Below are 575,389 nucleotides of genomic sequence, written 5' to 3' on the forward strand. Positions count from 1 at the left end.
TCTCTCTCTCTCTCTCTCTCTCTCTCTCGGTCTCTCTCTCACACACACAGACACACACACACGCACACACACACACATACACAGAGAGAGAGAGAGCTCAGATATTCTAGCCTACAAAATTTCAGCCATTCCAACAAGCTTGAACTCTGATAATTTCCTCCTCAACTCAGCAAGGCCACCCCTTTACTTAAGTTTCTCCTTCCTGATTATGGAGTTCACCTGTGTGTTTTGCTCTCATGGATCAGTCATGTGCTGCCTGTTTATCAATGCCTGAAAACAGTTGCTTTAAGTAGTTTTTCTAGTTTCTTACTCTTTTGTGACAGGAAGGCAAGTCCAGTACCAGGTAACTCAGTCATGGTTCAAAGTGAACGTACTAACTTCCTTATACACTTTTCCATCATTTGTGATGGAGACACTCATTAAACAGGGCAAATTATAGAGAAACTCTGTAGTGTCTCTTTTAATGTCCATGGAAACCAAAATCAGGTGAAGGAGTAAACCAACATGGGTCTATGAAAAATAAGCTGGCCAAAATTTGTGAGGTAATGTGACTTAAATGATCATATGTTTTACCAATAGTTTTATGAGCATGAAATCCACAATAACTAGAAAAATAAACGTTAATAGATGGACTCAAAACTTTTTACTGCAATTCAATATACAGTCTTTTATGATACTTTAATATATTAGATGATAGTTCTGAAATTATTATAAAATACTAGTGAACATAACAGATTAAAGCATTCTTTCCAACTATTTTGAAAACCATTGTCATTTTCTACAACCCAAAGATTAGATACACCTTAAAATGCCCTAGAAAAGACATTTCTTAAACCTCAACAAAATGAACTTCATTCGTTGTTTTTCACCTTTGACGTGACACCGTGCCAAGATTTCTAGCCCTGTATGGAGGAGACGTTGGTCCCAACAATTAGCAGCTCCTTGATCCCATTTCATACAACCCATTCTAGCAATAAAAAAAGAAAAAATGCACATGTATTCTGCTGACATTTCATTTACAATCTATATCAGGAGTCAGCAAACATTTTCTGTAGATACAGAGAATAAATATTTTAGATTTACCTGTCATACAGTCTTTGTCATAACCACTCTGCTGTTATATAGCATTAAAATAACCACAGACAATATGTAAATGAATGAGCATGTCTGTGTTCTATTGAAACTTTGTTTACAAAAACAGATGTGAGGCTGGATTTAGCTCGTGGGCCATAGTTTGCTAACCATTGCTCTGGAGTACCTATAAATGTTTATGCTCACAATAGAGCATAAACATTTGGTTGTGCTATATATCTAAATATGTATATATATACATATATACATAAATATAATTTTAAAGATACATAGCCATATTGGTGGTGATTTTTGTGTCCAAAAAGAGATTCACTAAAAAAATTACTGATGTCATCATGCATCTCCATCATTATGACAGTCATTAACTCTACATTGCTTCTTCTGCAATCTCTAACATACAATTAGTAGATGTCAATGCTAGAAGTGAGTTTGCTGTTCTGTAGTGAAGGGCACTGATTATAATGGGGTAAATGAGATCAACCATCATGAATTGATACATATTTATTTAATTTCAATTTCAATTGTCATTCTAATGACTATGTACTACGTCTCAACCTATATTCCCTAGGTCCTAATTGAGAAACATGTGCTTTAATTAAAGAAAAAGTCCTTCACATCCATTCCAAATAGGTCAAATTGTATCCATGGTTCAACTATTAATGCACACACACACACTAACAATAGAACTCATTAAGATGTAAATTCGAGGTAAGATAGTGCAGAAGAGGGAATAAATGTGGGAATATGGAAGTAGAACAATATAAGACCCCTTTTGTGTTCTTTTTTTAACTTTTATTTTCGTTTCAGTGGGTACATGCGCAGGTTTGTTATATAGGTAAATTGTGTGTCCCAGAGGTTTGGTGCACAGATTATTTCAACACCCAACTAATAAATAAGCATAGTACCTGATAGGTAATTTTTCAATCCTCATTCTACTTCCACCCTCCACCCTCAAGTAGCCCGTGGTGTTCTTAATTTGTGCCCATGTGTACTCAATGTTTAGCTGCCATTTATGAGTGAGAACATACAGTAATTGGTTTTCTGTTTCTGCATTAGTTAGCTTAGGGTAATGGCCTCCAGCTCTATCCATGTTGCTGCAAAGAACATGATCTCATTCTTTCTTATGGCTGCATAGTATTCCGTGGTCTTCCATGGTATTCCATTTTCTTATCCACCCTACCATTGTATAAGTATTCCCTTTTCTCTGCGACCTCACCAGCATCTTTTATTTTTTGACTTTTTAATAATAGATAGGATCCCTTTTGGAGGTCAGGAAATATAAATTCAGAAGTGTGAGACATCCTTTAAGGTGATGTTAGCTTTAAATGAAAAAAAAATTGTGAAGCAAAGTCACTTGAATCTAGAAAGACTTTTGTGTGAGACATCCTTTAAGGTGATGTTAGCTTTAAATGAAAAAAAAAATTGTGAAGCAAAGTCACTTGAATCTAGAAAGACTTTTGAGTTTCTTTGGGTTTTATTGTTTTTGTTTTTACATTGATGTTATAATCTTTTCCTTTTTGCTGGTAAAAGAAACTACAGAAAACAGAATATTTACAACCACAGGTGCTTTGTTAACTGATCAAATTTTAAGAAAAGTCTCAAGCAGTGCATCTCATACTGGGAGGGTGGTATCATTCCCACCAAGGGGGGTTTGGAAATGCATGGGAGCAATTTTTATTTTGCTATCATGACTAGGGATGCTACGAAAAGTTCATGGCCAGGGCATGGATGTTACACATTTGCACAAATAACATGCTCTGGTCCTTTACCTAACTGTAACTGTGTTTTCCTACAGTTCTGTCTAAAGGGATAAGGGCTTTCCCGAAGTCACATTATTTTCTTATCCATTTAAATGCAATGTTTAATTATTTTATGTGTCATGAATAGTAAATGTATTCAAGATAATTATGAGAAGCGATAAAAGCATGACTAGTATAGGAGCTTAATGATGGCTTCTAGCTTATACTTTTTAATGGAAGACTTCACATTCATCTGAAATGATGATAAAATCCTCAGATGTCCCAAAAAATATCTCAACCTCTGATTGCAAACCAAAAACTAAGGTTTTTCAGATAGCCATCATCATTCTTTCTCTCTTCTGCAGAAGTTCCAAGAGAGCTTGGCCAGAAATATTTTAAATACTAAATGCAAGTTGAAGCTTTGCTTTTCTTTAAAAATAGTGTATAGAAAATAATGTACAAATATATAGTGTGAATCTGGTGTTAATTTCCAATCCCTAGTTTCTAGAGCTGTGGCTGTCTTTAAATGTGCCTAGTCTGCATTGAAATGTGCAGTAAATGTAAAATACACTTCAGATTTCAAAGACTCCATGTGAAATAAAGACTGTAAAAGATCTCATAATTTTTATATTGATAATGAGTTGAAATGATAATTTGCATAGATTTGGTTAAATAGAACATATTATTAAAGTTAAGATCACCTATTTTGTTTTACTTTTTTAAATGTGACTTCTAGAAAATTCAAATTGCATATGTAGCTAACACATTTCTATTGGACAGCATTGTACTAGGGAATCAGTGAGAAATAAGCGAAAGCAGGTCATGTTTAGATGCTGTATTTAATCATTCTGGTTGGATGTCATTCACTGATCCTCTTATGTATTCCACACCATTTCACATTCCGCATGGATTTAGATAGCAGTGAACTTCCATACCAATTACAGAGTACTCTTATTTTTTCTGTGTCAGTTGATCAGTATCCACACTTGAGTATAGCTTTCATAATGGTACTTATGTTCCTGTTTCTAATTTTATCCTACATGTATCAATTAAAACGCTGAAGATTCAGGAGGTTTGTCTCAATGTATGATCTATAACAAATCAGCTGTGATTGTATGATATTCTCAGAAATCTATTTTCTCCTTCTCAGTTCTCAGTGTCTCCTCTAGAATGCAGTTTCAATCTTCCAACCACAGCTTGGGAGGCTGTTCCAGCCTTGCTGACTTTTAGTAAGAAGAAAACAGTTTCCAGTGAAGGTACTATCTAAAAATGTCTCCTTTGTGTAGAAGTGGTTTGCCATCAAACAATTCTTCTTGCATCATCAAACATCTCTTGACTGTAGCAGCTTGCAATTTTGCTATGTAATTATTTATATAACATAAGTGGACAATCTTTTTATATAGTATCTGATTGCCTTCTCAAAGAAACACTATAAAGTTTTGACTTTAGCCCCAATTTTCTAGAAGAGAGATCTGAGACTCAGAAAAGCTAATGGCTTGCCTATAGTCACACAATTAGACTTCTGATTCCTAGCCAATGCTTTTGACTCTATTCCCTGCCTCCACTGTTGCCCTGGTAGGAAAGTAATTTATATCTGAAAATTACATGGAAAAGCCAAACTGTGGAAATTGAGTTGTACAGGCCACACCCTGGAATCTGTTGTACATTTGTTTCAAAGCACCAAATATTTGACTTCTGTGGAAATGGTGCCAAGGTAAATTAGGTGGAACCGGAAACAGGAACTTGCATATATGTCTGTATATTAGTAGCAATTTGAAATGTTTGAGTTTCTTTCTTTGTACAATAGAAATTGGAATAATATTTGCCATGACTAGACAAATAGTACAGGCTGAAAGACCTTATATTATAGATGACTCATTCCCAATAGATCATACCCTTTGACATGACTTTTTAGTTGTTGGGAGGGATTTTTCCCTATTAACCATGCCCAACACAAACTTCTGTTCTTACTGGCTTTCAGAACAAGATACTTGCATAAATTTCCCTGCAGTTATATGCTCCCTTTACTTAAAATCTGATAGCTTTCTGTATTTTATTCTATTAAATCTAAATCCTCATGCTTTTCAAGAGCTCTCAATAATCTGACCCATCCTAGCCACACAAACTTGTCTCCACTTTTTTTTTTTTCTTTTTTTTTTTTTTTTTTGAGATGGAGCCTCACTCTGTCACTCACGCTGGAATGTAGTGGCGCGATCTCGGCTCACTGTAACCTCTGTCTCCTGGGTTCAGCTATTCTCCTGCCTCAGCCACCACCTGGGCTAATTTTTTGTATTTTTAGTAGAGACTGGGTTTCACCGTGTTGGCCAGGCTGGTCTTGAACTCCTGATCTCAGGTGAGCCACCCGCCTCGGCCTCCCAAAGTGTTGGGATTACAGGTGTGAGCCACCACACCCAGCCTGTCTGCCACTTTTCTAATAGAACTCTTTCACTCTAGTAAGTTTAGGTCTCTGTACCGTCCTTTAAACAAATTGCTTTCTGCTACTGCTGTGTCTTTTCCTATCTTGTTTTCTTCATTTGCCCTGTCCTCTCTATTTAGAATCTAAATTCTATGTATTCACTAAGGCTCAGTTCAAATTCCACCACCATCACTTACTTTCCTCCTTCTTTTAATTCGTTAGTGCTTAGAATTTGTAGTAAAACACATCTGAGCACTTATTGTGTGGCAGGACAGGGTTCTTTGATGCCCCACCCACTTATTCTTACTGAGAGAAGTAACTGGTATTAGCAAGAGAGGCTTGTTTATCTTTTAGGAGTTCCCACTCTGAAGAATATGGATGAGGATTCAGAGTCATCCTCCACCCTCAGGGATGGAGCCAAATTTAGGGCTCCCTGGGTACAGGCATAAAGGTGGACCCATCTTCTAGACACTGGCCAAACACACACAAAAAGCGAGAACTCGCAGAAGAGGGAAGAAAGGAAAGAGACGTCATGACGCCCAGCAGGAAATGAGATTTTGCAGGCTGACCTGATAGAATAAAGAAATGTATGTTTGTTATCATTTTTCTGACTCACTGTATTGTGACCAATCATAGTGTTTTTATTTTTACTAAGACCTTTACCAGGATTTACTTGGTTTGTAACTCTTAAGTTACCTTTAAGGATAGTTGAATTTTATCTCTTTCTGTCTAACTTAAAAATTTTCACTACATAAGTTTTTTTGACAAGTCTACTTCAGTATAAAGGATATTTAAGTATTTAAATTGTACAGTTTTGAGTTTTGACACATGCATATACACCTGAAGCCATCACCATGATCAAGACGGGGAGGACACCCAAATTTCTTTGTGTCCATCTCTTCCTTATCTTGCCTCCTTGCCCCTTCACCAGGCAGCAACTGACCTGTGTTCTGTCATTATAAATTAGTTTGAATTTTCTAGTATTCTACATAAATGGAATTATGTAGGATGTATTGTTTTTGTCTGGTTTATTTCACTCAACCTCCCTATTGCTAGTATTGATTGTTCCTTATTATTGCCCAGTAGTGTTCTAAAATTTATGATCTATTTACTTGATGATGGGCATCTGGGGTTCTTAACTATTACAAATGGAGCTACTATGAACATTTGTGTGTACAAGTCTTAGTGTGGACAAATACTTTTATTTCTCTGGAATAAATACCAAGGGGTGGAAAGACTGGGTTCGTATGATAGATGTGGTTTCACTTTTAAAGAAAATGCCAAACTGATTGTACCATTTAAATTCTAGCTAGCAATGTTATATCAATTGCCCTTATGCTTGTCAATCTTTGTTATGATCAGCCTTTCCAATTTTAGCCATTCTAGTGGATGTGTAATAATAATATTGTGGCTTTGATTTGCATTTCACTAATGGCTAATGATTTTGAGTGTCTTTTCATGTATATGTTTGCCATATGCAGATCTACTTTGGCGAAATGTCTGTTCAAATCTTTTGCCAATTTTCCCCAATTGGATTGTTCTCTTTTCTTTTTCCTTTTTTTTTTTTTTTTGAGACAGAGTTTCGCTCTGTCGCCCAGGCTGGAGTGCAGTGGCCCGATCTCGGCTCACTGCAAGCTCCGCCTCCCAGGTTCATGCCATTCCATTCTCCTGCCTCAGCCTCCCGAGTAGCTGGGACTACAGGCACCTGCTACCATGCCAGGCTAATTTTTTGTATTTTTTAGTAGAGACGGGGTTTCACCGTGTTAGCCAGGATGGTCTCGATCTCCTGACCTCGTGATCCACCCGCCTCAGCCTCCCAAAGCGCTGGGATTACAGGCGTGAGCCACCGCGCCCTGCCTGGATTGTTTTCTTATTGATAAGTTGTAAGAATTATTTATATGCTGTAAATACCATTCTTTTTTTGAGTAGATGTTTTGCAAATACTTTCTCCTAGTCTATGGCTTACCTTTCCATTTTCATAACAGTGAATGTAGAGACAGCAAAAGTTTTTTGTTGTTGTTTCAGACAGGGTCTCCTTCTGTTGCCCAGGCTGGAGTGCAGTGGCACAACCATGGCTCACTGCAGCCTCAACCTCCCAGGCCCTAGTGATCCTCCTACCTCAGCCTCCTGAGTAGCTGGGAGCACAGGTATGTGCCACCATGCCCAGCCAGCTTTTTAAATTTGGGGGGAAGAGTTGGGGGGTGGGGTCTCTCTGTGTTGCCAGGACTGATCTCAAACTCCTGGGCTCAAGCAATCCTCCTATCTTGGCCTCCCAAAGAGTGAGATTACAGGTGTGAGCCACCATGCCCAGCCAAAAGTGTTTAGTTTTATTAAGCCCAATAGATTAATTTACTTCTTTTAGAGATTGTGCTTTTTTGTATGTATTTTAAAATCTTTGCCTATGTTTTATTCTAGAAGTTTTATACCTTTAGTTCTGACATTTAGGTCTATGATCTATTTTGAGTTAATTTTTTATATCATATGTGGCAAGGATTGAAGTTATTTATTTATTTTTTAGTTATGGCTATGCAATTGTTTCAGCACCATTTATTATAAAGATTACCTTTCTCCAGTTGAATTCTCTTGCCATGTTTGTTGAAAATCAGTTGTCTATATATGTGTGGGTCAATTTTTACACCCTCAATTCTGTTCTATTGACCTGTATGTCTGTGTTTACAACAATACCACATTGTTCTAATTAATATAACTTAATAATAAATCTTGGTAAAGGCAATGTAACTCCTCCAACTTTGTTGTTCTTTTCAAAGATATTTTGGCTATTCTCTGTCCTTATTATATGATTTCCATGTAAATCTTAAAATTAGCTTGTCAATTTCTACAAAGAAGCCTGCTGAATTTTGATTGGGCTTGTATTAAATCCATCAAGTAATTAGGGGAAAATGGACATCATTACACATTTAAGTCTTCTAGTCTGTGAAGATGGCATAGCTTTCCATTTAATTATTCCTTACTTTTTATCAGCAATGATTTGTGTTCTTCAGTGCTCAGTTTTTCACATCTGTTGTCAGATTTATTCCAAAGTATATCATTTTTTGATGCTGTTACAAATAGCATTACTCTTAATTTCAAGTCATAATTGTTTATTGTGTGTAATAACACAATTAATTTTTGCATATTGATCTTTTATTCTGCAACTTTGCTAAACTCACTTTTTAATTTAGTGGCTTTTAGATTCTTTAGGATATTCTACAGTGCCAATCATTTTGTCTGCAATTTTTACTTCTTTCTTTCCAATTTGTAGGCATTTTATGTTTTTCTTGCCTTATTTCACTGGTTAGAACCTCTATTACATTGTTAAGTAGAGGTGGTAAAAGCAGACCTCTGTGACTTTTTCCTTCTTTGAAGGAAAGTTTTCTGTCAATCACCACCAACATGACTGACACTAGCAGTAGATTTTTTGTGAAAGCTCTTTATCAATTTGGGAAAGTTTCCTTCTATTCTCAGTGTGCTGGGAGTTTTTTGTTTTTGTTTTTGTTTTGAGACAGAGTTTTGTTCTGTGGCCCAGGCTGGAGTGCAGTGACATGATCACAGCTAACTGCAACCTCTGCCTCCCAGGTTCAAGCAATTCTCGTGCCTCAGCCTTACAAGCAGCTAGGACTACAGGCATGCTCCACCACGCTTGGCTAATTTTTATTATTTTAGTAGAGACGGGGTTTCGCCATGTTGGCCAGTCTGGTCTCGAACTCCTGGCCTCAAGCGATCCACCTGTCTCTGCCTCCCAAAGTGCCGGGATTATAAGTGTGGGCCACCGCGCCTAGCCAAGTTTTTATTAGGAATAAATGTGGGGGCTGGGTGCCGTGGCTCACACCTGTAATCCCGGCACTTTGGGAGACTGAGGCAGGCGGATCACCTGAGGTCAGGAGTTTGAGACCAGCCTGGCCAACACAATAAAACCCCATCTCTACTAAAAATACAAAATTTAGCTGGGCGTAGTGACAAATGCCTGTGATCTCAGCTACAGCTAATCAGGAGGCCGAGGCAGGAGAACTGCTTGAAGCTAGGAGGCAGAGGTTGCAGTCAGCTGAGATTGCACCATTGCACTCCAGCCTGGGCGACAAGCATGAATACTTGGTCTAAAAAAAAAAAAAAAAAAGAAGGAAGGAAGGGAATTTGTCAAATGTTTTGTGGCATCTATTGGGATGATCATATAGATTTTATTGTTTAATCTATTAATAAGATAAATTACATTGATTGGCTTTTGAATGATAAAACAACCTTGCATTGCTGTGATAAAATCTGCTTGGTGGTGATGCATTACCATCATTATATACTGATAGGTTCAACTTGCTAAAATTTTGTTAAGGATTACTGCATGTGTGTTCATGAAGTCTTCTGTAATGTCATTATTATAAGGTTGTTTTCCGGTTTGGATATCAGAGTAGTACTGGTGTTATAGAATTAATATGGACATATTTCATTCTCTTGAATTTTTTGAAAGAGTTTGTAGACAGTTGGTATTATTTCTGCCTTAAATGTGTAGTATAAATCACCATTGAATTTATCTGGGTCTGGAGTTTTCTTTGTTGGAAGGTTGTTTTTTCTTTTTCTTTTTCTTTTTCTTGTTTTTTTTTTTTTTTTTTGGTTTTTTTTTGGTTTTTTTTTTTTTAGATGGAGTCTTGCTCTGTCACCCAGTCTGAAGTGCAGTGGTGTGGTGCGGTCTTGGCTCACTGCAACCTCTGTCTCCTGGGTTCAAGCTATTCTCCTGCCTCAGCCTCCCAAGTAGCTGGGACTACAGGTGTGTGCCACCACGCCCAGCTAATTTTTGTATTTTTAGTAGAGACGGGGTTTCACCATGTTGGCCAGGCTGGTCTCCAACTCTTGACCTTGGGTGATCCACCCACCTCAGCCTCCCAAAGTGCTGGGATTACAGGCGTGAGCCACTGTGCCTTGCCTGGAAGGTTGTTTTTTCTAGCCACCAATTAATTTCTATAATAAATATAGGGCTTTTCAGGTTACCTTGTTTTTAACTGAATGAACTTTGGTAGTCTGTGTCTTTCAGAGGCTAAATATTTTATCTAAGTTATCTAACTTATTTCTTCTTCTAATGTCTGGAATTTGTAGTGATGTCCTCTCTCACATTTCTAATATTGTTATTTAGTATCTTCTCTCTTTTTAACCGCTGGATCAGTCTGACTAGAAGTTTATGAATTTTATTGATATTCTTAAAGAATCAACTTTCAGTTTCATTGATTTTCTCTATTTTCTTTTTGTTTTTCATTTTCTTGGTTTTTAAAAATCTTATCTTTATTATTTCCTTTCTCCTGCTCACTAGGGTTTTAATTTTCTTTTCCTTTTCTAGTTTTTTAAGGTAGAAGCTGAGGATATTAATTTGAGACCTTTCTGGTTTTTCTAATAGAGGCAAATTAGGGCAATAACTTTACCTCTAAGCAGGATTTTAGTGGCATCTCACAAATTTTTATGTTTTCTTTTCATTTTCAATCACTGTTAAACACTTTCTTATTTCCCATTGGATTTCTTCTTTGCCTCATGCATTATTTAAAAGTTTGTTATTTAGTGTATTAGTCTGTTTTTACGCTGCTGATAAAGACATACCTGAGTCTGGGCAATATACAAAAGAAAGAGGTTTATTGGACTCACTGTTCCGCATTGCTGGGGAGGCCTCACAATCATGGTGGAAGGCAAGGAGAAGCAAGTCACATCTTACATGAATGGCAGCAGGCAAAAAGAGGGCTTGTACAGGGATACTCCTGTTTTAAAAACCATCAGATCTCATGAGACCCATTCACTATCATGAGAACAGCACAGGAAAGTCCTGCCCCTGTGATTCAATCATCTGTCACCAGGTCCCTCCCACAACATGCAAGAATTATGGGAGCTACAAGATGAGATTAGGGTGGAGACACAGAGCCAAACCATATTATTCTACCCCTGGCCTCTGCCAAATCTGGTATCTTCACATTTCAAAGCGAATCATGCCTCTCCAAAAGTTCCCCAAGGTCTCAGCTCATTCCAACATTAACTCAAAAGTCCACAGTCAGCTGGGCATGGTGGCTCACACCTGTAATCCCAGCACTTTGGGAGGCCGAGGTGGGCAGATCACCTGAGGTCAGGAGTTTGAGACAAGCCTGGCTGATACGGTGAAACCACATCTCTACTAAAAATACGAAAATTAGCTGGCTGTGCTAGCACATGCCTGTAATCCCAGCTACTTGGGAGGCTGAGGCAGGAGAATCACTTAAGCCTAGGAGGTGGAGGTTGCAGTGAGCTAAGATTGTGCCACTGCACTCCAGCCTGGGCAACAGAGTGAGATTCTATCTCAAAAAAAAAAAAAAAAGTCCACAGTCCAAAGTCTTATCTGAGACAAGGCAAGTCCCTTCCACCTATGAGCCTGTAAAATCAAAAGCAAGTTAGTTACTTCCTAGATACAATGGGGGTGCAGGCACTGGATAAATAGAGCCATTCCAAATGGGAGGAATTGGCCAAAACAAAGGGGCTAGAAGTCAAATCTTAAAGCTCCAAAACGATCTCCTTTGACCCCACGTCTCACACCCAGGTCATGCTGATGGAATAGGTGGGTTCCCATAGTATTGGGCAGCTCCACCCCTCTTGCTTTGCAGAGTACAGCCTCCCTCCCAGCTGCCTTCACAGGCTGGCACTGAGTGTCTGCGGCTTTTCCAGGTGCACGGTGCAAGCTGTCAGTGGATCTACCATTCTGGGGTCTGGAGGATGGTGGCTCTTTCTCACAGCTCCACTAGGCAGTGCCCCAGTAGGGACTCTGCATGGGGGCTCCCATTCTAAATTTCCCTTCTGTGGTGCCCTAGCAGAGGTTCTCCATGAGGGCTCCACTCCTGCAGCAAACTTTTGCCGGAGCATCCAGGCCTTTCCTTGCATCTTCTGAAATCTAGGTGGAGGTTCTTAAACCTCAATTCTTGACTTCTGTGCACTCGCAGGCTCAACATCACATGAAAGCTGCCAAGGCTTGAGGCTTGCACCCTCTAAATCCATGGCCCAAGCTCTACACTGGCCCCTTTCAGCCACAGCTGAAGCAGGTGGGATACAGGGCACCAAGTCCCTAGACTGCATACAGCAGAGGGACCCTGGGCCAGGCACACAAAACCACTTTTTCCTCTTAAACCTCTAGGCCTGTGATGGGAGGGGCTGCCACAAAGGTCTCTGACATGCCCTGGAGACATTTTCCCCATTGTCTTGGCTCATTGTTACTTATGCAAATTTCTGCAGCCAGCTTGAATTTCTCCCCAGAAAATGGGATTTTCTTTTCTATCACATTGTCAGGCTGCAAATTTTCCAAACTTTTCTTTTTTTTTTTTTTTTTTTTTTGAGACAGATTCTTGCTCTGTCACCAGGCTGGAATGTGATGGCGCGACCTTGGCTCACTGCAACCTCCACCTCCCAAGTTCAAGTGATTCTCCTGCCTCAGCCTCCCAAGTAGCTGGGACTACAGGTGTGCACCACCATGCCCAGCTAATTTTTGTATTTTTAGTAGAGATGGGGTTTCACCATGTTGGCCAGGATGGTCTTGATCTCTTGAGCTCGTGATCCACCCACCTCGGCCTCCCAAAGTGCTGGGATTACAGGCGTGAGCCACTGTGCCCACCCAAATTTTCCAAACTTTTATGCTCCATTTCCCTTTTGAAGCTGAATGCCTTTAACAGCACCCAAGTCACCTCTTGAATGCTTTCTTTTAGAAATTTCTTCTGCAAGATACCCTAAATCATCTCTCTCAAGTTCAAAGTTCCACAAACCTCTAGGACAGGGGCAAAATGCTGCCAGTCTCTTTGCTGAAACATAGCAAGAGTCACCTTTGCTCCAGTTCCCAACAAGTTCCTTATATGCCTCTGAGACCACCTCCTCCTGGACCTTATTGTCCATATCACCATCAGCATTTTTGTCAAAGCCATTCAACAAGTCTCAAGGAAGTTCCAGATTTTCCCACATTTTCCTATCTTCTTCTGAGCCTTCTGAATTGTTCCAAGCTCTGCCTGTTACCCAGTTCCAAAGTTGCTTCCACATTTTTGGGTATCTTTTCAGCAATGCCCCACTCTACTGGTACCAACTTACTGTATTAGTTTGTTTTCATGCTGCTGACAAAGACATATCTGAGACTGGGCAATTTACAAAAGAAAGAGGTTTATTGGACTCACAGTTCCACATGGCTGGGGAGGCCTCACAATTATGGCAGAAGGCAAGGAGCAGCAAGCCATGTCTTACATGGATGGCAACAGACAAAAAGAGAGCTTGTACAGGGAGACTCCTGTTTTTAAAACCATCAGATTTTGTGAGACCTATTCACTATCATGAGAACAGCATGGGAAAGACCCACCCCATGATTCAATAATCTCTCACCAGGTCCCTCCCACAACACGTGGGAATTATGGGAGCTACAAGATGAGATTTGGGTGGGGACACAGAGCTAAACCATACTATTCAGTTTCTAAAACTTGGACATCTTCCAGATACCTTTTTGTTATTGATTTCTAATTTAATTCCATGTGGTCAGAGAACATATTTTGCATAATTTGAATTTTTGAAAATTCAAATTGTTCTGTGGCCCATGACATTGTTGTAACTATTCCACAAAAACTTAAAAAGAATATGTATTCTGTTGTCGTCGGGTGGAGTGTTCTACAAATATCAATTAGGACAAGTTAATTGATGGTGTTAAGCCTTCTATATCCTTACTGATTATCTGGGTTCTTGTTCAATCAATTATTGAGAGAAAGGTGGTGAAATCTCCAACTATTTGTGCAGTTCTCCTATTAGGTTTTATCACTTTTTGCTTCATGAATTTTAAAGCTCTATTATTAAATGTATATACATTTAAAATTGTTGTATCATCTTGATGAGTTGTCTTCTTTAACATTATGAAATAGCTATCTCTGGTAATATTCTTTGCTCTTAAATCTATTTTGTCTGATATTAATATGGCTACTCTAGCTTATTTTGATTAGTGTTAGCATGGTTTATCTTTTTTTACATTTAATGTATTTGTGTCATTATATTTCAATTGTGTTTTCTTGTAGACAGCATCTAGTAGGGTATTGCTTTTGAATTGTATCTAACAGTCCTGCCTCTGACCATTTACATTTAATGTGATTATTGATATGATTGATAAAATCCAGGGTCTTGTTATTTCCTTTCTATTTGTCCCATCTGTTTTTTTTCCCTTTTACTCTTTTATCATCTACTTCTGAATTAACCACAGGTTATGTCCTTTGTGAGCTTACAGCTATAACTCTGTGCTTTTTTTGGTGTTGCCTCAGGGTTTATAGTATATATCTTTAATTTATTATACTATACCTTCATGGAATATTTTATCACTTCATCTATAGTTTAAGATCTTTATTTCTATTTCTCCTCTCCTGGTTTTATACTTTAGTTGTCATTCATTTTAATGTACATATAGTGTATATTTCATGATATATTGTTATTAGTTTGCTTTAAACAGTTAATTATCTTTTAAAGAGATTTTTAAAATAAGAAACATGTTTTATATATTTTAAATAGAAAAATATTTTATATTTGCCCACATATATACATTTCTGGCATTCTTTATTCTTTTTCGTATATCCAGATTTCCATCTGTTATTTTTTTCTGCCTAAAGGGCTTCAACATTTCTTGAATTGTAGATCTTGTAGTGATGAATTCTTTCAGCATTTGTGCATGTGAAAATGTATTTTACCATATTTTGTCTTGCTTTATTTTGCATATTTAGAAATTTACTTTTTGACATGAGAGTCTTTTGGAGGGGTACAGCTTTATTGACCTATAACTCGCATACCATACAATCCACCCACTTGAAGTGTACAGTTCTATGGTTGTTAGTATGGAGATGTGTAGCCTTCACCACAATCAATTTTAGAACATTTCCATCACCGCAAAGAGAAACTTTGTACACTTCATCTGTCAATCATTGAGCTCCCACCTCTTCCAGCCCTGGGCATCCTACTTTCTGTGTCTATAGATTTTTCTACTCTGAAAATGTCATCTAAATGGAACCACACAGTATGGGGCTTTTTGTGGCTAAGTTCTTTCATTTAGAATAATCCATTCAAGGGTCACTTATGTTGTAGTATGTATCATTATTTCATTCCTTTTTAATTGTCATTGTATTGATATACCTACCATATTTTATACCTACCATTAATTCATCAGTTGAATGAACACGTAGGTTGTTTCCATTTTTTACTTTCATGAATAATGCTATTATGAGCATTGGTAGACAAGGTTTTGTGTGGATATAAGTTTTTATTGCTCTTGGTTATATAACTAGGGGTAGATTTATTGGGTCATATGGTAATTCTATGTTTATCTTCTTGAGGAACTGCTAGACTATTTTCCAAAGTGCCTGTACCACTTGATATTCCTACCAGCAACGTATATGTGTTCCCATTTCTCCACATTCTTGACAACATCTGTTATTCTCTTTTATATTATAGCCAACCTAGTAGGTATGAAGTAGTGTCTCATTGTGGTTTTGATTTACACTCTTCTACTAGCTAATGATGTTGAGTATCTATCCTTTCATTTGCTTATGGGCCATTGAATATTTTCTTTGGAGAAATGTCTATTCCAATCCTTTGCCCATTTTGTTCTGTTTTTTGTTTTGTTTTGTTTTGAGACAGAGTCTAGCTCTGTCACCCAGGCTGAAGGGCAGTGGTGTGATCTCGGTTTACTGCAACCTCCTCCTCCCAGGTTCAAGTGATTCTCCTGCCTCGACCTCCCTAGTAGCTGGGATTACAGGAGCATGCCGCCATGCCCAGCTGATTTTTTTGTATTTTAGTAGAGATGGGGTTTCATTGTGTTGCCCAGGCTGGTCTAGAACTCCTGAGCTCAGGCAATCCACCTGCCTCGGTCTCCCAAAGTGCTAGGATTACAGGCGTGAGCCACCGCACCCGGCCCCTTTGCCCATATTCAAATTGGGTTATTCATTTATCTTTTTGTTATTGAGTTGTAAGAGTTCCTTATATATTCTAGGTACAAGTCCTTTATCAGATATATTAATTTCAAATATTTTCTTCTGTTCTTTGTGACTGCCTTTTCATTTTTCTTTTTTTAAATTTTGTTTTGATATAATGTCTCTTCATTTTCTTGATGGTAACCTTTGAAGCATAGAAGTTTTATATTTGATAAAGTCTAATTTATCTATTCTTTTCTTTGTTCCTTGTGCTTTTGGTGTCATAGATGAGAAACCATTGCCTATTCCAGGATTTACCCCTATGTTTTTTTCTAAGAGTCTTATGGTTTTAGCTATGACATTTAGGTCTGTGATCCATTTTGAGTTAATTTTTATATGTGGTAGGAGGTAGGGTTCAACTTAATTCTTTTGCACATGGATATTCAGTTGTCTTAGCATCATTCATTGAAAAGACTTTACTTCATCTTTGAAGAAAGACTACCTCATCTTTGGTATATAATTCCAGAATGTCACCTTTCTTTTCTTTCAGAACTTTAAAAATGTTCTGGCTGACATGGCTCTGACAAGAAGTATACAGTCATTTTATCTTTGCTCCTTTCTATATATTATGTATATTTTCTGTAGATCCTTTTCAAGTTTTTTTCCTTACCACTGGTTTTAGCCAATTTGATGTGCATTGGTGTTGTTTTCTTGATGTTTCCTGTGCTTGGGATTTGTTGGGCTTCTTGAATCTGTGAGTTTTCATCAAATTTGGAATACCTTCACTCATTATTTATTCAAAAATATTTTCTGTCTCTTCATCTCCTTCAGAGACCCCAATTACACATACATTGGACTGGTTGAAGTTGTGCACACTGATGGTCTATTCATTTCTTTCCATCTCTTTACTCTTTGTGTTTCATTGTTTGATTTTTTTGTCTTTTTAAAAATTTTTGTTTTTCTTTTTTTGCTTTGTACATCTGTCAGCTCATACCTACGGGTTTCATTGTGAAGAGTTTATATTGCTACATCTTCAAGCTCACTAATATTGTCTTCTGTAGTATACAATCTTTTGTTAATCCTATCCAGTGTATTTTTTATCTCAGGCATTGGTTTTTTTCACCTAAGTTTGAATTCGATTGTTTTTATATCTTGTTTCTCTTTTATATACATATGCTTTCCTATAGCATTTTGAACATATGGACTATAACTGTGTTCATACCCTTGTGTAATAATTCCATCACTAGTGTCATTTTTGATCATTTCTATTGATCGATTTCTCTTCATTATGAGTTGCATTTTCTTACTTCTTTGCATACCTTATAATTTTTCACTGCATTCCAGACATCATGAATTTACCTTGTTGAGTGTTAGATATTTTTGTATTCTTTTAAATATGCTAGAAGTTTATTCTGGAATGCAGTTAATTTACTTGGAAGCATTTTGATCTTTTCAAGGCTTGCTTTTCAGTTTTGCTAGGCAGGACCAGGGTAGCCTCTAATCTTGGGCTAATTTTTCCCTCTTACTGAATATTATACTTGATGCCCTGTTTATTACAGATTTTTCTACTCTGGCTGGTGATAATACAAACTGTTCTGCACTCTAACAATTGTCTCTTCCATTCCTCCCTGGTGTTCTTTTCCTGGCATCAGCTAGCTCCTCACACACATATGCTTATTGTTACTCAGCTGAAGACTTGAAGGAAATCCTCTGTAGATCTCTGGAGTTCTCTCTGTACAATTTTCTCTTCTCCGTGTAGCATTTTTTTTTCCTCTCTTGGACTTTGCCCTGTGAACTCTAGCTACATTGGCTTCCTCAAACTCTCAAATCTGTCTCTTTAACTCAAGAAGATTTCCTATTTGAGTTTCCCTTCCCTAGCTGTGTCCTGGAAACTCTCCAGGCAGTAAGCAAGGGCAATCATAGCACTCATCTCATCTGTCAAGTTTATCTTAGGGATTACTGTTCTATATTGCTTATTGTCCAATGTCTGACAGTATTTCCTATATTTTGTCCAGATTTTTAGATGTTTAATGTGAAAGGGTAAATCCTGTCCCTGTTACTCCATCTTGGATGGAAGCTATAGTCCTCAATAAATGTTTGACTCCATTCTCTAAACACTGAGTGATTTTATCATTGGCAATAGATTCTATCATTGGCAATAGATTTTATCATTGGCAATAGATTCTAGGTTCTTACTGGTAACTTCAGTGTTAGACCTTCTGGATGTTCATGGCTAGGCACCATGGCAAGTTTACAATGATATATGTTATTGCGATGTCTCCTATTTGTTTCAGTTATCTCTTGTTTTCTCATTTAGACTGCAAATTCCCTGAGGTCAGAAACCCTCCAATGTTACATTTCTATGTATCTTCCACCCAAAACTAGGCAAATTTATTTTTAACTCTTACTTAATCTTTACCCATTTGAAAATTCCATTTGAAGTGTTACCAAATAATACATGTAGGATTAGAGTTTATGTTAAACATCAATGCCACATATTCAAACGCTATGAGTGAAAATGAATTCTGATTCATCCCCTAATTTTATATATGCTAGGAGGAAGAACCACCACCCCTACCTTCACTATGGTCAGCTGAGAACTGTCTTCTAATTATCCACCAGGCTTGTCAATATCTTTTTAAGAAAATGATTTTTTCAAAAATGTAAATAAATCAAAACCCTATAAAATCTACACACTTAAGTAGCTAGTTCTTCAGTAACAGAGAGCTCTGACCTTTCATGTAAAAGCTTTTGTAAATATTAGTCAAAGTGAATATTATTCACTTTGTAAAGTAATAATATTCGATTAGATCATGTTGGAGTTTTGTTTTTTTCATCAATTAATTGTTATTAATTCTAATCTAAGGAGAAATAAGATAAAATCATGTTTTAAATCTGCTTTAATATTCTGGTAGTATATTGGGAAAAAATACATGCTATTTCATCCACTCCCTCTGCAACAAATACACCCTCATTCAACAGTAAATACATTTCAGGTTCTGTCCTTGGCGGTAAGGATGCTACTGAGGGGAAGACACCAAATGCCTTGTTTTCATGGTATATTCCCTTTTGGTACTATTCATTTTATGGAGGCTTTATTTAGGTTAATAGCATAATATATTTATAATGTGTGAAGATCTGTGGGTTTATTCAACAAATCATTTGTTGAGTACCTTATATATTCCAGACATTGTTCTAGGCACTGATATTACAGCAGTGAACAAAACAGACAAATCCGCTGCTTCCATGGAGCTTATATTGGAGGTTGGGTGGCAGTAAAGTAGATAAACATAAGGCAGGTGGTAAACGCTCTAAAGAAAAATAAAGCACAGTGATGAGCCAGCTAGTCATGAGAAGGAGTTCTGTTTTACGTAGGGGTATCAGGGAAGGCCTCACTTGTAAGATATGGCACTGTTACAGAGACACGATGAAGTGAGGAAACTAGTTAGCCAGGCAGACTATTTGGGGAATTATTCCAGGCTGACGGAAAATTGCAAGTGCAGATACACGAATGCAGGATTAGGCTTGGTGTATCTGAGTGGAACCAACAGAGCAAGGGAGGAGTGTTAGGAAATGAGGGTAAAAGGGCAGAGGAGTAAAATTAAATAAGACAGTGTACTCCATAAAAAAGTAATTGCATTTTACTTGGAAATGGGAAGCCATGGGAAGGTTATGAGCAGGGGAGAGGCATGACCACATTTATTTCATAAAACAATTGCTTTAGCTACTATTGAGACTATGACTTTGGAAGGGCAAGAGCAGAAGCAAGAACATGACAAGGCTATTGCAGTTATTCAGGTGAGAGATGGGTGGCCTGGCCTGCACTGCTGGCACTGGAGATGGGGAGAAGTGGTCAGATTCTGAATGTATTTCAAATGTTTATGCTGAGTGAAAGAGTCAGACAAAAAAAGAATGTATACGATATTATTCCATTTATATCAAATTCTAGAAAATGCAAACCAATCTGCAGTGACAGAAGGTTGTCTGAAGACAGCTGGGACAAGGGAGGGAGGGATTATAAAGGATCATGAGAACTCTTTCAGAGGTGATGTTGATGAATATGTTAATTAACTTCATTGTGGTAATGGTCTCATGGGTGTAGACATATGTCAAAAATTATCATTGTACACTTTAAACATGTGCAATTTATTGTAGGTTAATTATACTTCAACAAAGCTATTAAAAAAGACATGGGATTGTCTGATGGATTGGACTTGGGTGTGAGAAAAAAGAGGTCGAGGATGGTTTGTATGTTTTTGGCTTAAGCACCTAGAAGATAGGAATTAAATTGTCATTCCTATTCCTCAAATAGGGAAGACCGAAAGGAGCAGAGTTTGAGAGAAAAAGATAAAGAGTTTGGTTTTCAACATATTGTTAGAGATGCCTATTAGACACATCTAAGATATTAAAACAAATAAATACACAGTAGAAAAGAAATGAAGAATGAACAGAACTACTACTTGGATAGAAAGTGCTTGTCCGTGACCTTACCAAATGTATATTTCTCAAGACAGCATTGGAATTACATTGGCCCAGTAGGAACTCTCACGGCTCCTACAGACAAAAATTTGTGAGCATCTGTTTACCGTTTTTTCCTTATTCGATATAATGGATTGCACAGACAAGCCACATTCTTTCTTCTTGCTTTTAAGTAATACGATTTGTTTGGGAAACCAGCTGCTGGGTTTGTTGTTCAAGGTTGATGAGTAACCTTAGAGATTGCAATGAGAAGCTGCTGGTCACAGACAGATGCCAAGTTCTTCAACCAGGGCTGGAGAGCATTGTAGCCACTCTTCTGGAGAGCATTGTAGCCACTCTTCTCTGGGCTGACCTGCTCATGCAGTCCCCCGCTTTTTTAACTGCACATATAAATCATCCAGTTATAGTATGATTTAAATAAGATTTTGCTTCCCTGCTCAGAAAGAAAGTACAAAAATTGCTTGTTGCTTGATGGAGGCTTTACAGAGCTGTGATTAAAAAGGAGCATACTACCTGGGTTTGAATCTTAGCTCCATCACTCACTAGGTGTTTGAATGCCTTAAGGTAGTCATCTCTGAAATGGGGATCATAATAGGACCTACTACTCTAAGGTGCGATTGTTGTGAAGATTAATCTTAATTCTGGCATGAAATAAGTATAAAATGGAAGCTCATCACACTGTTATTAAATTAATTTACTTTTTTCCTATGGATATAGATCTAGGAATCTCAAGATCTCAGCCCAAGGACCATTACCCATTTCTATCAACGACCAAGCAGGCCACGGGCTCTGATTTATATCCTCAGCCCCCTATTCCACTCACCTCCCCCTTTCTTAATCAAAGAGCACCACGGGATGGTGCCCCCAAGGAAGCCCTGGGAGGCTGAAAAGGAGGGAGCCTGAAACCAGAGACTAACAGTGGCAAATCGCGGGTGGGATTTGGCAGTTCAGAAAAGGAGGTACCATGCCAAGAGTGGGGGTAGCGGGGTGAAGTAGCGGGGTGAAGTGGGGGGCTGGTTCGGGACAGGCCACAAACCAGAAACTGCGAGAAGGCGCCAGAAGGGACCTGTTGAGATGGCGCAGGGTTGGGGGACCCAAGCGCGCGGGGAGGGGTGAACTAAGAATGGAGTCACGCGGAGGTGCTGCGAGGGACTGGGGCAAAGGCAGGTGATTGGGCGAGGGAGTCCTGGTTGCCACGGCAGCGACCAGAGGAGAAGGCTTCGAGGAGAGGAGGAGGCTGCTGTCAGTCCTCCTCCTGGAGGTCTCCCGCATCCCTCCTAGAGCCTCTGCTGACGTGTCAGTCGGAAACTGCTCAGACCTTCGCGGGCGCCGCCCCTCTGCGCTTGTCTTCCCACATGCCCCCGGCGCTCCGCCTGGTCCCTGCCCGCGTCCCTGCCCCCGTCCCTGCCCCCGTCCCTGCCCCCGTCCCCGCCCCGTCCCCGCCCCCGCCCCCGCCCCCGTCCCCGCCCCCGTCCCCGCCCCGTCCCCGCCCCAGCCCCCGCCCCAGCCCCCCCGTCCCCGCCCCGTCCCCGCCCCCGTCCCGCCCCTCTGCGCCCGCCCCGGCCTCCTCCTCCGCGTCACCGGCTCCCCGAGGTGACCACAACATGGCTGCGGCGCCTGGGCTGCTCGTCTGGCTGCTCGTGCTCCGGCTGCCCTGGCGGGTGCCGGGCCAGCTGGACCCCAGCACTGGCCGGCGGTTCTCGGAGCACAAACTCTGCGCGGACGACGAATGCAGCAGTGAGTGCGCTGGAGGGGCGGCTGGCCTCGGGGCGGCTGGCCTTGGGGTCTCCGCCGGCCCCGGGGGTCTCCGCGGCGGCGCCGCCTGGGCTGTGCGGGGACGGGAGTTCCGCAGCCCCTGGCCGGCCCGGGGGTCGCAGGCGGGATGGGCTGAACGCGGGGGTGGGCGCGCTCCGGGTCCCTGTGTCTGCCTTCTCCCGCTCTGCCTGCGCCCGGCCCCTCGGGCCTGACCATGGGGGCTGCACCTCCCACTTGTTGCCAGCGTTTTATTTTTCCTCTGCTGAGGCGGGGGGTTGCTTGCGGTGGTCCCCGGCTTCCCCAATAGTGGCTCACAGCGTCCCCTTCCCACCCCCCCAATCCGCCTGGGCTCGGAGGGTAGATGTGGTTGCGCGCCGCGCGTCTGGGCTCCCCACGCCGCAACCAAAGCTTTCCTGCCCGCGCTGCGGGGACCTCGGTGGGTGCATCACCCCGGCAGATGCGCTAAGGGCTCGGTGGGCGTTTTCCCAGTGGCAGGTTGATGGTGGGGTTTGTTTGGAAAGGCTCCCTGGCGCTGCTCCTTTGCCCTTCTGCTTTATTGGGATTTGGGCTTGTACCGCCTTTTGAACAGGAATTGGGAGTTTAGGTTTGGGACGAGTCTGGAGTCCAAGCACTCATTGTATTCCGAGGTCTCTGCCCCGACTTTGATCAATCCTGTCGTTTCTGTGCTTGGAAGCCGCCTTGCAGACTGCTAGGCAGGACTGCAGGAAGACCAAAATCTTTCGCTCTGCAGAGACCGAGGATCTGCACCGGCCACCTGGGACCGGCAGCCTCCTCTTCTGTGCGCAGGAAGCGGAATTGCTCTCCAGTCTGGGATTGGAGGTGGGCGGTGGAGAGGGCACAGATCTTCAGGCTCAGATGAAGAAGGTTATTACAGGAATGACAGTAAATACTCCAAGGGTCTCATAAGCCAAGCTTGGTTTAGCCTTAGCCGCTTGCGTGTTGAAACCTCTTCCCTCTATGTTCGCCGGACCAGGATCATTTTAGGGCCTCCCAGACCGTCTCAACCTTGTAACTTACTGATAGCCACTGCAGAAACGGTTTTTCATACACTGTTAAGCAATGCCTATAGAAACGTATTCATTTTAAGAAGGCCAAGAACTCTATGGTTTAGCTATTTATATTCAAATTGATGTTATCAAAACCGAATTTCATAATATGAACTGTTTGTATCTCTACAACACTAATCAAGAAAAGAGATCTCTAATGAGTGTGAAGCCATTCCTAGAGATAACCCTGTGGTTGATGTAAATAAACACTACAAAAGCGGTACAACTGCCATGATTTTTCCCTTTAGTTTTCTTGGGTCAAAGCCACGCTGTTACCCATTTGCCGTTGGCAATGGCAAGATAGTTGGTATTCTTTGCTTGCAAGCATTGCCCTGCCTGGGTTCCTCAAAACAGGTTACCTGGAGAATCATCACATCACTGATGCTTCTTCAGTACTGAGGCATGATGTTAGAAGAGCTCACGGTTGTAACATAACTTGAGAAATGGTACGTGTTCAGAGGAAACCAAATACAATAGGCATCAACAGGAGCAAGGTCTAGATGGGTCTGTGTTGTGTTGTAGAAAGTGTTTAGTAATGTGAGTATGTACGGTGCCCTTGTGTGGTTTTCAAATAGCTGTTCCACAGGGTGCATTTTGTTGGCATCTCAAATATTATTATAAATCCTCTATGATCTATTGTAAGGGGGAGCAAAAGAAACATTGCCATTTTCAATTCTGATCTTATTCCCAACCTTAAATTGTCCATCATCTTAAACCTGGCCTCACACTCAATTATATCTGAGCTACAAAGCTGACATGTTGGAAAGTAATCAGAGTTTAGCTTCAAAAAACAAGTAGCCCCTTCCAAATCTATATGCGTGTATAGCCATTTAAAGGCACGTTTTTAATGTATTTTATTGCAAATTGGCTTTTGGAAAAAATCTTATTTCTATTCGTCCTTCTTTGTCTCTGCTATTTAGATGTATTTATTGTCCATTTCATCTTACATGGGAAACTGTGTATGTGGTCAACAAAAATAAAAGTACTGCTTCAGCCAGTTTCTAGATCAAGCGTGATTGAATTACTGACCTATTCTCATAGTTTTGCTTAGTCCCAGCCAAATGAGATGTCGACTTTTGATTTTGTTTATAGAAAAATATACATAAGGGTATTCTTTCCTTTGTTTTGAAACTTAATTTTGGATACAGTCAACATTATTTACTTTCAGAAAATATTGCCTTGTGATGTAATTGAATCTATAGTAGGGTGTGATAGATATCTTTTCCCATTAATTTATCCAGACACTGTACTAAGGGAACAACTTGGCTGCAAATGAAATTGACAGTGTTTACTGCTACATAGTACTGGTTACAGTCACTTGAAGATAGACCCTTTTAGTGGTTAGTTCAAGTTAATTGACCTCTTGGGGGTTCCTGGGTACTCTAGTTCCCTATTACCCGTTCATGTAGCCATGCTTAAGTTAATCATCATCTGGGCTTGAATTTACCCATTTGCAAAAGGAAGCTTTTTATGAATATGAAACAGAAAAGATTGAGGACTAGAAGGTTAGAGAGGGAATCGAGAGTTTCACTTGGGTGAGAAAAGCCATGTGTGGTAGTTGGCACATTGCTTTTTGTTTCTCAGTATTATCCATAGAGAAAAATAGAGAAGGTTTTCCTTTCCCTTGTCTGCTTGCAGAAGGTATGATTTATAGCAGTAAAGCTCAAAGGATTTGAGATACTTTGAGCATATGAAAGAAATTCCAGAGAGTACTGGAAAAACTTGGTTGTTGTTTATAGTGGGATTCTTATATTTCCTGATAAATCAATATGCACTGTGAACACTGAATCCTGATATCTGGCTATTTTTTTTCTCTCTCTTTATATACAGTGTTAATGTACCGCGGTGAGGCTCTTGAAGATTTCACAGGCCCGGATTGTCGTTTTGTGAATTTTAAAAAAGGTGATCCTGTATATGTTTACTATAAACTGGCAAGAGGATGGCCTGAAGTTTGGGCTGGAAGTGTAAGTAAAATATCGACATACTTTATTTGCTTAATTTTTATTGGCTTCTTTAGCACTGTAGAGTTAAATGACTGCATTTTCTTGGGACCTTTGATGGAGTTAACTTGTCCTCTCTGCCTGACTGTGAAAAAAGATGGCCCTGTGTCCCCAGCAGGCCTTGGGTCTGCACAGAGTAGGGGCTCAGCAGAGCCTTCTGAAATAGAACTGATTCTGGCAAGTTCCCCTCAGGGTCAACCTCTAGGATGCTGCATACGTATTAGAGGTTGAAATGGTAAGAGCTGAAAAATACTTCATTGCTTTAAAAAGGAAGTATTCATAGGAATTAGACTTACTCCTGTAAACTATATGTGAGAGAGTGTTTCAGGCATGTAAGCTTAAAGTTGATTTTATGTGTATTTCTTTGTTTATATTATTATTTATGAAAAAGTGGCAGTCTTGGGAACAGTTCCCTAATCATCTGTGCTATTATAAGTCTGTAAAAAAGCAAAATGTTGTTTCTCGTGTGCTTTCTTGTTTGTTTGTTTTTTTTTTTTTGAGGCGGAGTCTTGCTCTGTCGCCCAGGCTGGAGTGCCGTGGCGCGATCTCGGCTCACTGCAAGCTCCGCCTCCCGGGTTCACGCCATTCTCCTGCCTCAGCCTCCCGAGTAGCTGGGGCTGCAGGTGCCTGCCACCACACGGCTAATTTTTTGTATTTTTTTAGTAGAGACGGGGTTTCACTGTGTTAGCTAGGTCTCGATCTCCTGACCTTGTGATCCACCCACCTTGACCTCCCAAAGTGCTGGGATTACAGGCGTGAGCCACCGCAACCAGCCTCTTGTTTGTATTTTTGTTTGCAGCCTTGGGGTCATCCTTGTCCTGCTTTTCAGACACTTGTGTCTGGAGGTTACCCCAGGGGATTGATTCCCAGCTGATTTTATGGGTACCCTGCTATCAGACCTGGCAATCAATGACTGCATCATGCTTTGGTATTTTTAATGAGGAGATTCACTGGGAGTGACCTGATTGAGAGGCCTGTCTTATGAGTTATTGTCCTTTCCTTTTTAGAAAGCGTGATATGTGGACTGTGTCTTTACTTCAAGTAGTAAGGGTCCTCGATATCTTTAGGATTGTCCCAACTTAGAGAAATACCCATCCCGACTATGAAAGTTTTCACTGTCAGTAAAACACCAAACAAACAAAGAGAAAATAAGGCTTGAGAAATCCCCTTGGGGAAAATAGACTGATTTTGTTGGCATTCCAGGTTCCTAGGGAGTAATCTTGGGAAACAACAACTGGTCAGGTTCAGCTCTCCTATTTAGAGAGCATCCCAAGTGACTTGCTCCATACCAAAACAAATCTATTCTATTTCCTTCAAGTCTACCTAATGAGATTTGTTGATAATCTTTACTCTTGGAAATGTTTTTCCATGTACCTAGGCTGCGTTTTTTCATAGAAAAGTTAAGTTTTTTTTTCCACTCCTCATCTTTGAGCATTTGGATGAATGAACTTGACTTAACATTTTCCTCCCACTGCAGTTTTGCTCATTCACGTCTTCATCTCTGGATGTCCTGTCAGTCTTTCTGGGTCACACCTCTCATCCTGCCTTCTTAAGGAACGCTGCCTTCAGCACCCAGCCAGAAGGGATCTTTGCTGCCTGATGATTGTTTAGGTGGCACTTTGTTTGCACTGTTCATGTGGCATTTGCTTTACTGCTTTGTATGGCAGTTAATTTGTGTACTGTCTTAGCTCACGTAAAGTGAAAGACTCTTTAATGGAAAGGCTCATGCCTTATCTGTCTTCTTTTTCAGTATTTCCTGACGAGGCAGTGGCATTTATTTATATTTGTCCTGATATTATCTTATGCAGAATTTGTTCTCTTAAGGCGATACTCTACTTTCCCTCCTACCCCCCGCCCAAATGAAATCAACAGTACCTTGGCAGAAATGATGTATGAAAGCAAAATTAGACATAAAGATTTTTTCTTGTCATGTGAGCCTATGTTTTTTTTTTTGTTTTTTTTTTGGTCAAATCATAAGAAATGAGATGCCACCTGTGGTCCCAACTGACAAAGATTAAGGAAGGTAAATGTATTGTATTTCCCTTTCCCTATATACCTCTACCTCTGATTTGTTTCCTTTTTCCAGGTTCTCCCTTAAAATAGTCTCCCCTCTAATTTGATGAACCTTATTCTTAGGAAATTAAAAACTCTGTCTTCAGCTTTCAAAATGATTCTCATTTGTTTCTTAGTTTTCATTCTGCAGTCTTTTTTGGTTTCTTAGCATTTTAGACTTGATCTGCCAATAACACAGAGTTTAATTGCCCTTATCTAATCTCCATGGCAGTATTTTACTACTAATACTGGCTTTCAGATAGTTTTCAGATCAAGAGCACTCATGAATGGAGATGTTTTATGAATTAGTGATAAGATGGCCTTTTTTTCTTTTTGTGCATTTGATTTACATGCCAGCCTCCTCCTTTAATGATTGGGAGATCTACCTCTCCTTTCAGACAGTAGCTAGTAAAAGACTGTGTGTTTCTCAAGAGGGCACATTTTACTAGTGCTGAAAATGAATGGAATTATTTTCTGTAGAGATTTTGGTTTGCATGAAATGAAAGCTTGGTGGGCAGATTAGTGTGTATTACACTGTAATTTTGTTTTGTCTCCAGTTACCTGTAATATCGTTTTGGAAAATGGCAGTATAGCACATCATATGTGCAAATACAGTTCATCCTTGGGCAACACAGGTTTGAACTGTGTGGGTCCACTTATAATGCAGATTTCTTTCAATAAATATATTGTAAAATTTTGTGGAGGTTTGCATTAATTTGTTAAAAACTCTCAGACCGCATAGCCTAGAAATACTGAAAAAATTAAGAAAAAGGTATGTTATTGACATGTAAACCATATGTAGATCCTAGTGTATTTTATTCTTTACTACCATAAAACATACACAAATCTGTATAAAAAGTTACAGTTTATCAAAACGTACACACACAAACTCAGATCTTACATGGCACCTTTTGCAGTCGAGAGAAATATAAACAAACGTAAAGATAAAATATTAAATCATAATTGCATAAATTAATTGTGCTACCTACTGTACTATAATAGTTCGTAGCCACCTCCTCTTGCTATTCTAGTGAGCTCAAGTATTGTGAGTATCCACTTAAAATGCCATGCGACGCTAATCATTTCCACGTGAGCAGTTCATCTCTCCAGTAAATTGTACAGTGAGTAAAAAGTGATCTCTTGTGGTTCTCATGTATTTTTTGTGTTTAGTGCAATACTGTAAACCTTGAATAACACTCTGGGACCCATACAAAGTGTCACTAGTGATGTTGGAAGTGGTCTCAAATAGCGGAGAAAAGTAATGACATTACAAGAAAAAGTTGATTGCTTGATATGTGCTGTAGATTGAGGTTTGCAGCTCTATCGTTCATATTTCTCATACAGAATTTGATTGATATGTGTCCCTTTTGCCCATTCTTTTGTGTAGGTTGGACGCACTTTTGGATATTTTCCAAAAGATTTAATCCAGGTAGTTCATGAATATACCAAAGAAGAGCTACAAGTTCCAACAGATGTAAGTTGTGGATTTCTGTCTTGTTCTCAGTTATAAGTTGGCTTATAAGTGACTACCTAGAAAAAAAGAAAAATTTCAAAAGAATTTAAATGAGATTTTATCATAATCTGATAGTTATCTAATATATGGAAATAGATGTTCTTATATAAGGCTATGTACTCTTTTTTTTTTTTGAGTCGGAGTCTCGCTCTGTCACCCAGGCTGGAGTGGAGTGGCGTGATCTCGGCTCACTGCACGCTCTGCTTCCTGGGTTCACGCCATTCTCCTGCCTCAGCCTCCCAAGTAGCTGGGACTATAGGCGCCCACCACCACGCCTGGCTAATTTTTTGTATTTTTAGTAGAGATGGGGTTTCATTGTGTTAGGATGGTCTCGATCTCCTGACCTCATGATCCGCCCGCCTCAGCCTCCCAAAGTGCTGGGATTACATGCGTGAGCCACTGCGCCCGGCCAAGGCCGTGTACTCTTATACAAGGCTTTTCTTTGCTGCTTTATATGTGAAAAATTAAGAGTTCAGTAGTTTTATATTTACTTATTAATGTTAGAAGGCAAAAAATTTCATTTCACAAGCAAAAGGAGAAATTTGAAAACTACTTATTGGATAGCTGTTAGACATTTTAAGGATATAGAAATCAGGTTAAATTAATTAAGCTCTAATTTTATACTGAGCCAGAAATGCAAACTTACAAAGGTTTTCTTATTATTGACTCTGTAGTGATTTAAGCGATTATAGTTATAGATTTGGAAAAGGGAACCAGAGAGTTTCAGGTGAGGTCCAGTCTCATATCTGTAAGGCGCTAACTACACATTCTGTAGAGCATTTATCTATAGTGCACAATGGCTTCGTGACTAGAAGGATTTTGTGTTCTAGAATCTGCATTCCATCTGATTATTATTTTTTTGAGACAGAGTCTCTCTCTGCCGCCCAGGCTGGAGTGCAGTGGTGCGATACCAGCTCACTGCAGCCTCCGCCTCCCAGGTTCAAGCAATTCTCCTGCCTCAGCCTCTGGAGTAGCTGGGATTACAGGCGCCTGCCACCACACCCAGCCAATTTTTTTGTGTTTTTAGTAGGAACGAGGTTTCACCGTGTTGGCCAGGCTGGTCTCAAACTCCTGACCTCAAGTGATCCATCTGCCTTGGCCTTCCAAAGTGCTAGGATTACAGGCTGCCTTTCATATATATATATAAAAAACACCATGCCCAGCCCCCCATCTGATTGTTTTGTGAGTTTTAGAATTTATAGTAATTGATGTCTGCTTTCATTCAAAAGTCTTTGAGTAGCTCTTTGGAGTTGCTGCAGAGCGTGCAAGCTGCTGGGCTAGGGCAGTTCTTAGAAGAGATTGGCAGAGTGAAGTCACAGAGCTATTGCTATGCTTAAAATTTCTCGACGCTCTCAGGGGTTATATAGTCAATCGTATTGCCTGTTTGGCTTCACTCCTGATGAAGAGACTGCCCGGGATTTGAGTGTGAGACAGCAATTCATTGGTCACAGAGACCTGACCTGTATACTAATTGTAGTTCCCACTGCATGATTCCCTTAATATTAAAAAAATTGGCTCAGAAGTGTGCATGATGGAAAGAGGGAAGTCATTCATCTCCAGTACACAGGACAGTTCTCACCAGAAGATTGTGAATGTTTAGTTAGGGGAAGAAAGTTATCTTTGTTGGTTTTTTAACTTTTCCATCATTTTATGGCTCCTTGTATGTCAATTTGCTTACTGGTGGAGGAAGGGAAAAATACAGATTTACTTGACAGTCCTGAAAGCAGATCTTAGTGACTGGCTAGAATCCTTATTTGGAGTTAGGTACCTACCTTACTGAATCTTGTTTTCAAGTTGTTCTTGTGGCAGTATGAAAATGGGGAGCCTCCTTTACACCATTCTTTGTTCTCTTACATTTTTATATCTCATGCACCTGTATCTCAGTAAGTTCCTTCTGAAGCTGATTTCTTTCCCAGTCCAAGGAAAATATGAGCCCCAAATCCATGTAGACTGAGAGCCTGACAGCCAGGTGATTCTGCCTGTTTCTGACTGGGTGAGCAGAGAAGTATGACATAGAGGGCACAATGTAGAGAAGCTGATGGTCTTTCAGCTCCTCCTGGATGGGTTATAAGGTGAATTCCCAGAACATCAGGCATAGATGATGGGAGTTGGGGAACCCAATAAATGACACCTTACTTTTCCCCACCTGTGCTCAAAACAAAATTGAGAGACCCAGGAGTTGGGCAAATAGGAGATCAAAATGACCCCATTATTTACTGATAAAGCTGTTTGGAGTATGCAGAAATAATGGGCTTTCTAACATTGCGGTCTAAACTAAGATGGACTTATCCAGTCACAGACAGAGCTATCCAATAGGGGTCTCCCCAGGTGGGACTGTCCCTGTAAAACGGACAGCATGGAGGAACAGAATATGTGTTTCCTCTCCAGCAGGTCCCAAACAGAAAACAGGATTGGGACTGAGCAAACTCACCAGCCACATGAATCATTCTTCCCCTGGGGAAGAGAGAATGAAGGGAAGCCAGGAGTATTACTCAGATGGGAAAGTGGGTTCCAGCCTCCTATCCACCCACTGCCCAAGAACAGTCAGTGCCCAGTGTTGACGCAAAAGCTCCTCTAGAGCCAAACGTGAATTCGAGATTATCTCAATCATTAACGTGGATAAGACTTTGCTCTGGTGACACTTGGCTATTGACAGACTAATGTTTTTCTTTTTCTTACAGGAGACGGATTTTGTTTGTTTTGATGGAGGAAGAGATGATTTTCATAATTATAATGTAGAAGAACTTTTAGGGTTTTTGGAACTGTACAATTCTGCAGCTACAGATTCTGAGAAAGCTGTAGAAAAAACTTTACAGGATATGGAAAAAAACCCTGAATTATCTAAGGAAAGGGAACCTGAACCTGAACCAGTAGAAGCCAACTCAGAGGAAAGTGATAGTGTATTCTCAGAAAACACTGAGGATCTTCAGGAACAGTTTACAACTCAGAAGCACCACTCCCATGCAAACAGCCAAGCAAATCATGCTCAGGGAGAGCAGGCTTCATTTGAATCTTTTGAAGAAATGCTGCAAGATAAACTAAAAGTGCCAGAAAGTGAAAACAACAAAACCAGCAATAGTTCTCAGGTCTCAAATGAACAGGATAAGATTGATGCCTATAAACTTTTGAAAAAAGAAATGACTCTAGACTTGAAAACCAAATTTGGCTCAACAGCTGATGCACTTGTATCTGATGATGAGACAACCAGACTCGTTACTTCATTAGAAGATGATTTTGATGAGGAATTGGATACTGAGTATTATGCAGTTGGAAAGGAAGATGAGGAGAACCAAGAAGACTTTGATGAGTTGCCATTACTTACCTTTACAGATGGGGAAGATATGAAAACTCCAGCAAAGTCTGGCGTTGAGAAATATCCAACAGATAAAGAGCAGAATTCAAATGAAGAGGACAAGGTTCAGCTAACTGTGCCCCCTGGCATCAAAAATGATGATAAAAATATACTAACAACCTGGGGGGACACTATCTTCTCTATTGTCACAGGAGGTGAAGAAACAAGAGATACGATGGATTTAGAGAGCTCTAGTTCAGAGGAAGAAAAAGAAGATGATGATGATGCATTAGTCCCAGATAGCAAACAGGGGAAACCACAGTCAGCAACAGATTATAGTGACCCTGACAATGTAGATGATGGTCTTTTTATTGTAGACATTCCTAAAACAAATAATGACAAAGAAGTAAACGCAGAACATCACATTAAAGGAAAAGGGAGGGGAGTTCAGGAATCCAAGAGGGGCCTGGTACAAGATAAGACAGAATTAGAGGATGAAAATCAAGAAGGCATGACTGTGCACAGTTCTGTTCACAGCAATAACCTCAACTCTATGCCAGCTGCTGAAAAGGGTAAAGACACATTAAAATCAGCTTATGATGATACAGAAAATGACCTAAAAGGAGCAGCTATTCATATCTCAAAAGGAATGCTCCACGAAGAAAAGCCTGGAGAGCAGATTTTGGAAGGTGGCTCAGAGAGTGAATCTGCACAGAAAGCTGCAGGGAATCAAATGAATGACAGAAAGATTCAACAGGAATCCCTGGGTAGTGCACCACTCATGGGAGATGACCACCCTAACGCATCCAGAGACAGTGTGGAGGGAGACGCTTTGGTAAATGGGGCCAAACTGCACACGCTTTCAGTGGAGCATCAACGTGAGGAATTGAAAGAGGAATTAGTTCTTAAAACTCAAAACCAACCTAGATTCTCCTCTCCAGATGAGATTGATTTGCCCAGAGAACTGGAAGACGAGGTTCCCATTCTGGGAAGAAATCTTCCCTGGCAACAAGAAAGAGATGTGGCTGCCACAGCCAGTAAGCAAATGAGTGAGAAGATAAGGCTCTCTGAGGGAGAAGCCAAAGAGGACTCCTTGGATGAAGAGTTTTTTCATCACAAGGCAATGCAGGGCACAGAGGTAGGACAGACAGACCAAACTGACAGCACAGGAGGACCAGCTTTCCTTTCTAAAGTAGAAGAGGATGATTATCCCTCTGAAGAACTACTAGAGGATGAAAACGCTATAAATGCAAAACGGTCTAAAGAAAAAAACCCTGGGAATCAGGGCAGGCAGTTTGATGTTAATCTGCAAGTCCCTGACAGAGCAGTTTTAGGGACCATTCATCCAGATCCAGAAATTGAAGAAAGCAAGCAAGAAACTAGTATGATTTTGGATAGCGAAAAAACAAGTGAGACTGCTGCCAAAGGGGTCAACACAGGAGGCAGGGAACCAAATACAATGGTGGAAAAAGAACGCCCTCTGGCAGATAAGAAAGCACAGAGACCATTTGAACGAAGTGACTTTTCTGACAGCATAAAAATTCAGACTCCAGAATTAGGTGAAGTGTTTCAGAATAAAGATTCTGATTATCTGAAGAACGACAACCCTGAGGAACATCTGAAGACCTCAGGGCTTGCAGGGGAGCCTGAGGGAGAACTCTCAAAAGAGGACCATGAGAACACAGAGAAGTACATGGGCACAGAAAGCCAGGGGTCTGCTGCTGCAGAACCTGAAGATGACTCGTTCCACTGGACTCCACATACAAGTGTAGAGCCAGGGCATAGTGACAAGAGGGAGGACTTACTTATCATAAGCAGCTTCTTTAAAGAACAACAGTCTTTGCAGCGGTTCCAGAAGTACTTTAATGTCCATGAGCTGGAAGCCTTGCTACAAGAAATGTCATCAAAACTGAAGTCAGCGCAGCAGGAGAGCCTGCCCTATAATATGGAAAAAGTCCTAGATAAGGTCTTCCGTGCTTCTGAGTCACAAATTCTGAGCATAGCAGAAAAAATGCTTGATACTCGTGTGGCTGAAAATAGAGATCTGGGAATGAACGAAAATAACATATTTGAAGAGGCTGCAGTGCTTGATGACATTCAAGACCTCATCTATTTTGTCAGGTACAAGCACTCCACAGCAGAGGAGACAGCCACACTGGTGATGGCACCACCTCTAGAGGAAGGCTTGGGTGGAGCAATGGAAGGTGAGATGCCTATGGCCTTGTAGAACAGGGCTGGAGAAGCAGGTGGGTGGGTCGCTGAGGTGCCTCCTATCTTGTGAAGCTCTGTTCAGTTTCCAATGTGCCTAAAGGAGAGGGACAACACAGGGAGGTCCACATGTTCCTTCCTGCCATCTTTCTTTTAGGCTGGAGCATGGAGAAGAATTTCTTGCCGTTTCCCTTAGAATAGTTGAGACTGGTTAGCATTTTCAAAAGGAAACTTTGTAAAAAGCTAAAGAGAAAGATATAAACCAGAAAGTAATATACAAAATACAAATGTCATGTAAAATTATGAAAGGGTTTTATTGAACACAATTTTTCAGTCGTCAGATAACTGCTCTGTAACCATGGATTGACTGGTATAACTTTTAGATCAATGCCTTGGCTAAATTCCTACGTTCTCCCCAATTTTATCTTTTGTGGATGGCTTGTTCTTCCTGTTTCTTGGGAGCACTTACTCCAGTTAAACCCTCCTGGGCCGTAAGGTTCTTGCATGCAGATTAATCAAGATTGGGACAGGGATGCCTTCGAATGCAGTGCTTGATGCGTGGAAGCCATTCAGTTGAATTAACCCCGAGCCAATATCCTGACATAAGCATTCTGATTCCTAGTTCCTTGTTCTATTCTCTGCATCCAGGCTTTTCTCTTTCTTTTCTTTTCTTTTCTTTCCCTTTGCCCACCTGCCCTTCCTTCCTTCCTTCCTCTTTCTTTTTTTCTTTTCTTTTTTTTTTTCTTAAGACAGGCTCTCACCCTGTCACCCAGGCTGGAGTACAGTGGCATGATCATAACTCATTGCAGCCTCCAACTCCTAGGCCCAAGCGAACCTCCCATCTCAGCCTCCTAAGTGGCTAGGACTACAGGCATGCATCACTGTGCCCAAATAATTTTTATTTATTGTAGAGACAGGGTCTTGGTATGTTGCCCAGGTTGATCTTGAACTCTTGGCCTCAAGTGACCCTCCTACTTTGGCCTCCCAAAGTACTGGGATTACAGGTGTGAGCTACCGCACCTGGTATATCCAGGCTTTTCAGACAGATGTATCTGAATTGAGAGTACCAAGGGGACAGGAAGCCACAGGAAAACGTATTACTCCAGAGTGCTAATTTTTCCTAAGAAATGGGGGAGGAGAACTTTTTTGCATTTAATTAAAACATATATTTTGGATAAGAAGGCAATATTCAGATGAATTTTCAGGGTAAAATATGAGGCTACAAGGAAATTCACCTTTGCTGTGGATCACATTGGACTGTCCCCTAAGCCTCTTAGGAGAGGAGATGGCTTCACTTTGTTTGACTCTTAGAGGTACTTTGAAAGTATTCGAAAGACATCTCAGCAAGCTGCCTTGGCGTGGAATGTCCCTGTCTGTACTAGTTCTGTGAGAAAGGCATGCTAGGGTATGCAAGAGTTCATGTTACTTCTCTGCAGAATAGATGTTTCACATTTCTGCTCTTGAGTGGAATTCTCATTTGCACATTTATTTGTGTGGGTGTAGGCTGATTTGCCAAGGAAAGATGTTACTGAAGTCCCTACCATAAATGTATTTATTTATGAAATACTCCTCTGTAGATTTTATTATGTAGATTAGTCATCCTTTAAATGGAATAAAAGAAACTGAAACTCTTATTTCCCTGCCCAGTTGTGCTCCATGGGATGCCCATGCATGGAGGTCAATGTTGAGGTGCCCTGGTGTGGTCAGTGGGATTAGCCTAACAGGTAGTGTCATCAAGCTGTGCTAGCCCAGTGTATTCTTCTCACCCTAGAGATGCAACCACTGCATGAAGATAATTTCTCACGAGAGAAGACAGCAGAACTTAATGTGCAGGTTCCTGAAGAACCCACCCACTTGGACCAACGTGTGATTGGGGACACTCATGCCTCAGAAGTGTCACAGAAGCCAAATACTGAGAAAGACCTGGACCCAGGTAAAGCCTGCTAATTTTTTTCTACAAAGTGGAGAAATCATAAAGAAGGCCTTCTAGGAGATTCATTGTCAAAGGCAGGAGCTAGAGACTTGTTAAATTCAAAGGAAAAAAGGATCCCAGAGCTAATTGAGAGAAAAGCAGGCGTCAAGACAGATGGAGATCAAAAATAGGAAAGACACCAGAGACTATAACTAACCTACAAACCAATGTTTGGCTGTCACTATCTTGTGTAAATTATTTCAATCTAAAATATTATTCTTAAAAGGCCTTATGCTCTAAAACAGTAGTTTTCAACCAGCCCAGCAGCATCAGAAACTCTGGGGGTGGAACCGGCAATCTGTGTTTAACAAGCCCTCCAGGAAAGACTGACCTGATGCAAATTACAGTTGGAGAACCACTGCTCTAAAACTCACAAATTCTGTTTTTCCTCTACTTTACCCCTCTCTTTCCAAATAAAATACAATGCAATGCAGTTCTTTTTTTTGATTTGCTATCTGGACATGGTAAGTAAAACTTCTTAAAATACAGTGAAGGGGTCCAAGTATGTTTATAGCATAAGCTCATAGGAGACAGTACAGAACACTGTAGTGTGTAATAGTCCAGGATAGACCGACACAAAGAGTATTTCACCACAGTGCACAGTAAACATCCAGTGAGAGATGAGAACGTTTACTTTCCAGGCACAGTGCCTAATATTTAGTGGATACTCAATAAGTATTTTTTAAAGAGAATTCTTATTCTAAAGCACAAAATGTCTATCTTTCCTCCCAATTCCAGGGCCAGTTACAACAGAAGACACTCCTATGGATGCTATTGATGCAAACAAGCAACCAGAGACAGCCGCCGAAGAGCCGGCAAGTGTCACACCTTTGGAAAACGCAATCCTTCTAATATATTCATTCATGTTTTATTTAACTAAGTCGGTAAGTTTAACATAGTTTTTTTTTAACTAAAATGTTGATTATTACAGTTTTTAAGTTGATTTTGAGCATGAGGTGAAGAACTTAAAATGTCTTTATGAACCTGACTCCTGATCCTTTGAAGAGAGACCCTGAAATGAGCCACAGGTGTGTGGCTTTAATGGGCTCTTAGTTCAGCACATGAGGAGGCTTTGCTGCATGCTGGAGCTGGGCACAAGCACACCTGTCAAACGTGGTTCTTCCTTTCAGGGACCTTTCAGTTTAGCCAGGAGAGAAAGACAGTCACTTGAAATGTAACATGATAATGGGCAGGAAGAGAAGTATTTACCTGATGGTAGAACAATCTGTGGCATAAATTGGTTCATCGTGGAGGGAGAGTGATAGGAAAGGCCAGAAATTCGCTGAGATATGCTTTAAGCAGATTCGAAAGAGATGGGAGCTTGACTTGGAGTTGTCAAATAGAAGGGCTAGGGGAAGGATGTGGGCAGGGGGGCGGGCAGCATGCAGTCAGGCAGAAGAAATAACACATTCAGAGAAATGGAGGCATGAAGAAAAGGTTATTTGGGGAAGCCAGGGAAGCGTGGGTAGTTGGTGTTTTTTCTTTTTCTTTTTTTTTTAAATTGAGACAGGGTCTTGCTCTGTTGCCCAGGCAGGAGTGCATTGGCGTGATCTCAGCTCACTGCAACCTCTGCCTCCTGGGCTCAGGCGATCCTCCTGCTTCAGTCTCCTGAGTAGCTGGGATCACAAGTGTGCACCACCATGCCTGGCTATTTTTTGTAGAGGTGGGGTTTTGTGATGTTGCCCAGGTTGGTCTCGAACTCCTGAGCCCATGGGAGCTGCCCACCTTGGCCTCCCAAAGTGCTGGGATTACAGGCGTGAGCCACCATTCCCGGCCAGTTGGTGTTGTTAAAGTGTGGAGTTAAAATTAGCTGGGCAGGGTGGTGCACACCTGTAATCCCATCTACTTGGGAGGCTGAGGCAGGAGAATAGCTTGAGCCCGGGAGGCAGAGGTTGCAATTAGCTGAGATCGTGCCACTGCATTCCAGCCTGAGCGACAGAGCAAGACCCTGCCTCAGAAAAAATAAAAATAAAAAAGTATGGAGTTAGGAGGGAGAAGGTCTGTTGGAGGGACTCAGGGAAAGTCAGAAAGGAAATTGTACACCATAGTGAGTGGTCAGACCATTGTTGGCAGAGATCCTTGGAAGATTTTAAGCAGGAAAGGGATTGTCAGGTCTGTTTCTTAGAAAGAGTCACTTATGGCAGAATATTTATTCAGATCTTTCTAAAGGGAGCCATGCTCCAAATGAGACATTTAATGTCTAGAAGCTTATCTAGGCTTTTTAGGACTTAGCTCCCCCTTGTGGTACTCGGTGGAATTGGACTTTTTTTCTTGGTAAATTAGAGGACTAAGCAAGCTCTTGAAGTTGGAGGCCAGGTTGCCCTTAGGGCTACAGAGAAAGTATGCTTCTCACCAAAGCCATTTCCTTTAGGTTCTGTTATTTCAAGACTCGAATAGGAAAGAGCGTTCTTGTTGTTTTTCTGTTAAAATCCATGGGTTTCAAGCCAAGATGATTTTATTTCAAATCCCAAAGCTATCGATTAGAAGTTTAGGGCAAATTACTAAACTTTGAACCTCAACTTTCTCATCTGAAAAATTTAGATAATACATACTCCAATTGTTGGTAAGAATTAAATGACATGATAATGTAAAATGTCTGGTGTAGCAACTGGCATTTTGTAAGATCTCATCCCTCACCTAATTCTCATTTGGATGGTCAGAGGGCATATAAAGACATTGAATACCTGAGGGTTTCAGGAGAAAGACCACCAGGATGGAAAACAAGTAGGAAAACCAAACCATTTTTCAGTATTATTCATGTTTGTTCTGGTGATAGCCACCTGGGTGAAGGTGTGTATTATCTTTGCAGTTGGAATAATGAAGTTTTCAGGGATTAAGACAGTCTCAGAATTCAGAATTTGGTTTTCAGAGTGAAATTATCACTTGAAAAATTTAACAGCCCCAGTTGTAGAAGGAATTCTTTATTCATTGTATTTCTAGATACGCACAGAGCCCTCTTCTAGGCCTGGGTTGGGGCATATAGGAGTGGTGTAGGATACGATCTGTGATCAGGGGATAACAGGGAATGACAGACATGAATGGCAAGATATAAGGGCGCAGTGTTATAAGATGCCGACTTGAGAGGGATTGTCAAAAGAGCATTTTGATGGCTAAATATGTACCAGAAATTGTGCTAGGAATACAAGATTCCAAGAGGTATAAAGTGTAATTCTGACTTTTGAAAGTCTTCAAAAAAAGTTTACCAAATACATGTGAAAATTGGAGAAAGTGGAGAATATAGGAAATAGTTTATGCAAAGTATCAAGTAGTTCATATAGATAATTGTTTCATAGGGTTTTGGAGTAATGGGGTGCTGACTTTATTGGGAAAACTATACCAGAGGTCAGACTCGTAGATCAATAATTGATGAATAGTTAGTGGAATCTTAGGGTTGGAAGAGACCTTAGAAGCTACTAGTCCAACTTCTCAGTAGTCACAGCAATTCCCTGTACTCTAACCCTGCCATTTTGGGACCTGTGCGTCACCGGTTCCTAGTGTAAGCCGCCTACCTTGCAAGGCTATACATTCCTTTGTTGCCTATTTCATTCTTATACTGACTCCAAATTTTCCTCCAGATGATTTCCTCTATAGAATCTAGTTTTCTTTTTACATAGTAATCCTTTAAATATTTGAAGTTATACTTTAATTTATTTTAGCATTTTATCCTGGAAAATTTCAAATATACAAAAGCAGAGAATCCGTGGGACCATCACCCAATAATTCCCAAAAGTGACTGTACCATTTTATACTTCCATCAGCAGTTAATGAAACTTCCATTTGACCACACCTTCCCTAACACTTGGTATTATCAGTCTTAAATTTTAGCCATTGTAGTGGGTATGCCTTTCTGGTTTTAATTGTAATTCCTGATGATTAATGATATTGAGCACTTTTTCACTGCTTATTGGCCATAGTTTTTTGTGTGTCAGTTCACTCTGACTAGCTGGAATTTAAATGTCTTGCAGCCCTGTGACAACTCTGGGAATTGTTTAGCTTACAGTTGTTCTTTTTTCCTTTAGTTATTCTTTGCCCATCCTCAAGGAATCTTACCCTACACAGGAGCTGTTTAGAATTCAGGCTGAGGCTGAAGGAGAGACCTCCTTGCATATTTCTGGAACTCTACTTGTTCCTAGTGTCCATCTTTTTTTTTTTTTTTTTTTTTTTTGAGATAGAGTCTTGCTCTGTTGCCCAGGCTAGAGTGCTGCGGTGCCATCTTGGCTCATTGCAACCTCCACCTCCCGGGTTCAAGCGATTCTCCTGCCTTAGCCTCCCAAGTAGCTGGGATTACAGGCACCCGCCACCACACCCGGCTAATTTTTGTATTTTTCAGTAGAGACAGGGTTTCATCATCTTGGCCAGGCTGGTCTCGAACTCCTGACCTCGTGATCCACCGGCCTCGGCCTTCCAAAGTGCTGGGATTACAGGTGTGAGCCACTGTGCCCAGCCCATAGTATCCATCTTTCTGGTACCTTTTCCTGCATATTTCAGATGCCTCAGTCTCCCCGAGCTTTAATCTCTGCCTCCTCTGCAAGATTGGTGTACTCTGCTTGGGTTCCCTATCCCTGCACTGAAGTCAAGAAAGTACCGCCAGGTAGAAAGCTGGGAGGTTGTAGAGCTCACCTATTTGTTTCTTTTCTCTCAGGGGTCACAATTGTGTGCTGCCTGTTGTTCTCTATATGAAAAACAGTTTTTAAATATCTTTTGTTTAGTTTGCTTGTTGCTTTCAGTGGGAGGGTGAGTCTCATACCAGTTACTGTCTATGGAGTTCTTTCTGTTATTATTGCAGTGCATTCATTGAAGAAACAGTTTTGTTTGGCTTCTAAGGTATATGATGGTCTAGATTTTGCTGACTACATCCCCCTGGTGTATTTTAACATTTTTCTCTGGTTCTTTATATTTCCTGGGAATTGATAGTTGCATCAGTAGTCAAATTCAGATTCAATTTTGTTTGTCAAGAATACTTAATAGGAGATGTTATGTACTTCCATCAGGAGGCATTTAACATCTGGGTGTCCCTCTTTTTTTAAAATTCTCTTTATATTGTTCCTCCTTCATTTAAAGGCTGGGGTATTTCTACAAAGAGAAACTTATGATCAAGTATTCTTTACACTGAGATTTGGCTTGTATAGTTAAGGCAGGGTAAATATTTGATTCTTTTTGTTTATTTAAACAGTTTTCAAAATAACGAGTTAGACAACTCATTCGTGGCATTATCAAATGATGCCCAAAGGGTTTTGTTTTTTTCTGACTCTTTCTAATAATCATTATGCTGTCATGGATTTAAAAATATTTGGTGTGTTTCTATCCAATCAAGAATAATTTTTTTTTTTTTTTTTTTTGGTTAAGATAGGGTCTCACCCTGTTTCCCAGGCTGGAGTGCAGTGGTGTGATCATGGCTCACTGCAGCCTCGACCTCTCTGGGCTCAGGTGATCCTCCTACCTCAGCCTCCTGAGTAGCTGGGACTACAGGTGTGTGCTACCATTTTTTATATTTTTTGTAGAGACGGGGTTTTGCCATGTTTCCCAGTCTGGTCTCAAAATCCTGGGCTCAAGTAATTTGCCTGCCTCAGCCTCCCTAAGTGTTGGGATTACAGACATGAGCCACCATGCCTGGCCAGTTATTCTTATTGATGATCAATTTACAATTATAATTGGAGATTTCAGTATCCCTTCTCAATAACTGATAGAATAGGAAGTCAATAAGGATCTAGAAGTTATGAACATCATCATTAACCAACTTGACATTATTGATGTTTATGGAACATTCCACCCAAGAAGAGCAGAATACATATTATATACTTTTTAGTGCACATGAAGCGTTTACCAAAATAAACTATATTATCAGCCATAAAACAAGTCTAATGAATATAAAATGATTCAAGTAGTACAAAGTCTGTTCTCTTCACAATATAATTAAGTTAGAAATGAATAATGGAAATATCTGGAAAATCCCCAAATATTTGGAAACTAGGTGACACACTTCTTTCTGAACATCTTATGAGTTTAAAAGGAAAAGGAGAAATTAGTATTTTGAGATGAATGAAAATGAAAACAGGCCAGGCGCAGTGGCATCCCAGCACTTTGGAAGGCTGAGGCAGGAGGATCACTTGAGCCCAGAACTTCAAGACCAGCCTAAACATGGTGAAATCCTGTTTCTACAAAACACACACACACACACACACACAGCTGGGCATGGTGGCACGTGTCTGTAGTCCCAGCTACTCAGGAGGCTGAAGTGGGAAGGTTGCTTGAGCCCAGGAGGTCGAGGCTGCAGTGAGCAGAGATTGTACCACTGCACTCCAGCCTGGGTGACAGAATGAGACCTTGTCTCAAGAAAAGAAAAAAAAATAAAGACAAGAAAATGAAAACAAATATATCAAGTGTGTACAATGTCGCCAAAGAACGAGTGGGAAATGTATAGCACTACCTATATTAGAAAAAAAAGGAAAGGTCTCAAATAAGTGACTTTATTTTCCACCATAAGAGACTAGAAAAAGAAAAGCAAATTAATCCTCAAGTAAACAGGAGAAAAGAAATAATGAAGATAAGAGCATAATTCAGTGAAATAGAAAACAAAAGGAAAAGAGAGAAAATCAATGTAACCAAAACCTGGTTCTTTGAGATTAATAAAACTGATTAACCTATAGCCAAAGTGAACAGGGAAAGAAGAGAGGGAATACAGATCACCAATAGCAGCAATCAGAGAGACATCACCACATATTCTTCAGATGTTAATTATAATAAGGGAATATTATGAGCAATTTATGTCAACTAATTTGACAATTTAGATGAAGAAATTCTATCTAAGACACAGACTGCAAAAGCTCATTCAGGAAGAAACAGATAACCTTATGACTATTAAGTAAATTGGATTTACAGCTAAAAACCTTTCCACAAAGAAAACCCAGATGGCTTCACTGCTGAATTCTATTAAACTTAAGAGGAAGAAATACTACAAATTCTACACAAACTTGTCTATTAAACTGAAGAGGAGAAAATACTTCCCAGCTCATTGTATGAAGCTGATGTTACCAGGATATCAAAACAAGGCAAAGACAAAGACAAGTAAGAAAGAAAACCACAGACCAGTATCTCTCATAAACATTGGTACAAAAATTCTAAACAAAAATTTTAGCAAATCAAATCCAGCAATATATAAAAAGGAAAATACTCTATGACCAAATAGGGTTAACATCAAGAATACAAAGTTTGTTTAACATTTGAAAATCAGTGTAATTAACCATAATGACAAACTTTAAAAAGACAATCCATATGTTCAGTTCAACAAACACAGAAAACCACTTTGAAAAAAATCTAAAATTGATTACTATGTAATTTAAAAAACAATATATCAACAAACTAGGAATGGAAGGGAACTTAAATCACTTTTATGAAAGACTTAAACATCATACTTAATAGTGAATGATTGAATGTTTTTCCCCCAAGATCCAGAAGTGAAACAAGAATGTCTACTCTCATTACATCTGTTCAGTGTTATAAGGCAATAGCCAGTGCACTAAGGCAAGAAAAAGAAATAAAATGCATCCAGATTGGGAAATAAGTAAAATTGTCTTTTTTTGCAGACAACATGCATAAAATCTGGTGGGATGTAGAAAAAAATCTAGTTTAGTAAGGTTGCTAGATAAAGATTTACATCTAAAAGCAATTGTATTTATATATCGTAGCAATGAACAATTGGAAATTGAAGTTAAATTCCATGTACAATAGTATCAAAAATATGGAGTACTTATGGATAAATGTGGCAAAAAGTGTGTAAGACATATGCATTAAAAACTATAAAATATTGCTGATAGAAATTAAAGAAGACCTAAATAGATGGAGAGATAGACCTTGTTTATGAGTCAGAAGACTATATTGTTAAGCTCCCCAATTTGATCACTTGCATTAACATAGCCCCAATTAAAATCTCAGAAGGATTTTTTTTTAAATGACAAGCTGATTCTACAATTCATATGGAAAATGCAGAGGACCTAGAATAGCCCAAGCATCATGTAATTTCAAGACTTACTATAAAGCTCTAGTAAGTAAGACAGCAGATGAATAGACCATTGGAACAAAATAGAAAATCTGGAAATATACATGTATGACAGTGGACTTCTGACAAAGGTGGAAAGACAATTAAATGTACAAAGGAAAGTCTTTTCAACAAATGGTACCAAAACTATTAGATATTTATATGCAAAAAATTGATCCATACCTCACATGATGTACATAAATTAACTCAAAGCAGATAATAGACTTAAATGTAAACCCTAAAACCATAAAACTTCTAGGAAAAATTAAGAGAAAAATTTTGTTGAACTTGGATTGGCAAAGATTTCTTACAGTTGACATCAAAAGTATGATTCATAAAGGAGAAATTTGATTATTTGGATTTAATCAAAATAAAAACATCTCTTCAAAACACACTGTTATACAAACTACAGACTGGGAAAGAGTCACTGCAAAGCATCTATCTGATAAAATATTTGTATTCAGAATACATAAAGAACTCTCAAAATTCATCTAAAAAAATGTAATGCAGTAAAATTACACTTTACCAAGGAAGATATACCAATTGCAAGTAAGCACATTTAAAAATGTTCACCATAATTATCAGGGAAATGCCAATTTAAAGCAGAATGAGTTACCACTACACACTTACTATAATGGCTAAAATTTCAAAAACTGATTTTACCATGTGTTGGAGAAGATGTGGAGGAAATGGAAGTATCATACACTGCTGATGGGGATGTGAAGTGGTACAGCTATCTTGAAAAACAGCTTGTCAGTTTCTTAAGAAGGTAAACCTACACTGGTCATATGATCCAGCCATTCTTCTCCTAAACATTTACCTGAGACACATTTACCCAAGTGAAAATAAATTATACATGCATAGAAAGACTTGTAGGTCAATGTTTTTGACAGTTTATTTTTTCTGCCCAGCTGGCACATTTACTGGCATTAAATATAAGACCCTTCCCTTCCCTGGCACCAGGAAGCCATGCCCAAGGGGTATCCCTCTGCCCCATTTCTGCAACAGATTCTTCAGGTCTTAGCAGTAGCCTGAGCTGCCCCCAGGGCTCTGGGCTGCTGAATCGTCTGGCTCATCATTTCCATGACAGCATGGTGTGCTCCTGGAGAGCTGGTGGATTTTCTCTATCTGCTTGGTTAGGAAGTCTGTCTTCCTCTTCAAGAAGTCCTTGGCATCCTCGGCTATCTTATCTACATAGTACCCAGTTCCTACATCAATGAGCACATGTTCCACATCATGCAGCTTCTCAGGGACATATATTAAACTCGTCAGTGGGAGGAGTAATTCTCTTCCCTCATTGTTCTCGCTCAGCATGTTCAGACAGTCCTTGGCTTCTACATACTTGGTCTGTACCACTTTGAGCTGGGCAATGGAGGTGGACAAGAACTCCATTTCCTGGTCCAGCTGGTTCTTGAGCATTTCTAGCTGCGGCAGATTCATCTCTGTGATAGTCTTGGAAGTTTTATTTATAAAAGCCTAAAACTGGAAAAAATCAAATATCTATCTATAGATGACAGATAAACAGATTATGGCATACCCATACAATGAAATGCTACTCAGCAATTAAAAAAAGAACCATTATAGATATGTGCAGCAATGTGGGTGAATTTCAAATTATGCTGAATGAGAGAAGCCAGAGAAAATATAATCGTGCATTATTACATACATATAAAACTTTAGGAAATGCAAACTAATGTATTATGACAGACATTCTGCTTCAGGGGCAGGGAGGGATGAAAAGGGGCAGATTACCAAGGGAATAAGGAGACTTTGGGAGGTTCACTATGTTGGTTGTGATGATGGTTTCACAGGCGTATTCATATGCAAAACTGATCAAACTGTGCACTTTAAATACATATAACTTATTGAATGTCATATTTCCCTCAAAGCTGTAAAGAAAAAAAATCCTAACTTTCTTAGATAAAAGTAGTAGTCTCTACTTTTCTCTACCTTTTAAAAAAAATGTATTCTGACAGCATACCCTAGCAGTATATAAAATTATTTTCTTTTATAGCTTCACAGTATACTTTGTTGTATTTAATATGTCTTTCATTCATGGCCATTTTGGTTGTTTCTAGTCTTTTGTTATAAGTAATGCTGGAATAATATAGTTTTGTGCATATATTTTTTCAGCATTTGTTGTTATATCCCCAGTATCTTTGAGATAGATCTTTAGAAGTAGGATTGTTGAGTCAGTAGGTAAATACACAAGTTATTTCAGGAGACGTTGCCAAATCATAGGGGTTGTATGATTTTATATAAAGATCAGCATAGCATGAGAGTGCCTGCTTCCTCCACATTCTCTCACCTACAGAGTGTGTTGTCAAATGTTTGGATCTTGCCAAGATAAGTGAGAAATCATATTTCATTGTAGGTTCATTTTGTATTTCTTGTATCATGAGTGAGGCAGAGCATGTTTCCATATGTTTTTAAATTATTTGCATTTCTTTTCCTGGGATCTGTTCATTACCTCAGCCCATTTTTCTATAGGTTTGCTAGCGGCTATCTTCTTATTTGTAAAGCACTTTATATTTTAGGAATATTAATCCTTCATAATATGTTACAAATATTTTTTCTTAGGTTACCATTGCCAAAGTTTGATTATTTTGCAATTTTTTTGGATGGGGTTGGGCAAGTTTTTTTGGTTTTCCAGTAATCAAATTTACGAATATTTTCCTTTGTTGCTTTTGGATTTTGATACATAATTAGGAAGGTCTTGCCCACTCACATAATACATAGAGACAGTCACTCAATTTTTTCAACTTGTTTGTTTTCATTTTTTACATTCAGGTTTCTGATTAACTTGGAATTTATGAACAATGAGAAAAAGATCCAGTTTTATCATTTTCCATATTGTTATCTAGATATGTAATACCACTTATTAAAAAGTCTGTTAACCAGCTGCCTTGCTGTATCGCAAATTTCCAGTGCAGTTGGGTCTATTTCTGGATTTTTTATTCTGCCCCGTGGTCGGTCTGCATCCTTGGGCCAGTACCATACTGTTATTACAGATCCTGCCCTCCTCTTGTACCACACCCTTCACTGCTCTTCTTTCTCAGGGTTTTCCTGCTTGTTCTTGCTTGATTGTTCCTCTGAGTTGACTTTATATTCAACTCGAAGAGAGACCTTTAAAGGTCTAAAAATGGTATTTTTTATCTACAGATACCATTTTTTCCCCACAGATTAAATGTCCCCGGTTTCTTCAACTTTTGGAACGTGATTTCCATACTATTCATTATCCTTGTCCTTTTCCACAAGTCATATAACCTTAAGATGTGGCCGGACACTTGTAGTCCCAGCTTCTTAGATGGCTTGAGCCCCGGAGTTCGAGTCCAGCCTGGGCAACATAGGGAGACTCCCTCCCCTTCCCCGCAGCCACCATCTAAAAAAAAAAGTGGGACCCATAACTCAACCCATGTGCATGGGGGTGACACGATGACATGACTCCTGGGTAAGACTTTTTAATAGAGTGTCGGCAAGAATGTGAGACAGCGAGCGCAATGGAGGTCTGGAGGCGGAACAGTAAGCAGAGGACTGAGTGGGCAAGGAAGAAAGGCCGCGCACTGCAGTGGCGCCCCATCTGAGCGGTGGTCCTTCCACGCTGTGACAGGAAGGGCCAGCTCCGGGCCGGCACGAGAGACCTGCTTTTCTCCTTTTCCCCAGCTGCCGCCCACAATCCTCCTCCAGGTAAATCCCTGGCCTCATTACTCTGGGGCTCTTTAAGTCGCCGGTTCCTGGCGAAAGCGCCAGTCACTTCCGCCTCTTTTTACTGGGATTCTTCCGCTCTAGCCCTATTCGCTCTTCTCTCCCGTCCCCTCGATAGTTGGTTCCGTCCGCTCTGGCCCCGCCCTCGCCGGCCGGCTCCTTTGGTGCCTTGAGGTGCGCCAGGGGCAGTGGCTGATGACGTGTTTTATAGGCGGCATAAAGCGAAAGTGCAGGCAGCTGTGGAAGGCGAAGTTCAATCCCAGAGTCCGCCCCCTGAATTGGGGCCTTTCCGGAGGAGGAAGCTCTGAAAAACAGGGGGCCCAGTGCCATTCCGCAGGGAATTGTCGCTTGCGTTCAGCTGTTCTACACAATGGACTCAGTACCTGCCACTGTGCCTTCTATCGCCGCTACCCCGGGGGACCCGGAACTTGTGGGACCCTTGTCTGTGCTCTACGCAGCCTTCATAGCCAAGCTGCTGGAGGTGACAGTCCCGATTCCCGGGGAGGGACCCAAGCTGTCACAGGCGGGTGGATGAGTTCTAAGCAGAGTGGGTGCACTGATTGTCTGTGCAAAGGAGAAATGGAGTGTGTCAGATCCGAGGAAAGCAAGACGTTTCTATGCTGTTTAGGGAGGCAGGTGGGAGTGTGTTTGAGAAGGTTTCGTCACTCTTTTTTTTTTTTTTATTGAGTACTTACGAAGTGACAGCACTTTATGTTCTGGTGTGAAGTCATGATCAAAACACAGAGAACCTACAGGTCTTTTCTGCATAACCCCCGGCTCTGTTGTGGGATGGGACCAGTGTGATAGTGTACTTGTAAAGGGCTGTGGAAACAGCATAGAGCAGACAGGTGTTTAATGCACTGTTTTCAAGGAAACATTTAGAATTAAGGCACTAAATTCAAAGCGGTTTATCTAGATCAGTTATCAGGAGCTATCCGAACTTAGTCAGCATTTGTTCTTTGTTTATGTAAGTCGATTTAAGATTTTAAATCTTAGAGGAATAAAACGTTATTTGTGATATTCATTATCATCATATTGGTTTTATTTGCAGCCATAAAAAGTTAGTTACTTGTATATAAAAGGTTTTTTGTCTTATGTGGTTTTTTAAGCAATAAAAACCAATTTATTCAAGACAAAAGTATGATGCAGAGAGATTCCAGCCATGTTTTAGATAACATATTGTATCAGGGCCTATTGAAACTAGAAATATATGCCCAACCTAAAGACATTTAGAGTCATAGTACTTCAAAACACCACAGGCCAAACAATAAGTATGAGACTCCCAGTATCCTGTTTTTCTTAAAGCAGTGAGAGCTACTGAAGATTTTTGAGGGGATAGGTATCTGATAGAGTTGGTTTAGAATTTCTGTGAATGAGTCTTTGTGACTGCTTTATGGTAAGCTTCTTTAAGGTTTCTCATTATTTCTAACATTATTTCTAACATTCAGCTAGTTGCTACATTGCCTGATGATGTTCAGCCTGGGCCTGATTTTTATGGACTGCCATGGAAACCTGTATTTATCACTGCCTTCTTGGGAATTGCTTCGTTTGCCATTTTCTTATGGAGAACTGTCCTTGTTGTGAGTAAATTAATGCATACTTTAACTCATAAATTCAAGTATGGTTTTATAATCACAGTCCTTTTGTTTCTTTTTCAGTTTCTAATATGAACAGAAATTAATGCTTTTAATTCAAGCTAACCTTGTAAAATAATTTAGTATAATTTTTGTGTTGGTAAATTCTTAAGTGAATAAGACAACATGTATAATCTCAGTGGGAAAACTTCAGTTTATATGTCTCATATCAAAGTCTAAATTTTAAGAATTAGGTGGGTCTGTATTTCAACTCACAAAGGATGAAAAGAAAGAATTAGATAGGTCATATGTACACTGTTAGTAGAACTAGGAATTCTTAGAGCCATCCTGAAAAATAGTTTCATGATGTGTATGATAAGCCTTAAAAATGGTTATATCCTTTTATATTGTATTAATGTCATGTCTAGTAATCGATCCTAAAGAAATAACCAGTCAGCCGGCACAGTGGCTCACACCTGTAATCCCAGCACTTTGAGAGTCCGAGGCAGGCGGATCACTTGAGGCCAGGAGTTCGAGACCAGCTTAGCCAACATGATGAAACCCCATCTCTTCTAAAAATACGAAAATTAGCCAGGTGTTGTGGCACATGCCTGTAATCCCAGCTACTCGGGATGCTGAGGCAGAGAATCGCTTGAACCTGGGAGGCGGAGGCTGCAGTGAGCTGAGATGTGCCACTGCACTCCAGCCTGGGTGACAGAGTGAGACTCCATCTCAAAAAAAAAAAAAAAGAAAGAAAGAAATAACCAATCATGCATTAAATATCTTACATGGCCGGGCGTGGTGGCTCACACCTGTAATACCAGCACTTTGGGAGGCGGAGGCGGGTGGATCACATAAGGCCAGGAGTTTGAGACCAGCCTGACCAACAAGACAAAACCCCATCTCTACTAAAAATACAAAACTTAGCCGGGGGTGGTGGCAGGAGCCTGTAATCCCAGCTACTTGGGAGGCTGAGGCAGGAGAATCGCTTGAACTGGGGAAGCAGATCATGCCACTGCACTCCAGCCTAGGCGACAAAGTGAGACTCTGTCTCAAAAAAAAGTTTTAAATATCTTACATGAGAGCATTCAGTAGAACAGTATTTATTAGAGTGAAAACTTTGACACAACCTACTGTGATTCACAGTGGGAAAATTGTTAAATTATTGTATGTTCATATAATGGGATATTAGGCTGCTTTATATAATTCAAAGACATAGGAGCACAACAAATACTCACAATTTAACATGAAGTAGAAAAAAAGTAGAAACCAAGACTTTAAGGTATAGATAAACTGTATATTACATAAACATACACACAGAAAATAAATGCTGCAAGGAAATACAATAAAATGATAAAAATTCTTATATCTAGGAGATGAGGTAAGTTTTCAGTTTTTAAAAAATGTGTATTTTCCAGATTTTCTGATTTCATCATGTACTATTTTACTCAGAAAATATCTTTTTATTTCGAAATGCAAATTATATCATGTGTAAAGACACACCGTTAATTTTTTTATCTTCTGTGCAGAATTTGCCTTTCAGACTTAAACATGTTTGTATAAGTGTGTATACTCATACTTGTACATCCTTATGATTATACTATATAGCATTCAGCTGCATAGTTATTTAACATAATTGGGAGAAGATTATTTGTGTAAATGAGCTTTGCAGATGAAAAGCTTTGTATTGAAACTTCACAGTTAAAATGGCCAAAATTATTGGATGCAAATCTTTCTAAAACTGAGTACTCTTTTTCTGATTTCATAATTATATCACATATATCATCATTAATAAATTTTCTCTCACAATTGATTGTAAAATTACTTAAAAAGAAGGGTCTTTTTTCCTGTGAGGCCTTCTCTAACCTCCTGGTGCTTTTCTTCAGATAAAAAGGGAGAATCAAAGGGTAAATGGAAGGGGAAAAGTTGAAAACATTTTACATTTCCCACTCTTGTTTCTCCTATTTGTTAATAAAAAAATTCTAACGCCTTTTTCGTTTTTCAGAAAGTTATATAGGCTCTGTGTCCTAACTGCTGTTCCTCAGCCTCAGCACTTGACTTTTGGAACCTTGGTCTCTGCTTGCCTGTTAGTTTGGGTGAAATGGAGCAGAGGAATTAGCAAGGCCATGACATTAGAGAGATAGTAATTTCTTTCCATGTTGGAATTTTCTGAATGCATATTCCTATAACAATGGTATTATAAGTGAGATTTAGATACTGGAATTATTATGTATACAGTATATTAATTATTGTATACAGTAATACAGTATATTATGTAAACAGTATATTTACTGAGCTTATGGATGATTTGTGGACTGGTGTTAGTATCTCATCAACATAACATTTGAAAGGGAAAATATGTTCTGGGTTGCAAAGAAATTTAGTAATATTCTTTTTACAATATTAGTTACTGCTTAGATTTTCTTGTCCTATAATTTAGTGCTGTCTTTGGGGGATGATTTGGGTGCCCTTTCAGGAAGATGATAGTTGTCATTTCTCTTGTTGCTTATGCATTTTCCTCTAGTAGTCTTCTCTTCCCTGTCAGGTTTATGAGCACTGTTTTTAGTGGTCTAGGAAAATCACATAATCTAGCTTAGTATTTATAGCATTATTTTTAAATTCAGCCAGTAGTCAACTTTGAGTAGGATTTCTGAGATGTTTTCTGGAGAGCAAAAGAGGTGTGTATCTTAGTACGAAGATCATACCTTTAATTATGTTTCCTCAGAGTCTTTTTGAGTAGTCGTTGTTTTTAGATTTCTTTCTGGCTATTTGGAGTTGTCAAATAAGTGACTTTGAGTAAATAAAACGTTAATATATTTATTACAAAAATATTAGCCATTTCTGTTATTCAAGTTAAGTGCTCATTTCGTAAGACTGGTGCTCATTTAGATATATAAACATATCTTTAGCTGTGCAAAGTAAGATATTTACCTCAGTGCTTTATCTGTCAGACCACAACATATCACTACTGGTTAAATTTGAAATGCTTTTTAACCTTTTTAAGTTTTTTCATCTTGAGGATTCATTATGCTAAACCAAAGTTTTATTAAATTCTCATTTGGTTACAATTCTGACAGTTGTATTAGAAACTATATACATCTATTAATAAAATGTTTGACATCAAATTTAATTTTATTTCTCTTTTCTAGGTGAAGGATAGAGTATATCAAGGTAAATCTTTAGGCTTTTTTGTTATTTGTACTAGTCCCTCTGTATTGGTGTTTGATATGGATTTTATATATAAGTAGTTTTAGTAACTTCTGATGTCTGACTGACTTATAGCTTCTGAAAACTTTACTGTTCCTAGGTTGCCAGGTTGTATGATAGAGTAAATGGTGATGCTACCAACTGAGATGGGAGATGAGGAGGAACGAATTGTGGGAGTAGGGAGAAGATCATTAATTTGGGGCAGATTGACCTTAAATGTTGATGTAGTACCAATTTATTACATGTGACCAGTGTCCCTGTGCTAATGATTTAGTCAGTACATTAAATATTTATTTAAGTAGATAATTTGAGAACTAGAAATATAAATCAGCACGCCTGCATTTTCTGTTTCTCTTTGCAAATGACATATTTGAAGTGATGCCATTTTCTGAGAAGAAAGATGCTTCATGCAGGGAGGAATATTGAGCTATAACATTTTACTGTATTTCCCATCTTGGAAATAAATTAAACTCTCATTGAAATAAAGGTTCTTATTATATTTTTCTTAAATTCTAACCGTATTTTTACATCCTTATTCTTGTTAGCAGATTGCTTTTTGTATTAATCTGTTCTCACACTGCTATAAAGAAATACCCAAGGCCTGGTGTGGTGGCTCATGCCTGTAATCCCAACACTTTGGGAGGCCAAAGCGGAGGATTGCTTGAGCTCAGGAGTTCGAGACCAGCCTGGGCAACATGGAGAAACCCCATCTCTATAAAAAAAATATAAAAGTTAGCTGGGTGTGGTGGCACACACCTGTAGTCCCAGCTACTCAGGAGGCTGAGGCAGGAGGATTGCTTGAGCTTGGGAGGCGGACTTTGCAGTGAGCTGAGATTGCACCACTAAACTCCAGCCTGGACAACAGAGCAAGACCCTGTCTCAAAAAAAGAAATACCTGATACTGGGTAATTTATAAGAAGTTTAATTAGCTCATGTTTCTGCAGGCTATAGGAAGTATAGCGGCATCTGCTTCTGAGGAGGCCTCAGGGAGCTTTTACTCACAGCAGAAGGCAAAGCGAGAGCAGGCCATCTTACATGGTGGGAGCAGGAGCAAGAGAGAGTGAGCGGGGAGGTGCTGCACACTTTTAAAACCAGATTCCACAAGAACTCAGTCACCATCACAGAATAGCACCACAGGGATGGTGATAAACCACTCATGAGAAATCTACCCTTATGATCCAATCACCTTCCACCAGGCCCCACCTGAACACTGGGTACTATAATTTGTTATGAGATTTGATGGAGACACAGAACCAAACCATATCACTTTTTAAAACCATAATAGTTATGCTGAGAAGTTATTTTTTGTCATAGTGCAAGATAACATGTCTTTGCTGCTGATACATTGGGTAATTCAATTTCATTTAGTGATCATAATAACCTTATTATTTTTTTCTTTTTTCAGTCACGGAACAGCAAATTTCTGAGAAGTTGAAGACTATCATGAAAGAAAATACAGAACTTGTACAAAAATTGTCAAATTATGAACAGAAGGTATGATTATTCTTTGTTTTTTTTTTTTTTCATGGTCCCAGCTTGAATTATTTGTCACCTATCTTATAGTTCAGTTACTATGGTATTTTTAAATAGTATTTATTATTACATTAATTCCTATAAACCATCCAGATCTTAAGCAGTCATATGTGTAAAGTACTGTTTTCTTCTGTAAGAGGTCAGTCACTTGAAAATAAGTTCTGGTAGCACTATACTTTATATTTCTGGATTCTGAATGCTTTATTTTATATAGATCAAGGAATCAAAGAAACATGTTCAGGAAACCAGGAAACAAAATATGATTCTCTCTGATGAAGCAATTAAATATAAGGTAAAAACTTCTTTTGGGGATTACATTTTAAAACAAAAGTAAAAGTAATGAGTATAACTAACCTTAATATCTTTTTTGTAGGATAAAATCAAGACACTTGAAAAAAATCAGGAAATTCTGGATGACACAGCTAAAAATCTTCGTGTTATGCTAGAATCTGAGAGAGAACAGAATGTCAAGAATCAGGACTTGGTAAGAGTTTTGCTGCTAAGTATTACTAATAATTTGGGTTTTGAACTCTTTTGTAGATTGAGTTGAACTCTTTATTTTCCATGCTGTTATGTGAAGTAAGAGTGCGAGTCAGGGAAGTTGAACCTACTTCTGTCCATTTTTGTGGAATTTTAAGTACTTACACAAGAAATTATTCTTACAGGCCTAGGAAGTATTTTGGTTCTCAACCCTAGGTAATTGTCATATTGCTTGGCTCTGCCCTCCGAAACATGTGGAACAACTAAGAAACCCAGTTGAACAGTCCTTGTGTTTTGTTTTGTTTTGCAAAGTTTTTTTTTTTTTTTGCTATAAACATTTTATTTTATTAATAGAATAGTTTTAGAATGACCTAAAAGTTGCAAAGATAGTAGAGAGGGTTCCATAAATCCCACACCCTATTAATCTTGATGACCTCGTTGAGGTAGTATTGCCAGGTTTCTTCACTGTAAAATTACTTTTTTTTTTTTTAAACTTTTTGCATTATTGTACTCTTTGGAAGGAAGTTACTATCGCAGCCCACAGTTAAAAAGTGAAGGGTTATGCTCCATCCTCTTGAGGAGCCAGAATCTTCATAAATTATCTAGAATTCTATATGGGTGATCTGTCTATTCTCACTCCAATCCTACCATTTTTAATTTAGGCAAGAGCAATTGGTGTTTGACAAAACAATTGTCAAATTGTACTAAATTAAAGTACCTTGGGGATTATTTTTTTCTCTTGCCACAAGAAAAAAAAAAGTCACATTGATTTGAACTGGTTTACTTAAAAGTTTTTTCAGTTTCTTTTCTTTCACCTTTTAGTCTGGTCATCTACCACATTTTATTCTAACCAGGAAGGTTGTGTATGCTGTGAAATATTTATGCCTTTGATTATTTTCCCTTACCTCTTTAAGTTCTTGATTTTTCCCGAGGGCAAAACTGAAACACCTGCTTTTACCTGAAACATAGGGGATGGCTCTGGGACATACTTTGTTGATGTTTCTTCTTCTTAGTATGTATCCCAGTGTTTCTACTAAAATCCTAATATGCATTTTGTGTTCTGTTTTTACATGGCAGATATCAGAAAACAAGAAATCTATAGAGAAGTTAAAGGATGTTATTTCAATGAATGCCTCAGAATTTTCAGAGGTAAAGCTGACTGTAATTCCTGCAGGATATTAATACTATATCATAGTTTGATTGCAGAGCAAAAATTTGATATATGCTAAAATGTGCAAAAAATGAAAACTACATGATGTTGGGTTGGAAAAGTAACTTTTTCTGGTTTTCTTTGGAATTAATTCACTAATAGGAGTGTTTTGCATTAGGTTCAGATTGCACTTAATGAAGCTAAGCTTAGTGAAGAGAAGGTGAAGTCTGAATGCCATCGGGTTCAAGAAGAAAATGCTAGGCTTAAGAAGAAAAAAGAGCAGGTAAAGGAAAGTGCGTGTCCCAGGTCATGTAAAATAGAGAACTCAGTATCATACCTCATGAATGCCTTTACTCAGATCTATTTTTAGGGTAATATATGTGCAGGATTCTGTTCTTAGATATGCAAAGTTTAAACTATGCTTCCAAAATTGAGTGTAGGTATACATTCTCTATCTGTTCTGGATTTTCTGTTCTGTACAATTTATTTTGGCTATCAGAGTGTGTAGTCTTGTTTTGTCAGACACCAATTGCTATTAACTTGAGTAGCCTCGAGTGGGTAGTAGATTGGCTTTTTAGACCCAAGAGTTAGATATTTTATAACCCTCCTTTGAGTAGTTACTGCTTCACTAGCCAAGGGAAGGTTACATGATCAGGAGTGTGGACTTGGGAGATAGTAGGATGAGCCCTTCTGTTCCTTCTGGAAGTGAATTATTTGAATTGGCTACAATTTTCTGAAGGATGCAATAAACAAGATCAATTTCCTTGATAGCTCTGATGTTCTCACTACAGCTCTGAGGGTTGGGGCCACTGTCTCCTCCCACTTAACCAAGGTCTTAGCCCATAGTGATAGGCCAAGGAGAGGCATGGTTCCTTATTTACCTGTCTCATTCATGTGGTCCTAATGTCTCCAGTGCAAAAGCCCTAACCTGTGGGAATCATGTGTTTTAACTTTGCAGTTGCAGCAGGAAATCGAAGACTGGAGTAAATTACATGCTGAGCTCAGTGAGCAAATCAAATCATTTGAGAAGTCTCAGAAAGATTTGGAAGTAGCTCTTACTCACAAGGATGATAATATTAATGTAAGTGCGTTCATGAATACAAGCTTAATTCTTGTGAATTATCAAATCTGTTGAATTAAATGGAAAGACTCTTAATGCCCTTTTACTTCTTTTCTAGGCTTTGACTAACTGCATTACACAGTTGAATCTGTTAGAGTGTGAATCTGAATCTGAGGGTCAAAATAAAGGTGGAAATGATTCAGATGAATTAGCAAATGGAGAAGTGGGAGGTAAGATCAGCCTCAAGGAGGATGGACCCCTTTTGCCTTCCTGTCTTTAAGTGCACCAGTGCTACTTTTCAGCTGGCTGCATTTCCTCTTAAGCTTTCGAGGTGTAAATACATTGGATTTGAATGTGTGTCTGTTTGCATTGGGCAGAGGTGGATTGCTAGGGTGAGGTGTAGCAGTAAGCATGCAGTGAACACTGACTTTGTTTTCACATTGAGACTAGAAGGGTGCACGGGAGCTGCACTGGTCATGTCTTACACCTCTAAGTATTGGACACATACAGTAGTAGAAACTTGTTTTTCAATTTCATGGAGATAACATTTTAAAACTTGTCATCTCAGTAGCTGTGTGGTTTTAAGGCCCACAACTGGTTTTAAGAGTACTGAGGTGGTTGGAGGCATAAACTGACTAAGGCCATGAAAGAAAACCACAACTGGTTTTGAGAGTACTGAGGTGGTTGGATCCATAAACTAAGGCCATGAGAGTGGAGGCTATAGTGTTGCAGTGTTTACTGATGAGGAAAATGTTTCTAGATGCCCTCTCTCAAGTTGGATATTGCTTGTGTAGTGGGTGTTTTAAACCACACCTGGTAGTAGATTCTGGAGGAGAATAGGAGGGAATCTTTCTGAATAAGACACTAAGCCCAGATGGAAGAAAGAGCTTTATCTCACATGTTTCTTCTTGCTCAATAATGGCATGTATAACATGTTTATTGTACAAATGGGAATTCACTTTTTCAGTCTTAAGTTTGCAGTTCTCTTAAAAGTCAGTCTAATCCTTTTCTGTTTTTGTTTGTTCTTTAAATGTTTGAACATGACAATTGTTTAGTTTTGGGTAAATCAAGAAAATATAGATTTAAAAAGCAAGGGAAGAAAAAGCAATGAAAGAAAGCCTTTTGTTTTTTAGGTGACCGGAATGAGAAGATGAAAAATCAAATTAAGCAGATGATGGATGTCTCTCGGGTATAATCGTTTTTAGAGTCCCATAATTGCCTGTGAATACTTTTACTATGCCTCACTTTTATGAATACTTGTCTCTTCTGCAATTTTTAGACACAGACTGCAATATCGGTAGTTGAAGAGGATCTAAAGCTTTTACAGCTTAAGCTAAGAGCCTCCGTGTCCACTAAATGTAACCTGGAAGGTAGGTTGCTTCTTGAGAAGAAATTGCTATATATTGGAAAGATACAAAATTGCATTAGAAAGATAAAGAGCGGCTTCCTGCTTTCATACTTCTCATTTCTCTCAGCACCAGCCCCCAACCAAGTTCTCAAGTTCTTGTGCACACATATGGAACTCAAATGTTTTATCCTTTACAGACCAGGTAAAGAAATTGGAAGATGACCGCAACTCACTACAAGCTGCCAAAGCTGGACTGGAAGATGAATGCAAAACCTTGAGGCAGAAAGTGGAGATTCTGAATGAGCTCTATCAGCAGAAGGAGATGGCTTTGCAAAAGTAAGATTATCATCATTTACTGTTAACTGTATTGTCATGTCAGTAAATAAATGTGTACTAATATAGATAATGTTATCGTTTTTCAGGATTGTACTCTTTTGCATCTGTAATTAGTATAAATTTGTCTTTCTTTCTTTCTGCTTTGTTTCTCATAAGCTGCATTTTTCTTTCCTTTCTAACCAGTAGTCAAAAACTGTTGCCTGTAACTCACTTAAGGGGGAGCAGTGTACTGGTACTGACGGTCGCTGCTGTGGGAGTGCTTCTCTTTTGAAGATCTGGCCATGCCTTGTCTGTGGCTCCGCCACTTGTTTCACTTTCCTTTCTTTGTGGTCAATTATGTAATTTCCTTTAAACAGTCTGAGGGATTTGTATGACGTGTTTTAGTAGAATAAAAACTTCAAAAAAGGAAAATTTACTTATTGAAGGTACATTTAGTTTTGGACTTCACAGAGTAAAATATTCAAACTAAACATAATTGTGGCAAAGATATTAGGAGTTTTGAATGTAGAACTATTTGGTGTGTATATTTAGATAATAATCCTCTGAAATACATATCTCAAATTTCGAGCGAGGTACCTTTTGAGAGGTATATTTTTATAGTTCAAGTTTTTTGTCCACAAAAACATCTGAATTCTCTAAAAATAGGTTATCTGTGGCAGTTGCTATTTGTGTTTGCTCTTATGTTTTACTCTTTGGTGTATATGGCAGTGTGTGAGGAGGCCTCTCTTGCTAAGCAAATTTAACTTTTTTAAATGCTTAGACTGCTACTGCTGTATGCCATTAAATATTGAAACCATACCATTAACTTTTTCTCTAATTCTTTGCTCACCAGGCAGCCAGTTTAGATTTTCCAGGTTTTGTTCAGGCCAGCTCTAAATAAATGCCTGTCCTGCTTCAGAGAGACATTCCTCATTTCATTACTTTTTAAAAAAGAGCACTTCTCTGCCTCCAATAGTAATGTGAATTACGTAAATGGCAACTGTTTTTCTTCGTGATACAGTTAACCCATTGATGTGGCAGTGTTTTATTCAACTTCCCCAAAATTCATTCAGTCTCCATGTGTGGTTTGTACTCTACTGTCCACCCCTAAAGTCACTGTGTTAATTCAGGCCCTTGTCATCTTTTATGCCAGTCCCCTAGCTAATCACGTATCTCCAGACTTTCTTTCCCTTTTTTTTTTTTTTTTTTTTTTTTGAGACAGAGTCTCACTCTGCCGCCCAGGCTGGAGTGCAGTGGCGTGGTCTCAGCTTACTGCAAGCTCCGCCTCCCAGGTTCATGCCATTCTCCTGCCTCAGTCTCCCGAGTAGCTGGGACTACAGGCGCCCGCCACCATGCCCGGCTAATTTTTTTTGTATTTTTAGTAGAGATGGGGTTTCACCTGTGTTAGCCAGGATGGTCTCAATCTCCTGACCTCGTGATCCACCCGCCTCGGCCTCCCAAAGTGCTGGGATTACAGGTGTGAGCCACCGCGCCCGGCCAAAGAATATACTTTAATGCAGGTTCAGTGAGTTTACTTTTGTATGAAAATGTCTTTAGTTTGACTCCATTTTAAAAGGATCTTTCTGCTGGTTCTGGAATTTCGATAGTTGTTTAGTATCAGCACTTTAAAGATAACCAGTTATCCTCTAGTTTTAAAGTTTCTTTGAGGAATCTATTATCATTCTTATTTTCTCTTTTCTCTTTTTTCAAATGTTTTATGCCTGCCCTAGCTGCCTTTCGTCATTTTCTTTTTGGTTTTTCAGCAGTTTTCTTGGGAGGTGCCTACATGTAGGGTTTTGTCATCACCCTTCCACCCTACCCTCCTGCTTTTTCTTTTGCATTTATACTGCTTGAGGTTATAAACATCTCTTGAGTTTGGAGCCTCTTTTTTCACATATTAATTCTATCTTATTCTCACTTGTCCTGAGAATCCAATTCAACATACTAGGATCTCCCACCCCTACCCCTCGCCCAATGCCTCCTACATTCTGAATATGCTTCATTCTGGATGTTTTCTTCTGACCTATCTTCCAATGTGCTAAAAATCTCACCTCAGTTGTCTAATCTGCTAAAATCATTGAGTTCTTTTTGGTTTCACTATTTTTCACTTTTATAGTTTCTAATCCTCTGCTGAAATGTGTAATCTTGACTTGTACTTCCTTCAATTTGTAAGGCACAATTGCTTTAAAATCTATGTGGTAATCCTATTATGTGGATCCCTTATGAGTGTGTTTCTCTGGTCTTCTAGATTGTGATTACATTGTCTTGTCTTGTGGAATGTCTGGTTGGTTTTGATGGAGTGGTGAACATTGTTTTTGAAAATTGTAGGGGAAATTTGAGGTCTAAGATGATGTTATCATCCTACATAAAAGATATGAGATTACCTCTAGCAGGTGGTCATTACTTTATTCCAGTTAGCAATTAAAATCATTCAAAAATGGCTTAGTTCCTTTAAAGGACATTGTATTTATTGCCTGTTCAATACTCCAAGTGTGCAGCTCTTTTCTGGTCTCAACCCAAAGCCTAGGGCTTTTACTAGGGGTCCTTCTCATTGGCAGCCCTGAACTCCCTCCGCTTCTTGTTTCTCTCAACCCAGGGATCTGTTGAAAGTTCTTTTCAACCTTCTTACATATCTGCATTGTCTTCAATGCATGGATGAACCTGGGGGGAAATGGCTTAAAATGCCGGGCTTACTTATAATTCTGTGTTTTTTCCTACTGGATTTTCTTCACTGCCTTATTAGCTTTCTGATGCCTTCGAGCACATTCTTTCTATTTTTGTCCATATGTTCTTATTTTCAGTGTTTGCAGACTAACTCATCCATTATTGGAAACAAAATTCTCTTGAATCCTTCTTCAAGACTTGTTTTTTCCACATCCCTTCCTAAGCCAGAGTCAGAGAGGGATTGTTCTGTTCTTATATGCACCTTTTACACATTCAGCTGTGAGCTCCATTAGTGCAGAGGTGGTACTTACCATAGCCATACCTTTATCTTAGTCTCTTACAAGGTAATTAGTATAACCACTCATAAAATATTTGCTGAAGTATTTATTGAATGAGCAGTTGTAAAAGAATACATAAACTTTTTTCTCTTTGGTGTTAATAACCCTTTTTACTATAGCTCCTCTATTTTTGTTTCCAATTTATAGAAAATTTGCAAGTATCTTTTGCATCAGAACTATGAGTAAAGAAGTACAAGGGTAACTACAAGTAGCACTTTTAAACCATTAAATGTTGCTGCCTTTACAATCTGTGTTATAGTTGGCTAACCTCTTGAGCTTGAAGGTTATCAGGTTAAAACCAATTTCCAGTACATAGCACCCTGATTACAGGACAGTTTGGATTCTTTTTCTGTTCAACAGACATTGCCAGTACTCGGATTTGTCTCGCTGCTTTATCATGATTCCATTGAAATAGGTAGGGGAGCTCCATATCTGAAGTGTGAAAATGTTCTGGGGTTAATTGTACAGTTAAGGACATGTTCTAAAAAGCTCTTTCATTGGCTGTCTTTATCATGGTACCAGCCTTGGATTGAGAAACAGCCCATAAGAAAATTAATTAGTGGTCTTTCCATGGTTAGAAATAAGAGAATTATCTCCTGCATCATCCTAATAAGCTTAACTGTGTTAGGTTGATCAGTCCTGGCTTTCTACATTGAAGAAAAGTGAGCATCATTTCAACCCAACAGTCTTTGACACATAGTGTTTTTTCACATTTGTTTCATTTACTAGTGAGGAGAGAATTATGAGACGTTAGAAAATGCAGGTGATGTATCAACAGGCCACAGTTGGATTTTTATCCTAAAGGACAGTTTTATTTCCTTCCTGTGACTTTGTATAATCTATGCATTTTTAAGAATAGGATAGGAAGTGAGATTTTATTGGAGTATTCAGACAGAATGCCAGGAGGAAAAGAGAAACACTTTCATTGACAACCAGTTTTATCTTAGGAAACTGAGTCAAGAAGAGTATGAACGGCAAGAAAGAGAGCACAGGCTGTCAGCTGCAGATGAAAAGGCAGTTTCGGCTGCAGAGGAAGTAAAAACTTACAAGTAAGTTCACCTCCTAAAGAGGGTATCAGTGGCTAATGAAACTAGTGTTGGCTTTTTTTATTAGCACAAAAGCATAAATAAGTGGTTAGAGGACATGAATACATCAATTCACACAAAAGAAAAACTAAATTTTAAGTTAACAAATGGAAAAATATTAACAAATACCCAGTGCTGGCAAAACTGTAAGGGAACTTGATTCGTGCAAACAGTTCTGGGGGTTGGAGGGGGTGGGAGCAGTTTGTTATATGATGTATCAAAAGCCATTAAAGTGATTTTGCCATTTGATAGACCCAGTAGTCCTAACTTTGGGAAAATTTTTATGATGTAATTAAAGGATGAAAAAAGGTTTATAGTGGAAGATATTAATAATAGGATTATTTGAGAACATATTTAGGAACAGTTAAAGGAATTGTAATATATCAACTCAATCTCCAGCTGTTAAAGGAAATTATGTATCATTAGTTTTCATCATATTGTACTTTTGTTATAACCAACCATGTAAAATATGCTTTATATTTCTGGATAAGCTCTATTAGGGTACAGTTGTTAGGGTAACGGTTAACATAGTCAGATTGTTTGGGTTTTTATTCAGTTGTGCTTTAAATGATAAAGCCAAGTGTAATTCTTAGGCGGAGAATTGAAGAAATGGAGGATGAATTACAGAAGACAGAGCGGTCATTTAAAAACCAGGTAATAATTCTAGTGCCCTACTATATAGTGCCCGGAATTCTTTGATAACTAATAGAGGCTATTATAATGAATCTGTATGCATATTTTGTGATGTATTATCTTTTTCAGATCGCTACCCATGAGAAGAAAGCTCATGAAAACTGGGTAAGATTTCTTTTTTTCTTTCCCTTATTTTGTGCATAGTCTCCCACAACTGAATTTGGATATTTTTCTTCAATAGCTCAAAGCTCGTGCTGCAGAAAGAGCTATAGCTGAAGAGAAAAGGGAAGCTGCCAATTTGAGACACAAGTATGTGGATTTTGATGGCTATATTTTCAGCGCGTGTTCTCTTAAGGAATTGGTTTCTATTTCATATTTAACTCTTTCTTAAATATTCTTTCTCTATATTCAAGATTATTAGAATTAACACAAAAGATGGCAATGCTGCAAGAAGAACCTGTGATTGTAAAACCAATGCCAGGAAAACCAAATACACAAAACCCTCCACGGAGAGGTAAGGGAGCTACCTTGTAAAGGGCAACAATCTGTTTTTTGATGTAAAATGTATATAAGTGACTTTTTGTTTCTGTGTGTAATGGTTATGGTACCCTAGGAATAATCCCAAGAACTGAATAAAGAAAAAAAGGCTGTCTTAAAATGCTAACAAGATGCTGTCATCTTTAGGTCCTCTGAGCCAGAATGGCTCTTTTGGCCCATCCCCTGTGAGTGGTGGAGAATGCTCCCCTCCATTGACAGTGGAGCCACCCGTGAGACCTCTCTCTGCTACTCTCAATCGAAGAGATATGCCTAGAAGTGAATTTGGTGAGCATTCACATGTTTCCTTGCAATACTCTTTTGGGTGGCTTTTTCCCTTTTATTTGAGAATTCTAATGCAAACACTTTAGAATTCGGGTCTGTCCAGTATAGAAAAGAAAATTTCTTAATTTGTCTTGGTGGATTCAACTGCAAGTATTCAACTGCAAGATTTGCTTTAGAACAGAAGGCATTTATTATTTTCCTTTATTGTTTTGTTTCTCTTTAATTTTTTACTCTGAAGTGTAAGCCCTTATCTTTCAATTAAAGTTCTGTGGGATTCCTCTCCCAAATACAGCTGACCCTTGAACAACACAAGTTTGGTCTGTGCAGGTCCACTTCTATGCAGATTTTTTTCAAAAAATATTTTGGGAAATTTTTTGGAGCTTTGCAATAATTTGAAAGAACTTGCAGATGAACCACATAGCCTAGAAATATAAAAAAATTAAGAAAAATTTATGTATGTCGTGAATGCATAAAATATATGTAGATACTAGTTTGTGTTATAAACTATTGGAAAATATACAAAGATCTATTTTAAAAAGTTAAAATTTATCAAAACTTGCACAAGCACAGATGTACATGACACCATTCACAATTGGGAAAAAGTAAACACATGTAAAGATGCAGTTTTAAATCATAAATGCATAAGATTAGCTGTAGTACATACTGTAGTACTACAATAATTTCATAACCACCTCCTGTTGCTATTGCAGTGAGCTCAAGTGTTGTGAGTATCCGCTTAAAACACCGTGTGATGTTAATCTGCATGTGGGCAGTTCATCTCTCCAGTAAATTGTGTATCACAGTAAACATAATCTCTCATGGTTCTTGTGTATTTTTCATGTTTAGTGCAATAACATAAACCTTGAATAACACCATGGGACCCATATAAAATGCCACTAGTGATGCTGGAAGTATTCTCAAGAAGCAAAGTCATGACACTACTAGAAAAAGTTGAATTGCTTTGATATATACCATAGTTTGGAGTGTGCAGCAGCAGTCATTTCAGTCAGACGATTCATCTTGTAAACAGACCATGTACACGTACAGTACAAATACAATACAGTGTTATAAATACATTTCCTCTTCCTTATGATTTCAATAACATTTTCTTTAGCTTACTTTATTAAAGAATACAGTATACAATATATATACAGAATATGTGTTAACTGTTTATGTTATTGGTAAGGCTTCTGGTCAATAGTAGGCTATTTACTAGTAGGTAGGTTTTGGGGAGTCAAAAGTTACACGTGGATTTTTGACTGCGCAGGGGATCAGCACACCTAACCCCTGCATTGTTCGAGTCAACTGTATTATAAAAGTAGCCTTAATAACTTTATCGTTTATGCGGCATACATGTTTCCACTTGTCATTACTATATAGTATGAAACGCTGTTGAGTCTATTTTGAATCCTAAATATGTCTATAATACTCAGTAAGATACGGAAGTCAGATTACATATACACTGAACAAAAATCACCATGTAGAATACTGTACATGTAAGTCTGTAGCTTGAAGTATAGAACCAGAGCCATTAATGTGCAGGGTTTATTGTTCTTTCAGTGCAAGGCAGTTCTTATTTTAATTCTTTAAGTCCGTGCATAAATTGTAAGTGATTTCCCTTCATAAATATTGGGAGACCCATTTTTAATGTTGCTTTCCAGATAAGACTTGAACCCTGATCTGTCCACAATTTATTATTTCTTCCAAAAAATACATATAAGGACTCTGTTATTTCTTTCTCAAGGATCAGTGGACGGGCCTCTACCTCATCCTCGATGGTCAGCTGAGGCATCTGGGAAACCCTCTCCTTCTGGTAAGGGAGCAAGAGTGTTCAAAGAGTCTAAAACCATGCAGGAAGTGGGGAGAGGATTTTTTTTTTAATCCTCCTCACAGAGTACACAAGTCAGAATAAGTCTACATCAGTTCTCTGGTCTTTAACAGATCCAGGATCTGGTACAGCTACCATGATGAACAGCAGCTCAAGAGGCTCTTCCCCTACCAGGGTACTCGATGAAGGCAAGGTAAATGCACCCATTTTGAATAATTAGTTATTTCAGGAACATTTAGCTCTTCCTACAACTCTCTCTTTGCCTCATCTCCTATTTGTGTGTTCTATCTGTACTATCTCATTTATTTTTTAAAAAAGCAAACTGTTCTCCAAGAGCCTGAAGTCCCCTCAGTTCCCAGCATTACATCTTTGGCTGAGCGTCCAGTAGCAGTAAGTACTTAGAAGTGTGGACTGAACTGGGCTATAAGTTGCATGGCAATATTGATCTTACTTTTATCCTTGACTTGGGAGTGTTGCTGAAATCTGACGGATTCATTGGCCTTTTCTCCTCTCTCCTGTTTGGTTAGACATTTAACCTGTGTAGAGCATCTGCTGTAACTGTAATTAACTTAAACAAAAGTGAAAAGTCCCCACTCTTGTGTGTCTCAGTGTTTAATGCTCTTAGGCAAAGTAAATTCATTGTAAATTGTGTAATTCATTATTATGTCTTCATTTGGAAGTGTGCTATTTAAGAATACCTACAGTTGTATACTAGGCAAACCCTATTTTGAATGATCTGAAATTACAGATTGATAACAGAAGAATGTTTGCTGGAAGTGAAATACTGAATAGTGGAAGTCTATAATTACCCGTTGAGCCAGTTCCCAGCAGTGTCCTTAAACAGTGTCCACATAAGTGTATTCTCTTGTAACTTGTATAGCTGTTATGGCTGGTAAGTCCTCTGATCATACCTCACTGTGATTCTCGACATTGAAATTAAAATAATTTTAATGATTGAGAGTTTCCAACCCACTTTCCCATAGGAAGTGATTAATCAGTATCTCATAGTAGACAGTATTACTAGTGAATGAAGATGAATAGAGCTGTGCCTGTATAATTTGTGTACATAACATTGTTTCTCTTGGAAAATACTTCCAAGTTCCAGCACAGGACTCCAGGAATACACATTTCTTGAGAAATGTTTTTATCCAAGAGCAGCTTGGATAAGACCCGAGACCCCTTTGAAGTAGGAGACTTCGAAGAGTGTAGAGACTACTTTGTTAGAAAGGAGAAGCAGAGGTGGAAAGAACGTGGCCTTGGAGTCAAACCTGGCATGGAATTCCAGCCAGCCTCTTACATGCTGTGTGACCATCAGCAAATCTAATACTCTCTGCGCCTGTGTTCCTGCATATTTAGAACAAGATGGTCCTATTACAGATTTAGAGATGTCAGAATTTGTGTTAATATATGTAGGGCCTACAGAAGGTACTCTGAATAATCGCTGTTACATGGTAGAGAATGGATTTTTCATTCCCTTTCATTCTCTGCATTCTTAATATGGAAATTACTCTGATAGGAGGGATGTGCAGAGGGAGTGACTGCCTTAGAAATAGATGTATGAATGGCGTAACTTCTATCATTAGTCAGGAATGACCTCCATTTATAACCTGTGCGTTCCCTTCCATTTGCAGATGTAAGCAATAATATGATACAGCAAGTGTTCACTCCTGTGGCATACTTTTAACCTTTCTAAGCTTGTCAGTGGGAACAAATGAGAGGGGTAGAGTTTTTTGCACTAATTCTGCTCTTTGGACAAGTGCCTGACATCTGCTTCATTGGGTTTTAGTTTTTACTGGTGTTGGTGCTTTTGTCTGTCATACCATAGTATTTCAAAACTTCAATTGTTTCTACTCTGCAGGTTAATATGGCTCCAAAAGGGCCCCCTCCTTTCCCAGGAGTCCCTCTCATGAGCACCCCCATGGGAGGCCCTGTACCACCACCCATTCGATATGGACCACCACCTCAGCTCTGCGGACCTTTTGGGCCTCGGCCACTTCCTCCACCCTTTGGTAAGATGATCTGAACAGTAGTAATTGACTTGTAAAGCACATTCATCTTCTCCATCTATCCCTTGCTAAAACAACTGCAATTGCGGGGCTTTGCAATGCAGCAGTGAAGCTGATTGAGTACACCGTAACTTTTCCCCAAGTTTCTTCAGACACAAAGGGTGCTACATAATCTCCTGTGATTAGATGGGCAATAGTTGTCTCTAATAGAACAAGGAAAGGGGCTATTTATAAAAAGCCAGAAATATTCATCACATTGAACATCTGTGGCTGTGTACTAGGCTCTGCAATGGATAGCAAGGTAGATAAAATACATCCCCTAACTAAGATGTCCTGTAGGTCACAAATATACACATTCTACAACATAAAGCTTCTAATCACCCATAATGGAAGCATAAGCAGTAGGTCACAGAATATTAAGGAAAGACAAAACCCTCAACCCTCACCTTGGGAATACAAAGAAGGGAGATATGAAAGAGAAGGTAGAATTTAACAGCTATCTAATGAATGCTGCTGAATTTAATTAGATGGAGCTGGAAAGCCTTTTCCAGCAGGGCAAGCACCTTAATTTTTATGGCATTTATTAGGTACATCTTGAGCTACTGCATAAATTTTTAACTGATACACAGTAGTTAATGGAATTTATCAAAATTTTTATTGCAATGAAGCCATATTTAGTCTGTCTTCTTGGTATGGTATATAGTACTTCCAAGTACAAATCTATCTCTCTTTTTCAGATAAAGATGGCAGGCCAGGCACAGTGGCTCACGCCTGTAATCCCAGCACTTTATGAATCCCAGCATTCATTAGACGAGGCTGAGGCAGGTGGATCCCTTGAGCCTAGGAGTTTGAGACCAGCCTGGGCAACATGGTGAAACCCCCATCTCTACAAAAAATCCAAAAATTAGCTGGGAGTGGTGGCGTGCACCTGTAGTCCCAGCTACTGGGGAGTCTGAGGTGGGAGGATTGATTGAGTCCGGGAGATTGAGGCTGCAGTGAGCCATGATCACTCATTACACTCCAGCCCATGTGACAGGCAAGACCCTGCCGCCAAAAAAAAAAAAAAAAAAAAAAAAGGATGACAGACTATATTAACATACCTGGCATTATCTTAATTTAAATACGTTCCTAGGAATTTACTGGAAATAATTTTTGTTTTCCAGGCCCTGGTATGCGTCCACCACTAGGCTTAAGAGAATTTGCACCAGGCGTTCCACCAGGAAGACGGGACCTGCCTCTCCACCCTCGGGGATTTTTACCTGGACACGCACCATTTAGACCTTTAGGTTCACTTGGCCCAAGAGAGTACTTTATTCCTGGTACCCGATTACCACCCCCAACCCATGGTCCCCAGGAATACCCACCACCACCTGCTGTAAGAGACTTACTGCCGTCAGGCTCTAGAGATGAGCCTCCACCTGCCTCTCAGAGCACTAGCCAGGACTGTTCACAGGCTTTAAAACAGAGCCCATAAAACTATGACCTCTGAGGTTTCATTGGAAAGAAAGTGTACTGTGCATTATCCATTACAGTAAAGGATTTCATTGGCTTCAAAATCCAAAAGTTTATTTTAAAAGGTTTGTTGTTAGAACTAAGCTGCCTTGGCAGTGTGCATTTTTGAGCCAAACAATTCAAAAATGTCATTTCTTCCCTAAATAAAAATCACCTTTTAAGCTAGAGCGTCCTTACAACTTTGAAATGTGCAATAAAGAATACCTGTGTTTTAGCTAATGTAGCATATGTAATTGCAAAATGATTTAGAATGTCATGAAAAATATGAACATTTCCTGTGGAAATGCTTTAAGAACATGTATTTCCATTATCCTATTTTTAGTGTACACCAGCTGAATACGGAGCAATGGTGTTTATAAGCGTTTTTTTAAACTATCTGGTCACAAAGACTGTTACGCTAAAAATGTTTACTAAAAGATCACTAAACTATCTCCCCTCTTGCTGAAGTTCTTTGTAGTAATAGCTCATAAAAATTTGTTTATTAATATTTCCCAAGTGTCTGTTGACTCATTGGACTGTTATGAGGCTTGTGCCATTTGGGGAACATGTAAACTCAGGCTCCCAGAACTGAAGATGGTGGCTGGTGGCACACTTCCGGCTGCTCCTCCGTCACCTGTGAACTCTACAAGTGACGTCTTTTTATTTCAAAGAAGTTTATTTCCCACTTGTATAGCATTCACATGCTTTCTTTACGATCCTCATTGTCTATTTGAGAATGGTTTTCTGAGAGTGAGTTTACATTAGTAGCAAGAGTTGTTTGACCTGATGTTCCATTGTTTTTACCATTCCTGTAGAAAAAGGGTGCACAACAGAAAAATGAAAATGATGTGTCATGGCCATAAAAGTATAGAAATCTTTAAAAATTTTAAAATGTACAGTCCCTTATCTATCTTTCCCATTCCTTGCCACTGATTTTTGAGGAATATAATAAAAAGATTGGAAGAGTATAATGCCATGAGAAAGAATGATTTAGGACTGTGAGGGTTATAACATGCCCTAGGTCAGCAACCAAGGGTTGAAATCAGTTCTGTTTTAGGGGGAAATGGGGGCGACAGATATTATTCCAAAATTAATATTAATTAATATTTAAACGTTGGTGTTTTTATTTAAAAATCAGTAACTAACCATCTGGAATTGCACCATACTTAAAGTCTTATCCATTACTACACTGTCTTTAAAACAATGTTTCTTTAAATACTCTACAACGTTTCTAAGAACGAACTTCAGACATTTTAATTACAGTAATAATAGCACTCCTTTTAAGGAGTTTCAGATCCACACTAAAACTAAAATCATAAAAGGCTGATACTTTTGTTTGCTGCTAGGCTATATTCTTCCATTCTTTGAAGTCCTATGATGTAATATTTTTGAAACCTAGTGTATGTCTTGTCACTGTTGTGATATTTAATCGATTAAGAATACCTTGTAAAAAGGAGCAAAAGCTTCAATGTGAAACAATTTTCTCTCTTTATACTAAACAACTGAAGATAGATAGTTTAGAAAGATAAGGACCTTTGAAAGAAGACAACTCTGTCAAAGTTCATAAGGAATATAAAAATTCTTCAGGAAAAGAGAATTCAATCTATATGTCCTCCCGTTTAATATCAAGAATAGAAGAAATTAAGAGGAAAACTCCACAGAAGAGCATAGGCCACTTTTAGCCATGTAAAAATAAGATTAAGTCACAAATACAACTTTTGAATTTACCTGTCAATATCTCTTTAGGACACAAAACAATGCTGAAGTTAATATAATTTCTAATTTTAAATGTCATTTAAGTGTAGATTATGCCATCTAGGAAGGTAAGTAGGAAAGGTAAATTAAATCTATTTTTAAAATTCAAAATATTAGAGTATTTTTCCCCTCTAAAGCCTTTTTTGGTGATTATTCTGTATCTGACATAATTGAGAAACTGGTAAGCTGTAAAGATTCCAGTGTAGCTTCTCTGAGAAGTTGTGAGCCAGTCCATAACTGCTTCCTCACATCCATCTGATTGCACCATTTCTGCAGCAAACCCCAAAGCAGGGTGCCAATATGCAGATGGCATAGGGAGTATCATCCCTCAGCCAAATCACTTTTCCATCTCTAAAGTTTCATCTATTTTGGAAGTCATCTCCAACTAATTGTGTCTGGATTTAGTTGCTAAAATTGTCTTATTTATGAAGCAGCAATATTCAGCCTGAAAGCATTTCTGCCATAGTTGTTGTAGTTATATCGCCAATGGCTGATTTTTTTCATTGGAAAGTAAATTTAAGTAATTCGTGGGATGTGGTATATTCTGTGTCAACTTCAAGATAATCACTCATTTTCTCGTTATATTCAGGTCTGAATTAAAGTTAAGTTAATCACACAGTGTTCAATTTAAGCTTCTTTAATGTTGATGAAAGGTATTTGTAGTTCATATAAACTATACTTATGTGAAGGATAGCAGATGCTTCATATAAATTATCATTTTGATATACATATCTTATGGTTTATGAGAAAAGAGAAAAAATAATACATCGGTTTTGCTACACTTTAATGGGTTTTTTTTTTAAGGGATTTTTTTTCAGGTCTTGTCAGCAACATCAAACAAAAGGTACTGAGTACTCCACAGGGTACAGAGTGCTGCCAAGCACCTTAGAAAAATTACATGACACGGAGAAAATGCGCCTCTTGCTCCTTGAAGAGCTTACAGTCTAGGGATTTGACAACTCACAGTCTTAGGAACTGGGCAAAGTAAGGCAAATTCTTCATCCCCTAGAGCTATTGTGGACTGAATCATTTTAGAATTTGGAATTAATCCAATCAAGATGAGAGACAAGACTAAATTTGGCTGAGAATTCATTCAGGCTCGCATAGTTTTTATTAACATCCGTCTAGTAAACAGAATGGACCTAACAGACAACTGAAAGTAAAGACTAGATCTCTTGAAGTGCAAGGGCTACAACAACTTAGTTGTGGTTACTTATTTTAAAAAGCAAACATACTGAATGGTATGACTAGGGTGATTACACTAGTTTAAAAATAGGCCAGGTACTGACACTGCATTCCCCTCATGCATTGCTCATTTAAAATAGTGAATATTAAAATATGTGGGCTTTACATCTAACCCACAGAAAGCCCACCGCAAATGTTCTGTGTATCAAATATCCACCTCATGTGTACTATGAAAGTTTTATTTATGCCCCATTAAGTCAAAAGTAAATTATAGTAAGCTAATGACCTGCATATTTTCATATGGATGAATGTCAGTATATCTAAATAGGAAATAAATGGCGATCCTATCTACCTATATAAAAAAAATAGAATATCTTTCCAGATTTTGCATACTCCTCACTGTAAGAAGAGGTATGCAGGTTTTAAGGTTTCACAATCAGTTGTCAGAAAAACAGCAGTTATGCCTGCAGTATCTCGTTAGCATCTGACTCAATTATTTTTAGATTACATTGTTTAGAAGACATTGTAAACCCATCTAAAACTTTGTAATTATTTTGAGATGGTTCCAATGTTAACCCTAGAATCATCATCAGAAAGAGTAACAATGTGATGTAGAAGAACAGCTAATCGACATGACTAAAAATATGCTCATTTTCAGAAAAACAATCTGGTCATCTGGAAACAATCACAGCTACAACCTAGGGAACACTCCCATGTGGGATACTGATCTGGCCAAGGCACACTTTCTAAGCAGGAAAACTATCAGATCAGGGTGAATTTAGGCCACTTCAGAGGTGCTGCCTATAAACATCCAGACAGACCTTCTTAGGCAGCAGAACTGGTCCCATTCCTCTCAAAGCAGTTTGACACTACCCTACCCACATCAACCCAAAGCTTGACGTTAAGTCAAAAGAGCATATTGGAGCAAAAGTGAACAGATGTGTAAACTCTAGCACATTCTTATTGCTGTATTAAGTCTGAAGATGAGCACATCCTACCCACAACAGTATTGTTCCAGGAAGCAGGGTAGGAGTAGTGGTAAATTAGAAAATAGACTATTAATTGCACAATTAATAGAAAAGTAAAAACATGTTTCAAAATCTACAATAAACCTGTATCCCAAGGAGTCCTATACGTCAGTGTGATGTGCTGGACTCTGAATTCTGTGGTACAGCTTTGCATTGGACTCCGTCCGGCCTACTGGTCTGGGTACGGCTTGCTTCCTGCCTGTTGAAGGGTGAATATGCTACACAGAGCTATGATGGTTTCTACTGAGTGGTAAAATTCACAGAAGTTCCAGGTTCATCATGTCAGGATCATTCCTTGTGCAAAGTTTGATGTAGATGAAGATAAAGTGGTTTCTTGGTCAATAATTGCAATTTCTTTCTTTTAAAGTCAGTGGGTTTCTTGTATCTGTAATCACAACAGAAAGACCATTGTTTAAAATACATTGATAACTGAACTCTTCAAGGTTAAATACTGGATATGGGGGATTCAGAAGAAAGATATACTAGTCACCATCAAATTAGTACTAATTCTATATGCACATCACTTACAGTTCTATTACAATTGGCCCAGGTTTAATTTCATCCATCTCCATGAAAGCAAAACACTTGGTGCTGGTAAACCTTTTTTTAGGCTTGTAGTGTTTGAATTCAAAGAAGATAGCTGCACCTAAGGAATTAAAACAAGCCACATAAACCACAGATAGCACATTTCTTGTGTGTCAATTAATTTTCTTTGATCACCAGAAGCATATGAACAGCTACAGCTGGCATAATTTGACAAAACAACTTGTGCCAGTCTCAATGATTTGACAGTAACTTACTATGGTTGTCACCCCGAACTCTTCTGTATCTGAGTAGAGTGACATTTCTCCTTATCATCCAATTCTACAAACTATAGCAAAACTTCTTGAGCTAGACTGCCTCAAGAATGTATAACAGTTATGTACACAGGTAGAATCATAAGCTGCTATAAAATATGAAATGCCACAGAAGAACAGAGAAGATACTTCAATACACATAGAGACTCATTAGGTAGAAAATGCATTTAAAAGAGTTCCTAAAAAAATTTAAGCTCGAATTGTTTCCCTTACCCCAAAACAAAAACTCAAAAATTCAATCTTGGGGGTATTTTGGAATTCAAACAACATAAATCACATGCTGGCTCAGCTGGAAAATGTTATCTGTTTCCTTAACACCTTTTTCAGTATTCAAAGCACTGCTGTGATGTTTTTCCTGGAATTGCATGTTTGTGTCAAGACAGTGCTGTAGAAGACAAAGGTTCAAAGAGCAAATCTATTTATTCTGCCACTCTCCTCCAATGAGCAAGTGATAATGAGAAATTTAGACAGTTCTGGCCGGGTGCGGTGGCTCATGCCTGTAATCCCAGCACTTTGGGAGGCAGAGATGGGCAGATCACTTGAGCCCAGGAGTTTGAGACCAGCCTGGGCAACAAGGGGGTGGTAAGACCCCACCTCTACAAAAAAAATTTTAAAAATAGCCAGGCTCGGTGGCACGTGCCTGTACTCCCAGCTACTCGGGAGGCTGAGTTGGTAGGACTGCCTGAGCCCAGGGAGATTGAGGCTGCAGTGAGCCATGATCATGCCACTGTGCCCCAGCCTGTGTGACAAAGTGAGACTCTGTCTCAAAAAAAGAAAAAAATAAGAAATTTAGACGGTCCTATGTCCCCAAAGTCCAACAGATAAACTCTTCCCCCAATCCTGCAGAAAAAAGCTAAAAATGGAGAAATAAGTTGCCTCATCAATGTGGCCAACAAAAATGAATTTCTAAAGAAGGCATGGAAAGTGAAGGAAGTCAGTGTCTCACTCTTCACCAGCTACTTCTAAATACTGCCTTAACCAGAGCAGTCCAGGAGCTTGGCTTGCAAAGACAACATACATTTAATACTGCCGCTGATGACAAAACTCACAAGTCACTAGAAGTTTAGCAATGTTCAGAAATGTGTGTACAGCATTGGCACTTGGGTCCAAATGGACCACATCACATGGCAAGGGAGGAAAAAAAAACCAATTGCTCAGGAGACAATGGGATGTGGGTGAGGGAGAGATGGGCATATTTGGCCATCCACTCCCAACACGCTCGAAAGGATTACAATAGTTAGGTTACTGGTAACATCTCTTCCCTAGGTGTGTGACCTTGTCATTTCCACAAATGGTGGCTTCTCTTCTCCCTCCCACAGCACTCAGAGGCATTTTGTCATTAGAAAACCAAAGATTTTAAAGACAGCAGAGTCTTTTCTGCTAGGAAACCCATCTCCTCCTCATGATCGTGTCTTGAGGTCTGAATAAATGTGAATGATAAAGTCACGTTTCAAAACAATACTAAAGTTCAAATATGTTACCATCATTTTGAGGAAGTTAAACAAATTATTAATCTGTATCACCTGTAAATAATATATTTCCTGCATCCTTCATCATGCTTTTTATAAGAAAGAACAAAATGTGAAACAGGAATATCCTGGGAAGATTAAGTTAAAATGTTTGTAAACATGAAAGTATGGTCATTAACACTAATATCAGTTAAAACTACAGTAACAGTAAACAGTAAGTTTGAAGCTGGAAAAAATTAATAGAGTCAAATTTTGAATCTAGTTCTACTTTTATTATCTAGTGAGTCGAGCCATTAAGAAAGAACACAGTGTAATAAAATAGAAAAGTTAGCCCATGAAACACTCCACCTTCTCCCGTCCACATCACAAACATTTCCTAAGGCAATGGAGTTAAAGAAATGAAACAAATCAATAGTTTTGTTCAGAAGACATACTTTGTAACTGAAATTTCTTCAACGTTATTTATTAAGCACCTCCTACATACATAGTCTTCTAACACAGTGACTCTGGAGCTTTGGTGTATGTCAGAATCACCTAGAGGGCTTCCTAAAACAGACTGCTAGGCCCATCCCCATGGTTTCGGATTCAGGATGTCTGGGGTGGCCACCTAAGAAGGCTCCAGGTGCTGCTCCTGTTCCAGGAATCATACTCTGAGAACCACTGTTCTAACAGAAGCACTGAAAGGTCTTTTAGTGGGGGAACAGAGGAGGCAGCAGCACCAGACTTGAGAAGTGAAATATCGAATATTTCAGACGCCGAGGCAATCACTTCAAAAGGGACTTGAATATCCTACAGAGCTTGAACATTTCAGAAACTGCAACTGAACCCTCAGGTGATAAAGGGATTCTGAAGTCACCTTTTTGGAGAACACTCAAATTTCCACTGGGCGAAAAGCATGGGGAAGTATTTAATACTAAGAATCATACTTGGAAATGTAGCCTCACTATTTCAAAAATTTGCTTTTGTCCTTTCCTATTTCCTAACAATTAACTGCAAGTTAAGTTATCGTTCTACCAAACTAGAAATACTGGGAGAAAACCCTGGTTCTTAATTTGAAGATGAAAACTGAATCATCAGGGAACCTTCACGCACTCCTGCTTCTCCCAGCCCTTTAGTGTGTGAAAAACTTTGTTTTGTTGGTAAAGACAATAAAATTTTATTATCAAAGATTGTTTTACTATATAACAGTGCTATTAGACAAGTAGATAACACAATTCCTAATTTCTACATTTTAAAAATATGTATATTTATTCAAATCAATAAACACTATGTTACATTTACTTCTGCCAGATACTAACTATGCTAGGTCCACCATATGTACAAACACAAATAAGATGAGAATTCTGTCCATAAGAAGCCAAGTATTATTTAGGATTACAAACCTTTGGTTAATTTTTCAACATGCTTCTGGAGCTCAATGTCCACATTAAAATGAACATATGTATCTTCTTTTCTTGAAGCCACAGGAGTATCTTGCACAGGAGTTAAGTCTATGCCATTCAGATCTAAAGAGAAAAGAAGTTTCTCTTTAGGAACATTCAAATATACAGACTTAAAAACTGCAGGCCAGGCACGGTGGCTCACGCCTGTAATCCTAGCACTTTGGGAGGCCGAGGCGGGCAGATGACAAGGTCAGGAGATCAAGAACATCCTGGCTAACATGGTGAAACCCCGTCTCTACTAAAAATACAAAAAAAATTAGCCGGGTGTGGTGGCGGGCGCCTATAGTCCCAGCTACTCGGGAGGCTCAGGCAGGAGAATGGCGTGAACCCAGGAGGCGGAGCTTGCAGTGAGCCGAGATCGCACCACTGCACTCCAGCCTGGGCAAAAGAGCTAGACTCTGTCTCAAAAAAACAAAAACCTGCAAACTAGGTAGGGCACGGTGGCTCACACCTGTAACCCCAGAACTTTGGGAGGCTGAGGCGGGTGGATCACTTAAGGTCAGGAGTTCAAGACTAGCCTGACCAACATGGGGAAACCCCATCTCTACTAAAAATACAAAAAAAATTAGCCAGGCGTGGTGGTGCACACCTGTAATCCCAGCTACTTGGGAGGCTGAGGCAGGAGAATCTCTTGAATCCGGGAGGCAGAGGTTGCAGTGAGCCAAGATCGCGCCACTGCACTCCAGCCTGGGCAGTAAGAGTGAAACTCTGTGTCAAAAAAACAAAAAACAAACAAAAAAACCCTGTCAACTACAGGGCGTATATTTCATAAGGATGCTTGCAGAAAGGTAAGAGGAAATTCTTGGGCTAACAGAAATTCCCATTTGGTGTGAGCAGGTACCTGAAGAGTTGCAGGTGACCACAGAGGCATGTGGAGGGGGCTGAGTGAGGGGATGGGAGATTTCGCGGTGGGAAGGAGGAAACCTGTCTCAATCAGGTACAAAAGAAAGCTTGTAGAACACAAAATTTCATCTTTATAGGGAAGAAGTGAAAAGAACTTTTTGTTTTCCTTAGGAGATAGGCCACTATATTTTTGTCTGCAATAAAAACTTAGAATGTAAATAATATGCCTCAATGGGACCTTACCCCTAATTTCCAAACTTGATCAAGTGTATGGTTTGGAAAGACCTTTAAATCTAACATTATCAGAATCCCCCTGCTGTATTCAAGTCAAAGGACCAAAAATGGACATGAAAATTGCCAATGAAACCCTTCCATCAATGAATACGTTTTTACAAATATTATCTAAATTCTCATTATATTTGTTGTAACAACCTGTTTTATACCAACTAGAAAGAACACTAAGTTATTGTGTATGGTTTTAATTTCCTGGACCCAGGAATCTTCCAGTTTAATCAAATTCAACATGGACTCATTTAATGACTACTCAAGTGTTTATGTATTATTCAACAGATTTGTCTTAGAGAACTTAAAACAATATAGTACATTGATTGTTTCAGTTCTTAAAGATATTTACAAAAACATGTTTTAGTTCAACATGTATGCAAAGGTAACTTAACAGTTACTACACTATCATTAAACATCTTTTTGTTTTGGTGTACATTCCTGCATGAGTTACGCAGTTCTGTAAATGACCTATCAAACTATAATGTAGAGTATATATACTTTCCAGTAGGCCATATATTTGATACCTGATAACATCAGAAGTTAAAGTTTCACAGCATTAATGCTGTGGATCACGGTCTCCAAATAATCCCTCTCTGTGGCAGAATTCCTTTTTATTTTAATTGGTACTAATGAACTTTTGAATCTGAATTTATTTCTATGACTGACAAAAGTTCTCTTCATTTGATTTCAGCCCCTATCTGTTTCTCTGACTTGCCTCAAATTACAGATTAAAGTAAACCACTTGGATTAGCTGTGCAGTTGTTTCTGGATAGGAGTATGACAACTTCATTCTCAATCACCCAATAATTATTTTTAAAAGACTGTTAACTACTTCATAAATAAAGTACTGTATAAAATGTTTGGCAACAATAAAAGAATTCAACCAATGTGGTTTCCCTTTGAAAGACTGAAAATGTTGTTTTTAAGGAATAAATGAACTGCCACACTGGATAGGAGAAAAAAACCAAATCCTAAGAATAATCATGCTTCCTAACCACAGTAACATAGTTAAGGATAAGAAATACTTCACTTGTTGAATGCTCCATAGGATTACATTCAGAGCATGCATACTATGGATCTATCCTTGCTTCCTGTCCTCACTGATGATTCACTTAAGGCCTGATTCTCATCCACCTTTGTAGGACTCTCCAATGTAGACCTCTCTCTTGGACAGGAAGGAGAAGGCCTAATGCAGGAGGAATCGGGAAACAGAACACTGGGCTTTGCAAACAAACCTACACATCTTTGGAAGGTGAGGGACATTCTGTTAACCTGTATCCTAAAGGATGTATCTGCTGTTAAAGATGTGTAGCCAGCACCCCAGATGGGATGTTAAGAATAAAAAGATACACACAAAGAAAAACTCAAAAGCAAAACAATGTAAGTTATAAATAAGAAAATAAGTAAATCTCTCAGAAGTGTTCTGTGAAGAAGTGATGACCTCTTCCAGGGACTTTGCCTCATGATAGAATGAACTAAAATGAGTTGTCACATACATAAGACTCCCCGCCCCACCACCAAAATAAAACTGTCCCAAATGAGAAGCAACATTATAAAATTCACCTGAGAAAAAAAAAGTAAACAGAGTCACTTACCCTTTACACTAACTGTAATATAGGGATCGATGCACTGCCCAGCATCTTTCAAACCAATTTTCTCAATTCTGATAGTGAGTAATGTCATTCCTGGTTCCGATGGCAACCTTGGTAATAAAGTACCTGGCAACAGAGAAAAAGCAATAAAAGCTCCATATCATTTCACAGTAAACATTTTAATGAACACAGAGAAGATACAGCCTTGCTTGTAACTGACTTAGTAACTAGCCAGGCATTATTTTGGTTCCCGAAACTCCCAAACGCTTGGCATTATTTTTCCAAATGTTTAATTATATGTAAGAGAAATCTGCACTTCCATGTCTCATAGTCACCACTAAAGCAGAAATTATTCAAGTCTGGCAGAAATTTAAGTCACTCCAGGAAGCCCAATTATAAATTACCACATAATTAATAATAAACTCACATACATACACTTTGTATATGCTCATTTATATAATATACTTCTCATCTCAATATGAAGTGGTAGAAGAAAAAACTTTAAAAATATTTGTTATATTATCCTAACATTTGAGAAATATAATACCAGAGTTGATCAACAAATGCTTTACTTTTTTTTTGACACAGTGTCTCACTCTGTCACCCAGGCTGGAGTGCAGTGGCACAATCACAGCTCACTGCAGCCTCGACCTCCCAGGTTCAAGCGATCCTCCCACCTCAGCCTCCCGAGTACCAGGGACTACAGGCATTTGCCACTAGTTACTATTGATATAGGAAATAATTTACAACTTAATAATTGTGTATTTAATGGAATAATTTTACAGTCTAATTTCCCATTCTTTTCCTTATGAACACTGAAGCAAAAAAACCACAAAAAAAAACAAACAAAAAAAAACCCATCCGTTGAAATTGCAATGAAGTTTAGATCAATTTTAGAAAGAACCACATCTTTAGAAATTGCTTCTTCCAATCCATCAACTGATATCTCTCAACTTTTTAAAGACTTCTTAATTTTCTCAATAGAATTTTTTTCTTTTCTTCACAAAAGTCTTATACTTCTTTTGTTGGGTTTATTATAAGATACTTGATATTTTCTGATACTATTATAGACGTTATAATATTTCATTTTCTGAGCACTTATTGCTTATTTAAAGAGAGAGGATCGATTTTTTAATAATACCTCTGCTGGCAGGAAGAACTGATTTTTATGTACAGATTTTATACTCAGGAACCCTACTCTCTTATTAATACTAATGACTTATCCATAGGTTCTCTTTCATGTTCTAAATACATATTCATAACATCTGCAAATAAAGGGACAGGTTTCCCCCCCTCTAATTTTTATATTTTATTTCTTTTTCTTATACTAGTACACTGGCCAGAACTTCTAAAGCACTGTTGAGGAAAATAGTTAACAGGAGGCACCCTTGTTTTGTTCCTGATCTGAAAAGGAAAGCTTTCCATTTTATCATTAAATATGACTGAGGCGCTAAATGTCATTACAGCTACCTTTTATCAGATTAAGAATGTTCTGTTCTTGGTCTGCTAAGAAAGTTTTAAAATCATGAAAGAAATTAGAATGTAATTGAAAAATTTTTCTGCATCTCTTGAGATCATGGGATTCTTCTCCTTAATCTGCTAATGTGAATTACCTTGATATATGTATCTTGCTGATTTAACAATATATTCTGAAAAAAAAAATCACTCAATAGTTCATGGAGATTTTCCTAATTATTTTCTGTAATAGTCCATGTATTGGCTATTTATTCAGCCAATCTTCGTATGGCAGTTAGGTTGTTTCTAATATATTACTATTACCAAAAACACCTCAATAGAGAACCTGGTGTATATGTAAGTATTTAAAAAAAAATTTTTTACACATTATTGGAGGTGTATCTTCAGAGTAAATTCCTAGGAACAGGATTGCTAAACTAAGAAAAATTGTATATTTTTGTTGTTGCTGAGCTATTGCTGAACTCTCCTTTAAAGGGACTATTACCACTTTCTATTCCCACCAGTGATAAATGAGCCCATTTCCCTGTTGTCTCAGCAACAGGGAACTGCCATATAAGGCATCTGCATGTCTTTTATCATATGTAAAGTTGAGTATCTTCTAATACATTTAAGAGCTATTTGTATATCTTGGGGTGTGTGTGTGTGTGTGTGTGTGTGTGTGTGTGTGTACTATCTGTTCATGTCTTTTGCCCAATTTTCTAATGTGTTTGGGGTCTTTGTTGTCACAACTTAAAATTTTCTTTATATATTAAGAATATTAGTCGTTTGTCATTTTGATTTTGATTATGGTGTTTTCTGACAGACAAAAGAGACAAGTTCTTTTTATGATAGACTATTTTCTCCCAAGTAAACATTAAAAATTCTTCTACCTTTAGGTGAATCAGTTTCATAACCTGTAATTGTCTAGATCTTTTAGTTGAAATAATGAGGCTGACATTTCTTTCTTCCTTACCAACAAACTTTTTTTTTGCCTGAGAATATAATAAGGTTTAATCTAACTACTAAATATATTTCTAACAATGTAATATGGAGGCAGTGATTCCAAGCTGGAAAGATACTTAATTTATTCAGTTCTTCCCTAATTCAAGGTAGAACATAAAACATTTCATCTCCACCATGAAGGTTCAGTAGTTTTATCTTTACTAAGGAACAGCTGAAGCTATGTGATTAAGACGACAGGTAATAGAGAAAGGTGTATTTCTCAGTGGTTTCTAATGTGCTCTCTCCCTGCCTAGTCAACTCCTACACTCCCTTTGAGTCTCAGTTCTGGCTAGATTACCTTTGCTAAACTCTGTCAGTCCTTTTTTCGTTCACTCATAATATACTGTGTCCACCTCTAACCATGATGATGTACTTTTTTTGGCTCTGTCTTACATGGTGAGCATCCTGAAAGACGGGATGAGTAACTGTTCATTTTTGTATTGTTTTCACTAGTAATAAAGAGATCTTTGTTTTAGAACTCTTTTATCATTTGTTGAATGATAAATGAATTTTACAGTTCTAGAGGTTATTATGCTCTATAAACATGTGGCCTGAAAACATATATCAATGTACTGCCTTATATAATATGCACGAAAGAAGATAAAATACTAGGATAATACCACACCATTCCAGGGTTAGATGAAAAAGTTAACATATTTGTGTATCAAAGATAAAAACATACAATAATTAAAAATCAAGGCAATGTATTAAAAGCAAGATTTCTAAAAGAAGAATGAACACATTCAACTGTATAGAGTAATATGAGAATAAGTAACTACATTTATAAAACTTGAAGACTGTAACTGAAGTAAGAAAAGAAATCATACATGAGCCATGAAAAACTGCGTGTTTCCAGCTAGATCATTTGCTGTTAGATCTAAAGTGAGGATCAGAAATAATAAATGTTCTTCCATATGGAAAAGCTGCATAAATAATAAACAGCCAACTTTTACAGAACATGTCAGGGTGTGCCAGGCACTGTTCTAATCCTTTACATGTACTAACTCATTTAATCCTCCCAACAACCCTATAACACAGGTGCTATAGCACCCTATAACAAGGTGTCCCATTTTTTCAGAAGTGAAAACTAAGACAGAAAAGTTAAGTAATCTGCCCACAATCATATAGCAGTTTGGCACGGGATTCCATGCTTGTAACCACCACACCTCATTTGGCCATTTCTTCATTGTCCATAGAGCCTACACAGGAGCTGTGAAATGACCTCCCCATCTCAAGGTCCTTCACATAATCACATCTGCAAAGTCTCTGTTGCCGTGTAATGTAAGAAACATATGCACAGATTCTGAGGATTGGGATGTGGACATCTTTGGGAAGGGATGCATTATTTCTGCCTCACACTTCTAAATATGAAAAGCTCTGTATGGCTACAACTGTCTAAATCAAGATTTCTCAACCTGGGTTCTGTGGAATCCCAGGGTGTCCCTGAACTCGCTAGGAGCTCCACGCAAAAGAGTGATTTCTATCAATGCACTGCCTTTAAATATGCACTAAAGACAATAAAATACGAGGATAATACTACACCATCTGCAGCCCCTGCAATGGGCTTTGTACACTGAGCAATGCAGGTTCACAGTGATGGAAAGAGACTATGCAGCCCCTATAGCAATTTTATTATAGGTCTTTGAGCCTCATATGGCAGTAAGCAGTTAAGATTATGTTCACTTGACTTGGTCCATTTAGTATTTTTTTTTTCAGGAGACAGGGGAAGCCACTGGTAGCTGATGAGCTCTATACAGCAGTCTGACGTCAGCCTCTTCAGCTTTACCTGCCCCAACCTTCCCTTATGCACCAACAGCTGAAGCAAACATGCTCTACTTGTAGCAAAGAAAACTGGAGGAAATTTTTCAATTCAATGTGATTTCTAAAGAAGAGGTATGAGCTAGGAGAGGAAGGTTCTAAGCCTAAGCATAGAGACAATTCTCCCTAAGTAAAAACAATGAATTTCAAGCTTCTGAATCATTTCACTGCACTAGTGCACTGGGAAAAACAAAAAAGTCCATTTAATGATGAGACCTACTTATTAATATGGTTGTACCTGGATGGATAATTTCCAAGTTGCCTCATCTGTGAAAAACACTTTATCAATGCAGCAATGGATCCAACAAAATCGAGAAATCGCAACTACAAGTCACAACCATTGATAAGTAAAGACACCGATTATTTTGATATCCTAATGGCCATTTAAAATAGAGTAAAGCTTTTTTTTTTTCTAAAGTAATGTTCACTTAAAAAAGGCTCAAAAAGGAAATTACTTAGTAGCAGAGCTTAATGCCCAGAGGAAGAAAAGTCACACAGTGGGCAAGGATCTCATAATGCCTGCATGTGAAATTACAAGACGTTTTTAGCACAAGATATAGTATAAGAAATTTAAAAGGCTCTATTCCCAAACCGCGCAATAAGTGGACACAAGAGATGACTTTTCATATCCTGAAGAGGTTTTGTGATAAACTATAAAAAAAAAGCTTCTCTATTGAGTCTAAAAATTTTACCAATAAATGACATGCTATAGCATTTGTAAGGTCTATAAAGAATGGTGTACTCAAGAAAACTGTTTCTGCTGTGAAGTCCCCAAACAAGCAAAGGCCAAGCTGGATTTCACGCCCTGTCCTCACGTGTACCTCTGAGGAACTGCCCTGGGCTGTACACTGTGGTGTCAAACAGAAAACGCTGACACTGTCAACTCATGGCTTTCTTCACTGAAGTGCTGCTATCAAAATTCTCACAAATAAAATGAAAACTGGTTCTAGGTATCAGAGAAATGGCTAAGTTTATTCAACAAAGACCAGTTCACTCAAGAATGTTTTGAAAATTGGCCGGGCATGGTGGCTTACACCTGTAATCCCAGCACTTTGGGAGGCCAAGGTGGGTGGATTACCTGAGGTCAGGAGTTTGAGATCAGCCTGGCCAACATGGTGAAACTCTGCCTGCACTAAAAATACAAAAATGAGCCGGTGTGGTAGTGCATGACTGTAATCGAAGCTACTTGGGAGGCTGACGCAGGAGAATTGCTTGAACCAGGGAGGCAGAGGTTGCAGTGAGCTGAAATTGTACCACTGCACTCCAGCCTGGGCGACAGAGCGAGACTGTCTCAAAAAAAAGAAAAATAAAAGAACGTTTTGAAAACTGTACAAGTGTCTAACCTAGCAACAGGGCAGGCTCTCAGAAGAGTGTGTTATAGCCACTGCCACCATGGGGAGGGGATGTGGACTGTGCAAGCAAGTCCTCTGTCCATGCTGGCCATGTGAATCCCCAGATGACCACCAAGGTGTCCAGCAATCAGTACCACTCTCCCTCCTACAGCTGGTACAGAGAAAAGCGGAGGAACATCTGAGGCCCCTCACTTACAACTTCTCTGTTCCAAGAGGAAGCTGATAAAAATGGAGATCCCAGCAAGGAGTAGGATCTTCTCACATTGACTAGTTCTGTGTGTGGCCAAAGGCACTCTGGACAATGGAGATTACGGAGAACCAGACTATGAATGGATGAGGAGTCTGGGGTTACATGGAAGGGACTTGAAGTCAGTGAAATCCTTTAAGACCCTGTCTTCACACAGAGAAGAGGAAGGCTGCCATTTCCTTTTTTGTCTTATTATTTCTGCTTTTAAAAAAATTGCTACTGTTTACATCATATACCACCACCAAAGGAAAATTTTTCTTTTGGTCCAGAAGGGCAAATGGCATGATGGTCTTTGTTCTAAAATAGTAGTATATCACCACCTAGACCAGAACGTTAAAGAGGCAATGCCTTCTCAGAAAATTACTAAGGATTGTATCTTCTGAAAACATCGTGATTTGAATTTGCTTATTAAGTTTATTTGATTTTTATATGATATTTTATAGATGCTTGTCACAGGCACTGGTACTTCAATGAGAGGTCAGTCCTTATGTTGCCTTGGTGCTTTGAAAATTAAATGTCATGAACAAAGAGTACATAATTTTTTATCCACACTTTTAGGACAGAATTCAATCAGGTGTCTAAAATGCAAACTCAACATTATCATAATATATACATATGATAATATATATACCCATGATAATATATGCATTGCTAGTTTCCACCATTTTTAACTTATCATACTTGTAATTAAATTTGCATATCTGGTACATATCTGATTTTCTCAGTCATCCAAATTTTTTTTGAGTATATATTTCTTTGTGCTGCCAAAACATAATAAAAATATACATACTTGATAATGCTTTGCATTATTTTGAGATAATTTTTAACACAGTTTAAGGTAAAGATACTGCTCAAACTGGCTACAATATTTGGTAGATGGAAGATAACACATGAAATGTGTCTTGAAAATCTGGCAATAGAAAATCTTTGCAATTTGCATTGCACATAGATAACAGGTCATAGTGATACCATTTATTTGTTTGAATTGCTGAGTTACATTTAGAGATAGAAATCGTTGTAAAATATTAAAATACATATGCAATTTATTTTAGCTAGCAATTGATAAGCAGTTGAGGAACATGGGTTCCTCAAGCTTTTAAGAGAAAGGCTTTGAAATTATAAGTTTGTTCATTTTGAAATTATCTTAAAAGTTTGACAAAATCTTAGGGGCCATTATCATTGAAATAATATCGTATGTAGGTCTGTTGAATTAAAACTATACCTGATTAAAGTTGTTTGTAAACACAACCATACACTTCAGATGATATTAACTGCTTGGCCCCTAAACATGTTCTGGATTTCCACAAAAAAGGAAAGCCCTGATAGTCACAGGAAAGCAATGAACATTTGCTGCAGTTTTTGACTTTCTTACATGTGTGTTAGCAAGAAAAGAAACTGCTTCATTTCAGCGGAAAATAAAATCCATGCTTTCTTATCTTTCAAGTTCAACTCAGAATTGAATAGTTATGCAGCAGAAAACAAATACAGGTTTGACATTAAATAGGTAAATTTCATTCTTTATTTTGAGTTTCAAAAATAATGTTTTATGCATACATAAGCCTACGTAAGAGATGAAGAACCAGTACCTATGTATAATAATTCTGAAACTGCTAGGACTATTTGAGCTTGGATCATGTTACTTAGTAAGAAAATCTTTTTAAAAGTCTTGTGTAAAGTTGTGTCTTGGCTATTTTTAAAGTTATATTGCTTTGGTTTATCATTTTATAGCTTTACTATTCAAGACTATCAGTAAATTTTTAGGTTATAAATAATAGGCTATAAGCTTATACTTTCTATTTAAATGAAATCTACCAAGACTATCTTTAGAAAAGTTAACTCCCATTTTGGCTAAGCCAATTATATAACATAAATATGTTTGTCTTAAAAAATTTAAATATTTTGAAAAGGAAGGAAGGAGATTAATATCAAGAAAGGTAAGTAAGCTTGACTACCTTTTTTTTATTTTCATGAAAGGCTGGCTAAAAAGTTTTTAATTTTAAATTTTAAATCAGAAAAAAACTATTCTTGGTCATTCCGTATCTACATACCATACATCATACCCTCACACCTCATTATCTTAACAGTGGTAGTGGTTAGTATATGAGTTGGTCAAAACTCATTAAAGGTACATATTAAAAAGAATGAATTTCTTTTTTTTTTTTGAGACGGAGTCTGGCTGTTGTTAGCCTGGGTTGGAGTACAATGGCACAACCTTAGCTCACGGCACCTCCGCCTCCCAGGTTCCAGCAATTCTCCTGCCTCAGCTTCCCAAGTAGCTGAGATTACAGGTGCCCACCACCACGCCTGGCTAATTTTTGTATTTTTAGTAGAGACGGGGTTTCACCATGTTGGCCAGGCTGGTCTCGAACTCCTGACCTCAGGTGATTCACCTGCCTCGGCCTCCCAAAGTCTTGGAATTACAGGCATGAGCCACTGTGCCCAGCCAAGTGAATTTCACATATGTAAATATCCTAGTAAAACTGATTTTAAATTTTGGGTTCCCTTTGGGTAACAAGAAAGTTTTTCTTGCTCTATAATTAAAAGTTAAGTATCATCTTGCTATTTCAATGACATTTTCAATGAATATAATTTTACAAGTTATTTTTTAATAACACAGGCCCTGAACAATATGATCCCAAACCAAATATAGCTAATTAAACCATACATACTCTTTCTTTTAGGGGGGAAAAAAATTCAGGGACTAGAAAGGTTCAGTAAGGCATCTGTATCTCTGAAATGAAATATCACAATGCTATATCAGAATACAAATTCAGTTTGGGCTTTATCTTACATAGCAAATGGATTTAATTTATGGTAGAAGTTCCTTTTCAACTTAGCAACCTGAACCCCATAAAGACCTTAATCTGCCCACTTCATGATTTACATCATCTGCTTCTTGTTTGCTACAGAAGTACAGTAAGCAGGAAAACAACCAAATCAGATAGAAATTTATAGAACTGGAAGCTATACCAATTACAGTATGTGGTTTGAAACGGCAATAAAAATTATCGAGTCAGTGAAACAGCAAAATATCTCACCATCTTGGCAACCTTGAAATACCCTATAAAAGCAAGAAAAATATAGCTCTATCTTCATAAAGCAAAGTAAATTGGAAATAATGCCCTTGTACCAAAGAAACATTATTAACAATAAGAGCTACCATTGATAGTGCCTGCAATGTTTCCAATAACCCTGCAGTATAGGTACTGTTATCCCCATGTAGAGAGGATGACAAGCGTAACAGCCACCACTAATATTCAGCATATGAAAAATACAATGCTAAATGGTTTATACTTAGTATCTTGTTAATCTTCACAGTAACCTTATGAGTTAGGCACTATCATTATCCCATTTTATAAAGAAACAGAAGTTCAGATTGGTTTAGGACACAGGTGCAAAGTCACTCAACTAGTAATTGGCAGAGCCCAGACTCAAAAGCCCAGTTATCTGTTGGTCCAAGCCTATATTGTTCCTACTCCAAATGACTACTGTTCAAGGAGTATTCAAAATACTGGAATATTAATTATGAAGAAAGCTATCTGAACAGCACACAGATTGTATTTAACTATAATGGAAAGCTTCTAGAATCTCTTCTAAAATGCATCACAATATTATAGCAGATTGCTATACTTCCTAAAGTAAACTAGTTTATTAGAAATAAAAACTGTACTTTATAAGAACAGAACAGAGTAAAGCAGTAATTGGGAGAGGCAAGAAATTTACCCAGGGTGCTTGCCAAGGTTATTTACAGGGAGGGAAGATACTCATGGAGAGCTTCCAGAAATAAAAAAGTTTCCGTATATTCTTTGCTTCCCTAAAACAAGATGGGGAAGAAAGGGCAATTGTTCAATATCCACTCCCATGGGTCCACTTTTAACCACCACAATTTGATTAATTAAAGAAGTACTTATGGCCGGGCGCAATGGCTCATGCCTGTAAACCCAGCACTATGAGAGGCTGAGGCAGGTGGATCACCTGAGGTCAGGAGTTCGAGACCAGCCTGGCCAACATGGCGAAACCCTGTCTCTACTAACAATACAAAAATTAGCCGGGTGTGGTGGCATGCACCTAGAATCCCAGCTACTTGGGAGGCTGAGATGCGAGAATTGCTTGAAACCTGGGAGGCGGAGTTTGCAGTGAGCCGAGATGGTGCCACTGCACTCCAGCTTGGGTGACAGAACGAGACTCTGTCTCAAAACAAAACAAAACAAAACAAAAGAAGTACTTATGACAGTCTACAGAAAAGAATTAACATAGCAGGCCTAAGACTGTTATTCTTAGAAAACCTCCTTGCCAGGTCAGCCCATGGCTGGCATCTGGGATCTTGGATTTGGGGAGGGTTCCCACCATTCCCTGATAAGAATGGTCACTGTGCCTAAACTGTGTGAACAATATGGTTTGTGCTAAACATCTTGTTTCTTCTGTAGTCTGGAATTGTGGTCTGTGCCAGGCAGAAGGTACCCACATAATCAGTCCCCAATAAAAGCTTTGGGCACTGACTCTAAAGAGCTTCTCTAGTAGACAACATTGTGCATTTCACATGTTGTCACAACTTGTTGAATGGGAAATTAAGCACATCTTATGTGACTCTACTGGAAGGGGATTCTTGAAAGCTTGCATCTGGTTTCCTCCAGACTTTGCACATATGCCTTTTCTGTTTGCTGATTTTGTTCTTGTGTTCTCTTGTAATGAATCCTAGCTATGAATACAACTACATAGTGAGCCTTGTGAGTTGTCCTAGTGAATCACTGAACATGGGAATGGTCCTGAGGACCCCTGACACAGATAGTAAGATAACTTCACACCATACTTATGAAATAGCTACTGCCAATAAAATTTGCCTAAGATTGGCATGAGCTTTAGAGTGGTTGTACTGCCCCACTAGCAAATACCAAAGAAAGTTTCAAACACCCTGACTCTGGTTGCAGTTAAATAATGTTTATTTTTAATAAGTGATACCTACCGGGAACTCTAGCAGGAAAAGAATCAGGAGACCCTGCTCCAGCACCACCCTCTTCTTCATCTTCTTCAAATTCCAAATTCTCTTCTTCACCAGGTGCCAAAATTCTTCTACACAAAAAAAGGGCAGAAAAAACAACAAACTGCAAAACTAAATATACTAGTGAAGCCTCACAGACACTCGTTTCCCAGGCAAGATGCTGATATAAAAAAATGCTGATAGGCCGGGTGTGGTGGCTCATGCTTGTAATCCTAGCACTTTTGGAGGCCGAGGCGGGCAGACTGCCTGAGCTCAGGAGTTCGAGACCAGCCTGGGCAATACGGTGAAATCCCGTCTCTACTAAAATACAAAAAAATTAGCTGGGCGTGGCATCGTGCACATGTAATCCCAGTTACTTGGGAGGCTGAGGCAGGAGAATTGCTTGAACCCAGGAGGCGGAGGTTGCAGTGAGCCGAGATAGCGCCACTGCATGCCAGCCTGGGTGACAAAGCAAGACTCCATCTCAAAAAAATAATAATACTGAAATAAAATAAAATGCTGATATACTGTTATCATTGTTGATGTCAATGATATCAATAATACCAAAGTTGATATTTAAGAAAACCCAGAACTATCTGAAAGAGAGGTATAAAATAAAATAAGAAAACAAATATAAATGTTTCTTTTACCTTAATGGGACAGGCTGAACATCAAATGGGAATTCTTTATTATATGTAAGAATATTCTTTAGGACTAGAATAAGAAGATAAAGAAACATGAATTCTTCCATGAAGCAAAATCAAAAATTATATCTTAAATGATTAATTTTTAATCAATTTTATTGTGCATATTAATATATATAAATTCCCAGCCTTACCACCATTTGAGAGCTACACAGTACATTTGTCCACTGAAGTCTTAGCAAAATTAAAATATCCATGATATACTCTAGGTACCAGTATCTTCAGAGTAATGTCAGATCTCCAAGAAGAGTAAGTTCCAGAGTCTCAGAGCCCTCATGAAAACTGAGTCCTATCTACAAGTTCCTAGGTGAGACATGGGGTACCAGAAAAAGAGAATGCCTCCTCCCTATAGTACTTTAATTAAAAGATTTGAGCCTGGGCAACACAGGGAGACTCCTATCTCTACAAAATAAAAATAAAAATTAGCCAGGCATGGTGGCGCAGGTCTGTGGTCCCAGCTACTCAGGAGGCTGAGGTAGGAGAATCACCTGAGCCTGGGAGGTCAAGGCTGCAGTGAGCCATGATCACGCCATTGCAAGAATGATACTCTGTTTCAAAAAAAGTTGTATAAAAGATGCCCAGTTAGAGATACATGAGTACATTTTATTCTCTGTCCTGAGATTTCCTCTCAATGCCATCAAACTGGTAGTTTGTAGCAGCAAGGTTATAATTCTCATATTTCTTTTATGATAAAATTTATTATACTGAGTCCTGGCATTCTGAGTCTTAAAAAATTATTATAATCAGTCATGCACCACATAATAATGTTTCAGTCAGCGACAGACCACATACATGACAGTGGTCCCATAAGATTACAATGGAACTGAAAAATTCCAACTGCCTAGTATAAACTGTACTTTTTATAGTATATTGTTTACATAGAACTTACTGTACTTACTACATTTTTTGTCATTATTTTAGAGTGTACTTCTTCTACTTACTAAAAAAAAGTTAATTTTTTTTTTTTTTGAGACAGAGTCTCGCTCCGTTGCCCAGGCTAGAGTGCAATGGCATGATCTCAGCTCACTGCAACCTCTGCCTCTCAGGTTCAAGCAATTCTCCTGCCTCAGCTTCCCGAGTAGCTAGGATTACAGGCATGAGCCAACAAACCTGGCTAATTTTTGTATTTTTATAGAGACGGAGTTTTGCCATGTTGGCCAGGCTGGTCTCGAACTCCTGACCTCAGGTGATTGCCTGCCTCAGCCTCCCCCCAGAAAAAGTTAATTATAAAACAGCCTCAGGCAGGTCCTTCAGGAGGTATCAGAAGAAGGCATTGTTATCATAGGAGATGACAGCTCCATGTGTGTTACTGCCCTGGAAGACCTTCCAGTGGGACAAGATGTGGAGGTGGAAGACAGTGATATTGATGATCCTGACCCCGTGTAGGCCTAAGCTAATGTGTGTGTGTGTGTGTTTCTTAGTTGTTAAAAAAAAGTTTAAAGAGTAAAAACAAAAATTAAAATAGAAAACACTTATAGAATAAGGACATAAAGAAAAAATATTATTGTGGCTGGCGCATTGGTTCACACCTGTAATCCCAGCACTTTGGGAGGCTGAGGCAGATGGATCCCTGGCAGACAGGAGTTTGAGACCAGCCTGGCCAACACAGTGAAACCCCATCTCTACTAAAAATACAAAAAAATTAGCCAGGCCTGGTGGCACACGCCTGTAATTCCAGCTACTCCAGAGGCTGAGTCATGAGAATTGCTTGAACCCAGGAGATGGAGGTTGCAGCGAGCGGAGATCATGCCACTGCACTCCAGCCTGGTCAACAGAGCCAGACTGTCTCAAAAGCTGTCTCAAGAAAAAAGAAAATATGTATGTGTGTGTGTGTATATATATATATATATATATATATATATATATATATATACACACATACACACACACACATATATATACATATATATGTATATATATGTATATATATATACACACACACACACATATATATACACACACACACACGTATATATATTTGTACAGCTGTACAAAGTGTTTGTATTTTAAGCTAAATGATATTACAAAAGAGTCAAAAGTTTTAAAAAGTTAAAGTTAATAAAGTTTATATACAGTAAACTAAGGTTAATTTATTATTAAAGACAGGATAATTTTTACAATAAATTTAGTTTAGCCTAATTGTACAGTGTTTATAAAGTCTACGGTAGTGTACAATAATGTCCTAGGCCTTCATATCCACTTATCACTCACTCACTGACTCACCCAGAGCAACTTTCAGTCCTGCAAGCTCCATTCATAGTAAGTACCCTATAAAGGCATACCATTTTATTATCTTTTATATGTACTTTTACTATCCTTTTTCTACTATGTTCAGATAGGTTACATACATAAAAACTTACCACTGTGTTACAATTGCCTACAGTATTCAGTACAGTAACAGGTTGTAGAGGTTTGTAGCCTAGGAGCAATAGGCTATACCATATAGGCTATACCATCTAGGTTTGTGTAAGTGCACTCTATGATGCTCACACAACAAAATCACCTAAGGATGTATTTCCTTGAGTGCATCCCTGTCATTAAGTGACAAATGATTGTATATATACACATGTACTTCCATATTTATATACACACATTCACAAAGAGGGATTTATCCTGAAGAGAAGACTTCAAACAATATGGGACCACCTCCTGTGTTCTGGCTGTGACCAATCTGTATTTCAATGATTACATTCTGGCATGTAAACTTAAAGAGAGGCATCTTACAATTCTAGCTACCTCTGAAGGGTATGTATGTAATTCAGTTTCATTTCTGGCCTTATGGGTGCCCAGTAACTACTCGTGATTACATTAAAGTGAATTCATGGCATAAACTGGAAGACCTAAAAGGCTTCCATGATTTTGTACTCAGTTTACTCAATCTTTAATTTTGGAGTCCTGCAGTTTAGAGCTAAAATGGGTGTGGCATATTGGCATCCCAAAGGAGGAAATCCAGAGACTGCATGTTGCAATTCCGTGACTTACTCCAACATTCCTTCATCTTATTCTTATATTATAATCTATACGTTTATATGTATATAATCTTATAATATATACTCTTCATACATATAATCTATACCTTCTTATATATATAATCTTATATACATAATCCACAGTATATTCATTCTTATGTATGTAATCTATACCAAACCCTCCTGTGAGAAAGAACTCTGAGGCTGGTGTCTAGATTCTCATTCATTCTCTTTCTTTCTTCTTCTCAACAAATATGGATTGAGTGCCTATAATGTTCCAATCACTGATTTAGATGCTGAAGAGAACAGTGATAAAGACAGAGAGTCTTTGCCCTCATATATGGATCTCAGACTCTCATCAGAAAAAGCAATAAGCCAACAAGTAAGAATGTAACTGTGATTAGTGTTATAAAGGACACAAACAGGATGAGTGTGTAAATGGATTAAGTAGAGAAGAGGGAAAACTTTAGCTAAGGTAGACAGGGTAAGCCTTTCAAAACCAAATTATTAGAAGACATTTGAGCCATGACCTAGGATGAGAGGAACCATATGCAGGCAGCTGTAGGGAAAGGGCTTTCCAGGGATTAGCGAACAGCCTGGAGCAACAACAAAGGCTCTGAGGCAGAAACTAGTCAGGCTTATTCAAGGAATAAATCAACTGTATAGCAGAAGTTTGATAAGCAAGGCAGAAGTGGCAGAAGATGAAAGTTAGAAGGTTTGAAATCAAATCCTAGCCCAAGAATTATGCCAAGACTTCAACATTCACATAGCCACTCTGAATCTCAGTTTCCTCAATTCTACAATGAGAACATTTCCTTCAGAGTCTGTTGTCAGAATTAAAATCACGAAATTACATAGAAAAATTTAAAGTACAAGTATAAACCTACATTATTATATAACTCATTCTCTACCACTATTTAGCCGACTAGAATCCTTGCATTTCAGATCTCACTAAAAAGCACTATTTTTAAAAAAAAAATTATAAGAACATCCTTTCTAAACTTCGTACATGATAGCTCATTGTTAGTAAATGGTTAATTCAACTCAATAAATATCAATTAATCACTAACATAATATTGTATTAGATACTAAGAATGGGAAAGGGGAACAGGTGACAAAAAAGACCATGTGTCAGTCATATCAGAAACAAAAACATATAGTAATATTTTAATAATAAAATGGGGGAAAAAATCAACCTTTACATTTGTATAAAACACCAACAAAAAAGCTGAAAACTGTATCAGTTACTAGGAGTATCTTCCCTTTGTATTGTAATAGAAGAATTAAACAGTATTTTCTTAGGTATCAATGTTTTGAAAAGGAAATGTTTGTTCTGGCATAATAACCTTTCATTATTTTGTTTTTACAAATGTAGAGTGTATCAAATATTTAATATATGTGGATAATGTTGGAAGGAAAAACAATCCTTTCTTATTTTCTGTAGGATAGGTTTCCATTTTCACCAATTATAGAATAACAGGGATTCCAATGTCCTTTAAAAACAGGATTTACCTTAAACTTTACATAGGGTTTTCCTTCCACTAGTACTACTAATTATACTTTAGGAGGATGCGGAGAAGGGGAGAGGTGAGTTTATAATTTCACAGAAGGTATTAAATGAACACAAAGTACATCATGGGTTGGGGACTCACTGGCTCATTCAGTAGACTCTACACACTGAGGACCTCTGAATGGCAGACGTGGGGATGTACCCTACTAGTAAAAACTCTGCACTCCTAGCCTGCTCTCACGGAGCACAGACCTGCCACCCTCCTGAAGCTTACACTCTAGAAATGACACACACACAAATATCAACATGTGTTCTCTTTGCCACTGACTTGTTTCATTTTTGTGGTAGGCAAAATGGGTAACTGTTCCCATCTGAAAGATTATTTTTTAATTATGAGAAGTTTCCCTGAAGACATTCAATTCTATTCAATGTAACAAAATTTGCCATGCCCATATTACATACAAAGCACTGAATCAGGCTCTGTGGGAAAAATACAAAGGTTATTCACAATCTCTTTGAGGAGTGAAATGAATACAGGGCAAACAATGAAGATGGATATAAAAAGTGTTACTATAAAAGATAGGAAGCCGAGTTTAATATGGCTAGGGGAACAGAGAAAGATGGGACATCTGAGGGACTTTGAAGGATGAATTTATGGAAGGGAATTTTACAGGGTCATGAAGAGATATGTTTGAGTAAGAAGTAGTATGTGACTGAGGATTATTATAAGCAAATTAAATGTATTTTCACCATCAGTATGAATTTCAGACATGATTTTCAAGAGATTTTTTAAAACTGAAGAATACATCAGCAAAACAACCAACCTAGTCCAACATACTGCAAGTTATAGTCATTAATTTTCCTTAGAAGTGGCTACTAAGGGCTGAAGTGAAACAGAGCAAATCATTTCAGCTTTGTTCAACTATAAAGTGAGAGAACTCAACTATATGACTCTTAAAACTCCTTTCTGTTCTAAAATGCTATGATTTTATGATTCCCTACTTAGATATTTGACTTAGATGGATAAATAGACTCTATATACATAATAATGTTAAGATGTGCAGTCTTGTCTCAATGAAAAATGAGAATATTGATTTATATTCATTTAGTTTTATATTCAACTCTTGTGCATTTGCCCATATTGCAAAGAACATTCATCTAAACCAGCAAAAAAGCTTTATTTGGCAGCATACTAACCATCAAAACATTTGAAGAAATTATTTACTTCAAAAGAGTTTTAAGGAGAAAGGAAAATGAAGACAACAAAAAAAATATTTTGCAGAGCAGCTCCAACAGCTGGACTGTAGTTTTCAATGACATGTAGTGTAAATGGGAATCAATGACTAAAGCTTTATATTCTCCAATAGATGCTGCTGCAAATGTTTACCAAAGTAATTGTGGTTTTATTAAAGTGAGTAAGACAAAATAAAGGCTAATACATATTTAGATGAGGTACAACCTCATATATTCTACAACGAAGGTAAAATCCAAAAAATAATTACTACAAATGTTACAGAAGTAACAAAAGCACCCAAAAAATCACATAGGACTAGATATTAACAGAAATAAATCAAATCATAATCTTTGTTAAATAGCCTTAACATCTACAATAGATTATTTTTCCAAAGGAGTATCACAAAAAAATATAAACTTAAACTTACTTGGTTCTAGCTTCTTCAGGTCCTCCAGTTTAAATTCTTCTTGAGACTGTGTGGACTAAATTTAAAATAAGCATATTACATCTTTTCACTACAAGGATTTCACTGCACCCTGTCTTTTAAGTGGCAAGAACCAAATATTCAAAAGGATTCTATTTCTTGCTTTCAAGGTAGAAAATGAAAAGTCCCAAACTGGTTTTTGTTTATTTTTGGAACACTCAGGCCAAAAATAACAGAAAAAATTGAAGTCATATCTTTTATTTTACAATTTACGAAATATGAACTAAAAAAGTATGAATTTAATAGATGTTGTTATAAAACACTTCTGAGACAATACTGCTTTTGACATAAATGTCTAATGTTTTATCACAATAATGCAGAATAATTTATTTTCCTTGTATTACAGAAGAGAAAAACTCCTTACCTGTAAAGCTGCACTTCGCAATTCCAAGCATGTTGCAATTTTGCCTATGGTTTTCTGCAGGGGAATAAAAAAAGCTATAAATACCAGAATTATCATAACTGTTAGTTCAAATCATCAAGTTAATTTTTATTAATAAAAGATCCATAATTCTCTTAAGTAAGTTAAATTTTATTTCTTTCTAGCATCTTTCAGACTCTAGAGAAAAGAAATAAGAGGCAAAGGGTTGGGATGAGGGAGAGAAGGTGAGTATATATTCTCCCCTGACCTAATGTGCCACAACTAATTCTAAATCAAGTTTGCTTTGATGACAGCTGTAGATATGATTTAAAGGGCTGCCTGGTATCTTCTGTTCCAAGCTTCACCTTTTCTTCTCCATAAAGCCTAAAATTCACCTTTTAAAAGGCTTAAAAATATCTGAAAGTTAGCACAATGGTATAATTAATTTAATTCTGACTTAAGTCCAACACCAACTTGTTTAATATATAGGCAACACTAAGCAAAACTGGTATTTGTGATAAACGGTAGTAAATTTTATAGTTGGATCTGTTTCATATAACATGAGCTATAAAATGGATATTAATGATAGGGCATAGATAGTGTTTGCCTTTAATAAGCTCATGTTGCATTAGGAGAGATAAGACACATACAGAATCACTATAAAATAAAGCAGACATTTGATTGTATGAACTTTAGCAAGGTATGCCACTATATGACCTAAAGAAACAGAACAAGATCTGTATTAGGAATCAAGCCCCAACGACCAGGAGGATTTCTAAAATTAAAGGGTTTAGAAAATTGTCATGGTTCAATTGTCTAAAGTCTCAAACTGAAAGCAGGCAGAAAAGTAAAGTTGAGAGAAGGGGGCTGTCATTCTGAGGTGGACCTTCAATAACCAGCTGAGGAATCTGTGATTACTTTAGCAGTAATTACACAGAAGGGATTTTTTTGTGTTTTGGTTTTCTCTACCTCTTTCAGATCTGCCCTTTAAGAAGACCATTGTGGCCGGGCGTGGTAGCTCACGCCTGTAATCCCAGCACTTTGGGAGTCCAAGGCAGGCAGATCACTTGAGGTTGGGGGTTCAAGACCAGCCTGGCCAACATGGCGAAACTCTGTCTCTACTAAAAATACAAAAATTAGCCAGGTATGGTTGCACATGCCTGTAGTCCCAGCTACTGGGAAGGCTGAGGCGGGAGAATCGCTTAAACCTGGGAGGCGGAGGTTGCAGTGAGCTGAAATCATGCCACTGCACTCCAGCCTGGGTAACAGAGTGAGACTCCATCTCAAAAAAAAAGAAGACTATTGTGATAAAAGTATACATAGGTTGAAGTAGGAAAGGGCAAAGACTAAAGGCAACATCAATCAGGTTATTTCAATTGTCCAGGTAAATAGTAATCAGAACAAAAATATGAATAACTAGGGTAGAAATTAAAGGGAGATTCATATAAGAAACATATATCAGGGCAGGCAGCTAATTATGCCCATCAAGGCTTTTAAGTCCTTCCAAAAGAGATACTTCTTAAGTTTTTATTAGGAATAAATCCAGATCATAAAAGTATTTATGCACAATGTCTGCAATGCCTGCACAATGAAATATTCTGGGAAGGAAAAAAGCATGTTTTTCTAAATGTATTGATAACTTGCAAAAGTTTAGTAAATTGGACTCGGTGGTTTTCTCTTTTATCAATTTTCTTTGGAAGGTGAATAAGGAGCAAATTGGAGTAACAAGTGCCATCCTGGCCCCTAGCACTTATGCAACTACCACATCTACAATAAACGGCGATACAACAACTCACAAAATAAACCACTACTGAGCAAGATACGACTCGATGCCGAAGAATAAGTGACAATATTGAACCATTTCCACAATCTCTAAAAATTAGTTTTAATCCCAACACAAGAGTTTAGAAGATGTCCAATTTTATTCTGAAAACTTACATTTAAAGATTACATTTGAAAATTACATTTATATGTGGCAACTGCAAAAGATTTCACGATATTCACAGATTTATTCACTCTCTCAAACAACTGTTGCATAGAAACCAGCAAATAGTCTTTTCTACGTAGAATCCAATATCCTCAAATTATTGTTATTCAAACACGCCACTCAATTCTAACAAAACTAGTAAATAATTCTAAACATAAATATAATAGTAATAGTAATGGCTAACAACTACTGAGCACTTACTAAGTGACAGGCTCTCCTAAGTGATTTACAAACAGTAATTCTTTTAATCCTCACTATAACTCTATGAGTTAGATAAAACCATTTTAAAAGTGTGAAAACTGAAGCACAGAGAGGTTAAGTAACTTGCCCTAGGCATCAATGCCTTCTCCCATCCAAGTATTAATCAGGACCAACCCTGCTTAGCTTCTGAGATCATACAAGATTGGGAGCATTCAGGGTGGTATGGTGGCAGACCAGCAATGCCTTCTATGCAATATAGCAATATATATAATAAAGCAATATTTTTATATCAATACCATTTAGCTATACTTTCATGTTCTTTGAAAACAGATTTTTAAAAAGAATTTTGTCTGTATTAAGTGAGATATGTCAATTACTAAGTCTTTTAAAGCATTACTTTCTTTTCCTTTCTTTACTGTAAAATCCATGTGATTTCATGCTTTTAACATTTAAGGTAAAATGTTGTAGTTTAACAACTATGAGTCCACCAATAAACTATTTTAAATTTAAACATTTCTTGAAGCAGAAGCAACAGGTGTTTTTTGTTTGTTTTTGTTTTTTTTTAATATACGGAGTCTCACTCTGTTGCCCAGGCTGGTGTGCAGTGGCACGGTCTCAGCTTACTGCAACCTCCGCCTCCCAGGCTCAAGCGATTCTCCTGCCTCAGCCTCTCGAGTAGCTGGGATTACAGGCATCCACCACCGCGCCCGGCTAATTTCTGTATTTTTATTAGAGACAGGGTTTCACCATGTTGGCCAGGCTGGTCTCGAACTCCTGACCTCAGGTGATCCACCTGCCTCGGCCTCCCAAAGTACTGGGATTACAGGCATGAGCCACTGTGCCTGGCTGCAACAGTTTTTAATACAGAAATCGACTGAACTATGGCAAAATACCTCCATAGGCATTATTCATAACTATTTTAAGGAACCACACCCAACCTCAGTATTAAAAAAGGAGTGGAACACTCATTTCAGCTATAGCATTAACTTCTAAAACATTTAGAATGTATTGATATCAAAATCAAGCGCTTGCTACTGTAATTGTTTCACTTTTCTTAGAAACAGATGACTCAGAAAAATGATTAAGAAGCACAAGTTCACATGTGTCAGAGTATATGTACTGACAATTAAGACTTGAATTATTAGCACTCAAATTAACTGCTCATATCCAATATGGTATAAATTGGAAAATGCTTTCATTTTCAAAATATTGGCTATTAATTGTCATTGCTAGGAAAATTGACAGCTCAAAAGATCAGTTAAAGGAAAAGATGGAATAGAAATGGACGATTAAAGAGCTAAGTTAATTTTGCTAAAACGTATTCAATCTATATAAGAAAAAATAGGTTTAAAAAATACATATAAAGTAGAATATTCTCACTTAATCCAGACTTAATTTTTTAGATTCAAACAGCCAGTAATCTACTGTCCAGCTGGGAGCTGGAGGTGGTGGGGGTAGAACTGAGGGGGAAGAGATGAGGGTAAGGGTGGAAAGGAGAGCATTATAAAATATAAAACAAGCATATAGTGCTGGAATTCTCATTACCACCAAATTTGACTCAAGACAGGGAAACGCTTTCTAAGCATCATGAGACAGGATATTCTATTCTGTCCAGAAACTTACTTGAGAAAATCTACTACACCAAAGTCAGGAATTCAGTGGAATGAAAGCTTTTGGCAGCTATTCATTGGTTACCAAACCCAGTTGTTATAATGACAACACTATCAGGAACTGAAATGAAAGCTAAGTGAACTAATCATAAAAGAAGACCAAATAAGTATCATGAACTTTATTTTACACCAGAAATCGCTGAGAATATTAAGAATTTAAAAAATGAAGTTTTCATACTATTTATCACCAATTAATAAAGTTTAGAGATCAGTAGTTCTGCTTTAGAGCTTGTTAGACTTAAAATAAATATCGTGAAAATGAATATAAGTTACTCTCTCAAAAATGAGAATTTATCTAAAAAACAGAATTAATCGTCTTAAATAACAATCATATGTGAATAAATATCAACAACCTAAGACAACAGAATAGCATTTATTCATCAATTTTTTTTTTTTTTTTTTTTGAGACGCAGTTTCACTCTTGTTGCCCAGGCTCGGGTGCAGTGGTGTGATTTCGGCTCACTGCAACCTCTGCCTCCCAGATTCAAGCGATTCTCCTGCCTAAACCTCCCAAGTAGCTGGGATTACAAGCATGTCTGACCACGCCCAGCTAATTTTGTATTTTTAGTAGAGACGGGGTTTCTCCGTGTTGGGCAGGCTGGTCTCGAATTCCAGACCTCAGGTGATCCGCCCGCCTCAGCCTCCCAAAGTGCTGGGATTACAGGCATGAGCCACCACGCCTGGCCCATCAAATATTTTTAAGGGCTCACTGTGCACTAGACAGTAACAAGTTTCATAAAGAAAGCACTTTAAAAATATGTTTTGTGTTTGTTTGTTTTGAGACAGAGTCTAGCTCTGTAGCCCAGGGTGGAGTACAGTGGCAGGATCTTGGTTCACTGCAAGCTCCGCCTCCCAGGTTCATGCCATTGTTCTGCCTCAGCCTCCCGAGTAGCTGGGACTACAGGTGCCCGCCACCACGCCTGGCTAATTTTTTGTATTTTCAGTAGAGACGGGGTTTCACCGTGTTAGCCAGGACAGTCTCGATCTCCTGACCTCATGATCTGCCTCACTCGGCCTCCCAAAGTGCTGCGATTACAGGTGTGAGACACCCCGTCTGGCCAAAGTATGTTTTGTTTTGTTTTTTTAATTTTCTTTCAAAGTTGTGCAAACTATTGAACGGTTGGCATAATTCTAAGATTTGCCATTGCTACAAAAACACTAAAAATAGTAAAAGCATAAAAATTCCAATTAAAAATAAAAAACATAAACAACAATTTTGCTTAGCATAATGTAAAGAACATTTTCCATTTTCCTCTTTTGAAGAAAACACAATTGAGTTTTTTCTCCTTTGGCTTGCATGCTAGGCATTTAATTAATTTTGCAGATCCAACAGTTTATATCAAAATTTCCCATAATATGTTTCAGAACACTGGACTCAATGAAATGTTCTTTGAAGGGAGACGGAGACTTCCAAAAGCAAATAAATTTTAAAATACTACATGCCCAAACTCTTTAAAATATTAAACGTACACATGTGCATACTAAAGGTCCCGAGAAGTCACAAACTCTATCTGTTCAAATAACATCTATTAATTTTTCAGAACCAATGTTCCCCAGAATACACCTGGAAGATCTGTTTTCTAATCATTTATTAACTTAGAGCCTCTGATAACTTATTCCCTATGTGACATTGAAATAAGGCCTACATGTCAGTATGGCTTTTTTTGGCCCGCTGTGAATGTTTTGCTTGCATTTTTAAAGAAAATTAAACTTTTTTTTTTTTTTTGAGACAAGTCTCGCTCTGTCGCCCAGGCTGGAGTGCAGTGGTGCGATCTCGGCTCACTGCAAGCTCCGCCTCCCGGGTTCATGCCATTCTCCTGCCTCAGCCTCCCGAGTAGCTGGGACTACAGGTGCCCGCCACCACGCTGGCTAATTTTTTGTATTTTTAGTAGAGACGGGGTTTCACCGTGAATTCGATCTCCTGACCTCGTGATCTGCCCACCTCGGCCTCCCAAAGTGCTAGGATTACAGGCGTGAGCCACCGCGTCCGGCTAAGAAAATTAAACTTTTAAAGGCATACAAATTGCCTTATATTCACAATGTAGTATACAGTGATTTGGGGTTCCTTATCCAAGTCCAAAGAATAGGCAGGCAGGCACAAGCTCTCTCTGTAGTCTCAACTGGCAGCCACAAATGCCTCCTAGGCAGGTATCATAAATAATAAATGCCTCAGAAATCAGGCCTCCAGTAAAGAAGGCAGGGCAGAACACTTCAAAGTAGAGGACATGAGAAGATTCAGGGATACTCTGAAGATCATTTAGAGTTTTCTAGTCCCTCATTTCATACATAAGAAAATTAAGGCCACAGCCAGAGCAAGAGCAAGACTCCCAGTCTTCTGACTCCAGATCTCAGCTCTCTCGTCTAGGTCATGCTGCCTCCTGGTCCTTTTGGGGTACAAGATCTGTGGGTCGGGCCGGGCGCGGTGGCTCACGCCTGTAATCCCAGCACTCTGGGAGGCCCAGATGGGCGGATCACGAGGTCAGGAGATCGAGACTATCCTGGCTAACACGTGAAACCCTGTCTCTACTAAAAATACAAAAAATTAGCTGGGCGCGGTGGCGGGCGCCTTAGTCCCAGCTACTCGGGAGGCTGAGGCAGGAGAATGGCGTGAACCCGGGAGGCGGAGCTTGCAGTGAGCCGAGATAGCGCCACTGCACTCCGGCCTGGGTGACAGAGCAAGACTCCGTCTCAAAAAAAAAAAAAAAGATCTGCGGGTCTTTGCAACCAAAGATAAGCTGAAAAAAGACAGTGGCCATGTGGCTGCTAAGGAATAGCTATAAATTTAAAACTAAATAGCTTTATCAAACACCAGCTTCAGCCTTAGAAAGTTGAAGAAAATTAAGAAAAAGTTAATTTTTTCTCATCAGTCTAATCATTATACGATAGACTCATTTCTTGATTTTTTTTGGGGGGGGGGGGACAGGGTCTCACTGTGTCGCCCAGGCTGGAGTGCAGTGGCATGATCTCAGCTCACTGCAATCTCCGCCTCCCGAGTTCAGGTGATCCTCCCACCTCAGCCTCCCAAGTAGCTGGAACTACAGGCTTACACCACCACGCCTACCTAATTTTTGTATTTTCAGTAGAGATGGGGTTTCACCATGTTGCCCAGGCCGGTCTTGAACTCCTGGGCTGAAACAATCTTCCCAACTCGACCTCCCAAAGTGCTAAGATTACAGGCATGTGGCACCATGCCCAGTGGTATTTTTCTTTAAATATAATTTTTGGTGTGTTTTAGGTCAAATCACTTTATATTTGAGGTCATTTGGCTCAGAAGTCCTATACCTCAGCAATATATGTTGGAAACAGGATGCAAGTAACTCAAACAGGTGATTAAAGATTAAACATTTTTTAATTCCTTAAGTTTTCATTCTGTTTCCATATTCATAACACATTCTGATAGCTATTAATTTATATATGTGGCTATCTGTGATTCTGTTTATCAAAATTTAGGTACTGTAACTCCCAATTCTGTGATGCCAGCTGATCATTTCCTAATCAATTCCTAGAGAAATTTCAGATTTTACAGAGGCTCCTTTCCTTAAGCAAATCAGTAATTTCCACTGTGGTCATTATTTTCCAGGGCTAAAATCCTAAGACTCCTAATATCTATTGTGTATATTAGGAGCTACTAAGAAAAAAAAATATTCTTTTTTTAAAAATTTATTTATTTTCAAGACAAGAGTCTTGCTCTGGCTGTCGCGCAGGCTGGAGTGCAGTGGTGCTATCTCAGCTCACTGCAACCTCTGCCTCCCAGGTTCAAGTGATTCTCTTGCCTCAGCCTCCCTAGTAGCTGGGATTACAGGCACACACCACTACACTCAGCTAATTTTTGTATTTTTAGTAGAGACGGGGTTTTACCATATTGGCCAGGCTGGTCTCGAACTCCTGACCTCAAGTGATCTGCCCACCTCGGCCTCCCGAAGTGCTGGGATTACAGGCGTAAGCTACCACACCCAGCCAAAAAAAAAAAAAATTCTTTTAAATTGTAGTGATTTTTGTTTTTTAAATACAAAATAAAAAAGTACATTAGATAAAGTAGATCCTAAATATTTTTAAAATGCAAATATACAAACTTGTGTAAGAAATGTGGCAACCCTAATCTTTAGGGGCTTCTTCTTCCCAAATTCCTATAAATAAGAGTCAAATGAACGTAGATGAATAGACTAAAATGGATGTTGTTAGGCTTACCATAAAAGTGTGGAAAAATCATTACCACTCCCTTTGTACATTCCCTTTGTAAAGAATAAGAGCAAATTATGTTGCCATAGTTTTCACACTGTCTTTTCTTAAGAGATGGGGAATAGACTGACACTTTTTTTTTCATTATCTACAAGATTAAACATTGACTTAACACTAGATACTCTGAGCCAAGAGATAATGGGAGTTGTTTCCTCCCATTCCTTCTAACTCTTTTAAAGCTTCAGTCGCCCATTTTTCATAATCACTAACAGTTTAGAAACTCAACTTGACACACAAAAAATTTAATTCAAGGAGAAAAGGCACGATTGAAACATTTTGCAACCTTACGCATTTATTTTGCAGATGGATTTTTATGCCAAATTCTTGACTTGAACTAATTGTTTTCAGTGGAGAGGTGTTTTGGTTTGTCTTGGTCTTTTGTTTTTTGTGTGTATTTGTTTGTTCTGAGAGAAGGTAGACAGGAGTTAGGAAAGTTCAGAATCAAGTAAGTGCTGGGGTGGAATGCAATTACCCACAATCTTTCTATTTTCCCAAGGACTCTAGACACACTCCAGTCTCTGGGTTTCCCCAGTCTTCACCAAAGTGTGGACTGGGTTCTCCCCCTCTTCAGCGAAAGCATGAATGGTCTCCACTAAAGTTAAGCAAAGTTAAGCAAAGCCTAAATGGCTGAGTACAACAATTGTATTGCTTTAAATTGATAAGTCATATGGTATCTCTAAATAATCACTTAATGTTAGGCAAAGCATAATCAATATCATTCTTTTTACTTAAGTATAACAGTTTTTTGTTTTTGTTTTGTTGTTTTTTGTTTTGCTTAATGAACTCAAAAGACAAAACACTTTTTGTTTGGAATCTGATATATCTAGAGATTATTTTATGGTACCTTTTGTTCTTCTGTGAATTCAGAATTATTGTGTTGAGCTTGGGCCTCCTTTTGTAGATGTCTTGCTAATCTGTAAGAAGAAAACATATTCTTTAGAATGGAAGAAAAGCAAACTACTGCAACAAAGTGTAACAATTTAAAGCTTTTTAACATGTGAAGTACAATTATTGTCCTGTTTTTAAAATACAAATCTACATTGAGAACCAAATTCTTCTCAAAAAAAAAAAAACTCTTTATACAATGATGATGAAAATAAGATACAATACTTTTCATACCATTTCACTGGGACAAACTTCAGCTCTAGGCAGTAAAAACAGAGCTGGAAAGAATCTCAAAGGGCATCTAATCCAACTTTCTTTAGTATGCATGACTTTCTTCTATAATAAGCCAATAAGTAGTTGTCCAGATTCTGCTTAAACACTTCCAGGGAGCACCAGTGATTATACCAACCAGAGATACTTTATCAGTCTGTCATTGATTTGGTAGTAAAATTAGTCCTAATCCAAATTACAGCAATGACAAAGTGGTAATAATCCATCCTACTATCAATATATACTTTTGAAAACATGTTTTCATGGAAAATAAAGCAAATTCTCCACCAATCAGCAACAGAAATCATTGTCCAATTATCATTATACTTAAAAATAACAGCTAGGCCTTGCATGAGTTTTTAGTGGATGGATCTATATTATTAGTCCAAGCTCAACAATAAGGACCCAAAGTTATTTCTGAGACAGCAAAAAACTTGTATAGTTTAGTTTGTAAAAGTCAACCCTCTTACAAACTAAACTATAAAACTATGGTCTCAACTATAAAAAGACCAATTTTGGACAAAGGATTTGAATAGATAGTTCTCCAAAGAAGACATAAAATGGTCAATAAGCACATGAAAAGATGATCAACATTACTAGTCATTATGAAAACACAGATCAAAATCACAATGAGCTATCACTTCATACCCACTAGAATGAGTACAATTTTTTAAAAAATGGAACTGCATCCTTATGGGGGAAAGAGAGAGAAGACAACAGGTACTGACAGGATGTGAAAAACTGGAACCCTCAGATATTGCTGGTGGGAATGTAAAATGGCACCAGCCACTGTGGAAAACAATTTGGCCATTCCTCAAAAAGTTAAATATAGACTTACTGTATGACCCAGCAATTTCAAAATCCTAGGTATATATCCAAGAGAACTGAAAAACCATATGTTTACACACAAAAAAACTGAACACAAATGTACAGCCAAAAAGTGAAAACTACCAAAATGTCCATCAACTGATGGACAAAATGTGGTATATCCATTCAATGGAAAATTATTCAGTCAAAAAGAGGAATGAAGTACTACTAACATGTGTAACACAGATGAACTTCAAAAACATTATGCTAAATGAAAAAAGCCAGATGCAAAAGATTATACGTTATATGATTCCATTTATATGAAATGTCCAGACTAGATCAATCCACAGAGACAAAAAGCAGATTAGTGGTTGCCAGGAGATGAGGGAACTGGGAGTAACTGATACCAAGTATGGGGTTTCTTTCGGGAGTGATGGGAATGTTCAGGAATTAGACAGTGGAAATGGTTGTACAACACTGTGAATACACTAAAAACCATGGAATTGTACGCTTTAAACTGGTAAGTTTCATGTGATGTGATATTTATCTCAATTTTAAAAAAATATATGAGAAAAAACTGGCATAAGAATTTGAAAATTAAACTCCCAAGCATATTATGTACTATTCTGGGTGGGCAATAGGAACAGGAATACAAAGGGTAGCAAGTGCTAGATTTTCTACCAAGCCAACTGCAGGAAATAGTTTATGTTTCCAAATAAAATGTACTAGATGGGAGTTCTATGCAATCATGTCTTTAAAGATAAGGCATAAAGTACCTTATTCTTGATGGCCTCTATCCAATTTATGAAAGGTTTGCATCCTCCTTAACATAAGGCAATAATTAGCTTCAAAAAAACTTAATATTTGCAAGATAGCTCCACTGTGTTACTTAGTCGAACTGCTTCTATTCATTTATTTCTTTTCTCCCAAAGCTGGAAGCCTCATAATATTTTCCCTAAAATGTCATTCATAGACTCACTTTTTGTGGATTCTATACAGGAGAAGGTACAAATAGAAACAATATAGCCATTGTCTTTGTTCTGTACTTGGTTTCTTTTCTAACTCTTACTGGCCTACCACCTACATGGAGTACTCCCGAGTAATCTATACACTGTATCCTTAACAACATCAACTATACATCCCTGAACTCAGGGAAGTTACAGTGTGGAATGAGTTTCTTTGAGTAATTCTACACATAATTTGCAGTGGTGGCCATCAACCTAAGCAGAATCACTGTCAGAAGGGTGTAATTCTACACTCCTGTTCAACCGCTAATTGGCAATAGGGAAAGGAAGGATGCTTGATTCAAAAGGAATCTTGCATAAAAGTTATGCAAGGCCAGGCAGAGTGGCTCACACCTGTAATCCCAGCACTTTGGGAGGCCAAGTGGGTGGATCACCTGAGGTGAGGAGTTCGAGACCAGCCTAGCCAACATGGTGAAACCCCTGTCTCTACTAAAAATATGAAAATTAGCGGGGCGTGGTGGCTGGCACCTGTAATCCCAGCTACTGTGGAGGCTGAGGCAGGAGAATCGCTTGAACCCGGGAGGCAAAGGGTGCAGTGAGCCAAGATCGCACCACTGCACTCCAGCCTGAGTAACAAGACCAAAACTCCATCAAAAAAAAATGCACAAAAGAATCAGAGGAAATATTTGCAAATCATATATCTGATAAAAGACTGTATCCAGAATATATAAAGATCACTTAGAATTCAATAGATAAAAGACAGGAAACTCAATTTTAAAATGCGTAAAAGATTTGAAAAGATAGTTAAAAAAATTTACAGAAGGAAAGGAAGCATACAAAAAGACACTCAACTTTATTAGTCACTAAAGAAATGCAGATTAAAACCACAGTGAGGTATGTATTATACACCCGCTAGAATGGCTATAATCCAAAAGACAATAACAAATGCTGGTGATATGAAGAGACTGGAACCCTCCTGCACTGCTGGTACAAATATAAAATGATACACCCAGTTTGGAGAATTATTTGGCAGTTTCTTTATAAAGTTACACATAAATTTATCATATGACCCAGTAATTCCACTCCTAGGCATCTACCCAAGAAAAATGAAAATATATGTCCATGCAAAGACTTGCATTTGAATGTTCAGGGCAGTATTACTAGTAACAGTCCAAAAGTAGAAACAATCCAAATGTCCACCAACTAGTGAAAGGATACACCAAATATGGTATATCCATAAAAGGTAGTATTACACACCAATTTAAAAAAAAAAAGCAATGACACATGCTACAACATAGATGAAACTTAAAAACATTAATTACGCTAAATGAAAGAAGTCAGATGCAAAAGATCACACCCGGCATGTGGTGGCTCATGCCTGTAATCCCAGCACATTGGGAGGCCGAGGCAGGTGGATCACTTGAGGTGAGGAGTTCGAGACCAGCCTGGCCAACATGGTGAAACCCTGTCTCTACAAAAAAATACAAAAATTAGCCAGGCGTGGTGATGCGCACCTGTAATCCCAGCTACTCAGGAGGCTGAGGCACGAAAATCATGGAGGTTGCAGTGAGCCTAGATCACCCCCCTGCACTCCGCCCAGGGTAACAGAGTGGGACTGCGCCTCAAAAAAAAAAAAAAAAAAAAAAGATCACATACTGCATGATTCAAATTTCGTGAAATGTCTGGAAAAGACAGATCTATAGAGACAAAATGTAGATCAGTGGTAGTCTGTTGCTAGAGTGGGAATATGATATGGAGTGACTGCAAATGAACACTAGGTGTCTTGTGGGGGTGATGGAAATTTTCTAAAATCTGTAACGATGGTTGCACATCTTGGTAAATTTCACTAAAAAATCATTAAATTGTACATGTAAAATAGATGAATTTCATGTATATAAATTATACCTCAATAAAGTTGTCTGTAAAATAACTTTTTTTTTGAGACAGGAGGAAAAAAAAACAACTTGGGCAGGCTGGAGTGCAGTGGCATGATCTTGGCTCACTGCAACCTCTGTCTCCGGGGCTCAAGCAATCCTCCCACCTCAGCCTCCTGAGTAGCTGAGACCACAGGCGTGTACCACCACACAAGGCTAATTTTTGTGTGTTTTGTAGAGACTGGGTTTTGCCATGTTGCCAAGGCTGGTCTTGAACTCCTGAGCTCAAGCATTCTACCCATCTAAGGCCTCCCAAAGTGCTGGGATTACAGGCGTGAGCCACCGCACCCAGCCATAAAAAGAACTTTTTAAGCCGACATGAAAAATTAATTTTCTATATCCACAAATGAGTATACCATTTTAAGACAAAGTGACACCTGATTGTGTCCACTGAGAGAAATCTACACGTTCTGAATATTAGATGAGCAAATAAATGTTGACATTCTATTAGGAAAAGTGAAATAAACCTGTCAAATATTCTTCTCTAGAGACTCATCTCACCCTACAAAGGTACCTACAAGTAAAACGGGACTATTCTCAAGGGAGAGTTTTAAACATACCTTAAGCACATACACAAGTAACTCCTGGAAACCCCACAGCATTCTGTGACATAGAAATTCGTGCTTCTCAAACCATCTGTAGCAAAGGATCACTTTTTCCCTAAATTTGTTCTAGACTAATACTTTTGTGAAATACAATTTCAAAAATATCATGAGGATGTCAAATTGCTATAAAGTTTCCACATGCTCTCAATTTCTTTCCTTATCTTACTGCACAGCAGTAACAGTTTACAGACCATCACCAATCTGTGGACCACACTTTAAGTAGCAGAGACATAAAGCACAGCAAAAATGACAAGTGGGGCCGGGCCTGGTGGCTCATGCCTGTAATCCCAGGACTTTGGGAGGCCAAGGCAGGCAGATCACTTGAGGTCAGGAGTTCGAGACCAGCCTGGCCAACATGGTGAAACCCCGTCTCTACTAAAAATAAAAAAAAATTAGCCAGGTGTGGTGGCACGCGCCTGTAGTCCCAGCTACTCAGGAGGCTGAGGCAGGAGAATCACTTGAACCTGGGAAGTGGAGGTTGCAGTGAGCCGAAATCGCACCACTGCACTCCAGCCTGGGCGACAGAGTGAGAATCCATCTCAAAAAAAAATGACAAGTGGCCATTATCCAGTCTTCAGACTCATTGATTCACTTAGCAGATATTTATTGGTTTTTTTAAGACGAGTCTCACTCCGTCACCCAGGCTGGAGTGCAGTGGCACGATCTCCCCTCACTGCAACCTCCACTTCCCAGGTTCGAGCGATTCTTGTGCCTCAGCCTCCCGAGCAGCTGGGACTACAGGCACACGCCACCACGCCCGGCTAATGTTTTTGTATTTTTAGTAGAGAGGGGGTTTCGTCATGTTGGCCGGGATGGTCTTGAACTCCTGACCTCAAGTGATCTGCCCGCCTCAGCTTCCCAGTGCTAGGATGACAGCCGTGAGCCACCACACCCAACCAGTTAGCAGATATTTATTGAGTATCCATGTGCTAGATAAATATCTCAGGATTGATCCTGTGAAATGTCTGATTCTGAGCAACAGTTTCTGTGCCACTCTACCATAAGTTAGGGGCCACATATCCCCAGATAGCTAAATGCAGTTATTTTTAATTGATCATCTAATACTTCGGATGCCTATTTTAGTCTTGACAGAATTCATTTAAATCTTCCAATAGTATTTTGGCATCAACTCCTTAATGCTCCCATAGCATACTCCTAAATTCATCCATTCAATAGAATAATTACATAATATCTAAACAAACAATGACGTGTGGATAGCCTAGTACTACTCTGGACACTAAGTATACAGTAGAGAACAAAACAGACACCGCCCCAACACCCTGCAACATAAGCCCATACTTTACCCTCAAAGAGCTTACATTACAGTGGGGAAAGACAGTAAACAAAACAAAACAAATACAGAAAATGTATTTTCAACTGTAGCCGGGCACGGTGGCTCATGCCTGTAATCTCAACACTCTGGGAGGCTGAGGTGGGTGGATCACGAGGTCAAGAGTTCAAGACCAGCCTGGCCAAGATGGTGAAACCTGGTCTCTACTAAAAATACAAAAATTAGTTGGACGTGGTAGTGCGCGCCTGTAATCTCAGCTACTCAGGAGGCTGAGGCAGGAGAATTGCTTGAACCCGGGAGGCACAGGTTGCAGTGAGCCGAGATCGCGCCACTGCACTCCAGCCTGGGTGACAGAGCAAGACTCTGTCTCAGAAAAAACAAAACAAACAAAAAAAGAAAATATATTTTTGATTGTGGTAAGTACCATGGAAAAAAATGAAAAAAATGAAGCAGGATGGGGAGCAGGAGGTGTGAAACTGAGATAGAGGCAGTGGGGTTGGACAAGAGACTTTGCAATTTTAAACAGGGTGGCCAGAGACAGCCTCACTGAGGATATTTGAACAAAGACCTGAAGGAGGTGACAAAGTGACCCAAACAGATAATGGGGGGAAAAGTGCCCCAGAAAAAAAATACGAGAGCCCTAAGGCAGAACTATGTTCCAGGAAATAGCAAGGAATGTGGGAGCACTTACTCTTTTCATACTTCCGTAATTGCAACACCCAGTTACTCTAAAATCTTCCATTGGCTTCTCAGTGCTTTGAGGGCAGAAATCAAATTTTATTCATCTTTGTATCCCTAACCCTTAGTTGTTGAGTCATGAAATTGTTTAAGCTACAGTATTATTACATTATGAGAATACAGATATGCACTATCTCTCCCCCTACATCCCTCGCATAAAGCAGCTCCTGTGTGTTGTATGGCGATAAGATTGCTGCCTACCCAATTAGAAATCCCAACGATCCTAGACTCTTCCTCCTTCTACACCCTCGACATCCAGTCAGTAACTAAATCCTGTCAATTCTTGTTTACATCATTATAGTGGCCCCCAATTGGTCTATTTTGCTGCAGCCTTTCCTCCCAGATATTTCAAATGAAAAAGATAATTTGCATTCATTTCTGGATATATTAGGTAATTTTAAACTCTTGACCTCATTTTATATGTAGCCTACATGTTTACAGAATTTAAGCCAATCATTACATGTTTTCACTGAAATTTGACCCTGGCAGTTTTTATAATTTGAGGACTACTAGAATCATGAAGTTCAATGGTTAGTACTGAGGTCCAACAATGGATCTGCACATGCCTATCACCCTCACCTTCATGTTCCTAGAAATTCAAACTAAACAGCTTGCATATTCAATTTTCCTTTGTAATTTCAATTGGACATGGTATTCTTCACTTTCCATTGTGAAGTCGGCTGCCCAGTGTCAACAGCTGCTAGGTCTCACCACCTCACAAGTAAGAGATGGCTTTCTATTTCAAACTATGCAATATTAGTTAATATACAGAATGGGTATACATAGGTGCTTACTAATTGGCTACAGTATGGAAGGGTGTGTTCTCCAGTAATAAAGAAAATCTTATCATTTGTCTAATTCACTTACAGAATTACTCTCTCAGTACATCTTAAGCACTCTGTAGTAGAGACAGGATTTGGATTTTCTTTTTTAAATCCCAGATTTCAGTGGTATCAGCTTGTGACCTGAGTAATCTGTTTAACCTGAGCTTCAGTTTTCCTCATTTCGTAAAATGAGAATAATTATATTCTCACTGGGTTATTGCAAGAGCAAATGAAATCATGTGAAAGTGCAAAACAAATGCTAGTAGTTGTTACACATCGCAAAATGGCTCAGAGCACGGGTTTTTGTCAGAGCTTTTTGAAGCTACAGGCGATTCAAAGTCAGTACCTACACATTTAAATTATCTTAATAGATAAAAACAAATAACTATTGCGGGGAGACGATAAGAGTTTAGATCTTCCAAGTACCAAGCGTATATTCTTGCCAGAAATCGTTGTGTGTCGGGGGCGGATGGGGGGTGGGGGAGGCCGGGGGTATTCTACTCATACGTGGTTTCATACTCAGTGAAATCTCAAACAATAACTTGCTTTAAACAGAGAATAATTAATGGCGAGTTTGCAAACAATAGCATTTTGGCAGACAGTTCTTAAGTTCAGTAAAATGTGCAAAAACCTAAGCAAGGTTTTATGTGTATATAAATCTTGTCTTTTATTTTTTAAGACAACCCTGAAGTTTTCTGTGGAAACCAGAAAGGGCAAGAAATTGGTCTTAGGTTGCTCAAGGAAACTGGTACTCACTTGTACCCTGCGGCTATACATTATATACAGGAAAAGGAGGAGGGATCCAAGGAGGGCGTGGAGCTCCTGTGCGTGGTCCATTAATTCACATTTTGCTCTCTTCGGTTCACATCCTGCGCGGACTCCACCCAAGGCAACCGAGCGAGGGGGTGGGTGGGACTCACAGCCTACCAAATAACAGTCCCAGAAACCGAAACGAAATCGAGGTGGAATTCTGAAAACACGGCTCACCAGAAAGAGGGGTGGAGAAGGAGCGCGAGAGGAGACCCTTCTTTTGGCAGAAGAGGTATCCCTGGCCCTCGTTGCTTCCTGGGCTCCCCCCCATCCCCTCAATCGCAAACAGTTCCCTCCTTTCCTACGCATGGAAGAAGGAAGACACACACAGAGCAAGGCCACTCATCCTTGGAACGTGGGCGGAGAACACACAAGTATTCCTCAGAGAATTTCAAAAGGAAATCGAGGAAAAGCAACCTGGGAGAGGAGGAGGAAAGGAAACTGACTGCCAAGTGGGGGACCCGCGAGACGGTGGAAAGGAACTAAGCAGATAGCCTGCTGGGGCCTGCGCCCCAGGAAAGAAGGGCTACCTGTTGAATGGAACTGTCCCTGCGGAGGCGGAGAGGGAAGAAGGCGAGTCACCCCAGAGAGCGGAGCCGTTGTCCCTAGAGCAGCCTCGCTGGGGCTGGTGGCGAGGGATCTCAGCCCCAGTGCCTGCGGAGCCCCACCCTGAGAAGCCTTGGCTGCAGATACGGTGATGAGAGACACCGACAGAAACAAGGGAGAGGCGCACGACTGGAGCCGGTCTGGCCTGCTCCCGCGGTTAGTCACTCACATCTGATACTCGTCTATCGCCTCCACCAGCTGGCCCCAAGAGTCGAAGTCGGCGCCTCTCCTAAAACTGGCGCCCCAGCGCTGCAGCAGACTCCGGGTCACCTCCGACATGGCCGGTCCCCACCCCGTCCCCTCCCGCCCCTACCCCAGCAAGGCCGGGTTCTAGGGCGCCATCCTCCCCCGGCCTGGCCCCGACATTAACAGGGCCAGGAGGAACCGCTACGGCCACCACCGCCACCCGCCGAGGAGCCGCCCAAGCCCATTTGCCGCCACAGCCAAACTTTGCGGCTCCAAAGCGACCGCCCCGCCGAGACCCCGCCCCCGAGGCCCCGCCCCGGGTTAGGTTGAGGCCGCCCCACTGCGCCGAGGGCCGCCATCGCTATTGCGGCATTCTCCCTCGGCTCCGGAGGTAGGGGCAACTCTTCTCTTCCTGTCTGGGAAAAAGACCATAGCTCAAAAGGAAGGCCGAGGGAGAAGTTAGAAAGGGATGATGAACGAAGCGTTTTGAGGGGACTGCAACGCCGCGGCAATACCCGCCCCTGAGCTGCGCGCACTACCGCCTCGGTAGCTATCATGGCCGCCGGGTCACGTGACTCCGGCTTGGCGCCGTCCTGGTTTTCCGTCACCCTGGTTCTGTAGTCTCGGTTCTCCGACTCCCTCTTTTTCTCGCTTGTGGACTCCGATATATTGCCCTTCTTCCCTTAGAAGAACTGCTGAACCGACTCTGAGAAATTTGGTAAGTATGTCAGAGGATGGGTGTTTCTCAGTAATATCCCCCGCTACTTCCCCGGAGTCTCAAGCAATAGGATCACCCCCTTTTACATTAGTCTCCATAGACCCCTGGACAGTGGACCAAAAGTCTCCTTCTAGTGCCTTGAAACAAACGACAGAAAGAAAATCCATATTGGTCACCACAAATCAGTGGCATTAACAGCTAGATCCGCTGAATCCCCTTGCCCCGCATCTCCATTGGTCATTGGAGAGCTTATAATACAAGCTAAACTGGGGTTCGTTCGGCCGTTGTCTGGCCACCTCTCCCGGGTTGACAGTATCGGCTTTCCACAAAAATGCCTGTTTGGAAAGAGGGGAACTCAAGTGTTGGCGCGTGCGCACGGTCGCCGCCCGCTGCCTCGAACGGGACTGGGCACGGGAGGAAGAGGCTGGGTGGTAAACAGGAAGTGGGCGCTCAGAGCTCGGGGGCGGCGCTCAGGTAGGTTCCTCTGGGGACTCGGGGCTTCCGGGGTGGGGGTCCCTTGTTAGGAGCGGGAGTCCTCTTGTGGAAGTGTGTTAGCTTACAGCTTCGATCCGAATGTTGTATTGGTGGCTCTAAAGGCACCCTTGTCCCTGCGGGTGGGTGTGTCGTTCTTCTATCCCACCCTAGGAACTCCCGAAAACTGAAGACCGCCGGGTCGCAGAAGGGGAGAAGATGGGGCAGGGGCAGAAACCCTCTTCTTTCCTGAAGTAAAGATTCGCAAAACTTCAGACATTTTCATCCAGGAAGTAGGAGGCCGCATTAAAAGAAGTATTTGTGGAAGATTTCGCAGCCTCAAGTGCTGAGTGTGATATTATTTGTAGGCACATAGATGCTGTATTAGGCTATCGGAATTTATATGGAAGATGTGTAGAAGATGATATTTTCTGAAATAACTCGTTAAATGTTTTGAGTCCTAAATAAACCTGCTCAGTTTTTCGTTGGGTACACACTGTATTCTCTATTCATTAAGTATGTGGTGCTCCTCAAAACCAGCTTTGTCATGAATAAATAGCATAAAGGAAGCACTTAATGTAGGCATTTCATACACTGTACAGCCACCATTATTTTCTAATACTAGGAAAAGTCGATTGTCAGAATTTTTTAGTGCCTTCAAATTAAATGAACCTTATCAGAATTTTTTCTCAGTTACTTCCTGGAATCTAATTGCCATGTTTAGGTCTTCGCCTGGGCTTTCTCCTTATTATCTGCTGCACTACCTACCCAAGGACATTTAGACAAGACATGCTGCTTTTTTTTTTTTTTTTTTTTGAGACGGAGTCTCCCTCTGTCGCCCAGGCTGGAGTGCAGTGGTGCCATCTCGGCTCACTGCAAGCTCCGCCTCCTGGGTTCTCCTGCCTCAGCCTCCCAAGTAGCTGGGACTACAGGCGACCGCCACCATGCCCGGCTAATTTTTTTTTTGTACTTTTAGTAGAGTCACCGTGTTAGCCAGGATGGTCTCGATCTCCTGACCTTGTGATCTGCCCGCCTCGGCCTCCCAAAGTGCTGGGATTACAGGCGTGAGCCACCGCGCGTTTTTTTTTTTTTAAGTAGAAGGCATGGAACTTAATTTTTTTTTTAAGTTGGCATCTCACTTAGGTGGTGTTCCAAGTTTTTGTTTTTTGTTTTTTTTTTCCTTTTTCCTTTTTTGAGATAGGATCTTGCCCTGTCGCCCAGGCTGGAGTGCCATGGGGAGATCAGGGCTCACTGCAGCCTACGTCTCCTGGACTCAGGGGATCCTCCCTCCTCAGTCTTCCCAGTAGCTAGAACCACAGGCGTGGCTACCATCCCCGGCTGATTTTTGTAGAGACCGGGTCTCACCATGTTGCCCAAGCTAGTCTCAAATTCCTGAGCTCAAGCGATCCACCCACCTCGGCCTTCCAAACTGCTGAGATTACAGGCATGAGCCACCATGCCCAGCCCAATGTTTTCATTTTATAATAGAATTTATTGATCAAGTATTGTATTACATTTTTATTTTAAAAATATTCTTTAGGTATTTTTTGGAAAGTACATTTTATTGTAGAACACATGCTATAACCAATCCACTGTTGTCAGCAATATGTCGGAAATACAGCAGTTAACTTAAAACGTATTACAAGTAGCCTTAGCGATATAATCAGGGTTACCATTTGAACCCGTTTTGGAAATTACGTTCATCTGGTCCTGTGCCCTTTTTACTTGCAGTTGTCCAACCAAAATCTAGTACTTTGCTATTCAAAAGTGTCTGGGGACCAGCAGCATCAGCATCTCAGGTCCTGCCCCAGGCTATTGAATTAGAGCCTGCATTGGACAAAACCACCCACCCCCAGGTGATTTTTATGTATATTACAGTTTAAACATTACTGCTCCTATATATGTATGTTAACATTGAAGTTATTGTGGGCAGATTTTCAAATGCTCTTCTGCTTTTTTTTATAGGCCTGATCTGAACATAGACCACCATAAATAGACAAAACATAACCTGAGGCCGGGCGCGGTGGCTCACGCCTGTAATCCCAACACTTTGGGAGGCCAAGGCGGGTGGATCACTTGAGGTCAAGAGTTTGAGACCAGCCTGGCCAACATGGTGAAACCCCGTCTCTACTAAAAAAATAACAAAATTTAGCCAGGCTAATTTTCGAATTAAATTTTTATACTATTGAAATAAATTGTTATGCTATTTACCTTGTTTATTAAATATTTTATATTTAATTTTTGTATATTTTTTACTTTTTTGTCTATAGAAAACATCTGGAGAAAATGACCCATTGGTTTCATAGGAACCCATTAAAAGCCACAGCTCCTGTGTCTTTTAATTACTATGGTGTAGTCACTGGCCCTTCTGCTTCAAAAATATGCAAGTAAGTTTATTGATTGAACCACTCTTAGATGCAAGGTACTTTTTTTGGTTCCATGGCAATACAGAAATATGTAACACACTGTTTCTAAGTTTGTTATAAATTTATAAATGACATTTAAGAGTTAAATCATAGATTATTTAAATTTGGCAGTCTTCTACGCCTGGATCCTTAATTTTAGATCAGTAAATGAGTCCCAGAGAGGCTAAAGCAATCACAGTAAAACAGTTAATCTGTATATTACAACAGTACAAGGGACTCTACAAAGTAGTGTATGGACATTTTTATTTTTTATTTTTATTTTTATTTTTATTTTTTGAGATGGAGTTTCACTCTTGTCGCCCAGGCTGGAGTGCAATGGCTTGATCTCGGCTTACTGCAACCTCCGCCTCCTGGGTTCAAGCAATTCTTTTGCCTCAGCCTCCCGAGTAGCTGGGATTACAGGCACCTGCCACCACGCCCTGGTCATTTTTGTATTTTTAGTAGAGACGGGTTTTCACCATGTTGGCCAGGCAGGTCTCAAACTCCTGACCTCAAGTGATCCACCTACCTTGGCCTCCCAAAGTGCTGGGATTACAGGCGTGAGCCACCATGCCCAGCTCTATAGGGACATTTTAAATTGGCCACATATTAAACTTCTTGACTTCAGAATAAGGAGAGATCCCTGTGACCTGAAATGGCCTTCAAAGTGTTCACACAGGAAAAAGTACTTGAGATAGGCCTTGAATGAATTGTATGGCTTAGATCAGGGGTTGGCGAACTGTGTCATATGGATTTGGACCATTGCTTGTTTTTATAAATAAAGTTTTATTGGAACACAGCCAGCCCCACATTTATTGACATACTGTGTATGGCTGCCTCTGGCTGCTTTCCTCTACAACACCAGAATTGAATAGTCCCGGTGGATACCTTATTACCAGAAAAGCCTGAGATGTTTACTATTTGGCACTTTCCAAAAAAATATTTGAGTATTCTTGATTTAGATTGTCAGAGGGGAAAGGAGAATGTTATTTCTGTCAGGAAAACCTTTGTGCTAGTGATAGTGAGTAGAGCAGTTTGGCTGAAACAAAAGAGATAAATGCAAAAGATGTTTTGAAGGAGGAGTCAATGGACCTGATTGACTAATTTGCCTTGGGAGGCTGAAAAGGATTCAGTCTATATGAGATACAGAATCTAGATGATTAAGACATTGGTGGTACCAATAAAGGAAAATCTGAAGAGTTGCCGCTTTTATGGGAAGAAGCGATGACAACAAAAGATAGGATAATTGGCTTATTAATCTAAACCAATGGTCATCAAACTTTTTAAAAGCTACATAGTATTTATTTTAGGCTTTGTGGTCACATACAGTCACTGTTGCATATTATTCTTCGTTCATTTTTACAACCCTTTTAAAAATATGAAAACCATTCTTAGTTTGAGGGCTGAATGAAAATAAGCTGCGGGGTATACAAAAACCGGTTATAGTTTGTAGTTTGTCAAGCTCTGATCTAGACTCCTGGAGGCAAGTCCCGACTTAGCTGTTTTATCTATACCATTGGGCAAGTCCCTTAACTTCTTTGGGCCTAATTCCTAATCTATAAAATGAACAGCCTAAATTAAATATATCTGAGGTACATTTTTCTCAAATTCTGTAATTTAAGATGAATATAACTTTACAAGTTGAGCTGTAGGTGATGATCAAGCATCAGTATGGAAATAGCTAGCCAACTATTTGAGTGCAGAATAGGCTTTAAGGATTCAAATTTCTGCCTAGTCCAGGAATTGAATCACTTTCCAGCTTCTAGAGAAATATCTCAAACAATGATTAATTCATAAGATAGCCAGTCACATTTTCAGTCAGCTGTTTGTAATTGGCAATACATACATACTTTCTTGGAATAAGCCTCCTTAGAGTTAGTACTAATCAATAAGACTCAAGGGATATACCATTCAGGATTAAGTCTGTGCTCTCTTCTAAACATCACTGCTACCTTATAGTCTAAATCTCAAAAGAAAATATTTGAAAAGTTATTCTTTTTCCACTCAACAAGTAATTTTGAATATGTGCTTTATCCTAGGCACCTACCAAATTCTGGATATACAGCCTCTACTCTCTTGGTGCTTACCATTTAAATTTAGTCTTTCTTTAATGGTTTACACATATTTCAAGGGTCTTTGGTCATACCCATGTATTGTAATTTCGGAAGCCTCACTAAGCTAATTGCCTTCTGGATTCGATTTGGAACTGGAATAGAACCAAGTGAAAGCTAATGATGGAGATCTAGGAATTGATATAGTTGAAGCTATACTAATAGGTGAGATCTCAAAAGAGAGAAAACCAGAAAGCCAAAGACTGAACATTTCTGGAGTTGGGAATGAAAAGGAGACACAGAAAAAAATATAAAAGGAACTTAAAAGAGACAAGGGGAGCACCTGGAAAATTTAGTGTTATTGGAATCAAAGGAGAAAATAATTTCAAGAAGGAAAAGGTGGATCTATAACATTTATTGCTATAGAGAAGTAAAGGAGAATGTAGATTAGGGAGCAGTTTTAAAACAACTGATGGCCACGTTTTACATATTCTTGATGTATATGTTGAATTACATGTCAAGGATATGTAATGTAATTTCATTTTTTAAATATTTTTATGCAGTATATTTTCACATTTTTGTGTTTTATGTCAGATTTAGAAACTTCAAGGAGATATTAAAATGATACACAGATAAATTTTCATTTTTCAAGAAACTTATTGTGAACTGCTTAGTTTTTTATTCTTCTTTCCCCACATCTTAAGTGCATGCATTTGTTTGATTGTTTTTAATTAAAACTTGACATATATTTTTATTATGTAATTGAATTCATTATTTGCCCCTTTAATTGGTCTGAGTTTATTTTACTACAACTTTTAAAACAGTTATTAGAAATTTTTTCTCTAGATTTAGTCCTGATTAAATTCATTTGTTAATCCCTTAGAGGAGGTAGGCATGTGCATGCGTGTGTGTGTTTTAAAGCTTTTACATTGAAACCTGGTGCGTGTGTGTATGTGTGTGTGTTTTAAAGCTTTTACATTGAAACCTGGAAGCCACTTTTATGTAGATTGATTGCAGTACAGCTAACTTTACTGTCTTTTTGTATCTCTTATAAGTGACTTGAGGTCATCCAGGGCACGACTCCTTGAACTGTTCACTGATTTGAGCTGTAATCCAGAAATGATGAAGAATGCAGCAGATTCATATTTCTCACTTTTACAAGGTTAGTTATTTATATGAACTTGAGGTTTTTTAAAAAACTGTCTAAAAGTTTACATTTAATTCTTTGACTTTTCAAATTTGATTAGTTTACTCTTCCAGACTGTATTCTTTGGAAAAGAGCAAGAAGTTTCATTCAGACACCTGGAAAAGTAATCTGAAAATTTTTCCAAACAGAACACTCAATATTTCTTCTAATTCTTCTAAAACTAAAATGTCTTGTACTTTTCTATAGGTTTCATAAATTCTTTGGATGAATCTACCCAAGAAAGCAAGTTACGATATATTCAAAATTTCAAGTGGACTGATACATTGCAAGGACAGGTTCCAAGGTAAGCAACACTAAAGTAATACTAAATTGGAGCCAGTTTTTGTAACTATGTAGCCAGTGGTTAACTCATAGCCTTTGTATTTGGAGAAGAAAAATACAGGTCTGCTCAGCGTTTTCTCTTACCAGGAAATTAATTAAAAGCATTTTACCTCAATCCTAGTACATAATAAAAATATAATTTGTTTCTCCCAACCAAATCTATTTTTGAGGTAATCAATACAGATGTTAACTACAGTTGAACAGCCTTGACCTTTAATAACACACAAAGGATGATTTGAGGATTTAGAACCCAAACTGACATTCCGTATGTGCCTACATTCAAGCTGAGCAGAATTTAAGTTTTTCCCTTACTTTTCTTTTGCTGATGGATACTTCATGTCTTCCATTAGTCTTTGTCTCATTCTTTCTCTCCAACTCCATACTCTTGATTCACAGTATATTTTCTTCATTATCTCTCTTCCCTATTTCTACTCTTTTTAAAAACTTCTCTTCAGAGCTTTCTTATCACTCACTTGAAACTATTTGTAATAGATCTAATTATAACGAAACAGATCACAATGGTGTTAATTTTTTACTTACCTACTGTTTTTCAACACCATTTTGTTGTTGAAATGCCCGTATATTTTAATCCCAATTTGCTTTAGAATTACTATTTTATAAAAACAGAAAGGAAGGAGTGGAGGTTGCTGAAAGACCAGAGCAGACTGTACATTACAACGAAAAGAGTATGAACATTGGGTTTGTACATATTTAGATGCAAGTCCAGGTTTTCTACTGCATGAACATCTGCTTCTTCAACTATATCTTGGGGCTACAGATAGAGTACTTTGTGAGAAGCAAAATAAGAAAATTTTTGTGAAGTGACTGACAACAGTACTAGGCTTATAAGACATTCATTAAATGTTCATTTCCTTTCTTCCTTCCTTGGCAATATTTTATGTCGAATTCATAATATTCTGGGATACTCAGATTTTCTAAGACCTTGTTTTCTGTTTTTTAATGTGACCCATTTGTTTTTAATCCAAAATTAAGCAATTTTTTTAATTAAAAAGACTTTTTTAAAGAATCAAACCTCTGTCATTATTTTGACAGATTCTATAATGTGTGCATTTCATAAATTTGGCATTTTTCCGACCATGCAACATTTTGATTCTGTGTAATAGTGAGCTAAAGCCGGGCACAGTGGCTCACGCCTGTAATCCCAACACTTTGGGAGACCGAGGCAGGCAGATCACTTGAGTTCAGGAGTTTGAGACCAGCCTGGCCAACGTGGTAAAACACTGTCTCTACTAAAAAATACAAAAATTAGCTACGTGTGGTGGAAGGTACCTATAATCCCAGCTACTTGGGAGGCTGAGACAGGAGAATCGCTTGAACCCAGGAAGCCAAGGTTGCAGTGAGCTGAGATGAAGCCACTGCACTCCAGCCTGGGCGACACACCGAGAGTCCATCTCAAAAAAATAAAAAAATTTAAAAGTGAGCTACTATTTAACCTTTTTTCAGCAGTTTTATGAGATAGTGAAGAATTATGTGATGAAGACTTTAATACTAAATATTCAGCACAAGTGAGACTTCTAAGTTACTTTATTCTTGATTGCTGCTTACTCAGTGGAAATCGTGTTGTGAGTTTATCTGTTCTGAAAAATATTTTTTCCATTATAGTTACTATGACTACTACTTTTATGTGGTGTCATAGAAATGGAGTGTTTGGAAACAAGGCATGTTAAATGAAGGATTATAAAGGAAAAGAGTTACTCATGAGACTTCACTAAATTAGCCAAACTGTTATATTATTTAAAAGTTATAAATTAGACATGTCCACTAGATCTCCAGATGTAATTCATTTGATAGTTTCAGTGCAGAAAATAATAAGCTATTAAACTATGTATTAAATTTTTTTCAGGAGGATAAAACTGTTTTGAGAAGTTTGTTCATAACTGTCATTTTTGGATGTTATAATCTATACTAAAGACAGTTTAGAAATTATTTTTTAATTACTACATATTTTATAACACTTTTTTTTTTTTTTTTCATTTAAAAAGTTGCCATATCTCCATTTATCTTAAGACAGGGGCAACAAGTAACTAAAAAATAAAAAGTAGAATGATAATTCTGGTTTCTTCTTTTTGGGTAGCTTTTCTGTTTCTTAGTATTACGTGTGTAAAATAAGGATATTCTGCTTTCTTCATCAGTTGAGATAAATGAGATCATGTGTAAAAAATTTTCAGGTTCTTCTAAGAACAATAGTGAATATATATTGTTATGAATATCTTATTTGCTTGATATGCTTTTGCCATCTTTATTTCATACTTCATAATAGAATCTGAAGGAAACAAGGTATAAAATATACTTGTGTTCAGGACCTTTTTCTGGAATACTGATTGGCTAGGCATTCAGAATCTTATACAGTTTGCCTTCAGCTTGCTTTTTGCCCTTCTTTTCCTTGATTTCTTTTTTACATACCTTCTGCTCCAGTCAAGCTCATTGGGTCACTTCTACCAGAAAATTTTTTATACTCCTCTTGGGCTTTGATGGCATTGTTTCCTCACCTGGGATGTCCTTTTGCTTCCCTTCTAGTCATCTTTCCAGGGACAGTTCAGATTTTATATATACCATTAAACCTTCTTAATTATTCTAGCCTGAAACAATCTCTCCTCTGAATTTGATTTTTCTAAAATGTTGTATAAGAGCCACACCTTTGAGAATCGACTGAGTACTTGTTAAAAATACGATTCTAAGCCCCATCCCAGGCTTTCCGACTCTGGGATTAAGGCCCAGAAATCTGTATTTTAAAAGCTGCTCTATGTGCAGTAAACTTTGGGAGCTCCTATTCCCATGCTTATTATTAAGTACATAGTACCTTCTGGACCATTATACTTAGCCATTTGTAGTTAATTACCTGTACATCTTATCTCCCCATCTATATTAAACACAACCATTTTCCTCATACATACCAGTTAGCATATACTTCTTTGTAATTTTGAGTCGGATATCCAGTAGGCTTCATGGTGTGATGTCTGGATAATTGACAGAACTTAATGATCATGTTTATAATTCCAGTGCCCAGCAGGATGCTGTTTTTGAATTAATTTCCATGGGATTTAATGTAGCTTTATGGTATACCAAATATGCTTCAAGACTGGCTGGAAAAGAAAAGTAAGTTAATAGGAGAGGATTGTGTACATCTGTGTTATTTTTCAAGTATGTGGCGCTTCATTATTTTAAAAATCTATTTTAAAAAGTACCACTTTGGATGTTTGAAGGATTGCCTTGTAATGTTAGTATTTTGAGTGTCAGAATTATGGCACCTAGCGTTAAGAGGTAAAATAAATTTTAATAGTCTTGTCATATGGAAGGTCTTGCTAAGTAAGACCCCAAATCAAGAACCCATAAAGTAAAAGCATGACTATTTAACTACATCAAAGGACCGTAAACAAAGTTAAAAAACAAATGACAAGATTGGTCAAAAACATTGCAATTCATATGATAAATTGTTTGTTTTTATAACGTATACTCTTATAAATCAGCAAAGGAAAGACCGTCAAATCAATTGAAAAGCAAAGGACATGAACAGGCAATTCACAGAAAACAAGTACAGAAGGCTAGCAGTATGTGAAAAGATGTTTTGCAGGATTAAATAATTATAAAAGGTGATACAATTTTTATAATAGCTATAGTGGATACAGCAATAGGAAACTGTCAATTTATGGTTCATCCATACGTGGGAATAATATGCAACCACTTGAAAATGATGTCAAATTGTATGTGCTGATGTAAAATTATCTCTAAAGTAAATTAGGTGATTAAAATAAGAGCAGAGTAATGATTATAGCTACCATTGTGTATCTATGTGTTTCTTAAGCATGTATATGCATTAAGTGTGTAATATTTTGTCTTGTTTATATACAAATGTCTGTAAGGAAAAATAAGGCTTTGTCTGGATTTTATTTTGTTTTGTTTTTTGTAAAGTTGAGTTCTCACTATGTTTCCTGGGCTGGTCTTGAACTCCTGGCTTCAGGTGATTCTCCTGCCTTGGCTTCCCAAAGTACTGGGATTACAGGCATGATCCACCATGCCTGGCTGCAGATTTTACACCTAGTTAGGGTCTCTTTTTTTTCATTTGTAGTATCTTCTTTTTGGAGACATATTGACATGCTTTTGCCATCTTAATGTTACCTTTATGTCATATACTTGTTTTCAAGACCTTTTTGTGGGATACTGATTGGCTTAGCATTCAAAATCCTTTACAGTTTTTACTAATTTCCTATAAACGTACATTTCATATGCATTTGCTCCTTTTCTAGGTGTCAAAATTAAATTTTTTTGGTGGCGGGGGGATGGAGTGCCGCTCTGTCGCCAGGCCAGGCTGGAGTGCAGTGGCATGATCTCGGCTCGCTGCAACTGCCACCTCCTGGGTTCAAGTGATTTTCGTGCCTCAGCCTCCCGAGTAGCTGGGATTACAGGTGCCTGCCACCATACCCAGCTAATTAGGGTTTTGCCCTGCTGGCCAGGATGGTCTCAAACTTCTGGCCTCAAGCAACCTGCCCGTCTCGGCCTCCCAAAGTGCTAGGATTACAGGCCTGGCCTCAAAATTAGATTTATTTTTAAAAGGAAGAAAATTAGCAGTGAGAAACATAAATGACTACTTTGGATGTATAATAATGTATTGGTTGTTGTGTTTTAATACCAGAAATGGAATTCATCCTCTAACTAATGTAACCCCTATCTTTAAGTATAACAGAAGATGAAGCAAAAGAAGTTCATCGAAGCCTAAAGATTGCAGCTGGGATTTTTAAACATTTAAAGGTAAAACAAACAAACAAAAACCATTATTTGTTCTTAATGCTTTAATTCTTGAATAATTTTTCTTTTGGGAGGATATGGGGAAAGAATTGTTTCATTATATTAAAAAAGGTACTATGTGTTCTGTTTTCCTTATGTTAAGTATGTTATTGATGAGTGCAGCCAGTTACTAAATATTAAATGTCTCCATTTTTGTTTTAAAATCACCAGTGACTTTTACAATTAGAAAACTTAAGTTTTAGTGCTCTGCTTATTTTTCTGTGTCTTTGAAAAGACAGGAGAAAAGAAAGTAGAAGTATTGATGGTTCTTACCTACCTCATTGCTCTCCACAGAAGTTACCAGGAGCAGTCCTGATTCTGCAAAACTGAACTTCTGAGTGTATGCTCTGTATCTCACTAAAAACTTTAGAGTGACAATCAGTGCACTCTAATTGTATTAAATTGCCAGGAGATGTGATGGGAATTAGGAGAAAGAATATTGTGTCTTTTAAACAATGTCCCCCTACGTCATTCTAATTAAATCACTTTATTGAAGGCCTCCTAGAGGCCAGTGTTGATTTTTTTCATATTAAAATATAAGATGCTTTTATAGTGATTAGAAAGCTCTGATCCTGAATTAGATGTAGAATTGTAGTGGGGTTTTTTTTCTTTGAGACAGAGTCTTGCACTGTCGCCCGGGCTGGAGTGCAGTGATGCGATCTTGGCTCACTGCAACCTCTGCCTCCCGGTTCAAGTGATTCTCCTGCCTCAGCCTCCCGAGTAGCTGGGATTATAGGTGCCTGCCACCACGCCCAGCTAATTTTTTGTATTTTTAGTAGAGACGGGATTTCACCATGTTTGCCAGGCTGGTCTCAAACTCCTGACCTCGTGATTCACCTGCCTCGGCCTCCCAAAGTGCTGGGATTACAGGTGTGAGCCACTGCACCCAGCCTCTTTATATCTTTAATTATTAATGTGAATGAACAGGCTATCCCGCAAAAGGAATTTTGGTTACTATTTCAGTTAACATTTTTCAAGATGATAGTGTGACTTGCGTATCTCAGCAGTCTATCATGACTTAAATTTTGCTCTTGAATTTCTTGTTCTTATAAAAGCTGAGTTTTAGTATACAGGAACTTTTATTTATAAGCTTACTGTTGTTAGTTTTTATAGTTTTTGTTTATACTCTGAATTTCTGCTAAGCCTCCCAGTTGAATGTCTCATAACTTTCATTTTCTTCATCTCTAACAACTGGATTAAAATAAAATTTGGCTGCTTTGTTTTTTGTCTTTTTTGTTGTTGTTCTCAGGAAAGTCATCTCCCAAAACTCATTACACCTGCGGAAAAAGGAAGAGATTTAGAGTCACGACTCATAGAAGCATACGTTATTCAATGTCAGGCTGAAGCTCAAGAAGGTATCCTAAATATTGTAAGATTTTTTTAAATGAAAGTCTATATTGTCATTGAATTCCTCTTTAAAAATCAGAAGTTGGGCACTGTGGCTTATGCATGTAGTCCCAGCACTTTGGGAGGTCTAGGTGGGCAGCTCACTTGAGCCCAGGAGTTCAAGAACAGCCTGGGCAACGTGGCAAAACCCCAGCTCTACAGAAAATACAAAAATTAGCTGGGCATGGTGGCACATTCCTGTAGTCCCAGCTTCCCACAAGGCTGAGATGGGAAGGATCGCTGGAGCCTGGGAGGTCAAAGCTGTAGTAAGGCAAGACCGTGCCACTGCACTTCACCCTGAGCAACAGTGTGAGACCCTGTCTCAAAACCATTAATTAATTAAAATAAAAATCAGAATTAGCCAGAATCAGGCTTTAGATTTTGAGAAATTTTAGAATGAGGAATAAGTTTACCTTTAGCATTTGCCTTCACTCTTAGTTAGCAGGAAAGGCCTTACAGTTTAATGGCTCTTTTTAAGAGGATTTTTATTTCATGTTATTTCTGATAGTACAACATTAATTCTTTAATTCATCTTTTCTCTCTACTGTGCTCATTCTTTTTTCTCTTTCACTCGTTGGCTTACCTTAATGTCTTCACCTTTCAATGGCAAGTAATAATGACACTCAACGTGAAACAATTAAGAAACTTTGTAGGCTTTCGTTTTTCTTTATTTCAAACTCTAGTCTTCCTCTGAAAATGGCTGGGCTGGTGGCTTATGCCTGTAATCCCAGCAATTTGGGAGGCCGAGGCAGGAGAATTGCTTGAGCCCAGGAGTTTGAGACCAGCCTGGGCAGTATGGCAAGACCTCCATCTCTACAAAAAGTTATTTAAAAAATTAGCCAGTTGGCTGGGTGTGGTGGTGGCTCACGCCTGTAATCTCAGCACTTTGGGTGGCCGAGGCAGGCAGATCACCTGAGGTTGGGAGTTCGAGACCAGCCTGACCAACATGGAGAAACCCCATCTCCACTAAAACATACAAAATTAGCTGGGCATGGTGGCGTATGCCTGCAATCCCAGCTACTCAGGAGGCTGAGGCAGGAGAATCGCTTGAACCTGGGAGGCGGAGGTTGTGGTGAGCCGAGATCGTGCCATTGCACTCTAGCGTGGTCAACAAGAGTAAAACTCCATCTCAAAAAAAAAAAAAAGAAATTAGCCAGGTGCCATGGCATGCATGTGTAGTCTCAGCCACTCAGGAGACTGAGGCAGCAGGATCACTTGAGCCTGAGAGTTTGAGGCTGCAGTAAGCCATGATCAAGCCACTGCACTCCATCCTGGGTGACAGCAAGACCCTGTCTCAGAAAAAAAGAATTTGCTGTTAGGTCATGCTGTTTTGTAATAGTGATTCTCTATGATTAGCTGGTAATTTGCTGATGATTTATTTAAAGAAATGGCATTGGAACCAACAAACTCAGTGTTTTTTTGTTAATGTTTGCATTTTCTATAAGTTTGCACGTTAAAACGTTTAACAAACTGTATTAAAATCCCAGAGAGATTATCAGACTGTCTTTTGCTATTATAATTGAATTTAGGATGAATAAAGTGAGCTTAATTATAGATTCACTTTATTGTGTTTGGTTACAGTAACAATTGCTCGAGCAATTGAACTAAAACATGCTCCTGGACTAATTGCTGCACTGGCGTATGAAACAGCCAATTTCTATCAAAAAGCTGGTAAGCTTCTAATTCTGTCGTTACATTTTTAGTCTTTAGATTTTCAGATTTATTTGATCTTGAATAGGGAACAAAACAAAAGGGTTCTCAGATTCTGTCATTATTTGCAAAACTGGAGTAATATTTTATTTATTGCATTTAAAATAGAGCTGTTCATGTTTAGTATGCTGCATAACTTCTAATGGAGGGGAAAACCAGTGATGTCTCATAAAATTATACAGCTTTTTTGCTTAAAATTTTTTTTTAGTGTTTATAACAACCTTATAGTTACTATGCTTTAGACAAGAATCCAAAATCCAGAGAGTTAACATGACCCATAATTCAACTGCTAGAAAGTGGGAGATTGGGCGTAGAACACAGCTCCTGTGATAAGCCTATTACTCTTCATTTACTTATTTAGGAAACATGCATGTGTTTTTATTTATGGGATAGTTACTGTTTTTGTTGCTAAGGAGAGGTAAATAGAAAAGATCTGCAGTTTAGGGAAGAAGACAAACATGTAACCCCGTTATTATATCCTGAAGTAAGACATCACAGCGGCGAATTAGGAACCTTAACAAGCTGGGCATGCTAAAGAAGGACTCTAGAAGAAGATGCTTTAGCCTTATTGTGAAGTGTAAATAAAAGTCTTATGTTCCCTAGGAAGCTTTAGAGTTTGGGTGTAGAATTCTATAGTAAGTACAGACATAAGAAAGAACTTAGCACATTCTGGAAACTTCAGACAGTGACCTGAAACACAGGATGAGTGGTAGGAGAAGAGTTTGAAAAAGTATGCATGCTTGGAATCAAACACTGGTTTGTAAGCCATTCTGTAGATACTTGGGAATGTATCTACATTAAAAGCCTGACTTGATTGGATTTGAATTTAAGAAAGGTCCCTATAGTTGCAGTATTAGAGATAGGCTTGCTACATGAAGGAGTAATAGGCTAACTTAACTTAGCACTTAAGAAATTCTTAAAGTTTATGAAGGAAATGATGAAAGCTTTGGCAAATACAGCAACGTAGCAAATAGGAAAAAATAGATTTGAGAGATGTTTGGTAGAAGGATATGTGAGTGAATGTGTGTGTGTTTCACATAAAATTCAGTGATGGGGGTAGAGAGGAGAGTATCCTATTTCTGATTTGAGTGACTAGACTACTATTTGTTTTGCTATATTATATAAGTTTTTTAAATTAGCTAATATAACGGTATAAACAGTATTCACCTTGAAGTTCTTGGTCACAATCTGTTTTTATCATTATCTTTAACTTAAAGTTGTATTAACCATCAAATCAAAGAGCTGCCATAGTATTTAACCAATCTTATGTAACTTAAAGTATAGATTTGGTAAAATCAAGTAAAGGTGTTTTTAAAAAAAAATTAAATTCTTGAGTTTTAGACTTGAATGGCATTCTTTCTGCTTTTATCATCAGAACACATGAACTAAAAGTCTTCTAGTGAATCAGGGCGAAATTATATTTTGCTTTTTAAAATGTAACTTTAGATCATACTTTATCCAGTTTGGAGCCTGCATATTCTGCCAAATGGAGAAAATATCTTCACTTGAAGATGTGTTTCTACACAGCTTATGTAAGTATTCACAACGCTAAAAACAATGTAAATTATTGTTTCTCCAGCCCTTGGAGTGCCAGGTCTCTCATCTCACCAGAGTCTTTCATTAGCATTTTACAAATAATGGACAGCTAACTCTCAGTAAATGTTCACTGAGAGTCAGTGCAACCATTGTGAACTAAAGTGGGTGGAAAGAGATGATGTAGGATTGTAGAAGTGGATTATAGCAATAGAATTATTGTTTGATTGAAAACCCACTTGCAGCATACTTAATGAAATTCTTTCAATTGTTTCATCCTGTGCATTGAGAAACATATTTACTAATTCTAATATTAAGGCATATCACACAATATATCACCTAGCTTAGTGAAGAACCATCAATAAACATCATTTTGGAAGTTACGTATCAGTCTGTTATACCCACCAAACTTAATTGTTTTGTTAATTAGAATATCATATGAGAGATCATCAGAAACCTTTTTCAGGTCTGAGTAGATAATATTTCTTATACCTCCTTCTTCCTATGCATTAGCACAATAATTTCCTCCTTTATCTACTATTTCCTAATTTTAAATACAGATTTCAGCAAATAACTTTTTCTCAGTACATGGTTAGAAGGCTGTTTGGGCTCAAGACTTGACATATTTCCACCTTTTCTATGAACAAAGGTTGGGGAAGAGCTAAAATGTAAGGGATTGCATTGATACTTCAGTGTATGAAGGTACTAATTTATCTGATAGATACATAAAACAATAGGGGAAAGCATCTTGAAGGGAGAGAATGAATAAAAAATTTGTTTATTTCATCAGGCTTACTGTTACCATGGTGAGACTTTATTGGCTAGTGATAAATGCGGTGAAGCAATCAGGTCTCTCCAAGAAGCAGAAAAATGTAAGTTTTCCTGCCAGAATATTAACTCCCCTTTAAAAAACAAATGACTTTATCATAAAAGGGAATATATGCTTAAAGAGATTTTGGCTGAGTTCATGAAAGGGAAATGGGAATGGGTGACATAATTGGAGAAAAGAAAAAAATGTTTCAGAAACCTAGAACCTGTAGAAAATACACACCTTCTACTTACAGTATTATTATTGGTATTGCTATTATATTAGGTAAAGAGCAGTAAATGTCTTATCACCTCCAGTTTAAAGCCTTGTAGGGATAAATAGGCAGTGTTAATTATAATCAAAAGACTTTAAATCTCTTTCACATGCAGTGTATGCAAAGGCAGAAGCACTGTGTAAAGAATATGGAGAAACCAAAGGACCTGGACCAACAGTCAAACCTTCAGGACATCTGTTCTTTAGGAAACTTGGAAACCTTGTGAAGAACACCCTAGAAAAATGTCAGAGAGAAAATGGATTTATGTGAGTACAGTTTAATATTACTTTAGTAATAATATTATGTTGATTTATGATTATATTAAAATATTAATATTTTAGTAATATCATTTCTGTTAGTCTCTATTCCCAAAAGTTTTATGTTGAATAGCACTCACTCATGGGCTAGGCGTGGTGGCTCACAACTGTAATCCCAGCACTCTGGGAGGTCAAGGAGGGTGAATCCCTTAAGCCCAGGAGTTTGAGACCAGCCTGGGCAACATGGCAAAAACCTGTCTCTACAGAAAATACAAATAAATTAGCTGGGCATGGTGGCACACGCCTGTAAATCCAAGCTACTCAGGATGAGGTGGGAGAATCATCTGAAGCTGGGAAGTCAAGGCTGCACTGAGCCATGATTAAGTCACTGCACTCCCGCCTGGGCAAGAGTGAGACACTGTCTCAAATATATATAGTATTTATGTTTCACGTTAATTTTCTCTTTAAATTCGTGATAAATTTCAGTTGTGTAGGGCCTTTTATTCTACTTAGGATGATAATATATAAAAGCAGACTTTAAAATTAAAACATGAGTTATTAACGTAGAGTTAACTTCATTAGGACACTCACAGTGTCCTCATTTTCTCTTAACTCTGTTTCCCTGCCATTCTTCCTCCATATGTTTTAAATACATCTTCTCAACCTCCTTTGCATATTCGTCTCACTCTGGTTTCAGCTACCTATAAAGAAGGAAAATAAATTTTCTCTCCAGTTTTTCTTGCTTTTTTTCAAGAGGTTTTCCATTATTAAATCACTGCTGTTCAAATTGTAGATCACCTTCTGTGTAGGTGGGTAGACTCAATCTCCTTCCTGCTTTTATGTCCTTACATTCTTCCCCTTATATTCTTCATCTAGTCATAATGAGCTTTTCACTTCCTTAAGCATGCCTAGTTCACCTTTAATCACTTCCTTCGGAAAGAGTCACTGAACTTAATTCTGGGTTAATTCCCCTTGTCTGCATTCTCATGGCACTCTACATCCATGGTAGCTCCAATTACATTGCATTGTAATTGACAAAAGTTTCTTGACTTTTTCACTTTCCTACATAAGGCAGAAAAACCTCTTATCCATCATTAAATTGTCATTGTCCCAAACAGGACCTTGAACATATTAGGCACTCAAATAACGAACAAATGAATGAATTGCTATTTAAATTATTTTTTGCAGTTACTTTCAAAAAATTCCAACAGAAGCCCCACAGCTGGAACTCAAAGCAAATTATGGTCTCGTAGAGCCTATACCTTTCGAATTTCCTCCTACAAGTGTTCAGTGGACACCAGAAACATTGGCTGCATTTGATCTCACCAAAAGACCCAAGGATGACAGTGTATGAGATTGTTTTTTTTTTTCCCTCTCATTCACAAAAGTTTAAAAGAAAATTCAGAGTTAGCATTTTGATATTTTTCTCTAAATAGATACATATCTTTGTCTAAATGTTAAGTTAGCTAGTTATATAGTGCTTAATGTAATCTGTGGTAGAACATTCTCAGAGATAAGACCTCTAGGCCTTAAATGTCTTCTGATTTTCTACATAATGACATTCTTTTCAACACATTATCTTGCCTCTTTACAACTTGTCAGTGCCTCCTTTAAGAAGAATGTGGGAGAAAAGATCATCCATGTTTATACTGCTATAGCAATACTCTGTTTTTGTTTTAGCAAATTGCAGAGCATTTGCAGATTTGGCCTAATTTCAGTATTCTGTGAATCCAGGTGTAAAATAAGAGTGCTTTTATTTATTGGTATCTAAGTACATCTTGGTGTTCTAAATCAAATAGTAAATTAAGTGGAAATTTTGAGGTCTAACTACCAAAAGACTAGGGATCTGTGACAAATGAATAAGAATTATTTTACAGCCATTGCTCCTTTCTTGAGATTGAGTTGTGTTTATATAATTTCCTTTCCATATTAAAATTTATTCCTTAAAATAACTATCTTTATATTCTGTTCAGCTATAAAATAATGCCCTAAGAGATAGCCTATTGCTGTCATAAGTTATGTCTAAGCTTTAGGGTTCTTTTCTTAATTATTATTATTATTATACTTTAAGTTTTAGGGTACATGTGCACAATGTGCAGGTTAGTTACATATGTATACATGTGCCATGCTGGTGTGCTGCACCCATTAACTTGTCATTTAGCATTAGGTATATCTCCTAAAGCTATCATGTATAGATAGATCACTTAGAAAAAAGTATGGAGTAGGAGTACCATTAGCTTGGTTTTTGCCTACCAAACTAGGTTTTCATCTCTACTGAAATGTTGTTTTCTGATTATATCTTAAAATGAATTGGTCTGTAGTTTCTGGAAATAGCTTTGTCAGTATCCATGTTATGTAATTTAATATAGCATCTTTTAAAAGTCTGAAGTGGAAAAGATTTAGTGTTTGTTTTCTCAATCTTAGTTTATGTACTTAAACTGTGGTTTTTTTCTCCCTAGACTAAACCCAAACCAGAAGAAGAAGTGAAACCTGTGAAAGAACCAGACATCAAACCTCAAAAGGACACTGGGTGCTACATCTCCTAAAATACAACTTGCACTTAGAATTTCTCTAGCAGTAAATAAGATAAACCACAGAATTTCAGTTCTTATTTCTCAAAATGATTTCTCTGAAGCTTGTAGAATAACTATTATATTCAGAGGGTTATCTGCCTTCAGCTTACTTGTTCTTAATTTTTAATACAGCGGAGATGTTTCTTGCTTTGTTTTCAGACTCTCCTTTTTAATCAGGACAACATTTGAAAGATTTTATTGTGCCTCTAAAGGGTATATTTGGGGGTTGGGTCTTTTTGTTAAACTCTGGATAGTAATAAGTTTCAGGTCAGTATAGGCCCGAATCATGTGGTTTCAGGTATGTTTTTCTTTTTTCTTTTTCTTTTTTTTTTTTCTTTTTTTTTTTTTTTTTTTTTGAGGTGGAGTCTCCCTCTGTTGCCCAGGCTGGAGTGCAGTGGCATGATCTCGGCTCACTGCAACCCTCCACCTCCTGAATTAAAGTGATTCTCCTGCCTCAGCCTCCCGAGTAGCTGGGATTACAGGCACGCACCACTACACCCAGATAATTTTTGTATTTTTAGTAGAGACGTGATTTCACCATGTTGGCCAGGCTGGTCTCGAACTCCTGACCTCAGCTGATCTGCCCGCCTTGGCCTCCCAAAGTGCTGGGATTACAGGCGTGATCCACTGCACCTGGCCTCAGGTATGTTTTTCTATCTACACACAAAAAGTTTATTTTCCTTCCTCTTATTTGATATCAGAAGAATGACAGGAATCAGTTTTTAACAGAGATAGTTTTTCCGTTTCTCCATTGTGTTAATCAGAGCGCAGACTTACATTCTCAGTCATTTATCTTTTCTGGTGGAGAATAAAAAGTCACTTATAGTTAAAGATCAGAAAATTATCACACCAAATCCATTACATATGTTAGAATCAATAATTTACTCAAAAATCAGCTTTTATAGGTATGTTGGCACCTTATCCAAGAACTTATCCCTGTTCCAGTACCCCTGTGCTTCATTCAGTATCAGTAACCCTGCAATGATTTTTACAAATATCTTTTTCTAGTGGGTTTTTTACTTAGAGGAAAGAACTTTGTAATAGCTCTTAATGTTTATATATAAGAGAAGACAGAATGGAAAATGTTTTTTGAAGTCAAATATTGCATGATGTAAAGAAAAAACTTTAAACTTAAATGAGTAGGTTGTCCTGAATTACACTGGTAACTCTCTACTTCTTTATTAAAGAAGTTATAGTAAGATGCCTTTGTTACCTGATTTCAGTGTACATTGTTTTTATGTGGTTTTCTGATAATGTCCTGTCAGAATTGTATTGGTTTAGGCCAAAGGCCATAGCAAAAACATAGAGAACAAATATGATCTTAAAAATAGATTGTAACATTTTAAACAATTAGTTTAGTAATTTGGGAAATAGTGGATGCATAATACTTTAACAGAAGTCACACATCTGTAGGTTTATCTTTTGATTATTCTCCTGAGGCATTAGATAGTTTTTCTATTATAAGTGACAGATTGACTCACTTAATATAAATAAGTAGCATACACTAAAAGCTTACTATGTGCCAGATACTGTGCTGGACACTTACATAGATAAGCCATTGAATCCACACAGCAGCCCTGTAAGAAATAAGTAAAATCTGCATAAAGTGTTGAAATAGGAATATACATTTCATTATGAAAAATGAATAGATTATGCCTATCTGAATCAATATTGCATTCAAATAAGTGATTACTTAAATCATATATCATAGTTTACACTCCTTAAAAAAAGGTACATAAATTCAGTGAGGTTTTTTTCTTAACATACAGAAGTACTAAATACTGCTTGCAGTATAATATTGATATTGGAAGCTGCAGTTTCCAGAATAAGTGGAGTAATAACTAAACAGACATTTAATTTTATTTCAATATCTATGGAAAAAACACTTATTAAATCTCCCTGTATTTTATGTTGTCTTTATTACAGAATCACTTGTCTGTTTGTTGTGTGCCACTTACTGACAAAACTTTAAACAGTACTTGATGCCAGCTCTCTACTCTGTGGCTGTGGGACCTGTTTCTTTTAGGTACTTGTGCTTATTAATCTACTTACTAAATTTTCACATTGACATTTTTGGGGATGATACTACCATATACGAAATGGAAAATGTAATATGCTCAGTGCTTCTGTAAAATGCAGCAATACTGGTATTACTTTACATCAGTAGGCATCTTTGACATGAGCATATAAATATTTTGTTGACTCAGCAAAGGTGACACTTTGTGACTAAAGTATCCCATTATATATAATGTTTTTTGAAATGTTGGAAATTTTGGGGAATTATCAAATGTATAGAAGTTGCATGAAGGTTATAGAGAGGTGTAACTGTTTGTTAACTATTACATGGATTTCATACTAGGCAGTGACAACTAACATGTTACTTCAACTAAAAGTGTATAATGGGTTGTCTTTTTATTTATGAAAATAAAAGTAATTTTACTTACAATTTCATTGAGATCTTTTGTTTTTCGACAAATATTTTTATACTTACTAAGCCAGTAGCAGTTAAAACAGTGCAAAATTATTCTTCACAGTAATGTTTTAAAATGACAGATAACCAGGCATGGTGGCTTACGCCTATAATCCTAGCATTTTAGGAGGCTTGGGCAGGAAGATTGCTTGAGCCCAGGAGTTGAGACCAGCCTGGACAACGTGGTGAAACCCTGTCTCTGTAAAAAATAAAAAATTAGCTGGGTATGGTGGCACGTGCAGTGAACCACAGTCATGCCACTGCACTCCAGCCTGGGCGACACAGTGAGGCCCTGTCTCAAAAAAAATAAAATGACAAACATTTGCATCAATTGTTTTATGCTTCATGGGTTCATTAAATATTCAACGCTCCTTGTTCAGTTTCTACTTATGTTTATTGGCACCTATCACTTCTTAATCTCAAAGGATTTTGATTGGCCTGTTTATGTCTCGTGCTTAGTAATAGCCAACATGATACAGTATTTGTACTATGGTACGCTAAGCTAAAGAGTGTATCATTATCGCTGTACAATAATCTGTAGAAAACTCTATTCCTTGCAAACTTGAGGCAGCACTTTTAGCGTTGTATAAATGCATGCAGAAATAATACCATATTCAGAATTCTTTCAGAATTAGAGTACTCATGCTTTAGAAAATACTGGGTTTCTTATCTCTTAATGTGTGTAAAATAAACTTGGAATGTCACTTTGGGTTACCATAAGTTTGTATCTAAAGATTTTATTTGACATTTGAATAATTTGCTTAAAATTTAAATATTTAAGAATGTTATAGTAATAAAGGGATCAAAATAGTTAATCTGGAAGGGGAGTTGACAAATTATAAAACAGAAAACTATATTTGATTGTGCATATCCAAAAAGCCAGAGCTATCACTTCAGCAATTTAATGTATCTAATGCCTGTGATTTGCTTGAGGTCGGTAGAAGCTTATATAGTCACTTTCAGAGCACTCCCCTGAGAAAATGTCAAGACTTGAATTTGCTTCTCTAATGCAGAGCTTCTCAAGTAGTTTGTCTCAAGCTATTGATCGAAGCCTTCTGGGTGTCTAGCTGGGCAGCACTTAAGGTGGCTGGAGCTCCCAGGCTGGTCGCCTCCAGAATTCCAAACAACTAATTTTCTCTATCTGCCATGATGTAAAAAATGCTGTGAAACACCACAGTGGGACAGGCATGGACAGGCATGCAGGCAGTGGGGTGCATGTATGTGGTTTAATACTGAAAATAAGGATACAAAAATCCTGCCAGGTGATGCTCCTGTAATTCTCAAGGAGCGGCAGTGATTTGTTATTTCACATTTTTCCTCACTCTATCCTTGCCCCTGACACACACACTGCAAGTCACTGATTGGAGCAGGCCAGTTCCTTCAGGTGAAGGGGCCTAGAGAAATGTCGGTGAATACCCAGTGAATACCACGCTGTGAAACTCTGCATCTGAGGCACGCAGTGGGGCTTTGGTTCTCTCCTCTCACCAGGGGTTTGACCTTTCAACCACCTCAGAAAAAAGGAAAGGTGGAAGCAGGAAGGGGGACCAGCAGCTCCAGGCAAGCAATGCTAATTAGCTCCAGCGTAATGACCCAACATCAGTTCTTAGCTGAATTTTAACAGTCCATTTGAAAACATTTTCTAGATAAATGAAAATGGAAAGAGCTCTAGAAAATGTTTAAGTGTTACATACTTAAAATAGTATATTTACTTATTGAAGTTAAATGCCAAGATGTAGAACTAGTGTGTTATTTTCTTGGTACAGATTACAATGCTGTGTTTCAGTGAAGGAGCTAATTGAAATGATTAGTAGATAGATGTAATCAGAAAAATATTAAATGAAGATAGTAATTTCTAAAGCAGGAAATAAAGACAGTTACAAGTCTGTTCTTATTTTTCCAATCTGTTATATAACTCCTCCCACCCATTAACCTTAACTAAATGTATGATTCATTTGTTAAACAAATACTGAGTTCCAGCTACGTGTAAGGCATCATAGGGGCAGAAGATACAGCAGTGAACATAACAGGTAAAACCCTCCCCCTCTGCCAAGGGGCAGGACAGGGAGGAAAGGGAAGACAGAGACAGGTGGAATATGGAGTGTTCAGTGTTGGTAAGTGCTAAGGAGAAAAAATGAAACAGGAGGTAAGATGCAGAGGGTGGTGGTGAAGGCAATGGGAGGTTGCCTTGAAAGCGGAGCTCAGTGTAGTCTCCATTTGAGTTAAAGACTGGAAATGAGCAAGGAAACAGTCTAAGGAAAGAAAGACTAATAGAGCAGCCAGCAGAGAGCTCTCTGCAGAGAGAGAGGGCGGACCTGTGTGGTCAGGGAATTGCAGGAAGAAGGCCCGTGGGGTTAGAGTGATGTCAGTGGTGGGAGAGTAGTACAAGATGGCGTCAGAAAGCTCGTAGGGGTTAGGTATACAGCCTTGTAGGCCATTATGAGGAGTTTGGCTTTTACTCTAGGTGAGACGGGAACCCACTGGAGAGTTTTAAGCAAAGACATGACATGGTCTCACTTAGGATTTAACAATTCTGGCTCCTTTTCGAGCGTAGACTGGAGGGGGCCAATTAGGAGGCTGCTGCAATAATCTAGGTGAGAGACGACGGCAAGGGTGAGAGATGATAGACCAGGGTGGTAGCAGTGGAGTAATGAAAAGTATGATTCCAGAAATATCCAAGACAATTTCCTGGCAGATTTGATGTGAGGTGTGATTAAAGAAGAACCAAGAATGACTTTAGTGTTGTTGGCCTGAGCAACTGGAAGAACAGAGTTGCCATTTATTGAGATGAGAAGGCTGCCAGAAGAGTAGAGGTAAATGTGTGAGTATGTGTGTGTTGGGGGGATGGAGGGAGAGTTGCACTGAAAGCATGAGCAAAGATTTAGACAAATTAGGATTGAGATGTCCATTAGACAACTAAGAAGAGATGTCAAGCAGGTAGTTGGATCTGTGAGACTCAGGGAAAAAGTCTGACCTGGAGAATATAAATGTTACAATCATCTGTGTGTGGATAGTATTGAAAGCCACAGGGCCAAAGGAGATCATCAAGAAAGCAGATAGGAAAGAGAAGAGGTCCAATCACTGAGCCCTGGGGTAATACAATATTTAAAAGGTCAGAGAGATTATATGGCCTGTTAATTACATTATATACTTAGGAACTATCCTTCATAGTCTGTATTTGGGGTTTTTAAGAAACAAAAGGTAGAGGTGCTCCCAAGAATTAAACTGAGCCGGGCGCAGTGGCTCATGCCTGTAATCCCAGCACTTTGGGAGGCTGAGGCAGGAGGATCGCTTGAGTCCAGAAGTTCAAGACCAGCCTGGGCAATATAGGGAGACTCCGTCTCTACAAAAACTGCAAAAAAAAAAAAAAAAAGGCTGGGCGTGTGGCACGTGCCTGTGGGAGGTCGAGGTTGCACCACTGCACCACTCCAGCCTGGGCAAAAGCAAGACCGTGTCTCAAAAAAAAGAAAAAAAAAATTAAACCAAAGCCAAAAGAAGATCACTTACAAAATACCGACATCTAGGTGTGAAGCTGGCAATGTTCCCAAGGTTTTTGTAAATAAGTTGATTCCAAACTGTTCACTATTGAGACCCCTCTGTGTGACATGTACCGATTACAAAGATGAATTTTGCATAGCATATTCTAAAATGCCCATTAGGTGGCAGAAAAACATTCAGTAAACCAACTGTGAGCTAGCTAGTGCTCACTCTTGTGCTCATTCACGGTCTCTCTCTCCACTCCCCTCCAACCTCCCAAAGAGCCCTCTGAACTTAAAGATGTATATGGCTATTAATGCACAACACCATAATCATAAAGAACGAAGACTGGTATTTTCTTCAGAGAGCCAACAGATATCATCAGTCTGTAAGATAATAGAGGCAAGCCAGGTGTACAGGGGATGAGGGTGTGCGTATGTTTCATTTGGTTTGGAAATGTATGAATTTGGACAGTCTTAAGAGGAGTAAATTGACTATAATGAGACTATTAGGCCTTATTTTTAAACTTTTGATATTTAAGCTTTTTAGCTTGGGGCAGTGTGAAGAAGTGTTTAGAAAGTAGAAAGCAAGAAAGCCTCTTGGAAAAAAAATAGACAAGATGTCTTACAACTAGCCTGATGTTTAAGCTTTCTGCAATACACCAAATCCCTAAATCACAAGTCTCTGTTTCAGTTTCAAAGTTTCTTCTTTTCTCACTCTCTTTAGGGCACTGGTCCCCAAACTTGCCTGAACATTGGGATGACCTGGGCAGCTTCAAAATATACTAGTGCCTGAGTTCTACCCACAGAGATTGTGATTTAAGTGGTCTTAGGTGTGGCCTGTCTTTGAAATTATTTAAAAGACCCCCAGATGATTCTCATAACAAAATAATTTTGAGAGCCACTGGGCTTAGCTAATATTGGATGTATAAATATAGACCTTCCCACAACTCAAACATGTTCCACCCTGTAAGACACGCAAGAGAACACTTCCACGTCAGCATATCCAAGTGCACTGTATGGCCTCAGCCTACAGAACCCTTAACTCTTAAATTTATCATCTATTGAACAATTTCTAACATCAAAATTTGTACTACTTTCAACACCAAACATCACTAATTAATGAAAGAAAAATACAGAGGAATTATGTAAGTTTCTTTTTGAAAATGTTTTATTTTGCTTGTTGTTGCAGAATGTGTTTTGTTTCCTATGGCACTGATAGTATTTATTTGTGCAATAGTATTATGCTTAACATATTGTTGGTCTTACATACCAAATTAAAATGGGTATTTTTTGCTGCTATTTAGCATCAGAAACTAAATGATAATACCTCTTCCTACTTCTTACTGAGGCTTTTCTGTGATACACCATTACTAAGTCAGGGGAAACCATGTGTACCATTCAGAGGTCCCCAAACAGGGCAGATACCACATCACCTTGCTGTGGATGACAAATGTAACCTTTGGCAGATCTTTTGCAACTCTGACCTTTGACAAAGGCATTAAACTCAGCACTGTAGCAATAAGATTTGGTGATTTATTTTTATATATATAAGCATATGCATATATGAATATATATGTGTGTATATTCAATCATGTTTGCATTGCCCATAAAATATTTTTAAAATTCGATCTTCTAGTCTTCATTTTAATGGATGACTGACAGTCCATTTGCATTTATTATGATTATTGACTTAACTTGGAATTAATGCTAATATTTTGTTTAGTGTTTCTTTTGATCATGATTTTTCCTTACTGTTTCCTCTCTCTTGCCTTCTTTCACAGTGTTTCTGTTCTTTTTTATTTTCTTCTGCTGGTTTTGAAGCTATACATTCTAATTCCATTATTTGTCTAGTTACCTTTCAATTGTTAATATGCATACTTCACAACGTATCTTATCCAGCCTATCCCAAAACAATACTTAGAATTCTGTCAGCTCATATTTTTTGTTATTATCTAATACTTAATACTGTTTTGTCTTTATACTGTCCCCACCAAAATAGTGTTTTTGGTTTTTGTTTTGTTTTGTTTCTTGAGACAGAGTCTCGCTCTGTCACCCAGGCTGGAGTGCAGTGGCACGATCTCAGCTCACTGCAAGCTCGGCCTCCCGGGTTCATGCCATTCTCCCGCCTCAGCCTCCCGAGTAGCTGGGACTACAGGCGCCCACCACTATGCCCAGCTAATTTTTTGTATATTTAGTAGGGACGGGGTTTCACCGTGTTAGCCAGGATGGTCTTGATCTCCTGACCTCGCGATCTGCCCGTCTCAGTCTCCCAAAGTGCAGGGATTACAGGTGTGAGCCACCGCGCCCGGGTTTGTTATCCTGTTTACTAATGTTTTTACTTATATTTATTGCATCTTACTTTTTGTTTTCTTTTTTTTTTTTTTTTTTTTTGAGACAGTCTTAATCTGTCACCCAGGCTGGAGGGCAGTGGTGCAATCTCAACTCACTGCAACCTCCACCTCCTGGGTTCAAGCGATCCTCCCACCTCAGACTCCTGAGTAGCTGCGACTACAGGCACATGCCACCAAGTCCGGCTAATTTTTTTGTATTTTTTTTAGTATAGACGGGTTTTCGCCATGTTGGCCAGGATGATATTGAACTCCTGGCCTCAAGTGATCCACCAGCCTTGCCCTCCCAAAGTGCTGGGATTATAGGCATGAGCCACCATGCCTGGGACATCTTACTTTTTCTTACCTCTGGGTTTAGTTTTCTTCTTCTTGACATAGAATTTCCTATTATTAATCTTTCAATAAAGATGCAGGAATGGTTAATGCTCAGTTTTTGTAGGTCTGAATATATCATTACATTACTCCCACTTATTGTTTAGCTGGATATTGAATTCTCTATTTTTTTTTTTTTGAGATGGCATCTTCTCTGTCGCCCAGGCTAGAGTGCAGTGGCACAATCGCTGCTCATTGCAACCTCACCTCAAACTCCCAGACTCAAGCAAGTCTGTCAGCTCAGTCTCCCAAGTAGCTGGAACAACAGGCATGCACCACCTTGCTCAACTCTCTCTTTTCCTTCCTTCCTTCCTTCCTTCCCTCCCTCCCTCCCTCCCTCCTTTCTTTCTTTCTTTTTCTTTCTTCCTTTCTTTCTTTTTCTTTCTTTCTTTCTCTCTTTCTTTCTTCTTTCTTTCTTTTTTCTTTCTTTCTTTTTTCCTTCCTTCCTTCCTTTCTTCTTTCTTTCTTTCTTCCTTCCTTCCCTCCCTCCCTCCCTCCCTCTCTCTCTCTCTCTCTCTCTCTCTTTCTTTCTTTCTTTCTTTCTTTCCTTCCTTCTTTCTTTCTTTCTTTTCTTCTTTCATAGAGACAAGGTCTCACAGTGTTCCCCAGGCTGGTTTAAAACTCATGGCCTCAAGTCAGCCTCTCACCTCAACCTCTGTAACTGCTAGGATTATAGGTGTGAGCCACAGCGCCCGGCCTGTATTCACTTCTGAAACTACTATTAGACGTACTGAACTTTCTCATCTATCCTTTATATCACCTAACTTTTCTTTCATATTAAATATATATCTCTTTTTTTCTCACCCCACACTCCAACATAAATTATACTGTATTGTCTGTTGCTTGAACTATTTCGTAATAATTAAACTTTGATGTTGAGAAATTACAACTTTATTGTACACTTCATTGCAACTTGAAATTCATGGTCTTAAAGTGAGATTTGAATTTCTATTGACCGCCTTTTAAAAAGTAATACCAAACCATAAAGTTAAAATTGATGTACATTGAGTCATATCTAAAACCACACATAAACATAAATTGTATTTCCTATTTTAATTTCAGGGGAACTACTGTTTGGGAAAGCTATTATTAGGTAAATGTTTTAAAAATTACTGTTTCTCATTTTCAGTCATAACCTAATGATCCCAGCAAGATAATGTCCTGTCTTCTAAGATGTGCATCAAGCCTGGTACATACTGAAAATCCTATAAGGTCCTGGATAATTTTTGTTTGATTATTCATTGAAGAAACATTTATTTTCCAATTGTGTGAAGTTTTTGACTGTTAATAAAAGAATCTGTCAACCATCAAAAGAAAAAAAATTATACTATATTGTGAGAGCTTTTCTCAGATTTCTTCGTATGCTTAATCAATATCCAACCTACGACTATGCGACGATATTTTTTTTTTCTGCAATTTGTTCTTTTCCAAGTCAGTCTTCTTTCGGGATATTGTATTTTGCTTCTTTTATCTTTTTGAATATATTAGTTTGGGGCAAAAGTAATTGCGGTTTTTCCATGACTTTTAATGGCAAAAAATGGAATTCCTTTTGCACCAACCTAATGTTAAGCACACTAATTTTAATGTTTCCTGTTGTCCTATCATTCCTAATTCTCAGGTGAGGACTCTCCCAGTTTTCTCATCAGCTGAACCTTCCTCCAGATGCCTAATTTCTTCATGTAGTTTGTAAGTTTTTACAATAAGCACATCCTCAGCAGGCATTTGTTGGCTTTGTTTTTGTTTTTGTTTTTGTTTTTTGAGACAGTGTCTCACTCTGCCGCCCAGGCTGGAGTGCAATGGCATGATCTCGGCTCACTGCAACCTCCACCTCCTGGGATCAAACAATTCTAGTGCCTCAGCTTCCCAAGTAGCTGGGATTATAGGCTCTTGCCACCATGCCTGGCTAATTTTTGTGTTTTGTTTTTTTTTTTGTGGAGACAGGGTTTCACCATGTTGGCCAGGCTGGTCTGGAACTCCTGACCTCATGCGATCCACCCGCCTTGCCCTCCCAAAGTTCTGGGATTACAGGCGTGAGCCACCACACCCGGCCATGAATTGTTTTTAGTGGAGATTCAGTATACCCTGTCTTGTTGAATTATTCCTCCAAGGTGACTTTGTACTTGGCGTCTGACAGAGTTCAGTGGATTACACTGCCTTTATTTCACTCAGCTTCATCTTAGGTTTTCACAGCATATGAGGACTATGAATTTGGGCCACACACCAGCATGTGGTACTGGCGGGGGTTTCCAATATTTTTTAGGTGACTATTTCTACCCTTGTTGCTAGGAGATAGCAAATTACTTTGCTACTTTTGCAAGCTGGGGGTAGATTTTCCTGTCCATATTTTATAGATAAGATAGTATTTTATTACCTTAGTTTTATGCAGGTGGCTTCATTTCAGCTCTCCACACTCATGGGATCTGAGATTTGGACTCTCTTCTCTCTATTGGTAATAAAACTCCAGCTCCAAGGCCTATATCTGGTTCTGAACCCCCCAGCAACCATCTCGGCTTCAGCTCATACTTATAGTTTTGTTCTTTCTCTTATTCTGACATCTAGGCTGGCTGACTTGCTTTCAACCCCCTGCCCCTCTCTCTCTCATCTCTATCCCTAGGTCTCTCTCTTTTTTCTGCTTCCTTAGTGTACTTATGATTTAATGTTTTCATTTAATTTCATCCAGCATTTCTGTGTGTCTGGAATAGGAAGAATTATTCTACATCATTCAGCCATATTGGTTGATATAATTTTAAAGTATCTTAAATCTTAATTAAAACAATATGAGGCCAGGCATGGTGGCTCACGCCTGTAATCCCAGCACTTTGGGAGGCCGAGGCGGGTGGATCACCTGAGATCAGGAGTTCGAGATCAGCCTGGCCAACATGGTGAAACCCCGTCTCTAGTAAAAATACAAAAAGTTAGCCGGGGGTGGTGGTGGGTGCCTGTAGTCCCAGCTATTCAGGAGGCTGAGGCAGGAGAATCGCTTGAATCTGGGAGACAGAGGTTGCAGTGAGCCGAGATTGTGCCATTGCACTTCAGCCTGGGCAACAAGAGTGAAACTCCATCTCAAAAAAAAAAAAAAAAAGGCAAAAATACATGTGTACGTATCCTTACAACATTGGAATACTGCCTGACATATACACTGCTAAGTAAATTATAGGTACTTAATAATAGCCAGCTTTTATTAAACACCATTTGCTAAGAATTGTTCTAACTTCTTTATGTGTCTTTACTCATTTACTCTTCATTACAATTTTATAAGGTTGGCACTATATCATTTCATACTATTATTTTATAAATGAGAAAACCAAGACACTGGGATATTAAATAATAGGATTTTAAATCCAGGAAGTCTATCTCCAAAGCTTTCCAGCTTTATTAAGATATACCTTAAATACAATAAAATGAACTAATTTTAAGTGTAGAATTTGATTCATTTTGACAAATTATACAGTCAAGTAACCGACATTATGATCATGATATCTATTAGAACACTTCCGTCACCCCAAAAAGCTCCCTTTGTCACTTTATAGTTAATCTTAACCCCTACCCACTCTCCTCTAGCAAACAGTGATCTGTTTTCTACTATAATTTTGCCTTTTCTAAATTTCTACATAAATGGAATTATATACGATGCAGTGTCTGGCTTCTTTTGCTTAGCATAATACATTTGAGAGTCACAGTGTTACAAATATTCATTGTTTATTACTTTTAATTGCTGAGGAGTATTCTATTAAATATATGGACCACATTTTGTTTATCCATCGTCAGTGGATGGACATTGAGTTGACTCCAGTTTGGAGTGTTCACAAATAAAACTGCTACGAATATTCCCATACAAATCTTTAGGGAGACATACGCTTTCATTTCTCTTGGATAAACATCTAGGTGTGAAATTACAAGATTTTATGTTTAACTTTTAAGAGACCAGGCATAGTGGCTCACATCTGTAATCTCAGCACTTTGGGAGGCCAAGGTGGGAGGATCTTTTGAGCTCAGGAGTTCAAGACCAGCCTAGGTAACATAGTGAGACCCCATCTCTATAAAAAAAAATTTTTTTTAATTAGCCAGGCTTGGTGGCACGCACCTGTGGTGCCAGCTACTCAGGTGGTTGAGGCGGGAAGATTGCTTAAGCCTGGGAGGTAAGGGCTGCAGTGAGCCATGATTGCACCACTGCACTCCAGCCTGGGTGACAGAGAAAGACTCTGTCTCTGCAGCCCCCCAAAAAAATTTTAGGCTGCGCACAGTGGCTCATGCCTATAATCCCAGCACTTTGGAAGGCCAAGGTGGGTGGATTACTCGACATCAGGAGTTTGAGACCAGCCTGACCAACATGGTGAAACCCTGTCTCTACTAAAAATACAAAAAATTATCCAGGCGGTGCCTGTAATCCCAGCTACTCAGGAGGCAGAGGCAAGAGAATCACTTGAACCCAGGAGGCAGAGGTTGCGGTGAGCCGAGATCACGCCATTGCACTCCAGCCTGGGCAACAAGAGCAAAAAAGTCTGTTTCAAAAAAAAGAAAGAAAATTAGCCATTACAGTGGGTATGTTATGATATCTCATTATGATTTTAATTTGCATTTCCCAAATGACTAATGACATTCGTCATCTGTATATCTTTGGTAAAATCTCTACTCAAATATTTTGCCCATATTTTAATTGAGTTATTTGCCTTTTACCTGTTGAATTGTAATCGCTCTTTACATGTTCTGAAAATAAGTCCTTTACCAAATATATACTTTGCACATGTTTTCTCCTGTCTGTGTGAAGTCTGTACTCTTAACCATTTCCTTCATTGCTTCTCAATATTTATTGAAATAATTGAGAAACGTCTGCAGGATAGTGACCCCTTCCTACTAGCAATTGTGTGTTTTAACGTTAACAAAAGGTAAGAAAACCCTGTTGACACTTTTGTTTGAAGACTGTAAGTTCACGTTTTCGCTATTTATCAAATCTCTTCCATTTTGGTACAGAATAGAACAGTCCTTTTTTGGATTTGAGGAATCGATGAGGTCACAGGTGTGATTACCTCTGAGTTCTCTGTCTTTACTATCCATTGAAAATAACTAGATAACTCTCAGCTCTGGGTAACTTGCCCTAAGGTGCCCTGTTTTTAATTTTCTAGTTGTTTTGTTTCATTATGGAGATTGACGGTTTCCAGCAGTTAGACCTAGAGAAGAGTGTACCTTCCAAAAAGACTACTCCTAAAAGGATTATCCATTTTGTTGACGGAGACATCATGGAAGAATATAGCACAGAGGAGGAGGAGGAAGAGGAAAAGGAGGAGCAGAGCACAAATTCAACACTTGACCCTGTAAGCTTAGTATATCAATATTAGGGAACATGGTGGGGGAGGCGGTGAATGAACAAGAGATTGAGCCAGACAAGGTTTATAGAAAGAATAGCTTTAAGCTAAGTCCTTGGTCTCCTTTTTTGCTTTCTAAATCCATGCATAGGCAACTTACAATTTTAATCATCTTGGTCTCTTCATCTGTGAGAGAGAAAATGGAACATATTATATAGAGCATTTTGAAATCTCTACATTAAAACAAATCTGCAGTCACCATTCCTCTTATTAACTACTCTATCTCAATTTCTCCTTTTTTCAGTCTAAACTTTCCTGGGGGCCCTACCTACGATTTTGGGCAGGACGAATAGCAAGCACCTCATTTTCTAGTAAGTACTGCTAAGGTTATTTTTTTCTATCCTAAACAAATATATATATCGATAGGCCCTCAGAGTATGTGGGACTTCCAATTGTGTAAGCCACTCCATCGCATCCTGAATAAGTGAGATCTGGGCTAAGCTTTCATTCCCAAAGGCACAGAACTTCGCATCCTCAGGCAGACCCTTCATCTTTTACCAACTCTCATCAGGAAATTCTTATCTCGGCCCAAATTTTATCTACTTCTAAAGTTCCTACTTATCTTTCTTAACCATACAAAACTGCTATAGATGCCTCTTTCATAGGACAGAGGGCAATATTTGAGGGCAATAATCAGTCCTCCCTGAGTTGACTCTTCTTCTGAATAAACTTCCAAGTTAAAAAAACAATGATTGTTGTATGACACAGTTCTAAGTTTCTAACTTCCCTCATCATAACTGCTTTATTATAAACATGAACTTTATCGATCCCTCCTGGGGGCATAATGAATGGGCTAAGTGAATACTTATAACAACTAAAATACTAAATCTTATTTTGCTTGACTTTCATCAATTTTTTTAAGACATAGTTGACAACATCTAATTACTCATTTCCTTCTAACTTGCACATCTTGTGAATATGATAGGAAGGCAAACTAAGAGTCTGAGAAAATAGAAATTGTATTAATAGCTCTTAGAAATTGATCTTCATTCATTCATTTAAAAAACATTAGTAAGTGTCTACTATATGCTCAGCACTGTGCTGGACCCTGGGACACAAAGATGAATGACAAGTCTCTGCTTTCAAGGGACTCAATATTCAGTGAGTCATATAGACCAGCAAACATGCTCGTAATTATAATTTGTTGTCACAGTTGCCAGGGTAGAAAGTGTATAGGGGCTCTGACCTGGAAGACTCGGGCATGCTGACATGTGGGGGAGACCCCTTAAGAGAGCTATGAAAGTGTGGCTGGCTAAGGCTAGCTTGAGGACCATGAAAGTGACCAGGGAATCTTTAGATTACAGTAAAAAGTAAAGATGGGGTGATTTAGGCAGATGGTATGAACCTTCAAGAAATAAGTGCTTTTACACAAGTGCAGAGGGTTAGTGATTTGGAAGTTACGTTGAAAATCCCGTGAATACCAACCCTACCCTGACCACAATAAGTTAACAGAAAAAAAAATGCTGTCTTCCAGAAAGCTCTCTACACTTCGGTTAAGGCAAAAGGGTTTGAAAAGATATGTTTTAGAGGGAGGGAATTGGAGAAGATTAGGTCAGGTAAAAGAAGCAAAACTCAATATGGGATTGAGAGTATGGAGAAGAAGAATGATTTGCATGTTGGGTTTTGATTTGAGATTGCAGGGATAGGATGTATGGTGAGCCTAGCTTCCTTGTGAGTGCCAAACAGAACTGCAGTGGTAAAATGCTCCTGACTGGGGCTTCAAGATTGTAGTGGAGGCATAAAGATGCTAGCAGTCAGTGCTGTGGTCTGTCTACACAGAGATTTTGTTTGAATGGAGTTGGAACTCAGACGACACAGGTAATTAATTTTTTCAATTTAAAATTCTAGTAGGTCATAAACAGGAAAGCTTCCTAAGATTTATTTTAATATTTTTTTAAAAAGTTATCTTCTACACATGTACTAGGCAGTGCAGCAAATAAACAGGACAAAGAGATAGCATATTAATGAAAAGATAAGACATATTTAAAAACAGCATCATTTTGATGCCCTATATGAGCAATATCCCAAGAGGTAGAATGAGTCAGAGGAATCAGAAAGTCCTATAATTCAGGGGTAAGAGAAGGCTGTCGGAAATCCTCTAATTGTAAAGGAAAACTTTTCTAGGAGACTTCTTTAGGAAACCACTCATTATTCATGCTATGCCTTTATCCCTGACTCTAACAATCCCAGTGCTGAGCCTGCAGGCCACCTTGCTACTGAAGGCAGAAAAGGAAGGCCTTAAACAACTTCTGAGAAGTCTGTCTGGATGCATGGAAGAATTCCTGATGTGGGTCTTGGTAACACTGGATTGAGTTTGGGTTTAATTTGAAATATACTTGGAGCAGATGTTTAGCCGGTATGCATGGGGATAATGAACAATACCTGTTCTGATTGCTCAGGACCCATGCTATACCTGTTGTTAAAGTATATTGAAAATCTCTCCTGATATATACATCTGGAAAAAATAGTTTATATATAATCCCATATAAAGATAGAAGATTTGACAAATTTCCTTTGAATCCTAGAATTTTTGAGAGGCCAAGGCAATTGAAATGTTTTGTCAGCCTTGAAGTTAAGTATAGTAATAGACCACTATTACTATACTATCAGAATAGTTTAAACTCTGGGCATCTCAACTGATGCGAAGCTTTAGTTAGTAATTCAGTTTACGCAAGTGCTCGTTCTTTCTTTTAGCATGTGAATTCCTTGGTGGAAGATTTGCTGTCTTCTTTGGTCTTACTCAACCCAAATATCAGTATGTGTTAAACGAGTTCTATAGGATACAAAACAAGGTATGTGACACTCTGATGGAAACAAGGGGCCTGAGATGGGAATATTGGTTGCTCCAAATTTAGGCCAGTATAGAGAAGTATTTTTCCCACCTGGTCATATGTACTATAATTTCACCAAGCTCCCATAGTCAGACTGACTTATTTTTCTAGTTCTGTTCACCCAGGGACACTTCTTCACATTTGCCTCACTCCTGCGAAGTTAGGATGTCATGAGCTGTGTTGTAGAAGAAGGTAGTTGGGTGAGAAGGCTCAGATTGCTTAAAGTAGAAGCTTCTTACATGGGCATTATATACAAGAGGGGGAGTTCAGAGGTCTTTGTTTGTACAGTTAAACATTTCCTTATTTCTCTCCAAAACAGAAAAGTGACAACAAAAGTGAAAGGAGAGGATCAAAGGCCCAGGCAGCTGAGGTTCCTAATGAAAAGTGTCACTTGGAGGCTGGGGTCCAAGAGTATGGAACCATACAACAGGATGTGACAGAGGCCATTCCTCAGTGAAGCACCTCATCCAGGGAGGGTCTGGTGGCAGATCCTAGCTCATGATGGCAGCAAAGACTGCAGTTTCCCTGGATCTGTTCCTTGGCCATTGATTACCATGGCAACAACACCAGAGGTAGCACTTCTGAGCCAGATCTGATCCTAATCTCTGTGTGACTTAGTCTCAAGCATCCAGGAATTACAAGCAATAATGAGAGTAATTTTGGACACTTTCTCAGAATAATTTCTATATTCAAGCCACCCCACCTCAACTCCACCCCTGTGATACAAGTCCCATGAGTACTGACATTTGCACAGTAGCATAAATGCCTTAAGGAACTTTGGGACTGGGAGTTTTTGGCTGAAATCCTCTGTCATGGGACGAGGGTACAGTAAAGAAGCTCTATTCCTCAGAAGAAAATTTGGGCACCGCAAAGTCTAAATAAATCCCCTTTCAGGATTTGATATAGTGTGTACTTCCAACAACCATCCTGGCGTAGTTGGGGATTGTTTTACAATAAGTAAACATTGCTAATAACTGTGTTACAAGATCATTATCAAGATCTTTAAGAATTAGGTACATCCCTCCAAATTAAAACAATTGATAAATAATATAAGCTCTAGAAAAAAATATTAATGGATTATTTTCTTATTTATTTGTCAAGAAATTTTCAAAACCTGGAAAGATCGAACATGGAAATCATTGTTAGATAACACAGGGTGTGCTGGCCAAAGTAACTGTGATACATTAATAGCAAAAAACAAACCAAAAAAAAAAAAAATGAAAAACACAGGGCCTGCAGTAGTAAGACATGAGTTCCAGTTTCACTTCTCCCATTTACTAGTTGTGTGATTTGAGATGTCTAGATTTCTGAGCTCCAGTCTACTTTGTAAAATATGGGTGACTTGACTTTGCTTGTTATTGTTATACAGAATTATGAGAAATAATAATTTATTGTTGTTTTAAGCTTTGGAGTGGTTTGTTATGCAGCCATATATAACTGAAATTATAGCTCTAAGAGAAGAGGAAGTTGGAATTAATTTAATATGAAATCAAAGACAGAAGTAGGCCTGGAGCATAAGGAGTTGTGAGTTGAATATAGTAGGATAGGATAGATTATGCTGCACAGACACCTCCAAAATCTCAGTGTCCTAAAACAAGAAAGTTTATTTCTTTCTCTTGAGAAGTCCACTGTCAGTTTAGGTGGCTTCCCAGACAGGTGTTCTCCGTGTGATAGCTCAGTGTTGCATGCTTCTTTGATCTTATGTTTTCTCCATACTGTGATGTGCTCTCGGGGTTGCTGGAAAAGGAACAGCATGGAGAGTTAAGCAGTGGCAATCAATATCTCCACTAAAAATGAATCATGTCACCTCTGTGTATGTTTCGTTCACCAAAGAAAATCACATGGCTATAATTAATTTTATGGGTGTCTGAGCCTCCTAAGATAGCTGAGAAAAGGAAACACTTTCTTCTAATGGCATAGGAGATAAATGGTAGGCTCAAGGATCAATATGATATTGATTTAATCTCAGCTCTCCTGCCTCTTTGTAACCCAGTAGCTCTGTGCAAATTACTCAACTTCTCAATGTTCTCATCTATAAAACAGGTTTGAGACAGGAAGCAAATATAATTTGAACCAGCTTTATGCAACAAAAAAGAATTTTGTGGAAAGTACACTGAGTTATCAAATGGACACCAAAGGGAGATTAGTCTCAATAGGATCTAAACAGTGTGACAAGCAAGCACCCAACAGGTACTGTCTGTCCATCTCTCATCTTTCTTGCCCATGAGGAAGATGCCCACTCTATAGCTCTTGATAATTCTTCTGTTCAAGTGACTGATATACTAGTCTTTCGTCCCCATTTCAAAGCATAGTGTGGATAGAATCTGTTTTGCTCCTTTTTGTCAAGTATCACTCTCTAATTCAATTAATTGTGGCCAGGGAGATGGAGCCTTGTAGTAGCAACATGGTTATGGGACCTATTTCTGGGTTAAGATGGTTCTCAGGAAAAGGAAATTGCAGTGAGCTAGGTAGGTATCCCATGACTGTTTCATGTTAAAATTGAGGAAAAGCACGTAAAGCTGTGGCTCTAATAAGGTGCTTAAGTCATAGTATCAATTACAATTATTAATATTTATGATGGTTAATTCTATGTGTCAACTTGACTGGGCCACAGGATGCCCAAATTAAACATTACTTCTGGGTGTATCTGTGAGGATATTTCTGGATGACATTAGCATTTGAATTGTTGGACTCAGTAAATGGATTGCCTTCCCAATGTGGATGAGCACCATCCAATCCACTGAGGGCTTGAATGAAACAAAAGGCCAAGGAGGGAAGAATTTGCTCCTTTTTTCTGCCTTATTGCTTGAGCTTGGATATCTCATCTCATTTCATCTTCTCCTGCCCATGGACTGGGATTTACTACCTTGGCTTCTCTCATTCTTAGGTCTTTGAACTCAAACTGATTTACATCACTGGCTTTCCTGGGTCTCCAGTTGGTGAATGGCAGATTGTGGGACTTCTCAACCACCATAATCACAATAAATTCAGTTCCTCATAATAAATCTCATTGTATCTATCTATCCAATTATCTGTCTATCTACCTATGTCTCTATAAATCTATGCTATTGGTTCTGCTTCACTGGAGAACCCTGACTATTATAATATTGAATGAGAATCCCGGTTTCATGGATTCTGAACGGCTTGTCCCCACTGAAGAGTCAGTCTTAGGTCTTCATCTGACATGTTCTGTTAGTCCAGTTTCAAGGTGAAGTAAATCTGAAGGTTTTATCATATTGCAGAAGTGACCAGGTCTATCAGTTAAGCATTGGTTACTTCAGTCTTAGGTGTCTGATCATACTAACAATCTATACCTGATTTACTTACTATTTTGCTTCAGAATAGCCCTAGGAATGGACTGTTTTTGACTTTTCCATTTTCTAAAAAATTATTCACCTCTTGAATATCCACTTATTGATGATTCTAAGGAACTAGGTGGGCTTTTCCCTTTCAGACACCCCTCTCTCTCACAAGAGAAAGAGGGCTGCTCTCCTTTCTCTTTCTTTTGCCCATTAAACCTCTGCTCCTAAACTCAAAAAAAAAAAAAAAAAAAAAAGAACTAGGCAAAACAAAGTGTGATATTTGAATTGAAGAAGTGGATTTTTATCTAGCAAATGTTATACTCTCAATTTAATTTTCTTTTTCACTAAAAGAAAAGATTCTCTTATGGTCAGTGACCATATGCAAATCAATTGAATCTTGAGCAAAATATAATAAAGAAGACAAATGGAACCCAATACCCAGATCTTATCAGGCTATTCCTGCAGGATAAGTCCACAGTTTCTTTAATATTAAAATTAATTCATTTATTTAATATTAATTGGACATCTACTATGTGCCAGTTTGTTTGTTTGTTTGTTTGTTTGTTTTAGGTACTATTAACAAAGAAGACAGAAATCTCTACTTTCCTGTTAGCCTTGAATTCCCAATAGCTAAATGATTAGGACATTCAGTCTTTGTATGGTCAGCCTCTCAGATGGTCCTCAACGATCTCCACCTCCTGCTATTCATACCTTGTGTAGTTCCTTCTCACACTGTACCAGGGTGATTTATGTAACCAAGAGAATATGGCAGAATTAATGATATGCCACTCCAGAGATTGTTATAAAAGATACTTTGGCTTCTGTCTTGATCTTTCTCACTACTTTTCTCTTGGATCATTCATTCTGAAGGAAGCCATCTGCCATGTTATGAGGACACTCAGCCAGTGCAGCAGACTGAATATGTTCCCCCACAAATTCATATGTTGAAACCCTAATCCCATTGTGATGATTTTGGAGGTGGGGCTTTTGGGAGGTAATTAGGTCATGAAGGTGCAGCCCCCATGAATGAGATTAGTACCCTCTCAGAATGGCCTGGTGCAGTGGCTCATGCCTGTAATCTCAGCACTTTGGGAGGGCGAGGTGGGCAGATCATGAGGTCAGGAGATTGAGACCATCCTGGCTAATACGGTGAAACCCCGTCTCTACTAAAAATACAAAAAATTAGCTGGGCATGGTGGCGGGTGCCTGTAGTCCCAGCTACTCGGGAGGCTGAGGCAGGAGAATGGCGTGAACCCAGGAGGCTGAGCTTGCAGTAAGCCAAGATCACACCACTGCACTCCAGCCTGGGCGACAGAGCAAGACTGTCTCAAAAAAAAAAAAAAAAAAAAAAAAAGAAATGGCCAGAGAGCTAACTGGCTCTCTTTCAGCATGTAAGGATACGATGAGAAGTCAGCAGTCTGCATCCCAGAAGTGTGCCCTCACCAGAACCTGACGATGCTGACGTCCTCATCTCAGATTTCCAGTCTCCAGAGCCGTGACAAATAAATTTCTGTTGTTTACAAACTACCTAGTCTACAGTATTCTGTTATGGCAGCCTGAACTGATTAAGACTTGGAGAGCTCATTGTGCTAAGAAACTTTCATCTCCAGCGAACAACCTTTGAGGAACTTGAGGCCTGCCTACAACCACGTGAGTGTGCTTGGAAGACCGCCTTCCTCCAGCCTGCAGAGGATTGCAGCTCCAGGCAACAGCTTGCGTGCAACCTCATGAGAGATGCCGAGCCAGAACCTCCCAGCTAAGCCACTCCTGGATTCCTGACTCATTGAGAATATGAGATAAATGTTTATTGTTTTAAGCTACTAAATGTTATGGTAATTTCTTATAGTGGAATGGATAACTACTTCATTTTTTATTCCTAAATATTCCTAAGGACTTCTGAGGATAAACTCATCCAAGAACTATAATGCACCCAGAAGGAGTACAGGAATTTTACCTTACTCCCTCAAGGCTAGATGGAACTCACTGAGCTGTATCAGATAAGCTTCCTGCCTTACTGCGCTGTGTGGGGGCCTAACTAGGCAACCATTGCCTGCAAGTTGAATCTGGCTGTTTTATTTGCCATCACTGCCAATTCCCATATTTGCCACCTGCTGAGTCACCCAAAGGGATTTTCATTGTACCAGGAAAAACACTTCTACGAAATATTAGTCATGAGCATCCCAAAGTGAAAAAGTTTAGGTACCCAGAAAGTACAGCTTTTTAGCGATAAAATATTTTACTCAGATATCCATAACCATTTTCCTCAAAGCACAATCATAATGTCAAGTTGACTCAGTAGGAAGGTATATAGTTCATTCTCGCACTGCTATTAAGAAATACCTGAGATTGGGTAATTTATAAAGAAAAGAGGTTTAATTGGCTCATGGTTCCATAGGCTGTACAGAAAGCATGGCAGCATCTGCTTGGCGTCAATCATGGTGGAAGGCAAAAGGGAAGCTGGCACTTCACATGGCAGGAGCAGGAGGAAGAGAGAGGGGGAAGGTGCTACACACTTTTAAACAACCAGATCCCATAAGAACTCTGTCATGAAAACAGCACTACCGGGATGGTGCTAAACCACCAGAAACCTCCTGCATGATCCAATCACCTCCCACCAGGCCACATCTCCAACATTGGGGATTACAACTGAACATGAGATTTGGGTGCGGACAACCATACCAGAAGGGGTTCCACCATTGGCCATACTCTATAATCAGAACCAATGCTCTTCACCTACAATCCGGACACTGGTATAGCACTTGTCAGGGGTCCAGACTCTCCCTCTTTTATAGTAGGTTTCCTCTTGAGCCTTTATTATCTTTCCATGCTGTCTGGCCTTGGTCAGTGTCATCCCAGCCCATCTTAACTCATTTTTCTCTCCTTGAACCTGAGAGAAGATGTTGCAGTCCTAGTCCTTTTCCTCCCAGGAGGCATTTCTGCCCTTTGCAAATTCATGGATGCTAAACAAAATGTGGAGAAAACATATTGCCCTGCTCTATCTGGCAGCTTCCAAGATTCAATGATATATTGGGAAAGGAGTAACTCACTTCCCCTTCCAGCAACATGTAAGCCCTAGACTCCTGCCAGGCCAAAAATATCCCCGATTAAACAAATTATGTAGCAGAAAGTCTTTGAATTAATAAACCAAATTTGAATAATTATCTGGTTCTTGATGTTTTTAGTTATTTATTATGACCATACTTCATTGTGCGTAATGCAGGTAAATGAAAGTTAATTTTATTATTTCTCTTTCTAATGATGGATTCATATAAACCTTTACCTTCAGAGTGGAAATTCAGGGAGTCTCAAGTGATCAAAGAAGCTCTTTAGCAAATGCACACAGACAATCTTACCCCCCTTTATCTTCATACATACAAAATTCAAATGTCTTTCCCTGACTGGGCAGTCCTGCCAAGAATTGTTTGGGTCTTTTTCATCTTTGTTGGTGAGGTGGTCCTTCAATTATCTGTAAATGTTTCTATCCTCTGCCAAATTACACCACTTCCAAATGCAAGATATAATTATTTCCTCTACCTACAGCAAAATGAAGCCAAGTACACCTTGAATCATTTTCATTCTCAGGTATCTTATATAGGTTTGCCAAGAGCCGGGAAACACAATGGTCAGCTTTTTAGGCAAAAGTGTTGAAAGCTCTTTAGGGAAAATCTTCTCTGTAAGTTTTCATTTAAGTTGGGAACCAGAGGGGAGTGTCATGGTTCTATCAATCTGAGTTTAATTTGGGTGGGAAGTATTTTTACTGGGAAAAAGAAAATGAAGGGCCCCCAACAAATTACTCAAAAGGAAGTGGATATTATTTTCCTGGAACATTTACTTAATCTGTCATCTTCAAGCCTGCCCTCAGGCTTGACTGGCTGTATAAATCAGGACAAAGTGGCAGAAACAAAATTCTCTTCAGAATTGAGTGAATTTCTGTAGAAAACGTGTCCCAAGGTAAGCATTTTATGATGGTCTTTGGTGTCTTGGGGAAAAAATTTGTTTCAGTGACAGAGCAAGATGACCCCAAGAGTAAGATGACCCCAAGAGCAAGACAGCTCCCAAGAATGTGGTGATGGTGGGAAAACCTACTTCTTTCTCTTCAAATTGTAAGAAGGTAGTTCTTGAAACTTTGTATATAAAATTATTAATGCCAATTTTAAGGAACTGATCAAAATATCAACTTTTGCCTCATTGGCTGATGTGATGGCTAGTTTCATATGTCAACTTGGCTAGGCTCTAGTATCCAGTTACTTAATGAAATATTAAGCTAGGTGTTGCTATAGAGGTATTTCATAGTTAACATCTACAATCAGTTGACTTTAAGTAAAGGAGACGATGCTAGATAATATGGGTGGGGCCCCATCCAGGTAGTTGAAGTCCTTTAAGAGCAAAACCCTGAAGAGAAAGAAATTCTGCCTCAAGACTATATCATCAGCCGGGCATGATAGTTCATGCCTGTAATCTCAGTACTTTGGGAAGTCAAGGCAGGAGGATTGGTTGAGCCCAGGAGTTCGAGACTAGCCTGTGCAACACAGCAAGACCCCATCTCTACAGTCAGAAATTAGCCTGGCGTGGTAGCATGAATCTGTTAGTCCCAGCTACTCGGGAGGCTGAGGCGGGAGGATTATTGGAGCCCAAGAGATTCAGGCTGCAGTGAACCATGGTGGTGCCACTGCGTTTCAGCCAGGGTGATAGAACAAAACCCTGTCTCAACAAAAACAAAAACAAACCAAAAAGAACCCCTACAGCTTCAAGTTTTACATGAGTTTCCAGCCCGCTGGCGTGCCCTACAGATTTCAGACTTGCCAGCCCCCATAAGGATGTAAGCCAATCCCTTGAAATAAATCTCCTTGATTCTGTTTCTCTAGAGAACTCTGACTGATAAAGCTGTTACCCAACATGCATTTAGGAAGTTACGACTACCATATTTAGTTAACTATCACGTGGGCCAGTTGGCCAATATTACCATCATGCGGTGTGCAGGACAGCTGTCTTCTCTGCTTCATCTTAGTTCACACAGTCCAGATTTAAACATGCTTACACTCTCACATTCTTGCACAAAAACCTTTCAAATGACGTTTAACATCTTAATATTTACAAAGAAGTACCTGGGCCTGTGTTCACTCTTTCTACAGATTAATGGCAATCACGTAGAACTGCGTAACTGAGAACTAAAACCTTTCCATCCAGCTGGCTGTGGGACAGCGAGTGGATAAAAGACAGGCCCAGCAGTTCCCACAAGAGGCAGAACGTGAATGCCTGGAATCTGAGAAGGGAACTTGGAGATTAAAGGAAAAGCATAGTGAGTATTCAAGAGCCAGGAAGCCTAGATTTTAACTCCAGGGTCTCTAGTCATTAGCTGGGGGGCCATACTCAGGCCAAGTTTCAGACTTGTCCTCAAAATGAGGATAATAAAAGCCAGCATCCCTACAAAAGGTGAGAATTAATTGAGATCCTGTATGTGAAAGCATTAATCAAAGCTCTATACCAATGGCACATCAGTGTTACCTTATCTCCTTTGGTCTCTTCAACCCCTATCAATAATATCCAGAAATAGAAAACTGGACAATGAGAACATGTGCTAAAGACTATTTCTATGCCCTTCTCTGCATTAATTCCCATAGGAGGTGTGATTTTATGGAAAACAAAATATGTTATATTCACTCCCTCCACCCCATGTTTATACAGTTATAATGGTTCAATTTAGTCCCTATCTATGGAGAAACATGTCATTGTGTGGGAAACATATATAATAATATACTCTTCACCATATAATAAGCTCTTCACCAACTTTCGGGGTTTGAGAGAGCTTCTTGTCTGGGGTGGAAGTGAGGGAAGAGGGCAGGATGGGGCAAATGGAGTCTTAAACCCTTCAGCTGATAGTAGTTTAGGAAAGAGACACCGATCATCATCTTCATAGCAATTAGAAACCTAGAGAGGTGGGAAGAACTCTGGATAATAAGTCATGAAAATTAGATTCTAGTCCTGACTCTGCTACTAAAAAGTTACACGACGTTAGAAAAATTTACTATCCATGGGTCTGGTTTTCTAATTTATGAAATGAGGCAGTTTGGACTAAATTAGCTTTACCTAAAGTATGTTCCTCTGAATATTAATAATTTTTTTGTTTTGTTTTGTTTTGTTTTTTTGAGACAGGGCCTCGCTTTGTTGCCCAGGCTGGAGGGCAGTGGCACAAAAATGGCTCACTGCAGCCTCAAGCTCCTAGGCTTAAGCCATCCTCCCACCTCAGCTTCCCAAGTAGTTGGGACTACAGGTGCATGCCACCATGCCCCTCTAATTTTTTTTTTGAGACAAGATTTTGCCATGTTGCCCAGGCTGGTCTTGAACTCCTGGGCTCAAGTGATCCACCTGACTTGGCCTCCCAAAGTGCTGGGATTACAGGCATGAGCCACTGCAGCAGCCAAATAAGTTTTATATTAAAAAGGAGGATCTGAGAAACTTAATTTTTTGGAGGAATTTGGTTAAACAAAACAAAACAAAAAAGTATCATTGCCACAGAGTTTTTCAGGGTATTAATAAACTAATGTGCCTCATTAAGCTCCAAAAGACAGATAGTCGCAGCCACTTGGGAGGCCGAGGTGGGAAAATCACTTGAGCCCTGGAGTTCCAGGCTTCCGTGAGCCATGTTCCTGCCACTGCACTCCAGCCTGGGTGGCAAAGGGAAGCCCTGTCTCAAAAAACAAAACAAAACAAAAATACACAGTATACAATATTTCCCAATGTATGTGGTCATAAAATCACTTGTGCAAGGAGGATTTCCAGAAGTAGCAGTCTGAGGAACTTACTTTGAGAAACATTAACCTAGAAAATCTATAAAGTGCCTTTTAATTCTAATGTTCTTATTCTATAAAGCTGGGATGGTGCCAAGAAAGTGGACATTTGCCAGTTGTATGAATGACGTGCTAGAGTAGAAAATAGTTTTTATTTTACCAGCATCTCCTTTAAACTTTCTCCTCTTTTAATGGCGTCACTATTCTTGCTGTCAGCCAAGCTGGAAACTTCAGTACTTTAGGGGCCACTTTGACTCTTGGCCATCAATCTGTCCATTGCTAAATCCTGACAATTCATCCTTTATGGTGTCTCTGAAACTCATTTCTATGTCACTAATCCTGTTTCCGGGCTTTACTGATGGACCTGTGTTTTGATTGTTGTTTTGCTGGTGGAAACACTGAAAATTTCTCTAGCAAAGACAGGAAAAGTCTCCTTCTCTCTGCCGGTCTATTCTTTACCTTCACACCAGAGGTTTTTCTTGCAAACCATGAATCTAATCAGATTACTCCTCTTCTCAAATATTTTCAAACGTCCTACAGTGTCACAGAATAAAATTTTAAATTCTTCAAAGTCAGTCAATGTCCAGGCCTAACTTTCCTTTCTTATCTCTATAAGCCAAGCTCCCTGCTCCTTAAAGATATCTTATTTCATGCTTTTTCATCTCTTTTCACATAATTTTCTGTCCTTGAGATTCCTCCCCCTTATCTTTTATTAAAACACTTGTCTCCAATAAAACATTTGTATCACTCAAGACCCAGCTCTAATGCGACCTCTTCTTTGAAACCTTCCCTTGCACCCTTATTTAGATGTGAGCTCTCCCCTCTCTGTACTTGGCTAGTACCTATCTCATCTAATGTGCCCCCTCCTGGTATTATGATGATCTATAAAGTCATGCTAATCATTCTTCAGATAATAAATTTATTGAACACAGGGGTATAGGGAATGACTGGACTAGGCACAAAAACTGCAGCCAGTTCAATCATCTCTGATCTCATTCATTCAGTCATTCAACAACTATTTATTATGTGCTAGGTACTGGGGAACATAAACATGGTTAAGACCTTACCATCAATCCCTTGGTTGCCCTAGTCCGGTTCCTAGTCCTCTCCTTCAGGAGAGGCCCCATTGCAGGTCCATCCCAAATCACTCACATCTTCTTGAGCCAGTTCACAGTTCACAGTTACTCTGTTCAAACAGTAACGGCACAAGCCCCAAATGCCACTGTTGAATGTCCTTTTTGTCCAGGTGGTAAGTGTTCTCTCATTTGAGATCCTTAATGTTTCTTAAAAACTCAACATTAAAAGACACCTGTCCTTTGATCAAATCTCCAAAGCCTCATTTTCAGATTCATCCTATTAAGGCTCTGGAACAAGCCTGCACCAAACCCTCCACAAACCCTGATGCACTTACTTGAGTATTATTTACTGTAACCTTCATGAATGTGCAATAAACACACAGAAGTTCCCAAGGCTGAAGGCTGGAAAGACATGGCAGGATGATAAATAAGCTTTGATGATGATTTCAATGGATGGTAATTTCTTGCTTCCACAGAGACTCCACAAACACAGCTGTCAGAAGTGCATTGTGTAAATCAGATGCTAATTAAATTAAATTCCCACTGGAATTAAGGCAGCAAAGTATTTTGTCTTGTTTTCTTGCAAACTAGGCCTCTCAATCAAGACAGCTGGAGCACTGGCATTTCAGGTACGTGGAGGCAACAGCTGCAATGAAGCAAAGCAACTGCTTTCATGATTAAATTGCCATCAGTAGAAGGAAAAGAGATGCCATTTTTGACATTAGTAATGTTAAAAATTCAAACAATCCAGCAGAAGCAGAGCTGGACTAGGAAAGAAGAGGTCTGGGTTCTGATGTAAGTTTTGGGGAAATCATTTTATGACTCTAAGCTTCAGTTCCCAGCTTCTTCTCCCCTCCTTCCTTCCTTTTCTCCTTCTTTTGTTTCTTCTGCTAAATATTTATTGAATGCCAACTACTGCCAGGCAATGTACTGGGTCCTGAAGACCCAAATACATAGGACATTTTTTGTCCTCTCGATGTTCCTGGTCTTTTTGAAGAACCAGGGGCTGGGACTCTATGGTCTTGGCACCTTCTGGGAGTTCTATCATTCTAAATATAAACTTTTTTAAAACCAGCATTTAGGTGATATTGACTTCACACCACTTCTCTGCTGAGGGATACAGAAGATACATCCCTGACCCTGCCTTTAGTTTTTAGTCTAGTGAGAAACCAAAGCACACATGACTGGAAAGACATTTGATATTCCACAGCCAGAAATAAGCGGGTGTAAGAAAATATTGCCTAAATTATGTAGAGAAGGACTGAAGCAGAAGTTTGAGTAAAGAAGTCATTCAATGAATGCTTTTTAATCATTCATTCAATACTTCATGAAACATTTACTAAATACTTACTATGTGCCAGGTTCTGTGCTGTGTGCTGGGGATACCAAGGAGGCAGTCTCTGCCATCAAGGAGCCTCCAGCTAATTGGGCAGGCAAATATCTACAATGTTAATTATGGTAAAATATGGTTACAGCAATGTTAGAATCATTAGCAATCATTACAATAGGACGCATGGCATGGGAAGAGGTTTACTTGAAAAACAAACTCAAAGCACTACTGAAAGTATTCTATCTCAGACTGGATTAAGAAATTGTGGCACATACACACCATGGAATACTATGCAGCCATAAAAAAGGATGAATTCATGTCCTTTGTAGGGACATGGATGAAGCTCGAAACCATCATTCTGAGCGAACTATTGCAAGGACAGAAAACCAAACACCACATGTTCTCACTCATAGGTGGGAATTAAACAAGAACACTTGGACACAGGGTGGGGAACATCACACACCGGGGCTTGTTGTGGGGTGGGGGGGAGGGGGGAGGGATAGCATTAGGAGATATACCTAATGTAAATGACCAATTAACGGGTGCAGCACACCAACATGGAACATGTATACATATGTAACAAACCTGCACATTGTGCACATGTACCCTAGAACTTAAAGTGTAATAATAAAAAATTAAAAAAGTATTCTATCTCATCTGTTCTTTCAGTTGTCTCTAGAGTTCGTATTCCACAAATCACTCCTATTTATTTATTTATTTATTTATTTATTGAGATGGAGTCTCATTCTGCCACTCAGGCTGGAGCGCAGTGGTACAATCTCAGCTCACTGCAACCTCCGCTTCCTGGGTTCAAGCAATTCTTCTGCCTCAGCCTCTTGAGTAGCTGGGATTATAGGCACGTGCCACCATGCCCAGCTAATTTGTGTATTTTAGTAGAGATGGGGTTTCACCATGTTGGCCAGGCTGGTCTGGAGCTCCTGAACTCAAGTGATCTGCCCGCCTCACCCTATCAAAGTGCTGGGATTACAGGCGTGAGCCACCACACCTGACCCCATTAATATCTTAAGACTTAAAATCCTAGAGAAAGTAACTGTGTGTTGTGTATTTGTTTTGTGCAAGGTAGATCCCAGTATAGGGTAGCAATATCTCTCACAAATACAATCTGATGCTAATGATTATTTACTCAAGAATACATGATGTTATAATAATTAAAATGGAAGACAAACTGGTATATTCATAAAATGGAATACAACCCAACAATAAAAAGGAATGAGCTACGAATATGTATACATGCAACAAGACTAAATCTCAAAAACTAGAATAGGCAAAACTAATCTATGATTGAAAAAAATTAAAACAGTGATTTCTTGTGGGAAGTAGGGGAGGGGATTGATTGGGTAGTGGCATGAAGGAACTCTCTGGGGTCACGGTAATGTTCTATCTTGTTAGCAGTTTATATTACAAAGATCTGTACATTGGGTCACACAATGCATACTTAAGATTTGTGCATTTTGTTTAATACAAATTTTACCCCAAATGAAATTTGTAAGAAGTATTAAACTCCAGTTAATAATCTGTGTGCTGTCATCCTGACACTAAAGCCTGGCAGAGACACAACAAAAAAAGAGAATTTTAGACCAATTTCCCTGATGAACATCGATGCGAAAATCCTCAATAAAATACTGGGAAACCAAATCCAGCAGCACATCAAAAAGCTTATCCACCATGATCAAGTGGGCTTCATCCCTGGGATGCAAGGCTGGTTCAACATATGCACATCAATAAACCTAATCCATCACATAAACAGAAGCAAAGACAAAAACCACAAGATTATCTCAATAGATGCAGAAAAGGCCTTTGACAAAATTCAACAGCACTTCATGCTAAAAACTCTGAATAAACTAGGTATTGATGGAACGTATCTCAAAATAATAAGAGCTATCTATGACAAACCCACAGCCAAAATCATACTGAATGGGCAAAAACTGGAAGCATTCCCTTTGAAAACTGGCACAAGACAAGGTTGCCCTCTCTCACCACTGCTATTCAACATAGTATTGGAAGTTCTGGCCAGGGCAATCAGGCAAGAGAAAGAAATAAAGAGTATTCATTTAGGAAAAGAGGCAGTCAAATTGTCTCTGTTTGCGGATGACATGATTGCATATTTAGAAAACCCCATCATCTCAGCCCCAAATCTCCTTAAGCTGATAAGCAACTTCAGCAAAGCCTCAGGATACAAAATCAATGTGTAAAAATCGCAAGCATTCCTATACACCAATAACAGACAAACAGAGAGTCAAATCATGATTGAACTCCCATTCACAATTGCTTCAATGAGAATAAAATATCTAGGAATCCAACTTACAAGGGATGTGAAGGACTTCTTCAAGGAGAACAACAAACCACTGCTCAACAAAATAAAAGAGGACACAAACAAATGGAAGAACATTCCATGCTCATGAATAGGAAGAATCAATATTGTGAAAATGGCCATACTGCCCCAGGTAATTTATAGATTCAATGCCATCCCCAAGAAGCTACCAATGACTTTCTTCACAGAATTGGAAAAAACTACTTTAAAGTTCATATGGAACCAAAAAAAAAAACCTGCATTGCCAAGACAATACTAAGCAAAAAGAACAAAGCTGGAGGCATCACACTACCTGATTTCAAACTATACTACAAGGCTACAGTAACCAAAACAGCATGGTACTGGTACCAAAACAGAGAGATAGACCAATGGAACAGACCACGGGCCTCAGAAATAACACCACACATCTACAATCATCTGATCTTTGACAAACCTGACAAAAACAAGAAATGGGGAAACGACTCCCTATTTAATAAATGGTGCTGGGAAAACTGGCTAGCCATATGTAGAAAGCTGAAACTGGATCCCTTCCTTACATCTTATACAAAAATTAATTTAAGATGAGTTAAAGACTTAAATGTTCGACCCAAAACCATAAAAACCCTAGAAGAAAACCTAGGCAATACCATTCAGGACATAGGCATGGGCAAGGACTTCCTGACTAAAACACCAAAAGCAATGGCAACAAAAGCCAAAATAGACAAATGGGATCTAATTAAACTAAAGAGCTTCTGCACAGCAAAAGAAACTACCATCAGAGTGAACAGGCAACCTACAAAATGGGAGAAAATTTTTGCAATCCACCCTCTGACAAAGGGCTAATATCCAGAATCTACAAAGAACTCAAACAAATTTACAAGAAGAAAAACAAACACCCCATCAAAAAGTGGGCAAAAGATATGAACAGACACGTCTCAAAAGAAGACACTTATGCAGCCAACAGACACATGAAAAAATGCTGATCATCACTGGTCATCAGAGAAATGCAAATCAAAACCACAATGAGATACCATCTCCCACCAGTTAGAATGGTGATCATTAAAAAGTCAGGAAACAACAGATGCTGGAGAGGATGTGGAGAAATAGGAATGCTTTTACACTGTTGGTGGGAGTGTAAATTAGTTCAACCATTGTGGAAGACAGTGTGGTGATTCCTCAAGGATCTAGAACTAGAAATACCATTTGACCCAGCCATCCCATTACTGGGTATATATCCAAAGGATTAGAAAACATGCTACTATAAAGACACATGCACACATATGTTTAATGCAGCACTATTCACAATAGCAAAGACTTAGAACCAACCCAAATGTCCATCATTGATAGACTGGATTAAGAAAATGTGGCACATATACACCATGGAATACTATGCAGCCATAAAAAGGATGAGTTACTGTCCTTTGCAGGGACATGGATGAAGCTGGAAACCATCATTCTGATCAAACTATCACAAGGACAGAAAACAAAACACCACATGTTCTCACTCGTAGTTGGGAATTGAACAATGAGAATACTTGGACACAGGGTGGAGAATATCACAGGAGGGAGGCATAGAATTAGGAGAAATACCTAATGTAAATGACGAGTTAATGGGTGCAGCAAACCTACATGACACATGTATACCTATGTAACAAACCTGCATGTTGTACACATATACCCTAGAACTTAAAGTATAATAATAATAATACAAAAATCTGTATGCTCAGGTATTTAGAAGGAAATATACTGATGTCTGAAATTTACTTTCAAATGGATCAAAAATAAGATGGATTCATGGATGGATAGGAGGATGAATAGATGGATAGATATATCATAAAGCAAGTATAGTATAAAAAAAATTTTTTTGAGACAGAGTCTTGCTCTGTTGCCCAGGCTGGAGTGCAGTGGTGTGATCTCAACTGACAGTAAAATATTAATGATAGAATCAAGATGCTATGAATATAAGGGTATTCACTATCATAGTCTTTGAACTTGGCTGTATTTCTTTATAAAATTTGGGGGCGGAAAGGATACATGATGGTCCCAAATTGCTGATACCTGTTGGGTGCTCTCTTACAGAAACTGTGCATCTTTCTAAGTCCTAGTGTAAGATAGAGCACCTGGGATCCTGTGTGGTAGCAGTTCCTAATCATAGGTGCATATAAGAATCTCTAGCTGAATATGGTGGCTCACGCCTGTAATCCCAGCACTTTGGGAGGCTGAGGCGGGAGGATCACTTGAGCCCAGGAGTTTGCAACCAGCTGGGGCAACATAGTGAGACCTCGTCTCTACAAAAAAAAAAAAATTTTTTTTAATTAGTGCCCAGTTACTTGAAAGTGGGTGCGGGCTGAGGTGGGAGGATCACTTGATCCCAGGAAGTGGAGGCTACAGTGAGCTGTGATTGCACCACTGCACTCCAGCATTCCAGCCTGAGCAAGAGAACAGAGACCTTGTCGAAAAAAAAAAAAAAAAAATCTCCTCCAACTCACATATCACAGAGACACCCTTGGGGATCTTGATTTCAAGAGGCTTGGAATGGGAACCTGGATATTTGTGTCTATAAAAGCACTCCTAGTAAGTTTTATATGAACCCCTGGTGTGATCTCCTACCACAAGGAATGAATTTCTATGCCTACCAAATAGGCTCTAGAATAAAAATAAAAATAAACCCTACAACAATGGGATTGTTAAGCACCCTCTGGGATCCCTCCTTGGTTTGTAAACAAAATGATCTAAGTGATGGTGCGACAGCCTCCTCCAGCAGGGCCATCACAGCAGCTTGGGCACATCATTTATACCCAGCAAGCGAAAGGGCGTTAAAAGCACGACCACATTGTGGTGTACCTTTCATCTCAGGAGCTCTAATACCAGAGGAAAGACAGTACCTAGGTTGGGGATGAAAAGAGGGTAGGAGAACTTGGGTAGGAAGTGGTTAACCAGGCTCCAGGTTTTTGGCAGCTTATTTCTACTCCCTGGTTTCTAAATGGAAGTAGGATTTGCTCAACTCCCCCTTCTTGCCTTTCATTTCTCCTTTCCCCTGCCCTCTTCTCACATCTCCTGACACCTTTACCACTTTAAAATGCAAATACGAGGACAATACATATGTGGCTATGTCTGTATCTGCTTTCTGCCCCTTTCTCTCCCACTAAGGCTCTGGAAGGCCATTCTGTTCTGTACATTTGTAGTATCCATAACACCTAGCATAGGACCTATGCGTATGGAAGGCACAACAATGAATTTAATTAAAAAGATAAGGTCAAGATTAGAGGTGAAAGGTGGGTGGTGTCTATTTTTCACCTAATCTAAAGAGCAAATGAAAATTTTGACATTTCTCCATGGCCCTGAATGTACTACTGTAAGTCAATTCTGTGTCATCAGTAGCTATATTTTCCTATGTCACATATTTTTGAAGGCATAACAATTCAGAAGTTATCCAGTAGTGACATTTAGTGAGCTGACTTTAATTACTATGTGAAGTTGGCAGTTTTTTATACAGGCTTTCCTAGTTTCCAACAGAGCTGAAAAAAAGCATTGTTCCGAGTTGATATTTCTGGAGGAAGAAATTTAAAATTGCCCCTATTACTCCAAAGGAAAAAACAACGCACTAATCTGTATAGGAAACCTAATGGAGCAAGCCATTTTCAATGGTTAGACCATTACTGCTCTCCCCAGTCCACTTAAAAAGTATGTTATAATGTTTGTCTTTGCCTAGGACTCAACCTACAAAAATATTACACTCCATTTCACTGGAAGCTGCTGTAGACTGACTCCTGTGGTGAACATCTGGAAATGTGCCCCAGAGTAGGGGAAAAAAGAAAAAGAAAAAGAAAATCTTTCATTTGCCACTGTAGAAACAAAGATTAAAAAGCTTAGACTGGGGAGCCATAAATTAGAGAATAAACAATAAGGTAGTGTATAAAAGGACAAAAAAGTAGATTTTAAAAAAGGTGAGCAACTTCCAAGAAACAGCCAAATAAATGGTTTCCAAATTAGTAGATACAACTACTAACTCAGCATTTCCTATAGTGTGATCCTTAGAATACCAGTCCCACAAAATGCGCCATTAAAACACACACACACACACAGATACACACACACACACACACACACACACACACACACACACACACCCCACCACCACCACCAGGTCAAATAAAATTGGGAAATGCTACATATCACAATCCCTTCTTGCAGATTTACAATATGTTTTTTACCTCTGAGATGTCCTGCAGTAGAGAATCCTATTTCACTTTGCTTAACTCAGAGTGTCTTAAACTTTGACCACCAATTAACAGCTATTCATATCCCACAGAACTAGTGTTCTAAGGCAGTGGTTCTTGAACTCTTTGGTCTCAGGACTGCTGTATTAGCTTGGGTCCAAAAAGGAGAGAGAAACCATATGGTAATTTGAACAGGGAATGTTTACTATAAAGAATTATTACTATAACATGGGATTGGCTAGTAAGAAGTACAGAGAACTCTAAAGAATATAAAAATAGCAGATAGAAGCAGCATTCACTAATTTCCCTAGGACTGACATAGAGTATACAAAGGAAGAGCCCTCATAATTCAGGGCTTAGATCCAAACCTTATTGGAGAAGGCAAGGCCCTGGCTCACTGAGTGGCAGAGAAATCACTATGGTTAATGTTGGTGGAACTTGCTGGAAACTTGCTCTCTGAAATTGCTGGAGAATTGCCCTTTAGGGTGCTGGGAAAAGCTGTTCATGGAGAGGTGTCTCAGTGGAGGCATTCTGTTACAAAACCACCCGGAGGAAGGGATGTTGGGGACATTGCTGTCTGCTGGGTGCACATCAGAGGCCTGGTGCTGGAGAAGCTGCCTGTGCTGCAGGAGCAAGGTGGTAGTGAAGCCATGTGTATGCTGCAGGAGCCTCTGGAGAGATCATGTCAGAATCAGGAAGGAAAACATCCTCCTTCTTCAATGTCTCTCTAGCTCCCTCTACTGACAAAGGTTACTGCCAACTAACAAAAGGGTAAAAATTAAAGGGCCCAGATCCGTCTTCACAGAGCAGACAAGGAAGGGTGAATATGGAAATGAGAGGCAATTGATAATCAGCATGGTTGCAACAATTTGAAATTATATATTCATATATTACTTAGTAGCTAATGTTCATTGATCATTTTTCATGTGCCAGGCATCATGTTAACTACTTTATGTCAATTGTTTAATCCACACAAGTCTTTAAAAAGTACTATTCTACCACCATTTTACATATGACACAACCAAGGAATATAAAAATTAAACTGTCCAATGTCATAGAGCCAGCAAGTGGCAGATCTAAGATTCAAACCCAGGCATGTGAATTCAGTCTCTCTCTCTCACCTGAGATTAGGGAGCAGTTTTGCTTTGTGAAATGCTGTCTCTGCTGTGCCTACATAAAGAAAAAATTCATAAACATTTATTGAGTGTATGGTTCAGTGTTTCTCAACCTTTATATATCATTGTCCCCGAAGGAGCCTTTTCAGACATCTTTTCTGAATTGTCTCCCACTGTGAAATTTTAATGCTGTACATATACTTTATATACATATTTATGTACTGTTTGTATATCTGTACTTTATACGTAAAAAGAGCAAGACTCCTGCCCCCAACCTTGAACCAATTTTTGCTTCCTTGGGGGGAGTATCACTCCTGTTGAATATGCTTTAAAAAAAAGATAGCTATACAAGTGGCATGGATTTCATGCCATGCAGATCAGGAAAGGTATGCATGGACTAAGGAATATGAACTTGGGTGAGTCACTTCACCTCTTGGCCTCAATTTCCAGGACTAACAGGGTGTTAGTTCAAATGTCCACATGGTCCAAGTTTGTAACATAAATATGTTAATTAAGCCAGTGTAAAAATATTATGTGGGAGAGACCATGGAAAACTAGAAACACTAAATCTGGTTAGAGCCATTTGCATTAAATTTTTGAATAACACTGTGCCTGCCAAGCAAAACACTTCTATAGGCTGGGTTTGTCCCCAAAGGCTGCCAGTTTGAAATCTTTGGACTAAAGCCCCATTTTAACTCTAAGATTCTTTGTCTTTAATTAAGTAAATAAATGACTCATGGTACCTCTTTGTCACTATGAAAGTTGGAGAAGTTGTGTGGCTTCCAGGTTTTTCTCTTATGAACAGTATTGCCAAAACCATTCTTGTACATGTTTCGTGATGTTCATATGTAAGAATTTCTCTTGGATGGTGTCAGTTGGTCTTAGGAAGCCAACACTAACACAGAGTTAGAAGCCCAAGAGATTTCTTGGGGGTAACATCTGTGAAAGATAAGGGGCATAGGGAGTGGGAAGGCAGGGAGAACCTTCAGACAATGGTGCTGGTCTCACTTGTGAAAGGAGAGGAGCTAGGAAAGAGATTGAGTAGGAAGAGCCTCAGATATTTCTGCAGTGCAGTTCTAAGAAAGTCTTAGCCAGCCCAATGAGAAGCTCTAGAACAAAGATTGCCCATGGAAGAGTCCCTTTTTGGCAAAAAGTGACAGTTCTCTTGACCAGTTTTTGGCTGGGGACTGCCCAGGAAGCTCGTAGCCTCAGCTTGAAAGCTCGGGCAGGCCGGGCACGGTGGCTCACACCTGTAATCCCAGCACTTTGAGAGGCCAAGGTGGACAGATGGCTTGAGGTCAAGAGTTCGCAACCAGCCTGGCCAACATGGCAAAACCCTGTCTCTGCTAAAAACACAAAAAAATGGGCCGGGTGCAGTGGCTCACGCCAGTAATCCCAGCATTTTGGAAGGCCGAGGTGGGTGGATCTCCTGAGGTCAGGAGTTTGAGACCAGCCTGACCAACATGGTGAAACCCTGTCTCTAGTAAAAATACAAAAATTAGCCGGGCTTGGTGGCGGGCACCTGTAATCCCAGGTACTCAGGAAGCTGAGGCAGGAGAATCGCTTCAACCTGGGAGGCGGAGATTGCAGTGAGCCAAGATCATACCACTGTACTCCAGCCTGGGAGACTGAGCAAGCCTCTGTCTCAAAAAAAGAAAACCCACAAAATTTAGCCAATTTTTGTGGTGGTGGGCATGGTGGTGGGTGTAGTGGCCAGTGCCTGTAGTCCCAGCTACTCAGGAGGCTGAGGCAGGAAAATTCCTTGAACCTGGGAGGTTCAAGCTATAGAACAAAGATTGCCCATGGAAGAGTCCCTTTTTGGCAAAAAGTGACAGTTCTCTTGACCAAGATCATGTTGCAGTGAGCCAAGATCATGCCACTGACTCCAGCCTGGGTGACAAGAGTGAAACCCTGTTTCAAAAAAAGAAAAGAAAAGAACAAAAAAAAAGAAAGCCGAGGCAGAGCCTAGAGTCACCCACAGCTGAAGGCTGTCAGTTGGTTGCATTCCCCGTGGCAGCATCTCTCTTAAAAGGATTTAGGAGCAGCACATCTTTTTGGCTGCCATATGGGTATATGGCTAGGAATTGATTATGTCTTTTTGGTTCTCTTACTATTTAAAAAAACTGCATGTATTACATTGTTGAAAAATAATATAATTTTAAACAGCAACCAAGAAAACAAACATTTAAATATTTTTTACAGGAGTGCAGGAGACTGAATGTAAGGCCCTGATACCCTCCTTCTGCTCCACTCCAGCTACCAACCACCTGTCCTGAGTGGATGATCTGAGAGGGCAGCAGGCAAGTACATTTTGGAGGATATGAACAAGGCCTGGGGCTCTGCCACAGCAGGGGCATAGAAAGTCTTGAAAGAACTTTATTCCCCTCTGGATCCTACCAGATGTTGAAGATCTACAGCAAAGCTCTGGGGCAGAGATTAGAGTGTGTGAATTATGGGTTTTCTTAGAGGAAGGGGAGCCACAGCCTGTGTAAGTGTTGTGTGGGGGGCGGGGGGCGGGGGGGGGCGGTGAGCGAGGATCATCTGGTTTCCCTGGCCCCTAGGTGGGGACCATGGAGCGAACTGGAGAAGCAGGCTGGGTCCTTCCTACTCCTGAGGCTGGCAGAGCACACTCTATAGCTGAGGAGACTGGAAGTTAAAGGGTTTCTTCACAAGCAACTGACAACTTGCCAGCTGTATGTGTCTTCTTCTCTCTCTCTCTCTTTTCTTTCTTTCCTTCTTTTTTTTTTTCTTTTTTTAAATTAATTCAGAGTCTCGTTCTGTTGCCCAGGCTGGAGTGCAGTGGTGCAATCTCGGCTCACTGCAGTCTCCGCCTCCTGGGCTGAAGAGATTCTCCTGCCTCAGCCTTCTGAGTAGCTGGGATTACAGGCACACATCACCACACCTGGCTAATTTTTCTATATTAAGACGGGGGTTTCACCATGTTGGCCAGGCTGGTCTCGAACTCCTGACCTCAAGTGATCCACCTGCCTTGGCCTCTTAAAGCGCTGCGATTGCAGGCATGAGCCAGCGCACCCAGCCGTGTATGTGTCTTCTTATTGCTCACTGAATGGCTGCTGCTGAAAGCACACTAAGGAAGTAGATCTGAGTCCCAAGGGTGCATAAAGCCATGTGAAGGCAAAATTATATAACGCTGCACTCAGGAAGACTAACAGCCAGATAGAAACAACAAGCAGAATACACAGAACAGGCAACTTCTAGGAAATAGAACTTGAACAAAAAATTACAGCAAAGGACTTTCTAGAACTAAAAAGAAGAACTCTTATATTCAAAATTTAGTAGATAAATTGAAGGGAAAAGATACTCACTGTTGAAACACTAATTAGTTCCCCAAAAGCTCAAGTTGAAGCAGTATCTCAAAGCCCAGGGCAAAAAATATAGAGAAGGAAATGTGGTACAGAAAACAAAAACAGATGGATTGCCTGAGGCCGGAAGTTTGAGACCAGCCTGGCCACATGGCAAAACCCCGTCTCTACTAAAAATACACAAATTAGTTGAGCGTGGTGGCTCACAGCTGTCATCCCAGCTTCTTGGAAGGCTGTTATGAGAATTGCTTGAACCCAGGAGGCGGAGGTTGCAGTGAGCTGAGATTGTACCACTACACTCCAGCCTGTGCAACAGAACAAGACTCTGTCTCAAAAAAGTAGAAGAAAATAAAATAATAAAAATAAAAGATTGGAATGACAAATCCAAAAGATCTTACATGTGAAAAATAGTAGTGGGAAAGATGGATAAATAGGGGAACATATAGCATTTTTAGGATGGGAAAACTACCCTGTATGATACTATAATGGTAGATACATGTCACTATACACTTGTCTAAACCCAAAGAAAGTACACCAAGAGTGTGTCCTAGAATATGGACTTTGGGTGATAATGATGTGACCATGTAGTCTCATTGATTACAACAAATGCCCCACTCTGTAGGGGTGCACGATGGGGGAGGTTGTGCACCTGTTGGGGCAGGAGGTCTATGGGAAATTTTTGTACCTTACAACTCAGTTTTGCAGTGCACATAAAACCGCTCTAAAAATAAAGTCTATTAATAAAAATAGGAGTACAAAAAAGAGTGGGTAAAGGGATAGATGGGAAAAAGACAACAATTAAACAACAGAGGAAAATTTCCCTGACCTAAAGAAACACTTGAGGCTGCAAATTTCAAGAGTTCAATAAGTATTACATAGAATTTATGATAAAAAAGATGTGTACCTAGACATATACTGGTTAAATAAATGACTTACAAGACATCAAATATAAACATTATTTACAAATAAAAAGAAATTAGATTGTCATTGGATTTTCATCTGTTGCACTAGAAACTAGAAAATAATAAAATAACATCCAGTTTCCTGGGAAAAAAAGAGAACTGATACCCAGGACTACTACATAGCTAGAACTCAGTGGTTTTGCCACACCTATTGTTAAAATATTAAAATATTGACCATTTGTGATGGCTCACGCCTGTAATCCCAGCACTTTGGGAGGCCGAGGCAGGCGGATCACCTGAGGCCAGGAGTTCCAGACCAGCCTGGCCAACATGGCGAAACCCTGTCTCTACTAAAAATAAATAAATTAGCCAGGTGTGGTGGCATGCACCTGTAGTCACAGCTACTTGGGAGGCTGAGGCAGAAGAATTGCTTGAACTCAGGAGGCAGAGGTTGCAGTGAGCCAAGATCACGCCACTACACTCCAACCTGGGTGACAGAGCGAGATTCCATCTCAAAAAAAAAAAAATTAAAATATTTTCACACTGTCTATGAAATAGCTTTGTCCCTGATCATCTCCCCACCAGCCCTTTCTACTCCTACCCTGTTCTACAGGATTCAGCAACTAAGGAGTTAATGCCTGGCACACCTTTCTTATTGACTGGCCAGTCTCTGGTTTAGTATTTAAACATCATTACTGCTTCAAAGATACCACCTGACAGGGGAATGAAAGTTATTAGATAATAAACCACCCATGTATCTCATCTGAAGAAAATATTTGAGAAAGAACGCCAGCCAAATAAGAAAAAAATCAAAACAGAGATTTCAAGAGAGAAGAAGAAAAGAGATGAAAACAATGATGAGAAATGAGCCTTGCAATATGTACTAAAATTTAAATAGATAATGATAGAGTGGGATTATATAGGCAGAATTCGAATTTTTGAAATAGAAAATATTTTCTGCAAGAGAAAATTTACTACAAAGTTAAAATTACACGTACCAGATTATCTCAGCAAAACCTAGGGATAGAGGAAAGAGAAAGAAGGGAAGTAAACCAACTCTTGGGTCTCATCTTTTTTGGGGGCAGGGGAACAGATATGGACAATGGGCATAACATTCTAAGGGTTTCATATTCTTAGGGAGGGAGACCAGTGGTAAGTAGAGCACCTGGGTGGGGACAGGTGGCATCTTTTTTGATGAAATAGTCAAGAAATATATTTGATTATAAATGTCAGAGAAGAGAAGATAGCTATCAGAAATGGGAAAATATGGTAAAACTTTCCAATTAACAAGGTGAAAAGGCTGGATGTGGTGGCTCATGCCTGTAATCCCAGTACTTTGGGTGGCCAAGGCGAGCAGATTGCTTGAGCCCAGGATTTTGAGACCAGCCTGGGCAACATGGAAAAACCCAGTCTCTACAAAAAATACAAAAATTAGCCAGGCGTGGTAGTACATGCCTACAGTCCCAGCTACTCGGGAGGCTGAGGTGGGAGGATCGCTTGAGCCCAGGAGGTTGAGGCTGCGGTGAGCCATGATTGTGCCACCGCACTCCAGCCTGAATGACAGAGTGAGACCCTGTCTCCCAAAAAACCAAAACTTAAACAAAACAAAAACAAAAAAACCCCACAAGAATTATATAGGAATTTTGTTACACCACCAAAAACAATGAAAAGGGAAAAGAAAAACCACAAATCAAAGTACCTAATAAAAATAAAGATGGAAGTGATGAAAAGAAGCACATCAGTTATTTTACTATGTATGAAGAGGATACTTTTATCCATTTGAGACATAGAAACTTTTTGATACAGTAAAAACCAAAAATAAGTATATTTGATTATAAATGTCAGATATATCAACATATCACTCTTAAGGTGACAAAGATTAACAATAAAAGGATGGACAAATAACACTAGACAAAATGCAAACAAAAAGAAATCAGGAATGTCAACGAGGTGGAATGTAAGTTTAGAAGCTTGAAACAGGATAAAGGAGAATATTATATAACAATAAAAGACACAATCTACAAAGAAGATGTGTAATAATTATGTATATACTAAACAGCTTTGCATTATATATGAAGCCAAAGGTAATTAAAATATGAAACTTTGATAAAAAATATACAATTACTCTGAGAGATTTTAACTCATGTCTTTCAGATCAATAGATACAGTAGTAAAAAATGTAAGACATATAAAGACTGAATAATGCAAAAGTCCAAAGTTTTATGTCCTATAAATGGAGAACTATTTTATTGTTTGTGAAGCATTTTCCAAAGTTGGTATTACCTTGACCATAAAGGTTGTTAATAAAAATTTTAAAGTAGATATTTTTTCAGGCAAAATTCTTTAATCAAATACCAATTACATTAAATATAAATAACTAAAGGATGGTAATTGTATTTTTTTCTACTTGAAAATTAAAAAGTGTCTTTCTAAATAAATCCTGGATCAAAAAAGAACCAATAAAAAACTATGCTTTTAGTTAGGAAGACAATATAATCTTCCAAATATTAATAGGCATATACAATATATTTCAATGAGATTCACTTTTCTATTCTTTTTTCTTCAGAGATGGGGTCATGTTATGTTAACCAGGTTAGTCTTGAGCTCCTGGCCTCAAGCAATCCTCCTGCCTCAGCCTCCCAAAGTGCTAGGATTCCAGGCAAGAACCACTGCACCGGGCCACTATTATATTCTTTAATGAGATAAAATGATCTTAAAGCTTTTATAGAAGACTAAAGGTTAAAGACTTTTTAAAAATTGTGAAAAAGAAGAATACTGAGAGATACTTCCCTTTCCAGATATTAAAACGTATTTTAAGATCTAGTACTAAAATGTTATGGTAGTTGCTCATTATCATTGTGATTGACCCTCTTTATCCCTAGTAATATTTCTCACTCAGATGTCTACTTTGTCTGTATTAATATAGCCACTCTAGCTTTCTTTCGATTAGGGTTTGCATAAGATGACTTTTTTTTTCACTGTTTTACCTTTAGCTTACATGTGTCTATATTTAAAGTGGGTTTCTTGTGGACAACATATAGCTGGGTCTTACTTTTCAACCAGTCTGACAATGTTTGTTTTTCAGTTGGGGTGTATAGACCATTTACATTTAACATACTTGTTAATATGGTTGGGGTTCTATTTTTTTTTTATGTGTTTTATCTGGGTTTTTTGTTCTCTTTTTCCTCTTACCCTTCCTTCTTTTGGATTAAGTATGACTTTATCTCCTTTATTGGCCTATTAGCTATAACTCTTTGTTCTTAATGTTAATTTACTGGTTGCCTTATAGTGTGCATCTTTAACATATCACAGTCTACATTCAAGTGATATTATTCCACTTCACATGTGATATAAGAAGCTTACTTCTATCAACAATACATCAAAGAGAATAGTTTTTATGTATTATTGCCTCTAGGTCTATCTTGGTTAAAAAGTTCTTTTCAAACCCAAGCTTATACATGTATTCTCTTAAAACTGTTCTATAGTTTTTGTTTACATACAGATTTTAAGTTTTTTTGGAAATTGATTTTTGTATATGGTGTGAAACAGGGGTCTAACTTTATTTTCCTCCAGGCCAGTTGTGTCCTAACCAATATAAAATAAACCATTGTTTTCCCATTGACTTCAAATAGCACTTTTGGCATACAGTCAGATGTTGCTTAACAGTGAGGATATGTTCTGAGAAATGCATCATTAGGTGGTTTTGTCATTGTGCAAACATCACAGAGTGTACTTACACAAACCTAAATTGTATAGCCTACCACACACCTAGGGCATGGACAATAGAAAAAGTATTCTTCCATTGTCTCCTTCTTGGCCTTTGTATTAACCTTATGATATTGGTATCGTAATAGGCAAAAAGAAAAGTAGAAGAGAAAAAAATGTCCAGAAATAGATGTCAGTATATATATATGATAACTGAATATATAGTCAGGCACTATATAACTACATTTTGGTCAACAATGGACTGCATATATGACAGTGGTCCCATAAGATTATAATACTATATTTTTGCCATACCTTTCCTATGTTTATATACACAAATACTTACCACAGTGTTACAATTGCCTACAATATCAGTACAGTAACATGCTGTACAGGTTTGTAGCCTAGGAGCAATGGGCTATACCATATAGCCTAGATGTGCGGTAGGCTCTATCATCCATGTTTATGTAAGGGCACTCTATGATGTTTACTCAAAGGCAGAATCACCTAATGATGCATTTCTCAGAACGTATTCCCATTGTTAAGCAATGCATGGCTGTATGCCAAAAGTGCTATTTCAAGTTAATGGGAAAACTATGGTTTATTTTAAATTGGTTATGACACAACTGGCCTAGAGAAGAATAAAATTGGGATCCCTGCTTCACACCATATACAAAAATAAATTTCCAGAAAAACTTAAACTCTATATGTAAACAAAAACTATAGAACAATTTTAAAAGAATATATGTGTAAGCTAGGGTTTGGAGAGAGAAACCTTTTTAATCAAGACAAGAGCCTAGAGGCAATAAAATATAAAATAAATATATTCGATGATATAAAATATAAAATGTTATATGGCAAAATAAAAACAAAATCACAAGACAAAAAGATTGATAAAAAGTATGTGCCACAAAAATAACTCACACATAAAATGAATATGCATATCTGTCAGAAGGTTCCTATAAATTGACTATCAACAGAATACAGAAATAGAGACAAATAAATATAAAAAGTCAATTTATAGAAGAGAAATGCAAATGGTCAATAAACCAATGAAAATATTTTCTAATGTGGAGAAAATGCAAATTAAAGTAACAATGAGATGTCTCAACTTATCTACCAAATTAGCAGACAATAAAAACTTACTATTGATGAAAATGTGAAAAAAACCTATTCTGTGCATATATTGCCAGGGGAAATTTGGATTGTTACAGCTTTTATGGAAAGCAATCCAGATATATATTTTAAATTTTACAATTTACATACTCTGATGGAGAAATCCTTCTGGAAATCTATCTGCTATAAGTGAAATTCCAATATGTAAAAATATACATGCAAAGATGTTTACCATAGCGTTGTTTGTTGCAGCAAAAAATTAGAAACTGAGTAAATGCCTTTCAATATGGTGGAAGAAACTGTGATACAATTAAGCCATGGAATATAAGTTAATTATTGAAAAGAACGAGTTGCAGCAGGGCATGATGGCTCACTCCTGTAATCCCAGCACTTTGGGAGGCCAAGGCAGTAGGATTGCTTGAGCCCAGGAGTTTGAGACCAGCCTGGACCACATAAGGAGATCCCGTACCTACAAAAAAATTTAAAAATTAGCCAGGTGTGGTGGCTCAGGAGGCTAAGATAGGAGGATTGCTTGAGCCTAGGTGGTCAAGGCTGCAGTGAGCCGTGATTGCACCACTGCACTCCAGCCTGGGTGACAGGGAAAACCCGTCTCAAAAAAAAAAAAAAGAATGAGTTGGATGTATACCACTGAGGGAAATTCCATAATGTATCAAGAGAAAAAAAAAAGTAAAAAAAACTAGACACAAAGGAATACAGATAATATGATCCCATTTTTGTAAAATACACATGAATTAGAAAAGAAAAGCTTATTATATATAGTTTATACGTGATTGTATGAATACAAATGAAGCATGAAAGAATAGATAACAGATTGTAAATTTTGGCAGAGGAGAGGAGTAATAGGAAACAAAAGGAGACTAAAGAATTTCCCTGTTCTTTTATAATAATTATTATTATTATTATTTACCACATGATTACTGATTTTTTTTTTTAACAGAGTCTCGCTGTGTCGCCCAGGCTGGAGTGCAGTGGTGCTATCTCGGCTCACTGCAACCTCCTCCTCCCGGGTTCAAGCGATTCTTGTGCCTCAGCCTCCTGAGTAGTTGGGACTACAGGTGCATGCCACCACGCCTGGCTAATTTTTGTATTTTTAGTAGAGACAGGGTTACACCATGTTGACCAGGCTGGTCTCAAACTCCTGACCTCAAGTGATCCACCCACCTCAGACTCCCAAACTGCTGGGATTACAGGTGTGAGCCACCACGCCAGGCTATGATTTTCTATTTAGTAGGAACGATAAAAAATATACGAGGATACTAATTTAAATACTGAGATATAGTTCTAAAATAAATTATGATTTTTCTTTTTTCTTTTATTTTAAAATATTTAATTGACAAATATTGTATATACTCAAGGTGTACAATGTGATGAGGCATATGCATATACATTGTGATATGGACAATCAAATTAACCCATCTATTACCACCTATGCTATACATTGGATCCCCAGAACTTTATCATCTTAAAACTGAAAGTTTGTACTCTTTGACCATCATCTCTCCATTTTTTCCACTTCGAACTCCTAGCAACCACCATTCTACTTTCTGCCCCTGAGTTCAACTTTTTGAGATTCCACATACAAGTGAGGTCATACAGTATTTGTCTTTCTGTGTCCAGCTTATTTCACTTAGAATAATATCCTTTAGGTTTATCAATGCTGTCACAAATGACAGGATTTTTTTTTATGGCTGAATAATCTTTCATTGTATCTAACACATTTTATTTACTCATTCATCTGTCAATGGGCACTTAGGTTGTTTCCATATCTTGGCCATCGTGAATAATGCTGCAACGAATATGGGGATATAGATATCTCTTCAAGATACTGATTTCATTTCATTTGGATATATACCCAGAAGTGGGATTGCTTGATCATATGGTAGTTCTATTTTTAATTTTTTGAGGAACCTCCATACTGTTTTCCATAATAGTTGTACCAATTGGTATTTCCACCAACAGTATACAAGGTTCCCTTTTCTTCATGCCCTTGTCAACACTTGTTATCTTTTTTCTTTTTGATAATAGCCATCCTAAGAGATGTGAGGTGATATCTCATTGTGGTTTTAATTAGAATTCTCTGGTGATTAGTGATTTTGAGCACTTCTTTATATATCTGTTGGCAATCTGTGTGTCATCTTTGGAAAAATGCCTATTTAGGTCTTTTGCCCATTTTTTAATTGGGTTACTTATTTTTTTGCTATGGAGTTTGTTGTACATTTTGATATTAACCCTTTATCAGATATATAGTTTGCATATGTTTTCTCCCATTTCACAGGTTGCATTTTCATTGTGTTGATTATTTCATTTGCTGTTCAGTAGCTTTTCAGTTTGATATAGTCCCATATGTTTATTTTTGCTTTTGTCGCTAGTGCTTTTGTTGACATATCCAAAACAGTCAGAAAACAATTAACAAAATGGCAACAGTATGCCCTTACTTATTAATAATTACTCTAAATATAAATGGATTACATTTGCTAATCAAAAGACACAGAGAGGCCGAATGGATTAATAAACAAGATCCAATAATATGCTAACTACAAGAGATTCATTTTAGTCTCAAGGGCACACAGACTGAAAGTGTAGGGGTGGAAAGAGATACTCCATGCAAACGGAAACCAAAAGAGAGCAGGGGTAGCTATATTTATATTAAACAAACTAGACTTTTAGTCAAAATCTGTCACAAGAGGTCAGGTGCTGTGGCTCATGCCTTGAATGCTAGCACTTTGGGAGGCTTAGGTGAGCGGTTCACTCGAGCACATGAGTTCAAGACCAGCCTGAGCAACATGGCAAAACTCCATCTCTACAAAAAATACAAAAATTAGCCAGGCATGTTGGTGTGTGCCTGTAGTCCCAGCTACTTGAGAGGCTGAGGTGGGAGGATGGCTTAAGCCCAGGAGGCAGAGGTTGCAGTGAACCAAGATTATGCCACTGCACTCCAGCCTTGGCAACAGAGCCAGACGTTATCTTGAAAAAAACAAATAAATAAAAAATAAACAAAATCTGTCACAAAAGACAAAGAAGATCACAATATGATGATAAGAGGTCAATTCATCAGGAGGGTATAACAATTGTAAATACATATGCACCTAACATTGGAGCACCTAAATATGTAAAGCAAATATTAACAGAACTAGAAAGAGAAACAGACAGCAATGCAATAATAATAAGGGACTTCAATCACCCACATTCAACAATGGATAGATCATCTAGAGAGAAGATTAGTAATGAAATAGCAGATGTGAATAAAACTATAGACAAATCAACCTACCAAACATAGACAGAACAATCCATTCAACAGAAGCAAACACACATTCTTCTCAGGAGCACACAGTACCTACTCCAGGGTAGATCACACGTTGGGCCACAAAACCAGTCTTAAATCTAAGAAGATTGAAATCATATCAAGTATCTTTTCTGATCGAAATGTTACAAAACTAAAAATTGACAATAGGAAGAATTTTAGAAAATTCACAAATACATAAAATTAAACAATACACTCCTGAACAACCAATGGATCAAAGAAGAAAACAAAAGAAACTCAAAAAGTGTCTTGAAACAAATGAAAATTGAACACAACATACCAAAACTTATGGGATGGGGCAAAAGCGGTGCTAAGAGGAAAGTCTGTGGTGATAAATGCCTACATTAAGGAAAAAGACAGACACCAAGTAAATAACCTAACTTCACACCTCAAGGAACTGGAAAAACAAACTAAGCTCAAGTCAGCAGAAGGTAGGAAATAAATATTAGAGCGGAAATAAATGAAATAGTCCGGGTGCGGTGGCTCATACCTGTAATCTCAGCACTTTGCGAGGCCGAGACAGGCGTATCACCTGAGGTCAGGAATTCAAGACCAGCATGGCCAACATGGCGAAACCCCATCTCTACTATAAATACAAAAATTAGCCAGGAGTGGTGGCATGCACCTGTAGTCCCAGCTACTTGGGAGGCTGAGGCATGAGAATTGCTTGAACCCAGGAGGCGGAGGTTGCAGTGAGCCGAGATCATACCACTGCACTTCCACCCTGGGTGATGGAGTGAGACTCCTACAAAAAAAAAAAAAAAGAAAAAGAAAGAAATAAAATAGAGATTAGAAAGACAATACAAATTATCAACGAACTAAGAGTTGGTTTTTTAAAAAGATGGAAAAAAATTTGGCAAATCTTTAGCTAGACTAACCAAGAAAAAAAAATACTGAAATAAATGTAATTATCAGTGAAAGACAAGGCATTATAACTGAAACCACAAAAATACAAAGGATCATAGGAGACTACTATGAACAATTATACACCAAAAAATTAGATAACTTAGAAGAAATGAACAAATTCCTAAAAATATGCAGTCTACCAAGACTGAATCATAAAGAAATGGAAAATCTGAACTGACCAATAATGAGTAAGGAGACTGAATCAGAAAATCTCCCAACAAGGAAAAGCCTAGGACCAGATGGTTTCATGGTGGCAATCTATCAAATTCTTAAATAATTCATGCCAATCCTTCTCACATTCTTCCAAAAAAACTGAGGAAGAGGGAACACTTTCTCATTTTTTTGAAAGAGAATAGCTTGAGTGCCTTTAAGCAGTCACAGGAGCATCCACAGATGTTTAAGTTAGATGAATGTGTGCACACATGCTTACTCTGTGTCAGGTATCACTTAGGTGAACGTTGATGGGTACAGTGATTTTGACCATTATACGGTTTTTCATTTTTTTGTTATATAACATTTATAATTATAATGAGTCATTCAAGAGAGAAATACTAAGGAACATGATGGGGAAATATATCAAAATACTGCAACATATAAAAATGATTTAATTCTACAAGGTTTTTTGAAGAAAGAGACCAAAACTCAGTCTGACTTGGATAACTTGATGATCACAGCTCTGGGAGTGATGAGCAGAGACGGTGACAATGCCCAATGGAGAGCGGAATCTTATCTATCCAAAGCACGGTGGAGACCAGCAGTAAGAGTTTCCAGTTCCCTGGAACTGGGATTGGCAAAACAAAGTGGGACAGGAGTCTCTAGCCACAGAGTTTCTTGTTTTCCTTGGGGCCCTCAGCAGTGGTGGGGTTAGTTGGAATAGGGAAGAGCTGGTGAAATCTTGGAAACCTAGTGGAGGTGGACTAAGCAATCTGGAGTCCTGCTGGAATATGCTTAGCAATTTCCCACCTAATTGTGTTGCTGAAGTACCCACAGGGTTGGCGTCAGGAAAGAATAGGGCATGAGTCTTTGATGCCATTTTGCCTTCTTAGAGGTCTCATGACTGTCTTTCCAGGGTATCAAAAATAGGAGGTTTCAGTGTCCAAATGCCCCATCCAGTGAAGGCTGTTCTTGGACAGCATTCTCCATATGTCTCCAGAAGAAAGGGAGACAAAGCAGTAAATTTTAGTGTTATTGGCTAGACGCTAATTTCCAGTGTATCTGTGGAGAATTAAATTGGACTTGGGAATCATAATTCCTTCCTCTCTCTGAAAAGTAAAGAAAGACTTTCTCTTTTGGCTGATGAGCCAACAGATCCTTTTTCATATTTTAAATCTCAGTTCTAGGATCTTTGATTGTGTGAAGAAAAAAAAAATAGAACAGAACTACTGCCTATGGTAGTATCTAACACTGACAATGCAGAGGAGAGGCTAAGAAACAAGATATAAAAGAAAAGCAGACTATCAGGATTTGTGCTCTGAACATCAAGTAGGAAATGCTATTACTGCAGACACTGATTAGCATTTGTTAAGTGCCTATCATGTGCCAGGCAGAACGCACAGTACTGAGAACTTTCTTTGTTGAATTATCAGACATTAGCTCTTTGTCCAAACCTCTGTGGAGTGAAGAACCTACAATTGTCCTATTCTTTTCCATTTCTGTGTTTTATTTCTCCATCGGAAAGATGTGTCTGAAAAGGTAGTCCTCTATTTCAGAGTTCCTCAAACTCAAGGTCAGAACCAAAACGTTTTGAAATTGATTAAATAAGTCTCAAACATCCATTTGTTTTAAAAAAAATGAAGTGGAATAAAAAAGAAAGTATCAGAAAGCAGGTAGTAAAGTAGTTCCATGAAATTCTTGTTTTGATTTTATAGCTGTGTGTGTGTACTGGGTCTCTGTGGAAATGTATTTCTTTCTCTGGGTAAAGGTTAAAAAGTTTGAAGAGCACTGACAGAACGATTTCACTGCACTGAAATGTACAATGGTTTACATCCAGTGGAAATATGGGGAGTGAATTATGTGTGATAACATCTCCTTAGAAAAACGGGTCATGCTCTGTTTCTTTAGGAATATTGCCAAACATGCTTACAGAACAAATAGATGGTAAAAGATAAGTGGACTGAGAGATTTCTGATCAGATTGAGTTTTCCTGAAAAACCACTTCCCTGAAGATTGCATATCATGTGCCACTTGTTGAAGCTCAGAGCAAACTGTTCAAGCATACAGCTTTCCTTTGCTAATTATACCTATTCTCATGTCATTTATTGCATTCACTAGTTATAAGTCATTTTCTTCTTCTCTCAAAAGAACCCCTTGCTATATTTCTTAAGTCCATATGCAATCACCTAAAAACACACTTTATAAATCTCTGGAGTGAGGAATATAGTGGGAACAGATGATACATTTGTGCTTGAATTATTTAAAGCAGCACAGATCATGAGTGCCTAAAATGAGAATTCAATTGGTAGTTTAATACCAAAATCCCAAGAAAGGTATAACGTAAACAATGATACATTCTTTGTATTTTGTGTGTGGTATTTTAAAAATGAATGCTGACTAGGTTGTTTGTGTAAATCCTTTGCCAACACAAAAAGCAACAGAATCTTGCAGAGCATGCAAAACAATTTCTTAAGTCTTTTAGCATGTGTGTTTTGATTTTGAGGAAGGAAAGAAATAGGATTTTTGCAACTTCGAAACAAATCTTCAAGATCTTATATACTCTGGGAGCTCCAAAGTGCTGAAGTAAGCCTGCCGTCAATACACTGGATTGAAAATCTTGCACTGCCATCATCTCAGAGAAACAGACAGGAAACTTGAGGTCTGAGAACTGAATTGTGCCAGATATTTGACAGTCTTTTCTTCTCTTCTTCCCCCAATTTTTTATTTTCAAAAATATCAAACCTACACAAAAGTTGAAAGAATAGCACATACAGGTATTCTAGCACACACATCTATAGAGGTGCCTTCTATTTCAGTTAACCAATTGTTAACATTTTGTCACATTTGCTTTCATATATATATGTATATATGTGTGCATGTATATAGATATATTAATAGATATATGTGTCTATGTGTGTATATATATGGGGGGGTATGTGTGTGTCAGTTGCAGATATCATGACAATTTTCCCCTAAATACTTCAGCAACTATCTCCTAAGAATAAAGGTAATCTTCCACATCACCATAATATTTAACATTGATTTAGTAATGTCTTCTCATGCAGAGCCTAATCTAAATTTCCCTATTGTTTCAGCACCTGGTATTCTTGGTCCTGGGCCAAGACTGCATTCCTCAGCTCTTCCAATTCCTAGACTGAACAATTCCCTTAAATCTGCAATATATCTTCCTTACCCTATGCAGGGGACTGTTTCCTAGCCAAGCCTGTACATTAATATTCTGCCCCCTAACCCCCCACAAGCACTGAGGGATGGAAGGAACATGACTGACATAACAGAGAGAGGCGATTGCCAGTCTGGAAGTCCTCCTGGGGAAAGCAATGTTCTTCCTTTAACCCTGAGCAGATGAGCCAGGAATCTTCAAGCTGTAGGACATTGGTTCCAAACTTGCTCCTACATAAAAGGTCTGCTGTGCTGGAGGGACATTTGCACTTAATGCCAAGGCCACCTCCACTCTACCTACCGTGGCATGCAAGGCCCTTCATGAGCTGGCTTCTGTTTATCTCTCCAACCTTATCCCCTCCTTAAAACCTACTCTCCAGCCTCCCTTAACAAATGAAGTTCTCTTTGACCTCTAGGCTGTCGCTCATGTTTCTTCTGCCCAGATGACGATTTCTACCCTTTCACTCCCAGGATTCCCCATGATGCATTCTCTGAGCACCTCTGGCCTCCGAAGCCTAAGCTGCTTCTCCCCTGGCTCCCATCACTCATCCCTTCTCCTTTCTACGCTGCCACAATCTATTGTAATTGCCCGTTTATTTGTCTGTAGCCCAGACGGTAGAAACCATGTGGGTAGAGCTATGTCTCCTCAGTCCCTGGCACAGCACCAGCCCATAGTAAGTGTTCAAGCAGTATTTATCAAATGGACATCTACATGTTGCATGAACTCCTGTTGTTGAGGAATTGGGCCCCTCGTAGTTTATGCATTCCTTGACACCCTGTTTCATGTGAGGTGCTCAGTGGCTATGTACTACATGGTGGAATATCCACCCTCCAGGAGTTATGCTCTCAATAGGGAGGCAAGTCTAAAATGCACAAAGGGCCAAATAGCAGTACAAAAAACTGGGTAAGAGATGGCCAACACACCTGCATCCACAGGTCTGACTATGCATTGGAATCATCCAAGGGGACTTGCTGAAAATACAAATTCCTGGTCTCCCTAAGAGGTTTTCATCAAGAAGGTCCAGGGATCTCTTGATGTAAGTGACTCAGGGAATTCCGATGCACGTGGACCAAGGACTAAACTTTAGGAACCATTGGCAATTAGGGGAAAGCTTCATCAGATGGAGTGGTCATAGGGCCCTTCCACCAGACCCTTCAGTGCCTCTGTATGAATGAGAAAAAGGCACCCCGTTGGAAGGATACCACCCATGGGCACATGGCCTGGTGTGTGGAGGCCAGGTGTGCTCTACTTGCCGTCCTCCTCAGGACGCCCTTGTAGAGGGCATGATGCTTTGATATTAATCATGGCTTTGTCCTGGATGCCCCTGAAACAGTATCTAAGCACTTTTTTCACATCCCTTCAAAGTCCTCCGTAGCTGCACATAAGGAGATAAACAATAGTCATTATAATGTATGTTATACATATAATATTCCACATTGGCTGGTCAAGTGAATCCCAATAAACATAGAAACCACACAAAACAAATGACTTAAACACTATTATTTGCCTTACGCCTCCCACTTCAAGGCAGCCAAACCCCGGGTGTGGCCCCACAGCTGAGGGAGGTTATTTCAGATGTGAGATCCTCCAGTGAGCTTTGTGAACAGCATATGTTTGCAGCACTTGAAAAGGAATGTCTGACTGTACTGATACGGACTCCTACAAAACCCGAAGAGTCAAACACTGGGTCACAGGGTAACCAACTAGCCATTTTCCAAACAGATGAATCCTGGTGGTGCAAATCTCCCTAAGTAATCCCTAGAGGTTCAAGCTCATCAACATTTATTGGGTACTATAATATACAAGGCACTCTGCTCAGTTCCAGTGGTGGGAGTGTGAAGATGAAGAAGGCATGATGCCTGCCCTCAAGGAGACAAAAATATAGTAAACAGAAACTCCATCTAAGTAAGATGATGTTGTAACACCTCTAAAAATGGTTCAGACACAGTGCTATTGGTGAACGGAAAAATGAAGATTTTATTCCACATAGAAGGACTGGCAAAGGCTTAATGGAGCAGGTGGAATGTTCCCAGAGTGTTGAAAACTAGATAGGGTTTTGACAAATAGATAGCACTGGAAAAAGATATTAAGGCTGCTGGAATCTTGGCTGTCAAACTAATTAGCTGTGTGACTATAGGAAAGTCACTTAACCTCTCTGAGTTTTAATTCTCTTATGACTAAAATTAGGAAAATGATGACACAAGGTGCTATCGTCTGAATGTTTCTGTCCCCTGATAAATTTGTATGTTGAAATCCCAATCCCCAAGGTGATAATATTAGGAGGTGGAGCTTTTGGGGAGGTGATGAGTCACTGGGGCAGAGCCCTCATGAATGGGATTAATGCCCTTACAACAGAGGCCCAAGGAAGCTTCCTTGCCCCTTTCATCATGACACAGTCAGGAGGTGCTGTACTATGAACCAGAAAGCAGGTCCTCACCAGACACCAAATCTACTGGCACCTTGATCTTGGACTTCTAGTCTCTGGAACTGCAAGAAATAAATTTCTGTTTATAAGCCACCTAGTTTATGGTATTTGTTATAATAGACCGAACATACTAAGACACAAGGTTGCTCTGAGTAAAAAATGAAATGACATGCATGAGAGCACTTACCGCAGTGTCCAGCACCTAACAGGTGCACCCAGTCATCTGTTCTGCTGTTCCTATGTAAGAGGAGGAAATAGGGTGAGCAGGCTGAAGACTTTGTGGGGAGAATGGGAAGAGGTCTCATTGGAGCAGAAGGTAGGGTGAATGAAGAATATGGCTGGAAAACTGATCTGGGGCCAAGTGGGAGTGGCCCAGTGCATGAGAAGCCCTTGGAGGATGTGCTGAAGGGCCTGTCCTTGATTTGTCACATAATAGTGGACACAGCTATCTGAATCCAATCAGAATACTATTAATTGTTCCTCAAATCCAGTCATAATGCAATCTGAATACTCTATAACTAAATATTAATTTGTAAAGTTTACCTCCCACAAAATTAATCTCCAGCAAAGACTAATCACAACTGTTATTTTAAGAGCAGCAACTTAATACAACTAACTATTAAATAGGTATTAAAGAACTAAAAATAACTAAGGTATCAGAAAGGAAGCAGCTTCAGGGAGAAGCTTTGTTCCCTAGAGCTTAGGAAACTAATAGAAGAATATGGACTTATTAAAACTTGGAAGTATGGAGCAGTATGGCAGTTTCTCAAAAAATATATAATAGAATTACCTAGTATGTAGCAGTTCCACTGCTAGATATATATTCCAAAGAACTGTAAGCAGAGACTCAGAGATATTTGTACACACATTGTATTCTCACACTGCTATGAAGAACTGCCTGAGACTGGGTAATTTATGAAGAAAAGAGGTTTAATTGACTCACAGTTCCGCATGGCTGGGGAGGCCTCAGGAAACTTGCAATCATGGCAGAAGGCAAAACGGAACCAAGACAGGTCTTCACATGGTGGTAGGAGAGAGAGAGAGAAGGGGGAAGTGCCATACTTTTAAACTATTTTGTGTTTTAAAATTTTTTGATTTTGTGAGAACACTATGATGAGAACAGCAAGGGGGAAATCCACACCCATGATCCAATCACCTCCCACCAGGCCCCTCTCCTGACAAGCGAAAATTTCAATTCAACATGAGATTTGGGTGGGGACACAGAGCCAAACTATGTCACCCATGTTCATAGAGGCACTATTTGCAAGAGCCAAAAGATGGAAGTAACCCAAGTGTCCATCAATGAATGCATGGATAAACGTTTTAATTACCTACAATGAAATATTGTTCAACTCCAAAAAGAGAGTAAATTCTGACACATGCTATAAGGTGGATGAAGCTTGAGGATATTATGCTAAATGAAATAAGCCAGGGACAAATAGACAAATATTGTATGACTCAACTTATGTGAGGTACTTAGAGTAGTCAAAATCATAGAAACAGAAAACAGAAATGGTGGTTGCCAGGGGCCTGTGGGAGTGATATGGTTTGGCTCTGTGTCCCCACCCAAATCTCATTTCTAACTGTAATCCCCACGTGTGGAGGAGGGACCTGGTGGGAGGTGATTGGATTATGAAGGCAGTCTCCCCCATGCTGTTCTTGTGATAGTGAGTGAGTTATCACAAGATCTGATGGTTTTATAAGTGGCAGTTTCCCCTGCTCTTTTCTCGCCTGCTGCCATGTAAGACGTGCCTCCTTCCTCCTCCACCACGATTGTAAGTTTCCTGAAGCCTCCTCCGCCATGCAGAACTGTAGGTAAATTAAACCTCTTTTCTTTATAAATTACCCAGTCTCAAGCAGTTCTTTACAGCAGTGCAAAAATGGATTAATATGGGGGGGAAGAGGAAATGGGGAGTCATTACTTGATGGGTATAGAGTTTCAGTTTTGCAAGATGAAATGAGTTCTGGGTATTGGCTGCACAATAATGTGGGTGTACTTAACACCACTGAACTGCACACTAAAAATGGTGAAGGTGGTAAGTTTCATGTTACATGTTTACCAATATTTAAACAAAGCGAAAACACTTATAAGTTTGGAAGAAGAACTTTGCAGAGCTAAAGCTCAGACCTTGGAGTGTTAGTGTCTCTGAGCTCAGAGGAAAGGCCCTGTGGGGCTGAGACCTGGACCTCTGGATATGGTGGGGATGGACTGGCTGCTACTGGTGTCTTGAAGGAGGCACGATGATCAGGCTACCCCTATAAGTGTTGGAAAAACTGCCAACTGGAACCAAGTGCTGGTACTGGGACTAAACTAATTGCTGCTGCCTGGTGAAGAAGAATTACTAGGGTGAGACTGACAGGAAGCAGAAAAAAATTCCTTCTTTCTTCTCCAGCCTCGCAGTCTCCCTCTACCAACCTCTCTTGGCAGAGTCTAGCTTGGAGCCAGCTGGCAAACAGAAAAGTGGTTTGCAAAGTCCTGATCCCAGCAGCACCAAACTGAGTATAGAAGAGGAGTTTGAAAATGAGACAATGGCTGACACAGTGGGCCACTGAACATTTAATTTATGAACAAGGAAATGGCATAATCAGAGTGTTAGAATGCTGACTCTGGTGGCAGTGTGAGAAATAATTGAAAAAGGGAGACTTACGAGACTATTAAATCTATCCAGGAAAGATGCAGTGAGAGTCCAGCCTTGGATTTGCTCCAATTCTGTTATCAAAGTTTCTGTCCTGTTCCTGAATCCTGAGTCATCTTGCCCATGTTATCCTTAGTTCTTGTACGTGGATCCCCTTCCAATTTCTGTTGCTGTGCCTTTTTAGCCTACCCAAGACTGCCCATTCACAAGTTAAGGACAGCTAAGAATTCTAGACTGGACAGCCTGCCTGGGTCCCCTAATATGACCTGCTTTAAATAGCACCATATTCCAGGAAACTCTTCAGACATCCTGCTATTCCTCTGAAATCTCTGAAGCTAACTGCTTACCTAGTCCTACTATGTGCCATACCTAAGTGTTAGGGTTTCAGAGATGAACGATATTCTATACTCAAGAGGCTGGGCATGGTGGCTCATGCCTGTAATCCTAGCACTTTGGGAGGCCAAGGCAGGAGGATCATTTGAGCTCAGGAGTTAGAGGCCAGCCTGGCCAACATAGGGAGACCTCATCTCTAAAAAAAAAGGAAAAAGTATTCTATACTCAAGGAAACTGAAGTTTAGGGAAAAAGGCATCAAATGTAAATAAATAGTTAGAATATGATGATAGAAAAGTAATTGCTAATATTTATTATAAGATAGGAATTTTTAAGTGCTTGAGATACAAACACATTTAAACCTCGTAACAAACCTAGGAGGTAGGTTCTGTTATTACTCCCATTTTATAGGTGGTGAAACTGAGACACAGAAGATTAAGTGATTTGTTCAAGGTCAGGCAGTAAGGAAGTGTTGGAACTGGCATTCAAGTCCCAGAGCAGTCAGCCTCTGCAGTTCAGGATTCAGGGACTGAGAGTAGGAAAATTTAAAAAGGTTGATGAGGTTCAAATGGAAATCAACAAGAGGGTCTGACAAATTGGATTAAGTTTTCACCTGTGGGTAGAGGGAGAAAGGGTGTGTGTGTGTGCGCGTGCGTGCGTGTGCACATATATATGCGTATGTGTTCGTATTCGTGTGTGTGTGTGTGTGTGTGTGTGTGTGTGTGTGTGTGTAGCTGCATGGCTCTCCTTAGAGATGCTTCTTTAAATCCCCCTTTTCTTGCCTACCACTGCTTATAACCCACCATTTCTGCAATGAAAGGCAGAGATGGAGGACCTGCGTACACTCTATGGTAAATTGTTGGAGTAAAACCTGTTCAGAAATCAAACCTTCCTCTTTGGCTGCCTGCCACTGTGCTGGATTCAATCATAACAAGTAGCCCAGACCCCAACCATCTTCTCTACATCAACCTCACCTTTATTCTACCACAATATTCATCTGTTATCAAATGAGATAAAGTATAAGAGAGCATTTTATAAGTTATTAAGTGTCATACAAATATTAGTTATCATTGTTACTACCACCTGCAAAACTGGTCAATTTCGATAAGTTTCCTTTTCTGCATGTCTGAGTTCTATGAAAAACTTCACTAAAAAACTCATTGAAAAATCCCCATGTTGTTTTCGGAACTGATCACTAGGTGTTGCTATTTGATAACACATTATCAACACCCTGCCCACCCCCAAATGCCTGTATTTTTTTGCAGAGGTACTGAGATTGATTTTTCTCTATTTGATTTTGATAAGAATTATCTGTTGTGTTTCACATAATTTGCAGAGAAATAATTTGAAGTCAAGTAGGAGTAATTGGCCTTATTCCTTGCTTCCCCTCTTTTTCCTCTTTCATGCCTTCGATTTTAACAACCATCTCTCTCACTGCAGTGCCTGCAATGCAGATCACTCCTCAATCCCTATTTCATCTATTCAACAAATATTTATTGAACATTATATATGTGCCAGACATTGACTAGGAGCTGAGTATACAAGAGTGAATAAAACAGCCAAAGTTTTGACCACCATGCAGCTTACTCTTACGGCTCTTTCTTGGACAACCGACCCACATTTTCAACTTTTTTTGCAATAGGAACTAAACTTGTCTTTTCGTTTCCCACATTGAAAATCTCTCAGGTAGCATCCATGTAGCTGAACTGCTTCTCAAACTCATCATATTCATCCTGAGCACCACCTTTTGACTTGAATGGAAACATGACTTGTTCTCTTAAGTCATCAAGCTCAAAAATCTCAGTTATGCTAAGTGAAATAAGCCAGGCACAGAAAGTCAAATACTGGGTGATCTCCCTTATATGTGGAATCTAAAAAAGTAAATTTCATAGAAACAGTGAGCAGAAAGATGGTTGTGGTTACCATCGGCTGGTGAGGGGGAGAAGGGTGGGAGAAGCGAAGGAATGTTGATCAAAGGGTTCAAGGTTTCAGTTTAGACTGAAGGAATACGTTTCAATGATCTATAATAATGTATTGTGTATTTCAAAACTGTTAAAATAATAGATTTTTAACATCTCACAAGAAAAAAGATAAATTGATGAAGTGATAGATATGTTAGATATGTTAATTAGCTGGATTTAACCTTTCTACAATGTGTGCATGGATCAAAACATCATGTTGTACCTCATAAATGCACATAATTATTTTTGTCAATTAAAAATAAATAAAGTTTAAAAACCCAAACTTTTTTTTTTTTTTTTTGAACTGCTTCCTCTCCTTTGCTTCCATTCCTAATCAATTGTCACATCCAAGCTTTGGAACAGGTCTTCAGTGCCCCTGGCCTGGGCCACAGTGATAGAATTTCCTGCTTCCTTTTCCTCTTACCTCCAACAAATCCTCTACATTGCTGACAGAGTAATTCTCTTGAATAGTACTTCTCACCATACAACCCCCAGCCCCTTTCTTTATTCTAAGCATTTAAACTCCTATTCTTAGCATCTAAATCTCTCCATCACCTGACTTCAACCTCCATAGTCTTCACTCTACCTCTAAATCAACAAAAAGTGGGTTAAGAAATGTTTATGTACCATGCATTGGACTAAGGCACATGGAGTAGAGATATGAACAAGACCAGATCCCTTCCCTCATGATAAGCAGAAGATTACTAAATAAGTGTTATGGATTGAATTGTGCCCATCCCCAATTCATATGTTGATACCCTACCCGCCAGTACCTTAGAATGTATTAGGAGATAGGGCCTTTAAAGAGGTAAAGGGGTTAAATGAGGTCATGAGGGTAGGACACCAATCCAGTAGGACTGGTGCTCTTGTAAAAGGAGAGAGATACACCAGGGATGCACACATACAGAGGAGAGGTGACGTAAGGACACAGAGAGAAAGAAGACAGCCATCTGCAAGTCTGGAAAGAGACCTCAGGAGAAACCAAACCTGCCAACACTTTGATCTTGGACTTCCAGTTGATGGCAGTGGCAGGCCATTTGTAGCAACCGCTGCCATCATGCCAGCTGCAGCAGGGAGGCGCAGCCAGGGCTGCACACTCCATGAAGCCAGCAGGAACTGGGGAGAAGTGGGAGCCCCACCCATTCTGAGTTGGGGCAGGAGCTCCTTGGATGCCACTGCAGCCGCCCAAGCCACAGCTGCGGACCCAGACATCCCTGTGCTCTTGGGGCCCGGGAGCAGGTGGGAGCTCCAACCTCTGATGCACAGCTTCAGCTGCCCAAACCAGGGCTGCAGATCCAGGCCTCCTGCTCCATGGAGCAGGCAGGAGCCACCTCCCCTCCTGCCCCTCCTCCACCCCCACAGCTGTAGCCGCCCAAACTGTGGCTGCAGACCCAGGCATCTCTACACTCTTAGGGGCCCTGGAAGGCCTCCTCCTACCCTCACAGGCTTGGAAGTGCCTGCTCCCACTGCCTGGCTTCTCTCTGCTGTAGGCACCTGCTTCTATCTTGAAGCAAAGTCAGGCTGAGCCCAGGCACTGTTGGAGCCCAGCCAAGTGTGCACACTCTTGGGGCAGTGCTGACATGCCAGCTTCTTGCCATCTCAGCCACTTCTGGACTTTGGGCACCAACAAGCATAGGAAGGAAGCCAAGGGTGGCTAAGGGCAGCTCTGCACTGGCCTGCAGGTGCCCCTTGGCAACTACAGCCTGGATACCATGGATGGCAGCTGAAGGCAGACAGGTTCCTGGGCAGAAGTGGGCAGGTCCCTGGTGAGGCCCCACATTCAGGCTAGGGAGGGCCTGAAGACTGTGGGCTGGACTGCTAGTCCCATGAACCAGAGTAGGAACTCCTGGTGCCTTTTCCCGGCCCACCCATGGCCACCTGTGGACCAATCGGCACACACTTCCTCCCCTCTGAGGCCCATAAAAGTCCTGGGTTCATCCAGAGCTGAGTAGACATTGGGATGAACAGCTGCAGAGAGGAGCTACCCACTTCAGGGACTCCTCTCTGCTGAGAGCTGCAGAGAAAATGGTATAACTTGTCTGCAGAGAGGAGCTTCCTACAACAGGGTCTCCTCTCTGCCAGGAGCTGAACACTCGCCAATGGGACACCATAGCTACAGAAAGGCGCTGCCTTCTGTGGGAGACCGAGCTGTTCTATCACTCAATAAAGCTCCGCTTCATCTTACCCACTCTCCACTTGTCTGCATACCTCATTCTTCCTCGTCACAGGACAAGAACTCAGGACCCATTGAATGGCGGGGCTAAAAGAGCTATAATGCAAACAGAGCTGAAACATGCCCCTTGCTTGCCATGTTGCAGGCAAAGAAAAGGAGAGATGAGCTGTGGCCCTTCGGGGATCCCAGACCTTGGAGCTCCCTGAGCCAGGGCTGTGACTCCCTCTTTAAAGCCCTGCAGTTCCTGGGATCTCCAAGCTTCCAGGTGCCACCATATTCCCCAGTGCCAGCCATGATGAGCTACTTGTGTTGCGTCTGGTTCAGCTGCAGCTTCTCAGAGAGCCAGCACCCATGCCAGCACCTGGTGCTGCCCACCCCACTGCAGCAGCCAGCATGTCTGTCTGGGCGCAGTGGCCGGACCACAGATTCATTCACACACCCCTCACCATTCCACGCCTGACTCATCCTTGACAAGCATGGGACCCAGGTCAGTAGTGTGAGACAAGTTCATCCTGCCTAGCCAAGTAGGAGAAAAGAGCCCAGCAGGCCCGAGCAAAACTTGGGCAAAGGTACCACCGGCTACAGAGATTTCCAGCCAGAAAAATGGCACCCCAAAGATCCCATAACACAGTCTTGATTTTGGATTTCCAAAACTATCAGAAAACAAATTCTGTTGTTTAAGCCACCCAGCCTGTAGGTATTTTGTTATGGTAGCCCTAGCAAACAAAGACAATAAGTAAATGCAATAAATTTTTGGAGAAATGGTGTTGGGCAGAACACTGGGACCACAGGAGGGAGGGGTCCACATATCTCTCTTTTGTATTATTATTATGCATTATTATGTGTTGTATTATTCATTGTTTTCCTAATATGCCAGTCTCCATAGCTTTGCCCTTACTGTTTTCTTCACTGGGCAAATGCAGCTCCCTATCTTCTCTCTACTATGAAAATCGGCCCGTCTTTTAAAGCCAATGCCATTACCGAGTTCTCTATAAAATCTTTCCTCTGTTCTAAATTTGATTTTATCAGTCTTTTCTCTTGGTTCCCTTACCACTTTTTTTGTGTGTGCATGCCTTTCTGATAGTCCTCATTTTCTGCAGCTTTAATTTTGATTCTTTGGTTTTTTTTGTTTGTTTTTTTGTTTGTTTGTTTTTTGAGATGGAGTTTCGCTCTTGTTGCCCAGGCTGGAGTGCAATGGTGTTATCTTGGCTCACTGCAACCTCCGCCACCCGGGTTCAAGCAATTCTCCTGTCTCAGCCTCCCAAGATTATAGGCATATGCCACCATGCCTGGCTAATTTTGTATTTTTAGTAGAGATGGTGTTTCACCATGTTGGTCAGGCTGGTCTTGAACTCCCAACCTCAGGTGATCTGCCCACCTCAGTCTCCCAAAGTGCTAGGATTACAGGCATGAGCCACTGTGTCTGTCGATATTCTTTGTATTTTTAACTCACCTATTCTCCCAATCTTAAGTGCCTCAATAGAAGGAAATGTCTGTCACTCATTTATATGTACTGAAAGTACCTATTACTGGGATTTGCACACAGTAGATGCTCAATAAATATTTATTTAATTTGAACAAGGGGAAACTCCTGCAAGAATAAAGAGAATTATACACTTTTGTTGACATTTTAAGGAGAATATATTCTTTGTTCTTTTCTAAAAAAGAAATGATGGGGTTATTTTCCATTCTCTTACAAATTATGGACTTAAAAGGGGTAACTAAAAGAAACTGACCATCCAAGTTTCTATGTCTTCAAGTGTCAGTTTATCCAAATCTAGAAGTTTGGGTTAAACAAACACATTCAGAGTTTATCTCTAGCACACTTCTCTGTGGGTATGAAAACATTTGGGATTGAAGAGTTATTGGAAATTTAACTTCTAGAGAATGAGAACAATGACCTAAAAGTTTAACTCCTTCTTTTCTTCCTGTCCCCTAAGTTATGGCCTCAGCTTCTGAAGCCCTTTCTTCTATACCCTTTGCTAAATTTTATTAAGATCTAGCATTCACCTGAAAACTTCAGGGGGCTCACAGAACAGCTTCAGAATTCCCCCACTAACTCTCAATACAAACAAGTACTCTTAACCCTAAATGCTTTCCTCTTTTTTTCTTTCAGTTAAATCTTAATTTTTAAAGTGTAATGAAAATATTCCTGACTGGGTGCAGTGGCTTATGCCTGTAATTCCAACACTTTGGGAGGCCAAGGTGGGAGGATTGCTTGAGCTCAGGAGTTCGAGCCCAGCCTGGCAAACATGGTGAAACTCTGTCTCTACTAAAAATGCAAAAACTAGCTGGTTGTGGTGGCATGTGCCTGTAGTCCCAGCTACTTCAGAGGCTGAGGGGGGAGGATCTTCTGAGCCTGGGGGGAGGAGTTTGCTGTCACCCTCCAGCCTGGGCAACAGAGTGAGACCATGTCTCAAAAAAAAAAAAAAAAAAGTCTAAAGAACTTTAGTAACTCAAACATGAGTCATGCTGGAATTAAACAGAAAAAAAACCTGTCTTGCTCTGTTGAGCTGTTAACACAATAGTCTTCATATAAACCTAAGCTAGGAAATCCTGTTCTCATTTGCTCAGTGGAATGCTATACAGAAATGAAAGAAAGTAATGTGGAATGAATGAAGCTACTCAAAAGAATACATACTCTTTCTTTATTACAAAGCTTGAGAATGAGCAAAATTAATGTCTAGTTATTGTGAGGATTAAATGAGTAGATTCATGCAAAGCCCTTGAATGAATAGACTAATTGAAGCTAATCAATAAGTGTGAGCCACTTTTGTCACCATGAGGGTTGGTCACTGAAACCCCTCTGAAATAATTGCACTTATTAAGTGGTCTTTTTTTTTTGACAGAGTCTCACTCTGTCACCCAGGCTGGAGTGCAGTGGTGCAACCTCAACTCACTGCAACCTCTGCCTCCCAGGTTTAACCAATTCTCCTGCCTCAGCCTCCCGACTACAGGTGCACGCCAACATGCCCAGCTAATTTTTGTATTTTTAGTAGAGATGAGGTTTTGCCATGTTGGCCAGGCTCATCTTGAACTCCTGACCTCAGGTGATCTGCCCGCCTCAGCCTCCCAAAGTGCAGGGATTACAGGTGTGAGCCACCACACCCGGCAACATTAAGTGGTCTTAATGAAGAATCTTAAGCTGCCCTGATGACACGGTGATGAAAGCTCCAGTAAGCTAACTTCACCCAGAAGACTGGTCACCTCCATCAGCACCTGCAGGCAGAGGTGATGCTAGCAGTAAAATGAGGCTGACTGAAGGGCAGGAAGCAGAGAAGGGTGTGGCTCAGGCGAGAGATCCAGCGAACAGTGGCTAGCAAGGTATTTCTGAGAACAGCATGGGGAGGGTGGGAGAAACAGGAAAGCAGGTGTAATAGAAGCTCCAGAGTGGGACTTTAAGGACACCCCCACACATGATAGCTTCCATCACCCTTCCTCAAGCTATCCCAAATAAGTGCACTCTATGGGCAGTACTTTTTATAATTTAAGAGAAAACCATAGGCTCGCTTTGGAAACAGCTCCAGGAGATGTTCCTTAGCCCTGTTCTTAACCAGGACCGCCCTCCTTTAATACCGGATCTGGAGCAGCCCCTGGGTCCTTGGTCCCTCATTCCCTAAGACAACAGCCCATTCATCCTGCCTTAGATGCTACAATGAGGCAGATGTGAGGGACAGGAATTCATCCCTCCTCTGGTTCCAGAGTCATGTCCCACAGTGGTAGTTTCCATTGTACTCTGTCTGGCTACATGTTGAGCCTGCAAACATGCTGTTAATGCTCTTTTTAATGTTCTGTAGTAAGAATGTATGCATGCTCAAAAATGTTGAATAACAGAAATACCACTTTTCAAAAATTGCAACATTTCTGTTTATTTCTCTCCTTTTCCATCTACTCTCCTTTTACTCAGGAATTTGTAGATTCAAAGTAACTTAACTAGTGGTTTGGGGATTTATAATAGATTTTATGAAGAAGGCTTTGAAAGTACTTTAAAAAACACTATATTCCTTATATTTCAATCTATAAATGTAAAAATGTCTCCATAAAGAGCCAAACTGCACTTAAACTGTCATTTTCAAGTTCATGGACACTCATAATCCAAAATTAATTATAATCCTCAGTAATTATAATGACACCATTAAGTTCTTCACATCTCAGGATTTGTTCTACATGAGAATGATCTTAACTCGATTATACTTCAGCAACCTGAGTTGTCATATAATTGCTCTCTGAAACTCATGAATGGTGACACCGCAGGTATTTAACAAATGCTATTGGATTTTCTTATCCTGATCATGTTTCCTTTTTCCTCACCTCTAAAAAAAATGATGTAGGAAAGGTAAAGGCATGGAAAAGGAAATATGAACTATTCATGACATTTTTCAAATGAAATGATAATTCAAATTATGTTTTGGGTAATAGAAAAATGGAGCCTTAAGCAAAAATTGTAGACTAGTTGGCATTCCTCTAGCTACAGTAAGTGAAGCCTGAATCTTTGACTCTATACATCTTCAAAGTATCCTAAGGTGAGCAGACTTTGGGTTAGTTCTCATAGTGTGGTTTTCTCAAGAAGAGTCCCACAGGCTGGGCGCGATGATTCATGCCTGTAATCCCAGCATTTTGGGAGGCCAAGGCAGGTGGATCACTTGAGGTCAGGAGTTCGAGACCAGCCTGGCCAACAAGGCAAAACCCTGTCTCTACTGAAAATACAAAAACTAGCCAGATGTGGTGGCGGGCACCTGTAATCCATCTACTCAGGAGGCTGAAGCATGAGAATCGCTTGAACCTGGGAGGTGGAGATTGCAGTGAGCTGAGATTGTACCACTGCACTCCAGCCTGGGCCACAAAATGAGACCCTGTCTCAAAAAAAAAAAAAAAAAAGAAGAGTCCCACAAACTTTGTTCCCTAATGAACTTAGCTATGAACTATATGCATGTATAAATGCAGGGTATACTTTTTCTCTAATAGATTGGGTTAACTTTGCCTATGTAATTTGTCAAAGTTTCCCAAGATAAGGGATCATGGACCTAACAGGATCATCCATGAGCATACTGAAATTGTATGTAAAATTGTGTGTGTGAGCACGTACTTTTTCCTGGGAGAATCGGTGTATATTTTGGATCATATTTTCAGAAGGGAAATCATTCTCATTAAAGAAATAAGGGCAAGAAGGACTGACTCTGGGTGAGAACCAGAAAAAAAAACAAGGAGCCCAAGAGCAAAGTCTAATGCTGGTACAAGACAGCAGGAGGGGTGGGTGGAGTGAATGGCACAGGCAGTGGTTCTGAAGCATCAAACTAGAAAATAGCTGTCCAAGAACAGAAAGTCATCCATCCCGGAATGATAGGGTTTATTTATTGTAAATACTCTGAGTTCATTTGCCAGAATTGATTTTTTTGAGGCAGGCTCACACAAATCATTCAGGTCAAAAGACTCTCCAGCCAAGCCCTAATGGACAGAGGAAAGATGTCTGACGTGAACCGTAGGTGGGTAACTACTTCAGCAAACACGAAGGAGTTTGATGAGGAGGAGGGAGTAGACTGGCTGAATTCATGTGCTTAGACCTTAATTGAGGACCAGATAAAGGGCTCATCATTTAGGTTGTTCCTTTCAGGTCTTTTCAGTTAGTTTATGATTTGGCCAGAGGTCATTCTTCTCCAAAGTAGCACATCTGTTTTTATTCATTCACTCTTAGGTAGGAATTCAGGATGTATGGTGACACTGGAGCAGTTAGTTGCAGGGACATGGAGGAGGTGGGAAGGGAGAGGAGGACACAAGGGGAAGGGCACATGGGCAGAGGGACAGCAGTTCTGCAGAGCTTCACACCTCCCGGGAGGAAGAGTGGAAGGGCCTGGGACCATAGCACTGTGCTGGTAAACTGAGGCCCTCCTGTTCCATATGTCAATCCACTATTAATGCTTCATTTCATTAATTCTTGAAGGCCTTTTTTTTAAATGAATATTTTCCAAGGAAATAAAAGAACACTCCTGGGAGGATCAATGCTTAAGACCTCTTCAGCTTCCACCTCAAATTTTAGTTAATACCATAACAAGGGGTGGGAACACAGAGGAAATATGAGAGGGCTGATGATTATGTTCCATAATTTTGCTAAGAATCCGACCTTTTTCAGCGTTCCTGTCCCAGCAGTATTTAAAATCATTACTGGCTTACATGTCAAAAGTTCAGGGATCATATTTTTGAAATAAAACTGACAAGTATAAGTATACTTACATGGATAATAGGATAGGATACCTGAGATTATAATGAGATTTAGCCAAAGGTGGCCGACTCCCATTTCACTTACGAGTTACACCCTTCCCAACCTACAATTAGATCTGCTGGCTAGATGCCACATGAAATGTAAGGCAAACTTTTCTTCCCCTTAAAAATTGTAGAAAAATTACTGGTCTAAAGTTTTGGGTAATATTACACTTTTTATTTGGACACTTTGGTTTAAAGACTTTTATTGTTTAAAACTGTATATTTTATTGTCATATGTGTTAGCTGTCAAGAAAAGGTTATTATCAACCATAACACACTTATTTGGGCAGCTAGCAATGAACTATTCAAAAAGTCCATGGTAAATGGCTTTGATGTTTTGAAGAACATGTGAATGCTGGCATTCTGGGAGTGTTTGAGGGAAGTCCAGCTTTTAAGATAAACTGATGCTTAGAAGGTGTAGAAAGAATGTTATCTACCTTTGTAAACTGAAATCTCTTTGGGACCTTAAAAAAAAAGCAAGAAAGTTATCTTTCTCTTTAGACTAGGAATACACAGGAAGAGGAAGGTGAAAAGCGAGTTGGTTGGGTAATGGACTATTTTAAGTGTTTCATGTTGATTTGGCGAAAACAATTATTTTTCTTATTTAAAAATTACATTTCACATCAAGACTGAATGATTTTAATATTTTAAACATACATTTGTTTTGTTAAGGTAACTAGAAGTGATTTTATTTTCAGGCTTATTCTTTCACCTCTGCTTCTATGAAGTGATTCATGTTACACTGGCATGTAAAGTACCCGAGCCTGCAATAGGGAGAAACTTCTCCAATGAAAAGAGGTATTTTTCTAGCTACGTATGCTGCATATTTGTCAAGGAAAAACTGTTAGTGGTTTTGCGGCTTGACATTTTCCATTTCATATATTATTTAAATAAACACATTAATTTTAGATTTGGAACTGTTTGGACAGTTAGCTTTCCTGAGTCATCTAAGACCCCTCTCTGTTCACCTTACTATCAACTATCTTTTTTTTTTTTTCTAGTCCCACTGGCAGTTCCTTAACTCTCTCCTTATAGCACCTACCTTTCTTTACCTACCGTTTTATCATTCTTCTTTCTCTGTATTTGACTTTGTTTTGGAATAGAAACAGATTAAATTTGCATTTTTCAAATTGTCCAAGTTGGAGAATGACCCTTTACATATAATACAAGTAAAGGTGAGTGAACTTCTGTGAACTTTCTTCTGTGAACTTTTGTACCATTCATGGGCCAGAGAACCAATTTTTGGTATATTACATATGGTGTGTGTGTGTGTGTGTGTGTGTGTGTGTGTGTATTTAAATATACCTTCTTAGTTTAAAAATTCAATGGTGTAAAATAAAATAATAACATTAGAGTCCAATTTGACTTCATTTATATTAAGCAAAATACACTAACACACATACACAAACTTTATTGCAGATTCTCTTGGAATCTTAGAGTCAGAAGTTAGGTCATCTGGCCCACACTCACCCACTTCTCATTAAAGCAATGGTGGAAGATCGTCATTCACTTCTGTTTGGAGATCTCAAAAAATGGACAATTCTGCCTGTTTTGAATGGCTTTTTTTCCCCCCGTTGATTCATGTGTTGATTTGTTTATCTCTTTGTCATTTATCAGACACAAACTATGTCAATCACTGGAAAGCACAGTCATCTTTTGGGGTATACTTCCTGCCCTCCAGGAATGTAAATTACTGTGGGAAGAGACAGCTATGTAAATGCGTAAATATAGCATATAATATGGTCATTAACACTGCAGAGATATGAAGCCGTGGATGAGGCCAGAGGACAAGACTCATTACCTCCTCTTGGAGGCCATTGGGAGGATTCATAGGGTCACATTTGTGATGGTCCTGAAGGTTGAGTAGGAGTATAACAGTTGAAGAGGCAGAAGGAAGACATTCCAGGTACAAAGCAAAACACATGCAAAGAAACTCAGTAAGAAGAGACTGGAAAGACAGGGTGGTTGGAGGTCTGTTTCATGGAAGCTCTAAAGAGAAAACTAGATTTTGTCAGAAGGGATGAGAAGATAGGTAATTTGGGGGAGAGGTAGCGAGGGAAAAGATACAGGATGAGTCTGGAAAGATAACTGGTGGTTCTGAGTAGGAAAACCCATATCTGTTAAGGAATTGGATTTTATCCCATAAGCAACATGAAGCCAACTAGTGCTTCCAACTGTAATAATAATAGCTATCACTTATATTGCAGTTTCAATGTGGTGGGCATTGTCCTAAGTATTTTAGATACATTAACTTAGACTTTGTACCAACCCTATGAGGTAAGAACTATTATCATCCCCATTTTAAGATGATGAAACTGAGGCACAGAGAGGTTAGGTAAGTTACTTAAGACCACACAGATAGTAGTGGACAAAACTGGGATTTGAACTAAGTAAGGGAGTTTTAGAAAAATAACTGATAGCAATGTGGAGTGTGGCTCACAGCTAGTGGCAAGAAGTCCAGTCTGGAGGCTGTTATAATAATTCAAACAGAAGAGTTTATATTGAGACAGCTGCCAGGATGGAAAAGTACATCAAAAAACATACTGTGTCAAAATTTTATCTCTTATATGCTTGCTGTGGGATGCAAAGCATTCTGAGTTCTCTCGAATGATTTCATCATAAATCAGAACTTTGATAAAGAGTGGCAATAGAAGAACTTGGCAAATATTTATTGCATGCTCATTCATGCAAGCCCCTATGCAACTCTGCTCTACTTTCAAGTATCATTTACTTCATTTTTATTACAACTAAATTTCCTAGTAGAAATATAATCTAGCATTTAAAATGTGGCATGGTATTTCCTTCATGCACAGGTATTCCCAGAGAGATGTTCTTTTATATTTTCTGACCAAACGAAAATAAGCCACTCAGTGTCTTGCTATGAATCCCTGTCAGAAAGTGGCTCATGTTTGCCAGAGTTTGGGTGGGCAGTGGGCCAATCTCAAATGACTTGAGTAAATCATTTGAACCCAAACACTCTCTTCTTCTTTTAAAATCTCCACAGACTAATGGTGGTCTGCCTAAGGACGTGGTTGTTCCTGCCTGCATTCTCCGTGTGTTCCCTCCTGACTGGCACAGACTGCCTCTGTGTGGTTGATGGGAATGAGGGGTGGAGGTTGCTGTTCACATTAAGGCCCTGACAAGGCAAGCCAAGGCAATTTTCTGAATACTTAATGGGAAAGTTGGGGTTGGGTGTTAAGTGTCCAGGAATTTGTCTGAATTTACTTTGCCAGTGAGCAGATATGACATTTGTTCACTATTTATTCAACAAATCTTTATTGATCTCTATTATATGCTAGGTTTCATGCTAATTGCTTGGAGTCGGAGACAAATAAAACATTGTTTGTGGCTTCAGGAAGTTTACCTCCTAGCTCCCCATATCAATAAAAAGAAACCACATTAGTTATCATAACACAGTGAATTCAGTATTGGGAATTGGCTAAGTGAGTGATGGACAACTGAAAAGGCAAGAGGGGTCACTGAGGTCATAGAGAGACAGAAGCTGCAGGAAGCAGCTCACATCTCTAGGGCTGGAGGAACAAAGGGAAGAGCAGGGGCTGCAGAAGTGGTGCCTGGGACTCTGAGGAGGGGCCACCTTTCAGTAGCAGGTACTCTTGGGGACCTGATGAAGTTGGTTTTGGAAGTAGGGTAAAAGCTGGAAACTGGTCCTGATAGCCATTCCCAAGGAGAAGGGCCATTCCAGGTGATGCCAATAGGAAAAAGGAAGCAGACAGGAAAGAGAATGTCCCTTCTCTGTCTGCTTTCAGTATCCTTCTTTTGCCCCCTATTGGCAAAGTCTACTGGACAGCAACTGGCAAAGAAGAAATGTCCATTGGACTGACTTGTGCAGACAGAGATGCAAGCAGCTCAAGCTTTCTAGCAGGAGGTTCAGTCTAGGCCTAAGCTGGAACTGAAACATGTTTGAACATGTTGCATTCTAGAGAACTGGATATCCAGAATTTGATTTGTGTGTTCTTGCTTCAGGGTCTTTGCCCTGTTCCTTCCTTGTTCCCTCCCCTCCCCTCCAATCCCATCTCCTCCCCTCCCCTCCCTTCCCATCCTGCCCCTTCCCTTCACTTCTCACTGAATCTAGCTCTGTACCCAGGCTGGAGTGCAATGGTGCAATCTCAGCTAACTGCAACCTCCACCTCCCGGGTTCAAGGGATTCTCATGCCTCAGCTTCCTGAGTAGCTGGGATTACAGGTGTGCAAGTCACCACACCCCGCTAATGTTTTGTGTTTTTAGTAGAGACAGGGTTTCACCATGTTGGCCAGGCTGGTCTCGAACTCCTGACCTCAGGTGATCCACCCACCTCGGCCTCCCAAAGTGCTGGGATTACAAGCGTGAGCCACCACGCCTGGTCTCTGGTTATTCTTTCTGCATGGAATACTTTTCCTCAGACATGCTTTTTTTTTCCTTCCTTCCTTCCTTCCTTCTTTCTTTCTTTCTTCCTTGCCTTTCTTTCTTCCTTTCTTCCTTTCCTTTCTTTGGAGATGGAGTCTTGCTCTGTCACCTAGGTTGGAGTGCAGTGGTGCAATCTTGGCTCACTGCAACCTCCGCCTCCCAGGTTCAAGCGATTCTCCTGCCTCAGCCTCCCGAGTAGCTGAGATTACAGGTGCGCACCACCACACCTGGCAAATGTTTGTATTTTTAGTAGAGACTGGGTTTCACCATGCTGGTGAGGCTGGTCTCAAACTCTTGACCTCAAGTGATCTGCTCACCTCGGCCTCCCAAAGTGCTGGGATTACAGGCATGAGCCACCGTGCCCAGTCACTTTTTTTTCACTTTCTTCAAGCCTCTGCTCCAATGTCACTTTTGTTTTTTTTTTTGAGATGGAGTCTTGCTCTGTCGTCCAGGCTGGAGTGCAGTGGCGCGATCTCGGCTCACTGCAAGCTCCAACTCCTGGGTTCACACCATTCTCCTGCCTCAGCCTCCCGAGTAGCTAGGACTACAGGCGCCTGCCACCACGTCTGGCTAATTTTTTTGTATTTTTAGCAGAGACGGGTTTCACCATGTTAGCCAGGATGGTCTCGATCTCCTGACCTCGTGATCCGCCCGCCTCGGCCTCCCAAAGTGCTGGGATTACAGGCTTGAGCCACCGCGCCCGGCTCCAGTGTCACTTCTTGATGACTGCAATTGCTACTCCCACCCCTGCCTTTTTATTTTGCTCTATTTTTTTCCCAAAGTATTTATCATTATGTTAATTAAGCATGCTAAATTATAATAAATAAATATTTATCATCATGCTAGATACATGAATATATTTAGTTATAACATATTTATTTATTGGTTTATTATTTTCTGTCTCCTCCAATTAGAATGTAAACTCTGCAAGAGTAGGTATATTAGCCCTAATTTTCTAGATAGCCAGAACAAACAGGAGAGAGCTATCTAGCTAGATGAGAAGGGATTTATTAGAGGAACTGGCTTACGTGATTATGAAGGCTGAGAAGGCCCATGATAGACTATCTGCCAGCTGGAAACCCAGGGATGCAGGTAGCATGGCTGGGTACAAATCTGAAACCCTCAGAACCAGTGAAGTCAATGGCCTCTCAGTCTGAGGCCAAAGGCCTGAGAACCCAGGGAACGGCTGGTGCAAGTCTCAGCGTCTAAAGGCCAGAGAACCTGGAGTTCTGATGTTCCAGGGCAGGAGAAGAAGGGTATCCCAGCTTCAGGAGAGACAGTGAATGCACCTTTGCTCTGCCTTTTTGCCTCTCTCTAGGCCCTCAGAAGATTGGACGGTGCCTGCCTATGTTGAGGGTGGATCTTCACCACTCAGTATACTAATGGAAACACCCTCACAGACACACCTAAAAGTAATGCTTTACCAGCTATCTAGGTATTTCTTAATCAAGTCGATACCTAAAATTAACCATCACAGCAGAAGTTGTTGTCTTTTGTTCACCAATGTGTCCCCAGCATCTAGAACAGTAGACACTCTCTGAATGTTTGTTAAATGACTAGATGGATGAGCCGATGCTTTGTTGAGGAAGAAGAAGAATGTTCTTTTGGGCAAGAAGCTAATAAAGCTAATAAGGATAATATGGTGTCTGTCTTCGATGTTACTGATCTCTCTCCCATGTAGAGAGGGGCTGCAGGAAGAAACTGAAGGAGGTGCTTCACAAACAGAAGTTGCGGAATTGGGTTTCAGCAGTGACCCTTTGTGTTTAGGTGAAAAAGCATGACCTGGGGTGGAGAGAGGACATTTGCAAGGACCTTCACTTTGAGGCCTCAAGGGTTGGAAGCATAGAGGACATATGTAGACAAGACTTTGAGTCAGGGCAGCAGTGATGTCTCAGAAACTATATGCAGTTTGGCTCTGCTGGAGCGAATGTTGATGTGGGTGTGTAGAGAAAAGTCAGCAATTTCTGTATGTTTATTTGTAAATGTAGTCTCAATGTTCCATTTTCCATAAATGCCACATAAATCCCTCCAACATTATTTGGGATGTACTCCTCCAATACCAAAATTCTTATTTGACTGCCATGAGAAAAAAATTGATAAAAAATAATAAAACATGACCTTAAAAATCCACAGAAAAGCACTTCAAGAGTGATTACATGAAGATATTGGTTGTTGGATAGCATTTGTCCACTCTGAGAAAGCAATGTCCTAGACTACCATACTAAATAACACCCGATCCATAAGTTATTAATCTTATAGCTATATGGAAACCAGATCAGTTTCTCTGATTCAGTCTTACACACTTACTGTTCAATTCTTTTTTTTTTTTTAAGATGGAGTCTCATTCTGTTGCCAGACTGGAGTGCAGTGGCACGATCTTGGCTCACTGCAACCTCCGACTCCCGGGTTCAAGTGATTCTCCTGCCTCAGCCCCCCGAGTAGCTGGGATTAAAGGCACACACCACCACACCCAGCTAATTTTTGTATTTTTAGTAGAGACAGGGTTTCACCAGGTTGGCCAGGATGGTCTCCATCTCCTGATCTTGTGATCTGCCCACTTTAGCCTCCCAAAGTGCTGAGATTACAGGCGTGAGCCACCACACCTGGCCCACTTTCTGTTTAATTCTTAATACTCATCCCAGACCTTTGGTCTTGCTTCTGTTTTTTATTACGAAATAATAAAAGTATACAATGCTAGATAGTTATATAGTATATTGACAGTCCAATGTTCTTTTCACACTTTTGATGGGGTTAGGGGAATTGCATTAATTATATTTAAGGAAACTTTCCTTTAGAAATATTTAAAGAAACTTACTTGTGTGTAAGCAGGGTTTGGCCAGGTTGAGCAAATAAAAATGCAGGACACCCAGTTAAATATAATTTCAGATAAGCAATGAGAAATTTCTTACCATAAGTATATCCTGTGTGATATTGGGGACACACTTATGCTACAAAATAATCTGAAATTCGAATTTAACTGAGTATCGTATATTTTAGTATATTTTATCTTGCAACTCTATGTGCAGGGCATTTTTTCTGGGCAGTGAGTATTTGCAATGCAGAGAAGGTCCCTCTCAGGACAAAAATTCAGAGGAATCAGAAATAACCTGCTGGCCAGGCGTGGTGGCTCAGGCCTATAATCCTGCTATAATGCTAGCACTTTGGGAGGCCGAGGTGGGTGGATCACCTGAGGTCAGGAGTTTGAGACCAGCCTGGCTAACATGGTGAAACCCCGTCTCTACTAAAAATACAAAAATTAGCCAGGCGTGGTGGCGGGCACCTGTAATCCCAGCTACTCGGGAGGCAGAGGCAGGAGAATTGCTTGAACCCCGGGGGTGGAGGTTGCAGTGAGCTGAGATCATGCCACTTCACTCCAGCCTGGGTGACAAAGTGAGACTCCGTCTCAAAAAAAAAAAAAAAAAAAAAGAAAAGAAATAACCTGCTATGGTTCTACCATGTCTACTCAAGGCAACTATAATCAACCTGTGCTTTATTGTTTGATTTTAAAAGTTTTTAAGAGAATGCTAAAAATAAAAGAAGTGACTTCTCACTAACTAGAGAAGTAGAGAAGGTGTAGCCCCCTTTAAGGCATGAATCCATTGTTTCTACAGGAAAAGTTTTGCCTCAATATTCCCAGCCTGTAGTTAATTCTGTTTTAGGAAATATGTTTCTTATCACTGAGACACAGAACTGAAAATTCATTCTGTTACTTACCTACTGGTGAGATTTCCAAGTTAGGATTAGAGCTGCGGGTCTATTTTAGTTACCAACCATGGAGTGAAATTTTTACTGAAAAACAAAGGCTTGTTTTATTAGTCGCTGTGGAATTTAGCAGGTGAAGCTTTCTCTGGCGGCAGTATCTCTGCTTAGTTTTGATTTTCCTGGGAGGAAAATGAAGTGAGGCTTGTGCACCAATCAAACACGTGGAATGCCCATTGCTTTTGCAGAGAAACAAGCAGGATTGGAGTTCAAAAGTATTAACTTGAATAAAAATCCTTAGGAACACATCCACCCAGATTTTTAGTTAATGAGTATCATGCCAAGTCTCCCTGTTATGTTTCTTTTACACATGGAATTTCCATTGGTTTAGCTCTTAAAGAGGTCTGAAGCAGAACGGCATCCCTGTGGAAATCACATGTTTTATTTGGATTCCACAGGAGAAAAGAGCTGAAAAGGGCAAAATATTATTTCTATTAGAAATGTATTTACTTCAAGAAGATATGAATCAGTGCTAAAAATGTTTTTGCAGGATATACAAACATAAAATTACATCAAAACACTGAGGGGAGAAGGAAATGGAGAATTATTGTTTAATGGATACAAAGTATCATTTTTGGGAAGATGAAAAATTTCTGGGCTGGGTGCGGGGGCTCATGCCTGTAATCCCAACAGTTTGGGAGGCTGAGGCAAGAGGATCGCTTGACCCCAGGAGATCGAGACTAGCCTGGGCAACATAAGAAGACCCCCATCTCTTAAAAAAAAATACAAAAATTAGCCAAACATGGTGTTGCATGCCTGTAGTCCCAGCTACTCAGGAGGCTGAGGTCAAAGGACGGCTTGAGCCCAGGAGATAGAGACTGCAGTAAGCCCAGATTGCAGCACTGCACTCCAGCCTGGACAACAGTGCCAAATTTCTGGAGATGATGACGGTGAGTAATATTTGCACATCATTAGGAAGGAAATGGCACTTTAAATTTAGTAATTAATTTTTCACTTTATGTAAGAGATGTTAAGATCTTCATAGAAAATATCTGGCCTTTAATAAGCTGCAGAAGAGTTAGGAATTATTAATTGGAGATCCCTGGCTGACCTTATTTATCACTCATTTCATAATCTGTAATTAATGCAAGTTTGGTGTTGTGATTGCTTCCAAGTGTAGACTAGTTGATTTTGCCACAAATTTCTAAATTACTGGATTTAGTAGTAATTTAGTAAATTGCCACTAAATTACAAAGGGACGAGGATATAGTTTTAGACATAACTGCAAATATATCGATGTTTATGTTGGTGGTAAAAAAAAAAAGTAAGGAAACGACATATACCCATGTATGAACTAAAGAGAATGTAGAATGTGTAAATAAACTTTATGAATAACTAACCTTATTAGCTCTGTTAATTAACCCATCTACCTGTTTGAGCCAGTTGGCGAGTACGGAAAAAAAAAGTAGGAAAATTTTCCTTAAAATTTTCTCTCCTGATTCAGATTAACATATTCACTATCTACTGTCACCCACAAATGGCTTTTGAACAGCTCTCACAGTTCCGCAGTCAGGCTGATGCCATTATACAGATGTGGGTAAACTCCAAAGATCAGGAGCTGAGTGGGAGGAGACTGAATAGTGCACTTTCAAGGATTTCACAGTAGTTTCCTCAGTTGTTGAGAGACGAGATTGTTAGCTAATCCTGTCTCTGGGACTACTGAACTATTTAGCCTTAGGAAAACCACTATGCCTAGCTGGAAGGGCATTAGTTCCTTCCTCTGTTGACATGCATGGTTTCCAAAGTCTCCTTCCACTTTACACTCTGATTGCATGATTCTCCCCACCTGTGTGATTTTAATAGTTAAAGTCATCTAACCCATGGTAATTGTGACAGTTTTCCTGAATGGACCAGGCAGCCATGGAGGTGTGCAAATCCTTCTCCTGTTCTTGAGTCTGAGGAGAGAAAGTGGCTCCAGAACTCTGGTGCATGCTATAGAATGAGTGGGCAACCTTGTGTCTTGTGAATTGATGTCTTGGGGTTTGATTGCTAGGAGGGGAAACCTACTAAAATGATTCTTAACCAAATGGGGGGTTTACTGGAAGGACACGGAATTTTCGTAGAACTTAAGGGCAGAACATTTAGCTGGATCTCATAAGGGACTGGGGAATCAGAAACTGAAAAGAAGGGAACTAAGATGTTCACCTCTCAGATAAGTCTTCTCTTTTTCCATCTTTCTCTCCTTATCCTTATTTCCTTCTCATCATTCCTGTTGCTTTCCCCCTTTTCCCATCAGTTTTGAACATCTTACTCATGCCTAACCTAATTCTAGGTTTGGACATTTCTAATTTAGCATGCAAGAGTGGAGCCCTATATGTGCATTGCAAAATCCATGCATGTGAGACTTTCTAGGCCTGTTTGAGTTCAGTGTTCATATTTGGTCTGGTTTGCTGTGGCAATGAGTATGGTTCGTTCAGCTCAGTGCCCATTCAGAAGAGACTCTTGGAGCACATTATCTTAAACAAGGATTGGAAATGAATATGCTCCTTAAGATTATTTTGGTTGCAAGCAGCAGCAATCTTCTTTGACTAGCCAAAAAAAAAAAAGTTTTGGAATTATACAGGGATATCTCCTATAACCAAAGGAAACAGGGCAGGTCCTGGATCTTTGGCAAAGGGTGTTAATAGATTTTTTCTTTAGGGAACTGCCATTTGTGACTCAGTTCTACTGAGTAACTATATTCTCTCTGTGTTTCTCTATGCCTCATTTAAGATTTCTGGGGCAAAGAGTCTAAATGGTCTGGTTTAGGATATGCCCACCTCTGAATTAATCTGTTATGTAGACAAGGGACATGGTAGCGCAACCAACTTGTCTCAGTTTTCGCAAAACTATCCCAGTTTAAGCACCGAAAGTCCAGCATCCTGGTATCCCCCTGTCTTTAGCAAACCAGAGTAGCTGGTCACACTAGGACATGGTCGCTTGTGCATATGTGGCCCATAAAAGGACTGCCTCTATGTATTTCAGCCATTCCTACAAAAAAAGGAATTGTGAGAAGCTATAAGGAAACATTTCACAGAGTGTCTATTACATTCTACTTCTTGGCACCCAGCGTGGGCACACACACACACACACACACACACACACACACCCCCCACATCACACCACATACACACTCTCTTCTTTCCATCCTTTCAAAAATACACCTTGCCGCTATGTGAATCAGTTATTTCAAGTATCACCACAAATGGACTACTAACCTTCCCAATGGGAGAAAACCCAAACGCGTGACCTTTTACTTCACTTAGAGTTGATGTTATGCCCTCTAAGTACAGACTTTCTACACGATATCCATTCCTCATTTTCTTCTACTGTAATCCTATCTCCATATATTGCAATGTATGGCCTTTTGCTGGCAAAAGGAGAAAAAAAGAAAAATGTATGTATTATACCATTCCTTTTTAAAAAGGCAAAGAAAGGGCTTGGTGTGCAAGAGAGTATTTATTAAACACTGGTAGCAAAGAAAACAAACAAAAAATGCAACAGTCCTCATTACTGTAGCTGGTGTTGAAGCTTCTTTCTTCTGGGCCCATTCCATAGTTCCCTGTGACTTCAGTTAGCATCTCAGTTGGTTGGGGTGATTTGCTCAATGCAGCAACCTGAGGGGTATGATCCCTTGTGGTCCTGCCTTTATAGGGTTGTGGTAGCCGTCTATTGCCTTTACATCTGGGTATGGCAGTTCAAGAAAGCACCCTCAAGGATAAAACATGCTATTCATGATGTATTATTTTTCTTTGATGACTAGGACAATCCCCCTAGTCAACCCCATGACTCACTGTTTTGTCTATTCCCTTAGATGACCCCACGGATTCCGTTGCACGGAGTCTCTGAAGTCCAAAATTTTTAAGCATAGGGCACAACGTTCTTCATGATTTGGCCTTGTCTCTTCTCATTATGCTTGCTCTTGCATCTGCCATCTGACACTTTGCTTAACTCCTGGCCAGCTACCGGTACAAGCCAAGCTCTCACTCCATAACGTCCTTCTTCTCTGCATGCCCTTCTCCACTGTGCCTGTCCTTTAACTCTTATTCATCATTTATTTCAGTCTCAATTGAAGAGTCATTATTTCTAGAAAGCCTTCTCCGCCCAGCTCTCTACATTGCACCGTTCCCTACAGCACCACCAGAGTGCCTCTAACACTTGATGGTTTCATTGCTTATATATTTTTGTTTCTGTGCATAAGCCTCCCGAGGGAGCCGCCGCTGTTCGATTTATTCTATAGCTAGTTCCTCGCCCTGAGTGTAAGCCTCACGAGAGTGGGGCTGTCCTCTGTTCGCTCTATCCCCAGCCCCTACAGCAGTGCCTGGTTGTTCACAGGCCTATATAGCAGGTGATAATAATCTGAATAATGAAAGAAGAAACACTGTCTTGTGGCGTGATTTACTTCTGTTTTTACTTATGTCAACTTTTAACTAGATTGTGAGGACAGAGGTCAGTGTCTGAGTCATCTTGTGCCTCACTGGGCTTGGGCAGAATAGACGCTTGGTCAAGCATTTGCACACTGGTCGATGGATACACTAGAAAGAGCAGGAGCGCGAGAGGGAATTTTTTTGGCGCCTGCCTCGCCCTTTCAAGCCAAGCCCCTCTGCCCTCTGCCCCTTGCCAGCCGCCCGTCGCCCGCCGCCGGCGATCCCTCTCCCGGGGAGCGGTAGTCAAGCGAGGCCAGCGGGCCGGGAGCGGGCCGGGAGCGGGCGAGGGGCGGGACTTCCGGTCCCGCTCGCGACGCGGACCGCGCCAGGCGGAAGCCCGGCTCCGGGCCAGCATCCGAGAGCCCGGACTGGAGGTGAGTTCGCAGCCGGAACGTTGCAGGCACTTGTTTCCTCAGTGGATGCCTTTCGGCGCGCCGCCGCCCGGCGCCGCGGGACTGGGAGACCGGGTAGGGACGGGAGAGTCGGCATCTCCCGCGCGTGTGGAGGGAAATCCGGGACCCCAGGCTTGAGAGAAGGGCCAGGACTGAGAACGGGGAACCAGGAGAGCCCTAAGGGCAGCCTTTAGGGACTGAGGAGGGAGGCACCGGGGACCCTGAGGCCAAAGAGGCCCTGAGACTGGAGGTTGCGGATGACACGGGGCAGAGTTGCATCTCGGAGGAAAGTAGTCATTCGTGGGGGCGTGTCCCGGGTCCTGGCGGATTGACTGAGAGGATGGCAGGAGATGGCAAAGGTTGGCTTCCAGGGAGAGGTTACAGAGGAGGGAGTCAGTCCTTCTCTGAGGGTCGTAGGTGAGAAGGACGTCTTGACCTAACGAACCAGAAAGATGACCAGCCACCTATTGGATGCTGAACTCCTATTGCTTCATTTGCAATTCATGCAGTTTGTTTTTTGTTTTTAGAAATATATCCCGCTCCGCGCGTGTGGATTTCGGGAAAATATTGTATATTCCTAGGGACCGCTCGAATTCTTGCTTCACCCAGATTCTGCGTGTCTTTGTCAAACTGATAGTAGTTGAGAGTTCTCTTCACCCAAGGAAGACAACCAAAGTTTTCCTTTTGGACTCTTCTCTACCCTGCAGAGTTTAGCTTGTCTTATTTCCCTTGTCATGGGATGAACTAAATGCGTTCAGAATTATGGTGATAATCACATGGAAAGCCAGTGCTGTCAATGTTTGCAGTTTCAACTCATTGTTTTTCTGTCCAACTTTCTAACACATTTTTTCTAAAAGCTATTTTGTTGGGTTTAGTCTTTTAGTTTAACCAATAAAGGCAATTTTACATCAGGGTGCAGCAAATTACTAGCAGTTCTTAAGATTTTACTGTTCCTTTTTATTTCTGCTGTAAGGAAATATATATATATATATATATATATATATATAAATATTTGCCATTGTCAGTGTTTTTTAAAAATATTGATAACCCAAGATCTGTTGTTACACGCACATTAGCACATTTAGTTTTCCCCAGTGGCCAGTGTTTGGTATGTGGGCTCATTATTATTACCAAAGGTAATTATTGATTTAGTTATTATTTACCTTGCATTTATGTTTTATTGGATGTGATTAATATGTGCTTCCTAATCTACATAATATAGTGTTTCACTCAGTGTAATTACAAAGATTCTCCTAGCTTTTAAGTAGGTAGTAAGTGAATTGGATTTTTGCCACAAAGTGAGCAAGGTAGCTAGGAAGAATCATAACACTGTCACTGATGGAGGGTGAGATCTGATGATTGCTTTGCTTGTTTCAGGTGTTTCACATTTCAAATGTTAGAAGTTTTTGTTTTAAAAATTACTGTATTAGTACAGGTAACTTTTAGATCTGATTTGGTGGTCTGACTTGAACTAATTCAGGAAAACTAGAACATTTTATATTTATTGGTACTGCGATATCTTGCTAGCTTATAAATTCTTGATGGCCTTGAATATCTGTGCTTGAGTGAAATACACAGTTATAACGTCCTTATGTTTAGGAGGACTGCTGATATTTACAAGTGTAAAGCAAGGCCTAAACATAAACAGTGCCTTAACATGTAAATGAGCATATTGAATAAGTTTTCAAATTACAAAATGAAGAGATAACACTGATCTCTAAAGTAATTGAATTAACTGCCATGTTAATTTCTGTATATGTCTCAATTTAATCTTATTTGTTTAAGTAGACAATATTGTTTATCTGATAAGACTTGATTTTATTTTTCTTCCGCCTTTTCCCATGGTTTTTGAGAAATAAAGCACTTGAGAAAGCATGCAAGTCTTTAGACATTAGTTCATGGTTGGAGGAAGTGCTCGTTGTTGAAACACAAGAGCACTTGCCCTCTTGGGCAAGTTGGGCTAGCTATATATATGAATGGTATGTTGAGGTTGGATTGCCCTGTATTCCGGAAAATCTTTGGAATTGTATTCTTTCTTCTAATTGTTTAGTAAATTTAGCTTTCTCTCTAGATAAATTATTTTTGTTATTCCGTAGGATTTAGATGTATTTTACAGTTTAACCAATAATGGCAGTTTTTGATTAAGTACAGCGAACTGCTGGCTATTTTATAGATTCACTATTTCTTTTTATTTCTGAAATATGTACAGTGTCTGTATTGGAAGAACTATCAAAATAGTGATAACCAAAACACTGTCTTCATATACACATACATTTGTCTTCCTTAATCTCTAGTTTGTAAAATACGAAATAATTTGCTAAGTTGAGCTCGTTGCTTCTATGCCCTTTGGTTATCAATTTTCTGATTATATAGTACGTTCTCAATTATCGGCATACTCTAGTTAGAAAGCCATTTCCTGCCACTTGATAGAATCAAGAATATTTGTTACAATGGGGAAGTACAGTTTTTGGATGAGGAGCTACGAAAGACTGCTGATCTGTTAACTTAAGGTCCAGCTGCTGCACTGCCTCTGATGAAAAGCATGGCCCTTAATGAGGTTGACTCACACAGGGTTGACTGCTTTTAGTAATACTTTCTGTCCTTTTCCTCTGGTGAGTTAGACCTTTTCTCCAATAGTGACCAAGATGACTTGGGCCTCAGAGTGACTCAAAAGGGGATGAATCACTGCAGTCCTGTTAGTAGGGCCCTGTCCATTCTGCTGAATCTGATCCCATAAATCTTGGCACATTTTCCAGCCTATAGGCATGTAGTTATGACTGTGAACCTCTTGTTTAGGTTATTGTTTTAAAAATACTTTTAATACTAAATCATAATTTGTTGGATTATATAAATAGACTCAGTTTTGCTTTGAGTGAGGCATCACATTACACTGTAGATGAACTTTTCTGTTAAAGTGATAGGCTATAACTCACAATGGCAAATATTGTAGAAAACACACTGATTGCCCTTAACCTTTGTTGTTATTATTAGTTTTGTTTTTAATTTTGAGAGCCTAAGGAATAGAAGAACTATTGGATAAATGATTTGCATGGGGGGGTGGGGGAAGTTGACCACTACCAGTGACATACTAGGGGTCTTGATGGTGGGAGCTGTCTGCTATAGTTGGAAAGAGTATTTTAGCACTGAGGTTTAGAATTGCCAGCTCCTGGTGATAATACAGCAGAAAGACTTTTAGTTGTTATTATAGTTTTTGAATACCACACAGATGATGCACTCCTTTGTTACCTGGAGAGGGCTGGGAGGGGAATCCCTCCCACCTCTTGTGTGAATGACCTGGTGGAGCCTCCCACCTCTTGTGTGAATGACCTGGTGGAGCCTCTTGAAGCAAAATAGTACCAGTTTGATTTTCACTGTGTTAGTGTATAATTATGGTTCTCCGGAGAAACAGACCAATATCACATATATATGTGTATTTTTAAAAGAGATTTATTTTAAGAAATTGGCTCATGCAGTTGTGGGAGTTGGCAAGTACAAAATTTGTAGGTCAGACCAGCAGGCTGGAAATTTAGGCAGGAGTTGATTCTGTAGTTTTGAGGCAGAATTCTTTCTTCTTTGGGAAACCTCAGGTTTTGCTCTTAAGGCCTTCAGCTGATTAGATGAGTCCTACCAACATTACGGAAGGTAATCTCCTTTACTTAAGGTCAACTGATTGTAGACATTAACTACATCTACAAAATATGTTTATAGCAACACCTAAATTGGTGTTTGATTAAATACCTGGGTGCTATAACCTAACCATGTTGACACATAAGGCTAACCATGACAGCATTTAAAATACTTTTGCTGTATTAAACTAATATGTGGCGTGTAAAATGTTGCATAGTCAATAGGAGAATATTGATATGGTTTGGCTCTGTGTCCCCACCCAAATCTCATGTCGAATTGTAATTCTCAGTGTTAGAGGTGGAGTCTGGTGGTAGGTGATTGGATCATGGAGGTGGTTTCTAATGGTTTAGCACCATCCCTCTAGTGTTGTCTCATGATAGAGTTCTCACAAAATCTGGTTGTTTAAAAGTGTGTCCCACCTGCCCCTGTGCTCGTCGTTTCTCCTGCTCCAGCCATGTAGGACACACTGGTTTCCTCTTCGCCTTCTGCAATGATTGTAAGTTTCCTGAGGCTTCCCCAGCTATGCTTCCTGTACAGCCTGTGGAATTGTGAGCCAATTAAACCTCTTTTCTTTATAAATTACCCATTCAGGTAGTTCTTTATAGCTGTGTGAGAATGGACTAATAAAAGTATCAAAATTCATAGCCCAGTTACTTTTTAAGGGATTTAAAAACAGTGAAAATCTGGGTTTTCATTATGTCAAAGAATGGAAAATGGACAATTTAATGGCCCCTCCACTCTCTGACATTTAAAAGTTACTCTTTTTTTGTGGTTTTAATATGTTATATACATACACACACACACACACACATATCTTTTTTTTTTTTTTTTTTTGACACAGTGTCTCGCTGTGTTGCCTAGGCTGGAGTGCAGTGGCACGATCTCAGCTCACTGCAAGCTCCGCCTCCTGGGTTCAAACGATGCTCCTGCCTCAGCCTCCCAGAGTAGCTGAGATTACAGGCACCCGCCACCATGCCTGACTAATTTTTGTGTTTTTAGCAGGGACAGGGTTTCACCATGTTGGCCTGGCTGGTCTTGAACTCTTGACCTCAAGTGATCCACCTGTCTCAGCCTCCCAAAGTGCTGGGATTACAGGCATGAGCCACTGCGCCGAGCTAATATGTTGTATATATATTTTTAATTTAAGGTGTTTAAAATTTTTTTTTAATTTTGTAACTATATTTTTAAAGTTTATGCTCTTGTTAATCTTTTTGCTTAAATATTTAGATCTGGGAATTAGTTTTGTGCTTATTTAGCCTGATTCCTTTCATTTATGTTCACCAAAAGGGTCCCAGAAAGGTGTAGTGATTTACCCAGTTACCATAGCTAGTAGAAGAACCAGAATTTGAGGCCAGATCTCCTTGTTTTCAATCCAGTGCCCTTTCAGCTACAAAAGTAGTTATAGTTAAGTGAAGCTAATCAAGGGCAGATTTTCTGTAAGGAGGGTGATTTTGAGTGTCTATTTAAGGGAGTATGAGTTGATTGTTACGAGAATGGAGGTGGTATTCGGGCTATTCAGTTACATTAGGGGAAGGATGAGCAGAGAGTAGATATATCATAAAATATCTAACTACGTAACTACTTGGGGCACATAGTGACGTGTGATACCCATGGGGCTTGAAAGGATTTTGCAAGTTAGCACAAGCTAGCCATTGGGTGATTCACAGGGGATATTTGAAAAGACCTTAAGGATAGGGAACACATGGACCAAGAGAAGTTACTGAGAGGGCTTCCTTTCTGGAGGAAGTTAAAGATAGAAAAGCATGGTGCTTTTGGAACCCAAGTGCTTGGAAACCCTCCAGAAGAGAATTTTAAGGACTCCTTGGGGGATAGAACATTATAGGACATAAATGGATATTCTAGAAGCTTGCCAGGTTTCAGGCATGAATTTGAGCTGAATTATGGTAATAATAATAATTGTCATTTGTTGCTCACTTGCAGCCTCAGCACAGTTAGAAGAAACCTTAGGCAAGTTACTGAACTTTATGCTTTACCTGCAAAATATGCATAGTAATACCTACCGTACATAGTCATTATAGGAAATACAAGATAATGTACATAATGTGCTTAGCATAATGCCTGCCACATAGTACTCAAGAAATTGTAGCATTTATTTTACTGTATCATGCAGGCTGGCTGAGGGTGTTACTAGAAGACATCACTAGAATGAGATCCCTTTTTTCTCCTACAGCTTTATGTTACTCCCACAGGTCTTTTTTATTTTTATTTTTTTAAACTTATTTTATTTTATTTTTTGTGACTCCAGAAATATGCTTATCCATCCCACGGGTCTTTGGCATGCTTTTGCCTTCAAGTTTATCATTTCTAAGCAGGTGCATGTCTCTGGCCATATGTAGAGTACTTCTCTACCTCTGTAATCAGCAGGCCTGTTGTTTTTGAATGAACAATGCACCTTTTGGCTGTATTTCATTGCAGATTCCATCTCTTCAAACTGAAGTGATGTTCTTAACTACAGTGCTGTCTCCAATTAATTCAGATGGGGTTGGGAAGAGGAATGGAAAGCACAAGCATGTGAAGTAACTTTTCTATTTAAAGGGTTCTTCCCTTCAGGTTTTGAGTAAACAACTATTTGAATAGAAATAAACTATTTTGACAGATGCCAGCTCCAAAGATAATTGGTTACAAAAGACATTTTCTGGGATGATGCATCATAAGATATGAAAGCACTTAGGAATGTGATGCGGTTTGGCTGTGTGTCTCCATTCAAATCTCATCTCGAATTGTAATCCCCATGTATCAAGAGAGGGACCTGGTTGAAGGTGATTGAATCATGGGAGTGGTTTGCCCTATGGTGTTCTCGTGATAGTGAAGTTCTCATGAGATCTGATGGTTTAAAAGTGGCAGTTTTCGGCCAGGTGCAGTGGCTCATGCCTGTAATTGCAGCACTTTGGGAGGCTGAGGTGGGTGGATCACTTGAGGTCAGGAGTTCAAGACCAGCCTGGCCAACATGGTGAAACTCTGTGTCTGCTAAAAATAATACAAATATTAGCCGGGTGTGGTGGCGGGCACCTGTAATCCCAGCTACTCAGGAGGCTGAGGCAGGAGAATTGCTTGAACTTGGGAGGCGGAGCCTGCAGTGAGCCAGGCTCGTGCCACTGCACTCCAGCCTGGATGACAGAGTGAGACTCCATCTCAAAAAAAAAAAAAAAAAAAAAAAGTGGCAGTTTTCCCTGAGCTCTCTCTCTTTTCTGCCACCATGTCACCATGTAAAACATGCCTTGGTTCCCCTTCACCTTCCACCATGATTGTAAGTTTCCTGGGGTCTCCCCTGCCATGCAGAACTGTGAGTCAATTAAACCTCTTGTTTACTCTTGTTTGTAAATTACCCAGTCTCAGGTAGTATCTTTATAGTAGTGTGAAAACGGAATATACAGGATTGAATGACATATTTGTGCTCAAGATCCAGTAGTGAGATTACTAGGTAGTAGGCATAGAGTATCTGCCTTAACTTTGTAGTGTAATTCTTTCTGAACCAGACCTGGAAACCATTTCACTTGTGTTCAGAAGGTTGGTAGAATTTGCATTTGACTCAGAGTGACATGGTGTGTTTAGCTATCATTCTCAGGAGCCTTTGCAGTGCTTGAAGATTTATTAGGAAGGGTTCTTTCTGGAACCCTTTAAGCTTGACAAGAACCTCTTTATATCATTTTGTATGCTAGGTTTTAAAATTAAGTTGAGAAATTTATGTATTTCTACATTTATAAGCAGAAAGAGTTTAGCAAAGCTTGACAGAGGCTTTTGAGGGAAGAAGTAAGTTTGAATGCTTTTCCTGTAATTCCAACTGTTTTTTAAAGATGTAATTATATAAACATTGAATTTTCAATGATAATGATTTTCATAAATGATTTAATACAATTTGATCATGAGCTAGAACAGCTTCATATATCCAGGCCTCAGTGTTTCAAATTATAAGGTTTTCTGTTTTACAATTCTACAGTTGATAAGTTTTGGTAATCTACAGCAGCATTTGATTTTCAGTGAGACATGCTGGCAAATTATTGCCTCTAAAATATCAGAGTGAGTGGTGTGATCATTATATTTGTTCCATAGCCTTTGCTGCACACCTTCTTAAAATCTCCTCCTTTTCCCTGCTCTGTTACTTTCTCCTTGGATAATGATGCTTTCTCATCTCCTAAGTGTCCATGCATTAAAATCATCAATTTCTCTTTCTTTTGTCCCTTAACCTCTCTCCCAAAGGAAATCTGCTTCTCTCGTAACTGTTAGCTAGTCTGAATTGTCTGAGTTAATTCAGAATAAATTGTGGAATGACTGATAGACCTAATTCCAAATTACATCAGGATGCAGAGAAAAGGGAACACTTGTACACTGTTGGTGGGAATATAAATTAGTACAAATTATTTGGAAGACAATATGGAGATTTCTCAGAGAACAAACAGTAGAACTACCATTTGATTCAGCAATCCCACTACTGAGTATGTACGCAAAGGAAAATTAATCATTATATCAGAAAGATACCTGAACTCAATATGTTTATTGCAGCACTGTTGACAACAGCAAAGATACGGAATCAACCTAAGCATCCATCATGGATGACTAGATAAAGAAAATGTGGTGTACACACAACACACACACACGAATACTGTGCAGCTTAAAAAAGAATGCAGTCATGTCTTTTGCAGCAACATAGATGGAACTGGAGGGCATTATCTTAAGAGAAATAACTTAGAAAGTCAAATACTACATGTTCTCACTTATAAGTGCTAAATAACATGTACACATGGAAGCAGAATGTAGAGTAATAGTCATTAAAGACTGGAAAGGGTGGGAGAGGGTGAGGGATGAGAAATTGTAAATGGGTACAACATACATTCTTTGGGTGATGGTTACACAAGAGGCCAGATTTCACCATTACACAATATATCCATGTAACAAAACTGCACTTGGACCCCTTAAATTTATGCAAATAAATAAAAATAAATAAGTAAAAAGCAAAAAAGTATATGTGTTTTGAAGTGAAGCTTGTAAAACTAAAAAGTCCTGTTCACCCAAAGAATTAGCAAAGTGTTTTAATATATGTAGATTGCTTCCTTGTTTACGTTGTTGCTTCAGATTTCTTTCTTTCCTTTTTTTTTTTTTTTTCGGACTCCTAGTATCTGAGAACATATTTCTTCCCTATAGGAGTTGAGAAGAGGAGGAAGAATAATGGGAGGAGACAGGACCTTTTTCAACTTGACAAATAGGTATAGCTACTTCTCATACGTTTTTTCTCCCTCCAGGTCCTCAGTAATCTCATTACATTTTTTTGTTTGTTTATTTAAATACTCTGATGACATATTATATGCCTTAGTTGCAGTTTCCCATCTCCCAACTTGTTATAAGATAAATACTTCTAATTTATATATTAAGTTACATATTAATTTGTGAAACTTATTTTACCTTGTTTTTCAGAACAGTAATAAGTTTTATTAACATGATAAATTTTTTTCCACCAAAGAGGAAAAGTTACCAGTAAATGTGTCCTACTTGTTGAAAATGCCTCTAATGATACTGGCCTCTATTTATTGATCATATATGCCAGACACTGCAGTGAGCATTTAATATATTATTCATTTCTTACAACAACCCTTATATAAGGTAGATGTTTATATTTCACTTTTGGAGAGATTAATTTGTCTAAGCTTGTGCTACCTGTAAATGGTGGAGCTTATTTTAAAGCCCTTCTGCTTTTGCTTATACACTGTTTTCTTCTACATTTCAAAAGCACCTTAAATGATTTGGTGCTGATACTTGAAGTACTTTTTAGAGAGAGTTAGCAGCATGTTGATTCTACATTTTTTTGTATATCTTCATACTCCTAAAAGTGTTTTATTTTCCATTTGTTCCACTTTAAGTATTTGTTAAATGTAATTCTTTTTTTTTTTCCAGGATGGTACCATAATTAATGTAGCATCTAGCATAGTTGAAAGTAGCAGATACTTTAAAAATATTTGCTGCATCAATTCAAAAGAATAACGAAAGGAGAGGTGGCAGTTAATGGTGGGGGGCTATTCACATAAAAATTCATTTCTGTTGGAATGTGAGGCTGGAACCTTTCTCATATTACAGCATGCTGCAGGGCAGGGCTAGAATCCAAGCTTTGATTAAAATCACCCAAACTCTTTTTTCTTTGCTTTACAACCACAAGTTATTGCCAGCTGAAAAGGATAATGGAGGGTAATGATGAATGCGTTTCCATCTGCCGCTACTGCAAAAAAAATTTTTTAGACAGTTTCATTCTTTTTAAACCTAGATAAAAAGGCTGTTTTGAAATGAAGAGTAAATTAGTGGCCACCAAATGAGTAGTTATTAGATTGTTGCCCTAGAAGCCTGTTCAGGTGATGCTGAGGGTGGTTGCTGCCAGTTAACAGTTCGGTCTCAAATAGTCTCTCCCCAGGGATGGGGAATGTGGGGGGGCAGTGGTGGGGGATGGTGGGGGTGGTATAAGAATTCAAGCATTCTTGAGAGTCTTTCTTTTTCATTCCCAACTGTAGGTTTTAGACATGTGTGTTACTTTCCCAGAAACTGCCTAGATTTTCATAGGCTGTCAAGGTCAAATATATTGATTTAGCCATTTCATAATATATATGTATATGAAAACATGTTGTATACCATAAATATATACAATTTTTATCTGTCAATAAATTTTAGAAAAGAAAGTCAAATGCAAACTGAACTTTAATAATTTTATGCAGTAGATCCTTTTTTAACTCACTGGAACCTGAGAGAACTAAGCCATTTGGAATAACCTGTTTCTCTTTTTTTTTTTTTTTTTTTGAGATGGAGTCTCACTCTGTCACCCAGGCTAGAGTGCAGTGGCACGATCTTGGCTCACTGCAACCTCTGCCTCCTGGGTTCAAGTGATTCTCGTGCCTCAGCCTCCTGAGTAGCTGGGATTGCAGGCGCCCACCACCACACCTGGCTAATTTTTTTGTATATTTGGTAGAGACGGGGTTTCACCATGTTGGCCAGGCTGGTCTCGAACTCCTGGCCTCAAGCAATCCGGCGGCCTCGGCCTCCCAAAGTGCTGGGATTATAGGCATGAGCCACCACTGTGCCCAGCTGAATAGCCTGTATCTCTAATACATTGTTAACCCAGCCTCCTCACCCCCTCAGCAGTTAAACTATGTGTGGGGCAGATTGAATTGCTGTGCTTACCAAATTGTTTGTTTGTTTTTGAGGCTGGGTCTTGCTCTGTCACCCAGACTGGAGTGCAGTGGTGAGATCATAGCCCACTACAGCCTTGACTTCCTGGGCTGAGGCAATCCTCCTGCCTTACCCTTCCAAGTTTCTGGGACTGTAGGTGTGTACCACCATGCATGGCTAATTTAAAAATTGTTTTGTAGAGACAGAGGTCTCGTTTCATTGCCTATGTTGGTCTTGAACTCCTGAGCTCAAGCTGTCCTCCCGTCTTGGCCTCCCAAAGTGTTGGGATTACAGGCTTGAGCCACCATGCCCAGCCTGGGTTTTTCTTCTTACTGTAGTTGATTATTCCTCATGGTTGCTCCTCCAGATGACTTCAGCAGCAGTGTAGTGTAGAAATATTCCATTAGTCCTTTAAGACTGTAACCTGATTATTAGTAATTAGAGCTCTGGGCTCAATTGCAGATTTGTAGTCTCCTTTACACTTTAATACTTTTTTTTTTTTTTTTTTTTTGAGACAGGGTCTCACTCTGTCACCTGGGCTGGAGTGCAGTGGCATGATTACAGCTCACTGCAGCTTCAACCTCCTGGGCTCGAGTGATCCTCTTGCCTCAGCCTCCTGAGTAGCTGGGACTACAGGTGTGTGCCACCATGCTCAGCTAATTTTTTTGTTTTTTAACTTCTTACAGAGATGGGGTTCTACTATGTTGCCCAGGCTGGTCTCAAACTCCTGGGTCAAACGAGCCTCCTGCCTCAGCCTCCCAAAGTCCTGGTATTTATAGACATGAGCCACCAGACCTGGCCTACACTTTAAGAATTTTTTAATGATTTGTGGTTGTTTGGTATTGGTCTTTACATTATTATATATCTGCTGAATGCTGTGTGATGGATATTAAAATTATCCACTCCTATCAGGGAGCTACTAACTAAAATGTAATTTCTTTAACCGTTGAATTTGGACAATCTGACTTCAGAGTTTTAGCTCTTAACTCCTTTACTATAAAGCTGATGCCTCCTGTTTCATAAATAATACAGCCCCTATTTAAGATTTCTACATATAACATTCCCCCATGTTATTTTCTATTAGAGTATGTGTATATATTGCAAGGTTTTCCATTTCTATTCTAATAAAACTTTCATCTTTAGTTTTAGTGGTTGTCAGTTGGTTTCTCACAAGACGTTTTCTGCCTTTAGCATTTTTATTTCAGGTAAAAGGATTATGTCACCTTGATGAGTTCTTGGCATATATGCTGTAAAGTTAGTCTTCTGTACCGGTAGAGACAAACAGTTAAAGCATGTACAGTACTTCTTTTGGATTATATTATAATTTGAGGAACAGATTTGCCATTTGAAGTTTGTCTTAGATACATAATTTTTATTCTGTAAATGTACAGATGGTGGAATTCTGGAAACATCCTGTGTTGAAGAGAAAAATTCCACTCAGAATTTAAAATTGGCCTTGGAGAATTATAAAAAGGGGTAGGGGCATGGATCATCCATATGTGGGTTATTGAATTAAATTTTTCACTTTTTTTGTTCTTAGAGTCAACTTTTATAACACTGTTACTGGGAATACTTGACTTACTAAGCTTTTACTGAACACTTTAATTTTGGGAGTACAATTTCTAAACTCACGAAATAATCTTCATGCAACAAGATGTTATTTTATCAAATTTTGGTATTACATGCTCATTCTTTGACAAATTTTAATTAACAGGTAAGTTATACATCTTTAAATTTATATAATTAATAATCATTTTTTATTTCTAGAACTGAGGTCAGGGGTAGTTAGCTATCTAAAAAGCAACAACTGGGTTTTATTTTATATGCATTGTTAATCGTGGCATTTTGCTGTGGAAGGGGCATTTGCATTAGATTTAACTTAATCTTGTGAAAATCTAAACATATTTAAGCAAAGTTTAGGGAAAATAAACTTGAGATACTACATATAATTTGATTTAGAAGCTTTTTAATCCTGAATAAGGAAGGAATACACAGAAAGTCAAGGAAAAATTCTATGTAATAGTTGTGATACTCAAGCTGAAAATAGTCTGATCCAGCAGCCTAAAAGAATGACCTCCTCACTGGTTGAGCATACTTCAGTGTCATGAAATGAAGAGGACGGGAAAAGGTGTCTGTGCATCTTTGTTTGAAGACTGTACTAGGTATAGTGTACTTGCATGTTAACTCAAATACTAGGCTAAAAAGTTTGTATTATTATTCCTCTTTTAAAGATGAGGAAACTGAAATTTTAAAAGCAGGTGACTTGTCTGTGGTTAGAAGAAATATATGCAGAATTGTGATTTATGCCCAGAATATCTGACTCCAAGACCTAAATTCTTTCTGCCATATCATATGCTTTCTACTTATCTTTTGTTTGTTTGTTTTTTATTCCATTTTCCCCCCTTTGAACTGTGTTGGAAGTTTTCTGTTCTATTTCTTTTTTTCTCTATGGTTACCGTAGAAATGTTAATATGCATACTTAACAAAGTCTAAATAAATGTAAATGCAATCTTTATCCTTCTCCTGAACCTCCTTCTGATAAGAACTATTTTTATCAGACATTATAGTTTTGGGACTTGATCTTTCAGCCCCAGAAATAACAGTGTTTATATTTACCCATATGCATTTAACCTTTTTTCCCTTGACCATTCCTTCATGTGTATCGATTGTAAGCTGAAATGTTTTTTAATTTACTCCCTCAGGAGCTTTATGTGAGATGGTCTTTGCTCAGGCTCTCCATTTCGTACAGGCCCTCAAGTTTTGCTGCCTATTACCCTATTTTCTATAGCTCCCCTCCCCATCAGGTTCATTCCACCAGGAATATGTAGATTCCCCAGGGGCACATTCGCTTTAGCACTAACTCACCTCTCTAGACTTGTACTTTTTAAAAAATTATTTCTGCCCTTGGAGCATTTCTCTTACTTTATTGTTGGCTCTTCTATACATTAAAAAAAAATTTTAAGTACTTAAATACAACAATTTTTGGTGATCTCCAGCCATGGGGCTGCATTGCCAGAAATAAAAGTCCACATTGTCATTGTGCTTCATGGGAGTATTTTGTATTGAACATGTGGGCTGGGGGATGGGTAGAGGATGTTTTTAAATTTATTTTAAAATAAGTTCCTAGAAACTGATGAAACTCTTTCATTTAGAGTCATAAGAAATAAACTATTTGTTTGATGAAGAAGCAACAGAGGACTTCCAAAAAGCACTTTTGAAAACTCCCCTTACTGAAGGTTTATATTAACTGCCCTCTAGAGGAAGAAAAAAATCTGAGAAAGATCTTTTAATAGGACATTAAGTATTGTTTTCCCTTGCACCTTTTTCTAAGATAAACAAGAACCAAGGATTACTTGCTCTGTGCATGGGATGCCATGTTGTAAAGTTTAGGTAGCAGATGCTCTAAGAAAATTTATAAAATTAAGGCTGAAATTACCATGAAAATGCCAAAACATCTTTGTATTGGAATTTTACAAAATTTGTTCTTAGGACTTAACTTCTTAAAACGTATCAGTTTTCAAAGAGATGGTAACTTTACTTCATCAGTTCTCTTTGAATGTTTTTTTTTTTTTCATGAGATAGAGTCCTACTCTGTTGCCCAGGCTGGAGTGCAGTGGCACGATCTCGGCTCACTGCAACCTCTGCCTTCCCAGGTTCTAGCGATTCTTCTGCCTCTTGAGTAGCTGGGATTACAGGCGTGCACCACCATGCCTGGCTAATTTTTTGTATTTTTAGTAGAGATGGGGGTCTCACCATGTTGGCCAGCCTGGTCTTGAACTCCTGACCTCAGGTGAGCCACCCACCTCAGCCTTCCAAAGTGCTAGGATTACAGGCATTAGCTACTGTGCCCAGCCAAGAAATAGAAAATAACTTTAGAGCAGTATTTTCTATATTCTATATTTTTTCATATATTCTTATATGATTACCTGCATAGGATACATGTGTTGTGTTTTGCTTTGCTTACCTGATAAAACACTGTTAAAAATAATATTTTAATTGAAAAGATGCTTAACCCACATTTTTTAATGGGTTAAGGTTAATGTTTTGTGGGTTTTTTTTAGCAGATGGTATTGATTTAGTGTTTTTGGCAATAATTTTGTTAGCACTGATAGAAAAGATGAGGATTTGAAAGGAAACAATTGCTTGCTTTGTAAGTTGTGATGTTCAGTAATGACTAAGTACATTCATTTGCACAGCCAGTACAAACTCCAGATGATTTTTTCCCTGCCTGTTCCTTAAGTGGGTCATGTGATTTGGTGTTTATCACTGACTTGAATATCTTCAAGTTTTACAAACCACATAACTTGACCATGAAATCAAGCAGTTCTTTCAAAGGACTCTTTGAAAGTAGATTTTATTTTTTTGGGGGGGTCATTTCAATGAAAAGAAGATTATGCAATTTGTGTATGGGTTTTGGAACTTTTCTCCCTTCCTTTCCTTCTTTTTATTTCATCTTTCTTTCCTGACTTCTTTCTTCCTTCCGTCCTTCCTTCCACCTTCCTTTTTTTTTTGAGACAGCGTCTCGCCCTGTCACCCAGGCTGGAGTGCCGTGGCCCGATCTCGGCTCCCTGCAATCTCCACCTCCCAGGTTCAAGCGATTCTCCTTCCTCAGCCTCCTGATTAGCTGGGACTATAGGCGCGTGTCACCATGCCCGGCTACTTTTTTGTATTTTTAGTAGAGACAAGGTTTAGTTATGTTGGTCAGGCTGGTCTCGAACTCCTGACTTCAAGTGATCCACCTGCCTCGGTCTCCCAAAGTGCTGGGATTACAGGCGTGAGCCACTGTGCCTGGCTCCTTCCACCCTCTTTAAAACAAGTTTCAATGCAGAGATTTCTGTGGTACTTTTTGGTTGGTCTTCCCAACACAGTCTCTGCCATTAGCAGTTAGCTTTTAGCGAGGCTGATAGGCCATTCATTTATTTTATAAAATCAATTTTTGTGTATGGTATTTGGTGGCCGTCTTTCAGAGATGACAGTGACTCAAGTGTCTGTGAGATTGTGACTGCTGCATTTTATTTAGATCTGGTCTTTTTTGTTTTAGGGATAATGGGAAAGGAGCCTAATCCTTAAAGAATGGTATCTAAATTTGTGAAGAACCTGCCTAAATTGTTATGGTGGCACATGTGACTGATGGATCTTTTGGATTTGAATGCCTGTAATGTTTTAAATATATGTTTACTATTAAAATTGTTCCTGGGTTCCTTCTTTCTTCTGTAGGATATGTATATGGATTAATTGTACAGAACCATTAACATGCTGACCTTTGTGCAAATGTGAAATACTTCTTTAATGGTTCTTTTAAAAACTGGGTTCTGTCAACGTTGAGAATTTCAGCACCATTATCTGTTAAGTTACTACCCCATTTTAAGTATTGCATAGTTTGACATATGTATGCACAAATACACATGTGGAATCATAAATTAAACGATATGTAAAAAATGGGGAGATTATTTCAGAGGTAGTAGGTTTATTTTTGAATAATAAGTGTATCTTAAATTCAGTAAATTAAATATATAATAAATGCCCATGATGTATAAGGAACTATGTTTGATGCTAGGTAGATTTATAAATAGCTGTAAGTTCTTATTTCTTATAGAATAAGGAATTGTCCATAAAGACCCTACAGCTTAGAACTGCTGAATTTAATAAGCTGTATACTAGTTTTTTGTCATTACTTTTAATGACAAAAACTGCAAGTACTTTTGTAACCCAATAGTAGTTCACATGAGAGACATTATCACAAGACAAAGAGATTAGAGAAAACTTTATACATAATGACTTGGGACTGGAACTTGAAGATAGGATTTGTAGAGGCATAGAGGTGTGGGGGACAAAGTACCCAGTAGAGGAAGCCTGAGACAGGATGGGAAGTTGCAGCATGTGTTTGAGGGACCAGTTTGGTTATAATATATGGGATACATTTTAGAGAGTAGGAAAAGATAAGATTGGGGCTAGGACATATAGGACCTTGAGTACCATCTTGAGAAAACTCTGAAGTTTGTGAAACAGTGAGGTGATTGGTCATCTATTCATTTGGTAAACAATTGAGTATCAGTTGTGTGCCAGGTACCAATTAAGCAGAAAAGTAGAGTGGGTAAGAATTACATAGCAGCTGGGCACGGTGGGTCATGCCTGTAATCCTAGCACTTTGGGAGGTCGAGGTGAGTGGATTACTTGAGGTCAGGAGTTAAAAACCAGCCTGGCCAACATGATGAAACCCCGTCTCTACTAAAAATTCAAAAAAAATGTGGTGGGCGCCTGTAATCCCAGCTACTTGGGAGGCTGAGGCAGGAGAATCACTTGAATATGGGAGGCGGAGGTTGCAGTGAGCCGAGATTGCACCACTGCACTCCAGCCCTGGGACAACTAAACTTCCAAGTTTAAGTCCTGATTTACTACTTGTTGGCTTAATGACCTTTTGTAAGTTTCTTAACCCTTTCAGATAGGTCTAAGTCTGTCTGTGATGATAAATTTGTTAAATCATCAAGTCATTGATTTTTATAAAAATTTCTAATGTTAAGGTCTAAGAAATTTTTATAAGAACTTTCATTTTTGGTTACTGGTCCTAAGAGAGAACTATTTTATCATGAATATCAAAAATTTTAGTATTTCACGTAGAAGTTTTTTAGTTGAGACCTTTTAAAATGCAGGATTACTTTAGCTAATTTGACTTCTTTTGGATATTGTTGAATTTAATTTTAAGTCAAATTTAAAATTAAAATGAAGGCCCGGCATGGTGGCTCACACCTATAATCCTAGCACTTTGGGAGGCCAAGGTGGGCGGATCACCTGAGGTCAGGAGTTCAAGACCAGCCTGGCCAACATGGCGAAGCCCTGTCTCTACTAAAAATACAAAAAATCAGCCAGGCGTGGTGGCTCATGCCTGTAGTCCCAGCTACTTGGGAGGCTGAGACATGAGACTCACTTGAACCCGGGAGGTGGAAGTTGCAGTGAGCCGAGGTCACGCCACTGCACTCCAGCTTTTGTGACAGAGTGAAACTCCATCTCAAAGAAATAAAAAATGAAAATAAATGTAAGTTAAATTAGATTACACATGTTAAATTTAAATTTAAATAAGTTGAAAATTAAAACCCAAACACACCTTAAATAAATCACAACCCAAATAATCTTGTACCCATCTCTTCAGCTGGAGGAGGGAATTGAGGCAATGGGGGTTCTGTGTTTGACTTCTGCGAACACAAGGTAGATGTTTATTTGTTATTGCTGCTGATGTTTAAATCAGAAAAGGTTAGAAACGCATACTGAGTAGGCAGAATTATAGCTTCCACACTCTGTTTTAGACAGATTGGGATAGATATCTGATTGTCTTTGAGAATAGACTTTTAACAAAGTGATAAGAGTTGAGATAAGTCACAAATATAACCTCACAGGAGTTCATATTAGTGTAGCAAAAGTGTGGGTATTATTAAGTAGGTTCTTCCGTACACCCTACTTTTTGTTCAAGGACATTTCTGTGGGTTCTGATCAATGGTATTTAGTGGTATTTAATATTTGTATGCCCCACAACCGCCCTCTAGTACCCTACATATTTATTACTATAAACTAACCTTTGATCTCTGATACTGTTGAATAGTTTAGTTATATATTCAAACTGTGTGGCAAGACTTGCAGTGGAGAATATAGGAAATGGGGTTTGGCCTGAGGAGAAGGGCGTAGGAAAGGCTTGGTGCTGTGCCTTGTTCTTTAGATTTTACATCCCTTTAATTGCTTTCCTCCTATGACCATTGCTTTGCCATGACTGTCTAAAACTGTGGTATGATGTATGAGTTATGAGGTGTTCATTTCAGATGTTATGCACTGAGCTCTAATTAACTTGACAGAAGCCAGATTGATTTTTATGCAGAGACTTTTAGTATAGTAGATTTGGAGCTAGAAGACCTAGGCTTGAACCTTGGCTGTTTCTCTTATTATTTGTGTCACAAAATGTAGGTTTTCTTAATCTGTTTTCTTATTAGTAAAGAGGGAATAGTCATTACTGTTGTAGGTTGTTGTGAGGTTGTTGCAATAAGGCTTAAATGAGATGCCAAGAAAGCATTTTATAAAATTCTAAAGAGCTATTTAAATGTCCAGTGTCCTTGGTACATGGTGAGTCTTTGGAGGCACATAGTGTGTCTTAAGTATCATTTGGAGCAACTACAACAGTAAGGCACAGATTTTTAAGTTGTAAGCTCTGAGAGTACAGACTTTGTCTATTTTGTACCACTGTATCTGCAGCATCTTATAGAATGGTGTTTATTTATTTCTAAGTTTCAAAACTTTAAAACATTTTTCTTCTGCTTACCCCCTTTCCTTAGAAGTTTGATGATTCTTTCTTCGTCTTCAAAAGAAAAAAAAAAGATATAAACAGAGCATAGCATCCTGTCCTGTAGTTGGATAGATAAGCTAACTCTTTGTGGGCTGGTCCTTAAAAGTAAAGAGGGTGGGTGGTTACAGTGGGATTCTCTTTTAGTTCTATTTCTGCCACAAATAAAGAGAAACAAGATAATAGATGGGAACCTGAAAAGAAAAATGTTTCAGTAGAACTTAGACAGGCAGGAATTTAGGAATAGCAGTGGAATGGAGAAGCCAGAATAGGAGTTTGGGTTGGGTCCAGGGAAAGATGATCTAGACCATAAAGGCGTACACGAGGTCTTACTATTAAGACATTCTGTCACAGACAGGTAGGGCACACTAAGCTTATACATGAAAATTCAGACTGCTTTAAAAAATGGTACCTTGTTTATATTTTTATGTATGTAAATCAGCATTCCTGTGGTGATAGATGATAGATAAGATTATTTTTTCAGATAGTATCCCTATAATTCTTTTTAGTAGGTTAAATATACCCTTCAAATTAGTTTTCCTGAGAGTGAATTATTTGACTCATCCAGGCTCTGTTACACATGAGCTGTGTGATATTGGGCAAGTTACCCAACTTACTTGACTCTGTTTTTTTCCCATGCTTAAAGTAGAATAATACTTACCTTGCAGAGTTGTTGTTAGGATGCAAAATAACGCATGTGAAGTACCTAGTGCAGTATTAAGTATACAGCAGGCATTCAGTTAATGGTGGGTATTATTATTTTTTGATGTAGGCTTAATGTATAATTATTTGTATATCATTTGACAGTAAGTACTATTGATATAGTATGAACATTCCAAATGTTGTTGGTCTTGTGGGTTTCAGCGTTTGTTTTTAGACTAAATATATATTATGTTTTCCTTTCATAGATTTCTGAGAGAGCAGACACCATCTTATTTCTGTTGAATTGTATTTAGTAACTCAAAAGGCATATACCAAGCTGTCAGAAGCAGCTTCATTTAAAAGGTAATTTCAAATTTTGAAAGAGTCATTTACTCTTTAATTTTACTTGGATTTTATTTGTATACTTGACAGATAATTAATGGTTCTCTTACACTAAATTTGATTCATTCAGACTATAGAACATCCCTATTATATCATATTCACTCCGTATTGGAGTTTTTTTCTTTTTTAAAAACATCTTTGGTAATACAGTTGATTTCCCAATCTCAGTGAGCACTACTATGCTATATGACATGAACAATGTAAATAATTTGTTTCCTTGCAAATATTTAAAAATTTTTCCCAAATGATTTTAAATGTATTTTGTTTAAATGCAAAATACCAGGTGCATTTGGAATCATCCCAGTGGGGAGCTTGTTACTGGAGTAGGAAAGAGATAAGCTGGAAAGAAATTGTGTGCTATGGCAAATTTTTATACTACTTTTAGGCAACCTTAACATCTATTTAAAAATTGAGTGGCTGGATGCGGTGGCTCACGCCTGTAATCCCAGCACTTTGGGAGGCCGAGGCAGGTGGATTACCTAGTATCAGGAGTTCAAGACCAGCCTGGCCAACATGGTGAAACTCTGTCTCTACTAAAAATACAAAAATTAGCCAGGTGTGGTGGCACACGCCTGTAATCCCAGCTACTTGGGAGGCTGAGGCAAGAGAATTGCTTGAGCCCAGAAGGCGGAGGAGGTAGCAGTGAGCCGAGATCGTGTCACTGCACTCCAGCCTGGCAGACAGAGTGAGACTCTTGTCTCAAAAAAAAAAAAAAAAAATTGAGCTTAATTCAGCAGACTTCCTAGATCTCTATTTTGTATTTAAGATAGTAGTAGCAAATAGAGCTTTTAGTGGACTATGAATAATTTTGACTTTTGAGATAGGAGGAATAAGTTGTTTTATTTTCTGAGGGCACACTTGGTACTAGAATCTTTAAGTGACCATGAAATGAAGGTAAACATAACTGGGGGGAAAAAACAGCCTTAAATTATTTTACTCTCATGATGTTTGTAAGTAAGCGTGCTAGGTTTTAGAGATACACAGAGAAACTACTGTGACTGTGAAGGTTTCTTCCTGTAGCTTTATGCTAGTCCAAAGATAACATTACTTCATGAATTTTCAGCAAATGTACAGAAGTGGTAATGTGTGACCAAACTTTAATATCTGCTTGGAACTAGTGCTTTCTTATCATTTGGAAGAAAAGAATTATCATTTTAAACCATTTAACATCTGGGAGTGACTATAATTATGACAGACAAACTTTATTTTCACTGGAAGATAGAATAGGATAGTGAAAAGAGCACTGCAATGAAAATCAGGAACCCAGGGTCTGTACTTGCCCTGTTTTTCAGTAACTGGCTGTGGGACCTTAAACAACTCATTTAATCTCTGAGTTTTAGTTGCTTACTATGTAAAATGAGACAGTTAGAATTAAATATCAAGGTCCTTTCCACCTAAGGGAAGGAAATTTTGTAATAAAACAAATAGTATTAAGGAGGACACCCAAGACTGGTTAGAATCATCCAGTTGAGCAAGAAATTAAAAAGAATATATATATATATATATATACACACACACACACACACACCTATTGTTATTTAGCATGATTTAGTGTGGAGACAGTATTGGATCCAGAGACAGAAGAGGAGTTGAATCCTGGCTTAATCATTGCTGGCTATGTGGCCTTAGGTAAATAACTCTGATTTTCAATTTTCTTATCTTTAATAGGGATTATAATACCTACCTATGACAGAGACTGCCAAATATACTCCAGTAGCCATTCTGCTTTTCTTCTTTTCAGAAATAAAATTTCTAGTCCTGCCTGAAGTTTAAGCTAGCCCATGACTACACAAGTGCAACTGTATTTCCCAGGTAGATGCCGGTAGATTGGGCCCAGTAAGTTTGGGCCGTTGGGATGTGAAAGGAAGAGATGCGGGCAACTTTTTGGGTCATCTTCTTAAAGAAAAAGCCATTTGTCCTGGATGCCCTCTTTTCTTTTTTCTCTTTGGCTGGGAAATGACAAGAATTAAAGCAGCAGCCTTGGATCCAGAGATGGACGCCAATTGATGAAGACAGCAGAACTGACTGGCTAGTCTGGGTTCCCTGGAGCAGAGCTGTCTCTCCACCCTAGGTTATCCACTTACTTTTGTACTGTTATGTGAGAGAGAAATAAACTTCTATCTTCTTTAAGCCCTTGTTTTTTTTGGTATTTCTTTGTTATAGCTGATTAGTCTGCCCAGTGGCCTAAACAAAACACTACCTTAAAGAGTTGTGAAGACCAGAGATTATAAATTGCCTAGTTTAGTGGGTGGCCCATTATCAGTATTATCTACCATTTGTTAAATATTCACTTTCCATCTATTGTGGGTGGGGCACAATGCTAAATGTAATGATCATGAAAATAGTTTCTATTATCAGTGGATTTAAGAAAAATAAAAACAAGGATTCTTAACAATTTAACAGAGGTATATAAAATAACTAGCAACAGCCAGTTAGAGAACAAAATTCTATAATGTCATTCGTAATAGTAACCAAAAATATAATTTATCTAGAATGAAAAAATAAGAAATGGGCAAGAAGACCTTTATGAGAAACTGTTTAATTAAGACCAAAAAACCATAAAATTTATGAAGAGCTATTTCTTGTTACTTAATGTTATAAAACGTTGTTTCTCACAAAGGTTAGTTTATAGGTTTAATTAATGTTAAAAACTCAAATATGACATAATGCATATAATGAAAAACATTGGTTCCCTGGTCCACCCTTTCTCATCCCTGCATGGTTATCCCCAGAGGCAACTACTTATTATCCTCTCGATAGTTTTTCCTATTATTTCTCAATAGTAATTATGCTGCCATTTAAATTTTTTTCCCAATTTAATCATATATGTCGACTTACTAATAAGGCAAAGGAAGATTTAGCTTTTTTATACTTAAGTTTTTTCCTTTCCCTCTCAACTTTTCTTTCCCTAATATAATTATCACTATTTTTGGTTAGTGTCTTCATTGTTATAATTATGTATTGTTCATACTTGAGCCACTCAGTGATTATGATTACATTTACTGTTTTTCTATAACTTGTTTTCTTGGAGTTTATGGGAAATTATCTTGTATTATATCCCTGATAATTTTTATTCCCATTTTTTCTTTTTAGAATTTCTTTTGTCTAATATTCAAACTCCTGGATTTTGATTTTCTAATTTTTACTTTTCTAGTGTCTGGGAGATTTTCTAAGCCTTTTCTTCCAATGTTATTATATATTTTTTAATTTACTGCTCTCATTTAAACTTTTCAGCTGGGCATGGTGGCTTATGCTTTTAATCTCAGTACTTTGGGAGCCCCAGGTAGAAGGATCATTTGAGGCCAGAAGTTAAAAGACTAGCCTGGGCAACATAGTGAGACCCCATCTACAAAGAAAAAAAAATTAGCTGGGCATGGTGCATTGGTGCATGTCTGTAGTCTTATCCAGTCAGGAAGCTGAGGTAGGAAGATTGCTTGAGCTCAGAGTTAGAGGTTACAGTGAGCTATGATTGTGCCACTGCACTCCAGCTTGTGCAACAGAGTGAGACTGTGTCTCAAAAATATAAGTAAACTTTTCAAAGCCTTTTCTTCTTTTGTGAGCATTCATTTTTATAGTCTATTATTGTTTTATGGTTATAATTTCATCTCTCTCCAAATATATTAATTTTGGTTTTAAAAAACAATTTGTGGATTGTATTTTTGTTTGTTTTTCTATTTGATTTGGTTTCTTTATTTTGTGATAGGCGCATTCCTTGGTTGTTCCTCAAACATTTAGCTAATACTAAAAATCTTGGGAACTCTGTGTGCATGGGTTTCACTCTAGGGCTGTTAGTTGAAGATCAGATTTATTTTATTGAGACATTGCTGACTCTTAATATCTATAGCAGGGGTCCCCAACTCCCAGGTTGTAGACGGGTAACACTGTGTGGCCTGTTAGGAACTGGGCCGCACAGCAGAAGGTAAGTGGCAGGCCTGAGCTGTGCCTCCTGTCAGATCAGCAGCAGCATTAGATTCTCATAGGAGTGTGAACTCTATTGTGAACTGTGCATACAAGGCATCTAGGTTGCATGCTTCTTATGAGAATCTAATGCCCGATGATCTGAGGTGGAACAGTTTCCTACCGAAACCATCACCCCTGCCCACGTTGTCTGTGGAAAAATTGTTTTCCATGAAATTGGTTCCTGGTGCCAAAAAGATTAGGCACCACTTATCTATAGCCTTTTCTCTTGGGCTGATGTCTCTTTCCAAAGAAGAGTCTTTCTCCTGCCTGGGAGGTACAAGTTGCTACTAGTTTCTGACAGTTAAACAAAGGAAGAGAACTGAGAGGTAGGGAGTGATCTCACTGCTTAGTACAGAGATGCTCTTTAATTTACAGTAGCATTATATCCTGATGAACCCATTGGAAGTTGAGAATATCATAAGTCAAAAATGCATTTAGAGCCAGGCATGGTGGCTCATACCTGTAATCTCAGCACTTTGGGAGGCTGAGGCGGGTGGATCATGAGGTCAAGAGATCAAGACCATCCTGGCCAACATGGTGAAACCCTGTCTCTACTAAAATACAAAAAATTAGCTGGGCATGGTGGCATGCGCCTGTAGTCCCAGGTACTCGGGAGGCTGAGGCAGGGGAATTGCTTGAACCCAGGAGGCGGAGGTTGCAGTGAGCTGAGATTGTGCCACTGCACTCTAGCCTGGGTAACAGAGCAAGACTGTCTCAAAAAAAAAAAAATGCATTTAGTACACCTAGCTTAATGAAGCCTAATCTAGCCTGTCTTAAATGTGCTCAGAACACTTACATTAGCCTACAATTAGGCAAAAATCAACTAACAGCCTGTTTTATAATAAAGAGTTGAATACTTTATGTAATTTATGAAAACTGTACTGAAAATAAAAACCAGAATGGTCATATGGGTACCAAAAGTATGGTTTCTACTGAATGCATATTCTTTTCCCACCATGGTAAAGTCGAACTATTATAAATCAGGGACCACTGTATAAATTTAATCTCCCTGTTTTTGGTACAGTATCTTGGTTTTTTTGTTTTTTAGACCGAGTCTCACTCTGTCACCCAGGCTGGAGTGCAGTGGCATGATCTCGGCTTACTGCAACTTTTGCCTCCCAGGTTCAAGCAATTCTTGTGCCTTAGCCTCCCAAGTAGCTGGGATTATAGGCGCCCATCACCATGCCTGGCTAATTTTTGTATTTTTAGTAGAGATGGAGTTTCAGCATGTTGGCCAGGCTGGTTCTTGAACTCCTGACCCCAAGTGATCCACCCACTGAGCCTCCCAAAGTACTAGGATTACAGGCGTGAGCCACCATGCCTGGCCATTAGTACAGTATCTCTTTTTTTTTTTTTTTTTTTTCCCTGAGACAGTTTTGCTCTTGTTGCCTAGGCTGGAGTGCAGTGGTGCTATCTCGGCTCACCACAACCTCTGCCTCCTGGGTTCAAGTGATTCTCCTGCCTCAGCCTCCCGAGTAGCTGGGACTACAGGTGCCCGCCACCACACCCGGCTAATTTTTTGTATTTTTAGTAGAGATGGGGTTTCACAGTGTTAGCTAGGATGGTCTCAATCTCCTGACCTTGTGATCCGCCCACCTCGGCCTCCCAAAGTGCTGGGATTACAGGTGTGAGCCACTGCGCCCAGCCAGAAGGGTTCTTAAAAAAATAAAAATAATTACAAAACCCCAATTTGTGCATAGTTATACCATTTAGTTAAATACTATATGTACACAACTTACTGTCATCAAATTATTATTATAATAAATGCAAAGGTGAGTAGAGCACCTGATTAATCTTGGACACAGATTTTGTCTTATTTATCATTGTGATTCCATTACATAGCACAGTGCCAGACATATAAAATGCTATTAATAATATGTTTGAAAGAATGAATTAATGACTAAATCAGTGTGTATATGCTAATTAGTGTAGTACATACCTTTTTCATCTGTAAATTTTTCTTTTGTTAGCATATTTTATTTTCTTTCTCTACATATTTGACTCCTTCCTTTTAAAAGCTTATTATACATTATTTTAAGTAGTTTTATTTTTTAGTAGGATCTCATAACACTAAACAAACCTGTATTTGTCAAACATTTATGCATTGTTTACTGTGTGCCTGGTGCTGTTCTTAAACCATTTAATCCTCATTAATAACCCTATAAGGTGGTTACTGCTAATATTCCATTTACAAGAGGAAACTGAGGCACAGAGAAGTTAGGTACTCACTCAAGGTTATCCTGCTAGTAAGTGTCAGAGCTGGACTTCTTGAACTCATGTCTGGGTTCCAAAGTTTATGTGTTTAACCACTACGCTAGACAGACTCCTATTTTTAAAAAGTACCAGCTCTAAAAATTATTTCCATCTCCAGAAGACTGCCCTTACTAGTGGGGCTTTTGTTATTTATAGTAAATTTTATTAAAATAGAAATTTTCAAATGGTAATATTCACTGTACTTGTCTTTTATCATCAAGCTATTTAATGAGTATACTGTTTTATTTTTAAAAGTGATATTTATTATAAGCATATTTGATGTCTGTGTGCTAATAATTATATGGATAAAATATTGATATTGGTAAAATTTGGCATTATTTCAAAATGTGATGGAATATGTATGTGTGACTGTTGGAGTGCTTTACTTTCTGTTGGTATTGGTAAAGTATTCTTTCTGGCTGAAGCATCTCTGAAATATCAGAGGAAAAATGGGAGGTGGGATCCAGAGGGATTGGAATTTTAGACATCTTTCAATTATTTTTGTCATTTGTGATAAGTACCTAATGAATTTTGAACCTAGTAATGCCCTTATGTGCTAACTATTTTGGTACCTGAGGAACTGGAGTGTTTCTGTTCCTTACCTTGTTTAGTGGTCTAGGAAAGAGGTCTGAAGATTCAAACTCTAGTCTAGTTTAAGTTTGTGTTTGATAGTTTACAAATCAAGGTGCTTAAATTCACACTTTATTTACTGCTATATGCAGCTCTTTTTTAAAGCCTTTTGTGATATTTTTTGGTATTTTGATTGTTTAAAGCCCTCAGGTAGCCTAATTAAAAATGGGATGTCCAAATTCACGGAGGCATCTGTTAAATAAAACCTGTCATTTTAAAAAAAAAAAAAAGGAATTGTCTGTTTTATTCTATAGCCACAGCAGAAGGGTTAAATATGGACAGAACACTATTTGTCCTTTTAGGTATTACTGTTTTAGAAGGAGATTATAGCTATACTTTCTTTTTTATGCCTTCCCTCTTTCCCTAGATAATTAGTACTTTTATAAATATAGTGTCTGGCAGAAATTGCTTTATATTAAATATCAAAAACAGCAATCAATAGTGACAGCGATCCATGTATATTAGTATTTTCCAAAGTATGTTCCATGGGAGATGGCTTGCTGGAATATGGTTTTATAATCATAAACTGAGGAACAATTGCATAAATACTGCCCCTCCCAACATACAAACATGCATCTGTTAACACACAGGCTTTGGAGAGTCACAGTATACATTAATTTATTAATGGTACTAAGAAGTCCTGTGGTAATAAAAATGGATTTAATTTTGTTTAGCTCAACATTTCCCACATTGTTTGACCTCAGAACCTTTTCTTTCCTAATCTTATGGTTGTCTGATGCACTTTATGCTCCACAGATGACTCTTTGGGATATAATGCTATATTCTGTGACAGTGTAACAGTAGATCTATTATTTTGATGAGGTTTCAGAATAGTAGCCCATCAAAAATATGCCATTATTAGTTCATTCGTAGTTAATAAATGGATTTTAGGAATGGCATTTAAAAATTATTAGAAATTTGAGGTGGAATGCATCTTCCTTGAATTTATATAACATTGGACCTTGCTTTTATAGACACATTACTTACCGAGGACTTTAATCTCTCACTTGATATATAATGAGAGAATGGTAAACCTCATTAATTTTGACTAATCGGGGAAGCTAGGCAAATCCAAGATAGTATTAAAAAAAACAGAATAGTTTTAAGAAATGCAGTGTTATCACTGCAAATACTGTGTCTAAAATTATGCCAACATAGAAGATTCTGGGTGGAAATCCTTTAAAGAATAAATAACAGTGACTTGTAATTAGTTCAGTTGCAAATATATATGTACTTCTGAAATAAGTGACATTATTTAAAATATTTTTTTCAAAAGTTTTAGCTTTTATTACATGTATCTTATTTACACTGTTTGCTTGCTAAACCATTTCTTTATAGAGTAGTCTGTTTCAAATTTCTAGTATGGTATGGCTCGTAAAAATTTACTGAGTGATCTATATCCTAATTGAGAATATGGAATGAAACATGGAAATAAGGCAGGGGAGAGACCTTCTCTAATGAAGGATGGGGGGGGGAAATTTCTTTTGAGCAGTGATAAAAATAGCAAACAAGAACAAACATTTGACTATTATTGCTGAAAGGAGTGATTAATAATTAACTAAAAGGAAAAGCATCTGCTTCTTGAGTTCTGTAAAAGTCCAGATTGAAGGCCAAGAAGTATTAAATCACAATAGCAATCAAAAGACAAGAAAGAAAAATGAAAACATGGTGGAAGAGAAAGATGAAATTGTAGCAACCAGGATGGTTAGTTATTGGGGAGGCCCCAAACAGATAACATTCCACAGGAGAGTCAGCATTAAAAGACGCAAAAGCCCCAGAAAAAGTAGATAAATCATGTCACTCTTGTTTTTACGCTGAAGATATAGATATATTATACCCCTGTTGAAGTGTGGTGCTGGGGCTAGGAAAGGCACCCATGGAATTACGATAGTCCTTAAAGTACTACCTTTTTACATGCTAAGTGTTTATCTCTAGAATGTATCCAGAGTATTCTCCAGTCTTTGTATTTTTAAAACAGCATTTACACATTTGTTTCCTAAAATCTCATCATATCAGTTGTTTTTATCAGGCTTTAATAGACCTGATGTGTTGAGGTTCCCTCAATTCCCTTTTTGCTTCCTTTGTTTCTTTTTATTCCTTTGTGATGTAAGACAGCATAGTAGCATCACCTCATTTTATAGGAATGGGGAAATCAGGTTGAAGATTAAGTGGCTTGTGTACGGAGTGAAAGGAAGGAGGCTTTCAAGTGTAGCTTAGAAAACAGGAGTTTAGTATTTTTATAGGGAAAGAATATGATGGCTAATTTAGCAGGTTTTCTGAATTAAACTTATGCTTGATTGTACGCTTAAGTATTAAATCTTTCAAGTATTATCTATATCAGTACTGACTAATCTGCCTTCAGTTATATAATGGATAGCCGATCCAGCCTTTCCTTTTAAGAAAATCCTTGATGTATTAGACCGTTAAAACAAATTCTAACATTTGGTGTTCATTAGTGTTGTAACTGAAACAAAAACATTTTAATGGTTAATCCCAGAGTATTTTGAAGTTAGTGTAAATTTGCAGGAAAGGTATTTAAGCTTTAGTATCAATTGCAAATAGGCCATGAGCCAATTTTCAAAGCTGTTTCTTAGTGAGACATTGAGTTTTTCTCAATACAAAAAATGCGTTATGCAGCATTGTGCCATGTGACAAGGAAACAGAATGGAACAATTACAATGAGATTTGTATTGATAATTGTATTTCTGTGTGAGTCGTTTAAGATACTGGGAAGCAAAGTGAGATTTAGAATAACCCCCCAGCAACTTCAACAATTGCTTACATTTAGTTGTAGACCACGAAAGAGGTATTTTTAATATAAAAGGATGGGTATTGCTGGGCAACAATTAAAACTTCAAACTCAACATTTAGGGTTTAGCCAACTGACTTTACTAAAATGGAATGCTTTAACTTTTTGACTCTATATTTCAGGAAAATTGCTCATTGTAGTTTATTAAGGTAAAATGACTTTTTGTGATGTAGTGCTAAAAAGGTCAAATCTCCACTTAAAATATTAGGTTGGTGCAAACGCAGTTGCAGTTTTTGCCATTGCTAGCTTTTGGTAGTGCTAAAGAGTTTTGCAAAAATGATTTTTCTTTTAAAGAATATTTAAATTAATTTACTTTGCTTTTGGTAAATGCCAAAGAAAGGCACAGTGAAGTATTGTAAGTGCATTCAAAATCGATTCTTCATCCGTTCATTTGTCATCCTAAAGTGAAAAAAAGAAGTGGAAGACAATTATTAGATGGATAGTAAATATAATCTAATGATTTATATGTTGTTCTGACATTTAACCATAGATACTGTTGCTTAAAAGGACTCTTGAAAGAAAATCTCAGCATATTTTTTATTCAAAGTTGTTTTGACTTAGGTACTTTTTCCATGTAAGAGACAAAAATCCCACAAATATTAAATCTATTTCAACAAGTGTTTTTGAAACATTATGTAGATTTGCAATGCAGTTTCATTAGCACAATAAATATTTCTTAATGCTGTGCTTTTTGAGTTTCTGGATTTTTGAACAATATGTTTAGGTCATTTTGAATTATTATTTACTTAATATTATTTATTATGACTGTGAACTGATTTGTTTATGTGTATGTATTTGTGTGTTTTGGCTCTATCTGTATCTCAACAAGACCATTTAATGTCAGCTCTATCACAAGATAATTTACTTTTTTCCCCTCTATGATATATAACTTTTGGGATAGAAATTTGTTTTGGGGTGTAATTTTTGGAAATGTACTAGCCACTTGACATGCTTTAATATTCAAAATAATTCACAGTGAATCTGGATTTTTAGTGACTAGTCAATGTCCTTGGTAGACATTTTTGTTTTGATTGATGAAGTTCATTTTACCAGTTATTTTTACAAGGCTTCTGCTTTTTGTATGCTGTCTAAAACAATCTTTGCCTAACCTAAGGTCTTGAAGATTTATTTCTAGATTTTCTTCTAGAAATTTTATAGTTTTTGGCTTTTTCATTTAGGTCTATAATGCATTTTGAGTTAATTTTTATGTATGTTGACTATGGATTTTTTTCTGTTTTGAAAATGTTTGCACAGAGAGACAACTTTAGTGACAGTGTGGAGGTTGCAATGAAAAGAGTGAAAAGGCCAGATGTGGTGGATCATGCCTGTAATCCCAGCACTTTGGGAGGCCAAGGCGGGCGGATCACCTGAGGTCAGGAGTTCGAGACCAGCCTGGCCAACACGGCAAAACCCCGTCTCTACTAAAAATACAAAATTAGCTGGGTGTGGTGGCGCATGCCTGTAATCCCAGGTACTCGGGAGGCTGAGGCAGGAGAATCGCTTGAACCCGGGAGGCAGAGGTTGTGGTGAGCTGAGATTGTGCCATTGCACTCCAGCCTGGGCAACAAGAGTGAAACTCTGTCTCAAAAAAAAAAAGAGTGAAAGGACAGGGAATATGAGTTGATAATGACTAGAACTAGGATAGCAGTTCTGCATATCAAAAAAGCAGGGAAGAGGAGAAATCTGATGACATTTTAGAGACAATGAATTGGATGGGGAGTGAGCATGGAGGCAGAAGTAAAGATGCATCTAAGGCTTGTGGTTGCAGGAAGTAGAATGGCCTGTGGCCAAAACTAGAATATAGGACAAAGGGAAGTTTTATGATTCTCCATTGTGATGAATGGAGAAGAGTTCTGTTTTCAAACTGTTGAGTTTATGTGATAGCAGGACATTCTGTCCTTGTCCACATGTATACATGTTGAGGAATAGTCAGATTCTTAGTGAAAACATTTTTTGTTTAATTCACTGCGACTAATTTTTTATGTTATTGCATAGTTTCCGTTGTGATAATTTTTGTAGCTTCTCAACAGTATTTAAATTTTGTTGTGAAACTATTATATCTATTATATAAAATGATTAAAAAAATAATGCCACTAAATAGATTTCTACTGTATTTCCCTCCTCTGTTTCCAATACAACTTGACCATTAATAAGGATATTCTGTCGGTGTTTGTCTAGATATGCAGACATCTCATATCATTCTTTCCACAGAGGTAAAACTGTATTATCCTTATTTATTTTGATGCTCATATTATCCCAGGCATGGCCAGTGGAAATGACATACGTTAAGCTAACTATTGTGTCCTTTTGACATGTCCTCATAGTTATTTGAGAACTTTCTTAAATTCTGTCATAATAAGATATTCTAGGCTCATCTTATACTTTCCCTGTTCTAGTCCTGTACTCAGCCATTTCATTCAAGGGTCCTGGTTATTTTTAGTGGAGAATGGTATTTAGAAACAAAGATCTGAACACTGGGTGTGCTCATTGCTATGAACACATCATTTCTTTTAGGTTTTGTCAGTGGAGAGAGCTTATAAGTTGTATTTACACATATAAAAATGTGTATGTGCATATACACACAGGAATATAGATAGTACACATATATCCATATTTATTTTCTATATCAAACCATCTTTATAAATAACTATAAGTTTACACCTATACCTCCAATTCCAATCCAATCCAATAGATTATTTTTTTTTCTGGCCTTTTCCCTTTCCTTGTTTGCAATTCCCTCCTCTTGCAGTGGAAACCTGGATTCTATTAAGTCAATATATTTTGCTCCAAGACACACCAACCCCCACCCCCAATAGCCATGTGCAACCCAGGGGGAAGGGAGAAGGATAAAAGGGAAGGGAGAAGGAAGAAAGTTCCTCCCAGTGAATTTTTTTTTGAATTAGCCCAATGGTTAAAAATAATAGAAGAAAGGAAGGAGCCATGTAGAATTTTAAACTTGTGACTAGTCAGTTTTGTCCATCTTTCTCTTTTTTAATGGCTTTTGGCTTTTATGTCACAAATAAAGGTTATGAAAATAAACTTCATAGTACTTTTTATGCCTTTTTTTTTCTTGGTTTCTGTGAACCTATTGGTTTTTTTACATTTTAATTTTCAGTACACCTGAGATTTTTTGGGGGGAATATTTTAGGATCTAATTATATTTTATTTTTCTGAATGGATAACTAGTTATTTCAACATTCATATTGATTGATTTATCTTTTCTCCATTGATTTGAAATGCCATCTCCATTGTATCCTGTTCTACATTGTTCTTTTACTATATTCTTCTGTTCTTTTTATCTGTTTGTTTTTTAAATTGCATGCCCGATAGTGGGACACTGTAGTATTTATCGCCTAGAGTGATTGTGAGCATTAAATGAGAATGCACATAAAATGGTCAGTGTGGTGCCAGTCGTGTAGTATAAAATGGTCAACACGTATTAGCGACTATTAGCATCTCAATATAAAAGGAATAAACTTTACAAACAATAGGAGAGTAAATTACAAAAAAAGTAAAAATTATAGTAAGTAGTGGCTTTTTAAAAAAAATAAAAACTTGTAGGATTCTTAATTTTTATACTTTGTGTATGGAATGGCAAAAGTTCATATTCTTTATATACAGATAAATTATGTGTAAAAATGTGTCCAATATTAGATAAAGTTAAGCTATTTAGACTTACAGATGTCCTGGATTGCAGGCTCTTTGAGGGCAGAGACTGTGTCTTATTTCATTTAACAAATACCTGTGCAGCACCTCACTGTGCCAGGGTTTGAGCATAGAATAGGATATAATATCTACCGTGAGCAGCTCACAGGCTAGTTGGGGAAACAGACATATAAATAAATAAATATAAATAACATGCAGGGGCTAATATATGTATAGCAGTGTACTTAGTTGTCTTCCATTAATGTGGAAATATTTATATCAGAGCTCTACACATTCACTGAGGCATTTTTCTAAATATGGGGATGGGATGAGAATACTTAAATAGTATTTCTATGCTGACTTCCCATGAACTATGTCCCAAAGTGCTTGATTGTACCTCACCATATCTTTATATAATACCACAAAGAAGGCAAAAAGTCACATTTTTGGAGTGTGTCTTTTGTATTTTCTGCTTTTAATATGTATTCCATGTGTAGTCCTCAAGAGTGAATGTGTGTATACTACATATTAATAAAATGATGGTAATTTCAGCACTAATGTTCTAGTATTATTTTCTCTGAATGCTTCTTTCAGTTATTTGACTACCATCAGGTAGTTAATTTGTATTTATATAAGATCAAATTAATGCATTTTTAATCCAAGCATCTGTTCTCTATTTGTTCCACACCTGTGACAAGATTATTTCAACCACTCACTTATAAAAGAGAAACACATCGTCAAGGGGCAACCCTGCTTTCAAGCATACATTCTATTTTTTGCGCAAATAACCATGTGAAAAATACCAATTACTGAAACTCTGAGAAGAACGAAGTTACTTCTAAACCTAGTATTTATACAAAAAAGGCTGTCTAAATGAAAACCACATTGAGATGCAATAGACCAAATCTGTATAACATAAACCTTTCAAGATCACTGTACCTAAAAAAAAAATGTATCCATGATTTGGGAAGGCAGCTTTAACAAAACAGTATTGTAAAAAATAACTAAAATGAAACAGCTGGCCACCAATCTGACAAACATGTACCTTAGCAGGAGGCTGTGAAATTTGAAGCACCTTAGTGAGTATTAGCACATACTAGTAGACTGTTACAGGCCATACTTCTGTGTACACTTTTGAAAATATTCTAATGTACATGAAGTATTTTGACAAGTGAAATTGTGAAATTTCTAAAAATTAAAAACCCAAATAAAGGTACCATTTTGGTTGAAATGAAAATCATACCAGTTTTAGATCTCAGTGAGCATGTAATTTAGATTCTGGTACAATATCTATTAAGAAATAAAATTTATTCTAGTGTCACCTTCCTTATTAGCAAATTGTCTTCAGAAGGAACACAAACAGGAGAGGTCTAGAGATGCCTTTTAGAGTGTTAGAAAGACAGGTTGTATGTGGACATGGCTAATAAAGATTGAGAGGCTGGCTTTGTTTAAATCCTAACTTTGTCACTTTCTAGGCTATTGAACAGTATTCTAAACATTTCTCTGCCTCAGTTTCTTGAGCTGTAAAATGTATAAGATAAGCCCCATAGGGTTTCTGTGAAATTTAAGTGAGTGACATAAAAAAAATGCTTAGCATGTTACTAGCACATGAGAAACCCTTAATAAATGCTGGCAGTAAAGTTCAACATAAGTAGACATTTTTTCCTTGTGCATTTTCCCTCCATTTTTCTCTCTTTTGCTAACCCTCTTGATTATGATTATTATTGTTTTTGCCTTTCTCTTTAGTTTTGTAACCATTCCATTTTTTTTGTTTAGCTCCCTTGTTCTCTCTTTTTAAACCCTCTGCTTTCTCCACTTTACCCCATGTTTTTATTATTCTTTTAAAATTTTCCATCCTCCAACTGCTACACTTTTTTTTTCCCACTGTATTTTAATTTTTTTAAATTTTAGTTTTGAGAGTACATGTGGTTTGTTACATAGGTAAACATGTATCATGGGGTTTTTTTGTACATATTATTTCATCACCCAGTTATTAAGCCTGGTACCCAATAGTGATCTTTTCTGCCCACTCCCTCCTCCCACTCTCCCCCATCAAGTAGACCCCAATGTCTGTTGTTTCCTTCTTTGTGTTCATAAGTTCTTATCATTTAGCTCCCTCTTATAAGTGAGAACATGCAATGTTTGTTTTTTTGTTCCTGCATTAGTTTGCTAAGGATAATGGCCTCCAGTTCCCTCCATGTTCCCTCAAAAGACATGATCTCATTCTTTTTTATGGCTGCATAATAAATGTAGTACATTTACTGTGTACCACATTTTCTTTATCCAGTCTGTCATTGATGGACATTTAGGTTGATTTCATGTTTCTGCTATTGTGAATAGTGCCAACTCCTGTTCTTTTATCTGACAGGCCCATTGGTTACTCTTTCCTTCATAGGCCTGTATCTCTGTATTTCTGCCACAGGGGCTGTTAACCTGAGATCTCTGAATGTCCTTCAGAGGACCTACTAACTTCTGAAATTATATAAAATTTTATGAATATGCATTTTTAATTTTTTTTTTTTTTTTTTTTTGAGACAGAGTTTCCACTCTTGTTGCCCAGGCTGAAGTGCAATGGCACAATCTCAGCTCACTGCAACCTCCGCCTCCTGGGTTCCAGTGATTCTCCTGCCTCAGTCTCCCAAGTAGCTGGGATCACAGGCATACGGCACCACACCCAGCTAATTTTGTATTTTTAGTAGAGTCGGAGTTTTGCCATGTTGGCCAGGCTGGTCTTGAACTCCTGAACTCAAGTGATCCGCCCGCCTCCGCCTCCCAAAGTGCTGGGATTACAGACATGACCCACTGCACCCAGCCGAATACACATTTTTTAAACGAGAGGTTCCATAGTTCTTTATAGGGTTTCAGAGGACTTCACTAATTTTATGAGTTTAAGAACCATTGCTTGATAGGATGTAGCGACCCTTCCCTCCCAGCTGATTTGTTGAGCCTCTCTGCCATTTGCCTCATTAGTATTAGGGAAACTTTCTATACAATAAAAAGTGTTACTCAGCACATATAGTGGATTTGCATCATAGTATTAGAAAGGAACTTCATCCCCAGGTGATTCATTAATTGTGGCATCACTGTGTTATGTTGTAATATTTATAAATAACAACTTTGTTTTTAAAACTTTTTTTGCATTGTGCATTCCCTAAAAGTTCTTTTTCCCAGTTTCAAATATTCATAACAAATGGCCAGCTCAATTTAAAACAAGGTAAATATTTCTTTTTTTTTTTTTTCCATTTCTGTGTGAAATATCCAAGCCAGCTTGGAACCAAAGCATTCAGCATTTTACAAGCTAATTGTCCAGTAGAAAAATAATGTTTTAAAATTAGTTATAAATTTGCTAGAGGCCAGGCACAGTGGCTCACATCTGTAATCCCAGTACTTTGGGAGGCTGAGGCGGGCGAATCACCTGAGGTTGAGAGGTCGAGACCAGCCTGACCAACATGGAGAAACCCCATCTCTACTAAAAATACAAAATTAGCTGGGTGTGGTGGCGCATGCCTGTAATCCCAGCTACTCGGGAAGCTGAGGCAGGAGAATGGCTTGAACTTGGGAGGGAGAGGTGGTGGTGAGCCGAGATCGCGCCATCGCACTCCAGCCTGGGAAGGAAAACTCCAACTCAAAAATAAATAAATAAATAAATAAATTTACTGAAAAAAAATTCCAAATTGACAGCATTTGGGGTTTTTTTTTTTAAAGCCTTCCATAACAAAACAGTCATGTAGACTTTTAGTATTTTTTTTTTCTAGTTGGCCAAATAGCCAAAGTTGTTTTTTGTTTGTTTGTTTGTTTTTTGGTGGTTTTTTTGTTTTTCGTTTTTTGTTTTTGTGGTAGAGACTGATTTTCACCATGTTGCCCAGGCTGGTCTTGAACTGCTGGACTCAAGTGATCCACTCACCTTGGCCTCCCAATGTGCTGGGATTACAGGCATGAGCCACCGTGCCCGGCACCAAAGTTGTTTTCTTAACTAAAATCATCATTCACATGAATCATCATGACAGCCTGAAAAATGTAGAACTCCTCTAAGAAAAGGAGATAACCCAGTAAGTCATTCTTTACACATCTTGTTCATGTTTAGATGTCTAAAGAAGGAAACTATTCCTTTGAAAATAGCACTGCTTTAATCTTTGCACTGATAATTCTGACCTCAAAAATAAAATACCAATTTTTAAGACCTTGGCTCTCCTGGGGAATAATCAAACCAAATGAACAAACACAAACCTTGTGTATCCCCCTTCCTTTTTTTAACCACTGATGATGAACTTTGGGTTAGCATGTAGAACATAGATAATACAATGCTAAATACATATTTAACAAAAGTGAACTGAGTGCCTGGCATATGGGGGGCTCTGGGTGTACAATAGTGAGTAGTGGGTATTTGAGAAAAACAAATATATCTGTGTATATATACCAAATGTATTCATATACAAATAGTAGTAAGTGCAATGAAGAATGGGGTCTGAGGAGAGAGTAAATGTTGCTTTAGAATGCCATTAATTATTTCATAGAAAAATTAGTTATTTCATAGAAAAAAGAGAGTCTTTCATTTAGTCTCTGTTAATTTGTTTTCTGTGTTTTAATAATGAAGTTGGTGGCAGGCCATGATTTTTGGCTGTTCAGAAAAGAACTACCAGGCTCACGTTGGAGGTGTCATCCCACCGTTAGGATGGCTGTTATGAAAAGGATAAAAAATAACAAATGCTGGTGGAGATGTGGATAAAAGGGAACTTATATGTTAGTGGGAATGTAAATTAGTACAGCTACTATGGAGAACAGTATGGAGCTTCCTCAAAGAACTATAAATAGTACTACCATCTGATCCAGTGATTGTACTACTGGGGATTTATCCAAAGGAAAGGAAATATCAATGAGACATTTGTACCCCCATATTTATTGCAGCATTATTCACAATAGCCAAAATATGGAATCAACCCAGGTGTCCAACAACAGCTGAATGGATAAAGAAAATGTATATATACACCACGGAACACTATTTGGCCGTAAAAAAACCATGAAATCCTGTCATTCACAGCAACATGGATGGAGCTGGAGGACATTATGTTAAGTGAAATAAGCCAGGAACAGTAAATTAAACACTGCATGTTCTCACTCATTTGTGGAAGCTAAAAAAGTTGATTTCACAGAAGTAAAAAGTAGAACAGAGAATACCAGAGGGTGGGAAGGGTAGGGGAAAGGGAGGGATAGGGAGAGGTTTGTTAAGGGATACAAAATTACAGCTAGATAGGGGAATAAGGTCTAGTGTTCTATATCACTGCAAATGATTATAGTTAACAAGAATATATTGTATAGTTTCAAATAGCTAGAAGAAGGATGTTGAGCATTCCCAACACAAAGAAATGATAAATGTTAGAGATGATGAATATGCTAACTACCCTCATCTGATCATTATATGTATCAAAACATTACCATGTACCCCATGAATATCTACAATTATTTTTTGTCAATTAACAAGCTCTCATCAAGATTTTTGTGCCTTGAAACATATAAAATTTGCTCTGGAAAGAAAACACCATGGCAAGATGTTGGCCACAGACTATAAATATAGGGGAAAGAAAACTGCAAGAGCTTTATTTTTTATAACTCTGTTTCCTTGATTCACAGATCTCTTAACAAGACTGAATCATAGAAGCTAGGCGTCTTAGTCCGTTCTCATGCTGCTGTCAAGAACTGCCCAAGACTGGGTAATTTATAGAGAAAAGAGGTTTAATTGACCTCACAGTTCTGCATGGCTGGGGAAGCCTCAGGAAACTTACAATCATGGCGGAAGGCATCTCTTCAAAGGGTGGCAGGAGGGAATGAGTGCAAGCAGGGGAAATGCCACATGCTTATAAAACCATCAGATCTTGTGAGACTCACTCTTTATCACGAGAACATCATGGGGGAAACTGCCCCCATGATCCAATTACTTCCACCTGGTCCCACCCTTGAAACATGGAGATTATTACAATTCAAGGTGAGATTTGGGTGGGGACACATAGCCAAACCATATCATTAGGATGCTTGAGTCACTGTTTTGGAGATAGTTCTGAATTCTGGGCACTAAGGAATACCGTTTGGACACTGATCCTTTTATGTTAAAGATGGTGAACTGGTGAGTTGCAGTGTTCTCCTTTCAGTTTGTTAATTGGGAATCCTATAGTTGAGCCTAAATTTTCAGTGTTTTGCTTTTTTTTTTTTAATCATAAATGGCAAATATTACGCCTACCCAGAATACGGTGCTTTGAAACCCAAATGTTAAGGAGATAAATGGGTATACCTAACTGCTTGGGATGAACAAGATTTTGGGGAATAGGAGGATGGCTTCTTTAGAGACCTAACAGTTATTTGTGTGGCCTGGAAAAGTGGGATAGCTCATTCTGAATCATTTTCAAACTTGTCCAGAGAGCTCTGGGGCTCCTCAGAGGAACCTCAGTACTACTAGTGGGAATAGGGTTGCCAAGAAGGGCAGGGGTCTTATCCCCACATCCTTTAACTAAGGAACTTCTACTAGACACAAAGGAAAACAAAGAACTTTGAATATAATAAATTAGCTTTTGCTTCTTTGTCATAGAATCTTCCTGAGTTACTGTTTGTGTACCAACTCTTGAGGGTTCCATCATGTATGATGAGGAGCCACATCAAGACCTTTCACCTGTGCTCTCTTATTCTTTTCTTCTGCCATTCCCTCTGCCCCTCTCACACAAACCTTTTTGTAGAAAGGAAAGCAGGGACAAATAACACTTGAGTTCCAGGCGTTGGGAACTAGTTAAGATCTGTTAGAAAAGAAAGATTTAAACAATTTTTGAAAGCCCTGAAAATTATCTTCCTAAATCTTTTACCTAAATGGAAATTTGTATTATCTTCATTAGGAAGAATATATATGGAAGTAATCAACAAACTGAACTAGTTAGAAAGCAGTGTATTTTAGCCAATAATGAGCCTTAACCTTTGCAGGGTTAGCACATGGAAATCGTTATTATATACTAGCAGATACAGCTATGCCACCATACTTCTTAAGTCAAGGACCAATTCTTCATTATACCAGCGTGTTCTGATTTTCACAGTTAATCTTATTTGGTTGCTAAATGCCTTACGTACCTAATGAAATGAAATTTGGGAATTGACTAGCTTAATTTTGCAGTGTGAAGTGGTTCCCTTCTCTTTATTTTAAAACATTTTTTCTCCCAAAATTTTGAAGATATTTTGACTAATTCAAATTTCATATAATTTTAAGAGTACTATAATTTATAAGCTATAGAGGTGTGTGATTTGAATGCTTCCTATCTAATGCGACTGGAATTTTTCTCCAATTATAAGAGAGACAAGACCATCATTCTCCAGTTTCAAAAAAAAAAAAAAATGCAGCTGCTTGCAAGAGGAGAGCTAAACTAACAGAACATTTAATATTTTGAAAAATATGTCCTGGGGGAAAAGATTCTTCTGTTTAAAAAGATATTAAATTATTTGGCTTGGCAGCTCCAGGGTGTGAATATTTTGAGCTCCATCACTATCATTTATTTTTTATCGAGTTCAAATGGAAAAATTGAGAACTTTATTTTGACATGTAGTCCTTTATTAGATATATAAACCTTTAGCTGCAAGGGACTACATGTTACTGTGAATTACATAGGCACATTCTACTTTTAGTGGATCAGTGTTTAATTTTCAAAATTCTCAGCAAATAGCACAGCTGCAGCCAAAAATTCCTGTAGCCCAGATGAAACTAATAGTTCCAGGCTGTGTTGCTGTCATTCATTACTAATCCAGGTATGAGTGCTTACTGTTTTTAATTTTCCTTTTCCGAACTTGAAGGCAGTGTTTGTCTTTTCCCACAAGAAGTCAGTGATAATGTGCCTGAGATTCCAGCAACTGGAGATAGTTGGCCTTTTCCACACTGACACAACTAGACTTTCTTTTAGGGCTAGTATAGATAGCAGTTTGATGATAAACAAAAAACAGTGGGAGACAGGCACATAGTAGGGTATTAAGGAAAAACAAGAATGTATTAGGGATTTGAACCTAATTTTTGGAAGTTGGTGTCATGGAAAGCATCTGCTGCCTACCATACGATATCCATTGATGGCATGTGCCATTTGGGCAAGAATATTGAGTTAACTGGACAATATGTTTTTATGTTTATTATAATTCGTTTTTTTTTTTTTTTTGAGATGGAGTCTCACTCTGTCACTCAGGCTGGAGTGCAGTGGCTCAATCTTGGCTCACTGCAACCTCTGCCTTCTGTTTCAAGCAGTCCTCCTGCCTCAGCCTCCCGAGTAGCAGGGATTACAGGTGCATGCCACCATGCCTGGCTACTTTTTGTATTTTAAGTAGAGATGGGGTTTCACCATGTTGGCCAGGCTAGTCCTGAACTCCTGACCTCATGTGATCTGCCTGCCTCGGCCTCCCAAAGAGCTGGGATTACAGGTGTGAGCCACTGTGCCCATCCTCTTATAATTATTATTAGTAATAGAACTTTCAGAAACATTCAAAATATTATCACCAATTATTCTCTTCAAATCCGACCAGAATGGATTCATTTTGCATTTTAAAATGTCTTAATTGACACTTAAAAACTGTGAATTTCAGCTAGTCAGGAGGCTGAGGTGGGAGGATCCCTTAAGCCTAGAGTTTGAGGCTGTAGTATACCATGATTACATCTGTAAATAGCTACTGCATTGCAGCCTGGGCAACATAGTGAGACTACATATCTAAAAAAAAGAAAAAGAAAAAAACTGTGATATAGAATGAAGAATAAAGATTGTAGACTTTGGAATTGGACAAAAGTTGGAAGCATTCCCCTTGAAATCTGGCACAAGACAAGGATGCTATCTCTCACCACTCCTATTCAACATAGTATTGGAAGTTCTGGCCAGGACAATCAAGCAAGAGAAAGAAAGAAAGCATAGTCAAATAGGAAGAGAGGAAATCCAACTATCTCTGTTTGCAGATGACATGATCCTATATCTAGAAAACCCCATTGTCTCAGCCCAAAAGCTTCTTAAGCTGATAAGCAACTTCAGCAAAGTCTTAAGATACAAAAATCAGTGTGCAAAAATCACAAGCATTTCTACACACCAACAACAGACAAGCAGAGAGCCAAATCATGAATGAACTCCCATTCACAATTGCTACAAAGAGAATAAAATACCTAGGAATACAGCTAACAAGGGAAGTAAAGGACCTCTTCAAGGAGAACTACAAACCACTGCTCAAGGAAATCAGAGGACACAAACAAATGGAAGAACATTCCATGCATATGGATAGGAAGAATCAATATCGTGAAAATGGCCATACTGCCTAAAGTAATTTATAGATTCAATGCTATTCCCATTAAACAACCATTGATATTCTTCACAGAATTAGAAGAAACTATTTAAAAATTTGTATGGAACCAAAAAAGAGGTCATGTAGCCAAGACAGACCTAAGCAAAAAGGACAAAGCTGGAAGCATCTGTTACCAGACTTCAGACTTCAAACTATACTATAAGGCTATAGTAACCAAAACAGCATGGCACCAGTACAAAAACAGACACATAGACCAGTGGAACAGAATACAGAACTCAGAAATAAGACTACACATCTACAACCATCTGATCTTCCACAGACCTGATAAAAACAAGCAATGGGGAAAGGATTCCCTATTTAATAAATGGTGCTGGAATTACTATTATCTATAGTATCTATACTAGCCCTAAAAGAAAGTCTAGTTGTGTTTCATATGCAGAAAATTGAAAGTGGACCCCTTCCTTATACCTTATACAAAAAATTAACTCAAGATGTATCAAAGACTTAAATATAAAACCAAAAGCCATAACAACCATAGAAGAAAATCTAGGCAATACCATTCAGGACATAGGCACAGGCAAAGATCCCATGATGAAATCACCAAAAGTAATTGCAACAAAAGCAAAAATTGACAAATGGGATCTAGTTAAACTAAAGAGCTTTTGCACAGCAAAAGAAAGTATCATCAGAGTGAACAGGCAACCTGTAGAATGGGAAAAAATTTTTGCACTCTATCCATCTGATAAAGGTCTAATATCCAGAATCTACCAGGAACTTAAACAAATTTACAGGAAAAAAAGAAACAGCCCCATTAAAAAGTGGGCAAAGGACATGAACAGACACTTCTCAAAAGGAGACATTCATGCAGCCAACAAACTTTTTAAAAAAAAGCTTAATATCACTGATCATTAGAGGAATGCAAATCAAAACCACAATGAGATACCATCTAACACAATTCAGAGTGGTGATTATTAAAACGTCTAGAAACAACAGATGCTGGCGAGGTTGCAGAGACATAGGAAAAGTTTTACACTGTTGGTGGGAATGTAAATTAATTCAACCATTGTGGAAAACAGTGTGATGATTCCTCAGAGATCTAGAACCAAAATATCATTTGACCCAGCAATCCCATTACTGGGTATATACCCAAAGGAATATAAATCATTCTATTACAAAGTTACATGCACACATATGTTCATTGCAGCACTATTCACAATAGCAAAGACATGGAATCAACCCAAAAGTCCATCAATGATAGACTGGATAAAGAAAATGTGATACATATACACCATGGAATACTATGCAGCCATAAAAAGGAATGAGATCATGTCTTTTGCAGAGACATGGATGGAGCTGGAAGCCATTACCCTCAGCAAACTAACACAGGAATAGAAAACCAAACACCGCATGTTCTCACTTATGAGTGGGAGCTGAACAATGAGAACACACAGACAAAGGGAGGGGAACAGCACACATTGGGGCCTGTCGGGAGGTGGAGTCGGGGGAGGGAGAGCATTAGGAAAAATAGCTAATGCATGCTGGGCTTAACACCTAGGTGATGGGTTGATAGGTGCAACAAACCACCATGGCACATGTTTACCTATGTAACAAACCTGCGCATCCTGTGCATGTACCCCAGAACTTAAAATTTAAAAAAGTGGTAATTAAAATTCTCAGAGATAAGAGAAGATATTATATCCACAAAAGAATAACAGGATACTTTAGATGGGATCATTCAAAGAATAAATAAAGGCTCTTGGATATTTCAAAAATTGTTAATTCAGTAGAAGTGTTGGGAGATAAATTTGAGACTATCTTCCCAAAAGCAGATTTAAAAAGACTAAGAGATAGAAAATAAAGTGGAGATGTAAAATAAAAGAAAATACAATTAGAGGAAAACTATGCTCTCCAATGTTTGACTAGTAGAGGGAGTTCCAGATAGAGTTTGGGATGAATTAGTTCTCCTAGTTGACTCTGTAACCTAGACTGTAAATTCTGGAATGTTGGGGAATATGTTGTTGGTCTTGTTCACTATTTATTCATTGTCTGTCACAGTCTGTGCACATACTAGGTCTTCAGATATTTTGACTGAAATTATTCTTGTATCTTGTTGAGAAAAGGCATAGAAAAACTAAGCAAATTTTTAAAAAGAGGCAGCTAATCAGAAGGAAACTTTTTTTTCAATAAAGGAAATTCATTTCTTCTTTTTTTCTGTTTTGTTTTGTTTTGTTGAGATGGAGTTTTGCTCTTGTTGCCCAGGCTGGAGTGCAATGGCACGATCTCGGCTCACCACAACCTCTGCCTCCCAGATTCAAGTGATTCTCCTGCCTCAGCCTCCCAAGTACTGGGATTAAGGCATGTGCCACCAGGCCCGGCTAATTTTGTATCTTTAGTAGAGACAGGGTTTCTCCATGTTGGTCAGGCTGGTCTTGAACTCCCGACCTCAGGTGATCTGACTGCCTCGGCCTCCCAAAGTGCTGGGATTACAGGCATGAGCCACTGTGCCTGGCCTCATTTATTCTTTAAGTGATTCACTTGGGAATAATATTTAGATAGTCATCATAATGTAAAACACTAAATATTGATTTAGCCAACATCATGGTGTGCCAATATTGAGAAAGCAGGGAAGAAGAATGCTACAGAAGAATGAAAACCACATCATCTATAGTAGAAAGCCAATACGTAATGCCTGAGATATTAAATTTTAAAAAGCAGTTACGGGCATGTTAGAGATAGCTGAAATAGTTGAAAGTGATTGCTAGGGCCGGGTGCGGTCGCTCACGCCTGTAATCCCAGCACTTTGGGAGGCCGAGGCAGGCAGATCATGAGATCAGGAGTTTGAGACCAGCCTGGCCAATATGGTGAAACCCCATCTCTACTAAAAATACAAAAATTAGCTGGGCGGGGTAGCGTGTGCCTGTAGTCCCAGCTACCTGAGGGGCTGAGGCAGGAGAATCGCTTCAGAGATTGCAGTGAGCCAAGATCTCACCACTGCACTCCAGCCTGGGAGACAGAGTGAGACTTTGTCTCAAAAAAAACAAAAAACAAACAAAAAAAAGAAAGTGATTGCTAGAAAAAAGTGGGGCAGGGGACCACTTTCTATCCCCATTATATGCCTTGTAGAACTATTTTTAAAACTAAATGAATTGTTTTGATAAAAATAGAAATTTATTTAATGGCACCAGGCCACATCATTTTCTATATTAAGGCCATACTTATCAATGAACCAGAATATGGCTATCCTAGGGCCAGGGTATCTTCTCTTTAGGATGGTCCTTCTCTTTTTCTCTATTTCCTTTGCCGACTCACCTCTCTTTGGAATTGATGTGTTCTTCAGACATAACCAGGTAGCTTGGAATACTTAGCCTGTAAGTTCTCTTGTCTATTTTGTGGTGACTTCCTGTTTTAACTCTGAGTTTCTTTCTGTGAGATTTTTAAGTCACTTGTGGTTACAGTTACTTTATTGCAACCTTCATGATAAGGCTATTAATGCTTCAGTGCTGTTCCAGTCAGTTATATATTCTAGACTCTAAATTCTGTGAAGTCGGGGATTGTTGGTTTTGTTCACTATTTATTCAGTGGCTAGCTAGTAGTATGTGCACGATTGAAATTATCCTCATATTTCTTTGAGAAAGAGATTATGTAATGTTTAAGAACATGGCTTTTAGGTTAGACAAACCTGGGTTTGAATCCCATCACTATTGCTTGCTAGCCATGTCACTTAACCTCTTCTCTGAAACCCTCTTTTCTAAGTATTATCACTCTTTGTTTCAAATTAACACCTAAAGGCCCTCTACCTCACAAACGTTTTCACCTTTCATCATTCGTTATTTCTGATTATTAGCATATTTCAAAACACCACAATAAATTATTAAACTTGCATTTAAAAATAATATGTAACATTAATAAAGCAAGTTATACTTTTTTTCTGAATTCTCTAGTAATGTTATTACACTATAGGCCATATTAACAACTCATTTTTTAAAGCAAAAACATGTTTCTCAGAAGATAGATTCATTTATTTTTAGGAATGTTTATTGTATAACTTCTCGTACAGTGGGGAAAATGTTTACTACTTCATGAAAAATGTGTTTTTTTATAGTACATTTTTCTCACGAAGACATTGGCTGCATTAAAAGAGAGTAGTAATAAGATAATTTTGCGACCTGTTTTTCTGAAAGGCTGAGCAACCCTTTTAAGACTGGGATGTCATCAAGGGTAGGAATCTGTGTTCTGCTTATCACCTCCTTGTCCATTGTCTGGCATGTAGTAAAATCTTAACTGTTGACTGAATGACTGCATGCATGAATGAATTAACCATAGTGTTGCTTTATTTGTTTGTAACTTTTTATTTTGATGTAGTTTAACACTTAATGAAGAGTTACAAGATTAGTACAAGGAAATCCCATATATTGTTAACCCAGATTTATTAATTGTTAACTAAGTTTAAAGTTTTTATATTCATATAATGTTTCTCGGAGTCATTTGAGAATCAGTTGTTGCCATTACACCCTTTTACTCCTAAACACTTTAGTATGTAGTTCCTAAGAACAAGAACCTTCTCTTTTATAATAAAACACAGTAAACTTACGAAAATCTAGTAATTTAACATTGATATAATTTAACATTGATATAATATTTTCTAATCCAGTTTGTTTTCAAATTTGTCCATTGTCTCAATAGTTTTTTTTTTTTTTTTTGAGACAGGACTTTACTCTGTTGCCCAGGCTGGAGTACAGTCCAGGCTAGGTGCTATCGTGACTCACTGCAGCCTTCACCTTCCAGGCTCAAGTGATCCTCCCATCTCAGCCTCCTAAGTAGCTGAGACTACAAGTATGTGCCACCACGCTTGGGTCATTTTTAAATTTTTTGTAGAAATAGAGTCTCCCTATGTTGCCCAGGCTGGTCTTCAACTTATGGGCTCAGGCAACCCCCAACCTTGGCCTCCCAAATTGCAGGGATTATAGTGTGAGCCACCGTGCTCAGCGTCAGTCGTATCTTTTGCAGCTATTTTTTTTCTGTCTGGTACCCAATCCAGGATCACACATTCCAGGTAAGTTTCATGTCTCTTTAGCCTTCTTTAATCTGGAACAGTACTCTAGTATTTCTCTTTCTTTCTTGACTTTAACATTTTTTAGAAGAGTTTAAAAAATAATTTTGAAGAATATTCCTAGTTTGGGTTTGTATCATGTATCCTCCTAATTAGATTGAGGTTTTGCAGTTTTGGCTGGAAAACCACAGAAGAGATGCTGTGCTGTTCTCAGTACATCATATCTTTAGGCACATGAGGTCACTTTACACAAATACGAGCAACTCATCACTTGGTTAAGTTGTATCCACAGGGTATTTCCACTGTAAAGTTGCCGTATTTTCCTTGGTGTAATTTGTGGGGAGAGGGCTGAAGGCGGTGGCTCATACCTGTAATCTCAGCACTTTGGAAGGCTGAGGTGGGCAGATTGCTTCAGCTCAGGAGTTCAAGAACAGCCTGGCAATACGGTGAAACCTTGTCTCTACAAAAAAGACAAAAATTAGCTGGGCATAGTGGCGTGTGCCTGTGGTCCCAGCTACTTGGGAGGGAGGCTGAGTTGAGAGGACCACCTGAGCCCAGGGGTGGGGTGAGGGAGCTCAAGGCTGTGGTGAGCCATGATTCTACCATTGTACTCCAGCATGGGTGACAGATTGAGACCCTATCTCAAAAAAAAAAAAAAATCTGTGGGGAGATCCTTTGAAACTGTAAATATCTCGTCCCTCATTTATGAAACTTACACTCAATAATTTTAGCATCTGTCATTCGATTCTTCCACATTTATTAGTTGGCATTTTACTCTAAGAAAGACCTTCCCTTTATTTTTTATTTATATTAGTTTGAATTCATAGATACTTATTTTATTCAATGAGTTGTAATCCATTGCTGTCATTAATTATTTTGGTGCTTAAGTCATTCCAGATTTGGTCAGTGGGAGTCCCTGCAAACTGTTCCTTTGTCCTTTTGCTTTGTCTTAAATGTTCCTTGAGAATTTTTATCTTTTTTGGTGTAATAAGATAGTCTAGGTCCTTCCTGTACTTTTCCTTGTCCAAGCCCTGGGGTCAACTCTTTTTCTGAGATGCCCTGTTTCCTTTTAATGGAGAATGGTATTTTAAAACCAAGATTTAAGTGCTGAGTGTGCTCATTGCTACTAATAGCATTGGCTCTAGACCCTCTCAGATCTCAGATCTCTCAGGAACCAAGCTCAGAAATGTATGTATATGTAAATTAAAGTTTTATATCTAAACTAAGAGTTCATATTGACTCTTCCAGTTCAAATCCAGCACTCCAGGGTTCATTCTAGTTTCTCTCCATATTCACAACTCCCATTTCCAACAGTGAGAAACCTGGCTCCATGGTATTGTTTTATATCCCAAGTATCTTGTTCAAGCCTTGGCATTAAGTAACTTATATTTGTTTTAAGCATTTGAATGAATGAGTGAATACATAGTTATGGCATTATCTCAGTATATATTCTCACTGCTGTGACCAATGCTTGGCATTAGGTATTAATAGATGCTAAATAAAACTTTCTTGAGTAAATAGCTCTCTTCTTACCATTTATTATATATTTTTGAACCACCTGAGAAACGACTCTGTAGGAGTCCTCTCATTTTTTTTTGCCATTTAAATATGAATCCTTGTAAATTCAGTTAATATGAACAGTCAATCCTTTTTTCAATAAGAAAAAGTCATAAGTAACAATAAAATTGATCTATTAAAAATAATTCTTTTGTTTTTGTTTTAAAAAAACTTTGATATGGGCAACATCATTGAAAAGATTTCAGAATTTCTAATTATGAAAATTGTAGCTTAAAGAGTTTGGCACATTTTTCACATTTGTCAGCTCTAGCAGTGTGAAATATGTTCTTCATTTGAATTCTCTTCCTATACCCGCTGCTGCCAGGCAAAAAGAATTTTCACTTCACTGCTGCTTGTTATTAAGCTGCTATAAACAAGAATGCTTGAAGGTAACTTATGAGCAAATGACTAGAAATTTCTGATAACCTTAAGACTCATTCCCAAATTATATTATTAACTCTGTGAGTAATTTGGGGAAAAGCAGTAGGGTTTCATTCGCCTGTGCCCTCAAAGGTTACAGAGTTACAATTTAGGACAGCCATTAATGATGCTAACTCTTGAGATAGGTTTTTATTTGTTTGTTTTTGTTTTGTTTTTTTTTCCTTAAACCTCAGGAAACGTGGTATATTTTTCTCTCTGATGTAATTCAAACTAACAACTCCTTGCTCATAAACTCATATTTTATTCCTAGAAACTTGCTTAAAAAGGGCCCTATCCTTTTCTATCTTTGCTTTTTCTAGTTACCTAAATTATGTTAAATGTATCATATGCATTATAACTTATGGTATAGAATTCAAAATATATAATTTGTCATGAATCATACTACCAGAGTAGGAAAAGTTGGAAAAGGGGTTAGTTTTATATTATTAAGACTTTTTCACAAAACTGGCTGGGAATTGATTACTTTTTGTTTTAAAGAAAATGTTCTCCAAGATAACATCTTTAGCCCTGTATAGAAACATTTAAGTTGTCCCCTCCCATACTTATAAGAGGGAGTGGGTCTTTTTAAATGAATAGAAAAATCAGAACATTTAAAGCACTTCCATCTTAAAAGCCTTTCCTGTTTAAAGAAAAGCTGAAATGCTGCAATTTATACAAATAGTCTTCTTTTCCTAGATTAAAATTTTAAAAGCAAAGTTCTGTATATATAAGCAAAGATATATTCTGTATCTTTTAAGTGTAGACATTTAAAGGTAAAATCTAAAAATTGTTTAAAAAGTTCTTTTCTGTGGGGCAAAGTGGTTTTGTCATATCATAGATTCCCTGTTCCTTATTTTGGTTTATCTCTATAAATAGAATTTATTCCAACATCAGTCTAGTACTACTGATTTTTATACACACACACACAGATACACACACACATACACAGAATAATAACTATAAGAGGCGGGTATATTTGGCATATTTCCCAAATTGTCTTTGCACTTTTAGCCAGTTACGTTTTTGTTTTCCCTTGAATTTTCCCTTAGGGGCCGGCCCCCTGTTGGGTTTTACAGTCATGCAGTATCTTCTTGTAGGAGTACAGACACAATAACCCAGATGACAGTTGGTAAAAGTAACTAAGAGAAAGGAAACTGGCCACCTCGGGTAACTGAGGGTCAGTGTTGACCTCAGTAGGTCAATGTCTAGTTCTCCCTGCTTACTCTTTTCCTCCTTTGAAAAAAAAATGAATGTTGGAGAGAGGGTGAGCAGAGGAACTGTTGGGGTACTCTTTTTCCAGTTCTTTTGGATGGAGCAAATGCCATTTTCTTTCTGTCACTCCCTTTATCCTCACCCTCAGCCTTTTTTGTGGCTTCTTTTATTTTCCCTCTTGCCTTTTATAGGAGAATTGGGCCTCAGATATATGATCAGTACATGATATTCCCGGGATAGTTTTGTTGTTGTTGTTGTTGTTGTTGTTGTTGCTGTTGTTTGAGGCAGAGTCTCACTGGGTCGCTCAGGCTGGAGTGCAGTGGTACAATCTCGGCTCACTGCAACCTCTGCCTCCCAGGTTCAAGTAGTTCTCCTGCCTCAGCCTCCTGAGTAGCTGGGATTATGGGTGCGTGCCACCACGCCTAGCTAATTTTTGTATTTTTAGTAGAGACAGGGTTTCACCATGTTGGTCAGGCTGGTCTCGAACTCCTGACCTTGTGATCCGCCCCACTAGGCCTCCCAAAGTGCTGGGATTACAGGTGTGAGCCACCGCGCCCAGCTCCTGGGATAGTTTTATATTTCCTTCTTCTTTGTATATTTTTAAGATAAAGATGAAGCAAATTAAAATCCAGGTATATTTTAATATCACATATAACCTAAAGGTAGTTATGGATATTAAATAACTCATTGCCACTCCTTTCCTATACATTTGCAGTTTGGCAAGCTTCTTTGTCACTTGAAGTAAAAAACTAATATTCTCTTTTGTCTTTAAGAATGCAGCGGAATACTTGCAAAAAAATACATCAATCTTTTAAAAGACACATAGTAAAATATAAATTCAGTCCAATGAAGAAGAGGACTAGTTTAGATTAGAAAATCATCTGAAGTGAAGAATGGTTTAGAATTATACCATCCTAGCAATGCCTAGGGTGGTGTTCATGTTTCTTTTTCAAAATTGTATCCCTAGTACAAAGCATCTATTATGTGCAACTGGCACATTTTAAATACTTGGTAAAAAGCTATTGAATGAATCAATGAATCTTAGAAGCTTTTGGTTTACTTCTTAATTTTAGAGATGAAGAAACTTAATCTAGAGACTGAATGGCTTAGGCAGAAGCAGAGCCCAACTGACCCTTGATGGTCATTGAACATTTACTACATTTTTAAAAGAAATCATTTTTATTGTTTTCAAGATATGTAATAATTGGAACTAAGCCAAACATATATAATAATGAGATTTTTAGACATGCTGCTTCAATGAATTGACCATTATAGTTGTGATTAGCATATTCTTTGTCTGTACATAGGTAATTATAATGTTCTTGTGGAGGTACTTAAGTGGCTTGCTTTCTTGAGTTGTTAAAATATTTTTTCTTTTAATATTGTTCATGTGGTTAATTTGTTAGGAAACCCTTTGTGCAAGGTACACAAAGGTTCTTTTAGTAAACTCCCCTCGCTGGGCTGTCATAAAGTCTGCATTTGTTAAACAGTATATTATCATTGACTTCAGTGTGGAGGGACTTTAGAGAGTACCTAGTGCAAGCAATTTATTGTTTAGAGGAGGAAATGGACCTCCAGTTAACTAACTTGTCAATGTCACATCAATAGTTAGTGGCAAAGCTAGAAATAGAGCCTGGGTTTTATGGTTCTCTGTCAGGTGTATCTTTGTTGTAAATAATTGACTTCTAACTGCCATATATGTCAATGTCTTGGTATAGATTTATATAGGCAATGATCTATATTAAAATTTAGGGCTTTGAGGGGCAGCCTTAAGTATAAAATTGGTTAAACTAAGCTTTTCTCTACTCCCTAATGCTTAGGCCAGTTGGTTGTTGCAGAAGGAGTTAGTGAGAGGGAGTTTTAAAGAGAAAGGGGAATTTTAGCAGTGTCAGGTTTGGAGCAAACACTTGGAAAGGGTCTGAACCTCTATCAAGAGGAGGGCGAATGATTAGGAGGATACTAAATTATGTTATGTCTATACTGTGTAATTTTTTGCAGGTATTAAGAAAAGACTAGATTAGCCAGGCACGGTAGTGTTTGACTATAGTCGCAGCTACTTGGGAGGCTGAGGCAGGAGAATTGTTTGAGCCCAGGAGTTCGAGTCCAGCCTGGGCAACATAGCGAGACCCTCATCTCTTAAAAAAAAAAGACTCAAGTAGCTCTGTATTTACTGATTGAAGGCATAGTGATGACAGAAGTGAAAAAGGCAAGTTGCAGAGTAATATGTGTTATCCAATGAAAAAAATGAAACAAAACTCTACATATATATATGTGTGTGTATATATGTTTATATATGTATATGTTTATAGATATAATATTTGTATATATTTGAGTGAGCCTGGAGAAATAACCAGGCTAATAACATTCATTATATCATGAAGTGTTTGGGAGCGGAATTATTCATTATATCATTGAAGAATTTGGGAGAGGAATTATTAACTTTTTCTTCATTTATTGTTGTATTATTTAATTTGTTACATGAAGCATCTATTTTGTTATTAGAGAGATCTAATAAATCCATTTATAGCTTTTTGTATTAATGACTTTTTAAAATGAACTTACAACAGTGATGTCAGTTAGCAGAATTTCCCACAGAAGAAAAATACAGATGATCTGACTGTGAATTGACTCTACTCTGGTATTTCTAATATACTGAAATTCTTCAATAATAACATATGTACAGAAAGGAGCATATTGAAGCTAATGTTTAGAGGTGCTTTCCCTAAGATCAAACTTTTCAATCGCCTATATTCTTGATTCACATAATGTTAAAAATTTCATTTATTTTAGAAATCTTTTAAATGATTCATATGTATATTTTTTCAACTATATCATATTTGGCAGCAAGCTAATTAAAGTTAACATATTCACCAGTTAAAGATGAATATTGTTTCCATGCAAAAACAAAGTTAAGAAATTCTCATAATGCCTTTGATTTAGTTAAGACTTAAACCTTCCTTTTGCCAAGAAATGAATTGCTTAGTGTAATTACAATTTTTATTTAAAAGAGGAAAAAATAAACTCCTGCATTTTGTGAAGTTTTAAGGCTCTTGAGCCTTCAATAACCCCAAATAAGTGTAAATGCTCCTGTAATTTTCCAACATTAGGGATGTCCATGGTCTTAAGAGGCTATTTGTTTGTTTTAGATCACAGGTACTAATAAAAGAAAAATATTTTTGGATGTAAATATTTACTAGAAGCCTGTTAGTCATAGATTTCACATAGCACTAACAAAGTTGTTCTTTATGTAAAATTTAAATAGCAGTCATTTAAAAAACTGTGAGAAAAATACCAGTAACAATTTGAGTGTATTTGGAATGGAGAAAACAAAATACCAGCCCTTTTCTCAATTTAGGTGTGTGTGTTATAGTCAACTGCTCTTGTTATAAGTTTCTATTTTTTTCATTATGGCACCACCAAATTAATATCTTTAGTTTGTAACCAAGACTTGATTCAAGCACTGCATTTTAACAAGGGAATTCTTTCACTCTGAGGAGCTAGCAAAGCTTGGAGAAATCATGAGCATCTGATCTAAAAACTGGTGATAACTTTAAGGATTAGTTGATACAGGCTACAAAAGAAGAAAATAAATTGTAGATAGTAAGATAATTATAAAGAAAAATAGAGGGATTTTATTTTCTTAATCTTTTCTAGCTTTTTAAATGAGACTGTTAAAGAATTCATGAAGAATTCTTACCACCTCTTTTTTTTAATATTATTATTATACTTTAAGTTTTAGGGTACATGTGCACAACGTGCAGGTTTGTTACATATGTATACATGTGACGTGTTGGTGTGCTGCACCCATTAACTCGTCATTTAGCATTAGGTATATCTCCTAATGCTATCCCTCCCCTCTCCCCCCACCCCACAACAGTCCCCAGTGTGTGATGTTCCCCTTCCTGTGTCCATGTGTTCTCATTGTTCAATTCCCACCTATGAATGAGAACATGCGGTGTTTGGTTTTTTGTCCTTGCGATAGTTTGCTGAGAATGATGGTTTCCAGCTTCATCCATGTCCCTACAAAGGACATGAACTCACCATTTGTTATGACTGCATAGTATTCCATGGTGTATATGTGCCACATTTTCTTAATCCAGTCTATCATTGTTGGACATTTGGGTTGGTTCCAAGTCTTTGCTATTGTGAATAGTGCCGCAATAAACATACGTGTGCATGTGTCTTTATAGCAGCATGATTTATAATCCTTTGGGTGTATACCCAGTAATGGGATGGCTGGGTCAAATGGTATTTCTAGTTCTAGATCCCTGAGGAATCTGCACACTGACTTCCACAATGGTTGAACTAGTTTACAGTCCCACCAACAGTGTAAAAGTGTTCCTATTTCTCCACATCCTCTCCAGCACCTGTTGTTTCCTGACTTTTTAATGATCGCCATTCTAACTGGTGTGAGATGGTATCTTATCGTGGTTTTGATTTACATTTCTCTCATGGCCAGTGATGATGAGCATTTTTTCATGTGTTTTTTGGCTGCATAAATGTCTTCTTTTGAGAAGTGTCTGTTCATATCCTTTGCCCACTTTTTGATGGGGTTGTTTGTTTTTTTCTTGTAAATTTGTTTGAGTTCATTGTAGATTCTGGATATTAGCCCTTTGTCCGATGAGTAGATTGCAAAAATTTTCTCCCATTCTATAGGTTGCCTGTTCACTCTGATGGTGGTTTCTTTTGCTGTGCAGAAGCTCTTTAGTTTAATTAGATGCCATTTGTCAATTTTGGATTTTGTTGCCATTGCTTTTGGTGTTTTAGACATGAAGTCCTTGCCCATGCCTATGTCCTGAATGGTATTGCCTAGGTTTTCTTCTAGGGTTTTTATGGTTTTAGGTCTTACATGTAAGTCTTTAATGCATCTTGAATTAATTTTTGTGTAAAGTGTAAGGAAGGGATCCAGTTTCAGCTTTCTACATATGGCTAGCCAGTTTTCCCAGCACTATTTATTAAATAGGGAATCCTTTCCCCATTGCTTGTTTTTGTCAGGTTTGTCAAAGATCAGATAGTTGTAGATACGCGGCATTATTTCTAAGGGCTCTGTTCTGTTCCATTGGTCTATATCTCTGTTTTGGGACCAGTACCATACTATTTTGGTTACTGTAGCCTTGTAGTATAGTTTGAAGTCCGGTAGCATGATGCCTCCAGCTTTGTTCTTTTGGCTTAGGATTGACTTGGCAATGTGGGCTCTTTTTTGGTTCCATATGAACTTTAAAGTAGTTTTTTCCAATTCTGTGAAGAAAGTCATTGGTAGCTTGATGGGGGTGGCACTGAATCTATAAATTACCTTGGGCAGTATGGCCATTTTCACGATATTGATTCTTCCTACCCATGAGCATGGAATGTTCTTCCATTTGTTTGTATCCTCTTTTATTTCATTGAGCAGTGGTTTGTAGTTCTCCTTGAAGAGGTCCTTCACATCTCTTGTAAGTTGGATTCCTAGGTATTTTATTCTCTTTGAAGCAATTGTGAATGGGAATACACTCATGATTTGGCTCTCTGTCTGTTATTGGTGTATAAGAATGCTTGTGATTTTTGCACATTGATTTTGCATCCTGAGACTTTGCTGAAGTTGCTTATCAGCTTAAGGAGATTTTGGGCTGAGATGATGGGGTTTTCTAGATATACAATCATGTCATCTGCAAACAGGGACAATTTGACTTCCTCTTTTCCTAATTGAATGCCGTTTATTTCCTTCTCCTGCCTGATTGCCCTGGCCAGAACTTCCAACACTATGTTGAATAGGAGTGGTGAGAGAGGGCATCCCTGTCTTGTGCCAGTTTTCAAAGGGAATACTTCCAGTTTTTGTCCATTCAGTATGATATTGGCTGTGGGTTTGTCATAGATAGCTCTTATTATTTTGAGATACGTCCCATCAATACCTAATTTATTGAGAGTTTTTAGCATGAAGGGTTGTTGAATTTTGTCAAAGGCCTTTTCTGCATCTATTGAGATAATCATGTGGTTTTTGTCTTTGGTTCTGTTTATATGCTGGATTACGTTTATTGATTTTCATGTTGAATCAGCCTTGCATCCCAGGGATGAAGCCCACTTGATCGTGGTGGATAAGCTTTTTGATGTGCTGCTGAATTCGGTTTGCCAGTATTTTATTGAGGGTTTTTGCATCAATGTTCATCAAGGATATCGGTCTAAAATTCTCTTTTTTTGTTGTGTCTCTGCCAGGCTTTGGTATCAGGATGATGCTGGCCTCATAAAATGAGTTAAGGAGGATTCCCTCTTTTTCTATTGATTGGAATAGTTTCAGAAGGAATGGTACCAGCTCCTCCTTGTGCCTCTGGTAGAATTCGGCTGTGAATCCATCTGGTCCTGGACTTTTTTTGGTTGGTAAGCTATTAATTATTGCCTCAATTTCAGAGCCTGTTATTGGTCTATTCAGAGATTCAACTTCTTCCTGGTTTAGTCTTGGGAGAGTGTATGTATCCATTTCTTCTAGATTTTCTAGTTTATTTGCGTAGAGGTGTTCATAATATTCTGTGATGGTAGTTTGTATTTCTGTGAGATCAGTGATGATATCCCCTTTGTCATTTTTTATTGTGTCTATTTGATTCTTCTCTCTTTTCTTCTTTATTAGTCTTGCTAGCAGTCTATCAATTTTGTTGATCTTTTCAAAAAACCAGCTCCTGGATTCACTGATTTTTTGAAGGGTTTTTCTGTCTTTATTTCCTGCAGTTCTGCTCTGATCTTAGTTATTTCTTGCCTTCTGCTAGCTTTTGAATGTGTTTGCTCTTGCTTCTCTAGTTCTTTTAATAGTGATGTTAGGGTGTCTATTTTAGATCTTTCCTGCTTTCTCTTGTGGGCATTTAGTGCTATAAATTTCCCTCTACACACTGCTTTGAATGAGTCCCAGAGATTCTGGTATGTTGTGTCTTTGTTCTTGTTGGTTTCAAAGAACATCTTTATTTCTGCCTTCATTTCGTTATGTACCCAGTAGTCATTCAGGAGCAGGTTGTTCAGTTTCCATGTAGTTGAGCAGTTTTGAGTGAGTTTCTTAATCCTGAGTTCTAATTTGATTGCACTGTGGTCTGAGAGACAGTTTGTTATAATTTCTGTTCTTTTACATTTGCTGAGGAGTGCTTTACTTCCAATTATGTGGTCAATTTTGGAATAGGTGTGGTGTGGTGCTGAAAAGAATGTATATTCTGTTGATTTGGGCTAGAGAGTTCTGTAGAGGTTTATTAGGTCTGCTTGGTGCAGAGCTGAGTTCAATTCCTGGATATCCTTGTTAACTTTCTGTCTTGTTGATCTATCTAATGTTGATAGTGGGGTGTTGAAGTCTCCCATTATTATTGTGTGGGAGTCTAAGTCTCTTTGTAGGTCTCTAAGGACTTGCTTTATGAATCTGGGTGCTCCTGTATTGGGTGCATATATATTTAGGATAGTTAGCTCTTCTTGTTGAATTGATCCCTTTACCATTATGTAATGGCCTTCTTTGTCTCTTTTGATCTTTGTTGACTTAATGTCTGTTTTATCCGAGACTAGGATTGCAACCCCTGCCTTTTTTTGTTTTCCATTTGCTTGGTAGATCTTCCTCCATCCCTTTATTTTGAGCCTATGTGTGTTTCTGCACGTGAGATGGGTTTCCTGAATACAGCACACTGATGGGTCTTGACTCTTTTCCAATTTGCCAGTCTGTGCCTTTTAATTGGAGCATTTAGCCCATTTACTTCTAAGGTTAGTATTGTTATATGTGAATTTGATCCTGTTATTATGATGTTAGCTGGTTATTTTGCTCATTAGTTGATGCAGTTTCTTCCTAGCCTTGATGGTCTTTACAATTTGGCATGTTTTTGCAGTGGCTGGTACCGGTTGTTCCTTTCCATGTTTAGTGCTTCCTTCAGGAGCTCTTTTAGGGCAGGCCTGGTGGTGACAAAATCTCTCAGCATTTGCTTGTCTGTAAAGGATTTTATTTCTCCTTCACTTATGAAACTTAGTTTGGCTGGATATGAAATTCTGGGTTGAAAATTCTTTTCTTTAAGAATGTTGAATATTGGCCCCAGACTCTCTTTTGGCTTGTAGAGTTTCTGCCAAGAGATCAGCTGTTAGTCTGATGGGCTTCCCTTTGTGGGTAACCTGACCTTTCTCTCTGGCTGCCCTTAACATTTTTTCCTTCATTTCAACTTTGGTGAATCTGACAATTATGTGTCTTGGAGTTGCTCTTCTCGAGGAGTATCTTTGTGGCGTTCTCTGTATTTCCTGAATTTGAATGTTGGCCTGCCTTGCTAGATTGAGGAAGTTCTCCTGGATAATATCCTGCAGAGTGTTTTCCAACTTGGTTCCATTCTCCCCATCGTAGATTTGGTCTTTTGACATAGTCCCATATTTCTTGGAGGCTTTGTTCATTTCTTTTTATTCTTTATTCTTTTTTCTCTAAACTTCTCTTCACACTTCGTTTCATTCATTTCGTCTTCCATCACTGATACCCTTTTTTCCAGTTGATTGCATCGGTTACTGAGGCTTGTGCATTCGTCATGTAGTTCTCGTGCCTTGGTTTTCAGCTCCATCAGGTCCTTTAAGGACTTCTCTGCATTGGTTATTCTAGTTATCCATTCGTCTAATTTTTTTTCAAAGTTTTTAACTTCTTTGCCATTGGTTCGAACTTCCTCCTTTAGCTCAGAGTAGTTTGATCTTCTGAAGCCTTCCTCTCTCAACTCGTCAAAGTCATTCTCCGTCCAGCTTTGTTCCGTTGCTGGTGAGGAGCTGCGTTCCTTTGGAGGAGGAGAGGCGCTCTGATTTTTAGAGTTTCCTGTTTTTCTCCTCTGTTTTTTCCCCATCTTTGTGGTTTTATCTATCTTTGGTCTTTGATGATGGTGACATACACATGGGTTTTTGGTGTTCTTACCACCTCTTAATACCTACTATTATTACAACTCTTAGTGAAAATTAGATAGTTATCAGGTCAAAGGAAACTATTAGTTTACCATTGTAAACGAATTGGTAAACCATTAGTTTACCAATTTGGGGAAGGAGGTAAGTAGAGGATAGAAAATGAGAGAGAATTTGGGCTTATAATGGGATGGGGTAGGTGAGTCATTTAGGTTGGGCCTTAAATTCATGATGTGCCTTAAATTTAGGTTTTTGCCTCTAATCCCAGCTACTTGGGAGCCTGAGGCAGGAGAATCACTTGAACCCAGGAGGCGGAGGTTGCAGTGAGCCCAAACCACGCCACTGTACTCCAGCCTGGGTAAGAGAGTGAGACTCCTTCTCAAAAAAATAATTAAACAAAAATTTTTAAATATCCCCTATTCAGTTTTTATATACACTTGTGTTTTTTTGTATGTGTATTAAAGACATTAAACTATAAAATATACTACAAATTATTGTGACTCTTATTTTGGCTTTTTTCCCCCCTTTTATATGTAGGGAACCAGAGCCTCTCTTGACCTTTGAAAGGGACAAAGAGAATTTTAGATAGAAAATAGCATCAGAAAGGTCTGGTGTGGTGGCTCGTGCCTGTAATCCTAGCACTTTGGGAGGCTGAGGTGGGCAGATCATGAGGTCAGGAGTTAGAGACCAGCCTGGCCAACATGGTGAAACCCTGTCTCTACTAAAAAAAAAAAAAAAAAAAAAAATTAGCCATATGTGGTGGCGCATGCCTGTAATCCCAGCTACTTGGGAGGCTGAGGCAGGAGAATCACTTGAACCCAGGAGGTGGAGGTTGCAGTGAGCCAAGATTGTGCCATTGCACTCCAGACTGGGCAACAAGAGAGAAACCACATCTCAATAAAAAAAAAAAAAAAAGAAAGAAAGAAAAAGAAAATAGCATCAGAAAACACTTATTAGATGCCTGTTATGAATTAACATTAAATGAGTTTTAACTCTTGCCACTATTGTATTTTAAGATATGTACCTGACTCTAAAATTTTCCTGAAAAAAAAAAAAGAAATGTACAAACAGCCAGGGAAATTCTGAAAAGGAGAGTTGCTGAGGGAAACTTGATCTATCAGAGGACAAAATGAGGGTAATAACAGTATCTGCCTCTTATGGTTGTCATGAGGTTTAAAAGGTATTATTTAGTTAAAATTTTTAGGACATCTGCCACAGACAAATGTTTAATAAATTTTTAACTGCTAATCTTACTTCCCTGATTTGGATATTCATTTTATTTCATAAACATTAATTGTGTGTGGTGAGGTATGGCTGTGGTCAGTCATGGTGGAGGAAAAGGAAAGTAAGATTCAGCTTCTGGAGTATATACTGTGATATCCCTTAAATCTTCAATAAAGATAAATATAAATGAAGCAGAGTAGCAACACTTTGGTGAACAGTTTTGCATTTTCTATGCACATATCCTTCTTCCCAGACATTTCACTTCTTAGTGAAATACAGGGGAGTCATTCCTACATATGTACAAGGAGACAAAATGGTTCACTGCAGCACTGTCTATAATTTTAAAATATCAAGACTAAATGCCCATCGAAAAAGAAGAGGTAAATAAATTTTAATGTCTTTATACTGTGGAGTAAAATTGGGCAGTTCAGAAGAACAAAGTAGAGCTGTGTATGAATATAAATTTCAAAAGCAGCATTGAGCAGAAGAGTTGCAGAATTATAGATATCATCTAATACTATTTGTACAAAGTTGGAAGACATACAAAAGAATACATGCATTGTTTATGAATACACAGGTAGTAATAGTGTAAGACATTCATGGGATGAAAACTACAAATTTGGGATAATGATAACCTCTTTAGAAGAAAGAAAGGGAGTAGGATTCCAGAACATTCCTTGGGGAAACTCCATTGTACTTGTAATGTTTTATTTAAAGAGAAAAAAAAGCAAATAAGACAAAATGTTAAGATTTTATAAATCTGAAAGACTACATGGTTATTCATATTAGTCTCTTTATCTTATGTTTGAAATATTGCACGCAAATTAAGATGAATATATGAACATGTTGTGAAAACAGCAAAGAGAGAGAAAGAACCAGGCCTCTGGAGTCAGAGGAGCATGGATTTGTTCTGTCTCTGCTTCTTCGTGATTCTGGCTTTGGGAGAGCTGCTTTACCTCTCTGAGCTTATTACCTCATCTATAAAATGGGGATAATAATGTCTTCATCCCAGTTTGTTGTGAGGAATAAACAGCTTATCCAAAATGCCTTTGTGTTAGTCTGTTTTCACACTGCTGATAAAGATATACCCGAGAGTGGGAAGAAAAATAGGTTTAATGGATTTACAGTTCTCCATGGCTGGGGAGGCTTACAATCATGGCGGAAGGCAAAGAGGAGCAACTCACCTCTTACGTGGATGGCGGCAGGCAAAGAGAGAGAGATTGTGCGGGAGAACTCCTATTTATAAAACCATCAGATCTCATGAGACTTATTCACTATCACAAGAACAGTATGGAGGAAAATACCCCCATGATTCTATTATCTCCTACAGGGTCCCTCCCACACACTTGGAAATTATGGGAGTACAATTCAAGATGAGATTTGGGTGGGGACACAGAGCCAAACCATATCAGCCTTTTCTAGTGTTTAGGATCCAAAAGTGCCAAGCACTGGGAATAAAATGTGAGCAACACGGGCATTGTCCTGCCTGTATATGACTGTAGAGTCTAGCAGGGCAGACAGATGATCAACTAATCACCCAAACAAATGTAAATTTTACCTATTATCAGTGTCTTGAAGGAGAAGTGCTGTGAATCCCTCTAATAAAGGAGTTTGTGTTGGTTGGGAAGGTCTTGAAAGGCTCCTTGAGAAGAGCCTTGGGGCTGGTTTTTTAAGGAAAAGAGCAGGAACTCGGTGAAGAAGGGAGGGCAGGATGGTCCAACCCAAGAGAACAGCCCTGATATGTTGTAGGAAGGAGCACAGCCAATAGAAGCTGAAGAGAGGCCAGCGAAATGGAGCAGAGTTCCAGTGGGAGAGTGGTGTTGCCAGATAAGGCTGGAGAAGTAGGTATGAGTCAGATCCCACAGAATTCTGTAGTCCCCATTGGGTAATTTGGGGTATATGGAAAGGACCATTGGAAGCCACTGACTATTATAGTAAGCTAAAGTTCCCTAAAATCAGTGTGAACAGAAGCAGTGCTTCAAGGACTGTTTGGAAACAGCTTTAAACAATGAGGCATTGTTACGGAGTCCTTGAAAATGATCTGGTGAACTAGTGCAGAGCAATTAGAGCTAGTACTGATAGCTTTTCAAAAGAAGATGAGAGTGAAGACGCAGAAACCAGTGCTGGTCACCCATTGATTCTTTTTTGCCAATAACTGTTCACCCTAATGATTCTTTTAAAAATATGAGATCTTGTTGTAGTACAGATTCTAAGTTTATATGGTTATACACAAAGTTAAAGCCTAAAATGGTAAATGAAAGTGAACTTAGTAATATTGGTTGTACATACTGGAATCTATTTAGAATACTATTAAATTCCTTTTTTAACAGTATACCCCCCAATTGAAGTGCTTAAGATGTTAATGTTTTAAGTGTTTTTGTATATTGATGAATTAAATACTTGTTGAGGGTTTATTATCTCCAAGGCCCCATGTTCTGTATATGGTAAGATCTCCAGGGAGGAGGTCTGCTCAGGGATTAGCTTTAAGGTGAATCATAAAATATTCTCAATATAGGTGCCTGTGTGAAAGATAGGCAATAACAATCAACTACAACACTTTATGGATAAAGCATTTTTGCAAACCTAAAGTATTGTAGAAATATAACATGTCTATAGGTTTTGTAAGTTTACTTTTGAGAGCAGCACCTTCAAATATTCATTTTAATTCTTAAAAAGATCTTTAAGGGAGCTTAAAAAGATCTTTAAGGGAAATTAATTAAAAATTAATTTCAGTAAACCTGAGGTCTGCTCTCTAGCAATAACAATTTTATGTGTAAGGAGATTAAGTATAAATACTTGCTTTTGGAGGTATAAATAAAGGAAGCATTTTAATTAATGCATGTTTATTTGGCAGCTTGGTTCTTTGTCTGGTTCTTCGTTTCTTCTTTGGAGCAGTTAGAGAGTCTGTCCTATAATACGTTAGGGGCTTTCACAGTTTTACCTTATACTGAAACTGGCCCTCTTAGGACTTTTGAAGACTATTAGTTTTTAAATTGTGCTTGTTAGTGTAACATTTGTTTTAAAAACAAGGTTATTTAATATCTTAAGTGACAGTCCATTCTCTGGCAATGAGACACCTGGCTTAGCTCTGTGTGAAATATTTTTACTTTTCCATTTCCTTTGCCACAGAAAATATATTGAGGTTCTTTAAAGCTAAACAATATGGTATACCTATTTATCACTCTTGGGAATGTTTAGCATTGGCTGTTAAAAATGAGGAGTACTGTGGTGTGAAGGAGGTGGTAATGAGGAAATGAATGAAATATGTCCTGTTTGTTTTTTTAGTAACTTCATGTGATGTTATGTGATGTCATGAAGAATGGCAAAGATATTTTGGAAATTATATAAAGAATATTCATATATCATAGAATTTTCTATTTGAATAAAATGTGATTGTGTACATTTCTGTAGGTTATGAAGAATATCTTTTAATCTTTGTCACTTTTAAGACAAAACATAAATAAAAAAGATGTAAGGCAAGTTAGTAATACTGTAGGTGGGTGAAGAAAGATAAAGTTAATATATGTAAATATCAATTGTTAAAAACACAGATTGACAAGAAAAAGACCAAAGTCTTAATGGGCAAAAAGGCAATTCACTCAACAAGACATACATTACTACATTAAAAAGAATTTAATTTCTCTACTAATCAAAGAAATGTAAGTTTAAAATAAAATACTGTTAAGATTAACAAAATACATTTTAACACTATATTGTTGAAAATTTGTTGAAATGAGCATTCATACATTGCCTGTGGAATATAGAGGAGCATAACATTAAAGAAAAAACTTTATGTTTGAAAACTCCACTTTGACGACTCTTGAGGAAATAACAAGTATGCAAAAAAAAAAGTCTTGCATCAAAGGTATTACCATTCATGATAATCCATGACTGAAATACCTTTTTATAATAACAAAAATCAGAAGCAATCAAAATGTTTAATCGTAGGGGGAATGTTTACATAAATTATGAGATATCTGTACCCATTACAATTTACACTTATGGAGGTTAAATTAACTTGAGAAAGTGATTGTTATGATATTAGTGGAGAAAAAGCAGGATGTACAATCTCAGTTATATTTTAAAAAGAGAAATAGACATGGGCATATAAAAAAGATTGGAAATATATACATCAAGATGTTAAGAGGGTATTTTGGGCATTGAGATCATGGGTGATTGTTATTTCATTGTTCGTGCTTTTCTATGTGGTCTAATTTTTCTTCAGTTTGCATGTACTACTTTTGTAATCAGAAAGTACGTGAATGTTATATAAAATCACTTATAGAGCTGTGATCACACCTCTAAACTCCAGCCTGGATGACACATTGAGACCACCTCTCAAAAAATAAAATAATGACATAAAAATAAAATAAAATCCCTTCTACAATGACCTTTCAATGCTAGGGAATGCAGCCTGCACAGGCCTTTGCAGCAGATTTCTATTCATGGAAAGCTGTTTATCACAGGTAAAAATTTAGGTCTTTCAAAGAGTGGGCAACATTTTCCTTTTTGAATGAATCACCTAAGAATAAAGATGGTTCTGGTGGAAAGAGTTGATTTCCTGTGTGGCGAGAGAAGACTACACGTAACTTGGTGGTTAGTCATCTTAAAATAAAATGTCTGGGCCAGACATGGTGAGTCATGCCTGTAATCCTAGTGCTTTGGGAGGCTGAGGCAGGAGGATTACTTGAGGCTAGGAGTTCAAGACCAGCCTGGGCAACATGGCAAAACCTTGTCTCTATAAAAAATATAAATATTAGCTGGGTGTGGTGGTGTGCACCTCTGGTCCTAGCTACTCTGGTGGCTGAGGCAGGAGGCTCACCTGAGCTCAGGGGTTCATGGCTGCAGTGAGCTGTGATTGCACCATTGTACTACAGGCTGAGCAACAGAACAAGACCCTGTCTCTAGAAAAACAAAGGTCTGGAAGAGTTTTAGAAAAGTGTTATATATAGGAAAATTAATTTTTAATTTGTTTGACCTTGACAGGCCTACTATATATCTCTAAAGCAGAACTTGTCAATATCTTTTAGAATTTTTTTTTATTTTTTATTTTTTTTGAGACACAGTTTTGCTCTTGTTGCCCAGGCTGGAAAGCAATGGCGCCATCTCGGCTCACCGCAACCTCCGCCTCCCAGGTTCAAGCGATTCTTCTGCCTCAGCCTCCTGAATAACTGGGATTACAGGCATGCGCCACCACGCCTGGCTAATTTTGTATTTTTAGTAGAGACGGAGTTTCTCCATGTTGGTCAGGCTGGTCTGAAAACCCCCGTCTTCAGGTGATCCACCCGCTTCGGCCTCCCAAAGTGCTGGGATTACAGACATGAGCCACCGCCGCTGGCCTAGAGTTGTTGGTAAAGTAGCGCTTTAGTTGCTGACATTAATGGATTTTAAGGAAGTATTAATAACAAGATGTTCAGATGGGGTGTTTTTGTTTTTTCCTCCTTCAGTTCTCTTTACATTGTGAGGTAAGAGCCATGCTTGCAGCTTTATAATGGATTCGTTGGCAAGGGCCTACTGGCATCAGGTAGAGTTTGAGATTGTAAAATTAGCAACATAATATTTTCAGTTGTTTCAGTTGCTTGTAGATTTTTACGGGTCATTTTTGCCTTTAGTTCTGGTTTAAAGGAAAAATATTGCCTTGACAATCTTTAATTCTAAATTTGGAAAGGACATAAAGATATTCTTATACTAAAAAGAATGGGCCAAAACAATTGTTAAGTACCTTCATATATATTTATGTATATGTCTGTGTGTGTTTGTGTATTTGACATGTACACATAACTTAATACCATTGCATTGAATCGAAACATTTAAAAAAGGCAGTTAAGAAGACTGGACCAACAAAAGGGAAATTTTGAGGTGGAGAGGGGTATGGACTTTTAACAATTAAAATTTAGAAAAATAGCAGATATTTTCTTTTCTATAGAATTGGAACTTTGACAAAGCTTTAAAGCAATATGCCATGAACATAATTACCTGATTTCAATATGAAATGGACATGGAGATGTCCTAGATTTTCTTAATTTATTTCATTATGGAGTGTTTACCATATGTATTCATGTTGTGAGATAATCAAGAATAAAATAATTTACACTACAAAGAACAATCATTTTATTTTTCAATGATTTTATCTCATTTTTTATCGTTCAGCCTCTCAAATTAATTCCTTCTTGAAGGTGTGAGAATTTTTCTTCACTACTAGAGGGTTATTCCAGTCATCTGCACTACAAAGGAGTGGTTTCTCATTCTATTTTAGTAACCTGGGAATGGCAAATATTTAGAGGAATTCTAATACAATGGCAGAAGGAGAAGGAAATTAAAGTTTGGTGGGTTCTTCTCTTCTCTGCGTTAGATTTAAAAGTATTTTTGTCTAGAAATATTACAAATTTGCAGGTTAATTTAAAGGGACATTTTTCTCTTTGTAACTTTATGAATAAATGGAGAAAAATATTCTCTGTATGTTTCCTTTGTTCCAGTTTTAAATTTTCCTTTATTATATGTTTTACTTTTAGGTCATTTCCCATTTTTCTGACTTGGTTTTGTATGGAATTTGACAGAACAAAGAAAGCATTTAATGATGGAGTTATATAAATTCTTTATCTTCTATGACAGGCTAAACTTACTGGAAATAAATGTTGATGACAATTAAGATTATATTAAATATCTGCAGAGTGTATTTGTATAAATGCTTAGAAATTAATATACACTGAAAAAATATTAAAAAGTATTAGAGAAGCTAAAAAAGAAATTTTTGCAAAAGAAAATTTTCGGAGAGAATCTTGAGATCTGTTACATGTAAATTATGATTAGATCAACCTTTAGAATATATATAATCTCCATATAGTGAAGAAACTTATGAGATAGTACTAGTCATAAAAGAAATGCCAGTTCAAATAAGGTAGGAAAATAATTTCATGTGTTTTTAACTAACATTTTTTGTTTTTAAACATATTAAGGCTCAGATTTGTCTGGGTGTAGGATTTAGAGGGCAATTTGGTAATACAATTTAAGTATCATAAAAGTGTTCATACGCTTTAACACATTAATTCCAAGCATAAAAATTAATCCTAAAAAAAAATTTAGAAGCAGTAACAGTACCGCCACCACCACCAACAATGTACATATATACAAAGTTTTTATGGAAACATTTTTTTCAATGTCCACATTTTTCAAAATAAAGATGGCTGGGCACGGTGGCTCACATCTGTAATCCCAGCACTTTGGGAGGCCGAGGCAGTCTGATCACGAGGTCAGGAGTTTGAGACCAGCCTGGCCAACATGGTAAAACCGCGTCGCTACTAAAAATACAAAAATTGTTGGGCGTGGTGGCACATGCCTGTAATCCCAGCTACTTGGGAGGCTGAGGCAGGAGAATTCCTTGAACCCGTGAGGCAAAGGTTGCAGTGAGCCAAGATCGTGCCACTGCACTCTAGCCTGGCGACAGAGCGAGACTCTGTCTCAAAATAAATAAATAAATAAAGATTATACATTGTTTAGAGACAAGCTGTTCAAGAGTTTTAAGAGAGAGGTGCACAGGCATAAGCATATTGTTAGTTATACACATATGGTGGTAAGTGTGCTTGCAAAAAGGTCTGTTAAAATATATACTAGGCTCTGGAAGTGTACGCTGTGTAGTGTTACAATTCTATACTTAAAACAAGGAAAACTGACAGTATACTGTGTTTGCTTACAAGTAGACAAAATGCAAAATACACCTGTACAAAAATAGAAGGCATTCCATTTATATTTTATAAGGTGAGAGGGGCTCTGATTGTAAGGAAAGCTACTGAACTTACAGCTCTTTGAAGACCAGGACCCATCTTTTCTTATTCATCTTGGTAGCCTAATAGAGTGCCTGTCCTATAATTGACTCTCAGTAGATAATTACTGTTTGGATCTGTTATTCTCCTCTTTAACCACTGCTGCTGAATAAACTTCCCAAACTCCTGCCAGATAACTGAATTTGAATCACTTTGGCTCTCTCCCTTGAAATTCTTATCCCTTCACCTGGCCCAGGGATTTTTTTTTTTAACTTTTTATTTTGAAATAATTTTAAACTTTCAGAAAACTTTCATAGAGTTCCTGGGTTCCCAGCTTTTCTTCATGTTAATATCTTATATAACCATAGCACAATTATTGAAACAAGGAAACTAATATTATTATAATACTTCTATTAATTTCAATTTTGCCAGTTTTTTCACTTATATCCTTTCTCTGGCCCAGATCCAATCCTGGATCCCACACTGTACTAAATTGTTGTGTCTCCGTAGTCTCTTCCAATCTGTTAATGTGTGATAGTTCTCCAGTCTGTCTTTATCTTTCATGACCCTGGCAATTTTAAAGAGCATTTTTAAGGTTTCTTTTTAAAAATGTTCCTCAATTTGGGTATAGCTTATGTTTTCTCATATTTAGATGGAGGCTATGCATTTTTGGCTATGCATCCTACAGAAGGGATGCTGTATAAGTCTTAATGCATCATATCAGGGGTATATGGTGTCCGTATGCCTTATTGGTGATGTTAACTTTGATCACTTGGTTAAGGTGTCTGCCCAGTTTTTACTCTGTAAAGTTACTATTTTTCCCTTCATGATTAATGAGTATCTTTTGCTCACTGATTTTAGCATCCACTGATGGTTCTTGCCTACAATTATTACTATGGTATGTGTCTAATGATGACTTTTTATTATTTATTTATTTGGTGAGACGGAGTCTCGCTGTGTGCCCACGCTGGAGTGCAGTGGCGCGATCTTGGCTCACTGCAACCTCCGCCTCCTGGGTTCACGCCATTCTCCTGCCTCAGCCCCCCGAGTAGCTAGGACTACAGGCGCCCGCCACTACGCCCGGCTAATTTTGTTTTTGTGTGTTTAGTAGAGACGGGGTTTCACCATGTTAGCCATCTCCTGACCTCGTGATCCGCCCGCCTCGGCCTCCCAAAGTGCTGGGATTACAGGGGTGAGCCACCGCACCTGGCCTGTCTAATGATGGCTTTTAAATTTCTACATTTCTTCTACATTCAGTAATTGGAAAGCTACTGTAAGGAAGATCCATTTCTTCTTCCTCATTTGTTTATGTAAGTATGGCCTCATGAATATTTATTTTATTCCATGGCTTATAATCCAATACTGTTATTAATTTATATTTTTGCTTAAATTGTTCCATCTTTGGCCATTTGGAGTTCCTTTGAATTGGTTTTTGTGTCCGTTCCACATGTTTTTGAGCACTTCCATACTTTGAAGTACCACAAGATATTCCAGGCTCATCTTATATTTTCCCAGCACCCACCCTAGAGCTCCAAGGAGCCCTGATTTCTTTTCTTTTTTTTTTTTTTTTTGAGACAAGATCTCGCTCTGTCACCCAGGCTAGGGTGCAGTGGTGCAATCACAGCTGATTGCAGCCTCTTTCTCCTGGGCTCAAGTGATCCTCCTGCCTCAGCCTCCCCAAGTGTTGTGGTATGCACTACAGCTGCTTACCACAATACTTAGCTAATTTCCTAATTTTTATTAGAGGCAGGGTCTTGCTATGTTGCCCGGGCTCCTGGTTTCTTTTATTGAAGAATGGCATTTAGAAACCAAGTCTGAGTGCTAGATGTGCTTCCTGCTCCTTGGTGTCATTGCTTCTGGGTCCTTTGAGTGGGCAGAGTGAGGAAATATACGTATATGTACTAACATGTATATAATGTAGCATTCAGAGTTCCTCCATGTCTATCATGGGGATACACACACACACACACAGACACACATACACACGGACTAGTATTTTCTCCTACTGAGATTATTCCTAATTTGTATGATAGAATTAAATATAAAAGCATCACGATTTTCTGGTGCTTTGCCATGTGAATAAGTTTGAAAACTACTTCATAGGGCAACTTGGAAGGAGATGTATAGGCTTAAACTATGTATATAATGTAGCATTCAGAGTTCCTCCATGTCTATCATGGGGAGACAAGGGGATGAGGGAAAAGACCTTTCAGCGACACGTTTCCAACTCAGATAATGGAGCTCATACACAAATTCCTTTTATACTTCTACATTTTTCTGATGCTGATGGCAAAGAGAGGTAGGCTATAGAAAATCTGAACAGTGAGTGTTGACAGAATGGTAGAGACAGCAACAGAAGCAACGCTTTGAGGTTTATTAGGCAATAATACCAATGATAGGAGCAGCTACCACACCTGTTAGTTTGCACTAGTTTCATATGCTGTCGGGTTCAGACGTTCATGTAGTCATGAAATGTTTATTGAGCATCTACTATGTGCTTAAAAATCACATTGCAAAAGCCAGCCAAACTTATTTTCAGATAAAGCTCCACTGACTCTATGAAGATAAAGTTTAGATCTCCCTGGTAATAATACCTACATTTCTTCCTTAAGGAGGATTAACTTGGTATAGAAGAAGACAACTGAGCACAAATGTGGCTGGCTAGGTGCCAGCTCTTTGAAGTTCCTTAACTTGCATAGATTAACCCTGTCAATTCTGAAGGTATAGGAAGCCAGATCGTACTTTGATGTCAGAACTGTTTTGAGAGACCATTTATGTTGTGTTTCCTTTGAAGAAGAGTGATTCAAGGCAATCTTTACTTACATAGGGCCAATGAGTTGACCTAGGAAGCCTAGAAACAAAAATCCTTTGCCAAAAAAGAGTTGAAAGTAGCTGTAAGTGATTTGAAACATCATATTTACATAAGAGTTTTGAGAGAGATCATTTGGAATTAATCTAGTTTACCTAGAGGCAGAGGATTAGTTGCTCAAAATGATTCCTTATGGGAATTCCTAGTTTGATGTCATGCATCTCTCAGAATTTTTTGGGCACTGGCATGTTTAACTGCAGTCATTTCTGGGGAGGGTTTGTTTATAGATAAATGCACAACTTTACATAAACACAAAGTTTGTGATTGAGACATTTTTTAAAACCAGCTAAAAAGGATTTCGAATGGGGGAAAAATAATCACAGAAGCTGAAGGTTCAGTTTCAGAGATACCAAGTTATCAGGTTTCTTTCTTGATGTCAGATTAATGGGAAATTGGAAACTGAAAGCTGGTGTGTATTACCCTCTTACACTTTAAAATGTTGCTTGTTAAGGCAGGCACATTTTTAAAATACTTGTTTGAATACCTGAAGTACAAGCCCTTATTTTCCTGCCTGTATGTCATCCTTCTGATTGGCTGTTCTGATTGTAGCCAGAATATCTGGGCATTTTTCAGGCAGTTGAGATAAAGAAACTCGTATTTTCTTCTTCATTACTCTTAAATTCATAGTTCAAAATATTTATGTTAGTTTTAAACATAATAGTTTCCTGAATTAGGTAATTTATAAATGTCACATTGTTTTTGTTTTTTTTTTTTTTTTTTTTTTTGAGACGGAGTCTCGCTCTGTTGCCCAGGCCGGACTGCGGACTGCAGTGGCGCAATCTCGGCTCACTGCAAGCTCCGCTTCCTGGGTTCACGCCATTCTCCTGCCTCAGCCTCCCGAGTAGCTGGGACTACAGGCGCCCGCCACCGCGCCCGGCTAATTTTTTGTATTTTTAGTAGAGACGGGGTTTCACCTTGTTAGCCAGGATGGTCTCGATCTCCTGACCTCATGATCCACCCGCCTCGGCCTCCCAAAGTGCTGGGATTACAGGCGTGAGCCACCGCGCCCGGCCTGTTTTTGTTTTTAATATTTTTATGTTCAAAATGTTGATGTCTTTGAGAATGGAAACAGATCTTTTGTCCTAATTTGACCAATTGGAACAAGGTATAGAGGTCACAATAGCAGAGAAGTGGCACTGCTGAACCATTATAATTTCATTATTTCAGTCACTGATATTAAATCTGGGTTCAGGTTGGGACCCTTTTGGGTTCTTGGCTTCAGATCCCTGAAATGTTGACTGTAGAAGTTTCAGTTCACAATTTTGGGTGGATTTTCAAAATTGATCTGCCTGACTGTTAGGAGCAGGTTGCATTTCATACTAGTTGTTTCATTTAAGAACATTTCTAGGAGATGGTTTAGCTTTATAAAATTACCTGAAATATCACAACATAGTCCTACTTGAGTTTCCTGAGCTCACTTCTAAGTGATCAGTGTGTAATGGAAAGAAAGTCTCGCTAGTAATTTTTAAATTTAGATTTACTAGCCAATCATAATGAGTATCACATATGAAATATAGGCTGGCTACTTACTGCATGCATGTGAATGAGACAGAGCAAATCTCTACACACATTATATACATTGAACAAACCATCTTTTAAAAAGTTAAAAATTTCAAGCTGAAGAAGCCAATCTTAAGGAAAAGTTTTTTTAAAGTACAATTTTCTTTGGTATTTTTATTGGGTAAAAAGGGTAAAAAGTTTTACTTTAAGTAAATTTTTTTATGGAGCAAAGGAATGCCGAGGGTGGGGTAGCATAAAAATTGTGAAATTAGAATGCCCAAAGTAATGGGAGAAGCTGTATTAAATTTTGAGTTATGTAGTGCGTTTATCAGAATGTATTCTGTTGTACATTGAAGATAAAAAGCAAGCCAGAAAGTATTTAGAAAATTTTTATTTTCTCCCACATACTGAGAGAGTAACCAAATCGTCTTAAACATCAACAATATTACCTTTTATAGAACAATTAAAATGCAAGGTTTCTTTTTGTTATTTTAGTGACAACTTTATCTTGAGTAACTGGCTTTGTCAGTTGTGTGTGTGTGTGTGTGTTTCTATTTGAAAGGCTGTGAAGAGATTTCTTAGTTTATTCAGTTGCTTACTTTTTTCTCTTTCTTCAAAAAATTTTTTAAATGGGCAAATAATAATTGTACATATCCATGGAGTACATAGTGATGTTTCTATACATATAATGTATAGTGATCAATCTGATTACTTGGAATATCCATCATCTCAAACATTTATCAGTTTTTTGTGTGTTGGGAATGTTACTTTGAGACATTTAAGATAAATGTTTTTTTCCCCTAAGATTCCAACTCTTTAAAAACACACTTTATAATTTGGGTGGAGTATATTTTATATTTTTTATTACACTATATGGCATATTTTGGGAAAAGGTATTGGGATTCTTCTGAGGTCAAGAAGTTTTATGTTAAGAACAGGAGAAGAAAAAACCCTCAAAATCTAAGTAGGCTAGTATTAAATAAATTGATGTTTAATCCTTTGAAAGCCAGGGTTTTGCTTGGTATCTAGTTACCTTGTATACCTTGTCTGCTGAACTGATTGAGGATGGGTGATTCTGTTTTCTTCCAGGAAATGCTTTTCCTCAGTTCCTTAAGCCTCCTGTTTAAAGGGAACTCTTTCAAGAGATTTTCTGATTAAAGATGAGAGAATGCAAACAGTAGCACTTGGGATAATATCTTCTGGCTTTTGTGATACAATTTTTCTTCCAAATGTAAATTTTTCATTGGGTTGGTTTATCATTTTCCCCATGCAACTATTTTTTTTTTTTTTCACAGAGCCACGTTTTATTATAACTACATGAACTATATATGCCTTGGGGCAAAGACTACACAAAACACAGAAACAGGAAATGCCTGTTAGGTTAAGAGACATGGGATAATGGGTAAAAATATCTTTTAAAAATTACTTACTGTTGTCAGCATTACTGCAGTAATATAAAATGAAGACAATTTCTGATTTCATTATCTTGAAAACTTCTTTTACACTTGTACTTTTCCATTTTGTTGTTTCAGAGCAGAAACCTTAACCAAGGAAGTAGTGAAGTTCTGTATTTTTATTCTATGAATTTAAATCATTTTGAAACCAGTCATAGCTTAGAGCTGTGCCTTTCAAGCTGTTTTATTGGCATATGTTTCTAAATATTAAATATCAACTGGAAAGTAGAAGTAAATTAATGTAACTAAAAAAGATTTACTTTAGCATATGAAAGGTTATCATCTCCAAACTGTTAATATTTACAAGTGATTTTTTAAAGTGATAAGCTTCCTTATAGTGAAATACTTATTAAGTAGGCTCATTTATTCAACATGTATAATTATTTATTGCTTTCTATATGACCAGCTTTCTATATGTTAAGAACTGGATATATAATCATTAGTGAGCAAAACATTTATGGGTTCTTCTATTGGAGTTTATGCATTAGTTCATTTGGTAGATAATTGTTGAACACCAACTATGTGCCAGACACTGTTCTATAATTTAGGGTTGTGCTTTGTGGAGGGAGAAATAAGTAATAAATGTGGTAAGTGCTTAAATAAATGATTAAGATCATTTCAGATAGGGATCAGTACTTCAAAGTGAGTAATACAGGGAGAACTAATGAAGTACCTGAGCTGATCTACTTTACAGACTAGTAGAGGAGATAATTTTAGTATAATTAATCACATAGATAAATATGATAAATGCTGTAAAGGAAAAGCAATGAGTGTTTATGAGAGCTGATAAATGAGGGAGATAAGGGATAGTTCATTTTGGGGGAATCGGGGAAGACTTCTGGAAGAAGTAACATTTGAGCTTAAATCTGAGCTACAACTAGGTGTTAGTTTTCTAGGGCTGCCATAACAAGTATGACAAACTGGGTGGTTTAAACAGCAGAAATGTATTGTCTCTCAGTTCTGGAGGCTAGAAGTCCAAGACCAATATGTAGGCTGGGTTGGTTCCTTCTGAGGGCTATGAGGGAGAATCTGTTCCATGCCTCTCTCTTATCTTCTGGTGGTTTGTTGGAAATCTTTGGTGTTACTTGGTTTGTAGACACAATAGCCTGATCTGCCTTCACATTCACATTGTGTTCTCCCCATGTGCTTGTCTGTGTCCAGATTTCCTCTTTTTATAAGGACATCAGTCATACTGGAGTAGGGACCCACCCTACTCCAGTATGAACTCATTTTAACGAATTACATCTACAACAGCTTTTATTTCCAAATAAGGTCACATTCTGAGGTACTGAGGGTTAAGACTTCAATATATGAATTTGAGGGGGACATAATCCAACCCGTAATACCAGGAGTTAGCTAGATGAAGAGAGGAGGGGGGATGACTTTTCAGGAAGAGAGAACAGCATGTGTGAAGGTATTGTGTTGGAGAAGCATGGCTCATTTAAGAAATGAAGTGTAGCTGAAGCATAGAAACTGAGAGGAAGAGTGAAGTGACAATTCCGGAGACATTTTGAAGGTAGAATAGATAGAGGGGACCTAATGACCAGCTGAACATGCTGTGAAGGAAGGAATAATCAAAGATAATTTCCTACCTATAGCTGTGATGAAAGTATTTTCACCATTTTCAGGTAGAGATATCCAGTAGAAAGATAGAAATTTCTTTCTATAGATCAAGGGAAAGATTGAAGCTGGAAATAAGGATTTGGAAGTAAACTATATTATAGGTCAAAAGTAGGCTAAAATTACTCAGGAAGAATGCTTTTAGATGAGAGGGCTGAGACCTAGAACCTTAAAAAACATCCATATTTAAAGAGGGGGCCAGAATAAAAAGCCAACAAAAAAAACAAAAAAGCAGGAAAAACAATATGCAGTAAGAAAAAGTAGATGGATTACTGCTTGGGAAACCAAGCTAGAAGAGAGTTTTGAGAAGGAGGGATTGGTTGATGGCATCAAATGCTACATGAAGGTAAAGTAGGATGAGACCTGGAGAGAGATCTGATCTCATTTGCCAGTTTGAGGTGATTAGTGAGTACAACAGGTTATAGAATAGTGAAAGTGGAAGCCAGGATTTGGGTGTGTGTGTGTTGAGGAGTAAAAGGCCAATGGAGAAGAAGAAGGAGTAAATATAAACAACTATCTTAAGAATTGGCAATGAAGGGAAGGTGATACAGGGAAGCACATACAAGTTTTAGAAGATGGTAGAGAGCTTAGGAAGATCTTGTATGACTGAAAACCAAGAGCAAGAAAATTAATGGGGGTGGGGAGAGGAGAGGAGAGGAGGGAGTGATACCTTACATAAAGATACGTAAGAGAAGTGTTCCCATTTAGGATTTGCTTCCTGGCATTTCTCAGGAATTTTATGTTTTTCTAGATTCCCAAATGCTGAAAAATTTGGTGGGGAAATCAGGAAAACAGGCAGGGTATTGTAATTTTCCTTCACGTTTAGCAGTCAAGGCAGAGGTTACTGATTAAATTCATGGACATCAAGTCTGCAGCAACAGCAGGAAACATGACACAGAGAGTCAAAGGTTAAGATGGCTATTTCTGGGAAGCTGGAGAGGAACACAGGACAGAAAGCTTCACGTCTTATTGTGGCTTTGCCGTGTACTAGTGTGTATTCCTAGCCCTGACTACTGCTAATGGTGAATCATTCTTGCAAATAACGTAAGTATGAATAAGCTTATTCACATAGTATATTTTGTATATGATTCCAGTGAGTGGTGTCCCGAGAAATAATAAGTTTTGACAGCAAAATCTTAAATTGGTCATTTGGACATGTGATTCTTTGTAATGCTATTAATGTTGCTAGGAGATCTGAATGTTACGTTACTTGAATACTATACCTAATAATGTTTGCTGAGGGCTTCCAGTGTTTGGTATCTGCTACAGGCTACGATTATTTGTAAATACTTTTGACAGAATAAATGCAAGAGATGATCACAGTGTGGCTATGGAACACTTTGATGTGAAATCAGAAACATCTGTAATCTGGATTAGCAAAGCAATATTCACTTTAATGGCAAAACCGAAATCAGTGCAAGCATACAAAATATTTTTATTGTTAAAGAAGAAAATGAGCTTAAATGAAGCAAAATGTGTTTGAATGTCCAGCTTGGTGATCACACCAACATCTATGCAACATGAAAGAAAGTTTTCTATGTCTGGAATGTTTGTCATGAAATAAAAGTCAAGTCTCAAGGCAATTAATGTTTTATGTGTTTTAAATTTTTATTAAAAATTGGTGGCTTTTAAATATCAAATATTTGTGATATCATCTGTAAATTTTTAAATAATTTCTATTTGACATGTGTTAATGTTTACTTCACTTGATGTTTTCTATTATTAGATGTCTATATCAGGTATAGATCATTTTTATGTTACGAAAATATCGATCTTATCACAATACCACAATATATTGGTTGATAATTATAAACCATGCCTTTATTATTAAATCTTTTGTGTTAAGAAAACTACTAAAACTTTAGTGGTTTTCTATTAAATGGATAATAACCCTATCATGGAAAAATTATTCACTGTATATAATAATTACTGTCACTCATTATTGTCATGGGATCCTTGGGATGTTACTTCGCCAACTGGAAACCTCTGTAGCTGGCGGAGCCTTCTTCCTGAGCACTGCTTGTGCCTGCTGGCCTCATTCCGCCCACTCGACCTGGCAGGCTGTGCTTGGCTCATGCTACCGGCCCGGATCCCACACCTGCCAAAGGCAAGCCAGGCATGGAGCGGTGAGGGCTGTGTGGGCGAGTGAGTGTGAGGTCTGGCTGCTGTGCACAGACAGCTAGGCACATCAGCTGCTGTGGCAGGGCGGGCAGCCCCAGGCGCCGGCACTGACTCCATGGAAGGCTGCGGCTTGACCAGATGTACTGCATGCAGCTTCCACTGCGGGCACCCATGTCTGGATGAGGGGAATGTGGTGGTGCCTGGAAGCTTGGAGATGCCAGGAACTGCAGAGCCCCAAAGAGAGTGTCACAACCCTGGCTCCGGGAGCTCCTAGATGTGGGCTCCCTTCTCTCCTTCTTGTTGCCCACAACGTGGCTAATGGAGTGGGGGCGTGTTTCAGCCCTGTTTGTGTTACAGCTCTTTCAGCCCTGCCATTCAGCAGGTCCTAAGTTCTTGTCCCGTGTCCAGGAATAATGAGGTACATGGACAACTGGAGTGTGAGCAAGGTGGAGAGGAGCTTCATTGAGTGGCAGAACAGTTCTCAGGAGACCCGAAGTGGGTAGCTCCCTCCCGCAGGCAGGTCATCCCTACAAGTTGAGGAGACGTGAAGTGGGTAGTTCCTTCTCCCAGCCGGTAGTCCCCATGTCTGTGTGAATCTGACTGGGTGGGTGGTTATGGGTCTCATAAGGCAGGAAGTGTGTACTGGTTGATCCATGGTTGGGCCCAGAAAAAGCTCCCTAAGTTCTCACTCCCGGTGCAGACTTCACCTAGAACTGACAGCCCGGTCCCCAGGCTTCAGGCCGTCCCTGGCTTGAAGGTGGGGCTTCACCAGGGACCTACCCCTTTCCACCCAGGAGCCAGTCTGCCTCCTGACACCGTAAGTCACTTTAGTCCATCGCGCCCAGGCTGTTCCTGCAGAGAGGCACCTGCAGGCCAATGCTGAGCCACCCTCAGTGCCCCCTCGGGCTCCCTCCCATACTTGTAGGCACCCAAAGTCCAGAGGGGACTGAGGCAGCAGGGGGCTGGAGTGTTAGCACTGCCTCAACTGTGCACACACCCGCCCGGGTTGCGACAGCGCCTGGACTCGGCTTCAACTTTGCTCCCAAATCAGAGCGAGTGCTGGGAGCAGGGAGCAGGGGGAGGCCAGGCAGCAGGAGCAGTCACTTCCAAGCCTGTGGGGGCAGGGGGCTTCTCGGGCCCCCAAGAGTGCAGAGATGCCTGGGTCCGCAGCCATGGCTGGGTGGCTGTAGCTGCGCCTGGGAGCATGGGGCTCCTGCTTTGCCAATTCGGAAATGGGTGGGGCTCCCACCTGTTCCCGCTCCCGCTGGCTCCCTGGAACAGGCACCACGAACCCGGCTGTGCCTCCCCTGCTACAGCCGGCGACGCTGCAGCGGCTGCTCCAGACGGGCTGCGGGTGCCATCATTATTATTTTAAAACACATAAATAAATATTTGAAAAATACAGAATAACCTACGAGATTGAGAATTCTTGTAGATTCCAATTTATTTCCTAAAGATTTAGAAACACCACCTAAGAGATTGATTTGACCCAAAGGCTGGGATTAAGGACCCACAGGTAGAAAAATAAGCATCTGAGTAGGGACACCCTTTCTTCTTTCCTTATTTTGGGGGAAGGATTTCAGGATGGGTAGAAATACAGATGCATTTGAAAATCTAGAGAATAGTCTCAGTTTTCTTTCCAAAGGAGTACACTCACATTTCTTAATTGTGATGGGCAAAGGGCAGGGCTGAGATACCAGAGGTAGGTTGTTATGGTTTGGAACAGCTGACCAGGGATGAGCCTAAGGAGATACTGTCCAGTTGAATGCTCAGCTGAAGTTATCAGGGAAATTCTGAAAGGCTCATTAGGAACCTTTTGTAGACCTTGGTGCTTTTTTGCCACTGTACTCTTTCCAAGTAGTTAACCGAATACCAGTCAACTTAGAAAATAAATTCAACACATTTTACTGTTAATTTGGCTTATATTTATTGTTTTAAGAATAACTGATTTTTTAAAAAAATGATGAAATACAAACTTCTGCCATTTATCTCATCATTTTTCGCAATCTGTGATTTTCTTTTCCTTTGTGAGGGAATGCTGGGAATACATCAGTAGTTGCCCAGTTCTGACTGTTTATAACAAACAGAATAATTAATGTACATTTTATCTCTTTAAAATAACATGATTGATAAACAGATCAATGGAACAGAATAAAGAGTCCTGAAAGACTCACACATACATGGCCGGCTGATTTTTCAGCAAAGGTGCCAAGGTAATTCAATGGAGAAGGATCAGTCTTTTCCACATATGATGGGTTAACTGGATCTCTTGCAGGTGGAGAGGGAAAACTTGATCTCTATCCCACAGCAAATATAAAAATTTTCTAAAAGTAGATTATAGACCTAAATGCTGTAAACCTAAGGCTATGAAACTTTTAGAAGAAAACATAGAGAATCTTTGTGACCTTAGGAAAGGCACAAAGATTTCTCAAGATTTTTTAAAAAGCCTATTCATAAGATTTTTTAAAGTGTTGATAAATTGGACTTTATCGTAATTACAAATTTCTGCTCTTCAAAAGATACCATTTAAAAAATGAAAAAGCGAGGCTACAAGGTGCAGTGGCTCATGCCTGTAATCCCAGCAGTTTGGGAGGTCCAGGTGGGAGGATAGCTTTACATCCAGGAATTCGAGACCAACCTGGGCAACATAGGGAGACACCGTCTCTACAAATGAAAAAAATTAGCTGAGCATGGTGATGCATGCCTGTGGTCCCAGCTACCGGTAGGCCGAAATGGGAGGATTTCTTGAGCCTGGGAAGTCAAGGCTGCAGTGAGCCATGATCCTGCCACTGCACTCCAGCCTGGGTGACAGAGCACAATCCTGTCTCAAAAAAAAAGAGGCTGGGCGCGGTGGCTCATGCCTGTAATCCCAGCACTTTGGGAGGCCAAAGCAGGTAGATCACCTGAGGTCAGGAGTTTGAGACCAGCATGAGCAAGATGTTGAAGCCCCGTCTGTACTAAAAATACAAAAATTAGCTGGGTGTGCTGGTGGGCGCCTGTAATCCCAGCTACTCCGGAGGCTGAGGCAGGAGAATTGCTTGAACCCAGGAGGTGGAGGTTGCAGTGAGCTGAGATCGCACCATTGCACTTCAGCCTGGGTGACAGAGTGAGACTCTATCTCAGAGAAAAAAAAAAAAAGGTAAAAAGAAAAAGCAAGGTACAAAGTAGGAGAAAATATTTGTAATACAATGTGTGACAAAGGGCTTGTATCTAGAATGTTAAAAGAACTCTTACATGGCAAACAACTTTTAAGAGGTGAGCAAAGATTTGAAAAGACACACAAAGAAGATATACAGATGGCCAATAAGCACATGGAAAGATGAGCATCATCATTAGTCATCAGGGAAATTATTTAAAACCCACAATGAGATACCATTTATAACTGCCAGAATGGCTAAAATGAAAAAGACCAAGGATTTCAAGTATCAGAGAGAATGAAAAACAAGTGTGAAATGGCAAAACCACTTGGAAAGTTTTGGAGTTTCTTAGTAAACATGCATGTACCTTATGACCCAGTAATTCCATACATACATGAAAACATGTGCCCACAAAAAGACTAACTTATGAGTGTCCATGTGAATCTTATTCGTAATAGCCCCAAACTGAAAACAATCTAAGTATCCATGAATAGGGAAGTGGACAAACAAATTTTGATATAGTCATTCAGTGGCATACTCCTCAGCAATAAAAAGACAGCACGGATGAATCTTATAGATATCTGTTGAATAAAAGACTTGGCACAAAAGAGTATATATTATATAGTTCCATTTAGGAAGTTCTAGAACAGGCAAAACTATGATGATAGAAATGATCACAGTTTGCCTGTGATGGGATATAGTGGGGTGATTAACTACAGAGGGTTACAAGAGAACTTTTGGTGGTGATGGAAATATTCTGTAACTTCATTGAGGTTGTGGTTTCATGGATGCATCTATTCGTTGTCAAAACTCATTGCACTGTGTGTTTAAAATTTGTACATTTTATTGTATATAAATTATACCTCAAAGTTGTTTAAAAATAAAAACATGAAACTTTTAAAAATAATGAAAAATATTGTTAGCATATAGTTTTGTATACTTTTTAAAAGCCTTTGTCGGCTAAATTTATGAGGAGTTGTACTGTATTTCTAGGATACTTTATTAAGCCTTCTGGGAGGCAATTCAATGAACCTGTCATTAATCATTTTATTTTGCACCTAATAGTTGTGGTTAAATCTAGAAATAATGAGGTAAGCCTTACTCCCTCAAGGAAACATTTCTTAACATCTATCACTTTCACTTTCATTTGAATGTTTTTATTTTAAAAATACATACCAGTTTTATTATATTTACTTTTCTGTATGTACAGAGGCTAAAGTACTTGGTGTTTTAGTTAAACATACATGTAATGTAAAAACATGTACATGTCCATTTCAGATTTATTTTCAAAAGTATATTCCCCATCGAATCTGAATCATAGGAATATTTAAGTCTTATGTCTTCGCAGTAAGTAGTACATTTTTACTGTAATTTTTTCCCCTGCTTTGTATCTTGATGTCCTGCAGATGAACTGGTGACATCTGATATTCACTAGTCATGTTCGTTGAGGAAAAACATACACTTTCTTATTAAATCCACTTATCTGTAAAGTTTTGGTCAGGGATTTTAGCTTTTATTATGTGGATTATAGCTTATAGTATGTGGAAGAAATCTAACTGCAGGGATATAAACATTGTTTGGGGTGGAAAAAGCCTGCACTAGCAGATGTATTATAAAAGTTGAAGCCAGTATCAAAATGTCTTTTTCAGAAGTGGTAAATAGAATTTTTTTTTAAACACTGAGATCATAGAGCCGATTGTTGGGGAGGGAACACAGTTACTGAAGTATCAACTTTGTTTTTATGTGGCATAGAGTGTTCTTAAAGAGTAAAGGTGATTGGTTGAAAAACAAATGGAAAATTCTTAATTTGTAACTCTTGAAACTCTTCCTGCCAAAAATTTTTTGAAGTGTTCCTTCATTTGTTCATTCATTCAGGAATATATTAATACACTTATCCCTTAAACCATTTTACACATGTGCCATGTACCACTGTTTTTTTTTTTTTAATTTCAACTTTTATTATAGATTAAAGTGTACACATTCAGGTTTGTTACTTGGGTAACTGTGTTATGCTGAGGCTTGGGGAATTTAATAATAACAGAAATTTTTTGAATTAAAAGATGCCTAATGGTTTAAAACATTTTCAAATGTGTCACCCACATGACCCACACGACAGTTTACTGCACTTGGTGGGAAGATACTGTTTTCAGTGTTTAATAGATAATGTATGAGGCTGCTTTCAGGGTTTGGTTATATTATGTTACTTTCATTGCCGTATATCTCCTGTATATCTAAGCTAAACTTCTTGACTAGTTTAAATTAACTTATCTAGTTGATATACTTGGGCCCTAATCTGGTTTACTTGTGCACACATCTAACATGAAGTTATTTTAACCTTGTGACATTTAATCTTTAATGTTTCTGGAGAAAAGAACTAAATATCTTTTTACAAAATAAATTATGAATACCTTTTAAGCAGCTTCTATTTGAAATAACACTTTATATAAATATAGGAATATATAATATTCTTATGTAAGAATATTTTATATGAATATAGTCCTTTACCTTTTTGATTCCTACAGCAAGGCCATGAGAAAACCAAGGCTCACAGAAATTATGTTTAATACAGTCTTTCCATGTCATTGTGCTACCTCCCCCAAATTTCAGCCTGTTTGAATTTGGGGGAGGAGTTGTGGGGGGAGCAAGAAAATAGTCTCCGATTCTAACATAGGATGTTTAAAACATTTTAAAAAGTTATTTGTTTTCAGTATCTGCCTGAGAAAGAATTAGAACATGTCTTCTTAGTTGATGAATTATCATGGGTGATTTTCAAGTTGGTGAAATGGTTAAGAGTAATTAAATAAATGGTTGAGAGTTATTTTGCACATTAAATGCTAACTTTTATGTGCATCAGTTAGTCAAAATAAAATCTCCATTTTAATTATGTCCTCACTGCCAAGGGTGAGGGTCTTGTTTGATATTGTCTGGCTTACAGGAATGAGATTGTTTAACCTAGAGCAAGAGGAAATTTTTTTTTTAAGAGATGATATCTTGTGCTGTTGTCTAGGCTGTAGTGCAGTGGCATGATCATAGTTCGCTGCAGCTTCAAATTCCTGGGCTCAAGGGATCCTCCTGCCTCAGCCCCCTGAATACTTGGGATTACAGTCGTGAGCTACCACACCCACCTCAGCAAGAGCAAATTTTTCTTTTTTTTTGTTTGACAGGGTCTCACTCTTGCCCGGGCTGGCCTTGAACTCCTGGGCTCAAGCCATCTACCTGCCTCGACCTCCCAGAGTGTTGGGATTACAGGTATGAGCCACCATGCCTGGCCAGCAAGAGGAAGTTTAATGTTAAGTACTATGTAAAGCTGTCTGTTGCCTTAATGAAAAATTTCTAAAAAATCATGGTTTTGTTTTTAGCAACCCCAAAATGCTTCTGACTTCAAGAGTTCAAATAATTTTACTGTAAAGTTTAATAAAAGGTTTAAGATATGCTGTGTAATTATGTAAGCTGGTAAGATTAAAACAAGTAAAATACAGGTAGTTTAGTTCTTAAAATCTTCATATATATTTCCTTATTAACATTAATCAGTAGAATTGAGATTGAATATAGTACAGCAGTTATGAATTTAGGCTCTAGATTCAGACTGTCTAGGTTTGAATGTCAATTCTATCACTTTCTCATTGTATGACTAGGGACAACGTTTTTAAGCCTTAGTTTCCTCATTGATAAAATGAGGATAATCTTAGTACTTGCCTCTTTTGCTAAGAATGAGGATTAAAATGATATATGTGAAACCATTTATGTCATACATACCCATTCACATGATACAGTTAATTTGGATTGTCTATGTCAGTAGATGAGATACATAAAAAAGAAAATCCAGTTGATGAGTAGTTTTGACATTATTGCATACTTAATTTGTGGATTTTCAGTGCTTCTGTTTTCTTTTTTCTGTTGGAGATCCTATTAAGTAATGAATTAATTATGATATGGAAAAGTAATGATCCTCAACAAATTTGTAAACTATATACTTGGATAATCTGAAAGACTGAAACTTAACTGTACTTATGCTTTAAATTAAAATAACAACAACCAGAATACCCAGAACATACTTTTAAGGCAGGATAATAACTTATCTGACAAATTAGAGATAAGAGATCAAGATGAAGGTAGTGAAGTCAATGATGTTTTCAGTTGATTGCAGTATGATCTCCATAAAGTTAGCTATTATTTTTACTAATATATGAACAGAGTGATGAGTGGGAGCTAAAGTTAGGTACTTTGTAGGGAAATCTATGCACTATTTCTAAGGAGCTGTAGGACTGAGAAAGGTATTTTACTTGTTTTGTGTTATTTTTAAAATGAGAAAAATAAAAGCATATTTGTATGCTGTTGGGAATGATCCAACAGAGAGGGAAAATGAGAAAGATGAGAAGTATTTGATGGTCTTCTTGAGTAGATGAGAGGAAGTGGAATATAGTACACAAATGGAGGGATTATTTTTAGAAGTAAGGAAAGATTATCTCTAGAAACGGTGGGATTGCAGAAAACTAAGCTACGAACAGATGCTGGTGGGTGAATAGCTCTGATGGTGATAAGTTGTGGAAGTTCTCTTCTGATTGCTTGTATATTCTTACTGTATTCTTAGTGAAGTAGGTCATGAACCAAACTTGAGGACGAAGGATTTGTGAGAGATTTGAGGAGCCAGGAAAAGGTATGAAATAGATATCTGAAAGAAAAAGAGAAAGTATTAACAGTGACTAGAGACAAAAAATAGGTTTTCTACCAAGAATGAAAATGAATATTGAAAATGGACTTCTAATAGATGACAAAGGCAATGGAATAATATCTTTAAAGTACTGAGGGAAATAAGAGTAAGAGTGAAAAACAAAGATATTTGGGGACCTGCAGAAGCTGAGGATGTAATACTTATAGATTTTTGTTTGTTTGTTTGTTTGTTTTTTTGTTTGTTTTTTGTTTTTGAGATGGAGTCTCACTCACTCTGTCACCTGGGCTGGAGTGCAGTGGCGCGATCTCTGCTCAGTGCAACCTCTACCTCTCGGATTCAAGCGGTTCTCCTGCCTCAGCCTTCTGAGTAGCTGGGATTGCAGGCATCCACCACAATACCTGGCTAATTTTTGTATTTTCAGTAGAGACGGGGTTTCACCAATTGGCCAGGCTGGTCTGGAACTCCTGACTTCCAGTGATCCACCTGCCTTGGCCTCCCAAAGTGCTGGGATTATGGGTGTGAGCCACTGTCCAATACTTATAGATTTTTGTCAGAAATGCTACAAAAGCATATACTTCACTAAAAGGAAATTGAACCCAGATGGAAAGTGTGAGATATAAGAATCAAAAGGAGCAAAGAAATGGGTATTTTGCATAGAGGTGTTTGTAGTATTCTCTGATGGTAGTTTGTATTTCTGTGGGATCGGTGGTGATATCCCCTTTATCATTTTTTATTGTGTCTATTTGATTCTTCTCTCTTTTCTTCTTTATTAGTCTTGCTAGCGGTCTATCAATTTTGTTGATCTTTTCAAAAAACCAGCTCCTGGATTCATTAATTTTTTGAAGGGTTTTTTGTGTCTCTATTTCCTTCAGTTCTGCTCTGATTTTAGTTACTTCTTGCCTTCTGCTAGCTTTTGAATGTGTTTGCTCTTGCTTTTCTAGTTCTTTTAATTGTGATGTTAGGGTGTCAATTTTGGATCTTTCCTGCTTTCTCTTGTGGGCATTTAGTGCTGTAAATTTCCCTCTACACACTGCTTTGAATGTGTCGCAGAGATTCTGAACCCTAGAAGAAAACCTAGGTAATACCATTCAGGACATAGGCATGGGCAAGGACTTCATGTCTAAAACACCAAAAGCAATGGCAACAAAAGCCAACATTGACAAATGGGATCTAATTAAACTAAACAGCTTCTGCACAGCAAAAGAAACTACCATCAGAGTGAACAGGCAACCTACAAAATGGGAGAAAATTTTCGCAACCTACTCATCTGACAAAGGGCTAATATCCAGAATCTACAATGAACTCAAACAAATTTACAAGAAAAAAACAACCCCATAAAAAAGTGGGCAAAGGATATGAACAGACACTTCTCAAAAGAAGACATTTATGCAGCCAAAAAACACATGAAAAAATGCTCATCATCACTGGCCATGAGAGAAATGTAAATCAAAACCACGATAAGATACCATCTCACACCAGTTAGAATGGCGATCATTAAAAAGTCAGGAAACAACAGGTGCTGGAGAGGATGTGGAGAAATAGGAACACTTTTACACTGTTGGTGGGACTGTAAACTAGTTCAACCATTGTGGAAGTCAGTGTGGCGATTCCTCAGGGATCTAGAACTAGAAATACCATTTGACCCAGCCATCCCATTACTGGGTATATACCCAAAGGACTATAAATCATGCTGCTATAAAGACACACGCACACGTATGTTTGTTGCGGCACTATTCACAATAGCAAAGACTTGGAACCAACCCAAATGTCCAACAATGATAGACTGGATTAAGAAAATGTGGCACATATACACCATGGAATACTATGCAGCGATAAAAAATGATGAGTTCATGTCCTTTATAGGGACATGGATGAAACTGGAAATCATTCTCAGCAAACTATCGCAAGGACAAAAAACCAAACACCACATGTTCTCACTCATAGGTGGGAATTGAACAACGAGAACACATGGACACAGGAAGGGGAACATCACACTCCGGGGACTGTTGTGGGGTGGGGGGAGGGGGGAGGGATAGCATTAGGAGATATACCTAATGCTAAATGACGAGTTAATGGGTGCAGTACACCAACGTGGCATATGTATACATATGTAACTAACCTGCACATTGTGCACATGTACCCTAAAACTTAAAGTATAATTAAAAAAAAAAGAAATGGGTATTTTGGTATGTCTAAATACATATTATAAAAAGTAAATACTAAATTTATATATGTAAATATATTTACTAGGATATTGGATAACTTGGGATATCTGTTTTAATGCAACCAATTGCTTATTTTTTCTTTCCCTTTGTGATGAGAGGGAAAACAAAGTTCTGCAGACTGTCTTTAAAGAGCTCATGTTTTTTAAGCTGGCTTTGTGATCACTGTTTAAGAACTTTAGATGTAGTGTGACCTTAATCTACACTATGTAAAATTAGATGGTATCATAGATATTTGACATTGCCTTCCAAGTACACCAAAGATTACTAGTCTAAATTCTATATGTATCAGATACCTAAGCCATTCCCAGGTTCTGAGGTGTTTACTCAGAGGTTAGGGAAGAGAACTACTTCTGTGCATTAGAAGGCTTATCTTTGGGTGTTTCCTCAGAAGGAGGCAATAGAGTGCATAAACATCAAATTTGTGCTTAAATACATTTTATTTTTATTTTCATCTGCTTCAGTGTTTGCGTGGCAGCCTTACTTAGATCAAATAAAACCTAGCATATGGGTTGTGTACTCCTGCCATTCAAATTCCTTTTATGGAAAAGAAAAATAGTCTTCTTATTCATTTCCCTAATTGGGAAGGATGAAGCTAGTAAGTTATTGGACAAAAGCTGAAAAATATTCTCATGTCCATTATGTAAAGGTTTAGACATCTTTTAAAACCAGTACCTGCCAATGTGAGGTTTTTAATGTATTTTACATTTCCAAAATTAAAACGTAATCTCCAAGATTGTCTGAATTACTTATTAGTAGAAAATATATTTGTGTGAGCTTCCTAAACCTCTGTGCTTAAGTAGTCATTCAGTCTTCGCTATTACATCATAAGTCATTACTAAGCCTTTTGTTCTGAGCTATACCAAAGATATTATTTATATAGAAACATATTTATAGATGTTTTCAGTATCATTTAGTACCTTAATTAGTATTCATGATGTTAAAAAGAGACTAAAGTTTATTTCTGATAGCTTCTCTTTTAATATGATATGTTATATAAATTTAGAAGCAGTAATTTATCTTTAGTTTATTCAGAGACTCTTTTTTTTTATTTTTTTATTTTATTTTTTTTTTTGAGATGAAGTCTTGCTGTGTCACCTGGGCTGGAGCATAGTAGCGCGGTCTCGGCTCACTGCATCCTCTGCCTGGCAGGTTCAAGCAATTCTTCTACCTCAGTCTCCTGAGTAACTGGGACTACAGGCACACACCACTATGCCTGGCCAATTTTTGTGTTTTTAGTAGAGACGGGGTTTCACCATATTGGCCAGGCTGGTCTTGAACTCCTGACCTCATGATCTGCCCACCTCGGTCTCACAAAGTGCTGGGATTATAGGCGTGAGCCACTGCCCCTGGCCTCATATTTTAACTAATAATTTCCAGTCATTTGATTATATTTTTGGAATATTTTTACTTTCAAAAACTGTATTTGTTACCAGAAAGACATAAAAACTACTCATGCTGCAAATATGCATGCTGGTAAATACAAATCGGATCATTTATTTCAGGACTGGTTTTATTGACTTTTTAGGTGAGGATTCTATTATTAATAGATCTAAAATAAGAAAGAAGTAACTATTATAAACTGATTTAAGAACAAGTTGGAGCATAAAAACTCTAAAAATAAGATGGATTATGAGGTATTAAGTGTTCTCCAGTTAAAATATTATTTTATAAATAGTTAAATAATTTAAGAAATATTTCTTCCCTTAAATGTTAGTTCTAAATCAGACTAGTCTCAGATGCATATTAGTAATGCTCGGAATGGAAAACATACACCTGTGGTAAAAGAATATGTCATGGTAAATATGTTTATACAGCTGTGTGGTAATGTTAGTTATTACAGAGCACATTTGCAGAATCATGTAATGAGCCTCATTTTCAAACAACCATTAACTTTGGCTTAGAAATGGCTAATTAAAGAATAACTGCATTTTTCAAATGCAGACTGCACAAACAATATATAGCATCACTGTAGTTGTCTTCTTAACAGAACGTATAAATTTGATTGTAAGTATATGTTGGCTAATTTCGAGGAAATTCAAACTTCTTATAAGACTATTTCTTATTTATAATTTATACTTTCATTGCATATAATGCCTACTCTTTTAGTACCAGACTGAGTTTCCATTAAACTTTATTGCACTTACATGGACTCTTCTGTCAAGCTTTAATAAAATTATAAAATTGACTTAATTGGGTCTATCTGAAAGCTTCCTTTATCATTAATAAATTTTATTTATTCCATGGGGTTATAAGTCTTGGATAACTTGTATGACTTCATTCAAACTTGTTCTAGAATATGAATAAATATTATTTAAAATTAAGCATGAGTAAAAGCAAATTTAAAAATATTCTCATAGGTCTTTGAGGATTTACTCAAGAGTGCATAAAATGTTACCATTAACTATGTATTGCTATAGTGCAATCTGTAAAAATATGTTATCTAAAAAGTTTAATAAGCAGTGGGTGGTTTCATCTATTCGTCTAACTTTTGAGCACCTGCTAGGTAAACTCTAGAAATATCAAGAAGGAAGGCTTATTTCCTGCCCTCAAGTATTTTAGTTTCCTTCTACCGAGCATCAACTTTTAATTACCAGCAGTTACTTTTTTTTAAAAACCTGCCACTTGAGAGGAAGATACTGCAAATGTATTCAACATATAAATAGTGGCATCTTTATTAGACCCTTAGCTCTTTTTAGAGCTCTCTAAAATGGATACTAAGTTATAAGAAGACCAGGAAAGAAAATAAACAGATTCATGGCGTATTTATTTCCACTCCTGGAAAAAAGAGTTCGATGTGCTTTGGGGGAACTTTTTCTTGTTTGAACAATTTAACTTCTAAGGTGGATACAAAGTTACCAGAGGCGTTTGAACCAGAGCAACTCCATCTTAAATAGGGGCTGGGTAAAAAAAACGCTGCCATCTGCTGGGCTGCATTCCCAGGAGGTTGAGGCATTCTTAGTCACAGGATAAGACAGGAGGTCCGCACAAGATACTGGTCATAAAGACCTTGCTGATAAAACAGTTGCAGTAAAGAAGCCGGCGAAAACTCGCCAAAACCAAGATGGCGATGAGAGTGACCTCTGGTCGTCCTCACTGCTACACTCCCACCAGCGCCATGACAGTTTACAAATGCCATGGCAACATCAGGAAGTTACCCTATATGGTCTAAAAAGAGGAGGCATGAATAATCCACCCCTTGTTTCACTTATCATCAAGAAATAACCATAAAAATGGGCAACCAGCAGCCCTCTGGGCTCCTCTGCCTATGAGAGTAGCCATTCTTTGATTCCTTAATAAACTTGGTTTCTTAATAAACTTGCTTTCATTTTGCTTTGTGGATTCGCCTCTAATTCTTTCTTGCTCAGACCCAAGAACCCTCTCTTAGGGTCTGGATCAGTACCCCTTTGAGTAACAAAGTAATGAGGTGTTCGGAGTTGATTTAAGGTTAATCATGGAAGATTTTGACCTTGGTCTTTTTTCACACCACTTAGCATGGTGACTAACACATAGCAAGTACTTCATAAATATTTATTGAATGAATGAATGAGTAAATAAATAAGGATTAATAAAATAGTGGCCATCGATTTGCAGAAAAGGAGAGCCTTCTAGCAGAGGGAGAACTGAGGCAGGATTGTTGTAGAGGCAAGAATTGTGAATGGGTTTCCTAGGTTGGTCAAGAGGTGAGCTCAGGAGAAATGAGGACTCTAATAATCAGAAGGGCTTCCATTGTTAAACTCAGTTCGCTTTAGTATGAGAGCCCTAGGTCGTGAATGTCTAGTCTAAGTAAAATTAGTTTTATTAACTCTACAGGAGTAAAACGGGGAAGAAACTAGAGCAGAGATTCTCAAAGTGTGGTCCCACACTTAGCAGCTTTAGCATCATCTGGGAGCTGGTTAGAAATGCAAATTCTAGGGCCAACCCAGAACTACTAAATGGGAATTTCCCGGTGAGGAGTGGGGAGGAGGGAGACTCAGCAACCTGTGTTTTAGTGGGCCCTCCAGGGGATTCTGATATCCTTAGGCTAACATTTGAGAACCACTGGGCTGGAGGAGGAAAGTCAGGTACCAAATAAAAGCAGTGAGATTAGAGATTATAGAAGAGATAATTACTAAGATTATTTCCAACTGTAAATTGAATGATTTAAAGATTTGATTATGGCCGGGTGCAGTGGCTCATGCCTGTAATCCCAGCACTTTGGGAGGCCAAGGTCGGCGGATCACGAGGTCAGGAGTTTGAGACCAGCCTGACCAACATGGTGAAACCCCGTCTCTACTAAAAATATAAAAATCAGCCAGGCATGGTGGCACAAGCCTATATCCCAGCTACCCAGGAGGCTGAGGCAGGAGAATTGCTTGAACCCTGGAGGCGGAGGTTGCAGTGAGCTGAAATTGTGCCATTGCACTCCAGCTTGGGCAACAGAGCAAGACTCCATCTCAAAATAAATAAATAAAATAAAATAAAGATTTGATTATTTAGTATGGCTGTGCAGGGATGATTAATCATTGGATGTACAGAGTTTTTTTAAAAAATAGAGATGTTTGCGCTTTGGTGGAGAACCGTTAGGCTTTCAGCTTCACGGGTGGAACAACTCATTTTTACCAGTTACCCAAAAGTAACTGGAAAGTACAATGTCAATTTATTATGTATAGTAGGTAAAAAACTGGCTCAAATCAGAACAGTACACTTTCATTTGGTATGTTGATGATCTTAGAAGATAAAGTTATCAATCAAAGAGGTTGTGTGCCGAAGGATCACTTGAACACAGGAGTTTGAAGTTGCAATGAGCTATGATCATGCCACTGCACTCTAGCCTGGGTGACAGAGTGAGACCCTTAATGTAAAAAAAATTTTTAAAAAGGGTTGTGTGAGGAACAGATAATTAAATCAAAGGCAGTTGGATGATTTTTTTTGAGATGGAGTCTTGCTCTGTCGCCCAGGCTGGAGTGCAGTGGTGCGATCTCGGCTCACTGCAACCTCTGCCTCCCGATTCTCCTGCCTCAGCCTCCCCAGTATCTGGGATTACAGGCGCCCACCACCATGCCCAGCTAATTTTTGTATTTTTAGTAGAGATGGGATTTCGCCATGCTGGCCAGGCTGGTCTTGAATTCCTGACCTCGTGATCTGCCCACCACGGCCTCCCAAAGTGCTGGGATTACAGGCACGAGCCACTGTGCTTGGCCTGGATGTTCTTAAACATTATTTTAATTGAAATCAGTAACCTAATGAATTTACTTTCTTCATAACATAAATATTTCAGTGTAAAATAAGCAGAAGCCTTTTCCAGAAGCAAAGACCATTTTTTTCTGATCACTACAGAAGATACCCTGATTAATTTTTAGTCTTTGACTCTTTCATTAAAAAAAAAAAAGAATTCCTGGAGATTATTATTTTTCTGTTTGTGATGTTGATGTACTACACTTTGCAAATTTATTGTATCCTGGTACGGTTTGGGATACACCTTATTCTTCCTTAGAATATACACTTTCTACAAAAAAGACTTGGGATGGGTTACTTCTGAGGATGATGTGGGCTGCATGGGTCAAAACCATTCAAGTTGATTCATGTTCATTTCAGTTTTTGATTCAAGATAAACATCTTTTAGAATTCTGTAATTGTATCGAATTATATCTTGAATTGTATTAAATTATATTGTATATATAGATATACATTTATATCTATAAATGTATTGAATTCTATAATTCAATAATGTATGTAGAGAACAGAGGAAGTCAGAAGGACATGTGTCAACACTGTGTTTATGATTTATACCTATCAGCTCCCTGGTTGCCTTAAAATTGTAACTGTTTAAAGCTCATTATGAATAACCCAGGATTTATTACATTCATTTGGATAAAATGGACAATATGGTTGTTATAAATCAAAGCAAGTAAAACCTATATGCCACTAGGATTGTTTATGAATGTGTTATTTCTCTTGTTATTCAGGATCCCATTGACATGTTTGCATATATGCACATTTACTTGAACTTATCATGTAAAAATTTATCAGCATTTATCAACTCTTCTGTAGTTGGCACCATGCTGAGCACTCCAGTGTCAAGGAGGAACACAGGAGAGTTCCAGTCACATAGCTCCATGAAGTTCTCGTTTCAACACCATATCCCACATGGCAACAAAAGGATATAAAAGATAAAACTAAAACAATATACCTAGTCTCAAAATCAAGACAAACATCTCTAAGGACCAGGAGGCGACCAGAAATAGAAAGTGATAAGTAGGCCTGGAACTCTGAGCCTGCCAAGCTCCTGGCCAGAAGCAGGAAGTTGCTCAACTACTCCTCAGCCACTTCTCAGGAGACGGTGGAGCTCATGCCTGAAGGAAGGGATGGAAGCCAGGAGAATCCTTCCCCCTGCCTGATTTCCATCATTGTTAATAGACACTAAAACGTTAGCTGCCAGCTCTGCCTGGGGCTGTGGTCTTATTGTAAGCTGTGAACTAAGGGGCAAAAGTAGGATAAAAACACAGTTTAGTGACCAGAAACTGAAAAAGTTGCCTGCTGGTTCTGTAATATCCCTAATGTTGTCCTTCTAAACTATTATTCAAGGATGAGGCTGGCGCGGTGGCTCACACCTGTAATTCCAGCACATTGGGAGACCAAAGTGGGAGGATTGCTTGAGCGCAGGAGTTCAAGACCAGCTGAGCAACATGGCAAAACCCTGTCTCTATAAAAAAATACAGAAAATAGCAGATATGGTGGTGTGTACCTGTAGTCCCAGCTACTCAAGAGGCTGAGGTGGAAGAATCACCCGAGCTGGAGAAGTCGAGGCTACAGTAAGCCATGATTGCACTATGGCACTCCAGCCTGGGGGTCGGAGTAAGACCCTGTCTCCAAAAAACAAACAAACGAAAAGGGATGAGGGCAAAATTAAGACATTTTAACATATGTGGAATAAGAGTATAAGAGTATTTACCATTCACATAACCTTTCTAAAAGAAATACTAAATGGTGCACTCAGTAGGAAAAAATGTCCCAGAGGGAAGGTGTGGTGGGCTTAGAAAATAATAGTGAAATTGATTGAAATATTAGAGATGTAAGTAGTCATTTCTTGTATTTGAAATGTGTGAACATGATTTGTTCAATTATAGCATTAATTTAATTTAACTACAAAAATAAGCTCTTAAGATACTGCAAATGTCCAATATGTCCAATAGGACCTTGTTGTTAGGTAACCAGAAGAGAGAATGACTTCTGAGTCAAAGCAGTCTAAACAGAGAAAAGGAAATTTAGGTGTACCTTGAAGAAATATGTAGGATTCAGCTTTGTCAATCTCATTGGAGGCTGTGCAGTGAAAAAGAGCAATGTGAGCAAATTGCATTTAGGTAGTGACTCATTTTGAGGGTAGTTTGGCCAGGGTTTATGTAAGAGAGTGACTGGGGAGGTTATTTTGAACCTTTTGGAATCCTTCTAGTAGGCACTGGGGTATCTGTATTGAGATAAATGAGATGGTATCCTTTTTAGCTGACTTTTTTCCAGGCAAGCCCTAGCAATTTGTCTTCTCTAAATGAGCAACATATGTATCTTTAAGAAATTCACAGTAATTGTCTTCAGGGCTTTCTCTTTTTCTTTGTAGAATGCCATATTCTCAAGTTGTGTTTTCTTTTTCTGATGATTAGCTTAGGTAATTTGAAAGGCTCTACCTCTTTGTATTATATCAGCTTTGGTTAAAACCTGTTTTTGCTTTGTTCCTTGGTTGATCCTTAGACTGAATGAAGGCCAATTAGATATTAGTATAAAGTAGGTGATATCATAGCATCAGAGAGAATCTTCTGTAAACCAGAGCCTGCTTCCAATTTGTATTGTCTAGAGAACAAAGGGTATCTTTGCACCAAAGAGACTGGGAGAAGTTGGTATTTACTTTGCTTCAAGTATAAAACTGTAGAGCAAGGGTTAAGGAACTCTTAAAGGAAGGGCACCTTCTAGTACCCTTCTTTTTCCTCTTTTACAGATGGAAGAAATTTTTTTTTGGCTTTTAATTTTTTTTTCTTTTTGAATCAGAGTTTTGCTCTTTTGTCCAGGCTGGATTGCAGTGGTGCAGTCATAGCTCACTGCAGCCTCAAACTCCCAGGAATTTCCTGGGATTGCTCAAACAATCCTTCTGCCTCAGCCTCCCAAATAGCTGAGCCTATAAGTGCATGCCACTACATCCAGCTAATTTTTTGTTTGTGTGTGTATTTTTTTGTAGAGACAGGGTCTTGCTATGTTGCCAAGGCTGATTTCCAACTCATGGCCTCAAGTGATCCTCCCGCCTCAGCCTCCCAGAGCACTAGAATTATTGGCATGAGCCACTGTCCCTGGCCCATTTGTTTTCATGTCAAACTTGTAATGTGCCAACATAGTAACAAGGTTTGAGGGAGGCACATCTCACACATCAGCATGAAAACCAAATCATGTTGCTTATGAACTACAAGTGGACTAGGAAGAGATTATAATGAGGGAGTGAGATGGTGGATGCCAGCTTAAAGAATAGCAAGGAATTGAATATGTGGTTGCAGCAGCCAGCACTCATGTGATCTTTGACCATGGGCCGGAGGAATCTGAGTCTTGTCTCTGGAATTCCCAGAAGTACCTTATTTTTCATAAGCTCTTACTAATGTGCTTTAACCAAGTTGCTGTATGTCCAGAATTATAATGAATCTTTTGAGGTTATAAGAAAAAAAAATAAGTTGGAACTTAAAGAAGAGCCACTGTTTGCAAGAGGGCTTAATCATATCTTCATATCTCTGCAATTAATCTGTAGGTTTGCATAGAGTAGCAATTTGGACCGTTTATGTATTTTTCTCTCAATAAATTGTTTTAGAAGCTAGATTACTTTGCAGCATAAAGCACCTACTTTTTCTTCTGACTTACCTGTTTCCAGTGTTGTATTTTGTCCTCTCCCCTCAGTTTCCTACTTTTCCCTCAGATTGCCTTAGCTTCTGCTTTGCTTATGTTCTTCCCACTATTTGATGTGTATGTCATACATTTATCACCTTGTTACTGCTTATGGCTGTTTTCCTTTTCCCACATTTCCTTTACAGTCTGTTACTTCCTTTCTTTTTACTTCTTTTTACTTCTGTTACTTCCTTTCCTCATTCTCTCCTCCTCTATTTCTGTTTGCCTTGGTTTCCTCATTTGTTGAAATCGTTTTCTTAAAGGGGTTTCTTAAAGGTTATAGTGAGTTGACTCATGGATTAATCAAAGTGTTTCTTTTTAACTTTATTTTATTGTCAGGCCTTATTAGCCAGCAGAATAATAAAGCCAATCATAGTATATTCTTAAGTTTGAGTAAACTTTTGTTGAACTTATTTGGTTATTTGAGGTTTCACTAAAGAATGTGAGTTAGAAAAATGGCAGAGTGATAGGGATGTGCTTTCATGTCTGAGTATTGACCTGTGATGTAATGGGTGCAAGAATGAAACATAGTTGCCATATGCAGTGATGTGATCTTGGGATATGAGACAATTTGTACTCTCAACCTGCATGACTAGATATTTATAGCAGAAATGCTAAAATGAAAACAAAAACAAGAACTTTGTTCTTGAAAAAACTTCTAATTAGACTTTAAAGTTTTGGAATATAGTAAAAAAAATAGTGACTGGAACTTAGTAAATTAGAAAGGTTTGTTTTGATGTGAGAAGTATGGCCTGTACCCCACCTTCTTGGTACTTGGTAGTTGCTTGTATTCTCTTTAAAGATTTACCTATACAATAGTTAGAAGTGAAATATAATATTAAGACCAAATTATTTTATAGGATATTAACAAATTAAGCAAATAAATTAAGTTTTATTTTTATAGATGAGACCATTCACTTTTATATATCAAAATGCTAGCTTGCATGTATCAATATAGAGACATTACTCTTAGACTCAAATGATCTAGAATATGAACTTCCAAGTTAGAGTTTATTTGCAAAAGAAGTTGAATCATAAAATATCTAAATTACTTGAATTATATTTCTCTTATAATCATTCTTCTATTTGCTTAGCAATAAGATATTATCTGTGATGGGCTTCCTTTTTCTTTTTACTCTCTGCTATTACTCCTTAACTTTTTGTCTTTAAAAAAAGTTGCAAGGTACTAGCACTAAACATTCAGTAAAGGAGTAGATAAGGCTGGGCATGGTGTCCCACGCTTGTAATACCAGTACTTTGGGAGGCCAAGATGGGAGGATCTCTTGAGACTAGGAGTTTGAGATAAGCCTCAGTAACATAGCAAGACTACATCTCTACAAAAAAAAGAAAAAAAAAAGGAGTGAATAAAATAGGAACCTCTAAATAGTATTTATCTTTGCAATAGCTTTTATAAAATTTGAGATTCAAACTCCTTGTTTGATACACTCTAAATCCAAGTGGGGGTAACTTGTTTTAATTCCAAATTTGTACTTAAGTGTGGGAATAGCTCATCTTTTTCAAATACATTCTAAATAAAAAAAAAAATGGGTAGGATCTGCTTATATAACTCATACTGTTATATGTGTTTTTTTGGTTGTTTTTTTTTTTTTTTTAACCCAAGCTTACATAGGTTTTCTCTAATGCTAGGTGATCTGAAGGAAATCATTAAAATCTTTGGGTTGTTTGAAATTCCTTGCCTCTCTATTTGAAGTTAGTCTGGATCAAAGGGACCAGGATTTAAGTTTTTAAAAGAAACTTTGTCAAAATAAAAACTCCTTTAGGGAGACTTATGCAAATACTCAGTTGGACTTTTCAAATATAGTACTTAAATCCAGAAATAAATGTGTATTACTATATACAAATTTAATTGCCTTCCAAAATATATTACACCAAAGGGATATTCATTTTATGCTTTGAAGTTGGGTTCAGAAAAAATTTTTTTGTGTGACCTGGTGATGTCTGTACATTGTTATTAATTTGGATTATAAGTTTTCTTTGGAACAGTTCAAGGGGCTTTGTCTTTAGAAACAAGATGATGTGTTACCAGGACCTTACCTCCTTTTTCATTCTTCTTGCCTCCCTCTTTCTTTCACTCATCCTCTTGAAAAGGTTATAGTCATTTATCACTGTGAGAATAGGCACTGCAAATACTATTATGAATATGAGACCATTATCCTTCCCTTCCTCCTCCCATCCCCAGAGATATGGTGAGAGATCTTGTAAAACTTAGTTTTTGGCAATGTCAAAAGGTGTAAATAAGTTAAGATCATAGGCCAGGTGTGGTGGCTCACACCTATAATCCCAGCAATCTGAGAGGCCAAGGCAGGAGGATCTCTTGAGCCCAAGAAGTTCGAGACCAGCCTGGGCAACACAGCATGACCTCATCTCTACTAAAAATTAAAATTAAAATAATTAGCCGGGGACGGTAGCCTGCCCCTGTAGTACCAGGTATTCAGGAAGCTGAGGCAGGAGGATTGGTTGAGCCCAGGAGTTTGAGGCTGCAGTGAGCCATGATTGTACCACTGCAGTCCAGCTTGGTTGTCAGAGCAAGACTCTGTCATTCATTCATTCATTAAAAAGGAAGGAAGGAAAGGGAAAAAAAGATCATAATAACAATGACTGAGCATTTTTCATATGCTCCTGGCTTTCTAAAATCTGAGTTCAGCTGTGGTTGTCCTGGACACTGTCTGAGTCGCTGTTGTCAGTGTATCAGTATCAACAGGAACCATCATTGCAAATACAGTCAGAGATTGGGAAAAGCAATTGTTTCCAAAAGTTATGCTTCTTTGATCTAAATAAATGGTACATTTTAGCTTTATGCAAGATTAGGGATTATTTTAGAGATTTATGACAATTCCATTTGTTCCTATATAGGGGATCTGAGCTTGACGCTTGATGCTGGATTTGACTAACTCCCTGCAAAGCCAGCAGGGTGTAGATGTGTATTACCAAGGCATTACACTTGGCAAAGGAAGGAATGAATGCTGCATTGCCTAATATCCCATAGGGATGGGAAGGAGGAGTGTATAACATTCCTTCAGTGTGATTGAGGGCTGTGTAGACTGTATGAGTAAGACAATGTGACTTGAAGATATTAAGTAGAGTCCATACTTAGGTCATTAGAATTCTTGGTCATTGACCTAGATATCAGGAAAGCAAATAGTGTTGGGTGATTAACCAGGGCAGATGCCTTAATTTAGGAATGCAACAAATAACTTACTAGTTTTCATTTTTCCAGCTCCTCAACCTTTTCTTTCATCTTTCATTCTCTTGTTAGTATTAGGCATGGTCGGTGACAGATCTTTGCCAAGGTCTAATACTGAATATTACTAACAGCATGGTGATAAATGTCTCTTCTGTTTCTTTTTAAGGCACAGGTTATCTTGTTGCTAACATAACTCAGAACTCTGATACCATGACCTGCTTAGTAAATAAAATACTTTCCTGCTATCAATAATTGTGTACGCTTACTTTTTGTTGTTATTGTTGCTTTGTAACCAAAGTATTAGAATGCCCATCTCCTTTGCTGTTTCTTTGCAAATTCAGTGCCTGAACCAATACTTATAACCTATTTGTCATGGCAATTTTCATTATAAGATTAGGTAGTGAGTTGTTGTATAGAAATAGAAATATGAGAATTCACTTTAAATATTTACCCTCTTCATTTTTGTCAAAAGTGTAATGATCCTGGCTTGAGTACCTGGAACAGGTTAACCTGTGGATTTTTCTTCTCTAAAATATTTAAGGTTAAAGGTGCCTCTGATGACTGCTACAGGTTTTATCTAGCCCCAGTTACAGCATTCTGAGTCTTTTGGGTGTGCCCCAACATAGTAGCATACTTTATGGCAAATATATGGTCGCTTGATATGAGCATTGGGACAGCTCTCTTCTTGTGTTTACACTTCACAATACGAACTGGAGCATTTGCTGATCCACACCCAGGAGGTTCATTCTGGCTAACAGCCCAGTAAAGTCTACCATTTGGGATGGTAATGGTCAGCTAGGACTTGCCTAGGCTTTCAGCATTGGAGTTTGCAATAAATATGCGAAAGATACCTTGGTCTTGAAGAGCCTGACTGTGGAGCATGCCAATCAATTGTAATGAGTTTTGTTTCAGTGTTTTTGAAATGGCATTTGCTGAGCTTAGTGACATGCTGTCCTTAAATATGTTAGGATACCCTTTTGCCTTCTATGACTTAATTGTAGTTTCTAATGTATGTCATTTATAAATATATTCTTTCAGCCAGGCCTAAGTTTTGAGCCTAACAACACGTCTGTGTTGGTATATTTTCAAGAGTTTTTTAAGAGACCTAAGTAAAATATTCTAGCATATTTCTTATACTCTTAAATTCTGATATAAATAAATATCCTTACTCCTGCCCATTTGTCATTACCTTATTTCTTATCTTTTCACAACCATCTTGCAGAATTTTATTGTTTCAGGCTGAAAGAGTGAGGGTTGTGATCAACTCAGTATACCATTGGAGGTTATAAGAGTAAACAGCAAACTGTTCTCATAAATGCAGAATGTTGGCAAACTGACAAACTGCATCTGCCGCCCAGAAGGAATGCTGAGGGAATTCACGCCCCAAGCGCAGTGTTTCTTGTGATTAGGCACATTTGAAGCCTGTTAGCAATAATGTGAACCTGTGATCAATCAAGCAGCTGACCAATCGTTATCTGCTTCTCTCTGCTCCTTCTACCCAGTAAATATGAAGGGCTGTAGAAGCTGAGGGCTGCTGCCTTTGCTCACTAGAAGCAAGGAGCTCTCTTCTTCTTCCCCGGACTTCTTCTTTAAAACAGTTTCTTTTAAGTTTTCATTTCTGCATTTGTCCCCCCTTCATTCAGTCCTGTGGTAACCGTAGTAACTGTGGCAAACTGCGGCAAGTGGCACCCAAACAGGGGCGAACAGGGACAGATAGAGACTAGCAGAGACTTGCAGGGACAGGGAGGGACAGACAGGGACAGATAGGGTCCTATAGGGACTTGAATGAGGAAGGTATGCTGGAACAGAGAAAGTGAGACTGACCAGACGAACAAGAAACCCCTTTACAAGTCTGCCAGCAGCAATATAAGGTCAGTGCCCTAAAGAGGTAAAGAGAATGGGAAGTTTTTGAATCAGGGTAACATGGGGAAGAATTTGGCTATTTCTTTTCTCTTTTCTGTTTGGAATTTGGTTCATATTGTCCTTTTGTCATTATTTCAAAATTCGAGAGAATTTTTTGCACCACCCACAGCACCTATCAAGGGTGGTGAACAGAAGAGGGAGGATGAAAATTGCCTTGTACGGTCTTCTTTTATGGCTACAGGAAGGCTAACTTTAACTTTGGCTTTTGAGATTGCAAACGTGGACTGTAAATGTGCACTGGCACCTGTGAGATGTACAAAAAACTTGGGAGGTTTTCTCAGAGCTTGTCAAGATATGGGAACTGAGCTTCATTGCTCTACAATGTTGGTTCAAGCAATGGCCTATTTGGTAGTTGATCCAAGGGGACTAAAGTGGGAAAATGTCATAAGTGTAGAAAAATTGGACATTTCAAAAAAGAATGCTGTCAGACCTCTGGGCAGAAGGGATCTTATAACACGGTTCCCCTCTCAACAGAAAAAATGCCAGGACTTTGCCCTCATTGCAATAAGTGAAATAAATCATTGTGCTAATCAATGCCATTCAAAATGTCATCAAAACGGCACCTCCCTGTTGGGAAATGAGAAGGGGGCCTGGACCCGGGCACCTCAAACATTGAGGACATTCCCCATCCAGGCCACAATTCTGTTTCAGGGGTGGGTCTCCAGAGGCATATTGATTCCCTCTCCCCAGGAACACCTGGAAGCGCAGTATTGGATTTCCCAGTCAGAGAACTGGTTACGTTAATTGGAGGAAACAAACCCACTAAGATTCCCACTGGTATTTGGGGACCTTTGCCAACAGGATACATGGGATTAATTTTGGGCACAAGTCATCTTAACTTATAGGGCATTACTATAGTCCCAGGAGTTGTTGATTTTGATTGTGAAGGAGAAATTCAGGTAGTGGTATTGTCACAAGATCTTTGGGTTTTTGAACTGGGAAAATATATTGCTCAACTGTTGCTTATTCCCTGTAAATTGCACCCTTCTCCATGAAAGGAGAGATGAGGGAATCGAGGGATTTGGAAGTACAACTACATGGGAAGTTTATCACAACCCATAGTATCTAGTAGACCCACTTGTGCAGTGCAGATTGAAGAAAAGAAGTTGTGTGGGCTTATGGATATGGGAGCAAGAGATGGGTCTCTCATGGTGATAGATCTTGAGGATTGATTTTTTTACTGTGCTATTGCACGAGAAGAATAAACCTTGATTTGTTTTCTCTGTGCCTTCTGTTAATCAGAAAGAGCCTGCCTCTTGTTATCAATGGAAAGTTTTACCCCGGGGTAATTAACCAAAGAGGCAGAAGCTGAGATACAGCTTGTGGAGCAGATGCTTCAGCAACGGCATGCCTCCTGGCTGCAGCCACAAAAGCCTTTGCTTTTGTTTGGGTTGATTTACTAATGTGGGTATGAGGGTATGCTTGTGTTTTTATAGGAAATGTACAAACCGTGTGGGTGCCCTCAAGATGTGTGCAACCACGGAACTGGAGACTGGAGGGAGCCATGGATCCCAACCACCGGCTTGGTTCCCTCAGTAGGAGCCATAAGCCAGTTGAATTTGAATGTGAAGACTGAACGAACCACCAACCGGCAATTAAGGGCTGCACAGCCTGCAATTGCCTTTCTTAATTAATTAAAAAACAAAGGGAGAGATGGTGCAGGCCGAAAGAGTGGGGATCGTGATCAACTTAGTATACCACTGGAGGCTATATGAGTAAACAGCAAACTTTTCATAAATGCAGAATGTTGGCAAACTGACAAACTGCATCTGCCGCCCAGAAGGAATGCTGAGGGAAGTCACGCCCCGAGCGCAGTGTTTCTTGTGATTAGGCACATTGAAGCCTGTTAGCAATAATGTGAACCTGTGATCAATCAAACAGCTGACCAATCGTTATCTGCTCCTCCCTGCTCTGTCTACCCAGTAAATATGAAGGGCTGTAGAAGCTCAGGGCTGCTGCCTTTGCTCACTAGAAGCAGGGAGCCCTCTTCTTCCCCTGATCTCTTCTTTAAAACAGTTGCTTTTGTTTTAAGTTTTCATTTCTGCGTCTGTCCCCCTTCGTTCAGTCCTGTGGTAACCGTAGTAACTGTGGCAAACCACAGCATTTTATTTCATATAAACAAATTTCTGAAGCTAGATATAGCATGACATAATTTTGAACTGTTTGAACTTCTGAATAACTAATGCACGTGTTTTCAACATATAAAACAACTCCCTCTACATTAGTGAAATATCTAACCCTACTAGCCCTAATGTTTTCTACGTTAGAGCTTGGGTAGCTTAAGGTTCTTTCCTTGCCAAAAATATTACCACATATTACAGAAAGTTTCAATAAAATGGGATTTGAATTTTCATTTTCCTTTTTCCATACAACTTCATTTTATTTTTGGGAATGTGATGTGTCATTTTCTTAATGTTGCTGTAATCTAAGTTATACTTAATCTAAGCCTTTAGCAATGATGACAGGTGTTTGTATGCAGGTGATATTTATATTCCTACGGAGTCTAACTTTTGGAAAATTAGTTTGCATGTATTTTTATTTCATGACATACAGTAAAGGTAACCTTCTCTATAAATGTTTGATGTCTTACAGAAAATTTCAGTGTATTAGTTATAACCTCTCAATCTATGCATACCACATGCATGTAGATTCATTTAGAGTTTGGGAACAAAATACAACTGAAACTGTTAAAGAGAATGTTCTGATTAGACTCTTCAAGACATAGTGGTCTTCATTCAAGGAGTAAATCTCCTGCCAAGAGTTTCTATCATAAAAGTAAAATATTACATTTTGAAATGCTGTATCACAAACCAAAAATATTTTGGAAACTCTCCAGAGCCCATGGATTTATTGTAATTTGCTTTTAAATCATAGTGCAGCACAGATTATATATTTAGATGATCTACAGTCTACTTATTTTGTTATGGCTGAAGTGATTCAGCTTGTTTTTGATATAAAACTATCAAATATGAGCCTTCTGTCCTCTAAAACATAACACTATACTTTGTGTGGGAGAAAAACTCTTGTTAAAGACAAAATGTTCCCTTGAATTCCAGTGTGAAATCCGCAATAAACTAACCTGCTTGAGTTAGTTTTCACATTTAAAAACTTTTCTTTATAGTAATTTTTTGGTTACGTTAAGGAGGGTTGGAATTTTGCCTATTTTTTAGCATTAGTCAGACTTTTTTCTTCACAGAAAAATGAAAAACTACGTCTTCTCTGAAATTTAATGATCTCTATGGTTTTTGCTTTAAAATATGTACCCCAGTTTCTGATCACTATTAAAATTTTTGATAGTATATAAATTAATATTAAGTAAATTTCATTCTAGATGACCAAAATGCTTTCTGTATAGTGATAAAATGCATACGGTTTTCTAGTCTATAATCAAATGAAGCAAAGATCATAATAAATAAAAACTAAGATTTTCCAGATTCACTTATTTCTAAGACACTTTATCACAGAAATCATATTTGCTACTATAAGATTAATTGGGCCGGGCACAGTGGCTCACGCCTGTAATCCCAGCACTTTGGGAGGCCAAGGCGGGCAGATCTCCTGAGCTCAGGAGTTCGAGACCACCCTGGGCAACATGGTGAAACACCCTGTCTCTACTAAAAATACAAAAATTAGCCGGATGTGGTGCATGCCTGTAGTCCCAGCTACTCGGGAGGCTGAGGCACGAGAATCACTTGAGCCCTGGAGGTGGAGGTTGCAGTGAGCTGTGATCATGCCACTGCATTCCAGCTTGGGCTAAAGAGTGAGACTCCATCTCAAAAAACAAAAAAGAAAAAAAGTAATTGGCAATTAAGCTACAGACTTATACTTAATGACTCACTATAAGTGAAAACTCTTTATTTTTTTTTCCTTGTTTAAAAATATTTCTGTCAATGCCATGGGAAAATTCTACCTTCAAAACAAAAAAATAAAATTATAAAAACTACCCAAGAATATGCTTGCATGTTAGCTTCTGGAGCAACCTCTACTGAGAAAAGGGTGAAAGCTAATTACTGTCATTCCTTATTATTCAGTAGCAGTTTAGTATTCAGAATTTAAAAGCTGAGAATAGTGTAACATATTGTGGGGCCCATATAAATCAGCAGTAAAATAGGATTTTGTATGCTGAATATTAATTTACAGACTACATTTCAATACTGTATTCTGCTTAATAAAGGATATATGTAATAACAAGTTATAAAATGTCAATTGTTCAATAAACATTTGTCAAGTATAAATATTTGACCTAGTACATGGTATAATATACTTTATATCCCTTCTTAAGGGGTATAAAAATGATTATAATAGAACCTGTGCCTTTACATATAGATTAAGAGGGTAAAAGAGATATATAAATGACCACAATAAAAAAAGACATGTGCTAAGTACCATGAGGGATCTCAGGTCATGTATGTAACTTAGAATAGAAAGAGAGAATTTCTGGCTTAGGTAATCAGAGAAGGTTTCATGTTGTTTGCTGTGTGTTGTGAAGAATGGATGGGATTATGGAAGTTGGAAATGTGAACAAAGGCCATTGCTGGTAGAGAGACTAGCACAAGCACTGAGGGTGTGAGGGTGTGTGTGAAAGCTTGTTTGGAGTAAAGCAAATTCTGTTTGGCAAGGGCAGTGAGTGGGAGGGGAAAGAGCCCAGATAATGGAGAATCTTGTGTGCCAGCTAAGATGTTTAAACTAGTGGGGGAGCCATGAGTGTTTTTTTGGACTGAAGAGCAGCTTGATCAGATCTATCTCTTATATGATGTATCGAGAAGCTCTATGTTGCTTAGATAAGGTAGAAAAGGTAGGAGACCATAGATAGGGTCACATCTATTAGGCTGTTGTAGTAATTCAAGGGAAAGTTAATCTAAGAAAGTAGCAGAGGAAATGGAAAGGATGGGTATATGTGACAATGGCTAGGACTTGGGAATGAATGAACAAGGGTATACAGGGTGTAAAGGTCAAAGATGACTCCTGCCCTAGCTCAGGATGCAGCACAGATCTGGTGTTCAATAAATACATATTTAAGTGAAAATTTTGGGCTTAAATGACTGAAAGGGTGCGCAGAAGTAGGAAAATCAAGAAGTTGTTTGAGGATGATAAGATCATTTGTATTTTAAATTGAGTTTGAGCTGCTGGCAGGATATATACATTGAAATGTCCTTAGAGAGTAGAAGCTGCAGAAATGGAACTTATAATAGAAATTGGAGTGTGACAATATAGGCAGGAGACATAAAGCAGAAAGTTCAAAGGAAAAGACCCTTGGATATTGCTCAAGATTTAGAATAACAGAATTAAGAAGATCTGCCAAGAAAATGGAATAGAGGTTAAAGAGATAGAGAATGTTAGGATAATGGAAACTAAGTAAAGAGAAAAGAGTATTTACCAACAAAGTTGGTAAATGAAGAAATGTAAAGAAAATGAATATTGAGAAAGGACCACTGGGTTTCATTTTTGAAGAAACAGTTTTATTAGATGGTAGTTAAGATTGTAGGAAGTGAAGGAACGAGATGGGGTTAAAACTTGAGTATTGTCTGGCAAAGGAAAGGAAAAGATAGGTAAGTAGCCTGAGGACTAGCAGGCCAAGGGAAGGAATTTTTCAGGCTAGGGGAAAACTAAATATTTTTTGTAAGTAATAATTTGACAAAGATGGAAAAATGAAGATGGACTTGGGGAGGCAGAGTGAGACAGAGTAAAGAGACATGGTGGTCAAGATTGAGAGTACCTGTGTCCAGTAAGACTGTCTGTAGTGATGACAATATTCTCTATTTGCACTGCCCAATTCAGAAGCCGTGAACTGCATATGACTCTTGAGCACTTGAAATGTGACGCCTTGTGCAACTGGAACACTGAGATTTTTAAATTTCATTTAATATGAATCAATTTAAAATTAAGTCACCACATGTGGCTTGTGGCTACCTTATTGGGGAGCAAAGATACAGTGGATAAATACAGTAATTAATAGCAGGAAAAAGGGTTGGACACTGAGAGATAAGGGACAAGTTCCAGAAAAAGTTTGAAGTACAGGCAGTAGTGTTTAAAGGAACTCATAGTCAAATAGTTTCATTCTTTCCCATAAAATAGGTGGCATCATTTGCTGAGAAGGTTAAGGTAGGGAGCATGAGAAAGATTTCCAGCCATGCTTGTGGAGATTTCCAGTGGAGAATCTATGATAGATGAGATGAATCACAGCCGCATTATAAGCCCTCTGGAGTTGAGAGTGTGCATTTGTTTTAGGTCTCTGCTTCCTTGTCTGGTGACTTTTTTCGGTAACATTTCTAAATCTAAGAGAGAAAGGAAAAAAAGAAGGGCAGGGAGAGCAAGTTTAGTGGAGCTCTTTGAAAGGCTGGAATGCTGGTGAAGTAAATAAATGCTGACGATGAGCTCTTAACTAAGCACAAAGCAAGTAAAAATAGGAAAGGACATGGATAAAGACTCTAGAGCCACGAGGTCATAAGGGTGAATATGTCAGACTATGGAAGACCGGCAAGGCCATAAAATTTTCTGTTGTAAAAATTGTAGATTTTAGAGGTAGAATTTTCAACAGGAAATGAGATAAGAAAGAAGAAATGTCTGTCGTTGGGTAAGAGGAATATATAAGACAGATGTACATATTTCCAAATTGTTGGGGAGGAATTTCAGCATCCCTTGAATTTTTTTTGTTTTCCTGCAATTTGCTTGCAATATTGTCTTTGCTCCAGACTTGCTAATTCAACTTTGAATGCATGGTCTTTTCTTAAATAATCCAGGTTTGAGTAGTAAAATTGGGATTTATCTTATCTATTTGCAGTGATATCCAAATTCATAAAAACTGAATTCAGAGCCAGCAGGGACCTATGAGATCATCTCATCTAGTGTTTGGATTTTGTAGATAAGGAGACTGTAACCTCTTGATTCAGTGATGAGTTCAAGGTTACATAGCCAGTGAGTGGTAGAGCTGAGACTAACTTCAAGTCTTCAGTGATTCCCTGCACTGGGCTATGACTTGGGCAGCATAATGCTCTGGTCTGAAGTTTTCAGTGGGTATGGAACTATTTGTACTCTGGAAACATCAAAATCCAATATAGAATATTATCTTCAGAACTTTGGTATGATTAGTTTTTCTGAACTTGTACTTCCAAATTACTAAACTATTAATTTGACCATACTGAAAGAAAAATCTTGCTGAAGCAGTATCTACAATGTACCACAGTTTACTTGTTCATAACTGTTTGACACTTAATGCTAAGAAAAAAGATAAATAGACAAGACTTTTAAATGTTAATAAATGTAACAGAATCCGGAATTGCATTTTTGACTAGGTGCAGCTGGGAAAGAGTTTATCAGCAGCTGTTTTATCACTTTTCTAAAAGTACCAAGTGTTGTGCCTCTCCTGCAGGCTCTAGTCTCTTTTTCCCTCCCCCATGCCCTTGTCTTCCTAATAATGAAGAAAGATACCTAAATAGTATGATCTACAACAAAAAGGATACTGTTTTCAGAAAATATTAGAACATCGTAAGGTCACTAGTACTTTTCTTTTCACTCTGAATAATATATTGAGAAACATATTGAAGTAATTGGGGATAATATTTATTTATAAAATAATTATGTGTCCCATGTGACAATACCAAAAATGTACTTTAACTTGTCTATTTTTACATGGACCCCAAATGTTTAAATGAAGTGATTAGACATACAAATCTGTAATTTTGATAAAAATATAAATAAGAATTTATAAGTTTCTGAGTTAGAGAATACAGGTCTTTGGTTTTTGTGACACTATATTTAATTTAAGGGATTTCTTTATAGGATCAACAACTCTAGAACCTTTGTTTGCATTTCTTGAAAGGAAAAGCACAGTGAAATAGGATTAGCTGCTTTAATAAAGTGAACCAAAATACTGTTCAGATGATCAAAGAGTGTTAAAATACCTTCATTTTTATTTTAATTCTTTAATTCCATTTTGTCATGGGAATTTTTGGTATTACAGCATTTGGCATACATATGACATGAAATCAGCATACCCTAAGATTTTAGGGATTGACTCCTTTAATATATTTCCTCAAGTAAATATTTCACTCTTCCTTTTCCCTGTCCTTTTCCTTCCAAGATTGGCTCTGTTTTAGGTGAATTAGGAGATACAGAGATGAAAGTTACCTTTCCTACCCTCTAGGAGCTCAAACATACAGTGGTTCTCAAAATGTGGGTCCCAGAACAGCAGCAGCAGCAGCATCCTGAGGACTTACTAGAAAAGCAAATTCTCAAGCCCTACCCCAGACCTTCAGAATCAGAATTCTGGGGGATGGGACTCAGGAATCTCTGTTTTCATCAGCCCTCCAGGGAATCCTCATGCACACTCAAGTTAAGAACCACTGGTCTAATGACTGGAACTTTATACCTTCCTTATTTTTGAAATTGGGATATAAGTCACATCCGAAAAAATTCACCATTTTAAAGTAAACATTTCAGTGGTTTTTAGTGTATTCACAGGACTGTGCAAACATCACCATTATCTAATTCTATAACATTTTCACCATCCAAAAATAAACTCCATACCTATTAGCAGTCACTCCCCATCCTCTGTCTCCACCCCTCAGCCCCCAGCAACCACTAACCTACATTTTGTCTCTATGGATTTGCCTCTGCTGGATATTTCATATAAATGGAATCATAAAATATGTGGCCTTTTGTTTCTTTCACTTAACGCAGTGTTTTCAAGGTTCATCCATGTTGTAGCATGTATCAGTGCTTCATTATTTTTATGGCTGAATAATATTCCATTGTATAGATGTACATATGTTGTTTATCCACTCATCAGTTAATGGATATTTAGGTTGTTTTTACTTTTGGCAGTTATGAATAAGGCACTATGAATATTCATGTACAGGTTTTTGTATGAACATATTTTCTGTCTGGTATATACAGTCAGTTCTCATTATTTGTGGTAGTTTTGTTCCTGAAGTCACTGCAAACACTGAATTAGTGAATACTGAATTACTGGTTCTAGGAGAAATACAGGATTAGGTTCCTGTAAGACTCTGGTCACATTTTCATCAGTTGATCAATATATAACCTTGTTTTATGTGTGTTTCTTTTTAAAGATATATTTATTGCTGATTCATTAACATTGAGTGCATGCCTAACAGCGCCATAACTCATGCCTGAACAAAGCGGCTTACCTAACCAGGTATATTTTCTGTGTGTGACAAGGCCTGTCACAGCCTTCTTGCACTTAGAGTAGGCAGCACTTCAGCATTACACTTGGGGGCTATTTGAAACAGTGAACTCACCAAAAAAAAAGCACAAATGTGAAAAACCTGGCACTAAATCGACCGCAAAAGGGAGACTTGTTTACAGTATGAGAGCCAAACACAAGAGGGTAGTCTTGTTTGAGTGACTCACGTTTTTCACCGCTCTGCCAATTCACATGTCTGAATGACTGTGAAAGCACCATGAGGATTATTTGGGGGTTACAAATAATTTATAGTGAATAATCATATTTGCAAATACAGAATCCACAAATAATGAGGATCAACTGTACTGGGAGTGTAGTTGCTGGGTCATATGGTAGTTCTATGTTCAATATTTTGAGGAATTACCAAGCTATTTTTTTTTTTTTTTGCAGAAGCTAAAGCGTGTTACATTCCCGCTAGCAGTGTTTAAGGATTCCAATTTCTCCATGTCCTTGACAACACTTGTTATTTTCTGTTTGTTTGAAACAGAATGGTGGATGTGAAGTGGTATCTAATAAGATACCACTTATAAGTGGTTTCGATTTGTATTTCCCTAAATCACTAATGACGTTGAACATCTTTTCATGTGCATATTGGCCATTTGTATTTCTTCTTTAGAGATGTGTCTATTCAAACACTTTACCTCTTTTAAATTGGATTATTTGTCCTTTTATTGTTGAGTTGTAAGAGCTTTTAAATATATATTCTGAATACTAGACTCTTAGATATATGACGTGCAAATATTTTCTCCCATTCTGTGTTTTCATTTTCTTGATAATGTCTTTTGATCTTCAAAAGTTTATTTTGATGAAGTCCAATTTTATCTTTTTTCTTTGTTTATGCTTTTGAAATTGTTGAAACTACTGTCCTCATATAGTTAGTACATCCTGCTACAAGAATTGCATACATATTTTTATTACCAAAGTCATGAAGAGTTAGATTTCACGGTTTCAATAAATTATAACTTATTTGCTAAGGGATGTCATTTGTAAATTTAAAGCATTTGTTCGTAGTATTTAAGAGACTTTTATGTTGTGGTTGTGGGATTTTAAATACTGGCATCATGAGGGCCATATGTTTATAAAAAGCAGTGTCAAATTTATTTAACAAACTGCTGTTTTTGTTTGGAAAATTGAAGAAAAACACTTAAAACTACTCTAACATTTTAAAAGAAGATTCTACCTCTTTTTAAAACCATGAACTTTCTGTCCTAAAAGTAGGATCTTGAGCCATTTTGTGAAAGAACACAAGAATCCCTGGAACTTGGAAATAAATGCAGATTGGTGTTTATTTGTGTTATTTTAAATGTAGTAGCACTGTGTGTTAGAAAACTCAATCTGTAACACTTAAGTCAGGCTAAGCAAGCAAATAATATCAGCTAACATGGCTTTAATCTACTAAGTAACTTAAAATCCAAAAGATCAAAGGAAGTTATAACTAAAAACAGTCCTTCATGCAGTTTCCCTGTGGAAGCAGGAAAAGGCTAGAAATTACATGTCACCTTCATATCCTGGCTTGCTGACCTTGTGCTCAGATCAAGCCCCTCTGTATGCCAGCTGTTACCATTATTAAGACCTTGCCCCAAGGGGTTAAGTAGGAGAAAAACTCTCCTGTCCTATTGGAGAGCAAACACTGAAAGTTCCAGCCCCTAACATGCCTAATTCAAAGCAATCTGCATGTGCTTGTCATTCAGTCTGTCCTGCCGCTCTGTGGAGCTGCGCCTGCCAACTCATTGCTTTCTGCTGTGCTGTGATCCTGCAGTCAGTTGCCGCTGTTGCTACTGCAATCATTTGCACCAAACTGAGCCAGAGAAGTTCCCTCTTTTAACATAAAGGTAATACATTTTCTCTTGCTGTGTGAATATGTGTGTGAGAAATGTGTGTGAATTTGTTATTTTAGGAGAATGTATTTAAAAACTGAACTTTGTTTCTAGGATTGTATTTAAAATTCCAGCTCACTGTTTTGTTTTTTTTTCAGTGTAAACTTTGAACGGCATTTGGCATTTTAACACATTAAAATCTTGTGAAGTTTATTTAAATTGTAGTCTAGCGCAGTAAGGTAAGGCCAGCCATTTCTTAAGTTTGTTAAAATGTCATGTCTTTGTGAAGTTGGAAGGAAACCTAAGCTTTAAGGAAGTTTGTTGTTTTACACTTTGAGATTCTTATTTAACTACTATCTAAAACAGAAAATTTTCAAAATATGTGCTTGCCATTACCAGGTGATAGAAAAATAAATGTAGAGTTGTAGGAATCACATTAGTCACTTTTGTGAATTAAATATTATAAGAAAATAGAAAATTATTAGCATCTTCCCTCCTATAAAGAGAGTAGTTTGGTGAAGATACCCTCTTGTGAACTAAACTTCAACAGCAAGTAATTCTTATCAGAGTTCATTTCAGATACACAGCTTGGTACAGGCCTTCAAGCTATATTTTAGTTGTTTAAATGTTTCATGCATTACATGGTAACTACAATAGTGACTGCATATGATTGGATTTACTACTTAAAAGTACAATTCAAAATATATTTGCTGTATTCACTTTTGCTTAAAATGAGAATGGATAATTTATTTGCAACTGGTGGAAAAATTCAAATTAGTTTAATGTGAAATATGTTTATGTTTGGTGTAAAATATACATTAAAAAATTAAACAGAGAAATTTAGTGAAAACTGAGATATTTCATGCACATCACTGACCATAAATGCCTTTATTCAATGATAATGCAAGAAATAGAAAACATACTTTACAATTTGTTAAAAAAATTTTACAAATAGGTATTCTTGTTGAACGAAGAAGAAGGAAATGTGTCCTTTTTACTCACAAGAAGGTTATTTTAGATCATAATATTTATAATTAAGAAAATTACAGTTCCCTTTGTTGGCTGGGAAATCACTAAACTGTGTAAATAAGCTCTAAATTTATGAGTGTTTCACTTGCAGGTAGTGGGTTTTCTGCTTCCCATGGTTTTAATATCTGGCGACACATTTCTACTTTCTAAAATGTTAAAACATTTTGCATTCTTTCATGTATTTTTTAGTCTTGCATCTCCAATAGATTATCTTAGATTGCTTTCATTGCCAACGTATCAAATATTGGGATATTTTATTGATTTTACTTTATTTAGGACTTTTTAGTATTAAAAAAGATATTTTTATGTATCTTCTATGCTTCATATAGCTCACATCTTAGACCTCAGTTTTAGACTTGTGATCATGAACTATTTGCATTGATTATGAAAAAATGTGTAATGTTTTAAGTGTCTGAAATGATTGACCTACAAAGTAGTTTAGAAAATACATGTTTACCTTAATTCAGTCTGGGAAATATGTATTATAAAGTGGATTCATCCAAAATTTAAATCTAGTCTCACTTGCCTTGCAGTTTATATTGAACCAGTGGAGCCTTTTGGGGAAATCTGCTTTTCAGTGTTTGCTATGCATCACTTCTTTACCTTCTGTTCTAACTGCTTTGAGTTCTGGGACTGGATCTGAGCATTCTTGCTGTATGATTCTTATAACTCAGTGTGGATGATGGACAGCCTTGACATACAGATGATATGAACATTTCCTATTTTTGAAAAAATACAATTCCTGATTACATTCTGACACAGGAAGCAAAACTGAGTTGTTTAGGATCAAGACATATGAGCTCCTTAGCCTGTCAGCCTTTTGGAAAAAATATAAGACAGAGCAACTAAAAAAAATTAGAAAAGCTAGACTTGGAGAAGGTGGTGGCTTTTTGTTCTCTCCATCTTAATTTCTATTCTCTTATTTTAATCAGTATTAAACAGGCTTATGTATTACAGGCTCATATTTAGATTCCAAGAAAACTGTATAAGGAAGATAGTAGGTGCTTACCAAAATGATTGCTAAATAAGGACATTTAACTGAAAAATGTGATTTAATTATTTTTGTAAGCAAACAAGAATCCCACACAATAGTAAATGTAATTTCAGTTCATCTAATATATACAAGAAAGCAAACAGCAGAATTCATAAGCATTTATAGTAATAATTTAAGGAATAGAGAAAGATTTATAAAAGTTGCACCCAGGCCCTTATTAAGACTTAATTTACTGATTCAATTCAAGTAAGAATAAAGTCTTTATAAGTTTGATGTTCTTCTAAGCTTGAAGCAAATCTCAGAGTTCTCTTTAACTGTGTTTTATACAAATACCTTGAGTGATGTTTCCCAAGTTGCTCAGTAGACTAAAGGATACTCATAGGACATTATTTGCTGGACTCTGCAGGGAAGAACCCATTTGGGGAGCTGTTCTAGGAAATTTGATTTGCTGCTTCTCAAACTTCACAAAACAGCAGGGAGTGGGGCCTGGTATTAGATACTAAACATTTGTGGGAAAAGTTTAGATAATTCTAAGTGTGGTATTAAAAAACAACACACTACCATCTAAATCAAACAACTTTTAAGTGCTTTATGGTGATTGATCTCAGTTTTTGGCTTTATGAAGGACATTTTTAAAATTCTCTCACATTCTTTTGCCTAACAATGTGTGGGAGTAAAATTTTCTTAGTTTGATTTACCTCAGTGATGTTTTTTTTTTTTCCTTTGGGCTGCTAAGTTTTGAGGTTTTGACATGTGTGAAGTATTAAACATCCATGGTATCTTTTAGACATGCTTGTGATGTGTTCAACATTTGTTAAGCTCGGTAATATGATCCTGTTTCTACTGGGGAAGAGCTATAGTGATACAGATAGATTGCTCAGTTGTAAAGCCGCCCATTTTGTGATTTTAGTTGAGACAAAATAGTTTCAAATGAAATCTCATGGCCTAAAGACACACCTATCACATCTTAAGGATCCTGTTTATTAACAAACCATCTTGTAATTCTTATTTGGTGGGGATGTGAGGCTAAATAACAGTCCTGCTATCTGCAGGCTGTCTAACCCTAGAATTGGAAAGTTTAAGATGCTTAAAATGCCACCAGGAATCTTTTTTTTTTTTTTTTCCTGGCATGGAACTTTAGGGAACATGCTCTTTTATTAGAGGATCTTGAGCCTTCATTTTAGAGACTGACCAGACATTGAGGATGAACTTTTTCTTGAGTGTTAAATAAACTCATTAGTCAAATTAGCTACTTCCCAAATTTTCTTCAAAAGATCAATAAATAATAAAGGCTATATGGCAAGGTGTTTCACATTTCCACAACATTGTTCCACGCAAAGTCTGCACTGTTGTCTTGCTTGAGCTAATATCTTATCAAGGCTTTCTCTCCCCACCCTTCCAGCTTAAGAAGTACTGCAGATGAAATCTCTTTTCATTGTAACAAGAGCAATAAAAAAAAGTAAAGATAGTTTAAACTTAGAGTACCAGGTCCAACTGTTTTCTAATATGCAGCAATATTCTGCATTTCAAGCAATATTTTCAGACTGTTGAATATTTTGAGTGGCAGTTGCTTGCTCTTATAGATTGATCAGCATTAATTATATAAAGTATAAATCAGTGGCTCTCAGCTCTGACTGCATGTTAAAATCACCCAGGATGCTTTAAAAAATGCTAATGTCCACACTTCACTACAATATGAATTAAATCAGAACCTCAACCTCTGGGGCCAGGACCCTTTTATCATAATTTTTTTAGTATTACCAAAGTGATTCTAATGTGCAGCCAGAGATGAGACTGCTGTGATAGACTTGTAATTTTATTAATATTCATATTTAATGCATACCTTAAGACTTGTAGCAGAGTCTAATTAAATGTTTTGGCTAGTTTTGGGGTTAGATAACTACTTATATAGGAGAACTTTGTAGAATTTTTTTAAAGTGACCATTGTTTGACATCCCTGATTATAGAAAGTTTCTCTAGTTTTATTTTGTATATTTTTGGTTATACAATTTCACATAATTCTCCAAACTTAGGGTTCAAAAGAAATTAGTGCAGCTTAATGGAATTTAAACTCATCTGAAAGAGGAGCGCAAAGCTATGAGAAGCCTTCCCTACCTCTTTCTTTCCAGCATTGATGCTTATGGGCACAGTACTTATAACACGAGTGTGGAGAGAAGTGGTAAATATTACATGGAAAGATAATTTTTGTGGATGAACCTGGAAAAGAGATCTCTGAAAAGTGCTTTGATAATTGCAATATTGTGAGAGTGCTCTTGAAATATGTATTTAGGAAGATAAGTGTTTATGCTAAATGAAGGATATCACTGATATCATTTACCTGAGATTGAAAGAGATAAACTTCATTTTATACCCACATTTCTGTTCCCACATAGACCAAAGGTACATTGGATGTAAAACAAAATGAGAAAAATGAAATTGATGTTTCTACAACCCTGAAATTTCTATCACTCACCTCTACATATGAAAATTTCTGCTTTTACAACCTAACTCATTTCTAGCAGTAATACTGCTTTCCAAAGGTAGGGCTTTCAGATTTGCTATGGCAGATATACTGCAATATCGTTAAGGTTATTTTACATTCATATTTTTTGTTGTAACTCTAGGGGGAAACTTTATCTGGAAACTTTAATTTTTCTTCTGTATCATTAAGTTGTTTGTGAATACCATGAATATTGAAACAAAACATTTACAGTGTATCCATATATCTTAGTTCCTCTGTCAATATATATCATGTATGTAATCATATTAATAGAGGTTATCTAAAAATGTTAGGCGTATTTCATTTTCAAAGGTGGTGCTTATCATAAGTTGAAACTACCCATAAATTGAATAATAAGAACAGTATGTTCTCACTGTAAAAGAATGCTAACCTTCATTTTCATATTTCCTGGAACTCAGTTCGCTTTCTCCTAGTTGGCAGAGAGCTAACTAATACCTAGTAGGCTCTTATGAAATATTTAGTGGTATAGATCTTCAAATATATAATGTTTGTTTCTTTGGGAAAATGGCTTTCAACTTATTATAGTTTATGCTTAAGGGGAATACTAGAATTAACACCTTATTTTTGTATAGGCCTTTGCAATATATAAAATGTTTACAAGTGATTTGGGGAAGCTATTTATAAGTATTCTCATGAAGGAGAGTTTAATAGTAGAAAGTTTACAAACTTAAAAATAAGAAAATGTAATTTGTCTCAGGAGGGAAGAAGATTATATTTCTTTATTTAAGACCATCCTTTCTAGTTCCTTAAAAGTGTCTGATTCTTTCATTAAAGATACAGATTTTGCTGTCAGGTCACAATTACATTATTCTTAAATAGTCAATATACTATATGACAACAAAGATCAATCCATTGTCTTGCTTTTTTAAGTTTGCATAATATGATATATGGATGGATAACACCTTTCCTTAATTTAGTGAAATATGTCTCTGGCGCTCTTGAATGCTGAATTGTACCTTTTAAAACTATCTTGGGAAATATCGAATTCATAGGCTATTTTTCATGTGGACCTTCAGACAGAATTTTACATCAGTAGCCTCTTGTGGTCCTATAAAAGCTAGTTGGACTTGGCATTGCTCTAGAGGCATCTTGAGGTAGTGGAAAAGCCTTACCTTTAGAGTCATACTGGTCTGAGATTAAAGCATGCAATTTGGATTAGCTACTTTAATATTTTTGATTCTCAGTTTTCTCTGTAATGGGTTTAATAATAAATTCACAGAGGTATTGTGAAAAAAGGGGCTTGACATAGTGAGATGATTAAAAAAAATTTTAATAGCCCTTTGAAGGGAAAAATATTTGTAGAGACAATACTTGCCTGATTTGGCTTCTGCGTAGCCCCACTATAGTTCTTTATCAATTTCTGTTGGCATTTAGAGCAGCCATTTATTTCTCTGGCCATAACACTAAATATTAGCAGGCCAACGAGGTACCAGTAATCAGAAATTAGTCCATCATTTTAGGATAAGCAGGAAGCAACTGTGGAGGAACCATTTCATATTAAAACAAGTTTGGTAAATAATGGATACAGGTATCCCCAGACTGCCTTTATACCTGATGTGAAGAAAGATACCTGATGTGAAGAAAGACTTAAGGTCTCTTTATATACCCATCTTTTAATACCTAGTGCCACTTGAGAGGGAAACAAATGTATCTCAGTTAACTAGGCAGGGTGCTTCAGTCCATTTATATGAGTTGCACTAAAAAGATCAAAATCTTAACAGCTGTTATTTGCATGCACAAAAAACAGTTTGGGAGTCATGATACAAGCCATAATTAAACTTGATTATCAATTAGAACCTCTGTTGTTAAATGTGTTACATTTCTTTGCCTTAAAAAGAAAAATGGGCCTTTATTTCTGTCAACTGTTATCATTTCCCTACTTATTTTTCTTCATTCTGCTTTAATTGTGCATATCTTGCCATAACTGAGGCATAATTCTCTTGTAGTCTCCCCACCTAGTTTGTGGTTTTCTCTTGCTACGCAAAATGTGTTCTAGGTATCAGCAGTATGGACATGTTGTTGGAGGCTTGTTGCTCCACCCCTGATGTACTGTATCAAATCTTTATTCTAACTGCATCTCTAGGTGATCCTTGTATTTGGAAGCACTGGTTTAGTGTTTTGTATTTACCTACTGAAACTGCTCTAGGGAGCATGACTCTTCTGAAAAAGGTGGTTGGCTACAACAAGGGATCTTGTTGGTGATCCAGTCTTGCCATTTATTCTTAAGTTTGGTATTAGGAATCTGGTGAAGCAAAGAGTTATTCTAAAATACATCATCTGAGTGTACAGAATACAGTTTATCAGAAAGCTCTCAAGACCTTGGCATCATGCTTCCTAGCTTCACCATTTGTCATCAGTATGTGACTTTGAGCACCTTACTTAGAATCTCTATGTTGTTTTCTCCTAGCAAAATGGAGTGGTAATGCCTGCCACCCCTGTTTTTCCAGAGGGCTATTAGGAGGATCAACTCAAGTGAGATCATTTGTGAGAAAGTGCTTTGGAAATAGCCAAGAGGTGTACAATTTTAACAGTTGATGGGGATGAAAATGGTGTTCCTTCAGGCTATATGAGCCCTGTGTTTGTTACGGATAGTGAGGCTTTGCTAAGTGGTTACTGTGGTAATTGGGACAGGTCTGTGTATTCTCTTCAACAGTACATTTAGATTTTACCTTGGCAGTTTTCTGGCCACACTAGCAGTTCTGACCGCCAATTCCAAGTAGCTGCTGAGGTTTTCTTAACGCTATTTGTATTCTGGGAGCCATCTAGTTTGATTGCATCCTTTGTACAAATTGTGTGTCATTAATTTTGGTGTATGATACAGTCATGTGCCACATAAAGACATTTTGGTCAGTGACAGACCACATATACCATGTTGGTCCCATAAGATTATAATGGAGATGAAAAATTCCTATGGCCTAGCCATGGTGACACTGGAATGCAACACCTTACCTTTTTTATGTTTAGATGTGTTTATCATTATTTTTTATTATTCATGTTTAGATATGTGTGGTAGACAAATACCTGCATTACAGTTGTCTACAGTATTTAGTACAGTAACATGCTGTATAGGTTTGTAGCCTAGGAGCAATAGACCATGCCATATAGCCTAGCTGTGGCTACAGCATCTAGGTTTATGTAAGTACACTGTGATGACCACACAATGGTGAAATCACCCGATGATGCATGTCTCTGGACATATCCCCGTCCTTAGGTGATATGTGATTGTCTCTTGACAAATGAAATTATCATAATCCTGATAGCATTTTCAATGTGATGCAACTTTTTGTCTGAAGCATTATTTTTCCATTTATTTTATAGTTGTATATTTCCTGAGTTCCAAACAGGAGTTGGATGTCATTATTTTGAACCATCTAATCATATGAACTCTGATGACACTTTTCTCTTTACATTTCAGTATGATGGAAATGTCTCTCTCTCTCTCTATATATATATATATGAGATTTATATATAATATATATCATATATATGAGAGATATATATCTCTCATATATATGAGATATATATATCTCTCATATATATGAGATATATATATCTCTCATATATATGAGGTATATATAATATATAAAATATATGATATATATCATATATATTATATATCATATATATGATATATAAAAATTATATATCATATATATGATATATAAAAATTATATATATCATATATAATATATATAATATATTATATATATAAATTATATATAATATATATAAATTATATATATCATATATATGATATATAATTTATATATCATATATATGATATATATAATATATTATTTATATATAATATATTATATATTATATAATATGTAATATATATTATATATTACATATTATATTATTTATAAATAATATTTTATAATATATATAATATTATATAATATAGAATATTATATATTATATATTACATATTATATAATATATTATATATAATATGCAATATATAATATATTATTTAATATATTACAGTTTATATATATATATTTTGAGACGGAGTCTTGCTCTGTCGCCCAGGCTGGAGTGCAGTGGCGTGATCTCGGCTCACTGCAAGGTCCGCCTCCTGGGTTCACGCCATTCTCCTGCCTCAGCCTCCTGAGTCGCTCGGACTACAGGCACCCGCCACCACGCTCGGCTAATTTCTTTGTATTTTTAGTAGAGACGAGGTTTCACCGTGTTAGCCAGGATGGTCTCGATCTCCTGACCTCGTGATCCACCCGCCTCAGCCTCCCAAAGTGCTGGGATTACAGGCGTGAGCCACTGCGCCCTGCCCCTCTCTATACTTCAATATATTAATTTACTTGCGTTATGTATTATACAAGAGTATTCATATATGTATACATACATAGTGTTATATATACAAGGGTATTAACACTCTCGTGTTATATAGCCCATTCTGGTTTTCAAAACATTTTTACATTCTCATAGTAATCCTATGAAATGTATATTTTAAAATTTAATCGAAAGATGGTTTTTGGCCAAAGACCTTGTAGCCCCAAAATTGCTAAATCATTCTGGACATTAAAATGCTGGCTAAAAATGTAAAATAGGGGATATGAGATTAGAAGCTTGAATTTGTTGATATTGGCATGTTATATTCATGAACAGCAGGAAATGCATTAAAATATCTTGGTGTGGGCACATCACATCTCAAGCCAATGCTTCAATAATAGCTTGCCTTTTTTTTTTTTTTTTTTTTTTGCATTCCCCTGTGTTTTATGGCCCTGGGAGAACAGGTGATTTCAACAATAGCTGTTTTGTTTTGTTTTGTTTTGAGACAGGGTCTCGTTCTACCACCCAGGCTGGAATGCAGTGGTGTGTCTCAAGCTCACCACAACCTCCGTCTCTTGGGCTCAAGTGATCCTCCCATTTCAGCCTCCTGAGTAGCTGGGACTACAAGCAAACAACACCATGCTCAGCTAACTTTTAAATTGTTTTTAGAGACAAGGTCTCACTATATTTTCAGGCTTGTCTCAAACTCCTGAGCCCTAGCAGTCTTCCTGCCTCAGCCTCCCAAAGTGCTGGGATTACAGGCATGAGCCACTGTGCCCAGTCTCAACATAGCTGTCTTTTAAAGTTACTCATTATATTTTACCCAAAACCGATTTTAAACTTTCACTATAAATATTACTATCACTGCATTCATAATCATATACCATTACACTTATCACAATAGTTTGACAAATGTAAGGGTATTAAGACTCTCAGGAACTCCTTATTCCACTCCTATTATACTTATACTTCCTCTATCTTATTCTTCTTTCCTGTTAGTTCCCTCCGTCTTAGGCTCAGACTGGATTTTTTCCTCATTTATCTCAGTTCTAAAGAAAAAGGAGGCTGGGCATGGTGGCTCATCCTGTAATCCTAGCACTTTGGGAGGCTGAGGCAGGAGGATCGCTTGAGCTCTGGGATTTGAGACCAGACTGGGCAACATAGGAGAACCCACCTCTACAAAAAAATTAAAAATTAGCATGACATGATGGTACATGCCTATGGTCCCAGCTACATAGGAGGCTGAGGCAGGAGGATTGCTTGGGCCTGGGAGGTCTAGGCTGCAGGAAGCCATGATCGCACCAGTGCACTCAAGCCTGGGTGACAGAGCAAGACCCTGTCTTTAAAAAAAAAAAAAAAAAAAAAAAAAAAAAGGAAGGAAGGAAGGAAGGAAGGACGGGATGAAGAGGGGGAAGGGATGATCTTTCTCTGTATGGGCCTTAGGGTTAACTCCTGATCTCAGAGTGAAATACTTTCCTATTCTGGCTGGTCACCTGAACACCTACCCAAATGCATCCATTGAACTTAAATAATCTATAGACAGTTCATAAAATATTTTTTCTGTTTTTGCTTCTAAATTTTTTTACCTGTACTTTTTACATACTTATGAGGTCAAATTGATTGGTCCCATGTTATAATTAAAGAAATGGAATCAGAGAACACTCATGTGACTTGCTTCAAATACAAGCCAAAGTCAGAGTTCAAATTATTCTTTACTAGTTCCTACTTCATTACAAGAAGTCTCCCAAGTTACAAAATAGGTTGTGTTCCAAAAATTCATTTGTAAGTCAGTTATTTGGCATTTGAACTGCATTTTACCATGTGGAAAAAACATGTTATAAGTGATGATTAGGTCCCCAGCTGGCATATAAGAATCTATTTAACTCTTGTGTAACTACAAAACGATACATTTGTAATAAATTTAAAAGAGAATGATAGTTGTGATTCTGATTATGAAGAAAAATAATTTTTTTTTTTTTTTTTTTTTTTTTTTACTGAGGATAAGCAGATTTAATTAGAAGATAGGAAAACATGAAGATTGAGGAGGGTCTAGAGGGGATTTCAGGGTTCTTTGAAGGGAGTTAGAGGTTGATGGGATTCTGTCTGAAGCCCAATGTATTCAGTTCTTGCACTACCATAAAGAAATACCTGGGCTGGGCACAGTGGCTCACGCCTGTAATCCTAATCCCAGCACTTTGGGAGGTCGAGGTGGGCAGATCACCTGAGGTCAGGAGTTCGAGACCAGCCTGGCCAACATGGTGAAACCCTGTCTCTACCAAAAAATACAAAAATTAGCTGGGTGTGGTGGCACACACCTGTGATCCCTGCTACTCAGGAGGCTGAGGTGGGAGAATACTTGAACCCAGGATGTGGAGGTTGCAGTGAGTAAGCCAAGATTACACCACTTCACTACACCCTGGGCAACAGATGGAGATCCTGTCAAAAAAAAAAAAAGGCCGGGCGCAGTGGCTCACGCCTGTAATCCCAGCACTTTGGGAGGCTGAGGCGGGCGGATCACGAGGTCAGGAGATCGAGACCATCCTGGCTAACACGGTGAGATCCCGTCTCTACTAAAAAATATGAAAAATTAGCCAGGCGTGGTGGTGGGCGCCTGTAGTCCCAGCTACTTGGGAAGCTGAGGCAGGAGAATGGCATGAACCTGGGAGGTGGAGCTTACAGTGAGCCGAGATCGCGCCACTGCACTCCAGCCTGGGTGACAGAGCAAGACTCCATCTCAAAAAAAAAAAGAAAAGAAAAAAAAATAACCTGAGACTGGGTAATTTATAAAGAAAAGAGGTTTCATTGGCTCACGATTCTGCAGGCTGTACAGGAAATATGGCAGCACCAGCTCAGCTTCTGGCGAGGCCTTAGGAAATTCACAATCATGGCAGAAGGTAAAGGGGAAGCTGGCCAGAGAAGGAGAAAGTTGGCCGGGGACATGTGTCACATGCTTTTAAACAACCAGATCTCAGGAGAACCCACTCACTATCATGAGAACAGCACAAAGAGGGAAATCTAGCCCCATAATCCAATCACCTCCCACCACGCCCCACCTCCAACACTGAGGATTACAGTTCGACATGAGATTTGGGCAGGACACAGATCCAAACCCTATCAGCCAGTTTCACTTTGAAACTTTTAAGTCATTTGTTGTTATTAGATGCTTCTCACTGGCATGACTTACCCAGCATCTGTGATTAGAATCAGTAGAATTGATTGAATTAAATACCTAGGAAAAAGTAGACTATTTGAGATGATACATTAACCAACCTGGGATGGTAAAAACAAACTAACAAATTAGAAGTATTCTTTCCTTCAGCCCTCCTGATGGAAAGGGCAGGAGGAGTTGACTTTCCCATTTAGCCCAGCAGATTCCCATCAGCTGTGATAGTTTAACTGAGGTACAGGTGGAGGTTGGAGAAAAGCGTGTGCCTGCAGTGATTTCTTTGAATGGAGTGCTCGTACAATGAGAGTTTCTAATTCTGGGAAATAATTACATTGATCTCATCTAGTGATTGTTTCCTACATTATCTAAGACACAATTAAACATCTTAAATTTCAATTAGCTTTTTTAAAAAACGTCCAGTGCTTCTTTAAATGTCCTTTATGTTTTGTTATTTTCATAACCTTTGCATATGGCTTTTTCTTTTGTTAACAACAAAAGGGAGGTTATATTCTTCAGTAAACTGAAGCATAAATGAGCAGATCTTGCTGAGATGGCACATTTAGAAAATGATGAGATTAGTTCTTGCCTCCTGGATCACATTAGTGCTCTTGCCGGTCAGTATATCTACCCTACCTCCTGCTAGTTTAGATAATACATTAACTACTATTACTCTGTGTTGGGTATATTCTTTGAATGTTTTACAGTGGATGTTTGTTTAACACTGGGAACATTGGAAAGTGATTTAATGAAGGAGAGAGCAACTGTATTTACTACAGTTCAGAATCCCTCTCAATGGTCATTGTAAAAGGAAGTTTGGGATTGGCAAGCCATTTTCAAAAGTGATGTAAGACTAATGAGGGAAGTAACATCTACTTGATTTTATATATATTTTGATGTTTTTAAATGCTTTGTCTTCCCACTAAGCAATTTATTAAGAAATTCCTATTGCATGATGTTTATTTAACTGAATTTGTGTATGTGGGGTAGGGTGTGTTTGAGGAATTTTGTCTGAAAGGTAAATATGCTAAATTTACATCCTAGTATGGGCATGCTCTGCTCACAAATGCCTCTGCTGAGCAGTTTACATACTGGGTGAAAATGTACATAGGAATCCTCATGGGGGATCCAGGTTTGCCAGTGAGATTACTATGTACTCAGACTGAAAAAGATGATTTCTTCTGATTACCTGTGTGTCTGCCAGAGGTGGGGAAGGACTAGAAAGAGATTCCTGCACAAGCCGTTTTGTCTACTTAGAGAATGGCATGCTAGAAGGGTTAGCGAGCTAAATTACAGTTTTCTTTTTGTTGTTGTTGTTGGCTTTTATGTATATGTTGAATAGACTAATAGCATTTGATGACCCTTTTTTTTTTTTTTACTGTGAATTCCCGGATTTTGTGTGTATGTTGCTCAGAGGGTAGTGCAGTGAGCAAAGGGATAGGGAGATTGTCTGTTTTTTTGTTTGTTGATTGGACACACTTGCTGCTGGTAATTTGAGCATCTAAGGATCTTCCTTTATATTGAAGCCCTGAACCTTTTGGTGGAAGGAAAAAAAAAAGTAAGAAAAAAAACTCATTTGAAGCAAATCCCACCCATAGTATTATTTTTCTCATGTGCAGGCAATGTCACCTGTAGTATATTATATAGAATTTTGCATCTGATATTTTGGTTGCTAGAATTCTTAGCTTTCCTGACTGGTTTTAATTTATTATTCTCAGACTTGAATGACTAAGGGGAAAAATCATATATTCTTGAGATTTTTCTAAGATACAAAACATTCTTAAGATTATTCAAATTATTTTAACCTTGTACAATGAATTACCCTCAGAGTGGCCCTTCATTTTGCCCGTCACTCCTAAATCAGAACATATAAGCCAACCATGATATTGTTGAAAAGCTAAAGGATGCTATTTGTATCCTCTCCTCTCATGCAAAATGGTCTAGTTCTTAACTGATTACTTGTGCATCTAGGATGGGGTGAGAAGAAGGGCACTGAAAGGAGAGGTGGGCAGGAGAAAAGTGATCAATGGGAATAGAAGAGGGTTTTTAAGGTGCCTAAAATAGCTGGAGGAAAGAAGAGGAGTGCCACTGTGTTGGCTGGTTCCATCACAGATGCTGCGGAATTTCTACCACTGTCTCACAACTCTGCAAGAACCCTCATTTTCAATGAGCTGTTTTTAAATATCATACTTGTCTTTCCTACATATTTGCCTGCCTGACTGTAACTGGGCGATTTTATGATTTTCTTACTTAGAGTCAAGAAATTGGAGCATGGCTATGAGCAATGGAAACAATGATTTTGTGGTTCTGAGCAACAGCAGCATCGCAACCAGTGCTGCTAACCCGAGTCCCCTCACCCCCTGTGATGGAGACCATGCAGCCCAGCAGCTCACACCCAAAGAAGCAACAAGAACAAAAGTGAGTCCAAATGGATGCCTGCAACTTAATGGCACGGTCAAATCATCCTTTCTGCCTTTAGACAACCAAAGAATGCCTCAGATGTTACCCCAATGCTGCCATCCTTGCCCATACCATCACCCTTTGACTAGCCATAGCAGTCACCAAGAGTGCCATCCCGAGGCTGGCCCTGCAGCACCCTCTGCTTTGGCCTCGTGTTGCATGCAGCCACACTCCGAGTATTCTGCATCTCTTTGTCCAAATCATTCACCTGTGTATCAGACTACGTGCTGTCTTCAGCCCTCTCCATCCTTCTGCCTGCATCATCCGTGGCCTGACCATTTTCAGCATCAGCCTGTGCAACAGCACATAGCCAACATAAGGTAAGTGATCCGAAAGTTTTGCTTTTAGCATTCAACTAATGCCACGTGAACATGACAGCTTGTGTTTATTTTCCTGAAAGGAGAGGAGAAAAATGAGGCACAGAAAGAAAACATGAAAACGCATATTCTGTGGATTGTGTGAAGCCAACAAAAACGCAAATAAAATAATACTGTATATCGATTTTATCCACTGACTTGTTAGTCAAATCCTCCCTTCCCCTTTCCCTGTCTGCAAACTGGTTAGGAATATCTGCTAGACCTTGAGTTATAAAATTCAACAAAAAGTTTTATTGTTAGCAATTTCTGTTATTGTACATGGGAAGCATATTTATGATGAGACTAAACAGCAGTCATTTATTTGCTGTTATTGATAGTGGTGAACATTTATGAAAAAGAAGTAAAAAACCCCTTGCCGGCCAGATGCGGTGGCTCATGCCTGTAATCCCAGCACTTTGGGAGGCCGAGGCAGGCGGATCACTTGAGATTGGGAGTTTGAGACCAGCCTGACGAACATGGACAAACCCCGTCTCTACTAAAAATACAAAAAATTAGCTGGGCGTGGTGGTGCATGCCTATAATCCCAGCTACTCAGGAGGTTGAGGCAGGAGAATCGCGTGAACCTGGGAGGTGGAGGTTGTGGTGAGCCGAGATCACACCATTGCACTCCAGCCTGGGCAACAAGAGTGAAACTCAGTCTCCAAGAAAAAAGAAACAACAACAACAACAAAAAAACACCTTGCCTCCTCATGCTGCCTTATGGCTGTACTCAACATTTCTATTCCTGTGTTTTGGTGACTATGTGGTATGCTGAGATCAAATGAAAGTAGCAATTCCCTTCATAGCAGATAAAACCTGTGAATTGTAGCACGGGACTTTTAAAAATATTTTTTGTAAAGCATTTTTAGATCTGGTACCTTGAAAAGTACTAGAAAAATCAATATCATTGCCAGTGCTTATTTCCACCTCAGTCCATAGTTTCTCATATGTATGATTTTCAGCTATTTTTTCCATGGGTAAGTTAAGTTGCATTCAGTATAGGTTAGCAATGGTAATATATTTTACAAAATACTAAGTACTTTCTAGAGACCTAGTATTAGTTCACATTTTTAAGTAATAAAAAGTTTAACTAGAAAAAGAGCATTCTCTTTAAAATTAGGGTATAATTTATATACAGGGAAATGTACAGATTAATTATTCAGTTCGATCAGTGTTGACAAACGTATACAAAAGTGTAACCCATATTTTGGTCTGATGTAGAACATTTCTGTCACCCCAGAAGGTAAGTTCCTTCATGCCCTTTCTCAGTTATTCCCTCTGTCTTCACCAGAAGCAATCACTGCTGAGTTCTATTACTATAGATTTGTTTTGCCTACTCCTAGAACTTCAGATAAGTGGAATCATACAGTATGCACTCTTTCGTGTTTGGCAATCTTTGCTCAGCATAATATTTTTGAGTTTCTTCTAGTTATTGTATGTATTTGTTTTTCCATTTATTGCTGAGTAGTAATCCACTGTATGCATGTAACAAATTCACTTCTGATTAAAGAGTCAGGGCTGGGTGCTGCAGCTCATGGCTGCGGGGATTACAGAATCCCAACACTTCGGGAGGTTGAGGTGGAAGGATTGCTTGAGCCCAGGACTTCAATGCCAGCCTGGGCAACATAGCAAAACTCTGTATCTACAAAAAAAAAAGGGAAAAAAGTCAGATCCAAAAAGGGATTAAGTGATAAATACTTTTCACCTTTATCAGGTTTTGAACATTGTTGAGATTATCTGGTTACACTCTTTTTAAAGAGAGGAAGGGAAACGTGGTAATAAAGCAGAAAGAAAGAGTGAGGAGGGGGAAAGAGGAGAGTCCTTCACAGCATGTTACTGCAGTTTCTGAATACATTTTCCAGACTGGCTTTGAGAGTCGTTTAATTATAGGCTATGATAAGAAGTTCACCACATTTACCAAAGCCATTTCTTAGAAGATTTGTCCTGACCACATTGTGCTACATGGCTAGTTTTAGACTCTTTCCATTTTGAATCAAACTGTGTGAACAGTTGATTATTAAATTATCATAAATATTGATGTTTCAAATAATAAATTATATGGTTGCAAAGTATGAAATAAGATAGATATTTCTGCATTTTGAAGCTGATACCTCCTCTTAAAAAATTACAACATAAAACTGGTGAACAAATAACCAATTCTTTCAGTATGGAAGGTTGTGCCAAGATTTTCAGGATTTTGACTTAGCATTTCTCACTGACCTAATTCAAAAGCAGTGAGATCCCTGTGTACACTTGAAATAGAATGGCATTAAAAAAACGAACTGATAGGCAGGTGGCTGAGCTCATCACTACCCTTGGTTGTGGGGTCATTGTTGGAACTGGGGCTTTTGCAATCATGGTGGACTGACTTGAGACTGTGTATGAGCACTGGGTCCATAGACTTGTCCGTATAGGATTTGTCTTTGTATGTTATCTAAAGAGAAAGAATGATGAAAAGCTAACTGCCTTCTGGAAAAATAGTATTTTATTTAAAAGGGAATTGACACCCATGGAGAAGTTGCTTGGAAGTAAAGGCAGTGGCTGAACTATATAATGTTTACATTTTAAAAGTTATGAGAGAAATAAAAACACTCATACTTAATTTGAAAAACATTAACTTTAAAATTGCCACAATTGTCCATCAAAAAAATTTGTAGAAGAAAGTAGATTAGTATGAAGGAAATTTTTTATATTTAGAATTTTATCTCAAGAATTTGAGCCTTGGCCGGGCGTGGTGGCTCATGCCTGTAATCCCAGCACTTTGGGAGGCGGAGGCAGGCAGATCGCGAGGTCAGGAGGTCGAGACCATCCTAGCTAACACAGTGAAATCCCGTCTCTACTAAAAATACAAAAAAAAAAAAAAAAATTAGCCGGGCATGGTGGCGGGCGCCTGTAGTCCCAGCTACTTGGGAGGCTGAGACAGGAGAATGGCGTGAACCCAGGAGGCGAAGCTTGCAGTGAGCTGAGATCACGCCACTGCACTCCAGCCTGGGCGACAAAGTGAGACTCCATCTCAAAAAAAAAAAAAAAAAAAAGAATTTGAGCCTTTTGGTTATCTGTTTGTAACAGACATAAAATATTTTAAAGATGCCTGCAGAGGAATGGTATGTGTCCATTTGTGTATGTTACATACTTTATTGTGCCTCAATGATTACTTTGCTATTTTCTACATTTACTTATATAATCCACAATGTTTACTGAATTCTTATATGTGCCAGGCACCGAGGATATAATTCCAAACAAGTTGAGACATTCTTTTGCCTTCATACAGCTATAAACTAGTAGGAAGGGAGCCAGTAAAGCAAATAGGCAGGTACAGTATTGTGGTAAGTACTATCAAGAAGGAATACACAGGGCTAAAGATGAAGAAAAGTTACAGATGGAGAGAGAATTGAAGAGGCTTGTCTTTTAGGCAGAGGGAACAGTTTGTGCAAATACTTTTACAAGGTGGTGTGAGCTCAGCTCCAGCATAGGTCAATATGGCTGGACCCTAGTGGAAGAGAGAGTGGTAGCAAGAGGAGAGGTATACTAGGACTAAATCCTGAAGGGTATTGTGAACCACATTAAGGCAATCTCTAGATTTCATCCTGAGGCTAATGAGGACTCATTATAGATTTGTGTGTGTTTGTGATTTTTTTTATTGTGGTGAAATATACATAACATAAAACTTAATATTTTAACCATTTTTAAGTATACAGTTTAGTGACATTAAGTACATTCACCTTGTTGTGCACCCATCACTACTACCTTTGTCCAGAACTATTTCATCTTCCCAAACTGAAACTCCATACTCACTAAATTATAACTCTGCCTGCCCCTGGAAACCACTATTCTACTTTTTGTCTCCATGAATTTGACTTCTCTAGATACCTCAAATAAGTTGAATCCTATAGTATTTGCCTTTTTTTTGTCTGGCTTATTTCACTCCACATAATGTCTTCAAGGGTCATTCATGTTGTAGCATGTGTCATAATTTCCTTTCTTTTTAAGGCTGAATAATATTCCATTGTATATTTATATATTATATTTTATCATTTTATCAGTTACATTTTATCATTTTATCAATTACACAATACATTTTATCAGTTCATTGATGGACACTTCGATCTTTCAGGTATCATGGCTATTGTGAATAATGCTGCTATGAGCTTGGGTTCTGTTCAAGTCCCTGCTTTCAGTTCTTTTGGGTATATGCTCAGACCAGAAGTGGAATTACTGGAGCATATGGTAATTCTGTTTTTAGCTTTTTGAGGAACCGTTTTCCATAGTGGCTGCACCATTTTACACCAGCAGTGCAAAAAGTTCCAGTGTTTCCAGATCCTTGCCGACACTTGTTATTTTATCTGTTTTTTCTTTTTTAAGAGTAGGCATCCTAATTGATGTGAGATTATAAATTTTAAAGCAGAAAAAAAAAACACAGTAAGAAACATTTTAGGAAATTTCATCGTTTGCATTGTGGAGAGTAGATTGAATTGGGTCAGGACCGTTGTAGATAGGAAGAACACTATAAGGCTTGTTGCAGTAGTTCAAGTGAGAAATGTGATAACTTGAACCATGATTTAGAAATAAATTCATTCTAGAGAGATTTAGGAGGTGGAATCTACTAGATTTGGTGGATGATTGGATATCGGAGGGGCAAAGGGAGTAAGAATCACAACTGATTTTCAGTTTCCTGGCTTGAGCAACTGGTTGGGTAGATGGTAATGCCATTCACTAAAATGGGGAAGACAGAAGAAGGGAACTAAGTAAACAGAGCTGAGACATTGAGCTTCCAGAGAGGACTACAGAGTAACAGTAACAGTGAAAGTGTGATGTCCCTTGAGCTTATTTGAAAGAATGAGGTTGCTGAGTAATACATGACAATGCACTGAGGGCAATACTGGTGGGGGTTATCTTAGAATGAACACTGAAGCACTTTGACTCAGGCCAGCAGGTATTATATTTGCAGAATTGTGCTATGGGCAAGGCACTGAGTGAGATGCTATCTCGTCCTTTACCCAACCAATAAAATATCCACAGAAGCAAATGTGCTCTTCGATAGAGCTGCTATCTATGTATGGGAGAACAGGGCAGTTTGGGAAAGTCTGCACAGGATGTCCTTGGTAAGGAATTCTGAAAATGAGGATGTTGTACCATGCTTTACTGCCTTTGATTATTCTACGCAACTCTTTCAGGAACTTACTGTAACAAAGGTTCTAGAGGTTGATCTCGACCAGGAACTTCAAGTCTTTTTAGTTTTCTTTATTGTGGTTTATTGCTATGTAATTTTTAAGTTCTTTTTAAATTGATAAGGTCAAGTAAGTACTTAATGAAATGTTATTCAATTAATGTTTAAGGTGTATTTATGACTTCACATTACTTTAAAGGATGTGTTAAACATTGACCGCCTTAGAGTAAAATTGTATGGTGATGGAAGATCCTAAGTGCTATCAATTTTTATTGTTATTTGCACCTATACCACAAATGGGCCCACCTGTTTGTATTTGAAAGTGTTTTCTAAAGTTTTTATTTGTTTATAAAGCACTTAAGCCATAGAGAATGTTTTAAAGAATCAATCAGATAGAAAATATAATTTTAACGTAGGCCATTTGCTACTTACCACCTTTTGTATAGTAGACTCTCTTTCATCCCCTCTTGATTCTTTAAGCTTTAATAAATCTTTCTAAAAGATTCATTATATCAACCATCTGTGTGTTTTTTTTAAAAAAAAATTCCTTTTTAGTGTTCCGATTAATAAAATTAAGGCCAGGCGTGGTGGCTTGAGCTTGTAATCCCAGAACTTTGGGAGGCTGTGGCAGGCCAATCACTTGAGGTCAGGAGTTCGAGACCAGCCTGGCCAGCAATGGCGAAACCCTGTCTCTGCTAAACTACAAAAATTAGCCTGGTGTGGTGGTGCGCACCTGTAGTCCCAGCTACTTGGGAGGCTGAGGCAGGAGAATTACTTGAATCCGAGAGGTGGAGGTTGCAGTAAGCCAGGATCGTACCACTGCACTCCAGCCTGAGCGACAGAGGGAGACTCTCAAAAAAAAAAATACATAAAATTAAAATAAAGATTATTGCAAGGATCACATTTAATATGTCTATTTTAATTATTGCCAAATATTAAGTAGCTTAAATCGATTTTATTTTAAAGCTTTAGATTTCATTTTAAAGCTTCAGGCTTTTATATTTGTAGATTCCTGTCCTCATATACATTATTCAGCCCTTAATTAACATGTCTAATTGAGAACAATAAGGAATTTTATTTTATCTTATTTTATTTATTTGTTTCTTTTTGAGACAGAGTCTTGCTCCATCGCCCAGGCTGGAGTGCAGTGGCACGATCTCAGCTCACTGCAACCTCCACCTCCTGGGTTCAACGGATTCTTCTGCCTCAGCCTCCTGAGCAGTTGGGATTACAGGCGCACACCACCACGCCCAGCTAATTTTTGTACTTTTAGTAGAGATGGGGTTTCACCATGTTGACCAGGCTGGTCTTGAACTCCTGGCCTCAAGTGATCCGCCTGCCTCAGCCTCCCAAAGTGCTGGGATTACAGGCATGAGCCACAGCGCCCAGCCACAATAAGGAATTTTAAAAGGCTGAAAATAGTCTCTCCTCACCATGAGGCAAGACTTATACCAACAAGTCCTAAACCTAGCTGATCATCTTTGGAGTCACCTGGGGAATTAAAAATAAAATAAGTAGAATAAGAAGATATTTCTTTTGCAGTAGAAACAATAAATAACTCTAAGAGTTGAGAGGTGGGAAGGATCCCCTGGAAGGATCCCTGTAGGTTATTGAGGTTAGGGACAGTCTGACTGAGAAGAACAGAACATGAATGGCCCTTGAAAGATGACTAGAAATGAATGAAGGGACTCGAGGAGGCAAAACATGGAAAGTGGAGGAAAGTTGTGAAGGGAAAGCTTTCAAAAACCAAAGCTTTAAAATATTTCTTAAAACATGTAAGAAAGGGCCAGGCGCAGTGGCTCACGCTGTAATCCCAGTACTTTGGGAAGCCGAGGCAGGCGGATCATGAGGTCAGGAGATCGAGACCGTCCTGGCTAACACAGTGAAACCCCTTCTCTACTAAAAATACAAAAAATTAGCTGGGCGTGGTGGTGGGCACCTGTAGTCCCAGCTACTCGGGAGGCTGAGGCAGGAGAATGGCCTGAACCCGGGAGGCAGAGCTTGCAGTGATCTGAGATCGCACCACTGCACTCCGGCCTCGAGGACAGAGCGAGACTCCGTCTCAAAAAAAAAAAACCCATGTGAGAAAGGTAAAGAGAACAAGATTGTGGGAGCGGAGGGTCATTGTGGGTGTCCCCAATCTACGTCCTGAACAGTCCATTTGATGATCTGTTCTTTATCCTCCAGAGAGCTGGAAAATACCTCTCAAAAGCCAGTCACATTCCACGTGTGCTGGTTGAAGCAAGTTTTGAGTTATTCATTTGGGATCTTCTTATTGCCGTATTAAAGTGAAAGAGTAGTGGTATTATTGCAAAATTAATAAGGAGTTCTGCATCCAAAAATAGCACACTAGAGTTCTAATCTAAACTATACTTACCTTTTAATTCGGTGTTGCAAAGAAATATTCTTGATTGTAACAGAGGACTCCATAAATGATACTTGGCAATGCCACAGACTCATTATCATGATAGGGAACCTGTGATATTTTTGGGTACCTGCCAAATGCATTTTTATTTACCTAAGGTGATTTCATAGACAGATGGCCATTTTGAATGTTTCATGTGACTCACTAGAGGAATTAGAGCTATACAGAGTTAAGAATGCTTGGCGTAGAGGGAACCGTAGAACCCTGGGACTAGCTTAGCCTCTTAAAGTTAACTAAATATTGTCCCTGCCACCCCCATATGTTATGACTGTATAATTTTTATAACTTACATTTCCTTTCATTTCTTTATTCATTTTCTAATTTCTGACTCATTTTTCTCAGAGGTTTTCTTTTTGTTTCCCCTTAGGGCATTAGTTATTTTCTATGAAGGGGCCTCTTTTAAAACAAAAAAAAAAAAGTAAGAAATGAGAATTCTCATGTTATATTAAAAAGACAAGAATTCTACCACCAGAATTCTTGTTTATTGGCATGTGCTGTACCATGACATCCTTTCCCCTCTCCTTAGCCCTGGTGATTGTATTATTTTGTTAGTCAGAAAATTTGAGCCAGAAATCACTTTGAACACTTCATCAACATTGTGGCATGAACCTGATCATTGACGCAGATCCCACAGTCTCTGCTTTACTCAGATCACCCAGAGTCCATTCAAATGCTTCTCTAAGATGTTGCAGCAATGAATGGAGAAATTCAGAGTTAGTTATTCACTTATTTAGCAAGTGCTTGATGAGTACTTAGTAAGTGTTAGGTGCTGGAGACAGGTGGAAACTGCAAAGTCTGGTTCCTGACTTCAAAGATGTAGAAGTAGAGTGGACAAGACAAGACACTTAGATTTTAGCATAGGGTGACCATAGATAGATTGCCATCTTTGATCGGTAAGTATTTACAGAATAGCTGTTGTATTCTCTGGAGCACAGAAGTTAAATACCAGTGCTTTTACAGAGGCACAGGCAAGTTTTATGTGTAAACTTTTATGTATAAATTTTTATGTATAAAGTTTTAATAGTAAAAGAGAACTAGACTATACAGTTTTACAAATTCATATTCCCCTCTTTTCCGCTCTTACCATTGAAAGATTGATTACTAATAGTGAAACAATCATTTCTCTTTATTTTTTATATAAATTGTTGACTCTCTGGAACTGCTGGACAAGTGTCTTTTGCAAGAAGGAATAGCTAAACTGCATTCTTTAGACATTTGCTTTTCAATAAACCATTGGCTTTTCAATAAAGCCAGTAAAATTAAAAATTTGGTTATTTGGTTACACTGCTCACAATTTCAGTACTCAGTAGCCACATGTGGCTAGTAGCTACATATTGGACAGCACAGATGGAAAACGTTTCCATCATTGCAGAGAGTTTTATTGAACAGGACTACCTTTCTTGGCTCTGTTAAAACAACTGAGATCCCTTTTCAATGTCCATGGCAGCAAATGAAACTTATATGATATAGAATAACAGCAATATTTGACAGTGAATACTTTTTTGTTGTTGTTGTTGTTGACATAATTCTACTTAGTATTTGCTTGTGTTTTGTTTATTAAATAACAAAGAAATGACAAAAATAAAATCCCTTCAAAAACCTGAAGGACAGCTGTGCGCAGTGGCTCAAGTCTGTAATCCCAGCACTTTGGGAGGCCGAGGCAGGCGGATCACAAGGTCAAGAGATTGAGACCATCCTGGCCAACATGGTGAAACCCCATCTCTACTAAAAATACAAAAATTAGCTGGGTGTGGTGGCACGCACCTGTAGTCCCAGCTACTCAGGAGGCTGAGGCCGGAGAATCGCTTGAACCTGGGCGGTGGTTGCAGTGAGCCGAGATCGCGCCACTGCACTCCAGCCTGGCGACAGAGGGAGACTGTCTAAAAACAAAACAAACAAACAAACAAACAAAAAATCTGAAGGACTAAAAGTCCTACATTAGCAAAAATTGTGTAACAAGTAGGCAATATCCTTCAGAATCTTCTAGAGGCCGCAATTACATTCCACAAAAGCCACTGCATATCTTTATTTATGAGTCAAAAACTATCATCTTATTTAGTTTATAGTTGCCGGGCTTTTTGTAAGTAGATCTAAAATATAAATGTAAAAATGCAGTTTTTCTCCAGGATAGAGAAGTATAGCTAGTCTCTAGAAGCAATCATTGTTGCTACATTGTAATTTATTTTTCTTTTCTCAATCCTTTCCTCATTGTACAACATAAAGTAGTAAGAGCATCTCTGTAAAATGGGAGTAACAGTAGCTATTTTGCACTTAACACAGTGCCTGTTACCAAATTTTAATCTCCCTTCTGTTCTCCATTTTTGTTCCTTTCACTTTTCTTTTAAGTTTTGTTGTTGTTTTTGTTATTGTTTCATGCCTGCGCTTAATCCTGTTGGTATTGTTTTAGAAATGAAGCTATTACTGAACCTGGTTTAAATAAAGACATGATGTGTTCCTTTTCATTTTTATTTATAAATGACACACCTCACACCATCAACCTATAGGAAAAGATGGTCACTCATTTGCCTTCCGGAGGAGGAAAAGGGTTGTGAAGAATAAATAGGCCTCTTTAGCCCCCGAAACTGAGAGCCTTTATACTTTATACTGATTACATAAATCTGATTATGATATTTGATCTTAGAAGAAGTCTGGTAAGATTTAATTTTGATTTCACTGAAACCAGGATTTATTTTGACATTCCTTAAAGTAGTCAAATTAACTTTTTAAAAAGGGATAATGTTTATAAAATTTAAAATGTTCCAGGCTTGCTTGCCAAAGTAAGTCAGCTTGGCAGTCAGACAGAGTGAAGGCCTATTTTTTAGAAAGACTTCTTTGAGAGAGTTCTTCTTTTATTATAAATGAACAGATTTTAGAGTGTGCTATGCCTCAAGGAATACATTGTACATTCTGTAATACATTTTAGAATATGAGGCTTGGTCATCTTTTACTTTAATAATGAACGTCAGAAAACAATGCCTTCTTTATTTTATAAAACTAATTAATATAAGATTTTAGAATGAAGCAAGTATATTCTTTATCCCCTTTCCATATTCGTGCTAGTTATTTAGCAGATACTGGAGAGTAAAGGGGAAAAAAAGAAATGCTTTAGGTTTTTTTCTTTTTGGTTAAAAAAAAAATTCAAAAGGTTGTAAAATGTTTGGGAAACAGTGAGACTTTAAAAAAAAATTATTATGGATCAGTTACATGTCTAATTCCAGGAAAAAGGCACTTGTGATCTATTGCATCTTCTTTTCAAACTTAAATGGATTGTTAGGTGTAACTTAAAAGAATTTATAGAACTTAACATTTAAAGGACAATTTTGATTGCTGTAATATTCTGTGTTCTTTTCAGCAAAATTGACACTACAAAATTGTCTTTTTAAAACACAAACCAGATATTCAACTGATTACTTGGTATTTTGGAGTTTGAAATAGAGCCTAAGGCCTGGGACCCATTCACAGTTCAATAAATATTTGTTGAATGAATGAATGATTGCCAAAAAAAATTCTCAAAATACATCTTTTTCTGTAAAAAGTTAACAAAACTTAACAACAGCAAAAACCTCATGAAGTTAGATTGGTCACTGCCATCAAACAACTTATAGTCTAGAAGGAGAAGGATGATTTCAGCAAAAATAACCCAACTCTCTGAATGCCAAAATCAGGGTTTAGAGGGTTATGTGAGTCCTAAAGAGGGAGATGGAATCATAGGAGAGCTAAGAGAAAGTGTCATAGGAGAGGGGAGGGGCTTTTCAAAAATGAACAAAAGGCTGGGCCAGGCTGGCTCACACCTGTCATCCCAGCACTTGAGGCCGAGGCAGGAGGATCACTTGAGCCCAGGAGTTCAAGACCAGCTTGGGCAACATAGTGAGACCCTGTTTATCTAAAAATAAATAAAATAAAATAAAATAAATGAACAGGAGTGCAACTGCCTGAAATATAGGAACAGGAGGCCTGGAGGCACCAGGAACATGGCAATAAGTGGTGGTGGGGTGGGGTGTGGGGGCTGGGGAATGCAAGCAATCCCCTTTGTCTGGAGAAGGGCCAGAGAAGGCATCACAATACATTCTAGTTAGTCCAAGAAGATTGCTCCCATAAAATGAATTCTGAATGCTGTGTAATCATTTTAAAGCTTTTTTTTTTTTGGAAACAGTCTCGCTCTGTCGCCCAGGCTAGAGTGCAGTGGCACAATCTTGGCTCACTGCAACCTCTGCCTCCTGAGTTCATGTGATTCTCCTGCCTCAGCCTCTCGAGTAGCTGGAACTACAGATGCATGCCACCATGCCCAGCTAATTTTTTTATTTTAGTAGGACGGGATTTCACCGTGTTGGCCAGGCTGGTCTCAAACTCCTGACCTCAAGTGATCTACCTGCCTCGACCTCCCAAATTGTTGGAATTACAGGTGTGAGCCACAGCACCCAGCCTGAAGCATTTATTAAATACAGATAGTCTGCAACTTAGGGTTTGAGTTATGATTTTTTGCCATTACAGTGGTGCAGAAGCAATATGCATTCGGTAGAAATTGTACTTCCGACTTTGAATTTTGATCTTTTCCTGGGCCCAGGCCCAGTGTGCTTTCAGCTGTGTATGTTGATGGTGAGTACCCATACAACCCTTCTGTTTTTCACTTTCAGTACCGTATTTAATAAATTACATGAGATATTCCATACTTTAGGGGAAGATGGAGAGGGGCCAGGAGACTGTGCCCCAGGGAGAGTCAGTCGGGGAATAACCTTTCTGTTGGCTCAACTCTGACCACCTTCAGGACATTTACCAATCTAGTGTAAGTAACTGTAAAGGAGTCAGTAGCTTATAAAACTGGTGGATGAACCCTCAGTTCCTAAATAAGACTTTTGTCTTCTCTTTGTTCATTTGTATTTTTTTGAATCTTGAAAGCAGAATACAATGAAAGACTCCAAGGCCAAATTTGATACCTTTATTCTATGTGAATATGCTGAGTTAGTTCAGTGAAATCAGTTTGTTTTCCCCATTTGAATGGTACAGGGTTGTAATAGTTACCAAATACTTTGAGATTCAAGCCTAATGCTTTCTACAGGAATGTAAGCAATTTACTGTTTCCAAGCACTATTTTGTTGTGCTAGTAAGAAGCAAGGATGGACAGTTAGTAGATACATTCCTTCGGACCCTATTTGTGTGTCTGTGGTCACTCAGGCCTGCCCACCTCCTCTTTCCTAAAACACTGCTTTCATTATGTCACTCCTCTGCTCAGAAATCTTCCAGTTTTCCCAAATTCCATGACCTGACACTGAAAGTTTCCCTTTGATGGATGGAGTATGTGTTGTGGGTGAGGAAAGGGTACTTCATGGAGGAAGAGTCCCCTAGCCCTGGACAGGAAGGAACAAGGTGACAGATCTCAGAGCATATTACTGTGACGGATTTTCTCCTCAGCACTTTAGAAGTTTAGCAAGAAATCAGATTAATGACTGTCTTTGTTTCCACTTATACATAATGAGGAACTAGTAAGGTTATATATTCTGGATCTTTGTTTTTTAGGTATTAGTCTAGAACTTTATTTTGTTTTGGTTGGTTGGTTTTTTTCATTGTAAAGCAATCCCTAATAAAGATTTATTTATGAAGTATGGTTTGATTGTTAAAATGTTTCTCCCTAATGCATAGGGTGAAACTCTACACTGGGCTCCAAATTGCATTGCTTTTTTTTAACCTCTTTACCCCTGACCTCCTTCTCCCAAAGCTTAAAATTCTCACTGAGCAACATCAGTGTTTGGTGAGTGTTTTGGCTTGAGGATTGTAGACTTCATTCCAGTATTCCATGCTCTTAAGTTAGTTAAGTTTAATAAGATTTTTCTGGCTTTCTTAAGGGCTTTTCTTGGATCTCATATTAATGATTATTATTCACATCTTATTAAGAAAACTATATATTATACTCTTATTAAGCATGTTTCATACAGGGCTCACAGCAACAGTCTGGCATGAAAAGGCTTGAGTTTAAGGGTAAGTACTTTATAATTTAGTGTAACTTTAAAATGTAACACATGGGACTGTGCTTTATAACCTCCAACTAAACCATGCAATTGTAACTTCATAGGCTAAGGAAGAATGTTTCCTTTTAACCAAAGCTTTTTCAATCATTTAAAAAGACTTTGAATTAACCTGTCATCCTTTTCAGATTTCTAATTGCTCTAAACTATTTTCTTTACTATTGTAAAAAAAAAAAAAAAAAAAAAAAGCATTCTTAGATTCCGCTTTTGGGGTATGCATTGTATGGGAGGACCAGAGCCACATTATATTTTGACCTTTAATACTGCTCTTTTCTTCTCCCCCTGATAAGTGGCAGAGAAAAATGTGTTTAAAAATGAATTTCCCAGGCCGGGCACAGTGGCTCACGCCTGTAATCCCAGCTCTTTGGGAAGCCGAGGTGGATGGATCACTTGAGGTCAGGAGTTCAAGACCAGCCTGACCAACATAGTGAAATCCCGTCTCTACTAAAAATACAAAAATTAGCCAGGCGCAGTGGTGGACACCTGTAATTCCAGCTACTCGGGAAGCTGAGGCAGGAGAATTGCTTGAACCCAGGAGGTGGAGGTTGCAGTGAGCTGAGATTATGCCACTGCACTCCAGCCTGGGTGACAGAATGAGACTCTGTCTCAATAAAAAAATAAAAAATAAAATAAAGGGATTTCCCATACCCTGCTTCTTTCACCTTTCTAAAGGGCACCTAGCTGCCCTTTAACTAGTGATCGGCTAGGCCTTGGGACTCATCTTAAGAAGAAATAATTAATAAGAGAAAATGACGCCTCAAGATCTCTCCCCTATTCCTGCCCAGTCTTAGATAACACAATTCCTTTCTTGTTTACTGAAATAACAAACAGTATCATTTCTTGCTTTCTACTTAGGACCAGGCTATAGTAAGAGAAAAGTTTCTTTCTAACCTAAGTTGGAACTGAAGCTGTTACATGAAAATCTGATTTGTTCCAGCTTAGATTTGTTCCAGTTTATAGGATTTTTGAGTTCATATGGAATTGGCAGAGACCATGTACATTATGCAGAAAACCTATTTTTGAAGGTAACATCACGTAGAAATGCCTTCTTCAGTTTTTAATTGAGATAACTGTTAAGCAGATCCAATGAGTGTGCGTTTTTGCTCTGTGGCATTACCATCAGATTGACATATTTAATTATCAGATATCTTTCTTTTGCCAAAAAGTTGTGGTTGAGTTGGCCCTGGGATTTATAAATACATGCACACAGCACATTTCTGTCATTGTTCACTGCAGTCTTTTAACACATCTTCTCAGCAATATTCTTAATGTTTCCAGCGGGAAAATTGTAAATTATTTAACCACTGAATTAGAGGTGTGTTGTTTTTTAGCTAATCAATAGCCATTGAATGCTTAAATGGGCTTTAAAGTAGACAAAAGTAAAAGACAGCAAAGAAAATTAATCAGTAAGATTGCCCATACTCCATAGACACTTGAGCAGCTACTTTAGTCATTTTGAAATACACGCTTTATGTTTTCCCTTGGACTGGCATATTCCTGTCATTTATAAAAAGAATATACATTTGTAAATTTAAGGTGTGGACATTCATTATTGAAGGTAGAAATAGTTATAATCATCAGTGTCTAGATATATCTGAAGAGAGGTAAATTTAACATGGTTTTAAATACGATTTTGTATTGCATAGTTTAGAAAATATATATTTTAGTCTTCTTTGGTTAAACTAAGAGATTCTGTTTAAAACTCTTGATTTAAAAGAAAAGCAATTCTTCGTCATTGTGAATTAAGTCTTTAAAATTTAGATTATATTATAGAATATGCTTAACCAGAACATCAGTATCCCATAAAGGTTTCAAAATGGGAAAAGATGAACATTTTGAAGTCATATATTTCCTTTTCTCTCACCTGCAAATATATAGGCTTTGCATGAACATGTAACCAGCTATATATGGCTTCTACATTAATGATGTCCTTGACTATATCAGGTCATATAAGCAATTAAGAATGTTTAGTTTTTTTTTTATCAACATTGCAATTTAGATTGCATAATATTTAAATTCTTTCTAATTCTCATCACATTATTATCTCCTTTTAGTAATTTGTGATTTTTATAACAAAGTTACCTTTCTAAGAATTTTAATAAATTTTATCGTGACTATAAATTTTCCAAAATATTTTGTAATTATGAACACTCTTCCCTGAGTATAAAGAATTTTTTAAAATTATGACATGGAACTTGATTTGTGAACTGAACTTGTGTGACTAGTGAAGTAAGTGGACTTTAATGGCATAAAATTGCAATTAAAATCTATAACAATAGTATTAATGATTTTATTGAACCCTTACTATATGCCAGGCATTGTGCTATATTTTACATGCATTCTCTGATTTAATCCTGAAAACAACCCAAGGAATTCAGTGCTATTACTGTCATTTTCATTTTATAGATGAAGAAACTAAGCTTTGCAAAATTACTGTTGGCTGGGCACGGTGGCTCACACCTGTAATCCCAGCACTTTGGGAGGCCAAGGCAGGTGGATCACCTGAGGTCAGGAGTTTGAGACCAGCCTGACCAACATGGAGAAACCCCGTCTCTACTGAAAATACAAAATGAGCCAGGCATGGTGATACATGACTGTAATCCCAGCTACTCAGGAGGCTGAGGCAGGAGAATTACTTGAACCTGGGAGAGGTAGGTTGCAGTGAACCGAGACTGTGCCATTGCACTCCAGCCTGGGCAACAAGAGCAAAACTCTGTCTCAAAAAAAAAAAAAAAAGAAAGAAAAGAAAAGAAAAAAGAAAAATTATTGTTATAGGCTCAAAATAAAGGGATGGAGGAAAATTAACCAAGCAAATGGGGAAGAAAAAAAAAAAAAGCAAGCAGAGTTGCAATCCTAGTCTCTGACAAAACAGACTTTAAACCAACAAAGATCAAAAAAGACAAGGACATTACATAATGGTAAAGGGAACAATTTAACAAGAAGAGCTAACTATTCTAAATATATATGCACCCAATAAAGGAGCACCCAGATTCATAAAACAAGTTCTTAGAGACCTACAAAGAGACTTAGACTCCCACACAATAATAGTGGGGGACTTTAACACCCCACTATCAATATTAGATCAATGAGATAGAAAGTTAACAAGGATATTCAGGACTTGAACTCAGCTCTGGATCAAGTGGACCTATAGACATCTACAGAACTCTCCATCCCAAATCAACAGAATATACATTCTTTTCAGTGCCACATGGCACTTTTTCTAAAATCGACCACATAGTTGGAAGTAAAACGCTCCTCAGCAAATGCAGAAGAACTGAAATTGTAACAGTCTGTCAGACCACAGTGCAATCAAATTAGAACTCAGGATTAAGAAACTCACTAAAAACCACACAATTACATGGAAATCGAATAACCTGCTCCTGATTGACTCCTGGGTAATAATGAAATTAAGGCAGAAATCAAGAAGTTCTTTGAAACCAATGAGAACAAAGAGACAACATGCTAGAATCTCTGGGACACAGCTAAAGCAGTGTTAAGAGGGACATTTATAGCACTAAATGCCCACATCAGAAAGCTAGAAAGATGTCACATTGACACCTTAACATCACAATTAAAAGAGCTAGAGAGGCAAGCGCAAAGTAATCCAAAAGCTAGCAGAAGACAAGAAATGACTAAGATCAGAGCAGAATTGAAGAAGATAGAGACATGAAAAACCCTGCAAAAAATCAATGAATCCAGGAGCTGGTTTTTTTTTGAAAAAATTAACAAAATAGACCACTAGCTAGACTAATAAGAAAAGAGAGAAGAATCAAATCGACACAATAAAAAATGATAAAGGGGATATCACCACTGACTCCACAGAAATACAAACTACCATGAGAGAATACTATAAACACCTCTACACAAATAAACTAGAAAATCTAGAAGAAATGGATAAATTCCTGGACACATACATCCTCCCAAGACTCAACCAGGAAGAAGTTGAATCCTTGAATAGACCAACAAGAAGTTCTGAAATTGAGGCAGTAATTAGTAGTCTGCCAACCAAAAAAAAAGCCCAGGACCACACTGATTCACAGCCGAATTTTACCAGAGGTACAAAGAGGAGCTGGTACCATTCCTTCTGAAACTATTCCAAACAACAGAAAAAGAGGGATTCCTCCCTAACTCATTTTATGAAGCCAGCATCATCCTGATACCAAAACCAGGAGGAGACACAACGAAAAAAAGAAAACTTCAAGCCAATATCCCTGATGAACATCAATGCGAAAATCCTCAATAAAGTACTGGCAAACCAAATCCAGCAGCACATCAAAAAGCTTATCCGCCATGATCAAGTCAGCTTCATACCCAGGATGCAAGGCTGGTTCAACATTCACAAATCAATAAACGTAATCCATCACATAAACAGAACCAAAGACAAAAACCACATGATTATCTCAATAGATACAGAAAAGGCCTTTGATAAAATTCAACATCTCTTCATGTTAAAAATTCTCAATAAACTAGGTATTGATGGAACGTATCTCAGAATAATAGCTATTCATGATAAAACCCACAGCCAATATCATATTGAATGGGCAAAAACTGGAAGCATTCCCTTTGAAAACCAGCACAAGACAAGGATGCGCTCTCTCGCCACTCCTATTCAATATAGTATTGGAAGTTCTGGCCAGGACAAGCAGGCAAGAGAAAGAAATAAAGCGTATTCAAATAGGAAGAGAGGAAGTCAAATTGTATCTGTTTGCAGACAATATGATTTTATATTTAGAAAACCCCATCATCGCCAGGCACAGTGGCTCACGCCTGTAATCCCAACACTTTGGGAGGCCGAGGCGGGTGGATCACGAGGTCAAGAGATGGAGACCATCCTGGCCAACATGGTGAAACCCCGTCTCTACTAAAAATACAAAAATTAGCTGGGCATGGTGGTGTGCGCTTGTAGTCCCAGCTACTCAGGAGGCTGAGGCAGGAGAATCACTTGAACCCAGGAGGCAGAGGTTGCAGTGAGCTGAGATCACGCCACTGCACTCCAGCCTGGTGACAGAGCAAGACTCTGTCTCAAAAAAAGAAAAAAAAAGAAGAAGAAAGCCCCATCGTCTCAGTCCAAAAACTCCTTAAACTGATAAGCAACTTCAGCAAAGTCTCAGCATACAAAATCAACGTGCAGAAATCACAAGCATTCCTTTACACCAACAATAGACAAGCACAGAACCAAATCATGAATGAACTTCCATTCACAATTGCTACAAAAAGAATAAATACCTTGGAATACAGCTAACAAGGGATGGGAAGGACCTCTTGAAGGAGAACTACAAACCACTGCTCAAGGAAATAAGAGAAGACACAAAGGGAAAAACATTCCATGCTCATGGATAGGAAGAATCAATATTGTGAAAATGGCCATACTACCCAAAGTGATTTATAGATTCAGTGCTATTCCCATCAAACTACCAGTGACATTCTTCACAGAATTAGAAAAGACTACTTTAAATTTCATATGGAATGAAAGAACACCCTGTATAGCCAAGACAGTCCTAAGCAAAAAGAACAAAGCTGGAGGCATCACACTACCTGACTTCAAACTTTACCACAAGGCTACAGTAACCAAAACAGCATGGTACTGGTACCAAAACAGACATATAGACCACTGTAACAGAACAGAGACCCCAGATATAACACCACACATGTACAACCATCTGATCTTCAACTAATCTGACAAAAACAAGCAATGGGAAAAGGATCTCCTATTCAATAAATGGTGCTGAGAAAACTGGCTGGCCATATGCAGAAAACTGAAAGTAGACCCCTTCCTTACTCCTTATACAAAAATTAACTCAAGGTAGATTAAGACTTAAATGTAAAACCCAAAACCATAAAAACCCTAGAAGGAAACCTAGGCAGTACCATTCAGGACATAGGCATGGACAAAGACTTCATGATGAAAATGTCAAAAGCAATTGCAACAAAAGCCAAAATTGACAAATGGGATCTAATTAAACTAAAGAGCATCTGCACAGCAAAAGAAACTATCACCAGAGTGAACAGGCAACCTACAGAATGGGAGAAAATTTTTGCAATCTACTCATCTGACAAAGGACTAATATCCAGAATCTACAAGGAACTTAAACAAATTTATAAGGAAAAAACAACCCCATCAAAATTGGGCAAAGGATATAAACAGACACTTCTCAAAAGAAGACATTTATGCGGCCAAGAAACATGAGAAAAGACTCAACATCACTGATTATTAGAGAAATGCAAATCAAAACCAAAATGAGATACTGTCTCACGCCAGTCAAAATGGAGATTATTAAAAAGTCATGAAACAATAGATGCTGGCGAGGCTGTGGAGAAGTAGGAACACTTTACACTGTTGGTGGGAATGTAAATTAGTTCAACCATTGTGGAAGACGGTATGGCGATTCCTCAAGGATCTAAAACCAGAAATACCATTTGACCCAGCAATCCCATTACTGGGTATATACCTAAAGGATTATAAATCATTAAAGACACATGCTCAAGTATGTTGATTGCAGCTCTATTTACAATAGCACAGTCATGGAACCAACCCAAATGCCCATCAATGATAGACTGGATAAAGAAAATGTGGTACATATACACCATGGAATACTATGCAGCCATTATAAGGAACAAGATCATGTCCTTTGCAGAGACATGGATGGAGGTGGAAGCCATTATCTTCAGCGAACTAACACAGGAACATAAAACCAAACATCACATGTTCTCACTCATAAATGGGAGTTGAACAATGAGAACACATGGACACTGGGGGGGAACAACACACACCAGGGCCTGTTGGGGGGTTGGGGGTGAGAGAAGGGAACTTAGAAGATGGGTCAATAGGTGCAGCAAACCACCATGGCACATGTATACCTATATAACAAACCTGCACATTCTGCACATGTATCCCGGAACTTAAAGTAAATTTTAAAGAAGAGAAAAAAATAAAGCGTTATAAAACTTAGAAGAATTCTTAGAATCTCATTTACAAGTTAATTTGGGGATTGTCTCTTTCAGGTCCTCTGCCTAAATAAAATTATCTTGATCCTTAATTAAAAAAAAAGAAAAGCCAGGCATATAATCCCAGGACTTTGGGAGGCTGAGGCAGGTGGATCACAAGGTCAGGAGTTCGAGACCATCCTGGCCAATATGGTGAAACCCTGTCTCTACTACAAATACAAAAATTAGCCGGGCATGGTGGTGGGCACCTGTAGTTCCAGCTACTTGGGAGCCTGAGGCAGGAGAGTCGCTTCAACCTGGGAGGCGGAGGTTGCAGCAAACCAAGATCGCACCACTGCACTCCAGCCTGGCGACAGAGCGAGACTCTATCTCAAAAAAAAAAAAAAAGTGTTTGGAAGATTAATTAAAAAGTTACTAGTAAGTGGTAGAATGTGGAATGAAGTTTAAGTGTGTCTGATTCGAAGCCTTCCTCTTAATCACCACTCTATGCTGTGCAAACACAAGAGAATGAAATATTTTTTGTTTTCTTGCTATAACTTTTTTTTTCGTTTCAGTAATAGCTTAAGAAACAGTTAACAAGTGCTTACTACGTAGCAGGTGCTGTGCAGGTTCAGTCCTGAGATCATAGAACTGAAATCACATGGATCACACAAATAATCGTGAGGGTATAGGTGATGGGTCATAGGCTGCCCTGGTCATTTTTAGATCATAGAAACAGCATATTCACAGTGCTACCTTGCACAGACCCTGAAGAAGAATTCCACCTAATTCCTTTAGCCTGTTTATATCATGTTGTACTTTAACACCTTACCTGGTGCAGGATACGCAGTGGGTTTTTCAGTGGGCTTTTGAAAACGCTAGTAGTAATTGGAGAAATTATCTGAACTGAATTTTCTAGTTTAAATGTTAAAGCTCTGTGTTGTCATCTTCAGGAATTTTGATGCCTTTGCTCCAGCTCCCAGGCTAACAAACACTGCTTGCTGGAAGAAAATGGAAACGGTGCAGATTTTACCCATTCTGGTTTCATGCTTCTGTCACAACTTAGTCCTCACAGCTAACTCCCAAGCACACTTCCTTCAGTAGTTTTTTTTTTCAAGTATTCTTCTATTCCATGTTAACTCAAATCATAGTTTACTCTCTTAACACCCATACATGGGCAGTAGCACCTTCTACTTTATGAAAACAATAGAAAATTTCGCTGCAGTATAGCCTAGTGGTTAAGAATGTAGGCTCTGGAGTAGGCTGCCTGGGTTTGAATCCTGCCTCTTTAACTATGTGGCTTTGGGTGACTTCTTTAACCTCTCTGTGCCTTAGTTCTCCATCGGTAAAATCTATGCCTACCTTATAGAATTATTTTAAGAATTTTAAAATATTGTAATATATGTCAAGTGCTTAGGTCAGTGTTTGGCACATAGTAAAGTCTGTAAATGTTGACTGTTGTTATTTTAAATATATTATTATACTTAATACTTTAACTTCATATGGTCTTTTTTCTTGCTAGTGCCCTGGAGTCTAACTTCTTCTGTCACCATTACTTTCCTGGCAATGCCAGGTCAGTGACTCCTTTGACAAACTCATTTGATTTCTTCTCCTGTTTAGTTCTATAGCATGCAGTCTCTGTTTACCACCTCTTCTTAAACAGTTTTCTTTTTCTGCATTCCATGATCTTATGCTTTTCTTTCTTTTTATTCTGTGCACTGCGACCATTTCTGCCCTCTTTCACAATTAACAGAGCCTCTTCTTTCACCCTTTCATATGACTGTCATTTCCATAATATCTCACTCAGTTTTTTTCTTACCCCCATCAACTTTTTAAAATTTCAGATCTCTATTTCCTGTCTATATTTATCACTGTTGTGGTTATTTTTATATTCACATTAGCCTTCAGGACAGCTTTATTTAAATATTCTATCAAGCCAGGACGACACAGTGAGACCTCGTCTCTTAAAAAAAAATTACCTGGGCATGGTAGTACATGCCTGTGGTGCCAGCTACTTGGGAGGCTGAGGAGGGAGGGAGGATCACTTGAGCCCAAGAGATCAAGGCTGCAGTGAGCCATGAATGAGCCACTGCACTCCTGGGGAACAGAGCAAGATCTTGTCTCTAAATGGATGGATGGATGGATGGATGGATAGATAGAGATATTCTGTCAAACCAAAGTATCAGAGTTAATTTTTACACTGTAGTTTTACACTGTAAATCAGTGTAATTTTTTACACTGAAGCATTTCTTTGTTTATTACACTTAAGTAAGTATACCCACTTATTGTAACTAGATATTGTTGATTCAGGTGGGAACTCAAACTTGGAAAGAAACTAAAATGTAGGGAGGCAGAATAGTATGGATTTTAAAAATAATAACCTAGGAAAAATAACATAATGACAAATAACAGTACCAGTAGTAGTTTTATTGTAGATCAGTGAAGTTTTGTTGCTCATCAGAGGCCTTCTACAGGTTATATAAGATCTATACCTCATAAGTCATTGGAAAAGGTATTTCTAAAACTTCAAGAGAAAAAAATCAATTAAATCTCATCTAGGAGTCACTCATTAATAGGATTAAAACATTACTAGGACTTCATTTTTATGTATTTTCATAAAGTTGAATTAACCTGAATTTTAACTATGTAAGGTTTTGCTTAAACTTTTATCTTTGGCTGTCTTTAAAAGGTGATCCTTTAGCCAAAACTAATCTGTGGTGATAGAAGCCTGAATGTTGATTGCCTCTGGGGACAGGGTATGATTATTGATTGGGAAGAGGCACAAGTGAGCCTTTGAGGTGCTGGGAAAAGTTGTATATTGTGATCTGAGTGGTGGTTACATAGATGTGTACATATGTAAAAATGCATCAAACTCTACACTTTAACTTAGTGCCTTTCACTGAAGACTTGAGTGAAATCAGAATGGTTTAAAAGAATGATGTAAGGGATTTAAGAACTCCCCCCACCACCAATCTTAAAACTTCCTTCACCCTCTTGGCCAGTCCATATACACTTGGAAGGCAGGGACAATACTCTATTAATTTTTGGATTCCTGGTATGGAGTGGGAGGGAGGATATATGCAGTTGGAGGAAAAGGGAGATGATTTCCCTTCAGGTCTGCTCTTACTAGAGATTATTAATAAACCCAATTCCACTCTGAGTTGCCACCTCACCATCTTCAAAATGTCACCATCTTCACATCAAGGGGGAATAGATCTACATATATATATATCTACATTATATATATACATGTATACATATGTAGAAATATTCCCCCTTGATGTGAAGATGGCAACATTAAGCAGCATTTTGATTTCAGAATCTGAGAAGTGGAGGACTTTGTGACATGATCACATTCTTGCACCTGTCTTCCCTTATTTGCTTTCCCAGTTGCATCTCTGTTAGCCTCTCATCTTCCTAGTTTGGTACTTAAGAGCAGAAATTGTATCTTTGATTTCTTACTGTTCAATTTTAGTGTGGAGAAGAGATGACAAAATGAATGATTTAATAATGCTGAGAAAATAAAGGGCTGTCTTTAGGCAACCCTTCTTAGGAGAGGTCATAACACATCTTTTCCATCTCTCTGTCAAAGATGGTATCTAGAAGCAAGCCAAGATTATAGAAAGATTTAAGTTTTCCATATGAAAGAGCCAGATTTAAGGCCAGGAAGAAGGAATAGAAAGGGTGATTTGAACATTTATGACAACAGAGAGCCCTTGGATTCTACATATATAAGACTTTTTCCTGCAAAATACTTCAACCTATGATGTAAGTCAGGTTCTGGGAAAACTTAGTAAGCTCAATTGACTTGGCATTGAATGTGAGTTTGCTTTGTAAGAAAGATCTATATGCACAAGGAAAGCATACGGGAGTCTTGGTGTTCATGCATTTGTCCTGTTATGAAGTTGTTCTGAATGAACTGAAAGCCCCTTCAGGATCTTTGTTCTAGACTCTAATTTAGCATGTGCATACCATAGAGAATTATAGTTCTTATATTTGGTTTGGGGCCCATTTAATCCTCCGGTCTTTCACTGACTAGAATTATTTTCAAGCTACAGATGCAAGAATAACACTGTAAACCCATTCTCGAAAAGGGAATTACGATCTTTTTAATGTATTCTGCCCTGGGACTTGCCTGTGTTGAAGCCAAAATGAAACAATGTGATTCTGCGAAAAGAACTGGTAGACACATCAATGGATACACTAGGAAAAATGAAACAAACTGCACAGCACACATAAAACTTCCATAAAGTCAAACTGCTTGATAACTCAGTGGGCTCCTGACTTCCACTTAGTTCCCATTCTCAAATGGGGTCAGACTAAAATTCTTTTCTTCTTACAAGCCAAGAAACCATATGCAACTCCCCTTCAGGAAATGAGGAATCAGAAAATAGATCCCCATTTTCCCACTATTCTCCTGCCCAGTTTCCCAAAACCTGGCTAACAAAATGGGCACCAGTTAACTGAGAGATTTCTGTTACCACTGTTGTAGTTCTAGAAAGACCATCCAACTCAGAATCTACGTTCATCCCCACTGTTAATTAAACCTCAGTGAATAACTGTTACTAGATGACATGAAACTATAGCCCATACCAAGATGAATTTGGACGGTTCAGCCAGACTCTGGAAATTCAATCCCATAGCTGCACAAGTGTGCCATGATTAGCTATTATTTTTACAATATTGGGTGCTGTACATTATGTCAAAATTAATTTTTAGATTTTTTTCCCCCTTAAAACAGAGCTTTGGCTGGGCATGGTGGCTCATGCCTGTAATCCTAGCACTTTGAGAGCCAGAGGCAGGTGGATCACCTAAGGTCAGGAGTTCGAGACCAGCCTGGCCAACATGGTGACACCCCGTCTCTACTAAAAATACAAAATTAGCCAGGCATGGTGGCGCATGCCTGTAATCCCAGCTACTTGGGAGTCTGAGGCAGGAGAATCGCTTGAGCTTGGGAGGCAGAGATTGCAGTGAGCTGAGATAGTACCATTGCACTCCAGCCTGGGCGACAAGAGCAAAACTCTGTCTCAAAAAAAAAGGAGTTTTACCAAAGATGGTAATTGAAGCATCAGAAAGTAATAGAGCTGACCTAGATTATTAAGTAAGTGGAATTGGGAAAAACTAACATCTGGATCAAGGATGACTCTTTAATTGTAAAAGCAGTCATAGAAATTACTAAGAAAATGCTGGGCACGGTGGCTCACGCCTGTAATCCCAGCACTTTGGGAGGCTGAGGTGGGTGGATCATCTGACGTCAGGAGTTCGAGACCAGCCTGGCCAACACAGTGAAACCCCATCTCTAGTAAAAATACAAAATTAGCCAGGCGCAGTAGTGCATACCTGTAATCCCAGCTACTCAGGAGGCTGAGACAGGAGAATCACTTGAGTCTAGGAGGTAGAGGTTGCAGTGATCCAAGATCATGCCATTGCACTCCAGCCTGGGCAAAAAGAGTGAAACTTGGTCTCAAAAAAAAAAAAAAAAATTACAAAGAAAAATACAAAGTGTTGAAAAAAAATTTAATGCCTATCCAAAAACCATCTTGAAAAATACCACAAACTAGGAAAACTATTTGCCACAATTGGGGATGTTTCCTAGCTTTAATTCAAGATTCTTACAAATAAATGAGAAACAAGTTGCAATCTAACGTAACGTAGTAGTATGGTTACAATTGTGTGATATATAAGTAATGGCAAATATAATGGAACATGTGGCTACTAAAAATCATGTTTTCAGAAGATTTTAATTATATGGAAAATGCTAATCCAAAGTGATAATACTTTATGCATCTAGTGTGATCATAATTTTGTTTATATTTAATTTCTATATTTAGGCAAAAAGGAAAAATATTCAGAGAAAATAGATCAAAAAGAGTTACAATGTTTTATCTGTGTAGTAAGAATATGGGTAATTGTGTAATTTTCTGCATTTTCTTAGGCTTCAGGAAAATGTGTTAGTTTTATAATCAGAAAACAAACCAACATTAATACAGAAAATATATTCCTCATTAAAGCTTTCCTCTTCCTTTAAAAATTAAACTTTATATTTTAGAATAGACAAAACATTAAGTGAAAAAGTCTACTAAAGGAAAATTTTTAGAATGAAAAAAGAGGGGCGTATATTGCCTTTCTGAGATAGTAAATGAGAAACTCAGGAAAAGTACTTTGGGAAATTTTTAAATACCCCTTTTAACTTGAGCACTCTTTCGTATTTGCTCTTCTGATAAAACTCACTCGGTTGGTAAACTAGACGATTCCTGAGCAATCTCAACATGACCATCTTTAGTAACCTGGCGTTATTTCCTACAGTGTGACATGCACCAGCACGGATGTGTTATTAGTGTCACCCGTTCATCAATCTCCACCTTCATCTAAGGCAGACAGATGGAGAATTCTGCTCTGTCTTCCTAGCAAGCATTTTTGAGCTCTTTTTTTTTATTAAGCCATTTATCTAGTCATTTAAAAAGTCTGTCTCTAGCCGTTCACATAAAGAGCCGGCATTATTTTTCAAAGCATTTTAAAATACTAGTTCTTGCCTACCTTATGGGGGGATCATTTTTATTGCCTATTCATGTGAAATATTTTAACATCAAATTTTGATTACAGGAACCTGGCTCACTAGCTTTAGCCATGCCAGAGTGTTGAAATACTTTAGGAGACTAAAATATGTGGTGATTTGAATTATCTAAAATTCCACAGGAAAATACAATAGAATTTCACAGCAGGAAAGGACCTTAGAAATAATTTAATCTAACTCTCCTTATTTTACAGAGGAGACTGAAGCCAAAGAGGCTAAAACCCAAGATTAACACCCAGTTTGAAACTGGTCCTCTGATTTCTCATTGCCGTCTTTTAAAAAATACATTATACTTAGAATTTGTTTCTAAAAGTTGTCACATAGTATTTGGGTGTCACTGGCATGTATAATAGATTCTGGAGTTGCAAACAGAATCTACACCGTGACAAATTGAATACAATGAATTTAAAGTTTTCCCTGGTTGCCCTAGTGCCAAAGTGTAAAAGGGACATTATTACAGTTTGAGGTCATGCAGCCCCAGCATCTTGTGGCTTTCCCTACTTTTCGTCAGAAAAGTCTCATTATTTCCTCAGTTTAATTATTTTAAGTTTAGTTGATTTTTTTTCTTTTCTAATCTCAGATTTTGAGAAGAAAACCTTCTAAATCAGTATTATTTTTATTAACGCTGATTGTTAGAGTTTTGCTTTGATCCTTATTAAAGCTTTTGACAATGATTTGAGTTACAAAAATTTAAATTTTAAGTTAGAGATTAAGCATGAGAAAGTTTAGATCAGGAAGAAAAATCAATTTCACTGTATATTTTTGTCCTTAAAAGCATAGCTAAAGAATTTCTATAGAAGTTTGAGGGAAATGTCTCTCCTCCTGGCCTGTAAATGAAGATATCACAACAGCTGCAAGGTATTGGTTACACCGTTGGAGTTCATTTTGATACAGTGGATTTTTTATTATTTTTTAACCCCACACCCCCCAAGTTTTTTTTTTTCATAGCAGGTGTGACTTTTAACCTTCCAAACTCAACCTTGTATGATACCGAATAATTCTGTAGGGACAAAATGATCCAAGATATGTGGGAAATGAACTTAAGAAAGATTAATAATGTTTCTGTAATTTTAAGCTTAAGTAACAGTTCTTACATTGAACACAATGTAGACAAACTACAAATTGAAACTAAGCAAATGTTGGAGGAAAAGAGAATCCGCACATTGATGAATTATGATTGTATTTATACTTTTGATCTGTGGTCTCATTGATGAAGGCCTTGTCCTGTTAACAAATGAGCAAATTTGAGATGGGATCTTAGATATAAAATACATAATTTGAACTTACTTTCAGAAATGCAAACATATCTTCACTGAGGTTATAATTAACACAAAAACTCTTTATGCAATTTGTATAGTTTATAGTGAAAATGTGGAAAGGTTTTAGTATTTTATGTAAGATCCATAAAATTTTGAAAGTGAGAAATGTGTGTGTATCTTAATGAAGGTAATAAAATATATTTGTTGAATTAGGCTTAATGTAAGTTCCAAAATGTACTTATAAAACCGTACCCTCAACCTGTAGACTAATCTTTTGAACAACTTATTTGTGTTGTAACTCAAATTATCACTAACTTCACTTCAGTAGATATTTTCGATTATAGTTTGAGGCACTTCTAATTGTACTTATATAATTATATAAAATATTAGACAATAGTGAACATAGAAATATGTTATAACATGCATAGGATATATAAACTTCGGTTTATCCAAAATGTCACCAGAATTATTTTCTTATAATGTCATATATATTTATGACAATAGATGCTTATAATTTTGATTCACATATTGATAAGATTGTCAGAGGCTTTCTAAATTACTTAAAGATTATTTTCCTTTTTTTCTCTTTATTCTAGGTCACTGCAGTAGCTCCTAACCTGCTCTCCTTCCCTTTAGCATTTCCCCTAGCTAATTCATCCTACACATTGCTACCAAATCAGTCCTCCGAAAATAGTGTTTTTATCCTATCAGTTGTTACTCAAGAAACTTTAGCCACTTCCTATTTCTATTATCCACTTCAATCTCTTGCTTCCCCTCAAACAACCCCTAATCCAGTAAGTTGTGATCCTCACTAGTCCTTCATAGTAAATCCTCACTGACTTTGCTTATAGGTATTGACACAAGGTTTGTTTCCTTTCCTTTTCTTTCTGTTTCTCTATCTGAAACCTACTTATGTCAAACCTTAATTCTAATTCTGTTTCTTAGGTCAAGTTTCAGGGGCTATTCTTTGGACTACTCTGGTCCAATATTATCTTCCTATTCCCCATTCATTCACGTAATGTTTGTACTGTACCTATACGTTATAATTACTTTCAGTGTATTGTTCTCTAATTTTTTCTTGTCTGGAGGTCATATTTTCCTGGCAAATTGTCCAAGACAGTGGTTCAAGCTCTGACTGTGTAGTCTCTATTTCAAGACCTACTGAACCAGATCCCTGGGGAGGGGGTTGGAAATCTCTAGTTTTAGTAAGCTACCCAGGTGATTCCAGTGGTCATCAAATTACTTGGTATCACTTAAACTGGCAGTGAATTAAACAGAATTAACTATAGATTGTATTAAATGTATTTTAAGTTTATGGAAATGTATGATCTTTGTATAATGTTACTTCTTTTCATCTAAATTAGAGTTAGCCAGGATGCCCCATTCTCCCCAAATTATGTAGAAGTGAGAAATTTTCAAATAAAATGTTTCTATCACATGTACATAAATGAATACATATGCAATTACCCTTTATAAAAATTCAGTTCACTTTTTAATTATACAACTAATTTATGAACATATGCTCATGAGGAATTCAAAAATGCAAAATGAAACTCACTTTTTATTCTTTTCCTAATCCTTTTCTTTCCTCTCTGGTAAACAGGTCTATTGATTTGCCAAGTTCCCTTCTGAGCTTCTAAAATATATTTACGTATTTTGTATTTAGTTTTCTTTTTTCATATGAATACAGTATGAGTTGTTTTGAAACTTATTATTTTGTTTTAAAATTCTTTCCATATCAGTGTATGTGTATGTATATGTTTGTATATGAATGTGTACTCACATTGTGTAGTGCCCCATTGCATGGATGTGCCGCCATTTATTTAAGAATCTTCTTATTAACAAGTGAACAGTAAGGTTATTTAAGAATCTTCTTATTAATAAGTGAACATTAAGATTAAGGTTGCTCTCACTTATTTTCCTTATTGTAAGTCACACTTCAGTGGACATCCTTGCATATGCCCTCTTGTGCACAAGTGCCATTTGCTTTTGATTAGGAAGCTCTTCCCATTTCTGCGTTCCTTTTCATTTTCAGTTCACAAGCAATACCTCATAGCCTGCATCAGTGTTCAGCTTTTCCTTTTCAGTATGTGGCCAATAAAGCACGGGATCAAGTCAAGATATTTGGATTCTAGACCTGGCTCTGCCATTGACTTGCTCTATGATCTTGGACCCTTTTCTCCTTTGTTTCATAAAGGTGTTAAGTGGGATGACTTTTAGGGTTTCTTACAGTTCTGACAGTCTCTTATTCTAATTAGGCTTGTGGGTGTGACAACATCGATTGTTATGTCATATTCAGCTAGTAGCAAGAATCGGTTGATCTTGTTAAGTAAATCATAAAAGCGTACAGTGCTGATGAATAAAGGGACTTTATGCTTTACTCTAAATGAGTCTTTGCATTACTCCTAACTGATGTTTGAATGCCATTTTTGGATGAAAAAATAACAGTGTGGTAGTAGTACCTTTTTTCTCTTGGATAATTCTCAACAGTTTATAGAAAACTGTTACACACACCAGCTCATTTTAAAGTATTGTCTCTTTCTCACAAATCCTGAGTAATTAAAGGAATTGCTCAAGATCATCAAGATCATTCAACTAATAAGTTTCAGGGTCCAGACTTTAACTTCACATCTTTTGATTTCTAAGTTCACTGTTCTCTTAAAGAGAAAAAAGTATTTTTTTCATGCTCAAAATAGTTATTCAATATATGCTACATTTCTTTTTTGAACATTTATAAAGTACGTAGTATTTACAAGGTGCTCTTTAAATGTTAGTCCCGCCATTCCCAGCCTTTCTCTCATGCTTCCTAGTTTATTTTGTATAGAAGCTGGCACTTTGTTCAGTTTTAACAGTTCTAGACACCAAGATGACCAACACTTTTGAGTCAGCATCTCGTAAGCATTTAGGAAATGCATCACACAAGTAGTTGTGGTTTTTGTTATCCTTAAAATCACTTGACAGAGACCATAAACATTGAGCTCTGGTGCATGAAAAATGGGTTAGAGGCCAAGCTTAGCTTGTCTGCAGGGTATCTGTTTCATCTTCATGATAGAGCCCAAGTGTGCCAGTGATGTTTCATGGAAATACTTAATATGAAGAATGGCTTTGTTTTTGTTGGGAATCTTTTAAAGAATGCTCATCAAAGTGCGGATTTTTTTTATTTTCAAATATTTTCTTCCTAACTTACCAGTGCTGAACTGAAGTTACTACTTGCAGAATAGCCTTTCACAGAAAGACAGTATGATACAATCCAATGTGACTTTTGAGGTTAAAATGTGCTACTTACAGCACTTTTTTGCTTAAAAATTTGGTTACTACCATAAAGCTGAAAGTATGCTTTCTTCATGGTGCAATCTTGCCTCACAGCAGCACTGACCTCCTGGGCTCAAGCAATCCTCCCTTCTCAGCCTCCTGAGTAGCTGGGACTACAGGTGCATGCCACCACCCCAGCTAATTTTTTTATTTTTTATAGAGATAGGGGCTCACTATCACGCCCAGGCCAGTCTTGAACTCCTGGGCTCAAGCGATCCTCCCAGCTGGGCCTCCCAAAGTACTGACATTTGCAGGCGTGAGTTACCGCACCCACCTGAGACTGTCCCTTTGTAAGTTGTGGTGTTAATTCTGCAGTTATGTCTAGAATAGAATTCTCTAGACTGATGGGAAAGTTTTTGTATTTCAGTATTCTTATTTGCTTTACAAGCTCCCCTTCTCCTTCCAAAAATTATTAAAAGAGAAAAAAGGTGAGCAAAACAAAGAAACAGACAATTTGGAGCTTTTCCACATTTTTTCTGTTTCTTAACTTTACCCCTTTCACACTCCTTTTTTTCTATTACCTTTTTTAAAAATTTCCCTTGCCTCTGTACCCCTATTATCTTGATTACTCCGCTTGGTACCTCCCACTCTCCCTCCTTCTGAGAACTTTACAGTCTCATTAGTTGTCCTCTTGACTGATACATGTACACATACCGCAGTTCACTGGTCATCAGAGTACTGTAGCCAAGGTTCTCAACTGCTGTTCCAGTTCTCAAGTGTGAAGTGCCAAGGGCAATTTGTTACTAATTATGAGAACCCCAGTTTGTACATGCTTTGCTTTTTTAAAAAACAGATATGAGCTTAGCCCTCAAATAATGTCACTGTCACTCACTTGCATACAGAAATGCTTTCTTGAGTGGGAGAGAAAGAATGACACTGCAGCTGGTGGACTGTCTGAGGACCCAAGCTTATCTACACTACAGCCTGCGGGAGTGTGTGGTGGGACGCGCAAATGTCATCTTTCCTTGGGCCTTTTCCCAGCAGAAAAAAACGCTAAAAACCTAATCAAAGAACAGAAAAATGTTCCCACTGAAGATTATTGCTGCTTATTTGGGTTTGTTTTTATTAAAAAGTGAATGCTGGAAAAAGATAGTTTCTCTCTCCGAGGTTAGATTTGTTTATTTTTACTAGACAAGACTAGTAAAAATAAAAATTTGTTTATTTTTACTAACACAAGACTGAAGTTAGGGTGAAGGTCATCCGTAGGTTTTATTAGGTCGATATTAAAAGTAGCAAATCCAAAGGGTTTTACAAATGGAGGAAGACTGCTTTTCATCTATGAAAGTATGTAGTGGACTCCCTGGCTAGCCTCCTTTCACAGGTGTTTCTGGTAAGAGATTGCAAAAGCAGAATTAAAGAAGGCAGCACTGTAAATCAAACAGGTTTCATGTTTTACCTGTAGTGTGGTTTGGGTGTTTCCATCATCTGTTTGTCACGTCCATTTGTATAGAAACTTCAGAGGGATCTAATGTTTTCCTAGGAGGTTTCTTTGTGGTAACCTCAATTTTTCTTTTCCAACTGATGTTGACAGTCTCTACTTACTGTCTCAAATTTTTTTAACATAAAATGAAATCTTTACTCAAGCAGAAAGACTGTGATGAATCTATAGTTGTTTCTCTCCAGGGAGTAAATTAGTCATAGATCCATGAATTTCTATTTAGTTAAAAGAAAAAGTTAGTGGCAGAGAGAGGGTTTACATTTGTTACAACCCAAATGTCTGTAACAAAATACATTTCTTTGCTCAGTACATGTTCCAGAATTATGGCTGTGAGGATAATTTTAGTTCCAAAGATAGCAAAATCTCCTAATTTCTCTTGGAAATTCAAGATGTATTTTTAAGAATGCATAAGTGAAAAAATGGGATTGAAAAATTAAGATTTTTGTATACAAGTGATTTGCTTCCTTGTCCACTGCCTTACTCTCTGGAAAAACACATTTGCTTTCATAGCTCATTAATAGTTTCATCACTGGTGTTCAGATAGCATATTCTTTTTTTTGAGACGGAGTTTCGCTCTTATTGCCCAGGCTGGAGTACAATGGCGCGATCTCGGTTCACCGCAACCTCCGCCTCCCAGGTTCAAGCGATTCTCCTGCCTCAGCCTCCTGAGTAGCTGGGATTACATGCATGCACCACCATGCCCGGCTAGTTTTTGTATTTTTTTTTAGCAGAGATGGGGTTTCTCCATGTTGGTCAGGCTGCTCTTGAACTTCCGACCTCAGGTGATCTGCCAGCTCTGGCCTCCCAAAGTGCTGGGATTACAGGCATGAGCCACCACGCCCGGTCAGCATATTCTTTTTTTTTTTTTTTTTTTCAAAGAGGGCTGACAAATATTGTTTTATTTGTTAAGGACTTAGTTGTCTTGTCTTGGAAAGGCTTAATTACAAATATTTTTTGTCTAACTCCCATAACTTTACATGTACTTCTTAGATTACTTGTCACTATATTTTTATGACATCATTGTCATTTTCTTTTTTTTTTAAATTCTTTTTTTTTTTTTTATTATACTTTAAGTCTTAGGTATATGTGCACAACGTGCAGGTTAGTTACATATGTATACATGTGCCATGTTGGTGTGCTGCACCCATTAACTCGTCATTTAACATTAGGTATATCTCCTAATGCTATCCCTCCCCTCTCCCCCGACCCCACAACAGGCCCCGGTGTGTGATATTCCCCTTCCTGTGTCCATGTGTTCTCATTGTTCAATTCCCACCTATGAGTGAGAACATGCAGTGTTTGGTTTTTTGTCCTTGCGATAGTTTGCTGAGAATGATGGTTTCCAGCTTCATCCATGTTCCTACAAAGGACATGAACTCATCACTTTTTATGGCTGCATAGTATTCCATGGTGTATATGTGCCACATTTTCTTAATCCAGTCTATCATTGATGGACATTTGGGTTGGTTCCAAGTCTTTGCTATTGTGAATAGTGCCACAATAAACATACGTGTGCATGTGTCTTTATAGCAGCATGATTTATAATCCTTTGGGTATATACCCAGTAATGGGATGGCTGGGTCAAATGGTATTTCTAGTTCTAGATCCCTTCCACAACGACTTCCACAATGGTTGAACTAGTTTACGGTCCCAGTGTAAAAGTGTTCCTATTTGTCTACATCCTCTCCAGCACGTGTTGTTTCCTGACTTTTTAATGATTGCCATTCTAACTGGTGTGAGATGGTATCTCGTTGTGGTTTTGATTTGCATTTCTCTGATGGCCAGTGATGATGAGCATTTTTTCATGTGTTTTTTGGCTGCATAAATGTCTTCTTTTGAGAAGTGTCTGTTCATATCCTTCGCCCACTTTTTGATGGGGTTGTTTGTTTTTTCTTGTAAATTTGTTTGAGTTCATTGTAGATTCTGGATATTAGCCCGTTGTCAGATGAGTAGATTGCAAAAATTTTCTCCATTCTGTAGGTTGCCTGTTCACTCTGTTGGTAGTTTCTTTTGCTGTACAGAAGCTCTTTAGTTTAATTAGATCCGATTTGTCAATTTTGGCTTTTGTTGCCATTGCTTTTGGTGTTTTAGACATGAAGTCTTTGCCCATGCCTGTGTCCTGAATGGTATTGCCTAGGTTTTCTTCTAGGGTTTTTATGGTTTTAGGTCTAACATTTAAGTCTTTAATCCATCTTGAATTAATTTTTGTATAAGGTGTAAGGAAGGGATCCAATTTCAGCTTTCTACATATGGCTAGCCAGTTTTCCCAGCACCATTTATTAAATAGGGAATCATTTCCCCATTTCTTGTTTTTGTCAGGTTTGTCAAAGATCAGATAGTTGTAGATATGTGGCATTATTTCTGAGGGCTGTGTTCTGTTCCATTGGTCTATCTCTCTGTTTTGGTACCAGTACCATGCTGTTTTGGTTACTGTAGCCTTGTAGTATAGTTTGAAGTCCGGTAGCATGATGCCTCCAGCTTTGTTCTTTTGGCTTAGGATTGACTTGGCGATGCAGGCTCTTTTTTGGTTCCATATGAACTTTAAAGTAGTTTTTTCCAATTCTGTGAAGAAAGTCATTGGTAGCTTGATGGGGATGGCATTGAATCTATAAATTACCTTGGGCTAGAATCAATATATAAGCTGGGCACAGGGGCTCACGCCTGTAATCCCAGCACTTTGGGAGCCTGGGCGAGAGTGTCACTTGAGCCCAGGAGTTTAAGACCAGCATAGGCAGCACAGGGAGACCCCACATCTACAAATAAAAAATCTAAAAAATTAACTGGGTGTCATGGCGCACGCCTGTGGTCCCAACTACTCAGGAGGCTGAGGTGGGAGGATTACTTGAGCCCAGGAAATTGAGACTACAGTGAGCTGGCCCACTGCACTCCAGCCTGGGTGACAGAGCAAGACCTTGTCTCAAAAAAAAAATTTAAATTTAAAAATTTTTAAATAAAATTAATTTATAGTTGTAGTGATGGTTGCATAACTCATGAAAGTACTGAAAACATGGAATTGTACACTTAATTGGGTGAATTATGTGGTATATGAATTATATCTCAATAAAACTCATTGAAAAATCAATGTGTAATTGTATTTGAAAATACAGCTTTTGGGGGTTTTTGGTCTTTTGTAGATTCACCAGAAAAACTAAGTGTGCTTCATGGCTTCTTCAGATGTGAACGTGTTCACTGAAAGCCCAGTCTGTGTAAAGCTGCTAAGCCCTCACCAGCTCACTGGAGTGGCCCTGCACTCCGTCCCTCTATGCATACTTGGATAGCCCTGGCCAGCTGAGCGCTGCAGGTCAGGAGGCTGCTGTCTCCTACAGCCACACACTTCTGCTCCCAGCATTTGACAAGTGTGCTTACCAAACCCACGCATGCCAGTTGGCTTGTTTTGGTAATTATGTTATCTGATTAATGTTTTTAGTTCACTTATATATAGATGCTAAAAGAAAAAGTTGTTTTCACGAAAAGAAAATTGTAGCCTTAGGAAAAAAAGGTTAATTGCTACAAAAAAATTTTACTGCTGAATTAGGCATGGAAGAGAAAATTGTAAAAGATCTGGGGAAAAAAATCATCAAAATTTAGTTGTGTATTGTAGTCAGTATATCCAGGATACTCAAAAGTATCCAAAGTCCTCAAAAACTCAGTCATAGACAATGCAGCAGGTCTATGGTTTATGTAAGAACAGATTAACATTTATGTTTAAGTTACTATTAGATATTTAAGGAATGTATGTAGAACTTCAAAAAATGTTTCTCTTTAATTAACCTTTCTGATTAACCAACAAACTAATGGTTCCTGCAGCATTGAACAGAGAGCCTATACTGTAGGATACAGAGGCACAGAGAGAAACTTACAAAGTTTAGTAAAATGTTGAAAGAGTTTAGGATTGACAAATAGGAATGGGCTGATGTAACAAAGTGTGTGTGTGTGTGTGTGTGTGTGTGTGTATAAGAGAGAAACAAAATAAAAATTACCTATATTAATATTTATGTCCCTAGCTTCTTGCTTTTTTAATTCATTGTCTACTGATTTCAAAGCTGTTGAGTATGAGAAAAGTAATCAAAGATCCCCATTCATTAATCCAACACGCACTGATCTGACATCCACAAAGGACCATACATTATACTAGTTATGGAGATATGAATACAAATAAGATATGGTTCCTTTTTATGTATCTAATGTCTTTTTTTTAGATTTTTAAAAAATGAATTATCTTTACTGTACATATATAAAAAGAATGCATTTTTGGTATCCTTTATAATGCTGTAAATATTCAGGCTCACCTTTTTTCTTAAAGCAACAAGTTCTTGGCTGGGCACAGTGGCTCAGGCCTGTAATCCCAGCACTTTGGGAGGCCCAGGCGGGTGGGAGGTCAGGAGTTCGAGGCCAGCCTGGCCAACATGGTGAAACCCCATCTCTACTAAAAATGCAAAAATTAGCTGGGCTTGGTGGCATGCGCCTGTAGTCCCAACTACCCAGGTGGCTGAGGCAGGAGGATCGCTGGAACCCAAGAGGCAGAGGCTGCAGTGAGCCGAGATCGTGCCACTGCACTCCAGCCTGGGCAACAAAGCAAGACTCTGTCTCAGAACAAAAAATGACTTCTCTTATGCTGTTCTTAGTGGAAACTCAGACTTTAAGTTCCACATCTGCCAAAAGAAAAGACAATTATTTTCTGTATAAGAGGTTAATACTTTTTGCCCTATGGGCTTTTCTTCCTTGGTTTTACAGACAAATACTCACAGGACAGAGAACAGCAAATTAGGTATCAAGAGACTTGAGTTCTCACTACAGCTCCACTATTAAGATGCTGAGAGACCAAAAGGCAAACTGAGGTCCATCTCTAAAAATGAGGCTGCAGTGGAATTGGAATATATATTCCCTAAAATTCTTTCTGGTGCTTGCAACTTCTGAGATTGTTCCATCTCCTTGGTTTTAATATTTTAATGGGCTTAGAATCCATAACGAGGGCATGTAAATAAAGCTTGAAATTTAGAACACATGCATCTCTTGTATCAACAGTTTAATACAAAATGCATTCCAGAATGTTAGCTCTGTGTAGTTGGGAACCCTGTTTGTCTTGTTCATGGGTATACTAGGAATTAGATAAATGTTTCTTTTTAAGAGTGGGTACATGTATCTGAGGGAGAAATGTAAATGGAGAGAGAAAATAGGAAAGAGAACTTTAGATCTTCAAGAAATTCCAAGGTAGGGTTCCAACTATTGGAAGAGTAATAGCTTGAAGTAGGAAGTTTGGAGGACAGGTTTTTACATTTTGTTTTGTTTCTCCAAGTATGGTACAGTCTGGTGAAAGATTTCATTTTAAGAAAGAGTATGTAGCTAGGCAATTCAATTATTCAGTCAGCAAATATTTATATATCCTCAATAAATTAGTGTAGTGGTTCCTAAACTTTGGGTCATGCAACCCCTTTACAGTTTCAAAAATTGTTGAGAACCTTCAAAGAGCTTTTGTTTATGTGTTTAGCTGATATGTACCATATTGGAATCGAAACTGACAAATATTAAATTATGAAACTCATTAAAAATAATAAGCCCATTACATGTTAACATAAATAACACATTTTGTGAATAATAATTACATTTTTCAAAACAAAAAAGTTTAGCAAGATAAGTATCATTGTTTTACATTTTTGCAAATCTCTTTGACATGTGGCTTACTAAAAGCCGTATTCTCATATTTGTTCTGCAATCTATGGCAATATGCCATTTGGTTGAAATATATGAAGTATATGAAGAAAATCTGGCTTTACACACATCTGTAGTTGGAAAAGGGAGGTCTCACAAACCCCATGAAAGGGTCTCAGGAACTCCCAGCTGTCTTTAGACCACACTGTGATAACCAGTGTACTTTTGTTTGTTCAACAAATATTTATTAAATGCTTTCCAGTAAATAGGAAAAAAATAATCTGATAGGAATACAAAGTTTGGAGATTGAGACTTAGTTTGGAGTTTCTTTAGCAAACTTATCCTATATCTGGGAGGCAAGGTACAAAGGATGAGTGGGAATAATAAAACAGTATGGGAAAGAGCTGATTGGAAATACAAGCCCGTATCTGTTGAAGTAGATTGTGAAGTTAGATATTAAGAAACTGAAAAATGGAGAAGCAGCTGGTATCTTGAAGAGGGAATAGAATACCTAAAAGAAGGTATTAATATCCAATTTTTTTAAGTGTTGGGATCTTTGCTACGTAAGGAAGCAGCTTAGATTGGAGACTGAGGGATGTGGATTCCTGTTAGGGGAGAGAAGACTGAATCTGGTAGCTGTAGATCTCAGAGAAGAATGTTGTACAGTGTGAGTATGATTCCATCAGGAGAGGGTGATACGGAGTCTGGGAAGGTTCTGCCTCCTGACTAGCCACTCGAGCTGTCTCTACTAGTATGTAAAGTAGCCAACATTCATTGTTTAAAATCTCTCAAATAGATTGCCTTTTTTTTTTTAACACTTCCAAGATTCTTTGTAAGAGATAACAAGTAAAATGTTCAACACATATGTAAAGCCTTTGTTTATGTTATGATGTTTATGATGCTCTGTTTTTGATCATTTTTCCTTTGCTTTTTTTTTTTTCAGACCATCCAGACCTTTCAAGTTGCCAAAAAGGTAAAGTAATCTGGGTCATCTTATTAAATAATAAACTTACCTGCATGCTTTTTCCAGTCTAGTATTTTCTCCGTATTTTGCTGTTCTTTTCACTTTCCTCATTCATATTTTTATGAAAGAAAAAGAAATGTCCCATGAGTTGGCTGCTTGAGGAATTCCATATCTCCAAAAGTGGTTTTAATCTTAAGGTAGATTTCTAACCCTATTAAATTCTATTTGTGTCTAGGGCTAGGTGCAGTGGCTCATGCTTGTAATCCCAGCACTTTGGGAAGCCAAGTGGGTGGATCACCTGAGGTCGGGAGTTCGGGACCAGCCTGGCCAACATGGCAAAACCCCATCTCTACCAAAAATACAAAAATTAGCCAGGCGTGGAGGCACGTGCCTTTAGTTCCAGCTACTCGGGAGGCTGAGGCAGGAGAATCGCTTGAACCTGGGAGGTGGCAGTTGCAGTGAGCCAGGATTGTGCCACTGTACTCCAGCCTGGGGGACAGAGCAAGACTCCATCTCAAAAAAAAAAATATTTGTGCGTAAACATTTATATTTGTTTATTTATTTTGCATTCCTTCCTGCAACGGATTGGCTTACTTAGTGAGGAAAGAGATACTGTTCTGCCAACTACCATGACTCGAATTCATGGCAGTTTATTTCAGAGGGGTTGTCTTTCTTTTTAAAAATCTTGTTACCAATGGAAGTATTCTTTTATGTGGAAATGTCTAAGGCTTATCTTTCAATAGAGAAAATTTTAACTTGATAAGAGTTCCTAAAAAAAGCGTTTTCTCATCAGATGTCCTTACACATTGTAATTCCAGATACAATGTCATTACACTTAAGAAATTCTAAGTGATCTTTGAAATTCAGTTGCCAAAGAAGCTCAAATGCTGATAACACTGAAGCCTGCCTCAAGGGAGTTATCCTGTCTTTGAAGTGAAATTACTACATAAATATTAATTAGTAAACTCTCCTTCTATTTAAAAAAAAATATATTTTTAAAATTGTGGTAAAATATACATAATAGGCCAGGCGCAGTGGCTCACGCCTATAATCCCAGCACTTTGGGAGGATGAGGCAGGCGGATCACTTGAGGTCAGGAGTTTAAGACCAGCCAAGGCAACATGGGGACACCTGTGTCTACAAAAAAATACAAAAAGTTAGCCAAGCATTGTGGTTTGTACCTGTAGTCCCAGCTACTTGGAAGGCTGTGGTCGGAGGACCTCTTGAGCTTAGGAAGCAGTTTGTGCTTAGCTGAAATACACCACTACACTCAAGCCTGGGTGGCAGAGCCAGACTCTGTCTCAAAAAAAAAAAAAAAAAAATATATATATATATAGAGAGAGAGAGAGAGAGAGAGAGCGTACTCATATATGTTATATATAACATAGGTTTATATGTTATATATAACATAGGTTTATATGTTATATATAACAGGTTTATATGATAGATATAACATGTTGACATACTTTAAATGTTATAACATGTTTATATGTTATATATGTTGTATATATAACATGTTTATATTTGTTGTATATATAACATATATGTTGCCTTTTAACTATTTTTAAGAGTACAGTTCATTGGCATTATGTACATTCACATTGTTGTCTAACCATCACCACCATCCATTTCCAAAACTTTTTTTCTGTTGTAAAACTGAAATTCTGTACCCATTATACATTAACTCCCCATTTTCTCCTACCCCCAGGCCCTAGCAACCATCATTCTGCTTTCTGTCTCTATGGGTTTGACTGCTGTAAGTACCTCGTATGAGTCGAATCCTACAGTATTTGTCCCTTTGGAACTGGCTTATTTCACTTAGTGTAATTTCTTCCAGGTTCATTCATGTAGCATGTATTAGAATCTCCTTTTTGTAAGGCTGAATAATATTCCATTGTATGTATATACTACATTTTGTTTATCCAATTCCCTTTTCATTTTTGCAAAAAAACAAGAGAGAAAGAAAAAATGAGGGAAAGAGGTATGGAAGTAAATACGGCATATTAAGAAAACAAATTTCTACTTTTCTATAAATAGGGCTTTTGCAAATGACTAAAAATTTTACTTTGAAAAGATTTCTTTCTCTGTTATTAAATTGGTGTTATTAAAACAGAGTTCTAATTTCTTTTACGTACATGTGCATATAAATATAACTTCTTCAACAAAGCCTTTCCTGATTCCCCTTTCCCACCTTGGCTGGAACTTATTGCTTCCCTTATTGAATTCACAAAACATTTCATCTGTACCCCTCTAAAAAACACATATTTTTGGCCGGGCACAGTGGCTCACGCCTATAATCCCAGCACTGTGGGAGGCCGAGGCGGGCAGATCACGAGGTCAGGAGTTCGAGACCAGCCTGGCCAACATGGTGAAACCCTGTCTCTACTAAAAATACAAAAATTAGCTGGGCATGGTGGCGGGTGCCTGGAATCCCAGCTACTCAGGAGGCTGAGGCGGGAGAATTGCTTGAACCCGGGAGGTGGAGGTTGCAGTGAGCCAAGATCGTGCCACTGCACTCTAGCCTGGGTGACAGAGCAAGACTCCGTCTCGGGGTGGGGGAAAGAAAAAAACAAAAAGCACACACTTTTTTTAACCTGTCTTGTAGATATTTGTGTGCCTGTCTTATTTTCTGTATTAGGCTGTAAATTCCCTGAGGGCAAGATCCAAGTCTGCCATTTTTGTATTCCCAGAATGCCTTGCTTCCTTATTGTTTAATGCTAATTGTTGGATGAATTTGTTACTTCACAAGAAAAAGAGTTGTATATTCTTTTCTTTTTTTTTAATTTTCTCAAACTTCAATCACTCTTCTCACTAAGTTGATAGTTGATGCCACTGGAAAAGTTATGACTTAACATTTTGAAATGTCTTATCTTTAAGGGACAAGAGGAATAAGAAAGAGTTATTAAGAGAAACAGAAAAGAATACACCAACGGGGAAAGGATTTTTAGGAAGAAAGAGGTAGCTAACAGTGTTAAATTCTGCTCAGGTCAAGGAAGGTAAAAACCAAGAATAGTTAGTTGACTTGGGCAGTTCAGAAAAGTCATGAGAGCAAAAGCCAGGCTATAAGGGGTTAAAGATCCGGTGGTCGGTGAGGAAAAGGAAGCCTCTGGTGTGGGCACTGAATTATACCATCTGAAACACGGCTTTCTGCTCAGAGGGAAGAGAAAAAAGAAGAGTGTTTTGAGAAAGGCAGCAAAGAGCAAGGGAAAAAAAATCTTTGTAAGCTAAGAGGAAAATTTATTATGGGGGAATGTTATTGTAATATAAATGACCCACTTAAAATTGGCCCCCATTTTAATGTCACTTGAGCATAAGCTGGCTCTATAAGATACTTCGTTTATTTGTTTTAACAGTTATTTCTGATCTGTTTCCAGAGTAAACCCAATAATAAGGTGACTGAAAATCTCTGACTATGTTTGAGGGACTTCCACTGAGTACCAGTGAAAACTCCAGCATGGCAGTAACACCCTGGACCAGAACGCCAGGCAGCATGCCTGCTAACTCAGATCCATGGTTCATCCACGAACGCATTTCATTACCTCTGCTACTTCTGTTCCTTCTTCTGTAAAAGGAGAATGAGCCCTTCAGATCCGTCTCCTATTAGAGACTTAACCTATTGAGAAGATGATGTGAACTTTTATACAGCAGTGCCCTGTAAAGAGTTGTGGTCCCTAACCTCAGCAGCTAGTACAGCAGTAGGGCCTCCGGGAAAAGGGTCTTTCACTGGAAAATGACTACCTGCTGTAAGCCAGGTGTTACAGAGGTGGGCCACATTTACAGTTATATTGTGGTGTCTAAAGATTTTCAATATTAGAGAAGGTGGATGAAAGACAAATATGATTTGATATGCAGAAGAATACATGATAGTTAAAAGAATGGTTCCTTTGAAAATTCTTCTACTCTACATGTGGTTCACTTTTCAAAGAGAATAATGCACAGGATATGGATATATATATATATATATAGCATCATCAAATATATATATATATTTGTGAGATTTATAGACTATTTTTAATTTCCTTTACTTCTCCAATTTTCCTACTTTATTAGACTTTTATCTTCATATTACAACCATTGTCTGGATTTCATATTGCGCAGGCAACTCTGTTTCCCATGTGGTACCCACAGCTATACTATATATTTGCATAGATAGCAGGAGGAGTAGAATTAGCCTCAGCAATTTTGTGGTGTTGAGAAGAAATACTTGTTTGAGTAAAATTTACTTAGAATGATTGGGCTTTCCCCCATGGTGTTTTATATACTCAGGATGGTGATCCCATTACTTAAATGTGAACAGTTATCTCTAGGAAAGGTTAGCGTGGGAAACATCGGCTGTGTAAGGAAGTGGAATTGTAATATAGTGAGGTTAAACGTGTTTGGAAGAAATGTGCTGAAATCACTAATGCCATAAAGTTTCCATATGTAGTCAGTGCACGTATATGGTGTGTAGCAGTGCTGTAAAATCAAAACCAAATGTTTTCAAAGGGAAGAAAAGCAATTATTGAATGGGGCTTTTAACGTTGCTATACGTGTGTGCAGATTTTCAAGAACACAAAATTAAAAGTTATTATATGGGTTAATTAAACCACAGTATGAATACTAAGCAATTTGGGGCCTACTGCCCTCTATTGATAACATGTTAATAGGTAAAAATGCATAACTTCTGATTCATTTGAGAGAAAATGAATCCATTTAAAATAAAGTGTAATGAATAATTGTATAAGCCTGGGGCCATTTTCATTTCACAGGGCTGATATTTTAATGGTCTAAAATGTAAAGGACTCTTTTTAAGTCTGAAGCAATGAAAGTAGTCTCAAATGTGCTATTGAGACAGAGGACTTTATTGCTTCAAAACTAGTTACTTTCATCTTAGTTTGCATTTTGTGGAGGAGGAAATAAAGTAAGGAGAATATTTTTGCACAGGGTGTGTCCTAGAAGTGTGAAAGCTTCTAGACACTTGGTGTTTACATTTGAACAACCACAATCAGCTTATTGTCACTTAAATGTTTTTATTATTTTCAGAATTATTCTAAAAGGTTATTCTGTCATTTTTCCTGAATGAGTTTTTAAATCTAAAATTTGCAGTCTAGTGAATAATGTTCAAACTTAGAACCCATATGATTTTGCATAGAGAAATTAACTATAAATAGGGCTAGGAATTTTTAATTGTAAGTTTTGGGAAACAGACATTTGTGGCAAGTGTAGTTATTCCTAATGTTTCTAGTTACTCTTGTGTCTGAAGAAAGAAATGACAGCCCAGAGATTAAAAGCCCTGACACTAGAACCAGACTATCTAGGTTCCTAGTTTTGTGACATTGAATAAGTTCTATAACTTGTCAATGCTGCAGTTTCATCTCCAAGGGTTGTTGTGAGAATTGAACAATATAATAATTTATGTAAAGCACAAGAGCAACTGGTATTCTGAATAAGGACGAGCTTGTATTTATTTATTTATTTTTATAAGATTTCTCTTTCTCTCTCTCTTTCTTTTTTCTTCCTTTCTCTCTCTTCTCTTTCTTTCTTTTTTCTTCCTTCCTTCCTTTATAGCTTTATTTCTTTCTCTTTTTTTTTTTTTTTGACAGAGTGTTGCTCACCCAGGCTGGAGTGCAGTGATATGATCTCTGCTCACTGCAACCTCCGCCTCCTGGGTTCAAGTAATTCTCCTGCCTCAGCCTCCCAAGTAGCTGGGACTACAGGCGTGTGCCACCATGCCCAGTTAATTTTTGCATTTTTGTAGAGACAGAGTTTCACCATGTTGGCCAGGCTGGTCTCAAACTCCTGACCTCAGGTGATCTGACTGCCTCAGCGTCCCAAAGTGTTGGGATTACAGGCGTGAGCCACTGTGTCTGGCCTTTTAAGATTACTTTAAAAGAGCAGCAGTGAAAAGTGCCTGTGCACATGCTCCCTTAAAGCATAATTGCTCTATATTTTAATATCCTTACTAGAATTATAATTTGAAGCAAATATCTCCACAAAGCCAGATCAATAAAGTTAAGACATCAGATTATAAAAATTGGCAGTCTATTATTAGAGACATATAGTAGCTTTTTTTCAGACTGACATTTAGAGCCACCAGAATTATTTGTAACTACTAGCATGATTTTGAAGAAATAACTCAAAAATATATGAGTAAGAATCCTATTTCAAATGAGCCAGAAATAGCCATTGCAGCAGCCAAATGAGCTAACATTACTGAGAATTTGAGAGTAGTGGTCCACAAGTTAAATATTTTGTCTTGCTTTTCTTCTAATAAAGATTCAAGAAGCCAGAAGTTTGCAGGATGCATTTTGAATTTTAGAAAACGTTCAGTTTAGTCAGCTTCTGTTGGGTACTCAGCTCATATCAAGACTTGGAAGTGCCAAAATAATAACGTGTGATCCAGGACCTCATGGAAGGGATACAGAAACAGATCTTTCAATTTGAGGTAACAAATGAGGGTGTGGGAAGCGCATCTGGAAGAAAGGGCCCAGTGTTAGGATTTGGTAATAGAGACAGTTCTGCACATGTGGGAAGAGACTAAAACCAGATTGTAGTAGCTGGAGAGTACAAGCATCAGATGTTTGTTCATTTAGTCAATAGATAGTTATTGATCAACTTCCACTGACAAGAATTTCTGCTCTCATGGAACTCACATATCTAGTGGATATGCTCACTGTAGTTTTAGCTAGAAGGAAAGTTACAGGTTTATGGGAAGTGTTTAGTTTAGTTTTTTTTTTTTTTGAGACAGAATCTAGCTCTGTCGCCCAGGCTGGAGTGCAGTGGCATGATCTCAGCTCACTGCAACCTCCACCTCCCGGGTCCAAGTGATTCTCCTGCCTCAGCCTCCCAAGTAGCTAGGACTACAGGCGTGTGCCACCATGCCCAACTAATTTTTTGTATTTTTAGTAAAGACAGGGTTTCACCGTGTTAGTCAGGATGGTCTCGAACTCCTGACCTTGTGATCCACCCGCCTCAGCCTCCCAAAGTGCTGAGATTACAGGTGTGAGCCACCATGCTCAGCCCTTAGTTTGGTTATTTTTAAGATCTGAACTGTATGAACCTGTTTATAGACTCTCACTGTTTAAGAACTCTGAGAGTAAAGGTGTGGAGAAAGGGAATAACTAGAGAAACAAAAGTTCTGAAAGACACTGATTGGAGTATGGATCCTCTGTTAAAATTTATTTTCTTTCCACTGATGAAGTGTGTATTTTATATCTCTTTACAGGCATAGATGTAGATATAAAATGTTACTTGTCATATATGAACATTATTCTGACTCTCAATAGCCTGTGGCATAAAGTGCTACTTGATCACAAAAATGAGGGGACAATGATCTTGTAACTTTCTACTACAATTACATACAAATATTTATAATCCCATTAGATATTGTATTGATAAACACCTGTATGTAGTCTACAATATGAGGATTTAATAAATTGCTGTCTTAGGTACCAAAAATATTTCTGCGAAGGGCCTTCTTTGTGCCTTCTTTGTGTTTCTGTAGTTATGCAGCTCTGATAGCCGACACTTCTTTGTGTTTTGTAGTTATGCAGCCCTGATAGCCGACTGGCCGGTGGTGGTCTTGGGCATGTGCACCATGTTCATCGTAGTCTGTGCCTTGGTTGGAGTATTAGTGCCAGAGCTCCCTGACTTCTCTGATCCATTGCTGGTAACTAACTTTTATGTTTTCTTTAGCCTAAAATCATCTCCAAATATTGTGTATTTTAATACATGTTGCATTATGTTATTTAGTAACCCATTTCTTTAAAAACCTTCTCAAGCAACAATTCTCTTTCTGAAAAGTAAAGACATGACTTTATCTGTATTATCAGGTTCTTAAAAGGTCAAGGAACTTGTTTACCCTCAAAAATCTGGAAGGTTTGCTTCTTGGTCCCCATGTTTAAGCTAAAAAGCAATAAATTGGAGAATCTGCCTTCTACAAAATTATTCTCATAAAGTCTTTAACACTGTCTCTGTTTTCTCCCAAAGAAGTTAAAGGAATTTCAGTATTACTAACAGATCACAGAGTCTGTTTTTAAGTAAATGTTTCTCTGGAGTGGAATAATGAGGAAAATATGATCAAGGATAATGAAACACTCTTTGTAAAAATACAGTGCGTAACATGATTTAATTTGATCATAATTTTTATAAGATAAAAGTAAGTATTTACTAAATGCTTAGGCATGAGTTGGAAAGATAAACTTTCTTTAGACATGTAACATACCAAAGAATCAAACTGTTTTGTCACAGCAAATAGGTGATGATTATCATGTCAAGGCATCTTGTTTTAATGCAGTCACCTCTGGAGTAGCTGTGAGGAACAGCTATATTTTCTGTTGAAAGCTATATATCACTTTGACATTGCTTTCCCAAGCTTTTATTGTAACTGTACTTAGCCTGAAATGAAATATACTAATGAGCACCTGTAATTTTGCCTTAGGGTTTTGAACCAAGAGGAACAGCAATAGGCCAGAGATTGGTCACATGGAATAATATGGTGAAAAATACAGGATACAAAGCAACATTAGCAAATTATCCCTTTAAATATGCAGATGAACAAGCCAAAAGGTAATCAATTATTTATTTTTATATAACTTTTAGACAAAACATTGCTGAATGAATTCCTCTTCAAATACTGCCTAAACAAAAAATTTAAATGTAAAATGTGTGGCTCAAAATCTTTGCCACTGAATTTGCTTAACTTGTCATTGTGTTTGAAGATTTTGTTGTAGTAGGATGAAAAGGTGAGATTTTCTTTTTTTTTTTCTTTTTTAGAAGTGAGAAAATTAATGTTGGTTGCTTCTTCTAATCCTTTCAACTTAATATCAAGGACTAAGCAGGTCATGGCTTTGAGGAAGTAATGTTTCCAGTATGCTTATCAGCTTTGAAATAACGAGAACTTTATTGAAGATCAAATTGTCGTTCCATTTCAGCCATCGGGATGATAGATGGTCAGATGATCATTATGAAAGAGAGAAAAGAGAAGTTGACTGGAACTTCCACAAGGACAGCTTTTTCTGCGACGTTCCAAGTGAGTGACATTGTAGATGAACAAACCACTCAGCAGTTTGCTCGCATTTAAAATTGAACATGATCACAGTCTAGACTGATAGCCGTGTGTGGCTAGTCACACAGCTTCACTGTTGCTGTTGAACCTAAAGAAATTTTGGCTAATTAACTTTTTCTTTTACTTCTCTAGTTTAGTCAACTACTAGTCTGAGTTTATTATATTATTAAAATTAATGAAAAAGTAATGATTGAGTTTTCTTATTTTAAGGAAGATATAAATCTAATGAAATTCTTGACCTTGCCCAACATTTCAAGTCTTTTTAAAAATTCCTTGTACTATTTATTTCTAGATCAAGTACAGGTACATATTTTTGCATTGAACCTTGAAATAATCTGTTGAATTATTAAAAAATTATTTAAAGTTCCAATTCATTCTAAAGTGAATCAGAAAATGGCTTAAAGTTCTGATTCATTCAAAAAGCAATACTATATTAAGAGCCTTCTGTGTGTTACCTCATCACTAGGCAGTAGAGGTAGAGAGGTGAAAAAAATAAAGTCTAGAGGTTCAAAGTTTGAATGCCTCAGGGGCCTGGCATATAATCCAAGTGAATAAAGCTAGCTAGGTGTGACAGGAGAAGTGATGGTGATTGTGGAACACTAAGGAACATCTGCCCTGTCGAAAGAAATCGGCTGCTACTTAGCCGCGACAAAAGATGGGGTTCTAGAAATGAGGGCCCAAATGTTGCAAGAACTTGCCAGAGGTCAAAAACCCAGAATTTTTTTTTTTTTTGAGACAGAGTTTCGCTCTTGTTGCCCAGGCTGGAGTACAATGGCGCAATCTTGTCTTACCACAACCTCCATCTCCCAGGTTCAAGCGATTCTCCTGCTTCAGCCTTCCCGAGTAGCTGGGATTACAGGCATGCACCACCATGCCTGGCTAATTTTGTATTTTTAGTAGAGACGGGGTTTCTCCATCCGTGTTGGTTAGGCTGCTCTCGAACTCCCGAACTTAGGTGACCATACCGCCTTGACTTCCCAAAGTGCTGGGATTACAGGCATGAGCCACCGCACCTGGCCAAGAATCCAGATTTGAATGTGGAGCCATTAATTCTCTAAATGTTGGCAACAAATTCACTACCCAAAATTTGCTGTAACATGGAGTCAGCCTGATTACTCTGCAGCTGCCAGAGAAGAAGGAAGGCACAGCCTAGAGGACATGAATATAAGTATGTAAGCCATTGATTAGCCATAGTGATTAGGATTGAGGAATTGTGGATAGTATAATTTTTAATTAAGTGAATATTAACATTAAAGCTCTTTTGATTTCAGCTTTTGCTGTTGGTGTTGAAAATCCCTCTTAAATGTATTTTTTCCTGTCTTATTAGAACACTAGATGACCTGATTGGATCTTTGATGTTTCTGGAGTTTACCAAGTCTCAGGGTCTTTATTTTGATCACTTACTCTGTATAGTAATAGATAGTAGGAGATGAGGCAGAACCTTATACTGATCCCAGGAAGCAATACATGTTTCCTTTTCTGTCTCTTCTCTTAAAAAACATTAGGAAATTGAACTCTGGTTACTTGCATGTTCTGGCTGGTTTATTTCTCTCAATCAAAGTATTAGTATATATTATTGCTTAACCAACATCTGTTAGTTATGATCTTAACCAGGAAAAACATTACATTTCAATAGTCAACAGTAAATGCTGTCTCATAAGTAGATTCTGCCTTGACTAAAGCCATTACCAGCTCTATGTAAATGAAATGCTTCAGTTTCTACCAGGCTGATTTTGCTCTCCAAAATCAGTCAACATGAGATAATAGCCAAAACTTCATGATCATAAATAAAAACTTTTATAATAAAGCTTTATTCATAAATTTACCAGCTTATTTGTTAGCACAATTAGACATTTTAACTATCATAAAATTAATCTTCTTTGTTTTATGTGGTTCATATTCTTTAATACGTGGTTCATATTGTTTCTGTTCTGAGGATACAGAAACAATATTGTTGGGCATCTATTATTATCTCATTTAATTCTCACAGCTATTTGAGATAGATATTGCTGTCTGCATTTTACAAATGAAGAACCAAGGCTCAGAGAAGTTGTTAGTTGCCTAAGGTCACGTAGCTAGTAAATGACAGGACCTGGTTATATCCTAATCTGACTTTAAAGACCATGCATGCTCTTTCTGGTATATCATACAACCTCCCTTATTCAGAAACATATTTTTTTGTTAATCTGATTTTCAAAATATTTTTTCTAGCCTCTAGTGTACCAGAGAGACCATGTACTCGACCAGAATGTGGCCAGCATTCTGTACTTAGTTGGCTGTTTTTAGCGATTTTAAATAGATCACCCACCATCTCTCCTCTCTAGTTAGCTGCCAGGGAGAACATCCCTATAATCCATTCTTGGTATTCCCTAGTGCATCTTTTTGTATTAGGGTGATGTGTTGTGAAATTAAGAGGGATATATTCAATTCGTTTCCTGTTGTAAATTCCTGTGGATTTTTCTTCCTATAGTCTGACCAAAAATAGATTTGCTATATAATTCATACAATTTTAAGATGTAGTGAGTAGACAAAGGCTTTGCGCTAAGACAATATTATGGCATTGCTTTTTTTTTTCTTTTAACATTTTCTCCTGGAATTTATCAAAGGAAAGAATTTCCTGCTGCTAATGAATCATCCATGTGGTTTCCCAGTTTGAATTATTTCCAAATCCTGAGTCTTATGAAATAAATGAATAATTTATAAACCTTTTTCTTTCCTTTTTTTTTTCATATCACCAGGTGACCGATATTCCAGAGTGGTATTTACTTCATCTGGAGGGGAGACATTATGGAATTTACCTGCAATTAAATCAATGTGCAATGTAGATAATTCCAGGGTATGTAAGATAAAAACTAAAATCTCCTTAGCACAAATAAGGTTGTATTATTGAAACTCCTTTTACTGCTGACCCTGGTTTCTGATCAGATGAAAGTACTTCAGAGGCTTACCTACTGAGGAGTAAACTCCAGCAGGCCAGCTTTGCATTCTTTCAGATCCCAGGATCAAAGTGTCCGTGTTTCCTTCAACTTTAAAACATACCATCTTCCTTTTTCTTTCCCATTCATGATCTCTGGCTGTTGATGGTGTTTTCTGTTATTTCACATAGTATTTCTTTTCAGTATAATATTTAAGACTGTTTTTCTTCTTTTGTTGTATTTTTATTTCCTAACCTAGTTTCATTGTTCCCTATTTCCTGCCCTGAGGCAGTTGTCAGCATCTTAATTGTGCAATGAAATGCCTGCCTCTCTGGCAATCACTGGGTCATTTGGGCCAGTGACCTCAAAGGGAAATTTAGGGAGCAGGCTGGGAAAGGGGACATCAAAGAGCATAAATACAGTATCTATGTAAATGACCACAGTAATCCAATCCAAACTGCCCTGAATGCTAAACACCTTGCTGCTTCGGGAGACACCGGGATGCAAGAAGACAGGCGCTTTGTCTCTCAGTCTTCTCTACAGCCAAAAACATGTCCGCATCAGAAAATGTAGTGAGCTTCTGGGTTTGGAAGAGCTGTCAATTTCATATGTTCAGAGATAGTTTCTCTAAATAGAAACTGCTATCTGATGTCACTAATGAACTTGTCCAAGCATAGCAACCAGCATAAAAGGAACTCTTTGTGTTCTCAGCATAACTCTAAAATGTAAAATGACTGGTTAAAAAATCGAATCATGTGCCGTGCTGAGAGCTAGCCTGACCACCTCATGCAATCACCTGTTCGGTCAACAGGGAAATTTCTTAATGAAATAGGCAGTAGAAAGGAAAGAAGAGATCACCCAAACCAGCAGTCTCATTGTACTAACATGAGTACCTTCTAAGAACTAAGTATCTTAACCAGGTAACCTAGTTAGTTGGTCCCAGACCTCCCAGATTTACCCCATCCTTCATTCTAAGAGGCTGTTTGTACATTTTGAAAATGACTTTCCAATCGACTGAGGTATCAGGATTTTCTGTCAGTGCTATCTTCCTTTCACATAGACCAAAGCCACAAACGATCTATAAATAGACCAAAGTTTCTTAATTGGTGATCAATTTTTATTTGTGATGTTTTCTTCTCTTCTACAGCTATCAGTTCCTTATTTGAAGGCTATGAACCTATTTCTCTTTGTCATGCATTAGGATACTTCTTATACAGAAAATTAACTCTAAAGTTGTAAATGTGTAGCGAAATTTACTATGTGCAAGACTTTATGCTGGGTACTTGTACATCACTCACAGTGGATCTGTGACCTTGGAATTTACAATGCATTTTACACGGATGATAAATTAAGCTAAGAGAAGCTAAGCCAGTCTGGTTACTTTATAATCTCACCTTGGATGAGTACAGTTCATTAATTTCTATTCCTTCTTGTCCTCATTCTTCTACCTTTGGTTGATCTTCAGACCTTCCCTTTCCTGAAGACTCTGAAGTGATTGAATTCACTCAGTTAATTAATAGCTGATATTTAGTGAGTATTTACCATGTGCCAGGAAGTGTTCTAAATACTTTAATACATTATTTCATTTAATCCCAATGACAGTGTTGTGAATTAAATACTAAATAGCCCATTTTTCAGTTGAGGAAAGTTCACATCTTTGGTCAGGGGCACTTCCAGGATTGGAACCCAGCCAAGTTGAACTCCAGCGTCTGCCTTTACCCACCCTGCTTTATGCTTCTAGTGAGGAAGATACCTCCCCCGTTTTGTTTCCTGTATATGCCATTTCCCACACAAATGAAGCTTAAAAAGTCACTGTGGTCTGGAATAAGTATCCTTTTTTTTCTTAAAGAGCTAGCAATTTATTCCATGAGTACATGTTAGACTCTGAGACTCAAAAGCCAGTAAGCAATAGTACGCCATGGTGGCTTTCATAAATAAAAGTAGTATAGTCTCTCATCTCTCCTCTCTCTCTGTCTCTCTCTCTCTCTCTATATATATATATATATTTGTAAACTACCTCAACATGATTTATATAGATAGATAGATGATAAAAATCATCATGTTGAGGTAGTTTACAGAAAAGCATATGCAAAGGATGAGATAAATAAGTTGAATGAAATACATGAAGGGAAAACAATGGGAGGAAAATAATAAAGCTAAGGATGAGATTTATACTAATGCACACCCCACAATCTTGTACATTTGCTGATGGGAGCTGCAAACTTATCTGTAACCTCCCAGCAGCCAGAGCAAAAAGGATTCACAATCAGTAACAAAAGTCATATAAATAGGGTAACAAGTTTGTTTTTTAGAAGCCCAGCTTTTCCTCCTGCTAAGACGGGAGGAGACAGTTCCCCCATAGTCTTCATAAAAGAAGTGTGACACTGTGTACAAAATTTTTAACAGCGTGCTTAGAAGAGATACAATATTAAAGTTCAGCTGATTTGCAAAACATAGGTAGGCTGGTAGCAAGAAAACATTACAGTAAAAGCATTTCTATAAGAGATCAAAGCAATGGAATCTATGTGGCTTTCTAATGGTTTAGCTTGTTGCATTTGCATAATTTAGATTATCTAAAGGAATAGATGTACTCTGCTTGTCTATCTTTCTACCGAGTTGATAAGGATAGGACAGCTGTGAGTTTAAGTTTGTAATCCCTGGCAAGAACAGTACAACTACATGTTTTTAGTACATATTTTCTAAGTCAACAACTAAAAGCATTATCTATATGCTTTGGCAGTTAATTAGGAAGAGAGCAGTATTGCGGTGCTCTTGTGAGAATTTGAGAAACAGACTCAAGACATGTGTCAAAATGAATGGTTGGTATGGCCAATTATAGATCCATACCAACAAATGAATAAATAGGTGATCAAAGCCCCAAAAGTCTACCTCAAAGAGTATGGTTATCATTTTAGCTTGTTAAATACTATTTTTACCAATTATAAACACCTTTGTATTCTAGTCTCAAACTCTATGAACCTGGAATAATAAACCTTTCTCATGGAGATAATATATTCATCTGATATCTTAAGTAATAACTATTGGTTAACAGTTCGACTTTCAGAATATTACTGTACCTTTTTTTAGTCTCCCAGTTGAAGACACTGTTAGGGGTTTTCTTTGTTACAGTGGTTCGAGCAGAGTTGTCCTAAGACTACTTGGCAGTTGTTCCTCTCCCCAGCCCCCAAATCCTGGTTGTTATATGGAAGCACTTGATTATTAACAACTATGAAGTTAAATGGGGCGCAACCAAGCAATAGCAAGCAGAAGACCTTAATTGTTGGTGGGTTGACTCCAGAAAACGTCTGGTAATTAGTATAAGATCTCAGTGAGACCAGATGTTTCAATTGTCACCTGCCTGTGTTTACAGCACATTTAGTTCAAACTCTAGGTTTTGTTTAAATTACATGCCATTTGTACTCATAATTCAGACATTGGTTTCCAAAGTGAAGTACTTCTGTTTCTGATCCTGTTGTCTACCTCTTAACAGAAATGCTTGTTTCCTTACACACTTTCAAAAGGAGCTTCAGTTGATTCCCCTACTCTTCTTCATTGCCTCTTTCTGCCCTTTGACATCCTAAGGGACACACTGGTGTCGTTAGTAACCAGAAGTGAGTCTCTCTAATCTTGACTCTGCTGGAAACCATGTACTTGTTCCATAGTCTTTGTACAATGTAGAAGTTGGAGCTCTGAGGACTCAGCTTGTAAAGGGATTTGAAATTTGGTGTCAGAGACTGTTTACTAGGGTGACTTTTGTAGACAGCTAGAAAACCCCTGAAGCTTAGAAGATCCCAGAAACATGTTTTCCTATTCTTGTTTTAAAGAGGGCTACAGAGCCCTTGCTTTTTCTTTTCTCCCGAGGCTCCCCTTAAACGTTTAATACATAGGGAGGTTGGTTACGCGTGGAGGAGGGTCCGGCAGTCAATTGAACCTGGTATTAAGGGCTTAATTTTCCTCCCTTTTGTTCTTTTCTCAGCTTCTTAAAATATCTGCAACTTAGCCAATAGTTTTAAAAGTTAAGGTATCATTTAAAACTCTCTGCTGGTTTCTTCTTTTTCTCTCTTCTCTTACTTTACCCTCTATTTTAAGTCAACTCCACCCCTGGCACTATCTAACTAGGGAAGTGTGCCAAGAGATGTTATAACCACATAAGCACAATGATTCCCCTAAACATCCATTTTGTGAATAACTAGAATTAGAAGGGCTATATTCCTCATGAGAGGTATAAGAAGTTGCTTCCACTAACTCCATTTTTATTTTTATAAACTTCAAAGATTTTGAAATTATTCCTATGAATCCCTCTTCCAAAAATATGGCAAAAACATATCTGTGTTCTGTGTGAAGACATACCTGTTTTCCAGTCTCTTTAAGCCCCATAATATAATACATGCTTCTGTGTTTCTGTATCTCAGTCACACATGACTAAGTTAGTGCCATTGTCACATCATACTTACAGACTTTGGTACTTTCTCTGTAGGTCACCATAAGCCCTTACAGATAATACCATACTTCTCGCTTTGAATTACAGTTACTTATGTTTGTGTCTGATTTCCCTGCCACACTGTGAACAATTTGGAGGAAGGACAACTGTGCCTTATTCATCTTATGTAGATGCTCAGTAAATTTGCTTTTGAATGGATGAATAGATCCAGAACATATGACCTTACTCCCTAAAAGTACAGACAATTCCTTGAACTCCATTCCTTTAAATTCAGCGTGTTGGCATCCAACTCAGGGTAGAGAAAACCAGTCACGATGTCTTTTCTCTGTCCTTATTTCTTACCCTGTATGAGTTCTCGAAAACTGGTTTTCCAAAGGTTGACCATCAATCAGTACCATCTTTGAATTGGAGGACTGGCTCCCCAGTGACTTACTAGCACTCGTTTTTAATAGCAGCCATCAAAATAGCATTTAATCTGTGTTTATAATGTCTAACCGCTTAATCTTTGGTCAACTATACACATCTAAAAATGTGCTATTATTTGAAAAGGTTATTCAAGGACAGAATTCTATGCTTTCTCTCCCAGTTTTAGTTGGCAACTCCATGTCCTTTATCTTTGGCATTTGGTTATTTCAGCAACTACAGGTATTTTCCTTCTAGCTGATAATGGATTTTCATAATGGATACAGTTCATTTTCTTCCATTTGAAAACTGTCAGACATTGGGGTTGCATTACCTTTCATTCAGTTCATCAAGCTGACCCTAGTGGTTTGTATGTTACGTCTTTGTAAGGTAAAACTGGTAACCTGCCATGAAAACCAGTGAGATGCCATTCCAGGGTTTCCTGTTGTTGGGTGGTTCAGTTTTCCCTAAGTTAGCGTATGTGAATGTTTTTATCTGGAAACAGTCAAGTATGAATTATCCTAGTTTATGGAATGTTTACGATTGCTCCTCAAAAATGAGCTTTAAAATGAAGGCTTTGTTAAAGTAAATATTATTTTAGTACATTTGAACAAAAACCTTTTGGGTTCATTTTTCTTTACCCTCAATCTGTAGAAAAACAAACAACTTTTTATTATGGAAATTCTCCAGCATATACAAAAGTAGAGAAATAGTATAATGGACTGTCGAAATAGGACACCCAATTCCACAGTCTCAACACATGGCCAGTCCTGTTTCATCTATACCCCACCCCCACAGGATTAGTCCCAGGAAAGTATCCTGATAAACAGAGTTCAGGGATCATAGGTAACTTGGTTCTTGGGTAAGTCCCAGTTCTGAAGCAGTGATTCATGCCAGCTTCTGCTCTACTTTGAGAAGACATTTCAATACATGATTGATAAAGCCAGTTTAATCAAGGTAAAGAGTGTTTTTAATCCTACTAGAAAAAAAAAATATTCACTTCCTCTTTGAACTTTGGAGTTTCTTCCCTGGAACAGCCTTTGGTAAATAGAGATGAGGGAAACTGATAGGACCAGGTCATCTTTAGTTCTGGTTCTCCTAAAGAGAAGTCTCTGGTCAGGCTCAGGAGAAGAGGAATATTTCTTATTCTCACCTCAGAGAAGAGGGGCTACTCATCTAATTTACAGGATGGAATGGTTCAGACTTTAATCTAGCAAACCAGTGATGGAACAATTTTTCAATTTTTTATAACAATAGCCATAAGATGGAAAGCCTTCTCCAGGAATAGTGTTTTAAATGAAATACTGTCCACACCAAATCCAGAATTACCATACTTGCTAATGTGCAGCAGGTCCTCATTTACCAAAAGAGAAAGTTTTCAAAAAAAGGATTTTTGCCAATTTGAATAAACTTTATGGAAGAAATAATTAAATTCTTACTTAGGCATTTATTTTATTGTATATACCAATTTAAAAATCAGATATCAATCATATTTTAATCCAGAAACATTGCCCTTTTCTACTCATACTTCAGGAAACAATTTTATTCCAAACCTTTATGCTTCTTGACATCAGCACTTTTGATATTACTGGGGTCACTTTTTGATTCACCAAACAGTCTTTGTCTTAATCTGTTTGGGCTTCTGTGACAAAATACCTCGGACTGGGTAATTTATAAACAACAAAAATTTAATTCTTATAGTTCCAGAGGCTGAGAAGTTCAAGATCAAGGAATTAGCAGATTCAGTCTGGTGAGGACCTGTTCCTCATAGATGGGGCATTCTACGTGTCCTCATGACCTCTTATAAAAGCACTACTCCCATTCATGAGGGCTCCTCCCTTGTGATTTAGTCACCTTCCAAAAAGTCACACCCCCTAACACTAACACACTGGGGATTAGGTTTCAACTTGAATTTGGGAGGAGCACAAACATTCAGACCAAAGCAGTTCTCTAGGGAATATCATCTTTGCTTCTAACTGTGTTGACTGAAATATAGTACTTTAGTCACCAACAATTTCATGCTGATAACCAGAATTTTAGGCAAAACCACAAATTTGTTTCATATATCAAGTGTACGGTTTTCTTAATCCTATGCATGTATATACATAAGCTTCACAACCTGTCCATTTTATTGCTTTTTAAAGTGGCTTTGAAAAGGCTTGTTGACTAAGTAGGTGTTAATTTGATCTCCTTTTGTAAACAAAACTAGCATTGGTTGAAGTTGTTTCACACTTGCATGTCATCCCCAAACAGTAGTTTTTAATTCAGAATAAAGTAACCTAAAGGGCATCCTGTAACATGACGCCATTTAGGGGAAATTTCACCCTGTATTCAAACTGATTCCTAGTTTAAGTGGATAATTATTTAGCTTTTGTAACTTTCCCTGTCCCTCAAGATCACCTTAGTGCAGTCCTTTCCAGTTGTGAACGATTGTGAACCAATTTAAACTGTAGTCCTTCTGCTTGTCTCTATCTCTGCAGATCAGATCTCATCCCCAGTTTGGTGATCTCTGCCAGAGGACCACTGCTGCCTCCTGCTGCCCCAGCTGGACACTGGGAAACTACATCGCCATTCTGAACAATAGATCGTCCTGTCAGAAAATAGTTGAGCGAGACGTTTCTCATACCTTGAAGCTGCTTCGGACTTGTGCCAAACACTACCAAAATGGCACTCTGGGGCCAGACTGCTGGGACATGGCAGCCAGAAGAAAGGACCAGCTCAAGTGCACCAATGTGCCACGCAAATGTACCAAGTACAATGCTGTGTACCAGATCCTCCATTACTTGGTGGACAAAGACTTTATGACCCCAAAGACGGCTGACTATGCCACGCCAGCTTTAAAATACAGCATGCTCTTCTCTCCCACAGAGAAAGGGGAGAGCATGATGAACATTTACTTGGACAACTTTGAAAACTGGAACTCTTCTGACGGCGTGACTACCATCACCGGGATTGAGTTTGGTATCAAACACAGTTTGTTTCAGGATTATCTTCTAATGGATACTGTGTATCCTGCCATAGCCATTGTGATTGTCCTTTTAGTTATGTGTGTCTACACCAAGTCCATGTTTATCACTCTGATGACAATGTTTGCAATAATCAGTTCTTTGATTGTTTCCTATTTTCTCTATCGTGTAGTATTTCACTTCGAATTTTTTCCTTTTATGAACCTCACTGCCCTCATTATTTTGGTTGGAATTGGAGCAGATGATGCTTTTGTCCTGTGTGATGTTTGGAACTACACAAAATTTGATAAGCCTCATGCCGAAACCTCAGAAACAGTAAGCATCACCTTGCAGCACGCTGCCCTCTCCATGTTCGTCACCAGTTTTACCACTGCTGCTGCCTTTTATGCTAACTATGTTAGCAACATTACAGCAATCCGATGCTTTGGGGTTTATGCGGGGACAGCTATATTGGTGAATTACGTTTTGATGGTCACATGGCTTCCAGCAGTTGTTGTGCTGCATGAGCGGTATCTTCTTAATATATTCACTTGCTTCAAAAAGCCCCAGCAGCAAATATATGATAACAAAAGCTGCTGGACAGTGGCTTGCCAGAAGTGCCACAAAGTACTCTTTGCCATTTCAGAAGCATCTCGAATTTTTTTCGAAAAAGTATTGCCATGCATTGTCATTAAGTTTCGCTACCTTTGGCTGTTTTGGTTCCTTGCCTTAACTGTAGGTGGGGCCTACATTGTATGTATAAATCCAAAGATGAAACTGCCCTCACTGGAGTTATCCGAGTTCCAGGTGTTCCGGTCGTCCCATCCTTTTGAGCGTTATGATGCTGAATACAAAAAGCTTTTCATGTTTGAACGTGTTCACCATGGCGAGGAGCTCCACATGCCCATCACAGTAATCTGGGGCGTGTCCCCAGAAGACAATGGCAACCCACTAAATCCCAAGAGTAAAGGGAAGTTGACATTAGATAGCAGTTTTAACATCGCCAGCCCAGCTTCCCAGGCCTGGATTTTGCACTTCTGTCAAAAACTGAGAAACCAAACATTCTTTTACCAGACTGATGAACAGGACTTCACCAGCTGCTTCATTGAGACATTCAAACAGTGGATGGAAAACCAGGACTGTGATGAGCCTGCCCTGTACCCATGCTGCAGCCACTGGAGCTTCCCCTACAAGCAAGAGATTTTTGAACTGTGCATCAAGAGAGCTATCATGGAGCTGGAAAGGAGTACAGGGTACCATTTGGATAGCAAAACCCCAGGGCCGAGGTTTGATATCAATGATACTATCAGGGCAGTGGTGTTAGAGTTCCAGAGTACCTACCTCTTCACACTGGCTTATGAAAAGATGCATCAGTTTTATAAAGAGGTGGACTCGTGGATATCCAGTGAGCTGAGTTCGGCCCCTGAAGGCCTCAGCAATGGTTGGTTTGTCAGCAATCTGGAGTTCTATGACCTCCAGGATAGCCTCTCCGATGGCACCCTCATTGCCATGGGGCTGTCAGTTGCTGTTGCATTTAGCGTGATGCTGCTGACAACTTGGAACATCATCATAAGCCTTTATGCCATCATTTCAATTGCTGGAACGATATTTGTCACTGTTGGTTCTCTTGTCCTGCTGGGCTGGGAGCTCAATGTGTTGGAATCTGTCACCATTTCGGTTGCCGTCGGCTTGTCTGTAGACTTTGCCGTCCATTATGGGGTTGCCTACCGCTTGGCTCCAGATCCCGACCGAGAAGGCAAAGTGATCTTCTCTCTGAGTCGCGTGGGCTCTGCGATGGCCATGGCTGCCCTGACCACCTTCGTGGCAGGGGCCATGATGATGCCCTCCACAGTTCTAGCTTACACCCAGCTGGGCACCTTCATGATGCTCATCATGTGTATCAGTTGGGCTTTCGCCACCTTCTTTTTCCAGTGCATGTGCCGGTGCCTTGGACCACAGGGTACCTGTGGTCAGATTCCTTTACCTAAAAAACTACAGTGCAGTGCCTTTTCCCATGCCTTGTCTACAAGTCCCAGTGACAAGGGACAAAGCAAAACACATACCATAAATGCTTATCATTTAGATCCCAGGGGCCCAAAATCTGAACTGGAGCATGAGTTTTATGAATTAGAACCTCTGGCTTCCCACAGCTGCACTGCCCCTGAGAAGACCACTTATGAAGAGACCCACATCTGCTCTGAATTTTTCAACAGCCAAGCAAAGAATTTAGGGATGCCTGTGCATGCAGCTTACAACAGTGAACTCAGCAAAAGCACTGAAAGTGACGCTGGCTCTGCCTTGTTACAGCCCCCTCTTGAACAGCATACCGTGTGTCACTTCTTCTCTCTGAATCAGAGATGTAGCTGCCCAGATGCCTACAAACACTTGAACTATGGCCCACACTCTTGCCAGCAGATGGGGGACTGCTTGTGCCACCAGTGCTCTCCTACCACTAGCAGCTTTGTCCAGATCCAAAACGGCGTGGCACCTCTGAAGGCCACACACCAAGCTGTCGAGGGCTTTGTGCACCCCATCACGCACATCCACCACTGTCCCTGCCTGCAGGGCAGAGTAAAGCCAGCCGGAATGCAGAATTCTCTGCCTAGGAATTTTTTCCTCCACCCAGTGCAGCACATTCAGGCCCAAGAAAAAATTGGCAAGACCAATGTACACAGTCTTCAGAGGAGCATAGAAGAGCATCTTCCAAAGATGGCAGAGCCATCGTCATTTGTCTGCAGAAGCACTGGATCGTTACTCAAAACGTGTTGCGACCCCGAGAATAAACAAAGGGAACTCTGTAAAAATAGAGACGTGAGCAATCTGGAGAGCAGTGGAGGGACTGAAAACAAGGCAGGAGGGAAAGTGGAGCTGAGCTTGTCACAGACGGATGCAAGTGTGAACTCAGAACATTTCAATCAGAATGAACCAAAAGTCCTATTTAATCATTTAATGGGGGAGGCTGGTTGTAGGTCTTGCCCAAATAATTCACAAAGTTGTGGCAGAATTGTGAGAGTGAAGTGCAATTCTGTGGACTGTCAAATGCCAAACATGGAAGCCAATGTGCCTGCTGTATTAACACACTCGGAACTTTCTGGTGAAAGTTTGTTAATAAAAACACTATAATAAATGCAGCATTCAATTCAGAACCAGTGCCTCAATTATTCTTTTAACATGGAAGTAAAATCCAGAAGCTTAGAAAAGAAGCCCAAAAATACAGCAACAAGCATGTTTCACATTAACAATTTTAGAATATTTTTATATTCCGTAGGAACAACAAACTTACAAATCTGCTGAGTGCGTTAGGTTATTGGATTGGATGATTGTTGGATTTTATATTTTCAAAAAGTATAGTTGTTTTTTACATTTATGCCCAGCTTGAAAAATAACTGTCTCTCTTTCTACCCTCCCACTGCAGTGAGTCGGAGATTTAAAGTTTAAAGTTTCCGTTCTCCCGGGCCATCATATTCACCTGGTATCCTCATTCTAGTGTATTTCGTGGGCAGTAATCAGTACTTTTGATTGCTCAACATGAATACTAGGAATTGCTCTAATTTTAATAGAGCCAGTTCAGTTGGGATTCAAGAACTAAATTAAAACTTACATTTTTGGTGAGGCCTCATGTAAAAAATCAATTGCCAAGCACCTTAATAATGCATTCCACATGTCTGCTTTAGTAGACTTTACATGAAGCCAAGAACACACGTATATCCACACCAGTGTCTTTTCCACTTTAACCAAAATGTACAGTTGTTCAGTAATTTTAGCTGTTAACCCAGGAGCCATGAGCATCATCTGTGTCAGGCCACAATTATGTTAAAGGCACAGAAGGACGGGCGTGAATGAAGAGATGTGATCGCACAAAATAGTGCTGCACTTCACAGGATACGTTGCATGATGTCAGAGACAGATCCAGGTCAGGTGAGCATTCAGAGCAAGGGAACTTGGATGAAGTTTTGCTTCCAACTCTGCCCCTAAGGGGCCATGTTTAGAAGGCTTCTTTCTCCTTTGTTAAAAAGTGTCTCAAGACACTTAAGGATTATTTTTTTGTGCAGTTAACACCTGGAAATGCTAAGCCTTCAGGCAGCATCTTAAATGACACTTGTGTATCTCATGTTAGATCAGTCGACAGTAATTGAGCTGTTGGAGCATGCTCTCTGGATAATGCTTCAGATGACAGTCCTCATCATAGGGTGTCATCTGATCCTTTGTGCATTCCAGCCCCATCCTGGAAGTGTTCTTCTGCATTCTGCTTCCCTCTGGAGTTCTACCTCCAATTTGGTCCTCCAAAGAAAAGAGTGGAAATATTTGTAAATACAATGTTCCCTCCAAACGTTATATTGGTTATTTTCTAAGAATAGTTTTCCAAATTAGATCTGCATGTTTTTCCAGGGCCTGAGAAAAATGCTGTCAGAAGCAGGAAGGGATCTTATGGGTCATTGACTCCAACCCACATCCACTAGACCACATATTTGTTAAGTAACTTTCCAGCTTTTGCTTGAACACTTCGGTGACCAGTAGGTCACTACACGTCTACCTTGGTTGAACCGGAATTTGTTGTCCTGTAGTTTTTCTACCAGTTTGTCCTCATTCTGTTCTCTGAAGTGAAAGCAAACATCCCTCTTGCTAACATTGGCAGTTCACTGAGTTCATCCCGTGAACACGGATTGAGCATCTACGCACTGTGCAGCTGAAGTACACAAGCAGACTCTGATTACACTGCAAGGAGGAGGACCAGCCCCCAGGAGTCTGGATGGCACTCCCGCTAGTTCACATAGAGACGGAAATAACTTTCGCTCAAGTATTATAGCCAACTCTCAGGCAGCGCACAGGGAACTAAACCCTCTAGGTCTCTCACATATTCTGTTGCTAAGCTGCCTCTCCAAACCAGTTAGTTTCTTTTAACACTGACATTCAGGAGCTTATGTCCATTCCCATCGCACTTAATTCTGTTAGATAAATAAGGGGACATATGGAGGAGAAGGAGCACTTGAAAACAGGACTCACGATACCCGACACTAGAGTCTTTGTTTTCCCTCTGAAATGTGTAACCATAAAGTTATGTGAAAATTTAGTGGCCCAAAAGGACTTTTTTCGGCCACCCACATGGATTGAATTTAAAGGCAATTAAAAAAAACGCCAATTTCTTTATGGATGGTCTAACCTGGAAGACTTTCAGGTAAGCTAAGTGTCATTTGATTTGAAAATGAAGACTAGAGGGAGGAGGGGGAACATCCTATGTCTTCTCTCTGGGTTCCACCAGGGAGGCATGGTTACCATGCACCGAGCCTGCTCTGTCTCCACGGGGCTGGAGGGGCCTCCCCCGTCCCCCATCCCCCGTCCCCCATCCCCCATCTCTGATTAATTACCCTGAGCCTTGAATGCAGCAGTGAAACCTTTTCACATTTATTTCATCTCCAGATCTGGGCCTTTGAATTGACTATGTTTTTCACGAATGGATTTCTTTTTTTAAAAAAGTATTTGCTGGGGCTAGAAAGTTTTAAGAATTTTTTAATTTTTATTTTCAATTCATTACTGGGCAGCAGAGGATCACTATTTCTAGGAATGTTTCACAAAAAACTTCATCCAATCTTCTAGGTAATTTTCAAAGCAGATAAGAGGTTAAATTATACATAGGGAAAAGAGCCCTTTCCTCTGTCTGTGAAATACTTGTAACTTGGAAGGTATTTGGTTATGGAAAGAATCTGCAGACTGCCACTACAACAAGAACATCTTTGAGGTTTGAGTCCATGTTATCAAATTTGTTCCTGACTTCTTCCCTGCAAGGTCACTCTTTAAATTCCTATTTTATTGAAAAGTGGAAGAGGCCAAGAGCAAGGAGTTTTTCACAGAGACAAGCTGTGTTTGAAATAACTACACCGCTTCATCTGTGTGTATTCATTTCTTTGTGTAATTGCTGTAAAATGCACATCCTCCTAGAATAATATTCTTTAAAGGTAGGCTAAGCTGCTATTAAATGTTATTGTAATAATCTATGCCCCACCTTCAATCATTCTAAATTTTTAAACTTTTGCATGGGGTGATGTGAAGAGTAGTTTACAAATGTGATCTTACAGGAGATTAGGAAATGTTCCCGGTTCCCATTGTCTCACATGGAAACCATCTTTCCACCAGCAGTTAGGATAGTTTCTGAATGAAATAGCAGCAAACAGTGTCTTTGAAAACAGCTGCATCTTTTCACTTTAATGAGGAGAGTCGTTTTAGAAGAAAAAACAATGAAACCTGTGTTTTAAAAAAAATCCAGACTCAATTGGGATTTTTTCTTAAGGTTCAAACATAACCACAAAAATAGAAATTTGTTGAAATCACAAGGGGATTGTTTTTTATGCACAAGAAACTATCACGTCCAAATACCCTGTATGCCATAGTGGAGCTTTCGGAAATGTTTGCTGGCATTTAGTTTATCTCTAATTATTGTTAGATTAACCTACTTTTTTTGTTAGACATTTTCATTAATGTTTGGTTTTGTACACTAAGGTTTCATATCTTTGCATTAAATACAAAGAAAAAAGTAATGAATATGCAAGGTTGATTAGTGGAATCTTGTGCCCTTTGTTCTTAACAGTGTTTTAATTGCCATAATTTTGGATGTGTGTGTGTGTGTGAAAAGAAAAGATGTCACTTCTCTTTTTGTTAGCTTTGTGAACCAAAGGGTGCTTACAGAAAAACAACTAAGTAACCAGGATCAACAACAGTTTCCATCAGATCCCCTAAACCATCAGTTAGAACATGAAGTTGACAATACAGGGGCCAACTAGGACACAGTTCATTAACTCAGTGGAGCCTGTGGGCACATACGTATGCTTTCCTGAGATTCTGGGGCCGTGAGTGCTGTTTTAAGTTTTAGGGAGGGGGACATGAAATACAGCGATGATGTTCTGCATTCAGAAGTCAGTCCAAGAAGGAGCTTCTTCCAGCTTGCCTGTTCTTAAGGTTTTAGGTAACCTTGAGAACCATATACTTTTTATTTTGAATAAGAAGATAAATCAGTGGCCCAAATTATTCACAGTGATGCTGTACAAAACAGGTTCCCTTCTTAAGGGATTTAAGCCAACATTTGAAATAACAGTCAACACCTCTGCTGCTCTCATCTGACCCATAAAATGACTGCACTTCTTGACTTACTTTGTGCTTCATTTAGTGACTGTGATATTCACAACCCTATGACAATCACAGTGAAATAGTTCAATTCCATGTTCTTAAATCGACTGGAATAGCTAAACTGCAACATTTACCCTTTCAAATCTTTTTTTTTTTTTACATAACTTTCTGTAATGTAAACTATGCTTTCCTAAAAAAATTAAGGGCAGATTATTTTTAGCAAGAAATATTTTTCTTTGGGGTCGGGCGTGGTGGCTCATGCCTGTAATCTCAGCACTTTGGGAGGCCGAGGCGGGCAGAGCACTTGAGGTCAGGAGTTTGAGACCAGCCTGGCCAACATGGTGAAACCCTGTCTCTACTAAAAATACAAAAATTAGCCAGGCGTGATGGTGAGTGCCTGTAATCCCAGCTACTCAGGAGGCTGAGGCAGGAGAATCACTTGAACATGGGAGGAGGAGGTTGGGGTGAGCTGAGATCGTGCCACTGCACTCCAGCCTGGGTAACAGAGTGAGACTCCATCTCCAAAAAAAAAAAGGAAAAGAAAAATATTTTTCTTTGGAATCCAATAAGGTTCTTGTAAGAGCCGGTTTTAATTTGAGGCAAAGTAACAGAGTAAAATTGGCTCAATCTCTATCCACTAATTGGCCATTTTTGATCAGTGCATTGGACTTTTAACTTGCCACTATTTAAAGGGGAAAGGATTTGCTAAATAAACCAATAATCTAAACAGGATTACAAAGAGCCTGTTTAGCCTGCCTAAGAAAACAAACCTCTAGAGTTTAAAAAACTGTAGTGTTACTGTCTTTGCAACGTAATATGATCATTACAAATCTTACTAATTTTTAAAAAAAGGGTCCCGTGGGATAATCTCTAGGCAAAACTTTACCAGATGTTTTAAATACTAGGTAAGAATGGGAAAATAGCATGGATTTTCAAGTGGTCCTCAATGTGGTCTTTCTGAGATTCTCCCCACTCCCACCAGCTGCATTATTCTATCTTGGGAAGCTCTCTCACCCACAGAGTGACTTCTATTTCTCTCTTTTGTGGCAGCAATCAAGAGCTTAATTCACTGGAGCTTTAAACCATGGGGTGTGTGAAGCCACAAGCATTCCTCTCCCTCCAGTAAGATTTCTGTTTGTAAAGAGATCTGAGGAAAGGCTTTGTGAAACAAGCAAATCTCTGACAATATCCTCACTCAGATTGAAGTTCACCGGTGTTTGTTCTTTTTTAGAGCTTGATCTCTTCTCTTTACTTTTAGTTTCCTGAATAGTGTATGTGTTATTCGTCATATATGTGGGATGGGACTAGATCTATACCGAATAATCTTGAATTGCTGAATAATTCTGTCACAGATCCCATTTGGAATTTCTTTGCCTTGCCCTGCCCTGGAAAGGACCCTGGGCTCTGGCAGATAAAGGGGAATTCCCTTCAGTGAGTGGCTTCCCTGCCAATCATGGCAAATTACACAGCTCTCTAGTAAATATCTGCACGATGCCAACCGAGAAGAAGCGGAGGTCAGAAAAGCCAATTTTGAGACAACACTTCAATCCTTCCTCTAAGTCACTGTGATTCAGAAAACATTTAGGTGCATCTCCTATCCTGGAAATAAAAACTGATTTTTGCAAAGGTTAAATGAGATGCGACACATTAAAGAGGCTATTGTGTAACTCTTACTATCCAATAGCTTTTATGCTCATCATCATGTCATTCGATTCTGCTCATTAACGCTCATCCTGCAAACATTCGAGCAAGACCAGCCACTTTCTAGTACCTCAGGCCATCCTTTGTCAGCTGATTCCCTGTCACACAGATGCTATGTATTTGCCTGTATTGCAAATATCGTATATATTATATATAGTATATAAATGTGTGTACATACATGTTTTCAATGTATAGATTTGCTGCAAATACTTCAATATAATAAAAACTGTATTCTACTCTAGTCTGTCTTACTGTGAACTCTGTGTTTTAAATAAGGTGTTTGTTTTTATTTATGTTCCAAAAGCTGCATCAGTGTATCCATTCACTACATTCTTGGGGTACCATAGAGGTATTTTCTACTCTGACTTTATAAGCTAAATAATTTTAAGGATATTCTTCATATTCTGGTTGTAGCATGTTTTTTATAGTTTACAAGTCCCTTTTCCATGCATACTTAGCTAAATTAAATCAGTCTTTGGATGGGCGCTGTGGCTCACGCCTGTAATCCCAGCACTTCGGAAGGCCAAGGTGGTTAGATCACCTGAGCTCAAGAGTTCAAGACCACCCTGGGCAACATGGTGAAACCCTGTCTCTACTAAAATACAAAAAAATTAGCTGAGCATGGTGGTGTGCGCCTGTAGTTCCAACTACTCAGGAGACTGAGGCACGAGAATCTCTTGAGCCCAGGAGGCAGAGGTTGCAGTGAGCCGAGATTGCTCCACTGCACTCCAGCTTGGGCTACAGAGTGAGACTCCGTCTACAAAAATAAATGAATAAATTAATTAAGTCGGTCTTCACTATAAGTTGTCTGCCAAAAAATGTTGAAGGAATGAATGAGTAAATGGATGAAAGGATACACAGATTGTTGAAGTAGTCAGGGCAGATAGTTTTCCCTTGTTTACAGATGATGAACTTGAGGCAAAGGGACTTAACTTGATCACTTGCCTGACAAGTTTTAAATTAGGAATCCAGAGTTTTTTCCACAATATAAACCTACCATGATGAAGTCATTAAAAAAATGGTTCATGATTCCTTGATATCATTTTAATTTTAACCATCCATATGACTCCTCTTCTGATGTAATTATTCACTAGCCTATTTCTCTTGACTTAGTTCTTATTCAAGGTAGATACATATTTTTCTAGTTTTTATTTGCCACTTATGCTTGTGGGTTTTGTCACATAATATATGTTTCATGTTCATTTTGAGGGTCTCATAATACTCAGAAATTGAAAAGCAAAACCCAAGATCTGCAGTGGTTTCTGCTACAATAAGCTGAACTTAAGATGAAACTTTGAGAAAATGGATAGACACAATTGACATTTTCCAGAATACACGTTTTATTTTAAAATCCCCTCAGTGTTTTTGCTAATGCACACTGAAGTTCCCTTGATTTGTCTGCCATCCATGTATAGATTTGCTCATTAATCCAACAGACACTGCTGAGAGCCTGCAATAAGCCAGCTACTGTCTCAGTTACTGGAGCCTGAATAAGACACGGCCCCTGCCTTCCAAGAGTGCAGAGTAGTAAACAAATCATTACAAGATAAATGACTGCTTGGAAGAAAAATCAATTTTACAACACCTCTCACAAACAAAGGATTAATATCTCTATCATACAAATGTAAAAGAAAAGAGAACCAATAGAAAAGTGGGCAAATGAAATAACCCGGCACTCAACAGAAGGAGGGTTACAAATGGACAATCTATTCACTAGTTGACTTACCATTTGAACTTACACAGTTGTCCAGAATTTTAGATAGATGGCTTCCAGTGTTGGAAAGGATGTGGGCGAAAGAGGTACTGTTTGGATGGGTGAAAATCAACACAATATTTTGAAAGGGTAGTTTCTGACAACACCGTGGATGTTTATAGTCTGTGATAGAAGAGTCTCATTTCTAGAAATCTCCCCTCCAGAAATGATGAAATATGTGTGTGCCACGTCTATGTATGGGAGTGTTCATCACAAGAATTCAAAAAAAATGCTGTCCACCAGAAGAGCCCTGGTTAAAGAAAGCTATGGAATACGTGGTAGCCCTTTAAAAGAATGATGTAGATTTTTATGAACTCACCTGTAAAGATATTCATGGTACATCGTTAGGGAAAAAAAAATAAGTTGCAAATAAAATAGAATGATATAACAAAACTTTTAGCAAGGTTTCCTCTAGCGAATAGAGTCAAATATAAGACTACTTGCAAATGACGGAGTAATTTAACATTATTTAATAATTTTTTAATGTACTTGGAAAACAGATGATTTTAGCCTTCCTTTTCAATATTGTATTTTTTTACATTGCAAGAAAGCAGCGGGCCACACAGCAGAGAAGGGGCTGTCTACCCAATAGTTTAAAAATAGGTGAATGTCCAAATGGCACAGTTTAGTGTAAGTATTGTAACCCAGGAGTGCACAAAACGTCATAAGAAAGGAGAGGAAGGGACATAATCCTGTGTGTTTACCATTTATGTGGTCTCTTTTCATCTATTATCCATTTAATCCCTGGACAATCTAGGAAGTCAGTAATATTACCTCTATTTTACAGATGCATAAACTGAGGATAAGAAAAATTAGGTAACACTTCTAAGGTCACACAGCTGTGTAGCAGCAGAGATAGATTTTAGCCCAGGCCTGTTTAGCAAGCTCCCACCTGAATGTTTGGGCCAGGTATTATAGATGCAACCAGAGGAGAGAGCTGCAATCCAGGCAGAGGAAACTGCAGATAAGAGTCAGAGACTTCAAAGAACTTAGCCCATCACAGGAATGTTTCTAACAGGGAGAAGTTGTAAAAATTTCTCATACCTGGTAAAAAGAAGACTATAAAAGAGTCTTCAAGTCACACCAAAATCAAAACCTTTTTTCTACAGGTTTCTTTATATGCTCTAGAACTAAGGGCTTGAACAGGGGCTTCTAGAAAGAAGGCAGATCTGAATCTAGACTTCCCGTCTCACACAGTGATTTGTGGAATGGGGACTGTGTGTGTGGTGGACTGTGATCATTCCTGGGTACTCCCACACTTTAACAGCCTCTCCATATTTCAAAAGCTTCCCCCATATTGTGGATCTACCTTCCCAGCATGGCAGCCAGACATGGATGCCCAGTCTCACTTGCTGTAAGGCTACAGACATGTGACTTAGTTTCTATCAATCAGATGGACTTTGGTTTGAAAGTGATGAAACAGGCCGGGCGCGGTGGCTCACACCTGTAATCCCAGCACTTTGGGAGGCCAAGGCGGGTGGATCATAAGGTCAAGAGATCGAGACCATCCTGGCTAACATGGTGAAACCCCATCTCTACTAAATATATAAAAATTAGCTGAATGTGGTGGTGCACACCTGTAATCCCAGCTATTCAGGAGGCTGAGGCAGGAGAATCACTTGAACCCGGGAGGCAGAGGTTTCAGTGAGCCGAGATGGCGCCACTGCACTCCAGCCCGGTCGACAGAACAAGACTCTGTCTCAAATTTAAAAAAAAAAAAAAAAGTGATGAAACCAGCTGGGACCATGGCTTAGACCTGCAAATGCATGTGATTTGGGGTTGTCAATGTCGGCAGCTCCCTTACCAGGACCATTCTTCAGTGCGGTGCTGGAAGTTGTTCTAGAAGCTTGGGTGTCTCCAGTCCTTGCAACATTTCAGTGAGTTTTCTAATGTCCTTAATAAATGCTCTCCTGCTGAAAACCAGCTAGAATAGATTCTATTGTCTGCAACTCAGGACCATGACCAATACAACACAGGGACTCTAAGGGGAGAGGAAGAGCCATCCTATCACCCTACTGGTCTTAGCTTCAAATAAGGAATGGAGAAAGCTATGAAATAAAGTGTGCTGGCCTCTTTGCTAACACTTTGTCTTCACTTCCTTAAGGTTAATGAGTTCTAATCATGTTCAGAATTTACCTTAGAGTTTTAAATTCTGCCCCAAGGCAATTACATCTTTCATTCGTTTATAAATACTCCAGTAGTAATGTCTTGACCTCATAGCCTCTGAAACATTCACTTCCCCAGCAAATGCTAACCATGGAAACAACTCAGCCAAAATGCATAACTGATAGGAGAGAGGCAGGGGCTATGCCTAACTCCCTCTGGGAGTTCCCTGGGAGGCCCACATATCTGAAAAGAAGACTGAGAACCGAGGGGAGGCAGACAGGTGAGAAGACAGCTTTCAAGTCCTTTGATTTCTTTTTTTTTTTTTTTTCAGACAGAGTCTCGTTCTGTCGCCCAGGCTGGAGTGCAGTGGGGCCATCTCTGCTTACTGCAACCTCCGCCCCCCTGTTCAAGCAATTCTCCTGCCTCAGCCTCCAGAGTAGCTGAAATTAAAGGGGTGCGCCACCACACCCGGCTAATTCTTGTATTTTTAGTAGAGACAGGGTTTCACCATGTTGGCCAGGTTGGTCTCGATCTCCTGACCTCAAGTAATATGCCTGCCTCGGCCTCCCAAAGTGCTGGGATTACAGGCGTGAACCACTACACTCAGCCCTGAACGATGGACTTTCATGAAATAGAAGCTAGCTTCGTCTATTTTAAGTAGAGTGAAAAGATTTTTGTGAGAAGAATTGGGGTGCCTCATGGAACCCACGGGCAGGCTTCCCAAGGGGCTGGAAGCAAGAGATCTCTCCCCTGGTCTTTGTCTCTGCTGTCTCTCTCTGTTTGTCTCGGTGTCAACAGGCGTGAGCCACCGCACCCAGCAGTAAAATAAACTTTCTAAATTGACTGGGACCTTTGATTTCTTAAGAGAAGATGATCTGTTAATGCAGGCACTGGGGAAGAACATCACTGAGAAGTATGGCTGGAGTGCACACAGCCTGCTGGGCTGGTCCTAGGCTCTTTGCCCACTCTAATAATGGGAGATGGATTCAGAGGCCTAAACATACAAAGAGGTTCTTGTGCAGGTTGTTGTGCATTAGAGGAGTCATGTCTTAAGGAAAAAGGCCTGGGAGAGCTTCCCATCTGCCCAGGGGAATTTAGGAGAACTGGGCCTTCCTGCTGAGAGGCCAGCGTGGGAGTTAGTAGGGGGAGCCTGGAGTTGGGATCTGCTCACTGAGGCCATCTGAGGCCAGTCTATAGTTATAATGATTTCCTAGCTCTCTGTCATCTTTGGAGGTAGAGGAAGAATTATTCTTCCTCGTGTAGTAAGCAGAGCTTTATGAAAACCAAAACAAAGACTGAAAGACCAACCAGTGAATGTTGGGTAGGGAATTTTTACTGCCCAACAGGGAACTGCACCCACCTGGGAGATGAGGTTGGAGGAAGAGAAATGGGGTAGGTCTTTCAAGCCAACAAGGTGTGCCCTGTCTCTTTGGAAGCAAGGCTTCTGAGATGATTAGTGGCTGTCTGGTGACATCGGGCTTGCTGAGAAGGCAGGCACCAGGCTGGCTGGAGAAGGTTTGTTGTTGGTGGGCAGGCGCTACGGCGCCCACTGCTGGGTCTTGGTGCATCCAAGGGGAGCCAGCCCTGCAGATCTGCCCAGTGCTGGCCGGCCGGGTGGCCAGTGGGGTCAGTCTGCTTCTTGTGTGGCTCTGCCTCTGGCTTTGCATCAGGTGCAGGGGCAAAGGGGTCATGGCTGGAGAAAAGTGGTCAGTCTTCTGTGGAAAGCCAAGGGGCTTTCTGTGTGTGCTAGAGGGCAGGGCCCATGGGTCTCGCACAGCCCACCACAGGCAGGCCGGGGCCCCTTCTCACCACCTCCCTACCTACTGGTATTTCTCTAGGGCTCCCTCTCCCCTACTTTCTCACAAGCTGAAGAGCCTGTGGCCTCCACCCCCAGCCCCTGGGAAAAAGCCTGGCTAGGAAGCAGTTGCCTGGAGTCCGGCAGGAAACCTGCACTGGTGTGGCGGAGAGAATGGGTGGCTCTTCCTTATCTGCCGGGACGGAGCAGGCCGAGGGGTAAACAGGAGGCTGTCCCAGCACCGGGAATTCCTGGATGAGGTGTTCCTCTTTAACTGGAAGGAAGGGATATCCTGTGTATTAGTCCATTTTCATGCTGCTGATAAAGACATACCTGAGACTGGGAAGAAAAAGAGGTTTAATTGGACTTACAGTTCCACATGGCTGGGGAGGCCTCAGAATCATGGCAGAAGGTAAAAGGAACTTCTTACATGGTGGTGGCAAGAGAAAAACGAGGAAGAAGCAAAAGCGGAAACCCCTGATAAACCCATCAGATCTCATGAGACTTATTCATGAGAATAGCACGGGAAAGACCGGACCCCATGAGTCAATGACCTTCCCTGGGTCCCTCCCACAACATGTGGGAATTCTGGGAGATAGAATTCAAGTTGTGATTTTGGTGGGGACACAGCCAAACCATATTATCCTAACATTGATTATCAAGATGGTCTCATCCAGGAATCCTTCCAGACCCACAGTAGGAAGGGGTGAGATGCATGTTTGATTTTGGGGACTGATGGCCAGGATACTCTCTGGGTTGGAGCCAGGAACCAAGGCCCCTTGAGGCCCGGCTTTGGGGACAAAGCAGAGAGAAATCAGGATCATAGGAGCACTGTCTGAGGATCAGCTAGGCCTGGATTCAAATCCAGACCACCCCTCGCCAGTGTGAGCTAAGCCCGCACCTTAGCCTCTCTGAGTCTCATCTGTGGATGGGGGTCACACTGCTTGCCTCCCTGGGCTGCCTGTGACAGTGTGCACACCCTCCACACACCACATTCGGGCCCCAGGTGGACATTTGCTAGGAAACTGCACAGCCTGGTTCCACTTTGTCATTCTGAAGCCACAGCTTGCCTGTGTGAGTGGGGACAAGAATAAGAAAGGACCTTGCCCAAAGTGCTCAGTCTTCAACACTGGCCCCTCTTCTGCAGAGACCTTGCAGGACAGGGCCTAAGGAGATGTTGTGGCCACTCGATGACCTGCCGTCTCTGTAGGGGATCAGGAACCACAGGTCTGGGTTGGCGCTTGGGTGGAGCTGGGGATACATTTGGGAGTCTGGCCCACATCACTGTTAGACACACGGAAGACTCCCGCCAAATCCATAGTCACCAGGCCTGCAGGGACCCTCCGAGGATGTAGAGAGAACTGCCTGACTGAGGATGGGGCAGTCATCCCTTCCTGTGTCCGGGCAACTGGAGAGAGCTGGGAGTCAATACCTCACATGGATGGTGGGGCCCAATAGCCCCGGCCGCATGTGCTTATTGAGCACTTAACATGGGGCTCATGTGAGGGAGGAAGTGAATCTTTAATTTTAGCTTATTCCCATTTAAATGGCCACACACAGCTAGTGGCTGCTGCCTTGGCTAGCCCAGGCTAGGCTGCAGTGGTTCCCAAACTTTCATGAGTATAAGAATCACCCAAGGAGCTTGTTGAAAAGTAGACTCAGAGATTTGGGTTCAGCCGGTCAGGGGAGAGGTCAGGGGAGAGGCTCTGGAGTTGCACCTTAATAAGCAGTCCACACTCTGATTTAGGGGCCACCTGGCCATCCGTTCTGTACTCCTCCTCCTTTCTTTCTTCCCAGCCCAGCTTTCTCTTTTACTGTCTTCTTATTCTGTGCCTTTGCCTCCATCATTTTATTTCCATTCCATTCCATTCCATCTATCTACAATTATGTGTCACTTAACGACAGGGGTACATTCTAAGAAGTGTGTCATTAGGTAATTTTGATATTGTTGTAAACCAAAAATAAAATTGTAAGGCCCCACCAACTATCTGAATGGACTCCTGCTCTCTTCCAAGGGCATTCCAAAGTTAACCTGAAAAACTAGTTCAGGCCTTGACAGGAACTGGGAGCTGGACATACCTCATCATTCCCTCCTCCCTTTTGGAATTACTGACAGAACAGACTCTTTAAGTCTGATAAGAAACATTTACAGTCTGGTCTCCCTGAAGCCTGCTACCTAAAAGCTTCATCTGCATGATCAAACCTTGGCATCCACAACCCCTTATCTCAACCCAGACATTCCTTTCTATTGATAACAACTCAACTAATTGCCAATCCAAAAATCTTTAAATCTACTTATAACTTGGAAGCCCCTGCTTTGAGTTATCCTGCCTTTCTGGACCAAACCAATGTACTGTTACATGTATTGATTGATGTCTCATATCTCCCTAAAATGTATAAAACCAAGCTCTACCCTACAGCCTTGGGGAAATGTCGTCAGGACTTCCTGAGGCTGTGTCACAGGCGTGGGCTTAGCCTTGGCAAAATAAACTTTCTAAATTGAGACCTGTCTCAGATACGTTGGGTTTACATTGTGCAAACATCATCGTGTATACTTACATAAACTAAATGGTGTCACCTACTAAATGCATAGGCTATAGGGTACAGCCTATTGCCCCTCGGCTACAAACCTGTACAGCACATTACCGTATTGAATACTGCAGGCGACTGGAACACAACGGTAAGTATCATGCATCTAAACGTAGAAAAGGTAATGGGTTGTGCTGTGGCATCCCTAGGTGACAGGGATTTTCTTGGTTCCTTTATAATCTCATGGGACCACCATCATGTAAGTGGCCAATCATTGACAGAAATGCTGCTACACGGCACATGACTGTATGTAAATCTTATTAAATGGCTTAATGAGTGCTGCCAAACTTCAATGGGAGGCTGATGATGAGGAGTGAGGTGGGGAGGCCAGACCCGGGTATGTCTGCCTACAGCGGTAGAGTAGCACACACCCGTGAGCGTAGGCATATTACTCAATTCTTTAAGCCTCAATTTCCTCATCTGAAAGGGAATGCAGTAATGCTTTATAAGAAGACGTCAAGGATTAAATGAGATTTAATAGGAATCCAATAAAGGTGAGTTCCTGTCTGCATTCCTCAATCCCTCACCCTCTCCTGTTCCCTTCCAGTAAACCAGCACGTAGAGACGAGGCCTGCAAGTAACCCATCTCCCCTCGTCTCTGTGATGGGACCAGAGATCCACCACCAGCATCCTCTTTTCCCTCCTTATAAACATGACTTCTATTTGTCCCTCAACATCTTTGAATTCTGAACTTTTAGGGTTCTCATAAGAAAGTAATTGGCCGGTAAACTGAGGTCTGGGCTGGGAAAATCCTGACCAGGGCTTTCTCCAGGAGATGAGGTTGAGGAGAAGGTGCCCCCATCATGGTGGATCAAAACAGCCAGAAATAGCCCAAAGGCCTTTGGGAGGCCCAGTGGCTCAGGCACTTAACATGGGTATCGCAGGGGAATCTGGGATGACAAAGATCCTCAGAACCCCCCAGCAGCCATCCAGAGCTCCAGGACCTCAGAAACAGCCGCTGAGGCTTAGGAGCTGTCCTTGGAGCCAGTCTGATCCGGCCTGGTGGGAACAGAAACTTGTGAAGTCCTGCAGCCCTCTGTCCCTGCCTACGGATCAGACCCAAGCTCCCTCAGTGAGAGAGGGTCACTCTGCCAGGGGTAGGTGAATCTTTCATGTTGGCACCTTCCCCACCCCCTAGGGACAACTGGAGAGGGCTGGTGGTTCCTGTCTCCAAGCTCTTCTCCATAAATTACAGGCTTCTCAGTTTTCTGTGACTGATCTGATTACCTCTGGCATGTTTCAGGTTCAAATAATGTTGTCCACCTTTCCCAGAAACTGGATATTGGGCTATTCCCTGGCCAATTGCTCCCTGATATCAGGAAGGAGCCAGGGTGGAGGTAGCAAGTCTCATTGCCCAAAATCTCTGATGGCCGTGAGCAGAGCTGGGGGCCAATGGGCCGGACGAAGTCATGGATTCCTGAGGGAAGAGGCAGCTTGTAGACCTCACAGGATCCACACACGCCCCCACCCACATCAGGACCAAAGTCAAGGCCAGTCTGTGATCTTTGTGCTCCCCTCAGCTCCCAGGACTCCTTGGAGACAGACGAAGTACCATCCAGGCTGGACATCCCTGGTTCTGACCTGGCCTCTGGGCTCAGCATTGTCCTGCAGCCTGGCCTTAGCTACCTCCATGGATGAACCTTATTTGAATGATGGACATTTTATTTTTTGAGACAGAGTCTTGCTCTGTCTCCCAGCCTGGAGTGCAGTGGCATGATCTCGGCTCACTGCAATTTCTGCCTCTCTGGTTCAAGTGATTCTCCTGCCTCAGCCTCCCAAGTAGTAGAGATTACAGGAAAATGCCACCACACCCAGCTAATTTTTGTATTTTTAGTAGAGATGGGATTTCACCATGTTGGCCAGGCTGGTCTTGAACTCCTGACCTCAGGTGATCTGACTGCCTCGGCCTCCCAAAGTGCTGGGATTACAGGCGTGAACCACTACACTCAGCCCTGAATGACGGACTTTTATGGAACAGAAACTAGCTTGGTCTATTTTAAGCAGAGTAAAAAGATTTTTGCGAGAAGAATTGGGGTGCCTCATGGAACCCATGGGCAGGCTTCCCAAGGGGCTGGAAGCAAGAAATCTCTCCCCTGGTCTCTGTCTCTGCTGTCTCTCTCGGTTTGTCTCTGTGTCCGCTTCCTTCACTCTCTCTCTCTTTCTCCTCCCTCTCTCTCTCTGGATTGACTTTCTCTGCTCACTTTGCACTTGGTTTGTCGGGGCTACTCCAAAATGGTGCCCTCAGCCCTGGGTCCGCACCACCCAGCTCCAGCAGCAAACTGACCCAGGCTGTTAGAGTCCGAGTTGCAAATTTCAAGAGCGACAATCTGACTGGGCCAGTCTGGCCTCTGGGTCAGTTCCCCGGGGTCAGGTCTCTGCAGGATGATGTTCAACCATCGCAGCCAAGGAGCAACAGAGCCACGAGAACATCACTCTGGCTTCTCCCTGGGCAGCAGAAGGAAGGTGGAGAAGACACCTCCAAAAGGCATCTGTCACAGGTTGAGGCCAACATCCCCATCAGCTCTGAGGCCGAACAGTGCCTCCCTACATCTACCTGCCAAGGGCACTGGCAGGGCTTAAGGTGAGACAAATAAAAATGCAAGGTGGCCGGGTCCTGTCTCTCCTTACAGGCAGCAGGAAACTCTTGCCCCAGCCTGCTGCTCCCTTAGTCCCACCCAGGCCCCTATTCAAGGAGTGAATTCCAGAGAAGGAAACAGGAGCCCCAGCCTCCTCACAGTGCCACAGTTAGACACTGGTGCCAGCAGGCACTTCCTCAACACCTCCAGCCCCAGGCGCTTCCTCCCTGAGAGCAATTCCATCTGGGTTAATGGCCCAGCCCATCTAATGTGCCCGGTAATCCCTCTGAAGCTGCCTTTGTTCGTCTCCTCTGGTTAATCCAGCCCCAGCAACTGAGCTGCCCCCAGCCTGCCCCTGGCCTGTGGCTTAGGCCTGGCTGGGGTTTGCCTCTGTTTGACTCCCCCAGGGTTGCAGCTTCCCAGGGAGGCAGCTGCTCCCGCCCATCCCCTGCCCATCCCCTGCCTGCCTGGTTTGCATCCCAAAGGCCTGGAGACACTCACACAGGCAGGAAGGCAGAACCAGTTGTCTCCAGGGGCAGAAATGGGGGCTGTTCACCCAGAGCCACAGTGGCAGCTGGGCTAGAGAGACTGGCCAGGTTCCCCACGGTTGTCCCCACAGCCTGCAATGTCTCCCCACCACTTTGCAGGGATTAGTCCCCAGCCCTGCAGCCTCTCACTACTGCGTCCTCAGCATGGGGGCTTCTCTCTGTGACAGGCTGGAACTGGGGCTTGATATGAAAAACAGCTGGAGCCTGAGGCATTCACACTTGCTCAGATTTCACACTGTTGTGTTTAGGATTAGCAGGAAGGAGAGGCAGATCAAATGTTACCATCATTAGAGGCCCTTCTCTCCTGGGGCCAGCCCTCCTGCCCTGCCCTTTCCTCCTCCCCCAGCCTAACCTTCCGCTCTTCTCTCCTCTCCCATCTAGGCTGGGCCCACCCTTCCTTAGGAAGCTTCAGGCAGCCTCCACTGGTTTCTGTTTCAGTTCAGGATGTACCTATCTGACTTCTGAGTCTCTAAGCTCCTGGCCTCAGGTGGTTAGCAGCTCAGGCATCAGCCAGGTGGGCTCTGGGCTGTCCCAGGGAGAGAATATTGGGTGCAGTCCACAAGCAATAGGCACTTGGGCCTGTTTGGGCTGGGAGCATTTAACAGACCATGTTTTGGGGCATTTTGAAATTCATTCTATTCATTTAACCACTTCATGCATGCATGCAATAATGGAACGCTACCTTGTGCTATCAACCTGGGATACAGTAGGGAGCCAGAGAGTATCCTTGCCCTCAGTCTAGTGAGAGGTTAATCAAGCAACCACAAAATGTGTGAGAGGGGCAAGATGGGGTGGTATGCAAGGCAGTTCTAAAAAGTTCCAAGTAACCTAGTGTCTTGCTACTCGAAGTGAGGCCTGTGGGGCCAGCAGCACCACCCCCACCTGGGTGCTTGTTCGCAATGCAGAATCTCAGCTCCATTTCCTCCCTGCAGAATCATAATCTTCCCTTCAATAGGATCTGTGCAGGGTTTACATGCAAAGTAATGTTGGAGCAGTGTAACCGCTCAACAGGTTCTTCCTGCCTGCTGCACAAATAAAGACCGCGGCATTGCAGTGTGAACCTCGAATATCTGAGACAGGTCCCAGTCAATTTAGAAGGTTTATTTTGCCAAGGTTAAGGACATGCACCCATGACACAGCCTCAGGAGGGCCTGACGACATGTGCCCCAGGTGGTTGGGGCACAGCTTGGTTTTATACATTTTAGGGAGACATGAGATATCAATATGTGTAAGATGAACATCAGTTCGATAGGGAAAGGCAGGACAACTGGAAGTAAAGGAAGTGGAGAGGGAGCCTCCAGGTTATAGGTAGGTGAGAGACAAATGGTTGCATTCCTTTGAGTTTTGAATTAGCCTTTTTCATGCACATCCGTGTGAAGAGACAACCAAACAGGCTGTGTGTGAGCAACATGGCTGTTTATTTCACCTGGGTGCAGGCGGGCTGAGTCCAAAAAGAGAGTCAGCGAAGGGAAGATAAGGGTGGGGCCGTTTTATAGGATTTGGGTAGGTAAAGGAAAATTACAGTCAAAGGGGGTTTGTTCTCTGGTGAGCAGGAGTGGGGGTTGCAAGGTGCTCAGTGGGGGTGCTTTCTGAGCCAGGATGAGCCAGGAAAAGGACTTTCACAAGGTAATGTCATCAGTTAAGGCAAGCACCGGCCATTTACAGTTCTTTTGTGGTGGAATGTCATCAGTTAAGGTGGGGCAGGGCATATTCACTTCTTTTGTGATTCTTCAGTTACTTCAGGCCATCTGGGCGTATACGTGCAAGTCACAGGGGATGTGATGGCTTGGCTTGGGCTCAGAGGCCTGACATTCCTGCCTTCTTATATTAATAAGAAAAATAAAATAGTATTGAAGTGTTGGGGCGGCGAAAATTTTTGGGGGGTGGTATGGAGAGAGAATGGGCGATGTTTCTCAGGGCTGCTTCAAGCGGGATTAGGGGCGGCGTGGGAACCTAGAGTGGGAGAGATTAAGCTGAAGGGAGGTCTTGTGGTAAGGGGTGATATTGTGGGGATGTTAGAAGAAACATTTGTCGTATAGAATGATTGGTGATGGCCTGGATATGGTTTTGGATGAATTGAGAAACTAAATGGAATGACAGAAGGAGAAAAATGGGTACAAAAGGTCTAAGAATTGGGATGACTCAGGATATCTGATTAGAGAGTGCCTTAGGAGATTCAGCATAGTCCTGCCAGCAAAGATTATTTATTTACTTTAAGAGTTAAGAGTGGCAGTTTGGGGATAGCACCAGGAGATATCAGCTGTGATGGCTTGGAAAAACAGTGTAAACCGGCAGTGTAAACAAGAGCAGAGCATGTATGAGTAGTTGAGAACGGTGAATAGGAGTATGACTAGACAGAAGATACTAGGGATGACAAGTTTTCTGGGGCACAGTCCAAGTTGGTCTGGTGTCTGGAATGAGACTGGGGCCTAATAAAAAGGAGCGTCTATACAGGAGCTTAAATGGGCTGTAGCCTGCAGCATTCCGAGGACAGGCCTGAATTCTGAGAAGGGAAAGTGATAAAAGTGTAGTCCAGTCCTTTTTGGTGGCTGAGCTTGGTGAGGTGTGTTTTTAAAAGATCTTCAGTCCATTCTACTTTTCTTGAAGATGGAGGACTGTAAGGGATATGAAGGTTTCACTGAATACTAAGAGCTTGAAAAACTGTTTGGCTGATTTGACTAATAAAGGCTCATCTGTTATCAGACTATATTGAGGTGGGAAGGCTTAACTGAGGAATTATGTCTGACAGAACGGAAGAAATGACTGCCATGGCCTTCTCAGACCCTGTAGGAAAGGCCTCTACCTATCCAGTGAAAGTATCTACCTAGACTAAGAGGTATTTTAGTTATCTGACTCAGGGCATGTTGAGTAAAGCTAATTTGCCAGTCCTGGGTGGGGCAAATCCTCGAGCTTGATGTGTAGGGAAGGGAGGGGGCCTGAATAATCCCTGAGGAGTAGTAGAATAGCAGATGGAACACTGAGAAGTTATTTCCTTGAGGATAGATTTCTACGATGGAAAGGAAATGAGAGGTTCTAAGAGGCGGGCTAGTGGCTTGTACTATAGTATAACCTGCCTTTGCTGGTGTGTGGCGATTAGGCCTGGTTGAACCGCCAGCAATAAATCAAGCATGATCAGGGTGAGGAACAGGAAAGAAGGAAATTTGGGGAAATGGGGTGAATGTCAGGTGGATCAGAGAGATACAGTCATGGGGGTCAGGTGTAGTATCAGGAATAATGTGGGAGGCCGGATTGAAGTCTGGGCCAGGAACAACGGTAATTGTGGGAGACTCAACAAAGAGTGAGTACAGCTGAAGGAGCCAGGGAGCAGAAAGTATATGCATTAGGTATGAGGAAGAAAATAGATTTTGGAAGTTATGAGAACTGTAGAGAGTGAGTTGAGCATAGTTTGTGATTTTGAGGGCCTCTAAAAGTATTAAAGCAGTGGCAGCCGCTGCACGCAGACATGAGGGCTAGGCTAAAACAGTAAGGTCAAGTTGTTTGCACAGAAAGGCTACAGGGTGTGGTCCTGGCTCTTGTGTAAGAATTCTGACCACGCTAACCATGCCTAGGAAGGAAAGGAGTTGTTGTTTTGTAGAAGGTGCTGGGGTTTGAGAGATCAGTCAGACACGATTGGCAGGGAGAGCACGTGTGTTTTTATGAGAATTATGCCGAGATAGGTAACAGATGAGGATGAAATTTGGGCTTGATTGAAGTAATGGAGGCTGTCTGTGAAGCTTTGCAGCAGTACAGCCTTGGTAATTTGCTGAGCCTAATGGGTGTCAGGGTCAGTCCAAGTGAAAGCAAAGAGAGGCTGGAACGAGGGGTGCAGGGGAATAGTGAAAAAAGCATCTTTAAGATCAGGCACGGAATAGTGAGTTGTGGAGGAAGGTATTGAGGACAAAAGAGTGTATGGGGTTGGGCACCACAGGGGGGATAGGCAAAACAATTTGGTTGATAAGGTGCAGATCCTGAACTAACTTGTAAGGCTTGTCTGGTTTTAGGACAGGTAAAATGGGGGAATTGTAAGGAGAGTTTATAGGGTTTAAAAGGCCATGCTGTAGCAGGCGAGTGATAACAGGCTTTAATCTTTTTAAAGCGTGCTGCGGGATGGGATATTGGCGTTGAGTGGGGTAAGGGTGATTAGGTTTTAATGAGATGGTAAGGGGTGCATGATCCGTCGCCAAGGAGGGAGTAGAGGTATCTTATACTTGTGGGTTAAGGTGGGGGGATACAAGAGGAGGACGCAAAGGAGGCTTTGGATTGGGAAGAAGGGCGGCAATGAGATATAGCTGTAGTCCAGGAATAGTCAGGGAAGCAGATAATTTAAAGTGTCTCAGCCTAATAAGGGAACTGGGCAGGTGGGGATAACTAAAAAGGAGTGCTTAAAAGAGTATTGTCTAAGTTGGCACCAGAGTTGGGGAGTTTTAAGAGGTTTAGAAGCCTGGCCGTCAATACCCACAACAGTTATGGAGGCAAGGGAAACAGGCCCTTGAAAAGAAGGTGATGTGGAGTGGGTAGCCTCCGTATTGATTAAGAAGGAGACGGGCTTACCTTCCACTGTGAGAGTTACCTGAAGCTCGGCGTCTGTGATGGTCTAGGGGGCTTCCGAGGCGATCGGGCAGTGTCAGTCTTCAGCTGCTAAGCCGAGAAGATCTGGGAAGGAGTCAGTCAGAGAGCCTTGGGCCAGAGTTCCAGGGACTCTGGGAGTGGCTGCCAGGTGAGTTGAACAGTCCGATTTCCAGTGGGGTCCCGCACAGATGGGACGCGGCTTAGGAGGAATCCCGGGCTGCGGGCATTCCTTGGCCCAGTGGCCAGATTTCCGGCATGTGTAGCAAGCTCCTGGGGGAGGAGGTTCTGGAGGAACGCCTGGCCACTGCGGTTCAGGCATTTGGAAGTTCTTGTGTGCTGGAGATGTGGCTGGGGTTTGTCTCACAGTGGAGGCAAGGAATTGCAACTTTTTTCTGTTATTGTACACCTTGAAGGTGAGGTTAATTAAGTCCTGTTGTGGGGTTTGAGGGCCAGATTCCAATTTTTGGAGTTTTATTTAATGTCGGGAGTAGATTGGGTAATAAAATGCATATTGAGAATAAGATGGCCTTTTGACCTTTTAGGGTCTAGGGCTGTAAAGTGTCTCAGGGTTGCTGCCGAATGAGCCATGAACTGGGCTCGGTTTTTATATTTGATGAAAAAGCCTAAACGCTTCTGATTTGGGATAAAGAAAAAGGAGCATTAACCTTGACTATGCCTTTGGCTCCAGCCACCTTTTTAAGAGTAAATTGCTGGGCAGGTGGGGGAGGGCTAGTCACGGAACGAAACTGTAAGCCAGACCAGGTGTGAGGAGGGGAGGTGATAAAAAGATTGTAGGGTGGAGGAGCAGAGGCTGAGGAAGAATTGGGACCTAGCTCGGCCTGGCGAGGAGCAGCCTGGGGAGGAAGGGAGAGGTCAGATGGGTCTGTAGAAAAGGAAGATTAGAAAGACTCAGCGACACTTGGGGTTGGTACTGAGGGGACAGGCGGGAGGGAAAGAAGGAAGATTTGGGACGAGTTGCACTGGGCACAGAGACTAGGAAGGGACTGATGTGTAAAAGAATGCCTGGACGTCAGGCACCTCAGACCGTTTGCCTATTTTATGACAAGAATTATTTAGATCTTGCAGGATGGAAAAATTCAAAGTGCCATTTTCTGGCTATTTGGAACTACTGTCGAGTTTGTATTGGGGTCAAGCGGCATTGCAGAAGAAAATAAGGCGTTTAGGTTTTAGGTCAGGTGTGAGTTGAAGAGGTTTTAAGTTTTTGAGAACAAAGGCCAAGGGAGTAGGAGGAGGAATGGAGGGTGGAAGGTTCCCATAGTGAAGGAAGCAAGCCTAGAGAAAAGAGAGAGTAGAGAAACGGATGGAAGGGGTTTGGGGATTCTTACCTTCCAGAAAAGTGGGAAAAGGGGTTGGGGTGCAGAGATAAGAGGTTGGGGTGTGGAAATAAGGGATGGGGTGCAGAAATAGGTCGGGGCATGGAAATAAGGGATTGGGACGCAGAGATAAGAGGTTGGGGCGTGGAAATAAGCGATTGGAGGCTTCTTGCCCCCTAGGAAAGCGGGACTTGCTGCTAAGGGTGAAGGAGAATGGGTTGAGGGTACTTGCCCCTCTCCCAGAAAAGCAGAGAAGGGGTAGAGACAAGGAGAGAAGGGGTTGAGGTACTTGCCCCTTCCCCAGAAAAGCAGGACTTGCCGCTAAGGGTGAAGGACCAAGGCAGGTGTCCCTGCGTGGTCTGACACCCTTGAAACGTGGGTGAATGATCAGAGAGGCGTCCCTGCAATGATTAAACACCAAGGGAAGGCTGCCTTCCCAGTCCGTGACCGGCGCCGGAGTTTTGGGTCCACGGACAAAACGTGTCTCCTTTGTGTCTCCCAGAAAATGAAAGGAATTGAAATTAAGAGAAGGGAGAGATTGAAGAGTGGAAAGGAGAAAGTGGTTGAGGGACAGTGAGAGAGGTTGGAGAAGAGAGTAAGAAGAGGCCGCTTACCTGATTTAAAATTGGTGAGATGTTCCTTGGGCTGGTTGGTCTGAGGACCTGAGGTCGTGGGTGGATCTTTCTCACGGAGCAAAGAGCAGGAGGACGGGGGATTGATCTAGCAAGGGAGGTCCCCCGATCCGAGTCACGGCACCAAATTTCATGCGCGTCCGTGTGAAGAGACCACCAAACAGGCTGTGTGTGAGCAACATGGCTGTTTATTTCACCTGGGTGCAGGCGGGCTGAGTCCGAAAAGAGAGTCAGCGAAGGGAGATAAGGGTGGGGCTGTTTTATAGGATTTGGGTAGGTAAAGGAAAATTACAGTCAAAGGGGGTTTGTTCTCTGGTGGGCAGGAGTGGGGGTCGCAAGGTGCTCAGTGGGGGTGCTTTTTGAGCCAGGATGAGCTAGGAAAAGGACTTTCACAAGGTAATGTCATCAGTTAAGGCAAGGACCGGCCATTTACAGTTCTTTTGTGGTGGAATGTCATCAGTTAAGGTGGGGCAGGGCATATTCACTTCTTTTGTGATTCTTCAGTTACTTCAGGCCATCTGGGCGTATATATATGGGCAAGTCACAGGGGATGCAATGGTTTGGCTTGGGCTCAGAGGCCTGGCAGCCTTTCCAAAAGAGGCAATCAGATACGTATCTATCTCAGTGAGTAGAGGGTTGACTGAATAGAATGGGAGGCAGGTTTGCCCTAAGCAGCTCCCAGCTTGACTTTTCCCTTTAGCTTAGTGACTTGGGGGTCCCAAGGTTTATTTTCCTGTCACAGCAGTAAAGAGGAGTTTAATAGACAAGAGCCTGGCCACGCAACATGGGAGATTGGGTTAGTACTCAAATCAATCTCATCCAAAACTTGTAGGTCAGGGGTTTTTTAAAGGCAGTGTGGGGAAGGGGTGGGGGTGGCTAGACTTGCTCCTGATTGGTTGAGGCAGAGATGAAACCACAGCAGGTAGAAGCTGTCCTCCTAAGCGGAATCACTCCTGTGTGGGGCCACAGAAGCAGTCTGGCAGGTTCAGGTGCAATCATCAGTGTCAGACATGCAAAACACTGGAAAAGATATCTCAAAGGCTAATCTACAATAGTGGTGTTATCTGCAGGAATGGCTGGCAATTTACGTCTGCATCTTAGCAGGATCAGGCTGCTTTCTGCCCCCCAGACTGATGGCCTTTCATTACCTTTACAAAGCTGGTTGAATCTGGGGGAAGGGCTATTATCATTTAAACTATAACCTAAATGGCTTCCAATGTTAGCTCAGCCCAAAAGCCCAGGAATAATTAAGGGAAAGGCAAGATGGGGAGTGGGTTAGCTCAACTCACTGTTACAATTTTTCTCACTGATATGCTTTTTGCAAAGGTGGTTTCAGAAGCAGAGCCTGTGTGCTGCTTTTCAGCTTTGGCTGGGGAGCTTGAAACATACTCGTGCCTGGGTCCCTCCGCGTGGATTTTGATGTAATTGGTCGGGATGTGTCCAGGCATCAGGGTTTTTGAAAGTTCCGGGGTGATTCTAACCTGCAGGCAAGGAAAGAAGCATTGGTCTAGATGAGGAAATGGCACCCAACCTCATTGGCTCACACGTGCCCTCTCTCACTCTTACATGTAAACACCACCATTGATTAAGCTTTTAGAGGAGGCACAGAGAGCAGAACACTTCAACCCTTTACTTCTCATGCATATTCAACGAGCATAACAGAAACAACTAGAGAACAGAAGCAACTGACAGATGTTACTGCACAATTCACAGATATGGTAAAGCCCCTAAAGCAATGCAGTGGCCTCTGTGGGTTGACGGTGGTCAGAGGGGAGGTCAGGGGAGACTCTGCCTTGAAGCAAAAAGGGAGGTGGTAGATTTGGGAGCTGGGAAGCTGCAGGCTGCTTGGGGTAGATCGATGACACCTCTGCCTTGAAGCAAAAAGGGAGGTGGTAGATTTGGGAGCTGGGAAGCTGCAGGCTGCTTGGGGTAGATCGATGACCGCTCCTTCTAGGCTGTGGTGAATGGGAAATGGGCACTGGGGTGAAACTCCCCATGGGAAATGCCTTGAGACCTGGCTGGCCTGGAGTGAGTGGAGCAATGGGATCCCGGCCTAGGCAGAGTCCTGGGCTGGAAGCCCTAGGGCTCACTTCTCTGCCTCTGGGCAAAGTTGGACAAAAAGTGTCCTTTCCACACCAAAGATGTTCAATCTTATTGGTTAAAAAGCAGCAGAGAAGGGTGTGGATGTATCCTCAGCTTGGACAGCCTCCTCTGGCCCAAGTCCTCCCTGGCATTGACTTCCATTCCTGGTGCCGACGATGGTGTTCACGTGGGTTGGTTTGTTTCCCTCATCAGTTCTGGGTGGAGGTGCGGGCCTCGAGTTATTGGGAGTGAGTCACTGGCAGCAGTCCTCTCTTGGATCCTCAGGCAGCCTCGCTCATGCTCTGAGGCACACGTTTAGGAAGACGTCAAATCCACTGATGGCCCTGGGGAATGAATAAGCCCCACCCTGTAGCAGTTGCTAAAAAAATCCAAGTGGCCAACAGAGTCTGATCACCTCTTTTCCTGTAACTTCCTTGCATCTTTCTTCCTCCCTAGGAATGGGGGCAAAGTCCTTGTATTCTTAAACCTCACATCCTGACCCTTCCTTCCAGGAAGCAAATGCTCTTACCCTATTGTGGAAAGTGAAAGTCAAGATCAGCATCCCTCCAGGCCTCCTGGTCCAGGCATTGCTCAGGCTCTCCCCTACTTAATCCTCCTGGGCTGTGGATTCTAGTGCAGATTCTGTGGACAGACAGCCTGACTCATACCCAGCCCGTCCACTTACAAGCTGTGTGACTTTGCCTCAGTTCCTTAACCTCTCTGGGCCTCAGTTTCTTCATCTGTAAAGTGGGGATAATAATAGTGCCCACCTCACAGGCTTGCTGAGAGGATTGGATGAGACACTTAGCCTTGTGCTTAGGCCTCAACTTCTGGTCTGCCACAGTGCCCAGATCCAGGGGTTCTATAAAATCCGTTAGAAAGGCCAGCGTGTCCTGACAAGGGACATTATAAGTCTCACTGCATTATTGCTTTTGTCAGAGGTGTTTGAACCAGAGCAACTCCATCTTGAATAGGGGCTGAGTAAAATGAGGCTGAGACCTACTGGGCTGCATTCCCAGACAGTTAAGGCATTCTAAGTCACAGGATGAGATAGGAGGTCAGCACAAGATACAGGTCACAAAGACCTTGCTGATAAAACAGGTTGCATTAAAGAAGCCGGCTAAATCCTACCAAAAGCAAGATGACAACGAGAGTGAGCTCTGGTCATCCTCACTGCTACACTCCCACCAGCGCCATGACAGTTTACAGATGCCATGGCAACGTCATGAAGTTACCCTCTATGGTCTAAAAAGGGAAGATATGAATAACCCACCCCTTGTTTAGCATATAATCAATAAATAACCATAAAAATGGGCACCCAGCAACCCTTGGTGCTGCTCTGTCTATGGAGCAGCCATTCTTTTATTCCTCTACTTTCTTAATAAACTTGCTTTCACTTTATGGACTTGCCCTGAACTCTTTCTTGTGCGAGATCGAGAACCCTCTCTTAGGGTCTGGATCAGGACCCCTTTCCTGTCACACTTTTAAGGGGGCATGTCATAGGCCTTATAAACAGAGTATTTTAAAACACTGACTTAGGTTGTGCTATCAGCAGGAATTAACTATTCAAGTGCAATTAGTTTATCTGATTATAAGACAGTATTTCTGAGTTTGGGCATTTTGATGGGCTGTTTGAAGTACCTATCAATGAGAACAAATGAAATATCTAAAGCATTTGCATTATATTGGTCATGAGAGAGAATTAAAATACTTAAGGCCAGGCATAGTGACTCACACCTATAACCCCACAAATTTGGGAGACTGAGGTGGGAAGATTGCTTGAAGCCAGGAGTTTGAGACCAGCCTGGCAATATAGCAAGGCTCTATTTCTACAAAAAACAAAAAACTTAGCCAGGTGTAGTGGTTTGTGCTTGTAGTTCTAGCTACTTGGGAGACTGAGGTGGGAGGATTACTTGAGGCCAAGAGTTTGAGGCTTCAGTGAGCTATGATTGTAACTGTCCAATGGGTTCATCTTGCCCACTGCCTAGATCAGATTTATCAAGACAGGGAATTGCAACAGAAAAAGCATTTAATACACACAGAGCTAGCCAAACATGAGATGAATTTTATTATTACTCAAATCAGCCTCCCCAAAAATTCAGAGGCTAGGGTTTTTGAAGGATAGTTTGGCAGGCACAGGGCGAGGGAAGGGGAAGGCTGACTCATTGGGGATGGAATCAGGGGTGTGGAAAACTGCTCTTGTGAGCACTGAGCCACTTCTGGGCGGAAGCCACAGAGGAGGGGCTGGTCCAGGTATCGGCAAAAGCTTGAAAAGACATCTCAAAAGGCCAGTCTTAGGTTGTACAATACTGATGTTATCTGCAGGAGTAATTGAGGAAGTTACAAGTGTTGTGACTTCTGGAATAATGGTTGGTAATTATTTAACTACATCTGTATCTTAGCAGAATTCAAGCCCCTCTCATCCTCCTAAACTGGTGGCCTTTTATTAGTTTTACAAAGGCCAATTAATTTTGGGAAGGGCTATTATCATTTAAACTATAAACTAAATTTCTCAACAAGTTAACTTAGCTCATGCCCAGGAATGAGCAAGGGCAGTTTGAAGATTAAAGGCAAGATGGAGTTGCTTAGATCAGATCTCTTTCACTGTCATAATTTCCTCACTGTCATGATTTTTGCAAAGGTGGTTTCATGATTGTGCCACTGCCCTCCAGCCTGGGTGACAGAGTGGGCCCTGTCTCTAAAAAAACATTAAAACAAAATAAGTAAAAGTGACTGGTTCCCTCTGTAGCACCTGGTGCAGTCTCTTTCCCTAAGAGAGAGAGAGTTTCAGTTACCTTGCAGCCCAGGGCAGCCGTTTGTCCCCACCAAAACTAGGCAATCACTGTGGCAGAGCCTTGGGTTCTGGCCTCTGTGGCAGATGCTGGCAGTGGTGTGCTAGTTAGTGGCCCTCTGGAATACAGACAGGACCAATTCATAGAATCTGCCAATTTCCATGGTGTAAATATTCCCACCAAAGCTATTTCAGATCACCAGCGTGACAACACTGACTTGCACTGGAACAGGATACTCACACTCTGCTCTCACAAGCCTGTGCCAGCGAAAGATGCTAGCCTGGGAATCACATCTCTCTCCGTGGGAATTTTGCGGGGTCCCTGCACTGCTCTCCTTGCCCATACAGGAGGCCAGCCCAGGTTGTCCTACAGTCCTAGTGAAGCGGTGTCATTGTCTGGGGTAAATACCCAAGATTTGTTATCTCACAGCCACGGAAAACTAGGACACAGACACACAAGGAGCGAGCTTCAGAGTGGAAGTTTAATAGGCAAAAGAAAAAGAAAAGCTCGGCCAGGCACGGAGGCTCACACCTGTAATCCCAGCACTTTGAGAGGCCGAGGCGGGTGGATCACGAGGTCAGGAGATCGAGACCATCCTGGCTAACACGGTGAAACCCCATCTCTACTAAAAATACAAAAAAACATTAACCGGGCTTGGTGGTGGGCGCCGTAGTCCCAGTTATTTGGGAGGCTGAGGCAGGAGAATGGCGTGAACCCGGGAGGCGAAGCTTGCAGTGAGCGGAGATCGCACCACTGCACTCCAGCCTGGGCAACAGAGCGAGACTCTGTCTCAAAAGAAAAAAGAAAAAGAAAAGCTCTCTCCTGAAGAGAGAGGGGTCCTGAGCGGGTTTTCTGGTCTGTGGCAAAATGCAAGGGATTTTATAGATGAGCTTGAGGAGGTGGTGTCTGATTTACATAGGGCATGAAAGATTTGTCGGACCAGATGTGCCATTTGCATAAGGCACAAAAAACTGGTTAGGACTAGGTGTGCCATTTGCACAGGGCATGAAAAATCTGGCTGCCCCACCCTAATCTTTTATTATGCAGATGAGTTCTCTACCTGGCAGGAGCCATGTTACCTGCTTCTTTACTGTACATGTGGTGACAAAGAAAAGGGAAGATGGAGTCTCTGAGCTGAACATGCCTGGCTTCCAGGTCACCCTTTTCTATTGGCACAGCTGCCGGCATTCACTCGTGCAAGCTTCCAGCTTGCTTATCTATGTCTGCAGCTCAATTTTTCAGGCTGCTTTTTGTTAGAAAATAAATTATTTGGGGGCTGCTTTTTGTTAAAAGGGAAATTCCGCCAAGGACTCTTTTGCCCTTACTATCTACCTAAATAATTTCTTTCTAGCTCCTCTATCACTAGGGCCCAATGCTGCGTATCTAAACAAACAGGAATGAAAGGATAGGTAAGTGGCGCTGCAGTGTTAAGTTGCTCTAGCACGTGCTTCGGTTAGATTTTCGCCCATTCAGCCATGTGGTGGGAGGGCAGAGAAAGCCAATTGTGCACAGAAGCTGGGACAGAGCATCGAATTCCCTGGAGAACATCAAATCCAGCCCAGGCTGGTTGGGGGTCTTAGGGACATGAGGTAGGTGACATGTTCATGAGACCATTGTTCTCATCAAGAGAAGCCTTGTTACATGGGGAGAAAATAGAAGGGGGGTGTGTGTGTGTGAGCATGCACAGGGTTCACTGACATCCCCGAGTAGGAATAGTGAAATTGAGTGTTCCAGACAAGGAGGAGATAGGAATTGTGTTCAGAGCCCAAAGGGTGACGTTTTGGTTTTGGAGAAGTCATTGGTGGTCTTGATGAGTCATGACATGACATGGCATGTTCAGGGGACAGTGTGGCCAAGATGGAATGGGACTGTCGTTAGTAAGGAGGAAGTCAAGAGGCTGAGAGGGAAGGGGAGGGCCATGGGTCATTCCAAGGACAGGTGACTCAAGGCATGACATGACATAACCAGGAGACCTAGAATTTTTTTAAAAACGAGATTTTTGAATGAAGGTAAAGGTAATGTTCTGGAAAAGGAAGTAAAGCAGTAAAGGACTAACCCTGCTTGAGCACTGTGGCTTGGTGGGCTTTGGGGGTGAGAGTGGCTTTGTGCTGTCAGAGAAGCAGGGCGCCCAGGGAAAAACATGAGTCAGAAGCAGCAGAAGTGAAGGCAGAGGTGCACTTTAGCCCCATGCCATGCTTGCCACCCTAACAGCCTTTCAGGCAAGTCAGCGTGCCCTTGGTTTCCTAGCAGGCGCGCCCTCCCAGGTGGAGTCCTGGGGCTGAACACATCCCCTGGACCCACATGGAGTTTCCAGGATCTGAGTTCATGACACTAATTGCTGGTTTATCCTTTTCTCCTCCGGGGAAATTCTTACGGCTGGGAAGATTCCCTCTGATATTTTAGAAGAACATAATAATTAAGCATTTTAAGGGGAGGAGGCTTGTAGAAGTTCAAATTAGATGCTATATGGGGAAATTATAGCTGCTGCCGCCAAGAAGCAGCAGCAAGAAAGGCTGTCAGCAAGAAGTTGCGTGCAACGGCGACAGGAATGGGCCCACTTTGGACCAGCAGGGCTAGGCGTGCTTCCCCTTCCTGCACCTCTGCCCATTCCACCTCAGGTCCAGGCGCTGCCCAGGGCCCAACAGACCAGGGAGCAGCTGGATTCTCATCTCCCAAAACCACACAAGAAGTCCTGGCCTTCTCAGATGGTGGGCATGAAGGGGTGGGACCCCCCACTCCATGGACCACCTTCCTCCTGTGTCTACCCCACCAGCAAATCATGGGCAAGGAGGGCCATGGGGCTGCTGGTGAAATGGCACAGTTCCCTGATTCCCCTCGCAGGACATGGGGCTGCTGGTGAAATGGGACAGTTCCCTGATTCCCCTCGCAGGACATGCGACAGGGGTGTTGCCTGCTTGGTCATCCTGCAGATCAAACCCCTGGCGGGAGCATGCAGACAGGAAGGTACAGAGGCTGGGGCGAGTGCTTTTGGGATCCTGCCCCACGCAGCATCTAGGGGCGGATGTCCGTGCCTCCCGAAGCCCAAGTGAGCAGTGTGTTACAGGCTCTTTCAGGTTTGCCATCTGCAGATGGCTTGTGTGTTAATCAGCTCAATGGACAAAGTGTGACAGCTTTCTCTATCATCTGGAGCTCTTGCCTAGTGTGCGGGAAAAATAGGATCACACGTGGTCTCGAAGGATGAGTGCAAGATTTTATTGAGTAGTGGAGGTGCCTCTCAGCAAGATGGATGGAGAGTCGGGAGGAGGCATGGAGTGGGAAGGTGGTCTTCCCCTGAAGTCCAGCTGTTCTCGGCCCCTTAGGTCCTTCTCTGCCGTGCTGCCCTACTGCTTTTTGTCGCTCTGTTCCTCTGCTCCTCTCCGTGTTCAGCCGCTTGTGTGTCTGAGCCTGCTAAGATCTGGGGTTTCTATGGGCACAAGATGGGGGGCATGACAGGCCAGAGTGGTCTTGGAAAATGCAACATTCGGACATAAAAACAGGAGTGCTTGTTCTCACTTAAGTCCGCAGGCACAGGCCTGAGGGTGGAGCCCCGGCGAGGGACTCCGCCCTTCTCTAGCCAGCACTTCCCTGCCCCCGTGTCCACTGCGTCTTCCCCCTGAGCTGTCGAGGCTGTTTTCAGGAGCCGGTGGTGAGGAATCCCAAGATGGGAAGATAGTGCCTCCTCCCTCCTCCCAGGCCTCCAGGAGGCTGCCCTCCAGGACAGAGGACAGAGAAGGGGAGATTCCTGCTGGCATTCTCTGCTGGTGTATGGGCTCTGAAGTGGGCCCAGGAATTCATGCCATCCAAAGGAGGAGGACCCAGGAGTTCTGTTGGCCTCACACCTTCTGTCCAGAGAAGCAGTTCTGGGGACAGAGAAGTGCTGGGGCGCAGGGTGGCCGAGGCTGCGCGTCCACATCTCATCATTCCTGGACTGTTGAGATTGGCCATTGGTGACTTTACCTCCTGTCTGCGCTGTGCCAGCAAAGGTGGAGCCCACACCCTGGGGTAGAACAGCTCTTGCTCAGGGAGGGCCCGCTCTGGGCATGGTTGGGCTCGGGGCTTCGTTGGGCCCGGGGCATGGTTGGGCTCCACGCCTGAGTCTCCCTGCAGCTCCCACGTGTGTGCCTCCTCCTCAGTGAGACATAGTCCCTGCAGTGTTTAAAGGTGGGGATCACATGTTTTGCTCAGTGGCTTTGGGGACTGGGTGTTTCTCCTCTCAAACAAAATTGGGAGCCTTCTGGGTCTTTGGCCCCGCCTGCCTCTGCATGAGTGTTTATGGGATTCCTGTAACCAGGCAGACCCATTTCCAGATTCGTAGAGGATGGCAGCCCGCCTGTGTAAATGCCATGGTTGCCTGACATGGATTGGCACTGGGGCTGGCCCAAGGACCCGGGGCCCTGCTTGGCGTCGGCTGCCCCTGAGCTGCTCGCTTTCTTTGGCATTCACAGAGGGGCCTTTGTATAGTTAGCAGCCTACACAGAGCTCTTTAGGCCATGACCATGGTGGAGTCAGGTTGGAGCGGGGGCCCAAAAGCAGCTGCAAGGCCAGGTCCCTGGGGCACAGAGGAATGTGTGGAGTCTGGCGGGGGGCTGTCAAGTCCAGGTTGCTTAGTACAGACCACGCAGGGAACACGGGAATCCAGATGGCAAGATCTCAGGGTCAGATGAAGCAGCAGGTAGTGGGAAAACCAGACCGGGAAGGCCAAGTCAGTGTCCACCATCCCATCAGACAGGGGGTCCTGGAGAGTTTCAGCCCAGCAGGTAGGAGACTGTGCTCACAGGATCCCTGGGAAGAATGTCTCAGGCCTGACATATTCTGTGGTCGGGCCAAGATTAGGGTGAGTGAGGCGCGAGGATGTCAACTCTAAGGAGGCATCACTCCCAGGACCAGCCTGCCCTTGCATGACCCTGAGACCTGGGAGAGGAGCCTCCTTCAATTCTGCACCTTGGCACCTCCCTCACCTCCCCTCAACCCTAGCCCTGCAGGTTGTGCCTTTGCTAACCCAGACGGCTGCCCCCTTGGTTCCACATAACAGCACCGATGGGCTGAGTTCACGGACTCTGGGGTTGGTTGGGGTCTTTACCTGGGTTTAGGCACCCTTCCTGGTGGGATCTCTCAACACGTTCTCAACAGCTACTTCCCCGGTCAGGGAAGGGCATCCATTCACCCGGTTGCCCAAAACAGATCGCTGGGACTCAGTTCCTCCTCTTCTTTCCTTCCCACAGAGACAGCTGGGCCAGGTTCCTAACTGGTCTCCCTGTCTCCAGCCTGCCCCTCTAATCCATTCCTGGCCTTCCTAAAACTCAGATCTGATATCATCTCCCCTATGAGTCTTGGAGAGGACATTGCCCCATCTATAAAGGGGTGCCATATAGTTCTTTATCGAATATAGCTTAGTTTTCTGACTCTAAAATTAATAATTAAGGAAACACAAGGAAAGACAGAAAAATAGAAAGGTGGATTACTCATTTTGGCCCTATGAAACCAGATGCAGCCACAAGACTTGTTTGGCCAATGAACATTCAGTGGAGGGTGATGTGTGTTGCCCTACTGGACAGAAGCTTCCAGAGCCAGTGTGTGATTTTCCATGCGCTCTTTTCCCCACTTTGAGAGTATGTCTGTGTCTGACAAAAGCAAGACCTCTTGCTCCCGAAACTGCTCTGCATGGAGGAAACTCAGGCACACCCCCTGATGAGCCTCCTGGCTGGGCCAGCTAACTTTGTACAACAGGTGCAAAGCTCACTCCAGCAGGGACGCTGATCCTGGCCCAGCAGCAAGAGGATGTGGATGGCTTTGATCATGCCGTTTCCACTTCTGGAAAAAGAACTCATTCTTTGGCAGCATTTCCATTGTGTTACCAGACAGCATCCCAGATGCTGAGGACACGAAGTGGACAAGACAGGTGAACAGTGAGGGTCCTGCTCTTTTGGAGCCTACCTCCTCGGGGGACCCAGACTTATTTACACAAGTAAATAAAATATTGTGTTAATTGCAGATGGCGCTGACTGCTTTGATGAAAATAGAACTGAGCAATGCATATGGAGGGGTGACAGGAGACCAGAGGGGTGTCAAGGGCCTCTCCTGAGCTGAGAGTGGGATGAGGATAAGAAGCCAGCCAGGTGAGGAGGGAGAAGAAGACCCCAGGGCTGAGACATATTTGGCATGCTTGAGGGACAGAGAGAGGTCCTATGTGTTGCTGCAGAGTCATGGGCAAGGGGCAGGGGGAGGGGCAAGATTGGAGGGAACAGCAAGGGAAGATCATGGGAACCACGTACACAGCTGCGATGGTTTCTGAGTGCTGTTGGGAAGTTCTTTCTTTCTTTTTTTTTTTTCTTTTTTTGAGACAGAGTCTCACTCTGTCACCCAGGCTGGAGTACAGTGGTACAATCTCAGCTCACTGCAACCTCCACCTTCTGAGTTCAAGCGATTCTCCCACCTCTGTCTCCTGAGTAGCTGGGATTACAGGCGTGCACCACCATGCCTGGCTACTTTTTGTATTTTTAGTAGAGATGGGGTTTCACCATGTTGTCAAGGCTGGTCTCAAACTCCTGATCTCAAGGGATCTGCCTGCCTCAGCCTCCCAAAGTGCTGGGGTTACAATCGTGAGCCACCGCACCCAGCCATGTTGGCAAGTTCTTAGAGGGCTTATAGCACAGCAGTGACCTCCTCTGATTACCCATTGGCTACTGGTAGAATTGCTTGTAGGACTGAGAGAGAGAGCGATGGCTTTGACAGGGGCTGTGGCAGTGAAAGGGAGAGAAGTAACACATTTGGGAAGTACTTTGGATGTAGCGTCTGATGAGACTTGAAAAGGAATTGTTTATGGAAGGTGAGACCAGAGCAATCAAGAATAATTCCTGTGCTTTCACCTTGAGAAAGTCCAAATGCTACGAAAAGCCAGATGGCAGTGGAATCTCTAAATGGAAATGACAAGAGATTTTGTTCCCTCTCAATTTTCCTAAGAGGTCTTTCTTCATGAAGTTGGGTGGGGCACGGGGCCCCTGAGGTTCTTGTCGCCCCTCACCACTCTTTTTTCTTTTGACTGGAGAAGTGTCCACATGAGTCTGTGGGAGGCAAGAGTTGGGGGTTGGGAGGAGGAGAGGGAGAGCTCACCTGTCTGCTTCCCACCGCATGCCCAGAGGCTGTGGTTTGTGACTGCTGGTTTTGACAGTCTTTACTGGCTTCTGATCAAACTGGAGAAGATCAGGAGGTTAATTTTGCCCTGAAGGCAGGCATTATGCCTGGCATCTATGCAAGAATTTAGAGCATGTTGAGAGCTCTCTGATGTTCAGTTTTGAGTGGAAGGGCTCCTAAGGCTACACTGGAAATAGGACTTGCCTTGGCCTCAAAGTAGTTGGACTCCCTACAGGCTGACCAACAGGGGCCACGGGGGCTCTGAGAAGTTCCTAAAGCCCCCAATGAGGTATTTGTCTAGGCAGAGCTTTGAGGAGCACAGCAGCTGTGCCTGGCTCGCTCCCTAAGGATTTAGGGCTAGCTCTGGGTTCAGGTTCCTCTTTGCCAAGAGGGAGAATACCTATTCTTACTTCTCTTCTCAAGACCTTGTGGGGAGAGTGATTAGAGAACTAATAAAATGATGGGTAAAGATGCTGGGGTGGGGAGAGGCAGGCTTGGGTAGGAGCATGGGTAAGAGGTGTTCTGCCAAGATGCATTATAATTGTTCCTTTGGGGGCGCGGTGGCTCACGTCTGTCATCCCAGCACTTTGGGAGGCCGAGGCAGGCAGATCACGAGATCAGGAGATGAACACCATCCTGGCCAACATGGTGAAACCCCATCTTTACCAAAATACAAAAAATTAGCCAGGCGTGGTGGTACGCACCTATAGTCCCAGCTACTTGGGAGGCTGAGGCAGGGGAATCGCTTGAACCCAGGAAGCAGAGGTTGCAGTGAGCCAAGATTGTGTCACTGCACTCCAGCCTGGTGATAGGCAAGACTCTGTCTCAAAAAAAAAAAAAAAAAAAAAAAAAAAAAAAAATTGTTCCTTCCATACCAGTTCTTATATTTGGCTGTTGGCTTTGAATGTGGGAATGAAGCAGCAATACATGACGTAGTTGTAAACTGGTCTTTCTTATGTTTCTCCTCTTACTTTATCATGTTTAAACAAACAAACAAAATGAACAAAAACCCCTAGGTTAAACAATATAATTCTCATTTAAAAAATTCAAACAGTTCAAATGTCCCACAACTATTTGGTCTCATTACCCAGAGTGAACTACCCGTAACAAAAGCATTCTTCTAGACATTTTTCATAGATAAGCAATCATAGTTGTCAGGCACAGTGGCTCACACCTGTAATCCCAGCACTTTGGGAGGCCAAGGCAGGAGGATCACTTGAGGCGAGGAGTTCGAGACTAGACTGGACTACTTGGTGAAACTCTGTCTTTACTAAAAATATAAAAATCAGCCAGGTGTGGTGGCACATGTCTGTAATCCCAGCTACTTGGGAGACTGAGGCACAAGGATTGCTTGAACCCAGGAGGTGGAGGTTGCAGTGAGCCAAGATCACATCACTGCACTCCAGCCTGGGCTACAAGAGCAAGACCCTGTCTCAAAAAATAAAATAAAATCATAGTTTATGCATAATTAAATATACACATAGATATACATATATAATAAGTATTTTAAGATGAATATGCCAGCAAATTATAAGGCTCTTTTGCATCTTCTTATTTTTTACATAACTTTTCAGAATGTTTTATATCAACATACATACATCACCTTTCTTTTCAGTAACTGACTAGTACTCCATCTAATGAATGTACTATTATTTTCTTATCTAGTTCCCTATGATGGATTGTTAGATTATTTCTAGTTCTTTGGTGTTGTAAGAATCAAATTAATGAGCACACACAAAACCACACATAGTTAAAGTATTAAAAAGTAAAATGTGCTGGGCACGGTGGCTCACGCCTGTAATCCCAGCACTTTGGGAGGCCAAGGTGGGCAGATCACTTGAGGTCAGGAGTTCGAGACCAGACTGGCCAACGTGGTGAAATCCCATCTCTACTAAAATTACAAAAATTATCTGGGAGTGGTGGGCACTTGTAATCCCAGCTACTCTGGAGGCTGAGGCAGGAGGATCCCTTGAACCCAGGAGGTGCAGGTTGCAGTGAGCCAAGATTGCACCATTGCACTCCAGCCTGGATGACAGAGTGAGACTCAGTCTCAAAAAAAAAATAAATAAATAAAAAGTAAAATGAACAAAGACTGTTTCACTCATTAGTAAATGAGAGAACCAGTAAGATGAGGCCATGTAACCTCGAAGAACAAAAACTAAAATATGAACAGTGGTTGGCATGCTCTTGGGGTGCCTGACAGAAACAGACAGGTGATGATTTTACCCCAGGCCAGGAGTCCCCCCATAAGCCTAGAAATATGAACTCAGCAGCCTGAGCAACATGGCAAAACCCAGTCTCTACCAAAAATATAAAAGATTAGCTGAGCGTGGTGGTGTGTGTCTGTGGTCCCAGCTACTCAGGAGGCTGAGGCAGGAGAACCACTTAAGCCCAGGAGGCTGAAGTTGCAGTGAGCTGAGATCACACCACTGCACTCCAGCCTGAGAAACCACAGTGAGACCCCTTGTCAAAAAAAATATATATGAGCTCAAAATTTCAAATGAAGAATAAGCTACCAAGAACAAGAATCAGGAAAAACAACAACTAAGAATTCAATTCCCAAGAAAATAAAATATTCAAATTATCAAATGTAGATTATAAAATAGATATGCCTAAACTTATTACAGAAACTTAAAAGTAAAGTTGAAAATACAAGAAAAAGGCCAGGTGTGGTGGCTCATGCCTGTAATCCCAACACACTCGGGAGGCCAAGGCAGGTAAATCACGAGATCAGGAGTTCGAGAACAGCCTGGCCAGCATGGTGAAACCCTGTCTGTATTAAAAATACAAAAAATTAGCTGGGTGTAGCGGTGGGTGCCTGTAATCCTAGCTACTTGGGAGGCTGAGGCAGAAGAATCACTTGAAGCAGGAGGCAGAGGTTGCAGTGAGCCGAGATCGCGCCACTCCACTTCAGCCCAGGTGACAGAGTGAGACTCCATTTCACAAAAAATAAAACAAAACAACACTACAAACAAACAAACAAAAAACAAACAAAAAACTGAGAAAAGAATAAGCTTACTATATATATAAAAAAATACCAGGTCAATTGAAAAATAAAATACTTCTAAAAATTAAGAAAAATAGCCAGAAGAATTTAAAAACACAATAGAAAGAGTAAATAACAGAAGAGATAATTAATTACCTGGAAGATAGATCTGAAAAAATTACTCAAAACTTGGTGCAAAGAAGAAAGGTGATGGTGGCTGGTGCAGTGGCTGTGCCTGTAATCACAGCACTTTGGGAGGCTGAGGTGGGTGGATCACTTGAGCCCAGGAGTTTGAGACCAGCCTGGGCAACATGGCAAAACCCTGTCTCTACCAAAAAAAAATCCAAAAAACCCAAAACGCAAAAAACAAAAATTAGTTGGGCATGGTGTCATGTGCCTGTAGTTCCTGGGTCCCTTCCCATGTATCGTGGGAGGGACCCAGTGGGAGGTAATTCAATCTTTGGGATGGGTTTTTCCCATGCTGTTCTCATGATAGTGAATGAGTCTCACAAGATTTGATGGTTTTATAAAAGGGAGTTCCTCTGCACAGGCTGTCTTGTCTGCCTCCATGTAGGACATGACTTTGCTCCTCCTTGTGAGGATCACTTGAGACCAGGAGGTCGAGGCTGCAGTGAGCCATGATCACACCACTGCACTGCAGCCTGGGCAAGAGAGTAAGGTCCTGTCTCAAAAAAAAAAAAAAAAAAAAAAAAAAGGAGATGGAAAATATGAAAAAGAAGTTAATAACATGGAGGATATTATAAAATGATCAAACATACATATAACTGGAGTACCAGAAAGAGACAATAGACATTGGGAGAGGGACAATGTTCAATATTTTTGCTTTTTCTGAGAATGCTCCCAAACTGATGAAAGACATGAATTCTGAGATTCAGGAAATAATGAATCATCAGCAGGATAAATATAAATAAATTTACATCAAGATGCACTGTGGGGAGCACTATGGAGATCTGTCAAATGCCAGCCAAGGACCCCTCTGCCTTACTCATGTCCTTTTAAATTCTTGTGCTAAATTCAATAACAGCAGCAACAATAAGGATACCTTATTTTCATTTAGCATTTTATGTTGTTTGAAGTCTTTTATAGTCTATAAATATGTCAAAGGTAAGACCTTTGACAGATGAGGAGATGCATGTCAAAGATTAGGAGACCTAGTTCAAGGCCAGTTCACTTGGCAGCAGATGAAAGCATCAGTGCTTGGTCTGCTAACTGGGATCCTTCCCGCTTTGTGCTCCCACGAAAAAGTTTCTGAGTTCCTTGGAAGCCGCTTCCAATGACAGAGACAGTTGCACATTAGGGGCTATTAAGTAGGGTCTGGGAAAGAGACAACTTCCTGATATGGGGAGGGTCCCTGGCTACAAGGCAGATTATATCAGAACTTGCCCTCAGTTCCAGGAAACTAGAGATGCCTCCTGTCTTGGATAGAAAGAGCTGCCTGTTGGGTTGAGGAAGGACACTGAGGCTGTGGGAGAACCTCTTTAGCTTGAGGAAGAATTCAGCCAGTGAATCAGTTTTATAGCTCTTTCGCTCTTACTTTCCTGTCTCTGAGAGATGTTGGTGCGACTGTGGTTTCTGTCATTGGCTGTGGTGTGTTATGAAAGAACATTGGGCAAAAACAGAAGTTATGGGTCAGGTTCTGGTTTTGTCCTTTGGACTCATACTGGGCTTTGTTTACTTAAGAGGGAGTTTGCTTCTAACAGGAGCAGAGTGTGTGTCATTGAAGGGGGCAGTGATTATAGTTTACAAAAGTGATCTAGGAGAAGAATTCCAACTTACTATTGAGGTTGTCACTGAATCTCTTAACATTTCTCTAAAAAAATGACAGGAAGGTGTGAGCTTTTCTGATTGTCAAAATGGGACATGGATGAGAAAAGTTTAAAAAACACAGAACAGGAAGTTTTTGTTGGTGGGTGTGTTAGTTCGTTCTCACTCTGCTAATAAAGACATACCCGAGGCTGGGTAATTTATAAAGAAAAAGAGGTTTAACGGAGTCACAGCTCCACATGACTGGGGAGGCCTCACAATCATGGCAGAAGGCAAAGGAGGAGCAAAGGCATGTCCTACACGGAGGCAGGCAAGAGAGCCTGTGCAGGGGAACTCCTTTTTATAAAACCAGCAGATCTCATGAGATTTATTCACTATCACGAGAACAACAAGGGAAAAACCTGTCCGCGTGATTCAATTACCTTCTATTCGGTCCCTCCCTCATATGACACTTGAGAATTATGGGAGCTACAATTCAAGATGAGATTTGGGTGGGGACACAGCCAAACCATATTAGTGGGTCAAAATGATATATTGAAGTTCTAACTCTCAGTATCTCAAAATGTGATCTTATGGGAAACAGAATCATTGCAGATGTAATTAGTTATATTAAGATGAAGTCATACTGGAGTAGAGTGGACCCCTACTCCACGTGACTGTTGTCCTTACAAGAAGACAGAGACATGGGGAGAACCATCTCTGAAGACCGAAGATTGGAGTGATGCAGGTACAAGCCAAGGGATGTCAAAGATTGCCAATAAACCACCAGAAACTAGGAAGAGGAAAAGAAGAGTTGCCCTATAGGTATCAGAGGAAGTATGGCCCTGTTGACACCTTAACTTTGGACTTAAGAATTGTGAGATGATAAATTTATTTGGTTTTGGTTTTAAGTACCCAGTTTGTGGTACCTAGTTATGGCAGTCTTCAGAAATGAATACAGTGGGCATTTATGACTTTGGCTGTCCATCATCTGAGCACCTATCCTGCATGGGGGAAATCCTAAGGTTTGGGAGGTGACACTGCTGCTCCTTACAAAAGCTCAATGGGACTTGTATTAGGGTTCTCCAGAGAGACAGAACTAGTAGGATATATGTATATATGAAAGGGAGTTTATCAGGGAGAATTGGCTCACATGATCACTAGGCGAAGTCCCGTGGCAGGCTGTCTGGAAGCTGGGGAAGAAAGAAGCCACTAATGGCTCAGTATGAGTCCAAAAGCTTCAAAAGCAGAGAAGCTGACAGTGCAGGCTTCAGTCTGTGGCCGAAGGCCCAAGAGCCCCCAGCAAACCACTGTTGCAAGTCCAAGAATCCTAAGGCCGAAGAACCTGGAGGCTGATGTTCAAGGGCAGGAGGAACAGGAGGAAGCATCCAGCACGGGAGAAAGAAAGCAGCCAGAAGACCCAGCAAGCCAGCCTATCCCACCTTCTTCTGCCTGCTTTGTTCTAGTTGAGGTAGCAGCCAATTGGATGGTGCCCACCCTCACTGAGGGTGGGTCCGCCTCTCCCAGTCCACTGACTCAAATGTCAGTACCCTCTGGCAACACCCTCACAGACACACCCAGAAACAATACTTTACCAGCTATCTAGGCATCCTTCAATCCAATCAAGTTGACCCCTAATAGGAACCATCACAGGACTAGATATTCTTTTCTCAACTCCAGGCAGCTTGACTGTGAGGATGTCCCCTAAACACAGCCAATTGGACATTCCTGCCACTGTTTCTGAATTTGGAAGAAGTAAACCAAGCCTCCAGGTTAGTTACAGACTTTTTAAAATGGTGACTGTGGCCAAGTGGACGGTCTGATGCCTCAGCAGCTGGTGCCCGGCAGTGTCACCAGGACAGTTAGCATGGTCCTGCTGGCTGCTGTAGCAACATTCCAGCTGACACCATTCCCCTGCTCCCAACTATTTCCTGCCTGGGCATGTTTTCTGGGCTTTCCATGATTCTGTGAGCTACTGACCTTTCTCTACTATGTTAACCAGAGCCAATTTCTGTTCTTTGGAACATAGAATAATGACTAGTGCTTTACAATCTGTAAAGGATGAATACCCTCCATGCTTTTTATTTTTTTTTTATTTTTTTTTAATTTTTATTTTATTTATTAATTTGAGACAGAGTCTCGCTCTGTCACCAGGCTGGAGTGCAGTGGCTCAATCTTGGCTTACCACAACCTCTGTCTTCCAGGTTCAAGCAATTCTCCTGCCTCAGTCTCCCAAGTAGCTGGGACTACAGGTGCGCGCCACCATCCCTGGCTAATTTTTGTATTTTTAGTAGAGACAAGGTTTCACCATTTTAGTCAGGCTGGTCTCGAACTTTTGACCTCATGATCTGCCCACCTCGGCCTCCTAAAGTGCTGGGATTACAGGAGTGAGCCACCGAGCCTGGCCAGCACTGCTCTCTTTCATTTTTCTGCATTCCTACCTGTTTCATGCATCTCCACAATGGGACTTGAATATCTGAGGTCCCCGCCCTGTGGAACAGGGGGTTCTGGGAATGGTCACAAGGCTGTGGATGTGGAACATGCTTTCTGACCATAATATGGCACTGTCTCAGGTTAAGCCTAACAGATCTTGCCCCCTTCCACACTAGAGAGTCTGTTTCTGAGGCCACAGGAGTGCGACTGTGGTCTGGGTAAGACACGTTAGGAGAGACTGGCAGGGACCAGCTCTGCATCCAAAAGACCTGGCGTCTTGCTGTGCTCCTCAGCGTGGAGGATCCATGATGTACTCCAGGCATAGCCAGCTTGTGTCAATCAATGGAGATCCCTTTGGTGCCTGTAAGTCCCCTGGATAGACCCCAAGAACATTCCAGAACCCCCAACATCTCGACTAGGCAGCTTCCTGTGCATTAGGAACAGAATCTTTCTTCCCTGAGAAATCTTAGTTCCCAAATGCTATGAGAGGAAGGACATTGCCTACACGGTAGGTCAGAGACCTCCACTGATTTATGTGTCTGTTCCTTTATCAAGCAGGCCCTCAGCCTAGCGGTGCAGAGAGGACATGGATCTTCCCGAGATGCCCACAGTCTATGAGAGAGAAAGACCAAGAAACCGCTGGAGGACTGGGTGAGCAGTGCTCTGAACCGGAGAGGGGTGTCCGACTCAGGAAAGACACTGTGAAGGAGGTGACATTTCAGCTGTCTCAGGAAGGACAAATAGGAAGTGGCCTGTGAAGAAGTAGTAGTGGAGGACCAAAATGTGGGACCGTGGGAGGAAGAGGGGACAGGACTGTTGTGGGGAACATTGGGTGGGTGTAGGTGGAAAGTGAGGGGTGAATTTGAGGAGACAAGGAGGATGGAAAGGGTCTTGAATGCCACACAAAGGCATGTCACCTGGAAGCCAGGGGCATTGAAGGGTTTTAAGCACACGATGACACCATCAGATTTGTGTCTGCTCTGGTCACATGCTAATATGCTTTCTCTTAGTCTGATTTTGAGTGAGCTCGTGAGTAACCAACGCAAAGGGGTGGCCTGAGAAGGACTCCATGCTTCTGTATTTGAGTCCTTGTGGACAAACTGTAACTTAATAGGTAGACAACATTGAGTACCTAACTTAGGAGTATGCACCTGTAAGAACTGCTGAGTCTTGGCCAATCCCAGCGGCCATACTTCAACCACTCATACACCACTGAGTGTTCAAACTGTGTTCAAGTAAGGCAAAGGCCAACCTGTAACCAATCCAGCTATTTCTGTAGTTCACCTCCAATATCTTTTTTTTTTTTTTTTTTGAGACGGAGTCTCACTCTGTCGCCCAGACTGAAGTGCAGTGGCGCAATCTCGGCCCACTGCAAGCCTCCGCCTCCCGGGTTTGTGCCATTCTGCAGCCTCAGCCTCCCGAGTAGCTGGGACTACAGGCACCCGCCACCACGCCCGGCTAATTTTTTGTATTTTCAGTGGAGACGGGGTTTCACTGTGTTAGCCAGGATGGTCTTGATCTCCCGACCCTCGTGATCTGCCTCCCTCGGCCTCCCAAAGTGCTGGGATTACAGGCGTGAGCCACCGCGCCAGCCGCACCTCCAATTTCTGTATGTCACTTCCCTTTTTTTGTCTATGAATTTGTTCTGACTATGAGGCATCCCTGGAGTCTGTGTGAATCTGCTGTGATTCGCGGGGGCTGCCTGATTCACGAATCGTTCATTGCTCAACTAAACTCCTTTAAATTTAATTCTGCTAAGTTTTTCTTTTAACAGAGGGTTGCGCCAACTCTCTAGAAACAGCCCTTCTTTTACTCATTTCTAGCAGACTTGCTTTACCCTATGGGATTTAGGTCAAGGGCTCACAGAGGGGCCCCCATACCATATGTCTAAATATTTAAAAGTTATAAGAAGCCAACAAACCATTAAATATAATGTGTTCTATTCTCCATCCTTCACAAATACACTTAAAAAAACAAGAAAACAAAAAAAACAGGGTCTTGCTCTGTCACCCAGGCTGGAGTTTAGTGGTGTGGTCACAGCTTACTGCAGCCTCGACCTTCTGAGCTCATGAGATCCTCCCACCTCAGCCTCCCAAGTAGCTGGAACTATAGGAGCGTGCCATTAAACCAGGGTAATTTTTAAATTTTTACTTTTTTAGAGATGGGGTCTCGCTATGTTGCCCAGGCTGGTCTTAAAACCCTGGCCTCAAGCAATCCTCTGGTTTTGGCCTCCCAAATCTCTGGGATTACACACGTGAGCCGCTGCACCTAGCTCCAATATGCTTTTTCTTTTGAGATGGAGTCTTGCCCTGTTGCCCAGGCTGGAGTGCAGTGGCGCAATCTCAGCTCACTGCAACCTCTGCCTCCAGGGTTCAAGTGATTCTCCCACCTCAGCCTCCCTAGTAGCTGGGATTACAGGCACCCGCCATCATGCCTGGCTAATTTTTGTATTTTTCTAGGAATGGGGCTTCACCATTTTGGCCAGGCTGGTCTTGAACTCCTGACCTCAGGTGATCTGCCCGCCTCAGCCTCCCAAAGTGCTGGGATTACAGATATGAGTCACCATGCCCAGCTTCAACTATGTTTTTGTAACAACCTGGAGAGCCAGATTGGAGGTTAGACTTGTCGATTCTCTGGAGTTCTGTGTCAGAAGCCAGAGGCGCGAGAAGCACTGGCCACAGCCCCCCTTTATCTTCCCAGCCTCTCTGTCCAGCACCCTGGGCCCACATGTCTCAGCTCTGCTCACATCTGCACAAATACTGCTTTTTGGCCATCCCTTGGGAGAGACAGACCTGGAGAAGAGTCTCATGCAGGGCCTGGAAGCTGACTTGGGGGCCCTTTGGATAGAGAATTTGGGGGCCCTGAGTCCACCAAACGTGGTCTAGTTTCTAGAAAACAGAGCCTGGGTTCTAGCAGGAACATCCTGTTGGTCCTATGGACTCTTCTCCTGGTGAGGACTGTGGCCTGAGGAGGACCAGGGAGGGCCTTCTAAAGCATGGGTCTCAGGCAGAAACCCCTCATGTGTAAGGGTGGAAGGGAAGGCCCCCTATGCCTCTTGTAGCCCAAAGAGAAAGTGGGAGTGACCCCTGTGGGCAGTGGCTTAGGGTCTCTGCAGAGTTTTTCCACTAGAGGCAGGGCAGAGCCCCCCGGTTGGGGTCCCATGCCACTCATAAAATTCTTCCACTTCCACTTCTACCTCAAGCCGCCTGGCTGACAGTACTCCTCTTTACACCTCTTTCATGCACTGTTGGGACTGTGTTTGGTGCTGTCTGGGCCCTGTGAGAGGGGGACCCAGAGTGGGAGGGAGTCACCGCACAGCAGCCGCCTTCCCAGGATCGCCTGTTCTCTCTCATGTTTCTCTTTAAAATTTGTTTATGTGCGTTTCTACATTTGTCCTCTTCCTTCCACAGGCCTGGCAGGTTCTATTTTTGAAGGTCTGGGCAGGGACCAAGGCCCAGCAAGTGTAGCCAAATCACACAGCTTCATCTGCCTTCCCTGGCCTTGATCACCACCACCCTTCCTGCTCCCTCCTCTTCTCCCTCCTGGAAGAATGGGTCCTGTCTTCAGGCCCTGAGCATCACTCCGGAGAGTGAGACAGACAGACAGACAGACAGACAGAGAAAGAGAGGTGGAGGCTGAGAGCAAGAACAACTCTGCTGGACCTTGGAATCAGAGAGATTTATTCCATCTCTCCTAAATTTGAAATATTTTTCCTGGGTTCTCTCCTTGGGAACGCTTATGTGTAGGATTAATTTATGACTAGATCCCAAATGAAAACAGTTCCTAAGCCCAACACCCAATAAAGTCCCCATTGAGTTTCTTCTCACACTTCCTCCCCACCTGGCAGGCGAGGCCGCTGGCTCTGGTGTGTGTTCTGAGCTCACTGCAGGCCGGCCACTCTCTGGGGCACCACTTCTGTCCTGTGCCTGGCTCTGTCCACAGCACAGGCCCCAGTGTCCGCCCCAGCGTACTGCCTTGCTCACAAATGCTCGTTTGCCTTCCGTTCTTAATTTATAAACTGTTTTTCAAACTTGTTGGCTGTGGGCTTTGATCCTGGGGCTGTGAGTCCCAAGCGGCCAGGCACCAGGCATCCACTGAAGCAGGCTGTGTCCACAGCACCCAAACAGGCTGGTCCTGGGACTCACTGGCTTGGAAGATCAGAACTGAAAAGACCTTGGAAATCACCTCATTTTACAGAGAAGGAAACTGAGATAAGTGAGTTGTCCATCGTCATGCTTAAAACAAGGTTTTAATACTGGATTTCTGTTGTTTTTATGCCAGTCAACCTCAGAGGCATTGGGCAATGGAATCTTCTCTAGTTGACTCTATCCTGGTGTGAGAGGGATTTGGTGAGTCAGGCTCCTGACCCACGCTCCTGAGAGCAGCAGCCTATGGCTCAAGGCCACAAGGGAAGTGATACGGTTTGGCTGTGCCCCATCCAAAATCTCATCTTGAATTTAATCCCCATAATCCCCGTGTGTCAATGGAGAGACCAGGTGGAGGTAATTGGATCATGGGGTGGTTTCCTCCATGCTATTCTCATGATAGTGAGTGAGTTCTCACGAGATCTGATGGTTTTATAAGGGGCTCTTCCCACCTTTGCTCAGCACTTATCCTTCCTGCCACCTTGTGAAGAAGGTGGCTTGCTTGCCCTTCACCTTCCACCATGATTGTAAGTTTCCCGAGGCCCCCCGACTGAACCATGCTGAACTATGAGTCAATTACGCCTCTTTCCTTTATAAATTACCCAGTCTCAGGTATTTCTTTATAGCAATGTGAGAACGGACTAATACAGAAGGATTGCCTGGCATTCTCCCAGGCGTGGAGGGAATGGAGGGAAGAGCTGCAGGAATGGGGGTGATGTGGGAGGTGGAGCCTGGTGGGGTTGGGGAAGGTCTGCAAGCTGGAGCAGGGGCAGGGGTTTGGGGGTCCTCCCAGGGTCGCTGAGAGGGAGTTGCTTCCTAGGCCAGATTCTGGGAGTGGAGCAGGACTTCAGAGGGCAGTGGCTCCCAGGACATCCCTCAGCCCAGGACTCTTGTCCCCATAAAGCACTATACAATCCCTGACTCCATCTCCCACACTTTCAACACTGTGCCTTCCGGGAATCACCATCCAGCACTCCTCAAATCCCAGATGTTCTTCTCTGAGCAGTCCCTTTGTCTCCTTGTTCTGATGGAAACCTGCTCTCCCCCGAGATCACCGGTTCCCTAAAACTCCCTCATATGGTGAATCTTTTCTACTCAATGGGATCGTCCTGCTAAACCTAGAGGAGAGGTGGGGGTCTTCTTTTCTTCACTCTGCTACTGCTTCTCCCTAAAACACCTAGAAGTTAATCTTGTGTCATTAGAGAGACTTTCTGAAATGCCCCTAACAGTAATTTACATATGCCCTGAGCTTTCCCCTTTCATTCCTTGATGTTTAGTGCCTAGATTACCATCAATCTCAACACCGCTCCTGATTGAGCACTGGGAGGATTTTTCTCAGACCGTGACCTTTCTTTTCCTTGAACTTCTCTCCTTACTCATATTGGCCTCCACTGAGCTTCAGTCCCACACTCCAGTGGGCATATCCTAGACCCTGGCATTTATTACCAATTAAAGCGCCCCCTCCATAATCTCAATTGCATCTCAACTGAAAGTTGTATCTCTCTCCAACCACTTTCCTGATCACTCCGTCTAGTACCTACTCTTTGTGGCTGTACTGGGATTACAGCCCATTCCTTCTACCATCTTTTCACAGCCATCACCCACCTTTGTGTTCAGTTACCTCCTTTTCCAGCTGAGGTTTCATGGCCCATCAGTAGAATCCCTCCTTTCCAAACACCTGAAACTCCCTTGCTGCCTTGCGTGGTAGTCATCTGGTGAAAGCCAAATCCCAGCCTACTCTGTGCAGCAACTGCACAGGACTGAAGAAGGCACCTACCATGCAGAGCAGTCTCATCTCAGGTTCATGACCATTAACCTCAGGTGGACCCTGAGTGCTGCCTGGCAAGCCCAGTCCATTCACTTTCCCACTCTCCAGAGCATTATGTCACACCTCTGCTTCTCTCATTCCTTCACGCCTCCTTCACCATGCTCGTTCTCAGTGGACAGCTTATTACCAAATGAGAAATGAGAAACAATCAGAAGAGGATGCCACATGCTCTCACCATCCTGTCTAGACCCTTCCTTCATTTATGCCCTACTTCTCAGCCTTCCTTCCTGTTGTTATGGAAGAACTGTCCATCAAAGACCAAGAGCTGCAATTCTCTAAGGGACTCCCTGCTCAGCAATTATACCACTCTATTCTTCATAATCAATATCCCCTCTCTTCTGAAACATTCCGATTGCACAGAAACATCCTGGAATAGCTCCCATGTTCATCAACTTTCCCTTGATCTTACATCTGCCTCCAGCCACTGACCCATTTCTTTGCTCCCCTTTACAGCAAAAGGCTCTTCAAGAGAGCCTTTACTTGCCACCTCCCATTCGTCTCTTCCCCTTCTCTTTCCTTTTTCTGCTTTTTGTTTGTTTGTTTGTTTGTGTTTTTTTGGTAGTCACTCACATACAGTAAAGTGTATGAATCCTAAGTATACAGCTCAATGACATTTTACAGGTGTTTATGCCCAAGTGGTCATTGCCCAGATCAAGACATCCAACAATGCCAACTCTCAGGAAGGCTCCCACCTGCCCCTTCTGGTCAATACCTGCTCATTGCCACCCCAAGAGGCAACTACTCTCCTGGACCTTAGACAAACACTTCAGGGGAGTAGAGGTATTGTGGACAGTCAGCACATGTCCTTGCAGATGCAGAAGGTGACCACCCATCCACAGAAGAGAAATCATGTGGCCCAGTGCCCCTGGCGGGATCTCAGCCTGGTCAGATGTGTGCATGGGTGGACCTCATGTACCCTGAAGACACCCTGAAGGAAAGACGTCCAAATGGGAACACTGACTATTTATGGGTGGTGGAATTCATGGAGACTTTAGTTTATTTGGTGCCTTCTAGCCATGGATGTTTTCCTATTTCTTGTGCCAAGAAAGGAACACTTGTAGTTTATTGGATTTTCCTTAATATGCAGTTTTTCCAAAGTGTACATTTGGGAGCCTACCTTGGATTAATCCTTGAAATCTAATAAGCAAACCATATTGTTTGGGGAGTATATTAGGTAATTTGGTGTTGAAATGAAAATCACATGTTCTTGGATTCATGGTCCATTCGTTCTACATTTAACAGAATAAATTCTTCTAAACATTTCACACCCTTGCCTCTGTAATTAAGGAAATTCTACTCAGCCTGCTGAGTTACCATTCCAAATGCCCTATTTATTTGTCTATAATTTATGTATTTCCTTATTTTTCTATCATTCTCATTTTTTCTTTATGCTTCTTTTAAGGGTTCTTTCTTACCAGCTATATTAGACATTCTAATACTATTTTTACAGTTAGCCATGCCTACCCATACTTTCTTATCTTTACTATATGCCATTTCTTTATCCATTTTTAATTTACTTTTCTATAAATTGGAAGATATCCTCTATTTACTCTTAGAAATGTTACTTTTCCAGTGAAAAACTTTTCGAGTGCTTATTTGTTTAAAGTTTTTATTTTGCATAAGAATGGTCTTTTAGGCCAGCAAGGTGTTTTATGCCTGTAATCCCAGCACTTTGGGAAGCTGAGGTGGGCAGATCACCTGTGGTCGGGAGTTCAAGACCAGCCTGACCAATGTGGAGAAACCCCATCTCTACTAAAAATACAAAATTAGCCAGACATGGTGGCACATGCCTGTAATCCAAGCTACTCGGGAGGCTGAGGCAGAATAACTTGAATCTGGGAGGCGGAGGTTGCAGTGAGCTGAGATCATGCCATTGCACTCCAGTCTGGGCAATGAGAGTGAAGCTCGGTCTCAAAAGAAAAGAAAAGAAAAGAAAAGAAAAAGAATGGTCTTTTGCTAGGTGTTGAATTCTGGGGAATTCAGTTTTCCTAAGAAAATTTAAAGATTAACTATGTTACTGTCCCATCTTAGAGATAGGAAGTCTTATGCCAGTAAGTTTCTGGTTTCTTTGTGGTACACTTCTTGTTATGTTTTTGTTTTCTTCTCAAAAACCCCTCAGGGATTTTTCTCTTTCAGTGGTGTCCAGAAATGTGTTAAAAGAAAAACCTCAGCTGAATTAAATTTAAGGGAGTTTAATTGAGCAATGAGTGATTCAGCAATCGGGCAGCCTTCAGAATCACAGCAGATTCGCACAGACTCCAGGGATGCCTCATGGTCAGAACAAATCTATAGACAAAAAAAGGGAAGTGATGTACAGAAATCAGAGGTGAGGTACAGAAACAGTTAGGTTGGTTACAGGTTGATGTTTGCCTTATTTGAACACAGTTTGAATACTCAGCAGCGTATGACTGATTGAAGTATGGCTGCTGGGATTGACCAAGACTCAGCAGTTGTTACAGGTACCTAGTCCTAAATTAGGGTTTCAATCTTGTCTGCCTATTAGGTTGAAGTTCATTCATGAGGACTCAAATACAGAAGCAGGGAGTCCTTCTCAGGCCATATTTAGTTTGCTTTGACAATTCCCCCATTTTGTTCATTTTCTCGATTTTGAGAGACTGACCAAAACTTTTGTCTTTGATGTTACTATCACCATGGTAAATGTACTTGTTTGGTCTTGAAACCCACTAGGAAACAGTAGAACAGTGAGTTTTGCGAAAGTAGGAACAAGGACTGTGTAGAGGGTACCTCCTTATGCTGGAACATCTTGTTTACAGAAGAAAAACAAAACCTGGTCTGTTCTGGCCTAGGATCTATGTGTTTCCTTAAAGTCTTAGTTTGATTATGTCATTTTTAGTATGAGTGACTCCAGCTTTGTTTGATTTGGTCTGTTGAGGCCTAGTGCATGAGCTCAGTCCAAAACAATGGCCTCCCATAATTTTATTTTTAAAAATTCCCCCTTTTTGGCCAGGTTCTCACTTAGGTGAGAGTGCGACCAAAACTTAGGGCTTTAGCGCCACTCTTGGTTACCACCATTTTCAGTTTCCCTTCTCAGCATGTCATTCATAGCTTACAGTGTCCTCCTGGTCACACATTTCTTTCAGCTTTTGTCATTACAGTTGAATAGAGACCATTTAACATTCTAGAGTTGGCTGCATGCAAGCATTAAAACCTTTGAGAGAACACAGAGCACCAGAGAGACTGTTATTATGACTATCTACAGGATAATAACAAGAGTTTGGAATATGCTCCTTACCCAGGGTTCCCAAAAACCAAACCACCTAAAATCAAATAGATCAAAGAGCAAGCTAAACAGTCCACTCGCTTAACTAAGTGGTCTTTTTGTTAATCCCCTACAACGGAATCTCTGTAATACCTTATGTATATCTCCCTAGGCCAGAAGTGCCAGCAGATACATAGACACTTTTCTGTCTAGCCAGTTCTATTACTTACCTTAACTTTCACAAGAGAATTGAAAGTCTTCTGTGTAACTACAGCCTTTACAGTAAAATCTGCTATAGAGCCTATTGTAAGGGATACATCTCTGATCATCACCTCTTTTATTCAAAAACATGGAAAAAGGACCTAACAAATGATGCCCTTCTAGAAGAGTGAAGGCCTCCTGGCAATGTTCTCTTTAATCCATGATACGGGTTAAGAGGAGTGAACCAATGTACTGTTTCTGACTGACTATGAGGCAACGTATGTACCATTAAAGTTCCCCACATCGGGCCTTCATCTTTTGTCTATCAAAGTATAAGGTTATCCATGTATAAGGCTGGCTGCAAAATCCTTCACAAATAAAAGTATACCCCATAAGTGCATGCAGCAGACACCCTCTTCATTTCTATTGTTCACAGAGGCATAAGCAAGGAAAAAATTTTCAAAGATAAGAGTCTCATGACAGTAGAAGTCTTCATCCACGATCTTAGGAAAAGCCATTCACATCAAGGTTGCCATATTCGTCTGGGGAGAGACTTCCTTGGTTAGCTTTACCTTAAAGTTTCCACTGGGTGTATAGTTCCAAGAGCGTGGAGGGACCCTTCTCAGTTGTGCGATTATGAACCCAAGTTTCAAGATCCTAAAGTTTTGTTGCAGTGTGAATGGCAAGGACAGTCTTTCTCTGATGTTTTCAGAAGATGCAATTTTCAGGTTCTAGATGATGAAGGGGTTGACTGTCCTCAGTGAATCACAAAAAGCTTTCTTTACCTGGTGAAAATATACTGTAACACAGTAATCTACTACATCTTATTATTATTATATTATTATGCTTCATACATGTAGCATAATAATCTATTACATAATATCAGCACTCTTGCACGGAAGAGCTTTTATACAACTAGAAAACATGCACCGAAAATAACAATTGAATGAAATCCTTTTATAAAATGTTTAAATGGCCCATCAGGTAACCAAATGTACCTGAAGCTTTGATTGTTTTTCCCAGGAATATGGGTTAACAAACCAAACATTGGTTATAAGCTATTTTAGCAATTTATAAGTTACCACACCAATATATTTAATTTGGATTATTTTGTCTTTCCCATGATGAGTCATGGAATGCAGAACTTTTAATAACAAAAGCTTTAAGGACTCAGGAAGAACAAAGTGGCTGTCCTGGTTCTCCATGAGTCCATGCTTGATTAACATTAGACTTATGTCCTCTTCAATACCAGTTGTTTCTCCAAATTAGGTGCATAGCACTGATAATTGATGGGTTGTCATAGGTAATTTGACTTAGATCATGGATTTCATTCAAATTTCATCAGGACAGAGGATGGAACTCAGAGGTGAGAGGGTTGGACTCTGGATGTTTCCTTTGGAAAACTGCAGACAGTAAGTGATCCTATGTGTATGTGTGGCGGAGACTGGAGACTGTGCAGGGCTTGGAGAACCCATGAGGCTCCCATGGACTTATTTACTCCCAGCTGCAATATCAGCAAGCCACTGTTGACCCAGATCCTATGTGGCCAGCTGCCCTGCTATTTGAGTCCTCCTTGCGGCTGGGCGCAGTGGCACACACCTGTAATCTTAGTACTTCGGGAGGCCGAGGTGGGTGAATCACAAGGCCAGGCATTCGAGACCAGCCTGGCCAACATAGTGAAACCCCATCTCTACTAGAAATACAAAAATTAGCTGGGCGTGGTGGCGGGAGCATGTAATCCCAACTACTCGGGAGGCTGAGGCAGGAGAATCGGTTGAACCTGGGAAGTAGAGGTTGCAGTGAGCTGAGATTGTGCCACTGCACTCCAGCCAGGACAACAGTGGGAGACTCCATCTCAAAAAAAGAAAAAGTCCTCTTTGCATAGTTTTGTATTTGTAGGAGTGCTTATGGGTGCTGAAGGGTCTGTAGGAAAGATGGACTTTATCAGATTAATGTAAAATTTACAGGATATACACTAGCTAATAGCAAGGAAATCCTTTACTCAATATACTCACAAAATGGATTAGAAAACCAAAAACAAACACTACAATAAACCACCAAATCATGCCTTGCTCCAATGTCTCTTCCTGTATCTCTTCCTGTATTTTTCACTGCTCCTTATAAGAGGTTCATGTAATGCTTTCTTTGTAGAATTTCATAGTGGGAAATTTCATCTTTCATGAAGAGCTTGTAGGCTTCCTGCAACAACCATGGAAATGTGTCCACTGGATCTCTCTCCAAGAAGGAACTTGCCAATCAGCCATGAGAAGTGCAGTGAGCTGTCATTCCCCCAGGTGCAACATTTAGCCGAGGCCAGGCTCTTCCCAGGAAGACCCCAGCCAAGGACAGAACAGGGTAGGGGTCTTAGGGCGTGGTTCCTTCTGTCCAACTTGGGACTCCACTAAGGGCAGTTTTTTGTTGGAGTACTCCCTTGGGCTGGCCAAGGCTTTCTTGGGGTTGCATTTGAGTCTGAGGCTTTTCCTACCCAATCCTCCTTTCTTCTCCGTCTCCTCCCTCCATCACAATCTGTACCTTTTGCAGGCATTACCCCAGTGAATCGTTTGCATTTCTAACTTCCTCTTAGAGTCTGCCTCCCAGAGGAACCCAACTGTCACACTGACAAAATAATGATTCCCTTGATTTCTTGAAACCTGAGTTATACTTGTAATCGTAGTATCTCACATCACCTTCTCCAAAACCACGCTTTGCCGAACAACTGTGTTACACATGCTCTAAGAGATCAGGTACCATCAGGAAGCTTTGCCTACTCTCCTCCTTTCCTATGATCATTTACAAAAACATTAATGTAAAAAAGCTCTAAGAAGTCTTGCAATAAAAAATATTTATCTTTGTTGATCCCAGTTTTCCCCCTAACTTATTTAAACATGGACCTCCTTTTACCTGATGTGCCTAATAACTTCCCATGCAGCATGAGTATGCCTTAAAACACTGTGTGGGCAATCTCATTCAGGAAGTAGGGTTTTTTTTTTTGACATTTATTCTTATTATTATTTGCTTTTTGTTGAGGCAGAATGTATTTTATTGAGGTGTAGTATATATACAGTAAAGTGTGGAAAATGCACAAATCCTAAGTGTACAGCCCAAGTGTTTGAATATGTTTATTTCAGTGTAGCTATTGCCCAGATCAAGATTAAGAGCACTTCCATCACCTTAGAAGAATGTCCCCTTCCCATTATCAGTAAATATACTCCATCCTGCATTAAAACCCCTTTTTAAATGAATGTGCTTGCCTTTTTAGTATTGAGTTTTAGTCATTCTTCCTATCTTTTGGATATAAATGTTTTATCAATTATTCATATTGCTAATATCTTCTCCCAGTCTGTGGTTTGCATTTTCATGCTCCTAGTGGTGCATTTGATGAGAAGTTCTTAATTCTATATAATTAATTAATTAATTAATTAATTAATTTTTGAGACAGAGCCTTGCTCTGTCACCAAGGCTGGAGTGCAATGGCACGATCATGGCTCACTGCAGCCTCAACCTCCCGGGTTCAAGCAATCCTCCCACCTCAGCCTCCTAAGTAGTTGGGACTACAACTATGTGTCACTCCACCCAGCTAATTTTTTAAATTTTTTGCAGAGACGAGTTCTTACTATGTTGCCCAGGCTGGTCTCAAACTCCTGGGCTCAGGCAATTCACCTGCCTCGGCTGCTCAAAGTACTGGGATTACAACTGTGAGCCACTGTGTCTGGTCTCAGAAGTTTTGTTTTGTTTTTGTTTTTGTTTTTGTTTGAGATGGAGTCTCGCTCATTTGCCCAGGCTGGATTGCAGTGGTGTGATCTCAGCTCACTGCAACCTCCACCTCCCAGGTTCAAGTGATTCTCATGCCTCAGCCTCCCCAGTAGCTAGGATTACAGGTGCATACCACCACAACTGGCTAATTTTTGTATTTTTGTAGAGACGGGATTTCACCATGTTGGCCAGGCTGGTCTCAAACTCCTGACCTAGTGATCTGCCTGCCTTGGCTTCCCAAAGTGCTGGGATTACAGGCATGAGTCACTGTGCCCGGCTAGCATCTGCTTGTAGAAACTCTTTTACTTTTCCTGTGTCTTCTAGTACAATGTTAAATAGAGGTAATGACAGTGGGCATTCTTGCCTTTTTGTCAATAATAATGTTAGAAAGTGCTTTGAAAATGAAAGCGCTTCTCTTGTGCAAGGTAAAGTAATTGCATCTGACCCCATGCAATCCTGTCTTTCCTGTATTGAGACAGCAATTGAATCATCGTTGTTAGATCCCTGCTAAACATTGCAATAGTGTCTTGGGTATAGCTGGGGCCTTTGTCTCCCAGCAAGGGAGGAAAGGGAAGATATTGTTACTACTATTATAGATGGAGAAACTGGGTCACAGCATTAGATCAAAACAGACCTATGACCAGAATCTAAATATCTTGCCTGCTGACCCGCTGCCCATTCCCCTGGCCCAGGCTGTCCTGAGACCGTATATGGGTAGGACTGGGCTGGGTTTTTTGCTTGGATTCAGGCCTAATCTGTAAACAGAACTTTTGAGTTGAAGTGGTCTGCTTTTTGTGACAGTCACCATTTCAGAGTCTCTCAAAAGTTCTCTTCACAGAGAGTTGTCTTCAGCATCCCTAGGAGCGATGTAGAGACTACTTGGGCTCTCCGACTGCATTGCAGGATGAGAACATCAATTTTTGGCCTGGGTCCTTTGCAGTAATTTTTGCTGTCAGATCCACAGGTGGGCTTCTAGCTGCTTCTTGACTGAACTCAGGGAGTAAATTTATTTGCAATATGATAGTACCCTACCTTTGTTTCTGCTGTGATTTAATAGATTGGTTATGAAATTGAATAAAAATCATTGATGTCTTTCCAGAACATCACCATGGGCCCCACTCATGATAATAGGGGCTGATTTTGCACTAGCAAGCAGAAATGAGTCAAGAGACTGACTTGGTTTTTATGTCTTCTGTCCCTTTCTAGACTAAATGAAGATCAAGTCTGAAAGTCATTCACTTTGTCATCTGTTGGCTCTACCTTTGACTCAAGTGCCAGCCTCTTCATCTCTCTCCTGGATTCCTATAATACCTTCTCAGCTTCGGCTGTCATTTCCCCTCCACACACAGCCAGCATGAGTGACTGCAAAATCAAAGTCCTGAGCTGGTCTCCCCACTCACTCAAAGGCCCTGTAGGACAGTGTCCCTCTGTGATGGCATAGCCACGCTGGCCTCTTGGCTGTTCCTCAGATATCCCATGCTGCTGCCACCTTGAGCACTTGCTGGTTTATCTGCCTGATTCAATGCTCTTCTCCCGACATTTATCCACATGGACCCATCTGCAAAGTTCTCAAGTTTCTGCTCAGAGTCACCTCATCAGGTTGGTGACAACCTTATTTAAAATAGCTCTTCTTCTCCATATCTCCTTGCCTGACTTCATTTTTATCATAGCAATTGTATTGATTTGTTTTGTTGTTTATTGTGTGTCTCCCTATTCTAGAATGTAAGCTCCTTGAGGACAGGGACTTGTCTGCTTGACTTGTTTCTATCAGGGTGTCAGGACAGGGCATATGGTAGGTGCTTAATAAATATGTGTGGGTGAATGGACAATGATTCATGGATGATATCCAGAGGGTAATGGTGATTGCCAGTCATGGGCATATGGCATTTTGTTTTACAATATTTTTATACATATGGGATATTATTATTATTATTTTTGAGACAGAGTTTCGCTCTGTCACCCAGGCCAGAGTGCAGTGGCATGATCTTGGCTGACTGCAGCTTTGACTTTCCAGTCTCACACAATCCTCCCACCTCAGCCTCCCAAGTAGCTGGGACTACATGCATGCACCACCATGCCTGGCTAATTTTTTAAATTTTTGGTAGGGCTAGGGCTTCACTAGGTTTCTCAGGCAGGTCTCAAACTCCTAGGCTCAAGTGACCTTCCTACCTAAGCCTCCCAAAGTGCTGGGATTACAGGGATGAGCCACCAGGCCCTGCCAATACTATTATTTTTGTTGCTTCATGATACGTTTTAGAAATCTTTTATGTTAGTTAAATGGAAAACTGTCTTGTTCTTTTTGACTGCTACATACCATTCCTCAGTGTGGGTGTACCGTGATGTAACCATTCCCTCCTTAGTAGTCCTTGTTTGCAATTTTTCTATTTTATTTCATTGCAAATAGAGCTTTGAGAAACACCTTTGCACATGTGGTTTTGGGGACATGCATTATCATTTCTTTCATGTTGAACTCCTTCAAGTGAAATTTCCAGGTGTAAGTCACAGCTGCCCAATAGCTTTCTGCAATGATAAAAGTGTTCTGTTCTGCACTGCTCAATGTGGTAGCTACTAGCCACATATGGCTTTTGAGTATTTGAAATGTAGCTAGTGCAACTGAAGAACTGAAATTTAAATTTTGTTTTAATTCTAATTAATTTATATTTAAATAGCTACATATGGCTACCAGCTACTACATTGAATGGCACAGGTATAAATGAATATATTTTAAATTTTAATAAACACAGCTAAAATATGGCTGGGTGTGGTGGCTCATGCCTGTAATCCCAGCACTTTGGGAGGCTGAGATGGGAGGATCACTTGAGGCCAGGAGTTTCAGACCCGCCTGGTCAATATAGTGAGACCCCATCTCTACAAAGAAATTTAAAAATCAACCAGGTGGGTGGTGCTTCTCTATGGCCTTGGCTATCTGAAAGACCAAGGTAGGAGGATCACTTGAGCCCAGGAGTTTGGGGTTGCAGTAAGCCATGATTGTGCCACTGCACACCAGCCTGGGCGACAGAGCAAGACCTTGTCCACTAAAAAAAATTACAACTAAAATCTACTCCAAAAGTTCTGTATTAGCATGTATTCTCACAAACAGTACCTGTTTTGCCACATTCTCAGCAACACCTTCTGATTTTTGCCAACAGATTTATAATAATAATTGTTCTTTTTTTGTATATTGGAAAAGTTGAACACATTTTCATGTATTCATTAGCCATTTGTTTTTCCTCTTCTGTGACTTGCTTATCATATCCTTTTTTTTGAGACAGATTCTCACTCTGTTGCCAGGCTGGAGTGCAGTGGCGCTATCTCAGATCACTGCAACCTTCGCCTCCAGGGTTCAAGTGATTCTCCTGCCTCAACCTCCCAAATAGCTAGGACTACAGGCACACGCCACCACGCCCAGCTAATTTTTGTATTTTTAGTAGAGACAGGTTTCACCATGTTGGCCAGGATGGTCTCAATCTCTTGACCTCATGATCCGCCCACCTCAGCCTCCCAAAATGCTGGGATTACAGGCATGAGCCACTGTGCCCAGCCGCATCCTTTTTTTTTTTTTTTTTTTTTTTTTTTTTTTAAGATGGAGTTTCACTCTTGTTGCCCAGGCTGGAGTGCAATGGCATGATCTCGGCTCACTGCAACCTCCGCCTCCCAGGTTCAAGTGATTTTCCTGCTTCAGCCTCCTGAGTAGCTGGGATTACAGGCACCCGCCACCATGCTCAGCTAATTTTTGTATTTTTAGTAGAGACGGGGTTTCTCCATGTTGGTCAGGCTGGTCTGGAACTCCCGACCTCAGGTGATCCACCCTCCTCGGACTCCCAAAGCACATCCTTTGTTTTTTATTCCATGGGATTAGCTTTCTCTTGTTGATTTCTTTTTTTTTTCTTTTTTTTTTTTTTTTTTTTGAGACAGTCTTACTCTGTCGTCCAGGCTGGAGTGCAGTGGTGCGATCTCAGCTCACTGCAACCTCTGCCTCCCGGGTTGAAGCAATTCTCCTGTCTCAGCCTCCCCCAAGTAGCTGAGATTACAGGTGCACACCATCACGCCTGGCTAATTTTTGTATTTTTAGTAGAGATGGCGTTTCACCATATTGGCCAGGCTGGTCTCAAACTCCTGACCTCAAGCAATCTGCCTGCCTTGACCTCCCAAAGTGCTGGGATTACAGGCGTGAGCCACTGCACCTGGCCTCTTGCTGATTTCTTGGAGTGCTTTCCATCTTGTGGGTATGTATGCGATCCTGCTATACATGATGCAGACGTGTCCTCCATCTGTCACAGGAGCCGGCACACTCCTCGTGCCCCATTCACCACAGAGGCCAGGCAGTGGGCACTATTGATTTGGAAGCAAACCAGAGAGCCTCCCTCGGCTTGTCTCTCATAAGAACCATGGTGGCCTTTTTGGCAGAGTCTTTGCTAACCTGTCCTCTCATTGTCCCAGAGCTTTGCAGTCAGGTCTGAGCCTTTGAATGACTCAGTTAGCTTAGATTCAAGTGGAGCCCCTGTTCCTAATGAATGCATGAGGACAAGCACTGTATCATGAATGCTATCCCAAAGTGGTGTGTGCTGTTTTGGTGGGCAACTCTACCAGGACTAGAATGCCTAAACAAAGATCACTGGGTGATGCCTCGCAGCCTAGGGCCCAGGAGATTCCTGCTGGGTGGGATGGCTTAGGCGGCCTCAGAAGACCTTTCTAATTCCAACACCAAATCCACATCCTTCCTCGCTTTGTCTCAGAAGAGTGCTGGGGTGACCAGTAAACTTGGATTTGTCTCCAGATAAGAACAGCATGACCTTGGAAAGTTCTCTGAGTCTGATTTTCCTTATCGGTAATATGGGCTTACAAATATACGCATGATCATCATCCTCCTAGGGTTGTTGTTGTGAGGTGTGTATGACACTGGAAAGGGCCTAGCAAACCTCAGGGTGCTGTCCTGAGAACTAAGGACCATCTGTCCCTAGGCCTGGTTCATATGTCAGGAATCTGTCTCCATGTAGAGTTAGAACAACTGAAGGCTCACCTTGCAGTTGGGCCATTTTCTTCTTATTTTCACAAGGGGTTTACAAGAACAAACATGCTCCCCCTTTTTTTCTTTAGCTCCCCAGCTGCTCACAAGAGACGGCTGATCCCCTTTCACAAAGTGGGGACCAACTGAGTATGTGGCCTGGAGCCTCTCTCATCCCCACTCCTGCCATTTCCAGGTACATAGGTTTCTTCCATGAAGGTAAATGACAATTCTGTAACTTTCAATTGGATCATAAATGAGCCATCCCTTGGCAGTTTGGGGGCCTGGAGACAAGGTGAGGCTCTCCTTTTCATGCTATTTTAATGCTGTATCTAGACATTTCTCAGAGCAGGGGAATGCTGTTTTCATAAATTCTCAGACTCTCCCCTCAAAAGACACATTGCTTTAACTTTCCCTCTTACTTCCCCAGATAGCCTGGTTCTTTATCCCCTTGCTCAGAGTTGGATATGAGATTCCTTTGTGGAGTAAGCCCTGATTTTAATGTCACATATATTTGCTTTAAAAAGCCAAGGTCTGCCACTTACCAGTGGGAGGACCCGGGCAAATTGCTTAACCTCTTTGACTCTTAATTTTCTCATCTTTGAAATGGAGATGTTGAGTCTCAAGAACTATGATTGTCCATAGAAGTAAATGTGATCATTAATGCAAACACCCAGCCAAGTGCCTGGCACTTGGGGAGTTGTCATCTCTTTCTTGTTAATGTAATTATTATTGCACAACAAAGGTTTATTGAGTGGTTGATGTGAAGATGAATAAAACATGTTCTCTGCCGTTCAGAGGCTCATGATCTAGTTGGAGAAGAAACACCAGCATTGACAATTTGAATACGAACACAAGAGAAACAGGTTCTTTCTGGTTTTCCAGACAGCAGGGCAGCTGTGGAAAAAGGTCCTCATCGGGGCCGCTGCTGTGTCTTGTGTCATAACAGGCCCAGCTGCAGGGCAACTTCTGGCAGGGGCAGTATAACGGTAGGACCAGGTTCAGTGCCCATCCTGCTCATCTGCTCATAAAGTACCCATAAAAGGCCCGGAGGTCCCCCTAGACTCCCAGTCCCTCTCCGGATGTGCCTCCAGCTCATCATCCAGAGCTGACCGGCTGGGTTGAGACTCTACGCTGGATTGGGTGTTTTACCCCTTGGCTAGACCCTTCAAAACTGAAACTAGAACTCTGGTTGGTTCTCAGGTCCTCCACCATAAGCCTCTGCCCCAGCTCCCTGAGTCATCACCAAAGGTTAGCCTGGCCCCACCTAAACCTTGGTTCAGGCAGGAACAGTAGCCCTGCTTGCCTGGGAACGGAGTCTACAGAGGAATGGCCCAATGCTGGGGCACAGCGCTACACTCATGGTGCACAAAAGGATCTCCTAGGTTTCCATGCCATCTCCTAGGAGGCATAAGAGATCGGGGCAGGTTGTAGATGGATGAATTCCTTAGCTTTATCCTTGTCATGCAGACATGGGTTGTTCAGTCTTGCCACTATACAACATACCATTATGAAAATAAGTGGGCCAGGAACAGTGGCTTATACCTATAATTCCAGCACTTTGGGAGGCCAAGGCAATTGCTTGTGCCCAGAAATTTGAGACCAGCCTGGGCAATGTGGCAAAATTCCAGACCTACAAAAAATACAAAAATTAGCTGGGCAAGGTGGTGTGTGCCTGTAGTCACAGCTACTTGGGAGGCTGAGATGGGAGGATTGCTTGAGCTGGGGAGGTTGAGGCTTCTGTGAGCTGTGATTACACCACTGCACTCCCAGCCTGGGTGACAGAGAAAGACCTTGTCCCTGTTTTTTTAAAAAAGAAAAAGAAAATAAGCAGCATTTTCAAGTGACCAGATGGCTCCAGGATTCAGTCTTGCCTCCTCTCTGGCATCATTTACTTCTTGAGAGAGGAGAATCTGTGATGTGGGCTTAAGTTGGACCTGGGCTGAGAGGAAAAGCAGTGGGAGGGTGGAGCTCCAAGGAGATGGGGAAGGCCTTAGAAGAAGCACTGATTTTATATAAGAAATGGAATTTCCGTAAAGGGTGATTTTAAAAAATCACTTAAACCTAGAGTCTGGCTAAGGTCCACGCACTGGCTAAGATCAACATTAGCCCATTAATGAGTAGACTCGGAGAAACAGACAGAACATTGTGATGCTCTTGAGACTGAATTAGCATAACTGGATCTTGGCACATTGTGTATGGATGACCCATCTCTAAGCGTGGCTGCATGGAAACTCCATACCTTCTCCTGTACCTCCTCAAAGTTTTTTTTTTTTTTTTTTTTTTTTTTGGCTCAGTATTTGTCTGATGGTTTATTTTTTAGAAAAAGTTAATTATTGTAAAACTCTCTTTCTGTTGAGCTAATAGAGAAGTAGAAGTAATTGAATTAAAACACTTTTATTGAGTACAAAAACAGTGAGGCTGACTAATTTAATTATCTTGGACTCAATGTTTTCAAGTCATTGAAAACATGTTCTCCTTTTAATTAACCTTCTGGGGTTTTTTTTTAAAGCTCTAAATCAGGCATTTATCAATGCTTTGCTCATGAACAAACATCTATTGAGTACCTTCAGGGTTGAGGCCAAGGCCAAGCAGGTCCAATCCATCAGCATGTGAAGGCTCTGAGGTCTGACCATACATATTGATGAGCATGCCCCATAGTGATCTGTGTGTTTCCTCAAAGTCATGAGACCACTGTGATCAGTTTGTGGAGGTACAAAGTGAAGAGGAGAGATGAACTCAGGAAAGGTCCACAGGGGCCTCTTCTCAATGAATCTGATAATCCCACTTTGTACCTCTCAGCCTCATATACCAAGAAACTTGCTGTTAGCACAACAAGAATATCTCTGTCTCTTGAGGCAGACTCACATTAACCAGGCTCACAGAGGTTGATGTATAGACCAGAATGAAACCCTTAAGGATTGAGGAGTCTGAAGAGTTCTCTCTCTATAGTCATGTCAGAGGCGTTTGAACAAGAGCAACTCCATCTTGAATGGGGCTGGGTAAAATAAGGCTAAGACCTGCTGTGTGGCATTCCTAGCCAGTTAGGCCTTCTAAGTCACAGGATGAGACAGGAGGTCGGCACAAGATACAGGTCATAAAGACCTTGCTGATAAAACAAGCTGCAGTAAAAAAGCAGCTAAATCCCACCAAAACCAAGATGGCAACAAGAGTGACCTCTGGCCTTCCTCTGCTACACTCCCACCAGCACCATGACAGTTTACAAATGCCATGGCAACGTCAGGAAGTTACCCTATATGATCTAAAAGGGGGAAGCATGAATACTCCACCCCTTGTTTAGCATATAATCAAGGAATAACCATAAAAATGGGCAACCAGAAGTTCTTGGGTCTGCTCTGTCTATGGAGTAGCCATTCTATATTCCTTTACTTTTCTAATAAATTTGCTTTCACTTTATGGACTTGCCCTTAATTCTTTCTTGTGTGAGAACCAAGAACCCTCTCTTAGGGTCTGAATCGGGACCCCTTTCCGGTAACAGTCAGACTGCTTAGGAAGCTGAGTGATCACTAGAAGACAGTCATTAAGCCTGGAAGCAGAGCCAGAGGGTGAACATGTGACGGTTTAATGGCATCAAGCCAGAGCTGAAAGAGGGAAAAAGCTTTGATTATAAATAATGCTCAGCAGGTCTCCAAAAAGGTAAAGCCATTTGATTTATTTATTCTTCATTTCCATGGCTTTGTATATATATATATATAGGTGCTCAGTGAATGTTTGTTAAATCAATGAATATGTGCCAAGAAGGTGATCAGATCCTAAGGGCTAAGAAGGGAAAAACCAGGCAGTCTGGGAGTTGTTAAAGTGTGGAAGACTGGTTACCCCATACCTTCGTATGGGTACCAGTGGTCATTGGTTTGAAATGAGGTGGTGTGACTGAAGGAAGAGGATATCAGCTCAGTTCTGAGTGACAAACATTGAATCAGCAGACACTTATTGAGAACCAGGCAATGGGAGCATTGAGGGGACAAAATCTTTTTTCATGGCGACCCATAGTCTCACGAGGTATTGTTCTACCTTCGTCGAGAAAAATCTCCCACATCTGCTGATGGCAGACCACATGGCACTCAATAGACCAGAAACCAAGACTGCTTGATTTGCCAACCCTGGACTGCCCAGACTTCATTCAGCAGAAGTCTAGCTTTTATGTGTGCAGTTTGATATAGGAGCTTTCTGACTGGCAAAGATGAATGTGTCTTTCTTGATTATTAAAATATTTTCTTTATCAAGTAACTGGGCACTCTGAGATTGAGCCTTAATATTTCTGTATGCTTGAAAGCAGAAAGAAAAGGGCTATTCTAAAAGTAATCCAGGCCGGGCATGGTGGCTTATGCCTGTAATCCCAGCACTTTGGGAGACCAAAGCAGGCAGATTATTTGAGGTCAAGAGTCCGAGACCAGCCTGGCCAACATGGTGAAACTCTATCTCTACAAAAAATACAAAAATTAGCTGTGGTGAGATGCGCCGGTAATCCCAGCTACTCCGGAGGCTGAGGCAGGAGAATCGCTTGAACCTGGGAGGTAGAGCTTACAGTGAGCCAAGATGGCACCACTGCACTTCAGCTGGGGCCACAGAATGAGACTATATCTCAAAAAAAACAAAAAAACAAGAGTAATCCAAATAAATGTTCTTCATTTGGTTCTGAAAGTGGAAGCAGGCAGCAGCTTTGGGGCTAATTCATTCCTTGCTCAGCCAGGGGGATAACTTTGTGAGTCCTTTTGTCACACCAGTGTACATCGGGTACCTGTCCATTCTTGGGACAAACACTGGTGAAATAGACAAAGACAAAATACAAAAATTAGCCTGTAGTCCCAGCTTCTTGGGAGGCTGAAATAGACAAAGACAAGCCTAGGTCATTCTTTTTCTGTTTAATAGTGTAAAAGGCTGTACATTCCAACTGACAGATTTTTACAATAAAGAAATTGGCCAAAAATTGGCTTTTGGGTGCCTCTGGAATAGAATAGAGAAAATTGGAGAAGGGGCTCCTTTGAGGATAGTATTGCCAGGATTGGTGGTTTATTTCCCCCAAACAAGGGCATGCCACTGAGTGACTTGTTCACAAGTCTCCTTGCTTGGAATTATACACTCAGAAATTGCTTTGGAGCTCACTTTAGGTGCAGGAAACTTGTTATCTGGGAGAGCTGCTGCAGCTCTGTGTCAGGCCTGACAGTCACCTTCATCTGGTGCATTGACAGTTACTGTCCCCTAAGCAAGATCATCTGAGATCCAAAATCCCCTCTGTGAGTTGTGTTTTCCCAGTGACCTACTGTGTTAGTTAAGGTAATGCTAGCTGCTATAACAGACACACCCTGAACTCCCAGGGCCTTAGCACAATGAAAATTTATTTCTTGCATACTTCACAGTCCCAAGAGGATGTTCCTGGTCAGTCAGCCTTCCAGATGGTCATTCAGGGATCCAGGCTCCTTCCATCATGAGGCTCTGCCTTCTGTAAGTCCTTGGTGTTCTCTGCATTCTGCCAGTGGGTAGAGGGAGGCACCAAGGGGAAGAGACATCTCCATGTTACCTTTGGGCTGAAGGTGCCAGTTGTTACTTCCATGCATTTGCCACAGCTGAGAAGCCTTCCATGGCCCTACTGAGGTGCAAGGGAACCTGGGAAATGCAGTTCCTGTGAGTGCCCCGGCAACACCTCTACATGATGGGAAAGAAACAGAAATATTTGCCACACCTAGAAACACCTGGCATGGGGTAGAAAAATAGGAAAGGTTCACAATAAAACAGGGAAGGGGGCGATCTCAGGAGGGTGTGTTGAGAAAACACAATTCTTCTAAGAATTATTATTCTGGAGCTGTCCAGGTTTAGTCTAACTGAAGCAACACCTCTGAGACTCTGAGCAAAGGGATAGATACATGGGCCTAGAGCTGGTTTGATTCACTCTTCAACCCACTCCTGTAATCTCAAGTGAGGGACAGTCCTCAGGAGAGTGATGGTGTCTCCATTAAGGGGAAAGCCCTGTCTTTCTCATCTTGCCCCAACCATCCATAAGGCAGGAGAAATGTCCTCATCCTATTTCCCAAGAACGAACCCTGCAGGTCTGGTGAGTGTGCTGTTGCATTCATTTAGACAACAGACGTTTCTCTAACATCTACCATGTCCTAGGTACTATCACACAAAGGAGAGGTGCTTTTTCTGGCCCCCTGAGTTCCGGTCCTGGGCTGCTTACTAGGGCATTTGGCAACTCACTCCATCTCTCCAGCCCTCCCTTTCCCCACCTGTAAAGTAAAGTTCTTTAAATTCTCTCTAACTCAGTGGTTTTTAACCAGGGGCAGTTTTATTCCCCTAGAAAACATTTAGTGATATCTGGAGACATTTTTTGGTTGTCACAACTGAGGGGAAGAGGGTGCTTCTGGCATCTAGTAGGTAGAGGCTAGATACGCTGTTAAACATGCTGCAATGCTTAGGATGCCCTCAACGTCAAAGAATTATCCAGCCCAGATGTCAATAGTGCTGAAGGTGAAAAACCTTATTCTTAGCTCTAAAATTCTGTGATTCTTGCCAAGCAGAGAAGTCAGTCTGAATCTGGGATGCTGGAAATACTTGATTTCTATAAACTTGGTTAGTGGTGCTTCTCCTAACACAAAGATTCTGCCATTAGACTTCCCTCAGGTTGTTGTAGGGACCCGTCACTGGTAAATGTGTGTCACCCACACAGCAGCCACGTTAGAGGAGTGACCACAAATTCTTCTAAATGTCTAGCTTAAGCCCCTCTTGATTCAATTCATCCTGCCTTGACATGATTTACGGAACTAAAGCAAGCACGTGAAGATGGTGTGCTTGGGGTTTTGGTCAGTAGGAGCTAGACTTTTACCCCTCAAGTCTTGGTAGAGGGGGTGCTTTGCATAGATCCATTCCCATTCATTTCCTTTGTGCCCTATGTCTGAGGACATACAGCTGTGAGATGGAGACATAGGAGTGCTCTATGTCCACCCATGTCTTCATCCATCCATTCGTTCACTCAACATTTATTGAGCACCCACTGTGAGCTTAATCCATAGTCCAGGTACTCTGCTCCTTGTGCTGGCCACAGAGCAGTGAGTTAGACAAACATCGCAGGGCCAATGGAAACCACACACTAGTTGGGGAGCGGGTAATAAACAAGTAATCATGGTACAATTTACTTCTACAGTCAAGAGCCCTCTCTCTATGGAAGGTCGTTTATTTATTTATTATTTTTTTGAGACAGAATCTTGTTCTGTCGCCCAGGCTGGAGTGCAGTGGCACCATCTCACCTCACTGCAATCTCTGCCTCCCGGGTTCAAGTGATTCTTCTTCCTCAGCCTCCAGAGTAGCTGGGATGACAGGCGCCTGCCACCGTGCCTGGCTAATTTTTGTATTTTTAGTAGAGACGGGGTTTCACCATGTTGGCCAGGCTGGTCTCGAACTCCTGACCTCAAGTGATCCACCTGCCTCGGCCTCCCAAAGTGTTGGGATTACAGGAGTGAGCCACCACTCCCGACCAAGAAGACAGTTTATTTTGCCCTAATATTGGCTAAGGGAATCTTCCCAGATATTCTAGCAGAGGAGATTACAGACCTTACACTTCTGCTGCAGAAAATCACAAAATTTTTAGACTCTCCCTGGAAAGCTTGGGGCTGCAGCCTTGCTCCTCCCGCCTGTCCCCTTTCTGCAGCCCACCTGCTGCCCAAGGGTGCTGTGCATTCCGTCCTGGGGATCCAGAGGAAAAGGGGCTTTGTGGGGAGAGGAGGCAGGGATAAAGGAAAGTGCTAAGGCCCAGCCAATTCCTCCTAGGCTTGTAAAATTCCAGGGCTGAGTCCAAGTTCCCAAAATAGAAGTGAAGGGAGAGCAAACTTCCTGGCTGTGGTGGAGCCCCTGATGTGTTGAATGAAGCTGTTGGTTTGCAGGGTCTGGGAGGGTGTGTATGGGAGATGGGGGGGTCAGGGGGTGGTGGGGAGGGGCCTGAGTGACCAGAGGTGACCAAGATCCTGGGGGACAGACAGCACCTGGAGTGGTGACCACAGCTGCAGGAGCGGCAAGACTCCCAACACTCCATGCTTGGCGGTCACTTCTTTCTTTAGAAAGAGATATTTTGCTTTCTGTGGGCTTGAGAAAGCAGCAAATGACTGCACAGTCATGGGCTGTGCAGGGCCATTGTGACATGTTTGTCCTGTGGGGGCAGCGAGTATTTGTGGATGTGGGTGGGGGTGTGGACGCTTCGTGTCCACTGGCAGCCTGAAAATGAGGAGCGTGCGCCTGGATGAATGTCTGCTCTAAACTCAACTGCTTGTTTATTCAATGTCCTTAAAAAGGCTCTTAGTTCATCAGCAGTGTATTAAAAGTGTATAGTTCAACAATGAGCTTTTTGTTTAGATATCTTGTTTCGCAGTTTCTTAGGTTCAGTAAACACATTTTTTAAAATGTCTTAATTGTCTCATGAAGATATCTGACACAGTTAAATAAAAACAAGTGTTAGATTAAAAAGCCATGTAACTGCCCAACAGGTTCACCTTATCCATTGCCTAAACAGAGCCGATTAATCAAGACAGGGGAATTGCAATAGAGAAAGGGTAATTTATGCAGAGCTGGCTGTGCAGGAGAATGGAGTTTTATTATTACTCAAATCAGTTTCCCCAAAAACTCGGGGATCAGAGTTTTTAAGGATAATTTGGTGGGTAGGGGGCTAGTGAATTGGGAGTATTGATTGGTTGGCTCCGCAATGAAATGACAGAGCGTCAAAGCTGTTCTCTTCTGCTGAGTCAGTTCCTGGGTGGGGGCCACAGAACTGGTTAGCAGGTCCAGGTGGGGCCATCCAGTTGTTAGAAATGCACCTGAAAACTCATCTCAAAAGGCCAATCTTAGATTCACAATAGTGATGTTACCTCCAAAAGTAACTGGGGAAGTTGCAAATCTTATCACCTCTGGAATAATGGCTGGTAATATTTAGAATTCCAGCCCTTCTCTTCCTGACTTGGTGGCTGGTGGCCTGTCATTTGTTTTATAAGAATAGTTTAGCCTTTTAGGAAGGGCTATTATTTAAACTATAAACTAAATTCCTTCCCAAAGCTGGTTCTGACTATGTCCAGGAATGAACAAGGACCGTTTAGAGGTTGGAAGCAAGATGGTGTCAGTTAGGTCTGGTATCTTTCACTGTCATAATTTTCTCAGTTGTGATTTTTGCAAAGGCAGTTTCAGCCAAGGCAGCCCTGCAGAATGAATGGACAGGAGACATTCGCCTGAATTACCCGGGCATTGACAAGTTCTCTAGGTTCACTCTTGGATTTGCAAATCACTTGCTGTGTGAATTTGGGGCAGTCTCTTCCTCCCAGTGTGCCTCAGTTTCCTTCTTTATTGGTTCATTCTATAAACATGATTTCAGTTGAAACATGCTAAAAGAATTGAAAAAAAAAAATCAAACAGACTGTATGTGCACAACCCTAACACCCAGGGGCTGCCTTCTTGTACTTAACTAGCAGTCCCTCGGGGGTACTGTTAGCTGAAATGCTAGTGAAATGACCGCTCTCCACAGATAAGGAATAGCTGATTGTTCCTCCCAGCCAGCGCTGGATTCCCTGGAACCATTCACATTCTCTTTTCCTCCTTCCTTTGGAATATACAGACATATGCCTAGCATGCTGCCTGGTATGGAGCCAGCTCTCAGCCAACACGTCTGAGTGAAGCTGCATTGGGCACACACCCGCGTGGGGCAGTGTGAGGCTGGCACTGCAGGCCACCCCAGGCAGATGCCTTCCTGCTGGCACTGACTGAAGGCCTGAGGGATTCCCTGGGCAAAGCCAGAGAATCAAATGGCCCCTATATGAGATGTTTTCTCCCATTGGAAACTAAGTCATTTTGTCACTTGTCCCAACCTTCCTCTTCTCAATCTTAAATACAGCTTGTGCCTTTGGCTTACGTATTTCTTTGCATTGGCTCGGCATGGCTCATAAACGTCCAAGGGTAGGGTCATATGTGTCAGACATGCTGCTAGTTTCTCATCCCACAAAGCTTCAATATGAGCTGGGTATGACCTCCCTCTTGGTATCAAGGAGGCTAGTATCAGAGAATTCGAGCAGCTAGTTCAAAGTCAAACAGCTGTCAGGAGCTGGGGCTGCGATTTGAACCTGGGCAGAGAGCAAAGCCCACACTCATTCTATTTCATGCGGCTTTCTCCTTCTGCCTGAAGTCACGTTCCCCTGATCCTGAAGGTTACCGCAGGCGTGTGTGTCCTGGAGAGTCTTCAAGGGTCTCCCCATCCCTAGTGAAGCCTTCTAAATTTCACAGCTCTGACCACAGCAGCCCACCATCAGGCTGTGTGCCCTGGTGTGCCTGGCAGGCTCTATGCAAACAGAACCATTTTTGATACTAGTGATGTTAACATATCATAGGTTTATGTAATTATTATTGTTACTTTGGTCTTGATTTCCTCTTGCCAGACACGATGTCTAAACAGGAAAGACCAGCTTTCCTGTTGGGAGATCAGTGACTTCCAGAAGGAGTTGGCTTAGGGAGCTCCTCTCCACGCCCCCTCCCCTTCTTGTGGTTTTCAAAGATTCCTTTTCAGTCTTGAAGATGAGTGGGAAATACCAATAATAGCCCCTGGGAAAGGAAGGAACCCCACAGCGGGCCAGTTCAGGGGATGCCTCTGCAGCAAGTGATGGGCTCTGTTCCAGGAACCCCTCCCTTCCATCCTTCTGTGCGGGCCACTCCACGTCCACAGGGAGAGAGGTGGCCCGCCCAACCCTGAGTGTGCAACCCGAGGGCAGCTGGGGATGAGTGTCGTGGCGCCCCTCGTGGCCATCTGTCGGTACCTGTGCCTCGCGCAGGGTCTGTGGCTCAAGTTGTGAATGGTGGGGCTGGGTGTGGCGAGGCCTCCGGCCTGGAGTCTAACTTCTGGGTTCTAGGCAAGGTTAAGGTCCTTCCCCATCACTCCACGCTATGAAGCTCTAATTCTTTCATTTAACTTCTCACTCATTGAACAACTATTACATAAAAGGCATTGCCTGCAGTAGAGGCTCTGAGACACCAAAATGAATCCAGCAGTCCTCCTTGGAGGCTACAGAGGCAGACAGGGAGAGCCACACAGGCACACAGTGAGGCCAGACACGAAGGCCAGGGAGCAGGGGAACAGAAGTGAGGCCGGCAGATCTCTGGGTCCAGGACCCTTGCCCTGGCCATGAGGTGGAGGGTGCAGCAGGCTTCAGCCCCAGAGGGCCACCTCGCGTCCCCAAGAGGCAGGGGTTGGCTAGGGCTCCAGGGGACCCTTTCTCTGGGGCCATATATGAGGGTGGGTTCTACTCGGTCCTGTGAGCACCCTTGGGCTGCCTGCTCTGCCTTGCCAGGCTCTGCCTGCCTTCCTGGTGCCACATGGGGCTGGGTGTGGGGAGCAGGGGAAGGAGAGCCACGTTCCCCTCCTGTCCCAGAGACTCTTAGAGAGATGAGGTAATGTCTGTAGCTGCCCTGGGGAGGGGATGGGACATGCACAGTGAGGCGACCATCCGACTCTCACTCCATGCTGCATAGGGACCCTGCACTCTGGGTTTCAATGCATTCCGTTACCCTCGTTTCCTCCTCCGGAAGCCGCCACAACATGCTAATCCTTCAGCAGAGCTGCAAGGGACAGAGAGGGAATGGAATCAATATTTATGAGGCCTTCAGGCCCGGCATGGTGGCTCACACCTGTAATTCAGGTGTGGCTCACACTTTGGGAGGCTGAGGGTGGATCGCCTGAGGTTGAGAGTTTGAGACCAGGCTGGCCAACACAGCGAAACCTTCTCTCTATTAAAAATACAAAAATTATCTGGGCGTGGTGGCAGGTGCCTGTAATCCCAGCTACTTGGGAGGCTGAGGCAGGAGAATTGCTTGAACCTGGGATGTGGAGGTTGCAGTGAGCCGAGATGGCGCCACTGCACTCCAGCCTGGGCAACAGAGCAAGACTGTCTCAAAAAAAAAAAAAAAATTATGAGGCCCTCAGGAAACCTGGGGGTCCATCCATCAACGCCAATCTGTGACCTCGTTCAGATGTTTCTCCAGCTCTGGCTGCTGGAACGTTTATTCCTCCATCAGGGCTTGGGCCATTCCAGGCTGGGGAGAAGAGGCCAGAGGGAGGAGGGAGGCCCCCAGCCAGGTTCCGGCTTGGGCAGTGCAGCCAGCAGAGGGGCTTAGGAGCAGCAGGCAGTGGAGTCCTGAGCAGAAGCAGGAGGGTTGCAGGGCTGTGCTGGCACCAGCCGTGGTACAACTGGGGCATGGATGATGACTGAAGATGGTCAGGTAGAGGAGAGTTGAAGCTTCTACCCTACATGTGTGCTCACTGTTCAGGAGACTCATCAGCGCTGCTTTACAGTGTGGTCGCTGGCTTTTCCCAAGAGAAAGAGGAAACTGCCAGGACTGCTAAAGGCTGGGCCCAGGACTGCTGCTCCTTCTATGGCTCGACACAGGGGGAAGGGGGACAGCCTCGCTTCTTGCTGGGGCTGATCACAGGGGAAGAGGGGTCCAAGGCCACCATTGGAGACCACGCATTCTACGTGAGGGCCACGGGTCCCCCTGTGTCTGCCTTTCCACGTGGGGAGGGGTACATAGCAGCTGTGAACCTCTCATCTGCTGCCCCAGGCTTTTGGATCCTGTCAATGCACAGACTCTGACAGACTCAAACATCTGCCTTCCAGCCTCGGCCATGTACTCTGGTGACTTCCCCAGAATGAGTGTGGCAGGTCGCCTTGATCCAAGTAGCTGCCAACTCACCCTTGCCCTCTTAAACAGCCCCTTTGTGGACAGTGGTCAGTGACAGAGACATGGGTGACCTGCTGAGTGGGAGGGGAAGGCTCCTCTCTGGAGGTTCAGAGGTGGAATTCAGACCCGCAGGCCAAAGTCTCAGAAGGCAGATTTTACGCCCACGCAGGAGTGAATAATAAACTCTTTAATACTGGAGTGGTCTGATTTCCAAAAGGGGGTGCCCTGTCCCTAGAAGTGTTCACACAGAGGCCGGATCATCCCTGCCGGGAGAATGAGAATGAATTCCTACACTCGTGGAGAGGCTGGACTCTTTAAACTTCCAAGATTCCTCACGCTTTTAATCATCCTTCATTCTAATTATCCAGACCCTATTTGGTGACAATTATCATTTGCAAGTCCCAGCAATCCTCATTTTGGGGGCCAATCCCTAGTTGCTTGTGTAAGTAAGCATTGTTGAGAAAAGGGTCCAACAGCTGGAATCCAGGAAGGCCCTACCTACCTAGGCACCATGTTAATGCCCAGCTAGTCAGTTGGGTCCAAGCGGCTTTGAGTATTTCTATTTTAATATAACTGCATGAAATTCGCGCACCCGGGAAAGAGCTCGTGCGGGGTCACTGAGCACCTTCTTTTCTTGGCCCTGAGGTTGGGCTGGGGGTGGAAAGGACCCTCAGCTCAGAGCCCTCCGTGAGGCCCCCAGCATCTACTGCATCACAGATTGGACTGTCCCCAGCCACAGGACAGGGCTCAGGCCTCCCAGTTCTCCAAGAAGCGCATTCCCTGGGGTTGGCCCACAGGACCGGGCTTCTCCGTTCACCTTTTCTCTTGGATTCGTGCACCACCTTGGCTGTACTGAGAAGCAGTAGTGTGAGCAACCAGGTTTGAAGGCCACAGGCTCTGACCCCAATGCCCACCCTGTGCTGCTCCGGAGGAACTCTCTGGGGTCTCCTGCCCCTCAGGCTCCAATGCCGGCCCCAGCCTCACTCTGCCAGGGCCATGGATCCTGCCCTCACAGCCCTGGGGGGGAAGGACCAGTGCCCAGGCAAAGCTCCATGCCTGGCTCACACAGGCCCACAGGAGAGGGAGGAAAAGTCTCCCTCATGAGTAGCCAGGGTCAGGGTCCAATGAGGGCCCTTAACATGTAAAAGATGTAGCTTGAGCTCAATCAGCTTTAACCTTGTCTTTCCATTACCTCATAAAGTAGCATGGAACTCTTGACAAAAGTAGCAAAGCTCTGAGGAGATGTGCGCTTACTGGCTTTCTAGCATATTCCAAAGTTCTCTCTGCCTCCAGGTGTGTTGCTGCTGCAGGGCTGCAGGTAGGCATGGGCCGGGCTGCAACTTGGGGCTCTTCTGAGGACCTGGGACTCTCCCCGGGAAGGGCGGCCGTGCAGCTGTTTCTAGATCAGCGAGGATTTCACCACAGGACTCCCATTCTGTGATCGTGCTTCCAGGCTGACCTGTGGCACGTGTGTGCAGGGTGTCGTGCATGTGTATTGTGCGTGTGGTGGGTGTCCACTGTGTAGTGTGTGTACACATAGTATGTGTGGTGTGTGTATACTGTGGTTTCTCCCCTGAGGCCGGCGCCTCCGGGTGTGGTGTTGGCGCTGTGTCTAGGGTTTCTAGAAGGGGAGGAATGAGGGAAAGAGGCCCCTCCGGGCACTGGGACAGGCTCAAGGGGAACAGCCCCGAGCTGGGTGTTGGCTGAGTGTGAATTCCAGCAGCCAGGCTCACAGACCCGTGTCACCTCTGACGTCAAGTGGCAGGGACACGCTAAAAGCCTTTGAGTCTATTGATTGAGAAGGCTCCAGAAGGTTTTGGAGCGCTGGAAGAAGGCCAGGCCTGGAATTTACGCGTCGGCCTCTTGGTGTCTCCTCCCGCTGAAGGGAGTAAATCCAGGCAGGTCTGGGGCTGCCGGGCGGGCACCTGGGGCGGAGGAGCCTCGAGGCTGTGGTCCTGCAGCACCACCTGGGGGCGGCGAGAAGAGTAGCCGCAGAGGCTCGGGAGGACGCGCCCTCGGGTCCAGCCGCAGCCAGCACACCGGGAGGTGGTCAGGGGTCATCTCTTCTGCGCCGGCCCCAAAGTAGACTGTCCAGTTCCCTGGGAGATACTGCGAAATCTGCTTCATGTTTCCATTCGTAGACAGGAAAAAAAAAAGCCCGCCCCAAAAGCCTGAGCTTCCATTAGGATTACCTTGCCTGGGGTCCCAGAGTGACCATAAAACACCATTTCCCACCCTCCCTGCCCCATTGGTTTGTCAGAATACTGCTTCCACTAAGAGGTACCATCGTTTAAGATTCTTAGAATATTCTACCTAAAAGGCCTGAATATTCTCATATTCATGTGTGGCCTTAGAATGAATATCCAGCCTGAAAGGAGATGGTGAAGTATGCCTGCCTCATAGGGAAACTGAGGCTCAGCAAGGCTCCGTGGAAGAGGGGAAACCTTACCCTCTGAGTGCTCCATAATGGAGTCTATGGAATAAACTGACAGCAGGCGGATTAGCAGGAGGAAGGGTGACCACATTTATTATGCACATGGATGCATCATGGGAAAGAAAAGTGAATATCTCCAAACCAATGAGAGACCTAGAAGCTTATGCGCCTGACTCACCGCGGAGGCAGGAGAGGGGATGGAGGTGCCATGGGGAGAATGAATGATTTGGGGAAAGATGAATGGGCCCTTGGGAGAATATGGGTAGCCTATGACAAAGTTGGCCTGGGCATGGCATCAACCTTCAGTCCCCTCTGCTGTGATGCGAGTCTCCCCTGGCTCATGAATTTCCTGGGGAGGGGGATTCATGATAATTGAGGTCCCTTTGGAGGGTCCGTCTTTAGGCAGACAAAGGCAGCTCAGAGCAAGCCTCCGCCTGCATCCTGTGCTGCCCAGTGCCTTCGGTTCAAGGTAGCTGGCATACCGTGTTTGGGTGGCACTTCCCGAACTCCTTCAGCCCAGTCCCTTGACTTTAAGCCCAGTGCTCTTTCCACTGCTGTCCACGGTGTGTGGCCCTCCCCCCGTGCAGGTGTGTGACTGGGCACCCGCAGAGGGACACCAGGCCACAGGGAAAACAGAGAGAGGCAGACCCAGATAATGCCAAGATGTGCACAGAGCTGAGTGCTGTAGAAGGAGCTGCAGGCATGGGATGGAGGGTGTGACACCAAGTGGTACCACCCACAGGACACATCTGCTGCGAAGATACTCAGACTGAAGTCTGGGTCCCAGAGAAATGACTCTTTATAGCACCTGGAAAGGCTACCCTGCTGCCTGCAGTCTCTGTGGAACAAAGAAGAAATGAATATTGCAATGCATGTCACACGTAAATTCAGCATCTAGCCCTGTTTGTACTTGACCTGGCCTGGCCACCTTGTTACCTTATGCTCCTCATCACAAACTCCTCCCCAGAGCCAGGCTGCTGGCCTCCCTGAATATCCTGCTTTCGCGCCTTTGCTTTTGCTGCTTCCCCTTCCCGGAGCACCTGCCATGCCCCCCTCACACCTTAGCATGTGAGTCGAAGCTTCCTGTACACAGCCAGGGGCTCCTGGAGGGGTGTGTTAGCTTCCTACAGCAGCTGTAACAAAGTCTTACAGACCGGGAGGCTTACACAGCAGAAACCTGTGGCCTCACAATTCTGGAGGCTGCAAGTCCGAGATCTAGATGTTGGCAGGTTGATTCGTTTTGTGGGCTGTGAGGGAGAATCTGTTGCAGGCCCCTCTGCTTGGCTGGTAGTCGACCATCTTCATGTGTCTTCATGCATCATTCTGTGTGTGTGGCTGTCTCCACGTTTCTCTTTTTTATAAGGACACTATTCATTTTGGATGAGTAATGGCCTCATTTTAACTTGATTACCTTTCTAAAGCCTTATCTTCAAATGAGGTGCTATTCTAAGGAACATGGGACGTCAGCAAATGACTTTTGTAGTAGACACAATTCCACCCACAATACCTGGTTCTGGCCTGGCCAGCCACTGCTGAACCGATGGAATGCTAAAGGGAATGGGATTTCGAAGTGAAAGATGGCTTGGAAGTTTGGAGAACATGAGGAGGAGGTCTCGGGGGTGTTGGGGGTGGATGAGCCCATTGCTGTGGGAGCAGAGAGGTCAGAGCATGTAGTGGAAAGGGGTTTGGGGTAAGCTTTTGCTGTTTCGGTTGTGAGAAAAACTTTCTTCCATCTCCTTGGGAAAGCGTTAGCAAGGAGTACATTACTAATCCTTAGACTGGAGTGAGATATGTGTTGGGTCAGGGGCAACGTGAGGACGTCCGGCACTACGGAAGGGCCAGGGGGAGCCCCAGTGGATCTAAATCTTTCTTACCCTTCCAGGACTAACTCACGTCCTTCTTCCTGGCACGTCTGAGCTTGCGTTATTCTGGCAGAAAACAAACTAAATTACAGTAAATATATCACACACATTATTTCCAGCGCCACTTCATTAGCCGGTGCTGTTTTGTAGGGCTAATTAACTGTGGCGCGTATGTTTGTCTTCTCCAGTTGATGCTGGTGCACGTGTATAGTCTGAGGTTTGTTTTTCCCCAGCCTCACCCCCATGGTGCCTAATACACCACATCGTGCACAGCAGGCGCTTGGAGCACGCCTGTAAACTGAAGGCTGCTTGGGATGCCCATCACGTTCCCTTATGCCAGCCTTAGCACAGCGTCGGGGTCGCCCACACCCAAGGCTCCCCCTGTACCTGTGGAAGGGCTAGAATGGAGACAAAAGGCGTGCCCCATACATTGTACTTCCTCAGTTTTGGAGAGGCTCACCCTAAGGTCCTCTGCAGATATTCCCGTTCTCAACAACGTTGGCCACACCCCTGGAGGCTTTGGAAGTTACTAGAAGGGCCCGAGTTTGACAAGGCCTTCTGCTGCTCTCTCTGACCTTAGGCCCTCAGGAAAGAAGGCGGAGGCATTTGGCACTGTAGTGGATGGAAACCAGGCTGCTCCGAGTGGCTGTTTTCTTTCGACGCCAAAGAAATGGAATTTGCCTGAGAGTCTCAGAGCGTCTCTTCCCACTTAATAAATTCTGTTTGAAATGGATGATAATGGCTTCAGGGACAATGTGTTCGAGATGGATTGTAACGGGAGATTAGGGAACAACAGGTTCACAACCCCCAGACCTGACGCTGCAGGCTTTTAGTCAGGGCCCTTCTGGGAGGACAAGCAGCTGGTCTAGGTGGAGGGAGAATTTGGAAAGAATCCAGGGCTGGAGCAGGGCCACATCATGAACTGAGGATGCAGAGGAGATCTGAGGCCAGAAGATGTTTCAAAGGTAGGGAAGGGCAGTGGGGAGAGTGCTGGGGAGGGGCCTCTTTGAGGCTGTTCCAGGAGATCAGCTCTTGCCAGGAGCTGGACTTTGAACTTGGGTCCCGTGATTATAAAATCCAGTGGGCCAGAAACCAATGATAATGATTATGGCCCCTTGCTACATTGGGATTTGGTGCTGCTGAATGCTCTGGCCTCAGAGGACCCCGTGACTTTGGGGTGCTGTCAAAGAAAAAATTATTCGTGATACTTGTTATAGATGGTAAGGCAGACTCTATTCACTGGGGGAATCACAGTAGCTCTCGGGACCACTGCAGTGGGGTCTTGCAGTGGGGAGAGAGACTGAACTCAACTGAGTCCAACAGGGACAAGTGAGGATTCATAGCCCAGGAGCAGAGTGGGTGTCCGTGGATGGAAAATTACTAAGAGGAGGCATTTTTGCTAGACTGACAACAGAATTCTTGCTGCAGGCAGGCCAGGCTGAGAAGATACCCAGGGTGATTAGATTCCAAGGGTGGGGAATTGTTGCTAAACTGACAATAGGATTCTTGCTCAAACTGGATTCTACAAAGACAGAGCGTGAAGCCCAAAGTCATACCTAGTTGAGCAGAGGACTCAGAGGAGCCTAAAGGTTTGGTCAAACGCAAGAGTCTTTGTCAGTGCCCGTATTCAAACCAGGTCAGGGGGAGCCCTGCTGTTGGCTTGCTGGGAGAGAGAACCAGCCCCCGACACACTCACATCATTGGGAATGTGTAAATACTTATGCAATGTGGATTACTATGTGTTTTACACATTACATATTCATGTGGCATATAATGGAAGCTCCCCCAAGAACCAGCAGAGAATGTATGGGAGCACAGGAGAGTGATTTAGATAGAGTAGCTGTCATCATTGTCACCATCATCATCACCCCCATTTTACAGATGAGGGAATTGAGGCCCGAAGAAGCTGGGGGTTGCCTGAAACATAAGAAATAAATGGCAGAGGCAGACCCTGTGGCTCACTCAGGTGCCTCTACTACTGTTATTATTACATGCAGGAATTGCTTATTGAACACATACTTGTGCCAGCTCTCACCATAGCCCTGCAAAGAAGAACCTGAAACTGGAAGAAATAACTTGCAATAGCAGGAATTTTCAGAGCTGGATGTTGAACTTGGGTCCTGTGATTCCAAATCCCATGCTCTGTTGACTTCCTGGCCCTTTGTCTCCTCAAGGTGTGTAGCTCACTCCAAATCCTATGCATATGGGGAAGTCTCCTCTAGCCCCACAGTTGGCATGGACCTAGCACATCCCTTATAGATAAGCCAAGTCAAGTCTAACTTTTTCTTGTGAGGTTGTTGGCATCACAGTTTGTCCTTGGGGATAGCTGAGCCTTTTTTTTTTAGAGCTGTCCTTTGACAGTCCCGCTCTGTCGCTCAGGCTGGAGTGCAGTGGCGCGATCTCGGCTCACTGCAACCTTTGCCTCGCAGGTTCAAGTGATTCTTGTGCCTCAGTCTCCTGAGTAGCTGGACTACCAGTACGTGCCACCACACTTGGCTAATTTTTTCTTTTTTTTCTTTTTATTTTTGAGATAGAGTCTCACTCTGTGGCCAGGTTGGAGTGCAGTGGTGCGATCTTGGCTCACTGTAACCTCTGCCTCCTGGATTCAAACAATTCTCCTGCCTCAGCCTCCTGAGTAGCTGGGACTACAGGCGTGTGCCACCACGCCTGGCTAATTTTTGTATTTTTAGTACAGACGGGATTTCACCATGTTGGCCAGGATGGTCTCGATCTCTTGACTTCATGATCCAATTGCTTCAGCCTCCCAAAGTGCTGGGATTACAGGCATGAGCCACCACACCCGGCCTAATTTTTGTATTTTCAGTAGAGACGGGGTTTCGCCATGTTGGCCAGCCTGGTCTCGAACTCCTGGCCTCAAGTGATCCACCCACCTCAGCCTCCCAAAGTGCTAGGTTTATGGGTGTGAGCCACTGCACCTGGCACACTGAGCCATTTTTTAATGGGAGATCTGCTGTGTTTGAGTTTTAAGGTGCACTGTGGGGAATGAGATCTTCTGTTCTCCTTACTTACTCCTCTCACAGGCTTGATATTCAGCTCCCCAATGCCTGGAATTGTACTATCTCTGTCTTCGAATGCAGATTTAAATACCCACATCAATCCTGAAAAAGTATTGCAATTGTCTCCAGAGTCAGTGAAGGTGTCTGCTGGAGCTTAGGTCTTTGAAGTTCAGGCTTAGGAGTTTGCTACTTTCTCATTGTGCTGCTGGGTGATAAATGTTGCTTTGCTTTCTGTTTCTTTTTTTTTTTCAGGCTTGTTTTTAATGAAAAGAAATGGCGGTTGGCAATATCCCTGAAGCTTTTTAGTGGGGCTCCTATAATGAGGTTTGCTGAAATTCTGGATAGGAAATGTTTCCCTCTGTAGGCTCAGATGCAGGATTTTAAACTTTTGTGATGTCTGTGGTCTTTTTCTTTTGAGCTGGCTGGGTTTGCCTCTTCAAAGATGTCAGCCCCAGCCTTGCCAAGTTTGGAGTTTACATCTCTAGCGTTAGTGACTTGCATGACTGTAAAAATAGGTCAGTGTTTTTTTTCCTCCCTCTCTTTCAAAGAAGAGAGAAAAATTGTGTGTGTGTGCATGTGTGTTTTCCAACATCCCATCAGTCAAAAACAGTTGAAGCAATTTTAGCTTACTTTTTCCCCAAAAGATTCACTCCAAGTATGACTCAGATCGTGGAACACTTCAAGGAAAATTTTTTCTGTGAAAGTTAAGTGCAATTAATGAGGAGAGATCTGGTGGGAGAAAGAATTCCTCAGTGTTCGCTATAATGTCAATTACAGGCTGCCTGACAAACACACATAAAACGTGTAACAGATCCACTGCCTGCTCCTGCGCCACATCAGGTTATTATGAGAGTGAACATTTCTTTCCATTACGAATCTGTATGGCTTAATTTTCCCAGCTGAAACTTTAAACAAGATGAAATTGCATGCATGCATGTGTGCGCACACACACACACACACACTCAACTATATTCTTTGAAAATACCACTGAAGAAAGTTTCCTAAAAACACATAAAACAAGGAAGCAGTTCAGCCATGAATACATTTTCTATGTGCTAAAAGGGGGTGAGTTAGACTCTAGATGCAAAACAGCTTAAACGCTTCTTGCTGCAACAAGGTTGCTGCCAGCTCTGTAAAGACTTGGAGTTTTATCCTATTCAGAATTGGCTTCTATTTCTTCCAAGTGCAGACGCATCCTTATGGCCTTGCCTATAAACACAGCCATGGGTATTTGCATAGAGGTCTGTGAGTCCCCGCCTTACCCTTCTCCTCCTCCCCTCACTCCACACTCATTTGCTCCTATAGGGTCTCTGTAGTGTTCTGGGGGCTCCCTTGCCCATGTCTGTTTTCTTACCCACTCCCAATCAGGGACCTCCTCTTTTCCCCGAGTCCTCAGCTTTTTCCTCTCTCCTTTCCATGAGCACTTCAACGTCCTCAAGCCTCTCCCACCTTAGAACAGAAACCTCTCAACCCCATGTCTCCCTCCTAAACACCCTATAGCTTCCCTGCCCTTCACAGCCAAATTGCTTGCCGCAGCTGTCTACACTTGCTGCCTCCACCTTCACATCCACGCATTCCCCCAGAACAACTGCCTGATGCTTTCCTGACATCCTTGGGAGTTCATCAGTGACCTCCCCATCCAAAGCCAAGGGCATGTTTCTCAGGCCTTCTCTTATGGGATTTTCAAGCAGCACTTGACGATGGCTGTCCACCCATTCACCCACTCCTTCATCACATGGTTATCTGAGGGGCTCTTACTTTTGGAGCTGGCCTCCTGGCTTCTGTGCTGCTGCTCTTTTCTGCTCCATCCCCACCTCTCCGGCCACCCCTCCTTTGCCCGCACTTCTAGCATTGCTTCTTCTACTCTCCCATTAAATGCCATTTTTGCCGAGGGCTCCGTCCTTGACCTCGGGTTTCTCACTTTGCAAGCTCTGCCCCCGCTCCCGCCTCTCCCTTTGTGTTGATGGCTTTCAAAGGTGCACCTGCCGCTTGGGCCTCTTTCCTAAGCTCCAGAGGCCTGCTGACTTCTCATGGATCAAGGCTTTGATCCCAGTTGCCATGTTATCTGCAGCCCACTCATGACTCTATGTTCAGGAATGGCTCTGGAATCCTGGGGCCATCCTTGACTCCTCCTTCCCCTTCTGGTCAACTTCAGATCTCTCCCGTTCAGGCAGAACAGCCTGATTCCCTTACCGGCTCCCCCATGCCTCTGGACGAGGGATCCCAGCACCACATACCAGAAGTCAGGGCGTTACCCAGCTCCACCTCCAACCCACCCACCCTGACCTGCTCCGCTTCCTACTGACCCCAACTGCAGCCTCTTCTCTTTTAAATAATAACAGCAGTTAACATGTAATCAGTGCCTGTTGTGTGTCAGCTGCGGAGGTAAGTGTCTCTTCGCTTTCAGACCCTGTGAGCTCTGTACCCATATTGTCCCATTTTACAGATGGCAAAACTGAGGCCCAGGGTGCGGGTTTTGTTGGGTCCTTCCTGTGGACGCCTTTTGGGCTCCCTAGCCTCCCGTGGCCCCTTCACAGCTTTTGGCTGCACCGTGTGCTTCGTGTCGCAACCCCAGAGCAGCTGGCACCCCCATCCCTGTGCTCAGTCAGCCCTGGCCTCAAAACGCAGCCGGGTCAGAGCCCTGGGGCCCCGCTTGCTCAGGCCTCATTTCCTCTGCCCTCATCCCTTGCTCCTGAATTTCTAAAAGAAAAAAGTCTACTAACTAATATCCTCTGCTCTCAGGTAATATCTTTGCAACCCAACCTCCTCACTGACTGTAGCAGGATTATTTCTTCAAAATTGCAATCCAGTCATGTCCCTTACAGCTTAAAACCCTTCCACGACATCTCTTTGTTGTCCTTAAGACAAAGTTTAAACTCTCAGCTTGGAACTGATCATAGCGGTCACTCTAAACTCCGCTCTCCCGACTCCTTGGGCAGCCCTAGGTGCATGGCAGACAGTCCAGCCTTCCTTGCTTCCCTTTCCCTCTCCTTTACAAACATTCCTGGGATGTGCCAGACAAGCGCTGTGCTGATCACCGAGAATGTGGGGATGAAACAGACAAGCTAGCAGACAAAGAGCAGGGTTCCTGCAGGCGTGTGGGGAGGGTCAGCTCTCCAGAACAATCTTAGTCCAGCACCACAAGTATTATGATGCAGGTGCATGGCTCCCCTGGTTCCAGGTTGATGGACTCTGGATGACTCCTTTGGCTCTGATAACCTCCCCTCATCTGGCTCTCCAGCTCCTAGTGAGAGTTCTAAACCCCGGAGAGCTCAAGGGATCATCTCCTCTGCTCCAGGATGCCTCCCAGGCTCCCCCTGCTGGAGGCTGGACACAGCTCAGGAACAGCCCTAGAAGCTGCTGCTTAGGATAAATGAATTCTGCATTTTATCCTAAAAGCAGGTCCGATTTAAAGATTGTGTGTGTGTGTGTGCGTGTGTGTGTGAGACAGGGTATCACTCTGTCGCTCAGGCTGGAGTGTAGTAGTGCAATCATAGCTCACTGCAGCCTTGACCTCCAGACTCAAGTGATCCTCCCACCTTCACCTCCCAAGTAGCTGGGACCACAGGTGTGTGCCACCACATCTGGCTAATTTTTAAATTATTTTTTTAGAGATGGGGGGGGTCTCACTATATTGCCCAGGCTGGTCTCGAACTTCTAGGCTCAAGTGATTCTCCTGCTTTGGCCTCCCAAAGTGCTGGGATTACAGGCATGAGCCACCGCACCTGACCTCATTTAGATTTTAGTTGGAGGGTGACATTAGTGACATGGCTGGATTTGTTCTTGGAATGGTCCCTCTGGCTGCTGTGTGGAAAAGGAATGAGAAGACTGGAGTAGTTCTCAGAGCACTGATGCAAAATCCCGGGGCACATTGGAGTCTCCAGGCAGTTTACAGAACCCCCAGGCCTGGGTTCCACCCTACAGATCCTATGCAATTGGTCTGGGGTATGACCTAGGCCATGGGAAGGCCACGGGATTTTTAAAAGCTCCTGAGTTAGAACAATGACCCTTAATCTGGTTCACATGAGAATCACCTGGGGGAACCCTTAAACAATGCCCAGGTCCTACCTCCAGGGATCCTGATATAATTTGTTTGGAGTGGGGCTTGGGTGTTGAGAGGTTTGAAAGGCTCCCCAGGTGATTCTGATGTGGGCCTAGGGCCAAGAACCACCGAGTAAGAGGCTATCACAGTAATCCAGATAAGTGAGCCAGACCCTAGGGATGGCAGGAAGTAGAGTCAGAAACACTTAGGAGGTAGAACTGGCCCAGCTTGGTGATGGACTGCGTGGGAAGGTCTGAGGCAGGAAAAGATGAAGGCCTACACATTTCTTAGTTTCCTGACTTGGTCAAGGGGGCAAATGGTGGCCGCTCCAGGCTGGGGTCAACTCTCTCCACCTTTGCCCTCATCCTAAATCTGGTGCTACTGCCTGCAGTCCTGGCAGTTGAGAGAGACTCTACTATAGTCTTGGACAATTACAATATTCCAGGTGTGCTCCGCTTTTAAGAAAATCAAGTGCCATATGTCTCTTGATAAGACCCAGTGAAACTCTGAAAATGCTGCCCCAAGGGACGCCATCTCCCAGGGGGAGATCTAGGCTGTGGAAAGCAACCCGAGGCCCCACAAGGAAGGGATTGGACCAAAACCATAGGATGTGAGTGCAGAAAGGGACTTTAGAGACCTTCCCTGTCACATTAGGGAAATTACAGACCAAAAGAGTAAACAGACTTGGCAGAAGGTGGAAGGATTGGTGCGAGGTGGCGAGGGAAACTGAGGTCCAGGGAGATCAAATGCCTCATACACAGAGAGTAGTTTTTGCTGCTGCATCTCATCAATTCTAAAGCACATTTTTTCATATTTAACATTGAACAAGCAGATGTGTTATGCAATTGTCATTGTTTAAATGTCAGTGTTTTTATTTATTAGTGGTACATCAAATAAAGGAGCATCTTACAATCAATGACATCTTACATATAATGGCATTATTTTGCTTTAATTTTATAACCAACTTGGAGATCCATTGACCAAGATGTTCCGTTGGCCAAGTACATTGTCATCTGGCTTCACTGAGATAACACAATCATCTGTCAGCTGAGCAATTCCTCTGCGAGCTGAGGTTGGGCTTATCCATTTTTGATATCCTGTGACTTCGGCTCTGTTCTGACCCTCAGCAGGAGCCTGAGAACTGCTTGTAGGGACATGACCCTGAAGATGACACTGATGACTGTTCCCAGGGTTCCGGGGATGCTCATGTGGCTCTTGCTGCTTTCCCTTTTACGGCTGTGGGAACTCACATTATTTTCATGACAACTAAGGACTTGAGCTGGTTTGGGCAGTAGCGTGTGGACTTCACTGGGCAGCTGCTAGGGCTCGTCCATATTAACCATCGTGGTGGTGGAGAATGTGATGCCATTGAAGGAGGCCAGGCAAATAGGCCCTGCATGCTATCTGCTAGGTATTTGCTTTAGGGGTATGTGGTATAAATGGGTTATAAACAAGTTATAAACAGGTTATAAATGGATTGTATGAACGAGTTCAAGACAGCCCCTGTGTATTGGCCCCCATGCTGTTTACTTCCACACCACAGCCCAGGACCGTTAACTCAAGCCTGCCAGCACCAAACTCAAATTCTTGCACATCCAATTGCTTTAAATGTAGGCCAAATATTATTTGCCCATTTAGAGCCTGCCTGCTTCGATAATTTGCAAAACTACACCCGACACCCTCTCACCATAGGTAAGACGAACCTCAGGGCTACAAAAGACCCCAAATGGCTGCTGTCCTTTGGAGCTCTCTGACCCAGAGACTCCTCACCATGATGCTCCCCACCATGAACCCTCTTGGGTTCAAACGATCCTCCAGCCTTAGCCCCCCAAGTAAATGAGACTTCAGGTACATGCCACCAGGCCTGGTTAATTTTTAAATCTTTTTTTAGAGATGGGGTTTCACCATGTTTGCCTAGGCTGGTCTCAAACTCCTGAACTCAGCAATCTGCCCGCCTGGGCCTCCCAAAGTGCTGGGATTACAGGTGTGAGCCACTGCACCTGGCTCCTTTTCTTTTCTTCTAGACCTGTGACATCTCTTAGACCTGTAACCTCCTCTCTGATCCTCCTCTCCCCTGGGAGTGTCCTTGCCCTTTTCTTCTGGTGGTGGCCCTGCCACTGCCTCTGGAAGGTCTTCTGCTGCAAGGGACTTTCCCCTTCCATGCATTCTGTCCAAGCTTCATCCAAATAAAGCTCTTGTGTGCTATTGCCATCTAGTGATCTGGTCTTTTTCTTGATCTTTCCCCAACATTCAAACTCATGAGAGTATAATTGTGTAAATAAGCAGATAAATCTAATTTTAGACACTACCTACCAAGGGGCTTCACTGACGTCTGTAATGTGAGAGTTAAGCAGCTTAGCTAGTAACACTACTGAAACACCACTGTTTTTACTGAAAGATATAATGTATGCAGGGGTCATTCATCACAGATACAGAACGTCCTAAAAAGAAAAAAAAAAAGTAGCATCAAACACATTTTAAATTATAGACCAGAAGAGTAAACAGACTTGTCTTGTTGGTTTTGTTGCTGCCTCGTGGGGCTAATGGCCAGCCCCTGGACAGTCCCAAGGGGGCAGCTCAGTTACCATTCTCAGGAAGAGGATACGACTGTCTACGGCTCTTCCCAACAACAAACACAGAGTAGCCATGCACATCTCAGGAATGGAGATGGAGCAAGAGAAAAACTAGCGATAACAGCTAGAGTTGGTTGCATTTCTAGTAGGTGCTAAACAACATGCAAGGTGTTGTACATGCATTATCTCAGGTATTCCTCACAAAACCCTATTATTAGTCCAAAGCTCAGAAGAGTTCATCAATTTGCCAAAGTTGCAAATCTAATCCATGGTAGAATTGGGATTCAAAGCCTGGTCAATGAGACTCCAGGAAGGACAGGATTTAACCGCCTTGCCCTGTTGCAGAAATTCAACTAGCCTGAGCATTTTGCAATGTGTCATAACTTCTGATAATGGGCTGAATAAAGGATGGCAGCAACATCGGTAGGAATTGCAGTATCTCTCAAAGTTACGGGCCAGGGGAGGGTGGGACAGGTGTCAGCAGACAGACTCCATGGACATGCTACATCCTGGTGTCAGATTTGGGGTACTGACCTCCACTGGGGTGTGTGTGGTGGAACAGGGTTCTGCCTAGTCACAGCCCAGTTCTATCAGATCAGGAACCCCGTCATCCTCCCAGGCTCCTTCCTGGCCACCTGCAGCAGCTGGGCCCAGGGCTGCTTCCATATTCAAGAAAGAGAGACATCGAAGTGACAGGGATGGAACAGAATGCTGAGAGATCAAGGGAAGTTTCTAGTTATTTTCCCATCCACACCCAAGCTCTCTCGTCCTCCGTTGTCAGCCCAGTCAGGAACATCTCGTCACTCACCCCACCTCCATAGGAACTGACCCTCTGTGGATGGTTTTCCATGGCTGCCATAACAATGTGCACTAAGGGAGTGGCTTGAACCAAAGAAATGTCTTGTTTCACAGTCCTGGAAGCTGGAAGTCCAAGATCAAGGTGTCAGCAGGGTTGGACCCTTCTGAGGGCTGTGGGGAGAGTCTGTTCCTGGCCTCTCCCTTGGCTTCTGGTGGTTTGCTGGTGATCCTCGGCTTGTAGAAGCTTCACTACGATCCCTGCCTTCATCTTCACCTGGCACTTTTCCTGCATGAGTGTCTACCTCTAAATTTCCCATTTTTACTTATTTTTTATTTTAAAATTAAAAAAACTTTTAATAGTAGAAAATTTTGAACATACACAAAAATAGAATAGTATAATGAACCCCCATGTACCCATTACATAGTGTCGACAATGACCAACAAATGGCCAATCTTATCTCATTTGTTCCTCCTCCCTGCACCTATCTCTATGGAAATATTTTAAAGCAAATTCTCCTTATCATTTTATTTACATACATGTCAGTCACATGTCTTCTAAATGATAACTTTTTTTTTTTTTTTTTTTGACACAGAGTCTCAGTCTGTCGCCCAGGCTGTAGTGCAGTGGTGCTATCTTGGCTCACTGCAACCTCCACTACCTGGGTTCAAGCAATTCTCATGCCTCAACCTCCTGAGTAGCTGGGCTAACAGGTGCATGCCACCATGCCCAGCTAATTGTGTGTGTGTTTAGTAGAGACAGGGTTTTGCCATGTTGGCCAGGCTGGTCTTGAACTCCTGATCTCAAGTGATCCACCTGCCTTGGCCTCCCACAAAGTGCTGGGATTACAGACGTGAGCCACCACACCCAGCCAAGAACTCTTAAATACATAATTTTGATACAATTATCTCACTATTAACTGAACAAAACAGTATCACCTGGCCAGTCATGGTGGCTGACACCTGTAATCCCAGCACTTTGGGAGGCTGAGGTGGGTAGATCACTTGAGGTCAGGAATTAGGGACCAGCCTGGCCAATATAGCGAGACCCTGTCTCTACTAAAAGTACAAAAATTAGCCAGGCATGGTGGCGTGCACCTATATTCCCAGCAACACAGGAGGCTGAAGCAGGAGAATCACTTGAACCCAGGAGGCAGAGGTTGCAGTGAGCCGAGATCACACCACTGCACTCCAGCCTGAGTGACAGAGTGAGACTCTGTCTCAAAAAACAAAACCAAAACCAAAAAACCCAGTATTACCAGATAGCTACTCAGTGTTCACATTTCCCCAAAAGTCAATTTGTTCAGGATCTCAACAAGGTCTATGTACACATTGTGTTTGGTTGATATGTCTTAAATTTCTTAAAATCTATAGTAGTTTCCTCTTCTCTCTTTTTTCTTATCATTTATTTATTGGAAAAAATTAGTTCACTTACCTTGTAGCATTTCACACATTTTGAATTTGGCTGATTATATCCTTTTCTTTTCTTTTCTTGTCTTTTCTTTTTCTTTTCTTTCTTTCTTTTTTTTTTTTTAAAGAAAAGGTCTTGCCCTTGCTCTGTCAACGAGGCTGGAGTGCAGTGGCACAAATACAACTCACTACAATCTCCACCTCCTGGGTTCAAGCGATCCTCTGGCCTCAGCCCTGCAAGTAGATGGGACTTCAGGTACATGCCACCATGCCTGGCTAATTTTTGTAGAGACGGGGTTTCGCAATGTTGCCTAGGCTGGTCTTGAACTCCTGAGCTTAGCAGTCCACCCACCTGGGTGTCCTAAAGTCCTGGGATTACAGGTGTGAGCCATCATGCCCAGCCCTTTTTCTTTTCTTTTTATAAAAAGCTTTTATTTTAGGTTCAGGGGTACATGTGCAGTTTTGTTATATAGGTAAACTCTTGATACTGGGGTTTGCTGTACAGATTATTTCATCAACCAGGTAGTAAGCCTAGTAACCAATCGTTTTTTCTGATCCTCTCCTTCCTCCCACCTTCTACCCTCAAGTAGGCCCCAGTGTGTGCTATTCCCCTCTATGTGTCCACGTGTTCTCATTATTTACCTTCAACTTATAAGTGAGAACATGTGGCATTTGGTTTTCTGTTCCTGCATTAGTTTGCTAAGGATGATGACCTCTAGCTCCATTCCTGTACCTGCAAAGGACATAATCTTCTCCTTTTTTATAGCTGTGAAGTATTCCATAGTGTATATGTACAACATTTCCTTTATCCAATCTGCCCTCGATGAATTTCCCATTTTTTAAGGACACCAGTCATATTGGATTAACCCCTTTCCTACTCCAGTATGACCTTGTCTTACCTGATTCCACATGCAGTGATCCTGTATGAGTCTGTTCTTGCGCTGCTATAAAGAAATACCTGAGGGTAGGTAACTTATCAAGGAAAGAGGTTTAACTGGCTCACGGTTCTGTGGGCTGTACAGGAAGCATGGCTATGGCATCTACTCAGCTTCTGGGGAGGCCTCAGGGAGCTTTTACTCAGGGCGGAAGGCAAGTGGAGCAGGCAGATCTCATGGCCAAAGCAGGTGCAAGAGAAGGAGAAGGAGGGGCCACACACTTTCAACCCACCCGATCTCACGAGAACTCACTCACCGTCATGAGGACTGCACCATGAGGATGGGGCTGAACCAATCATGAGAAATCCTCCTCCACGAGCCACTCACCTCCCACCAGGCCCCACCTTCCACACTGGGGACTACATTTCAACATGAGATTTGGGGGGACAAATAACTAAACTCTATCAGACCCTATCTCCAAATAAAGGAACATTCTGAGGCACTAGGGGTAGGACTTCAACATATAAATTTTGGGGGTCCACAACTCAGCCCACAGCACTCCATAATTCAGAAAGCCTTTTCTTTCCTGCAATAGTTTTGTTTGAGTCAATTGGCTGTTGTATCTGTAATGTCTCACACTCACAAAGCAGCTCATGATCTTCCCTGGCTGTGGGGGGAGCACAGGCTTCCACAACCCATGTGAGATTGAGTGTATTCCCTCCCAGGTCACAGACCCCCCATCACAGGGCACAGCTCTTTGCAGAGCACACAGGCCCCCATCAGGGGCTGGGGGAGCGGGCCCAGACCAGCACGGGTCCTCGAACTGCCGTGTTCTCAGAAATGCTGAGTATTCTCTCCTTAACAGCCTGGTTCCTGAGCCATCTATCCTATCCTGAGCTGGTCTCCATGTCACAGCGCTTACTTCTCTCACTTTGGCCTTTGCTTTGCCCTTCATATGAGCTGCCCTCCATTGTCTTGTTGGCTAAGGCCTCGGCTCTTGCTCATGGTTGCGTTGGCCACCTCGGGGAATATCTGTAAGGTTTGGGCTGACCCTGAATCATCCTGCCTCTGCCACTCTCCTGGGGGGACACTCCCACTCCAAGCCCCAGCTTCCTGGGAGAGGCCTGAAAATGCTATTCAGAGGGTGCTGACTCCCCTCGAGGGGCTGGAGCCATCCTTAGAGAGTGCTGGATTGTCCAAGGTCAACTTGGCATTACCACCAACCCCAGGACCTCCCTCAAAGCCAAAGTCCCTTCTGCAGAGGGAAGCAAAGCCAGGAATACTTCCCTGAACTCTGTCCCTGTCTGATTCCTGGTTAGAGTTTGCAAATGAGAAGCTCTCCTGAGATTAGGACAGAGGTGGGGGAAAGGTCTTTGTTCTTCAGGGGTAGTTACAGCCAGATCTGTAAGGAGTTGAGATTTGGGAACAATCATGCTTGCTGCTGCCCACAAGTGTGGGACATGTACCACTCTTTGAGTGTTTTGGGATGAGGTCTTTGGTGTCAGCTTACCTGACCTCCACTACCCCAGGTCTTGCAATATTTCAGTATACCCTTAATTCTCTAAATTAAAACTTTAAACACCTGGAGTACATACAGTGGCTTCTGTTTTCTTCATTGAATCCTGTCTGAGATAGAGAGAAGGAGCAAACCTCCAATGACAGGCAACGTCTTACGGATACTGTGGTGTTTTTTTAGGACGCAGTGACAGTGCTTCAGCAGTGAGGAGAGAACAAGGCAAATTCCAGCAAAGAGAGCAGCCTCTCTGGGAGAGCCACCTTGAGGAGAAGAAAAGGGGCATTTCAGGAAGGTTAAGCAAAGAATCAGCAAAACCCAGATTGGAATCACTAGCTAGGCAAGTTGCTTCATCTTTCTAGTCGGAGCCTCAGTTTCCTGATCTGTGAAATGGGGAGGTGACCACTCTTTACATTATCTAGTCATGTGAATTCAATGAGATGATTTAGGTAAATTCTCTAGAATGGAGCCTGGCAAGTAGAAGGTGCCCAATTAATGCTTCTTTTTTTCTTCCTTCTTGGCAGAGACGATCCATTTGCTTACCAAAGATGCTGCCATCAGCTATCACAGAGGGCTAGAGTACTCCTTTGCTTTCAGCTGGAGGGAAAAGCTTCTTACTCTTTTTTCCCATTCAGAAGGAAGAGGGATGAGGGAGGGCGGAGAACAATATTTTCAGTGCTGTGAGTTTCTTTCTGCTGGTGTATAGTCTCAGGCTGGAACAGCTCCTTAAGGCCATACATTTAGTTTCCCTCAATTTAAACATAAAGAGCTAAAACTAGAAATCCTCTAGAAGAAAACATCTTCATGATCTTGGTGTAGGCAAATGTTTCCTAGGCAGGATACAAGAACACAAACCATAAAATAAATAGATAAATTGGACTTCATCAAAATGTCAAACTTTCTGATTGTTAATAAAATGAAAAGGCAAACCACAGAGTGTGAGAAAATAATAGCAATACATATATCTGATAAAGAATTGTACCTGAATACATAAAACATGCCTACAAATAAATACTAAAAAGACAAGCAACTCAGTTAAAATGAGCACAAATCTTGAACAGACACTCCATAAAAGAAGATATATGAATGGCTAATAAGCATGTTAAGAGGTACTCAGCATATTAGTCATTAGGGAAATGCAAATGAAACTACTATGAGCTACCACTTCACACCCAATAGGATGGCTAAAATGCAAAAGACTGACCATATCAAGTGTTGACAAGGATGTGGAGCAACTGGAACCTCATACATAGCTGGGAGAAGTATAAAATGTTACCATTATTTTAGAAAACAGCTTGGTGGTTTCTTTCACAGGTGATATGGTTTGGCTGTGTCCCCACCCAAATCTCATCTTGAATTCCCATGTGTTGTGGGAGGCACCCAGTGAAAGGTAATTGAATCATGGAGGCAGGTCTTTCCCATGCTGTTCTCGTGATAGCAAATGAGTCTCACAAGATCTGATGGTATTATAAGGGAGAGTTTCCCTGAAAAGCTCTTTTCTCTTGTCTGCCACCATCTAAGATGTGACTTTCACCTTCTGCCGTGATTGTGAGGCCTCCCCAACCACATGGAACTGTGAGTCCAATAAACCTTCTTTTGTAAACTGCCCAGTCCGGGTATGTCTTTATCAGCAGTGTGAAAATGGACTAATACAGTAAATTGATATCAGTAGAGTGGGGTGCTGCTGAACAGATACCCAAAAATGTGGAAGCAACTTTGGAACTGGGTAACAGGCAGGGGTTGGAACAGTTTGGAGGGCTCAGAAGAAGACAGGAAAATGTACAAAAGTTTGGAACTTCCTAGAGACTTGTTGAATGGCTTTGCCCAAAATGCTAATAGCGATATGGACAATTAAGTCCAGGCTGAGGTGGTCCCAGATGGAAATGAGAAACTTGTTGGGAACTGGAGCAAAGGTGGCTCTTGCTATGTTTTAGCAAAGAGACTGGTGGCATTTTGTCCTTGCCCTAGAGATCTGTGGAACTTTGAACTTGAGAGAGATGATTTAGGGTATCTGGCAGAAGAAATTTCTAAGCAGCAAAGTATTCAAGAGGTGACTTGAGTGCTGTTAAAGGCATTCAGTTTTATAAGGCAAGCAGAGCATACAAGTTCAGGAAATTTGCCACTTGATAATGAGATAGAAAAGAAAATCCCATTTTCTAAGGAGAAATTCAAGCCCGCTGCAGAAATTTGCATAAGTAACGAGAAGCCAAATGTTAATCCCCAAGACAATGGGGAAAATGTCTCCAGGGCATGTCAGAGGTCTTCATGGCAGCCCCTCCCATCACAGGCCTAGAAGCCTGGAAGGAAAAAGTGGTTTCATGGGCTGGGCTCAGGTTCCCCATGTTGTGTGCAGCTTAGGGACTTGGTCCCAGCTGCTTCAGCTGTGGCTGAAAGGGACCAATGTAGAGCTCGGGCCGTGGCTTCAGAGGGTGCAAGCCTCAAGCCTTGGCAGCTGCCACATGGTTTTGAGCCTGCGAGTGCACTGAAGTCAAGAATTGAGGTTTCGGGAACCTCTGCCTAGATTTCAGAGGATGTGTGGAAACACCTGGATGTCCAGGCAGAAGTTTGCTGCAGGGGCAGGGCTCTCATGGGGAACCTCTGCTAGGGCAGTGCAGAAGGGAAATGTGGGGTCAGAACCCCCACAGAGAGTCCCTCCTGAAGTACCACCTAGTGAAGCTGTGAGAAGAGGGCCACTGTCCTCCAGACCCCAGAATGGTAGATCCACTGACAGCTTGTACTGTGTGTCTGGAAAAGCTGCAGACACTCAATGCCAGCCCATGAAAGCAGCTGGGAGAGAGGCCGTACACTGCAAAGCCACAGGGGCAGAGCTGCCCAAGACCATGGGAACCTACCTCTTGCATCAGCGTGATCTGGATGTGAGACATGGAGTTAAAGGAGATCATTTTGGAGCTTTAAGATTTGACCACCCTGTTGGATTTCAGACTTGCATGGGTCCTGTAACCCCTTAATTTTGGCCAATTTCTCCCATTTGGAATGGCTGTATTTACCCAATGCCTGTATTCTCATTGTATCTAGGAAGTAACTAACTTGCTTTTGATTTTACAGGCTCATAGGCAGAAGGGACTTGCCTGGTCTCAGATGAGACATTAGACTCTGGACTTTTCAGTTAATGCTAAAATGAGTTAAGACTTTGGGGGACTGTTGGGAAGGCATGATTGTCTTTGAAATGTGAGGACATGAAATTTGGGAGGGGCCAGGGGCAGAATGTTATGGTTTGGCTGTGTCCCCACCCAAATTTCATCTTGAATTTCCATGTGTTGTGGGAGGGACCTAGTGAAAGGTAATTGAATCGTAGGGTCACGTCTTTCCTGTGCTGTTCTCATGATAGCAAATGAGTCTCATGAGATCTGATGGTGTAGTAAGGGGGAGTTTCCCTGCACAAGCTCTCTTCTCTTGTCTGCCGCCATGTGAGACATGCCTTTCACCTTCCACCATGATTGTGAGGCCTCCCCAGCCACATGGAACTGTAAGTCCAACAAACCTCTTTCTTTTTTTTTTTTTTTTGAGATGAAGTCTTGCTCTGTTGCCCAGGCTGCAGTGCAGATTGTGCAGTGGCACAATCTCAGCTCACTGCAACCTCCGCCTCCTGGGTTCAAGTGATCCTCCTGCCTCAGCCCCCCTAGTAGATGGGATTACAGGCACATGCCACCATGCCTGGCTAATTTTTGTATTTTTAGTAGAGACGGGGTTTCGCCATGTTGGCCAGGCTGGTCTCAAACTCTTGACCTCAGGTGATCCACACACCTCAGCCTCCCAAAATGCTGGGACTACAGGTGTGAACCACCGTGCCTGGCCTATAAACCTCTTTCTTTTGTAAATCGCCCAGTCTCAGGTATGCCTTTATCAACAGCATGAAAACAGACTAATACAACAGGAAAACATACACCTACCTTATGACCTGGCAATTTTACTCCTACATATTTATCCAAGAGAAAGGAAAACATGTCCACAAAAAGATTTGTAAATGAATGGACATAGTAACTTTATTTCTAATAGCTAAAAACTGGAAACAACCCAGGTGTCCCTCAACAGGAGACTGGATAAATTGTAATATATCCACACTGCAATAAAAAGGAAAACTCACTGATATTATAATATCCTGGAAGCATCTCAAAAAATTATGTTACGTAAAGGAAGACAGATGCAAAATGTTGATTGAATGATTCCATTGATGTGAAGTTCTAGAGCAGCCAAAATCAATCTATGTTGATAGATTACAACAGTGGTTGTCTGAGTTGGGGCAGGGGTAAGGATTGGCAGGAAAGCGAAAGAGGCAACTTTCTGGAGTAAAGGAAACATTCTATATGCTGATGGAGGTAATGGTTACATGGGTGTAGACATTGAAATTTACACTTAGAATGTATCCATTTTATTGTATGTTTAAGAAAAACCCAGTTTACTGATTTTCTTCTCAGATTTCCAGACGTATTGCCTTGACCTCCAAAGAGATTAGATTCACCCCAGGGACAAGGAACTGTGTCCAGACCAGGGGAACTAGAAGCAGACCTGTGGACCCCAGAGAACCTAGATGGTCAACTTTTCTACAACATAGTTTCTCTCTCTGCACTACCAGGTGTTAATGTGCATTTATTTTGTGCTAGGAACTGTGCTAATTAGTTCTATATTCTATATACATTTTAATGCTGGGGGAAAACAACAACAACAACAAACCAAACCCTGAAGCTCCAAGGGGTGAAACAACACACAGCTAAAACTGCAACTCCGCATTCTTATTCCAAGCCCAGAAGAAGCCAGCTGGGGAACTCCCCACCCGAGGCTCACATTGGGGTTGTCCCTTGCCAGCCAGGAACTCCCCACACCAGCTTCTCCTCCTTTGTTTCACACCTAAGCCTGAGTGTCTTCCTTAAATCACCAGTGGTGATCCCTAGTTCCCACTCCAAAAAGCTTCTTTTCTTTTCACAGGGACCAGTGCACGGAAACCACTGGCTACTTACTTTTGCAAATCCCTCCAGGCTTGGCACAACCTGCAGGCTTGGAAGACTCTGGCGCTATAATACAGCTGCAGCTGGGGAAGCGGTGGGAGCTCATTAATGGCCAAGGTCACTGGAAAAACCATGAAGGTGACCTCAAGCGTTAGGCCTCTAGGGCTACTCGAAAGGCAGATGCAGGCCAGCGCAGCAGAAAAATGCCCCAGCCTCCACTCAGCCAAAGCACCTGCTTCCTGAAGGGTGGCTGGGGCCCAGTGAGACATGATGTCATTGATTTTTATCACAACCTTCCTGGGGAGGAGACAGGAAAACAGGGGCCTGAGGTGAATAGCCTGAGCTGGGAAAAGAAACACAATTTCCAGCGCGTTGGATCAGGTCCCTGAGTTTCAGGAATAAAGCCACCTTGTCAGACTCTCCTGGACTGTGGTGTCTGAGAGGACCATGGAAGCCTTAGTGAGTTCTTTCCATGGAATTTTCTGTGAAATAAAAATATTTAATTTCTTAAAAGGTCTATCTAAATGGAAGTTATTGTGGCCATGAAGAAATCAAATATTTAATTGCTAAGTAAAAGAGATTAAAAGTGCCTTTAATCTTAAGAAAAATAAAATTGGGTAAAACATTATACATAAAATATATGATCTATACATTATATATGTGTGTGTATATATCATGTGTATGTATATTCACCTGTTGAAATAATTTTTTTTGTTGGTGGCTTAATTTTAGAATTTTGGCTAATTATTTCTAGATTGTCTTCTGCCAAGGGCAGGAGTTACTATCTCAATTTTATCTAAGTACATATTTATTTTTGTTTTTGTCTGTTTTAAGTATTATTACTGAAATGCATGCACAGAGTTAAACTTTAAATAATATCACATACTCATAATAAAAGCTTGCAGTTCCCTGACTCCTCCAATCTCCCTAAGCCCTCCAGGATAATCACTTGTGTTTTTCCTTTGGTGGGAGCAGAGCATGGAAACACATTTAGATCAGAGGCAATCCCTGACAAAAATAAGGTATCCTGGGAAGAATGTCCCATAAGCTCTACATGAATTAGTCTGCTACATGTTTCTATTCCTTTAACCAACAAATCTGTCTAATTCATATCCCAACACTCTGGGAGGCCGAGGTGGGTGGATCACCTGAGGTCAGGAGTTCAAGACCAGCTTGGCCAACATGGTGAAACCCTGTCTGTACTAAAAATACAAAAATTATCTGAGCCTGGTTGCATGCACCTGTAATCCTAGCTACTTGGGAGGCTGAGGCAGGAGAATTTCTCCAACCCGGGAGGCAGAGGTTGCAGTGAGCCAAGATCACGCCACTGCACTCCAGCCTGGGTGACAGAGTGAGACTCCATCTCAAAAAATTGTTTTTTAAATGGAAAACTAGTATCTCACAGAAAAGTGAACAAATTCATCAGTGCCGATAAGATGTATTATCAAAAGTGTTGCTGTCACCCAGGTCAGGCCATAAAACATACACAGCATCCTGGAAGCCCCCTCCAGCGCTACTCACTCCTCCCCAGAGGTGGCTACTGTCCTCATTATCACCACAGATGAGTTCTGCCTTGTTAAAATTTCTCAAATTGCAACCACTTGGTATTTCATCATTATGCCTTGCTTCTTTGACTTAACATTTTTTTCAAGATTCACTTATGTTGTTACCTGTAGCTATAATTGGCTAATTGTCATTTCTGTAGGGCTTTCAATTACCACAATTTATTGATCCATTTTGTGGTTGATGGACATGTGGGTCGTTTCCAATGTTGGCTACTACAAATAATGCTGCTACCAACGTTTTTCTATGTGTGTTTTCACGCATAAGTGCATGGATTTCTAGTGTGTATATACTTATGAGTAGAATTTCAGCATCACAGGGCATGTGTGGTTCAACTTTAGTAGACGACTAACTGTTCTTTAAGGTAGCAGTCTCTGGCTGGGCACAGTGGCTCACGCCTGTAATCCCAGCACTTTGGGAGCCCAGGCAGGCAGATTGCTTGAGGTCAGGAGTTCAAGACCAGTCTGGCCAACATGCTGAAACCCCATCTCTACTAAAAAGACAAAAAAATTAGCTGAGTGTGGTGGCACGCACCTGTAATCCCAGCTAGTTGGGAGGCTGAGGCAGGAGAATTGCTTAAACCTGGGAGGTGGAGGTTACAGTGAGCTGAGATTGTGCTGCTGCACTCCAGCCTGGGCAACAGAGTTAGACTTCATCTAAAAAATAAAACAAAATAAAAAATAAAAGTAGCAGTCTTCAACTTTTTGGCACCAGGGACCAGTTTCATGGAAGACAATTTTTCCACCGACTGGCGGGGGATAGGGGTGGGGTGATTTCAGAATGATTCGAGCCCATTACATTTATTGTGCACTTTATTTCTATTATTATTACATTGTAATATATAATGAAATAATTATACAGCTCACCACAATGTAGAATCAGTGGGATCCCTGAGCTTGTTTTCCTGCAACTAGATGGTCCCATCTGGGGGTGATGGAAGACAATGATGGATCATCAGGCATTAGATTCTCATAAGGGTCAAACAACCTAGATCCCTCGTACACGAAGTTCAAGCTCCTATGAGAATCTAATGCCGCAGCTGATCTGATAGGAGGTGGAGCTCAGGCAGTAATGCAAGCGATGAGGAGTGGCTGCAAACACAGATGAAGTTTAGCTTGCTAGCCTGCCGCTCACCTCCTGCTATGTGACCCGCTTCCTAACAGACCAGTATGGGTCCATGGCCTGGGGGTTGGGGAACCCTGCTTTATAGTATGCCAATTTACATTCTCACCAATCACGCAGGAAAGTTTCAATTGCTCCCCAGCCTTGCCAATACTTGGTACTGTCAGTCATCTTAATTTTAGCCATTCTGGTGGGTGGGTAGTGGGATTGCAATGTTGTATCAATTTGCGTGTCTCTGATCACTAAAGGAGGTTGAGTATCTTTTCGTTTCCTTATTGGACATTGGATAGCCTTTTGTGAAATTCTTAAGTGTCATGTCCATTTTTCTTTTCTGTAGTCTTTTTCTTATTGATTTGTAGAAGTTCTTTTAGATTTTGCCTGTGAGTCCTTTTTGGATACGTGTATTACAAATATCTCCCTCCATGCTAAAGTTTCCCTTTTCATTCACTGATAGTCTTTTTTTGGTAATAGATGGTCTTAATTGCATTGTAGTCAGCTTTCTCGATTTCCTTCTTCTCTTGCCTCTTGGCCCTATTTACTACCTTGCAACTTTCCCGTGTCTTTAAATAGATTCTAAAAAAATAGTTTCTCCAGCTTTTCTAGATGCTCCCAATGGAAGAACTGGGCAGAACTTCCTCAGGCAATCATCATTAATTTGTATGGTTCTTTCTTCTGGCATTTTCATACTTCTAAATATATATATTTGGAACACTATTTCTTGATTTAATATTGTAGACTTTTTTGTAATCAATTTTACATTGTGGTACATGAGCATTTAACTATCTTAAACTTTTACTCCACAGTCTCTTGTCCTCTTAACGTGGTTCTTTCATGATTTAAAACTTCAAACCGCATTTGCTTTACATAATATCAAGACTCTCTAAAACATTCTTCACTGCAAGTGCACGTGGTTGGCAAGGGATTTTCAGAGTCAGTTGTATTTGGCATGAGTGGGATTCTCTTTGAAGTTTTCAGCAGCTCTAGTCAATATTCTAGATCTTTCCAGAATAGTTGCAGTTTCAACTACAGAAAGCTCTAGCCATTCTGAGATTGAACTGTGGTAGTTTCTCACCATTTTGGAGTGACCCCAGAGGTCTGTGCTATGTGGAATTTATCTATTTCCTGAGGCCTGGCTTTGAATCACTGCGCCATGGAAGACAGGGCAGTCACTTAGCAACCAGTGTCTCAGCAGACTCCCCAGGGCCCACTTCCCAATGTGGCTCCGTTGGGCCTTCCTTTTGCCATGTACACAGCAAGTCTTGTGACGTGATAAAGACTTGGGAAAATGGCCTCAAAAAGAATTCCAACTGCTGGGCCTGACCATGGGAAAGAAGACAAAAGAATTTTAGTAAGTTTTGGATCTTTGCCAGAAAAGGGAAGTTTTGAAATAGAGTGGTATGTTGAAACTAACAGTGGCTAGGATGTAGACATGAACAGGTCCCCCATACACTCTATACAGAGACCACAAAAGATGCCTTTTAAATGTGTTTCATTAGGAAAATTACCTGTAATTCGTGTTTTTAAATAAGAAGATTAGAAAAGGCTGTGGGATAGACTCCTTTCCTATGTTGAGAGTTATCTGTGTTTCAGCTTGTTCTTCCTGTAAAGACACCTGCACTTGTCATTTTACATGTCCCAGGTTTGGTTTGGAAAACAGAGTCATAGCGATGGTCACCCAAACCAAGGGAGGTCCCTGGTGTAGCACTACCTCCAACCCCTAGCCGGACTAGGAAACCCCTTTCCCTAGGAGTCCTGTTCATACAAGGTGTTCTGACCAGGAGATTTCTTCAGTGTCCTGGGTGCCCCTCCCACCCCCTAGAGCTGGGGGAAAACCATGGCTGAGCAGCAGGTGGGACAGGAGGGCATGAAACCGAGCAGAGTGGTCTTTCCACAGTCTTCCTGATTTGCGGTTATACCTGTTACTGACACAGTATACTTTTGTTTTGTCTCCTTCCTTCTTTTTTTTTTTTTTTGAGTTAGGATCTCGCTCTGTCACCCAGGAGTGCAGTAGTGCCATCTTGGCTCACTGCAATCTCCGCCTCTTGGGTTCGAGGAATTCTCCTGCCTCAGCCTCCCTAGTAGCTGGGATTACAGGTGTGCACCACCACACCCAGCTAATTTTTGTATTTTTAGTAGAAACGGGGTTTCACCATGTTGGGCAGGCTGGTCTCAAACTCCTGACCTCAAGTGATTGGCCCACCTTAGCCTCCCAAAGTGCTGGGATTACAGGCATGAGCCACCAGTGCCTGGCCCTGTTTTACTGTATTTCTTAGCACAGGGTTCCAGGAGACCTTATTCACTGCAAATTCATGTGGGTTCTGTTTTCCTCCCCACCCCCTCAGCTCTCCATTCTAGCCCCGTTCCTAGCTGCTAATCCAGGCTGCCACTGTCCCACTACCCAGGAGGCCTGTGCCATGCCTGGCCATTTGAAATAGTGTTCAGGGGTGTCTGACAGCCTGTGGTCTCCTGCCCTTTTCAGCTTACCACTCAGCACCTCCATGGATATCTTGCTCTCTCAGGCCCTCATCCTCCCTGCCCCTCCAGTGGAAAGTCTAATAACAGCAGGTGTTGCCATGAGGGAGGCTGGGCTTCCCAGTATACTTCACTCATCCACAAGACATTTACTAAGCACATACTGTGGGCCAGGCACAAACTGGGCCTGCGATACACAGATGAACAAGACAAGATCCTGACTGCAGTGTCTCACAAACTAAGCCGTCCATACACATACATAAACACACTGGCGCAACACAATGTCATGTATCAGTGACAGAAAATCTGTCACTGGGGTCATGAGGGATGGGCAGTCTTGCTAAACAAGGAAATTCATCAGGCAGACGAGTGGTAGGATGGGGAGAAGAAATTCCATGGGGAGGAAGAAGCATGGGCAGATGTGTAAGTGGGAAACCCTTGAATGGTCCCCAAACCATAAGTGATCTGCTACAGCCAGTGAGGGCAGGACACAGAAGACAAGGTCTTTCCTCAGGGAACTTATCTTCCAGAGAGGCGGGCAGCCGGGCAGGCTCAGAAAAAAGGATAGAGGAAGTAGTAGTAAGTGCTACTTTTAAAAGACCAGATAAAGTGTCAAGAGTTTTCACAAAAGGGAGAGAGGACTTTGGGTTAGGGATCCCAGGGAGCTTCATGGGCTGGATTTTGAAGAAAACGAAGAAAACGTAGGATGGATGTGCAGAGATGGGAGAAGAATCCAGAGGAAAGAGGTACAGTGGGGACTGCATGGTGTGCGTGAAAATAATGCCATCGCTGGGTGCAGGGAAAGCTCGGTCTCATTGATTAGAAGTGGCCAAAAGAAGTTGGGATGAGAATAGCGTGTATGTGTGTGTGTGTGTGTGTGTGCGCGCGTGTGTGTGTTGGAGGAGTCAGGATTGAGGGGCCCAGTGAGGGGAAGAAGGTGACAGTTTGGAGAGCTGAGTCCCAGACCCATGTGTACCCCTCAAACTGCAGGAGCTGACCTGGAGTTACGCTGGACTTGGAGGAGGCAGTGTGTGAAGCTATGGGGTAATTTTGGCACAGTTTCCTTGTTTTAAGTATTCTTAATCCTTTTGCAAAAACACATTTCTATATTAATAAACATGAAAAAAAGAACAGAATGGAAAATACACATAGATTTCATTTAAGATAAAAAAATACAACTTCAGTGAAATTGCAACTGCCCCCCAGGAGGCCTTCAGTGTATGTGTTCTCTTGTGGTCATTAGGGCAACGAAGGAAAAGATCTGAGAAGCCCTGACATCCTTGGCCAATTTAATTTTCACAGGAATTCTATGACATAGATGCTGTTACGTGAGAAAATGTAGGTCCAGCAAGGGCATACCAAGGCCAAGGTTACATGGCTAATACACAGCTGACTCAGAACTCAACCCAGGATCTGTGTGCAAAGTCCATGTTCTTCATGCAACAGCCTGAGCAGCTGATCAATGAGGTGTGCTAGGAAACAAAGCTGAAAAGGTAGGTTGGTGATAAATCATGGAAGGTCTTGAAGGCCAGGCTTAAATAAAGGCAGCATGTGAGAGAAAGTTCTTGGCTCACTAGGGCGAGACCTGGAGAAGCCGAAGGTAAGAACATGAAGTGCAGTACAGTCACAAGACAGGTAGTGACTCATTCATCCCAGCTTCTTTGGGGCCACCTCTTATCTATGAGACAAAGTGTGACTTGCACTCAACAGTGGCATTGTTTCTGTGGCAAAAGAAGGAAATGTGCCTCTGCTTCTGTTTGTTTTCTACTTAATGTTGTTTTGCAGAACACAGAGAACGCAGAATCATGGACCATCCCATTTTTTAGCTGAATGCTAGAGAAAGCACGTCAGCCATCTGCAACTTCTCCCAAGGTGCCCTTCCCATGATTAGGATACATTCCATAATCAACACAGCAGGACAGAACGGTATTATTGGATCTGAAAGAAAATCAATGGAGACTGGAAACCTCTAAGGGCAGTTGCAATTTTCTAGATCTATTATTTTCCATTTGGAGGTTAGTGAGACAGAACATGGTGTTGATACGAAAATTGAGAGATTTATGTTGTTTTCATAGTAGCAAAAAGAAAAAAAAAACCTCCAGAGAGGACCCCAAAATGATAACTTGGTGCAAATACAAAGTGAAGAGTTATTTGTGGCTTGAGATAAGTTGGAAATTGCTCCTTTGATTAGGAGATGGTTGCTACAGTTTGCAACGGAATGTTATTGTCTTTCTTCTTTTCTTTTTCTTTCTTTAGTATCTGTTGAGAGAGTTTATGAAGAAACCAGCCAACATCCTGGAGATCCTCAGGCCACCTCAAATACTGCTGTTTCTGTACAAAGCCTCTGATGGATTGATGTTTCATCAACTGGTACTGGGACAAGGACCCAACCACCACCATGATGAGAGCACTGTTAAGGTCAGATAAGCACCTGCCCTGGGCATAACTGAAGGCTTCAAGGCACCAGCCATCTCTAAGGAAGTGTCTGCTCACAAGACAAACGATCTTTCTACTGTTCCAGATGGCATCCTGGATATTGGCAATGCGGTTTTCTCCTGGGACAAAGTCTCTTTCTTCAAAGCACAGGTTGAATCTGTTTTGGTCACTGTATTGAGTGTCCAGGTGTTTGAGCAAAGCATTCTGCACCCATGTGAAGTCTTTGCTGCTGAAGCACAAATAGGCATCATATTTGTACATATCAGGTTCTGTGCCCTGGGGATGGTCCTTGAACACCAGTCTCTGGGCTGTCTTATAACAGATAAAACAGAAGCCCCGGAACTTTGTGACTGTGAGGATGGTCATGAGGAACAGAGTCAGAGTGACAGTGCATACAATGAAAAGGGAGAACTTTAGGGACTTTAAGACTTCCTCTTCATCACAACCTTCCGTGGAAAGAGAGAAGAGGGAAACCCCAGAGAACGAGTCAGGGTACACACAATATATGTCTGCAGGAGGCCCAGCTATAGTGACATTGGTGTGATTAAGCCAATTGATAAAAGTGCTAAGTTCACATTCACAAATGAACTTGTTATGAGTTATATCCAAGACACTAAGTGATACAAATACATCAGGATTAGGAGCTAGGAGCTGGTTCCTGGATATGTCCAGGATCTCTAAATTAGCAGGTAAATCATTGTGAGAAAGAACTGTCAGCCTGTTGGAGTTGAGGCTTAGTCCCCTTAATGCAGTCAGATGGCTAAATACTCCTGGTGGAAGGGAATTAAGATAGTTATGATTCAAATACAGAACTTGAAGATGAGAAAGTCCCTCAAAAACATCCCAACAGAGCTCAGTTTCCCAGGCAAGTTGCAACATATTTTCTCCAAGGAAAAGCTGTTCTAAGCTGGGATTCTCTGAAGGGGTTTGATCTCCACTACAGGAGGAGAAGCGATTTTGATTTAAAATGAGAATCTGGAGATGAGGTACCCGTAGGAGAAAGTAGAGAATATCTAGATTTTCTAGCCTGTTTTCTGATAAGTGGATGAGGTTCGCTGTAAGGTTGATCTTTGGCAAAGTCACTAGTTTATTGCCACTCAAGAAGATATCGGGTATGCTTGGAATAAAATGAATGGTTGTAAGAGCATTGTCTCGGAGATCCAAGGTCTGTAATTTTTCCAGGAATTTGAATGTTTGGTCTTGAATTATTGCAATGTGATTCTTTTGCAAATCAATGTAGGCTACCTTAGGTAGTCCATAGAAATTCGAACTGTAAAGTTCCCCCAGAAGGTTATATGACAAATTGAGAACTTGGAGGTTGTCAAGTCCGTAAAATGCTTCATCTGCAATCTTATTTATCTTGTTGTAGGCAAGGTTCAGAACCTTCAAATCCTTGAGTGTCTCAAAGACTCGTGAGTTCAGGGAGAAGACAAACCCATGTGAAAGATCCAGGTGTCTCACTGAACTTCTGGCCAGGCCAGCAAATGTGTTCTGGTCAGGATCTTTGATGTTATGGAAGCCAAACCCGGCACCCATGATGTGGTGGGCAAGAATCAAAGAGAAGGCCTGGCTTTTGCTGATGGCATTGCTAAAGTTTCCTGTGATGTCCACTGTCCAGCCATTTCCAGAAACATCTAGTATCTCCAGCACCATGTTTCTGAATGGGTTCATACATTTTCCCCAGTCCACTGAGACTCTGCTATACAAGCTATTAGCTGCGAGGCTAAAAAAGGAGAGCGTTTTCCCTTGTAGGGGCTCGAGCTCATGTTCACATACAAGGAATATTTGGTTGGAGGAAAAATCTATGGACTTTAAGGAATTCAACTTCCCAAATGAAGGATGAAGGTAAAGGCTACGAATCTGATTTTTGGATAGATCCAAGCGAGTTAAAGCCTTTAAATTTCTGAAATAACCATCTTTCAATACAGCATCAGAGAGACCACAGAAATACAGTCTAAGTTCAAACAGATGGAACAGTCCCTGAAAAGCATCTGGATGCAAGAAGTATATCTTACTACTTCCCAGGTCCAAGATTCTAAGGTTGGGCAGGTTTCTGAAGGCCTCCTTGTCAATAGTCAAGGGGGTATACTGGCTCCCGAGCTCCAGCAGCTGCAGCTGTTCCAGAAAGGGGAAGGATGAAGCAGTGACTGTCCTGATATAGTTGAAGCTCAGCAGGAGCCTCTCAGTGGTGTTGAGGACCTGGGGGACCTGGGTGAGGTTGCAGAAACGATAAAAGGCTATTCGGCCATCAAAGGAGCAGGAAGGAATTCCAAACACAGGACCGGCCATGAGCACCACTCCTAGGAGAAGGTCCAGGTGGTCTCCCATGATCCTATGGAGAAGAAGGGAGAATGAAAACACAGGCATTTAAGCTCGAGGTATTGCACTGGGGTCTTCAGATCTTGGGGGTATTCTCTATGATGTGCCTGCTCCCTTTGACCCCTTCATTCCTCTGACTCCACAGACGTGGCTGTTGGCAGATACAGACAAAACTATTCTTACTCTATTTCTGTTTTTTTTGAGACAGGGTCTTGCTCTGTTGCCCAGGCTGGAGTGCAGTGGCATGATCACAGCTCACTGCCACCTCCGCCTCCCGGGTTCAAGCCATCCTTCCATCTCAGCCTCCTGATTAGCTGGAACTACAGGCACGTGCCACTGTACCCGGCTAATTTTTGTATTTTTAGTAGAAATGGGGTTTCACCATGTTGCCCAGGCTGGTCTCCAACTTGTGGGCTCAAGTGACCTGCCTGCCTCAACCTCCCAAAGTGTTGGGATTACAGATGTGAGTCACCACACCTGGCCTATTCTTGCTCTCTATCAAACACTTACGTTGAATTTTCTGTATACTAGGCACTATTCTAGGTACTTAAAAAACATTTCACTTAATCTTTTCTTTTAAAAAAATTTTATTTATTATTCTAAATTAAAATAAAAATATAGAGATGGGGGTCTCGCTTTGTTGCCCATGCTGGTCTTCAACTCCTGAGCTCAAGCGATCCTCCTACCTTGGCCTCCCAACATGCTGGGATTACAGGCATGAGCCACTGCACCCTGCCTTCACTTAATCCTTATAATAACTCTATGTTTCTTCATTCATTCGTTTGTTTATTCATTCATGATTTGCTGAGGGGAGGTGGAGAAAACAGCAGGAAGAGACACAATGTTGCTTCACTTCAGCCGGGTACCCCGTTCCTAGCCCACAGAAAGCTCGGCTGATGAGTGGAAAATAAATTCACTGTTTTTCTCCCTTAATTTGTCTAGGCTACTGGCCCATCTCCATTTATCCGACCTTACTCCACACACAGTCCATCCCATCATGCAGAAATTGGGCACTTTCTGGCACCCCACAAAGAGCCAGATGTGATCGGTTTAATAAAAGTGTGATAAGTGCCTAGTGCTCGCCTGGCAGCTGTGTGATTGTGTGAGTGTACGACAATAAACAGAGACTGGCCCACTTGCTTAAGTCCTGTCGGGGAGCTAACCATCTGTCTGGGTTGAGTGTTTTTTTCATGGGTGCAGCAGAAATGGTGCTCAATGAACGTGTCTGGCTTATGTTCCAAGTATTGTGCTGGGTGCTATGAAGAGAAAACACACAAGGACCCCACCTGCAGAGAGCTTGGTGTCTATTATTTGCACAGCACCTCCATCTTTGGTGCCTACTATGCATTCCATTTGCTTTAAATGTAATGAAAGGCCTCTGTTGGAAGGTAAAGGAAGAGTTATATAGCTCAGAGGGCAGGAGAATGAGAGGAAAAATAAATGAAAGAAATAGGAAGAAGGCAATGGTTTATAAAGAGCATGAATCCCATGAGACACCATCACTGGCAAAAGTGTCAACACCAGGAGAGATTAAGCCTGGAGCAGTCACGGTGCTGGAGGTGGGCTAGCTCTGACGAGGTTGTGCTTTGTGCTGGGGCTGATGTATGGTGGGGTTTCCACAGAAACTGGGAGGCTGTGGCACACAAGCTACAGCAAATCAGAAGTAGGCATGGATGCCTGGATTGACTCAAAGTTTCAAACTCAGGCATCTAATAATCGTTAGGAAAAACTTGGTGAGAATGTTTATCACCACTCTGAATTTCTCCCCCATCTCAGTAAATGGCTTCACCATATCCATCCAGAGTCTCAGGGTGACAACACAGCAGAGTCTTTTAAACATCATTCTTTTAAACATCCCCCCAATATCCAATCCCTCAGCAAGTCCTGTTGGTGCCACCTCCCAAGCCTATCCACTGCCCTACTGTAAGCCGCCGCCATCTCTTTGCATGGGCCAGACTGGAGACTCCTCACTGGCTCTCTTATTTCTGGTCTTGCTTTCATTTTCCAGCCAGCAGCCAGCATGTTCTTTCAAAAACATAATCTGGTTTATATCATTCCTCTTTGTACAGGGCCCTTCCCTTCCTTCCTGCTGTACTTGGAATAAAATCCTGTGAGTACTTACATGATTCAGCTCTTGGCTGTCTTGTCAACATTATCTTGAATAGTTTTTCTCCTCAATAACTCATTAAAAAAATTTGCTGAGCACCCATTATGTGTCAGGCACTGTTTTATTTATTATTTATTTGAGACAGGGTCTCACACTGTCACCCAGGCTGGAGTGCAGCGGTGCTATCTCAGCTCACTGCAACCTCCGCCTCCCGGGTTCAAGTGATCCTCCCACCTCAGCCTCCTGAGTAGCTTGGATTAGAAATGTGTGCCAGCACGCCCAGCTAATTTTTGTATTTTTAGTAGAGATGGGGTTTCACCATGTTGGCCCAGGACGGTCTTGAACTCCTGACCTCAAGTGATCCACCGGCCTTGGCCTCTCAAAGTGCTGGGATTACAAACATGAGCCAGCACACCAAGCCTCAGGCATTGTTTTAGGAGCTGGAGATACAGCTGTGAGCAAAATGGACCAAGCCTGCCCTCATGGAGCTTACATTCTGGTGGACGGAAGAGGTGATAACAAAAGGAAGAGGAAATAGGTACTGACAGGCAGAGGTAAATGCAATGGAAGAAAGTAAAGTGGGAAAAAGGAGATGGGGGTGCCATGGCTCGGGTGGTGGCTGCTGTTTATAGAGAGGAGTCAGGAAGGGTGTCTCTGATGTAATGAGATTAGAGCAGGTGTCTAACAGAAGTAAGGAAAGGATGTGGAGAGGCCCAACGTTTGAGGGAAAGGAGCAGCCAGCACCAAGGTCCTAGGGTGGAAGTACCAGCCATCCTGGAATACACACATGGTACGCATTCCAAACTCTTTCCAGCCTCAGGACCTTCGCAAGTGCTGCTTCCTTCATGTGAACCCTCTTCTCTCTGCTCTTACTGTGGCGAGATCTCACATCAGTGTTTCCCCAGCGAGACTTCTCCTGCACACACTATTTGAAATAAATCCCCTGCCGTGTTACTCTTTCAAAAACCATCTTATTTCCATCAAAGCAATGATCACAAGCCCTTACTTGTCTTGTCTATTTGCTTATTTATCATACTGTGTCCGAAATTGGTGGGTTCCTGGTCTCACTGACTTCAAGAGTGAAGTCGTGGACCCTCACGGTGAGTGTTACAGTTCTTAAAGGTGGTGTGTCTGGGATTTGTTCCTTCTGATGTTTGGACGTGTTCGGAGTTTCTTCCTTCTGGGGGGCTCATGGCCTCGCTGGCTTCAGGAGTGAATCTATAGACCTTCACGGTGAGTGTTACAGCTCTTAAGGTGGCGCGTCTGGAGTTGTTCATTCTTCCCATCCGGAGTTGTTCATTCCTCCCTGTGGGTTCATGGTCTTGCTGGCCTCAGGAATTAAGCTGCAGACCTTCACAGTGAGTGTTACAGCTCATAAATGTAGTGCAGACCCAAAGAGCGAGCGGCAGCAAGATTTACTGCAAAGAGCAAAAGAACAAACCTTCCACGGTGTGAAAGACGACCGCAGTGGGCTGCCACTGCTGGCCGCCGCAGCCTGCTTTTATTTCCTTATCTGGCCCCACCGACATCCTGCTTATTGGTCCATTTTACACAGAGCTGATTGGTCTGTTTTACAAAGAGCTGATTGGTCCGTTTTGACAGGGTGCTGATTGGTGCATTTACAATAGATTAGCTAGACACAGAGCACTGATTAGTGCATTTACAAACCTTGAGCTAGACACAGGGTGCTGATTGGTGTATTTACAATCCTCTACCTAGACATAAAAGTTCTCCAAGTCCCCACCTGACTCAGGAGCCCAGCTGGCTTTGCCTAGTGGATCCCGCGTCAGGGCTAGGGGCAGAGCTGCCCGCCAGTCCCACCCCATGCGCCTGTGCTCTTCAGTCCTTGGGTGGTCGATGGGACCGGGCGCCGTGGAGCAGGGGGCGGCGCCCGTTGGGGAGGCTTGGCCGCGTGAGAGCCCACCACAGGGGGACTCGGGTATGGCGGGCTGCAGGTCCCGAGCCCTGCCCTGCAGGCAGGCGGCTGAGGCCCGTCGAGAATTCGAGTGTGGCGCCGGCGGGGCCGGCAGTGCTGGGGGACCCGGGGCCCCCTTCGCAGCTCCTGGCCCGGGTGCTAAGCCCCTCACTGCCCCTGGCTGCTCCGAGTTAGGGCCTGCCAAGCCCACGCCCACCCAGAATTCGCGCTGGCCCGTGAGCACCCCAGCCCTGGTTCCTGCCTGTGCCTCTCCCTCCACACCTCCCAGCAAGCAGAGGGATCCTGCTCCGGCCTCAGCCAGCCCAGAGAGGGCCTCCCACAGTGCACCGGTGGGCTGAAGGGCTCCTCAAGCACGGCCAGAGTGGGCAGTGAGGCTGAGGAGGCACCGAGAGTGAGCGAGGGCTGCCAGCACGCTGTCACCTCTCAATACTTATCATCTCTGTCCCCTGGTAGACTATATTCTCCATACAGCAAACAGAAAGAAGCATGGTGTTCACAAAAAAAAAAAAAAAAAAAAAGAAAAGAAAAGAAAAAAAGGAAAGAGTATGTTGAATGAACAACACTGCCATCAACAGAAAGATAAAGGGATTGGATCTGTTCGAGGACCTTTGCCTCAGTGCATTTTATCTGTAACACTCTAAAAGCCGTGGCTCTTGATGGGGACAGCTGCCTCCTAGGAAACTGTAATTTTGCAGGGATGATTTTTGGTTGTCACAGTGATAGGGGTGGGTATCACCCCTGTAATCAAGATGTCATGATAATGTATGTCAATGAAAAGAGCCAAACTGTAAAATATTTGAAGAGATTTATTCTGAGCTAAATATGAGTGCCACATATGTGATTCTCCACACAGGCACTGGCCATCATGAAGTGATTTTCCGAAATGGTGAATAACGCTGTCAATAAAAAAGAGTCAAACTCTGTAAAATATTTAAAGAGGTTTATTCCAAGCCAAATGTGAGGACCACGACCTGTGACACAGCCCTCAGGAGACCCTGAGAACATGTGCCCAAGGTGGTCAGGGTGCAGCTTGGTTTTATACATTTTTGGGAGACATGAGACATCAGTCAGATACATTTAAGATATACATTGGTCTGGTCCAGAAGCATGAGACAACTGGAGGGGCGAGGGAGCTTCCAATTTATAGGTAGATTTAAAATTTTTCTAATTGGCAATTGGTTGAAAGAGTTATCAATAGAGGCCAGGCATGGTGGCTCACGCCTGCAATCCCAGCACTTTTGGAGGCTGAGGCAGGTGGATCACTTGAGGTCAGGGGTTGGAGACCGGCCTGGCCAACATGGCGAAACCCCATCTCTACTAAAAATACAAAAATTAGCCAGGCATGGTGGCGCATGCCTGAAATCCTAGCTACTCAGGAGGCTGAGGAAGGAGAATTGCTTGAACCCAGGAGTCAGAGGTTGCAGTGAGCTGAGCTTGTGCCATTGTACTCCAGCCTGGGTGACAGAGCAAGACTCCATCTCAAAAAAAGAAAAAAAGAGTTATCAATAGGGAAGAATGTCTGGGTTGTGATAAGAGGTTGTGGAGTCCAAAGTTTGATCATGCAGATGAAGCCTCCAGGTAGCAGGCTACAGAGAATATAATATAAATGCCTCTCATCAGACTTAAGGTCTGTGTTGATGTTAATGCTGACGGGTATAATGAGGCATTTTCAGCCTCCACTTCCCATCATGGCCTAAACCAGACTTTTAGGTTAAATTTTAGAGTGCCCTGACCTAGAAGGAAGTCCATTCAGATGGGCCGGGCACGGTGGCTCACGCCTGTAACCCCAGCACTTTGGGAGGCTGAGGCAGGCGGATCACCTGAGGTCAGGGGTTTGAGACGAGCCTGGCCAACATGGTGAAACCCCATCTCTACTAAAAATACAAAAATTAGCCAGGCATGGTGGCACGTGTCTGAAATCCTAGCTACTCAGGAGGCTCAGGCAGGGGAATTGCTTGAACCCAGGAGGCAGAGGTTGCAGTGAGCTGAGCTTGTGCCATTGCACTCCAGCCTGGGTGACAGAGAGAGACTCCATCTCAAAAGAAAAGAAAAGAAATGAAAAAGAAGAGAAAGAAAGTCCATTCAGATGGTTGTGGGGCCTTAGAATTTAATTTTTGGTTGACACGTGCATGACAGTCCCGTACCATGCAGAATCAGCCAGCATCCACACAGCTGTAGGATGTCCTGCCCAAAGTCCCCAAGGGTCAAAAACTTGCTCAAAATTCCCTCAGAACCTAACTTTGTGTTACATGCTAACAAAATAGTTTTTGCACGGTTTTAATATATACTGAATTTTTCAGGAATGCAACTACTGTGTCAATCTAGGAAAGACTACCTTGTTTAGTTTGGACCTTAATAAAGTGTTATAAACCAAAAATAAAATTCTAAGCTCCCCAACTGACTGATGCACCCCTCTCTTGGCCAAGCACATTCCAAAAAAAAACCTGAAAAACTAGTTCAGGCCATGATGGGAAAGGTGAGGGGGTCAGACACGCCTCATTATACCCTCCTCCCTTTGGAATTCAGGCACAACTGACCAGTGTTAACATTAAAACAGAGATCTTCAGACTGATAGAACAGACTCTTTGTAGCAATAAGATACCAACACAACAGGCCTGGCACAGTGGCTCATGCCTGTAATCCCAGCACTTTGGGAGGCCAAGGTGGGCAGATCATCTGAGGTCAGGAGTTCAAGACCAGGTTGGCTGATATGGTGGAACCCCGTCTCTACTAAAAATACAAAAAATTAGCCGGGCGGGGTGGTGGCATCTGTACTTGGGAGGTTGAAGCATGAGAATCACTTGAACCCAGGAGGCAGAGGTTGCAGTAAGCCGAGATCATGCCACTGCACTCCAGCCTTGGCAACAGAGTGAGACTGTCTCAAAAATAAAATAAAATAAAATAAAATAAAATAAATAAAATAAAATAAAATAAAATAAAATAAAATAAAATAAAAAGATATCAACACAACAGATAGCAGGACCTGAAAGAAATTTAAATATTTTACCCCAAAATAGAACATTTCTTTGACATATTTTGAGAGGGCGCTGCACAGTTGTCTCTTGTGGGAAAATCTATATTCTGTAGAGAATCCCCTTCCCTTTCCAGGTCTTTTCCTGATCCAGGAGGGATTTAATTAAGAGTCTGGCACATTTTTAGTTCTCATGAAAGAGACATTTACCATCTATTCTTTCTAAAGCCTGCTACCTGGAGGCTTCATCTGCATAAGAACCTTTCTTCACAACCCCTTGATTCCAGGCCTTTAGATAAAAACTTGATTCTTTCAGCAAATTGCCAGTCAGAAAGTCTTTCAATCCACCTATGACCTGGAAGCCCCAGGCTTTGAGTTGTCCTACCTTTCGGACAAACCAATGCATACCCCACATAGACTGACTGATGTCTCGTGTCTCCCTACAATATACAAAACCAAGCTGTAGCCTGAACACCTTAGGCACATGTTCTCAGGACCTCCTGGGGCTGTGTCACAGGTCATGGTCCTCACATTTGGCTTGGAATAAACTCTCGAAATATTTTGCAGAGTTTGACTTTTTTTTATTGACAGTGTTATTCACCATTTCAGAAAATCACTTCATGATGGCCAGTGCCTCTGTGGAGAATCAAACAATGTCACAAACAGTGCCCATCTGCATCATATGGTGGTAGCATTTATGTGTGAGCAAATTTACTTAGTCCTCATTTCAAAATGTCAAGTGTAATAAAAAAGTTTGAGAAGAGGCAGGGTGTGGAGGTTCACTCCAGTAATCCCAGCACTTGGGGAGGCCAAGGCAGGTAGATCACTTGATCCCAGAAGTTTAAGACCAGCCTGGGCAATATGGCAAAAACCCATATCTACCAAAAAATGCAAAAATTGGCTGGGCATGGTGGTGCATACCTGTAGTCCCAGCTACTCGGGAGGCTGAGGTGAGAGGATAGCTTAAGCCTGGGAGTTTGAGGCTGCAGTGAGCTGTGTTTGTGCCACTGCACTCCAGCCTGGGCGACAGAGCAAGACCCTGCCTTGGAAAAAAAATGTTTAAGAAGGGTCAGTTGAATATTATTTTACTTCTCCTAAATCCAAGCATCTTCTTTATAAGTAGGTGTGAGTGTTTAACTCATTTCATCTTCTAGTTGCACATAAGCATTCACACATTGAGACATGTACCAACTCATTATAAATTACTTCCCCTTTTATTTCTTTTTTATATCCAAGTTAGGACAGTATATTGATTTCTATAAAATTATGTATGTAGGTGGATTATGTTACAGCTATGAATGTCATTTCAAAATAATAAAGAGGTCATTTCAAATATTTGTTATAAAACAGAGGCCTGGGTCTGACAGTGCTGCAGTGCCGAGAGGTAAAGCTTCCAGGTCTTTTTCCACATTCCTTACAGGCACTCTGATGACTAAAGCCAGGAATTCTGCGAATCCTATGTATTCTTTCCATCTACATAGTTTGTGATTGTTTTGTTTTGAGACAGGGTCTCACTCTGCTGTCCAGGCTGGAGTGCAGTGGTGCGATTACAGCTCACTGCAGCCTTAATTTCCTGGGCTCAAGTGATCCTCCTACCTCAGCCTCCTGAATAGCTGGGACCACAGGTGCATACCACCATGCTAGCTAATTTTTGTACTTTTTTTGTAGAGACAGGGTTTTGCCATATTGCCCAGAATGGTCTCGAACTCCTGGGCTCAAGCAATCAGCCCACCTCGGCCTCCCAAACTGCTGGGATTACAGGCATGTGCCTGGCCAGTGTTTGTTTCTTTTGTAGGTGATGAGATTGAGTAATGCAAACAAAGTAGCCACTTTCTGTCTCAGTGAATTTCTTGTGGCTTCAAATGGGCCTCAGAGGTAATGACCTTGTATTTATAGATGACACACACAGGCAGGAGGCTGCATTTTGGAAAATGGGATAAAAGTTCAAAGTGATCTCAATAGATAAAATGAAGAATTATTGAAAGAAAATAGAAACCAATCAGGGCAGATGAGGGTGTTACAGTTCAGAAGAAACTCCTAAAGGCAAGCACCATCCCTCCTACCTCCAAGGTTTGGGACAGGCTTTCTCAGGTGCCATGGGAGGTGCTCTGCTCTGTCCCTGCCATCCTCAATTACACATTTAGCATTGACACCCCACAGTGTTCAATAATATCAAATATGCATCATGATGATAAACCAACCTAAAAAGGGCAGAATAGAATCTATGAAGAGAGGGACAGATGTCACAATGGATGAGATGAGAGGCAGTTATTGCAATGGGCCCTAAATCCAGCTCCAGGGTTCCTGGCGTGCAATTGGAAGGCTGTGATTCTAGAAGCTGATATAATCCTGGGAGGCAGAGATAAGGGTGTGTGGTAGGAAGCATGAGCCCTTACTCAGTGGTACCTGGGGTGAAGAGTCTGAAGATGTACTTCAGATGAGACAAGAATAGTGGGGGAGAACAGGCCTTGACACCCAAGGAGGAAAATAAATGGTAATGGAAAGACCATATTTGTATTGGGTTCCACATAACCTTTTCCACATCTTATAGTATGAAGTAGATTCTGAAGTGCCCTAACAAGGCATGTAAGCATGTTGGCTTCATTGCTCACACCTAGGATGTTATGGTGGGCTCTCATGCTCAGTCACACTGCCCATAAGTAGACAACATGTTTTTAAACCTTTTGAAGTCTTGGACCCATTTGAGACTCTGATGATAGCTTTGATCCTTTTTCCTATAAAAATGCACATTTGCATCACAAACCAAATTTTGAACCCAGTTTCAGAGGATTTGCTGACTTCCTGAGGCCTGTCCATCTCCATGTCACATTGAGGACCCTTAGTTTCTGTTAAACAATCACACTTTAGGCTCTAGAACAGGAGATAGAAAACATTTTCTCTAAAGGGCCAGAGGGTAAATATTTTAGGTTTTGCAGTCCAAACACAGACCGTAGTTTGCTGATCTCTATTCTAGAAGAAAAGAGAATAGAAAATTTGATTTCAGAAATGAGGATTTTAAGTGACTCTAAGATATAAATATGTTCCAATATTGAACTACCAGTATTTGCAGGAAAGAACAAACTTGGACCCCAAGTTGCTGACAGTTTTGCAGCTGCTATTTTATCCAAACACGAGAAGGAAATTCTCATCTCATGAAACCAGAGAAATCCCTGCAGACATGGGAGTGAGAATGCCAGCTCTGAAGAACAGTTACATTTTTTAGTTTAAATTCTTTGTTTTTATGGATGACTCAATGCCGGTTCCCAAACATGCCACCAAACTGGGTGACCTTGAATTTGTGGTAAAGATAAGTGAAAGACAGCCCCAAACGAAATATGTTCCAGGATACTGAATTTTCAAGTACCTAATAGGGAAGCTAAAATGAAAGTAAGTAAGTAAGGTGGATAAGGCCAGCTGAACAAATGGATGTGAAAGAACATTGTCTGGGCTTATGTCGTATTACAAAGATACCACGCAGACAGATTTCTTTATGAAGTACAGAAAGGCATGAAATAACGAGATTTTTGTCTCTGAAGTAGATCTCTGTGGGTTAAATGGCAGGACAGGTGAGCAGAGGAACCAGGTGAGCAGGTGAGCAGAGGTGTGTGCAGCGAGGCAGTTCCTGCAGATAGCCTGGGAAGAAGTACCATCCAAAAAGAAGCCAGAGCTAAAGTGGGCGGAAGTAAATCTTGAATGAGCACTGGGATTGGGGAAATCCAATCTAAAGAGGAGAACCAGGCTGTGAAGTTGTTCCAGACCCAATCAAACCTCAGTGAGACGAGAGTTCAAGAACGGCGTCCACGCTGTTGAGGTTGCCGCTGCAAAGGCGCCCGACCCCAGCGGAGGAGTGCGCCATCTAGTGGTTATAGAGGGAGGAAAGAGAGGGACAGGAACTAAAATTCTCAAGGGGGCAGTGAGCTGCTCACTCATTGTTAAAAGGATGCTAAAAAGCAATGTGTATAATTACATCTACAGTTAGTTCTTCTATCAGGTGACATACATTCCTTTTTACAAGTCATTACACTATGCAAAATCACACAATAAAAACCACAAGGCTCATGGGAAAAATAGAGCTAGGGTGTTTCACACTTGAAAACTTAACAGTGGCCTATAAAGAAAGGATTGGGCCAGGCGCTGTGGCTCACGCCTGTAATCCCAGCACTTTGGGAGGCTGAGGCAGGTGGATCACCTGAGGTCAGGAGTTCGAGACCAGTCTGGACAACACGGTGAAACCTATCTCTATTAAAAATTCAAAAATTAGCTGTGTGTGGTGGTGGGTGCCTGTAATTCCAGCTACTTGGGAGGCTGAAGCAGGAGAAACCCTTGAGCCCAGGAGGCAAAGGTTGTAGTGAGCCAAAATCATGCCACTGCACTCCAGCCTGGGCGACAAGAGCAAGACTCCGTCTAAAACAAAAAAAAAAAAGAAAAAGAAAAAAAAAGGATTGGAGCCCCCTTAAGGTAGCACAGTTTTAGCCAAGTTAAATTCTTAAAAATACATAATACAGCACTTGACTTTGAAAATGACCTGCAGTTTGCTTGTGGAAGTGGACATCCGAAAGATTGCAGCTTGTGAGTTATTTTATTTTTATTTTTTGAGATGAAGTCTCAATCTGTCACCCAGGCTGGAATGCAATCCAGCTCACTGCAGCCTCCACTTCCCAGGCTCATGTGATTCTCCTGCCTCAGCCTCCTGAGTAGCTGGGATTACAGGTGTGCACCACCATGCCTGGCTAATTTTTGTATTTTTAGTAGAGATAGCCTTTCACCATGTTGCACAGGCTGGTCTCGATCTTCTGACCTCAGGTGATCCACCTGCCTCAGCCTTCAGAATTGCTAGGATTACAGGCCTGAGCCACCGCACTCCGCCAGTGAGTTATTGTGAATGGGGGAAGAAGGGTTGTTTGATATCAGAGGGGAAGTTACAGCAACAGATGTGGGTGCATGTGGCTCAAATCACACATGGAGAATGAGGTAGCTGACTAATATTGGAGGTGTATTTTGTGTATTCTTTTGTGTTTTGGCACAGCTGGGTGCAGTTTTCTGCCTTTACATGCAAGAAATTGCACATAAGCAAATGTGAAATTCACATTCTTGAATATGTTAATATTATTCTCCAGCATATCAATAGTCTTCCCTAACACATTAATATTGTTCCCTAATACATCAATCACGTTAGAAACAAATTTACATTCCAAAACAAGCATTATAGCAGCACTGACTACACTCTAATTCAAGGATTACAGTTCAAATTAAGAGTAGAAAAGATGCAGGTTCTATATAAGATTCTACCCCCTGCACCTGCAAGGCTGAGTATGGAGAACCCGTGGGACTGTCTTGAAAATCAGCCCTGGGAATGAGTGCAGACTCAGAACCTAACGAGCTCAGGGACTTGGGCAGAGTGTGTCACCTTTCACACTCTCAGTGTTCTCATGTTTCATTGAAAGACTTAACAAGATTAGTAGCTCTCAGCCTTGGCTACACACTAGAATCACCTGGGAAGTCTTCAGACCCAGGAAGCCCAGACTGACCACAGATGCATTAAATGAGCCTCTTTGGGATTGGCGGTGGTTGGTGGTGATGGTGGTGGCGGTGGGGGTTGTGGTGTTGGTGGGGGGGTGGTGGTGTGCTCTCTCAGGAATCTGTATCCTTAGCCATTGTGTGAATTTTATACACACTCAAATTTGAGAATCACTGATGGAAACCAATGGTTCTCAAACTTGGCTACACACCGGAATCACCAGGAGACTTTAAAAAATTACAAATTTAGTTGGTGTGGAGTGTGGCTTGGGCATCCAGGGTTGTTCAGAGTCTTCAGGTGACTCCACCAGCAGAGAGTCTGATCACCTGGTCTTCTGGCTGCAACCCTGACTGCAGCTTAGAACCATGTGGGCTGCTTAAAAACAGTACTGACTCAAAAAATGAAACACAGAACTAACTGTCGCATGACCCAGCAATTCCACTTCTGGGTGTACACCCAAAAGAACTGGAAGCAGAAGCTCAACAGATATTTGCACACCAATATTCATAGCAGTATCACTCACAATAGTCAAAGGGTGGAAACAACCCAAATATCCACCAATGAATGAATAAATGAACAAAATTTGTTGTCTATATAATGGGATATTTTTCGGCCTTAAAAAGGAATGGAATTCTGACACACGGTACAAGACGGATGAACTTTGAAGACATTATGCTGAGTAAAATAAGCCAGTCACAAAAGAACAAATATTGCATGAATCCACTTACAAGATATCTAGAATAGATAAATTCAGAGATAGGAAGCAGAGCAGAAGTTACCAGGGGCTGGGAGGGGAGGATGGGGAGTTAGCGTTTAATGGGCAGAGTTTCAGTCTGGGATGATGAAAACATTCTGGAGACAAACAGTAGTGAATGTACTTAATGTCACTGAACTGTCTGCCTAAAAATTATTAAAATGGACATTTTTTATAAAATGAAAATTATATGTCTATTTTACCACAATTAAAAAAATTAAATTAAACCCCCAAAACCCACTACAAATACCCAAACTGGACTTCTCAATATTCCAGTTCCACAGGCCTCTGAGGCCTGGAAAGTGCATTTTATAGCCATATCCCAGTTACTCTGAAGCTAGTGGTCTCAGGCCATGCTCTGAGAAGTGTTGGTCTAATGGATCCCCTCCAACTCAGAAACCAAGTGATTCTCTTAGAGGAAGAAGGGCTGGTAAGAAAATCTGAGGGCTGTTGAGTATTGGGTTTTTATTATTAAGGCTGATTTAACTTGTATCTAGGGCTTTGAGGGGGAAAAACAGAAACAGAACAATCAATGCAGGCTTCAATACTCCTGCCAAGCACTGTTAATTAAGTTAATGAGGCCAGAGGGAGAAGGGTCAGTATCCCTTTCATTTGAGCTGAATTCATTTAGCTTTAATCCCAGCCATTAGCTGGGTTGGTTCCCTTTCTTGACTTCATTGCCTGGACAGCAGAGCTGCTCACTTATGCTTGGGGAGTTATGGGCCATGGTGTCTCTGCAGCAAACACACAGCTTGCATTTCAGGGGTGCCTCTGTTCCTGGGGCACCACAGCATGCGGATGCCTCCAGCTGAGCCAGGGCTGCTCCTGTGTCAAGTTAATGCTTGATCCCTAATAGATAATTCCAGTCACAGGCTCGCTGGCAGGCCTGGGGTTCTGAGCAGGGCTTGGGCTGGCTGTGGTCAGGTGGAAGCTATAGAGGGAATGCTTCTCCTGGCAGGTGCTGGGCCCAAACCTGGAGGGCCATTGGAACAGCAAGCATGGAGGACTCACTGAGAAAAACACTAATGCATTTCCAAATGGGTGTCTGAGAGAGTTTCTCCAAATTCACACAGGTATAAAATTCCTGGACCAATTCCAAAAGTAGGTACAGCATGTGGGTTTAGCCTTGGATAAAGGCTCGAGGGCAGTGAACAAAGTGAACTCTTCCAGGACAAATACATTCTCTAGCTGCATAATACAGCATCCCACCGGAACCATGCCCAACAAATGGGCATTGTCAAGTCCAAAACATTGCTAGGGCCACAGTCCCTCCAGCCCAGCATTCTGCCTCTGACAACAGTTCCAATAAAACAGACGGGGAATTGCACTGCCATTAACCTCAGCACTTGCTCCCCAGGTGCAATTCTAACTCCCTTCATAAACCACCATGACTTGAAAGCTCTGCTGGAGTGATCGCTTTTTCATTCATCACTACCTCTTCTTGCACTGTATCTGGAATTTTTGTTTGTCCTAGAGTTACTCGTCCTAGGCCTGGGCTCCCACTATATGCCCGTCTCTCCTCAACAGGAGTCCCTGCTGGAGCTCTGCAGACTCCAGAGCAGTGGTGCCCACAGTGCAGTCCGGGAACAAGCAGCAGCAGCAGCACCTGGGCTTAGCGAGCAATGCAAATTACTGGGCCTTACCCCAGCCCCGCTGAATCAGAAGCTCTGGGGCTGGGACCTGGCAGTGTTTTTAATGCATCTGGGTCATTCTGATGCATACCCATGTCTGAGAACCATGAGGCTAGAGTCTGGAGGGAGGACAGAAATAGACGCAAATCCCTATAATACCATATGGGGGGTTACCCTCGCCCGTATGCTCCTCCCCACACAGCTGGGAGCTCCCTCCCTTCCCTCATCCTCCCAGTCTTTTGTAGGTACTATTACTGGGTACCATTACTGTAGGTACCATTTTACGGATGAGGAAACTGAAGCCCGGAGATGTTAAGTAACTTAAGGCCACGCAGCTGTCTACTGCATGTTAGCCTCTAAGCCTAGCATCTCTGGGCATGGCTGCATGTGTTGTTCAGGACCGGACCACGGTCCTGCTCCAGCCCATCTCTCAGTCATCATCTGCTGATCTGTGGTCACTTCCCCTCAATCACAAAGGGCCTTGGCCCTGGGTCCCAGTGGCAGGTTAGCCTCTCAGCCTCTCCTCCCCTTCTACCTTCGTCGTCATCTGGAGGTCCACCTTACCCCCAGAGTCGTTTATTCCTGACAATGGAACAATGTGGGAGTGAGGCAGTAGAATAGGGTCTGGAGGCAGGGAACCTAAGTCTGTTTCACACCGACTTCCCAGAACTAAATTGAAAGGAAAATCCTAACTTTCCATGCATAAGTAACAAAAGGACCAGACGCTACTCCCTTTGTCCTTTTCTGTGTGGCAGATGGGAAATTGGCTGTCCGCAACCAATCAGACTGACTGCAGGTGAGTCTTCATTTGCAACTTTGTAAGTTCACTCCAGCCTCTGAATGACTGCTGTCCACAACCCATCAGACTGATGGCCTGTCGAGTCTTCATTTGCATAGGAATATAACTGTAGCTTCTTCCTAGCCTCCGATTGGTTGCTTTTTGCTTTGCTGGGTATTTTGTCCAATTCTTTGTTCAAAACGCCAAGAACCTGGACAACTTGCAGTCAAGACCCTCTGCCAGTGACAGGAGGGCCTTCTCTCCGACCTTCCTCACAACCGCCCTCTCCAGCTGTTGCGCGCGCTCACTTCTCTGCACCATTCCCTGAAGGCCTTGAAAGTGCCCTTGAACTGTCCTTGCCTTTCATGGTGTCAGCCTCTTCATGCCTCCCCACCATTCCAGGCACTCCGGGCTTTCTCTTCAAACCCTCTTTCGACACCTCCAAGTGCTGAGCCTCCTTGCTTTTCTAGCCCATCTGCCAGCCTCCTGCACGTCTACACCTGACGGCTGGGCTCCTGTCGCAGAAACCATGCGCCAGGCACATTGGGGCCCACATAAATGTGCAGTGTCCGATACGCCATGTGGTCAGCACGACTTCTCCACGTCTCCTCTTTCTCTTCTTCCTGCAGAGTGAGCCCACCGGTTCACCACGTTGCTCTTGCCCCTAGCCCACCAGGCCCTGGCCCTCAGCAGCGGACCTGCCGCGGTTTCTGGACTAGGAAGGCCCTGCTCCCGACCGACCCGGAGCGCGCTGCTGCCCTCTACCGGTCATCCGTGCGGCCGGACACCGTGTCAGGCCCGCGAGGAGGGCTCTGCCGCAGTCCCGGGGAACAGCACCCAGCAGCGCCACTGGGAGAGGAAACTGGGGTCAGGGAGGTGTGACTGGGCCCCAGGCAGTCACACTCAGGCCAACAAGGTCAGGGAGGGAGGGCAGCTCACTCGTGCAAACGTGAGTGCAAAATGCACTCCACGGCCAGGAACAGGCAGTCCGTTCATGCGGGCAAAATGGAAAGCGAGCTCCTACCCAGGTTTCTCCTCAGAGCCATCACACGCCTGAGCAGCAACAGTCATTAGCATCAGGGATTAACACAGCGGGCTAAACGTCTGACAACTAACTACTGTTCTCTAAAGAGGACTCAGAGAATCAGCACACGAGGTTTCTGTGCACTGCAGAACGGTTGATTTATTTACTGATGCCCGGTGGTCTCATTAGGGTCTGTTTGCCTCTCTAGGTCTTTATGATTCCATAATACAAAGCACGTCTATTAAGTGTAGCCTAAATTTCCCTTTTATGTGCACTTTTATGTGCAGTCTTTATTCCATTAGCAATGGGTGGGGGCTGGGGCGTACCCTGAGAGACTATCAAATGCCCTGCCAAATTCCTAGAGTTGCTAGAAAAGGGTAACCCTGTCAGGATGGAAACAAGCTGAGTTCTCTGTGACTGGCCATTCAGAAACACAAGCTGACATACAGGGATCCCCGCACCGTTCCACAGAGCTGCAGACCACCTACTAAACCTCTTCTAGAAATTTGTCCACAGTTGTTGTCAAGCTCGCTGGTTTGTGGTTTAAAAGCCCACCTGTGTCCCTTTTTGTGAATCAGAATTTTGTTCCAGAGGCCAGGTATTGTTTGGTTCTCTTTGACTCACTGTGTTGCCAGCACCTAGAATGTATTATGTTGGCAAATATCTGCTGAATGAATGAATTTGCTCACATCCTGCCTGGTGCCTCCCTCCCTCTTCGTGGCCCTGCAGAAAAGGCTGCCAGGTGCAGAGGGCTCCTCTGCCAGTTCTCTGGGTTCCTTGGATGGGCCGGTCTGAGAAGGACTTGGGCAGATTCAGAACAGCCCCACGTCACTTGCTTGCTTCTTTCTCTCCTACCTGGGCCATCACTTCTCTCCTGCCAGGGAGTGGTTATCTGCTAGTATTATACCATTGCACCATCTGCTTCTGAGAGTGAGCTTGTTGCTTCCTTCTTCCTTATCTGAACAGAGCTTGAAAAATCATTTTGCATCTTTGTAGCATTTCCCCCAAATTCAGAGCATTTAGGGCTATAGCCATTCTGAGACCTTTCTCACTGGTCAGACACTGCCTGATATTCATCTTTGCTCATGGATCCTTATTTCTGTCTTTAGTGTATATATCCTTAAAATCTAACCAGGAGGGTGAGGTCATTCTGGTTTCCTTAATTCCCAGCTGGAAGAAGCTTTAAGCAGGGCATCAATGCTGTTGGTGGCCAGTTCTGTGAATTTCACGTCAGGATGCCTCCAGCATCCATTCCCCTTCTTCCAATTCTGCAGCCACTGCTTGGCTGCAAGGCTCCACTGCCTCCCCTCTAGATATGGGAGACACCACCTTGCTAGTCTCCCATAGTAAGCCTGACCCTGACACACACACCCCTCACTTACTATCTGAGGGGGCTTCCTAGGGCATGACTCTGATTAGAAGTCTTCACTGACTCCTCATGCTCATATCACTCAAACTCTTCAGGATGACCTCAGGGTCCCCACCACAGACTCTAAGTGAATTCTGGAATGGTTGACTAGAGAGGCCCTCAGGGCTTGAACCCTTTCATTTCACAGAGCAGGAAACTCCAGCCACCCTGCCTTCCTGGCTGTATCTACACTGGCATCCCATCACTGCCTTGTGCTCGAGATCTAACTTGCCATTCTCAGAGTCTGCCCTCATCCCCATTCTCTCAGCTTAGGCTGGTCCTGGGGCTTGGAATGCTCGTGAATGTCTCATCTGCTCATCCCATTCCAACTCCCCCGTCAAAGGCCACCTCAGAAGCCACCTCTGCCATGAGAATTCTACATGCACTTCTCACACTTCTATGTGCACTAGTTTGTTTTTGTTTTTTTGTTTTGCGGCAAGATCTCGCTCTGTTACCCAGGCTAGAGTGCAGTGGTGCAATCAGGGCTTACTGCAGCCACAATCTCCTGGGCTCAAGTGATGCTCCCATCTCAGCTTCCCAAGTAGTTGGGACTACAGGCTTGTACCACCATGCCCAGCTAATTTTTGTTGTTGTTGTTGTTGTTTTTGTTTTGTAGAGACAGGGTTCCACCATGTTGCCCAGACTGGTCTCGAACTCCTGGGATCCAGCGATCCACCTGCCTCGGCCTCCCAAAGTGTTGGGATTCCAGGCATGAGCCACCATGCCTGGCCTATATGCACTCTTTATCTCCGTCCCCTGGTATTCTGGGTACATTTCCATCATGGCATTTTTATTATATTATGCCTTCTCCACTAGATTGTAAGTCTTGAGGGGCAGGCACTCAGTTTCATTCATGCAGGATCCCCCTGTAGTACCTGGCACAACTTAAGTACCCCAGCAATATTTTTCTCCATTAATATTTTGAAGACAGGACTGGGCATGGTGGCTCATGCCTGTAATCCCAGCACTTTGGGAGGCCAAGATGGGAGGACTGCTTGAGCCCAGGAGTTCTATACCACCCTGGGCCACATAGTGAGACCTTGTCTCTACAAAAAACAGAAAAATTAGCCAGGCATGCTGGTGTGCACCTGTAGTCTGAGCTATTTGGGAGGCTGAGGCAGGAGGATCATTAAGCCTAAGAGTTTGAGGCTGCAGTGAGCTATGATCACACTGCTTTATTTCAGCCTGGGCGACAGAGAGACCTTATATGTATGTATATTTGTACATATGTATATATATATGTACAAATATGCATATATTTATATACGTATCATACACACACAGACACAGACACACTATGACACATTTTTACCAGAAGCACTTACCTCGTTGTCCTAGCAGAAGGGACTTCTAGTATGTTCTTATTCTAGGGGCAGAGGGTCCCTGGTTGTTTAAAGACTTCAGTTCCTGAGACTATAGGAATCTCATCACAGTGATGGTAGTCAGTATTTTATTTTTTGGTGAATCAGGAGAAAGGACTTTTTGTTTTCCTAAGGGAAAATAGGAAAGCTAATTAAGAAGAAGAAACAAAAAATATTATGTAGATATTTTTCTATGCCATACAGCAGTTTTCTTGTGGAAGAATTGCAAACTTTCTGTGTATCTCTACTAAATGGAATTTTAATTGGAAAAGATCAAGACCATTTTGTAAATCAAGGCGGACAGAACACCAAGGTTGAAGTTGGGACCTTGAGAAATCTCTGGCCCAGCCTCTTGTTCAGAAGGTGGGTGTCTAAGCCATTCAGTTCCTCTGGGACCTAAAAATCTCTTTCATGACATTTCTGGGGTCATTTGGTTTCCAAAGACTCAAGCACAAGGATGAGGACAATTCCACTGTCCCTATTGTCCAGTGAGCAGAGAACTTCCAGACAAAATGGTCTTGCGGCTCTCTAGGGACAGATAGAACTAAGGTCACTATGAGAGTGAGACATTTCTAAGCGGTACATCTAGGTAAATTATGGCTGTGTTAGAAGACAGTGCACAGTTATTGGATTTCGGGTTTCGGGTGAACAATGTCCTGAAAGTTGAAGAGTTGGCTTATAGTGCTTTTCATTATTTGATAGATGATTAACTCAGAGAGGTTAAGCACTTGTCTAAGATCTCACATTTATTACACTGTGGAGCTCGGATTTGAATCCCGCTGCAAACTTAGTTGTCACTGTGACCTTTGAACAAAACAAAATTGAATATGCTGCAAAACATCCACAGAGCCTCAAAGCGAGCTCGGAACCTGAAACGGCCCGCCTGAGACCTCCTTGAAACGGTGATTCTGATTCATCAGGGCTGTGGCTGAAGGACCTGAGAGTCTGCATTTCTAACGGGCTCCCACGTGATGCTGCTGCTGGTCCACTGACCACACTGTTAGCGGTGAGAACCTAAGAGTCTGTAATTGCCTCCCTGCTCATTACCCCCATGCCCACGTGAGCTGCCTCGTTCTTCCAGGATAAGGCATGGCTAAGATGCTGCACGATTGGTTTTGAGAAGGGGCTATACTAATACATTCACTTCCCCTTCCTCCCCATTTTTCTCAGCGCTGAAGAGTGAAGCATCAGAGAGTACCTCAAAGAAGATTCATGTGAGGCTTTGAGGAGGAGGGGATGGATGGGTCATATCGCTTTACTAGGAGCTAAGGAAACGGGACAGCTTGGGTGCGACTTCTGATTTCAGGAGATGCGCTTTCCCTAGAGACCAGCAGAGGGCGCAAAAGGGGCAGGGACCGAGGGGGAGGAGCCCGCGGAGCCGCGGCCGGAGAGTCGAGCGGGGCGCGGGGAGCTGCAAGCGTCCCTGAGCTGAGCTCCGCTGGGAAGTTCCTATCGCTTGCGCAGTAGAGTGCATTTAGACATTTCAATGACAACTAAATTTGTAGCTGGATTCAAATCCTAGCTCCACAGTTTAGTAGGTGTGTGAGCTTGGGCGAGTGCTGAACCTCTCTAAGCATCAGTTTACTGCCTATAAAATCACAGCAATAAGTTTCTACCTCCCACCCCCGCCGCCCCTACCCCGGCAGCAACAGCCTGCTTCCGGCTTCCAGGGATCCTCCAGTGCCCAAACCAGAATATCCAGTTACCCATGCTTAATACTCCAACAGTTCTTGCTTGCTGAAGTAGGCAGCCATCATTTACGCAACTACACCTTACCAGAAACGCCTTCCCTTTAGAACACTGAAGGGGAAAGTTAGAGAGGGAAAGGAAATTTCTCAAGGCACTGGGGTGATTTTGTGTTTCTTTAGCATGAGTTACCGGAAAGCTTCCTGTGTTTTCTTTACTATCTTTAGGTGGTGGTTCCCAGCATCAAAAAACAGCAAAAACAGCAGCAAGCAAAGGCGCTGATACTCTGAAAAGTTATGTTGAAAACACATGGTTTAGGTACAGAATGGCTTCCCCGTTGTTTGCACATTATAACTCTTTAGCACACAATTTTAAAGCATCTGATTGAAAGAAATAATTTTTAGTGATTATTAAAAACGAACAACTAGCACAACATTTAAAATCGTCGGGAAAAGGTGGCTCGCCCAGAAAGTGAACATCCCTACCTGTCTCCAGGTTCGGACAGCGCCAACATTCTCAATTAGAAAATTAACATCTGAGGCTCCGACATCTTCCCTGGATGCTAAATCCTGTGTATTGATGGGCAAAGTCAATTGCCAGGAAAGCTGGGCAACTATAAGGTCAGGGGGCTGGAGCAGATGAGAGTAGGGAAGTCCAGTATAGCATCCCTGAAAGTAATGACACAGACAATCTGCTAAGCGCTGCAAAAATCATTTGGAGTGTGATGTAAATTGGAAACAGCTGGGGTGGGGGTGGTGACCGGCAACTAGGAACCCTATTAACCTGATCAGTTAGATACGAAATGGGAATGTGAAGAGAGAGTATCAAACACTTGAGAACTGTTCTGAGAGGGATGTGTAGTCTGTGCTGGGCTAGCAAAGGAATCAAGAGAAAGCTTCCCAGGCAGATAAAATCCAATGCACCCTGCAGCTGCTGGAGACACCCCCTGATGCAAGGTAAGCCCTGAAGAGGTTGAGAAGGAAAGGTGGGGGGCACTCAGGCCAGGATGAGGATGCCCTGAGAGGAAGATGATTTCACTGGTGTTGCCTGAGGGACTGTAAGCAGGGACAGGTGAGGCTGGGGAGCGCACCCCTGCTGGAAGCACAGGTCCCCACCCTGTGCCCAGTGTCCTGGGACCCGAAGGAGGTTTACTGCATGTGGAATCTGCCTGGGCAGGCTGCCCAGGGTGGCTATGCTCCATTCTGAGTCAGGGCAGGGAGTCAGCTAGTTGATTTGGCTCCAACTTGCTAGTGGTGGTTACTTTCGAGATACATGAGACCATGGCAAAAATGCTGGGCTGGGAGAGGATAAATATCGGTTCTAGTCCTCCTTCAGCCACAGTCTGGGTATCCTAGACAACTCTAACTTTCATTGTCCTCAGTTTCTGCATATGTATAACGGTGAGTTTGAAATGGAAGCATTTTTAAATCCTTGTTAACTCTGAAGTTATCTAAGGAAACTTGCTGAGTATCATCATGACAGCAATCATAGACCAGGGCCAATCCTCCCTGAAGCAGAACATTCCTTCTTCATTCTGGCAAATTTGCAAGGCTGTTACACCGGATCTTGAAGATACATAGTGGAAAATGATGTTATTAATGTACCGATGAAAAAAATGGAACCACATATATCCTAGCTTTAAATAGCAACTTTTTCCCCCCTCAAGAAATTACCCTCAGAGGAGCTTATGTCTGCGGCTAGATATTTTGAGATTTGACTTTTTTTTCCCCCTCTCCTTGTATTTCTGCTTTCCTAGGCTCACCTCCACCTCTGTAGCCAGCTCCCTAGTCATTGGTCCAGGGCAGGTATATGTCAGAACCCTACCAGGAATAGCCTGCAAGTTCTTCTGGCTTTGATTTTCCAAACAGGGCCTTAGGTTGGGGACACAAAGTCTTTGCCAAGTTGGGGGAAGAGGGGTGGGGTGTGCTGATGGGTAAAGCAGAGAGACATGCTTCTAGAAACAGGAAGACAGGAAGGGAAAAGGGGTCTGTCAGCACCAGGAAGACAGGACTCTGGCAGGACCCCAGTGAGTTAGCTATGTGGTCTGGAAGCAGTGAGGACTTGCTAGGCAAGACAGGCACAAGAGTGCCTTCAGTGGTAACCCGAGTGGACCAGATGGGGGAGCAGGAGATACCTGCACCCGAGCCCCTGGGATCTTGGCAATGCATAAGAGATCTGAAATTGTGACACAGTGACACAACCTGGGGTGATTTCTATGGTTGCTGGCCAGATGAGATGAAGGCTCTAAACTAATATTAATATCTAGAAAATAGAGGAGAGGCAGTATTTCTTGCACATCTGTGCATGCTAGAGATTCACACTCACTACCCTTTTGGTTCACAGGTTGGGAAATAAAAGAAAAGGTAGTCTTGAAGCTATCTGAACCCAGTTATATCTCTGACCAAGATGAGGAGGAATCTCAGACCCCAGAAACTCAGGACTAAAAGTGACTTCTGATTTTGCCTTTATCATGGTCTTCTGAGTTCAAATCCAGACAGTTTCCCTGACTGTAAAATGGGATGGTTATGAAGAGTAAATGAGATGGGACATATAGCTTATATTTTTTGGTCCCTTGCAATACTTTGCATGTGGCAGATTGCTTGTTGACTATCAAATTATTTATTGACTGTTTTTTAAATTTTTTTTTTTGAGACAGAGTCTCACTCTGTCACCCAGGCTAGAGTGCAGTGACATGATCATGGCACAACCTTGAACTCCCCCGGCTCAGGTGATCCTCCCACCTCAGCTTCCCAAGTAGCTGGGGCTACAGGCACATGCTACCATGCCCAGCTAATCTTTCTATTTTTTGTAGAAGTGGGTCTCGCCATGTTGCCCAGGCTGGTCTCGAACTCCTGGGATCAAGAGATGTGCCCGCCTCAGCATCCCAAAGTGCTGGAATTACAGGCGTGTGCCATTGTCCCTGGCCTTATTGACTATTAAAGCTAGTCCAACCCACAGTGAACCTGGGTCCAGAGAGATACCTGGTTTGGTGACTGTGGAGAAGCCACGTTGTCAGTAGCATCAGGAGTATGAATCTTGTAGTAGTGTCAGGAACATGAACATCAATCTATGGTAAAATACAAACTTACTTATCTTGAATTTAGCATAGTGGTTTAAGTACATGGACCCTGAAGACAAATATGCTAAGCTTGAATACTGGTTCACCACTTACCCCTCAAAGGTACTCACAATAGTCTGTAGCTCAGAGTAACTGCTATCTATGCATTTGCTATTATTGCTGCTTTTACTGTGTTATTAATTTGTGCACAGTAAAAGAGAAAATGCCTGACTAGCACTATTAGGAAGGAAAGTTGTTTGGAAGCATTTGAGGGAGTCTCATTACAGGCCAGTGAAGTGAGAACCAATGATTTCTGTGTTGCAACACCCTGTCACTGGATTTAGCAATACCATGACTTTGGCAATTCCCCAGAAGGAAAGTTCTATGGGGCACTTGCAGAGGACAGGAAAGGAGGAGAGGAAGGTTTAAATGAAATATAACCAAGTGAACAATATGAATATTTATCCATATTCCTTTAGCATAAATGAGCTCCTTCCCTAGTGTGGTCAAAGGGAGGCAGATCTCTCTTACCATAAAACAAACAGAAAGTCTTCTCTTGAGCAGACCCCTCCTTCCTTCTTTCTTTTATGGCCAAATTCCTCAGACAAAAAGTCTAAAAACCCCACCCAATGTTTCCATTGCCCAGTAACTCAGTAACTAGCCTCTCTTTAACCTCCTCAGGTCTGGCTTTTTAAATTTTTTTTTTTTTTTTTTTTTTTTTTGAGACCAGGTCTCACTGTATCACCCAGACTGGAGTGAAGTGGTGCGATCAGAGCTCACTGCAGCCTTGAACTCCGGGGTTCAAGTGATCATCCCACCTCAGCTTCTGGAGTAGCTGGGGCTATAGGCATGTGCCACCATGCCCAGATAATTTTTGTGTGTGGGGGTGGGGGTGGAGGGGTCTCACTATGTTGCCCAGACTGGTCTTGAACTATTGGTTTCAAACAATCCTCCTACCTTGGCCTCCCAAGGTATTACAGGCATGAACTACTGTACCCAGCCTCTTTCTTCTATGAATCTCCTTGTGGGTTTTGTTTTGTTTTGTTTTGTTTTGTTTAGCATTGGGCAGCTTTGGCCACCTATTTCTTCTTGAAATATCTCTTCCTTTGGCTTCCTTAGTTTTTTCCCTATCTTTCTATCATTCTATTTTCCAACAGATACTTTTCTTTTTCCCACCCCCATGGCTTCTAGGTTTCCCCAAGACCTTGTTCTCTGCTTCAGGCTTCTTCCATCAGTGACCACATTTGCTTTCACAAGTTAAACTGTTGCCACTATGCTCCCAAAATCTTTCTCTAGGCCTGACCTCACTTGTACTTAAAGTGTGTGTTTCAGTTGACTCTAGAACATTTCCTTTTTAACATCAGACTCAATATGTCTCAAAGTGACTTGATATTTTGAATTTTGAAAATCCTCCAGGAAACAAAAAAATTTTTGCGTAGTACTCAGAGACATATAAGTGGACTTCTCCCCAGGCCAGGGAATCCTACACCTGCAGCACACCATCTCCACCTGCCTCATAGGTTTGAAAAAACCTTGTCCCTTACTCTTTGATATGGTTTGGCTGTGTCCCCACCCAAATCTCATCTTGAATTGTAGCTCCCATAATCCCCACGTGTTGAGGGAGGAACCCAGTGGGAGGTAACTGAATCCTGGGGGCAGGTCTTCTGCGTGCTGTTCTTGTGATAAGGAATAAGTCTCACGAGATTTAATGGTTTTATAAATGGGAGTTCCCCTGCACATGCTCTCTTGGCTGCCGCCATGTAAGATGTGACTTTGCTCCCCCTTGCCTTCCACAATGATTGTGAGGCCTCCCCAACCATGTGGAACTGTGAGTCAATTAAACTTCTTTCCTTTATAAATTACTCAGACTCAGGTATATCTTTATTAGCAGTGTGATAACAGACTAATACACTCTCTTTATATAACTCATCACCAAATTCTAGTTTTCCCCTTCCAGATGTCTCTAGATTTGTCCTTCGTTTGATATTTTTATCACTCTGGTTCAGCCTACCATCCAATGCTTATTGGACACCATCTCCTAGGAACAATGTTAGCTGATGGGGGATACATCAAGGATTAACTCAATCACTGCCTTCAGGGAGCCATCCCAGCAGGGAGATGGCCAAGTAACCAGCAGCCATAAGAGGGTGTGATAAATGCTGTTAGAGGCTGTGCAGGGTGCTATGGAGCACAGAGGAGAATTTGAAAACCCAGCCTGAGGGGCCTCTGCACATAGGGGATTCAGATCTGGAGTATTAATGATCAGGAATTAGCTAGGGAGAGCAGTAGGCATTCCTGGCCAAGGCTGCCAAACAGCATGGACAAAGGAGAAGAGAGAGCCTAGGCCTGGGGAGCTACCTGGGGCTGCAGTGGCTCAGAAGGTAGATTTGTGGGCTCAAGGTGGGAGCTGGTGGAAGATGAGGCTAAAGAGGATATGCTGGGGGCAGATCAAGAAGACTCTAGAATTCTATAGTGAAGGCAATAGGGGGTGCTCTGAGTTTTGAGCACCACCACTGCATTACACTCAGACTCCTCAAGGCCTCTAGGAATTGGCTCCATCTAATTTATCCAATCTGAGACTCCTTGTAACACATAACCTGTGCCTTCTACTCCAAGTTGGTGGGGCACTTCACTGTTACCTATAAGGGCTTGAATTTCAATCAAGAATCATTTATCAAACGCCTCTTATGTGCCAGACACCAAATTCGGCTCAGGGGAGCCCTATGTAAGTGAGACACAGCTCTGCTTCAGTGAGTGAGTCAAAGATCCCTTAACTCCTATGGACAATACGGAGCTTCAACAGAGGTCTATGCAAGGACCAATGGAGAACAAAGGAGAAACCCTCCAACTCTGCTCAAACACTCGGGTAGGGGCCTGCCAGGGAAGTCTTCACTGGAGAAGGTGCCATTTGAGCTGCTTCTTAAAAAATGTAGGGGATTGGTCAGCAGAGCATTTTGAGCATAGGAGAGTAGGCATAAAGTAAAGGAGGCACACAAAAAACGCATGGTCAGGCTGGGTGTGGTGGCTCACGCCTGTAATCCTAGCACTTTGGGAGGCCAAGGCAGGTGGATCACCTGAGGTCAGGAGTTCGAGACCAGCCTGGCCAACATGGTGAAATCCCATCTCTGCTAAAAATACAAAAATTAGCTGAGCATGGTGGTACGTGACTGTAGTCTCAGCTACTTGGGAGGCTGAGGCAGGAGAATTACTTAAACCCAGGAGGCAGAGGTTGCAGTGAGCCAAGATCACACAAATGCACTCCAGCCTAGGTGACAGAGTGAGACTCTGTCTCAAAAAAAAAAAAAAAGGCATGGTTAGAATGCTATAAGAAGGGCATCATGGCTGGGTGAGGAAGAGAGTGGCAGGACCCACAGCCAGAATTCCCGGAAGGCAGGAATTTGAATTGGCTCTGGGCAGCAAGTGCCTTTCATTATTCTGAGCTTCATATATCCTCATGCTTCCTTTCCTAGGCCTGGCCAAGCCCTTGATGGTCATTCTTAAGTCAAGCTGAACACCAGCTGGCTCTGTGAAGCTCTCTCTTCCTTTCCCAGTCAGTCTGCACTAGCTGTCTTCTTTGAGCTAGCAGATGCTGCCACATACTTTCGCACTTAATTGCGCTCTAATTGTTTCACAGGTGCTGGTTTTGTCTTCCTACTTAGACCTAGGAGCTTTTGGACAGCAGGGACTATGCCTCAAACTTGGGTTTGTCCCAGAGAGCGGAAGACACTATACGCTGTTGCTCTCACATTAAGGGACCAAGGCTGGGAATCACTTAAGCTTCAGAAATCTGATTGAAGCTTTGGATCTGCCTTCTGCATTCTTTTCCACAATGTTAAGAGTGAAACAAACACATCTGGATGCAGTAACTGGACATTCCAGTGCTGTCTGCTGTTTAAGTCTGTTAGTATACAGAGACAAATAAACAGGAGAGTTTTGCTTTCAACACTCAGCAGAGCCAAACTTCCTGATGCACGGGAATGAACAACGGAGGCACTGTTCTGGAAACACCGTCCTCCAGAGAGGCGCTCCCTCCTCAGAAACAACACCGAAAACCTGGCATGGCTGGTTTTGCATTCAGACAATGGCACCTACATGCTTTTTGCTTTGCTCAGAGCTGTAAATATCCAAAGAGGTGATCCTCTGCCATCATTTTGGAAGGAAGAATCAGTCAGACTGATAATTAGGGTCATACGCACAGGCATGGTCATGCTGATTGTTGAAATTTAGATTATTTTTGGCCCAGCACAGTGGCTCACACCTGTAATGCCAGCACTGTGGGAGGCCAAGACAGGCGGATCACCTGAGGTCAGGAGTTTGAGATCAGCCCGACCAACATGGTGAAACCCCATTTCTACTAAAAATACAAAAATTAGACAGGCGTAGTGGTGGGTACCTGTAATCCCAGCTACTTGGGAGGCTGAGGCAAGAGAATCGCTTGAACCCTGGAGGCAGTGGTTGCAGTCAGCCGAGATTGTGTCACTGCAGTCCAGCCTGGGCGGCAGAGTGAGACTGTCTCAAAAAAAAAATTACATATATATATATATATATATATATATATATATATATATAGAGAGAGAGAGAGAGAGAGAGAGAGAGAGAGAGAAAGAGAGAGAGAGAGATTATTTTTGTACTGCTTAGTAATTAGCTTTAGCACGGTCTCTCCTCTGGGACCTCCCCTGGAATTTCCCCACAATCCAGTAACTGAATAATTAGCATCCAGCCCCACAGAACTTCTCCCAGGGCCCTGCTCCAGGGCTTCCCTTCTGACTGGCTGTGCATGGCACACTGGGAATTGTTTTCTGCCCACAAGAACAAGGGTGAACTGAGTCAAGGAGTCCAAGAGATCTTGGACGCACTTCTCAGAATTCGGAGGGGCTGGGTAAATGCAGGAGAAAATTGATGAAACCACATTGGCCCTGCAAGAGCCTGACTGCTCCTGCACGGTAGCTACCCCTAGCATTAGCGGGGAGTCACCAATGCCTCTTCCAGGCACTGAGCAAGAGGGCGGCATTACAGATGCACTTGCCGTCCAAACAGATCATCTCATTGACTAGGTGACTGCTCAGCAACAGTATCTGAAGGACACTAGGGTTACTCTGCTTGTTTGCAGTTCACGGTGCTGGACGGATGTGTTCCCAACACTAGGTAACAACACCGCTCTCCCTCCTCCGGGAGAAAGCCGCAGCCGTCGATTCCCACCCAACAGGGCCTCAGCGCCTTCCCAGGGCAGCACCCTCACTCCTGCAACCACCAATCACCCAAGCCACAGCATGGTCCCAGACCCACCCTCGCCCCTTAGGAAATGGCTTTCCAATTGTGTTTTCACAGGAGCATGGCCACTGGGCAATGATCTTCACAGGCAGGCTTTTTTTTCCCCCTCTCAACATAAAGGCCAGCAATATTTACCACGGAGTCTTGGCCAGTGTGCACTGCCTGGTGCTGTGGGGTGGGGTGTTTAGGGCCTTTTGTTGAGCAGCTCAGTGACTTTCTGGGATTTCCATGGCCCTGCTGGAGATGGCCCTCTGTCTCCCTTTTCCAAGGAAGAAAGTGACTGGGGACAAGCCACCTGCCTCTTCCACAGGGTGGGGGCGAGAGTGACAGCGAGACAGCACAAGAAGGACCCGCTCTGTTTCAAAGCGAGGATGTGAGTGACTTCGTCTGTGCCGAGGTCTCTTCGTCTCCAACCTGCCGGGCACAGGGCACCCACATGACACGCTCACCCCGTCCCTGGGCCGAGGGACCCCACGTCTCGCGGGTGCCGCGGGGCAGAGAGCGCCGCCTAGTGAGGCGGCGCGAGTTGGACATAGACTGGAAAATAGACCCGGACAGCCCGGGAGGAGGGCGGAGAGGAGTCCGACCTCCGCAGGCAGCCGCGTCCCCGCCCCGCGCTGCCTACGACTTAGGGCCCCCGGCCCATCCCCTGCCGCTGCAGGGCGCTCACCTCTGGGACGCCTCCCCGCGCCGCCTGCGCCACGGTTGGCTCCTCCCGGACGCAAAAGCGGCGCCCTCGCTCGGGCTCCTGAAAACCTCGCGGCCCCGCCCACGGAAGGGCCCGCCCACCTGCCAGGCCACGCCCCCGTCTCGGCCACGCCGCAGCTCAGGGTTTTCTCTGAGGGCTGTGAGAGGCTAGGCCCGGGGAGAGGAGGCAGAGGTTATGCTCCGGTCTCTGCAGACTTCCACAGTGTCTATCGAGATCACACATGCCAGCATTGCCCCCTCCCATCCTCTCCTCATCGTACGGAGGAGGAAACCCAGGCCGAAGACCTGAAGTGTCCAAAAGCACAGCCAGGCCAAAGAGAAGCACCATCCCATGTTCTCCCACTCCCACTCCGGTGCTTCTTCAGGTAGGCTAAACTTCAGGCTAAAATGTGAAGATCACAGTGACACATTCCTGTCAGCAGAATCTGCTGCATATGTTTGGGAGCTGGGGTGTTTGGAAGCTCCGATTTTGTGTGGAGGACCCAAGAGAGAAGACAGACCCTTCCTGTCCTATAAGAACAGTGCTCCTCCTGCCCTAACTTCTCTTTTCCTTTTTCTAACTCCCTCTGCCTATGGGGTTTGCTGAAACTTTCAGGAAAAGGGACGTGTCAAAAGAAAGAAATGGACACCCCAGAGGCCGTGCAACCACAGGGTTAAAAGGAGGTAGCCTTATGAGAAAGCGGTGGAGTGGCTTTCTGGGGTGAAACCCAGTTCAAGGACAGAAATAGCACTGTCTTGAGTTAAGACTGGTGGTGGGGGAAGCCTGGGGGTGGGGCGCAGACTGCAGGCGGAGGAGCTCCCTGCCACCTGCCACTTGGGGTGTAATCACAGAGCAGCTGACACTCCCCACTCACTGCCTGGAGGAGCTTGGCGGTGGGATCGGGCAAGGCGGGAAAGATAGGTGTAAAACAAAGCCTGGCACTTAATTACAGTGCAAAGATCTCATTATAGAGTCTTCTCAGCTCCCCTCCTCGGCTGGCAGCTTGAAGCCTGAGTGACAAATTGCCTAGGTAGGTCTCCAAGGGCTGTATGTAGAGGGATGAAACCACCTCCCTGCCCACCCGAACCCCACTGTGGGGGCTGTGGAGAGGGAGGGGATGTTCACACTCTGGCATATGCAGGGGGCAGTGGGGAAGTCTGTAAGGGCACCTAGAAAGCAGTAAGAGCTGGGAGCCACAGTGGCCCTAGCCTGACATAAATAACACCTTGCTGGGGCAAGCCCAGTGTTCCCTCTTTTGGTAGTGGAACCGAGGGCAAGGTTGGGGACAGCTTGACGTGTGGCACTGTTTACTCTGCATCATAGGTGGATGCTGCAAGACCAGCAGGGGCCTGGCTTATCATGCAACTTTGTGAATATGTGGGAGAGAGGAGCCTTCCAGACGGTGTTATGGCCTCCCAGGAACTCCCAAAGCCCCCTCCCCAGGGTGGCATCTGGTTTTGGACACTGGTTTCTGTCACTGAGCTCCAGGGACTCATGTCACACCTGGAAGAACTTTTAGATTCTGTCTGCCTGGCCATGTCTTCCAACAGCCGAGATCATTGAGGAAGATGACAACTTCTACCTGAACAGCCAGGACAGCTTAGGGTCTTCTCACATGTGGACCTTGAAATGCACTTCTGTTATTTTTCTCCAGTATATTCAGGGGAAGGGGGCTGGTGATCAAAGCTTTTGCTGAGCAGGAACAGAAGGGTTGTCACTTGCTTTTTTCTCCACTGAAACCTAGAGTAGCAAACACATCCTCGGGGTGCTATGTGATGCTCACAGGCAGAGCCCTGCCAGAGGTTCCCGTCATTCCCATATATTAAACCTTCAATGTCTTCCCTATGAACTACAAACAAAGTTTATATTCTAGGTCAAAACCCCATCGTCTAGCCCCTGACAACTTCTCTAGGCTTGTCTGCTTCCAGCCCCAACCTCCCAGTCCCCAGCCTCAGCAGCTGCCTTCCACTTGCTTAAGGTCTTCACGCATGCTATTTCTTCTACCTGGAATACTCTTTCTCCATGACTTTGCGTAGCTCACTCCTACCCACATTTTAGTGTTCCCTGTAATGTAACTTCTTCAAAGAGAACTTCCCTAACTCTTCTAATTAAATTAGGTCCCTCCCATTATTCTTCCTCTTTATAACCTATTCTTTTCCTTCACAACTCTCATTTCAATTTATGATTTTACATGGACATGTTTATTGGTTCAAGGTCAGCCTGTCCTTCATACTTAATAGATTTAATAGACTGTAAGCCTCACGAGGGTAGGGGCCATGTCTGATTTGTTCACTTCAAATCCAGTATCTGACAAGTGTCTCCCTATAAATATTTATTGATGAATGAATGAGTGAATGAATGATATCAGCAATCTTTATCTTAAAAGATAAAATTAGAACTCAATAAACTTGTAAACATAAGCAGTAGTGACTATTTCCATTAAAAAAGGTAGCAACCAAAACAAGATTCAAGGAAATACAAATACCAAGGTTTATTAGGTACTTCTTAAAACTAACCATCCATTCAACAAATGTGTATTAAGCTTCCGTAGCCCTTGTGCTTCTTGCCAGAAATACAAATCTAAATACGATCTGGCTCTCAGGAGCTTGCAGCCTGGGGGAGTAGGGTTGGACATGTAAATAAATGGTTATAGTGTAATTTGATAAATGCTGCAATAATATAGGTATCTAACTCTGCCTGGGAGTGCCTATATCTGGGACTTGGTGAAAAAGAAAAAGATGACTTTGTCACCTGGACGGGACAGAGGGAGGGCATTCTGGGCAGGAGACGAATGAAGGAATGTGGCTCATTTGGGGAACTGCCAGTGGTTTGGTAAATGGAGCGCAGGTTGTGTGAAGGATGGAGGCGGTTGAAGAGGTAGGTAGGCAATCACCAGATCCCACGTTCATGCACATGTGTTCTGCTGAGGAGTCTGGGCTATGCTCTGCCTCCCTGTAGGGCTTGGGGATCCACTGGATGGTGTTAAGCAATGGAGTGGCACCACACCTTCATATTTATAGACAAGAAGTTATAACCCTAATGGCAGTGTGTAAAATGAATGGAATGGGGGATGGGATGGTTAGCAGAAAGTAAGCCCAGTTAGGAGGCTACAGCAATTGTCTAAGCAACGATAATAAGAGTCTAAATTAAAGCAGTGGCATTCATTCATCTCTGTTGATATATATTATTTGATGGTTAGTTTTTTGATGATAAATATTTGTTGATGCTTAAAATATATTTTGATGCATAATATTATACCCCATCCCATGCTAGGTGGTAGGGTATAATATTAATAGTCAATATTTATTGAGTGCTTACCATGTGTCCTGTTCTTTTCTAAATACTATACATGCATTAACTGATTCAACCCTCACCACAACCCTATGAATCAGTACTATTATCATCCCCCATTTTACCAATGGGGAAACTGCGGGAGAAGAGGTCATATAACTTCCACTTACTTAGATACCTAATAATTGATGGAGTCAGGATTTGAATCAGGTAATTGGGCTGCAAAATTCATGCTGTTAAGCACCATCCCTTACTGATATTGTGGTAATGAACAAGCTGGACAAGGTCCCTGGTCTCATGGAACTTACATTCTGGCACTGGAGATGTAGAGGAGAAGACAGAGTGGGGCAAGGTTTAGATTGTAGAATCAGAAAAACTGGATCCTTATAAGAGAAAGAGCAGTCAGGGCAAATTCACAAGACACTGGCTTTGTGATTGGTGGATAGTTGTGTCAGTCATGGAGTTAGGAAATACAAGCTAGGGGTGGTAGGGTGGCGGAAGGTGAACTTGGAGGGATGAGTTCATTTTGGGATAAACTGGTGTTGGACTGACTGTGGGATATGGAGGTGGAGCCATCGAGTGAGCAGTTGAAGTCATGTGTCCAGAGCATAGAAAAGATGTTTATATGGAGACAATGGGGGGATCAAAGATGGGGGGACAGTTGGAGACATAGGCGGAAAACAATAGCTAGAAGACAGGCTTAGTCCAAGAGTTCATAAAGGAAAAGATTGATAAATTCAACTGCCTTAAAATGAAGACCTTGTGTTCATCAAAAGACATATTTAAAAGAATAAAAAGATAGGAAACAAAACCAGAGAGATGCTTGCAACACATATAACTGCCACAGCCCAAGCATCCAGATTATCTTCAGAACTCATACAAATCAGTAAGAAAAGTCAGTAGAAAAATGGACAAAAGATACAGGCAGATACTTCATAAAAGAGGAAATATAAGATGACCAATAAATAAATGAAAAAGTACCAAACCTCATTAGAAATCTTAGAAATGCAAATTAAAGCTATAATACATCACATATTATATAAATCATATTGGCCAAAAATAAAATGTCTGACAATAAAAAGTGTTGGTGACGATATGGTGCAAACAGAATTCTCACTTGTTGCTAGTGGAAATGTGAATTGGTATAACCACTTGGTAGAAGTTTGGCACTGTCATGGAAACTTGAAGATTCACATGCCCTAAGACCTAGGAACTCCATGCCTAGGTGCATAACCTGATATGCTCATATGCCACAATATATATACGAAAATCTGTAAGGCAGCATTGTTTGTTATATCCTTTGTACTAGACAGCTTCTATGATGGCTCCCTAAGATTTCTGCCTCCTGATATTCATGCCTTTCTGTAATCTTCTCTCCTTAAGTGTGAACTGGACCCAGCAACTTCTTCTAACAAATAGAGCATGACAAAATTGATGGGATATCACTTCTGAGATTAGATTACAAAAGGATGTGACTTCTGCCTTGCTCACACTCTCTCTCTGGCCCTCTTGCGTGCTTGCTCTCATGAAGCTGGCTGTCATATTGTCAGCTGCCCTATGGAAGGACCCATATGGCAAGGACTCAAGGGAAGCCTCTTGCCAACAGCTGGTGAGGAACTGAAGCCATCAGTCTAACAGCCTGTGATAAAATGGTTCTTGCCAACAACCACTTAAGCGAATTCAGCATCGAATCATCCCCAGCTCAAGCCTTAAGATGAGACCATAGCCCCAGCTAACACCTTGATTACAGTCTTGTGAGAGACCAGAGCCAGAGGACCTAGCCAAGAGTCCATGCCTGGAGTCTCAATCTACAGAAACTGTCACATAATACATGGTGTTTTAATCCACTGTGTTTTGGCATGATTTGTCACACAGCAAGATAACTAATACAAATCACCAAACTAGAGATCCCTCAAATGGTCATCAAAAGTAGAATGGATAAGCTGGGCTGGGCTCAGTGTCCCATGCTTGAGCCCAGGAGCTCAAGATTGTAGTGTGCAATGATCACACCTAGAAATAGCCACTTCACTCCATCCTGGGCAACATAGTGAGAGCCAAAAATAAAAAATAAAAATAATAAATAAATAGGAGTCATTGAATGAATTTCAAGGTGGGAGTGGCCAATGGTGCCAACTGTTCTAGAGTCAAATACCAAAAGAAGTGAAGTTTCCCGACTGGATGCGACAAGTTGCAGGTTTGCAGACCTGATTCTGAGATGGCCCTCGAGATTCCCATCTTTGGCACCCCTCTCCATTTTTGTGGGTGGGATCTGTGACTATAATGGGATCACTGCTCCCTTGATTAGGTGCTGTTATATGAGACTCCATCTGAGCAGACTGTCTAGTAATTCACAGCTGGCCCCAAAGAAGCAAATGGCCTTGTTATGAACTACTTACCTCAGGTCCTAGCCGCATGGCCCCCTTCAAAGGCTAAGAGTGACTCTCACCAACCAGCAAAGACAAAATAGGATGTCATTTCTACAGCTACAAGGAACTGGTTTCTGCCCACAACCCCAAGCTCCAGAAGGAATTCAGCCCAGCAAACACCCGGATTTCAGTCTGTAAGACTCTGAGCAGAGACCCCAGCCACACTATGCCTGGATTCCTGACTCCTTGTAACTGTGAGATAATAAAAGGCTAATGTTTTATGTCAATAAATTTCTTGTATTTTGTTATGCAATAGAAGAAAATAAATATAGCAGGTCATCAATGACCTAAGGGCAGAGTAGGTGATAGAGATCATGTGAAGTCTTTAAAATAGGATTATGACATACTTTCCCTACCCAGTTGACCTCCTGCCTGGATTTAATAAAGCCTCCTTGACTTTGTTACCTGGCACATTTGGCTCAAATCAATCTCGACTTCCACCCTGTGCTGCCGTAGCACCTCATTCATGTCATTGGCTATACTTTTCACCTTGAATCTAAATTCGATCCTGTTCACTGCCCCTGCCAGGCTGTGAGCTCCAAGAAAGCAGAGCTCTTTCCAGAGTTTTCTTTACATCCCTGGCTCTGGGTATGACACATGATGAATGCTTAATAAGTGTGGAACAAAAGAGTGACCCAAAGAAGGGCGAAGACTCCTGGTTCTTCATCATGCCCATGGGAACCATGCTTTGGGGATGTAGGGAGTGGACATTCTCTGTGGCAGCTTCAGGCTTCTGGGGTTCTGTGGTGCCACTGATGTGTCATGTAATTTGAAAGCCCTGGAAGAAACTATGGGTGACTCTGGTTGTCCCCTCTCCAGGGCCAGTTGGCTGCATTCCACGGAAAAGGAACCCATAGAGAGGACAGCTAGGATGGCCTTGTCTACCGCTGGCCTCAGATCTGAGGAGTGAATGTTTCTAATAGCCTCTTGGCATGGTTATTTTGGAGCTCCTCAGGACTGTCAATTACTTGACAGCATGAAACAGTTGGAGGACTCAGGGATATGACAAAAGCAGTGTAATTCCTGTTTTATAACTGAATCTCAGAAGAATCCTTTGGCCAATACCCTAGGTCAGGAAAGAAATAGCTACTTGGCTTTGCTCACACTCCACTTAGGTGAATTGATGTCCATTTTGTTCAGGGCTAGATTTCAACCTTCTGTTGTTGTGGAAATATCCCCTGTTGGATGTCAATTGCTTCCTTCTTCTCTTCCTTCTGCTTTCCCTTTCTCCACCCTTTTTTCTCTCCTTTTTAAAAAATTTCCTTTCTCTTTTTGCCAAAGCAAAGCTTTTCATTTCCCAGAAACTGAGCTGGCTGCTTCTTCCTGGTGGAGATATATATATATATATATATATATATATATATATATATATTTTTTTTTTTTTTTAGATAGGGTCTCAAGCCATCCTCCCTCCTCACTCAGCTTCCCAAGTAGCTGGGACTGCAGGCAAGCACTACCACTCCCAGCTAATTTTTTTGATTTTTAGTAGAGACGAGGTCTCCCTATGTTGCCCAGGCTGGTCTTCAACTCCTGAATGCAAGCAATCTCCCCGCCTCAGCTTCCCCAAATACTGGGATTACAGGCTAGGTGTGAGCCACTGTTTGTCCTTCCTGGACATTCTTGTTTCCACTCTCCCTACCCCTCCTCCTCCATAGCCCCCGTCAAGGTAGAGTGCCTTCTACTTTGTTCATGAGTGCCCAGCAGTTGAAGTGATGCAGGTCCACCCCTCTGTGAACCACGTATCTGAAATCGCAGTTACAGGCATAGCTGCAGCACTGCCAGGATGGCATTACAGGGTTGTGCATTCTTCAGATTTTCTAGCGGGCCAGGGGCTCTGGTCCCAAGGGAGGCATGTGATGGCAGAGGGTACAGGCACTTTTCTACTAGCAAAGCTTCATTGTGCTGCCTGGCAACTCCAATAATCAGAAAGTGAGTGATTCTCTTTTTCCCTTTTCCTCTGCTTATGCCATGAGCATGAATTGTTTTCTTCTCTCTCCATTTTCATCTACTGTCAAGTTGTTGCTGCATTTGAGTCAGGGAACATGTCTCTGAAAATCATGAAGAGGACCTGGTGAGACCTATACATCACACATTTTCTATCAACCCTCATGCTCTCCCCAGGGGGTGCTTATAAGGTTAAAACATAGCTCCCTGCAGGGCAATGTCCAAGAACAAAAAAACCGTATAATTGGAGTGCAGTTATGTTCTGGTGGCGTGTTGGAGGGAGGCTCCCCTATTAGATGAGCTACCATCTGCCTCAGGAGCCTTCAGTTGCCTGGGTCTTGGGGGAAATCTGCCCATCATGATCAGAAGCCTCATGGTTTTGTGCCATCTCCTCCCTGTGGCTGTCATGAGGAGGACGGGTGGGGTGGAAATGGGCTCCATGACCTCACTTCACTCAGACTTGATGCCCTTTTAAGTAATCAAGCTTCAAAATAACCTTAGGTGGTATTGCAATTTGGGTTCCTCAGAAACCACACTGTAATAAAAAAAAGTTTTTGTTTTTAATCCACTTGACCTGGAAACAGTTTGACCCAGTGGGTGGCCATCTCCTCAAAGCTGTCTTCTCCCTTTCTTCCTGACCTTTTTATCACAGCTCTTCAGGAGATCCAGAAATATCATTTTCTCTCTGAAATTAGCTCCCCCACCCACTTCCATGTCCTGGAGGTCCCTGTGTGCTTCCAGTCTTAAGGTGGGGCCATGTTGAGGCTGTCTTGGATGACTGCTCACTGCCCACAGTTAATAGACACAAAGGTTTATCCAGACTTTCCTTTGAGCTTTCTCTTGTAGCCAGTTCTTTATCTCTAGTTTCATCCACTGTGTCCTAGTCCAGGTCCTCATCTCTTCATTTGTTCACTTGACACCTGTTTATTGATGCCCTGCTCAATAGTGACCTGAGCTTGAGAGCCTGCTAGACCTGCATTCAAAGCCCATGCTCTTTTACTTCCTATCTGTGTGACGTTCATGAATTTTTCATTTTCTCTAAACCTCAGTTTTTGATCTGTAAAGTGGAAAGAATAATACTTATATGGTTTGGATATTTGTCTCCACCCAAATCTCATGCTGAATTGTAATCCACAAATCTGGAGGTGGGGCCTGGTGAAAGGTGTTTTTGTCACGGGAGCTGATCTGTCATGGTGTGATGCTGTCCTCATGATAGTGAGTGAGTTCTCTTGAGATCTGGTTGTTGTCAAGTGTGGCACCTCCCTCTCTACTCTCGCTCTTCCTCCTGCTTTTGCCATGTGAGGAACCTCCTCCTTCTTCACCTTCCACCATGAGTAAAAGCTCTCGGAGGCTTTCCCCAGGAGCTGAGCAGATGCTGGGGCTATGTTTGTACAGCTTGCAGAAGTGGGAGCCAATTAAACCTTTTCTCTATAAGTTACCCAGTCTCAAGTATTTCTTTGGCCTAATACAGAAAATTGGTACTAAAGAGTGGGGCATTGCTATAAAAATACCCAAAAATGTGGAAGCCACTTTGGAATTGGGTAACAGGCAAAGATTCGAAGAATTTGGAGGGCTCAGAAGAAGAGAGATGAGGAAAAGTTTGGAACTTCTTAGAAACTAGAAACTGGTTAAATGGTTGTGACCAAAATGCTGATAGTGATAAGGACAGGGAAGTCCAGGCTGCTGAGGTCTCAGATGGAAATGAGCAACTTATCGGGAAATGGAGCAAAGGCCGGTACCATGCTTCCTGTATGGCTTGCAGAACTGTGAGCCAATTAAACTTCTTTTCTTTATAAATTACACAGCCTCAGGTATTTCTTGATAGCAATGCAAGAATGGCCTAATACAAATACCTACCTTATCAGGCTGTTAACAGGATTAAAATAATGCAATAAATGTGTATTAGTCAGCGTTCTCCAGAGAAACAGAAACAATAGGATAAACGGAGAGATAGATAGTTATACAGATGAGAGAGAATTTATTGGGGAACTGCCTCACATAATTATGGAGGCTGAGAAGTCCCCACAATATGCTGTCTGCAAGCTGGAGCCCCAGAGAAGCCCAAAGAGCTGAGAACCTGGGGAGGCAACAGTCTAACTCTCAGTCTCAGGCCAAAGGCCTGAGAACGTGGAGGGCTGTTGGTGCAATTCGTGGAGCCTGATGTCCAAGGGCAGGAGAAGAAAGGAGTCCCAGCTCCAGAAGAGAGAAAGCAAGAATTTGCCTTCCTCTGCCTTTTTGTTCTGTCCAGGCCCTCAATGGATTGGCTGGTGCCTGGCCACACTGGGTGAGGGCAGATCTTCCTCACTCAGCCCACTGATTCAAATGCCAATCTCCTCCAGAAACACCCCCACAGACACAGCCAGAAATAATGCTTTGCCAGCTATCTGGGTATCCCTTAACCCAGTTAAGTTGATACCTAAAATGAACCATCACAGTATGTAAATTGCTTAGTGGGAGTCTGGCAGGTTATAGGCACTCAATACCCTAGTTGTTGCTTATTGCTACGGGCCAGCTGCTGTGCTAGGCACCAGTTAGAATTTTAAGGAGCCTTACCTTTTATAAGGATGAGATGGATATGCACACAGTGAGTGCTATACAGTGCTACAGTTGCAACAGGAAGTGATCCCTGGAGTCACAAAGCCCCCTGGGAAGGGTCAGGAAAAGCCTCAAGCAGGAGGTAACTACTGTGCAGTTTTTTGAAAGACAGGAAGCTGAGTCACCTTTTCCAGACCCCGCTATAGTCAAGCCTCATCATCTCTTACCAGCAATCATGCTGACCTCCTAACTGGTCTCTGCAGAACTTCTCTTCTTCCTCTTCAACTCATTCTCCACGAGCAGTCAGAGTGACTTTTAAAGCACAATTCAGATTGTGTCATTCCATTAATAAAACCTCCCAATGGCTTCTACTTGTGCTTGGAATACAATAAGGATTCCTTTGCATGGCCTGCAAGACCATATGTGACTGGCTCCTGCTCAATTCCCATACCCCCTTGTCCCTTCTGTTCCTCTTCCCAGCATGTGTGCCTGCAGTGCCTACTGCCTGGAATGCCTGGACAGCTCCTTCTTATCCTTCAGGCTTCAGCTAAAACCTTAATTCCCTGTGCCCCTTATCTAAAGCAAAACCTTCCTTCACCAGCCCCCCATACCTATTTTCTGGTCAGTGTGGTATTTATTCCCCTTCACATCCTGTACCATCATCTGAAATTAGCTGTGTAGTCATTGGTTTACTTGTTTAGTGCTTATCTTCCCTACTCAATCTAAACTCTTTCTTGTTTGTTGTGCCTGGCCCATTGTTGGCCCAGGGTTGTTGTTCAATAATCATTTGTTGAATATATTAATAAGCCGTGGATATCTTGTTGTGGCTGGAAAGCTGACAAGGCTGGAAGGGCGGGACCTTTAGTATCTCAATTATTGGCTTCTCGCCTTGTTCTGGTCAACTCTGGTACCATTAGAGAAAGTTTTCTAAAACCCACTGTCTTCATGCCACTTCACTTTGATAATGTCCCATTGCTCATTGCATCTAAAATTATTCTTCTCGATTTTATTTAAAATTATGTATTTTTTTCATTTCAAAATTGGCATCTGGTCATTGCAAAAAGATTAGAAAATTTAGTAAAGAAAGGAAAGAAAGAAATCGCCCCTAGTTTTTCCATCTAGTTATAACCATTGCTTACATTTTTATGAGTTTTGTTCCAGGCTATTTGCTATGAACATTTTAAATGCACTCATCATATGGCAAATATAAAATTCAATACATTTATTTTTAAGAAATAATTTTTTTCTGATTGTAAAAGTATACATTCAGCCATAGAATATTACAGAAAATGAAAATGCAAAGGAGAAAAAAATTACACAGATTCAACTGCATTCTTACATTCTGTTTGTACACACACACACACACACACGTACACACACACACGCCCCATACTTGGCATTTCACTGTAACCCACAAAACAAATTCAACTTTACAACACATGAAGGACATCTGAATATTTTATAAAAGATCTTATTGCAAGACATGAAAGAGAATCCACATCACATCCTATCCATCAGAAACTTTTCCACATTCTCCTCACTCTTTTACCCCTAGCTCTCCTTCCTGGGCAGTGAGGTGGAGTGGGGAGTATAGTGATGGCTGTGAGCACAGATTCATGTTCCGGAATTTCTTGGTTTGATCACCAAGTTCTGCTACTTACTAGCTGTCAAACTTTGGATGAGCGACTTAACTTCTCTGTGTCTCTGTTTCCTCATTTGTCAAGTGGGGATAATAATGGCACCTACCTTGCAGAATTGTTAGTACTTAAACAATGCTTAGAGCAGTGTCTGGCACATAAGGGGTATTAGCTATAGTAATATTACTCTCCTTTTTTGCATCCCCAATTCTTTCTATGCTTTGGGGCAATTCAACTGCCACCTCATGTTGTATCCCCCAGTCAGCAAAACAAAAGCCACATGGCTGGAAAAATCACAACTACCAATTGCACCGTCACCATTCACCCTAAGGCTCATCAAGATAAACGTCTAGCAAGAGGAAATATTTCCTGAGAGAGGATTTCTGCTGCTTGGAAAATAAGATTCATGCTTGTCTCACTTTCTCAAGCTCCCTTTATTAACATACAGGCCTTAGTATGTGTATGTATAAATTACATAGTCAAGATCACATAACATATATTCTTTTTAAAGAATAATTAACAGGCCAGGCGCAGTGGCTTATGCCTGTAATCCCAGCAGTTTCACAGGCTGAGGCAGGCAGATCACTGGAGGTCGGGAGTTCAAGACCAGCCTGGCCAACGTGGTGAAACCCTCTCTCTACTAAATATACAAAAAAATTAGCCGGGCATGGTGGTGGGTGCCTGTAATCCCAGCTACTCCGGAGGCTGAGGCAAGAGAATTATTTGAACCTGGGAGGTGGAGGTTACAGTGAGCAGAGATCACGCCATTGCACTGCAGCCTGGTGACAAGAGCAAAACTCCATCTCAAAAAAACCAAAAAAGGAATAATTAATATAACAATGTACACATGTCTTAGATGGAAGATTATATTAACAGAGGCTAATGACATCATAATTGCTTCTTGGCATTTTATTGCTTTTTAAAAATCAAAAACAGGCCAGGCACGGTGGCTCATTCCTATAATCCCAACACCTTGGGAGGCCGAGGTGGGTGAATCACTTGAGCTCAGGAGTTTGAGAACAGCCTGGGCAACATGGCAAAACCCAATCTCTACAAAAAATACAAAAATTAGCCAGGCGTGTTCGCGCTGGCCTGTAGTCCCAGCTACTTGAGAGACTGAGGTGGGAGGATCACCTAAATCTGGGAAGTGGAGGTTGCAGTGAGCCGAGATTATGCCGCTGCACTCCAGCCTGGCAACAGAGCAAGACTCTGTCTCAAATAAATAAATAAATAAAAATAAAAAAACACAAACAAAAATTTTATACCACTCAAGATGTACAAAAATCACCATTCAAGTTCCTTATTATTATGTGGCCCATTAACGGAAGACCAAAAAAAAAAAAAAAGGATCCTGAGCTCAGTAATTCTCCTGGCGTAGCATTGTACATGTTAATCATTTTCTATTGTTTGCAACTGCTGGAACAGAACAGCAGCAGTCATTGTTCTTGCTGCCTATCAAGGATGACAAGAGATACCATCACAATTATGGGGTGATACATATGGCTCAAAACCATACCTCCTAGTGCTGGAAAAGGTACATTAGCAGAAGAGAAAGTGGTGAGATGACTGCATGGTTGCTCTAGGTAGATATATAATTGGACTGAGTTACTATGATTGGGATCTAAATCCAGCAAGAAAGGATCCACAAATACTTTCAGATGTGATTTCACCAGTCTTGTGTTTTAAATTTATCACTTGGTTGAATGGAGCATATGTTCATGTAATTTTCTTCTGTAAAAGTTATGTTTTCCATGCCCATATATAAGAATATCTTTATGCTGCCTCCACATATTACAAATAATTTGGCCAGGAATAAAATTATTGAATCCTTACTTTCTTTACTCAGAATGCTCTGAGTGTGACTTGAAAAAATATTTAGCATTGCTGAGAAGTCTGCAACATAAAATCTGTTCCTTTGCTTATAATGCAAATAAAAAAAATTTCCTTGCATGAATGCTTATAGTACTTTCTTGCATTCCTTATAATTAGAAGCTGTTTTCAAAAGGTTTCTAGAAATGAGTCAAATTCTTGATTTTGCCTGAAATCCAGACCATGCTTTTATTCTTACTCTGGCCTATTATCATTTCTACAACATGTTCTTTAATTATGTCAAATTATTTCCTCTATTTGTTCTAATGCATTCTTTAGGAACACCCATTAATTCCTTCTCTTCCATTTCTGCTGCTTGGAAAATAAGATTCATTTTTGTCTTGCTTTCTCATTCACACTCTCCCAGGCTCTCTTGATGTCTGTCTACGTGTCTGTCACCTTCTTTCTCATTGTTTTTACCTCTTTGTTCTTTTCTTCTTCTTCCTGAGAGTGCTTCTTGAGTTTGTCTTCTACATGACAGATAGACTGCTCTACTAAGAGCAATGGGTCCCCAACCTTTTTGGCACCAGGAACGGGTTTCATGGAAGAAATTTTTTCCACAGACCAGGGGGCCCGGGGTGGAGTGATTTTGCGATGAAACTGTTCATCAGGATTCTCATTAGGAGCATGCAACCTAGATCCCTTGCATGTGCTGTTCCAACAGGGTGTGTGCTCCTATAAGAATCTAAAGCCACCACTGATCAGACAGTGGCTATAAATACAGGTGAAGCTTCTCTTGCCTGCTGCTCACCTGCTATATGGCCTGGTTCCTAATAGGCCACGGTAGGGGTCTGTGGCCTGATGGTTGGGGACCCCTGTAGTAGAGCATAGTTAGTTCTGCTCTTTACTAATGCCATGTGATTTCCCCCCAGCTTTTCACTGTGAACAATTATCAAGCAAAAAAGTTGAGAGAATAATTCAAGGACCATCACATAATTTCAATAACTGTGAGTATTTCACCATCTGTTATTCATTTATACATATGGGTGTGTTTAAAGGCTAAACCATTTGAAAATAAGCTGCAAATATTATAACATGTCTCCTTTAAGTACTTCAGTATGTATCTCTTAAAAGTAAGGACACTCTTGTTTTATAACCTCAATACCATGATCATACCTAAGAAACTTAATTCCTTGATATTAACTCCAGACCACACTCAGGTTGCCTCAACTGTCCTCAAAATGTCTTCCCTGTCCCCAAATCAGTATACCATCAATGTTAATCTGTTGCTTTTTGTTGTTTTGCCTTTGTAGTTTCTTAACCTAGAATGATCTTCCTCACCCCTGCTTTATTCATTTATTAATTTTAGACTCTCCCACATTCTGGATTAGTCTGACTGTTTCCATTTGGTATATTTAGTTTGTTGCTCCATCCCTGTATATGCCATAAAGTAGAAGCTAGATTTGAAGGTGTGATTAGATTCTGCTTTAACATTTTTGGCAAGAATAGTTCATAGTGCTACTTTATCTTTTATCAATTGTCCCATGTCCTATCATTAACACTGCTCAGTTTGATTGTGTGGTTAAGGCAGTAGTGATCAGGGCTTTCTGTTGTCAAGCTCTATTATCCTTTTGTAAATTAGCAGGTAGGTGATCTGTGGGGTGACATTTGGCACCAATGTGGATTTTAAATCTGCTAGTGCATGTTTCGCTTCCCTGTAATATTTTCTTATCTTCCTCTTCCTACAATAATACCTGCTGTCTTTTCATCATAGATCATGAAAACCCTATCTTTTAGTATCCTTTAGAGACTGCCAAGTCCTGTACTCAATTTCCCCTTTGCTTTTTGTAAAAAGTCGCTTCCAGAGCTGGGGATGTCATCTAGGTCTTCATGATGATAGTTCCCCTCCCATATTCGATAGGAGCCTTCATGGGTCCTGTCTTGGGTTTTGGTTACTCCTCCTCCCAGCAGTAGGGACTCCCCAGGCCTGGTGTACATTCACAGATGGCCGTGTGGCTCACTTTGGCAATTCTCTCTTTGTCAACTTAGCTACTTGCCAAATTCACCATCCAGATCCATCTCTGGACAAGCCAGGGAGCAGAGCTCCCAACCCAATCCCCTCATCTCCCCACCAGAGGCAACTGGACAAATGGCCTCTTCTCCAGTCCCTCTTGCCTTGTTCTCTGATATACCGAAGTCAGTCTTCTAAATTTACTGGCTCCAGGGCCCTTCCTGGAGGTGCCCCCTCTTTCTCTATCCTCTCACTGTCTGCCTCACTGGTTTTGGAAATAGAACTCTCCAAACGGATGTATAAAGAGAGGTGTCAGTGAGGGGCAAGGGAAGGAGGGAGGGTGGAGAAGGCACAGCCTTTTTTTTCCTTCTGTAAGAAGATGCTCTGTGGTCTGACTGCCTGGTTTTCTGGTCCATACAGATTCTGTGTTTTGGAATCAAAGTCAGGCAGCGGGGAAAGGGATGAGGGTCCTATCTATGTTGAAGTAGACTTTTTCATGTCTGCCTCTGATTGGGCTTCTCAATCCAGTTCTATAAAAGTGGCAGCCAGTAACTAGCATTGGATTGCGCAGATTACCTCCATCTGACTGTGAAGGCCCGTGGGATTCCAGCCCTGTTTCTCATCCATTTTATTTCCACTACACCTAGGCCCTTCCACTCCAGTCAGGGTAAGATGGTCATTGCATTACAAACTCCAGGCTCATCCCTCTTTCCTGCTGTTGGTGCTGTTGGTGCCTCTCCCCCAGAATCCTTTTTCCTCCACCAGCCTAAATCCTTAAGAAATCCCTCCCTCTCTCCAGAATGTTTCCTTGAGTGTTTACTCCCTCACGGGTCTCTCTTTCTTTCTTCTGAATTCCTATAACACGTTTTGTCTGAGCCACACATTTCAGCCCCCGTTCTAGGCCCACTTTGCCTTTTTACTTCATGGTGTCAGCTCTGTCACCTGAACTAGCTTGAAACTCCCTGAGGGCAAGGACTGGGCTCTTCTCTTCAAGTCCCCCTGGAACCTCTGGAGCAGGAAGGAGGCTGCAAACCAGAAGGATGGAGTGTTTGTACCTGAGTACCTAGGAGGGGAAACGGCAATGATTCACTGAACTTAGGACAGGGTGGGTCCTGCATGCCAAGGATGCTCCTTCTGTGACCCATATGCTGTCCCCTACAGCTGCCACTTACATTGTGTTCCTGCTGTCCTGCCCAGCTGCCCCAAAACACCCTCCTTAGGCACACAGCTGAGAGCCAGGCAAGGCTCTGTTTTCTTTCTTTCTTTCCTTCTCCCTTTCTCTCTTTCTTTTTCAGCCTCCAACTCCTAGGCTCAAACAATCCTCCCACCTCAGCCTCCTGAATACCTGGGACTACAGGCACATGCTGGCATGCCCACCTAGTCAAAAAAGGGTTTTTTTTTTTTTTTTGTGGTGGAAAGGTCTCACTATGTTGCCCAGGCTGGTCTCAAACTCCTGGCCTCAAGTGATCCTCCCCTGTTGCGTCCCAAAGTGCTGGGGTTAAGGTGTGATCCACCGTGTCCGAAGGTTCTATTTATTAAAGCTTTGGTTTAATTATTTGGAAAGCAAAAAGAATGATGCCTCCCTGCCCAAAGTTGATGTGAGCATTAAATGAGTAAGGCATGTGGATGTTTTACTCAGTGCCTCACACATACGAGCCTCTTGGAAGTATTTGAATCTAAATCGACATTAATATCAACGAGTGCATTGCCTGTCCTGGAATTAGCTACATAAACTGCCCTTTGCTTTCTCTTCTTTTTGTATCCTGTCTTTTTTCCACCTTTATGCTCCCCCTATTCTTATACTTTCTTCCTCTTTTTTTTTTGTTATTTCAGATACTCTATATTGTGGAACTGAAATGGCATTTTTTTTGGCTCCCATGGACTGTTTCTTTGACATTCTGAACAGTTGGAGTCTATAAAAAAATTCTAGTGTTTTGGTATTCACTGCTGCTGAGTGCCTTCCTGTCAACAGTCTTCTCCTTTGTCCTCATTCATTCATTCATATGTTCATTTACTCATTCATTCATGTATTTGGTCATTTACTCATGCATCCGTCCATCTGAATCCCCATTCGCTTATTTTTGGCAACTTTGTAAATAAAAATGAATAGCTTGGTGTGTGTGTGTGTGTGTGTGTGTGTGTGTGTGTGTGTGTATGTGCATAAACACAGGTGTGCGTACATATAAGTACTACAGCCACCCACTGGTTACTATGACAAACTAACTACAGGATAAAGATGGGTAAAGAAGGAAGAGGAAGGGCATCCTTCCTATGTTTCACATCCTATGTGAAAACAACAGACACAATTACACATTACAAAAATACACTCTTATTATATTAAACTGTGTTCTCAGTTCTGGGGAAGGTGGGGTATTGCCAGGTAGGAGCAGATGAGAGGTGAGACTGTTGCATCCCTGGGGAAATAATGACACCAGCAGTCTGCTAAATGCAGCAAATAACCGTTTTGAGTTGTGATGTAAATTAGAAAAAGTTTGGTGGGAGAGAAGGCCTAGGAAAAGAAAGCTAAAGCTGTTGTGGTTTACGCACAGAGGGTGAGACTGTTAGGAGAGACTAGAAAGCAGCAGAGAACTGTCCTTGGAGGGGGGTTGCGAGCCCATGCTGGAGGAAGAAGGCACCCAAAGACTGTCTTCACACAGCCCAAGATTCAAGTCTGCTGAGCTGCTGATTGAGCTTGCCCTGGTGGTGGAGAGAGGGAGGTGACACAGCCTGGGAGCTGTAGGTGCCAGGTGACTTTAGGACAGAAGCTGCAGATAACAGAGAAAAAGATAATCTCATCAGAGGCACCTCAGGGAATGAGTGAGCAGAGGTGATGATTTGAAGAAAATTGTCCTCCAGATGTAAGCTCAGCACATCATTCCTTATTGCACCCTATTCTAGGGACAGCTCATCCCTGCAGCCATCACAGCTCACCAGCTCTACATCCACAAACCCACCTGGGTCTCCTTGGGTCCCTTCTTACCTGGATGGGCCCAGGACCTGTCCAGTCTCAGCCGTCCCACTCCCCAAACCTCTCAGATGTAGGCCATGGGAAGACAATTCCCGGTGTGGATGTGCTATGATCTGAACGTTTGTGGCCCCCAAATTCATATGTTGGAATCACCAATGCAATAGTACTAGCATTAGTATTAAGAGGTGGTGCCTTTGGGAGGTGCTAGCTCATAAGGGATCTGCCCTCATGAATGAGATTATTGCCCTTATAAAAGAGGCTTGAGGGAGGCTTTTTTTTTTTTCCTTTCCACCATGTGACAGCTCAGCAAAAAGGCACTGCTGATGGGGAACAGCTCCTAACCAAACAGAATCTTTTGGCACCTCAATCTTGGACTTCCCAGCCTCCAGAACTGTGAGCAATAAATTTCATTTGTTTATAAATTACCCAGTTTATTTTGTTATAACAGTCTGAAAAACAAAAAAAGAGCCATCTTGAATAAAGATTCAGAGTGTCCCCCTAACATGTCCAGACCTTTTTTTGTGGGCAGTCCTCACCATGGTCCACTGGAATCCTTGGACTTTCTGTCTTGGAAGGTTCCTCTCTGCCGAAGTCCAGAGGTGTTCCCTGGCCTGTTGGTTGCTGTGGCTGGAGGAGCTCCATTATCCCAGGGCCCAGGGCTGCCACCTGATAGTCTCAGAAGTTGCATGCAGGGTCCGAGCCTAGTGGAACCCTAGAAGGTTGTGCTGGTCAGGACTAGCTGGGCTGTGGAGGCTGGCAGTCCTCCAGCTCTCTGTCTTCCTTTCCTTCCATGCCCCCACCTTGTCATCAGGTTGGTGCTCTAAACTTTCATATCTCTCCTCGGGATGTGACCCAGGCCGTTTGGTACATACATATCCTGAAACTCTTGCTACTCCCAGACTCCAAGGTAGCAGAGAATTTCTCAAACAAGATGCAAAAACCATGAACTTTAAAGGGGAGAATTAATAAAAGGCTTGATGACATTAAAAATCTTCAGTTTTCCTTTATTTCTATTTCATTGTAAATAAGTGAAAACACAACTCAAAGACTGGAAGAATATATTAGCAATGTATATTGCTGGCACAAGTCTGGCATTCACAATATATAAATAATGCCCACAAACCTGTAAGATAAAGACAAAGAATGCAATAGAAAAATGGGCAAAGAATATGAATATTCGATGGAGAGAAAGCATCAATGGCCATTAACTCATGAAAACTTGCTCAACCTCAGTAATAATCAGAGAAATGCAACTAAAAACAATGAGCTGCCATTTCACAGTGGCTAGAAGAAAACTGTTTCTTCCTTACTCCTGATGTTTTCCTCAGGAAAGGAGATTTCCCCTGATAATGACTTCTCGTCTTACCCTTTCTCTTCCCCATGGAGATGGGATAAGTTCTCTAGTTGGGGGGCTTTTGACTCACGTTTTTCTCCTGGGAGGAACTTATCTGAAAAAGATCCTGCATGCAAGGGATTTGGTCTGTTTCTCCATCTCCACCTCGACCAGCATGACCCAGCCACCCGGGCAAGTGTGATTATGCTCCACATTCAGTCTTCCCGTGAGTGGGCTGTTCCAAGGTTGAGCAAGCCCTTTCTGGCTCTCACATTAACCCAACTTTATTGCTGGTAAAGTTGATGTTTGGCTCTCCATCTCCTAAGTCCTTTGTCTATTTCCCAATTGGCTCAAAACTTAGGCAAGGAAAGGTAGTCCTGTTGGTTGGGTTTCCCCAAAGCATACCCACCAATGGACAAAAATGAAAAAAAAAATTGAATGATGCCAAGTGTTCTCAAGAAATTAGAGCAAAAAGGCCTCTTAGTGCTACTGATGCAAAAGTAAACCAATTTACTAATTTGGAGAGTAACTGAGTACTAATGAATTTGAAGATGTGGATTCCCCAGGGTCCGGCATTTCCTCTTTTAGGAAGATACCCTCACCCACATAAACACGAGTGTTCAGTCAGCACTGTTTGCAAAAATGGAAAATTGAAAACATCCTAGATGTCCATCAACAGGCAATATGAATAAACAATTAATGACAAAGTCAGACAGTGGAGTGCTACACAGTTACATTTATTGATAGGAAAAAATTTCAGAAAATATTGAGTGAATAAAAACAAGTTGCTAAAGGAAACATTTTGTATAAATATTTAAATAAAAGTTGAAAATCATATAGGTCCATACTGTATACATACACACAGTGAGAGTGGTGCTATATGGCTTGTATGTGTAATGAAGAGTCATAATCCTCACCCTAAACCTGGGGGCCAGGCCTGTTTTGATATTTGGAGTTGTTCACATTTTAGAAAGGCCACATGGGGCTGCATAGAACATTGCTAACAGTATAGGAGGCAGCAACCCAGGTTCAAATACATCAGTATTTCTTCAGTGAAATCTATGAGCAACCACTTAAAATGAGCCATATAAAGTCCATAAATAACTACATGTCAGTTCAAGTTTTACTGCCAAATGAGTTTGTCACAAATTTACAAAAAAACTGTTTCTTACAGCTTTTCAGATTTCAGAATTATGGATAAGGGAGTATAGATCTGAGTATGAAAACATTTATGGGAATAAAAGACAGCAAATTCAGGTTATGCTTGCCTTCAGGAAGGGAAGGAGGGGACAGGGATTAGTTGCTCATCCATAACGACACCTACTCCATAGTATTATGGGGCTGAGACACAGAAGAATGTACACACAGTGACTGACATTACAAAATACATTTGTAATGTCTTTTTTAAGGAAGCAAATATGGCAAAAGATGCTGAGATTTGATAAAGCCTCATGGTGGGCACATGAGTACATATTATTCTCTTTTTTCTTTTTTTTCTGAGATGGAGTCTCGCTCTGTTGCCCAGGCTGGAGTGCAGTGGCCCGGTCTCGGCTCACTGCAAACTCTGCCTCCTGGTTCAAGTGATTCTCGTGCCTCAGCCTCCCGAGTAGCTGGGATTATAGGCACTTGCCACCACACCTGGCTAATTTTTGTATTTTTAGTAGAGATGGTGTTTTGCCACCTTGGCCAGGATGGTCTCGAACTCCTGACCTCAAGCAATCCACTCCACCCACTTCGGTCTCTCAAAATGCTGAGATTACAGGCATGAGTCACTGCACCTGGCCTTATTATCCTCTACAAAGCTGTATGTTTTAAAATGTGTCTTAATAAGAAGTGTTGAATATTCATATCCTCTCCCCTCATCGGGCCCATAGAGATGAACTGAGTTTTCCAGTTACTCAACTAGTTGGTGGTACAGCTGGAATTCGAACTCTGTTTCTTTGCTTGACTCTTTCCATTAAGAGGATTGCGCTATTAACCTCTCTTAAATAAACGACTCTATGAATCAGTGAATTAAAGACCAGTTATTTTCTCTGAAAAATCTAAAGGGTAAATAACATAAAGAGAAACCAGCACAGATTGAGAAGATGGCAGAGCCAAGAGCCATCAGGGGTGTGTGGACACCCTCCCTAAATTCCCAGTGGCAGAGAATTTGCAATGCTCCATCCCCATTTGCTTCTCTCTAGTATCACCTCACTTCATTCCTCTGAGCTTTAGTTGAGCACAGTCTTCGCTCTCCTCTCCCAGGACAGCGAGTCTCTGAGTCGACCTTTTCAGTCTTTGGGAGTCGCCTTAAACTTCTTTCTTCCATTCACCAGAGCTGTTCTTAGGGTCACAGAGCTGGGAGGAAAAGTCATGCTGTGGGAAAACCTGCTTTACCACACACCAACATTTTCATCCAGGTGATAGAAGGATAAAATGAACATTCAGGACCTCAAAGGCAGAAGGATAATTCAGTATGTCGAGACTACCTGATGTGCAAGGCGCTGAGCCAGCTGCTGTGTGTACGTTCTTCTGTGTCATCAGCCCCATAATATTGTGGAGAAGGTGTCATTATGGATGAGCAACTAGGGGGGACACATGGCTTGTAAAGGGTAGAAAGAAGAGCAGGACTTGGATCTATGGCACCCCATGGCTCCCAGCTTCCCAGCAGACTTCACAACGGCAGCTGGAGTTGAGAAGAGGGATCAAGAGGAGTCACATGTTGGCCGGGTGTGATGGCTCATGCCTGTAATCCTGGCACTTTGGGAGGCTGAAGTGGGTGGATCGCTAGAGCCCAGGAGTTCAAGACCAGCCTGGGTAACATGGCGAGACATCCGCACTGCCCCATTCTTTACAAAAAATACAAAAATTAGCTGAGCGTGGTGGTGGTGCCTGCAGTCCCAGCTACTAGGGAGGCTGAGGGGGAGCGTCACTGGAGCCTGGGAGGTGGAGGTTGCAGCGAGCTGAGATTACGCCACTGCATGCCAGCCTGGGTGACCTGCCAGCCTGAGTGAGACCGTGTCTCAATAAATAAATAAATAAATAAATAAATAAATAAATAAATAAGAAAAGTAGTCACACGCATTTGAGCTTTCCCATGGGCAAGGGGGCCCATGTCTTTGTTCTTAGCTCCAGCCAGATGGGTTCTTTCTCCTTCCCAGCCCTTAGCATGTTCTCCTCCCTTCAGCACCCTGAACAAGGGACTCCCTTGGGGAACATGATAGAATGAGACTAGAAGACTCAGAATTTGGCAGTGATACTTTTGTAGAAGGTAAAAAATGGAAAGGAGGTAAAAGTTCATAGAAAATGGAGAAATACTGAAAATAGAAGAACTACAGTCAGATGTAACAGAAACTTGAAAAACTGGTTTAGGCCGGGCACAGTGGTTCACGCCTGTAATCCCAGCACTTTGGGAGGCTGAGGCGGTGGATCACAAGTTCAGGAGATTGAGACCATCCTGGCTAACATGGCGAAACCCCGTCTCTACTAAAAATACAAAAAATTAGCTGGGCGTGGTGGCGGGCACCTGAGTCCCAGCTACTCAGGAGGCTGAGGCAGGAGAATGGCGTGAACCCGGGAGGCGGAGCTTGCAGTGAGCCAAGATCGTGCCACTGCACTCCAGCCTGGGCGATAGAGCAAGACTCAGTCTCAAAACAAAACAAAACAAAAAACCAAAAACAAACAAGCAAACAAAAAACAAACTGTGGTTTAGATGAATTAGGAGTTTTATTTTTCTCTTGGTACAAGAATTTCAGAGACGGCCACATGAAGGTATGATTCAAAGACTCACAGATGTCAGGGCCAAGTCCCAGCTAGATCTTGGCATTTTCTTCATGGTTGTCCTGTGGTCACTTCCAAGCAGGAAGAAAGGTCAAGGCCAAAAGGAGGCTCCAGCTAAATCCACCCACCTCTAAGGAGCCTCTGTGAAGTCTTGCCTGGTGATTTCCACTTAGAAATCACTGGCCAGAGCAGACACTTGGCCACTCCATCTTCAATGGGAGCTGGGAAAGATAATTTTATTTTTCAATTGGGACCTCCAACAAAATTGGATCCTGTTAGTAAAGAAGAAAGTGAATATAGTCTCAAGTGGTCCATACAATTATATTTGTTTCTTGAGACAGGGTCTCACTCTATTGCCCAGCTTGGAGTGCAGTGGCATGGTCAGAACTCACTACAGCCTTGGCTTCTCAGGCTCAAGTGATCCTCCCACCACAGCCTCCCACATAGCTGGGACCATAGGTATATGCCACCATGCCTGGCTAATTTTAATTTTTTAATTATTTGTAGAGGTGGGTCTCTTTATGCTGCCCAGGCTGGTCTTGAACTGCTCAGCTCAAGTGATCCTCCTGCCTTGACTTCCCAAAGTGCTGGGATTAGTGCAGTGAGACACAGAGCCTGGCCCACAATTAGATTTTTAATTTTAAAAATACATTCAAAATTTACATTCAATTTCATATCTGCTTGTTTTAAAATAAAACCAATGTTTCAAATTACGTATCGTTTGGGGGAGGAGCCAAGATGGCTGCATAGGAACAGCTCCGGTCTACAACTCCCAGTGTGAGCGATGCAGAAGATGGGTGATTTCTGCATTTCCATCTGAGGTACCGGGTTCATCTCAGTAGGGAGTGCCAGACAGTGGGCGCAGGTCAGTGGGTGCGCGCACCATGCGAGAGCCGAAGAAGGGAGTTCCCTTTCCTAGTCAAAGAAAGGGGTGATGGACGGCACCTGGAAAATCGGGTCACTCCCACCCGAATACTGCGCTTTTCCGACGGGCTTAAAAAACGGCGCACCACGAGATTATATCCTGCACCTGGCTTGGAGGGTCCTACGCCCACAGAGTCTCGCTGGTTGCTAGCACAGCAGTCTGAGATCAAACTGCAAGGCGGCAGCGAGGCTGGGGTAGGGGCGCCCGCCATTGCCCAGGCTTGCTTAGGTAAACAAAGCAGCCGGGAAGCTCGAACTGGGTGGAGCCCACCACAGCTCAAGGATGCCTGCCTGCCTCTGTAGGCTCCACCTCTGAGGGCAGGGCACAGACAAACAAAAAGACAGCAGTAACCTCTGCAGACTTAAATGTCCCTGTCTGATACCTCTGAAGAGAGCAGTGGTTCTCCCAGTATGCAGCTGGAGATCTGAGAAGGGGCAGACTGCCTCCTCAAGTGGGTGCTGACCCCTGACCCCCGAGCAGCCTAACTGGGAGGCACCCCCCAACAGGGGCACACTGACATCTCACACAGCAGGGTACTCTAACAGACCTGCAGCTGAGGGTCCTGTCTGTTAGAAGGAAAATTAACAAACAGAAAGGACATCCACACCAAAAACCCATCTGTACATCACCATCATCAAAGACCAAAAGTAGATAAAACCACAAAGATGGGGAAAAAACAGAACAGAAAAACTGGAAACTCTAAAAAGCAGAGCGCCTCTCCTCCTCCAAAGGAACGCAGTTCCTCTCCAGCAACGGAACAAAGCTGGACGGAGAATGACTTTGACGAGCTGAGAGAAGAAGGCTTCAGATGATCAAATTACTCTGAGCTACGGGAGGACATTCAAACCAAAGGCAAAGAAGTTGAAAACTTTGAAAAAAAAATTAGAAGAATGTATAACTAGAATAACCAATACAGAGAAGTGCTTAAAGGAGCTGATGGAGCTGAAAACCAAGGCTCGAGAACTACGTGAAGAATGCAGAAGCCTCAGGAGCCCATGCAATCAACTGGAAGAAAGGGTATCAGCGATGGAAGATGAAATGAATGAAATGAAGCGAGAAGGGAAGTTTAGAGATAAAAGAATAAAAAGAAATGAGCAAAGCCTCCAAGAAATATGGGACTTTGTGAAAAGACCAAATCTACGTCTGATTGGTGTACCTGAAAGTGATGGGGAGAATGGAACCAAGTTGGAAAACACTCTGCAGGATATTATCCAGGAGAACTTCCCCAATCTAGCAAGGCAGGCCAACATTCAGATTCAGGAAATACAGAGAACGCCACAAAGATACTCCTCGAGAAGAGCAACTCCAAGACACATAATTGTCAGATTCACCAAAGTTGAAATGAAGGAAAAAATGTTAAGGGCAGCCAGAGAGAAAGGTCGGGTTACCCTCAAAGGGAAGCCCATCAGACTAACAGCGGATCTCTCGGCAGAAACCCTATAAGCCAGAAGAGAGTGGGGGCCAATATTCAACATTCTTAAAGAGAAGAATTTTCAACCCAGAATTTCATATCCAGCCAAACTAAGCTTCATAAGTGAAGGAGAAATAAAATCCTTTACAGACAAGCAAATGCTGAGAGATTTTGTCACCACCAGGCCTGCCCTAAAAGAGCTCCTGAAGGAAGCACTAAACATGGAAAGGAACAACCGGTACCAGCCGCTGCAAAATCATGCCAAAATGTAAAGACCATCGAGATAGGAAGAAACTGCATCAACTAACAAGCAAAATCACCAGCTAACATCATAATGACAGGACGAAATTCACACATAACAATATTAACTTTAAATGTAAATGGACTAAATGCTCCAATTAAAAGACACAGACTGGCAAATTGGATAGTCAAGACCCATCAGTGTGCTGTATTCAGCAAACCCATCTCACGTGCAGAGACACACATAGTCTCAAAATAAAAGGATGGGGGAAAATCTACCAAGCAAATGGAAAACAAAAAAAGACAGGGGTTGCAATCCTAGTCTCTGATAAAACAGACTTTAAACCAACAAAGATCAAAAGAGACAAAGAAGGCCATTACATAATGGTAAAGGGATCAATTCAACAAGAAGAGCTAACTATCCTAAATATATATGCACCCAACACAGGAGCACCCAGATTCATAAAGCAAGTCCCGAGTGACCTACAAAGAGACTTAGACTCCCACACATTAATAATGGGAGACTTATCACCCCACTGTCAACATTAGACAGATCAATGAGACAGAAAGTCAACAAGGATACCCAGGAATTGAACTCAGCTCTGAACCAAGCGGACCTAATAGACATCTACAGAACTCTCCACCCCAAATCAACAGAATATACATTTTTTTTCAGCACCACACCACACCTATTCCAAAATTGACCACATACTTGGAAGTAAAGTTCTCCTCAACAAATGTAAAAGAACAGAAATTATAACAAACTATATCTCTCAGACCACAGTGCAATCAAACTAGAACTCAGGATAAAGAATCTCACTCAAAACCACTCAACTACATGGAAACTGAACAGCCTGCTCCTGAATGACTACTGGGTACACAACGAAATGAAGGCAGAAATAAAGATGTTCTTTGAAACCAACGAGAACAAAGACACAACATACCAGAATCTCTGGGACACATTCAAAGCAGTGTGTAGAGGGAAGTTTATAGCACTAAATGCCCACAAGAGAAAGCAGGAAAGATCCAAAATTGACACCCTAACATCACAATTAAAAGAACTAGAAAAGCAAGAGCAAACACATTCAAAAGCTAGCAGAAGGCAAGAAATAACTAAGATCAGAGGAGAACTGAAGGAAATAGAGGCACAAAAAACCCTTCAAAAAATCAATGAATCCAGGAGCTGGTTTTTTGAAAGGATCAACAAAATAGATAGACCGCTAGCAAGACTAATAAAGAAAAAAAGAGAGAAGAATCAAATAGACGCAATAAAAAATGATAAAGGGGATATCACCACTGATCCCACAGAAATACAAATTACCATCAGAGAATACTACAAACACCTCTACGCAAATAAACTAGAAAATCTAGAAAAAATGGATAAATTCCTCGACACATACACTCTCCCAAGACTAAACCAGGAAGTAGTTGAATCTCTGAAGAGATCAATAACAGGAGCTGAAATTGTGGCAATAATCAATAGCTTACCAACCAAAAAGAGTCCAGGACCAGATGGATTCACAGCCGAATTCTACCAGAGGTATAAGTAGGAGCTGGTACCATTCCTTCTGAAACTATTCCAATCAATAGAAAAAGAGGGAATCCTCCCTAACTCATTTTATGAGGCCAGCATCATTCTGATACCAAACCCGGGCAGAGACATAACCAAAAAAGAGAATTTTAGACCAATATCCTTGATGAACGTTGATGCAAAAATCCTCAATAAAATACTGGCAAAACGAATCCAGCAGCACATCAAAAAGCTT

The 575,389-nt window shown here is 40.5% G+C and overlaps 6 protein-coding genes, 6 long non-coding RNA genes, 1 other non-coding gene and 2 pseudogenes across 130 annotated transcripts, besides 48 other annotated features; 7 read left to right on the forward strand and 8 right to left on the reverse strand.

The window, feature by feature from the left end:
* Positions 20,625-21,207: a transcriptional cis regulatory region, noted in NCBI's record as "H1 fragment used in the reporter construct". NCBI's record gives its function as "negatively affects activity of a beta-globin enhancer-driven SV40 promoter in transfected K562 erythroleukemia cells {active_cell/tissue: K562}" and the evidence as "EXISTENCE:reporter gene assay evidence [ECO:0000049][PMID:30886051]".
* Positions 22,013-22,082: a silencer, noted in NCBI's record as "silent region_1833". NCBI's record gives its function as "represses an Ori minimal core promoter by ATAC-STARR-seq in GM12878 lymphoblastoid cells {active_cell/tissue: GM12878}" and the evidence as "EXISTENCE:reporter gene assay evidence [ECO:0000049][PMID:35858748]".
* Positions 22,013-22,915: a biological region, named in NCBI's record as "H3K27ac-H3K4me1 hESC enhancer GRCh37_chr1:222791257-222792139".
* Positions 22,033-22,915: an enhancer, noted in NCBI's record as "H3K27ac-H3K4me1 hESC enhancer chr1:222791257-222792139 (GRCh37/hg19 assembly coordinates)". NCBI's record gives its function as "activates a minimal SCP1, AML or CMV promoter by ChIP-STARR-seq in naive H9 embryonic stem cells {active_cell/tissue: H9 hESC(naive)}" and the evidence as "EXISTENCE:reporter gene assay evidence [ECO:0000049][PMID:30033119]".
* On the forward strand, positions 22,215-72,125 carry MIA3 (MIA SH3 domain ER export factor 3). Of its 10 annotated transcripts, none has more exons than NM_001324064.2 (29): positions 22,215-22,361; positions 25,277-25,410; positions 27,425-27,469; positions 28,886-28,972; positions 31,693-34,507; positions 36,283-36,444; positions 37,222-37,367; positions 49,672-49,803; positions 52,947-52,968; positions 54,410-54,498; positions 54,752-54,829; positions 54,911-55,021; positions 56,095-56,166; positions 56,346-56,450; positions 57,126-57,248; positions 57,346-57,457; positions 58,361-58,416; positions 58,507-58,597; positions 58,773-58,911; positions 62,840-62,941; positions 63,571-63,631; positions 63,740-63,775; positions 63,852-63,919; positions 64,024-64,124; positions 64,295-64,432; positions 66,174-66,242; positions 66,371-66,450; positions 68,116-68,266; positions 69,427-72,125. In NM_001324064.2, exons 5-29 carry the CDS (start codon positions 31,831-31,833, stop codon positions 69,735-69,737), a joined length of 5,232 nt encoding a protein of 1,743 aa, NP_001310993.1. In that variant the 5' UTR covers positions 22,215-22,361; positions 25,277-25,410; positions 27,425-27,469; positions 28,886-28,972; positions 31,693-31,830; the 3' UTR covers positions 69,738-72,125. The 10 variants fall into 10 exon arrangements, with proteins under 10 accessions (NP_001310993.1, NP_001310991.1, NP_940953.2 ...); NM_001324062.2 differs by lacking the exon at positions 27,425-27,469 and adding an exon at positions 66,576-66,647; XM_017001243.3 differs by lacking the exon at positions 22,215-22,361 and adding an exon at positions 66,576-66,647 and having other exon boundaries at positions 25,364-25,410.
* Positions 22,253-22,512: a silencer, noted in NCBI's record as "silent region_1834". NCBI's record gives its function as "represses an Ori minimal core promoter by ATAC-STARR-seq in GM12878 lymphoblastoid cells {active_cell/tissue: GM12878}" and the evidence as "EXISTENCE:reporter gene assay evidence [ECO:0000049][PMID:35858748]".
* Positions 23,196-23,255: an enhancer, noted in NCBI's record as "active region_2577". NCBI's record gives its function as "activates an Ori minimal core promoter by ATAC-STARR-seq in GM12878 lymphoblastoid cells {active_cell/tissue: GM12878}" and the evidence as "EXISTENCE:reporter gene assay evidence [ECO:0000049][PMID:35858748]".
* Positions 45,416-48,223, reverse strand: LOC107985098 (prefoldin subunit 5-like; annotated as a pseudogene).
* Positions 47,421-48,298: an enhancer, noted in NCBI's record as "NANOG-H3K27ac-H3K4me1 hESC enhancer chr1:222816645-222817522 (GRCh37/hg19 assembly coordinates)". NCBI's record gives its function as "activates a minimal SCP1, AML or CMV promoter by ChIP-STARR-seq in naive H9 embryonic stem cells {active_cell/tissue: H9 hESC(naive)}" and the evidence as "EXISTENCE:reporter gene assay evidence [ECO:0000049][PMID:30033119]".
* Positions 47,421-49,174: a biological region, named in NCBI's record as "NANOG-H3K27ac-H3K4me1 hESC enhancers GRCh37_chr1:222816645-222817522 and GRCh37_chr1:222817523-222818398".
* Positions 47,905-48,024: an enhancer, noted in NCBI's record as "active region_2578". NCBI's record gives its function as "activates an Ori minimal core promoter by ATAC-STARR-seq in GM12878 lymphoblastoid cells {active_cell/tissue: GM12878}" and the evidence as "EXISTENCE:reporter gene assay evidence [ECO:0000049][PMID:35858748]".
* Positions 48,095-48,704: an enhancer, noted in NCBI's record as "active region_2579". NCBI's record gives its function as "activates an Ori minimal core promoter by ATAC-STARR-seq in GM12878 lymphoblastoid cells {active_cell/tissue: GM12878}" and the evidence as "EXISTENCE:reporter gene assay evidence [ECO:0000049][PMID:35858748]".
* Positions 48,299-49,174: an enhancer, noted in NCBI's record as "NANOG-H3K27ac-H3K4me1 hESC enhancer chr1:222817523-222818398 (GRCh37/hg19 assembly coordinates)". NCBI's record gives its function as "activates a minimal SCP1, AML or CMV promoter by ChIP-STARR-seq in primed H9 embryonic stem cells {active_cell/tissue: H9 hESC(primed)}" and the evidence as "EXISTENCE:reporter gene assay evidence [ECO:0000049][PMID:30033119]".
* Positions 48,775-48,854: an enhancer, noted in NCBI's record as "active region_2580". NCBI's record gives its function as "activates an Ori minimal core promoter by ATAC-STARR-seq in GM12878 lymphoblastoid cells {active_cell/tissue: GM12878}" and the evidence as "EXISTENCE:reporter gene assay evidence [ECO:0000049][PMID:35858748]".
* Positions 59,090-59,329: an enhancer, noted in NCBI's record as "active region_2581". NCBI's record gives its function as "activates an Ori minimal core promoter by ATAC-STARR-seq in GM12878 lymphoblastoid cells {active_cell/tissue: GM12878}" and the evidence as "EXISTENCE:reporter gene assay evidence [ECO:0000049][PMID:35858748]".
* A 5-nt stretch (positions 72,126-72,130) lies between the features above and the next one.
* On the reverse strand, positions 72,131-116,609 carry AIDA (axin interactor, dorsalization associated). Of its 2 annotated transcripts, NM_022831.4 has the most exons (10): positions 116,326-116,609; positions 107,266-107,335; positions 98,328-98,381; positions 97,907-97,961; positions 91,713-91,776; positions 91,048-91,154; positions 80,214-80,336; positions 77,431-77,553; positions 74,251-74,368; positions 72,131-74,107 (listed from the first exon to the last, which is right to left on the reverse strand). In NM_022831.4, exons 1-10 carry the CDS (start codon positions 116,433-116,435, stop codon positions 74,011-74,013), a joined length of 921 nt encoding a protein of 306 aa, NP_073742.2. In that variant the 5' UTR covers positions 116,436-116,609; the 3' UTR covers positions 72,131-74,010. The 2 variants fall into 2 exon arrangements, with proteins under 2 accessions (NP_073742.2, XP_047284056.1); XM_047428100.1 differs by lacking the exons at positions 72,131-74,107; positions 74,251-74,368; positions 77,431-77,553 and having other exon boundaries at positions 80,217-80,336; positions 91,048-91,186.
* Positions 98,610-98,779: an enhancer, noted in NCBI's record as "experimental_5183 CRE fragment used in MPRA reporter constructs". NCBI's record gives its function as "activates a minimal promoter by MPRAs in K562 erythroleukemia cells, with activity observed for the introgressed 1:222867919 variant allele {active_cell/tissue: K562}" and the evidence as "EXISTENCE:reporter gene assay evidence [ECO:0000049][PMID:34662402]".
* Positions 116,377-117,291: an enhancer, noted in NCBI's record as "OCT4-NANOG-H3K27ac hESC enhancer chr1:222885601-222886515 (GRCh37/hg19 assembly coordinates)". NCBI's record gives its function as "activates a minimal SCP1, AML or CMV promoter by ChIP-STARR-seq in naive and primed H9 embryonic stem cells {active_cell/tissue: H9 hESC(naive and primed)}" and the evidence as "EXISTENCE:reporter gene assay evidence [ECO:0000049][PMID:30033119]".
* Positions 116,490-116,709: a silencer, noted in NCBI's record as "silent region_1835". NCBI's record gives its function as "represses an Ori minimal core promoter by ATAC-STARR-seq in GM12878 lymphoblastoid cells {active_cell/tissue: GM12878}" and the evidence as "EXISTENCE:reporter gene assay evidence [ECO:0000049][PMID:35858748]".
* On the forward strand, positions 116,682-139,305 carry BROX (BRO1 domain and CAAX motif containing). 20 transcript variants are annotated; one of them, XM_047446853.1, is made up of 15 exons: positions 116,682-117,060; positions 117,706-117,824; positions 119,263-119,387; positions 119,802-119,918; positions 123,043-123,149; positions 123,381-123,477; positions 126,537-126,632; positions 128,210-128,282; positions 129,568-129,673; positions 131,286-131,375; positions 132,861-132,946; positions 133,738-133,819; positions 134,145-134,295; positions 135,475-135,634; positions 136,746-139,305. In XM_047446853.1, the coding sequence occupies exons 4-15, from the start codon at positions 119,818-119,820 to the stop codon at positions 136,830-136,832; spliced, it is 1,236 nt and encodes a 411-aa protein (XP_047302809.1). In that variant the 5' UTR covers positions 116,682-117,060; positions 117,706-117,824; positions 119,263-119,387; positions 119,802-119,817; the 3' UTR covers positions 136,833-139,305. The 20 variants fall into 20 exon arrangements, 19 of the variants coding, with proteins under 19 accessions (XP_047302809.1, XP_016855863.1, XP_047302845.1 ...); XM_017000374.3 differs by having other exon boundaries at positions 117,706-117,785; XM_047446864.1 differs by lacking the exon at positions 116,682-117,060 and adding an exon at positions 117,493-117,534.
* Positions 117,660-117,879: an enhancer, noted in NCBI's record as "active region_2582". NCBI's record gives its function as "activates an Ori minimal core promoter by ATAC-STARR-seq in GM12878 lymphoblastoid cells {active_cell/tissue: GM12878}" and the evidence as "EXISTENCE:reporter gene assay evidence [ECO:0000049][PMID:35858748]".
* Positions 123,503-123,672: an enhancer, noted in NCBI's record as "experimental_5205 CRE fragment used in MPRA reporter constructs". NCBI's record gives its function as "activates a minimal promoter by MPRAs in K562 erythroleukemia cells, with activity observed for both the introgressed and non-introgressed 1:222892812 variant alleles {active_cell/tissue: K562}" and the evidence as "EXISTENCE:reporter gene assay evidence [ECO:0000049][PMID:34662402]".
* Positions 140,562-141,103: an enhancer, noted in NCBI's record as "NANOG-H3K27ac hESC enhancer chr1:222909786-222910327 (GRCh37/hg19 assembly coordinates)". NCBI's record gives its function as "activates a minimal SCP1, AML or CMV promoter by ChIP-STARR-seq in naive and primed H9 embryonic stem cells {active_cell/tissue: H9 hESC(naive and primed)}" and the evidence as "EXISTENCE:reporter gene assay evidence [ECO:0000049][PMID:30033119]".
* On the forward strand, positions 141,320-155,122 carry FAM177B (family with sequence similarity 177 member B). Of its 10 annotated transcripts, none has more exons than NR_136691.2 (6): positions 141,320-141,440; positions 141,996-142,139; positions 150,649-150,837; positions 151,133-151,199; positions 153,079-153,680; positions 154,039-154,923. NR_136691.2 is itself a non-coding variant. In NM_001394345.1 (6 exons), the coding sequence occupies exons 3-6, from the start codon at positions 150,664-150,666 to the stop codon at positions 154,174-154,176; spliced, it is 477 nt and encodes a 158-aa protein (NP_001381274.1). In that variant the 5' UTR covers positions 141,320-141,440; positions 142,022-142,139; positions 150,649-150,663; the 3' UTR covers positions 154,177-155,122. The 10 variants fall into 10 exon arrangements, 9 of the variants coding, with proteins under 9 accessions (NP_001381274.1, NP_997351.2, XP_047276558.1 ...); NM_001394345.1 differs by having other exon boundaries at positions 142,022-142,139; positions 153,583-153,680; positions 154,039-155,122; NM_207468.3 differs by having other exon boundaries at positions 153,583-153,680.
* Positions 143,033-143,082: a silencer, noted in NCBI's record as "silent region_1836". NCBI's record gives its function as "represses an Ori minimal core promoter by ATAC-STARR-seq in GM12878 lymphoblastoid cells {active_cell/tissue: GM12878}" and the evidence as "EXISTENCE:reporter gene assay evidence [ECO:0000049][PMID:35858748]".
* Positions 155,123-155,299: 177 nt separating the features above from the next.
* On the reverse strand, positions 155,300-177,260 carry LOC105372984 (uncharacterized). 4 transcript variants are annotated; one of them, XR_001738487.2, is made up of 5 exons: positions 177,188-177,260; positions 173,868-173,916; positions 166,237-166,326; positions 165,221-165,531; positions 155,300-155,456 (listed from the first exon to the last, which is right to left on the reverse strand). It is a non-coding gene; the product is annotated as an uncharacterized LOC105372984 (long non-coding RNA). The 4 variants fall into 4 exon arrangements; XR_922641.3 differs by lacking the exon at positions 173,868-173,916; XR_001738488.2 differs by lacking the exon at positions 165,221-165,531.
* Positions 176,613-176,712: an enhancer, noted in NCBI's record as "active region_2583". NCBI's record gives its function as "activates an Ori minimal core promoter by ATAC-STARR-seq in GM12878 lymphoblastoid cells {active_cell/tissue: GM12878}" and the evidence as "EXISTENCE:reporter gene assay evidence [ECO:0000049][PMID:35858748]".
* Positions 177,203-177,252: an enhancer, noted in NCBI's record as "active region_2584". NCBI's record gives its function as "activates an Ori minimal core promoter by ATAC-STARR-seq in GM12878 lymphoblastoid cells {active_cell/tissue: GM12878}" and the evidence as "EXISTENCE:reporter gene assay evidence [ECO:0000049][PMID:35858748]".
* Positions 177,463-177,512: a silencer, noted in NCBI's record as "silent region_1837". NCBI's record gives its function as "represses an Ori minimal core promoter by ATAC-STARR-seq in GM12878 lymphoblastoid cells {active_cell/tissue: GM12878}" and the evidence as "EXISTENCE:reporter gene assay evidence [ECO:0000049][PMID:35858748]".
* Positions 209,271-209,440: an enhancer, noted in NCBI's record as "experimental_5246 CRE fragment used in MPRA reporter constructs". NCBI's record gives its function as "activates a minimal promoter by MPRAs in K562 erythroleukemia cells, with activity observed for both the introgressed and non-introgressed 1:222978580 variant alleles {active_cell/tissue: K562}" and the evidence as "EXISTENCE:reporter gene assay evidence [ECO:0000049][PMID:34662402]".
* Positions 218,548-218,607: an enhancer, noted in NCBI's record as "active region_2585". NCBI's record gives its function as "activates an Ori minimal core promoter by ATAC-STARR-seq in GM12878 lymphoblastoid cells {active_cell/tissue: GM12878}" and the evidence as "EXISTENCE:reporter gene assay evidence [ECO:0000049][PMID:35858748]".
* Positions 218,848-218,927: a silencer, noted in NCBI's record as "silent region_1838". NCBI's record gives its function as "represses an Ori minimal core promoter by ATAC-STARR-seq in GM12878 lymphoblastoid cells {active_cell/tissue: GM12878}" and the evidence as "EXISTENCE:reporter gene assay evidence [ECO:0000049][PMID:35858748]".
* Positions 219,018-219,117: a silencer, noted in NCBI's record as "silent region_1839". NCBI's record gives its function as "represses an Ori minimal core promoter by ATAC-STARR-seq in GM12878 lymphoblastoid cells {active_cell/tissue: GM12878}" and the evidence as "EXISTENCE:reporter gene assay evidence [ECO:0000049][PMID:35858748]".
* Positions 219,157-410,113, forward strand: DISP1 (dispatched RND transporter family member 1). 64 transcript variants are annotated; one of them, NM_032890.5, is made up of 10 exons: positions 219,157-219,289; positions 303,899-303,983; positions 332,548-332,688; positions 346,925-347,450; positions 387,198-387,227; positions 394,743-394,866; positions 395,638-395,765; positions 396,131-396,228; positions 399,003-399,100; positions 406,503-410,113. In NM_032890.5, exons 4-10 carry the CDS (start codon positions 346,942-346,944, stop codon positions 410,088-410,090), a joined length of 4,575 nt encoding a protein of 1,524 aa, NP_116279.2. In that variant the 5' UTR covers positions 219,157-219,289; positions 303,899-303,983; positions 332,548-332,688; positions 346,925-346,941; the 3' UTR covers positions 410,091-410,113. The 64 variants fall into 64 exon arrangements, 15 of the variants coding, with proteins under 15 accessions (NP_116279.2, NP_001337559.1, XP_011508377.1 ...); NM_001350630.2 differs by lacking the exon at positions 332,548-332,688 and having other exon boundaries at positions 395,973-396,228; XM_011510075.3 differs by lacking the exons at positions 303,899-303,983; positions 332,548-332,688 and adding an exon at positions 227,974-228,063 and having other exon boundaries at positions 219,157-219,196.
* On the reverse strand, positions 315,962-316,065 carry LOC124904830 (small nucleolar RNA U13). The gene has a single exon (XR_007067426.1). It is a non-coding gene; the product is annotated as a small nucleolar RNA U13 (small nucleolar RNA).
* NDUFB1P2 (NADH:ubiquinone oxidoreductase subunit B1 pseudogene 2) lies at positions 349,843-350,018 on the forward strand (annotated as a pseudogene).
* Positions 426,771-427,446: an enhancer, noted in NCBI's record as "NANOG-H3K27ac-H3K4me1 hESC enhancer chr1:223195995-223196670 (GRCh37/hg19 assembly coordinates)". NCBI's record gives its function as "activates a minimal SCP1, AML or CMV promoter by ChIP-STARR-seq in primed H9 embryonic stem cells {active_cell/tissue: H9 hESC(primed)}" and the evidence as "EXISTENCE:reporter gene assay evidence [ECO:0000049][PMID:30033119]".
* Positions 428,123-428,798: an enhancer, noted in NCBI's record as "OCT4-NANOG-H3K27ac hESC enhancer chr1:223197347-223198022 (GRCh37/hg19 assembly coordinates)". NCBI's record gives its function as "activates a minimal SCP1, AML or CMV promoter by ChIP-STARR-seq in naive H9 embryonic stem cells {active_cell/tissue: H9 hESC(naive)}" and the evidence as "EXISTENCE:reporter gene assay evidence [ECO:0000049][PMID:30033119]".
* Positions 428,799-429,474: an enhancer, noted in NCBI's record as "OCT4-NANOG-H3K27ac hESC enhancer chr1:223198023-223198698 (GRCh37/hg19 assembly coordinates)". NCBI's record gives its function as "activates a minimal SCP1, AML or CMV promoter by ChIP-STARR-seq in naive and primed H9 embryonic stem cells {active_cell/tissue: H9 hESC(naive and primed)}" and the evidence as "EXISTENCE:reporter gene assay evidence [ECO:0000049][PMID:30033119]".
* Positions 429,475-430,149: an enhancer, noted in NCBI's record as "NANOG-H3K27ac hESC enhancer chr1:223198699-223199373 (GRCh37/hg19 assembly coordinates)". NCBI's record gives its function as "activates a minimal SCP1, AML or CMV promoter by ChIP-STARR-seq in primed H9 embryonic stem cells {active_cell/tissue: H9 hESC(primed)}" and the evidence as "EXISTENCE:reporter gene assay evidence [ECO:0000049][PMID:30033119]".
* Positions 430,293-431,050: an enhancer, noted in NCBI's record as "NANOG-H3K27ac hESC enhancer chr1:223199517-223200274 (GRCh37/hg19 assembly coordinates)". NCBI's record gives its function as "activates a minimal SCP1, AML or CMV promoter by ChIP-STARR-seq in primed H9 embryonic stem cells {active_cell/tissue: H9 hESC(primed)}" and the evidence as "EXISTENCE:reporter gene assay evidence [ECO:0000049][PMID:30033119]".
* Positions 430,854-433,817: a mobile genetic element, noted in NCBI's record as "direction; reverse".
* Positions 430,854-434,274: a biological region, named in NCBI's record as "1q41-q42 HERV-mediated distal recombination region". NCBI's record gives its function as "recombination_partner: LOC107325941".
* Positions 432,480-432,639: a non allelic homologous recombination region, noted in NCBI's record as "sub-region 1', recombines with sub-region 1 within the 1q41 HERV-mediated proximal recombination region". NCBI's record gives the evidence for it as "EXISTENCE:nucleotide sequencing assay evidence [ECO:0000219][PMID:25246103]".
* Positions 432,642-432,694: a non allelic homologous recombination region, noted in NCBI's record as "sub-region 2', recombines with sub-region 2 within the 1q41 HERV-mediated proximal recombination region". NCBI's record gives the evidence for it as "EXISTENCE:nucleotide sequencing assay evidence [ECO:0000219][PMID:25246103]".
* Positions 433,325-434,082: an enhancer, noted in NCBI's record as "OCT4-NANOG-H3K27ac-H3K4me1 hESC enhancer chr1:223202549-223203306 (GRCh37/hg19 assembly coordinates)". NCBI's record gives its function as "activates a minimal SCP1, AML or CMV promoter by ChIP-STARR-seq in naive H9 embryonic stem cells {active_cell/tissue: H9 hESC(naive)}" and the evidence as "EXISTENCE:reporter gene assay evidence [ECO:0000049][PMID:30033119]".
* Positions 433,820-434,274: a mobile genetic element, noted in NCBI's record as "direction; reverse". NCBI's record gives its function as "suggested as a possible recombination region in PMID:20951845".
* Positions 434,083-434,840: an enhancer, noted in NCBI's record as "OCT4-NANOG-H3K27ac-H3K4me1 hESC enhancer chr1:223203307-223204064 (GRCh37/hg19 assembly coordinates)". NCBI's record gives its function as "activates a minimal SCP1, AML or CMV promoter by ChIP-STARR-seq in naive and primed H9 embryonic stem cells {active_cell/tissue: H9 hESC(naive and primed)}" and the evidence as "EXISTENCE:reporter gene assay evidence [ECO:0000049][PMID:30033119]".
* Positions 434,841-435,598: an enhancer, noted in NCBI's record as "OCT4-NANOG-H3K27ac-H3K4me1 hESC enhancer chr1:223204065-223204822 (GRCh37/hg19 assembly coordinates)". NCBI's record gives its function as "activates a minimal SCP1, AML or CMV promoter by ChIP-STARR-seq in naive and primed H9 embryonic stem cells {active_cell/tissue: H9 hESC(naive and primed)}" and the evidence as "EXISTENCE:reporter gene assay evidence [ECO:0000049][PMID:30033119]".
* Positions 440,768-441,448: an enhancer, noted in NCBI's record as "H3K27ac-H3K4me1 hESC enhancer chr1:223209992-223210672 (GRCh37/hg19 assembly coordinates)". NCBI's record gives its function as "activates a minimal SCP1, AML or CMV promoter by ChIP-STARR-seq in naive H9 embryonic stem cells {active_cell/tissue: H9 hESC(naive)}" and the evidence as "EXISTENCE:reporter gene assay evidence [ECO:0000049][PMID:30033119]".
* Positions 442,129-442,808: an enhancer, noted in NCBI's record as "H3K4me1 hESC enhancer chr1:223211353-223212032 (GRCh37/hg19 assembly coordinates)". NCBI's record gives its function as "activates a minimal SCP1, AML or CMV promoter by ChIP-STARR-seq in naive H9 embryonic stem cells {active_cell/tissue: H9 hESC(naive)}" and the evidence as "EXISTENCE:reporter gene assay evidence [ECO:0000049][PMID:30033119]".
* Positions 456,849-457,349: an enhancer, noted in NCBI's record as "H3K4me1 hESC enhancer chr1:223226073-223226573 (GRCh37/hg19 assembly coordinates)". NCBI's record gives its function as "activates a minimal SCP1, AML or CMV promoter by ChIP-STARR-seq in primed H9 embryonic stem cells {active_cell/tissue: H9 hESC(primed)}" and the evidence as "EXISTENCE:reporter gene assay evidence [ECO:0000049][PMID:30033119]".
* On the forward strand, positions 464,423-467,850 carry LOC124904520 (uncharacterized). Its single transcript, XR_007066890.1, has 2 exons — positions 464,423-464,626; positions 467,231-467,850. It is a non-coding gene; the product is annotated as an uncharacterized LOC124904520 (long non-coding RNA).
* An 8,516-nt stretch (positions 467,851-476,366) lies between these two features.
* LOC124904521 (uncharacterized) lies at positions 476,367-479,111 on the reverse strand. The gene is made up of 2 exons (XR_007066891.1): positions 479,024-479,111; positions 476,367-476,693 (listed from the first exon to the last, which is right to left on the reverse strand). It is a non-coding gene; the product is annotated as an uncharacterized LOC124904521 (long non-coding RNA).
* Positions 482,731-483,244: an enhancer, noted in NCBI's record as "H3K4me1 hESC enhancer chr1:223251955-223252468 (GRCh37/hg19 assembly coordinates)". NCBI's record gives its function as "activates a minimal SCP1, AML or CMV promoter by ChIP-STARR-seq in naive H9 embryonic stem cells {active_cell/tissue: H9 hESC(naive)}" and the evidence as "EXISTENCE:reporter gene assay evidence [ECO:0000049][PMID:30033119]".
* Positions 495,947-500,003, reverse strand: LOC102724046 (uncharacterized). 2 transcript variants are annotated; one of them, XR_001738490.1, is made up of 4 exons: positions 499,902-500,003; positions 498,480-498,592; positions 498,206-498,382; positions 497,046-497,539 (listed from the first exon to the last, which is right to left on the reverse strand). It is a non-coding gene; the product is annotated as an uncharacterized LOC102724046 (long non-coding RNA). The 2 variants fall into 2 exon arrangements; XR_007066892.1 differs by having other exon boundaries at positions 495,947-498,592.
* A 2,418-nt stretch (positions 500,004-502,421) lies between these two features.
* LOC107985323 (uncharacterized) lies at positions 502,422-507,399 on the reverse strand. Its single transcript, XR_001738491.2, has 3 exons — positions 507,241-507,399; positions 502,808-503,094; positions 502,422-502,527 (listed from the first exon to the last, which is right to left on the reverse strand). It is a non-coding gene; the product is annotated as an uncharacterized LOC107985323 (long non-coding RNA).
* Positions 513,522-547,366, reverse strand: TLR5 (toll like receptor 5). Of its 11 annotated transcripts, NM_001437650.1 has the most exons (7): positions 547,314-547,366; positions 545,766-545,881; positions 541,296-541,381; positions 538,800-538,982; positions 538,507-538,600; positions 536,593-536,757; positions 513,522-517,153 (listed from the first exon to the last, which is right to left on the reverse strand). In NM_001437650.1, exon 7 carries the CDS (start codon positions 517,147-517,149, stop codon positions 514,573-514,575), a length of 2,577 nt encoding a protein of 858 aa, NP_001424579.1. In that variant the 5' UTR covers positions 517,150-517,153; positions 536,593-536,757; positions 538,507-538,600; positions 538,800-538,982; positions 541,296-541,381; positions 545,766-545,881; positions 547,314-547,366; the 3' UTR covers positions 513,522-514,572. The 11 variants fall into 11 exon arrangements, with proteins under 11 accessions (NP_001424579.1, NP_001424468.1, XP_011508239.1 ...); NM_001437539.1 differs by lacking the exon at positions 545,766-545,881; XM_011509937.3 differs by lacking the exon at positions 541,296-541,381.
* Positions 520,641-521,142: an enhancer, noted in NCBI's record as "H3K27ac-H3K4me1 hESC enhancer chr1:223289865-223290366 (GRCh37/hg19 assembly coordinates)". NCBI's record gives its function as "activates a minimal SCP1, AML or CMV promoter by ChIP-STARR-seq in primed H9 embryonic stem cells {active_cell/tissue: H9 hESC(primed)}" and the evidence as "EXISTENCE:reporter gene assay evidence [ECO:0000049][PMID:30033119]".
* Positions 533,397-533,526: an enhancer, noted in NCBI's record as "active region_2586". NCBI's record gives its function as "activates an Ori minimal core promoter by ATAC-STARR-seq in GM12878 lymphoblastoid cells {active_cell/tissue: GM12878}" and the evidence as "EXISTENCE:reporter gene assay evidence [ECO:0000049][PMID:35858748]".
* Positions 533,667-533,856: an enhancer, noted in NCBI's record as "active region_2587". NCBI's record gives its function as "activates an Ori minimal core promoter by ATAC-STARR-seq in GM12878 lymphoblastoid cells {active_cell/tissue: GM12878}" and the evidence as "EXISTENCE:reporter gene assay evidence [ECO:0000049][PMID:35858748]".
* Positions 547,155-547,524: a silencer, noted in NCBI's record as "silent region_1840". NCBI's record gives its function as "represses an Ori minimal core promoter by ATAC-STARR-seq in GM12878 lymphoblastoid cells {active_cell/tissue: GM12878}" and the evidence as "EXISTENCE:reporter gene assay evidence [ECO:0000049][PMID:35858748]".
* LOC124904522 (uncharacterized) lies at positions 547,473-553,275 on the forward strand. 3 transcript variants are annotated; one of them, XR_007066895.1, is made up of 2 exons: positions 547,473-547,716; positions 552,006-553,275. It is a non-coding gene; the product is annotated as an uncharacterized LOC124904522 (long non-coding RNA). The 3 variants fall into 3 exon arrangements; XR_007066893.1 differs by lacking the exon at positions 547,473-547,716 and adding an exon at positions 548,200-548,361; XR_007066894.1 differs by lacking the exons at positions 547,473-547,716; positions 552,006-553,275 and adding exons at positions 548,209-548,361; positions 548,655-549,751.
* The last annotated feature ends 22,114 nt before the right edge of the window (positions 553,276-575,389 follow it).

The sequence above is a fragment of the Homo sapiens genome, chromosome 1 (assembly GCF_000001405.40).
Source record: "Homo sapiens chromosome 1, GRCh38.p14 Primary Assembly".
NCBI lineage: Eukaryota > Metazoa > Chordata > Mammalia > Primates > Hominidae > Homo > Homo sapiens.

Coding starts and splice junctions, on each gene's coding strand:
- AIDA (NM_022831.4), bottom strand. CDS start 116,435: ATGTCGGAGGTGACCCGGAGTCTGCTGCAGCGCTGGGGCGCCAGTTTT. Junction 80,337..91,047: donor TTTTCCTGCTAGAGTTCCCG/GTAGGTATCACT, acceptor CTCTGTTGCCAG/GTACTTTATTACCAAGGTTG. Junction 77,554..80,213: donor TATTACAGTTAGTGTAAAGG/GTAAGTGACTCT, acceptor TTTTCTCTTTAG/ATCTGAATGGCATAGACTTA.
- MIA3 (NM_001324062.2), top strand. CDS start 22,229: ATGGCTGCGGCGCCTGGGCTGCTCGTCTGGCTGCTCGTGCTCCGGCTG. Junction 52,969..54,409: donor GAAGGATAGAGTATATCAAG/GTAAATCTTTAG, acceptor TTCTTTTTTCAG/TCACGGAACAGCAAATTTCT. Junction 57,249..57,345: donor ACAAGGATGATAATATTAAT/GTAAGTGCGTTC, acceptor CTTCTTTTCTAG/GCTTTGACTAACTGCATTAC.
- FAM177B (XM_047420602.1), top strand. Junction 151,200..153,582: donor AGCAAGCACCTCATTTTCTA/GTAAGTACTGCT, acceptor TCTTTCTTTTAG/CATGTGAATTCCTTGGTGGA. Junction 153,681..154,038: donor TCTATAGGATACAAAACAAG/GTATGTGACACT, acceptor TCTCCAAAACAG/AAAAGTGACAACAAAAGTGA.
- BROX (XM_006711173.5), top strand. CDS start 117,751: ATGGGGCAGGGGCAGAAACCCTCTTCTTTCCTGAA. Junction 123,150..123,380: donor ATATTTCTCACTTTTACAAG/GTTAGTTATTTA, acceptor ACTTTTCTATAG/GTTTCATAAATTCTTTGGAT. Junction 123,478..126,536: donor TTGCAAGGACAGGTTCCAAG/GTAAGCAACACT, acceptor TTATAATTCCAG/TGCCCAGCAGGATGCTGTTT.
- TLR5 (XM_006711506.4), bottom strand. CDS start 517,149: ATGGGAGACCACCTGGACCTTCTCCTAGGAGTGGTGCTCATGGCCGGT.
- DISP1 (NM_032890.5), top strand. CDS start 346,942: ATGGCTATGAGCAATGGAAACAATGATTTTGTGGTTCTGAGCAACAGC. Junction 347,451..387,197: donor CAGCACATAGCCAACATAAG/GTAAGTGATCCG, acceptor TTTTTTTTTCAG/ACCATCCAGACCTTTCAAGT. Junction 387,228..394,742: donor CCTTTCAAGTTGCCAAAAAG/GTAAAGTAATCT, acceptor TGTGTTTTGTAG/TTATGCAGCCCTGATAGCCG.